Genomic DNA, 514,162 nt, shown 5'->3' on the forward strand with positions numbered 1-514,162 from the left:
GTCTACGCGGAATTTGACCGGAAGCCAGTGCAAGGACTCCAGGATAGGAGTAATGTGAACACTTGCACTAGATCTGGTCAGGATTCTGGCTGCTGAATTTTGGACATACTGCAGCTTGTTCAGAGTAGATTTAGATACCCCAGGGAGCAGAGCATTGCAGTAGTCAATTCGAGAGAATACAAATATGTTGATCAGCTTTTCAGCCACAGTTAATGATAGCATAGGGCGTAGTCTTGCGATATTTCTAAGGTGAAAAAAAGATGTTTTGACAGTATGCTGTACATGTGGGTCGAATGTTAAGCCAGAATCGAATATAACCCCAAGGTTTTTCAATTTTGATTGGAGCTCAAGTACAGAGCCATCTACAGACAGGGTTACAGGACTGGCTTTACGAAGTTGATGGGGGGTACCAATAAGCATGACTTCAGTCTTGTCACAGTTAAGATGAAGGAAGTTTTGAGTCATCCAAATTTTTATGTCAGAGATGCAATTTGATAGAATAGAGACAGCCACATCAGTGTCGGGTTTGGTATGGATGTATATTTGAGTATCGTCAGCGTAAAAATGAAAGCTGAGGCCATGTGATCTTAAAAGCTGACCAAGTGGGAACATGTAAATGCTGAAGAGCAAGGGGCCCAGTATTGAGCCCTGAGGGACACCAGACTTGACAAGACCAATTTCAGACCTGTACCCATTGAAAGAGACAAAGTGACAGCGATCAGTGAGGTAAGACTTAAACCATTTGAGGGCAGTGTCAGAGACTCCAAACACAGTCTCGAGACGAGAAAGCAAGATGTTATGGTCAACAGTGTCAAAGGCAGCACTGAGATCAAGAAGGATGAGTATGGAAAGAGAACCAGAATCAGAAGCTATTAGGAGATCGTTGGTGACTTTGACTAGGGCGGTTTCTGTGCTGTGAAGTTGACGGAAGCCAGATCGGAGGGGTTCGAAAAGGTTGTTTGTCATGAGGTGGTTATGTAACTGAAGTGTGACAGCACGTTCTAGAATTTTAGAGAGAAAGGGTAAGTTGGAGATGGGGCGAAAGTTGTTAAGATTGTCGAGAGCCATGTTAGGCTTCTTTGGCTTAGATTCCTTATCACCCACAACATCGTAATGAAATGAAACCTTGTTCCTCAAGTTCAAATTCCCCAACAAAAGTCAAATTACAGTGCCTACTCAAACAATTCGGGTTTGAAAGGAAAAGCCGAATGAGTCAAAAGTACAGAATGTCACCATTTATTTCTGTGCTTATATGTTTTACCATTTTAGAACAATTGCACACCATGTTCAATCCCCCACATTTCAGGTGAACAGAAGTATTCCTGTTGCACTAACTGTGTGCAGAAAAGAGCTGGGCATGTGTAGTGCTGGAATTAGCCTTTGCGCTTACCTTAGGCCTGCCTTTCGAGTCAATAGGCCTAAACCAACATAACTATAGAACTGTCTATGAAAGGAAAGAGTTGAGAAAAATCAAAACCATACTGTAGCACACAAACCGGAGGGCAAACTCAATGGAGTATCTCGAAAGGAGGACACCTCTGGTGTGTCGAGCCAACGGCAACGCCCAGGCTGGGCGAGGAGAACAACCGCAGTTGACAATAGAAAAAGCAAATCGGAACCGTGAAGAAAAACTTCCCCACTGCCACCTGGACAGATAAAACTCTACCAAAATGATGGCGAGGTGAAAGTGCGGAGAAAGGAATGAGCTGCAGACAATTCCCAGTCCTAAAAGACTCCGGAAACGGAGTTCAGAGCGTTTTAAAACGATGGAGCATATTGTAGCTTTCCGGCACTAGCTCCCAGCTGATTTCTGAATCATATTTCAAATATTACTGCTCGCATGTAAAGGGCTGAACAGTCTGACCCCTGTTGGCATTAGTGAACTGCTGAGTCCCTACACACCTCTGGTCCTCTTTGAGCTCCGCATTCCAACGCTCTGAACGCTGGGAGACATTACCCCCTGTTCTATCGTCACAGGGCTGTGGAATGGTCCCCAGCCTGTAAAAGATCTTGCAGGTAAAGTCGGCATCTTCAATACCTCTCTGAAGACGGCACTTTCATGAGCCGTCCAGCTTTTAATGGCTTGATTCATGAATATATAATTTATTTTGTTCGAGAGCTTTGTGGTAAGGCTCTGAGAGGTTGCGTCCTGAAAAGCACTGTAAGATATATGGTTTATCATTATCACTTTTTTTTTTTTAAGAGGACGATGCCTTTTATAGGGAAAAGGATTACAGAAGCCATCAGTTATGACCTCTCTAGAGGCATTTTTTCTTTAAACCTGGAACATAAACTGTAGTAAAAGGTGATATTTTACTGTAAATGGAACTGGTTCTTTCAATATTTCCTTTCTGCAATGCCAGTACACTGGAAATAACATGAAATGTGCTTCTCAACATGAAGTGCTCTTCAAATACTGAATCCAGATCAACCACAAGAGGGCACCCCTTCTATTTCTTACAATAATCAAGTCAATTCTGTACAATCCACAAAAGCAAAAATCACCATACTTACTAGTTATATTTAGATTAGAAAATGCTTATATAGACAGAAACAGGGGAAAAAAACTATTCTCTTTTCCCTTCTACTTACGTTTAATTGGTTACATAGCAGCTAATGCCTGAACGAGTGGAGTTCTGAACTCAGAAAATAACCTAGCATTGACACCAATTACAAGCCCACCACAGTTTTGCCAAGAGCCGAAAGTAAACAAGTTAGAAATTTAGATCAATTTGCCTGCAATGAGAAACTGACAGGAGAAAAGGCCCGAAGACACAATGTTACCACAAGACCAAGTTTGGAAATCACTGTTCTGGGAATACTAACCACGGTTTTACTGACACCACAAAAAAACTCCCAACAGCAAGTCACGCCCCACAAACGATGTGAAGATTCCAACACAATCCACTGTCATGAGTGACTAATGTGTTATTCCCGTTAGGTGAGTCCCGGTGACTGAAGCCACCTCAATGACTCTAGTGGCAGTCCCATTGTCATTACATCCCCCAATCCAGATGCACACGTCACTTGGCTCTCAGAGTCAGACATCGAAGTTCTTGCAAATGATTCAAGTAGTTTACCCTATGTCTGAGTGCTGGTGCTTTGGATAGCTTCAAAACTGTCAGATGAGGTTTGAACTCTTTGCTTCCGGTGATATCAACCCCCATCTCTTCAAAGGTTGTTTTCACAGTTTCTGGCAGAAATCAGAGAAAAAAAGTCAGATTAGATTTTAGATTCAAGCAACATACTGTACTTTCACTGAACTATGAAATAATGGCTGTTAACCCACCCTTGAACCTCTACACATAAAAGCAAAGAGGATAAGTAAAGACTGATCATTTTACTGTATATCACCTCTTTGACCAGTCACTGACCAGCAATGGATTTTACACATTTTCTTCCATTTTAATCACCACCAAAGTGAAGTGAAGAACTAGTACAGTATATTCCTCATTTCTGGGAAAGAGTTCACACAACGTTAACGCAAAAGAGGATATCTTAAATAGAAAGTAAAGAATGAAAACAAGGAAGATATTTTGTTTGTATATTACATAATATATCCTTTTTATTTCAAGCAAGAGTTTTGTCAGTTTACTTATTTAGAACAGAAGCACATTTATCAACCTGGAGCCAGTCAGTAAGCCAATTGTTTTTTGTACTGTATATTTGCCCATAGTTACATGCATAGCAAAAATATCTACTATTAGAAAATGTACCCTTGCCATTAAGAAGTAATTCATGCATTACTATATACTGTTCATTAAGTCTGTATAGTTCTCCATTTTGCATGAAGATATTGTTTAACCTCATAGAAACCACTGCTCATTAAAAAGCTTTTGCTAAAGTTATCTATAGAGCTCCAGTATAAATACATGTTAAGTGCAGGATCACATCACACCAGATATGTAAGAAACCAATTCATATAAATTGGAAGTCTCAATGACTGACAATGACTTAAATTTCTTTGAATCACAGATGCATCACTACGAATGTGTGATGACAAGGATGAATGAAGAGGATGTATTTAAGAACCCTCCACCACCAAGGTGTCAAAGGAGCACCTGGCTCTGTATCGTCTTCAATTAACCACTGTTTTTTAAATTACCTCCAGATGGCATGAAACACGCTTACTACAATACAGGATTGAGCTACTGTATAGAGAAATCTTTAGGCTTTCTGCTATTGTTACATGTTCTGGAAGTCTATCAATCAGAGGTGTCACCTGTAAAAACCCTTTATAATAAATCTGAAACGAGGTTTGACGTACTGTAATTGTCTACAATAACACTTATTGAGCCATATTCTCTACATGTCAATACAGGCAAACACAAATGACTGTGAAGTCAGGGAAACTGCAGCAAATTGAACAAATCTGGATTCAGTTTACGGTTATAGAGTTAAACTTAAATAACTAAGGGACAATCGCTTCCAGTACACTGTACAAGTAGTGTTTTAAGAGACTTTCGCAGTTTTCACAAACTCATTGTTCCAAACTGTCATGATTACACATTTTAAAGAAGCAATGGGTTCTATACTGTACACACCTATACCAAGCCTACTCAAAGCAAAAACAAATACTATGATAAAAAAATGGAAAGGTTGCTATTGTATAAAAATATTCAAACCCACCAAAAAAAAAAGAAAGGTAACAGTTGAAAGTAAGAGACAGGTGTGCAAGGCAGTTGGTGTATAGTTGGACAGATCAAAAATGACAATTCATAACACCAATTTCCCCCCAACATCCTCCAAGTACCTGTATTCAACACATTTACTCACCTGCCATTTGACAGAGTACCGGATGCTCTTCCTCTGTCATTTTGATGTAGACCACTTTATTGTTAAACTGGTCGATCCCATGAAATGTCATCTGGGGCAGCCTGCCCAGCAAGATCATGTCCAGTTGATTTTTGCATTGCTTTAATGCGTCTGCAGCCCTGCACCGAGCAACCATTTAGAGCAAAAAGTCAAGTGAACCTTTGGCTGCCAGAGTGCATCACTTTCAAAAAGCCAGCAAAGGCAGGAATCAAAACTGCTGTAGATGATTTCCCCTGGGTGCAGAAACAGCAGTTAAACATCATTCTTAATTTAACAATCCTGCCATTAAAGAATGGCACTTTGTTAAATAGCTACCTTACTTTGTTTTTAGCCAAGACAAAAAAAAATCATGCACAAAGGTTTATGAAATAATTCCAACAGTAACAATCTGGATAAAATAACAGTAGCACCACAGTATAATTTTAGTAGAAAATAATAAAAATTACTATTTTAACTGTACCCCTTTTACTTTATGGCTGAATTTGAATTTTCAAAGGTTATCTTGATTAATAACAATTGCATTGAGACTGTAATTAATAAATCAATTGCCATTTTAATTTAACAATAGCCAGTGCACTGAATTGACACTTTAGAATAATTGAGAAAAACCCTGGAGCCTTTAAATTGTTAAAACATTAAAGATTAATTCAGATTTTCGAGGTCTGATGGAATGCCATTATGGACTTTAATTCTGATAACTGCATGTAAATTTTAACATCTACATATAAAATGTAAATCATACAAACTGTACTGAAGTGAAATGAAAGAGTAAGAGTAGAGACTCCAGAGTAAGTGAACATTATTCCTGGCTGGTAATCAATGCTTCGGCAGGGCACAGTAAAGCAGCAGGCATAAGGTGTTCACTCAAGCAGTTAACTTCAAGAAAGGCACATAAAAAGGGACTTTAATTCCATCATGCATGTCACACTGGGACACAAGAACCAGGACACTGAAAAGTGCATAATGAAAATGACAGTCACAGCATGTCTTCATAACAGTTAGGCAATTCCTTCTTTTGCACCTATGGATAAAATTAACACCCTTTTAAAGGTTCACAGAACACTCCCCTAACCTGTTTTTATCTTAACACAACAGGCAATCCATATCATTGAACTGTTTTTACCAAAGGAAAGCCTTTAAATGATATTTGGCACAGTTTTTAATCTACTGACATGTCTGGAACTGGCAATTGGTGCACATGTCAAAATTGAGATCCTGCCAGAGTCTTCAGATGTGTCCAGGCACAAAGAACTCTCCTCTCAGATTCCAAAGACTTCAAATTCTCCAAATCACCAGCCATTTTTAGAGCAACAACACCAATACCAGGTGATTTAAATTACCACTTATTGCTGGTCTTCTGTGGGACTGTTATTCATCCAGGACAAGGACTTTTGGATGAGATGATAGATTAAACACACACTCCTAGAAAATTCATGAAGTGAGTTTTATTACTAATAACTCTTAATTGACACCACTTTCCCCGTATGCTAAGCATGCAAAATATTAAAAATCAGTGTATCTGTCTGATTAACAGTATGAATCACAGATTATGAATGGAACTGTAATAATATAAATAGTCTATCAAACAGAAATCAGACTTCACTAAATATTGAAGGCAAGAAATCGGTTGAAAACTCAACTGGGACCCTTACAAACTACTGTTGGGTTTGTTTGTTTTTTGTTTTAAGCACAGTGATGTTGGAGATTAGTAATAGCAGAAACATTGCAAGAATACTTATTGGCAACCCACACAAAGATATTTCCATCACAAAGTCTATTTTGGTCTTCAGAATTTAAGAAAAACTCAATTACCTATTCCTCTGTTTAGATCTCTACCCAACACAAATGTACGCAAATTAGTACTTCATCAGACCAAATTGTGAAAGGTTTTTCCCTACTTATCAGGTACCTTTAGATCATATGGTACGGTTCCCTGCCTTGTATGAAGCATTAATATTAATCTTAGTGCTCCTACACATGATCAAATGTACAATTCAATAACCATGCCAGTTACTGTGCCTTAACGTTACTGATTTAGTGAAGATGGGCAGATCGTTATGTGTTTGGAACAACTCTATATAAAATGCTAGATTCTTATTCCACAGAAAATAATTCTGCCATTATACTGAATAACTGACTACTGTATAAGGTGAAAGATCTTTCAACCCTAAGCCATGGAATTAGCTGCAAATTGAGACTAACATGGTGTAAACCTAAAGTATTCATAACATCATATAGTGGTCTAGTGCAGGTGTAAATTAAATCTGGCTATTTCAACATTAAAAGTTTCTTTTAAGTGGTATCAGTGACGCATTTCTCTCTGGACCAGAATTTCTGAGCCAAGTCGCCAGCATGGAATCAAGGAACACCGTAGTGTAGGAGATTCATCCTTTGGAGAGGATGTTAAACTGATGTCCAGAGTGCTTTAAATATCTCATGGCTATGGTCTTTAGAGTAGGGGGATCACGACAGTGTCCTGTTAAAACTCCACAACAGGGTCTGTCTAAATTCCACCTGAACTCAATTGAAGTATTTTCTCTCTTCTCCACCAGATCTGCTGCGAACACAAAGTATTACATTAAAAAAAGAAATCTCTACTCATTTCCACTTTATAACACTCTCAAGTGACAAACAAAATACATTTAATAACAAATGAACCTGTTGGTTAGGCTTCTAGCCAAATGCACACCAATAAAACCATTAATATTCTCTTAGCTTTTTTAAAAAAAAAACAAAATCGCAGTACAGTTACATATTAGGATTTTTTTTAGAAGAAGTGTGAACATCGATCAAATGGCAGCAAAATAGAAGATGTATTTTCATAAATTTTTAGAGGCTGAGCTACATCAAAGGCACCATGCAGTAGGTCAATTTTAGTCAATTACAGTCTCAGTGCCGTCTGTTAGCCTGCATTACCTCAAAATAAAATACTTTCATGTTCGTTCACCGTTTACTACTTTGGGTCTCAAAAGGAGAAACCAGTCTCCTGGTTACAGTATATTTAAGCGTTCCCCCGAGTACAATTTTCAGGTGCATCAGCACTGATCTCGCATCCACGTACAGTATATTATTACTGTCTCATGCCTGGCGAGAACAATAGTCTGCATATCGCCATAAGGAAGGCTCTAATGTTTTAAAGCTTAAAGTGTTTTATTTTAGACAAAAAACGCTATAACAGCTTTTTTTATAATTAATATTTTGCAGAAAGATTAGTTTTCCATATCTACAGAAAATGTTTCCTTAAAATTAAGAGACGAAATGAACGTGCTTGGCCCCATTTTCTGCGTGAGTCCAGCCTCATCACAAGAAACTTTAACAACGATCAGGAAAAACATAAAAGCTTAACCCAGGCTACACTCGGGACTAACCCTGCTGAAAGAACACGGGCAGAAGTCGATCTGCTGCAGGCAAAAAGAAGCGTGGGCTCCGACATGCATCTCCATCAAGACGCAATCTGTAAACTGTGTAAACGTCACTGATTACTGGTTATTTTGCAGGCAAGGGGCTTAGAAAAGGCTTACTGAATATTTCACAATCAATTGATTAGCAAAGCATTTTGATTTAACAGTATAGCGCCACCTGGGCTCTCCAGCCATGCCCACGCAAGGCGGGCTGGGAAGAGCGCCTGGGGGCAGGGCTACAGGACTATAGAGTGGAGCGGAGGCGGGGCTCTTCCTTCGTGTGTGTGTGTGTGTTAGTGCACATGCAGCGCTGTAACCCCCTGTCCCTGTGTGTGTCTTTCCCCGGTTCTGGTTAATACATGTGTTGTTTAACCCCCTTCTCCTGAGTCCTACGCCTGCTCCAGTCCGTAGCGAACCCCGCGGTCGTTACAATATTATTTTATAATTGCAAGATCTAAATCCACAAGAGGACCAGCGTGGCTAACCTGTGCTTTAATTTGAAAACCCCAGGCTACTCATCCGAGAATTACATTACTGTGAACATTATAACATTTGCCCTGACAATGAAATCTTTTACAGGATGTAAAAGATCAAGACCATTTTTACCATTCCAAAATTGAGTACACATTTTCGCTGCTTGACACTGAAATATAGGACACATTTATAAAGTACAGACCTGTAATACGATAATTTTTTTTTTTTACACAGTAAGTTTCCCCATTAGATGTGTGTAACCGTTCAACACATCTTTCAACCACAAAATAGTAGATTGGGTCAGTGAGGTACAGTACAGGGTCATTTGCAATACAAATGGAGAAAAAGCAGGAAAAGAGCTGGAAAATACAGGATGACATTGTCCCAATACAAATGAATAATGCAACACGGTGTATAAAGGTGGTCTTCCTTACCTTTGGATCATCTCTTCATTCTTCAGGTTGGCCACAATTACTGTAAGATGCATCTTCTCCAAAGGAATCAGTGCTTTGTGAAGCCTCTTCTCCTTAGAAATCATAGCTTTCTGCATTTCTTCAATTTTGCTCAAAACCTAGACATAAATCAGTTTCCAATGGCAAAATGTCTATGAAAAGTTAAATATAATAGCTAGAGGGAATGATTTCCCTTAGCATAAACAGCATTTGGTATAACATGCTACAGGACATGCACGTTCAGTGCACTGAAAATAGTGCACACCAATTCAAATTAACTTTGTAAAAATGTGAGGTTACAAAACGTTCAGTACGTGAAATACCGCCCCTCATAAACCTAGATTTTTAGATCACTTTTACTGTACATCTGACAATCCAACAAGGCAATGCTACACTCATATGACCATTTCAGAACGGTTTGCAAATGTAGTCCACAAATATTTCACAGACATGGTCTCCTTTGCAACATGAATATCTGACACAGAACTCCAGATCCCTGATATCGCCCAGATTTGTTATAGCACTGTCACTTGTCTGTGGATGGGAGACGAGGCCGAGTTGAAATCTTTAATGAAACTAAAGCATTGATTACATAACAACAGCAGCCCAGCTGCAAAGGCCCCAAAGGCAGAGCCCCACTTGGTACATGAAGGAAGCCCCAGCAAACAGGAAGCTGAATTGATCAGCACTTTGAGAGCCACTGAGGGCAAAGGTGACGACTGTTCCATTCAACCTGTAGCTAACAAGGAGATGAGCAGAGCTCCAACGTTACATAAATGACTTTCTATTTGGAATTAGTCATGACTCAGTGGTTCTAATAAACACGGGATGGAAACTTTAAAAGCTAAAACGAAATGAATAACTGTAAACCTTCAGTCTCAAACGAGCTTCTTTGAATTTTTGCTGCACAAATTCCCATTACCTGTTTGTCTGTGATTGGAATGGAAACAAAGTAATTAGGCCTCTGTAACTGCGACTTTAGTCCACGTTCTTTTCCGTTTTCCATCATTTTGTTACTTCTGTAACAACCCCTCTTTTTGTACCTGGACATCACAACATTTTTGGCTTTGACTAACAAAACAGGGAGAGAAAAAAAAACTAAGCCCAGAATTTCAAATAATTAAAATCAAATACATTTCAGTTTGATCTTCTTCATTACTTTGAAATCAACAAGCCTCTGAAAATGATGATGTGCACAATTAAGGCCACTGAAAATGTTAAAAACCGCTGAGGGAGTACATAAGGCAGAACAAAACAATCAAAAATTAAAATACTAACGCTTATAGGCAACTATCAGCTCAAGTGAAAACTGTATAGTCAAAACTGTCACTGTTTTCTCCATCACAAAGAGATTCATAAGAAGCACAAAAATATTTTTTTCCCCCCAATCATACTTTCAAAAACACCTGCGATGTCATCAACATTATGAAACGGCAGCTCAGCAAGCTGTTTCTGACAGAGCTCAAGAAGATTACTCTGGTGGCGTCCTGGAAGAGCAAACAAACTTTATTAAAGCAACCGCGCTTTTCATTTACAGAGCCATAAACTCTAGATATTAAACTGGAAATCCCAAATTTCCCATTCACAAAAACATGAATACACATGGACTCAAAAGTACAGTAATTGAGTTATCCCATTGCTACATTTTAGTGAGTAATGAAAAGCAATTGAAAGATGAAAGCAAATTTACTGTCAGAACAAAGGTAGTTTTTTTTAAAAGGAAGTGCTCAGACCACTCTAGCAACACAGGATATTTCTGAAATTGAATCTATATGGTCCTCTAATAACTTAATGGTCCGCTTGGTATTCACATTTAAACATGCTGGAAAATGTAAAAATAATGACTCGGGGGTTTCTGTCTTTTACTGTATGAAGCAAAAAAAAAAAAATACTAATGTGCCCGGGACTACAGATGTTTCTGTTTCAACAGCGCAAGCGTGACGTGAATGTGGGATTAGCATGAGCCCTGAACAACACAGTTGGGCTGGAGGCAGGGGGCGCTAACTCTAGTGCTGGAGGGACAGCACATCTGCAGGCTTTCTGGGTCGCTGAAGCAGTATTAGTATTACCCCAGGGGTTAGCAGGAGCTGGCAAACTGGTCCCCTTTAAGCCATTAATAAACTGGTTTAGGTCATTAAGAGCTGAACCCGAAAGAAACACATTCTCGCCTCCCCCTAGTCCTGCTCACCCACGCACCTGTTGGGTTTTGCTCCAGCCCAGCTCCCTTGGATAGTTCAAGCCTAAAATGGTACAGTGATTGCAGTTCAGCTCCGTTTTCCATTTCTGAACGTGTTAGACGCTGCCTTTTTTTACTTGGAAAATGCACTAGTTTAAATTTACAATCGCGAAGGTTACAGTCAAGCCACTTGTCCGTTTCAGGATTCAATATGAAGGTTTGACTGAATCCCCAACCAACAAATCAAGAGCTCACGGGGAATAAAAATAAGTAGTCGTGCGGATCATCACAGCTTGCTTGGATTATACACCCCTGGCCTATCGTATGAGAGCAGCGATCAGTAGATATTAAATCCTTCACTGCATCAGCTCTTCTGATGAGTATTGTGTTCAAGTGTAGTGAGTCAGAAGTGGCAAACCTGAGCTGCATTCCAGCAAAGCACGAGAACAAAGTAAAGCAGGAGAACTAAATCGCCTACTTTCATATGCAAAATGTGTGGCTAGAGAAAAAAAATCGGATATTAAAAAATAATATCAAGTGATTAAAAAAAACTCTGTATAAAGCATAAAGAAGCGGGTTAAAACCAGTTTGTACCTTGGTGACTTTTTACACTCGATTTATGCCACCGTTCATTGGAAAGGTTTTACACGTTTCCGCAACACGTCACGTAGCCACATATACAGTAAGCAAACTACCTTAAAATTGAAAATGACTTTGCTCATAAAGACATTTAAAATTCTACAGCTACCTTGGTAGGTGTAGTTCAAAATACACAACATTCAGCAAGATCATTGGTATTACAATCATAATATCGATAAAGACGACAATGACAAAATGAGCCCTTAGTTCTCACCAGTAAATCAATTATCCCAAATGTTTTTATTTAAAAAAAAAAAGTCGGCCAGGACATACATAAATTCCAATAACTTCTGCGAATAAGCTTCCGTAAGGTTTTAACTTCTTTTGCTTCACAAGCTAGGAGTGCGACTGTCGGATCAGTTATCACGACGTTCATAATTCTCATGCCAATGCTTGTAACTCACCAACGTGATCCTTTGAACAGTCCTCAAGAGCTTTTGTTTGTTTCTCAAATAAATTTGTGTCTGGGTCACTATTGGTCATGTTTTCAGGTGTTTGGAGGATATGCCTGAGAAACGAAGGTTATTAGTCAACATTTGCATATTAAAATAACAGAAATGAAAGATACAAGAATCTAACTTGCTATTAACAGCTATTTTAGTAAAATGAAGAAACGTGGGTATTTAACCTTGTAGGTGATATCAATTAAAATTAAGCGTTGATTGTTAAACTCATAATTGGCCCTTGCTTTAAACGATTCTTAAGTTTTAACGGCTACAATTTGTATTCAATATCATTCGAGAGACGATTATAGATTTAGTTATATTCACCGTATGCATTGTTGTTTATATAATATGGCCTTGAGCCATCTGAGAATCTGCTCAAATTTGCACAGAAAGTGGGATTATTCAACTGGACTGGTGAGTTATAGTATATATAGTGTATTGCATATATATTAGAGTATCTATCAGCGAATTATTTAATTATTTCCCCAAGTTTTCACGGGAGGGACGACCTTCCCGAAATCAAATTGTCAAATTTGGGATGTCTGATTTGTGTATCCTTTCGGCTAGTTGCTATCCTATAACATGACAGTTTACAGGTAGACACAAAGTTCGATAGTTTCTTCGTTAGCAACGTTAGCTTGCTTTTATCAATTTAAATGGGCAAATGTTTGTAAAATCCGGCTATTAAGTTAAACTATCATTTAAACGGAGGCACACTGCTGCCACCAAGGGAAGAAATCCTGCAATGCGCTTCCATACGTTTCGGCAAAGCACCTGTTAAGAAACTGCTTTTGTACCCGGTGAAGCTGGTAATCGTCATTTAGCACCATGTTTGCCGAGTTTCAGGATTATGGGAAGTAATGCCTTGTGTGGCTGTTGCTTGCCGGGAATTGAATTGAAAGAAGCGGAAAAATCGATGGGTAAATGCTTCCTGTCGGTATTTCCAGCGACAGATTTGTTTAACGCGGAGTTTCAGGATGAAACTGAGCTGTTTTAACCTCAGCTAAAACATTTTAATGTTTATCGTGCAGCACTAAACATTAAAGACATTAAACATTAAAGTTTAGGTTAAAAACCTGCTCTTTTGGAAAACTATTTTTGTAACATTTTTCTGTATATATTGTTTATGTATCACTTTTAATCGAGGGGGTAGAATGGAGTGTATTTATGGTTCTGTCCGAACCCATAGTCAAACGGTCATGTCTCAAACTCAAAATTCTTGAGCATTGTATCTATATGGATTGTTCTGGTGAATCGATCAACATAAGCGGGGACGTAAATTCACTGTTTGTTAACCTGGGTTGAACTGATGTCCTCAATTTCATAATCCTAGTCTGTGCTTCACAAAGAGTTATAATACACAACTGTACATGTGACTTTATTTACATATTCTCACACACACACTGGGTTATAAATTTAGGGCAATTAAGAATCGTACTGAAATTCTATCAATAAGTAAAGAAGTCCCCAAGACATTAGCAGTTGCAGAATCTTAAAATCCAATTAGAAACAAATCTGAAATAAATCCCCATCACTGAGATTTAATCTGCTTCCATGAATCTATCACCCTTGTTGTGCATTTTAGCAAAATGAGTCAAAGTGCCCCGCCAACAACACCAGAGTTCTGTCCTCCTAAATTAAAACAGAACGATGACAATAAACATTGAAACTAGCAAAAATACTTTTAGATTTAGATGAACGCCTTAATGTTTTTTTTCTGATTCCTTTTCTAAATAGAAAATCATATTAGTTAACTCCCTATCACTGTACATCTACAAAAGTCCTCTTTTCAGTTAGTCTTTAAACAAGTAACACACCTCCAGTCCCACAAAAGAAGTGTAGATCTAAAGGCAAAGAGGGAATTCATCGTGATAAACAGTTTTACATGACTGTCACTAATTTTCTCAAAACCCAAAACTTAAACATGTACCTGGCACACCTTGTCATTAAAATGGATGGCACTTCTTATTCAACATCAAGAAGTGCTGCAAGTAATTCAAGTCATGCTGCTCTAGCGGAGCCAGTTTGGACACACTGACGTCATCGCCCTCCCTGCGCGTAGACGCTTCTACATTGAAATTAACTACTAACCTGCAGAGAAACTCCAAAACAATTTAAAATGGAAAAGAGTTGGAAGAATGTCCAAAAAATGTGCAAGGAAGATACAAAGGAAATAGAATCCAAAAGGGAATTCAAGGCAAAACAAAACATCAAAGGATAAAGTAATTAAGAGCTTATATCTAAATGCCAAGAGTGTTAGCAACAAGCTGCAAGATGTAGACGCAACTGCATTAGCATGAGGTGATGATGGAATTAGAATCCCAGAAAGGTGGCTAACAAAGTGATGGTGAAGAATTCGAAATCTCTAGATTCACAGCAATTCAGAGAGGCAGGAAGGATGAAGCAGGTGGAGATGCAGCATTGTACTGTACATCAGAAACAGGCCTGCGACTCAGGAGTCAAGGTCTTCGAAACTGTACGGGACAGACTGAAGAAAACAAATTCTAGATGTGTAGCAATGGGAGTATCAATCATCTCACAGCAAGGAAAGGAATAAATTTCATCAAGCACAGCTGAGCAAGATATCAGAAATGCCAAGAGAGAGAGAGAAAATAATATGAAGAATAACCGTGGATACAACATATATCAAACACTTTATTTATAATTATAACATTACAATAACAGTAATCTATAAAGGAAAATATCTTAGATATTTTAATTGTAAACATTTAGATGATGAAAGGGGTATATGAGTAGTAATTAAAGATCTCACTTCGATATTTACTTAGGAAGAAATTAACAACATGCCTCAGGCTGAAGAAAGAAGTTCTGTATTAAATTGTCTTAGCAAAGAAGAGGCAGATGTCGTACAGGTTCTAGAAACACTTTAAATCTTCAGGGCCTGATATAAATTATTATTCTATTGTTCTACTATTTGTCATTTAAAAAATAGTACATGTTAACACAAAACTCTTCCAGCAGTCACTCAAGAAAAGAGCAATTTATACTGAATAAAAAATTACTTGCATGGAGCCCATCAGTAAAAAGGATTACAAAACTATGCCAAGTTATTATAGACCAATAAATGATATTACGTTCACATGATGAAAAATATACTTCAGAAAAATGAAGAAAGCCTTTCATAAAGTTAATTGTAAACAATTTATGCTCAAATTGCAGGTATTTGTTAATGGACAGAGAACAGACTACACATACTGTAAGTCCATTTAAAGTATGTACACATACTGTACCTAGTGAATGCACAATTAAAATATGATGTAATTACTGTCATTACTGGAGTACCACAGAGACCTGCAAAAGGACTGCTGCTCTTCTCAAGTCCAAATAATCTAAATATTGGTGTAATTAGTACATAGTCTGTAATGAAGGAGGTAACAAAATCAGAGATTTTGCAAATATTATAGAAGCTACTAAAAAATACATTTTTAAAGCTTCTTCATGTGTTACTACAATTCATAATGTTGTGTTTTTTCTCACTGTCAAGATGTGTAAAATTATGTATTGAAATAAACACATACGTCTTTTTCATAGCTAGCCTTTTCAAAGTCAGTGTTTCCCTCACTTGTAGATGCTACTTGCACATAATCTATACTTAACAGGTCTTGAATGCTGAAGAATACATTTCATAACAAAAGACCAACATTTACGTAAATTCTTACCTAACATCGTGTTTACAATATTTTCTCAAGCACTTAATAGTTTGGATTCATCTGGGAAGTTTTTTATGGACTTAGGTCAAAACACACATCTGAGACATATGAGCACAAGGCCTCAAAATAGTCAGCACTCTGTTTTGCATTGAATTCCTGCTTTGTCTCAAGTATTCTCTCAACGCTAAGACAGAACATCTCTAAAATAATCAAGTATCCAGGATTACACTCTAATTGTGTTTCAGTTTTTTTTCTAATTGTGTTTCAGTGGTCATTGTGTTTCACCTTTTGTGTGACTTCACACAAAAGTCATTGGAAGAAGAGAAGAGACATCTCTGCTAAATGTTTTAATACTCTAAAGTCAAATTACACTTAACACTTCAGTTATGTCGTTAAGGTAGACCACATAATGAACACTTTTCAGTGTACAAATATTCATAAGGCTACTTGTCCTGATAATATAAGTGCATTTATTTTGAAGTTCTTTGCCAGAGAATTACTGCAGCTCCAATGTGGCTAGCAATTTTCCAGATGTCTGTAGACACGCATTCTATTCCTATAGTATGGAAAACCTCCAAATACTGTATTTGGTCCATGTTGAGACCAAATGTGCCCAGGAAAGCACAATGAGTTCGGTCCCATTTGTCACGATTGTAGTCCCTCCCCCTTAAGGGCGCTCTGGCTCGTTCACTTTTGAGTTGATTTTGTGCACCTGCCCCCTGTTCCTGCCTCCCTATAAGAGCCAGACACTCACTCTGTTCCCGGCTCTGCACTGGTTCCCGTACCAAGCGAGTACGGGATCTAAGCACCTGGTCCCGTTCCCCCCTTGTTCCCCCCGACCCTCCACCGGATCCCGCTTCGGTCTTTAATCCTGTTTGTCTTCGTCTCGGAGGGACCACCCGACTCTGGACATTTGCCTCATCTTGGATTTCCCTTTGGACTTCCTTTTGGACAGTTTGCCTTGGATTCATCCCCAGAACACCTGCGCACCATGGACACACCCCCTGTTTTTCATTCCCGACTCCTGCATGCTTTTTTCCCTGTCTTTTCCTCACTCATCCCCAGATTGTGTCGTCTGCATAGGGTCCGGAAAGAGTGCTTCGATTACACAATTGCTCTCGTGTCAATATTGATTCAATTGTTGGAGAGGATCTTGGTTCAGAACCCCAGTCGGTCAGAAAGTGGGAAACCTGATCCATATAATTTTGCTTATAAACAAGGGCAAAGCACAGAAGATTATCCTCACTCACCTTATTTCAGAGCATCTGCACAAATGCAAAACCTACTGTATGCTAGGGTACCTTTCCCAGTTTGTAAAACAATCTGACTTCTGTTATAAAAAAGAGATTCAATTTAAAATCAATCCATATCTGAAATTTTAGTTCAATTGATTTCTTACAAGCAGATTGCAGCAGGTTAAAGATAATAATACACTTCAGTTCAAGGAAATAATAAACTGTGCAGCACCCTGGGGACGTGTGAGTTCACCACTGCTCTTAACTCTCTATACGAATGATCGTGTTGCCAATGGTCCAAACCAATTCCTAATCACATTTTCCGACGATTCCACTTTACTTTCTCTGATGAATGATAATGACGACCCCAAATTGTACCAGAACACTGTATTCAGTGTGGTTGCATGGTGTGACGAGAATATCTTTGATTTTAAAAGGTAGAAAAACAGAAGAGATTGTTTTTTTTGTCTTTTTACCAAAGTCCTTGCCCAGTCATAACTTATAATGAGTCCACTAAACAAGTTACATCTTAGAAATATCTGGGAATATAGTTAGATGCTAATCTGTCTTGGAAGGCGCATGTTAACTTTATTTGAGCTAGTAGTCAGATTCTGTTCATGTTTTGTTCAGTTCTGTGGTACAAAGTGTCATGCAGTATGGAATAACCGTCTGGTGTAACAGTCTAACAGTGCAACAAAAGCCAAGATGTCCAGACTCCTGAGAAATGTGTTTTAAGATAGCGGGCAGCATCCTGGGCAGAACCTTCAATCTGCTTACATTAAGAGTGTGGAGACCAGCCGTTAAAACCTCCACTGATCCTCTGCTTGTTCTGCATGAAGAATAGGAATGCATGCCTTCAAACAGATGTTTTAGAAACCCCCCAGTGCAGATTTACAAAATGAGGATTTTTTTCATAGAGCACTCTATCAAATTACTCAATCAACAATTGAGTATTGATTATGGGCAATAATGTACAATAGTACATAGTGGTTACATGCAAAATGAGGTTTATTGTGCAATTATAGGGTCTAGGGCTGACTGTGGGGGCGTTAACAGGTTCTGGTGTAGGTCTGTGGATTGCTGTAGGAAGGATCTATAATTACTATTGTAGATGTATTGTACTGTATGATGTATGGGTTGATGTCTTTTATGTAACGTTATATTTATTTTTAATGTAATGCTTATTCGCATTGTTTATATATTTTATAAGTCTTTCTGTGTGTAAAAAATTTCTGCTTGGATGCAAATTTCGTTCCAACAAATCAGACAATATCGTATCATATTGTAAAGGTTCCACAATTTGTCAGCAAACACTTAGAATTTTGAAACATTTTAATAACCTCTAGAGAAACAGTATATTGCCGTCTTTAACGATGACATAACTGAGTTTTATTTTGATGAAGAAACTAGAATTTCTATGCTTGCTCTCTTTGAGTCACTGTAATGTTACTGTGGAAAAGCCAAAGAAGGTTTGTGTCTATACTTACACGGGGCACAGTAGAACTCTCATTTCAAGAGAACTGCTACTGGGGTCGAACAATCAATAAAAATAATAGTTGCCTTTAATATAGTTAGTTATACTAATCTGTCCTAGATTATTTTTAGGTTGGAAAAAACGTGTTTAACTCACCTCTGAGATTAATTCACACATAAGGTAAAAGCAGTGATAAAATAGTAGCCTACAGTATCTTTAGGTAGACCAGAATGAGTGTTTGTGACATATTATGATGATGATGATGATTATATTATTATTATTATTATTATTATTATTATTATTATTATTATTATTACTACTACTACTAATACTAATAATAATAATAATAATAATAATACCAGTTTAAAGCACATAGCATGCTTTTTATTAAAAAAAACTTCAAATTAATTCAGTTCGGTTTATGAAAATAATTGTAACATTAAAATATCCAATTTTTAATATCCCAATTCATTTCAATCCGGGGCCCAGTTCACCTCATATTTTTCAGCTTTGTGTTTGTGCTAGCACCATGTTAATTTAAAGGATGAGCAATTTATATTATCACACATTTTATAATTAAAAGATGCTTTAAACTGAATAGGAAAAGATGTTTTAATCTTCACGGCAGAAGTGCATAATAGACACATTCGATAAAGTCCTAATTAGGGAAGTCTTGTCTAAGCTCTTGTGTAGTTTTTAATGCTGAACCCCTTTGAAATACATTTTGCTGAAACACCACAATGGAATTTGCTGAGAAAAACAGTTCTAATCAGAAACTGTAGCATCCTAATTCCTTGCTCGGTTTTGTATCGCATTTACAGGCTGGCATGGGCTGTAGCCTAGGGGCACTGATTGGCCAGAATTATTTTGATTAGTTTTGTAGCGGACCAGTGGGCCCCCATCGGTCCATACAAACGTTGAATAATCTGCGAATCGATGATCGGTTAGATGCAACGGGCTCGCAGTTCAGATTTATTTTAGATCACTATTGTGTCACTCCGTTGGGTCACCTCTGGTGCACGTTTACGGCGGCTCGCATCAACACGTGTGATAGAAAATATCGTAGTGAGTTCGGGTTCTCGCGCTTGTGCCCTCGCCCCAGTTCGTCCCTCACCGCTTGGGCTCGAACCCGGGTCTCCGGCATTGCTCAACAGGGCGTCTTGCTGGCTGAGCTACAGAAGACCTTCCCCAGCCTGGCCGGCCAACATCCCTGTTATGCGCAAGGGAGTAGAGGGCGGTGCCATCACCGCGCTCCAACCGGCTCGTACAACCGGTTTGTCCGCTGCATTCGTTATGATATGACAGTGGGGCGCGAAAACGAACAGCACGGCAGTTAAAAGAGCAGCGTGAGCAGGATCTACTGAAGAAATCCCCAGACCGAGTGGTTGTTTCAAGCCTGCTGGATCATCACCCAGTCAGCCTGAGCCAGACCCCGACCCCGCGTTAACGGCTAACGTTGCTGCCAGCGCCACAACAACTGCGGTGGATAGGTTAGCCGCAGCCAGCTCCAGCTTGGGCGCAGACCACATCGACGCCGATCACGATGACGAGCCAGCTCGCAGACTGGCTGTGAATCTGATTTATTGTTTGCATTGCTGTACTTACATTACAGGCTACAGTACTGTGTGTGTATCTGGGCTCCCTGTGTACGTGTGTGTTCCCTGCTGGTGCTGCGTTACATTCTGTTTGAATCGGCGGTCGCAGCTCTTACTCCGAAGGCATCACTGAATTATTACAGTATTTTCTCTCGCTTTTTCTGGTAATGGGCTGGGTGGGGGATGGGGTGGGGGGCCTACACAATGTGTAGCCTAGGGGCCTCTGATCACCTTTATCCACCACTGTTTGGATGTTTTTATACTATACTGTACATACTGTATATTGAGAAAAATCTTACAAGGCAACTGTTGACAATTTGCTATATATTTTGGACTTGTCATTGTTATTCAGCTTTTTATCTTTTACAAAACTGAACAGAAATCATTATGTTGTTGTTGTCCGTACAAGACATCACATATATCCAATTATCCATAGCAATCTGCTGTAAGTGAAGATGACATTTGTGTTTGAATTCTCACAGATTATGAATGTTTTAAAACATACTTGGACCTAACTATACAAAACGGAACAAAATCATCCGAGTTTTTGTGAGTAAAAAACCCAAAATGTCATTGTGTCATTGGCAAAGTAAACCAAATGAGCGATTGGAAACTATACGGAGCTGCATTTAAATCTGAGAAAAGATGGCAGAGGATTGTGGGAGTTTGGAACTGTTACGCTGGTAAACAGCCAATAGCAAAGGGATGGACCCTATGTGGGTGACGAGATCTCAAGGAACCCGAAAACAATATAACCAGAGAAATCCGAAGTCGAGGTCTGTAGACTAGCAAAAGGTCAAAAGGCTAAAAAGGAGATAGAGCATTAGATATCAAGACGAAATCCAGAAAACAAGGTCAATTGAAACAAGCCAAAAGTCCAAAAACCAAGAAGTCCAGGGAGAGTATCTCGGATGAGTACACACGAAGCTCACAAGGTAAACACACAATACTGAGCAAAGTTGGAACACAGAGCAGGGTTTACGTAGGCTGGGGAGGGGAGGAGTGGTGATTTAAGAGGATAGCAATTGGTTAACAAAGTCTGGTAGATCTACGCCTCCCCTGAGTAGTTGAGGTAGGCACCAGCTGTATAGGTGCCCTCCAGATGTTGGTACTATAACAGGAACAAGCTACCCAGCCATTTGATGATGCCAAAACACTGGTTTCTTTCAGGATCAGATCCTTTTATCAATCAGCTACTAACTAACCACATAACCAAAAGGACTTGACAGGCCACATGACCTCCTTGTTTGTAACTGTTCTTATGAAAGACAATAAAATAGATCACAGTGTCATAGATAATGTAATAGATCATCAATATGTATGCCATTATTTTTAAATGACAGATAGATACTTTATTGATCGCATGAGGGAAATTGCAGAATGTGAACATATGTTCAGGTGTTTAGTGGTTCCTGAAATCCATATGCGATTATCTGTTATTATAATAATAATAATTATTATTGCTTACACTTATATAGCGTTTTTCTGGACACTCCACTCAAAGCGCTTTACAGGTAATGGGGATCCCCTCCAACACCACCAGTGTGTAGCCCCACCTGGACAATGCGACAGCAGCCATAGTGCGCCAGAACGCTCCCCACACACCAGCTCTCAGTGGGGAGGAGAACAGAGTAATGAAGCCAATTCATAGATGGGGATTATTAGGAGGCCATGATTGGTAAGGGCCAATAAGAAATCTGGCAAAGTTGCAGGGGTTACACCCCTACTCTTTTCGAGAAACGCCCTGGGATTTTTAATGACCACAGAGAGTCAGGACCTCAGTTTTATGTCTCATCGAGCTAGTCATGAAATTGAGATTCTCTCTACTGTAATTGCTTATGAAATGTTGTATTTCACATATGTCTCAGTGTCTGTTAATTTTGACAAAACGTACGAACGTCGTTATTTTCAGAGTATTACAAGGCATTCTGCAAGATACACTCAAAAAATTATAGTGTTTTAAAAGTATTCACCCCCTTCCAATGAGGTCCCATTGTGTTGGATAACAAATGATATACACACATTATTTAAAGTTAATGTGTTTAAACAAAACTTCAGTACTTAAACTGAACACTTTTCTCCTGTAGATGGAAGAAGTTAAATTTCAGTGAAACTGCACAAGATGTTAATTGCATCATTGTTCACCCTTTGAGTCAATCCCTTTTGGAAGCATCTGTGGCAGCAGTTACAGCCGTGAATCTTTTTGGAAATGTCTGGACACTTCCTGCACTGCGATGGGCAATATCTGCCTGTTAGTCTTTGCAAACTTGCTTAAGCTCAAGGTGGTTGTAGATGGTTCACAAACAGCAGTTTTCAAGTCTTGCCACCGATGTTCTATGGGACTCCAGTCAGGGCTTTGACTGCGCCAGTCAAGAATATCACCAACAAAAAGCAAGTTCATGAACATATTGATTCTGTGTAACTTTGAAAAAACAATTTGTTCAATTGATATACCGTTTCATGGCTATAGCTTACAAATAACAGGCGCATAGACCTGTTACAGGGTGGAGAAAAACGAAGTGGAACCATAATGGTATTAAAATGTTTAGCAATTTGAATTGATTTAAGTTTTAAAGAGGGTCATTTATAACCTCCCATATTCTTCAATCTTCTTTTACATTTTGCCCCAGAAGTCTTCTTCCCCTTCATGTATCTCACTTTTGTGAGACTTAGTCCACTTTTCTAAGATAGGGGACATTTTAACTTCAAATTAAACTTTGAGCCTGGTCAGTACCTGGATGGGAGACCTTCTGGGAAAAACTCAGGTTGCTGCTGGAAGAGGTGTTAGTGGGACCAGCAGTCTGTGTGGGTCCTAATACCCCAGTATAGTGGAGGGGACATTATACTGTAGTGGGCGTTGTCTTTCACATCAGACATTAAACCGTGGTCATTAAAGATCCCCGGGCATTTCTCGAGAAGAGTAGGGAGTTATCCCGGTGTCCGGGCCAAATGTCCCCCCTCTGCCTTTACCGTGACCTCCAGTTTGTCCCCATGCATGATTGGCTTGCACTGGCCCTGCAAAGGACTGGTGCCCCATCCAGGGTGTGCCCTGCCTTGCGCTCGCTGCTCGCCAGGTAGGCTCCGGCTTCCCGCGACACCGTGTGGTATAAAGCGGTTTGGTAAATGACAACTGAAAATGTATAAATACATTGCTGAACAAGGAATATTTTTGGTGAAAGATTCAGCATTTTTTTCCAGCCTACCTATCCACAAACCTTTAAGCGAAAGTCTAACATGGCCTACAAATGGTGTGAATCTGTATATCTGGATATATACAGATGGAGATTTTCTTTTTGGCTTTTATATTGGTAGGCTAGGCTCCAAGCCTTATTATTCTGACCAAGAATTCAGTTGATAGTGCTGTAGCACGAATGCATTTTGTCCCAAGCTATGATGTGTTTTATTTGAGCCATAAAGCTGGGGAATTATGCTGCTGCATGAATTTTGCAAACCATCATTCCATTATGGCTTTTCTTCTTTTTTGCAAGACTATTATTTCACCTTCTTTACTGGAATGAAGTACTCCTTTAAAGATAAAAAAGGGTGCGGGTCCGTTTACTGATTTTGCTTTTGTACTATTGTCTGTTGAAAAGAAATTATACATGATCACTGACTAGCTTACTTGTACAAAAGAAAAAAATCCATTGCTTGAACAGGGAACCTGAGCCCTTATATTTGTTCCATGCAAAACGTTATGTTTTTCCCCATTTCATCCTCATTTCATCATGTTTAAATTATATTTCACAGCACAGGGTCAATAAAGTAAATACAACTCTGGTTGAATCAAAGTCAGAATTGCCTATCCCTGTCTAGTGAAAACTAGGGTACAATCAATGGGGTACAATCAAATTGTTCCTTTTATTGAATTTAGTTCATACCCAAGCAGCTTAAAAAAATCTGTATTTTGTCTTCTTACATTTTAACTGCATTTTAAGAAAGAAACATTGTTGTATACATTTCATCTGACAGAAGGTATACTGTAGCTAACTACATGTGAAGCTGTTCTTGGATGCCTCAATCCACCTAACTTAATATCACTTGTCGATATCAAAATAGGATGGTGGTGTCAGTACATGCATAGAAAAAGGAATAGAGCACTATTAAATCTTCTGGTGGAACAATAAATTCTCGGAAATTCCTTGATGAACATATTTTTATAGCACTAACGAATGTGTTCACCAATGAAGCCTCATTTCAGGAGTAGGAGCCACATATTGTCCACACAGAAGTGTTATTATACAGTATATTGACTAGTCCGTCTGCAATGAATTCAGAAGACTGTACAGTATATTTGACCTGCTTAACTGCAAGGAAGCCATCATTTTCTGCATTGTTTTTCTGGAGACTTTCAATCTTACTTAGCTGTTGTTACTTACGCTGATCAAATCTGACAGCTTGGCAGCCTAACTAGATGCTGTTTCACGCATTCCTTGCTCAATTGTTAACGAAAGATCACTTTACAATTGATCTAAGGCAGATACAAAAGAAAAGATGAACGATTGCATGACTTAACAATATCTTAAAATAAAAATGGGATTTTCCATTTTGACTTTATTTTTCCATTCAGTGTGCATTACTTAGCATGTTAGATTCCTTTGCACACTATGTTTTTCTTGTTTACAAAATAATGAGCAGTGTTATAAATTATGTTTGTTTGATCCCAGAAATGAAGTGAATGAAGAAGTGATGCAGGAGCAATTTATATTTAAAAAGTAAGGAAGCATGCGACAACAACAAAAACAAATCTGTTTTTTATTACCTTAAAAAGATGTTTGTGTTATATGACAGTTTTTCTAATTTTTGACATGCTGCAATTACATAAATTACATAAATTATCTAAATTAATTAATTATTATAATATAATCATCCTTAACAGAGTGGATATGTTTAACATGATGTATAATGTTTGAATGTTACAGTTCAGCAAACTGAAAATGGAAATGACAAAATGCCATTTGAACAAAAAGATAGTGTTGAAATATGAAAATGCTTTGACTGCAACATTTGATCCCCTAAAAGGACTAATCTCAATGCAACTTATTTCTCATGACTTCTTACAGAATGTACTTTCTATAGCAAAGTAAGTTGCATGATGAACACTTTTCACTGTTTTTAATTCCAATCATTCATCTATTTTCTAACCACTTTATCTAATACTTGGGGGAAGTTGTAGCCTGTCCCAGACAGCAATGGGCACAAGGTGGGATACACCCTGGATTAGACACGAGTCCATCACAGGGCACACACACTCGCAGCAGGGATAATTTTCCCAGATCCCTATTAACCTACATGCATGCCTTTGGACTGTGGGTGGAAACCAGAGCACCCCAAGGAAGCCCACACAAACAGGGGGGGACATGCAAACTCCACACAGACAGCACCCCAGGAATTGAACCCAGGGCCCCAGTGCTGTGAGGCATCAATGCTAATCACTGTGCCACTGTGCTGTCTCATTCAAATCATATTCATGATAATATTTTAGCAGCACTGAATCTACAGTAGGAAACTTCAAACAAAATCTCTCTCACCACCAGTGGGAGCTCAGCCAATTAATTCAGAGGGCATAATTAGTCTTAAATTAGATTCGATCAGTCTTCCTTCACTGACACATTTCTCATTTCTGTCTTATTAGTTCCCTGAATTATACCCAGGTCTAATATCAGAAAAAAGGGTCCCCTTTTACAACTGAAGGTTAATATATTATCCCAGTAGTTCCCACCCTTGGTCCTGGAAAACCGGAGTGTCTTCTGGTTTCTGTTCCAGTCAAATTCTTCATAACAGGCTGGCTGATTTTACTTTTCTCTTTGGGGTAAATCTGTAAGTTTGCTTTCATCTCATAAAAGGACAAATGAGTTTCACAACTGCCCTCATTCAGCTGTGGTGCCTGAAATGTGATCAACTGAACCTCTGCTTTAGGAATAAACACTCATTGTAGGACTGTCTGATACAGTGTCATTCCCACCTGTCTGTACATCATCGACTGAGCTGTTTTGTTCGTCAGACATAACAGCAAAGACGTTGAGGTGAAAAGTATGGATAAAGTTCTGTGTGCTGAAGTTGTTGGAAACAGTACTGTTGAAGCAGGGTATTTTCTATCCTACGCAAAGAACAAATTCGATCAAAATCTAAACAAGTGGGCGGATCAATGAAGTCATCAATTAGCGCTGGAGATGTGGAGCTCAGATGGAATGGAAGCCTGCAGAGAGTGTTTCCCCCAGGACGAGAACTGGGCATCACTGAGTTTTTTGTCACATATTGTCAGTATAGCAACAGACAGAATTATTATAATTGCTACATTGTTATTGGTTTTATCCAATATGTGGTTTTATCCATAAAGCAGTAATACCACAAATGAATTAAATTCTGCATAGAAAAAGTACATATTTGGGATTTTGTTTTGCAATCGGGAAGGGGCCAGTGGCACGAAGCTACCATCTGTGGGATTATGACTGAACGCCTCTAAGTCAGAATCCCCCCTGACAGACACAATCATTTATTTGATATAGTACGTTTCAAAACACAGTACACACAGGCAGCCATATCGCCACTGGCAGCCCCCTGAAGCTCAGCAGGTGTGAGCCTGTCAGTACCCAGATGAGAGACCTCCTGGGAAAAACTAAGGTTGCTGCTCGAAGAGGTGTTAGTGGGGCCAGCAGGGGGCGCTCACCCTGCTGTCTGTGTGGGTCCTACTGCCCCAGTATAGAGACGGGGACACTATATTGTAAATTCTGATGAGAAGTAAAACTGAGGTCTTGACTCCCGGTTATTAAAAATCCCTGGGTGTTTCTCGAAAAGAGTAGGGGTGTAACCCTGGTGTCCTGGCTAAATTTCCCCCAGGCCTTTTCCAATCATGGCCTCCTAATAATCCCCATCTCTGAACTGGCCTCATCACTCTGTTCTCCTCCCCACTGAGAGGTGCTGTGTGGGGAGTGTACTGCCACACTATGGCTGCTGTTGCATCATCCAGGTGGGGCTGCACACTGGTGGTGGTGGAGGGGATCCCCATTACCTGTGAAGCATTATATGCTTTATTATAGTTCTTTGTGCAAAGAACTGTGGGAGTCTGGAACAAGCTACAGCTACCCAGCAATGTTTGGAAGCCCCAGGCCTCGACTTCCTTCAAGACATGGCTGGGAGAGACCCTTGGATCAATTCGCTACCGACTACAATTTGATACTGGAGATGGGCCTCCTGTTTGTAACCTTACTCATGTTCTAAAACAACTTACAGTTTACTGGCTGCAGGCTAACGCCTTTCACTCACAGGATTCCTCCAAGAAACTAGGGAGGAGAGAAAAGTGAGGCTGTTCGGCAGAAAGGGTCATCTTTAAAACCTGATCTGTACTGACTGCAAGGTGATGGCAGGGACCTACAGCACCATACAACCCTGGCAGACATAATTACTGACAGCTGCCCCTGGGTTCCGTTTGGAATCACCCCCAAGGCAACATATTAAAGTCTACCCTTTTCATGCAGTATTTAATTAAACAGGATAATGTCTACGGCTGCAACAGATGGCGACTTGCGGTTTTGCTTAAACACTATTTGTGCCACTTTCACGGTGGTGTGTTTTAACCCTCTCTGTGTAGCACAGGGGGCTGTGTGTGCCCCGATCGGGTGGCGCACAGAAATAAACCCTCTTGTAGCAGCAAGGTTTCAGTTTCCGGGGGGACACAACTACTTTGGCGGGAAGATGAGTTCAAGATTTATACAGACTAAATCGCAAACTCATGTTCAGCCATTAATCGTGCACACTGCTGTGATGCATTATGGAAAGTGTTATTCTAACAAATTGTTGATTGTACTGATTTAATGTAAAGTGACAAATGTATCGCTTAACGTCAAATGAAAATTACACCTTAATTTCCCTAGGAACTTGAAACTTAAGGCTAGTCGTTTTAAAAAAGAGCGATAAAATCCCGGCGAACACTTCTATTAAAGTCCGCGCGTAACCTTTTAATCAGTCAATTAGACACGTATAATGTGACATGGAGCGTTTTCTGTCACCGTGCTGACCTAAGCGTTTTTGCCGGCCAAGGTTGAGGAAGAAATCCGATCGTATGCGCGAATAATTCAGCTCGGGGAAAAAAAGCAGGGCTCTCAACACGAGCAAACCTTGCGCAATTCTCCGGCCCAGATTCTGCACAGGGGCTTGTTACTGACAGCTCCGGGGCCCTATAAGGTGGGACCTACCCAGTTATGGAAGCGGATCTGGGCCTTTGGGGGGCGGCTGGGTGTGCCTCACAGAGCCTGGGGATGGGTTGTAACCAATTGCGTGAGGCGAGAGGCGGAGAGCTCGTCTCTCGGGCAGGTTGGGTTGCGGCGCGCCGTGTTTTCCCGGAATGAAGGTGGACTGTGCTGCAGGTGTGAAGTTCTTTTCACTTCTTTCCCTGCAAGGCAGTCGGCTGTCGCTGCTTGCTGGACTCGGCGGTTGCTGAAGCGATGCTTCCCAGCTGCTGACATTATCTGGTGGACTGTTACAGGGGGCTTTCCTCCCCGATACCGCAAAGAAGAGTCCAGTCAGGTAGGAGACAAACTATTCATTGTGTGCAACAATGTCTTTTTGTCGGGAAGTGGGGAGAGAGAAATTGACAGCTGCGTGATTTTATTTTGTAACTGGTGTGTAGAGGTGCGGGATCAAGACTTTAACTGTACTGTCCCGGCGTTGTTTTGCAGTCGGTCCCCGTAGTTAACCACGCAACACAAAATTGAACCATTTTAAATTTACGACTTCTTGCACTTTTACTGGATTTTTTGCCCCGTGGGAGTGACGATCACTTCTGTGGTGAAACTGTAGTTTCAGGAGACTCATGAAAAATAAAACACCCGGCTTAAAAAGAAATGTAATCTATTCGTGTCGTGTTATTGAAATTAAAAAAAATAAATAAATAAACGCAGATAACGAAGACATTGGGAACGAAACTAACGAACTCAATTTTCCATATTTAAGGCATCAAACGCTTTTGTTTCAAATCAGAAACAAAGTAAAAAAGGCACTTGCAGCTGTGCCTGTTTCCTGTAACAACCTGGACGACTTCGGTTCATCCACAGAAGCCGCACAGGAATTTTGACCCGTGACTGATAGTGCTTTCTTTAATCCTGTTGTACTTGCTTCCTGCGTTGTCATGCAAAAACAGGCTTTCCGCAACAGCATAGTATTACTAGTATTGTGGTGAATGTATCAGCGTCGGGGAAGAGGATTAACGCGGTGAGGAAAGGTTTAAACACGTAGGTATGGCGAAAATAATTGGTTTCGAGGGAGGTGCTAGTGAATCGGAACGTAAAAATCTCGGACGAATAGCCTTTTCAATCTTGAATGAATCTCTAGTTTTTGTCAAAAGAGAGATCAGTCGCGGCAGAACATTTCACGTCAGGCTGTCCTCCCTTCTCTCTGTGGTGGCAGCTGAGTGTGTCCGGTCCACTGCAGCGGTACTGCCATTAACAATATAGGCACGTTCCTGAGTTCAGTGCACTTCATTTGAACGTAAATTCACAGAGATGATACCAGCCCTTAGTCAATACCCGGCAATTTCATTACGTGCATTCCAGGCTGCGTTTAAGGCGGAATGCGTCTTTTCTTTTTAGAAAAACCTGGAATGAGAGGATAGGTCTGATCAACTGAAATCGACCGATATCAGAAAGCCTCAAGGGAATTAATATGCACTGTTTGTGGGAAGTTATCATTTGGTAACAAAAAAAAATGACTGAAAGCAAATAATCTCTTTACACGTATGCAGTTCTGTGAAAAATAACTCTGAAAAGTGCCTGTGCGTTGAATAGGAGGTATCGGCTGCAGTGTTTGTGAATAGTTTTCCTACAGGAAAACGATAAACTCTCTAATTGTCCAAACCTTATCACGCTAAAGTGCTTACAGTGCGGCTGGGAACGATTTCAGATTTTTGTGAAGTGTGTTTTTATAGGTTTTATCAGCATTGACACGTTTTCCCAGCTAATTGCGCATTAAGCCACTTTCTAAGTGAAAGAAACAATACTGTATTTCCTGATTGCATTTTATTATTCCCCATCGACTGCTGTCAGTATATTGTTACTAAATGAATTTCATCTCCTAACGGTTCTTTTAATGTCAGTGTTTCAATTTGTATGGCACCCGAAACAATATGAAACATAAAGAAAACAATTTGCTGATTAGAGCTAAGCTAGAGCATTTTTGGTGTTCGGCGTCCGTGAATTTAAATATGAACACTATGTATTTTAGAACAAAGGTTCCTCAGAGATGCATATCTTTGCAGTACATTGATATTAAATGTTTAAACCACGTTATGGAGATGCAGAAATGGCAGATGGCAAAAAACAGATTTTACAATTTGATAGTTATCGATCATCGCAGTCAATGATTGAACAATTATTGGTTCAGAAGATGCAACTCTCATTCTTCCTGAAGCCCATTCTGCCTTGATGACAAAATTAACCAATTTTGGTTACTTTTGACACAAACAGGACTGGAAAAAATCTATTTAACTGTGGTGTATGGTGTTTCTGATGCTTGGCTGGAGTAAACCATCTACAGTACAAGTCATATTGATCCAAGATCCTAATAGCATTGTAATGGAAACTGAGGTATTTTCAGGTTTCAATGGGGGTATCACTTACATTCAAACCCAGAAGTCAATGCCACTGGGTTTGAAGCCCTAATGAAGGGTTTATGAAATACAATACTACATTTCTTATAATCAAAATTACTGGCTGTTAACAAAACAGCACATTGTTCAGATCGGGTGAGAATAGCTCAGTTTGATAATATTTGTGAAGGTCTTCCAAGTTGCAGACATTGGTACTGTCAGGCAGCACTTCATGCACATATTGTCTGAATCTTATTTCAGGAATGAGAAAATCTGGATTTATACAAAACCCACTTTAAGAACTGTTTGCACTAGGGCAGGGTTTTCATCCAGGGGTAACTTTTCACCTTCAATTACAGTAAGTAGTAGTAGTAGTAGTAGTTCTACACTTTTTCTTTTCATTTTCCAAAAAGTCATAGTATCCTTATCTGGAGCAGTCATGGACCGAGGTCGGGCTTCATGTTTACTGCTGTGATTGTTCTAGAGAGAGTTTCATGGCAAGGGTTACCACTGGCAGGCAAGGTGGGAAACACCAGGATTAGACAGTCGCTAAAACCGGGAAAAGTAATACAAGCCCTTTATGTGCAAACAAGTCATTGTGAGTTCATTGTCTATTGTCAGTTGGTCTTGTTTGATGTTTACATGTGTTCCTTAAATGAGCAAAAAAACAAAACGAGCATTTGATCATTATGCTTCACCGGTTTAACTGCAATGTTTGCTTTGTCTTGTTTTCTCATTTCGTCTTGTTTTTATGCCACGATGGGATGGCTTTCCTTATTCTCAACGACCCGAAAATCCCCCTACACGTGGCATTTGGGAATCCCTTGGTGAGTACACTGTTTGCTAAAACTTCAGGCTTTATTTACTTTATGTTGGGGGGGGAGAGGGGGAGCTAATTGCTTTCCTAAAGGAGTTGGAGTGCTGTCACACTGATCCAGAAGTAGTCTGGGGCTTTTAGATGTCACTTAACTGTTTGGAGTGGACATGGTGTGCTTTGCAAGACATAATTAGAAATCTGAATGATTTTAGCGGCAAAGTTACTAAACTAGAGCTTGCGACACTTGTCAGAATTAAAGTGGTTTATGTAATATACTTAAAGTGATTATATCTGTTTTTAAAGAATAACGTTAATTAATAAAGACGGTTTATGTTTGGGAAGTACAAGTACAATACATTTGTGCTCTCCATATGTTTTTAGAGGACTTCAGGTTTCGAAAAACAAAAAGTGAAAGAAAAACAAAAGGGAAAACACTGCTTTTGTTGTTTACACCAGTCCTGAAGGTTCCTTGTCACTCCTTACTTCTCTGGTTTCGTGCTGCTGTGCTTTTCCGAGGCTGACGCTGCTGTCATCGAAAGTTATTTTTCTATGATCTTCGTACAATACTCCAGATTGTTCCGATACTTAAACGAGATTTGGTGTGTAGATACAGTAACGAATAATTGCAAAATTGGTCATTTTATAAGTTGTCTTGAAAATTAAGGCCATTATTTGGAGTGTATTATCTTAGGCTTTGACAGACTAGTGTAACTGTATATGTTAAATATACCAGTGGCAAAAAAATAAAAACCTCATTCACGGCCTAGTAAGCACATTTGTCAAGGGCCATCTGTACATTAGAGATTGAGGTCATGTTTGTTTTGCTCCACTTCCCAATTTCTTTGAATAGGTTTGTTACCCGGTTTCCAAAGTATTGTTGCTTAGCCTCAGACTTGTCTGCTGTACTTCATCTTTTAGGTTTCTGTAGGTGGTTGTGTGTGTTTTGTTTTCTTGGATACAGGCACTGTTAAGAACACCTGCAAAAGCAAGTGCAATCTGTTGGAACTGCTTTGGACTGTATAGTCTCAGGCCTCAAGAGGAAAATATTTTAAACTAAATGCATTTGGTACAAGTGCAATTTCATGAAGCATTCTTTTTGCATTTTTCTTGTGGCTTAAATGGTGATGAATACAATTTGCATATTTATTAAATATGTAGAATGACTGTTTCGATAATTTAGTTTGTTGTTAAAGTATTTTGTTCCATAACAGAAGTGCCTTTTCTGAGACGCCTTCTGGATTGGGAAATCGGTAAATCAGAAGACATGCCTTACCTGAAATCGGCTAAACGCTTCTTGTTTATCAGTAATTCCTGTGTGGTGTGTCAGTGCAGTCATGCTAGGGAGCTGTGCTGTGATCGTGGTGCTGTTTCATAAAGGATCAAGCCCATCTGGTGTGGCACCATCTGTTCTGCAGTCGCGGTTAAATATCACCCAGCACTTGTTCAGAATGAGCTGTGCTCTGGTCAAGCTGCCCCCGGTGATCTCCCATGAGACACCCTGCTCCCTTGCCTGGGCATTAAAGGTGGCCCTTTTTGCAGAGTAGTGGTAGCCTGCCTAATGGCTTCTGTCTGGGAATGTACTGTGCTGTTGCAGTTTTTAAGGATGAGTACCCTGGCAGTTGCTCCAGTGAAGAGTCCAGTTTGCATTAACTCCATAGTCCCATTAACCTCTACCGATGCAGGAGTGAGGGCTGATTCTTTTAAGCTCTTAAAATGTCTCAGTTAGCGTTTCTGAGAGCGAAAATAGGATCACAAAATAAAACCGTTAAGAATATGGTTGAGTGGGAATTAATGGCATTAATGGGAATTAATGGCATTTGTACTGTTGAAACGAGTATTTTGTTTATTTTATTCAAGTGTGCTGTTCGTGCCATTGTCTTTTGTTACTTTAAAAGTATATTGATTTTCCTGTAAGCTGAAGCTCCAGACTTAACGCACAGGTCAGAGGCAGTATTTACAGTATTTGTAAGGGCTGAAGAGCTACATTATGCTCCTCCAGATGGGTTTGGATTTAAAAGCCTTCTGTCTGGTTTTGATCTTGCGAATTCTGCAGCTGTTGATGAATTACAGAATGTGTCTTCTTGGTCTTACCTGAACTAAAATTATCTATGGGTTGTAAAGTACAGGTGATTAAACTATCGTGCTGCTATTTTAGAGCCACCCAGCATCTAGGCTTTACTGTACATGGTCATATGGGAATATTAAAGGCTAGTGGATAGATAGACATTGTTTTGCTATGGTTTGTTGAATTAAACAGGGCATTAGTGTGTCATTTTTTGCAATTTGCAACACATTTTCCAGCAACTCATCTCACAATTGATACGACTAAGTACGTTTTGACTAAAGATTAATCATGGTCTCTTTTTACATCCATCAAACCTCATTATTTACCTTAGTGATCAAACGAGGAATAAAACTTGAAACAGGGGTCAAAATGAAATGGTATTTACGTTGTAAAAAAAATGTTTACAGTGTAAACATTGGTTGAAATAGGCCATTTATTATCCGTCTTTGGCTTAGCCTCATTATTGGCTAAAACACTAAAGCAAAAAGGGAAATTAGATCAGTCCTATCAAATGCAGTTTCTTTAAAGTTTTGAGCCACTTAAAAGCAGTTAATCAGATCCATAATAACGATTTTTGAAAAAAAATGAAATTTTTCTGCATGGTAAAAAGGAGTTGTCTGATATGAAGCTGAGATTTAGTCTTACTGAGGCTTTTAGCTTTATGCTTTTATTTCTTCAAGTACTAATTTTCTAGTAAAATTAATCTGTGCTAATGTGCTCTATCACATTACATTATGTATTATGGAAAAAAACATGTATGGTAATATTACATTAAACGTGGTGTACTACACATGAAAAAGTGTGTTCCACTTGCATATATTTTTTTCAGTGGCATATATATATTATATATATATACTGTATAATGAAGTACTTTTTATCACTAACACTTACAGAATTCCAGGAAAAAGTTACTGTATGTCCATTACAATTGATTGAAGTAAAACATTTAAAATTAACATCTATCTCTTTAAGAGACCTTGAACATGCAGCTAACAGGGTGCATACTGTATACTGTACAGTAGGTTTAAGGAAAATACTTATTTTATCTCATTTCCCTTGGGTTCTACTGGTAAAGGTAATACAGAAACTTAATAAAACCTCTAATACACTACTTTGGAAAGGGTTAGTGATATCCTAATGCTCAGTGCTGTTTAGGTGATTTTATTTTGTAGAGAGTGCTTTATTTGAGGTGTGTATCAGTTTATAGGTTGCTTGAAGTTCTGCCGTGTGGTTTAATGTATCTAATGAAAGCCTTTCCTTTTCCAGGTTCCAGTTGTCCTAGTCCAGAACTGTTATTGGAGAAAATAATTTGGAACAGTTCGGAAGGGTTACATTCTTGTTTTTGTAAAGGCAGCTCTGGAACATGAGCTCAGCAAAGGAAAAAAAAAAGAATGGTTATTGATCCATGAACATCAATAGTGTACTCCTCATTCCAGTAAGCTATAAACTCTTCCACTGCTGGGATGATTTATGATTGCTGTCTGCGATCTTTTCTCCTGCTGATTAGCCTTAAGTTAGTGTAATGGAGGCGGTTTGTAGTGCTGTGGCTGGGCAGGAATGAATGTTCGAGCCCAAAATAAAACCACACCTCATGTAATAAATGTATTTCTGCACAGAGTTTCATGTACAGTACTTGTTTTATCCCATCAAGCCTGCATCAGGTGTAAGATGGCTCAGGCAGTACAGTGTTTAAGTGAAACGCACGTGTGCTGCACACTGATCAGATTTTACACTGTATGTATCCAAAGAGCTCATTAAATGCATTAGAAAGATGCCAGTCTCAATGCTTCTGAATCCAACAAGAAAGTAGTCAAACATCTTTTAACATTTAATATTAATGCAAAATTGTCCTAATCTTCAAAAACATATAAAATACCAGCCCACACTGATAGGAATACCTTTCAGTAAGTATGCGGTACTGTACTATTATTTGTTACTTGTGGTATTTTATTATACTCCATTTAATCTAACATTTTAAGTTATGGGTGAATTAATCTTGCTTAATGTTATTTAAGTCCTATGGCAAAGGGAAAACTGTGTAAAGTATGTCATTGACTTAAGCAGAAGTTTATTATCCATTTGCATGGAATATTTAACGGTATCTATTTAATCCAAACTTGCTCCCAGAAAATTGTTGTTCCCTGTGATAGAGTATACCTTCTCTTATCAGTCAGAAGGCCACAAACAGATTTCAAACCCAGAGCTACCTGGGTAACAACTTGGATGGAGATAACCGTCAATTTCTTTGAAGTGGGAAGCTGGAAGGAGGGTATACAGGTGGAGTATTGAAAGAAGACAAGTACACAGTTGCTGAATCGCTGAGGCTACTAGGAAGGATGTCAAATCTAGTTATCTTTATATCCATAATTACCTTCCATATAGGAGACTGCTTTGTGGGGCACTTTTAAAAAGAGTCAATGTTTTACATAATGGAGAGCAAATCAAAACTGATAGTCAAAAAAGACCTATTGTAGATATGCAAAACAAAATCTGGAATAAATCAAACTGACTCAAAGAGAAAGAAGTCTGTCTATTCAGATACTGTAATTTTCTCTCTCCAAACAGGAAAGACATTGTCAAGACTGGTGCATGAAGGACAGAGCTTTGATAGTGTCAAATAAGGATACTACCATTTAATACCTGACGCAGACATCGAGCATAAAGAAAAACTAGATCAAGGATCAATAGTGTCTGCTTGAACAAATCTATGATGGAAACCTTTAGAATACCTTTCCAGTGCTAAATTAAAGGAGATAATGGTTTGCAAAAAAAAACAACTCTTAAGTCTAAATTAAAGTTGACTCCTTAGCTGTTACATCAGGCTGTTAAATACAGTAAGATGTGTATAGAAAGAGATCTCCTGCATCCTGAATTTGGTTAAACTGTGGTCGGTCACCAGCTGATTTGTAAACGGTATAAATTGTAAATGCGTGCTCTCTCAGTTCAGTTATGTAGATATTCATTTCTGTGATGTACTGTATATCTAATTTACATTTTCATGAGAGAACAACGCAGATTGATCTCTGCTTCCTGCTGCTAGCACAGGGTTTAGACATCAACATTAATCCTAACGTATATGTAAAACGTGTGGGTGTTTTAAGATCTGAAAGAGTTTGATGTTAACAAAGGCTTATCTAATCTAAATCAATGCAAACCTAAACAATCTAATGCTGTATCTTTGGATTTTACATTTGAAAACCTTCTAAATTATACTGTATGTGAAAACAATCTCTTGGGAGGTTTTTTCATTTAAATATGCAACAGAGGAAATCTTATCCTCAGAAAAGCTGTCATAACATACGCTTCTCATGAAACTCGGGAACATCCCATTCTGTTATAGTGGCTAAAGAAATTCAAAGATGTTCGATTTTTGTGTGAATTCCTCATATCCAGTAAGATGACAGGGTTTACTTTTCTCCTCTGTGACTAAGGTTTTCATGGCTAGCCTGCTGAACTGTAAATGTTTATAAGTTGCTTTGGACTGGCCTAAAAACACAGAGCACCTTTCTAAAAGAATATCAGTCAATTCTCACCATGATGCCTGAGTAATATGTCCTGAGTATTCTGTGGTGATGATTTTGTGGAGTCACAGTGATGACTCTAAATCTGCAGAGGCAAACCTTAAATAGTCAAGTCAGGAAAAGGGACATAATATTGCTGTGACCCCTTTCTCATTACCTGACTAACCCTCTTGAAGTGTTGCTAGATGAACATGACTGGAGAGTGTAATGCTGACACTAGTTTAAATACATTCTTGGAAAGGTCTAGGACAAAACACACAAAAATAGACCATGATACTGCTTAAGTTGCCTGATAAAATACCTTTGATCTCTAATGGAGAGGGTATTGAAAGTACATGAAATGTGTTCTGTCATACATTCCTTTGAGAAGGTTAAATTTTAAAGGAAACCAATAGTTTATGCGCATTTCTCCATCTTTAAATATTTTTTGAATGGTATCCTGATTTCCCTGTAGTTTTGGTAAGTGTTTATTCTGTATGCATTGGAGCTCATAGTGGTCCATAGATGACAGGGTTGTGGTACTTCCTTTTAAAATGGCATGAATAGAACTGGTAGACAATTGTGGAATGATAATACAGATATTTACTTTTACTTTACAGGTTTTCTTTACACTGTAAATATGAAAGCTTTCAGCCATCAAAACTTGTCTTGCATACAGTATAGCCATTTTGCTATGACTGATATGCAAGTATAGCATGTAAAAAGAGCATGAGTGTATTTTTTTTAAAGAATGGGTGTGTGATATGCATGATGCTAATGTTGGTCAAGAAACCATATCGCATCCAAAATGAATAGAGGAGACACTAGAGCACTTCAGATTGGATTGGCATACCTATGGAAGGATCCGCTGTATAGCCACACAGCGAAATATCTGACAATCGGTCCAAACAACACCGGGAGTGTCTGATTGACCTCCTTCTGGATATCCGAGATGTGTCATCTGCCGTCAGGATTGAGTACACACTGAAGCTGCGTGACAGGTTGCGGAGTTTCTCATCCTTGTGCTGCATTCTGCAACAAGCTGCCGTAGTTCAGGTCCCACAGAAACCATGAGGAATCGACTGCACACCTTGAGTCTGAGAGCAAGGTCATGTACCAGCTACCCTCTGCGCACCTTTCTTTTGTTGCTTTGGATGTGGCGTGAATGGCAGATACTGCTTCAAATTAAAAACTTTAGGAATGTCCCAGGTGCTGTGGATGGTGACTGCAGAACTCTACAGGATGTGGGTGTGTGCTTGTAAGAGGTTCATCTGCGGGTTTCGGCACTGCTAGGCTGATTTATTGGTAGGATGAGATGTGGCTACCGAAGCTCTCCTGCTGTGAGCAGAGAACTGCCCGTTATTGATTGAGTGCAAAAATGACTTGTTACCTAATGTGAAAAACTGATACTTGTGATGTTTCCAGTCCCTATAACTACAGTACATGATTTGATATGATTTGTAGCTGGATTTTGCAGTCTTAACTCGAAATCACCAGTTTTGGTTAGCAGTGCATTAAGTGGTGATGAAGTGAACAGAAGTTCATTTTTTTGTGTGCGCTGTGTTTGAAGCTGCTGTGTGGAAAGTCTGCTTGACTTCCTGTCTTTTATGTTCATACAGTGGTCAGTAATAATCTATATACAGTATGTCCAGTTTAAAGCTCAATTTGATTTTTTTCATTTATTAAAAAGATTAATTACTGTTTTAATATTACATGCAGAATTTCAAAAATATTTTTTTATTAATTTTCAATGCGTATAACAATTTCTTAATTAAGACTCAAGCTGCAGATGACAAAAATCAAATGGCTACCCGATATATAGAAATAAACATAAAGTTATTTATAAAGCATTTTTAGCACATGCATTTACTGTATAAGAGTGAATCCAAGTTTGATGTCTGTTTTCCTGGTGTGGTGTTGCGTTGTGCGACTTCTCGCTTGCTTAGAAAACATAAAAACGGTTAAAAATGTAAGGGAGGCATTCAGAACCCTTAGCTCATTTTGTTTTTTCAAGTAGCTAATTGATCCAAGGATCTCATCCAGCTGTTTCATGAAAGAAACCAGAGTATCTGCTTCAACAGCATGGCTGGACCCAGGGTCCCAGGGTCTTTCAGGATATCCATTTATACTGGGTCTCCTTGTTGTCTTCTCTGTTCAGGAAAAGTGAGGTTTGCTTTTTTCTGTCTGGTCAGGACCATTATTTGAGCCCATAAATGTTTGTACTAATCGCAGAGCTTCCATAACCTTTTTCTACCTTAGTCATAAAAAAACATGCATTGAATTGTACCTGAGGCCTGACTTAAGGGATTTCATGTCTATAAGATAACAATAAGGTCTGTATATAGACCTACTGTGTATACAGCCTTTTTCATACAGTATGTAGGCTCTTAAAGGTCAGTTGTTCCCATTTTGTATTTGTGGTTTTTGCAAATTCTTTTTCACTTCTTAATTGAGTTATTTTTGTTTGGGCCATTGCTGGCCTTGATTATGGAATGAATCTACTTGGAGTTATACGCAGAATATATTTTAAGTTGTTGCTGTCCGTTTTCTTCTGATGCTTTATCCCATCCCATTCTATTCTACTTCTGTGAAACGTGGTCTCATTCCTCCAGTTTTGGCTTTCCTGAACTTGTAAAAGAGGAGAAAAGTACTATTTCTGGGGTGTACTCGATACAAATTTTGTTGGTTATTTTTATATCTCTGCGAGTACTGCTTCCATTATGGATTTCATGACACTGAGTGAAGCACAGAGGTTTTCCAGATGCAGCAGATTGTTATGATGAGGGTTTATTAATTAGAGACCGAATTAAAGATCATTCAGTCTTTTCTGAGACAAGTGTCGTGGTGTGGCAGACCCTGTTTAATACGCGTTTTTTGTGACACTGAAGAAGAGGCAGGAACTGCAATGCTTATTTTATCTGACAGGAAAAGATGGCTTATAATGAGTAAAATCTTTAGCATGCTGTCCTTTGAAACTGAGGTCAGAAGTGAACCAGATAGGTGTGTTTTGTTCTGCTGGGCAGGAATTACTCAAGACCTAACACTCTGTAGCTCAAAGGTTAAAGCAACACTCAACATTTCAATGATGTCAGCAGGACTGATGATTTTTTTTTTTCCGGAACGCATTGTAAAATCTGTTGGAGGTTTATTGCTGAATGACTTGGTGGTGGTGATTAAAAGGTTTGTCAGCAGAAAAATATAAGACTGGAGCATGGTTCTGAGCATGGCATTTTGCCCTGTACGTCTCCTGTGCGGTCAGGTTTTAAAGACATGTGAAGGTAGTGCTTTGGTAGCAAAATGTCTGAGCAGTGTGAGATAAGACTCTAGTTTCATCTGGTACTGCAGAGTGATAGCCATGCTGTGTGTTGCACATTATCACTTTGGGGGGGGTCTGGGAGTTTTAAACTTTCCTTTTAAAGAGGTGGTGCTTGTATTCTCACTGTGTTATCTGAAGCTATTTATAGTTGAAACGAAGCTGTTGACCCTCTTTGACTATGATTTCGTGAAAAAGCTTTCCAGAAGTGCATTGTTGAAATTATTAGATTTTCCCAGTAAGGCCTAGTTTCTTCCCCCCTAGACTTTTAGCATTTGATGTGCAGTGGATATCAAAAGTCTCTGCGCCCTTAAATTAAAATGTTGGCTGAAATGAGGACAAATAATGCCTGGTCTTTTTTTCCCCACCTTTAATAAGATCTTGTTACCAACGATATTTAAGTGAAAAACAAATGGATTGTTTTTAGGAAAAATGATTTAAAAATAAAAAAACTATTAATGCCTTGGTTGCACAAGTGTGAACACCCTTTATAAAGGGGGTTGTAACTGTGTTCAGATTTGTAATTTTCCTTCACTTGACAGCAGTAAGTATGAATGAGTATGAGTACTTCAGCGTAAGAATGTTTAAAGCTGGGAAGGAAAACTGAAGATAAATCTGTTTGCTGTGACCAGTGCATTTGTTTTGTAAAACATTTATACTGTACCTTAACATGAGAGTAGATGTTCAGATTATTTGGATTTATTAATGTACAGTAGATCTTGTTTTGGATAGATATGTAGAAACTTAAACCTTTCTTGTGGATAAGCTCAAATTATTGGTCACAAGCAGTAGGAATGCATGTATTATGTAGGGAGGAGCTTTTCTGGCAGTAATTGCTTTTATTGATGCTGCTATTTTCTTTTAGGATGATTTCAGCAAAACTAAATATGAGCATTTATACACAACTAGGACAAACATTTAGGTTTTTCACAGCAGGCAACTGAATGAGGAATGAAACAGACATTTAATACACAAAAGGTTTCCTTTTGGTAATTTGATGGTTGGTGTTTTCATCATCTCTGCTTCACTTTTAAACATAATCAATAGTTATTAAATGTTTTATTCAAGAGAAACCATTTCAGTAATGATGGTGTTGTTGTTGTTTTTTTGTGTGTTCTTACAAATCCTGTAGGTTTGAAATAATGACTTCTAATTAAAGTCCCCGTACTAGGCTGTATTCTGTGTTCGGTTTAACTGTAATGAAAATCCGGAAGGGTAACGCACTAGAAACTGAATTGGGGAAGTACACGGCTAAAATACAAGTTTCAGTACCAGCAGGGATGAAAAATCAAAGCTGTTTGTCAGCTCTTTTTTTGATTTAAAGCAGAGACATGGGGTCAGTAAGTCGCCAGCTGTCTTGTTTTGTATTTACTAGCTTATTAATGAGCAGTTTCTATCCTGAATAGGACACAGTATGCGATATCTACAAAAAACAAGTTCAAGTTAAACCGTTTTTAAATTCCATGTTAAACATTGTAATTCTATTATTACAGGGGATACAAATAAATTTGCTAATTGTTTAAAAGTCTTATGCTCCCCAACCCCCAAAACTAAATTTCATTTCTTTCCTTCCATATTGTTTCTGTGATTTACAGCTTCACTTTGATAGATACACAGCCATGCAAGGTTTTTGCCTTAACTGTAACCTGTTTGTGTCCGCCAAAGATAGGTGGGTCATTCTGCTTCTTCTCATTGGTCACCTTTGCAATTGCTCTGGTACCTTTGCAATTTTTTCTGGTTTTCTGCCATGTTCTCTCAGTTGTTCTGTATTTTGTCATGCATACAGTATTTCGGACAGATCTATAAATTACTCAAAGCACGAGCTGTGGATACAATAGTGAAAAAAACAACATTAATCCTTGTGAATTGCTAAAGAAATTCAGATCTACTGAATGTATGGCCTTACAGCGTCTCCTATTAAATAAGAAAAGCCTAGAGTAATATCGCAGGACTAGGAGGAGCGAATTATAAGCATATTATATAGCTGACAAACAGTTACAACTTCAGTTACAATTCAGGATTATCAGTGGAAACGGGGAGCATGTCTAAAATCGCTTTAATCTGAAAACGATATTGTTTGGTAGAGTAAATAGGAGAGTCACTGTTTCTTAAATCCTAATTTACTGATACATTGACAGAAGCCTGGATTTGTCGGGAGAATATTGTCGACTGCGTTGAGGCTTATAAGAGTAAACCTAGATAGAGCGTTAACGTGTCAAGGCAAGATAGTCCAGCAGTTTCACAGTGTGGAACAATTCTAAGTGACCTTAAAGTGACCTTGAAAAGCTCCCATACATTTTCAATCCTGTGCCTTCCATAAAGAGATATCACCGACTCTGCAGAAGGTCTGCTAAAGTCCAGCTGCGCGTTTGTACAGAGTCATGGGGATCAGAGCTCTGCCTACGCATGTCTTCAAGGTTAAACTCCTACAGCAGGTTTTACTGCATGTCCTTGGTGATTAAGTGAGGGTGAAGGTCAAACCGTACATGTTCAGTTTCAGCATGTACTGTACAGTATGTTTTTGTACAGCTATACTTCTAGAGAGGTAAATACTGTTTCTTTTTCAAAACTGACCTGAAATAATAAACAACTCAAATACACAGAAATAAGGATTATTAAAAAAAAAAGATCTTGCGGAAGCATTGGTGTATGTACGTCTTGGAAACCTAAAAGTAACTTCTGCCTTTATGGGCCACAATATTAAGTGGTCTTGCACCTTGTGCTTTTGAAGGAAGTTGTGCACACTGGAAATGTCTGGAATGAGGCATTCTAAAACGGGTTGGCCCAGTCAATTTGATGTGCCTCCATTGCTAACATATCAGGTGTTTTGAAATGTGGCATTATGATATGTGAGATATCATGAGCAGCGTCTGTTTGACATTCAGATGTACTGCCCCCTGGTGGCTAAAGGATCAAAAGGCACTCAGGCACTTACTGTACAGGTAATATAGAAGTCATTTTAGAATAGCATCTTGTCTTCTTAAGACATAGTTTTCTACATCTGCCTGTACTTAAAGTTTTAGTTGGCATGAAACTTGTCTATTTATTGCTGTCTAAGGTTCAGAAGAACTGTTTTTTGGCAGTGCACCTGGATCAGTTCTGCAATATTTTGAAAATGACCTAAAAAAGCTCTAAGATAAAGCTTTCTGCTGTAGTACACACGGTTAATTTCTTTGACATTTTAGCTTTTTTACAAAACAGGGCATAGATGTAGATGAAAGCAGAATAGGAAAAAATGATGTATAATGTGTAAAGATTTCTTTTGGTTAAACAAATCCATATCAGAAAATGGTAATAGCTGTGAAACGAGTCTGTTCTGAAAGTCTTTTAGCATTCCTATCATGAAACACACAAAGTGTCAGATTAGTATATATAGAAATTAGACTGTATTATTTAATTTGTTATTTCACCTAACTGTCCTTTATCATTAGTATATTTTAACAAATAATCCTGAAGTAATACATTTTGTGGCCGCGTTCCAGTTTGGTCAGACCACAAAACATTTTGGCAGAATCCCTTTAGTGATTAATTGTTGCTGTTTTTTTCGCAATGGCTTACATCGTGTCCAGCTACCACACAGGCCAGGTCTCACCAGCACATGCACACCTTGACCAGCCTTGACCATAAAGTTCAAAGTTGCTGTTGCCCTCTGATCAGTCTCCTTCTTGCTTGGTCACCCGGTTCAGATCTAGGCAGGGTCCTGTTGGTGCCGTAAACCGAGAGGTTTTGTAATACCTCTTTTTCGCCAATCGTTGACATATTCATTGAGATGCACTAGCCAGAAGAGGAGACCTACAGTAGCAGCTGATTTTACTCTGAAGTAATCAGAATCACTACAGTACAGCAGAGGTGGGGAGTAATTGTGTGATTTAGAAGGCGTCTGGTCATACCAGAGCTAATTTACAGTTGCTGGTACAGAGAGGTGTATACTCTTATCCAGCTGATTTACCTGGTTGTCCTTGAGCATTTGTTTTTCACTTGCAGCTTGTGTGCTAAAATGGGTAAATAAAGATCAAATAAATTCTGATTTAACATGTCTGGATTTCAGGCTGTTAGACCATAAAATGTGTTACTCTGCAAAGGGTGTGTAGACTTTCTATTGGCCCTGTGTGTTACTACTGTTGAGGTGAATCGTTTTTCACTCTGTATATGTTCGCGAGTCTAACTTGTTTGTTCATCCAGCGTCAATACACCGTGCAGTGCTATACTGAAAATGATTAATAAGGTAATACTTTATTATAATGAAAGACATGCTTCATTAATTTTCATTAAGCAACAAGTAAGCAAAGTTCAAAGAGTTGACAGTCTCTGAATTTGGGATGTGCAGCATTAGAGATGCAAAGAACAGCACCAGGCCACATTTTAATTATACTTATTATATTAGAGTGGAAGAACTCGCTAATCCTGAGCTGCAGCTCCTGCTTTCCTTTTTTAGCCTGAGACTAATGTAATTTAGATGACATGATAACGGTGCTCTACATTCTCTGGAGGAAGACAACAGGGGAAGCCGCCCTCAAGGCAGACGGCTTCAACAGCTGTTTGCCAGCCAGATTTTTCTCTTCCACATTCGTACGTTAAAGAATAGTAGCAAGATACTTAAATTCTGTGATTAATGGTTTGATATTTATTGATTGGAATGAAGTTTTCCAAGTAATAACCATTACATTGACATCCTGTACAAAACTGCATAATCCCAAAACATCGATTAATTCAAGACATTTTGAAAATGCTTTTTTCCAGATCATTGTTTTCTCCTAATTTACCATGCTTTTATGGCAGATGTTGCAAGACAGCTTTAATCTTAGACTTTGAAATACATCCCCTTCCTAATCTTAAAATTACCTCAGTGTTCCTACTAAACTGCTTTTCCTTTCAGCTCATCTGGTGCTTTATTTTCTCTTTCACTTCTTTAAAAGAAGACCGTTTTAAACACGAATAGGCAGTTACACTAATAATCATAGTGAAACGAAGCTGTTTTTTCTGAAGGTTATTTTGCGACACAGTTCATTTCTCATTTTGCAAATTATAGTTTTTGTGTCATAAAGGAAGGGAAATCTAATCAACAGTAATTGTTTATCATGTACTAAAATGACTTTATTTCAAATTCCTTCTGAAGATGACTAAGAAAATACAACCACTGTGGGCTTTTTATTCAGCACTGGATCAGGACTACAAAGGGAAATCATCATATAAACGCAGCCGTTTTGTTTTCTGTGACTGTATTGGGTGAAACTCACAAAATGCTATTATGACATTTACTTCATGATTGTAGAGAATCTGTCAATTTTATACTATAAAACATGTGCTATGCACTATTACACAAGCTCTAACATAACGGACAGCTTGAGTATTTTATTTTGTGAGCCAAAGGCGATATGGAGTCGGAATGATGTGTAAATTAAAAGGTGTAGGGTATTTAATTGAATGGTATTCCAAGGCTTACACATACAAATTAACATGAGGGTTGTTGATTCATCAGTCACTTGCCTACTGTTGAGGCAGCATGAGTATTGTAATCTGTTTTCCTTCTCTAATATCACCCCAGGCTATGTCTGCACAACATTAGGAGCACACCACATGTGATTCATTACTAGAAAAATCAATGTCCTCTTACTTGTTGGCGTATAGTTTTCTTGGTGTTGGGATCATACAAACTGTGAAAGATGCAGTGCTCTGTCCAGATTATTTTGTCAAGTCAAGAAACAATATTTTATTTTTGAGTATTTCCGTGCATGCATTTAATCATATTAGAACAAAAACTTCTGGGATATTTACTTTAACTAACTAAGCCTCTATGCGTTGGTAACTCAGAATGCATTCACTTAAAAAAAAATAATTGTAAAGGTTAGTATGTGAAGTCTGCGACCCATTGAGTTCACCAAATTCTTTTGATGGGCTCTGACCATCCTGTTCTGTATCCACTTTGTCTATTCTTGTGTTATTCAGGCTTGAGCTTTTCTTCATCAGTTTCTTCATCCGTCAAATCCATTTGTCAGTTGTTCGAAATCTGGGCTTGGCCAGTCACATTTTTTTTCCTGTTCCTCTCCTGATGAACTCCTTGAGTGCATTGACTGCGAGCTTTGGGTCATCGTCCAGCTGCAAGGTGAAGCCCTGCCTTATACAGGAAGTATGGCAGCATTTTCTTCTCCATAAGCAGGCCAAATGTTTCTGTGAACTTCAGAATTCTTTCTGCTGCTGCCGCTGTCTGTTACATCTTCAATGAAGAGCAGTGAAGCAGTTCCAGAGGCAGCCGTGCCTGCCCAGGCCTGCCCAGGCCATGATGTTACCTCAAGCACGCTTGACACATGTGTGATCTTTGGAGCATCTGCAGGTTTTTTCTTTCTCCCCACTTCAACCTTTCCTTCACTTTGGGGGAAATGCATCTCTTGGTCTCATCTGTCTATGAAACTTTATTGTGAAACTTTCCCGGCTCATCCTAGTCCTTCGGAGCCTATTTTGAAAAACTTGGTGGAGTTAAAATCGGGGTGTGGGCATCCAAGAAATACTTTTCCTTGCAATCACATGACTTTTTTTTCCATCAGTAAATTGAGAATCTTAAATGCATAGGAATACATTTGAGTTTCTGGTACACTGTAGATTTTTTTCTCCAGTTTCTGACAGCTGAAAGAATATAGATTCTTTTCTTGATGGACGTTGTTGACGTAACTGCTAAAGTTTGTCGTGCAATTCAAAGCTAAGTAACAGAGGCCAAAAAACTTTTATGTTTATAAAAAATGTTTTATTTTGCTGATAAAAACAACAGGCAGTTTTGAAAAATATCAGCACCTGTAAATGTAAATTGTATTGTTTAAGGTGTCTAGTAATGACTTGAGCTTGGTTCACAGACCTATGAGTTAATGATGTGTAACTTAAAGGGCAAGAGGAACTTCTGCTGTTCAGTGCATCTCATTAAAATAAAAAATCTTTGTGTTTGGAGTATTTTGAAGAATAAAAGTCACATGATAAAACATCCTAACTGTCCTGTGGATAATCTTAACATTATTGCTCCCCAAACCATGTACTGCTGGCAGTAGTTTTCTTTCCTCATTTATCACTGAACCTGGGTAACCAATGAGTATAAGAAGTTCACAGTAACTTTATAGTTTGCTTCATTTTAGGTAAACATCCCCCCATTCTCTAACCATCTGACACATCTGACACAGGGTCACAGTGGAGCTGGAGCCTATCCAAGAAGTCAGTGAGCATAAGGCAAGGTACACTGGACGGGACGCCAGCCCATCACAGGGCAAATACACAGACACACACTCACACCAGGGGCAGTTTTCTCAGAAGCCAGTTAAACTACCAGCATGTTTTTGGAGGTCCAGAGTTGAGCCCAGGATCCCAGTGCTGTAAGGCAGCAATGCTAACTACTGTACCACCATACCACTCTAATGTAAAATGAACATTTAAACTGTAAACACTATTTTTGTTTTATGGGAAACACTTCTTGGTTTTATCTCATCCTTGTTAACTCATACAGGAGCCTTAACTCCACTGGAAAGAACAAAAACTGCTTCTAAATTGTGACTGGTACAGGTTTTTACAGGCTGACACATTTCTTTCTCCTCTTACAAATAATGGATTTAGAATCACCCAGACCAATTATTATTAAGATTATTATGATGATTATTATTATTATTATTCAAAACTTTTTAAATTTAAAGAAGGATAGATACTATTACCGCAATATAGAATTTCCTCGTCGGTTCACATTTGTTCAATGTCTTTTGAACTTCTTACTCAAAATGGTCCTTAGTTAATAATTAAAAAGAACTGCTTTAATGGGAACCTCGGGGGCTCTCTGTGACCAAACCAGCTTCGATTCCCTGTGTTTTACATGGGCTAAGCTGCACTGCAGCAGGAGCAGCAATATCAAACCCTTTGCACACAGACCTGTTCTCATTGAATGTTGGGATTCACAGTGATTTATTAGGGGTGTTCTTATGAAATAAGACTCTTGACATCGGCTTGATGGGGAAAATGCAATATGTTATGCAGCAGCACGGAGTTTCTGTTAAAATATTTATGCTGAGGACAAAGGAGGGATTTTAAAGAGCCAAATCTTGGATGCTTGGTTATGGACTTCATTGTCATTAAATAGTCTATTTATGATTCTCTGTGTTACTAGCATTACAGTGTGCTAGAAAAAGATGCTACTGATATCCGCGCTGGAGCCAGTGGGGAAGACTCGCATCACACCTCTGGGGAATATGCTCGGGTGATGTTGGAGACCGGGGTTATCAGCTGAGGCATAGAGGCTAAAAAAACAAGTAGAATGTCATTTTAATTTGCTACACTGTCATCTCGTCGTTTTCTTGGAGCATGCATCTTTAAGAGATGTGCATCTCTTGGACCCTATTCACTCTTTTGTGTCTTTTAGCAAAATGAGTTAGAACTTTTAATTCTAGGCAGTACATGTGAACACCTTCCTTAACACAAGAATTGAAATCTCGCATCAATACATCAATTCTGACCATCGCTACTTGAAGACTGTTATCACATTTGTAGCGGAAGGTTATTGCGAGTCATGATTTAGAAGAGTCGCAGACATGAGCTTGCACATCCCATACAGAACAAGAGGCATGCAAGATTATTTTGTAAAATTAACAAATGAAAACAGTCGTGTGATGTGAGTTAATTTTGTGTAAATAAGTATTTCTATTGATATTCATTGAACTGCATTCCCTTGATTGGTATTGTATGTAAAACAACGTCTTCATTTGATTACTTGTAAAACAAGTATCTTGTAAAATCTTGTATGACATCTTGTAAAACAACGTCTACTGTATTTACTGTATTTTTTTGCATTATTGCAGTGACTATAAAACTATTAGCCCATGGATGTATGGAAACAGTAGGCCACATGATTTGTTGTTACCATAGTTGCCTTTGAAAGTTTTAGCACGTGTGTGTGTGTATATATATATATACAGTATATATCCGTGACCCTCTTTTTGTATCATTCTAATAATCCGTTATGATAAAACAAGCTGGGCGTGTCATTAACCTTTCAACTTGTGTGGCTTTTGGGGATATAAGAACTGCTCAATTGACCTTGGAGAAGTATATTTCCTACATTTCTTTTCCAGTGACTTAACTTTGATTTAAATAAAAAAAAAACCTATACATACCACATGTGCAAAATAAGACTATAAACCTTGTCAAAATGTTGCTTTCTTGTTCAAGATCTGTATATTAAGTTTGTAAGCCTAGGGTATAACTGTAACTACTGGTTTTGTTGTGTTCCCCTAGTAAATTTTAATATTTAATGAAGTATTATAATATTACAGAAATGATATCAAATAAGTTTAATAGTTTGACTTTATGGTTTAATGTTTGAAAGGCCACAGTAAATAAGCATCCAAACTGTGAAAGCAATCAGTGACATACAGTACTGACAAACCCATCGCTCTCATATAAAGGTGTGTCCTATGTCATCAGTTCTGAATTGCAGCTCTGCCATGACCTCTGGTACACTTTTTCCCAGAAGTCAAGGTTCTGTTTAGGATTTGAAGGCCTTAGTAGTTTTCCCAAGACCTTATTTTTTCTCCATTAGGAAATGCAGTTTCTTTAAATTTGTTGGTACAGAAGAAAATAAGCTGTGTTATGGAACTATAAATCAACTAGGGAGTCATGAAATGTAAGCTTAAGAGCATGTAAATAGATGTTTACGACGGGGTAAATTGCAAAACAAGTCTTCTTCAAAGTATCTCAATATTGACGTATTGAGCTGCCAAGAGTCTGCACTGAGAAACTAGAAATATGAGATGACTGGTTCTTTCTTATTAAACTAGCAGAATCCATTGGAATGAAATGTATGTGACGTTTATGAATTGATTGAAATGCTGTATTTGCGTGTTCTGTGTGTTAAAGGTTTGCAGTTTGTCCTCATTTATTAGATAACCTTGTTTTTCCTCTTGTTTTGAGAGGTTTTTAAATTGACTGCCTTAAATGCCTCTCTCATGCCTGGTTTTATATACTCCTGGAAATATATTCTAAAGTGTTCTGCACCATTTTTTTATTCTTCCACAAATCCAGTATTTCTCTCACTGGTATCACTTTTGAAAATTATATACTGTAGGGGTTTGGAAAAAGTGCAATTTAGATCTTATGTTGTACACGTAAATTCTTGTGTGGCTTGAGCTTTGTCCTGAATTCATGTCCTGCCATTAATCATGCGTGTTTGGACTTGGTACTAATTAAAAAAGGACAAGTACGATTCTGAATGCTGTGTTAAAACAAAATAGCTTTATTCAGCTTCCATCTCACAAGTTGATAATATAAATTACAATAATAATTTTACAAACCACTTTCCTAACAAGGAGTAACATTTGCTGCTTCTTGTTATTTTTAATTGATTTAATATTTTTATGCAGTAGTTGATTTGAGTTACAGTACATATCACAAGAGGAAGCAAGGACAAGACGGTCTTTTCATTCAAATCCGGTGCTGTCACAGTTCTGTTCCAGATGATGGATTAGAGTGCCACCTGTGTTTTAACATGGTCAGCTTTGGATCACACTGTTTTTTTTATGAGACAGAGGACAGGTGTTCTGTGAGGTTTGCTACAATCCCGCCTGTCAGTTTCCATTCTATACAGTCCTCTTTAAACGGGGTCAAATAATCAGAAGTGGAATTAAAAAAAACAAACGATCCTCTCTAGTACTTGACAACTGGTAATGAAGTCCAAATCATTTGAAGACAATATTTGAGTGCTGGGGTTTTCAACCCATGGCCGCAGGAATTCAATTACTGTTTCTTATTGAACATGTACATACGTGAAATTGTGCGCTTCAAGGTATTCACAAAATCTAACATGGTGGACCATAATATTTTACCCCTAAAGCAAATATCATACTAGCCTTTTCAGGTATGGTAATTGTATGTGTCACTTCTTGTGGTAATGCATAGGATTTTAGATGAGAGGTGCATAAGCTTATAAATGTCTCTGTTACTTGGCTCATATTGTATGCAGCAAGAGAAAAAATCAATAATGGCCTGGGAGAGACGAAGAATCCATCCTTCGTGATGTCCTTGCTTGTCTCAAGTAGTACAGTAGCTCTGGAAAGCAAACAACAGAGCTGTGGTGCCGGCTGGAGGAAAACCACTGCCCTAATTACTAGGAGCCCCATGAGCAGCTGATCAGAAAGGGGTAGTACTTGTGCATGACTGGGTAAAGATTCCTCAGACAAACCTATCCTGGAAATCCTGGCAACAATTAGCCAGTTATATTATTCAGCTGGAAAGTCCCGGCAGCTGATGGTAAATGGGAGTGAATTGGGCCAGTCCCCTCCCCCAAGCTATAGGCTCATTCTCTCCAAGCAAAGCCCAGTGGGGAATACTTTAGGAAAATTAATAAAAAAATACATCTATTTTAGTACACAGTATTTAGCAAGTGGAAAACACTATTTCGAATCATCATCAGTTTTAATAGTCCCCTGGGTTGTATATTGTAATTTCCCTTGTATTTATGCTGTGAGGAACTGTTAAAAGACAAAATGCAGGAAGAAGACGCAAAAAGTCACAAAAGTCATGAATTTAATGTTCCTTTGTTCATATTAAAATGGTCAAAAGATTTATGTTCAGGGGTGTCTTGGAGGTTAATTGGTCAGAGTATTTGATACATAATGTGTTTCATCGGCGAGCTGCTGGATGATGAGATTGTATTAAAAGCGGTACAGTAGGGTCTCACCATTCGTCCATTCTCAGCACGGCATTCGTCCCCTTATTTACCTATAGGAAAAATAATGAAATGCCTAACTAGCGTGAAATATGAAATTTGTGAATGACCTCATAGCTTATAATGACCCCTTATTTAGTCTTCTAATGAGTAAACTTATTATTACACTTAAAATGTTTAAAACATTTCGAGAAGCCCCATTCTGTCCATCTCATCAAGTTGACGGGGAGGAGGTATCGGCGGATCACATGGCCGCAGAAGAGTTTCCCAGGAAGCCGACGGGGCTTGGCAGATGGAAAGGAGACAGGCTGGACCAGGTCCTCAACGCAGGTGAAACGGCCTTGTTCTGGAAGGAAGTGCCCAGGCAGACGTGCATCTTGAAGGCGGAGAGGCAAGCGCCAAGATCATGATGCGGCCGAAGACCAGGTGACTTTACCTCTGCGCGCGCGTGCGTCCGGTCACATGGTCAAGACATACTGGCTGCACCCGTCTGTGAATCCCGGGCTTGACGTGTCAAGAATGAGGAGCTCTAGCCTGTCTGTTGGCAGTCGGGTAGGAAGGTCTGGTTTCAGAAGTGAGTTGTACTCGTGGGTAGGATGAGGCTTGCTCACCAGCCCGAAGACTCAGTTAACGTGGTGTGTGGAATTTGAAATTCACCTCCCAGTCCGGCAAAAGTTCTTGCTCACATCGCAACCCAACAATGTCCAAATGTGACCCTCACTCGCCACTAATCCCCGTGATAAGAAAACGTTTGTGAACCTCTTAGGATTTTCTCACATTTCATATTTTTTAAATAGAATAGATTAAGATCTAATAATAACTACTAACAGTGGATAAAGTTAATTTGAGGAAACAAATGGCACAAAACAGGATACTCTCTCAAAATGTATTTATCCTCAAACGATGCACCATTCAATATGAACCTTTAGATTCAGTAACTGGTGGCACCCCCTTGAGCTGCAATGACTGCAGCTAGATGTTTTCTGTAGTAGTTTCTGGCTTGCTATGCTTCCACGAACACCACTCTTTCTCGGTTGTTTTCTGATGGTTGAGTCGTGAACAGTCACCTCAGCCAAGGCGAGAGTGGGGTGCAGTTCCCTGGATGTTACTGTGGAGTTCTTTGTTACTTCCTTGATGATTTTCTGGCTTGAGATTTGGGTAGGAAGACCGTTTCTGGGTAGAGTGATGGTTGTCTTGAACATTCTGCATTTGTAGACTGGCAGTAAATAAGTGGAGCCCCAAATCCTTAAAAGAAATGCTTTTATAACCCTTTCTGGGCTGATGAGCTCCAGTAGCTTTTTCCGAAGCCCTCGGGGATTTGGTGAGATTGTGGTGTGACTTGCGTCTAAACACCATACTCGCAACGTCTTGGGTATTTACATAGGGTTCAGAAATTCAGCTCCAAGATCTACCTCATTATTTATAATCACATCACTTTATTAACCCATTACAATTTCTTGCATTAGGAATGATCTTTTCGCAAACCCCAGCTTGCTCTCCATGAGACACACAGATGGTGGTCAGAGTGCAGGGTCAGCCATTTATACAGCACCCCTGGAGCAGTTGGGGTTAAGGGTCTTGCTCAGGGGCCAAACAGAGTAGGATTCCTCTGCCGGCTGCGGGATTTGAACCGGCAACCTTCCAGCCACAGGTGCAGATCCTCAGCCCCAGAGCCACTGCTCTGCCCCCCAGTTAAACACCTGTTTCTAATATTTCTTTGACTTGGAAAATGAAATGAGAGATTCACTTGCTTTTTTACATCCCCTGCACCTTAATTACACATTGTTTGTCTAATCCATACATGAATGCGTTTCAAGAAACAAGGAATTGGTTACTATAATTCCTATTGGATATTGACATAATGTCTGGTTTTAATTCTAAAAGGCTGTCTATGTAAGGCTATGACATTTTCATATTTATTTTTGTCTGCACTGTGTATGCTTTTACTTTAAGTTAAAAAAAAACGATGCAAGTGATTAAATGATCTTTAGAGAGAAGTCCTTAGAGAAGGCTCTGAATCAGGAGCTCTGACTTATCGGTTGCAGGGATGTGTTAAATACTGTACAACTGTTCTGTCTGATTTTTTGCTGAATGAGTTGCACACTGAGTTTTGGAGTATACAAAAAAACTTAAATCAATATAAGCAGAGCTCATTGTGTGTCTGTGGGATATGTCTCCTGTGATGGATATTTTAGGAATCTGGTGTTCTAAATTTTTTTCAGAATTGCACTGCCAAGCCCTGCATATGTTAGAAAAATGTTTTCTTACGGAATGCCACAGCCATGAAACTCCTGCTGATTTAATGCTCAGTGCTCTATTTTGAACATGGAGTATTTAAATGGCTGTACTGCTCTCTTTAAAAGGCAAGAGGTCTGTTAACATATCAGGATATTAAAAGGCCTTCAATAATTAATAAGGAAGGGAATGTGACCTAGTTTCATTAACAGTATTTGTACAATACTCAGGCCCCTAATTAGATGAGTGGTGGAATTTACCTGTTGTGCAATTCGGTTGGTTTCTTCCAGTTTGTTTTTGCTCGTTTCACTTATTGGCCAGTAACTGATCTAAATGTGATAGCATTTCAATGTATTCAGCATCTCTTAATAAGAAAACTAGAATAGTCTAGAAGGAATGTAAGAGGGATCGCAGTGTAGCAGTGTTTCACAGTGAACAGGAGCCACTCCTTTGCACAAAGTGTCAGAGTCTGTGATAAGCTACCTCGCCATATTGTTGAAGCCAATAACTTGACTTCTTTCAAGAAAGAGGTATTAGATTGATAAAGCAATTGATCTATTAGATCAATGACTAGGAACCAAAAACTAAATGAGTTAGATTGCCCAGATGGCTTCATTTTTTTTTTTTTTTCATGTATGACTTATGGCAAACTATTCCAAGCACCAAGCATTGATCACTCTAAAAATATTCTTTTACATGGGCTAAAGCTTCTCCAAATAAGTTTCCATTCATTTCCAGGGTCAAGTCCTAATTGGAGGTTAGTCAAATTCTACTGCACTGTAACTTCCTTCCCCTGATTCTTGCACATACTGTACTACCACGCTTGTGCAACTGTGAAAAAGAAACGTGATGTTTCACAATTAGAAAGAAAACTAGACACAACCTTAAATACATTTAGTGCTGCCTCTTGGTTCTCCTGCCTTAAGGTGGCAGATTCAGAGAGCATATTTCCCTAACTTTGTCACTTTGAGCATTCCATGACAGTCACATTAAACTTTTTTCCATCAACATGTATGCATTGCCAAGAGATGGAACAGGCAGAATGAGTTTTTCCGTTACATTGCGACTGTTGTTCTCATATGGATGTTTCTTGTTTTCTACTTATCTTGTCCATGTATTGCAGCTGTGATCATGTTGTAAATGAACCCTTCAATGTAGTTTGTTACTATGGTGTTTTCCTGCAGCACTCCGTCAAAAGATTGCTTCAGCTCACAAAGTCAGTTTTAAGCATAAACTCATTTTGTTGGTTGTCTCTTTGTTTGTATTTTCCTGGAAGAATAATTGGATTTGACATTATGTCAATGGAGCTGTCATGACAATTAGTAGTAGTTTGAAAGATTTTACAGGAGTTAACGGTGAGCTGAAATCCTTTTGAATTGTTGTTTTTTTTAATTGATAGAACGAAGAAAACATAAGACCTCAACAATTTCATTGATAAATTAAATCTGTAACATTCACGTTTCCCAATATGGGAATGCGTTATGAGATGTAAAGATGAAAAGATTCCTGAGGAAGTTTATTATTTCTTTTTTATTTTATTTACATCCAGGTACTAAGTCAGGAATTTATTAAAGACAAGCCACCAGGCTGGATGGGTCAGAAACACTGCAATATCACTTTATTTCAGCAAACGACCTACACGTATATTAAGACATATGGGATTCACTGAAAAGAGTTCAGATTAATAAATGGATTTGGATTTAACTTTAGTCTAATTTAGTTGAGCACTCATTTTAAAAAAAGCCTCAATTAAAAATTGTAAATGCAAACCTTATAATCTTCATTTGTTTATGTGATGTACTGTAGATCTTTGTTTACTTTACAGCAGATCGTTGTTAACGCCAAGAGAATTTTCCATACAAAAGACAGCTTTTAGATGTGCACAAAGGCCTTACAGTCATTACAATATCAAAGTGTAATGGTACTCCAGACGCCATCTTAATTTTATGTTAAAACAGCATCCGTCTAATTAAGGTACAGTATTCTTAATAGCAAGTGATGCCTATACTGTATAGTTGACTATTTTATCTGTATTTATTTTGAAACAAGTATTGTATACTATTTAAATACATTAGAATAACAAGTATAGATAAAATAAGTATCAGATTTCAGTCATTTATTAGTCTGATAAAGCTTTAAATATACAATCCATGTGTGTTAACGTGTGTTTCAGTAGAACATTGTATTATATGCTGTATTGTGTATACTTTGTGGTGTTGTAAAACTTTTGTAAAATACTGTGAAGGTTTCATTTCTGTTGTTTCGTCGGTCATGGCAGTTTGTTCTCATTGATCCTTTCTGATCGCACAAGTGCTTGATGACAGCCTTTGTGCTGCTCAGACAGCCTTAATGTCTCTAAAGAGGACTGTCTGGTGACACTTGAAAAGCGTGGTAGACGACCTCCGGATCGTTAAGTCTGCTCCAAAGAAAATAAAAAAAAAAAAAACATATGGGGTGCTTATAAATTCTGTCAACTGAAGCAAACAAATTTCTTATGCAGACAAATGGACCTCTGTGTGTCATATTCACATAGATAATGAGAGCAGACTGATATCACCCTTTTTCATCCAAAGGATGTGCAGTGCCTTCCTAAAGTTGAAACATCTCCAGTACATGGTGATACTAATGCTGACAGTGGGGAAAATGTTACTCATATGCTCATTTTTCAATATAGCATTTGACAGCTATACATAGTTGTTAGTTTTTAAAGTACTTTTGAGAACACTTTAGGTTGCAGTTGTATACTAATTCTGAATTAACTTTTGATTTTCCTTTTCTTCCATTGATTATTTTTTGTCTGCCTTGCTTTCCGTGCTAAACATTGCGAAATTCACTCAGATGTGTTCTTTTTCTTATAAGAAAGGGTGTAAATGGATGCAAATCCTACAAATGTACACAAGCTGGTAAAATTAGAAAACTGGTACGAAAATATGTTTTCTGATAATATGTACAGTTGTATAATAATAGTCAAAATGATCCTTACAATTTGATTTTTTACACTTTTCTGGACAATCCCCTCAAAATCGCTTTACAGATAATGAGGACTCTCCTCCACCACCTGGAAGATGTGACGGCAGTCAAAGTGCACCAGTACACTCATCACACACCAGCTCTCGGTGGGGAGGAGAACAGAGTGATGAAGTTTATTGATCAAAGGGGATTATTAGGAGGGCATGATTGGTATAGGCTGGGGGGCAATTTGGGCTGGACAGTGGGGTAACACCCCTAATCTTTTTGAGAAATGTCCTGGTTTTCAATGATCACGGAGAGTCAGGACCTCGGTTTTACATCTCATCCGAAGGACGGTACCTTTTTACAGTAACACCTCTTCCAGCAGCAGCCTTAGTTTTTCCCCAGGAGGTCTCCCCTCCAGGTACTGACCAGGCTCACAGCTGCTGAGCTCCTGTGGGCTGCCAGCTGTGAGTTGCAGGGTGATATAGCTGTTCGAAAAACAATTGAAAATTTATGTTAACACATTTTTTAACCCTTATTTTGACAACTTTTAAACAAATGTTTTCCAGCCTTTCCCCTAATTTGTAGAGAATGTTTTTAATATGGCATAAATGATACTAGTGCCGAAATTGTCACGTTGTCACCATCTTACTGTAATTGCCTATGAGAGGAACAAACCTACTTTTCTGAATTACACCAACTTAGAGCAAATGAATCTCTTATACTGAAGTATGCTCCAAGCATTAAGAATGTTGGGACCTTCCAAACCAGATGGATTTTGCTAAGACCTCGATTTGTAATGTGGTGATTTTTTTGTGGGTCTTTTTAGGGACCGCAGCAGCTGAATCATAGCTTTAACATCTGAAAGAGCAGGTCAGCTCTTTGAGCTCCAAACCAAATATTTTAATGTTTTTCTGTTTTTATGAGAAAAAATCAATTAACGTCCTCCATTTCATTTCTTCACTTCAGGATCCCAGTGACATTTGCTACATTGTGGCAGTAACGGCTTGTTTCGTTGGTGCTGGTTTTAATCGTTTAAAAACATGAAGCTTCATTACACTTTTTCTGCATGACTTAAATAAACACTCAATAAGAATTTTAATGATCATTTTCCCTAGATGATTCCAATGTGGGCAGCTATTGAAATGATCTGACTACCCCTGAAAGCTGTGTATTAGTCATTTTCAAAGTCACTTTATTTCCAGAGTGAGTTATTTGTCCTAGATTTGATTCCAGACCAGGGCACTATCTGTACTGCGTTTTCCACGTGCCTGTGTGATTTTTATTTTTTTTTAGGTGCTCTGGTTTGTTTGCTCTTTCCTAAAACATGCTGCCTTACTGTAAGTGTTGTCTCTACACTTTCCCTGTGCACACGCAAGTTTGCCCTACTGTGGGCTGGTGCTCTGTCCTGGAGCAGTCCTGCCTTATGCCAGCTCTGAGAAGTTCCCCTCCTCCAGACACCATGGTGTTTCTGCTGGGCAGCTTGTTTTATTTTTCCTTACCAAGGGATAGGCACTTTTCCGGTATGGAATGGGTGTGAACTGATCTAAAGAGTATGATGGGGGGGCAAAACAAGCAAGTTTGGTAAACCTATAGCAGTTTTTCAGATTGCTTAACGTGCATCTTAAACTGAGCATGGATCTTTATAGCTTACACCGCCTGTGTAAGGAAAAAGTGCCCCTGTTCTGTTGTAAACGCACTTCCCTTCAGTTGTCACTTTTCGCCCCCGGTTCATGATTCAGTGTTGATTCTGAAGATGTCCAGCTGGTTGACTTTGTCATCGACTTCAATTACTTTAATCATTTTCAGTACTTGAATTGGACCCCTTGTGATCTTTGTTCAAGACTGAAAAGGTTCAGTTCTTATAGCCCGAGGAAGACATTCTTTTGTGATCAGAAATGTACATGTACTGTATCGGGCATCACTCCTCTGGACTGATTTCAGAATAGCAGTGTGTTGCAGAGTTTCTGGTGTAAAATAAAATTATCGTGGTGATTTCAGTCTTCTGCTTCCTCCAGAATGTTCCAGCCCCCTGAAGGAGAGGAGCAGTATTTTATTGTAGTACAATGGCACTTGTCTGGGCTGTGTGGGTCAGGACCTCAGAGGTCCACCTAAGAATGTGGTTTGAATCCAGAAGTATATGGTGTTATCCATAGAGATAATGTGTGCATTTTTCTTGCTATTAAATTACCCATACTTCCCCTTGGATTAAAAAAAATGTTTAGTTTAGGAGATACACAAGTCTTTCTTATAGTGCTTTAACATAGAAACCTTCAAGAGCAACCTTTTTTCTTCCTTAAAAAGTCATTTAAGGATATTTCTGTTTTGCACTGTAGTTTACAGAGTGCTACAGAACATGATTTGTACTTGCATAGGGAGTAATTACTGGTTTTAAGTGACCGCACAAGAGTAAGAAGGATACCAGCACTGAGTGCAACACTGAAGTCCATAATGCAGGCTTTCTTGATGAACACCATCCACCCAATATCACTGTAAAAGCTTTGCTGGGAAGGCAGGATGGCTGTGAATGACTTACTGTACAGTATATATTGAAGTGCATTTTATTTTGCCTCCAATACATTCTCAGACTTAACCTTGAAGTTACCCTCTTGTTGAGGGTCACAGTAGCGAACACCAGGTCTGAAAAAGCATAGCAATCTGTCGTCGTGTGGCGTGTGTGATCTGGACCACAGCTGGCAGCTTGTGTAGCACCTGTAATGTCTCACCAGTAAATAAAAGTTCTCAGGTGCCTTCTAACCCCTATGGCCATGGTCATGGTTCTGGAAGATGGTACCTCAGCAGGTGTGGTTGTGTGGTGTGCTTGAGCACTCGATGCATAAAATATCACAGTACATGTGCTTCTCAAGACGGGGCCATAAAGACGTGTTCTACCTGGAATGGACTGCTGGCTTTCGGACTGGGATTTGGTCATCTTGTCCTCATGATGGCCTGTCCACACTGTGTGACTGTAGCAGGTGCTGCAGTGGAAGACGAGGGTGTCACTTTAATGTCATTCCCTAGCTTTCTCGAGTATTTGAATGATCTCCACTGTAGGGGTGTAGGCCTTTTGGTACTGGATGTTGCATTTATCTTGGCTGTGTAGGTCAGGCACTTGAAAGTACGTGAGACAGCAGCTAGGATTTGGGATTCAACCCCACACAGTACATTAATGCCATGCCTTGGACCTGTGGATAGGCAAGAGCCTATCAGTTTCTAAGCTTGCTGCGGATTTTGGCGAGAGGGAGTTTGACAGGTCCTGCTGTGTAAGATGAGGCTGTCATAGTGATGTCGCAGTCATAGTGTTCACATAATTTCACTGTTACAGGCCCCCTGTACTCTATGAACCCTGTTATACACACAAAAAAATCTCACATTATGTTTAATGAATTCTTAATGATGCCTAATTATTTATAAATTGAATACAATGTGATGCATGCAGGATAATGGAAAAAATGCAAGTAGAATGTACTGTATGCTGCGATACTGAATACATGGTATGGTTCGTCAAGATTCAGAACCCAGAAAGGAATTTTTGTCAGTTAAGCAGCTCTTTGCCTTTGCCAGGGTTCATTTAGAATTTGTGAAGACTAAATGTGTGCAATTAGTTACAAGAGTTTAATTATACATGAATGAACACTGCAGCTGGCGGGTGCTGTTAAAATAACATATGTCCTTTTAACCCATCGTGGCCAGGAACACAGTGCAGGAAACTGACCCAGGGACATTTTTTTCAAAAGCTGTTAAAGCTTATTAAGCGAATTTAAATTCAAACGTTTATACCTTTGCTGCCCTGAATTACAAAAACTGACTCCGAAAATCTGTTCAAGAACATCTTTATTTTTGAAAGAAGATCATGTCTCATTTAAGACGTTCAGTTCTCGGAAATTTTAAAAAAAAAACCCGAGTTAAACTGCTTATTTGTCCCAGCAAGATAATTCTGTTCGGGAGACGTGGGCATCCCAAGTTCCACTCGAGACCGTCTACGTGTATTTTCAGTCGAACGGGGTTTGCTTTGCTTCGGCGCCGTGTTCGTTTTGGGGTTACTTCGGTGGCCATCCCTCGCCCCGCCAGGTCCTGCAACACGCGTGTGGGTCGCCCGTACCGGCCGTGACTCATCCCGGAGGTGGGCTCTCATTCGCTCCCGCATCTTCTGCTAGAATAAGCGGAGGGTGCGCTGGCTGTCCTCGTGTATCCCAGAATGCCGCGCTGTCCCGTATCTCCTGCTCAGCCCGCTGGCGCTGTCGGTGACACAGCTGGCGAGCAGAGAGCGGACTGAGCTGCAGCCTCATCAGCCGAGCGGGGGGACACGGGATACCCGGTAAAAAGCTAGCAACTTATCGTATGCAAAAAAAAAAAGGGATCTGCGGGCTCACGTTGTGTTGCATCGAAAGTGTCAAAGCGAAAACGAGAATTTTTGTAGCTGTTTGCAGGAATGAGGTAGGGAAGGGGGCATACTGTACATTTCCTGGGCATGCATCGCCCTGATACTGTATACAGTATGCGCGTCCCCACAAAATAAATCTCTTCGGGCAAATCAGTGCGATTCCTTTAGATGTGCCAGATTGTGTGTGTGTTTGCGTGTGCGTTTTTTTTGTGTGTGCCTGCGTTAACGTCTACTGTGGCTATTTAAATACATCCGTGCACTCGAGGTTGTCGCCGCAGGAAGAAAAATCTGTGGTTGATACTTTGATACATTTAGAAGCTGTGAAGTAGCTGCAGGGAATTCATTTTGCGGAAAAAAGAGACTCCGGTCACTGAGTTTATTTCGATGCGGAGCACTTGAAAAAGTTTTTCTTGTATCCGTTAGGAAAAAAAAAATGAAGACGATGTTTTAGCTAATAACGGCAAGGGTTTATAGCTCGTTTGCTCGCTTCAGTATTTTTAGTGGCTGAAGTACGCGAGTCGCCGCCTCGGATGTCCAGTGCGACTCTCCTGCTTTCGGTCACTTCAGACCTGACACGACACCCCAGCGGTGCTCAGTGTGTTAGTTCTGCAATGCGGTGGGTGTGGTTTGGATGTAGTAACCGGGAGATGTGAACCTCTGCAGTCACAGCACACTCACTCCACCGCCCCCCCGTCTGACTTGGCATTTTTTGCATCAAACAGAAATACACACCTATATTCTCTGTACGTGTGTGAAAAACGCTCAGTCGTGACAGCCCGTGACCCCCCCCCCGGCCACTAATACTCCATGCTACCAGTGTACGGTGAAAAAACAAGGGAGCAGTCTGGACGAAATAGCCGGTTATTGGTAAGTCTCCGGGAAACCAGATGGTTTTCATTAAATGAGGGGAAAATCGGCGGAGAGACGGGCGATATTGTAAGTCGCGCTTTGATTAATTTTCCAGCATCGGCAATACAGTATACTCGTTTGCTTTGATGGAAATGGTTTTTCTGTGTGTTACTCAGCGTTTCACGTAACTAACCTTGGTGTTGCGATTTTATACGGACTTTTTTGTGACTTTTTAACATGCACATTCAAAATCCCTACTGGTTGCTTTGGAAGAATTTTTATTAATTGTATTGCATCGATAACTATTTCATCCTCTTAATTTTTCTAACGCTGGAGTGGATTGCTTGGAAACTAGCGATCAATTACCCGAGATGTGTTTTTTTTTAATGAAGGGGAGACTAGAAAAGTGTTAACCTTCAACTGCTAAGTACAGAATATATACAGTGCATTCTGATTTTACTGCAATGATGAGCCTGGCTTCAGGTTAAGAAGGTGAAGTACCTCCTACAACGCAAACCAGAGCGAATAGAGGTCTTCTTTCTGCGAAGTCATTCACAAAACATTTAAATTTTTTGGTTAATGTTTTGTGCAAAAAAAAAAAATCGACACGCTTGAACCCAGAAGTTATCTTTACGCCGGAAGCAATGCTGCATTCGATAAAGGAGATGAAATAATTTAAAGTGTTTCTTGTTGTGGATGTCTCTCTTATCCAAGCAGCAAGGGTCTCTTGATCCTGAGGGTCTGGCTAATATTTGTCCTCCTGACAGTTTGCCATTTTGACTTATGCTTTTCCTCCTTTCTTCTCGGGCCCACCCTGAGGCTCGGCAGAAACAACGTGAACTCGCACGTCTGCTCACTAATGACCGTAGACTGTGCCACTGGGCACGGTGGCTGTTCTCCCATGTACTGTCAATTATAAAACATTTCAACTCATCTGAAGTAAGTGGCCATCATAACTACATACGGTGTTGCTAGTGGTCCTCCTCCCGAGAAATGAAGCTATGCCTGTTATATTTATCACAGAGAGAAAGGTCTGAGTGTATTCATCAAATGTACTTTTACAGCACCTAAGCAGGCTGACAGAATGCCCCTGACAAATGTGTTCACAAGGGAGACAAAAACGGCATTAAAAATTAACGGGGCCAGTCTGTGTTGCTGTGGAATTAGATCAAAGACCTTATCTGATTTTTTTTTTCCAGGTATACAGGAAAGAAAAAAATCCAATATCCGGATGGACTTTTATCTTTATAGAAAAAGCCGTAGCGTACTATTAACATGTAATATTAATATCCCATTTTTTTTCCTTTTACTTCGGTTCGTCTAAAAAAAAAATAATTTCCATATCAAGTCCTGCTAAATTGACTATTCTGTAGACCTGCCTATAAATAAATAGGTATTTCAGATCTGTAAGAAATGTTCTACTCATTTACTTAGTATTTCAGGTCTCACCTATTTTTAAGTGCTGCTGTGTTTATTTTCCGTTATAATACGTTTCATTTTGACCTAAATGCTGATGTCACATGGCGGGTATTTCCACAGTCCTTGAACGCTGTGGCAACACAGATGAGAGTAAGTAGTCGAAGGGATAGGGAGAAAAAAAATGAAAAGGATGAAGTCATTAACGAAGAGGGGAATTGCACGGTCAGTTTATTTTTTGGTTTCTTAATCGTTTGCCTTGAACAGATGAAAATGTAAAATGTTCTAAGAATGGGGAAGCTGGAATTTCTGGTGCTTCCCATAGTGCAAAGCTTATAATACAGACTGTAGCACACAGCAAGTCTGGCAAGTCACTGTCACAGACAAGCTTGCCGTAGGTGTCAACAAGAATGGGGAAGGTACCTGACTTAATGGACTATTCTGGAATCAGCTCTTAAAAAGGTTCAAATCATCTGCTTTAGATTAAATCAAGATTAAAACATTGTAATTTTAGATCTTATTAGCTAAAGAACACAATTATTTCTAACCAAATATAAGCTAGCACAGCTCTGTTTTTAATTATATTTGTGGCGTATTACAGGATGCTCTCAATAAATCCTGATAGAAGAAGGCTGAGTTCTTATATTTAGAATTTAATAAGTAGTTAGAGATGCACGCTGCATCCTGTCAGTTAAGGTTTAGGTTAAAATGTTGCAATCCGACTGGTCGACCATACCAGTGCTGGCCGGGCCCAGCCTTGCTCAGCCTCCGAGATCTAATGAGATCAGGTTACAGAGCGGTAAGGCTGCTGTCTGTCTTCTTTCTTTTGATGATATCATAAATGGAGAAGTTTTAAAACAGCTTTATTGGTTACAATTTAGATTCTCAAAAGCTTAATTAAAGGTGCAGAATGTTTCCACTATTCGTATAATTTTATAGCGTACTGTACATCGGTGTTACATCCTGCATGCTTCTCTGTGTGTGCTCCTAGCAGGTAAAGCAGAAGCAGGAGACTGCAAATTGAGCTGATTGTATTTTAGGAATACTGATGTCGTTCAAACCCTTTAGTTACGGAGCAAGGCTGCATAATAACAAAATTGATGAATAATTACTGTAGGTAAGCTGTAGATCAGAGAGATTTGTCTACAATGTTGTGCTCAGTGTTAATACTGCTAGCTAACTACTTCAGAAAATAGAATTTAATTCCTTGAAAAGGTTTAGTTTACCTTTTCCACCAGGAAGGCATATCTGTGGACAGCATGTGTATGAGAATATGTCTCTTTTAATGTCATCCATTGGCTTCCAAGTGACATTTTAACATTTGGTCGAGTAAACAGAGAACAGGGCTGTTTAATGACTTAAAACCTGCATGCGCATCCATCGTTTTTGTAGTTTGAACAAAAATTGCATGATTTGGTATTAAATTGAATTTTCGTTCGTAACAATTAATGCTTTAAAAGCTTTCTGACAAGACCTTTTCTGGCCTGTGTCTCTCACGGCTCTGCATTTTCTCAGGATTTTCTATCAGTGGGTTAAAAGGTTTCAAAATTGAGTGGTGGCAGTTATTTGACCTTTTTAATAGTCCTTCTTTTCATATTTATCTGCCAGTTCAAATGCATGTATTTTTAGATGAACGTCTGTCATCGTAATGGGAACTTAATGAAACATTTATTGCCTTACATGTATTTTAACATCCTCCTGACCTTATTTGCCTACTCAGTTATTAATGTTAACGTTGATAAAACTACATAACGTTCCTTTGAATTCGCGTGCGCAGATGGGTTAATGCTCTCGTCCTGCCTCTTAGTTTCACTAAAATAAATGTGACTGTTTCTCTTTTGCATAAAGTTGACTGCATCAGTAACTTCTCAAGAGGTGTTTAAAGAGTTAACCCGGTGAACCCTGTAAAAGCAATGGTAAAACAGTGATAGCCCGGTGAATAATAAACCATTGAAGGTAAACCTCATCCATCATGAAAATGCAAAAGTTGCACAGGAAAAAGACAATTCTGAAGACAAACTTCACATCCACAAATCTGGGTCTGGGACCTCCGATTGGAAAGTTAAACTTGCTACACGAGGACGCATTCTGGGGTTGTAGATTGCACTAGACAGAACCTTTCACTCGGGGTTTCAGGGATTTCTTAAAGGGACAGAGCATATGAAAAGGACAGGTAAGAAAAAAGAGAAATATGCATACAAATAAATTAAACAGGACTCGGTTATTTTTAACAAACTTTGTGGGATTGCCTCCTAGTGTAACAGGAAATACATTTAGCAATTTTTATTAAATGTATCTTTTTTTTTTTTTTAATCCTGTACAAATGATTCAGTGAAGAATCATGCAGGCAAGAAATCGGAAATTAGCTGTTAGGGTTCTTTGAACAAGCAAGGTCAGTAATGGACACACACAAAGCATTCACTATGGAGAACTTTTTCAGACGTCTTTTAAAAGACTTGATTCTCATTACAGGTGGAAAACATTCAGAGGAATGTGTGTAATAAGATTAAGAACTGGCTTATGATGTTAAAGAGTACTTATAAGAGGTATATATGCAAATTATTTCAAGTAGGTAGCTGCCTCAGCATGACTTTCCTCTCTTTCTCAGACCCGAAGAAGGCTCTACAGCCGAAATGTTTCTTTTCTTCTCTTTTCAGCATGGAGTAAACCTTTACTAATATGCAAATTAGGGTGCCATAATTAGCGGTGTACCACAGGGATCTATACTAGGACCGCTGCTGTTCATAATTGATATGAATCATTAAGATTTGGGTATAGGTACTGTAGTAACCTTGTCAAGTGATGCCAAATTAGGAGGATTCAATACTTTTTAAATGAAATTAAAAAATGTTTAGATAAAATTCAAGAGTTGGCAAACACCTGGCGAATGCCCTTTAATACAGGCAGGGTTTTGCAGAAAGTAGTTAAAACGTAAAATGCGAATCGCTCAGCTAGAAGAAGCCCCTTATGAAAAACATTTGGGTGCTTATGATGAGAAGTGTTTAATGTACATCTTTCAGGTGATGTGGGGAAGAGATAGAGACAAAATGTTAAAATGTGTAGTCAAAAGTGTAGAATTCAAATCAAGGGATGTTGCGTGAAAATTGTATAATATACTAGTAAGACTTTATTTCGAATGTTTTGTATGTTTTTGGCCATCATGTTATGTAAAAAAGATGCTGCTCTGGGATCAGTCTGGACAAGAGCAACCAGATGGAGTCAAGGAAGAGATAAGATAACTTTATTAGCCATATAGCTGAGATGGTTGCATGGGAACACTCCTGGTTTTTGTTACTGAAGATACTACAGCCTTGGATCTCCACACGTGGCTCAGAGATGTTTGAAGGTAGCACAGGAACAACTAACTAACCTCAGTGAGGTAAAATAAGATCACTTCATTGGCCAAATACAGTTCCTTGCATTAGGAATTTGTCTTTTCACAGACCCCAGATTGCTCTCCATGAGACACAGACACACATACAGGTCAGAGCGCAGGGTCAGCCATTGTACAGCGCCCCTGGAGCAGTTGGGGTTAAGGGCCTTGCTCAGGGGCCCAACGGAGTAGGATTCCTCTGCCAGCCGTGGGATTTGAACCAGCAACCTTCCAGCCACAGGCGCAGATCCTGAGCCACAGAGCCACCGCTCTGCCTGCAGATACAGATGTCTGTGTCATCAGTATGTTGATGCTAAACTTAAGGTAGACTCGTGGTTTGTGTAGACCTCTCTGACAGATGTGCGTGTAGAGCAGAGTAATGCAGTGTACAACAGAGCAAACAGCAAGGAGATTCAGTGGGTGGGAATGTGCCGTTGCTACGTACTTCGTTTATAGTGATGGATGGCAGTTAGGTTGCGTGGCCCTGCAATTACCTCACCTCCTTCCATACCTGTGAGCACATCCTGATGTGGCAGCATTCTACATAGTGCCATTCGTGTGATAATGAGAGAGAGAGATGTCATCTCTATCTGCGAGTTCAGAATGTGACAGCTATGCTATTCATGCTTTATTCACCTGATTTGAGTCCTGTGGAACATTTGTTGGGTGAACTAGGATGAGGTGTGGCAGCTGGAGCTCATGCTTGTTCAGGCTCTACAAGAGGAAGGAGACAGATTCCCAACAGAGAGTATCTGCCGTCTACTGTAAAGCATGCCTCACACAAATTGCTTCCAGAGGTGGCTAATCATGCTACTAACCAGGGAACCATGCATAAATGGTTCTTTGCTTCATGGGGAGCGTGTGGGTTTTCTCAACTCTCTGTGGACCAGTAGTTCTGGTCACATATCATGCATCGGGGGGTTTACTGTCTTGTTGCTGAAAGGTGTACTGTATCTTCACCTCTATTGCGAACAAGGGGAAAGAAGATTAAAAAGTGAAGAATATTATAATTTCTTACACAGTGATATTTAGTAGAGGGTGTAATGTTTCATTGTTGTATTTCAGTGAGGTCCATCTGGTTTATTGCAAGTGAAATAGGAATTTTTCAAGTATTCAAGGACCACACAATTAAGGAACTTTTCAATCCTTTTAAAAAAACCATAGTAACATGTTTCAAACTCTTCTGAAATGCAGCTGTTTGTTGAACTTTGTGTTCAGGGAATCATGGAGTACTCTGGGAAGTCTTCAGTTCAGTGAGGCATGTGCAGGGTCTTACTTGTATACTGTAAACTCCATGTTCAGCACAGTGGACTCCTGCAACTGAGGCCCTCTAATACAGGCACGTAATGGAGATGGATGATTTTCCAGGGGAGTACTGTACCTCTGATTGAATTATGAATTTTTGCTACAGCAAAGCCAGTAAATGTATACCTAATTTAATCACCCTATGAACAGCATTTTTCGCTACAGAGAATGATACTTCTTCATAGGCAGCAAAGTTACCATATGTGAGGAATTTGTGCAGAGGCTGGGATTCTAGGGAGGTGAATCCAACTTTGTAGGCCTTTGTCCCACTGTTTTTGACCTGTTTACATGGGTCTCGCTGTGTTGTGGAGTGCACCTGTTCTCTTCATAGTTTATTTTATTGTGCATTGCCTGTGAAATCGGTCTCTACTGTGGGTCCGAAATGGGAGAGAATATCTCAGGTGGTGCTGAGAAAACAAAGAATTCACAAAAAGCAATAACCATGGCCCAGAAAATTGAAAATGATTAAGCGGTTTGATGAGGGTCAGCTTCAACAGTTCATACAATTTTTCTGCAAGCTCAAGATAAAGAGGATTGTATGATCTAGAAAATTCACAGAGATAGAAAAGTGAGATAATTGTTCTTTCTTTTAAACAGTCTTAGTCATTAGACTGTTGATGTCTGAGGTTGTTAACTGGTTGTTGAAGACCTGATTGGTTTGATAAAATGTTAGAGTATTCTGTGGTTACAAATTGAAGAGTAAGTTATAATTATTGAAATATTTTGTTTTTCAAACTTTTTACTAATCTGCAAGCAAGTTTAATGACCTAAATAGGATCCCTTTGTTGAATTTAGGGGATGTTTGAGGATATTCACAGATTAACTTCTATTTTCATTAAGTTACCCTTCAGCATAAAGTGAATGCTTAAGGTGTCTACATCCAGTTTGTGGCAGAACATTTTCTTGATACAGTGTGCATTTTGCTGTTCATCTGGATCAATCATTTTACAACTCAGTTCTTGACAAAATCATCAGGCCATTTCAGTTCATTGTGTACATTGTTTTTTCAGGGGCGGTTTTAAGATGATGCAAGTGGGATTTGTTAACTGGAGATATGAAATCAGCTCTATTAAGTGCATTAAAGATCTAGTATGGAGGTCTAGGGTGTGCATTTTTCACTGATTCAGGCCGAGGCCCATGTGAGATGGGTTTTACTACTCCTCTCGGTCCCCTGGGGATGTGGTACCACTCTCTCTCCTGGCCTCTGGTCCGTGAGTCTTCATTAAAGTCTGAGTTTAAAGAGGCTCAGCTGTGTTCTTGGGAAGGGTAATTGGCTTGCATGCTAATGGAAGTATCCTGTGTCCTGTCTTTTGTAACTCTCCAATATAACAACAGGGAAAGTGAGGTAGAAGGATGTGAAATTCAGATTAATGAGCAGGCTTTGCTATTTTTTAGAGCACTGGTGCTTTAAGACAGGAGATTCAGACATCAGTCACCCTGGGTGGTGTCCTTTTAGCTCTGTTTTCAGGGGCTGAGGTGCAGGATTTATTTTTTTAAATAATAGATTGGCTTCTTTCTGGGGAATTAACAGAAATGTCAGCTGTATGGGACAGCTGTATGCACTTAGGCATTGCAAAGGACATTTTATTGGGTTGTCCTGGAAGATTTGCAGCCTGAGAAAATGGCTGTGAAGCTCCCTGTTCTGTGATAGAAGACGTATGTGTAGTTTCATAAGGCTGCCGCCTGTTTAATAGAGGGTGGATGGGCATTTTTGTACTTAATTTTCCACATTTCTAGTTTAGAGGGATTCCCTGGTTTAATAGCTCAAACTATTATGGGACATGGCTATGTCAAGTTTTAAAGTATGATTGCTGTAGCAGGTACTCATGACTGTATACATATGTGCTGCTAACAAATCCTTTCCATTAACACAATATGCACTTCCCAGTGCAGCCAAGGAAAAGGATACTTTCTTTGCAGGCAGGTAAAAGACATACAGTAACTCAAGCCATGACACATGACACATAGCACATGGCAACATGGATGCATTAAGCAATAAAAAACATACATGTTCACGGTGAAGGAAATAAAAAAAAACAGCTTGGAAACTTTACGTAATCCTCACAGTGTAGAGATTGGGTCGCCCTGTGAGATAGGTACAAGCCACTGTTGTTGGCGTTTTGTGCAGTTCGTTCTGTGTCTCTGTCGGATGTGTCATTTAGTCAAATCGTTGGTATTTGTAGACGGTTAGAGCAGGAGAAAGACAGCAGCTTCAGTGTATTGCCCAGTAATGTGTGATGTCCTGATGCTAGGCAAGATCAGCATTAATTCATGCTGGAAGGTCTCCGAGCAAACCTCGGGTGCTACTGGAAGTGGTGGATGGGTCAGTAGGTTGAACGCTCTTCCCAGTAGGCCTGGCCAGCGCCCCGATGTGGAGACTGAGGACATCCTTCTGATGACACATTGCTCTAGGTTCTGATTGCCTGGCCATTAGAATTCTCATGGCATTGCTTGGAAGAGTCAGGATGGTAATCCTAGTGTCCAGGCTAAAATCTACTTTGGGTTTGCACAATCTGTTTATCTTCAAATTACTAGTTATTTAATTTAAGTAATTTCTCACTTTTTCTCCACATCATAGAGCTTTTGGCGCAAAATGGCTTTTGTGCATTACCCAAGTACAGTTGTGAGAAAGTGAACCCTTAGGAATTATCTGGATTTCTGCATGAATGGCTGCTAAAATGTGATCTGATCTTCATCTAAGTCATATTAATAAATAAAGACCGTCTTATTTAATGAACAATCAAGGTCATTGATGGAAAATGTATGTGAACCCTTATGTTTAGTAACTAGTGGAACCTCCGTTATTGGCAATAACCTCAATCAAACACTTTCTGTAGCTGCTGATCAGACCTGTGCAGTGGTTAGGAGGTATTTTGGCCCATTCCTCTACACAAAACTGTTTCAGTTTATGAATATTTTTGGGATGTCTTGTTTGAACGGCCTGCTTCAGATCACGCCACAGCATTTCAATGGGATTGAGGTCAGGGCTCTGACTTGGCCATTCTAAAATACAGAATTTCTCTGTTTGAGCCACTCTTGTTGATTTACTGCATGACCCAACTTCTTTTGAGTTTTAGATCACAGACAGACTCCCTGACATCCTGCTGTAGAATTTCCTGATATAACTTGGAATTCATTGGTCCCTCAATGATTGCAAGCCACCCAGGCCCTGAGGCAGCAAAGCAGGCCCACACCATTATACTGTACTCCCTCCACCATGCCTCATAGTTGGGATGAGGTCTTGGTGTTGGTATGCAGTGTTTCGTTTTCTCCAAACATAACACTGTGTACATTTACCAAAAAGTTCAACTTTTGTCTCATCAGTCCACAGAACATCGTTCCAGTAGTGCTGTGGAACACCCAGGTGGTCTTGAGCAAACTTGAGACGGGCAGGAATGATGTTTTTTTTGGAGAGCAGTGGTTTCCTCCGTGGTAACCTCCCATGAACACCACTCTTGCTCAGTGTTTTTCATATGGTAGACTCATGAACACAGACGTTATCAAGTGCAAGAGATGCCTGCAGATCCTTAGCTGTTACCCTAGGGTTCTTTGTCACCTGTTTGAGGACTGTACAGCGTGTCCTTGCACTGATCTTTGTAGGACACCCACTCCTAGGGAGAGTAGCAATGGTGCTGAATGTCTTCCATCTGTAAACTATCCGCCTGACTGTGGACTGAAGGAGGCCCAAGTCTTTAGAAATCCTTTTGTAACCCTTTCCAGTCTTATGAGCTTCAACTACATTTTTTCAGAGGTCCTCTGAAATCTCTTTTGATCGGGCCATATTGCGCTTCAACAGAATTCTGCTGTGAAGAGCAGGTAACCAGAATTGTGTGATTTTTTATACGGCAGGGTAGGTCAGACCCACACCTGACTCCAGTTACCCTCTTTTCAAGATGTCATTATCCCAGAGGTTCACATACTTTTTCCATCAATGACCTTGATTGTTTAAGCCATTTGTTCAATAAAGATATGGCAATGTAAAATGTTATGAGTGTTGTTTGTTAATAAAGACTGTCTTTATTTATTATTAGATGAAGATCAGATCACATTTTATGGGCCATTCATGCAGAAATCCAGATAATTCCAAACTTCTTCTCACAACTGTAGGTGCTGCTTTTCAGTGGTTTAAGTGAGGCTTCTCCTATACTTAAATCCCTTTAGAATTTAGGATGAAAACTACAATACAAATGCAAACATTTTTGTTATGTACTGTCATCACTACTGCTGCTACTACTACCGATTGTAAGACTCTAAGAAAATAATCAAGTATTTCATAGTTGCCTCTGCCTTGTGTGTTACGTTTAATTTGCCTTTCCTTGTTTTGTAATTTTCTTTTGTAATACTGTATTTTTTGGGGGGCATCACTTCCTAGCCAGAGCAATGTGCCTAAATGTTTAGATGTTAGGCATATTGGAGTTTTACAAGCAGCCTTAACTTAAAAGGCTGATTTTTTTTTTGGAACATCCTATTGTTTAATGGAAAAATAGACAATGCTGATTTAGGCAGGGTGTGACTAGCTTAACAAAAAAGCGCTTAAAACCACATAAGACAGATTAAATTTTCTTGAATATTGATTTATGCGTTTGGCGAAGTACTTTTCACGTGTCGTCGTGGCACTCAGTGTATTGAAGTCCAGATACACAAAAAATGAGTCATTTCTTACTGTGTTTATTTCTGGTGGCGTTTCTAGCAGCCCTAGTTTTTTTTGTAAGTACAGTTACAGACACTAGGTTTGACACCCCCCACAGACCTCCTTATAGTTACAGAAATAGGCATGCACACTGTGTCTCAAATTAGTTACGTCACTCGGAAATCTTATCTGCCATTTGAATGTTAAACTTAGTAGTGGTATTGCTGTCCAATAAGTATAGCTTCACAAGCAATATTTAGGAAAAAATAGTGTTTTTTGGGGACTGCAGAGTGCTGATATTTGTGTTTTGTAACTGTTTGGTCTTTCTTTGTTTCTAGAGCTAAGATTCTAGGGCGTTTTGAAAGTAGGGTGTGAAAAACATGAGTGCCTATTATTCGTGTTTTTAAGAGGAAATATTTATCAAATAGGTTTTCATTCCACAAAAACGTAAAGCTCTCATGAAGATCTCATGGCTTTTTTCCGATTACCACTTCAAATAGTACAAAATGCTTTTTAATTTTTTTTAATATACATGAACTGTCATTATGATAGGTGTCATTAACCAGTTGAGCTTATTTTTGTCAAACTAGGTGATTAATGTGTTTGACATTTGATTTCAGTCATTCACTGATTAGAGCAAACATTTGTACATCCATTGTCTTTTTCTTGGCTTTCAATCATTAAGTTGTCTTTGTTACTAATTTTAACCATGACTTGCATTCTGTGGCTTATGGTTTTGGGTTGTAAAATTCTTCAGCATAACATTTTATAAACCTCAGAATAGTTTGTTTTAGCATTTATTTGTACATATTTTGTACATTGTTAGTTGAATAAGGATTTCCATGTGTATATATAGACCAGAGAATGTGCCAATATGTATGAACCAAAGTAACCTTTGTGTTGTGTTCATCCTAAAGAGTGTACTCTACACCGTGTGTGCAACATGCTGCTCTTGTCACTGTTCCTGTCTCCGAAGTGGTCATGTGTGCGTTAGTCATGTTTCACAGCACTGCCTTGGTTGTCATTTACAGAACTGAATCAGAGTGGAGAGGAAGTGCTCGCCTGCTCCTGCCAGTCCAGACGCATGTGGTTTTCATTTTTCATAAAAGTTGATGACTATTTTGAATATGGAAATATGCTGCATTGAGGTGTTTGTGAAAGCTGATGATTAATTTGGAAAACTGACTGCCGATCTTTATTTTTGAGGGCAGTAAATTGCTAGTTTTTTACTTATTTCTTGTATAATCGCGACCTCATGTTTTGTCATTTACAGCAGGTGGTACCCACTAAATATAAACACCCCTTTGTGACAGTTTATATTCAATTTATATGTCACTAAGTTATGCCAATATTAATCACTGAGTCTGTTCCACAGAAGGCTTCGATGGACACTGCAATTGTTAGTCTGGTGCTCCTGCTGTTCTTTGTAGTTGTGTGTTAGTGCAGCTGGTTATCTTAAGACTAGGTTTAAGTGGATAAAGCCATGATTTCCTCAGAAAGTCCCAGCAGTTACCCCAGTGTGTAGTGTGTTTGATTCATTCGTGTCTTTCTTTTGTAAATGAGCATTTGTAAACGGTGGTGTGAGTCAGTTGTACAAGACTAGGTCATATGGTGTCAGATAGCATTTGTAAGTAATTCAGATCCTAACTCACGGTATAAAAAACGACTGAAAGTGTAAAGATTAATGTTATCCACAGTAGTGAGGTATTATTGAAGAAAGCACGTGTGTCTTTTATTTAATTATTATCTAGGCACAGTTGGATGATAATAGAGTAAGAAAGATTTATTTGTCTGATTTAGGAGGAGTTAAATTTCTCAAGGGCAGTTCTTGTGAGGAAGGTGATGGTGATGATGTTCCTTCTCCCTGTCCTTGGTCTAAAGTCTGAGTTTCTGTATTTATCCTGTGGTCCTGTGGCTTAAATGTCTTCACTAGGAATGCAAAGGAACAAGTAAAGGTTTATTCCATGCTGAAAGAAAGGAAACAACGTTTTGGCTGTGGAGCCTTCTTCAGATATCATGCCTGAAGATGCTCTACAGTCGAAACGTTGTTTCCCCTTTCTTCTCTTTCCAGCATGGAATAAACCTTTACTTGTTCCTTTGCAGCCTACGCATGCTGAAGCAGCTGCCTGCTTGAACAACTCACCAGGAATGGCCTTAACTAAGAACTAAGAGACAGATTTGTGGTTCTGCTTCCTATAAACGTTGGTTTTAATTATTTGTTCAAGATGTTTTTTGTTACTGCTGCAACCAATATTTCTGGTATTATTCCTGGTGTTTGTATTATTTAGATGTCCTTACAATGTAGATAACTTTGATAGTACAAGCATGGCTATCTTTTCTTAATTGGAAGGTAGATTACAAGAATCATACATTGGGTAAGACATCAGTTTGCTTATGTTACTCTGTTATTCTGACTGTGAGTACTTTGTAAAATGCTATGCATCTATGAATCTTCATTGTGTAACCATGTAAAATGTAAAACAATGTCATACTTTTCTGGGCAAGGTCTTAATATTGAATATTGAAACTCTTTTTACAAGATTACCCTGTTTGACATGGCAGACCTTATTCACACTGTGCTCTGACATATTAGTTGTTTCAGGAAGTTATACCATCAGATAATTCAGGATTTTCCTAGTTTTAAATTTCAACTGTGAAAGCCTTCATTTACTGTAGTAAGCCAACATTACTGACTATCATCCTTCCTTGCAAAATAAATAATCAGGTACAGGGAATGAGGTTAGTGGATGTAATACGAGACTGCAGTTCATAGCTGTAAAGCCACATCTTAGAAAGTGTTGTAGATTTTGGAGACTTTAGGACATGTCTCACTTTGTTGCCTAGCAACTGTTAGATTCTTATATGCACTGTTTTCTTTGCCTTGGGACAATCATCTCCACATCTAAAATTGCTTCTTCCTTTGTGCCTGTGAGAGGTGACCTTCTTTGTATCTTAAATTGCCTTTTCTCACATATATTCTGTTGGTCTATATAGTATCCGTTTGGCTATGGTGTTTTTTTTTAACATCTGTCAGAAGACACCCCAGTAACTGCCTGGTGGGATAAATCTTTGCTAAGGTACTGGGTTGAAAAAGGGGGTTTGCTTTTCTCCTTTTAATGTCAAAATTGAGTCCCTTTTCTGGTTCTGCACAATGTTAGTTTAGCAGCGTGGTCTGTGGGGTTTCACTAGGGTTCAATACGTGCCTTTGAGTTTTTGTGTTTATTATAAATGGAGCCTAGATGGCCCAGTTTTGATGTTTCTGATGCAATAAACTGAAACATTTGTAAAAGATTGATTTTATAACCGTTTGCCTAGATTTAATAAAGTTCACCGTGGCAGGACATAGAGGAACAGCTTAGGTATGTTTGTGGGTAATATCGACACTGGCCATATTCATGCATTGTCAGTCCAAGAACTGAGTCATTACTGATACTGAAATGTTTTTTTTTAAGCTTTAAGATTCTCTCAAGTGGGTCAGCAAACAGGAGACATTTCAGAACTTGCTTTGAGCCCTGTCTCGGCAGGGCCAGTGCCAGGGGAAAAATCTGTAGGAGGGCATCTCAAATTCTGGGGGGGGGCGGTGATATTTCAATTAAAACGGAGCCGTTCCAACTACCCAAGTGAAATCTCGTAACCATGCCACTGATTAGTGCTTCATGATAGAAGATACTGATGAGCAATCGGGTATTTAGCGATGAAGTACAATAAGCACTCTCGCGATTATTATTGCCTGGAGCGACAAAGTACCACACGCGTTAATTTTTGCAGCTACATCAACAGTAACGAGGTTCTGAATCATTAAGAAAAAATAGGTGTAAAACCAACAGAAAGCACAACCTTCTACAACTCCAGTCCTAGTTATATAACGATTGTAAGTATAAGGATAAACTACTGCAAGGAACCGGTCCGCCTGAGCAAACAAGATCGTAATAATGTTGACACCCACTAACGCAGACACTGTTGTATGTGCCGGTCCTGGGCGGATAGCCCTCCTGCACATCAAACAGTCCGATGTAGTAACTGGGAATTCGGGGTTAGTGTAGTTATCTGACCATTGACAAAGTACAACTAATTTTTAGGGTGCAGGTTAAGGAAGCGAAAGTGTTCAAAAATCCTTTTGTCCAAAACTGAGGGGGGCGGGACAGTTCGGTTGAGGGGGCGATGCCCCCTTTAGCCCCCCCCCGTGGCGCCGGGTCCGAGTCTCAAGTCTGTGCAGTGTTTGAATGTGACGGGGGTTCCCCCAGCCGCTGTGCATTGTGCTTCACGTGCCATTGAAGTGAGTTGGGCTTGATCTGCCCAGACCCGCGGTGTGTCTGTGGCCTATTAATAAATGTAACATTGATGTAACATACAAGCTTGTAGTAATGCTGATGGCAAGACCTGCACAGCTTGAGCAGTTGCCTCTGACAGTTTGCATTTTGGAGAATTAAGTTTCTCAGCCTTCCTCCCTCCTGTCTTGCCAGGAGAGGCGGGATTGTTTGACAATTGGCAATTCCACACTCAGTGGGGATGGAGGAGTTAGGGATAATGACAAGTGATTCCGAACTGTGGGGGGAATGTAGCGTGTGTAGATATTGGTAGTTTTCCGGCTGATGAAGAGGTATGCAGTTATATTTGCTGGGGCTTGTTTGTGGAATATCATGTGTAAGACCTGCATAAACATTAATCAAGGCTGCTTCTGGTCCGTCACTTAATTCTTGTGTTTGAGTCAACAGTATGTGAGGGGAGATAACGATTGGACAGCTTTCATTGATCTGTAAACAAATATTAGAATTTCCATATCCAAACACCAGCGGAGAGCTTCAGGGAGTGAAGTATTCAAAATTAAGAGAGGCAGTTCTGACATTTTTTGTTTGACAGCAGCAGGAAGCCCATCACAACCCATCATCTCCTTTGCTCTAGCCAGGGAGTCGCCCACACATGTTTGTCCCTCTGTGCTTGGAGTGACTGAAGCGCTTGGATGTGGCTTGTGAGATGTGCTGGAAATCAGCCTTGATTGGCCCATTAATGAAGACTAGGCAAGGATCCGTTCACTGTGTGTTCTCTGGCACCTGGTAGGGCATTAGGTGAGGATATTGTTTGCTGCATCTGTTAGTTCTATGAAAATCTGTTATTTTCTATTTTGAATTTAATTTGTGAATTGTATGAGATGTGTTACTGTGCTAAATATTAACTTACAGCAGCACCGATTTGGTTTGTGATTGTTCTTGGTATCTGAAGCATTTTTGTTGTTTTTTGAGGCCACTGCAGGTGGTGTGGCAATTAAAGTATGGTGCAGCACTTTTGCCTTTGGCAGACTGGTCTGAAGCAAGATACGGATTTATTCTGCCACTTCATAAAAAATTAAATAAAGGACAGACTGGTTTCCTATGTGTTTTTTGAGAACGTGTGTGAATATTATGCCAAATGTTTGCTTGTTTTTTTTTTTAAGAACAGAATATGGCCAAATCAAATCAGTGCTATATCAACAATACAGGACATGTCAGTTCTTTATTGCATGAAATCACTTCACAGTTTGCTCATTGTAATTCTTAAAAGTCAGAAAAAAGACAAAAGAGAAGTTCATTTGAATTAAGTCACTGGAGGATTTAATAGCACTAAATAAAGAAGACAAAATTAAATTCTGCAGTGTGTTAACATAAGAAAGGTTACCACGGAGTAAAATATACACATATCTCAGTTCTGATTGAACGTTCGTTGTGTAACCTTTCATCTTTATCCAGACACTGTGTGTGTGTTGGTGGGATGACCGAGAGGACAGCAGAGGTGCCATCTGACTGCGGTCGGGACAATGGCATGTTACTGGGTAGGACACTGAGGATGACAGCGGACTGGGGTCAAGGCACATGTAGGGCGCCTGCGAATGTTTGAAAAATTGTGGCCTGAATTGTGCTTCACGTTAGACAAGAGCAGAGCACGCGAGTGGCGGAAGCAGGAGCTTCACACTTTCTCACACTGCCTCTTAAAGACCAGCGGTGACGGCGACCAGTGTCCAGCTCAGCCTGAGGAGGAGTACCTTCATCAAATCAAGGATGCATCACTTCCCTGATCGTGATTAGAAAGAACCTCGAAATGTAGTGCCTTTGCCAGAAGGCGTTTCAAGAAATAAAGTGTCAGATGAGGATTGCTGTGTTAAAATCAGGAAACCGCGAATTATGTTTAGCAGTCACTTGTTTACAGGATGTAACGCTATCATTAAATTATAGATCTTGTAAAGTTATGATTCCGTTCCTATCTAAGAAAGCTTTTAGGCTTCAGATTTGATTCCGCTCTAAGGTAGTAACCAGTGTCAGAGGTGTTGTGGGCTGGCCTCGTCTTTTTTTTTCCAATTCAGTTCTCGGCTCCTATTCTTAGCTGCCAGTAATTCTTGCTAGCATGCATGTTGAAATCTATGATTTACTCTCGAGAGGCGAATGGGGGACTTGCGAAGCTTTGCCAAGCTCCAATGAATGATATACATTTCATACTCTGTATTCCCCCCATATTTGTGCTTCTGCAGTAGACTAAAAGGTGTGCTTGTCATTATCCTCACTCGATCGTTTTCCGTGTGGGTCACTTGAGGTGTTCATGGGTGTGCAGGCTGCACTTTCACTGAAAGGCAGTATTTGCCAGTTGGCAGCAGGGAACAATTCTGTACTTGCAAGAGGATTAAGAGGACATTTTAAAAGACCAGATGTTTTACGATAAAGATTTTTGGTTTTAATTCTAACATGTTTTGGATGTCTGGAGGGATGTTTGTGTTTTTATAAGCTGCTGTACATCACATTTTACCAAACGTTATCAGTGTACATTAGATAGCAACATACCTAATGGGTATGTGGGGGGGAAAGGAATTTACTCTGCAGGACAATGCTGTACCTTTTAAATATGAAAACTGTCCAAGGTGATTATTTATAATATGATAATGTACATTGTCACATCAGTATACGATTCTTATTTCACACATGACACCAATTTATTGTAATCTGTACTTTTTATTGTTGTAGTACCCAAATGTCCAAGGGAATGTGTCCTAGAATAATGTGCTACATAGCAAATCGGTAGAGAACCATACCCCTGAGGAGTAATGTAAAAGAGCCTGGGACTCAGAAATAGTCTACACACTTATGTAAGAAGTATTTTGGTACATTTATTCTTTTCCTTCATACAGTTACAGTACAACAGCTGAATGAAAATAGTTCTTAAATAAATTCATCCAGTATAAGAATACAAAATGATGTACATACTAATCTTTTTTTTGTTACTTTAGATTTATTTTAATGGTGGGGTTTCTGTCGATTTTATCTTTGATGCTTCATGCAAAATATTAATAGCATTGTACTATAAATACATTCGGTATTTACTGTACATTGCATGTTTGAAATTGTAGCGCATAGCACTACATAGTGCATTAGAGTATTGGGTAAAATGCTGTGTTTACAATGCAAAGTCAAGTAGTTCCATGATCATCTGCTGTCTTGATAACTTGGCTGAAGATTCAGGAAACGGAAAGTAAATTTTGGTATATAGCATCAGCTTATTTGTGAAAAACTTTTACCACAGAATAATCAATGTATAGTGGAGTGTACCTGTGCTTTATCTACTGCCTTTTTAACTTACTTTCAGGCTTTGCTACATATCTTGTAATCCTACAGTATGACATGATAAAGTGCAGTCCGCGCTATAGTCTCTCATTTCCAATCAAGCTCATAGGTTTCACACTGATGGTTAATGTGCGCGGGATATTCGTGAATTTCTTTCTTAGTAACTGCAGAAAGAAAGCGTGGATGTTATAAAGCTTTCTTCACTATTTGACTGTGGCAGTGTATTTGTGACCAGTTGGTTTTCTGCCAGTTAGACACCCCTCCCCTCCTTTCAGTTAGACATCTGCTTTCCGGCAGGAATCGCACAGCTTCCCCTCAGATTAAGCCAGGAAACAGTGGACAAAGGAGTAGTCAATGAATCCAGGTGAATTGATGATTATGAACTATCTTGTACTAGTGATTCTGAGCCTAGTGTGCAGTGGAGCACTGCAGGATTGTAGTGAGTCCAGAGGGCTCCCGACCCACTCAGCTGTCAGTATATTAATCAGCAGGCAGGCAGTTAGACACTGCACTGCAAAAACTGAAGTACACTCTCTTGAGCAGAGGTGCTCAAGAGAGTTTGCATCCGAAAACAGTTTCTTTTTCCACTCTGTATAGTAGACACTGTACACATAGACACAACACTCCAGTTCTGTATAGCAGGCTACTGCTTGTTATTACGATTTTGTTTCTTTCAGATAATCAGAGTCTAAATTTAAAGGGAAGCTTGCAGGCTGCAATGAGCAACGCATACATTTGTGGGTAAAAGGTTGATTTTGCCCAAGGAGACTGGGCTGTTGCTGTGGAGCGTCACGCAGTATTCGGGATGAATGAGCGTTGAAAAGTCACGAGGGACTGGGAACGATGTTCTGTGCAGCAAGGAAGTACTGTTGCATTTGATTGCTACATATCTGGGCCACACAAAGCATAGCATACGTAAAATGTAAGGAACTGAAACTTGCTTTTTCATGGACATGTAATGAGAGGGGCTGAAACTCAGCTGACCTTTTGTCAGTGCCTTACCATCACTTTTGTCAAATTCACCTTTTTTTTGCCAGCCCTGGCATTTTGTTGTAATTGCGGTGGTTAAGTGACGTTTTCCATTCTGTAGCTGTGTAGGAAGTGAAGTCAACTGTTCAGCAGAAGACTGACTGTTACTTCCTAAGCAAACATAATGTGATAATATGAACCACAGCACCTTCATGAGGTGGGCTCACAGACTTATCTCTGGGGCGTTGGTGGATTGAAACGCTTCAGAGAAACGTTGCCGTGGCATGATTGGCAAGACGCTGGAGGTATAAGACGTGTTGTGATACAGGTGATGTAATTCACCAACCTGTTTCCCCCTGGAAAGGTTTCTAACGCAAACACCCATTTTTGTTGTTGTGTTGAGCTCTGTTTTCCATCCTCTTTACGCTAATCGTGTAACATGATTCGTTTCATTTTTGTGGATCCTTGCTGGGGACTTTATGGTCTTGGCCTCATACACAGTGCACATACTCAGTGATCAAGTTCGGCCAGGCAGTAGAAATCTCTCGATAGTTTGACTGTCTGAAAGGAGCAAAAAAGATATAGAGGTTGTCTAGCAAGTTTGCTCTTGTTGGAGTCTGCGGTACTTTGTGACCTATATGAGATAGTCTGGAAACTGCTCCCTGGTTAATCTAAAACTGTTACACTGTTTTCTTGAGTGAAGACATATTGCAGTGCATTGTTAGCTGAAATACTCCAGTGTGCATTGACATTTACTGCAGCAGCGATGATAAAACATTATTTATAAAAGGCGATTTCTCGAAGAAGTCCACCTATCCCTGATAGAAATGTAAAAAAACAGATTTTCGTAATTTCAGTTTCTTGCCAATATAGAAAATGGTGCAATAGCATCACTTTGAAAAATAAAAAAACTTTCTCGTTTTATCATAATGTAGACAGCATGTTGATTGGAGTATTTAAGTTTTGAGTATTTCTTTGAGATTTCTTTATCTGTTTATTTGTTCTCAATTTCTGATTTTCTCTTACAACAAGTCAGGATCAATGTGCTTATAGTGAATTGCTATTAATCTTAGTCTCAATGGTCATGTGCCATTACTTTTAATGGACAAAAGCTTCTAAGGAAGTATTTTATATCGTATCTATTTATATTTTACTGGCTCCTCTGTCCGATCAACCCCTGCCAATATCCCTAACACTGGAGAGCCAAGTAATTCTGTTCTCATATTCACTGTGTGTCGCAGCTCAGACTCTGGCTGCTCCGTTTATATGAAAAAAAGAAATTAATGATCATAATAATGACAAGACCACCGCCCACTGTTTTGTGAGTGCCTTGGGCTAATTTTTTAATATGTGGCGTGAAGTGCACTGTAATTCTTTGCCTAAGCTGCTTGACATGAATAAACTTAATTAAAGCGGCTGATTTCAGCTGTGGACCCCCTTTGTTTCGCTTGTCAGACCTCTGGGATTTATAGCCAGTAGTCTTTCCGGCTGGGACTCTGCCCGGCACCACAAACAGATTCTCCGCGCCACCTCAGAGGTTGTTGTAGCTCAGAGCGTGGATATTGGATTAATGGCTGTGTTGGATCAGCAGGGAAGCATCAGTGACAGAGAGGTGTGGCCCTCCTTTTGCGCCACAGACGCTTATGCTCTCGCAGTGGTTGACCTCATCGCTGTGTGGCCGCTTCGTGTTTACAAGTTTTGTCATTTCGCATCTCTGCATTCTGCTTTTTGGATATTCTAATGGAGAAGCTGTTGCCGTAGCCTCAGCTCCTAGGCGATTTTGTTCAAATCCCACCATCTTCCAAAATCAGTAACCCACGGAAGGAAATCATGTTTGTGCGGAAGCTTGAATATTTTAGCATTTGTTTTAAATTGCGGCCCCATGCCGTTTCAGCAGTGCGGTATCGTGATTCGAACGCTTTGCTTACATCTCTTCATCTGTGTCTACACAGCGTCTTCAGCGTTCTTCAGGGTCCTTCATCTTACAATAATACTTCAGCAAAATTGCAGCCAGAGCCTTATCGTAAACCAGAGTGAGAGCGCCTGGTTTGAACTCTGTTTGCAGAGTCCAGGGTAAACAGATTGCTAAAAATAGTCAACAGCGATCCAAAGGGCAGAGTGGGGATAGACAGCTGTCTTGAAAAAACTCCCAATTACATGTCAGTGTGGTACACATAGTTTAGCTACACGAAAATAAGGCTGAAGACGGAAAGATCCTCTTGTCCTATCTCAAATATGCACTCAGGAAATGTTGAGGTAACCATGGTTATCCTGTTGAAAAGCCCATTGTTTTCCTGTACGGACTGAGTCTTTTCTGAAAAGATGGGTCATGGATTGGAAGTATGAAAAATGGGTTGTTCTCGGCAACTGCTCAGACATTTAGTGCTTTTCGGGTGCGTGCAATGCAGCAAGTGAATAATTGCTATTTTGAAATAGCACGCTTAATGTCTAGTACATTACCACAGAAGTATTAAGAATTTTTAAATATTAATTGTGTTCAGCTATAAATTCATCTTTGGCAAGCTTCGATAAAAGCATAATGGATTGTAAATAGGTCAAACCTATATTCACTTCTTCAAATTACTGTATGTTATGTTTTTTTCCTGAGCTGGGTGATCTTGCTCCGTGTTGGAATATTAATACCTTGATTTTTTGGGGAGATTTTCTCACTCTGTCCTCATGTGAAACCATATTTTGTCACTGATTAAGAAAGGTTTTTTTTTTCTGAGCTAATAACAGTTGATTTGTCTCTATGTTCTTACTACAAGAAGAACTGAAAATGATGCTTTACAGAAAAATGTGCTTTTCTAATATATGTTGCACAAGTGTGAAATTGTCACTGTATAGATTCCTGGCCTTGCCTCATTAAGGAGAATTGTTCAGTTTGCCTTACAGTTCTGTTCTCCCCATTTCATTCAGGGTTTGCAATGATATGATTTCACTTTCAGCCTCGTCACCATGAGGCAGATTAATCAGGCATAGTCTCGTTATCTAAATCTTTGAGTAGTTCATCTATTATTTCCAAGTACTGCACGGCATCATGAAGCCTTACTCAGCCATAATGTTCTAATCGGGGGTGGGGTTGGGGGGCTTTTTTTCCCCACTTTAATGCTTTTTACAATGTGGATTTGTGTCTGATACATAAAAGAAACGTCAAGGGGCCTCCCGATTGGCTCACCCAGTAAAGACGCTCAGGTTCATGCCCGAGTCATTTGAGTAGCTGATGTGACCAGATTTCCCTCAGGTGGTGTCAGACTAGTGGCGGAGTGAAACCCAGGTTAGGACGGGACTAGTTATCCAGGGTTCTGCAACACGGTGACCCCTGCAGGCTCCTGTTAAAAGATGTGGCTCAGAGGCGGGCGGGTGGGTGGAGTCTGCCCCCACTTCCTCCCTCTCCCGTGTGCGATTGCGTGGTTCATCCCCGCGAGCCAAGGCGTGAAAAAAGTGTGTGTGTGTGTGTGGGGGGGGAACGCACAACTGGCTGTTCCCAGTTGGGTGTCTTTAACAGTTAAGAATTGGCAAGTCGCATTTTTAAAAAGGCCCACAGACAAGGAAGGGATTCTGTGACGGTGTCTTCAGAGCGTTGGTTAAATGCGGCCCGTTTTTCTCTTGCAGAATAATACGCCATGACAACCGAATCGGGATCAGACTCGGAGTCCAAGCAGGATCGGGAGCAGGAGCCGCAGGAAGGCGCCGGAGCAGGCCAGCCGCCCCCCGCCCAGAACCAGCAGCCCGACGGAGAGCCCTTCCCGGCCGCCGCGGCACACAGCACTCCTGTCAGGAAGGAGCAGGCGAGTCCCCGGCACGAGCCTTAGACCCGTCTAGGACGAGAGCGCAGCTTCTGTATCCAAGAGACCTCTTCCACCTCGTAGCACGCAGATGTGCTGATTGAGCTGTTGGAGCCGCATCTTGGCGTTCAGTGCGAGGCGCGATGGCACGGCACCAGAAAGAGGAGATAGCTGGTGCCACTGGCTGCTCTCCTGCTTCCTTCTCAGTGCCTGCTTCCTCTTTGCCGTCAGAATCGCTTGCACATCCTTGCAGCTTCGGTTACTTTGCGTTTAATTATTATTTTTTCCCAGTTTTAAGTTTTTTAGTATTGATTTTATACACTATGAATTATTATTTACACCCTCTTAATCTTAATATTAAGATTTTGGGCACTCTGCAGTGCATGTGGCAAAGGCTTGAATTAAATATTCTTTGCAAGTCAAATATAAGGCTATAAATGTTATGAAAGCTGTAAAATGTAGTCTTTGATTTAAAACATTCCAGATGCTGTCCGTGCCTTACTTTTTTACTTTAATATATATATTGTACTGGTAAAGATTCTACTCTTAGATGTGAAATTTGCATATGCAGAATTAATCCATGTGGTGTGAGTATTCCTTTTAAACACTTTACATTTTTTTCAGTTTTATTTTTTCCAGCATGTAGAATCTTCTACATTACAGTTGTTCTACATTCAATTTTCTGTGCAGTTGCTTAGATGGCATATTATGATTATGCATTGCATTGAGAATTTTGAGAACACCTCTTAAAGTTACTAGGAAGGCGGTTTAAAAGGAAGAATGAAAGCTATGATTCGGACCTTCAGAAAACTTTTTGGTTTCTCTTGTTTTACAACGGATGCGCGTCTCATGCCATTTCCTCTCTTTCAGTCTCCGATTACTGCTTTACAGTAAATTAGGTTTATAAGTGATTTCTTTGCAAACTAGAAGAATGCAGACGGTACAGACAACTCCTATGAAGATCACAAATGTGTCTGGCAGTAACGTCTCTTTTCTGCCAGCGATCTCATGTTCAACCAGTTGGCAAACCAGGAAAAGTCTGAAAATGGAATGGAATGAGTTGATTCCTAAGAATAATTTAGGGCAATGAGATGGTAAACATCAGTTGTTTTTAATCTCTACTGGTTTTAACTAGGACGCTAAAGAACTCAGACACATAGACACATTTCATGGCTTTTTTCATGTGGTCATAGATTACACTGGCCCTCTGTCTGATTTCTTTTGAATGTCTGTTTCTTTTAAGGCATGGAAACCTCTGCACTATACTGTGGCATTTGCCCTAAGGATCACAAGGGCATTTCATAGCAACTGCTTTGCTTTAAGCGCTTGCCAAGACTGTCTGCGCTTGCTATACACAGTTTATTCATAATCACGAGGCAAAGCTATTACGACAGCAGTTCAGCGTTTTGTGTTTTAACTGCTGTGGTAATGATTTAGTTCCCAAATCCAATTACGGCGCTCTGGTTTGTGGGAGACATCTGCCTCATGTTCAGAAAGATTAGAATATAAGAGAGAAATGAAACTCACACAAACAACTGATGCACTTCTTTAGATGCATGGAAGGCACAGGCAGAAAATCATTTTAGAAAAAAAAAACAACTGGCCTTTACAGATGGTTTCCTTCAGTTTAGTGTTATGAGACTGGTATAGTCTTTTCATCAGCATTAGCAAAGCTATGTGGATCAAGTATGATTTTTTAAATATAAAACTCATTACAATAAATTACTGTTCACATTAACAGTCCTATCAGTTTACATTTCTTTTAAATGTATCGCTACATACAGTGCCTATTTTTGCTTTACCATCAAGTTGTTTGTGTATGCAATCAGGAGAGTATGAATAATAGGAGCAATAGGTTTTATTTTTTTATCATCTGTGGTGTTCCAGTTCTTTTGCGAGTGTGCAGTATAGTCAGGTAGCTTTATAAAATGTAAGAAAGGAAGAAGTGTAATTGTTTCTGTAAAAACAGGTGAGATGCCACAATTTTATTTTAAAATGACCTTTTCGTGAAATTTCATTCATAGTGTGATGAATTCCCTGCAATTCCTGCATGAGTTATTCAGCGTTTAAAAATATTTCTCATTGACAGGATATAGATGTCATTTTGCCTGCCTTCCCTGAGTCATGATGAAAACAAATCTAAGCTGTAACAGGCAGGGTAATTCACATGAAATTACAGTGAAAGCACCTTCAGCTAGTTCTTTTCAGGACATTTCAAGATAGGTCCCATGCATCCTAAGGCGTAAAGATGGTTAACTTACAGGTATACCTCTTAGAGCAAAGCTCTGCATTTCTGAAGGGTGAAGAATTCTTAATCTGGAAATGCTTTTCAAAACCTTTTTAAATTATTCCTCTCCCCTGGCTGGGTTTACCATCTTGACATTGAATTGCCAAAACAGATTGTAAGATAAGCAGATAATTTGCTGGATTTATGTTAGCTTTGCTGCTGGTGTTTTAGTTAGAGCTGGTGACCTTTTTTGATCCTTGCTTGAGTGTCTGGGATTTGAAGGCTTTCCTAGTGCTAAACCTTCACTATCATTAGAGGTCGTGAAAATGGTGGTATTTAAATTTCATCAGAGAAAAGCCAACTCTGTCCCAAATTTCTTTTGATTCTCTTGAGCATCACCAAATCAAGCCTTTAAGATTTAATGAATTGGGCAAGTAGGTATTTTTACATCTAATGGTGTATTTCAGTTCCTGAGCATGACATCCGACTCGGCGCTCGGCGTACGTTTCCCTGCTCCGTTCACAATGTCCGCATCTGATCGCGGGAATGTGTCTGTCCCCAGAACGGAGAAGGAGACGCAGAGGCAGCTCCACTGGGGAAGCACGAGTACCAACAATTCGAGGACGACAAGGCGTCTCAGAAGTCGTCGTCGAGCAAGCTCTCCAAGTCCCCGCTGAAATCCGTGAAGAAACCGAAGAACATGCAGTGCAAAGTCACTCTCCTCGACGGGTCCGACTACACCTGTGTTGTGGAGGTAGGTTGTGCTGTTGATCCAGCAGCTGGTTGTCTGACCCAGAGGCAGTACAGGGGGTGATCAGGCCGGCCCAGTTCCACATTAAAGTACTGCTCCCTTGATTGTGGACATTTTCACAACTCGCTGTGTTAGGAAGGCCAGGAGTATTGTTAAGAATAACAGTCATCCTGCTTTCCCACTTTTCTCTTCTCTGGCTTCTGGTAAGCGTCAGGAGCGTAAAGGCACATACCTTTAGATCCAGAGACTGCTTCTTCCCTCAAGCTGTCAGATTACTGAACTCTACCACTACCACTGGCTCACACTGATGTTTTTTTTTTGCACACTGCTTGTGCTGCTGACTTGTATTTAAGTTGTGTGTTATTTAGCTTTGTTCTTGTTGGTGCTACTGTTTTGTGTTTCTTTTGGTGATACCTTAAAGTCTTCGCATTGGAGCATACATGCAAATAAGCATTTCATTGCACTTGTGCACAAGACAAATGAACTGAACTGATTCACATGTTCTGTAAAAACCCACTTGAGGCACCCCACCACATGAATTATGTAAGTATATCTGGGCAGTTATAGCCAGAGAAGCAACTGATGATGATTTTTTTCTTGGTTTAAATCGTGAGGGGAAAAATTAACCTCTTCATAGAACAGAAAAAAAAGTGTGGATTACAAACTAAATTTTGATGCAAATGCATTTATTGCTCCAGGCAAAACATTTTTGTGCCAAGAGCACCACAGTAAGGCCTACTGCAGTTGAAGCTATGTGGTTTGAATTTTTAGCACTGATTTTTTTTTCTAAACTGATTTAATACCCATTTAAAAAGGAAAGTCTGGTTATAATATAACTAGCAAAATGCATCGTCTTACCATCAATAAGCTGTATGTAATACTAGTGCAAAACATTGTGTGCAGAATAGATTGCAAGGAGATGAGGTGATTCATGATGGATAAAACAGTGTTTTATGATACAATAAATCCTCATGGATTGACATTGTAATAAGTACTGCTTCAAATAACTGACATTCGGAGACTGAGGGAACTTCAATAGCACAGACATTTAGGGCCAGACCCAGACATTTTTTGAAGCACAGCATCCTGTTCTGTAGCATTCATTTATGCTGTTTTGTATTCAATAACTTATTGTAATGTTACAGTATTATATATCATTGTTAAGGTACAGTTACATACAGCATTGTATAATAATGCAGTCTGTCAAAGGCCTGAGAAACAACAAGTAAAGCTTAATTCCACGATGTAGTGTAGAAAGAAAAACTGCAGTGTTTCGACTGTGCATGTTCAGGTGTGCCATCTTAAGTTACAGGGCTAATAGCATTTTAAAACAGCGCAGTATTTGACAGAATGTGAAATGTTGCTGCACTAGTTTGCCTCAAGAGCAGTATTGTGGTCTTAAATGAAGACATCAAATTCTCATCAGACAGCTGCTGTCATTTGTTCAGTCATTGTTTTGTTTTGGTAACCATGTTGCATAATGGCTCAGTTGTAATTAAGCACCTTTTCTAATTTATAATGTCAGCCCATGAACTGTGAAAAACGCCCCAGTCATAGAGTGGAGAGAAGCCCTTAGCTTCTCTGACTGAATTAGTGTAATTATATGTATATATATATAACTAAGTTTAATTTTTCTCTCTTGATGTCAGCTTGGGTGACATAAGAAGACCAAAAAATGCATTCTGATCACCCTGCCAAGGACTTGAAACCAATCTGCTTAAAAGGGTTTAGCTTTTGCAGTGGATTTAGGTAGATTAGTCCTGGCTTTAAATTGAAAGATCAGAAAGCATTTATGCTCCGTTATCCTGAAAATAGTAGTTGATGATGTCATTGAATTTGTGACATATTTTCCACTAATGTTACAGGGGTAAAGGCAACACTCGGTGCAGGACAGCAGTTCATTGGTTGCTGACCTCTGACTTAAAAATAATAGGAAGAATGGAAACTTTCGCTTTGGAGCAGTGATGTGATAGCAACATTGGAGGAATGAAATAATAAAGTACAGAGTTATTAGTAACTGTTGTCTCTGGACCGTGCTAAATGCACTGAAGTCTCCTAATCTGGTGCCGCGCATACTGCCGAGCTGGTACAGGCTAGGGGAACATTTAATTGCTTTTGGATTAGTGGAGATCTTAGAAGCCACCTAACACTTTAAATGCACAATGCACTTCAAATCACAATACTGCATTGGTCATACTCTCAAACTCCAAGAGAGGCAGAGATCACATTAAAAGGAGATTGCCTGAGAGCATGGCTAACCCTCAGTGTGCCAGAATGTTTTCCCTTGTTCCCCTGTCCATGACTTTTGTTTATTGGAAGTTGTTTCCAGTATTTATCAGAAAATGCATCCAGCAGCAAAAAAAAAAACAGTCCTCCTTTTAATTTGAAGTAAACAGGTTTTGTTTAATGAATAATAAGTGTCTTAACTTCAGTTTGTCGAGCCATTAAGTGAAGTGCCCAATATATTTACAAGATGTTTGTTGTGTTTAAATTAATTGATGGTATCGCAAAATTGAACAAATTCTGAATGAAGCACAGAATTGTAAACTTTGTGAAAGTGCTGTGTTGTCTCCATGTTGTCGCAAACCGCTGGTGAGAGCGAGAGTTCACATGAATTGCAATGTGAAGTGGCCCTTCCTGCTCACTAGTCACTGTAATGATGATAATAATAATGATAATGATAATGTTTCTTTATTAGCCCTATACAATTTCTTGCATTAGGAATTCGTCTTTTCGCATACCCCAGCTTTTCTCCATGGAGACACAGACACACAGACAGGGAGAGAAGCTTGGGGTCAGAGCGCAGGGTCTGCCATTGTACGGCGCCCCTGGAGCAGCTGGGGTTAAGGGCCTTGCTCAGGGGCCCAACGGAGTAGGATTCCTCTGCCGGCCGCAGGATTTGAACCGGCAACCTTCCAGTCACAGGCGCAGATCCTTAACCACAGAGCCACATTAATGTGATGTATGAGAGAATAAGTGCAGGTTGTGCAGTAGACATTTCACAGCAAAAATGTTCCAACACGATCTGCATGCAGAGATAACAAGTAAGTAGCATAACCGCCTCAATATTTCTATTGGATTAGAAGAGATGTACTCACAAGCCTGCTGGTTAACAATGTAGTAGGGCCACTTCACCTCACCGCAGGATCATCACAGACGATGGTGCTGCATAGACCTGGACATTTCGTCTGATTTGTAATGTAAATTGGAGGTTTTACAAGTTACTGTCTATATTTTATTTCTATTGTGGTTTGAAATGCACTCATCAGTGCCAATTCTTTCTAACCCTGAAATATAAAAATAGCATTACAGTTACCCTTGCAAACCTTTATCCCTCATCTTTCCTTTACTGTAAGGTGGTGTAGGAATGGTATTGTACAATGAACAATAGAGCAGTTTTAGATAGGAAAAAAATCTCAACTGATTTCATTAATTCCATTTTTTAAACCAAGAGTGCAGGTTATTTGACAAAATAGAAATGATAACATATTTTATATCTAACCTGTAAATTAGCATCTTGATTTCAGTTAGATTGTACATTCCTTGTCCCTTGTTTTTAACACATTTGGTAGGGTGCATAGAGTTATAATGGAACTAGGATTCTTTTCTCTGTGAAGTTTAAAACACATCTGCTGTATGCAGGAAAACAACATTATTCATAGTGTCAACATTTGTCACCCTTTTTGGCTGGCTCTCATACTTGATTTTGAGAGAGGTTGACAGTGCAAGTTACTTCTTAGCACATAGTAAACTTGTGAGTTATTACAGGGGAATGTTTTTTTTTTAAACACCTGTGTTTTACACTTGAATTACAAGTGGGACGCAGTCCAAGAAATTTAATTTAAGCCCGTGTGTGTTTGTGGATTGCATGTGCGTCGCAGTGAAGGGAATTTGCTTCTCAAATGAGACATGCTTCTCATAACTCTGCAACAACTGAGGCTGTGATTATTGGCTTGAAAGGAATCTAGTGTGTGATTTGAGACATGTCCTCCCTGCAGTCATTTATGTTGCTGCCAAAAAAACAAAGTGCATTTCCTTTAGCTCTATTTCTGCTAAAATGCTTTGATTTTTTTTTTATGGCTGTCAGTTCTGATTTAAAATAAATGCATTTCTACAGCTGTAATTCTTCCTTTGAAACTTTTTTCTTGATTCTTCAAGCTTTTGGGAGGTGTTTTTAAGAAGATATATAATGCATTTGCATGGAGGCTGTTTCACTAAGATGACTGGCAAGATTTTTTTTCTAATCTAACAATAAACTTATTCAGTGTTTATAGGCAATACAGTATGACCTCCAATGGGTTGCCTTTATTTTTAAAGGAGGTGTGTTGATGATCTTGATAAATGGGAGAGGATAATACTGGCTCAGATGTCTGCTTGACTAGGTCTCTGCTAAGAAACTCACATCTGACAGCTTGATTTCACATACGAGTGAGCTTTGAACTGATGCGAAGGATGGGCTTTGAATCCGAGGGAAGAAGGCTCTTCTCTGTGTGCCTGATGCGCGGGCTCCTCCAGCTGTCTCTCTGCTGGACGCAGAGACATACAACATAGGATTAAAAATATCCTTGCAGCTAGCATGTTGCTTTGAGGGGCTTACAGAAGGAAGCATGGTTAAACACTGGATGACTCAAGTGAGCAAGCGTCTTGCATCTCTCTGCACAGACTAGTCAGAGCTCTGTGAGCCTCACTGGCATTCCTCGTGGCAACCTCCCATCGAGTCCAAGCAAGGCCTCCAACTCACAGGAGGAAGCAGTTCTTTTATCAGAATTAACGGGTCTGAAATGATTATTTGGTGTTGGATTTTAAAACCATTTTAGAACTTGCAGTGCCCTCCAGAATATCTCACCCCTGTGATGAATTATCAACAAAAAACATCATATAGCAGAATGAGTTACAGATTGGATAATTACGTTGTTTCACTCAAGAGGGTCACATTTATTCCCGCCTTTGTGTATTCTTTTAAGTAAATAAAGTCTCAGAAGGCTTTCTGTTTCCCTGGGGTGTACTGTATATGGAGGAGATAAACAGGAAATGTTCAATAGGAGCAATAACCATCATAGTTTAGGTAAGACAGCTATCAGGCAAATAATTATTAACCCCTAGAATTGTGGAAATGGCTATAAAAAATGAATCTTTCAACACTGTTAACCATGATATCTTACTTTCTTGTCTTGAGACTGCGTTTGGAGTTTCTGACACTGCCCTCAAATGATTGATGTCTTACCTCACTGATCGCTGTCACTTTGTCTCTCTTGGTGGATTTAGGTCAGAAATTGGACTCATTACATGTTCCTCAGGGCTCAATACTGTGGCCCTTACATATTTCCACTTGGTCAGCTTTTAAGATCACCTGACCCTGATGCTTTCTAGACTTAGTTATGTCAAATATTACTTGTGGATCAATCTAATAAGATGTGCTAAGATCACTGTAATATTTTCTTGATTTTTTTAAGCAGAAAACATTTTTTAAACTGTACATTTGTCAGTTATTTTAAGTTTGTTCCTATTGAATCAATTTGAAGGGAACTATGTACACCTACAGTATTTCTTTTCAGCATTAAAATCTTACACGTGGGACACAATAACGTGTTTTGTGCACCGTATGAAGCTGAGAGTTCCTTTGTGTTCTTTGTGATCTGTATGCCTATAGCTTCATACGGCTCACAAAACAAATGCCAAATATTATCTCCCACAGTGTGCAAGCCTTTAAGTTCTCATCAGCTGCATTGTTCAACACCCGTTATTTATCTTGTTTTTATTGTAGTCTGCATTTAATTTCATTAACATCACCACTATCACCAGTCGCAACCTGGTTGCCCGCAGGGAATCAAACAATTTAACAATTCCGTTTGTGTTAGACTTGCCATCCAAGGCATTATTTTACAAAAGTACACCAAGGCGTTTTACAGTGCAGCACAATGCAAGACATTTTGACAATTTGAATTTGTACTTGAATGTTTTTTTTCCCTTGTGCTTTCCAAGTTTTATCATTCAGAGAAAGTAAGAAAATAACATGACCCTGCTGTAGGTACGTGATTCGACCCCTCCCCCACTCCCAAACACACGCTCCTCTTTCAGCACAGCACTTTTCCCTTAATCTCAGTGCCTTTCTGTGCTTTTTATTTCTAGTGTTCTTAAAGCAGAAATGATTATCTGCTGCCTTTTTGCGCAGCCATAAGTACTGGCCCTCAAGTCAGACATTTCTGTTGCCTGTTCAAAGGAGTATAATCTGGTCACAAAAAGGTTTCCAGGTTTTTATTCACTATTCTGTTGTCAACAGCTTTGGTATGATGCAATAACCAGCCTTCCCTTAGTATCTTGTGCTGAATCAAAGCAAGACTGAGCAGCAGACTGTCATCTACCATGGTAACATGTTTGCTCTCCAAACAAGTGGTTACCTTGTTTCAGGAAGATTGCTCACTTAACCCAGGGAAACATCCTGTCTCATGACCTCTTTGCTAGTGCTGAAAGTATGTTTGCTTGTGGGTTTTTTAATGGGTCATTAAACACCACACTGACTTTCCTTAGAAATATCAGTTGTGTTCTGTGCGTTTTGGTATTAAGTGTTTCAGAATATGAAGAAAAAATTTAAGAACACCCAACCTGAATTCACCATTTTACTACCCCCATCCACACTTGCCTTAAAGGTTATTAAATAAATATGCAGCTGTAGCCTTGAAGCACTTTTTAAATGGTAAGATGAGGATAGTAATGTGCTTGTGTTCATTCTGCATTAATAATACAGCATGTATATATTTACAAAAGACCACAGGTAGGATTTGCATTTTGGTGTTGGGGATGTTCCCATCTTTGGAAGAACTGGATTTAATGACTGAACAGTACAGTCCCATTCCCCACTCCTTCTGTGCTTGCCATGTTGCCTGGATATAGGGAAAAGGCTTTCTCTTGTGTGTTTCTACAGACGGAGCAAATACCGTTTGCATGTCACTGTCTTCATGTCTCCTTGGGTGTCATGTTGCCCACCTCCCACACAGGGTGGTGATGAACAGTTTTGTGTAATAGGACGCTTTCTCCAGACCTACAGTAATTAAGAATGCTCAAGCCCCACTGTTCCCCATGCTTTATTGTAAGTGGGCTTTTGCAATAGGAAATAGGGAACTGGGCTGTTCCTTTTGTGCTGTGGCTCCCTATATAATTGGAATTTGCATTATTCTCATTCTTTTTATGTTCCTCGCCCTCAGATTGCCCACTGTTAATCAGCCAGACTGACTCTAGAACTGTTTTTTTTTTAACTGGGGAAGACTACTGAGCCACTGTCACAGGTCTAAGTATTGGTGCCCCTCCTCAGCAGATAATTATTTTATGAGCAAGTAACAGGTTTATTCCATGCTAAAAAAAAAAGAAGAAAGAAAACCCAATGTTTCGGGTGTCATATTATTTTATGAAACTGTGCTAAATTGACAGTTATGTACCTTCTAAATTTATGAACTGATATTTGTCCTAGAATATGGTAGTTGAGTTGAGAAACCGTCTGGCAAGGCTGCTTGTTCTGGGTTTGTAGTCTGCATGTCGGTGTGGTGGTTAATTGGCTTGGTGCCTTGTCTAGCTTTAAGAAAACCTCCTGTCTTTTATTTGCCCGGTTTCAGCCAAGGTTAGAGAGCAAGAGGACACGGGGATGAGGGGAGGGTGTGCTGCCAGGAACCTTTCTTGGGGATTTTTGCATCTTGTGATGATGGGTTTCGAAGACAAAACGTGGCTGGATCGTTTCATATAAAAAATGCTCTCCCCATACACTGCGTGAATACAGTGAGTGAGGGTTTGTATGCAGAGCTGCGATTAGTCGTAGTATTGTACAGTGTTGATTGACTGGAGGAATTGGGAGAGGTTCAGTTCCACTGTTGTCCTTCTGGCTTAGCCAAGATAAAAGCGTTCTGTGTTGGTTTGGTTTTGCTTTATGTACATATTGGTGCTGAAGTATTTTTTTTTCCCCGACTTTACAGAAGCGCTCCAGGGGCCAGATGCTTTTTGACAAAGTATGTGAACAGCTCAACCTCCTGGAAAAGGACTACTTTGGTATGACGTTCCGAGACATGGAGAACCAGAAGGTGTGTAACGCACATTTCACCAGCTTCTGGAAATTACTCTTGCAAAGCGAGAACGGAGATGAGAAACCAGTTGGATATTTTTACATTTTTGCTACCTTAATCAGCTAAGCTTTCTGCTAATTCTCAAAACAGCTGTGTGTATTGACATTCATGCGATAGAGGAATGAATTAAAGCTTTAAGAGGTCTTTTGTGGACTCTAGTTTTGATTTATGTGGGTTCTACAAGATAAAAGTTATTTAAAAAAAAATTCATAGCATGTGTTTATCTGTTCCTACATTCAGATAACATCTCTAGTCAAAATAAACAAGATAGCAGGGGCGTTTGCTAGAATGTTTTATTATGGACATAGCTTAGACTGGGATTTTACACTAATTACTAAGTTATATACAGATAATAATTATACTAGTTGCAGGTGTAGTATACAAGTATACTTGTTGGTAGTAGCTATGAGGAATGCACATTTACTGAATTAAAAAAAGTTCTACAATTCCAAGCTTGAAAACTGCTTTTTATATTGCCTGTTCTTCGTAACTCATGCTTAAAAGTATAGATTATCAAGGATGTTCCATTAACATACTACTAACCCGCTGATATTCCGAAGAAACAAGACTGCACATTTACTGTTCGGTTTACTAATACCTGCTTTTCAACAGCAGTAAGAAGCTGTCATGCTGGGCAGAACAGTATTAGTGCACCCTCTTTTTTTCTGGATATATTTTTGTGTACATTTTATGGGGAATGTAATCTCCTGTTTTATCATTGAATTTTAGCAGTTTTTTCCCCCTGTAATGCTTATAATGTTAAATTTTGTATTAGAGGTGCTCACTCAACACTTGACAAAATTAACATTCAGCAAAAGACTGCTTTGTTCGATACCTGTATATTTTGAAATGATTTGTTTTTTAATTTTTGTCTTAGAATTGGTTGGACCCTGCCAAGGAAATTAAAAAGCAAATAAGAAGTAAGTTTTTACACTTTTGTTTTAACAACTTCTTCCCTAACATAATGTAAATATTTTCCAGACCTCCTCCAGTGCTGTTGATTTAGCACTGCTCCGAGTTTGGTACCTTGTTTAGTATAACTAGTCCAACTGTAACCAATTTATGTTGTTTGTATATTTATACATGAATATGGTATGTACGTTTTAGATTTTTTAGATCGTTTTTCTCAAAGATGATTTTCCAACTTAAAACACCTTTCAGTCTCTTTTCATCATGTATGGTTACAGGTTTGCTTGATTGGTAGCACAGGACATGAACAAGGTTTAGACCAGGCTGAGTCCGTTATCTGGCTCCTTTCTATTTTTTTTTTAGCTGTCATTACTCATTGAAACTTCTCTTTAAACTTTAAATGATGCAATCCAATAATACTTTGTTGATCTGATTTGTTTTAAATTTGTGTTGGATCCAACAGCTGTTTTACATGAAGTTTATCATAAAATTACAGGCTGTACAAATAAACAATAAACAGATATGAGTATTAAATTTTATGTATTAAAAACAGATATTACATTAAACAACAGACATTAACCTATACATAGTCCTTACACAACACTGCTACAGGAATCCATACAGCTGCACAGGAACCTGAGTATCCTTCACACACAGTCATCCTAAGCACCTGTAAATAATTGCACATCACCCCTTCATTCGTGCACGTAACCACTGATTGTACTTTGCCATAAACCAATACTTCTTGCTTGTTAACTCTTTTATTGATTGAGTAGTTTCACTGAATGTGGGAAACGGAATTCCCCATTTTGTTAAGTCTGCACTGAGAGTTGACCAAATGAGAAAAACAGATTGGATGTTGCTGATACCAGCTTTTAGTAAATTAGACAATGGACTTTTGGCTATTTTAAGAAAGGAAAACGACTCCTTATTAGTCATCATTTGTAACTTTCTTAAAGATTTTTATCAAGGGCATGAACATGAAAAATACAGTGCAATTTACCTCTCATTATTTAACACCATCGTTAAAGTACAGACATAGATGTAGATTTAGCTGCAGAGCAAAATTTCTACTGATTTTTTGGATATTTTAGCACAAAATACAATTGCTGTTCATATTTCTCTTCTTTTTTTAATGTAAAAAAATCAAGGATTTGCAGATTCTTCTAGATAATTTTCAGAGCTATATATTTAAATCGCCTCTAGCAAAATTGTTTGATGTAGGTTTCAGTTCTCAAAGAAAAGATCAAGAGTTCATTTTATTTTGTGAAAGATGCTGCTTAAAACTACAGCTCCAGTTTTATGAATGGTCCAGAGAAATGTAGAAATGAAAGTGAAGCAGCCCTTGACATCCACGATGATCATTGCAAACGCGGAGGCTTCGGATTTTCTTTCGACTGTAGTCCGAGGGATGGTTTTTATGCGAATTGTTTTCGGCTTGATCTTTCCCTGACCGCAGAATTCCTAGGGGCTGAGAGCTGTCTTGTCTTACAGGTGGTCCTTGGAACTTTGCCTTCAACGTCAAGTTTTACCCCCCAGATCCCTCACAGCTTTCTGAGGACATCACAAGGTAAGACAGTCTGCAAAAAAAAACACCTCTTCAGCAATGTACAAAACTACCGGCACTCTAATCAAAAACATATTTGATTTTACATGAAAGACAAATGTAATGTTTTCTATTACCATTATTTTTTAACTATGTCAGTAGGACAGATGATTGTATACAGTCCTTGACTAACATGAGGGTTTGGTTTCGATCTATAAGTTGGATTTCATTCTTGAATCGTATGCATGTTTACTATTTTATACTTTGATAGTGGGGGATTCCTGCTTTATTCTGTTCTATGAACTTCTTAGCTCGCATGAACCTATTTCGTAATGTAATGATTAGACCGCATTCTGCAATAACATGAAACAAGTCATTCTTGGATTAAACTGCAGATTAGGCTGGGGGAATAAAAATAAAAACGTGTAGGTTAAATTAATTTGATGAAGCATTGCACCTCTGTATTTCTCACTTCCACATGCACAGTATCTAAAAATAAACTCGGATTGGATTATTTAAATTAACTCGCAGTGGTTTTGCTTTTATTCCGATTTGTTTACGCTGTGTTCTGTAACCCAGGCAGTGCCTGTATGCCGTTTTTTTTTAACGCGTGCTGCTGACAGATGCTTTCTTTAAGATAATCGTGCCTGAGCGGGAGTCTCCATTTAATGCGCAGAACATGTCCTGCCTTTCAGATATTACCTGTGCCTGCAGCTGCGGGACGACGTGGTCTCGGGGCGCCTGCCCTGCTCCTTCGCCACGCACACCCTGCTGGGCTCGTACACCGTGCAGTCGGAGCTGGGCGACTACGACCCGGAGGAGTACGGCACCGAGTACGTGAGCGAGTTCCGCTTCGCCCCCAACCAGACCAAGGAGCTCGAGGAGAAAGTCATGGATCTGCACAAAAACTACAAGTGAGTCCTACCCCCCCTCCCCCCCCCATGCCTCTTCAAGCGCTGCGGGATATCTGAGGCTTGGTATTAATATCGAGAGAGTGGTTTACAGGTCGTGAGCTGTACCCGCTCAGGTATACTTTATTGGTCCAGCTCTGTCAGGCCCAGGAAAGGCAAACTCACGATACCTTTTCTAATACTCTGAGGAAAAGCTAAAAAGGGTTGGATTTCTATATTTTATATAAAAATGTGTTAGGATTTTTTTTTTAAACATGAGTACCACTATTGCATTTTATACGGCATACTTATAAAAAAAGGAGGAGTTTACCACTACTGCTTCTTCCTGCCACTGCTATCTCCATGTGTTTTCATGGGAATATTAGAAGCTTAAGTTTCCTTTAATTTCCTTCCTGTTTCTGTGACCTACATCATGTGGAGGGCTCAGTGTCCATTTTGGTGCTCTTCAACACACATTTGTGCACCTTTTTGTCATTGTTTCAAATCCGTTCGTTAGTATAATTCTTTAACTTTTTTGTCACATTGTATTATTCCCTGGGAATAGGAAACCGTACAGCAAGTTTTAAGATAGCACTAGTATTGCTTGCCTCCTGCTGCATGGACTCGTACACACAGAAATGGTTTGTAATTGTATGAAAGCTTTTGTTTATTTTAACTGAATAAATTTAGGTGACTTGCTGAAGGACCTCCTTTCTGCTGCCCTTAGACTGAGAACAAAGCTCTATGCAGCCAGAATGGATCCTTTTCAAAGTGCATCTAAGTGTCTAGCTGGAGACAGTGCTACTTTGTGTAGACACTCTATAACCCGGTCCAAATATCAGACTTGAGAGTGGAGAATTGTGTAAAAGATGGCTTTATTATTGACTCTGAGATGATGGGAAAAGGCTGTAGCTCACAGCATTGCCTGCAAAACGGCTGGTGTAAGTGGGAAGAACTCTGTACTGTATATAATAATAATTGCTTACACTTATATAGCGCTTTTCTGGACACTCCACACAAAGCGCTTTACAGGTAATGGGGACTCCCCTCTACCACCACCAGTGTGCAGCATCCACCTGGATGATGCGACGGCAGCCATAGTGCACCAGAACGCTCCCCACACACCAGCTATCAGTGGGGAGGAGAGCAGAGTAATGAAGCCAATTCATAGATGGGGATTATTAGAAGGCCATGACTGGTAAGGGCCAATGGGAAATTTGGCCAGGATGCCGGGGTTACACCCCTACTCTTTTCAAGAAACAGGATTTTTAATGACCACAGAGAGTCAGGACCTCGGTTTTACGTCTCATCCGAAGTATGGCGCCTGTCCCCGTCACTATACCGGGGCATTAGGACCCACATGGACTGCAGGGTGAGCGCCCCCTGCTGGCCCCACTAACACCTCTTCCAGCAGCAACCTTAGTTTTTCCCAGGAGGTCTCCCATCCAGGTACTGACCAGGCTCACACCTTTAGCTTCAGTGGGCTGCCAGTTGTGAGTTGCAGGGTGATATGGCTGCTGGCAACCCACTGTATATACTCACTTTACAAACAGAAATCCCATTGCGAGATGTTGTTTTTTCTGAATGTTTTGGCTGCAACATCAGAAAGCTCTTCTGACTGACAAGAGGGAAAGCCATGTGTGCCCTCGGGTCAGATGGTGCATCAGTAATGAATTTCTAGCCTCCTTTGTTAGCTGAACACAAGCATGCGAGTGGCTGTGGATGGGCAGAGAGACTGACTCATGTAACCACAGGAATACCTTTCTGTTGAATTCATACAGCATCTGTTAGATCAGAGATGTTGTTATTTGGCCAAGGTTGCCTTCTTAAGTATCGGCCCAGCTGTGCTCACAGGGTGGATGTCTGCCGATACTTTAGGCCGGTGCATAGCATAGATTCCATTTTAATGCATATTGGAGTGACATTTCCCAGGTAGGGAATGAGTGTTGCTGAACTGAAAGTTGAGAGGATTGCATTGATTTTGGTGTTCTTGCAACACAGGTCACCGTGGAGTTATCCCAATAAAAAATGTTATTGTCGCAAAAGTTCTTTGAGATCTCTTACTCCTGTGATGTCACACTATTTGTCATTTGATGCTGAAGAATTGAAGGCACAAAGATGGGACTTAAATTCTTCATTTCAGTGTGCAAGCATAAGTTTTTATTTTAGCTCTTCAACTGTGAAGTGTTTGGGGTTCAGTTTTTGCGTGATGTGATGTAGAGAGTAGTAATCATCTTTTTGTTCTCCTTTCAGACACAAACACTGTTTTTCACAGGTTTGGCCATAACACAAACCCCAGATATTTTGTTGTTTTTTCCATGGTATATACTGTAGGTGTGAGATAAACACTAATGAGAGCTTATTTATTTTCTTCTAATCCTGCCAGAGGAATGACTCCTGCTGAAGCAGAGATGCATTTTTTGGAGAACGCCAAAAAGCTGTCTATGTATGGAGTGGATCTCCATCATGCCAAGGTAACTGACACTAGTGTTTCAGGACTTAATGCACTCAGATGTAGGCAGGGATTCAGTATATCAAAGGTCAAAGGTTAAAGCTGACATGACCTCATTTGACTTGCTTCCTTCTGCCAGCAAATAGCACCTGTGGGGAGAATTTATCAAGCATTTTTCCTAGTTGCCAGTTAATGTTGGGAAAACTGTAGTTTCACATATGTTCTGAATATATCAGATATCGGTTTTCCAAACAAATCAGAGTTCTACGGTATATGTTTGACTCATTAGATTTAAAAAATCTGTTTTGGTTCACTGCTTCAGATTGTGGATTGAAATTTGGCATTAGGCCCTTATGTCATACATTCAACAGGTGCTATTTGGATGCACAAGGCATTTATTATTTATGTGATTAAGCTGCTGAGCTGTTGTACATCAAAGCTGCATATTACTGATTTAAACGTATGCAGGCTGAGTTTTAAGTGAAGATGCCCATTCACACAAAAAAACCACACCAACACCATGGTATTATAAATTGAGAATGAAAAGGGCCTTACTCTGACAGAGAAAATGTTTTGCATCCATACTAAGGATTTAAAAGAATTATCCAACAGTTTGGTTAGATGAGCATGTATCTTCTCTTTTTGTTAAATGGCCTAGTTAATAGGGAGCATCTTTGAGTGTCTGACTCCAACTGTGGAGGTAAGACTACATTATATACTATATCTATACCTTCTGCATGACCTTAGATCTAGACCTCATCATTAGCCCTGTGGCTGGGTAGCTGCAAAATGGCATTAGGAATTGTGGCTTGCTGTTAGAAAATCATCACTGCTTCACTGGAAATGGATGGTTTGAGGGTGAGTGTGCTCCCATACAAACCATACAGGCTGCTTTTGCCTGTTTCAAAGAGCTTGAGCCAGACTCCCCTTGCCCTGGTCTGCCCAGGGCAGACTTTAATGTGCATTTCTGGGTCATGCCAGGAATGGTTATTGTCTGCTGCTTTTCATTTGCAACGTCGCTGCAGGTAAGAAGACAGAAATGATCAGATTCTGATCAAAATGAGATGCAGCAAGGACTGTCAGCTTAACTGAGTTGTGTTCTGTTTGTCACATCCAGTGGCTGTCAGAAGTATTCACTCTCCCTGGACGTTTTCTCATGCGATTGTGTTACAGTATGGAATCATAATGTATCCAATTGGTATTTTTCTGCCATTGATCGATACAAACCACGCATGTCAAAGTGTCAAAGTGAAAACAAAATTCTGCAGACCATTCTAAATGAATTATAAATATTAAACAGAAAACGGATGATTCCATAAGTATTCACCCCCTTTGCTGTAACACATCTGACGCCGGGGTTACACCCCTACTCTTTTTGGGAAACACCCTGGGATTTTTAGTGACCACAGAGAGTCAGGACCTTGGTTTTTACGTCTCATCCAAAAGACAGCGCCTGTTTACAGTATAGTGTCCCCGTCACTATACTGGGGCAGTAGGACCCACACAGACTGCAGGGTGAGCGCCCCCTGCTGGCCTCACTAACACCTCTTCCAGCAGCAACCTTAGTTTTTCCCAGGAGGTCTCCCATCCAGGTACTGACCAGGCTCACACCTGCTGAGCTTCAGTGGGTTGCCAGTTGTGAGTTGCAGAGTGATGCGGCTGCTGGCCAGTTTATTTCTACAGCCTCCAGCAAAAACGACACTATGAAGGCAAAGGAACATTTCAACAAGAATGTTATCTTTTACAAAGTGAAACTGTGAGGTACCAAGGTGTCAGCGACAAGGTGTAGGCTGAAAACGTTGTCAAATTAAATTTAAGGTAGTAGCAGAGCATCCCTGAAGATTGCATAAGCTGCTAGAAATAATTTTCCACTGACATGCATTAGTTTCCTGCTCTGCACACGTTCTACATTCATCCTTGACAGAAGTTGCAATTTAAAATGAAGTGAAACAGCTGCAGAGAACCTGTGAATTAATTGCACAGTGAGAACTATTTGATCTTTTTTCATTCAGATGAGCTCAGTTTGTCCACGGTTTTATGTTTCTTTTCTGCTGTAAACCTTGATTTATACAATATTAAGAAAATATTACCTAAGCCTGATATTATTTACACCATATTAGAAAAATAAAGGCAGAAGACATTCCTGGTTTCTTGTTTTAATGTCTGCGTAGATAATTTGCTCTTTGATTATTGGGAACTTTATTGTTACCGTGCTCAAAAAGACACCTGGTGCCGAGCACTTGTTTTTTTTCCCCTTTCTGTGCCTTCGGTTGCCGATGAGAAATGAGTGCCACGCTCAGTGCTAACGGTACATTAATTGCGCAGGATTCTGAAGGAGTGGACATCATGCTTGGAGTTTGTGCCAGTGGTCTTCTGATCTACCGAGACAGGCTGAGAATAAATCGGTTCGCTTGGCCCAAGGTCCTCAAGATTTCTTACAAAAGAAACAACTTTTACATTAAAATCCGGCCTGGGGAGGTAAGGAATGGTGTTGGAATTTGGGGAGAAAATTAATCCTTGTGGGTTATCTGATGTGTTGCATTACTTTATAATGTGCTAAAGCACAAAATGGCTTCATAGTTCTATGCACGGACTTATTACTTCACCCTGTAGGAACCACCACCTTTAAGGAGGAGCACAAGGCAAAATTAAAGATGTATGCCATTAATTTTTTCATTAATTTGCTCTAGTTTTACAGATCACAAGACAAATATAAATTTATTGATAAAATATAAATTTTATCAACAGAGAAATGTGTCAATTTTTGCCTTGATGATGATAACAGATCAATGATTGTTATATGACAAGCATTAAGTTCTTAGTAAATTAAAATACCTGTCTTGAGTAAATATGAGTAATATTATTTTATATTATTAATCTAATAGTAATTTAAGCATCGTGGCGACTGTGATGTTGAGAATTGTTTTTGCTAATCTACGTGTTAAAACTAAGTACATAATTGTGAATAATCACTTTACACTGTTATGAAATCGCAGAAGGGGAAATGGGTTTAGAAATTGCTTCCTGGCACTATAATTATGCGACCTACATTAACTGGGATTACGCTAGGGATTCAAGAAAAACTTCTCTGAATTTTTTACTTCCGCATCACATAACAGAATATATTTATAATGCTATTAGTAGCCCTCCATTTTTCAGTCCATGATTCAGGTTAAAGCCTTGCCCTTTCACCAGTTTAAAGAAATGCAGTCAAAATAAATCTTGACTCTTGAGGCGGCACAGCCTTTGGTGTGTATGCCATCTTGCCTTCTCAAGCGTATTTGATCTCCCTGCACTCTACAAAACGGCTAGGAAGAGAATTGACTAGCTCTTTAGAGGTACCTGTGTGCTGTGGGATTATTGATGTTTCAGTACCTTTGTTTTCAATAATATCTTTAATTTTAAATATAAAATAAATGGGCCCCTTCTCCTTCATTTTGGGCGCTTACACTGGCCTGAAGCTAACGGGTTTCACCACTCTCTCCAGCAGTGAACCCTCCTCATTTTGTCATGCTCCTACAGCCAGACTCTTCAAGGCCCTGTTAAAACACACTCCGTTATCATTCAAACATGGGGAGACTCATTTTGTTCCCTTTTGAGATCTGACAAGCAGGAAAGGTCAGCGGAAGTGAAAACTGGAAACTGGAAAACTGAGACATCCTGTATTTATAATTCAAAGCCGAAATTGGGACAATGGCTTAAAATTGAGAGTCCTCCTAACTTAGCATGTTTTGCAAATGAGAGCTGGACCTTTTTTTAATGAGGAAAAACCTTGTTCTTGCTTCTTCTCCAGTTTGAGCAATTTGAAAGCACTATTGGCTTTAAATTACCGAACCATCGGGCTGCTAAGAGGCTGTGGAAGGTGTGTGTGGAGCATCATACATTCTTCAGGTAGGGGCACATTGAGGTGCGCTGGTACACATAAAGACACAGAGTAGCTCTAATGGTTATGAGGCATTAAACTGTTAAAATGTGTACTAAAATTATCCATGTTTTACCTGTACTTAATACTATATTTTACTAATGCTTTCAGAAAGGTAAAATGTACAGTTCTCTGAATATACTGTACAACATTAAGGGACACTACCTACTGTTAGATCAGCCTGCTGTTCTATAATAGTTGCACTACAGTGATCAGAATTAATTAATAATCAGGCTTGTCCTCCAACAAGGCATCTTTTTTAAAATAACTAATTAGTAAGACAGCAGCCTAGATGCATAGCAACAGTTCCTAAAGGATTATGAAAAATATGCCTGACGTGATCACTGCTATCTTGGAATCAGATGGCGTTTTTTCTTAATATTGAGCAGACATCTGTTATCCTTGAGCATAAGGCAAATTAAGTATAAGAACACAAAGACAAACCATTATTTTTAATGTCTAGCCCAAGAATAAGCAGGGGTTGAAGTTATCCTTGATAGAGCACAACGCTACAGTGATAGCGTTATTGTAAACTGATTAGTCTTACATGAAAGATAAATCAATGAATGGATGTACATATGTCTGCGTGTGACAGCTGCTTTGAAAAGGGGATATCTGTGCAAAACAAAATGAAACATACTCTACCAAACTGCCTATCAGAACGTAACAGAGTATTGCATAATAACTGTGTGCTCCTCACCATTGTTGCAGTGCCTCAGTGCCAAAAATCAAGTCTTTGCTGTGTTGTCTCCTGGGCCAGATGAATATTTTTTGTGTGTAACAACCTGTTTTTTTAATTCATCCAACTTATTCTTCCACCCGTTTTCTAAGTGCTTCATCTAGTACAGGGTCACAGTGGAGCCAGAGCCTGTCCCTGCAAGCACGGGTGCAAGGCAGGGTACAGCCTGGACAGGACGCCAGTCCGTCACAGGGCACACACACACCCTGGACAGGACGCCAGTCCGTCACAGGGCACACACACACCCTGGACGGGACGCCGGTCCGTCACAGGGCACACACACACCCTGGACGGGACGCCGGTCCGTCACAGGGCACACACTGGCAATAAACAAAGGCATGCACACATGCACTCCAGGGCCAGAGTTCCCACAAACCAATTAACCTACTGTGGGAGGAAACCCATCCATCTAATTAACTCTGCAAATGCACAGTTCGATATACATACAGCCAAGTGCCGTAGTTCAAGGTAGCCGTACGGTATTTAGCAATCCAGGATAGAGAATCCAAGATTATTTCAGGATCAATTTAGATTGGCATTCGGAATGTGGACTAATGCCACCGCTGCTTTTCCATGTGCTGTGTGTGGCCCAGAGATGTTTCCCCAGGGACCTTCCAGCGTCTCTGAGAGCGTGGATGGGACAGGTTATGTCAGTGGTGTCGGTACACGCGATGGCACACTGGAAGGTGACTACTCAGCTGACTGCAGTGTGGCACTGCGAGGATGTTTCTGAGCACACGGTTCAGATGGGCCCGAGTGGCCCAATACCCTCACGAACTGCCGTGTGGTATAGTTTGCGTTTCATTTTTGTTTTTGTTTTTTTTTTGTTTATCGTTGCCACCCCGCCCCTCTGAGCGTTTTGAGCGGCTTTGCGTCGCCGGGGCTTTAAACCCGCCTCCGTCTCCCTCCCAAAGGCTGGTGTCTCCCGAGGCTCCGCCGAAGAAGTTCCTCACGCTGGGCTCCAAGTTCCGCTACAGCGGGCGGACGCAGGCCCAGACACGGAGAGCCAGCTCCCAGATCGTCCGGCCCGCTCCCTACTTCGAGCGCTCTTCCAGCAAGCGCTACACCATGTCGCGCAGCCTGGACGGGGGTAAGTGGGACTGACCTTAAACAGGAAAATAACGGCTTTAATCCCTGGCCGCTGCAGCTGCTGCCAGAGGACACTGCGCTCCTGGTGGACCTCTCTCTCGGCCGTTTAAGAAAGCTGTGGTTTTGTCATCCGTCTTTATTACCTTTTTCATCATGGGCAGGGCACACTTCCATTTAGAGCAGGACAAGCGTGTTTTATCAGCGCCTCCCAGACCCCTGTCTGTAACCAGGCTAGATTCTTCATGAAGAGCCACAGGTTTTCTGGAAGCTGTTTTATCTCACAACGTCTAGGGAAAGACGGGAAACATCCACTGGAAACATTTTCAGTTTTATTTATATGAAGCATCAGGGATTTTTTATTTATTTTTAGGTACTGTTTTTGCCCTCTGGATATTTCAGCATCTTAGTAAAGTCTCTCCCACATAGAATTGTTACTGTCAAAACACTGTTGTTCCAGGGTTCACTATAGTTTTCTTTGAATAAAACTGGCCATTTATATACCAATTAATGGGAATGCATTCTGTGCAATTGGCAGTTTTAATTGCTGTTATTGTGTGCAGCTTCCATAAACAGATGAAAAGGATGAAGCTGTTTTCTCGGAACGTAATCAAATTCCAGTGAGGATTCAATAACTTTATTCTGTCAGGAAAACAAATGAGAAACTTCTGTTAACCTGACGGTGTTTAACATATTAAAATGTTGGATCCTTCATGTAGTATTTAATTTCTGTTAATCTTCCTAGCTCAGTAGATTACAAAATGCAGTCTAGTGCCTGAATTTAAACAGGTAGCTACTGTATATTATGTGACTATTATAACATCCAGTTACTCTGACTACTTGTCCATTATTGCAAAATAATTGAGATCTTTTGAGTCCTATCAATGCAAGTGCACAGACAGCTTTCTTTCTGTAAATGTGCTTCAAATGTGTCTTTTTGGCATTGATTTTTGTGTTGTCTGTAGTATTCATCATGTTGCTAAATATCTTTATTTTATACTGAACATGGAGCCTTGCTTGACTTGGTTTTGCTCCTAAATAATGCAGGGATTGTGTCAATTTAGAATCTTTTAAAATCTGTAGTGAATATTTAAGAGTCTAATCAGGAAACCACGGACAATCAACCGAAAATAACATCCAGTTAGACCTTTGTTACAACAAGCACAGCAAATGGTATATTGTATGAATTCAGAATATAACTTTGATTTCATATTCAGGATTGAAAGGGTATAGTAAAAAAAACTTGAAGCCTTGACCTTTTTATTTGCATGATATGAATGCAACTTGATTTTTCTCTTCCTGTCTTTAATGCTTAATATTTACAATTTAATCTCAGGGGGGGGGGGGGGAATCCTCCTGATTAGTCTCAGTGTTTGAATATCTCCCTGCAATCTAGCCTCTGTGAGTGAAACCCACGAAATATTCATGAAGAATTCCATGTCCGCTTCAGAGGTGGGCACTGCCCAGTACGGGACGGCTAAGGGCATCGCCACTGGCGACCTCATCACCACCGTCACCCCCGAGAAGAAGGCGGAGGAGGAGAAGGCCGAGGAAGAGCAGGAGCAGCAGCAGCAGCAGCAGGAGGAGGAGGAGGAGGAGGAGGAGGAGCAGGAGGCCAAGGAGACGCCGGCAGAGCCCACTCCTGTCACTCCCATCAGACATGATGCGAAGGTACATTCTGAGAGACAGTCGAGCTGCTGAAGTCAGTCATGTCCAGCGGCTGGTTAAATAATACTGCGTGGACTTCCTGTTCCGGATGGGAACTCTGGGTCTGTGTTCCTTGTTGTGTGTTCTTGTGCAGGTTTGCCCGCTTAATCTCGGGAGCTGATCTAAGTCTCTGAAGGGTTGCATGCTAATTCTTTTCTCAGTACAACGTGGTATCAGGGCTTACATAGGGTTTATGTTCTTACAAGTTTTGGGCTTGTTTTGAACTCTCTATTCCTCTGTTTTTCATGGGTGTGGTTGCTGGGAATGTCTTTCGCTTGAGTGTGACATCGTTTTTGATTTTTAACAAGTTACACTTCTCTAGGAAGTGGCAGGCTTCTTAATTCTGCCCCGATAAAACCTTCTTAGCGGGTGGCAAGGACCCATGGAAAGCTGAGAGCTGTGAGAAGAGAAGTCTGCAGTGCTCTCACACCTCTGCCTGGACCAGTGAGTCTTACCCCTTACTGCAGCCTGGTCCCCTTCGCGTCTCGAAATAGGTCTTCGCACCCCTGATCAAAAACTGTTGAAGTAAATTGTTTTATTCTAGAGTGAACTGAAGGATATAAAAATAGTGACCTTCATCTCCGCCTGGCTGAGATGTAAACATTTTTTACATTTCCCATTTAATAGATGAGAGTGGTGATTAAATAGAGTTCAAACAGCATACTATCATTACCTAGTTTCTCCCTATGTTTTTACTGAAACCAGGGCACTTTTGAATTGGATTGTTAATTAAGGTTTAGAAACAATGAATTAGGTCTCTAAAGGGTATTTGAACCTTTTAAATGAACCCATAGTGTTCATCCAGGTCTTTTTGTCTGCAAAAACAAGGCAAATGCTAGACTGTTAAGGCAATATTTCTCTATTACAATGTGCGTAACTAACTTTACCTGATATACTTGTTGAGACAGCTGATATTTAGAAGTATTAAAGTGGCCATAAAGCAGGTGTACAAAACAAAACACTGATTGCTGACATTCTTTTAATGGCTGCATTTTTTATTACATTAGTGTGAATGATCCTTTGAAACCCAGAAGATAACATAATAAGCTTTGTTCAACCCAGTTAAACATTGGTGTTATACTTAATGTAACAGAAGGGCCTCTTCTGAACAACTTGCTGGTAGGAATAAGAATTTATTCAAATACAGCTGTCACACAATGGTTTACATAGGCTAATTTACATTCATGTGATCTGCACAGTGACGTACAGTAACTGATGTAGCTGAAGAATTAAAGTGCAGCGTACATCAAAAGCAATAGCATTTGAAAAGATGGAAAAACTAGTAATGATTATCATGTTTTGGTAAGGAAAAAATGTTATGTATTGTTAAGAAATGTGGACTTTATTGTTTTGGACTTTTGCTTTTTCTCTGATAATCTGATTTCAGGATTGATTTACAGCTATGCCTCCAGGAAAAAAAAGGTTTAAATTGGGAAAGTGTTTAAGTAATTAATAGGGCCTTAATGCTCTTACATTACCTCCAAAGATTAAACCCTTTGGCTGCTGTTGCTGACCTTAGTTACTAATCTGCTTCTACTTAACAGAACACATCTTACCTCAAGTTCGCACTTGATGCCTGTTGTAGTCTTGCAGTCAGAGCTTTGTCATATCAGAGGAATCGAACTGCTAAATTAAAAAAGAATGTCAGATCAAACACACATTTCAAAATTGCCACATTTAAAAAAATATATATAAACCAATGAGCTTCTTAAGTCTAAGAGCAAACAAGTGCATTGTGAAAAAACAACAACATCCTTTTGCTCTTCTACGACAGAAACATAAGGGGAAAATAGTGTAAATGGTAACTGAGATATCTGTCTTGTTTCCATTTAACTAATTAGTTTTTTCTTGTCCTTTCTTTGATCCTGTACTGTACTTGTATGTGCGTGCGCCCCCACCTCAGCTGTCGCCTTCATTCCACGCCCCCGACCCTTTCCGCATCCACTCCTCGCTCCCCGCCTCCCCTGTCCTGCCCGCAAAGCTCCGCCGGAGACGCAAGGAGCGCGCTCGCCCAAGAGCGGCGTCCGCCAGCCCCGCAAAAACGGGCGCCTGGAGCCCACCGGGGCCGCCGGAGCCCGAAAGGAAACCCGGCGTTTTGGAGGAGCCGGCCCTGGTGGTTTCGGGCTACACGCAGAAAAGGGCTGGCCAGGGGGGGACCCTGTTTTCATTCTCCTTGCATCTCCCTACTCTCCCCTCCTTCTTGGATGACGATGGCTACCTTTCCTTCCCCGACCTCTCAGAAATGAACTTCCTTCCTGAAAGCGTACAACACTTCCTGCCTATCCAGTCCCCCTCCCTCATCCCCTGCTTCTTGTTCATCTTTTTCTTCCTGCTGTCGGCCTCCTTCTCTGTTCCATACGCTCTCACCCTCTCCTTTCCTCTGGCTATGTGCCTCTGCTTCCTGGAGCCCAAGGCGGCCTCATTGAGTGCCTCACTTGACAATGACCTGAATGACAGTTCAGAGGAAGAGGTGTGTACCTCGGCCTAGAACACACTCCTTTTTCACGTGTTCAGTGCTTCAGTCCTAATCTGTGTTAGATTGCTGCCATAGTGGTCCTACTTTCAGAACCTCATTTCTGCCTATTGCTCATTAGAGGGATAGCTTAGAAGCAGCATTTAAGTTGCTCCATATGTGAATAACTAGCTCTCTTCATGTCAAGGGTTAGGCACGAAGATAAACAGAATTTTAAGGGCAGAAACATGAGAGTTTTGTATTTTGAGCAAAACCTGTATGTAAGGTTTTTTAGATTGCTCAGTGCTTCTTTTGACACATTGAACTCCTGAAATCCAAATTTTCCAAACTAAATAAGGTTTTGAAGGAAGATGGTAAAGCACACATTTGTTGTATAACTTTAGTCAGGATTGTGTGCTTTTAATGTGTAGCACGCATTCAGTCTTAACACTTGCACTTTACACTTGTAAAATATAACTTGCTTTCCATGAATTACATGCTTTTTAGCAGAGCACAAGGCTGCTTAGAAAAGTGACATATGGTTGTACATCATTTTTATAAACCATCTTTAGAGTGGAAGAATATATTCACATAATATTGGAGGTGTTACAAGACAAACCTAGATTGTGATTGTTTTATCTTGATTTTTGTAATGCACAGTAAAGAAATAAAATGCTCACAAATAACCCCATAATTGGTGTTATTTAATAATATTGTAGGTATTTAGCCTTTGGCAATGTACAGTAGGTATTAACCTCTGTATTTCAGTAGTATTCTACACTTTCATATTTTGAAAACATAATGAAAAGAGACATACTGTTTCAATTTAAGATTTATTTTGTGCCTAACCCATTTTAATTTAATATTAGAACTGTAAGGCTTAGTGGCATTGACTGTTTTAAAAAAACAGCATAAGTGCATGAAAAGGAATTCAGAGACCATTGTATAACTTATGTAGGAGTTTCTCTGCATTGAGTTTTGCCAGAAGCACTATAATACAAATAAACTAAGAATTATGTTTGGCTAGCTATCACATTGGCTGGTGATTCAAAAAGACAAAAAAGGCCAAGCACAAATCCCTTGCAACAACTTCTGCCAGAGCTCACCAAAGACACAGATGGTCCTTTCAATGAAATAGAAGAACTGTACAAATCCTCTTTCTGCAGATAAACTGTCCTCATTTCATACAGTGCATTATCAGCTGAATGGACTGAAAGATGCCTGTGATTTCTTTTATTTAAGCTTTCAATAGCAATCTTCCTTCCCAAGAACAAACTGAGATCAGTGTGCAATCTGCATGCACTTGCTTTTTAGAAAAGAGCAAAATGTAGAATCAGACATTCTAATGCAGAAAGACTGCTACACTTGTAGCTAATACCGTTTATGGGTGGGACAGAGGAGGACCTGAAAGTCAGGTGACTGTTATAGTAGCTTAAAGTTGTCAACTTCCATTAATTCTTAACAGTGGTTTAGCAGCAACTGTATTTTGTATAACTGAAGTAAGGTTAAAACTGGGGTTGGACCACTGTTTTCGGCTGCTTTTTAAGACACCAAATTTGTAATTGCTCAAGAATTGGACATGGGATTTAAAAAAAAAAAATTGACGTGGACACCTGGCTTTCCAAATTAAAGTCCAGAGAAGAAATTGTTTATGGTTTGGCTTTTAGATCGAATCTTTGAGATAAACGTGATTTGTGTGTGTTAATTAAAACAATGTGTGTTTGCCATGAGGTTTAAACTTCCTCTGAGTCTGTTCCAATGACAAAATCTAGCTTGCTTGTTTTTTTTTGTTACTGCTTAAAAGAGCACTTCTTGCTTAAACCAAATGCATAACCACAGTCCCATCTATGTACGTAAGTGCATATAATTGTACTCCATGGGGAAAAAAATATCGGAACCACTGATGAGATGGGTCTTTCTCTTCCTGCTTTCCGTTTGGACCCTGGATACGTGTGTAACAAATAGACCGACAGCGAGCAGACGGACACTGCTGCTGACGGGGAAACAACGGCCACAGAGGTTTGTACAGTCATCAGCTTGGGGCTGCCGTGAGACCTTTAGAGAAGTGAAGTTGATGTAGGAGACGAGACGTTGAGTGTAGAGAAGGGTTCAGATCTACTTTTTTTAAAATTGTAGTATGTCGCATAAATGGCTGTCTACAGACATCTTAAAGAAAAATACATTAACGTTAACTAAGAAAATAAGATCACTTTATTGGCCCTATACAATTGCTTGCATTAGGAATTTGTCTTTTCACATACCCCAGCCTGCTCTCCATGAGACACACAGACAGGGAGAGAAGCCTGGGGTCAGAGCACAGGGTCAGCTAATTATACGGCGCCCCTGGAGCAGCTGGGGTTAAGGGCCTTGCTCAGGGGCCCGACGGAGTAGGGTTATTCTGCCGGCCCCGGGATTTGAACCAGTAACCTTCCAGCCACAGACGCAGATCCTGAGTCACAGAGCCGCCGCACAACCCCAAATGCTTAAGATCAAATCGGGTGTGGCCTGAAAAGTGTGCGAGTCTTCAGTAGATGGAAAAATTATGTGCAGTACTTTCTGTAGCTGAGCTGTCTGCAGCTTACAAGATGCTTCTCCATTGAGCAGTCCTGTGTGGAGAACTTGTTTTTTTTAAATAAAAACAGCAAACGGTAGTTCAAATTGTGGTCATAAAGTCTTGAGAATTATGACATTTTTCAATATTAACAGATGAAAAAAAATACAAAAAATAACCTTCAGTTCCTTTTCCTCATTGCCTTCCCCATTTCTGTTTCTTTCAACAACACCTAGGTTTCCGTCTTGAGTGGGATCGCAAAATTAAAAACAGTCCTGAATGGTTATATCTTGTTAAATACATGAATCCATTCTAGATTGTTTTTCTTTTATCGTGAAACTTTACATTAGTGCAGTGCTTTGGTAAAAAAAAAAAACTACTTCCAAGAAGGATATGGTACTTTCTATGCTCATGCAAACATTGTTTTTTCTAATTATATAAATATATCAGTGCCCTCTCTCTCTGTATCCTAAAAGCATTCAATGGCTGGCTGTCTAACCAGTGTCCTACCTCTGAGTTCACAAAGACTGAATGTTGCGACATTAACGATGTGATATGTTTAGTGTTGTTAACATTGTTCTACAGTAATACATCTCTTTGCCTGTGCCTTGTGGCTGAGCATGATTGTCTTCTATGTACCCATAGGTGACTGATAAACCATGTGCGCATCACATACTGCTTTGGTAGGTTGAGCACATGTTGTTTCTGGAGATATTTGAGCATGTACAGGTCATTTTAGTCATGATGAGATCTCTTCAATGCTCTCACTTTGTCTCCTTAATCTCACACCTTTGGGTGTTAAAATGCTGGGTTCCTTCCTAGATATTCTTCTTCCATTTGGTTCGGTCAAATGCCAAAACCTGTAGAAGCTGATATCGATTTTCGCATTTCATCAAGCTTGCTTTTACCATCTTTGGTATGCTTCTTCTGTCCTTCTCTGGTGCGATTACCTGATCTGGGAGGCTGAAATCTTACATCTGTACAACATGACCAACCCGGAGGAGGTGGTGGTGGAGAATCACAACTTAAATGCTCATGGTACCAGGTTGGAAAACGACATCAGTGTTGATGCATCCGTTGTGCACTCCATACGTTAAATGGTCTGAAAACGGCACTGATGACATTTCTCCTGTTCTTTTAAATGTCTTCTGCTGGTGGTTCACGTCTCAGCCCTGTTACAGTAAGGTAGGAGTGATGACAGTACAGAAGACCCATTAGTTTGGGTTCGGTTCTAAATTTTGTGATCTTCAAACTCCTGCTTCCTGGTGTTGCTGGGGCTGGTGGTGATGAACGGGTGAAGCTTGAAGATTTGAAGACTTTGGTCTTCTGAATGTGAAGTGTAAGGCTCATCTTCTCCTTTGCCTCAGTAAATATATGAGCAATGACAGTCCTTTCTGGTCTTCAAAGGCATCTGTAATTCCTTAATGAGGATAATTACATGGTGTAACAAGCAGGTAAAGGATGCTAATGAATTTCGTAGGACACTCATACAGTACTTCAGGAGGATATTCCAGTATTCACATTACCAGAGACAAGGTTTCACAGTCGTAATTGAACACTAAGACAGTTCAGTCAGCCTAGCAGTTGTGCATTCCTGTCATTGCTCTGGTAATGAGGACATCTTTGGGATTCTGGTCATGGACAGTGATACTCTGTGAGTTGCCAGTGTTTGGACTATGGATATTTTGTGCCTGATTTTCTAGTCGTTGTAGTTGATATTTACAACTCCGTCCTTGCCAATGGTAAGGGCTACCATCTCTACTAACTCGGGCTCTAAAGTCTTCTGCTTCAAGAATTTGGTAAAGCAAAGCATAAGAAATCTTGTAGTTTTGTCATCTATTCTGGATTCTAGAAATCATCTTGGTGTTTTTGCTCCCTGCTGCTTTGAAACGGAGAGTCATGGAATGCTTTATTGATGCTTGCAAAGAATTGTTGATTTCATTCAAACTGGCAAATCCATCTCCATGAAGTTGAAGTTCTTCCTCTGATTTTTCCCTCCTGGAAGAAAGAATGGACAACTCAGTTTTTCGAGCTACTCTTCTCCAGCTCATCAGGTGTCACTCATTACAGTAATGTCACTGTCATGTCTCTGGAGTTCTCAGGTCACAAATGCAATGTTGCATTCTGACTGGTCATTGCTTGGACAGTATTAAGAAGTAGATCCTGAACTTCAATGCTCCTTTGTGATCTTCCTTCTGAATACAGATGCAGAGGCAGACTGCGTTGAGGTCACTTTTCCTAGCTTGGGGAAAAGTTGGTTAAGACACAGTTCGAATTTCTGAGAAGTACTTCTGCTTCAACTCTTAATTGAGGATGTCCTTGTAACAGCTGTGTCCATGTCAAATAGGAGCCTCACAACATGACTGTGCAACTCCTGTGAGCTGAAGAAGACAATAAAAACCATCGATAAAACCGTTGCACACAAGCTTCTAGATATCTTCACAAGAAATGTCTTTGAGCCGGTGGTACGTACATCGATAGAATAAGAGGTCATACTCTGGTATTTCCTTCATCTGCACGAATATCCATTGAGATATTCCAGGGGGATTCGTCTTCTTCTGCCTTTCCTGCTGTTGAGGATGTAAGAGAGAGAGAGAGAGAGATAAGATCACTTTATTAGCCACGTACAATTTCTTGCATTTGGAATTCGTCTTTTCGCATACCCCAGCTTGCTCTCCATGAGACACACAGGCACACAGACAGGGAGAGAAGCTTGCTGTGATCCCCATTTGTTGAGAATGGACGGTACAGGGATACTGGCAGGCATTCACAGTTACCAAAGTGGCTTCAGGATTCAGGAGTCCTCCTGAACTTCATGTCAGCAATGACCCTACATTATTCATTACCCAAGTTCCATAATGTGGAACACAATGTTGATTGAATATTTATCAGACCATGTATGATGTATAGGTCACGTCTAAATTAAGTTTAATATTAGGCTTACTACACACAAGTAACTTAAAAGGATAAATCAGGTGTCGGCCAGTGCAGCTTTATTAAATTCTATTAATTAAATACGAACGGTTGAGCTTCTCTGTAGGACTTAATAATATAATTTAACCACGAGTTACCCTTTAAGTAGCAAGAAATGTCTGATTGGAACAGTGCTTTTGTCCTTATTCACTATCCATGCATATTCAGTAGCATCTCTTGCTTTTCAGCACTGTGATAAATTGCCCGTTGACCAGTATTTTCAATACATATTTAAACTATGTAAAATATTTCACAATTTTATACAGTACAATATCAAAATTCAAGGTATTTTTTGTATATGAAGGTGTAATTGGAAACTGCATGCTGCAGTCTTAGAATCGAGGAACATTTTCTGTTGCGATCCTGTCATCTGTTTTTATAGATGCATGTTCAACGCAAAAGCCCTCCAATGACAGGATGTTAAAGTTGTCTTTGTTGGTATCATTAATGTTTATTTTTTACTTGAGTATCAATTTTTTTAACATCAGGATTGTTGCCTAGCAGAAAAATAATTAGGAAGAACCAAAATAAGTGTTCCTCTTGCTCATGACTGAGACAAGAGCCTGGCGTTTTTAAAATAGTCAGATTTCAGATACACCTACTGTATAACAGTGTCATTCAGTGTCATTAAATAGCTTGCTTTATTTCTAATATGATGTGATGGGCTGGAAAACAAATATGCTTTGGAGTTTTATGACTGACAAGTTGAGGATTAGTACTTGGGTGTTACCGTCCTGACATTTGCAGATGTGCTCATTTAACCCCACCTTCCAACAGGAATTCATATGTTTTTCTGCAGAGTCTTACATTTCTGCTAATGGCGCATTAACCTTGACTGTGATTTAATAAAGCTTTTTCCTTTTTCAATCCTCCTTATTGCTGCCAGTCGGACCAAGAGGAAGAATCTGAAATAAAGCCGCAGGTACCCAAGGTCAAATCTCACTTCGGCAGGGCTCTAAGCCGATTGTCAAAAACACTTCAACTGAGAAGCAGTTGACGGAGTCTAAAGGGCTAATACAGTAAATTGGTCAAGCGCACCTTTAATGCAGTGCTTTTCATTCAGGTAGTCTGTTCAAAAGAAAATAAAACGATTGCACTTCTTTATATATTATTTTTTTCAAGGTAAGGTGTACAGTATGTGTTTCCACAATATAAAATAAGCATGCTACATTTGGTGGCATTACCAAATAAAATAGTGCTGTTCTGTCGTATTTTGCCTGTTTCTGGAAGATCGTGACCTAAAATCTTGGTTAAAACAGAAGTGAAGAGCACTTGATAACCGCCTCCGGCTCTGTTCAAGAGCTGTTTAACCGATCTGTCGATCATCGCGTTTCTCAGGGGGATGTGCCAAGCACTTCAGTAAAGGTGCTGCTTCCCAGACGCTGAAAGGTCAATGTGGTAAACTGCACAGCTAGGAGTTAGAGAACCAAACTGTCCTCTGGATTCTTTCAAATTAATATCTCTTTGTTTTTTTCCAGAATAGTTTCATAGGACGAATAAAAGGGGAAAATGTATTTGTCAAACATAGTAATCTGATGTTGGAGGTTGGTATGTGGTGAAAGGAAAATGCATGCAGGCTTTCGTAGGAGTTGAAATACAGACTTAAAACTGTGATGCTTGGAGGGCACTCTTTTTTTTGCAGTTGGGCTCAGGCTGGATATCCCCCTTACTAACAAAGTTAAGACTTCCCCCTATCCCTTCACTGTGTTCATTTGACTGCACAGAGTATAGTCCTGTCACTGTTGATTTACTGACACTTTAAAATTTGTTTTGAGACACTTAACTGTTAGCAGCTTCGGTCTGGGTATTGTGTTGGGGTGAATGTTTTAGCACGTGTGTTCAGCTTGGTGTGTGGCACTCAAGAGTGGACTGCTAATGCAGAGCTTCAGTGAATTGGGACTGTGTCCAGAGTAGGAACCCGAAAAATACTTACAGAAGCACTATTTGGTCAATTTATCATGTAATAAACTGGCATACGATGAGCAATTTGTTGTTCTTCTTGAAGAAGCTCAGCATTGGCTGTTTAAATTCAAGGTTTATCTTTAAAATGCAGGTTAGGGAAATTTTTCATCTTCACCTTCCTGCAATTTTATAATTTATCAGGAAACAATTACGGCTCAAGAAGAGCTTGTGAAACATCAAACTAACATCAGTGAATTGAAACGCACCTTTTTGGAAACGACTTCGGACAGTGCAGGACTTACTGAGTGGGAGAAGAGGCTGTCAACATCTCCAGTCCGGACTTCCCCAAGGCTGGAAGATGCTCCAATGATTGAACCCCTTGTGCCTGAGGAAGTAAGTCTCAGTCCTGTTTGGTTATGCAGCGCAGAGCAAAAATTCCCATTGAAAAGCAGCAAAGTTACCACCTTGTAGCCCGCTCTCGTCACATCTCATAAAAAAGCAAGGCTAAGCAGCTCAGTATTGGGAAGGGAAGTCATCCAAAGAAAACCAGGTTGTTGCTGTAAGTGGGTGTGGTGGACCAGTAGACGGCGCTCTTCCCTGCTGAACCAGACCTTAAAAACCAGTAACTCAGTATGGTGACCAGAGACTCTTCTTATTGTGCTTCGGATGAGCCGTAGATCCGAGGTCTTGCATACTTGGTTGATAAAGAGCAGGGGTGTTGACCCATCGATTTTGGATGTGCACAGTCTGTCCTGCCTGTAGCTCCCCAGTAAGTCAGCTGGTGAGGCAGCTTCTCTCTTGTCTGCATCAACTGCTGTGTAATGGGGTTGCCTGCAGCTCTTCACACGGCAGCATGTCAGTAGTGAATTGTGCTACTCCTTTGGCTTGAAAGTACTCTATACAGTAAATGCAAGTCATTATTATTGTTGTTGTTAAATAATAGTTCCCACTACCACATGATAAAAGCATGTTTCTGTGACAGAGCATTCCAGGTATCAAGGAGTGCAGTTATCAAGGGGGTATGAGAGATCAAAATCCCTGTGTTTTCTCGCCAAATGAAGGACCTCTATTTGAACACATTGTCGGCTGTATTTCCCAGGAGAGACTTCCTGAACTATAAAGCAGTCTGTTGGAATTGGCTGCAGAGAGTATCTTTTCAGATGTAGTTACTGTATATGACTGCAAATACGTCTTGAGTGGTCCTGTTTTTTGTTCAGTGTAAAACCATTACGGTGTTAAAGCTGCTTTGCACAAATAAACTCATCAGAACATGTAATGATGAGAGTTTAGATCTAAATTCTGGCAGTGTGAAAAAGAATCTGGTTTTGTGACCCCTAATATCTGTGTGTAGACTGTTTTTCACAGCTTGCACAGACTCGTTCTTTTGAGAATACAGATAGTCAAACACCAGTTCTCAGCCCTGGTCCTGGAGGATGCCTGTGTCTTCTAGTGTTTTCTCTAGCTGAGCCCAAGCTAATTTGTCATTTTTCTATTTAAAGCCTGTTTTTAAAATGTGCTCTCAGCTCTTCAGATCACCTAATTGATCAATTGTTAACATTGACACATGTTTATCCAGAAATAAGTAATCAATACTTTAATTGGCTATTTATGAGCGGAACACATAACATTTCGTATGTTAAAGGTTTGGAAATGCACTTTAACTTGGTCTCACCAAGTACTAAGTGCATAAGAAAACTGCAAGCAGACCACTACAGACTCCAGTTACAGCACTGGTGTTTAAGGGTCCAGTTGCAACAAAATATAGCAGAGATGGACCAGTGATTTAGAACCACTTCTGTTGAGAAGAAGTTTAATCAAAGCTTAAACATGTCAGGGAATTAACCTTTAAACAGTCTCAAATGGTTAACATAAGACATGTTGTGCATATTGTAATTCACCTTTGTTAGAGTTGAATCTTCACTGGGAGTCTCCTAAGTTGCAAGTTCCCCAAGCATTGTGAGACTCCTGTGCTTCTGTTTTGCAAATTGTACAGTTTTGTTATACAGTACAAACATTTCTCTTAACTTAAAATGACTTGAACCTGTTTTTCTTTTCTCTGTTCAAGTATCTTGGTGATTTTTTGTAAAAAGCAAGACGATTATAGTGCCTTATTGATGATGAACAGAAATGTGTGCTACCAATTTAATGATGACAAATCCAATTTACTGATGAAATATTTGGGGAAACTTTAGGTTACGCAATGGAATTTCTATTGGCCCATGTGTCTTGGAACCTTTTGACAGGGGGAGACGCATGCACAAGCAACATAAAACATTCTGGTTGCTAGATTACATTCTGGCATTTTTCATTCATTATCAGTAAGACTTCAGTACATATCTATGGGTGTATGTACTGTATGTGTATAAGAACCTCTGAATCCATCACTTTGGCAGTTGTAGAAACTCAAGGAATTCAATCACAGAAAAGTACTAGCAGAGTAACATGCACTTTTTTTTTTTGCTCCCCTGTAGACCAGCCACAGCACCTGTGAACTTCCTTATCAAAATCTTGACCTAGAAATAACAGTGCTGCAAAGGGTCATTCAGTACTCCAGTATCCTGAACAGAAATGGTCAAAACTGTTCTGGGGTTCATAACATGTGGTGATTTGGTGTTAAACACTTAACGTCCCAGAAATGGAAAAACGTACAATTTGAGCCAACACAAGAAACAGGGGTACCAGGAGCAACAGTGCAGTGTATGTTCTCTGAATGTTGAGGAAAAAGTCTAAACATTTTTTAAGGCTAGAATGAATACTTTCTGAGATTAAATGTATTAGACAGATTGGAAGATATTCCAGCAACATCTTGGTTGAACAGACTGATAGGGTGGAATGGGTATCCATTATTTTCAGCCAAAAATTATATGAGAAATATATATATATAGACAAAGTATGTGCTCTCTGGATCTTTTACTTTAACAATTACAATCAACACAGCCAAGGAAAAGTGTTCCTGTGCCTTTTTTGGTCATAATTAGACATGTTTTTTCACGTTGCAAATATACTGTATAGACTTTGCTGAAGCATATGGAACAGAATCAGCACCCATCGTAAGCAGGTGATCTGTCCCTTTGCTAATCCTGAATTTAAACATGTGTAGTATTTATTTTTTATTTGTTTTATTATTTTTGCATTACCCCCATCATAGAGGAGGAAACTCCAGTATTTCTGATGTTATAGACAGCATTGCTGAGCAGGTTTTTGTCTGTTAAATCTGAAGTCCATTAAAGCAAAGTCTGTTACATAGAGGGGTTACTATTGTATTAATTTAATGAGTACTATATACTACAGTTTTGTGCAAAAGTTTAGGCAAATTGTTTCAGTGAATCTCTAAGTGAAAAGAAGTTGACATACCTCTGTGTGGTACAAACGTAAACATGACATCTTTTTGCAAATTTTGCAAACCTGCAGTTAGTATTTATTTGCTGATTTTAACAGATTTAACAAAATAAATGAATGTGTACAAAAGTCTTGGCACACTTCCAGTTAATTTGTTACTACTTTTTAATTTGTTTTCAGACACCCAAACTCAGTTGACTCAAAAGGTCTTAATTGAACATATACTCTGAGCTTTCTAAACTCTCAGGTTGGGATGGTTGTTTTGCCTGCTTTCAAAAACCATGGGCTCCTCTAAGCAGCTGACTGAGGACTTGAAAGTAAAGATAATTCACTCTTACAAAGCAGGGGAAGGGCTATAAAAAGGTCTCAATGCTTCCATTTTGCAATTTCAACTATCAGAAAAATCATTAAGAAGGGAACTGTTGAGTTCAAGGCAAGATCTGGAAGACCCAGAAAAATGTCTGAGAGAACCGCTCTAAAACTGGTCAGATTTGCAAAGTGGAGCCCACAGATCACTGCAGAAGACTCAGAGAAACGTTTAGCTGTCACTGGTCTATTGTACGGAGTTGATTACACAAAAATGATCTGCGTGGGAGAGTTGTCAGAAGGAGACCTTTCCTAAGATCTTATCACAAAACTCCATTTCTGAAGTGTGCAACACAAAACCCCGATGAGCCAGAAACTCTTTGGGACAAAGTGCCGTGGACTGATGAAACTAACATTGAACTTTTTGGCCAGAACCATAGCAGATACATTTGGAGAAAAACAAGTGAAGCATTTGAAGAAAAGAAGACCTCATCGGCCGTTAAGCAGTTTTGCTCTGGGGTTGTGTGGCAGCCAGTGGCACAAGAACTATTGTGCAGGTGGAAAGAAGAATGGATTCAACTAAATCTCAACAAATCCTAGAAGCTCATCTCCCAGAGTCAGTGAAGAAATTGAAGCTGGATATTTCATCAAGACATTGATCTGGAGCATACATCAAAATCAACCATAAAGTACTTACCAGAACAAAAGATGAAGGTTTTGGAATTGGGCTTCACAGTCCCCAGACTTGAATATTATTGAGAATCTGTGGGGAGATCTCAAACATACAATGCATGCAAGAAGACAAGATTATTGAGCTAGAAAATGTCTGTATGGAAGAGTGTGGAAAAGTATAAACGGTCTACAGGAAACATTTGGAATCTGTGATTCCTGCCAGTGGGGGCATTACTAAGTACTGACTGGGGGGCCAAACATTTGCATGTGCCATATTCATTATTTTATTATTTATATCTACATAACTGTAAATAAATATTAATTGTGCATTAACAAATGTCATGTTTAAGTTTGTACCACTTAAAGATTCACTGAAATATACAATTTGACCAGGGGTGTCTTTACTTTTCACACAACTGTACATAATATGAACCTATCTCAAGTGACAAATCTTAAATTACCAGTTATTTTGCAGCAAATGCTGTGAGATCATTCAGTATCAATCTGATAATTGTGAAGTTTCAATCAATGTTTATATAGACTTTATTGGTTTTTGTCATGTTTTTCAATTTGCTTTTAGTATTTTTAGTATTCCAAACTAATGTGGTTTTAAGCATATGGCACTTCATGTAAACTTCATAAGCACTATTCTGTTGTTTAAATAATGTATTATGGGCTTTTAAATGTGTAAATAGCAAATCTGAAACAAAAACATGCAATCCTATAAGAAGAAACTAAACAATTATATTGTTAAATTAATATTAATTGGTTTATCAGCAGTTATATATTGTTAAATTTAGCAATTTCAGTGTAATGTTGCAATACACAAAACTGTCCGTGTATGTGTGCTCAGTTCACATCATTTTTCCATGAGCTCTTTAAATGTGTTGCTCATACTGATAGTTACAGCATTTCAAGATTTAATTATTTTCTGTTTTGAGCGTTTTTATTCATTTCTACTGTAAATGTCATACAAGTGTATATTTTGTTTACTTTTTTTAACTGCAAGTAATAAAAGTCCTTGGCATTAATTATTAATCAACAGAATCCTTTTAACCAGCCTCTTCAGAATTGAACTTTTATCATCCTAGATTTAACAAAAAATACTGCCAAATCCTGAAGATCCCATGTGCTGTGTGTGTTCTCTGTGGCATTAAACCGATCCAGTGAATACTCTCTCAGTGCTGTGGTTGACTTGAGCACCTTTACAGCATATTTCCTTCAAATTCCCTTACCAAACACTCCCCACATCACAGCCATGAGAGCAGGAGAAGGTTTACAGTATGTGCAAAACGAGGCCATTCAGTCGATTTTGTTCATACGGTAGTTGAGTAGCTCGGGGAATCAGTTTTTTCCCAGCCATTTCTTAAAAGAGCCCACAGTTTGGGCTTCAGTCGTTGACTGGAAAGCCTGTTCCAAAGCACCCAGAACTCTTTTTGTAAAGAAGCATTTCCTGTTCCTGTGCTGCATAAGTTCCCTTTTAGTTTCTAATGGTGATCCCGTGTCCTTGTTTCGCTGATGTTTTGTCCTTTCATTTCCTGATGATCGATCCTCTATTAAAAACTTGCGGAGTGGGTTAAGCATTACACTGATATTGAGCTCACGCTCAAGGGAAGGTAAGGATTGGGATGAAATTGGGCTGTGAGCATTTTGAAAACCATGTGGGGTACAGTATGAGCCTCCTCTTACTATTCATATTACTAACAGTAAGCCCAGCACTGTGTTCATATTTTTCTCAGTGTTCATATACTGTATATATGCAATATATTTGGACCAGATAGTTTCCTTAGATTTGTAACCTTTTACATTTGAGTGAAAAATAGAGTATGGGTTGAACATCACATCACATCACATCCATGATATTCCACATCACATAGACTGCATTTGTTTCTGCAATTTTGGATGGGGATTCTAAAACTATATATTTGAACCTTAATTTTTGGAAGGCCCGGTTGGTAGATTGTAACAGAATGTCGTTTTTTATGTTTCCTTTTTCTTCCATAGACCAAAGAAGAAGTCAAATCAAAGGTGGGCGAACTCCATGCCGTCCAGTACAGTCACTTGGAAAGCTCGTCCAAGGTACAGTAGGATGTTTTTATGTGCCTTGTTATAGTAAACATCTATTTTAATGACTAAGATACACTTCACAAGCACGGGGCATATGAAAGTGGACTAAAAGGACATTTCTTTAATAATATTTGTCGTCTGCTTGGTTTGTTTCATACGTGTTTCTTCAAATGGGATGTAGTATTCCTGCTACTTTCACATGGTCTGCTGTATTCAGCACCTCAAGGGACAGAAATTGAGACAGAGATCTGTTAAAAGTGCTTTAGAGCGGACTAGGAGACAGGGCAAAACAACTGCTGAAAGTGTAATAGTTTTCCGAAGATCAATTTTATGACATCATGTAAAAAAAAATCTCTGCGAACATTTCTACTTTGTTTTATTGGAGACTTGAAATGGCAAAGTGAGCAGCTAAAAGTATTTTATTACCGAGTAGGAAAACATCCCCCAATTATTGTCTTGTTATGCAAGTAACAAATTAAAGGTGAGTTCAAGACAGATTAGTACAATTGTTTCATAAATGGATTAGTTCAGATTAATACTTAATATCTTAAGCATCAGTATGGCTGCAGAAAAATTGACTGCCAGAGAAAACTATTAACAAGCTTATATCTCTGGTCTTTTTTTGGAAAGAAAGCCAAAAGAGAAGGTATCAACAAATGCAATGCAAAATTCACAGTGGACTCCATAGTGACACCTTTTAACTATACCAGTGAGCTTTCAGAGGTCTTAGTGTTCATTAGGTCTCCTGCAATCGAAAATTAAATCGGTTAGGGTGAATACCTAATTGGTTACATAATGCATACATTGGTCAGTTAGTTTTGCATCCACTGGTCAAGAAGGAGCATAACTAACCTCTCTGAGTTTCGGCTGTACTGACCCTGCTATTTTCACACACCAGCCAGAGGACAAGACTGTCCGAGAGGCCTTGACTTCTGGCTCTGTCGTCTCCTCTTCTCGCCATATTAAGATGCTGAAAACTATTCCATCATCCCTTGAGGTTTCTTTTCCTTTCCTTCATATTAGAGCAAATATATTGATACTGATAGCTCAACCAAATGCTAGAAAAATGTAATTTATTATTTATTATTGTTACCAAGTTTACTTGGTAAGGGGATTAAATACACATTTCTTACTGTAGTTTTGAGACAGACAGTGTGACTGCCTGCTGTACTGTCTTCAGAAACCTTTAATGTAGGATGTCTGTAAACAAAAACAAAGAGGTAATTTTGGCCTGCAGGATGTCATGCACAAAAAAGCTTAAAACAGTCTGATCACAAGCAGCTGCATGTTTTTCCTTGAACAAATTCTGTTGCAGCATTTTTCCATGGAATTTTCTTTTTGATGTTGTGCCTGCATCAGAAATACTGCTCAGATTAGGGTAACTGGCTAATGCAATGTTTATGTCCCACATGTAGGATTCTGATGAGTGGGTTATTGTAGACAAAATGCCTCCTAAAGTAGCTGCAGGTGAAAAGAAAAACATTGTGACCTATAAAGTAATGGCAGTGACCAGTACGTTGCCTGGGGAAAAGAGCGCTGGCGAGTTCAAAACACTCGAGGACCTCCGGAGTGACATGAGGTCTAAGGAAGAAGAGATGAAACAGAAAACGTACACCTTGGGAAAATCCTATGACACCACGTCTGGGAAAATTGTGACAATGACAACTCGGGCCAAAGACGGTGACAAATCCGTTCAGTTCACCTCCCAGGACCCGAAGAGAAAGGCGGAGCGCTCTTCCCCCGCGGTTAAGATCATTCCCGTGTCGGCAGAGTATGAGATTCTGGACCCCTCTGCCGAGGACAAGCCTTTGACAGGAGACAAGGGGACGCTTATCGTAATCCAGGAAGCGGAGATGGCCTTGGGCTCAGATGCCTTTAAAGTGAGTGGGAGGAAAGGCGGGTTCGAGGGGCGGAGTCACGAGATGGGAGGTGGCCAGCAGCCCGAAGGAACGGTCCTCGTGATGGAGGGCGTTATGCCGACCGACAAAACCCTGGGGCGGTGGAAGGCTCCGGGGGAAAAACAGTTTACTGTCGCTACTGCTCGCTATGTCACAGAGTCTTCGTCTGCTTCAAGAACGGTGGTAACTGCTGGCTTGACTGCTGATACGATGCGCCGTCTTACCCACCTTGCCCCCGAGCCTCCCCCATTTAAGATCTGCAGCATGAGTCTTAAGCCAACACTTTGCATTTGGCGACCAGTTCCGATTGCTTGAGGTGCCCCACGGCAGCTTTGCTTTTGTATTTTGACAGAACCCACTCACCTTTGGTATCTGGCATCATTTGGCCGCTTTAAAGCTGAACATGATCTCCCAAGGCACAAGCCATCTCCCCCCTTCATGTCGATCTTTCCGATGTTTCTGCGGGTGCAGGCGTCCCCTGCCGCACAGGCTGCTATGCATACGAAACTCGTTTGTTTGCTCTCCAGAAGTGACACGCCCCCCTGACAACCTGGCACTGCTTCAGACTTGTTTTTGTTTTTTACCCTACATTGTGCTTCCTAATTTCTCTTGCTGCTTTTCCTTGCTCTGAATTCCGTGGGCCATATTCATAAGAGACGGTGTTCTAGCTTTTTTGTAAATGAGCAATAAACCGTGAGGATGGACTTGACTAAAAAATCTCCACATTGCCTGTAGATCATGTGAAATAGAGGACTGTGAGAGGCAATGCTGACAATGTTCATCAAGTAAGGTGCTGCTGATGCCAAGAAAGAATAACCAGAGTTAAATTTTCTGATCGTTAAAAGATGGCTGTTTTATATGTGTACTGGTAGAATTACCCTAATTGGGAACAAAAACCATGATACCTAAAATTCCCTCATAATCCCTTCAGTCTACTTGGAATACAAAAATGTGCTATACGGATTTAAAGAAAATAGGACTAAAAGCACTTCAGAGGACCCACTTTCATTTGAAAGCTCTTCGTATTTGTGAAATGTGAACTCTTGTAACCTGTAGCAGGTGTCGCATACATTTGACACGGCTTTTAAAGGAGCACAAATACGAGATAAAAGAGAGCAGCATTCCTTTAGTGACCTCTCAGCATTCACTGGCTGCATTTCATTTTCAAGAGTAAGTGTGGATGATGAAACAGCCAGTTTAACAGCTTATTTTTATCCAAGTTGCTATGTGAACCTCCTTTTATGAATAAGGCTCAAAACACCTTTACTGTATCTGGTCTGAACCTTGTGTGGATGGGAGGAACTCTTTGTCCTACTGTGTATGTCTTCATTCTTGTATGTGTTGACTGTCCATTTCTTTGTCCACTTAGACTAAACAGACTGGTGAAATGCCCTTGGATAAAGACATCTCCACTTTAATAGAGTCAGCAAGAGATCAAATCAGCAGTATGGGATGGGCCACTTCTGCTTCACATAGTTGGGCTCAGGTGGTTAATTCTGCATTCAGCTTATAGTATCACACTGTATGGCTACACTCTGAAGCCCACTGTTGTCACGTTTGTTTTTTTATATATCGCACATGTATTTATATGAGCATGCATCATTTTGCCTTGAAGAGGAGTTCTCTTTTTTTTCTCCTTTTTGAATTCCAGCAAGTATTTAAGGGACTTCATCTTTAATCTGAAAAACTAATCACTATATTTGTTGGAATAAATACAAGACTCCTTTATTTGTATTTTTGTGGAGAACATGCAGAAATATCTTACATTGGTTATTTAGGGTGACAGTGATGAGTGATAATATACAGTATTTATACTAAAAAAATACAGCTTGATCTGCAGTCTTATCTGAGTTTGTTGTGGCAGTGGTTTCCCTTAATTTGGAAAATACCTGGGTTATGTCAGCAGTATGAAAACAAAATGGCAATTTAACAAATTCAGACATTTATGTTTGGGACAGTATATTTCAACACATGAATCGGTTACAAATGAAATACATGGCTAGAAGGTAAGTGTGTCACATCAATACTCTTAAATACGCAGTGCGTTGTTCATGAGGATAGTGCCTATCTTTAAAATTTACTCAGACTGATGAACAGGACAGAGTGAATCTGGAATTGTTCATCAGAAGCTGCACAGAATGTCTTTTGAAGATTACAGCTTTCTTCCCGATTCCATGGGATTGAGGATTACCTTCCCCCGTCTCGCAAATCTCCTTAGTCTTGCCAGCCTTCAAGTTGAACACCTTTAGAGTGATGCCCTTCCAGCCGTCCCGGATTTCCCCGGCCGTAGTAGCTGTGCAGGCCTCTGTGTGTGACTCGTGCGTTCGCTTGCCTGTGTCTTCCAGTCGTCGGAGACGAAGGTGGAAAGGGAAAGCTTCGCCAGCACGCTGAAGCAAGATTTCCTCCAGCAGGAGCAGGCCGTGACGAAGACGCTGACAGAGGAGAAGGTGCTCGTGCTCGTGCTCCACCAATATTGAAACCTTACTGTACCTTAAAGAGAATAGAATAATGATCACGTAATAGGAGCCGGTAAAGCGTAGTTCAGGACCCTATGCAGACAGTATAATCTGGAAGAAAGTGGAGAAGGACAACAGGGAAGAGACAGAGGATCAGGACGGGTTGACAGACAGGGGGGCGTGACGGTGGTGATCCGGTGCTCGGGGAGCGTGGTGCAGGCAAACAAGTGTAAGAACAGCTATGGCAATGGTACTCCTTATCCAAGTCATCAAATTTCCACGTCCTCTAGGATTTCAGTTCGCTTTTGGGTTTTTTAGGAAATGTTTCAAAAGACTTACCCAGACTTTTGGCAAACGCAACAGTCCTGCATTAAGAACTGTCTCACGCAGTGCTTGGTTTCTGCATTTTTAAACGCCTTGTGACATTTTGATTAGGCTACTGCGCTAGTCTTAATCGCACAGGACTCTCTACATTTGAACATTATCCTTAGAGTCTTGTGCCTACGACTGCAGTAATCTGCATTATCGTTTTGTACAATGCAGCTCTGCCGTATGTTCATCGCAAATGAGCAGACAGGAACATCCGTAGAGGTCCTGTCAGTGTAGTCTGACCACAGATCGTAGGGATCCGTGTGGTTAGGTTTGCGAAGGTCTATAAATCCGAATTCTCAGAGAAATTTGACGGTTGTCTTTGTCGATTCCAACAGCCACTGGTTGTGAAAACGGAACCTGTAAGCTTTATCACTTCAACACTGGAGGACAGAGGAGAAATAGCGACCAAGGATGTGCCCGTAATTCACACAGAAACTAAAACAATTACATACGAATCCTCCCAGGTGGGTATTGGTTGGACAGAGGACTGTCAGTCGAGTGGTATTGTTCAGGTATTTGAAGTCATGCAGCCGGCATTAGCAGTTGTACTTCTGATTTCTGCTGTTAAGTTATAGAATGAAGTGTTTGTTGTTTTAACAGTAAAATCATCTAGAATTTTTGTGCGAACATTATATTCTTATAGGATAGGTTCTTCTATCTAAATAACCAGTAAAAAAAAAAGGACCTTTTGGTATTATTTTATCAGGTGTTGTGTGGAACATCGTGCACTGTTGCAGTCTGATTAGAGCTGTGTCTTGCAGCAGGGTGAGGGTGAAGGGTGAAGTCTAGAGCTGCAGCCGGTTTTGTTGGATATCTTGGAAAAGGTTTGAAAAGCCACTGGTCTGGTGACAGTCTGTGTTTTGCCTTGGTCTGTTCAGGGAGACACCGCGGGCGATGCTGAGCCTGGGGTGTTGATGAGTGCCCAGACCATCACTTCAGAGACCACAAGCACTACCACTACTACACATATCACAAAGGTGAGAAAGAGCTCCAGTTAGAAAATGGGTTTGAGCTGGAAAATCTAAACGCTAAAAGCCCTGCGGTATCGGTTATAATTGAAGAGTTTAAAGGAATTTCAGTCCACGAATCTCTGTCATCATTTCCAGAAAGAAATAGTGCATTAAGTTATCACTTAATAAGTTTTTCCTTGCTGGTATTAAAATGATTTAATAAAAAAATATCTTTACAATTACTGTGAAAGACTTTATTAAAAACTGAAGGAATTGTGTAATTACCATTGCAATAGCACCAGCGTTGACACAGTTATTTCTAAGAAAGCAAAGCCATTTCAGTTATGGCCAGCTGAAGCCAACAGGAAGATGAGTATCCATGGCGCCACACTGCTGTGGCTGACTCCAGCAGTATTGTGTGGAATCTAAAACCACAGTGATTCCCCGGTTGAGAAGTGTGTCCTATCTATTGCAAACCCCTGCAGACTGTGAAGGGCGGCATCTCGGAAACAAGGATCGAGAAGAGGATTGTCATCACTGGCGACGCCGATATTGACCACGACCAGGTAGGGGTTAACAGTCACAGCGCTGTTGTGTTTCAGTATCCCGAACCGTCCGAATCATTCGTGTTTTGAGAAAATCCTTACAAAAGGAAGGTACGAGAAAGACCCTTGTTACAATGCGCATGCTCCTTGAGGTGGTGATTCTTTCCTTTTTTTTGTGGGTTTTTGAGATGCTAATTGTCTTAATTTCACTCTCATGTGTAAATGATGTAAATGACCATGAATCTCCACCCTGCTTCTGATCATGCACGTTCCACCTCCTCTTTGTTTCCCCACCAATGGTCTCCTTGAGCTAGGCCCTGGCTCAGGCAATTAAAGAAGCCAAAGAGCAACACCCTGACATGTCAGTGACCAAAGTAGTGGTTCATAAAGAGACAGAGATCACGCCAGAGGATGGGGAGGAGTGATGGCAGGTAAGAGGAATGCAGCACTGGTCAGCATGCAGCAGGGCCACATCCCATCCATTGACTTGGGCCTCAGCACCTCTTCCTGGCAAAAACCGAGCAGAATCCAAGAACGTTTCTTCTTTTGCATTTTTTTCTTCTAAATGACCGCAGTTGGAAGTGGTCAGTCATTGATTGGTGAAAGAAAAAAACAGACCCTTTTAGCATTGCTCCAAAATTCAAATACTATACATTTAATTTATTTTACTTTTCTTTGCTGAGCTTTATGCCAGTTAGAGGTGTTCAGGGGGCAGCTTTTGTTTCATTATGTTTGTGCTCCAAACCTTTGCCAGTCATCTTTGCTTGTATTAATCAACCCTTTATTTGATTTCTTTACAGCTTTCTTGTGATAAAGGCTTTGTTCACATTGACTTGAGCGTGCACTAACCAACTTTGTTTAAGAAAGCATCTCATTTTTGCTTCAAATGTGAAGTCAGAGCAGAACATTTTGAAGCCTTGAATCGTTCTAATTTGGTTTTAACTGCATGATGTCTCTTGAAGGAACAAATGCAAACATTTTGCTGAAAGTAATAAGGAAGGTGTCACTCTGCCTTCTGCTTTTGCAAAATTGTGCTTTGTGTTGGTTTGAAAGTGATTTTGTACATAAGTGCTACTGTAATTCAGTTCAGCTCATTAGAGGCATGCTCAGAAGAGGGGCAAATACTGTGTGCTGGTCAAGTTGCTTTTTATTTTCTGCAAGTGTATTATGCATGCTTTTTTAATTAGCTTATATGTGTTAAAAAATTGGCTGTTTGAAAAAAGTAAGATCTTAAAATGTTAAGCTTTTGAGTATTTAAACAGTCGTACAGGGTATGTAGCTGTTTCTCATCATTTGTGAAAGAATATACCTAACCCCATCAGAGGACCACTGAGGATCAGGCCTGAATAATTACAGAAGAGCGATCACAACTGTGACTGCAAATCAATCATTTTTATTTTTAGAAAGTACCTTTCAATCCAGAGAATTTTCGAGTTGCACTTTACGTACATTTTATTGATAACCAAACAAATACAATAAAAAAGGTGAAAATGAAGAAAACAGAAAGCAGAAACTGCTTTCTTTTAAACCTCTAAAACATTTGGGTAGTTTTGTTATACAGTTAATAGCACATTTATAATTTGACATTGTGTTGTTATTTAAAGAACCTAAATTGTGTTTATGCTTCAGACAGTTTCCAAATTCTATAACTGTGCGTGTCAGAGATTTTATCCCAGAACATTTTCAGATCCATAAATCAGTTGGTTAGTTTCCTTGGCTGTGTGAGAAATGTGTAGTGTGAGATCATTTTTTGTAAAAACTAATACTTGTTAGCATTCTCTATGCATATTAGTCCAAAAACAGGACAGGTCAGCAGAGGTGTTAAAGGACAGCTATTACAGTTTGTAACCCTATTATGTACCCACATGTTGCTAGGATTGTATAACTAAAGTACCTGTAATTCTGCTAAATGAGTATAATGAGAAACCGTAGCAAGAACACCTTTATGATGATAAATATAGTAATTATCTTGAAAGACCATGAAATAAGAATGCAAGAAAGATTACAAATGTGAGGCTATTTGACCCATCTATCTTATTTCATAGTAACTAGTTGAACCAAAGCATCTCATTCAGACATTTCTTGAGAGGCCAATCTTCACCCTTTGGGTAAAGGATCTCCTGTTCTGTACTGTATTTCCTATAAAATGCACTTCCATGTAGTCGCCTTTTGAGTGTTTTGGTTCAGTTTTTACTTTTCATTTTGAAAACAAATCTGCTGGATTTAAATTTTCAGTGCCTATGAGGATATCAGGTTCCCTTGCAATTCTTGAATCGGGTCCCCTTCTCTGTTTACATCTAAAAGGGTTTCAGTTCATTCAGTTTTAGCGTAGGGCATGTCCTTAAGCCCTGGAATATACTTGATCGCTCTTTTCTGGACTGATGCAACAGCAGCAATATCTTTTCTATAATGTGGCGACCAAGAGTCTACACTAGGTACTGAGGTACTCCACTAATCTCATCACCCGACGTTAATACTATTGATCTAGTAACAGTAGTGATGACTCAAGATGATATACTGGGGCCAAAACTCAGGCTCTTTTGTATTGTATTGTTTCTTCTCTGTGCTGCTTTCCCTTAACTGAACAAATGACTTTTCCCAAAATCTGGCCCTAGCCTTTATACAGACGTTGGTGAGGGTTAGGCACAGTGACCAAAGCTGCTAATATGATTAAAAAGAAAAGCAAAATTCCAGATACTTGACTTTTTATACTCCTTTAAACGTGTGGCATTGTATGAAGCCAAGTTTTGAGAAACTGTGACAGCTGTCCTTAAATGTGTTGCACTGTAATTTAATAGCACCCCGATATTAATTAATAAAATTATTACATCATGCAAATAATGATACTGACAGGTCTGTAACTAATACGTACTTAATTGATTTCTAATGCGTGACATTAGATGTTTTGATTCCCACAAGACATTTGCCACTGGTTTGGATTGAACGCTATTAGTTCCTCTTGTATTTACTTGTATTTACTTGTTCCTTTCTCTTCGTTTTTAGGATTAAAGCCTACACTTCAGAGGAAATGTTTTCACATCATTAGGAATAAAGGATGCCTGTGTGGAGTCGGCTTTGACTTCACAAGCCAATACTCACTCTCGTTGCATTGGAGCACATTATAGAACTAATCACCTTCCACAGTCATGTTATGGACACTGGCTTAAGTAACTCAATCAATCAAATTAAGTATTGGAAAATGCATATTGCATGGAAATGAAGCAATGCTGCATTGGTTTTTTAAAAAAAAAATGTAGAAAATTAAAAGAATAATTATCCAGGTTCTTAATATACTGTACATGCACGGTCATGCAAAAGGCAGTGGAATTAAATAATTAAAATTTTTACTCACTGCCTTAGAAAGTAATGAGAGATAAAAAAAATAATTTAAGTAGCTACATTTTATTTATGAAACAAAATCACCCCAAAAATACTCTAGGCTATACGTGTTAAGTGCATAATATTTAACCATGCATTAGATGTGCCAACAACATTACTGAGCTCATATCTGTTTACTCTCAACACCTTGAACCTTGTAACTGGATTCTATCTGATTTTCCTAATATTGCCTGCTAAACAACAGTGAACCTTAACATTGTAAAGGACATAATATGGTACATACATGTGCTTCTTAGGCAGAAAGATACTGTTCTTAGATCATGAGTTAGTCATTTTTACTTAAATCATTGAATTTTTTTCCACTAAATTCCATTCTAAGCTGTGAAGGCTCAATATAGAATATTTCTGTATTAGAGAAAGAAAGATAATCTCTGAATAAGATTGTGCTGCAGGAAGAACAGACTGTGTAACATACAGTAGCTTACATTACGAGTATGTTTACTTGAGACTGTATATCGATTTTGTTTATCATCACCTGTCTAGTCAAAGACAATAGCTGTGGAGTCCCAGAATTCACTTGACATTCACTTCGTAGTGACACAGCCAAGCCTTAAACTGTACAGACGGGACCTTCCAGCCAGTTCTGAATCTGCATTAGTGTTCATGGTATCTAATGATCTACATGAAGGATATTCTGTCCCCATCCTGTCATCAGCTGCAATATGATACATGTTGAATGTGTGTTTCCGCATTAGTGAAATAAAAGTGGTAAATACATTTAAAAGAATGTGTGTTTTCTTCTTAATAAAATATACTGAGAAACACCGTACATGGTTTTGCTTTATGTCTCACTACAGACAATATTTAGAGTGCATCACGTCTTTTTTCTTTCAAACTATGCTGATCTAAAGCTTTAAAGTGATGCGGACAAATGAGTCTGATTTTAGAACATGCCAAAAGTTATTTTCGAGTATCCTCTTTAAAAGTGGTAACAAAAAAACGGTCTCAGTTGAGATCCTTCTTATGTTCTCATGTAAACATTAGGGTTCTTTAGATTGGTATTCAAGTCCTCTGTTGTTAAAATCACATTAAAGATTTCAGTTGTTTCATAAAGTGTTTTGTACAATATCATAGAAATAAAGGTGTGGATTTGTGTTTCTCCTACAATGCTCAATATGTCTCCAGTAAGTTGTTCCATAGCTTACAAAACTAGAGTAAAGGCCAACATTTTCTAAAAAAAAACACAAAGAAAGGTATACGGAGGTCATTCAGATGAATTTTGCTGAATGAAATGTAAAGGCCAGACAGACTGGAGGGTAAGGTATCATGCTCTGGGCTGCCTCTGCTCGGGGAGAGGAGCTGCACTCTCCGGCTCACACTCTGTACAGGAGCTGCTGACGCCGTGTTGCCATGGAGCCCCGGTACCGCCGCAGACTCCCCGGGGACTGGCGGACTGAGCGCCGGAAACCCCAGTGTTTGGGAAGTGAAAAGGGGTTGAGAAGCAGTCATTGGCAACGGCTGGAGGCGTTCAGTGCATCATCTTCGCCGTGTCGCAGAAGGACTCGCTGTTTTTGCATTGATCCATCTTGCTTATGCATCCACTGCTGGAAACATTTCCAGAAATAGTCTGCACGTTCACGTCACAGTAATGAAGTAATGAGAGATTTAAAAATAATAATTTAAGTAGCTACATTTTATTTATGAAATAAAATCACCCCAAAAATACTATAGGCTATCCGTGTTAAGTGCATAATATTTAACCATGCATTAGATGTGCCAACAACATTACTTGACATTACAGAACTGACAGTTGCTTCAGTTATCCTGTTATCACGTCACATTTTTTCCCTAAATGCTTAGAACTTAATTAGCATCCATGTGACTCTCGAGAGCAGAGGTTCCCAGTCCTGGTCCTGGTCATCCACACACCTGCTGGATTTCATTCCAGCACACCTTCGTCAGATCATTGAGGCCTGACTTGATCTAAGAAGTTGCCTCGGTTGAACATTTGCATTTTGTTTCTAGTCCCAAGCTTGGGCTTTTATTTCACTTACAAAATGGCAGTTAAGTCCCCCAACATGTTGAAGACCCGGCAACAAGCAGTTCAAATGAATATTTTTCTTATTATTATTATTGAGCCAATGAAGGCTCAGATTGTGTAACTGAGGGCTCGGCTGGAACAGCAACCAACAGGTGTGGGTCACCGGGACTGGGAACCCCTGTTCTAAAGCCTTAATAATGACCGTTATCAGTCTGGAGGGGCCAGGGAGGATTGTCGCTTTGAAAAGCATCTCCGATTTCCACAGCATTATACTGTATATCGGAACCTGCCTCTTCCTGGCTGCTGGGCTGTGGTAGCAGCACCCTCGCGCTGACCCTCACTCAGACTTCACTGAAGCAGCTAGGCTTCAGGCAACCAGCCAGGACTGAGCTGTAGACAACACCCTCTTCCAGACATGGCCGTCTCACTCTTCTGGTTCAGCTGTCCAGCTGAACACACAGCTCTTGAGATCACTTCATAAAGATGTACTGCATATCTCACCATCAGAGAAGCAGTAACACCCTGCTTTTAACATTCAGTTCCAGGCTCGGAGACGTACAGTACTGCTCCTTTTCAACTGCTGCTATTACAAAAAGGTATCAGTTTTGCACTTAGAAATTGTGTCATGTGACAGGTATAGAAAAAAGCATTACTAGCTAAGACTTTAATTTCTGCTCACTTGAGATATTTCTTTGCAAAAAAGCCAAAGCACTCAGTGTGCATTCACCACTTTAATGTGGCTTCTTTAGAGGGAAAATGTCTGAATACGTCCATGTTTGTTCTATAGTGCACTTCATTTTTAAACCTGATGACTAGAAAATAAGGGGAACAACAGAGTGGGACAGAGAAAACAAGTAAGGGACTGAACAAGAGCTGGTGGCACGATTGGAAACTGAAAAGGTGATGGGTTGGGCACATGAATGGATGTACATCGGAGACTAAGGAAATTCTCGACTTGGTCCCAGTAGAAAAGGATCAGACCACTAGAGAAGCTTCATGAAAGATATAGAACCAGCCAGGCAATATGCAGCTGGCTTGGGTGACACAAGTTCCCCGTCACCTTTTCCCTCAGGAGAACGGTGCAGTGTACAGTTATAAAATGCTTTGCACTCCCACACACCATTATGCTTATCTCCAGCTCAGCAGAAGGTAATCATGACAGAACAACAGGATAGGATTATGCTCTTAATATTTCAAAGCCATGTAGAACTCATCCATACCCTGCTCAGCTAGTGTTTTGGTGCTGTACTGTATGTAAATACACTGTATGTCTCTGGCCCATTTGTAAATTGAATGGATCGCTGTTAGTATATCACTGTGAACTTGCACTAAGTTGGATTTGCTCACTTTTATTTGCATTAGATCTCTCAACCTTGACTATAGTGTATATAAAGGAACAAGTAATAGGTTTATTCCTGGTGCTTCACACCCGAAACGTTGTTTTCTCTCTTCTCTTTTCAGCATGGAATAAACCTGTTACTTGTTCCCTTGCAGCCTACGCATGCTGATGCAGCTACCCACCTGAACTATAGTGTATATGGTTCTCTCTTCTACATTGTTGAATTCAGGATGCATAAAACACGAATTCACACTTAATGAACTAGATGTCTTAACTCCCCGTTGCTGGGATGCCTGTTCAATAAATGTAGCAGGTGGCTCCCTTTGTCAAATAAGTATAGTTTCACAAAACAACATTTATGATGCAATTAATTAATGAGTAGCATTGGTGAACAAGAGATTTGCATATTTCTAAGTCTCTGAAAGGCAACCTGAAAAAAGAAGTTCACGCCAGCCATCCATCCTTCTGTTTTCTGTTTCTTCCCATGCAGGGTCACGGGGAGCCAGAGCCTATCCCAGCAAGCAACAGGTGCAAGGCAGGCTACACCCTGGACAGGACACCAGTCCATCGCAGAGACGTTTAAACATGAAATGATATTAGAGCAATAAACCAGACATAAATAATTGTACCTTCATGGCATTTAACTAAGATTTGCCATGGATACGTTATAGGCATTTATGTTCAGGCACTGTTAATTTTGGGACCTCTCACAATGGCAGGGAGAGGGTTAAGCATGAGCCTACAGGCAACTGCTGTGGTTCAGGCAGGGCTGTACAGTTCTGGTCCCGGGGGCCTGGTGTGTGGGTGCAAGGTTCTCTTGTTCTCTTTAAAGCTGAAGCACTTGAAGAGCTGGGAAATGCTTTTAAACAGGTGCAATTATGCCACTAACAAGGTAATTTATCTTATTAAGAGCCGAGTTGCAATGAAAACCTACAGACACACTGGCCCTCCAGGTCCAGGAATGGCAGCCCTGGGTTATCACTATACTTAAGAGCAGGGTTAGGGGTACATATTAAACACTTCTCAGGGGCTCTTATCTACTACACTTAACAGTTGGTTATTATATAAACTTCATCCAAATCCTATACACACTGAATAAATGCCACATCAATTAGCAAGCAGTCATTTCTTACAGACCTGTAAACTAGAGCAGTTGTCCTCAGTCCTGTTTCTGCCCGTTTTCCACCTGGACCCTTAACCTCCAGTGCTACCTGGTGGCTGTAGTGGATCTGCTTGCTGGTTCAGGTTTATTTCTGCGCTCGTTCCGTTGTTTTCAAAAGTATTCCATTATTCCCAGCAGCCTCGGGGCACAGACCTCTATACAGTCTTTCCTCAGTTAACTAAAACTTCACTCCCTTATTCCTGGGGCAACGGCATGGGTGGAAATGACACCAGTTCTGTGTCAGACACCCTCCCATTCCTCGACTCGCGTTACCCAGTAGACAAGAGGTACCTGACATCAGGACTGAGACCCACTGCACGAGAGGTTTTAGCGTTGGAATCTATTTTATTGCACCTGATACCTGATGAAATGACATGTTCTATTTTTTAAATGTAAACAAAAAGTTTTCAAATAAAAAAATTGAGCCAATGCAGTACGAAGACGTTAAATAGCTTGTACTATAAAGTATTCTAATTTAAAGTCATTAGACTAATTAAATTGCATACAGACTGCCTGACAGATAGTCTTTTAGTCTGTTTGTTTTTCACACCGGCAATTTAAAATCCATACACATCAGAGAGCATTAAGAAATGAAATTTACATTTTCTTAATTTAGATGGGTTGTAACACAAAAGAATGTGCTTCTATGGTAAATTAAAGATTACTTCAGGAAATCAAAAATAAGATTTTTTTTCTTTATTTTGGAATTATTAAAAGACCACATTTCCTGGGATTAATATACGTGTGTTATGGCAGGTATGGTCATAACTGTGAATCCATTCATTTTCAGAATATAAATTGGAAGGAATTTAAGTTCCACAATTCGGACAGACCAATATAATTCCTCTTATATGCCAGCAGCCATATCACTCTGCAACTCACAACTGGCAACCCACTGAAGCTCAGCAGGTGTGAGTCTGGTCAGTACCTGGATGGGAGACCTCCTGGGAAAAACTAAGGTTGATGCTGGAAGAGGTGTTAGTGGGGCCACTAGGAGGCATTCAACCTGCAGTCTGTGTGGGTCCTAATGCCTCTGTGGTCATTAAAAATCCCATGGTGTTTCTCAAAAAGAGTAGGGGTGTAACCCTGGCGTTGTGGCCGAATTTCTGATTGGCCCTTACCAATCATGGCCTCCTACCAATCCCCATCTATGAATTGGCTTCATTTCTCTGCTCTCCTCCCCACTGGGAGCTGGTGAGTGGTGAGCGCTCTGGCGCACTATGGCTGCTGTTGCATTATCCAGGTGGGGCTACACACTGGTGGGGGTGGAGGGGAGTCTCCATTACCTGTAAAGCGCTTTGAGTGGAGTGTCCAGAAAAGCACTATATAAGTGTAACGGGACACATTATTATTATATAAAAACACTGTAGTTGTAGTTAACATACTGTCATGTGCTTCATATGACCTCTAGTGGCCATTCATTGCTACTGTAGGTTTAAAGATGGAAAATGACATTATTGTAGAAGCTATGGGATTATGAATATATCCAATGTTAATTTCCATTTTTGATTCCACTAAGACGAAATCAGAATGTAAACGCTTCTGTAATGGTTAAATGAAAAACAAAATGCCACAAAAGTCTTCACATTGTTAATTGTTAAATGATAGGAGTTTAACAATTTAACAAGTTAAAAAGCTATAATCCAAGATTAAGCAGTATACAGTACACAATATATCTTGGAAATGCTACGCATAAACGTCATTGTGAGATGGAAAATAGTTAAATGTCTATGAAATTATTACTGATGAAGAGATGCTGAGTACTTGTTCTGTAAAGATCTGAGTGCCTTTGATCAGTGAGTCTTCAATGGTGTCTTTGAAAGAGGTGCAGAGTTCAGTGCCATGGAAATAAAAACGCATTTCAAATCTCAGAGCAAATGGATGGAGCAAAACACTCTGCAACATAGAGGAAAACCTGTCTTAGATCACAGGTTAAAGCACAAGCTCAAAACTACATTTCTCACTCCTCCCCACTGACAGCCCATGTGTTGTGAGTGAACCAGCACACTCTGACTGATGGTGGAGGGGGTTCCCATTATCTATAAAGCAGTTTGAGTGGAGTGTCCAGAAAAGAGCTATATAAGTGTAAGCAATTGTTGTTATTATAATTATTGTTGTTGTTACATCAATAGTGTGGCTTAAAAATAAGAAGGTGAATGTCCTTTGTGAGTGCATCATTTTGTAATTTCACAAAATTGGACACCTCCACTGGTGGAGTTTGAATACTTTTACAAGACCGTGTATATTTTAAGAACATAAGAGTGGCTCTCCTAAGCCATGTGACTAGGATGGGAAAAGACACCCATTTACATGTAGTTCCTAGTGCATTGATTTTTCACTCACCGGTACCCTGATTCCAGTCTTTGTCAAGTTTCTGACTCCTACTCCACAGACTGAAGGAAACCTTTTTTTTGTGACTTGCTTAATGATGTGCAAAACACATGTGTGTGATTGCTGAGGACGACCCTAGAAAAATTTAAAAGTGTAAAAGAAAACACAAAACACACCACTTTCAGGACACAGGTTTCCAGGCAGAAATTGAAGAAATGTGACAAAAGGTTGGAGACAGCAAAATTCTAAAACCACGAACTGTGACAAACGTCTTCACTCTTGCCAGAAGGAAACCAGGAAATAATGGCATATTGGAAACATTCAGTGTCTAAAAAGCACAGAATCTCATTGTACAGCAAGACCATGGCTAGATGTGAATAGAAGCAAAAGGTAAGATCTAAGAAAAACTGGAGAAAACCACTTTCCATTATAAATGTTAGAATTAGTAATTTCTGGACACTCCACTCAAAGCACTTTTCAGGTAATGGGGACTCTCCTCCACCAGTCTGCAGCCCCACCTGGATGATGTGACAACAGTTATAGTGCACCAGTACACTCACATACATCAGTTCTCAGTGGGGAGGAGAACAGAGTGATGAGGCCAGTTCAGAGATGGGGATTATTAGGAGACCATGATTAGTTGAGGACAGAGAAATTTGGCCAGGAAACACGCTGGGATTTTAAATGACAACAGAGAGTAAGGAACTCAGTTTTACATCTCATCCGAAGGATGGCACCTTTTTACAGTATAGTGTCCCTGTCACTATACTGGGGCATTAGGACCCAAAGACACCAGGTGAGCACCCCCAACTGGCCCCACTAGCACCTCTTCCAGCAGCAACCTTAGTTTTTCCCAGGAGGTTTCCCATTCAGGTACTGACCAGGCTCACACCTGCTGAGCTCCTGTGGGCTGCCAGTTGTGAGCTGCAGGGTGATACAGCTGCTGCTAAAATTGCTCATATCTCCGTTCCTCATGTAGTATTGTGTGTTACAGACTAAAATTGAGAGCTGAGGGTACATGTGAGATACACTTCAACATGTTCACACCAACATAAAAACTGCAGTGGGCCTTCAGATTCAATTATCACATTCACACCAGTTTGGCAATTTCATTAGTGGAATCAGAACAGTTTATTTTCTCTTAATCCCAGGGCCCATTTTGGTCTCATTTGCTGTGTGGCTTGAACTAATAATGTTGCTTCATGCTTATTACTATTTGTTTGCTTTTGATTTAAATATGGATTTCCAAACTGTCATATTAACTGCTCAGTGGAAACAAACAGTAGCTCTGTCACTATGACAGCATGTTTAGGGTTCACAGATCTGATGTGATTACCAACTTGCTTGTCGTGAAATGTTTAGTTGTTTTTTTTACAATACTTCCAAGGCCATTTACTGTAAATTTCTTTAAATTATGGATTTCCAAATTAAACACAAATCTTTTCATATAAACAAACTTTGAAAAACAAATAGCAACCAGGCAAAACGAAGAGCTTCAGGAATAAAATGATTCCGACAGGTATTTTGGTGAGTTTTATTAATTGTGGAAAACATCTTTCAACTTGATTTGAATCTTTGTCTTAAAGTCATGCCGAGCTCAATGAATTTGCAGTTCATACTTGTATACTTGTTTTATGAGGTTTTAATTTGTTTGCAGTTTCTAAAGAAAATGCAAGAACGAGATCCTGAAGCAATGACTTTGTCAGCAAAAACAAAAATGCCTTGTTAAAATCTGCGTACAAATCTGTATTGTCACGTGTATTTCATTTGGAATACATAAATTTTGTTCCTTAAATATGATAGAGTATGATTTATCTTAAACATAACAAATATATTTTTTTATTTAAAAATCTGGTCCCGGTTCTCGGTTACAATAGACCCATTTTATACAAGCTTATTCGTTTAAACCTAAGCTTAGTAATAACCAGACATCATTTTCCCACTGCTTTTAGTGAAACAAAACCCATTCTTTGTTACCACACAGCTATTAAAATAGATGCAACTTTAACATACTAGAAAATCTCTCTCAAAAGTTTTAATTTCTTCGTAGCTTTTAGTTGTATTACTCCCTAATAAAAAATGGTACGTAATTATTCATTTGTGAGTTACAGTTGTTTTTTTTAAATAACTATATAAAGTAGCATGTCAAACAAAATGTTTCCCAATTCCCTATCATTTTATTATGCAGCAGTAGGAATGATAGTAGATACGCACTTTTTCCTGAAGTTACTTTCACTTGTTACAATCCCCGGCGATTGTGCCAGGGATATAACGGTTTTTTTTTACATTTCCCCTAAGATAATACGGAACCGTCGGAGAAAAAAAAGGTGAGACGTTTATCGTTATTTCCGCTCCAATAATTTTGAACTTGTGGGCAAATCTCTTCAACTAAGCGCTATTATTTTATGTAATTATTTAGGCTGATTTCCAAAACAAGTTCATTTTTAAGCGTTCACGTTGGTCCGGCTCTGAATGACACTCTTCTTAATTCAAAACCCCTTGGAAATGATTTAAAAAAAACAACGTGTGTGTGTGTGTGTTTTTTGGTAAAAGACAAGAGGCCCGGGGGCGCTCCCGTCTCCTGCTCGTCACCGCCATATTCGCGCCCCAGCTCTCTGCTCCCGGTTGCCGCTGGGGTTCGCGCTCCGGAGAGCTAGGCGCACACACACACACACTCGCACGCCAGACGCCATTTGCGTAAGAAGGGGCCGTTTCTCGGAGCCGCTCATGGTCGGGCGGGCTGGCTTCCCCGGCTCAGCTCACGCTACTTGCGTAACGGCCCCGAGCACGCCCGCCCGCCCGCGTGCGCTGCGTGCGCTGGCGGGGTGTATGCGCACAATCAGAGCGGCCTGCAGTTCCGTGCCTGCGCAGCGCGTCCTTCCGCCAGCGCTCGTCCTCGGGTCAATACCGCACAAAGTATTATTCATTACTGCCTGGGTGACGTTGGACCCTTACTTTCGTTGTAACCCCCCCCCCTCCCCTTCCTCCCTCCCAAAAAAAAAAAACCAAAACAAACCCAGACACAATAATTTAAAACCAGGTAAGCGCATTTTCAATCTTCGTCATGACTTATTATTATTATTGTTTCATTTCATTTTCTTATTTTATTTTGTTTGTTCCTGGGGCCGGGAGAGGGGGTGGGAGAGAAGGGGAGCCGCGGGATTCCTCAAGTGGATCCCCGCTGGAGCGGCGTGAGGTGCCTGCGCGCTCACGACGGCAGCGGGCCGGCGGGCTCGGCGGCCGCCGCCGCGGCGGGAGTGCTCCCGGCTGCTCGGGCATTGTGCCGCCGAAAGCGGGTGCTAGTCAGGCTGCGAGCGAGTGTGTGCGCGGCCCCCGGCAGACCTGCCGTCGGTTGGTTTCCCCCACCCTCTCTCTCTCTCTCTCTCGTTTATTTCAAGGATACAAAAAAAAAACAACCAACCCCGCGCGGTTTCATTTTTAGACGGCTGAAAGTCGAGTTCGCGGTTATAAATAAAAGACGTTCAGCTGCCCCCCATTTTTTTTTGTGTGTCGTTGTTGAAGCGATCACGGCGGGGACGGGCGCCGGGGCGACTCGAGCAGACAGGGGGACGCGCAGAGAGCAGTTGTTGTTGTTGTTGTTGTTGTTGTTTCTCTTCTCCGGAACAGCCGCCGCAGTAAAAAAAAAAAAGAAAACCGCGGCGGGCCCGATGACTATTTTATAAACGTTTCGGTCGTTAAAGCCTGTGGGGGTGTAGAGGGGGTGGGGAGGAAGCGATGCCGAAATAAACGACACCGCCGCCCTTCCAATCCACACGGCTCCGTCCCCAGCAATTGTTCTCTGGGGTTCCCGTTCCTCCTCGGCGTACTCTTGGCATTTGAAACTTGAATACAGATCAATACACCTAGTTCGCCTTCTTTTATTCCTCTTTTTTTTTTTTCCCCCGAAACGGAGTTACACGGCCAGGTGTTGCTGTTTTGTCCCTCCTCGTCCGACAGGACCGTGGCGGGCAGGCGGGCGGGCTGGACGCGCGTCCCGGCGGCCGGCGGTGAGGCGTGCGCGTCGGTGTGCACGATGCGCGCGAGTGGCCCGGGGAAGCTGCAGTCGCCCTCGGAGCAGCATGGCTGCGCGCAGGGTGTCGCTCCTCGCCGGTCTGCTGCGTCTTCGGCAAAGGCGAACTGACTGAGCGGCGGACGCGGGGGCACGGGAGCACGCTTGCTGTGTGGCTGCAGGACGCTTAACGCTTGTAAACGGCGGGGAATGCACACCTATAATAATAATTATTATAATAATAACCTTCATCTTCATCATCATCATCATCATCCGTTTTTACGTCCTTTAACCAGATTGTTCACTGCAGAAGCATGGAAGTGTTGTAGGGAGGCAGATATTCACTCAATGGGGGGGGCAGAAATTCTGACACCGTTAAAGTTAAAAATAAATCTCTGCAGTAAAAGTGTATTACCGCAGACGTTATAAAATCGTCAGGAAAATGCACTTTGATATAGTATTGCTGTAGGATACCCTAGGTAAGTGTGTAAGTTTCACATTAAGGGTGCTTTTGTCTCCATGAAGGTATTCGTTTCTGTGTGTTTTGTGATATATTGCTTTTTTTAGAGGTGTTTTAACTGGCTAATGTTCAAGATCAGGCCCGTCCAGTTCTAGTTGGTTTGGGAGCGCTGGGATGTCTCTAGTTTTTCAGTCCAACCCCACTCTTACACTCAATCAGCTTGTTTTTGGCTTAACTGGACTAATTAAACAGTTCTTAAGACGCTGCTGCTTTAAAGAAACCTAGAAAACCTAAAAACACATTGACCCTCCACGACTGGACAGTTCTTGGAAAGTCTAGTCCTTTGTATTTTGTTCTACACCAGTGTAATTCTATAATTATTTAATTTAAGCCACACATTAGTAATCCTTCTATTGAAGCTTTGAGGGATTTAAAGGCAACTGTTGCTTCAATGAAGTGAGACATTTGAATAATCAGTTTTGGCCCAGAAGAGCAAAGCATAAAAACCAAAAATGAGTTCACAAACAAAAATGCGTGCACAAACAGAAAGGAGTACACAAAAATACTGTCTTGGTGTTCTTAAGATTTTAGAAAATTCACAAAAACATCTCATCGAGAACTCAAAACACGCACTCCACTCCGCGCTGCCCTCTCACCTAACAACAGGTGTCATGTCCATTGTGAAAACCTGTTTCCATTTTGGACACATTTTTTATTGTGCACCCATTTTTGTATTGTTTTTTGCTTGTGCACTCATTTTTGTTGTTGTGTTTGCAGTTGTGGACCATTGTGTTAATCAATGGTAAGAAAACGTAAAAAAGCTGTATATGTAGGAGATTATGATATAAATGTATTGTGGTATAATTAGTTAATGGTTTACTTCACTGCCTAGAGTGAAACAAACATTGGAAAGCTAAAGCTTCCTTAGTGACAACACTTTCTCTTGCTGAAGAGTTTTAGGTTATATGTGGCAGAAACCAATATCTTTGATCACCGCAGTTCATTTTAAATACACAGGGCACATGGTGACAGTGTTTATACGTGCAGTGTTTCTTAAACCTATTTTGTGAATCTGCAGGATCACGGGGCACCATGTCAGAAACAGTGAAGTATGTTGACGACGAACACAAAACAGTCTTTCTGAAGATACTGAACGAGCAGAGGTTGGAAGGCGAGTACTGTGACATAGCAGTGGTTGTGGAAGATGTCAAATTCAGAGCCCACCGCTGTGTTCTGGCAGCTTGCAGTAACTACTTCAAAAAGCTGTTTAAAAAGCACGAGGTGGACAACTCCTCTGTAATAGAGATTGACTTCCTCCGGTCAGACATCTTTGAGGAGGTGCTGAATTACATGTACACCGCCAAAATTTCAGTCAAGAAAGAAGACGTAAATCTGATGATGTCCTCTGGTCAGATCCTTGGCATAAGGTTTCTAGATAAACTGTGCTCCCAAAAACGGGACCTCTCTCCCCCTGAGGAAAAGAGCGACCACAGGAAAGCCAAATTTAATTACGACATCGTCAAAATCTCGCTGCCGACGGCGGAGGCGCAGGAGGGCCAGGATGACGACGTAGAGGTGCTCGGGGATCAGGACGAGAGCCCTTCGGATGACGTCGGGGACGAGGCTCCCCCCAACCCCGAGATCGAAAAGTCGCCCACCAGTGCCCTGCGGGTGCAGGAGGCGATTCTCAAGGAGCTCGGGAGCGAGGACGTTCACAAGGTGAGCTGCTACGATCAGGAAGTGGAGGCCATGGACGGCGAGCCCAAGGACATGGGCTCTCAGACCCCTCAGGCGCTCAGCTTCGCCGACAGCATCAGCGAGGTGAAAGACGAGCAGCAGCCCGGCTGGACGACGGCGGCGGGGGACATGAAATTCGAGTACCTGCTGTACGGGCACCGGGAGCAGCTGGCCTGCCAGGTGTGCGGGAAGACCTTCATCGACGAAAACCGCTTGAGGAAACACGAGAAGCTGCATTCCGCGGACCGGCCCTTCATCTGCGAGATGTGCACCAAGGCCTTCACCACCCAAGCCCACCTGAAGGAGCACCTGAAGATCCACACGGGCTACAAACCGTACCGCTGCGACGTGTGCGGCAAGTCCTTCATCCGCGCCCCCGATCTGAAGAAGCACGAGCGGGTGCACAGCAATGAGCGGCCCTTCGGGTGCCAGATGTGCGACAAGGCCTTCAAGCACAAGTCGCACCTGAAGGACCACGAGCGGCGCCACCGGGGGGAGAAGCCCTTCGTCTGCGGCTCCTGCACCAAGGCCTTCGCCAAGGCCTCGGACCTGAAGCGGCACGAGAACAACATGCACAGCGAGCGCAAGCAGGTCCCCGGTGGCGCCGGGCCCAGCGAGACGGAGCAGCTCCAGGCCGCCGCCATGGCCGCCGAGGCGGAGCAGCACCTGGAGAGCATCGCCTGCTCGTGAAGAACGCCTGGGAACATCCCTGATTCGGGCTCGCGTGCGGCGACGACTTCTTAGGACACTAAAAATACTAGTGTACGAACGCACGGGCCTCTGCAGTAGTTCTTGCCCACCGTAGCGGATCACGTGCTTTGTTTTTCGTTAGTTTCGGGTGTTGGTGGTAGAATTCCGTTTTTTTTTAAATAAAAAATAAAAGGTGTAAAAAAATGTGAAACGAGGATATTTTTTCTACCTAGAATATACCAAAGTTGTGTGAGATGTGTATTTGTCGTTCCATTCGGGGAGACCACTTTGCCTTAATTCTGTGGACAGTGATTGCGCTGTTATACAGTACACCAATCAAATCTGTTCAGAAAAGATGTACATTTGTAGCATATCTCTGATGAACACTGTATAGATTCATGTACATTGCCCACTGTCCACATAGTGTCATATCTGTGCTGGTAGTGGTGGATAGTGGCAAAGGCAACCGATTGATGTGTACAGAGCACTTTTAAATATTTTTAATAAAATATATCACTTAGCATTATGTACTGGAATTTTATTGTTTAGTTTTGGTAGAATATTAAATACACTGTATTAAAGATCAGGGGGCTTCCTATTTTAAAGGCAGCTTGTTTGTTGACAAAGCAGCTTGTTTAGTTAGATAGCATGTACCTAATGTGTAGCATGTTATACTTCTGTTCCCTTGAATTAAGATCAATACTTTGTTTTTCCTGCGGCAGGTTTTCCCGAATCACAGAATGAAAACCCTACAGGTTCTCCTCCTGCACCATGAGTATTTTGTGTGTGGAAAACTGAAGGTGTTTATGTTAGGTCAACATTACTTTGGCAATAAATGTAGTCAAAGAAATTGGAGAGAAAATTAAGGAGTTCATTAAAAAATGCCGTTCTGTTGTAAATGTATGAAAATTGGAGTGTCTTACTAAACACTATTTTTCTCTTGTTTTTTTTTGCCTTACCCAGCATTGCTTGTGACATGAGCACTGGGCTAAAGGTGTTCGCCTGTCACATAGGGGCATTCCCTTTCATTTATCTGCTTCTGTTCCCAATGTGGCTGCTGTGTCCCGAGTTCGATTCTGGCTCTGGGTGCCTGTCTGGGTGGAGTTTGCATGTTCTCCCCGTGTTAGTGTGTGTTTGAATGGTGTGCTGCACGGGTGTGATCCGTGGGTGGCTGGTGTGAGGCCCAGGGGTTGAGCAGTCTTGCGTCCGGCCTGCTGGCGGTGTTTCTGGGGCAGCCTCCAGGCTGCGGCAGGTCCCACCACCAGGGTAAGCGCCCCTCTGATAATGGATGAATGGAAAAAATAGTTTGGGGTGAAGAGGGCTGCTCAAAGCTGGGAGGAGTTTTGGGTAGCTACCAGAGCTGCGCTCCAAAAAGCTCTCCTTTAATGCCTCCTAACATTAGGCTGGTTCACGTTTAACAATTCCCAACATTTCAGAATTGTTCTAAAAGGTATTTTTACGAAACAATTGTGTGGGTATAGTAGCAAGCAGTGAAGCAAAATATCTTGGAGAACATGACAGAACACATAACGCCTAGCAGCAAAATCATTTTCTACCCGTAAAAAGAACATTTAAAACCCACACAAGAAATCCCTTTGAAATATGTGCTATAATGTACAGAAACAGTATTTGAGAAGGGCAGAGGTGTTTGTTAGGCTTTTATTAAAGGTAATTAGTTACCACCAAAAAGGCTATACTGTATACAGGTCTATATGTTTTTTTAATTTACTGATGTAAGAATTGCTGATCAAAATCACTCTTATGGAAAGTGTGAATGACTTGGTAGAAAATACCATAACCATTTTAATCAAGTCTTATCCAAAAAGGTAAATCTAACACAGGATGTATAAATATAATCTGCACGAATGTTATGAATGCTATAGTAAAGAGAGAGAAGTAACTTTAGCATGTCCATTTTTGTTGTGTCACTTATTTAGCTTGTTTAGCTTGATATACAGCTAAACAACAGCAACATAGGCTGAAAATACAGCTGACATACCGGACTGAACTCGGGGGATGCGACTGCATGTAATTAAGGGTGATTAGCATGTACCCAGCAGAGAGGGGTGAGTGCATGTGCACTGCGTTATTCTTAGACATTTCTCACACTGGAAGCAAAGTGTCGGAGAGCAAAGCTGATTCCGGTAATATCACAGGATTGTAACTACAACTTGTTGTTAACAGAACGCTACCTGAAAATGGCGTGCACGTCAAGTTCCAGTGAGTATTTTAATGGTAAAATAGTTCAGATAAAATAATTGTGGGATTCTGTACCTTCGGCAATATCATAGGTGGTTTATTGTTTAATGAGTTTTTGCAGCCAGAGGTACATATTTTAACTGAGTAACATGTATGTGTGTCAAAAATAATAAAAATCCTTAATTTTTGTTCACGTGCGTTTCTAGAAACATGCTTTTGAAGGTCTCTGTATTTAGAATTAGCTAGGCTTTACTTAAGGTGATATTTTGTCTAAAAAGAATTTTATCCAGAAAAACATTTTTTGGACTTGATTTATCTTATTGTGATTAATATGGGGTTTGTACTCTACAAATGCTCTTTAACAAACTGGCACAGTTTTATCAGAAGCACATTATTTTCAATGAATAATTATAATAATAATAATAATTGCTTACACTTATATAGCGCTTATATAATGAAGGACACATTTTACAAAATCTTTAGTAACCAAGGATTTGATGTTTCCTATAAAACATACAGGACTATGGCTCTCTGTTCTGGAGTGAGTACCTGTATACAAGAGCTGATTAAATACCAGCTGTAGTCTTAGTAATGAATGGGTTGAACTTATGTGCATTTTATTATTTTTCAGATAAGTGAAACAACATATTCTACCTATAAAGTGTAGAATATAATCTACAGTACATTCAGATCAATTTGTAAAGCAGGACAAAGAAAATAAATCCCCTGTTTGATATATTAGATTTTATCTCGGACAAAACAAATTCTCAAAATGAAAAAATATTGTTTGGATGCACATTGTTACAATAAGCAGACAGACAAGCTAAGTAGGCCTAATGGCTTCCTCTCTATAGTAACCTTTCTAATGTTGTAATATTAAGCAAAAATTCTGGTAACATAATATGAATCACAAAACTCACTTCTGTTCCTTCGTTTTATGCTCTTAACACAGTTAATTTACTTTCGCACTGTTTGCAGAAAATTTTCTGATGGTAAATTAATACTACTGGCGCCTAGAATGTCTCTCTTCTTGAACAGCACAGAATAAGTGCAAACCTGAGACAACTGCTCAGCACTGCAGCTTGAAGCATTGCTTTTATCTGTAAGATGCAAATTAAATATTTCTACCTGAATATAGACCAAGTGTCTGAAATGTAGTTCTTGGCAGGCGAAGTACTGTATATTCGTGGGCCATGGATGCTATGATTATTCAATTAATTGTTGAATTGTATGACTTCTAACCAGACGACAAGATCATTTATCGGCAACAGCACTTCTAAAAGAAGTGAAGGTTTTGAGAAATCAACAGGCCTTAAGAGACAAACTCCTATCTGTTTCTAACAGAGAAAATGATTAGGTTAAGTTTTTGATTGACTTTTCATCAAGCCAGAAGGCTCAGGTCCCTCCTGGAGCTGAGATTGGGAACTCAAGTCTAGGAAACAGTTCAATGACATTCTGTACATGTGGTTCTGTCTCATGCTGCTTGTCAATGAAAGTTGTTTTGTTTTGCATTATGTATTTAATTGTGACTTCTATTTTCGGTTGCAGTAATAGACTTTTCCTTTTGGAAGCTAATGAATGCCAGCTGTGTGACACTAGCTGTAGCTGGCCAGGAAATACTGGCTTCCCTACTGAGAGGCTAATAGGTTTTCTAATGGCGAGAACCTCATTTACACTGAGAAAACTGACACTTGTGCTTCACTTCTAATTGGTGTGGTGGGTACAGAGGTCACAGTATTTCCAAAACGAGGAACATCAGGAGAAAATCTAGCTGATGTGGCCTTGTCACTCAGTAATAATTACTAAGAAAGGGGTTTCCTGGTCCTGAACTGTAGCTGCCTTTAATATCTCATCTGCATATTCTTGTCTTCCTTAAACTAGAGCACACTGTTAATTTGAAGAGTGACAGTGTACTGTAAATGTTAATTGAAGAGAGCTAAGCCCTGTTTAGATGTATTCTAAAATGGGATGCTTTCCATATTTTACATATACCATGAGTTACAATTTGTGCAATTTCTAGTGAGATATTTTCATTTGATAAATATAACTATCCCATAAAATAATCATATGGAGCTGGAGTACTTTTAAATATTTTAGTCCTTAGGAAAGAGAGAGGTTGTGACACTGTAGTTTCATCGTAGGTGGTCTGACATCTTCCCTGGACCTGCCTCTAGCCAATCTTAACATGACTGCAGAGATGCAGTGTGCTTTGTATTTCATTATTGTCCTATAATATCGTTGATATAAAAAGTTCATTAGTAATAACATTATTAACAACCATATACGTTTTTAATGACGAATATCAGAAAATGAGGCAATTAGTTCTTACAGTTAAAACTGAATATAATTAATGTCCTCATTTCTCCTGTATATGCATACCTTTATCTGCTTCAGGAAAGGTGGGTAAAAATACATAAACCTCTGAAGAAAAGCAACAGAATTTCAGATAACTTGCTTTTTACTTCCATTATAATTAGATATTTTACCTGGTGTACTAGGACTTGATAAGAAAGAAAGAACTTACAAAATACTTGTTTATAAACTGAATTTATAAACATGTCCAACTTTAAAGCTCCTCCATATTTTTAAGGGTTGTTAACAGCTAATGTGATAATTTAAACATGACTGAGTTTGCCAGGGATGAACACAGGCACTTATAAACAAGCAGAAAGTATGTTAATTAGAAAGTCAATGCAATGTTTGAAGTAGAGTAAAACATTTTAAATTCATGTTCTGTGCAAAGTCTTTAAGAGAAGTAAGGGGCAGGACAGAACAAAGAAATATGTCCCTGTCCTCAATACAGCTCTAAAGCAGAACTATTTAATCAGTTACTGTTCACAAAGCTTAAAAACTCTGTCTTTAATTAGATGATTTGATTCAGGTGTATTTCAATGGGGTCACAGGACTGTGAGCTACTAGAAACCAAATGAGCTTAATGCTCTTTTTCACTTCTGTGCTTTTTGTGTTCTTGAATGTTGGATGTAATGTAAATAAAGCCTGTTTCACCCATACCATTTTATATAGTACAGAAGCTCAATGTGTGCTTAAGGATTTTTAATGTCTGTCTTGTGGCTATGCAAGATTCACTGAGTTATTGTACCACACAATTGTACAGCAAAACAGTGTATCTGAATGTTCTGAAAGGGTTTCAAAGCAAGTCAGGTTGAGAGCAGGAAGAGAACAGGTCTAGACTCATTTGCAGTAACGGTGCTTCAGCGCCATCATAGCCCAAAAAATGATCCCGTACCTTATCCAAAATTTAGAACACTCGATTTTCAGATGTTCTAAGGCAGAATTGAATAAGTTCAATGTTGTCCTTGTCCTGTTTACAAGTCTCTTATTTTTGAGACGCAATCCAATTGTTTTGTCTGGTTACGACAGAACGGATGGGGGAGACTTCTACATTCAACGGGAATTTCGTGTGGCTTTTATGATTCTTGGCCAACGAGTCGAGAAATGTGGAATCAATTGTGCACGTACTGTATAGCGAGGGATGGTAGTAATAATATTCCAGCTGAATTGTGCCAGTAATTTTGTGTCCAATCTACAAATAAATTAAGACCCGAACACCTGCCATGTCCTTTCAGTTAAATTCCCATCACTTTTTCGCTTTTATTTCCTCATGGCGCCGGATACCCACCGGAGAGGAGACTGGAGGACGCCGAGCTGCGCACCGCCAGCAAGGAGATCGTGAAAACAGCGGTGCGTCACGCCGTCCGACAATACGCGCAGGAATGCGAGCACAGACAAACACCGGCTGTGCGCATCAGGAGCCTTCTACTGGGCGGTACAGTCCCTGCCGAAAAGTGCGAAAAAAGCAATGATTGCCTGCATTGTTTCTAAAGAAATCTTACTGAAACGGAAGTTCTCCTTTTCAGCATTTTGGGACACGTGTAACAAATATTTCCAGGGAGTTAGCATACAGACTCCAAAGCCTTCTTAGTGTTATTACCTTTCTTCTAAATGCAAAGTTGCCATTTTTTCATTCGAAAGAGATTTGGCAATGTAGGACACCTGCTTCATTTGAACAGTCGTTTATGTACAGCTGACTCTTAGCACTCAGTTGCCAAGGGTCTGAATCACAGTTTGAAGATAAAACCATGTTTATCGTACCCATCAGTATGGATTTTAAACTGTAAACGATGGGAGTTTCTTAGGCGTATTAATACTATTGCTTTGTCTTACACCTAAGAGATCTATTGAGAGGTCGGTCCACTGAAGTCAATGCAAACTGTTTCAGGGAGGAATTTTCTGGAGATAACAAGCTGAACGCTAATATCTCCAGGCTCATGTACAATAAAATTTAGATTAGCAGGAGCCAGCCTTGGTTCTTCCATTGCTCCAGTCTTTGCTCTAGCAATTCTGAAGGGACCTGTAGTATTTGGGTTAATTAAGGAATTAAGGATCAATCCAGAAATGAATTTATCAGAAGACTGCATACGTCCCTTCTTGGGTAGTATGGCTGGACATGAACCATTCGTCACGTTCTTCATCCCTCCTCTAGAGGGCGCTCCTACCTTTTTCATTGTTTTCCCCAGCCTTATTTATCCCAGCTGTTTCCTATCCCTGTTTCCCTATTTACGTCCGGCGTCTCCGCAGTTCCGGGCTGAGCTCTGGGAGACGGACGTCTGAAGGCCCGCCTATCCACCGGGCTCAGGAGCAGTCCGAGGGAAAGGGCCTTTTCCCCAGACGTCCTGACCTCCGAGTCTGGGGCTGGGAGCGCCTGGTCCTGTTATGGGTTTAATCTACCGTGTTCCTGATCCCAGTTTCCTGTCCCTATTTTTAATCATCTTCGTCTCTGATGGATCTCCCGGCACCTGGACCTTGGGCTGCTCCCTGATTTCCCCCTCTGGACTCGTTCGCCTGCGCTCCCCCCACGCACCACATCACTGTCTTCATCGCCCCCCTTCATCCCCTCCATTCCTCGCTGCGTCTTCCCTGATGTCCTCCTCCAGTCACTTCCGGATGATACCGGACCGCACAGGGTCTTTTACAACACTCTTCACGGGAGTCCGAACCGGCTCCTGTGGCACCATTTAGTGGTTTATTTTAAAAAGACGGCAAACCTCATAAATATTCTGGTGATTTATAATCTTGAGTTTATTTTTTGGACTGTGGTTCTTGTAGTGATAGTCGAGTTTTACATTTTAAATGTACTGTATCACTAAAAAAGATAACTGCATTGAATAGGACAACCCCCCCCCCCCCCCACTCTCTCCCTGTCATGTCTTTAGTCCAGTTTATTATTCAACAGAGATTTGACACCTATACTGGCAGGGAGACACTTCCTCCTCACAGCCCCTGCATCCTGGGGTCGGGCCTGAGGGTCTTCTGGGTGGAGTCTGCATGTTCTCCACACCCCCTGCATATTGATTTTGTCTGTGTGCTCTAGTTTCCCTCCATAATCCAAAGACTTGCTGTCCACATTCATTGGCATCTGTAATCTGCACCCAGAACATGTGTGTCGGCTGTGATGGACTAGTGTCCTGTCCGGGCTGAATTCCCAACTTGCCCCCTGTGCCGGCCAGGCCAGGATCTTGCTGCCTGGGTCCCGCTAATGTAAGGATCTTAAACTGAGTTCCTGGAGGGCCCAGTGACGTTTGTTTTTTTTCTCTGCCTGAGCTTTCAGTTACACAAATGGTCTATTTTTTAAATAGCTGCCTAACTGTAATAGTTGCTACAATGAAATAGTGCTGCAAACGTCATACGTTTTGGAAGCCAGTTACTGTACAGTGATTTAAGAATTTGCAGAAAATGTAGAATGATTTTTGTTTTACAATTTAAACTGTGTTATCCATAAAATGTGTCATATCTAATGGCATTATAATAATCTCAATTCACTATAATGTAATAGATAAAGACTTTTTTATGCTTGAGTAATTCAAGAGTGAACTGATTTGTATAATTTTTTGACAAATGAGCTTGGCATCTCCAGCAGCCATATCACTCTACAACTGGCAGCCCACTGAAGCTCAGCAGGTGTGAGCCTGGTCAGTACCTGGATGCGAGACCTCCTGGGAAACACTAAGGTTGCTGCTGGAAGAGGTGTTAGTGGGGCCAGCAGGGGGTGCTCACCCTGCGGCTCATGTGGGTCCTAATGCCCCAGTATAGTGACGGGGACACTATACTGTAAACAGGCGCCGTCCTTCGGATGAGATGTAAAACCGAGGTCCTGACTCTCTGTGGTCATTAAAAATCCCAGGGCATTTCTTGAAAAGAGTAGGGGTGTAACCCTGGCGTCCTGGTCAAACTTCCCATTGGCCCTTACCAATCATGGCCTCCTACTAACCCCCATCTATGAATTGGCTTCATTACTCTGCTCTCCTCCCCACTGATAGCTGATGTGCGGTGAGCGTTCTGGTGCACTATGGCTGCCGTCGCATCATCCAGGTGGGGCTGCACACTGGTGGTGGTGGAGGGGAGTCCCCATTACCTGTAAAGCGCTTTGAGTGTAAGCAATTATTAATTATTATCTCTATTCATTCTGAACAATTTGATGTGAAGTTCCCATTTACACCACGAGGTGGCACTGTAGCTTCTCTTTTCAACGTCTCCTCAATCTCTCCAACAGGGACTAAGTTTCTGATTCCCCCAAATTAATTAATATGTCCTGCACAAGACATCGTTTAAGAAACCAAACTACTGAATGTTTCATGTCAATTTGAAATTAAATCTTGTTCTGATTTTCATTAGCCATCATTAATTTGATTAAAATGTACTGTCAGATGATCGTGCTTAATAAAAGAATTAATTAAATCTGACTGTTGCCTCTCTGTCTCTCATGGGAGGAGTACTGATCATTAGTTGTAAGTGAACCATTTTATTAACTTGCACCCTTCTGATCTCTGAGGACTTGAAATGCAATGTCTGTGCTTTCCACAGGAAGGAGAAATAAACTGAGCAGGCAGTCCAGCCTGCACAAGGGAAGGAATGTGGAAGTAGCTGGAGCAGAAAAACGTGAAGAGACCATTATTGTTACAACCTACTATCATCAAAGTCTGGTGCCAAAGCCTGAACAGAAAGCCTAAAAACAATAGACAGAATTCCAGTTTTCGCCCAGCTGCGGGACAGGTAAACACAAATGGACAAAGGGGATCTTCTGAATGTATATCTTTTAATTTTAATATATTATTTTTATGCTTGGTTTGTAAAGCACTTTGAGCTGCTATTTGTATGAAAGATGTTCTTTAAATAAAGTTTATTATTATTGTTATAATTCTGGCAAATTACCCTGGTTAATCATAAAAAAGAATAAACATTCGACACGCTGAAAGCACAAGAAGACACTGTCACAGTCATACTCTTTTACAAGGTCTAAGATTTCTTGCTGGCCTGTCCAGGTATCACAGTATATGGTGTTTCACGTTCAAAGTTAGTTAGTAGTCTGAGGTTTCTGGGTCTAAGGAATGGTGGCCTCTGAGACACTTGTTTTGGAAATAGTTTAATGTTGTATGTCGAGTAATGTTTATGTTATTTGTTAATAAATATTTGTTTGTCCTAGTTTACCTCTGATTTATGACTGTTTTCACCAGAGCTGTGCCAGAGAATAAATAACTCACATGAAAGAAATGACACGCCTCAAATTATACCTACCGCTTATAGGTATATCTTTGACATTCAGCGTTATTTTAATTATCTGTTTTAATTATTTTATTTCCTGCTCACTATTTTCTTAACCCTCAATTTGTAATATTCTTATTAAGTGCCATGGATGAGGTTATAATAGACCATATCTGCACCTGAGGCACGGTCCAGTCATTTCAAGTTCATGTACTGCGCCTAATGTCTTGAGCTCTCAAGATTCTTTTACTTACTTAAGGTTCTAATTCTAGAATTATCATTATGCTTTAGAAAATCTATATATTGGAAATTCAATACAAGCCCATGGACCAATCAAAGACTGTCCAAAGGCACATTTTCAGGTGAGTAAATTATAGGTTAGTATTTTAACTCTTCCACAATGGCAATGCTAATCTGTGACAGCAGTCATGTAATGTACTTACTGTACTATCCACCAATACCATCACCAATACCAAAATTAAGATTGTAATAAAATGGTTCACATTATATGGCTCACGTGAGTTTGACAGAGACATTGAATTCTTAATTTTTGAGAAAGCATATTCCACAGATACAGTACCTTAATCACTAACATAAAATGTTTTTTTTTAATTACAACTCATGAACAAAAATAGATTCTTAACTGATGCAGTTTAGCTCATTTGAACATTATTATCAAGAATCGACAGTTACCCTATTCCTGCTTCTATGGAGTCAATCTTTTCCTTAATTAAGAGGAAATGTTGTTTGATAGCTTAAAAAGGACTAGATGTAAAAGATTAAGAAGGTATGACCTACCGCATTAACTTACGTGTCAGAATAAGGCTGAAGCTGCAAATTCAGTACAGTGGTGTCACGCCCAGTACACCTAGAGGGCGCTCTACTTCTCTCCTGTTCCTAGTTCCCTATGATTATTCATGTCTTTCTGGTGTGTCTTGTTGTGTAGCCTATTTACTACCTGTGTCTGCTCTCCTCCTCGCTCAGCACTGAGGTTTGGATGTCCTGAGACCCGCCCAGCACCAGGTCACTCCTGTCCATGGCCTGAGGGCCTAGGTTTCTATACGGCATTTCCTGAGCAGCTGAGCCCGGGCTAACCCCCGTCTCGCCGTTAGGCATAGGGTTTTTATCACTCTCCTGCCATTCCACGGTTCGTCTCTTCAGACATCCGTGACAATTGGAAGTCAAGGATAGATACCTCAGTGTGATTCCCAGTCAGATGTTTGATTTTGCTCTTCAGCCAATGTGAAACCTGTGAATCATAAGGTATGTGGGTTACATATTATACAAAGGCATTTTAAAAGGTCTCTATTCAAATGCTTTCATCTGCTTCTCACACCTATTTACTGTTTACTGAGCACTCAGACACTGTGGAGTTTCACACTGGCTCACAAATTACTAAAATTATTACACTGATCTTCAGATAATCTAAGCCTTAGGCGATAAGCATAACAATACAGAAATCACAAAGCATACGTTTTAATTAGCAAAAGCATTTGAGAGAAAAATCTGACTGAAGAAATATCCATTTTATTGTGCTTAGAGAGTACAAGTGCTGGAGGATTCAAATCAATGAATTTGCTATTACAATTCGAGAGTTTTAACACTCAATGCAATGAAGCAGTTGCTCATTTTCCCTTTTAACACTTATTGAACCTGCTGTAGTACCCTGACAAAGCTGTCTATTTCATAGGCATAGACAAAATAAATACAATTTTTAATAATAAATGTCACATCAAGTACTGTCTGAAGTTGTAGGTATTACTTGCTACTTGGAAAGTAAAGAACATAAATCTATTAATAAAGTCCAATCCAAGAAACTTGAAAATAGTTTTCCTTCTCAGTCCATCCATTTTCTAACTGCTTCATCCAGTTCAGGGTCACTGGGGAGCTGGAGCCTATCTCAGCAAGCAAAGAGCACCAGGCAGGATACACCTTGAACGGGACACAGGTCTATCACAGGGGCACGCAGACACAGACACTCACACCAGGGCCAATTTTGCCAGAAGCCACCTAACCTTCCAGTATGTCTTTGGACTGTGGGAGGAAACCAGAATGCCCAGCAAAAACCTGTGCAAGCAAGGGGAGAACATACTAACTGCATGCAGAAGTGCTCCAGGTCAGAATTGAACCCAGGACCCTCAATCTCTAAGGCAGCGGTGGTGACCACTGCACCACCACTGCCTTCATGCTCCACTCACTAACAGAAAAGCATCTTCATGCTGTACAAATACAGAGGTCAAGATCTCTCATTATTGATTAATTCACTCAGCTTTTACTCGTTGTCCCTTAACTGCATTGCTATTTCGTTTCTGCTTATAGACATATTTGGTCTATTAACTAGTAGTCCATCTATCTTCCAATAGGTAATCATGAATGACCTTGGGTTATCTCAGATTAGCACACAGACAGCAGCAGAGATGCCACACTGTCTGGAGCAAAGCAATATACTGTAATGAGGTCATAGACTTATGATCAAAGTTATGACTGTACCTTTGATTGTTCTAATGTAAGAAATGGAGATTGAACATGAAGTACAGATCCATACATTAAATACATTGTAACACAGGATGTCCTGCTAGAAATTAACCACTAACATTTTGCATTAAAAAATTTGGGTATTCCATCGTACAGCATTAGCATATTAATCACATCCCTTAAAATAAATGTCGTAAAGGAACTGACTATCATTATTTTTAAAGAAAAGGAAACTACAAAGGAGTCTTGATACACATCTTTAAAGTCGTGAAAGATAATGACAAAAGTCCAAAAGGTCTACTTCAGGAACTACATTCAAGAAACGGTATAAGAACACAAGTAGGAACTAAGAGGGAGTTTATTTAGGACTATCATCACCTGTCACAACCAGCAATCAGAAATTTGTCACCAGAAAACACTCTATTCAGCCCCCAGCGCCGGCTAATTCCACAAAGCACTGCTGCACGTGTTAATCAATCCGTCTCAGCTGTCCTTCACTGGACTCACCCCAGTCTCCACTCCTTACTACTGCTGCATGCTGTATTGGTGTGCATTTGATAAATAAACTTTGATTTGGTTTGATTTATAAACCCTCGTTTAGTATCAGTCAGTTCTTGGTATTGGTTTCTCCTTTGGAGCTCCTACCTTGCCTGTAGTTCTCATTGCCTTCCTAATTCTGGACCCTTGGCTTCTTGGATTTTTGCCTGCATATCACCTACGTCTTTGCCTAGCGATTGGGATTTTACACCTAACGTTCTGAGATCACCACACAGTGTCCTGAAATACCTTTTGGCAGCTTGCCATAACAGCAACCACCTCTTTACACAAGTTGCTGGGGGAGTCTGGAACTCACTTCCAAGCTGTGTTGTTGTAGGGGATTACCTGGGATCCTTCAATGGCAGCATAATGCTGATGAGCATATACAGGTACTAAAATTTCAATTTGCTTTTCATCCGGCCATAGGGAATGGTTCCAATTGTTATTCGCATACAGTCTGACAAATTCGCATTGCTTCTTTTGGAGTTTCGCCTCTGGAAGAGGCTTCATCCTTGAAACTCTGCAGTGATGGCCTTGTTCACGTGGGTGACACTGAATGGCAGTTTTCAACACTTTACGTCCCATAGTCGCCAGTGTCTATTCGAGTCTGGAATTACAGTTGCCTCCCAAACCACTTGTTTCACAGTCGATAGTAGCACAAAACACTGTCTCCTCTTCTTAGCAGGGTTGCTATCATACAGCAGCCCTAAATGCCTTAAAAATGAAATGGAAAGTGATAGACTTCCTTAACTATAATGAACTGAATGAAGCACATTCCCACTGGAACACAGGATGTCTTCCATGTGTTACCACCTTTCACAACTCATGAAAACAGGTGATCAGAAAACCTATATATAGCTTCAGGTGCTTCCATTGCACTTCCAAAGAACAGAAAATAATTGTAGATTTGTTGTTGAATTTTGTGGGATGTTAAGGAATACTTAGAGACGTGAATAAACATGACCCCTTGGTATTTCTTGGAATTCAGTTACAAATGTATGACTAATATGACTTGCTCTATGCAATGCTATTGACGCTAATGATTACAGAATAGCATTTTTAGGATTTGTTTGCTTCTATTTCATTCAAGCTATGAATAAATCTGGGCACTGTCATTTTGGCAATGGTTTGAGGAAAATGAAAAGTGAAAGCAAGATCAGCGTTTAAATTATTTTCAGTGGCAGTGTTGAATACCACAGAATACAACAGATGGAATTAACATTTAGGACTTCTCTAGTTCAAAAGGAATTCATAAACAGACTTTATTTTTTAACTATTTCAAATAGAAGGCAACGGTAACATTCATTACTATTAACCTGAATGGACTAACACATGATGGACAACTTCTGGAGGTAAACAAATCTTTCATTCCTGCGTGTCTCATGGTAGATGTAACGAGAAAGTGAAATGATGGCCACAAAATGGGCACAAACTTCAAAGAAAACATCTTTTAGAGCAGACCGCTGTGCAGCTATGTCTGGCTGAAAATTTTCCATTAGTAGCAAAAGGCTGCACATTTTCTGACACACTCTAAAGAAAAATTATCTAGCTATTGTCAGCTAAGCCAAGGCTTCAGTTAAATGGACTTCCCTGGGGCCACAACTGAAATGTACATGTTGTGTTGACAGAAAGGGGTTTATGTGTCATGAGGTAGCTATCTAAAAAGTGTGCTTTGTTGTTGCTGGACAATAGAAGACTAGCCAATGAATATAAGAAATTTTGGTCTCTGGAAACATCAACATTACAGCTGCCTTCACAGCATAATTTTTAGTGGACAGCATACACAGTGCTCAATGAGGAATTCGGAAGAATAGTGTGTTCACTCATTTTTGTGTTTTTCAAAAAGAATAAGTGACAGGAGTGAATTGGAACCCACTTCTTAGCACTATGATGACCAACCCTAACCCTGACCTAACTCATCAATTTAACACTTTGGAGAATATATTTCCCAGACTTAAACTTAACATATTCAATGATATTATTTTTTTTACAGACAGTGAAAAATGCACTGGGGCCCCATTGAAACCACCAGTGGTTTCCTCTAATTAAGGAGTTTTGTACAGTCCAAAGAGCTCTGAATGAGAAAAGTTGGGAATATTTCTTTCCTACGTTTTTCATTCAGCACGAGAGAAGATTTCTGAGAGATTTTGAAATATTTTCTTTCAACTCTGCAGAGATAAATAAAAGGAAATATCATTAGGCAGTAACCTACTATCAAAGTATATCCTTGGCTTCAATCTCTCCTGTTATGAAATAAACCCAGGAAGTTTCTACTTTGTGTTGCACTTTTAAATCTCATTAACACCTCTAAAAGCAAGAGCGGAGACACATCAGCCATATATTTAATGGAAAAAAACCTACCAAGGATTCATATGAAAAAATATTTAGATTGAACAAAATGCTTCTTCCACATACAGCAGACTACCTGCCAGCAAACTTAACATTCAGTTTTCTAATGACTTAACCAACCATGTTGTTGTACAGTGTTAATTAAGCCCAGTTGTCCATACATCACAAGCCTTAACCTGGGCTGTGGCAGTAGCTGTCTGTGCCGCGATTTCCTAACTGTGACGTAAACATTGGTGAGGGTTTTCAGGGTAAGGTTGGTGTGACCAGTGTAGCTCTAACTGCCCGCACCAGGATTCCACCCCTGTCACTCCTGAGCTCTGAGTGCTCACAGTCCAACTCCCTATATAGCAGATATCTCCTCTTTACTGCATCAAAATCTAAAACTGTCTGGATTTCAGAGGGGGGGGGGTGATGCCACTTCTGTACAGAAGCGCATTGCTGCCACCATGGAAATAAAATCCAGAGTTATCTCGTGATTACGAGTTATCAAATGATCTCGTAATTACAAGATAGAAACGATCATAGCGGTGTATGAGCAACCTGTTACATTTGCAATGATAGGGGTGCTGGCACTGTGCGTTTTGTGTTCCTGACAATGTGCACACCATGAAATGCGCACAGGTTGACTTTGCCCCCCGCGTTTATTCATAATGAAATGTTACAGTATGTACCTCAGGGGGACAGTGAGAAACAGAGCCTCACAAGGAGACTCCTGAGAGACTGGAAGATCAAAACCCCAGAAGGGGACTAAGTGGGGCAACACTCCCAGAAGGGATTGGGGTGTCTAGATTCTCACGATGAGGCTCCTGTCTGCCTGGGTCCAAAGGGTTGACCTGTGTAGCGTGGTGCGTGCAGCGATGGTGTGCAATTTCACAACGAGATTGCACATTAATGGAATCTTGCAGCAAGACTGTGGGTTCGCAATGAGACTGTGATTAATAGAGCCTTGCAGTGAGATATGGGTTTGGCAGTCTTGGTGTGGGGTTGTCGGAAACGCTACTAGTCTCGCGGTTCTTGAGGGCTCTCGGTTAGCTGCATCGTTGGTCGTATCCACTGGCTCAGTGGTAAAAGGAAGCCAGTAAGAACGAGACTGGCCAAATGGAAACGACCAAGTTGGGGAAGGTTTCCATTGCTACTGCTCATTGGGACGAGAGGGTTATAAGTGTGCAAGTGATGGTCCAGCCGCAGACAAATTTAGGACAAAAAGGGGGTTAAGATTCGTCAAGCTTGGCTACCCTTCTAAACAGAATCTGTCACACCTGCCCAGAATCTGTATAGTCTACGCGTTGTTTCTGACACATGATGAATTATGCAGACGTATTTGTGTTTTTATCTTTCATAAGTCCCATTTTCTTTAACATAACAGTAATTCCCAAGCGTCTGATTTTCAGACCTAAGTAAACATAATGGATGGATAATAATTGTTACGTGATGCAAGTTTGCTCTCATAATATGGTTAATTTGCACTATAAAAGCTGGAGCTGTTCTTAATATGGTGTGGTGTAGATTTGCTCAGAAAAGGAAAAATAGTAAATTGGTTTAATAGAAATCGGATCCATTAAGATGACTCACTTATCGCCTCAAAAATACTATTATTGTTAATAGAGATGGTGTAAAGCTCTGCGGATCTCTGAGGGTTCCTTTTGACTTGGCACAAAACAATTTACTTATTCAGGTGTTGCTTTTACTGCAGTATAAAGAGCACTATAAAGAGAAGTGTTCCAATCCATTAAAACCACTTCTCTAACCCCCAGAGATAAGGGCTTTCCTAAAGCCTTGATAGGAAAGCAGTAATCTCAGAGAGAAGAGCTGCAGAATAAGAAGTTTCAAATAGCTGCAAGCTCTCCATTTCTAAAATATACGAATAAGAGGGTGGACTGTGAAGTGATTAATCTGTCAATGGCCTGAAATAATTCTTGGCTGAGTTCTTATCTTATCCACAAATACAGTATCAAGGAAATGCATTGTTAAGATGCTACCCTCAGGATCTTAGAATAAACAAGGCTGGATCTGGTCAGCACTGGGACAGGAGGCCTCCAAGGAAACCCAGACTGGTGATGTAAGTGATGTTGGTGACACACTAATTGTCATTCCTGCTTCACACTCCGTTGCGATGACCGGGCATAGGGCACCGAAAGAGGTCCTGTTCCTTAGATGAGATGTAAAAACAATGTCCTAAATGTGTGATCATTAAACTGTTTGTAAGAGCAGGGATCTTAGCTCCAGAGTTAAGGCTAAATTCCCCTGGGTTTGTGGAATCTGCCGTTTCTATTTCCCATTAGTGAAACAATTTCTCTCACTTCTCCACCCAATCTGCTATGTAGTAAGATGGCTGCCATGTTTCTCCCACTGTACTTCAGTGGTGGATGGAGTGGAATTTCTTCTGTTAACTTCATGGACCCCGACACCTTTAATTATATCGCAGCGTTTGTGCAGTTCATGCAGGAAAAATCAAGATGACTCTCTCGATTGCACACAAACTTCTTTTATTTTCAGGCTCCATCAGCCAGTGATAAGGCTACAGGGATATACACTCTCTTCCCTCTAAGGGTAACACACACACACAAGGGCTGTAAACAGGACAGTAAGCAGGTTTAGGGTGGTTACAAAACAGCAGTAAACAATTAACTTCTATTTACAATGGGTACAATAAGGAATATTTACATCAGCAGGGTGACCTACTGGTCACTCTGTAGACCCACAGACCATCTCCAGGCTACAGTTCCCAGCCTGCACCGCGGCGCAGACATCCGGGTGCGCCTCCTAACAAGTTTTTTTTTAATGAGGAAGGCCCCTAAAGAGCGCAGAGACATACAACATTTTTTAAAGTAAGTTTGTGAGGAATACACAAAAGAATTCTAATTTTTTAAAAATGAGTTCACTTTGCTCGAGATTTCCCACTGTGAGGCGACTGAAGCTGCACAACACTCACAGCACACAACACGCATCTTTAATATTTCACTGGGCTCTACACTTATGTGAAACGCTCAGAGGCCCTTTGGAGTACAAAATTACATACTAACACAATCAATAAATATTATTATGATAAGTACCACACAACTAAAGAAGACTCGATAGTTTTTATTTATTTCTACATTTTAGCATCACTCTCTAGTTGTATCTTCATTGACCCAGCTTCACACCCAGGCTTCTTGAGATACAGCATGTACGTGAGGTTTTTCAATTAACATTTATATTTTGTCAGCAGTCATACTAGGCCGAAGCCTAAACCGGTCAGATTCCAACAACTAAGCAAGACTGAGCTTGAATAGAAATACTACTTGACCAATGTGTGGCACTCTTTCATCTGCTTTCACCTGGACCAGAAACCTACAGTACATACAGTGTCTGACTATTTGCATAAAGATTCAGAAAAGGGTGGGGTGTTCTGATTAATTTTTTGTTTTGCCAGCTAAATTCCTGCCTATTAACCCCCCACCAAAAATGTACTGGTGAAGTAGGTACTTCTATTCAGATTAAAAAAAAATATTTCTACAATGTCAAAAAAAAAATAATCAGAATTTATTAAGTTTTCACCTGTACATACTGTACGCTCAGTAGTGTGGAAATTCCAGATTGAAACCAGTGCTAGAACTATTTTCCATATGTAACAGTCCTAAAGAACAATGGGCTAAGAAGAAAATTCAGTGATCTGGTTTTAGGTGGTGGTGGAAGAAACAGGGAACATAAGGATAATGTATAAAAGAGTTTAGGTGCCAGGAACCAACTTAATATAATCTTTCTGACAGAAAAATAATTGCCAAGGTAATATATCTCTATTTGGATTAGCTGAGTAGGTGGTGGTAAGGTTTTATATAAAAGATGCTTGGATATTTCTTTTTGATACTTTGGACTTCCATTGCATTTCTGCCACAGATGCAGTAATAACCAGCACAAACTCGGTTTTATGAAGAGAGTAAAAAATACTGTCTTTAGAGGACGGAATGCAATTTACAAGGGGGACTATGTGTCTTCTTGGATTATTATTAGAATTGTCTTGTTGTATAAACAAAACAGATTGGGTCTGAGGTTTCAATTTATGAACTGGGAAATAAATACATCTGAGGATTTGATAGTGTTGAGCTGCAACATAAAAATGTACTTTATATCTCTGCAGCAGAGCAATGAAAAATGACAAATTACTGCAATGATAGTGTGACATGTTTCCTATTAAAGTAAGGCCCGCTGAGACTAGAAAGAAACATCTTTTCCAATGCTGTGATAAGCAAGTAACAGAACTGTATTTAACCATCTACGCTTAAAAAATTAAGAACACTGAATAATGTATCGTCTAATGTGAAAAAAAGGAGGCCAGAGCACACACATGGATGAGGCAGTGCACCTCATTCTGCACCCACACGCACAACAGAGCAGGCACACGGCACAGCGGAACTCTCCCTTTCTGTCTGCTGGGCACCATATCTGTTCGGACTTGCAAAAATACGCGAGAGCCTGCAACGCATCGGCAGAGTTTCTGAGCTTTTAATCTCAACTATCGGTTGGTGATAATAAAAAAAAACGTGATGTGAAAACATGACAAGTGAAGAATGAAGTGCCTCATGCACATGTCTCATCTTTACAGTGTAGTCCGCTGCATTTTTTCCAGCCAAAGGGTTCAGTGTCGGGTTGTTGAAATGATTCAAAGCGTGTGTTGTTTCCAACTGGTATGAGGTTCTGTGGTGATCTGAAAAATCAACTAAAGAGCATCTATTCTAGATCTGATAGCAACCGAGGCTTCTGGGGAAGGAGAAGCGATTAGTAAACCTAAGGAAGGATTAGCAAACCTAAACCAAATCCTGTATATTTGAAGAAAGTGTTTTCATTTGGTGTGTATAGCAGAATCTATAGATAGTGATGATGGGATGGAGGTAGACAGTTTAGTTAGTTCATTTCCATTCTAGAAGATATTGTAATCATCTTCTATACTAATGGCATTATCTTGAGATTTTATGTCACATACAGAGGGTGAGTGATTCTACTCTATTTCTTGGTGTGTTGCTTGCCTATTCACACAGGTAAGTCATGCCCTTATTCCAATTTATTTTCCTTTGGTGGATGTACACAGCCTTCTCACACAGGAACACAGGCAAGATGTGTGGTGAGCTGGAGTTTACTTCAACTGCTGCCTGCACTGTACTAGCTCAGTGGTTGGCTGTCATGAAGACAGTGAATCTGTGAGGTCACAGGTGTCCTGCACTAAACGGATTTTGTATTTCATGTTTAGAAGAAGAATTCTTCTCAATCCATTTCCAGTTCCCCCTTGTGCTGTTTCTTAGCTGTCATGGAAGGCATAATGTTAGCACCTGTGGCAGGGTGCCACAGCAACTTTGAACAAAATCTAAAATAAATGTTAATTCCGTCAGGAGGACAGACTTCTATCAAGATGAGTGATTTTAATATTATACAATTTCATATCTAATTCTACCAGTTGTCCAGTGTTGCGCTATTGCAGGCAATTAACAAAATCCAACAGATTTGTAAATTTATAAGCAAATTCGACATAATATTCTCCCTGGTTATTTGAACGTATCATTATACTTTGTACCTCAATTAAAATCACAGTATAACCTCTTCCTTTCTGCCTTTGATAAACTAAATATGTTCACAAAACTGAAGGCATATATACAGTGGGAGGAGCGGTGGCTCTGTGGCTCAGGATCTGTGCCTGTGGCTGGAAGGTTGCTGGTTCAAATCCTGCGGCCGGCAGAGGAATCCTACTCCATTGGGCCCCTGAGTAAGGCCCTTCACCCCAGCTGCTCCAGGGGCGCTGTACGATGGCTGACCCTGCGCTCTGACCCCAAGCTTCTCTCCCTGTCTGTGTGTCTCATGGAGAGCAAGCTGGGGTATGTGAAAAGACAAATTCCTAATGCACAAAACTGTATATGGCCAATAAAGTGATCTAATCTGAAACAAGCAACCATTGAAGGTGAGTGTGACACCAAGGAAACCACACAGGTGTAGGTGAAATCAAAATAGCTTTATTGCAGAGGGCTACCCTGGAAAACAAAGCAGTTTGAAATCCTCTAGCTCACAAACAAAGTTATGTTTCTGCTTCAGCGCGCAGGTATGTCGTCTTCCTAGCCCAACCCAGTTTCAAACAAAACTCTTTTTCGATCCAGGTTCTCTCTACAAAACATCAGAAAGCTCAAATCTGACACTGCACTCTTAAATGGCAACATTTAGCATAATCACAGTTCAAACAAAATTATGTTGGCCAGTTTTTATGTCTGCATTATGTAGTAGACATCTAGCATTTTGGAATTCACTTTGCTGATGGGTCAATAGAGCTTTCCATTCCATCAGCCTGCCCTCTATTGGTCAACTTGGGGAATTGCATACGACATCTGCATATAATAACGTTAATATTTTCTATCGATAATTATAAATTATCAGCAGAAAACTCTATTTATGCCTGTTTATTTGAACAAAAATAAAGTATACAAAAATAACTAAAGTATAATTATTTTTGACATTGTTTACTTTCACTTCTCATTCATGATTGACTGTGGCATATTTAAGTGACATCTTCTGCTGCATAAGCTGCATTATTGAATCACCTCCAACATGTGTGGGATGAGATAGGACACGTGTGGCATGTAGAGCCCAGAAACCAGTGAATGACAACAATACAGTTCAAGTTCTAGAACCCCAGAAGGCAGCAGCTGCAGCTATCAAGATAAGCAAAAAAAAAGCACTATAGGTTTATTGCTTCTTGCTGTGACCAAATACTCTTCGAGTCTGTTGAGTCGCCCTGTTGGTCAACCTTGTTGAAGACTAGTGTTAATCAGAATACCGATTTTATCTGTACCAGGTTCAATAAAATGCCGGCGTACCCGCCACAAAAGGCCAATCACTTTCCTGATAATAACACTGAAAATGTGATGCAGTTACAATATGAGTGACAAGTTTGCTTTTCAGATCTCTGTAATGGTCTACTAATACTCACAGTACCTGATGGTTTTCGGGAATACTTACAGTTGCTGCTTCTTAATGACATTGTGTTCTTCAGTGTGAGCCTGAGAGGTGAGCAGTGGGCATACGAATCTGTCTGGACAGCAGCAGTCGGCAGTTTTGCTGTGGTTGCTGTGAGAAAAACAAATAGCAAAGTTGAAAACTCCACTTTGGCACACTTTCATGGTACTTACTGTCTCCTCTCATTGTGTATTTCATTGTGTATATCTTGTGTTGTTTTATTTCCTGTTGCCCTGTAAAGCAGTTTGAGAAGCCACCTTTAAAGGAACTTTATAAATTATTATTATTAGAACATTATATTAGTTATTAGGTATATGATTATTAGATTTCAGAAAATATTGTTCATATCAACTCTAACTATCACTTACAGTACATGACTTATCAGCTTCCTGAGGTCAAATAAAAGGTATTTATTAATTGAAAGAAAAGCCTGATGGACTTTTAAAAAACGATTCTAGGAGAAATTACAGAGCTGTCTTCCCTTCATTTTCAGCACTAATTTGATTTGTATCAGCTGTACATGAAGAACAAGACAAAACAATGCTAAGCACCTTTGTATTAAAAGAATGAATTGGCAATTTCAGAATAGCTGAAGGAGGCAGATCTTACATTAGCTCATTATTTTGTTCTTTTATTCCTTAATGAGGTACACTGTATGCACTAATGTTATCTCCAGGGCTGATGCAAATTTCCCTCTCCTATTTTGCATAGATGAAATATAACTGTTTTTCATCTGTTGCTAATTTCATTTTTCTCTATTATTATTTCAATACTTCCCCCCCTACATACAATCAGCATTTTCATTCATTTACATTTTAAGTTTATTTTCAAGAAAATAAAATACAAACTCACACAGTGAAGATGTGGAGAGGAGGCTAATTACACAGGTTTTGGAGGAAAGGAAAGGCTTCAGACTATGCTGTCTCAGTGTTTGCACCAGCAAAACGAAACCTAGCAGCATTTTCCATAATAACTATTTCTGAATATTTACAGTATATTATGAATGCAACCAAGTGTAATTTAAAGGTCTTTACACCACCTCGTAAAATCTGTTTTCTGCTATCTGACCCAGCAAAAGATGTTGGGAATAATATGTTGGGTATTATAGTCATACTGGCTCCCTGTTGCGTTACAACCCGTGATTGCGCCCAGGTGTTCCAGGACGAACCTGCGGGGTGGAGCAGCAGGGGCACGAGCCCGTGCCCAACCGTGACGGTCACACCCACAACTAACCAGATTCCAACGCAGAAACGTCCTCACCCTAACTGCACTCCAGCCCTGAGCACTTCTAGCAAACAACTTCACTCTGGCCAATCCACCAACCACAGCACTTCACTAATTTCCACACCTTCCACCTCCCGTAATACTTAAACCTGCATTACCCTCTGCTCACTGGACGGTATTGGTCTGTCCTTCTGGAGCTCCTTACCTCGCCTTCTCGTCCAAGTCCAAGTTCTCTATTCTTTTTGGATTCGAACCTTGGATCTCGCCTTCGACAACGTCTACAGCCTAGCTTCCTTCGGATAAGAGACCGCTGAACCTTCTCTTCCCTCCTATGCACCCACCCGTCTTCGAATACAAGGACAACGCATAGGGTCTAACTACTTGGCTGGCCTGCCGGCCGCTGACACTGAGGGGGAAGCACAGGAATGTCAGAAGATGAACATCGGAGATGAGACACACGGGAGGACTGAGTTCGCCAAGCAACTCACAGTCTCCATTGGGACAAAGTACGTAGGAGCCACGTTTGGTTATGAAAGAGGAAAACAGAACTGTTCCGGGTAACTGCAGCTTCATTCAAAACAGAAGCAGACAAAAAGATGAGAGAGAAGATGCACAAATGGGTGCTTAGGAGCTGAGACGTTTATACATAGTAAGCAGGAGGAGATGACATTAGAGTTTGACCTCTTCCCAAATTTCTGTTTTAAACCTTTATAAAGGAAAGATAGGATTGAACAGAAGAAATGCTGTTATTCTTAATGTAGAAAAAAGAAACACCACCACTTCTGAACATTTGATCATCTGATATATGAATATGATATAAGCACGTCAAACTGGGAAGAAACAGATTGTATTGTCGCTTGCAGAGCTTAATTCAAATTCAACTCCAAGGCGTTATTAATCAACATTTGACCAAATGAACACATTTTCTGTAAAATCTCAAGGGACAAACTCATCTGAAATTTCCTTTCTTTAGAAGAATGTCCTCAGGACCTTATGGGTACGCTGAGCAATGACAAAATGAAGTCAAGTTAAAATGGCCAGGGAATGATTCTTGATATTTTAAAACGTCTGTGGACGTTAGGAATTTAAACAAGTGATATGTATTTACATTGCAAATGTTAACCTTTTTTAAATTATTCATTTCCTTTTTAGAAATTCATAGGATCTATTTAATATGTAGGCCATTACCACTTGTTGCACCAAAGAGTACTATTATTATGATATAGTGTAATGATATGCCTTTTGTTGTTGTTAATAATAATAATAATAATAATAATAATAATAATAATAATAATTATAAACACAGTTTCGGTTATCCTTTATTTCAACTCTTGAAATTCTGGATTCACGATTAGTCATTAAATTTACAGATACAGAGGATGATAAGACAAAATATGGAGGAAACAGAATTTGTAATGACATCTGCAGTCATATGGTTTGATTTATACACATAAAAATAGTAACATTCTGTCTTTTTAATTGTAAATATCTCTGCTGCCAGGGGCTAAGCCATGATAGCAGTGTTTCAAGTAACCAAGAATAACAGGAACAAATATTGAACATAACAAAGCCATTTTAGGATACTATGGAATATAAAAACACATTTATGACATTTTGTAGGAACCTCTGTTTATTTGCTGAAGGTTGAATGGAAGCTGCTAATTGAAGCTATTGCTGAGGAAATGACAGAGTATAACATTTTATTCCACTTTCTATCTCAATAAGATGATTAATGAACGTTTCCATGAGTTTCAAACAATGACACTATGATAACATATAACCATGCCTCTGGCTTTTTGTTCTACATGAAATCCAGAACGAATGTTTTGGCAAAAGAAATATCGTAATATAATTTGGGATAAGCTAAGCAAATTCTGCTCCTATGACACATCATACAATGTGAAATAACATAACCATAAAAAAATGTATTAGTAAAAAGCTAAATCATTTGGCATCAGCAGTACTTTATTCTTTTGCTGCTACTCAATGCATTGGTTGAGGATTTTTAATCATTTTAATTTTATGCTCAAAACTATTCGAATTTTAGAGTAACCATGAACTATTTTTTCATGCAAATCTTAATTATCTGCTGTTCTTGCACACAGGCAGTAAGATAGATACTAATCCAAGCTGACCAATAAGAATATAAGGATACTAGATATGCTTATGATAAAAAATAAATATTTTAGCCAGCTGGAAAACACCAGTGTGGCTGTCTTGTTTAAGATACTTGATTGTAGAAGAGACACAAAACACAAAAATGAGTGACCGTAAGAGTATTTTTGTGGCTGCAGGAAAACTTCGGTTTCCGAATCAGGTTGGTGTGCTGTGTTCAGCAGGAACACTGGGGTTTGGTTGTTTCCTTTTAAGCAGGTGGAAGAAGAAGAGAACCACAGAGAGTTGCACAGTAAGATCTGACCCTTGCAAAAGCAAGTAAGATTGAAAATGATATTTTTTGTCAGACCGCAGCGTGTTGAAGCATGACCCTCAGTGGCCGGAGGTCTCGGAGGAGCTCAGCACCCAGTGGAGACAGCCAAGGATGAGCATGGATGGAGCTGAGTTATGGCAGATGGGAGTCAGGCTGTGTGGAAGGCAATTGCTACAGACAGGCGGATGTAATAACAGGTGGTGTCTGATTCCAGGCTTCAGGTCCCAGGTTTTGTAGCACTACCATGAGTACCTCAATGTCAGAGCACTGATCCAGTGGCGCAACAGGATTAGAGTGGGGAGAATAATTGGATGATTCATTGGAGGATTGATTGGATGATGGACTGAAAGAAGGTGGCAGTGCTCAACAGTTCAAGTGTGTCCCGAAGACCCCAGGATGCATCAGTCATGTTCGCTTGTAAAAATGTTGTGGGTTTCTGGGGCAACTGAGGACTGCAAGCTCCTCTCTGCCCGGGCTTGAAAATTTATACACAGGAAAGAGAAAGTGGGAGAGATTAGGATTTAACCTTCTCCTGAACTTTTCTTATACATTTTAAATTACTGTATTGTAAAATTACTGTATTTAACTTAATGAAACAAACAACAATTTGGTGTAAGAAAATCAATTTGTTGCACCGATATTTTAGTATTTAGGTTTGAGTAGGGAGCTGCATCATCATGCATTGGATGAAACTTTAGAGCCGAAACTTTCTGTCTTTTCTGTCTTTATACTTTTCAGATTGGAAATAATCTTCAATTGTTCATTTGAGCAATTAAACTGGGCTTTTCAAAACAGGTCTGATCTACATGCTGGTCCCATCTTATTGAGAGGAAAATGATAACCTTTACTGGAAGCATAGGATACAAGGCAGGACTGAGGGCACACAGCTGTTCTCAGGGTCACAGAGGAAGGTACAATTTGGAACAGTCAATCAAAGCACGTCAATGGGTAGTGGGAAGACACTGGAATACCTAGAAAAATACCCAAGTGCACACACAAAGAAAATACTACCTCCACATAGACATGGCACCTGAGGCCAGAATCAAATCCTGGATTTGATGTCTGAAGGTGCAAAGGCAGCAGTTATGAGAGTCACTATACTGTACCATTTAATTTTTACCAAATAGTATCTTTCTTATATCGGTCTGTGCTAAAGGTTTGTTTTAAGACTTAAGTTATTACTAATGAATTATAAAATTACATGATAAAGGCCATGAAATTAAATAATCCTTTTCATGCAATACTGTGATGCAGATTTGTTTCCAGAAAATGTTTTTTTTTGGAGAAGAAGGGCGATAAAGTTTCTTGCACTTCTAAATGGAGTTTACAAATGAAATTTCAGGAGGAATAACAGAAGCCACATTCAACTGGCCTGAGCTGTCGTAATCAACACTGCGATTAACATCTGCATTGGATGCTACAAAAATCCTTCTTAGTCATGAGTCTGCTTTGAATTATTTAGTGACAGTCTAAAATAATCGAGAAGATGTGTGGGCAAAACACTTAAACCATTCCCCATTCCATTCCAAAAGCTGGAGCATATTCACTACTTTAGTGCTCTGGTCACCCACACTGAACTTGTGGGTTAGATGTTCTGACACATTCAGATCCCTGCTAACTGCTTATCGCAAATGCATTGAGAGGGGACAAAAATGGGCAACCATCTTCACTTTACAGTTAGTGCTACACGTTTTGGGCTAAATACACCCCATTGAACCTGAGAAGGAACAGCACAAATCTATTTTCATTTGTGAAAATGCATTTACATATTTTGAATTCATTTTCCTGGCACACATCTTTAAATATCAAAGAGAATTTTCATTAATTTTCCTCTGCAGTGTCTACAAGCTGGATGAAAAAAGAGTTGTGCCAAGAATTTCTGAAATCTGCAGAAAATATTGTTGCAAAACCTAGTTTGTCTCCTACCTGAAGGAGGTAAGAGGAAGTAGAGGAATCCGAACCAAGAGAGCGGAAACATTTGTTTTAGTCATGATAATACAATGCAATAAATAATATCCACCTCTGAGAAGTGTTCTTGAGGGAGATGACTTTCCTTTCCATGACTGGTGACTGACAAAGAAAATCTTCTCATCAACTAACTGTCACGATTATAATCCCTCCTCTTTAAGGGTGCTCCGGCCCTTTCACTTCAGACTTGATTATGTGCACCTGACCCCTGTTCCCAGCCCACCTTAAAAACCAGGCGCTGACGTTCATCCGGGCTCTGCATCTGATTTCCGTATCGTGCGAGTCCGGGACCTGGAAGCGCCTGGTTTCCTGTCCGCCGGTTCATGTTTTTAATTCCTTGTTGGATGGATCACCTGGCTATGGACTTATTCTTGTGTTTTTGGATTCACTCTCTGGATTATTTTTGGATTGTTTGCCTCGGCCACACCTCCCCCGTGCACCAGTGCACTTTGGACACGCCCCCCTGTCTTCAGCCCCGTTTTCCTGCATGATCTTTTTCCAAGTGTTTCCTCACGATTCTGGATTGCGTCGTCCGCATAGGGTCCGGAAAGAGCATGTGCAAATAAGAACTACTGTAGGTAAAAAAAAAAAGTGATTTATACTGTACATCTTGATTTGGGTCAATGAATTATTAGCTTTCAGATAATTTGTAGAAAATATAAATTTGTATAATATGGAGCCCAGGAGGGGCCAATGATATGAAAATAAGTGCGATTTACAATTCGTGCGCAAGAAATAACTAAACCGTTACCTCGTTTTCTTTAATTCGTGCGCATGAAATAACGTTTTCTAACTCTTTCCTTCATTTCCTTTACGCACATGTACTGTAGAAACCTTCTAAAACGCCAGCATTATCCCCAGCTCCTGACAAGAATGCTATCAAACACTAGTTAACATGTTAACCGTGTCTTTATATTGGTACAATAAAGCCTAACCATCTGACATTGCTGCAGATTAGGATAATGGATGGAGATGAATTGATTAAGTTTTATTTTGGTTTAGGGATGAGTTCTGAGGGCACTGTAGCTACTTTTGAACTACAGGGCATCACTGTCCGCAAGCGGCAACTGAAGAAAATGTTCCCTTGATATAACTTTTTTTTTCCTACTGATGGCCCCTCCTGGGTTCTGTGGTGTAAAATACATTGTAAATCCATTTTTATACCAATTAAAATAGGGTGCCTTCCAAATGTATTCAGACCATTTACATGGTTTTCTTTTTTTGGTGAAATCATATTGGTTTTAATTGTATTTAAAATCTGAATGCTCAGACTGAAGTCATCTAGTGGTAAGATTAGATACATAAATGTCAGCAAAAAGTAAAGAGAAAAAATGTATGAAGTATTTTGACTGCATGAGCATTCAGACCCATGAACTCAATATTTGGTGGAAGCACCCTGGGCAGCAAGTTCAAGTTCAGGCTTATTGTCCTATGGACCCCAAGTACAATGAAATGCTTACTTGTGTGTTTTCCTCACATGATAGATGACATAAAAGTTGACATAATATTGATGTAGAAAATTACATAACAGATGACATCACAATCTTTTGAGACAGGAACATAGTAGCAGCTGTAATTTATATACATAGCAGCAGTGTGCAAAATTCAAGTAGTGATCGCATTTTGAGTTCAGTGCAAAATTCATGTAGTGGCAGTATTTTGAGTTCTGTGCAAAAACAGTGGTTTGTTTGTGGGGGTAGGAGGATTTAAGAGATGGAGTTTAGGGGTAGAAGCTTTCGTTGAACCTACAGGCCTGGGCTTTTATACTCCTAAATGTTCTGCAATTACTGCTGCAAGTCTGGATACATCTCTAGCAACGTTGCACACTGACCTGAAGCAGTTTCTGCCTATTTTCTCAAGCTCTCTCTACAAGTACGAATCCAGTCATGACTTAGACTGGGCTACTCAAGGACTTTCACTTTTGTATTCTAAAGCCAGTGGAACTTTGGCCTTGTGCTCTGGATTATTGCCCTAAAGGTGACATTTCACCCCAGTCTTTAGCAGACTGAAACAAGTTTTCCTCAAGTATTTTTTTTTTGTATTTGCTGTTCATTTGCCCCTTAGTCCTACCAGGATTTCCAGTCCCTGCTGAGGAGAAACATGCTGCCTCCACCATGCCTGCCTGTAGGAATGGTGCTGACTGCTCTGGATGTAATGCTCTGATGCACCTTTTTCAAAGGCATATTCAGTGTCTTCCAAAATATTTTATACTGTCCCCCCCTGATCAGTGCCGGTTACAGATTTATCCCTGAGATTTTAAAATGTCCTTGCTTTTCATTGTGCACAAAAACCCTGGTTAAGAAAATGAAAAGTTCATGTTAACCCTTTCTACAATGGGAAGTTTATAGAGGGTTTATCTGTGATTTTACAGTACATCCCTCTGTGCAAAAAACAAGACTTGTCACATAAGGATCCTGGAATCCCTGAGAACATACAGTAACTGAGCCTCATTGCCATGGTTACCGTGCAGTTTAGAAATTGCTAGTTAATAGTTCCAGAGGGAAATTCCTCTGATCATGTACATGTTTTTTTTTTTTTTACCACTTGTGAAATCACAGTATACACAGAGGGTGAGAAAGAGTGGAGTTCTGCTTTTTTTCTGACTTTGTGACATGGGCAGTGAGGAAGACTGAAACTCTGTGTCTAATAAATTTAAACTGCAGCTTTTAATCTTATTTATGTGCTGGTGTGTAGTGTTTCTCTTTGTAATCGATTTAGCTGCTGCGCATATTTCAGCCCTTTCGTTTTACCAGTAGCGTGCTTCTGTCAGAACTGTTTGTGATAAGGTCATCCATTTCTATTTGTGTTCTTAAGGTATTTTGTTTCTTACAAGACAGAATCCAGATGTTTGTGCACATGAAACGTAATTAGGAATGCATAGCATCTATTGAATCTTCTTACATGACTGTGACCCCTTCCTTTCTAACAGCATTGTCATGGGAACTCACTGAAGAGGAGTGAATTGACTTCAGAAGACATTGTCAGGGTTAAAGTGCCATTGCAGAACAGATGAAATATCCAATTTTATTTTCTCCTTGGTTTCTTGTATTTTAGGGAGCACTGTGTGCATACCTCAGATTTCCTCTGGATTTCGAGGTGATGGTCTTGTTTGGGTGGATTTAATGTGCACAATTTTTGACTTACAATATAAGAATGACTTTTGTTTTTAGCATTACATCTGAAATAATAAAACTATACATTACTCACCATAATATTTTATTTTATTTTTTAGCACTTTTCAACAGATATAACGGAAAAAAGGCATAGTAAATTGGCAAAACGAAGAATGAAATCAAATTATACATTAAAAGCTAGAATGAAAGGATAGCTCCTCAAGTGAGTTTTAAAGAACTGTTTTGTTAGCAGACTCTAAAGGATTTGGGAAATGAATTCCACAGATGAAGTGCTACAGCAGCCGAGGACTACTGTGGCCCTGTGGAGGAACACGTTTGCACTCTGTGTTTCAAAACAGAAATGGTTTAAAGCCGGTAAGAGGCTGGGAAGGCATACACAAAAGTATCCTGTGTAACCGCTGAAGAAGAGAAACCTCGATTGCAATATGGAATTAGGTGGTGTACATCAGGTATGCTCTACCTGGTTTATATTCTGGTAAAGAAATCAATCTTTAACAACAAAAAAGGATATAAATATTCCAGGTGGATAAAAAAAGAAAAATGAGCTGATTAATTTCTAGTAACACATACTGTAGCATACACATTAAAGAAATTTAATCTCTCGTGTTGAACAAAGTAGAATAAAGTAATTCAGGTCCATCAAGGCATTCAGATGAGGATACAACAGGTCAAGAATTTTACGGTTTATGTGCGTCTCTGCCCTGACTGCTTCATAGTAGTCTTGCTTAGGGATCATGTAGCCGAACCATCTACAGAAGCTAAAGAATCCTTTAGAGTACTGCATTACTTTTGTAAGATATTTTCTGGGTCCATTAAATGCTGGGAGACACTCACAAAGCACTTGACAGATGCTACATGCTGAAGTTGCTTTCAGAGAACCACTAGAGTGCTCATTCACAAGCTGCAAAGTGCAGGATCACTTGTTCAAATTATCACGTGCCTTGCTCTAAGTATCACAGGGTGGCAGCGGCGACAGAGAAAGCCTATCCTGGCTTTATTTGTGAGAAATGAAGTATTTGGCACAATCAACCACATGGTAGTGATTTTACAAGTATCCAACCTAAATCTGACATATTGATATAGTATTGACAACCAAAGGAGTGCTATCTATTCATTTGTGAACTGGCCTCAGTCCAGCATAAGAGGAAGAAAAGTGCTAGTTTTAAAGCTGAGATTTTCAGAAAAATGTGTGAGATATTGAAAAAGTCTTTCTGGAGAACTTGCTGAAGATGAACTTTTGAATGTTTAGCAAGGACTCTAGGTCAGTTTTTTTAACTGCCTGATAACTCTTTAGCTATCTTTACCTATTTAATAAATTCCTGATGGCAACTGAGGAATTCTTCCAGTTTTTGAGGAAATTTCAATTACTCTTTGGTTTTCTGTTTCACATACAAATAATCCAAAGATGAGGAAATACATTACATGCTAGACTCTGACCTGATGAGCTGAACTCCCATTACCTAGTGTTAATTTCCTGGTGCAGGAAGAGCCAAAACAGAGGATTCCCCAAAACCAAAATGACTGAACTGGAAGTACTGCTCACAGTTCCATTACAGTTGCAAGTGCTGAGCGATCCTCCAGTAAACTGTACTAAATACTTGTGTTTAATAGAGTGACTTGTGTTTAATAGTGCTAAGAAAGTTTTCTTCTTTGGTTATAATGTCATTTGAATACAGAATAACAAAAGAAGTAAACGTTTCTGATGTTCGTTATGTAAAATGCATGCATGGTGCAAGTGATGTTGGGTATTTTGTAAAGGTGTCTTATTTTGGGCATTGAAAAGGCCAATCTCCTGGCCTGTATTTCTGGCTGCTATTGTGAGTTTTTGTGTCTGCAGACTTTGGAATGAAAATATCCAGGCATAGCTGTCAATAAAAGCAGTAGTAATTGAATGAAACAGAGAGAGTGTTAGACTGTGGTTTGAGAAAGGCTGTGGAAGAAAATACTCTATGATGAGTTAATTGTCCAAATGTCTTCTGTTGGTAAAAGCTGTCCTTTTACTTGACAAAGTGATATTGGAGTTCAAGTCCGGCCAATACTATGTTGAGCTGAAAAAAATGTCACTCTCAGGTGAATTGCTTAAGCTTGCCTTTTACCCAGTATTATCAAGGTGTGCAGACTTAACCTAAGATGAATTATATTTTCATGAATAAGAAAACTGCAGTTAAGAAAAGGGGAAAGATAGCCTTTTTCAAATTGATGCGAGGTTTACTATTTTCATAGATTACTCTTGGGGCTCACTGAAAAATAAAGAAAACGTAACAGGTAAATGAACTCATAATGCTATATGCACTCACCACCCTGCCTCATACAGTAGGTTATATTAGGAGCGACTGAGCTCTTAAAATTCAAATCATAATCAGGAAACAGTGCTGTTCAGTTTGGACCCCTGCTGAGACTGGGCTTGGAGGCGACAGCAGTAACACTTAATTGGACTGAATGATGTGGTATAATCAAGGCAGGTGGATCCACATCATGAAAGATTGATGGTGTACTGTAGATTAGTGTAAATACCTGAATTATTCAATGAAATCACATCTGTTCTCTTCACAATGCAGTATGAAGATATTTTTATATTAGCTATTTTGGTAATGCACCTTTAGCTGGAGATGAAGAAATTCAACTTTCTCTTTATTTTAAGTGGATTGATAAAACATTCCACTGGGAGAGGTTGAGTCCCAACTGTGGAGTGGTACTCTTGAACCTGATCCATAACCCTTGAAATAAATAAGGCCTCCATTAAAAATCAGGAGCAGTTTTAATATTGGCGCCAGATGGAGCCTCAACAAAACCTCTTAAGTTTTAAAACCACAGAAACAAAATCAAGCCAATCTGAGAGCTCTAGAAAGATGCAGCAATAACAGACCATCAATCTTCTTACAGCATTTCTGTCACAATGCGTAGTTGTTGTGCAGACAGTATAATCTGGAAGTGGCTGGAATAAGACTTCTAGGGAAACACAGCAGGAACAGGATGGGAAGACAGACAGACAGGGGGGCGTGGCGGCTGTGATCTGGTGCTCAGGGGGCGTGGCGCAGGCGGACAAGTCCAGTGGGAGTCCAAAAGGGAAAAACAGGGTGCAATCCAAAGTCCAGGTAGCCAGGAGATCCAATCCGAGATGAGACAAACACGGTTTAAATCCGGAATGGGATCCGAAACAGGGACAGGGAACCAGGAGGATGAAAACAGTAATGAGGCCAGGCGCTCTGAGCCCCGGACTCATCAGGTCTGGACTTCCGGGCATCCGTCTTCCAATGCAGAGCCCAGCATAGTGGGAGCTTTTAAAAAAAGATGGACAAAACAGGGGGCAGGTGCACGAAATCACCTACAATACGAAAGGGCCGGAGCGCCCTTAAGAGGAGGGATTACGATCGTGACAATTTCAGAAGCACCTCCACCCCCCCATGTTACTACCCCCTGGCAGCTTAGAGGAATGTTATTAGAATGGGTAAGTGATTAGACGTGTATTTAAATGGATGAGAAGATAAAATAAAATAGATAAAAAACAAAATAGAAATAGAAAAAATTAAATAGAACAAAAAGAAATTAAATAATGTCCACGGGAAATAACTACATCCTACTTCTCAGTGTAAGCGTAAGATCAGCGAAAGCTTGGGTCCTGTTAGTGTTTTGTTCAGTGTAGAAGTTTGAAGTGTTTTTGAGTTGTGTGGAGTTCTTTGGTTGAATAGGTGTTTGGTACCGTGCCTCTGTGCTTTCTGATTGGTTACGAGGGGAGAGCGTGACGAGGGAAGGGGGAGATCAGGAAGTGGGCCAGGCAGAGAACGCAGAGTTGTTAGTGGGACTGTTCTGTAACAAACTGCCAAGAAAAGGATATCCGTTTCCATCCAGTTCCATTCCTTACCGGCAGAGTGTTAACCCCCATCACAAGAACCCTTCGTGTAACTAATTCAGAGCAGGTCGGTTTTCTCGGGCCTGCTAGTAGAATGTATTTCAAAGACAGTGCTTAATTGCAATGATTAAAGTGGTGTCTGATCACAAACTACTATTTTTTTCTAAACAAACTGTATGTGGCACCTGTACAGATTGTGATATAATTAAATAATATTAAAATGATACTTCAGATTTTAGTGATTCAATGTATAACGTTTGTGCTATGCAAATTGGATCTCTGAACAATAATTGCGACCATGTAACTAATGCATTGTACACAATGGTTGTCAATTATACAATTTGCTTTCAGTTCGTTGTGTGTTGGTAGTGTTAAGAGATTAACTGCTCTATGTTTCCATTATTAAAACCAAACATCTGTAATCAATTGCTTTACACTTGTCAATATGCAGACTATGACTATAAAATGCTTGATGCTTTCACCTACCTCTAAACCTATTTTTATAGTATGTTTTCAACAGATTTGGATCTGTTTGGCTTACAGTTGAAGTCCTGAAAAAGTCACGATTAAAGATCAAAATGCCTTACATTAATCTGTTATGTAAAAAAAAGGGTTTTATCTGAGTTCAGATTACTTTAGGATAAAACATATGAAGCTGCTTAGTAAAATATTTAAAGACGATTTATTTTGGAGTAGCTGCCAATTTGGAATGTGCAAATATGAGCTGAGATTGGTTTGTTTGAAATGAAATACTATACGAAAGAGCCTCAGAAGGACGAGGCCTCGGAGAGCAGATGTCTTTTCAGTTTGGATTTCTTCAGGAGAGAGTAGGCCTTCTCTGACAGTACCTGGCAGAGCTCAATCGCTTACAGCATTACAGAGGTTGCAGCGCTTGCATTAGTTCCCATATGTATTCAAACACTGGTATCAAGCAAAAGAGTTTGACAAAGAGCGAAACCCTTTAAAGACAAATCTGAACAACTGCTAAAAGTCTGGTGTGTCCATCCATCCATCACTTCCACATCACGTTTCTCCTTTTAAAATATGGAGAAAAAGGTTATTGTTAATGTTGAAGCTTAAAACCTTTTCTTTTCAGGTGTTTATTATCTATTTTTGAAATGTATAATGATAATAAGCTACAAATGCATAAGTCCTAAAATTGCATTTACATGTAAGCCTGTCAAAATACCAATATTGCTTTTCAGTGTTTTGAAAGGTACAGAATTTTATTGTCTACTGCTTGGCTGAATCTTCTTGCAGTTTTGTTTTTCCCCCACAAAGTCATTTATAAGGCAGGATGGATCTTTCTGTTACCTATCCTGCATACAATTTGTTTTTCCTTCTCACACAACTGAAATGGTTAAGTGGTTGAAAGACGAAAGTGAGACTGGAATGAAATGAATCAAAGACATTGCAGACCCTCTGTGTTCAGATACTCTAAAAGAACTAGTGACTGCACCTCCAAGGGTTACACACCTGCTGGTTTCATTGTTTTTCCAAGCCACTGAGACCCTGATGTGGTCTGGTGTTCATTCCAATTGAACTTTTTGCATTTAAGTCTAAAACAGTTTAATAGGTGGGATCACGTAGTCCAGCTTAACACTCTGACTGCTCTACCTCCCTGAAACACTTATGATATTTCAGATCCAGACTGAAGACCTATTACTTCAGCCTAGCCTACTCACCCTTACATTATAGCCTGCTGCAACCATGGCTGCTGGTGCTGCTGTACATGCCATTGTGTGCCTCTATGTCGGCCCATCAGGTAGATACATCTGTTCTGACCAAACTATCCTATTCTCCTCTCCACATGTCCGGATGGTGCAGGGGCTGGGTACCATCTGAGTTGGATGCTGCATCACTGCCATGGATCCAAGAGGGACATCGTAGATGTAGCTATAGTTTAGGAGGAATTTACTGGTCTACAGAGATCTGCATGGAGTACTAACGCACAGACGACATGATAGATGGATTAATACCCTCATTGTTTCCTTTTTAAAATTATAGAATGTTAGCATGACCAAAGGGGTTGGGCAACCAGTTGACCTTGGACCCCCAGAGGTTTTATCTCTCTTTACTAAGAAGTTTTTGGTTCTTCTCCTCTGTTGTCTTCTGGTCTTCTGTTCTGTATTGACAAAATGTATCGTCAATTGTTTTGTTAAGCGCCTTGGGGCAACCTTGTTGTAAAATAAAATAAATTGAATTTAATTGAATATTTTTCTTCATAGATGTGCCTGTAACCTTTTAAAGCCACCAACAGCTTAGGAATAAGAAACTAAGAATATCCGGTTAAGCTTCTGGCTTGCATAATTTATGGTTCAGATTCGAAACAGAGCTCAGCTGTAGTGAAAATTGGAAGACCCAGGGTTTGTAAGACTAGCCCTACCAAGCCCCATTCCTTCTGGTTTCAAACTTTTTGTTCCATACCACTAGAACAAGATTTTAATTTAATGTAGTACTTTTTTACATTTATCTTTTTAATCTACAGTAGTCCTTTCTCAAAACAGGACACTTTACATACTCTGATCTAAATGTATGGTATCTCTCCTGCACATGTGTAGCATTTTGACACTGAATTTTGAAGGAAAATGATGACCAGGCTACCTTCTGCAAAAGCAACTGACTAACTTAGTGATTTCAATTTTCACCAAAACCGTTGAAATTAATTCACAGATTAATTAATTCATTTTTTTTCTTAATGGATGAATGGGCACATAACATGTGGCGGCCGCAGAGAACATGTTCATATCCAGTTTAATATACAGTATCAACACATGGTGGGAGTTTTAAATATTATTTCAATATTTATTATATTAATTAGGGTTACTGAAGTCACAATAATGCCTTATTTGACAGACGATTCAAATCATTTTTATAACAAACATGAAATTATGTAACAAAGGCATGTGACTCAGGGTCTCATGATACTAATTGCTATAAAAATTTGAAATGAAAAGAAGCCTTTGCTACAATGCGTGCGCTAAAAGTGTCATGAAGCCCGCTGGCAGTGTGGCAAAGGAACAGCATGTATGCTTGCGCAAATCCTTGATTAGTCAATTTAAAAGGGCCCAGTACCTTTTCATGGATTCATCAAAATCCTTTGCCGGTTGTCCATTAAACTGTTCAAATATCCCCCAAATTAAGTTCTGCAAGCTTACAGGAAAGAAATGAGGAAAGGTTTCCATGGCTACAGGGGTGAAGCATTGCAGAGCACTGGCTTGGGAATTCAAAGCCAGGGAATTGGTTTCATTAATCACATCGGGATCTTGGTACTGTAGGCAATTAAGCTGTGAACTTAGATGCTTAAGAGAGACATGAATTTTATGCCCATAAACAAAGTAAAAACTGTAGTTTACAAAGCACAGAGGATTAATTACTAGCAGGATGAAACATGTTAAAAAGGTGGAACAACATTACCATCTTAGAATCTGGTGCCCTGTAGACCCCATCGTCAGGAATAGATAAACAGCAGACTTTCTTTAAGAATTGTAGCATCATCTGGAAGACCTGTCTTCCTGGTGTTTTACAAGGACTGTAATCTCAAGAATAAATTGGCAGTGTTCTCAGGGTGAGGCTCTGAGAGATTAGTGTAATTAAGAGGAATGTATGAATCACTGTAACTGCCATAGTCTTTATCTGTTTCCTCAGTTATGCATCTCTAATTGCGGAAAGGTTATGACTTTCACGCCAGTTCCCCTGCTGTGTATTTATGTCCTTAATTTATTAACGTTGTGTGACGAAGAACTTGAAGGTTGAAATATTGTTTGCTACAGTAAACTACACCAACTCTGCAAAATCTAGTTTTGCAGGTTTATATGAACCCTGCTCACTGTCGTCCTGGCCAGGGTATATCTTACCATTGCTTGCCAGGATAGGCCCTGGATCCCCTTGGACCCTGTACTGGGGGAAGGAGTTAGAAATTTAATGGATGGAAATGCATGAACCAATAATATATTTTGGTTTAATTGTACAGGTGGAAATCTGATGAGTGAGAAGTGGTTGCTAGTTTTTGAATATTTTAACAGTAGTCAAACTATTACAAATACACATTTAAAGCATAATAAGCATTTCAGTCCCAAACTTAAAAAGACCCCCATCACCACTGTCCCAGAAATTAAAAAGAACAGAAAACATTACAAATTAAAGAAATGTTTTTTTGTAAAGAGCAGATGACATAATTTTGTACAACACAAGGTCGGATGTTCTCTAGATTTTTCTCGTTTTTTTTAATATCGGCATTCTAATTGTATTTTGCATTTGAGGAGGCAACTGAACACAGAGGCAATCTTCTGGGTTTAGTAGAGATATTTAAGTCCTTCAGTTTCCAACATGGTGTAGTAAGACAAGAAATACTTTCATGGGTCGTATTGTGTTTTAAAATTAAATTTCATGTCTTCTTTGCATATGTTAGGTTGATTCACGACTCAGAAGGCCAGGAATGGACCCTATGTGGGTTCCAAGATTAAGGTCAAGAGGTGAGCAAAAGTCCAAAGCTAGAAGACAGTTTTAGTATCAAGCACCAGAAACACAATCCAAGAGCCAAGGTCAGGAAACAGACCAAAATCCAAAAGTCAGGCAAGGAGCCAAGGAAGAATTCAGCAAAGGCTAAATCAAGAGCTCAAAGAGTTGAAAACAATACTGAGCACAGCTTGAATAAGGAGAAGGGTTTTCATAGGTTTGGGGGAGGAGAGGCGTAGTGATGTAGGGACACTGGGCAAGCGGGGATTGGCTAGTGCTGCACAGATGAAGTAGGCACTAGAGGTTGGGGTGCCCTCTGGTGGCGGAATGCTGGAACAGTAAAAGCATATGAGGTGGGACTCAACTAACCTACGATATACAGCAAGATATAAGATCGAGGGGCACAGAGGGGTTCTGTCAATATTTAATAACAACCTGTTCTTGTCGGATGCCAGAAAGGCCTGCTGTGGAATGAACACAAGAGCAGTAGAGACCCAATGTGTAGCAGCAAAAACGGGACAAACACAAAGGTTTGCTCCAGGCTCAGGGGTCAGGCGATGTCAGGGATGAGGCCTAAGCCCCCAGGACATGGACGTGGGGTGACCTGGTGTTAGGCGGGCCTTGCGACATCCTTACCCTAATGCTGAGCGAGGAACACTGTAGACACGGGGACTAAATAGGAAACGGAAACCAGACACACCCCGGAAGCACATGAATAATCACATGAATAATAAGAAATGGAGTGCCCACTAAGGGTTGGATGTCGACCGAGTCTATGTAGAATAAGCTGCACAGAACAGGGGGGAGGAAAAACCTCATTTAACTGTCAGGAAACCTCCGGGAGTCCATGGCTGAGAGCAACCCCCTCCTCCAGGGTTATACAATAAACTTTATTAACATTTGGTAGAGAAAGACGGAAGTCTCATGTGGACCGTTACAGTTCTGGAGAGCTGATAGAACAGGGCTGTTTGCACGCAAATGTCCACTGTGTGTAAGTAGCCTGTGTGTGAGATTTATGTGAGCTACTGTAAATGTGACTCAGCAAATGATGACCGGAGAGCTGGAGTGTAGGACAAGGGCCCTAGCCAGACAGAGTAAAAGGATTGAGTCTCTGCTACTGTCCTCTGTGTTATGTCGGTGCACAGCACAGCATGTTGTCGTGCTTATGTTTTGGTTCCTGTGTTATGGCATTATGGTGCCTTGGCAGGTTTTTCTGGCTGCTCTATGAAGTGTACAACAAAGAGCAGACATCTGCTTCAGTCCAGGTTTCCCATGGCATAACACTGTGGTCTGAGGAGATAGCGCCAACCTATAGAGGGCATGAGAGGGTGTTACAGCTCCTTAGGGCATTGGGTGTTGTGGCATGTGGTGGCGACAGAAGTATGTGGGTTGTCGCCGATGCATGAGAGGACCAGAGGCTGTGAGTGATGTGATTCTGTGCCACAAGGGATGACTATTTCGAGGGTCTTCCACTGATAGATTCCATAACAGACTAGTGAGTGTGGGAGAACAAGTAGTGTAGAATAAGCTGAGCCCAAGCGCCTGCGAGCAATGAGCGCAACGATGTGCGTTAGCCTTGAGAGTAACCTTGAAGGAGGTTGTGGTAGGACCGACCAAGCGTGCATGAGAATTCTGAGTGATGTGATAACGCTGACAGCAGTGCTTCTGAAGTGCAGCAATCTGCAATCTGGGATACTGAGCTTAGCCTAATTGTTCTAATATGGTACATGTGCACAAAATTGGTAATGTTCTTGAAAGTAGGGTAGTTCAAATCTCCATACAAGAATGCTTCATGCAAAACCAGAATTAACTTCTGAAATTTCAAGGTACCTTTAACTTTTCACAGCCTGAGGCATCATCATTTAACCCATGATGCATCTGAAGCTATGCTGCATTTAACTGAGGAGTTCAAAGACCAGTGAAAAAGGCTTACCTTTTAGTACTCTCTGCAGAGATGGTTAGGCTCTGCAGCCTCTCCTAAGGTACCCAGCTGGCAGCATGGCTCTTGATAGAGGCTGGGGAATGCAAGCAGCTGCAAACCTTCCCTAAAGCCAGCCCCTTCGCAAAATTAAGGGTCTGAAGCATAAAAAACAACTTTCAAGAAAACTTTTAAAACCTTTTTATTGACTCTTAAAGGATGTTTGACATACCTTGCAGCCTCAGAATCTAAACATATAGCTAGAGGCAGATTTCTGAAAACAAAAATCTTTTGCACTGCCTGCCCTCCAGCAGTTGACAGCAGTTTGAATCCAGCCCATGGAAAATGGAGTATTAGGATTTGTATAGGAATATTTATGTTCTTATATCATCAAAGAGGATGCATGAACAGTTAAGTCAAAATGTTTTGTATGGTGTTTTCAATACATTTAAAATCTGAACGTTAATCATTTTGTCAATTAATATTTGTGTTGGCATCTATTAAAAAGGTACTGTACTGGGATGGTTAAGCATGTGCTGACCCTGGATGGTCACTTTTGCTCTCATTCCAGAGCATTTCTAATGTTTTAAATTTCTAATGAGTTGTGACTGTTTACTGCATATCAAACTGGCATGATTTTCAGTATCTCAAGAGCAATTAGGTTCTTTTAAGTGTGAGCAGTCTGAAAGCACCTCCAACAGTCCTAAACTGGATTTCAGTTGTTAGGTTAACTTCTAAGAATGACAAAACGAACCAACAAATACAAAGGGATAGCATGCTTTATACATAGGCTTTAAGTTGCCTGGTGGAGGCAATGACAGTGCTGGTCGAGGATCAGTGCTGTCACACCATCCCCCCAAAAAACCCAAACACTGACATTGGTATGAGCTAAGAGCATGCTGGTTCAGCTGTGGTTTCGCTGGAACCGAGCTGAACATGCAAGCAGGCTGGAATAAATGAAAAACCCATAGGATGCAGGCCTGAGCTAGTTTGATCAAGATCAGTTATATTCTCATACTGTAAGCAGTACTTGAGAAACACATATGCTGCAGGTGACAAAGCGAGCAAACAATACTAGCAGCCAGCAGCAATCGCATTACCGGCTAGCTTGTGAATGGAACTCTGTGCTGGGCAGTGGAAGACACTGCAGTGACCTGGGAGAGGTGCCAGACTTGGGAGCAGGAAGAGAACTAAAGCACTGGGTTAGTTTGAGATTGGAACTCAGTGGTAGGCAGTGGAAGATGCTGAGTTGACCCAGAACGTGGCCTTATCCTATTGCTTGCTGCTGTGCTAGATGGAATGGATGAGAATGTATTCCAATGTATATCAGTAAGCTTTGGGAGTGGGAACAGCCGAGGGCCAGACTGCACGAGTTGGACACCAACGAAGCAGATGGTGGATACAGGGGGGAGAACTCAAGCACTAGGGATGGCAAGAGCTGAACGGAACAGGGAGGGAGGAGAGAATGACGTAGTGCACTCACACCCACAGGATGGAGTGGGAGACAGTAACCAGGAGCTCCCTTGTGGATTGGAGAAAGGAGAAGTGTCATGATCGTAATCTCTCCTCTTAAGGGCACTCCGGCTCTTTCACATTTTGCTGATTCTGTGCACCTGCCCTCAAACCTGCCCCTCCTTATTTAATCTGGGCGCTCTCGCTACTCCTGGCTCTGCATTGGAAGACGGACGCCCGGAGGCCCGCCTACCATCAAGTCGCCTTACATCCGTGGCTTGAGGGCATAGGCCTCCTATCGGCGTCCTGACCCTGCTGAGTCTGGGGCTCAGAGCGCCTGGCCTCGTCATCCTGTTTTTATTTCCCTGTCCCTGTACCGGATCCTGTTCTGGTTTTTAACTCTGTCTTGATTTTGTCGCAGATGGATCACTTGGATTAGAACCTTGGACTTCGTCCTGGACTCCCTTGGACTTGTTTGCCTTGGCCACGCCCCCCGAGCACCAGTTCACTGTCGTCATGCCCCCCTGTTTGTCAACCTGCCCTGATCCTCGTTGTCTCCTCCCCGTTGTCCTCCTCCACTCACTTTCAGTTTATACCGTCTGCATAGGGTCCAGAACTTCGCATTGTACAAGAAGAGATGAAACAACAGCAACAGGTGGGATCCATATGTGTAGTGGATTAGTCTCTTGACCAGAAACTAAGACAAAGGGTGGAAGGAAGGAGGGATTAGTCAGAGGGAAGGAAAAGGGATGGGCAAAATCAGTTGTTTGGAATTTCTGGAAGGCTTGACAACATCAGGAGACCTAAAAACAGATAATACAATGGGCGTGGAGCTGCTTGTTTTCGGTGGAGGGTTAAGGCTCTGCAGCAACATGCTGAGAGCTAGAATAAAATGGTCACAGTGCTGTGTTTTGCCAGGGAGCTTTTATGCATAGGGAAGTGTGTGATTAGAGTTTGACTCTCACCTGAACGGTCAATAACACCATTCCAGGCATCATTTCTTAAAGACCAAATTTCATGGCCGGTGCTGGGAGCAGCTGGCTGCCTGCGATTGCCTCTGTAAACCATTACATTCCCACAAGCGCTCCCATTCCATCTGACCCCATGAGGACCACACTGGACCACATTTAAACCAGTTTTGCTGTTTTCCTGGTAGATGCTCAAATACTACTTTTGTTTATTATTATGTTTCAATGGAACATTATTATGTCTAATAATTTTGAATTTGGCAAGGTTTATAAATTTTTCTTTTTTTGAAGTAACCCTAGAAGTAACTAAATGCTGCTCCTTCTGACTCAGGTGTGTTGTGGTTTGGTTTCTGAGTGCTTGGCAGTTATGCACAAAAACCATAATATTGGTTTGTAAAGAACTGTATATGTGTACAGTATATACTGTATGTTGTGTGGCTGTTATTGAGTGAAATTTGAATCTGTTTATTTAAATGTGTTGGTGATACAGACACTACTTTAAATTAAAATTCAATGTGTACCTGAGCACGTTTAAAGAGAAAAGAGAAGATTATGAAAATTTATAAAGATAGAAATCACCATATGTTTCCATACATCTTTGGGTGATGTGGCTGTAATTGTTCTTTATGTCTACAAGACCTGAACTTTAAAGTCTCTCTGTAAACTAATTTTTAACCAGCTGCTAGGTTGAATAAAAACCTGACAAACTACCTGGAAAAATAATCACTGATCTATTGTATGTAAAAATTGCCACTTAAGAGTGTTTGCATTGCACAGGTGTCTCAGAGTCCAAACACATTTATATGAGCAAAGAATGTGATGCATTCAAAAATAAAAGTACCACTTCCCAGGGAAAGGTTCTATGTAAAACATTCAAAAGCAATTTATTTTAACTAAATTCAATTTGGAATTTCTATTACCTGTTTTTGTACTTTTTATTGTTTCTACTACACTTCTGTTGGACAAGACCACATCAATCTTGAGTTTGCATTCGTTTACTCTTGTATGAATATACAGTATTCATTTCAGACATGATGAACACACCTTCCTACATCCAGACACCTGTATTGCACTGCACACATAAAACGCATAGCAGTGGGGTGTAGAAATACTTTATACTGTTTGCATTTTACTGCCTCCAGCAGTCTGTTATGCTACAAAGACTGAAGTGGCAGGGAGAAAATTTGATGGATGTCGCAGAAATGGTCTTTCTGACAGGGTCAAAGTCTTTAGTCAAGGTAGCAAGTTACCCTCTGTCAGTGTCACTTGTCATTTGAGGTGGAACAGTATTACCTTAAAAGCATGGATGCAACAGAGTAGAAATAATGCACTCTCTATGACTAGAAAAAAAATTCTTCATGTCAAGAAATTGCTCTGCCAGTGCCTTTCTTTTGAATGCTTGTCAAAAGAAGTTATCAAGTCTTAAGGGTGTCGACTTCACCTTGAACAATTACATTTTACCTCATAAAAGATTTAATATAACGGAGGCAAGATTGTATGCATTCATTCTCTAGAAGTATTAATGAGCTTGGTTATTACATCAGATCTGCTCAGAATTAATAAACCCTTTACCATCATAGCCAGAATAGAGTGGAAATATTGTATTTTGTAGCCATTACTTCTAGCAAAAATGTGGCACGGTGATATAAATACGATGCTACTAAAAATGTTTATGTTCTTTGAACTGCTCATGAATTTCCTTTGTATTTATAAAGCTAAAGGAATTCTGAGTTTGTTAACAAAGGACAAGTGGCCACAAATGGACCGACAGTTATGTCATCTGCTCCATCAACAATTAGAATGTGACTCATTTTAGACTGTCAAATCTTGGCAGACAGCCAGACAGTTTGGAATATTTCTTTCCCCATCCTTTCACAGAATGTGATAGACACGAGGCAGTATCTGTCATGGTTTCACTTGTCATGGTAATCAGCAAGAGTGAAGGACAGCTCTTGGTTACATCTGGATCACCACTCTCATTACTAGTAGGTGTGTCATGCCCTGTGCACCTAGAGGGCGCTCTACTTCTGTCCTGTTCCTAGTTCCTTGTGATTATTCATGTCTTTCCGGTGTGTCTTGTTGTGTAGCCTATTTACTTCCTGTGTCTGCTCTGCTCCTCGTTCAGCATTTAGGGTACGGATGTCCTGAGACCCGCCTAGCACCAGGTCACTCCTGTCCATGGCCTGAGGGCATAGGTTTCTACCCCGACATCGTCTGACCCCCTGAGCCTGGGCTAACCTCTGTGTTGCCCCTTTTACCGCTACGCATAGGGTCTCTACTACTCACCTAGTCATTCCACGGTATGCCCTTCCGACATCTGTGAAAGTTGCTTAATCCCTTAATCACCATCCCTTCATGGTGAGAACTTGAGATGGTGAAGTTGATTGAAACATGCTGGTGGTGACAATGTCTACCTACCCTGAGAAAGGATTACCAGTTTCTTAAATGGGCAGATGTCCTGGCTCTCCCCCTTTTCAGCACATTTAAGACATGCAGCAGAGAAGAAGGGAACCTGTCTGGTGCAGCCTGAGATTGTGCTTGAGCTTCAGGAACCCCTTACTAGAGAAACTACAGTACTTAGTAATGGAACGTGAAGGCACTTCGAAAGTGCTGCTGTGTCTACCCGCCAATTTTGAGCAGCATGTTTGCATACATTAAAATGCTATAAAGTTTCAATTTCAATACAAAAATGACCATGTATACTGTAAATTCTTATAACTATGGTACAGTACTTGGTTTTAATTGTTTGTCATTTATACATGTACTCTTTAAAAAACATGTGATGCACAAATAATTAATTTTAAAGACAAGTGTGGCAAACAGCAAAGACTATACATTGTTCACAAAAAGCAGAGGATATCTGATTTAAAAAAGGACGTCAAAATGGGACATGGCAAAATATTGAACTTAGTTGAAACAAGACCGATCGTAAATACAGCAGACCTGCAACAACTGCAGTAGCTCCTGGAGGTCTCAACACCAACCAATTATCGAGTGCTTCATGTATTGACAGAAATCAGGATTAATGAACATAGATCGTCTTTATTCTTTCTGCCACACATACCAAAATAGGTTTTATCTTTTGTGTTGTACCTTTAGCCCCATGTAACCCCTGTTGCATGAGCAGTTTAGATGAACAGTCGTTTTTATAGATAGCTTCTTTCATGCTTTTTCCATCTCAAATCGTGTCTGTATTTATTTAATTTGAACTTTTTGGGGGGATTTCCCATTTTCTGCCCAACCAGTTAAGGATCTCTTGTTGTCTCTTTGTGTCTTGCATCAGGTCAATGGCTTAATGACTGGAAGAATGAGGAAGACTGTCTTCTCACTCCAGTCTCCCCCTCCATCAAGCCATTTTTCTTTGGCCAGGCGTCAAGCTCCACGCCAGCTGCCAGGTGAGGTGGCACAGACTGGAGGAGCAGTGTCTCAATGGCATTTCTTGAAGCCTACAGGCACCTGGAAAGTAGCGGATCTTACCGTCATGGGATCACGGGGTAGTCCTGCTATACATCAGGTAGGTATTGAACGTGCTGGTTCTACCACTTACGGGCACGTTCTGCTGTTAACACTTACTGTTGCCTACCCAAGTGTTTTTCAGCAGCATCATTTACAGCATCTCCTCTGATTTCCTGCTTTGTATCTCACAGAGAGGAGGAAGTGATTGGATAATGATGAAAAAGCTAGAGAATGAAGAGATCAACCTTTTAGAAGCCAAATTAATATAAGTAGAGTACAAGACAAGGAGTAAAAAAGATATTGAAAAGAGCAATTAGCACACATGAAAAAAATCAGAGGCTAACAAAAAATGCCCAGAATGTGTAGTCTACTAAAGCCTCTTATGAGTCATATAAAATATTATAAAATAAATTATGCAACAGAAGTGAAATTGCTTACAGCACTGACACAAATCTGTTAGCTCTAAATTAAGGGACACACAGGAAACCCCAAATAGAATACATTTCTACAATACGAGTAGCCAAATCCAAGAGATGCTTATCCCTAGAGCATAACGATGATATAGTTTATTATATAGTCTATAATCTGTGAATTGGCTTCATTATTGAATCATAAGAGTTTTGATCAATGGTCTTCATTGTTTCTCTCTCATACCTTTAGGTTTGGGGAATATGTCCAAATCCAATGCCCACAGAGGTTCAGATATAGATAGTGGAAATGCTCAGTTGACACCCCAGGTAGGGTTAGGGTTAGCATTCAGACACTATTTAGACAATTTCTAAGCTCAGCTGTGGAATTTGGGGCCCAAGTCAGGTTTAGGACAAGTGGTTTTGTAGTCCTATCTGACTTTTTTTCCCCAGAAACTCTCAGGGGCCTGGGTGGCGCAGTGCACCACATGGTCATTGTATCCTGAAACTCTCTTAATTGAATAATTTCTTTTTTAAGCACAGTGTTTAAAGTACCCTAAACCTAGCTCCACCTTTAGCACAGCTCTTCCCCTAATACAATCTAAACACTGTATAATTTCAATACCATACTCATTCAATAGGCAAGGAGATACATTTGCCATTTTTTAAGCAATTATGTTTTTTGTTCATTACATACAGTACTGTAGCTGTTGCCTTACAATTAAATTGACAAAAATCAAGAGTTTTAACTCCCCTTGGTTTAATTTCAATATTTTCAACTTTATAACCCTTACGCCTTGTTATTCTTTTTTATTGTTTACTCGTGTTCTCTCTATAAGGATAATGTACATTTTAAAGACTTGAATCCTTTTTGTAAGTCCTGCTTAACTTGTATTGTGCACCAAAGTTTCATAAACATTTAAAGTGTTATACACATTATATTTTGTTTGACAGCTGTTTGCCCACTTCTAGATATACAGTAGTAACTGATGCTGTTTTATTTTGGCTGCTCTTTTTATTTTAAATGAAATCAATGTCAACTATGCCAGAATATTGAATTATAAATATACATCAGCAGTTTACATTAGTAATTTGTAAGTGCAGATCGCTAAACCTACAGTATGAAATTACAGTCAAACTGGAGCTGTAAAGTCTTCATCCTAGCGTTCGGCAGGGTCCGCTTGTCGACACGCCCGTCTCCATTTGGCGCGGTGATAGGTGTCTTCCGGGGCGATGTTCACTTTCCGCATGTCTTCAGTGATCCGATCCATCCACCACTTCTTGGGCCGCCGATACCGCGAGCTCAGTCGCATCGCTGTCCGTGCCACCGTGTGCTCTCCACTTCTCGTCGCATGTCCATACCATCGCAGTCTTCCTTCTCCGTTATTGGTGCCACTCCCATGTGTTGATGGACATCGTCATTGAGGACGTGGTCAAATCTTGTTAGGCCGAGACACCACCGGATCATCCTCGTTTCCATGACACGGAGGGCCTGCTCATGCCTGGATGTTGCTGGTCAGCAGTACGATCCATACTCTTTGTGCTCTGCACGGACACGGCGACGGCCGACCTCCAGGCACCTCGCCCATGGTCGCTGCTCTACGCCGACGATGTCTTCTTGGCGGATGAAGAACGCCAAGAGCTCCAACGCCAAATGCAGAGATGGAAGATCCAACTGGATGAGCATGGAATGCTGTAAAGTATCCTTAAAAATGTGCTTGAACTTGAATACTGCTCTTCAGAATGTTAGTTTTCCACCTTGGATCAGTTCATCAAAAGTATTTCTCCTCAAGACTATGGAGTAATGTAGTGAGTAGCATGTGGAACCTCCTCAATCTGACTATATCATCATTATATTCTGAGGATAAACATTGCTTGGATTTACCTACTTGATGTACCGTAGTAACTTGTGTGGTCTCCATTAATTTAGAGCTCACAGATCAGTGTCTGTGCTGTAAGCAACTTCTCTTCTGTTGCATAATTTATTTTACAATACTTTATATGACTCATACGAGATTTTAGCAGACTAGGTATTCTGGGCATTTTTTTTTGTTAGCCTCTGAACTATTTTGCATGTGTGCTAATTGCTTGTGTCAGTGTCTTTTTACTCCTTGGCTTGTACTCTGTGCATGTTAATTTGATTTCTACAAGGTTGATCACTTCCTTTTCTAGCTTTTTCATCATTATCCAATCACTCCTGCCTGTGAAATACAAAGCAGAAAACCAGAGGAGATGCTGCGAATGATGCTGATGAAAAGATGGGGTACAGCAGGTAATGGTAAGGGTGAACAGCAGAACAGCAGGTGCCTGTACTGATTTGATGTAGTACTAACCCACTGACAGAGAAAGAGGATAGAAAATGAATCAAGGATGTGAAAAAATATGCATCTGACTCTAACTGCATATTTTTGTTGAAGGTTTGCTCCACATCAAATTAGTCACAGACCTATTTAGTTGCGTGTGGGAACATAACACCATTTCCGGGAAGAGATTCATTGGTTAAATCTCAGAGAATGTGACAACTGGCATGATACCGCCCCCCTAACGACAGTTTTCTTTAATGCACTCTAAGTTCCACTTAAATGCATTGTCAAGGAAGTAAACACCAAAGTAAACACAGAACAAATTGGGTTCAAAAGAGGCAAATGATGCACTAATCAAAAGCTCATCTTAACGTATCTGATAGCATGCATCAGGAATCTATTACTGGAATCTTAACATACAGCAGGACCACACTACCTCTCCTACTGCATTATGCTCCTGATTGCAGTAAGGAGGAAATACAGAAATGACAAGCCAAGAAGCTTTCCATAGACGGTCTTTCCATGGCTTTTATGATGACACTACTTTAGCGTACAAAGAAAGCGCCATTCTTCAAATTAAATAAAAGGTTCAGATTTGCAAAACAGACCAGGCTTAACATTAAATCGAAGAAGATCTGTATTCAAAAGTCAAGCATTCAAAATCCTCAAAGGCCTTGACAAAGTTAAGCCAGCAGAGTTCTTCAGATTCAACAGTGACACATGAACCTATGAACAGAAATGGAAATTAAGGGGAAGAGCATTTAAAATTTATAACAGGAGGTTGTGGGAGTATGGAACCAGCTGCCAGACATGTTGTTGAAAAGGCATACTTTAGGAAATGGCTGAATGACATCCACAGATGTAACTACTAGAAAAATAAACATAATTCAAACATAAATAATAAAGTAAATGGACTGAATGGTCTCCTCTTGTTTGTGACCCTCATTATGTTCTTATGCTTTATCTGATTATTCTCCATTCTTGTGGGACTATAGTCTGATCTCCTGACAGGATGTTTTGAGGGGTAGAATATGCTGATGTTTTTAAAATTCAATTTGTAAAACAAACATTAAACAATAATAAAAATGCCAAGTAGAAGTTCCTTAAACAAAACAGTAAGATATAAATGTTATGACTGGTAAGAAATGTGCTTTGTCAGAGAGTCTCAGGTGTCCAATTGTAAATTTGTATAACTAATTTATTCTTAATATTTCTCTTGTCATTGTGAATTGAAGCTGATAACAGTTTGAAATACAAAGCTTTTTGTAAATTCTGCCCACACGCTTAAATTATTCCATCTGAATCGCCATTCTATTTTTATGTCTATTTTGATATAATTTATGTAAGTGTTTATCTTATACTTATTTTTTTTGCTTACTTGTGTTATTCTGACACATTCCCACTGACTACCCACACACTACTATCTTTGCAATAACTCCATTGAAGAATTTTAATCCGTTTATTTTCATTCGTCATGCAGCACACTGGAAATAAAACAGGTTTGTAGGACTGGGACATCATATTTCAATTTACTAAGCCTGAGTAAGGTTTGATGTCATTTTTGGCAGTATTTTCTGTTCCTTTCTGGCAGGAGAATGTTATGAAAGGTATACTAGCACCCAAGGAAACCCTGGCTCAGGAATATTTTTAAAGTTTTCTATGACAAATCCATTCACATGTTTAAAGGTTTGTGAAATTCAGCTGGAACACACCAACATGATGCTACCATTGTATTGCAAAACATATAACAATACACTTTTCAAAGATCCTTTCTTTAATAGAGTTTTAAAGCACTTTATACACTTAGCAATTATGACACTAAAGTTAAAAAAAACACATTAGGGAAAAAACAAAACTAGGACTAGGTAACTAAATTATTATACCTAAATGCGAGGGATATTAATAATAATAATTATAATAATTGCTTACACTTATATAGCACTTTTCTGGACACTCCACTCAAAGTGCTTTTACAGGTAATGGGGATCCCCTCCACCACCACCAATGTGCAGCCCCACCTGGATGATGCGACGGCAGCCATTGTGCGCCAGAACGTTCACCACACACCAGCTCTCAGTGGGGAGGAGAGCAGAGTAATGTAGCCAATTCATAGAGGGGGATTATTAGGAGGCCATGATTGATAAGGGCCAAAGGGAAATTTGGCCAGGACACCGGGGTTACACCCCTACTCTTTTTGAGAAACACCCTGGGATTTTTAATGACCACAGAGAGTCAGGACCTCGGTTTTACATCTCATCCAAAGGACGGCACCTGTTTACAGTATAGTGTCCCCATCACTATACTGGGGCATTAGGACCCACATGGACCACAGGGTGAGCGCCCCCTGCTGGCCCCACTAACACCTCTTCCAGCAGCAACCTTAGTTTTTCCCAGGAGGATCTCACCCGCTGAGCTTCAGTGGGCTGCCAGTTGTGAGTTGCAGGGTGATATGTCTGCTGGCAATATTGGAAACGTAAAGCATTCGAATGAAGTAGAAGCTCCAACATTAGCAAGCAATTAGGATGCTGCTGGAATGACAGAAATATGACTAATTGAACATGGAGATGAATGAAGACATGTTTCTGGACAAACAGCCCAGTTAAGAAAGGAGCAGGTACAGACCTACTGTACAGTGTACAGTATATAGCCAAACTATTTAGACTCAGGACTCAGGACTTGCAGGGCGTTACCCAATGTACTGTACTCAATATGGTCAGACTCCAAATAAACTTTTTAAGGGTAGAATATTAGGAGTATTCTCACACCACCAAATGCAGATATTCTAAACCACTGTATACTGAAATTAAAAATATACGTGCAAAAGAAAACGTGTTTTTATAAAATACTTCGACGTTCCCCACATAGTATGGGAAGAATCTCGAGGAATGTCAGTAGTAGAAACAGAAATGGTAGACATCGTTTTCTAACTCATTTTCCTGAAGAGCGCACAGCAGGAATTACTGTACACGTACTAATCTAGAATATGAAGATAGCAGAGGTTAGGCAACTGTGAAGGAATTGTGTTCACAAGATTGGGTGCTTTGAATTCTGCTTTGAAACTGTACCGGAAGAACGTAACAGCTTTATACCAAGTGTGAGTAAATCAAAAAGGCAAAAGAAAAATCTCAAATGTGTCAACAAATGAATTAGGAAAAGTATTAGGGAAAAGAAAACGCTTCAATGCAATTCAGTTTTCGGCTCCACATTCTCGAAAAGTTATTGCTGTACCATAATCAGTCCAGAGAAGAGGAACTAGGTACTGTACTGTACATAACGCGCCTCGCCTTTGTAGTCCCAGCTGTCTTAGCTTCCAGCTGATGAGCCCCAGCTGGGCAGGTCCTATAAAGGCACACTGGACACCCTCAGACAGGCTGAACAGGGTCATCCCCGCGTAAGGTTTTCTTTTTCTTTTCATTTTTTCTTTTGGCCTGTCCCGCCACGCACTTTCATGGGGGCAGGCATACACACGCCGTTTTTGTTACGCACTCAGTTCTAGTTTTGTTCTTGCATCCTGCTCTCCAGACTGGACCCTGCGAAATAGTCTGGTCACCGCTGTGCTAGCGGCTCCTCCCCAACTCCCAGGCTGGACCCTGTTAAAGTAAACCCAGCACAGCGGTACTCTTTTGCTTTTTTTTCCCCACTCTTTTTGTAATATTTTTGCACCCCGCTAGCCTCACGCCGGTGCTTCCGTCCTCTCACCCGGGGCGTAGAGTTTTTACCGGTGCTGACCATGGCGCCTCCCACAACACACCGTCACATAAAGAGACTTTTCAAAGCAAGCAGATACTGCTTTCTCAGAGAGGCAAAATTAATAAATATAAAGACTGAAATTTATAAACATATCTGTGATGCCTGTCAATGCAGCTTTTCATAGATTGCCTCTGGATGATCATCATCATGGTTGGTGTCACGAACAGTTCTTTCCGGGCCCTATGCGGACGACGCAATCCAGAATAGTGAAGACACAAGGGGAAAAATATCATGCAGGAGTCGGTCAGGAGACAGGGGGGCGTGTCCATGCAGTGCTAGTGTCCGGGGGGAGTGAATCCAGGGCGAACAATCCAAGGGTAAATCCAGAGGAGGAATCCAAGACGAGAGGTTAAGTCCAAGACCAGGGGATCCATCCATAGTTAAAAACCAGAACCGGGTCGGGACCGGCGGGACAAGGAATCAGGAACATGAAACTAAAACCATAACGGAGCCAGACGCAGCAGGACCCCGGGCTCTCACGACACGGAAATCAATGAGAAGCCAGGAGTGAGGTCAGCGTCTGGCTTTTAAAGGGGAATGGGAATAGGGAACAGGTGCAGAGAATGGGAAGGAATGAGGAAGGGCTGGAGCTCCCTTAAGAGGAGGGGTTAGCGATCGTGACAGTTGGTCTGTGCCTCAGCAGTCGATTGTATCTATATTTAATAGTATTTGTAGAAACTGACAGTTCATTTCTAAAAGAAAAATCCAAGAGATGGATGTGAGATGTTTTTGAATAATGCGGTTTTTGAGATATGCCATAACTGAAGTCAATACTGTGTGATTGAGAATTACAGAAATATAATTATCTCATCTATCTTGAAGTGTATATAATGGAGATGATTGACCAAGTTCTGGTAAAAAGCTTGACTACAAAATGAGATCACTATTAGGAATGGTAGTTTTGATTGATGTGTCTTGGTAGATGAGTCCAATTTGCCAAAACGCCAAAATCAAAATTGAAAAAATGAGTCAGCATGCATTTATAAGTGCCAGGGAAGGTTTTAGCAAAGCCTGGTGAGAGGCTGAATTGGGCAAGTGATTGAAGGCCATTAGGAATTCAGCATGCAAGCTGTTTTTACAGGAATAATATGAAAAGATGTGATTATGATACATTGTAAAACTCAGAAAAAAATCAGGGAGAAAATAATTTGTCATTAAGTCTATAAAGCAAAATATCTTTGAGTTTGTTTTATAAGTCTAGAATTAATGGTCTTTTTCACTGCTATGCATTGTAATGCTTTGAAGAACATTGATTGAAATTGATTGAGATTGATAGGATCTTAAAATCAATGACACATCAGATTATAGGCAAATAGAGGTTAAACTGGATTGTAGACAGATGACTTCTGATGGTTTGAAAGTGATTGTGAAGTACCACTATGAGTTTAGCTAAAACAGAAATATTGGGTCTGATATGTGAGTATATAAGGAATGATGAACATACTGATTTGCGTGGAAGAAAAGCAGAAGAGGTCAGAATTGATTTTGTAATGAATGGTTCAAGACTTCATTCTATTTTAAGACTGCACTGTGCTGAACATTTGAACTTTGTCAAATTCTTTAATCTGTGAAGATATGAGATGGAAAGAAAATGTGTAATGCTCCTATTGAACAGTGTCAGAAATGTTCTCTTTGTACTGAAGGCAAGTGGTATGTAGTGTATTGACTTCTTTTTTTATTGATGCAGACCGCTGATTCTCACATTTGACCCTGCTGTACAATATTATAGTGAAACTGGATGGTTCAGAAGGATATAAAGAATTCAGGCAGCAAACGGGGGTGTCAGTGAAGTCACTAGGGACTTGTGAGAAAAGGTGGTCGGACCCTATGCGGTGCTGAAATAGGAGGTGTCCAAAATCCTAGGAGCGAGAGGCAGTATACGAGGTCGGGGTAGCCAGGCTTGGTCGGGTTTCCGGAGAGTCTGGTCGAGAGTAAACGAATCCAAAAGATGCCAGGCAGAAGCCGGAGACAGAGCTGGGTCGGGTATCTAGAAGTCACAGTGAGAACTGTGAAGGTACTGTATCTCAATTGATTATTTAAAAATTTCAAAGACACGGCCACAGACAATCCCAAAGACGTTTTCATAACCAAACGTAAAACGCCAACCAGAAGGCACAGCTGGAAACTAAAGGGAAGTGCAGTTAGAGCTGAGAAAGCTGTTGTGGGAGTTTGGATCCAGCTGCCCAACCATGTTGCTATAGCCTGCACCCTGGTTTCCTGCAAGAAAGAGCTACTGTAAATGACATCCTTGGATCAATACGAACACGCTAGAAGGGCCTCATCCCTTTGTATCCTACCTATGTTCCTGGGTGTATCCATCTCCCCCAACCTGAGGCCCTTCTCATCTGATCCTTTGTGGAATTGTGCTACAGCCAGCGTCTCCGTTGTTGAACTGACAGGTGGCAGGATCAATGTACTGTGACAATGGAGCTGCTGGGTGTATCAAAGTCCTGTTGAATAGAAAGGACAGTTTGAACAGCCCTGCTCTAGATGATACAAAGGGATATAAACAATCATACATTTAGCAGCTCTCACCTTTTTTTGTTAATGACTGTTCAAGGGGCACAGGTCTCTGTGCTGTTTGGTCTTTTTTCCACTGATGCTCAAAGAAAGCCCAACCATATATATTTTTTGGAGCTCAGATCAACTACATTTCACAAGAGGCATATCTTCATTGAACTGCACCTTCGTCACTTTAAGTTGTGCGGCTGTGACTCCTTTCCAAATGAGTAACACTAAATAGTATTGTCATGAGAATCACAGTAGTTCTTTTCTCGGTGGAAGCCTAAAGAATTTTGATTTAGAATAACAAGTTCACGTGTCTGAATGTAGTTCTGTAATCAAATACTCTGAAATCAATTTTCACAGCATATGAACTGACAGTTCTGTAGATCTCAGTGTTGCTTCAATCCGAGTGAGAATATCATTTTGAAATCTTCTACAATGTGCCTGGAGGCATTTCTCCCTAAAGGGTAAGAATCTGTTCATGTAGAGAAATTAAGCATCATAGCAATACCATAATGAATGTTGGTTGCTTGGCTAAATTAGCTCCTACTGTTAGCTTATTGGTTTGTTTTGTATCCCATAGGGATGGTGCTTTGAGCAACAGCAGATATGCTTCGTACTGGGTAAGAGTTTTTTCTACAGAGTAGTGCGAAGAGTGAATCAAGGTATTTGGGCTCTCTGATTCACTCGCCAGCTATCTAACGAGCGCTTCAACAAATAGTAGTTCACATTTTTTATTTTTTATTGATTTTCAATATATTTCAGTCTGATTGCACATAATCTCTAATAAATGAGGACCAGAATTATTGGTAAAAACAACCAAGTTTGTCCCTTTTTTATACGTGAAGGGTGTGTTATATCCCATAACTACACTTATTCAAAGCAACAGACCCTAACATTTTAAGCCTTTTCATTTTTTTCTGTAAGTTAATTTGACTTTCCCAACTTAATTATTAATTGCCTTTTCTTCTTTGTTAATAGCGGATAAAATACCCGGGAGAATCCCTTTTAAAGCAATTACTTACTTATGAATAAATTATACTAGAATGTCTTCAAGGAGATAGTTCAGAGAATTATTCACGGTCATTTTAGAGGTAACAATGAATTCTAAATTCAAAACATTTAAGCGCTTAAATCCTCCAGAGTGTTTTGAATGTAGGGCCCTGTGTTTTCAAGTGTGTGTCACAGACATTTTAATTGCAAGATCTTTAATAAAGTTAGGGGGGATGACTATAACCACGCATTCCCAATTACATTTCTCAAAAGATACATACTGTATATATCAGAAAATCCTTCTTTTTTGCATTTTGTCTCCTGCATCCATTTACTCCATCTTCACCTGTGCAGTTCAACCTTGGTCACTCCTTGCTCTACACTTTGGTCCCAGTCTTCCTGTCCTAAGGCCAGGGGGCTGGACCTCAGACAAGCAGGTGACACCAAATCTCACTATACCGCAAAGATCCTCAGATGCAGCGAATTCTTGGATGTCATTATTCTTCATATGAGTGTCCTTGTTCCTCCTAATGTTCTACTGAACACCCGAAAGGTGAGGTACTACTCTTGATCCTTCAAGTGTAACAGCTTTAACAAGGACGTTATGCTACCAATATCTCTTTTCACTGTTGAATAAAAATATTTTTGTCTAAGTGTTTATTGTGTGTAGATAGCTCAATTTAGTTTTTATTTTAACCCACAACAATGGAATTTTATATTGTAATAAAGCTGGGTGCACCAAATGATACAATAAATCCTACATTTGGATTAAAGCGTTAAAAAATATTTCTAAAGAAAGACATCTTAAAATAAGTTAAATCCTGATTTACAGTAGTATTTCAAAAACATGTTTCAGTTGTGATTATAATGAGGTGATCACAGACATAGGACATATTTCAGGAAATATCTTTACTTCTGATATTTAGATGGCTAAAGTTCAATGGGAGAAAGTCCTTTGGGAACACCAGATGTTCTGGAAGGTTTTGCAAGTGAAGTGCTGATTTTTAAAACATAGCTGTTCTCCTCCCCAGCTCTATCGATGACACTCCTTTCATGTACTTTCCCTGCATGAGATCTGGCAAGGCTCTAGTCTGATGGTGTATTTCAAAGACACGAAGCAGATAAGGCTTGCACTCATTTGTTCTGTCGGCCATGCTCACACAGAGGGGAAAAAGCTTTTGTAAGCATTGATTTTGCAGAAGAAATGAGAACCAAACTTATCCAAAAACTTAAAGATTCACTAGAGAATAGAAATCCCCATGAACTGAGGATAGGAAGTCATTGTCGATGTCATGGTAACTGGCCACACCTCCACTCTCCACTCCAGTTGCCACGGACACGTAGTCAGACAGAATGCCTGATCACCTGCGCATCTATTTCCACTACTCCTCCGATAGGTGGGCAGGCCCCTAGAGGTCAGGCCAGACTGCACTCAGCACTCAGGCACAGAGTCGTGCTCAGTGAGTCTCCTTGGGAGTCTGTCCCTTAGCCTTGTCCTCTCGTTCCTGCATTCCCTGAATTGTGCCTTGTTGTTGAGAAACCCTTGACCTGCCCTGTTTACAGCTGCTTCCAGATCCCCCCTCCCCCCTTTTCAGCGGCCTCTTTGATGTTTCCTCTGTTGGGCTCCCCTTTCTACGACTTCAGATTTTCCTACTGTACTGTATTACCAAGAGATGTGCCGGATCTGACCCTCGTTCGCCTGAACCCCAAGTATTGTCTTCCCCTTAGTGCTTAAGACGGTGTCTAATTTGACCTTTTCGGCTGTCCGCTGGAGTGGCAGACAGAACAGTCATGATTTGTGTACTCCAAAAATTGTTCAAGGATTTTAAAAATGCCCTTACTTCCCTCAAAAATACATTGTGCTGGGTATAAAAAGATGTTACTTCATTTATAAATACCTAAATTCAAAATAATCTGCCGTCATATACTTCAACATATAAGATGGAATACTCTTCCACAATGTTGAAAGATGTTTGATGAAGTGAAGCCATTGGTGGCACAGCGGACATTTTTCTGAGCCATGAATCTGCTGATCACCACCAGGTGTTCAGTTTAATTTATATGGTCAAACCGTGGCTGGAGCCCAAAGGCCAGACATTGAAATAGACAGTCGAATTCTTGGTCCTCAGCACCTACCTCCGTTCTTTAGCCCCCAAACTCCGTTGGAAAGATGGACAGACTTTTGCTTGTATCTTTTCTGGTGTCAGGCTGTTGAGTAAGTGTTCGTTGTTTGTAAAAATAAGGCTGGTTATTAGATATGCTGCTTCAGAACTGACATCTGGCAATATTAAAGGATATCTGCAGAGCTATTTTTATATTTCAGAGTGAGAAAGAATCAGCCTTGATGAGTGCATTGCAAATTACAATAAAAGTAAAATGTACACAGTAACTTGTAAAACCTCCAATTTCCATCTCGAAATATATCAAATTTCCTAGTATGCGCAGTGCGATATTGTCGTCATTGTTAGAAATTCAGAACAAGTCAACAAAACATCCGGTGATGTGAAGCGGCCTTATTATATTGTAAATGAGCAAGCTTGCAAGTACATCTCTTTTTTTCCACTAGAAATATTGCGCTCAGCGTTGGGTTTTGCTGACAAATACTGCGCACTTGTTCACTGTGCATGCAGATAACGTAACGTAGGAACATTTCTGCAGTGAAATGTCGGCTGCACAACCTGCACTTCTTATTGTACATCACAGTACATTAGCCATGTCAGTGACTAGTGAGCAGGAAGGGCCACTTCCTGTTGCAATTCGCGCGAACTCTCGCCCTCACCCGTGGCAAGGCGACCGTACAGTACTTTCACAAAGTTCATGATCTTGTGCTTAATTCGAAATTTGTAAGTTATTCTATACCATCAATGAATTTATTTTGTTACGATATTTAACAAAATAAGGTCTATAATTCAGTCGTTAGTAAGTTATAGTAATTGTGATGAATAATTAAGGTCTGAGAAATTGGGACGGTAGTGCCCCTTTAAGTCTTGCTTTAGCTGGTCTGGGAAAACATGTGCTGTGGTCCCTACCATTCATGTCTACTAATGCTCACGCAAGAAGAAGGAATAGTACGGTACTACAAAGAAATAGCATTCCATTGTACTAGTATTCCTTAATGGCACATTTAGTCATCTATTCTCAGTTCATTTTCATAGCCTGAGGAAGGCATGAAGGTTTCCCAGCAAATTTAGAGGAATGGGAGGAATTAATTCATTAATTAGATACATACTGAGCTTACTTGTAAACATTTAATGTTCTGCTCCCCTGACTTTATACTAGTTTAACTATGTTTAGTAAAGAGTCCATGCTCTGGGTGAACTAGTAAGGCTAGTATGTATTCTAGCACCCTGCAGGCTCTGTCTAATGCTGCTATCCATTTATACACCTGGCTGGACTGCAGCAAGTCCAGGAAGAGTACTCTACAGTGTCAGGAGTGAGGACCTGAAACCACAAGGCAGGACAGGACCATCCAGGCAGGACTTCACAGTCTCAACACACTAAGCTGTGCTTCCCCTGCTATTATTGCCAGATCTCTGGCTTCTCGAGATGTTCCTCATCAAGCACTGTTTCACATTACAAGACATTTAAATGCAGTAAAATATTTTCTGAAGGACCAAATTTAGGCTATATTGTTCTGAATGAACTCTGACTCACACCGTGCAGTGCCCACAAACAGCAGTGACACATACTGTAGAAACTAGCTTACTGAAAAAACATAAAGCTGTGCATCAAGGTCTGTGATGTAAAAGGATTTTCTACGTGATCATGAACATGTATTACTTTTGCAAATTAATGCTGTTTTTGTATTATGCTATTCCACCAGGATACCAAAACGCAACAGAAAATATTGAGCAAGGTGCAGGAGTTCAGCAGAAGAAAGTAAAGACTTTGAATACGTTGTGTGACAGCATGAGAGCCCTCAGCTTTCACTATTGAAAAGAAGCATTTAATCATTTTTATCTGTCGTCGTATGCCATACATTTTTATATACTTATCGTGCAATAGATACATTTTATGATATTTTATTTTCATACAGTGTTCAGTGTAGTGTAACGCATACGGCCGACAGGCACTGTGTAAGAGCTGGCTTAGCAGAGTGGTGACGTCACCACCCTTCCCTGTGATAGCAGGACCACAGCCACTAGGCTGGGGAGAGATCTCTCTTTAGCTCACCAGGCTGGGTCCCTGTTGAGTGATGCCGGAGGCCCGGGTTCGAGCCCCCGACGGTGCGGGGCCGACCGTAAGTGGCAACAACAAGGGCGCCCGCCTGAACCCCCAAGCGTTACAGTAGATAAGGCCGTCCGCTTGTTTGTAACAATCTAGTATTTGTAATCGATAATGGGTGACTTTACACGGCCGTGTTCGCTTATCTCTTACATAATGCTTATATTTATATCTAGATTTGTTGAATGCGACGCTTTGGAGCACAATAATCCCCACGTTAGACAGTGGTCAGGGTCAACTGCATATAATAGAAGGGTTCTTAACATTGCAAAAATGCGTAAGAGAAAACTAAATTTTGTTGTTACCCTTTTCTAAAGGTTTCATCTGAATAATCGTCTATGTCTTTTATATTGACAAGAACAGTTTTACGTCTTTTAAAGTGTTAGAGTAGCTTCCACAGTCATAGGAATATGGAGAAAAAAAAGATGATAAAAATGAAATGGACAAACGAACTAATGTACAGTCGGACAAATGTGAAATGAAATGTTAAGTCCTGGGAAATCATACGTGATTTATACTTAATGACCCATAAAAAAATATTATTTTTAATATGAAGATAAAGGAGCCAATGAGCTTTTCTTCAGTCTGAGCACACACTACGAGCTTTGATTAAAGATCATGACCGATGATACTTTTCTACTATGCATTTTTCATCATTATCACACATCTTATGTTGAAAAGTGGAGACTGTGACTCACACATTTTAATACCTACAATTTGCAAGCATTTCGAATGATCTCTGTATCACACTTAATGTGATTTAAATTATATGGACAGTATCATATAAGAAAGTCTTGCACCTGTCGAAGGAAGAACGTTTATTCAGTAAATTACCAACAGAGGACACCAACATTTTGCTTTGAAACAGCAAGTAACATTACACTTGCTTGTGGGTCTAGTCTGTTAATAAATGAATCAGGAAAACCCTTAAGTCCTCTTGTTGTTGAACTCTGAACAACTAAAAATAAGAAATGATCAATTCCAGGAGCAAAAGGGCTGTTAATTTGCTATCAGCTTTAGAAAGCCCTCTATTACAGGATTCAGCAAGGAGGAACAAAGGATTTGGCCCCATTGTATACTGATGGAAAAAAGAAATGCGGCATTTTCTGGAATGAGAATACTATAGTTATAGCTTAGGTACTTTCACAAAAGGTTGTCAATTTGTTTAAACCCTCTGACCAGCAATAAAGCTTGTGCAGTGAGGCATTGCAACTTCCCAATCACACGAAAGCTTGTTAGGTGCTCTTTTACTCAACGATACCCAGGTGGAACTATGCCTGATCAGGTCACCTTTAAAAAGGCCTTAATTCAAAGCTTAGGTCACTGCGTGAAGAAGGCCACACTTAGTCAGGTTTCTGTGCAGTCCATAATGCCTCAGATGGCACCAGAAACAAGGGAGAGGGCCATTGGCATGCTGCAGGCAGGCCTGTCATGTGCCAGCGTTGCCAGACACTATGGAGTGAGCCGCTCCACTGTGTCCCGACTGCAGAGAAGGCTTCAGCAGACTGGCAGGTCTGGCAATTGCCCCAGATTTTCACTAGAAGTAAACTAGAAATACAGGTAGCGATTGATGTCGAAAGATGTCCCTCTCGCAAGAGCTGGATGTGGTTCTTGTGCTGTCTTGCAAATCCCTTCCATCACTCCGTCCCAGAGTACCTCTCGCATGCCGAGTAACTGAGACCCTGTGATTCCAGCCTGTGTGCAGCTCCAGAGCTCTGCCCAGGAGAGACACCTTCATCTGTGTTCACCTCCACTTTAGAACTCCTTGTCATCATCTGTGAGGATTTAATAAGGGACTCTTGTGCTGTACTGCGTCTATTTCCTAATATATAAACATATTAACAAAATGCTCCACAGACAGTGCTCAAGACAAAAAGCTAAACTATAAAATCAAAATTGGTTTCAAAATACAGGAACAGCATCTTCACGATAACTTCACAATAACTGGATGTTGCTGCAATATTAATTCTTTTTTGGTGTTTTTTCTTTTGCCTATAATTTAGATTTCTTAATTTAAATGACTACACTACGAAAGCAGCTATTTGGTGTCATTCACTTTGACATAAGTATTAAGGTCCACATTGTAATTTCGTATTTTGTCCAAAAATGCCATTTAATTATTTTAACATTTACTAAGCAAAGCCTAGACATATCCCTATCCATTTAGACACCGTAGTTACTAATGTCGGAACGGTATTTTTTTCCCTCAGAATTCAAGATAATATCACGTTCATAGAGCAGTTCATTGAGTAGTCCTTATAAGAATAACTTAACTACAGTATGCCATAATGATTTAGCCAGCAGCCACATCACCCTGCATCTGACAACTGACAACCCACTGAAACGCAGTAGGTGAGAGCCTGGTCAGTACCTCCTGGGAAAAACTAAGGTTGCTGCTGGTAGTGAGGCCAGTAGGGACACTATACTGGAAATTAATTATAATAATAATTATTATTAAAATATTCCAAAACATATTAAGAAACACTGTGATTTTCAACGCCTTTTATTTAGTGAAAAGTGGAAAGCTTTAGAAAAGTTACTTCTGTAAGAGAAGTAGAACAATATTTCTTAACAGCTCTGTTTTATTATATTAATACAGAATGATATTTTGAAAGTCAAATTACTGAGATGAAGTTGAAAATGAATAACCATGGACACTGCCATCTTAATTTACGCCACTTTTCATAATTATTTTGTGATTAGGCATGAATGACTCTGGTCTCCTAAAGAGGACAGATTAATCTGACCTTCACAAGATTGTCAGCTTTCTATTTTTCACTTAATCGTTGAGGATACAGCTCTTTAGAAATTCAATTCAATTCACACAACATCTATCGAAAATAACATGGTCACATAATTGGATTGCTAGACCTAATTAATATGTTTAAAGCAAACTGTCGTTCTTAATTGGTAAAACAGTCCATGACCAGATATCTTCAGGGAGAATAAAACTCTTCTCCATTTTTTGTAAGGTGCATATACACAGATAGGGAACAAGTAGAGGTTAATTCCACACTGAAAAGTAAAAGAAAGAATGTTTCAGATATAGAGCCTGCTTCAGGGTTGTGGTGGGCAGATAATGTGGGTTGGAAAGAGATGGCATCTTGAAAGACGAATTCCAGGGGAAGATGTGGAAGATAGAAATCTGTCAATCAATGGAGAAAATGTCAGTAAATGTCCATCATTGAGAGGTGGGGGTGAACGTGAACCTAGTTTAAGGACAGTGTCTGAAGTCCAGGTCAGTGTCATCAAGGCTAGGGGATGTATCAGTTTGAGAGATCTTTGTTTCTTACTACTCTGTCATGTTGCCTGAAAACGTCTGCCAGTCTCCTTCAGAGTTCTTCCGAGGAATTGGCGAAGCACTTTTTCCACAAGACTTGCAATAAATGCCATGTCTTCCGGAACAAACACCATGTCATCTGGGCCATGGTTTACCTAAAGGAGACAGCTGAAAAATTATATTTGTTGTCTTTCTTTTTTACTTTTCAGCATTGAAATATACTCGGCTTGTTTCTGGCACTCTTATATTTCAGACATGACTATCCTAGAGATTCTCACCTACCTACAATTTTATTAATTTTTGGGAGCCTTTTCTATTATTCTAGACGAAAATAAACCTTTAAAATCATTTTATTTGATTTTATTTGATTTTAAAAAGGCAGTTGCCAATGAACTTTCTTTTTTATAACATAAGAAAGACTATAAATGAGATGTAACCATTTGGCCCATCTACAGTAGCTCGTGCTGTCCAGAAATGGAAAAAGTCAATCAATTTAAACACCTACAGCAGGTCTTTTTCTTAGGTAGCTCCTGTAAGTTCATTATTGCTCATTTTTATTTCCAGTTTGTTTTTGCTACCTGTATGTAATACCCTGCTCTTCTCTACATTAAATAGTCATCCGCCAGATATTTGCACAGTCTGATTTTGTCAATATCTTTGAACTTCCTTTGCAGCTTCAGCAGTGATCTCTAATCACCTTGTTTACTGAGGGCAAATTAATGCTTGAAAACTAGAAAATCAATTAAAAACAATATCTGTGAATCAAGTATTTCACTGAGTATCTCATCTAGCTCCTGCACTTGTATAGAATCATATACTGCTCATTCACTGAATCCTGTCATCTGGAATACTTCAGATTTATATGCAGTTTATATAACAAAAGGAAAAGACAGTATTTAATATATATGATTGATTCACAGTGTCCTGAAATTTATATTCCAAATTGCTGTAGAGAGTACAAACCATCTTATTAGGTAATACTGTAAACTCCAGTAATTTAGAGTTGAATTGTGTCACTGCTGGAGATAGTAACGCAGAGACAGGTTTTTGTGAAATAAGATTAGGCAGATAAACACAGGCAAGCAGCTGTGTAAGAGAGCAGCACACTGTTTATAGAAAGCAAAAGAGATAGGCTGATGACCACAGGCAAGCAGGGAACGGGCAAACACCCGTAATTAGGGCGTAATACGAAAATAGGCAAAATTCAAGCCAGGTAAGCATGGAAGCACAGCAGAAGAGGAAATCACCACTTGACAGAAACAAGCAGAGTCCGTAAACAATGAGAGACAATACAAAGCACCAGGGGGAGTCCAATAAACAGAATCAGGGAGAAGCAAGGGTCATGGCCAGGAAACAAACACAGCAAGAGCTCCAGAACTCAACAACGCAGGGAGAAGTTTGGAATGTAGGGAGCTCTATGACAGAGTTTCCCGAGCACTCCCAGATCATGGGTAGTCTTGAACCACCTTGGGCGAGCGTGGTGGATAATTGCCTGCAGGTGGTACCAGACTCCTGGCGAATGAGTTACCATGGTAACCAGCACTGAATGAAGGGAGCTGTGGCTGTGGCTGGTTACTGTGTTTACTAGCTCGGCCCGCCACATATCCGCAGCACCAAGCAATGCAAGAGCAGCTTCCCATTTGTGACAAACTGAATTTAAGTAAGAAGTGGTAACTGAGCCAAAGACGTAACTAAAAAATGAATATTTGTCCAGAGGCCAGCGGGGTTTTAGCAAAACTAAACTCCTTGCTCTTATGATTTCTGATACAGGAAGACAGCATGATTCTGCATCAGTCACTCCATATATTTGATAAGGAATCATGTTGATTTACAAAGATACATTACATGGCTCTAAACTGTGAAAGAATATAAACAGGTTTCGTAGCCAAGCATAGACATTTTCTTTGTATTATTTACTGCAGATGGAAAATCCAAATCTTAATGAAACCATTATGAATCATTTCACAATTAAATGACCTAAGTGGTCTATAGACAGTAAATTAATTTATGTTCAAGTATAAATCTGTGATACAAATTCCATGCAAATACCTCCCCAGTAATTGAACTCAGGGCCCCAAAGATAACCACTGCACCACCAATTCATATTCTTTGAAATTGTAGTAAAGTGACATTTTAAGTATTTGATCTTATTCACAGATACAATTTTCTTCTTCTCTAGAACTTGTTCATAGAGGGATTTTTACAGAGGTTTGAGTGGGGAGCTGTATCAGTATGCATTGGTTGCAAAGGAACAAGTAGATGTTAATTCCATGATGAGGCAAAACACAATGTTTCAGCTGTTGGGCCTTGTTAAGGTGTGAAAAGCCTGAAGAAGGCTTGATAAGGTTTTTCTCTTGTTTTACAATGTTGATTTTCAGCATTTCAGCAAGTTTGTTGACACAAAATGAGAGATTTATCAGGGACCACAGAGATGTTTACTTTCTTTAGTGCTGTAGTGTTGACTGGAAAACAAAGAATATCTTGAGAATATAAAATAAAAGTTTGTTGTCTGAATTGACAACTGTTTGTATCTAAATTGCTGCTTCAGGCTTTTCTTTGATATTAAAAACAAGTCTGTCACAAGTAGTAATGCCTCAGCTACTCTACTGAATGCCTTATAATATTCTGAAACTTAAAAACATATTGGCATATTCTCTTTTCCTTAACAATATGAGTTAGATTTCAGATGCCTGGCCAATGCTTCAACACAAGTGGGCACATGGAGAGGGAAAGTGAAAGTGGATGTTGATCTCTACAGCAGATCGCAATGCAGTAAAAACTCGGTTTGCTCTGTGACCCACCAGGAAGGTTCTGGAGGCTATGGCTGGTCACAGCCTTAAATTTACAGTGAACCCATGCCGGCCACAGGCAAGCACTTTCACACCAAAGTAGTGTTATTTTGTTTGAAAAAACTCTCTCATTTGGCATTTCTTGTGACCTGTAATAATAGTGATTTATTGTTATTATAATATTGTATTAATGACATTTTCTGTGTCAAATGTTACACTGTGCTGCAATGGACTGGTGTCCAGGCCAGGGTTATCCCCCCTGGAGACCGTTGCTTGCAAGGATAGAAATATGGAGAGTATTAAGAGAGTATGTAGGAACAAGAATAGGGAGAGTCCCTGTCTCTCTTACGACCTTATATTGGATAAAGCAGTTAGAAAAAGGATGGAAGGATGTTACATGTGTAAGATTCATAAATGTTTTGATAGATTATTCAGCAATTCCAGCAGTTATGTTATTTTGCAGTTTTACTTATCTTTTTACCTTCTTGAAGCACCAATAGTTCACCACCTCCATTATATTTAAAGTTATCTTAAATTTGGTTTGTTTCTTGAACTTATTTTTAAAGTTATGAAATATCTTTTTTTTTTTTTGCATTACCACCTAATGTAAGTATCTGACTTGCAAGGGTCACGAGACGTTAATCTGAATTCACATATAAGCAGATATCCTAAATGCTCGATTCCTGATTGGGAGTTTCTGTATTTCTACAACTACTGACATGCTGTCCAAAGAGCTGCCTGACAAACTGAAGGGCTGGAGAGGGATGCAGGAGACCAAGTTTCATCGCATTAAAAAATGCTGTGCTGTCAATGGAGGATACATTTGAATCTCTGAAAATGAAAACAAGGTGTCACTGCATGTATTTTTCTGGTCTCCCATGGTCAGCAATTCCGTCTCATATTAATCTTTATCCCATCCTCCCTGTGATTTTCATTTTAAGTGACTAACACATGTTGAACACTTGTACATAATTCAGCTTCCTGCCTTCCCTGTACAATATGCTTTCCTTGGAGAAACAAGAAAAATGCAGCCAGTGCAGGAAGCCCAGCTTCGTCCTTATCTGAGCCAGGAGATGAATGATGTGGAAACCAGATTTCTTCTGTTACACGCCCGAGCATTCGACCGCATTTGCGCATGCAGTTAAACACCACCCAGTGCTGTAAGAACCCAATCAGTTTGGCTGTCTATGCCACCTGCCCCCATTTAACGAGTAATTATTTAATCAGATCCAGGATACCTTAAAGCCTGCCCTGTCCACAGTCAGACACCTTATCATTGAGTAGTTCAAGAAGGCTCCACGGCCGAAACGTTGTGTTTTCTTTCTTCTCTTTTCAGCATGGAATAAACCTATCACTTGTACCTTATCATTGAGCTTCCTGCTTGTGAATGGAAGTGTTCCTCTCACTAAATGGCCTTCCAGTACAACACTTTGTTCCCCACCTGAACCAGTCTGTCGTCCGTTCTCCGAGACCGACAAAGATCAGTCCTGGCTCTATCTCAGTTGGTGATGCCTGACTTTGTGTATACAAGCCATGGAAAAATCATAACAGTTCAGTGGAAGTCTGAGTTCAGTAGTGAAAGCGGAAAATAATGATAGGGTAGAATCAGTGTAATGGTGTTAGAATGTCAACAATGGTAATCTCACTACACAGAATTACACAGTGATATAATGCGTAATGCATTATTACAGCAATACTATTGCCACACTAATCCTTTAATCTTTCAAAACTACAACAGTACATCAATTTTACTGCCCCAACAGTAAATGGATGTAATACGTTTATATTTTGTGCAATGTTGAAGCAGCAGTTGTGCCTCCTTTTTGACTATTTAAGCTCGTTTACAAGTGTGTGGCTCTAGTAGTCGTGCCGCAGAGATCACTGCCCCACTACAAGAATGCAAACAGTTATAAGCATTATAACTGTTATATATAAGCCAAGAAGGAATCATGTTTATTTTGGCTTAATGACTGTGTTAAGCAGTCATGACACAGCCATGACACAAGCAGACACCTTTGCAGGTAAACAAGTCTGTTTATAAAGCAGAAGGAGATGCACTTGCTGCACATATCTTTCTCCCGGGTGCCCATTTGTTCATCTTCCTGAGCCCAAAAGTAAACGGGCATCTATGCACCAAAAACATCCGTCATGACTTATGCACTTATCAGAAAATTATAGTGACACAATTCTGGCAAAGGCCACTCTTGATCTATAAGTCAAACTTAACCAATGGCAGATACTTTCTTTTAAGACTGATTGAAAGATCACTATTGTGGTCTGTGTGCTGTGGCCTTGTCATGCTATCCTACACTGTTTGCATGCCAGTGCTAACACTATAAACCTAACTTAACTCATCTAATACATTTTAATGTGGGATTTAATGTGGGACAAGAAAAAGCCTAAACTCCTCTTTGAGGTTCTAACTTGACGTCTTCAGTCCCTCTCTATTAGTGAAAGAGAGAGAAAGAGAGGAGTTTATTTGCCATATGCACATGTACATTGGGATTCTCATTTGATCCATTCCCTTGAGACATTCACAAGCTGGGCAGCTATGGTACTTATTGGTTCTGAAACTAAATCTCTCTCTTTGAATCCTCTTTGAATCAACACAAGGTTCATCTTTGTTCGCTCTGTTGGATGTTTTTCATCTCCAGCGCTCTGGTGCCATTTGCAGTGGAGAGGAACTGCTCTCTGTCCCCATACAGCAGATACAAGGCCAGTCTTGAAAGTCCCTGCCTCCTGGTTGTCTCCTATAGTTTCCATATTGTCTGGACAGACTGTACTCTTACAAGAACCATTTACCTACAGTACAACAGAGAGCAAGCTAGTCGTAGCAGTATGGAATAGTTGTGCGGACTTGGCCTTTGAAACTGCAACACAATACTTTAGTATTTTAATGAAGAAGTTATTGTTACTGAGCGCCAGGAAGAACCCTGTGCAGTTTGGTTCCCTGGACGAGGGTGGACAAATCCGAAGGGGCCAGACGAAGTCAATGTTGGTGAGGCAAGCAGTGTCAGGATCCAGAGCAGGAGAAGGGCTTATTCACTGAAGGTCTTCAGGAAGACAAGGAGCTCAGGGAAAACAGCAGGCTGTTCAATACCGAGCAGTGAATATCCAGCCTGATGAGGGTTTAAATAGAGAGTCATGTGCGGAATGTTGATTGGTAATTACCAAGGTCCGCCTGTGCCCGTAACAGGTATTTCATGAACATTACTTGTAGATTTTTATTTTTGGGTGCTGGTGTACTGTAGGCGATCCTATGAGTTTTTTTATAAAGTGTCCCATCAGGACCAACCTAAGCTGTCAAGGTTTGGACAAGTTTCTAATGACTGACTGGGGAGCCTTCCCTGGGAGCTGGTATTTCAAGAGCCACAATGTTTACAATTTGAAAAAATGTTTACAAACAGAAACATGGAACACAGACTAATTTTTAAAGGAAGTATTACTAATAACAATGGAATGCTAAACACATTAGAACAGAAACAATTTAAAAGTAACAGACATCTTAGTACAACCAAGAAACATAGATTCAATGAGTAATGGAAGCAACTTAATTGCTTTGAATTTTCTCTCTTTAATTTCTTAAGTACTGCTTGAAATCAGATATCCATTGCCAGCTGATCAGTGTATCCTGAGGAGAAATGTAGCATTGTTCCTTACTGTATGTCGTTTGCTATTTCTGTCATAGAACATTAGTAATGGCCTTCTGCTGCACACAGAGAAGAAAAATTACTAAACTGAAACACAAATGTCTCAATTTCTTTTGTTTACACTCCTCCTGGGAGGTTTTAGATATCTGTCAATTTAATAGGCATGCTCTGACGGAACAGAATTTATTATTCAAATTGTGCTTCTGGGCTCAATCAGGACTGGAACAAGGAAGTGACAAGGAATGATGAAGAAACACTTGAAGTTTTTTGAGATATAATAAATAATATATATTATATAGTAACAGATCCCACTTTCATTTACAGTAGCTCAAGATAGACAAGATGCGTACATGAAACCTGTAACTATATTGTGTTGGTGGGAACTCTTAGAGCACAGCTAAGGCTAACCTGGTGTCTCTACCCATCCCTCCATCTCTCCCTATGCTGGTCTGTAACCTTTGCTTCTCCTTCTCCAGTCATTCTTGACATCTTGATAAACCTACGTTTTTGGAGATTTGTTTGGCCAGAGGTTGGGGATGTAACCACTACTACCCAACAATCTGACACAATAACCATTGATCTCCAGTTTTCTGAATTCCTATTTATGATGTCTGTCTCTCTTTTGGATGAAGTTTTAAATGCTCGTCACATCTGGAAAATTAAGAATCCACAGCTACCGCTGAAGACTATCTCTGTCTGGTTTTACTTGCTTTTATAGATAGAGAAATCAGCTCTCTACGGGTGTGGCTGCCTTGTGCAGTGTGGCGCAGACTGGTGTGGAATAAACACTACATCACCTCTGACCCAGGAGTCATGATATGCCGTTTGCAGGGACCTGACTTAACCTCATCACTCACTCAAGAGTCTTCTTCGTCACAGGGAGTCTTGTGTGCTCAAATGTAAGAAAACAGTTTCTTTGAAGTCTATTTCCTGTCCATTTGCAATTATGCTCTGCTGTCATGGAGCCCTAGAGTCTGGCCTTGGCTTCTCTCAAGTCTGTTCTGCTAATGGTGACAGATCTGTAGTCATCTGAAATTGCACACATTACTGGGCTCCAAACAATTTCCTGCACTGCCATCAAGACCCCATTTCACATCTCCCTCTCCGACCTTCCACACAGAAGTTTTCAGACACCAAGTGCCTTATTATAGCACTTCTGGCTCCTTGCAGTGCTCCTTCTCCCTTTGTCAATAGTGTAATTCACAGTTTTGAATGTCCTCCACAATGTGGAACTGTTGATCACACATCTTTAATCAAAGTGCCAGGGCAAAAGCAGACATTTTGCATAGTCATTGTCATTGACACTTATCTCTGGTACATCTTAAGGCTAACATGTAAAGGAAATTTTGAAAAATTTAAATTGACATGTAATTTACATGTAAAGGTCCGCCTCACCTTTTAGCTGTTGTAGTCGCCTGAAAATTGTTAACACTTTAAGAAACATTTGGATGGATTCAATGTCCACTCTGTCCATCATTTAATTGATTTTGTCCTCATTTCATCCTCTGTTTTTCCCTCTGCACTCTGAATCTCAAGCTTTTATTTAACGTGGTATTTGTTTTCACAAAACCATAATACTCATAATATCCATCAGCACAGGAAAAAAAAACCTCAGACCCCACACCACATATAATGGAATTTTGAGCATTGCTCACTGTTTTTGTGTTCCTTTACCTTGAGAGAAAATTAATCACATCAGGGCTGGTATGTTACATTCCTCCCATCCTATCTTTATACATCTTTATACCTGTTATTGAAAACTCCTATCCAACTCTGTGCTATAGTATGTGTATTGTTCCTCAGGGGTGATCTCTTATTTCCCATCTCCTTAATCTCACAACCTCCATGTCTTCCTTACACGCCTTACAGTATCACTCAGAACTCCAACTGCAGGCTGGGAATTAGCTTATGGCAACTGTTGCTAGATCGCTGGAATTACCTTTTTTGTAAAAAGACTGCCTTTTGTCCCTTGAAGATTGAAGATTCAATTGCCTCTTGGTGTTGCAGATGTTTCAGTGCGTATTACAGAGGATGGAAATATGGTCCCCTGAAATATTTAGCACATCTTACCATTCATTCATTGACATAGTTATACAAGCTCTATTCCTATTTCCTTTCTTTTCATTTCTTATGCTGTTCAGAGTTCACAGCCTCTGGTTTTAATGCTTGCATATCAGACTTTGAGCTTGCTCCCCTGAAACAATCACATTACATCTTTAAAACCAAAACTCAAAACCAATTATTTTGTTCCATCGCAATTATGTTTTCTACACAACTGAAATATTTTTGTAGTTCTGTATTTCCTTGCTTGGGATGCTAACATTAAAAAAAGATTAACATCTGCGTCTTAACCTTCATGTACAATCTGTATCACAGATTTTACACTCTCCTTGAAAAGATTTTTTCACCAGGTGTTGTTGAAATAGCCTTTATAAATAATGTAACTGTATTTTCAGCATCTTCTATTTTTTACACTGCAGTTTCAACTCAACCATGGGAATCTTAAATTTATTTTAAGATAACAAAGGCTAGAATATCTATTGTTTCGAGCTATTTCAAATAAATCATGATTTATCCTAGGCTTTGAGCTCAATGTTAAGATCAATTGAGATAAGGCAGCTGTGGCCGATAGCTAAGTGCCATGTGTAAATGTCAAAGTAAGTCATTTATTTGTCAGAAGTTATCCATCAAACAAACACCATCAAAAAGTGTATTTTAGCTGTTTTTTTAAACCCACCTGCCTTATCTTTATTCTTTTCTATTACAATGTCAGTTTAGGAACATTTAAGTTTTAATCTGTACATGATGTGCACTTTCACTGAACATTTCCACTGTTTTCAGGATGATATCAAGGTAAAGTGTCTCTTTACACACAGCTATTATTGTGTCATGATCATATCTAGAGCACCATAGTTTCTGATCTGTGTTCATATTGCTTCTTTACACTTATAAAGAACAAAAAAGATCACTCTGCAACTCACAACTGGCAACCCACTGAAGCTAAGCAGGTATGAATTTATTCATAAGCCTGGTCATTGAGCCTGGTCAGTACCTGGATGGAAGAGGTGTTAGTGGGGCCAGCAGGGGGCGCTCACCCTGCGGTCCATGTGGGTCCTAATGCCCCAGTATAGTGACGCTTGTTTTAAGAATCCCAAAGAATTGTTTTTGTGTAGAAGGCCAATCTCCACTACCTGCTTTTAGAAAACACTGATATAGCTCAGTTACTTGGACATCTTATGGTTGAAGAAGTTTGCTTAACCAATAGAAATTAAATAAGATTGACTTTTTTCTTTTGGAGTCTTAAGCTCTCTGTCTTCTTTATCAACAAAGTGTATAAAAGATCAGCTGTAACCTTTCCTGTTAGAACCATCCTCCTAATTGCAGGGTGGGTGCTTCTCTTTGGCCAAGTATCCAATAAACCCCTCCTCTGCTTGACAAAATGGTCTCCAGTGGATTTTTACTCTACAATATTCAACTCTAAAATCATCTGTGAGTCTTTAAGACCCCTGGCACACCTTTATGTCCATCAGATCCTGAGACAGACCTACCTTATGCCATCATTGAAGACTCATCTCATACTCTTCATCAGTCTTCTGAGCTTTGCCCTCAGGAAGATGGCTTCGCTGTCCACAGTGAGAGATAACCAGAAGGAAATGTATCTTTGTTCCAGAGGCCATCAGGCTTGAAAACACTGAGTGTAAAAACGTTTTATCAATGTGATCCCTATTGGAGAGCGCGCCCTCTGCAAATGCATATGCACTTTAATACTTTCTTACATATCTAATTAACTGATTATTATTTGATTTTGTAGTTTATATCCCTACAATGCAAATGAACTTTAAAATGTTACTTTAATAATAATTTTATGGACCTTTTGCTGTTTTTATTTATTTATTTTTTTCTAATTTTTTTCTTTTTCGCAGTCAGAAATGTTGTGACACCATGTTTTTGTTACCAGTTTTATTTGGAATGTGTTGCACTACTTTCTGCTATACCTTGGCCCCCTTGGGGATGACTAAAGGCTTCTGAAGTGAACGGAAGTGAATTGAACGGGATGAATGTACAGTGATTGGGTACAGAATACACCTCATCTAGTCTTTTCAGTTTCCTGAAATTGCAGCAAATGAATGAAGACAAAACAGTTGGTTCATTGTAAGTGCACTAATAAAAAATTGTCAACAATTGTTTTCAAACCACTGCTTCTTTCCTCAGGCACTGCGAACTCAAGTTGCTTAGAGATGAAGCCGGGTTAACAGTGAGTATGAGAAGGCGGGTGAGAGGTGCAAGGTTTGAGGAGAGAGTGGATTGATTGAATTGGTGGACCGGGGACAGTCCAAAACAAGCCCTGGAGTTCTGGACAAGTTCTATAAGGGGGTCAGTAACAGCATAGCAGAGTGGTGATGAGTCACCAAAATGCTAAAAGGTGAAGTGGCATGTTTGAAAAGCAATTTAGGGGTGTAAGGACTAACATTGTCACTGGGGTTAGGATTTCTGTCAGTGGGCAGCATTGTAAGAAATGGGAACAGGGAAATTCCAAGGCAGTCTGGATCATCAGGTCTCAAGTCAGATGTGTTGTCTACATGCAGTAGCTAATAGACTCCTGACTGGAAGCAACAGATATGTCAATATGTATTACTCAACTGTTGTGAGGTTCTTTGCAATACCTAAGGGATCTCCACATCTGACTGGAGCCAGTTGCAATATCTGTGCCCTGCAGCTTTAACTGGGACCATGACCTTAGGTAAGAAAATGTGTCTATTTTAAATGCAGTTAGCAACATCCTGGGTTTCTCTGCCTCAAGGCGTGATGTTGCTCAATATCTTTAAAGTCTGAAAAATACAAACAAGTGAGATAAGCATACATTTTAAAATGTGGGGGAAAAAATAAGACCTGAATTAATCTACTGCTTTGGCTGTCCAGTTGTATGTAACTATACTTTAGCTTCTTTACTAATGCTCTTTGAGTGTTATATTTTTGTGATGCTGATTTCATTTACCTACTTTATGTGATAATGTTGCCTAAAATTCACTGGGAATGTTAAAATCATGAATAGTAATAAAGCTGCAGTCTTTAAATTGAGTGTATGGGCTCTGTTGAACAAGCAGAGCAGGTTGTAGTCATCTGCCTTTACATGTGTGAGGTCATACATTTAGAAAATGGATTTATGTTTGTAAAAATAGAATGTTTAGCTAATGAACCATCCTGGTGTGTACCTGAAGTATCTCAGACAGCTATAAGAATTGTTGCTGAAGCATAAAGAAAAACCGCCAAAACCAATTTGAATCTGTCATTTGATGGATGTTACTTTTCCGTGTTGACCTTTGTGTACAAATACTCTAGACTGTTTTGCAAATAAAACAGGCTGCCAAACGGTAACATTATGGTGATAAATAAAAATGTTTCTGTAACAAAGCTAAAGAAGGTGCAGTTCAGATTTCTTTAGACAGAGAGTTCCAAACAAAAGAAATACATCAGAAGGCTTCACTGCCACAGATGTTCACGGAGCTGTGAAAAGGATTTTGGAAGCTTGAAACCGTTCAGTGACACAGGATTCATCCCAAGATATAAGCCAACCTAAGGCCTCCCTATTACAGGGGAGCCAGTGCAAGCAGGAATATGGAAAGGAAGTGGAACACACATTTAAACAAAACACGTTTTCATTCACGGCATTCATTTTCATTCCATACACTTCTTTCATTAGGGAAGGAGTACAATATCTCCAATATCTATAGTGGGCAATGAGCTATTTTTATTTATATTTTATATTCTTGCCCAGATCATCACACTTGGATCTCCCCATTGAAGGTCTGTTATACAGAGCAAATAATGTTTTGTTCAGAACATCTGCACAACTGCAGAACAGTGGCTAACTTTATTAAATCTAGACTTGTCTTCAAAGATAAATGGCTTCAGTGAGTTAGTCCACCTGAAGTGTTCTTTCACTAAGGTGCTGTTGATAAGCAGGACACATTTGTTCCTTTCTTTGCTTTGTCTTCTTGATTTTCACCACGTGATAGTCAGCTGGTTAAGTCATCTCATCAGCTGTACCCCCATCAATTCTCTCAGTAAAGAGGCGATGTGGGGCTTAAGTCCCTTTGAGGTAGTGAGAGGTGGGTTTGTGAAAAAATCTCCTGTTAATAGGAAAAAATCTGCAGCATGAGGCATAGCCAGTCTCAGTGGGTAATTGGCATTCATTCATCCTGAACAGCAGGATAGGCTCTGCATAATATTAGCCACTCCTTTGGGCTAATAAAACGATTTAGAAACAGTGCTACACAATCAAGCTACATGTTAGTTCACGTGCCAGACTCAATGGGGATGAAGAGTGCTGCTGAGGAAGAGGGTTGGCTGATCTAGGGCTGACTAGACACCCGAAGGAGTGGGGCATCTCTTACCACTGTAGCAGCGTAGCTTCTCCTCGGAATGGAAACGGCGTCCCGAGGAGACGAGTCCCCAGTACTCCCTGTGCCTTACCATCACCAGGCTGATCTCCAAGAGATAGAAGTGTGACAGAGAAACCCACCAACCATTGCTGCTTCTGAGTCAGCATGGATCACAGAGAGGGGGCTCCTGGCCAGACAGGATCAGCCCGGAAAGAGGTAGAGTTTGTGTTTGGAAAAGATATGTTGCACAGTGAAAAGAAAGAGCAACTGAAGCAACTTGAACTGAAGCAATGATTTTAGTGAAGTTTGCGATCCTGTGACGTGGAGTGTCTACTGTAGCTGAATACTCTAGTACCTGGCTGCGATAAAGTGGACGGTGACTATTGAAGAGATGATTGCGACTGGGCTACATAGAGTTGATCAAGCAGAACACTCTCGTGCCTGGTGGTTACCCACAATGGAGGAACGGGTAATTCAGAAGATCTAGTAAATGTGATGAGCATGTTCAGTACTTCGTAACTAATGAAGACTGAGTGTAGAGTCAGTAAGAAGATCCAGTGGTGTGAGTAGAGCCAAGTAAAGAGCAATCTAGGAGGCAGAGGACCATGCCTTGATACGGATTATTAGAGAGAATGTATTGCACTGGATAAAGTGAGTTGTGAGATGCCCTCAAGCATAATAGTTTGCATCAGTGAACAGCTCATACCCTATTACTTGAACACAGACGTGGTGGATGCAGAGAATATGAAGGCTTCTCCCAGCATAGGAGTCTGTGCTTCAGTGCCATGGTAAAATAATATTTCAGTGTCTTCTGAGAAGTGCTCTATCGCTACAGTATTGCTATAAAGGAAAGGGGGAGTTGCTATGATAAAAATCAGTTCTAGCTTTACTAGAATTTCTAGCAATTTTCTGTCCTGAACATGGCTTTCTTTATTAGGTATTTGGCTTGTGGCGGGTATCATCTGTTGTTGAATGATACTGTTTCTTACAATCAGTCTAAAGTGTGAACTTAATGGAAAACTGGTCCCAGGGCTTTCACAAATAATAGTTGATCCTATAAATATATATATCCATGAATAGCTTCATTTAAGATTCCTGATGGTGAAAGATAATGAAACCGTCTGTCGGCTGTGATATGGAAGCTACAGGCACTCCCAAATGTGTAATTATATTAATTAATAACAAAATAAAAGCTATTTCTGTACAAAATGTTATGAACCTCCCACCACAATAAAATACAGCTCTGTGGGGCCAGTAATAAATGGCTAGTTTTTTGGATTGTTAAATTTGAAGATAGTAATGCAGATGTATATTATGCTACTTTTAGAGGGTAAGGTCATATACTTCTCATAGGACACTTTTAGTATGGGTGTGCTTGTTTATGAGATGGACCACATGGTTTTCCATGTTTTGTTACCTTTATTAATTTTACAAAAAACCTATTACTTTAAGTTGGAGAATATTTCTGTAACATTTAAGAGAGTGTGAAATATTGATAGGTTTTAGCTCCTATCAAACTAATGTGATGATATTGGCAGATGTATCAATTCTGTGGTTGGGCCTAATACTAAATCCATTCCTAATATAAGCCCACAAAATATCTATATCTCAAATAGGAGTCAAAATAGCACTCACAGGTAAGTCATATTAGCAATTAAAGCATAAGCATATTAGTATTTAAAGCATAAGCAATACTTTGATAGAAGCCTAAGTTTCAGGGAAAATCTAATCCTAAACCCTAGCATAGTCCTAAAACTACTTAAAATCCATTTACTGTGATTCCAAAATTCAGTTTTATTTGTCAAAATATTATCCCGCAAGACCTCAAATGTCACCTTAGCATAATTTCCAACAAGAGAAGCACTTCATTAATTCTTGATCCAACTTTAATATACTGTAATCACTAACATCTGTTGAGCTGTAATACCATGACAACTAACACCGTTAATGTAACCTGAAATCAAGCCTTTTATAATGTTACTGGGATCTACAATTTACTCCAATAAACATTGGTTTGATTTGCAAAAATTAAATCTGGTGCATAATTAAAAATGTAACCTTTTGACATAGTGTAGACCTGCAATACTTTAGGTTTAAGCTTTGGATTAAATGAAAGGTTAAGACTGTTATGATAAAGGTTGAATTGAAGTTGCAAAGGTAAGGAATGATGTTAGGGCTATGTCTCCTGTTGTAAAATATAAAAATACTGTATCTTGACTCTTGTGATTGGAAGTTTATGTAACTGCAGGTGCACAATTGTACATCTGTTATAAATTAATATGAAAACCTGGCATTTAGAACAGAACCAATTGAAGGCTAACAAACGCTTATAGAATTGGAAGAAGACAAATTATAAATATCTTTAAAATCAAACTTATGAACAGAAATGATTTTGTCTTTACAGATGTTAAACAGATCACATTTTACATTGAACCCTTATTTCTGCTTGCTAAGTGAATTAGCGTTGGTAAGAAAAATTGTTTTCAAAGAGTCGATTCGTAAATATGAAAAGCACAGCAATACAGTACATACTCATTTATAGTATTTACCACTACTATGAAGCAATAAATACTGTAAATTCACAATTCAATAAGTAAGCAAATCCAATATATTTTCAATTTAGTTTGTGGAGTTCTCATGCACAAAAGAATTTTGCAGTGGCTGGTAGCAGCCAAGTGAGAAAATTACCTGTGATTCAAAAAGTGAGCAATACACTATTTTTAAAATCTGCCATGTAGACTCAGAAGCTTTAGCAATGTTTTCGAAAGTGGTCAAGTTGTTCTAATGTATTACTGATGACTGAAATAATTTGTCATTGACCCAAAGGGCACATTGGCTGTTCAGTAAAGCTAAAACAACTAATAAATTCAGTAATTAAGTGTTTCTATTTGAAATTGCTTTTACCATGTCACACTTATCATGATTTGTCATGCTTCAAGTAGCTTTGTTCATCGTGTCTTCATTTTGGGTTCAGGGATGTAAACCATATTTGTGAGTCTAAGGATTTTGCTATCGAAGAGTGAATATTGCTCTTGTTCTCCACAGTTATTTCACGTACTTCAAGCAAGATGATACATTAAAATATATTTCTATCATCATTTTGGTAAATATTTGCAGATGTAGCATATTTTCATTTGGGAAATGTTTAATTTAGCCGTGATGTTTTAGGAGAGAACTGGATCCAGATGAACCAGATGATAATATTCTTGATCACAAACTGTAGGATTATGGAACCAGGACAATGTTTTATCCAGATTACAGGCATTAAAAAACGATCTCATGGAGAGTGTGCCACACGTTATTTCTGCATGTACACAAAGAAATGCTGTTAAAGAACAGTGATGAAAAATTACTATCATAATCCACCTCATGACCGCTGACCTACATATTCCTTTGCAGTCTGCATGTATCCATCACTCCCTGTTCTGTGTGCTTCGGTTATGACCAGTCAAGTGTAGTACCATGCCACTAAACATCTAAGATAGAAAAGCACAGCAGTGTTCACTTCAGCCTGACCACAGAAAGGTGCACAATTTGTTTACGAGCTTCTGAGAAATGCTTTTTATAACATAAAAGCACGTGAGGTTAAAGGGTCACCAATTCTATAGCAATCTAATGGAATAACAATAATAAATTGCTCAGGTTTGCCTGCTATATTGTGCATTCCTTTTTTCCCAACAGATGATGATAAGTGCATCTGTTCATGCTGGTTTCAGCACAATTGTCTCTGGCGATTTAATCATGAGAGAGTCACCTGCATTCTTCATGCTTCAAGCTGTACAGCAATATACCAGATGAAGCACAAGCCAGTGCTTTAAGCCAACATACCGCTTACTGTATGCTGTAGGTTAGGGTTTGCATCTTTGTATTTCATATCCTCCTCAGTTCGGGATCATAAATGGCAGTTCAGTTCATCTTCCAGCTACAATCCCTGAAACTTCATGGGCTGAATGAGGACCGTACGTGATTCCCTGCGACACATGCCTCTTTTAGAACACCACAAAAAGCTCTGCAGGTTTCCCACAAGTAACAGGGGTCACTGCTGCCTAGTAAAAAAGTGACCCTTTTTGTGACACTCACCAACTCCTGATGGTGCTTTATCTGTATATCAAATTCTACACACTGTTGGTGGTCTGACCCAGCTGAAGCTGCCCCTTTGCTTGTAGGAGCCACTTGGTGCCCCTGAGTATGTGGGTTTTCAATCTTTTCCTTTCATTTTACCAAACGTAACTGTAACATATGTTACGTGTCTTATTTGATCAGATTTCCTGGCACTCAGGTGTATAAACTAATTTATATGAAACCCCATCAGCCTTTCTTAATGCTGTCTGGAGTGAATAAGACAAAAGGGAACAGTAATCTATATCTCTAATGGCTAGAATGTTCAGATTTTGGGAAGCATTTGCACATATTAAATGAATTATAATGCAGGCATGCAGACAGAGATATTGTTTCATCATGATGACTTTTATTAGATCAGAAGGAAAATTGATTTTTCTGCAACTAAGAAATGATTCTGTTTTGCAGAACTGTGAGAAGTAAGTTTTCTTCTCCCTTTTTTTAGAATAAATACTCAAACCTAGGTATATATCTTATTTGTCCTCTGCTGTCAAGATATTTTTTTGTAGCTTTTACCCAGGACAAACTACAGTATCATAAAGTACAGATTTTTGTCATTTGTGAGTTGTGGGTGTGTCGTAGTTCTTATTTAGTGGTAGCTCTAGCTTCAAAATTGTTTTTAAATTAGAATTAAATTAAAATGATTTATATTGTCCAGGCCACATTTCCCATTGGCCTTTGGTAATGCCAATCATGGCCTCCTAATACTCCCCATCTATGAACTGGCTCACTCTGTAAGATTTCATGATTTCATCAGTATGATTTAATAATTGATGAATGTATTACAGGTGGCCACATTAACTGAAGCTGTTAATCAGAAGGCTGCACCCAATGGAAAATTAAAATAAGCCATTGATGGTGGGCTGCTTTTCAGAACGCTGCAGTCAATAGTCATTGTGTTAGAGAATTCCTGTATGAATTAAAAGGTTAAAAAGGCAAACAAGGATTTACCTGTAAAAATGGAGAGTAAATGTACATGAAATGCTAAGAAACCCTTAATGTGGAAAATAGACTTTTAACAGCACAGAAAAAAAAGTGAAAGATGCCTGGTTCTTTCATAGTTTTTTTTTATTTATATACAAAACAACATTTTCAACATTTTACATTGTAAACTGGCAGGTTTCACTGTGTAAAAAGGTGAAAACCACCAATGTATGAAATAAGATGTCATTTTCATAGCCTTTGCATGAAAACGGAGAATTACCACCAGCAATCCTCCCTTATTTGCCCTGTGTGTGTCTGTGAGAAGACCTGCAGGCTCACCACGGTTTACTGTCCTTTAATACAGTCGTTACAGGTGTGTGTTGATCTCTGAGGAGAGGTGGGAGCGAGAGAGAGAGCAGCAGCAGAGCAGCTCGCCCCTTTATACAGGAGAAGAGAAACGTAATAACGATGAAGGAAAACACTTTAAAAAACCCTATAATTCAAATAATTAAATAGCACATATACCACACACTTAAATATAGGCAGTAAAGTAAATAAATCAGAAAGGATTACCTTTAAACAAAACTTTAAATAACTGTATATTTTATTATCCAACAGTGTGCTGTTCAGTCATTAAACACAAATTAAAATCGGCCAACCATAGCGAAGTACTGAAATCATTCGGGTGCTTCCCTGGCATTATCGCAATATGGGCTACTTCCAATTTGCAGTGAAAAAGAACAACATACACAGACGTGCGAAAGCGAAGGGAGAATGGAGTGTAACGGAGCCCTGGTGGAGATGCATTATTCTCGTGACACTGAGCTCACCCGTGAAGGAACTGGCCAGACTTCTTGCTCTTTACTCACGTACTGTAGCTGAAACTCGGCTCTCCTCAATGGATTTTACGGTGGGACCCATGGCAGGTTTGTGCACGAAGTCGAATTGGCTTCATTCTAGTGTAGCATAACTCGCGGTGAGTGTGTATATTACCGAGTGCGTGTCCAGTCGACGGTACTTTTTAAATAAAGCTCTTTCTGTGTTGTTGGTCACATACAGTACATGAAGGAACAAGAAAAGGTTTATCACACCCGAAGAAGGCTCCACAGCCGAAACGTTGTGTTTCTTTTCTTCACCTTGTCAGCGTGGGATAAACCTTTACCTGCTCCTTTACAGTACATAACAACTTATTAGAAATACCGTCTCTAGTCTATACTGTACATTTCACTAACCAGTAAAAATAAAGTTGCAAATTTGTAGTTAAAATACTGTTTTTTTACATATTATATGAAACAGTATTTAGAATTTAACACTTTGCCTTAAAATGACACACAATTAAAACTGGAGTGGATTTAATGCAAGATAAATGCAAGATCTGGCCAGGGTTACTGTAGGCTGATATTCCTGAACACTTACTGTACATAAATTCCTCTGGGAACTGGGTACATTCTCAAATAGCATTTGTTTCTGGGTCTTCCTAATATTGCATATTTTTCTTTATTTTCTCTCTATTTAGTGGTATGACACAGGAGGAATGAAGGCTTGAAAATGGTCCAATATTTTTTATTGATTACTCTAATTCACATATTCCCTGTGTGCATTGCTTTTCAGGCTTCTTATTCTCCTGTTAGTTAATAAAGAGTTCATATTGTAATGGAAGGGCGCTCAGGGCATAGTCTGAAAGCTGTCATAAATGTACTTTTAAACATATCAGCAAGCTGTGTGGTGCAGGATATAGACTTGATTGAGAGGGTGTAGAGGCAATCTACATCATATTGCCTCTACATCAGGAAAACAAATGGCTGCTTCTTTTGTTAACTAGATATTGCAATTGAAAAAATAGCTTCTTGAGACTCAACCCCCCATTTTTATCAAAGGAAGCTAAATAGTGGCAGATTACTTGGATGCAGAAACGCAGTGTACTTGACTCAATCTGACACTTTTTATGGACATGTTTTTCTATGATAAGAAAGGCTGCATGGTTTGCACAGTTTCACACCTTGTGTTTCCACTACATAATGTGATTAATTATTAAATAGTAGCTAACAAGAAATCGGAGCTGTAACACCTTACATTTTAAAATGAACTTCCCCATAGCCATATCAGATATAATGGGATTTTTCTGGAGTGTACTTATCAGCACCCTGAATGAGCTTCTGCATCAGCATGTACATCTAACACAGGAAATAGCTGCCAGGTATGGCTTTGTTTGTATCTCTTCTTTTTAATGCATTGTTAAGTCATGGTTGTCATGGTTATGACATGATAATAGTATGGTTATATCATATGATGTCAATGAGTTTCATCATAATCCCTTCGTTCTTAAAATGTGTATAGTATACAGTACCACTAACAGACACTTCTTCGTTGCATTATGTCATTTTAGAAGGGAAGAACTCCCTTCTGGCCCATCCTGCCCAGGGTGTATCCTGCCTTGCGCCTGTTGCTTGCCAGGATATACAAAGGCTCCCCTGTGAACAGGAATTGGATAAAGTGGTTAGAAAATGGACTATTTTGTAAATGCTTTCAGAGTTTGAAAGACACCAATTAAATAATATTATCTTCATAATATAAGATAATGCCATAGTCTTTCCTCGGGCAATATCTTCAAATGAATATGATGGCCACAGATGTGATGGATTTGAAGATGCAGCAATGGCTGCTTAGAAATCTCTTGCATTCGACAGTAGGATTTACACCATTATAAAATTGCATTCTGAGATGGGTTTTAAATTCTCGGCTGCAGTCTTGTGCTACTCAATAGGGCAGCAAAGGGCCTTGTTAAATCAGTTTGATGGATGGCTGATACACATTAGACATCTGTTTTGATAAGCTCATGGGAAACTAGATTATGTGTTTGGAAGTAGATCAGATACCTGTGAAACCCTCAGAAAGAGAAAGATATGTCAAAAGGGTTTAGTGAACTTGCTGTCTAGTTGAGTAAGAGTTAATGGGTGTACTGGATTACACCGACAAGAACTGATACTCAAAGCAAATATCAATTTTCCAATGTATTTAATTAAATTCAAGTAATAAGTCATTGAAGCAGACACTGTAAATGAGAGGTGCTCTGAAAACTACAACTGTGGTGGTACACAGGTAATGCTAATTCCTAAAATAATATTATTATTCACAACACATCACCACATCACTTTAAATAACTGCTTATCCAGCTCGCGGTCACAGTGACCCAGAACCTATCCTGGGAAGAATCCTCAAGGCAGGATACACCCTGGATGGGACACCAGTCCATCACAGGGCAGACATGCAGACACAAACACACTCGTCCCAGGGCCAATCTTCCCAGAACCCAATTATCCTACCAGCATGTCTTTGGACCATGGGGGGAAGTTGGAGCACCAGGAGGAAAGCCATGTGAACCTGGGGAAAACATGCAGACTCCACACAGACAGCACTCATGTTCAGGATAGAGCCCAGCCCTCAGCACTGCAAGCTACCCACTGCACCACTGTGCCACTCTCCATCCAATCCATCAGAATACAATTATCTCTGTCGTCTTGTAATGGACCAGGGACTTTTCTTTTGTTTAGTTGCATAATCCACTTTCTCATTCTACTGGACAAATGCTTATAAAAGAGTGTTTTAAAATAAACTGAAATTGAGGCTGGACAGACGGTTTCTAATGCCAACCTTGCCACCCCTGTTGTTATGGTTATTATTATTAAACTTGCTTTATTGCTGTTGACAATAGCCAATGTACTGTAGTCTTAAGAAAGCCTGTTTCAATATAGGACCCTATTAAAATGTTATGTTATTACTAGTCGGTCAGGGGGGTAATAAACAATACATACATTTACATAAATCCCAGGATCTAATTTCATTAGAAAAGTTTAGTTAAATTAAAAGTGCTGCTTCTTAAAGTTTATACCTTTACCTTATAATGTCTATGTACTGTATCTTCTCCCTATAATCATACTGTATCATACTGTATGCTGCACAGATGAGAGACAAATAAACGAAGAAAAAACGTGTAGGCAAATCCTTTACCTTCGATTTTCAAATTCAAATAAAGTGGCATACATTACATTTTTTGCACGACAGGTGGAGTACAGTGAAGAGCTAAAGCCCTAATTGTATTTATCGCGGTGAATACAGTAATTGGTCAGCGAGTCGCCAGAGTAACACACAAGAGCACGACACGTCGTCTTCCAGAAGCCAGTATCCGTGCCGGGTCTTCGAGGCGTCTTGCCTTCTTCTGTGTAGTTTCCTCTCATCTTTCGAGACGTTTGGTGCTCTGCAGCATCACTCTCAGGTACAGGCAGTAGCGATCGGAATGTGTCTCACCACCGTCCACACTCACTAGACGTCTCCCTACTGTGTAAATACAGCACGTCTCTTAGAAAGCTTAGCCAAGAGGCGACCCGGACACTTTTTCAGGATTAGCCGCATTCCTGCTGCTCACATGCTCTGTGGTTGACCAAGCTGTTAGAGGTAAGACCATCTCTGTTTCCTGCGCTTGTTTTGTTACGTTATTTTCTCTTCGCGTGTGGTTCATTCTTTTGCTGCGCGGACTGTACAAGCGCTGACCGACGTCTGGTGTTTCATCAGCTCGTTCATATTTTTGGCTGTTCGGGATCGAATACTTCGCCTCGGATCGTGAAACGTGTAGCGTGCCTTTGTATTCACAGTACATTCGCATGGTGCAATACTGGATGAAGGGTTCATACATCACGGCGCACGTCGTGAGCGACAACCGAAACTGGTCTGAGGAAAAACAAAGAAACGTGATATGCGATTCCGTGAACGGCAAAACGGACCGACGAAGATCGTGGTGGTTTTAGTGCAAACGAAACATACACAAGTACACGAGTGGTGTTTCGGTCTACCGTAATATAATTCCGGACACCAGCGTGCGATGTGGCTTCTGGAAAATGAATGCAGCCCCCGGACTGACACCTTCGCTTGTGTTGACGTTTCAGTCGGCATCAGTTGCTGATGCCTTTGCAAAGTCTTGATAATTGACAAAGGGAGACGCTGCAATGAAACAACTGTAACATCCAAAGGCAATTATACACAAAGCACTTTTGCTGTCATAAGAATCTAGCAATGATTGCCCGTTTTAAACTGAATAGCCACCCAGTGTGCACTGTGTAAGGTACACAGGAAGGCTCTAAGCGATTAGTAAATGAATCCGAGGATTTGTTTTTTCGCTTTAAGGGCTGCATTATTCCGTATGTAACACAAGTTACATTCCCTATGAGAAGTGAAAGACGTGATGTTCAGGGTCGGAACCCTTCCTACTACCGAGTGCTTAGTGGGGACCCTGGGTGATGGATGGGTTTTCAATTTCCACGTCTGCTCGCCAGATATTGAATCAAGCCGGAGCGGAAAGGCATTTCGTATGTACAGTACAGTAGCGCGCTTGGAGCAGGTGTACTGTATGTGCACACAGTATCATTATAAGGCGCTCCCTTCATATGCTCGAATGACTGAGCAGAATGTGCAGATCTCAAGAATTAAAGCCCGTATTTGTTAAGCAATCAAAGATGCACGTGCCGGCTTCACGCTCAGCCCCTGCGCGGAACCGCCACTCGCGGTTTGTGCGCCACGCGTCAGCCTCGCCAGCTTTATATAATTTGGCCTTTTCCCCCGTTTTATAAGCCACGTAAGAGATCGTGCCTACAGCGAACAGGGAATTAATACCACCGTGCAATTTTTCCTTGCCTAAAATATTGTCTTCTATTATATTTAGATGATTTAATATAAAAAAACTACCCCGAATTATACTATTTCGAATTGTTGCTGTCCATGACATACGTTTCTACAAAACAATGGATTAATGTACAATAAGAAAAAGAACTATTCATTTGTTGATGCTTTCGATGAGGTATAAAACTATATTTTATTAAGTTTGTTTTAAACATTGTTTTTTTTTTATGCTGCTGGCTTACTAAACGTTGCCTCTATGGGTGAGATACGTTTGGCACTTAACGCTCAAGCAAAAAAAAAAAACTCCTTTCATATATTTAAAACGTATAATCTTAAAATAGCTTGCACTTAAGTACAGGACTAATGTGTTGTTAAAAAAAAACGCTGTCAGATTTTGTTGCAAATGCCCTTTTATTTTTTTGCTAAAATGTGCTTTGTTTCCTCTTCAAACTAAAAATAGTTACCAGTAACACAGCCCTCTGAACGACGCTGTCACCTGTGCATTAAAAAGCCCTGGGCATTAGGACACGTGAGTCGCATTATCTGTTCCAAAAGTCATAAGCCGTCTTTACCCAATCAAGGGTTGCGATCTGTCTGACTGTCAAGTGAGGGAGGATTTGATATCTGGAATGCAATAATCTTTGCTTAATGGGGAATGAAAAGAAATCCAATTAAAGGACAACATCGGTTCAGGGATAGGGCGGCAGGTTGTAGAATGAGGATCAAAAGGAATGACTAGAAAAAAAAGGAAAATAGAAAATACGGTCTCTCGACTTTAAGAGAACTAGTTTTCATCAACTTCCTCTTGCGTTGTAGCCACGGGTATTTAATGTGAGATAGCGCAACCATTATGATGCCAGAGTCGGTTTACTTCCCCCTACTCTTGAAGGAGCAGAATATTAAATGGGTGCTCCTTTTCAACTCGGGGGTTTGCAAAGGCTTGAGCGCAAGCTCTTGTCTTGAAAATGTTCACCTTTGACGGTGATCGGTGAATTCATTTTTGGGCCAAGCTGCGGTTAATTGAATCTGCAGAAGGCGAATTGTTCCCACTGTAGGGAAGAGCTGCAAATTTCACTTTGAGATCCTGTTTCATTTTAACACCCATGTTTTCTTCCGTAACGGCGGACCTCTGCAAAACTTGGAGGCTGTTGTCCCAAATACACATCCAATTCCATCAGTGCCAAAAAAGACAATATTGAAAAGGAACACTGACTTACCATAAGTACTGCTTTAAGAATTTCTGTGGAATACAGGTCAGCTCACAGTCTTTCCTTAGCAATTTCCCCCCAAAGCCTGAAGTCCGGTGGATTTGGATTGCTTTGAATAATCATGGATGGAGCATGCAGCTTGTGTGTTCTCTTTATGTTCCCTTGGGTTTCCTCTGATTCCTCTAGTTTCTTCCCACAGGCCAAAGATGTTGGCTCTGGTGTGTGTGTGTGTGTGTGTGTGTGTGTGTGTGTGTGTGTGTGTGTGTGTGTGTGTGTGGGTGTCTACAGGTACTGTACGTGTCTGTGTGTTCCCTGTGATGGACTGGTGTCCCATCCAGGGTGTACCCTGCCTTGTGCCTTTCATGACAGACTCTGGCTCCTCCGCGATCCTGAATCGGAAAAAGTGGTCAGAGAATAGATGATGGAATAATCATGAGCTGTTACTATACACAGACCAGTCCGGACATGCCAGTTTGAACTGCACACCTCAGATGTCTTGGTCAATCCTTTATAGTAACTAAAACAATTGCTAGTGTCTGCAGAGAAATGTTTAGGAGAAAATATCACAGTAGCTAACGAACCTTGTTGCAGGCGTCTTGAAGAAGCGACTCTTTTCTTTATGATTAAGTATTTATTATAAGATGGTATGGATCGAAACAGGGGTTCCATTGACCTCTTGCAAGGTATGAAGAAGTATTCAGTGAATTGTAAAATACGTATCGCAACACTGCAGATCAAAATATTTTTTAACTGAGTTTATGGAGTACTGTGGAGTAATTTACAACTCTTAAGCTGTACTCGAATCTCTTCATCACATTGTCAGCTATATTTCATGAAGTGTGAATGCCTTCAATGCTCCAAATCAAAATGGGTATCAAAATACAATATATACAATATATCAAAACATATGTATAACACACATCTGGCTTCCTGATAATGGGTGGGTTGTAGAAATAATATACTTTAAGCACACAAGAGTGTATTTAATGTCAGAAAGGTCTAAAAAAACATTTTGTTAAAGACTGGCAATGTTTTTTTTTCTCTCCCAAGTTAAAACACAACGTGACTGAACTTAATTAAAAAAGACAAATAGTGAAGGTAACCAGTTTGTCTTGTTAAACTTCTACTGATAAACAAAGTGTTTTATTCTCAAACCCTTAGGGCACCTTAAGAAAAGAAACACCTTTAAATATTTAGGAGCTGGACCATTGGCTCACGCACAAGTTCAATTTTTGTTTTGGTGCAGCAGTATGAAAAAAGGTTCCAAATAAGAAAAGGCTAACATTTCACCCAGTGCAAGATCCCTCTCTACCTTGAACTAAAAGTAGGAAGGCTATCGCACACACATTCTGCTGTCTCAATAGCATTTTGAGGCAATTGAATCCTGGTTCTGTGAAAACAGAGTCTACTTCTGCTTTCATCCATGTGGCGTTCCAAGTTGTCAAGTATGCTAATAGGGTGGGAAGAGATACTCCCCTACGTACAGTAGTTGCCTCTTCTATCTCATTTTTCTTTCTTTCCTATATTTGTCAGTAAAACTGGAGGTCAGGGACACTTTGAGTCTTGGTTTAATTTCTTAGTTCAGCTGCGGATTTATTTTCAAGACGTGTTTTTACACTCAGGGGAAGTCATTTATGTGTTTTGTGCCTTTGTATTTCGAACCTGGTTAAAGCAGTGAATTCGCTCACGTCATGCTGCTGTATCCCAGATGGAATGACTTAGGGTACCATTAATAACTGAAAGAAAAGGACCTCAAGAGACTGTCTATTCAAGAGCTCCAAATGAAAGATTACATTACACGACTGCAGATTTGTGCAAAGGGATTTCACCACTTTATACAAAACGTCTCGCTGCAATTTAACGGTGAGATTTATCCCACCCTATTAAAAAGAAAAACATATCTAATAATTCAAGCCCCTGTTTTAATTGTTTTGAGGTTGTGTAGTAAGAAATATACACCTTGTCCTGCTTAATTCGGAAAACTAGAATGGATAGGGAAAAAAATGCCCGCAGAGTCACATTTCCTTTCTCTGCCCAGAGAGTGTTAATGATGTCAGCATGCTTTTGTTACAGATTTGATTTATGTTGACAAGGAGAGTGACAGAACTGAAGAGTGTGTTTAATCAAATTCATTAGTGCTGTGGAAATCCAGTGTTTCAAGTGGAGTTCAAACAGTGTCACTGTTTTTTTTTTTTTTGCAGGTGAAAGCAGGTCTTGAATATAGTATCTGTAAAATATACACTGCTTGCTTGGCAGTCTAAGGGGTGAAATGTTTTAATTTTAGACTGTAATCATTACTGAAGTACTGAAGCTGAAGTATTATCTAATAGTATTATTTTATGTTTTAATCCAGATATGTTTTACAACGCAATTACACTTGCAAACATCTTAAGTATTAATTAATGCACAGTATATGTCGGTTTCCATGCATAGGAAATGGAATGTTACATTGTGAAGGAAATAGAGAATCCTGCTTCGTTCCCAAGGAACTGGGCTGAGATGGCTGGGGAAGGATACTGTGCTTGTGATTATCAGGATTCATAAAGGAAAGGCTTTGCAGTACAAAGGTGGCACCAATTATTTTTTTCTTCATTTCTTTACTTCTCTTTAATGCCTCTGGCTCATTTACCGCACAAACCAACATAATAAACCGCTGCAATGTATTTTCCATTCTTTGAAATATTTACACAGAATAATGCATTTTCATGGGTATAATACGACAATGCCATTTCAGTGTGAATATCACATACAGTACAGCACATGCTACTGTATGTATCAGCTTCATTGTGCTTTTATTTTGGGTTTTGTATGTATGGATTCAAATGAAAGGTCAGTGGTTTCCAGTGTGTCCAGGTTTGTCGTTCATTAGGTTTATGATTAATCTTTCAACGTTTGTGAGAAAAGTAAAATCTGCATCTAAGAAGCATTTGGACTGAAATAGATTAAGAAAGGAGGCAGACATCATAAAGGAACATAATAATTTTCAGGTGGAGGTTCATATTTGAGTCTGAATCTTTGTCACAGAACCTGCACCCATATGGCCATTCCACTGTCTGTGGGTGAGTGATAAAATCTCCCGTTCCACAGTTCGCCCCCTGACCTAATAAGGATTTTTAGTCTTGTACACTGAGTGACCCTTTGATTACAATCTGATTAACTTGTTAGCGTGTTCTGTTTGCAGCGTTCAGTGTGTTTTCCAAATGGCAAAAGGAACTCTATCATTTTCATCAGATGCATAAAACATTTTATAGGCACACACAGCAGATTTTTCAGAAAAAGGCTCACTGCAAATTCATCACAGAATGGCTGTAGCAAATAGTGTTCTGTTGAAAATTAATGAAGACAGTAAGAAAAGTTCAATAGCACTTTTATTCTTCACTTTTTTGGATAATAAGTTATGGATCACTAGCCTGAAGCAGTTGGAGAGAACATTATCAAAAAAGCATTTTATTACAAGTGACTTCCTTTTATCTTCCCTGCAATATACTGCTAATCAGATCTCATTTGCTCACATGTGTGGCTTCTCAGCAGTGCTATTGAATGTATGTATAGGATAAATGATTCAGCGATTGTTCCTCTCCTTGACCTAACAGTCTATATATAATTTACTGGGTTTTTATAGCAAGAAAGAAAATATGTTCTGTCTGTTTCTGTTTCAAATACCTGTTTACGAGTATTTACTTTTTAGTTTGGAAAAATGCTAAAAAACAGAAATGGTGGCTTTCTCAAAATAAAACCAATTTAGCATGTGTAACAGTGGAGTTTGTCTCTCTAATCACTGAAACCTGTTGTTGTTATTTTGCCTTTACATGAAACACACAAAATGAAATAAAACACATTTATATTTATCGACATAATTCATATAAAGGGAAATAGAGCTGGGCTAATTTAAGCAAGAGGTATTCTGAAGACAACCCTGTTTAGTTTTATATTGATTGTAAACATCTTATATAGATTATAGATTGTCATTTATCAGTTGTAGTTTATTAGAGATACCCTGGAGAACGTGAAACAACATTGTAAACTTAAGTTGAAAATATCGGTCAGTCGGCCATTCTTTTGACATATTTTAATTGAAGGGGGATAAAAACTCAGACTGCTGTGTTAGCATGGCTGCCTGGCAGTGCTGGGGCAGTAGGGTCAATTCCAAACCTGGGGTGCTGTCTGTCTGGAGTTTCTACATTCTTGCTGTGTTGTCTTGGGTTTCTTCTGGGTGCTCTGGTTTCCTCCCACAGTCCAAAGACATACTGGTAGGTTAGTACTGTAGGCTTCTGGGAAAATCGGCCCTGGTGGGAGTGTGTGTGTCTGTGTCTGTGAGTGCCCTGTGATGGACTGGCATCCTGTCCAGAGTTTATCCCTCCTTGGTCCGAGGACAGAAAGTGGCTAGAAGTACTGGGAAAGGGGTTAGAAAATGGATGGGCGGATAAAAGCACATATTTCAAAAAGAAAACAAGTAACATGCAATCTTGTGGTTAAATGGTCTGGTAATATTTGAAAGCAGTGAAGAAGAGAGATGTTAACGTTGCAAAATGCCATTACACCAGTCAATTTCAAGACCAGGCCTTTTGACACTGGTTTATCAGCAGAAATCAACACTTGACATATCTGTAGCTGGGTCATTCTTCATAATGTACTACATTATCCACAGATTATCCCTTTCAAAAAGAGAAGGACCATTATCTATAAATAAACACTAGGCCACTTTCTTGTGCTTCATCTAACGTCCATTGACAGCTCCCCTTTTTTCTTGCTGCTCAGGATATTAATGGGATAGCTCAGAGAGATGCAGGAATTAATAAGTCCAAAGTAAATGTTTACTCAGGGCTAATTTTTCATATTAATTGACTGTCCTGATACAATTGTTTCAGAGGTCAACCACTGCAACATCTGTTTCTGAACAGTATGCGTTGGCATATTGAAGAAAGAAAGAAAGAAATGTCTGTAGTTACACATAGCCTGTCTCTGGATTTCACTTATCCTTCTCAATATGAGTTTCGTAGAAGACTAGATCGATATAAAAAAATTAGACGTTGGTTCTATGCTGAAAAGTAGAAGGAAGAAAATGCAAACTTGGGGTTGTTGAGCCTAAATCAGGTGAAATTCGAAAGAAAAATCACAATCTTTCAGCTGCTGGGCCTTCTTTCTTCAGCTTTTCAGTGGGGGATTAACCTCTGCTTCTTCCATTGAAACACACATACTGAATCAATAAAAAACAAGCGCAGACTCTCAGTTTAATTTAAAATCTGATCACAATTCACATCGTCTTTTCTTATTTTTTCTCTGTGTCTGTATGTGTCATTTAAGCCGGTGTCACACTACACGACTTTTCCTAGGATTTTCAGTCGTAGCCTTTTAGTCGTAAGAAAATCACAGCGAATTATAAAGAGTCGCAGCGCGTTACCGTCAGTTGTGTAGTGTGACACCCCCAGCGACTCAGTCATAGCGCTCTTAACAGCCCCTACGACTCATCGCGACTCGTCACGACAAAATCCAGCCAGTCGCAAGTCGTTGGGGTGGGCTCTTGTGTCTGCGACAGTCAACAGCCAATGAGCGCTCAGCTTGAAGTACAATGCGGCCGGAAAGAAAGAAGAAAAGCGAGTGTTTTGGACTGTGCAAATGGAGGAGAGGCTCGTCGAACTTAGGGGCCAGCACAGACGTCTGTTCGGTGTTTCGTGTTTGTTGTTTGTTTACTGTCGTGCGGCGCTCCTCCTCTTTTTCCGGTGTTCTCCACGTTGATTGGCTGCCAGAATGAGGCGACCTCGCGGTACTTTCGCGGCGCAATACGAGGTTTGGAACCGTGATGAAAAGCCGTGAGTGAATCTTGTAATTAGTCACCCTATGCGATTTCCTAGTAGTATAATTTTACACCCTCTGGGACAGAAAAGGCGGCGAGATTCAGCAACTGTAGTCTTTAAATTTGACATGCTCTCCGACCAGAAGTCGTGTCGAGTCCTGTAGTGTGACAAAGGCTTTATCTGCAGGCATGGAATAGCCATTATACAGTATATTGGATACTGGCCTGAAGTCGAAGCTATAATGAGACACTTTGGTGCGGTGTTATTAGGGAAGCCAGTGTTAAAGTTTGCATCCATTGTGCCAATTTCAGAGTTTTCCTCTAAAGCGAGCCTAAAAATAACTTTAAATAATATTTAATATTAGCAACCTTGCTATCATCTACTGAAGTAGATGTGCATGACAGGTAGTTTTTTTAATGTGTTTTAAATATACTGTTTAAAATTCAACAAAGCCTATCAGAGACAGCACCCATTGTAGGCAATTGACCTACCCCTATTCAGCACAACATAGATATTCCTGAATTTTACAACTATGTAGTAGTTATTTATACCTTGTTTCATTAATTGTTCATTTCCCGGTTATTGTGGGCCAAAGTCTGGTATTTATGATTTTATAGACAAAATTCCCCTTAGCAGCTTTTGTCTGTTAAACAGAGAGTTTACAGTATGAAAAATTGTGCAAGCAATGTGAAAAAGCAAAGCAAACTGAGATTTAACAATATTTGTGGAAGGGAGACTAGAACTTAAAAGAGAGTGTAGTACTTAACACTGGAGTTTTCACCAATGTGTTGCAGGGTGTTCCATTCAACCCTTTCTATGTACCACTTAATCTAAAGTGCATCTTTTTTAAAACAAAATTATTTAATTTTTAAGAAATTGATTAGAAAAAATGAATTAGAAATTTAGTATACAGTACACGTTCAAACCATCAGACCCATGGGAGTAGAGATTGCCTTGCCCTGTCTCTACCCATCTCAAGTCAACAATTCGAATGTTACAGTTTGTGAGCAATGAGTCCTACTTGTTAATTCTGTAGGTGGATGATGAATCACAGAATAATGCCGAGAATATCGGTTTAGGCCTACTGAAGACGTAAAGTAGAGAACTAATTACATAGTATACAGATTTACTGCTTCAGGGAATGGGTATTTTTAGATGTTAGGCATGTGAGTTAAAGATAAAAAAAAAGTTATAAGGACAATAAAAAAGGAAAATGTTGCATTACTTGTATGGAAGTGTAAAACAGACAGTTAACATTTGCAGTGTTATGTGCTGGAAGCATAGTATGTTTTCAGAAAGAATTTGTAACTAGATGTCTTTTAAGAGTTAAGAAAAAAAGTGGAACTCTCACCTGACACGTCTACAAACCACCAAAACAGCAAGAAAGAAACATTACCGCTGTCCAAAAGTAGATCAGTTTTTTTGTTAATTATTAGCAAAATTGGGAAGCAAGCGTGTTGTAGGGCTTGTAAAATGATCTCGGTTTCAGTGCAGGTTTGCTGGAATAGTGGATCAGGTGCAGAAGAACAGATCATCACTGAGTTCTCCCTCTCCAGATTCATGAGCAGTGCAGTCAGCTCAACCTCGGGCCGTACAGCAGCAGCAATGTGAGTCCCTGCACAGTTCCCGCTGACCCTGCTGGGGCTCTTCTGCCAGCACCAGTAGGGAATCTCCTCTGAGCTTTTCGAGAGCTGCCATCTTCCCAAGCAAGAGCACCGGCGTTAGTCTCAGCTATTTATTAAATCCACCGAGAGTTTTGCTATGTGGAACAGGTCGACAGATTTCTAAGATAATTGGGTTTAGAGTGAGACCATTTAATGCATCACACACCATATGAAAGTAGCCTGCTATTTTAAGTTAAAATTATAAATAGCCAAATTAGACATATTGCATGAAGGTGTTAGATAATATTTAGATAAGGTACAAGAAGATGCTGAGTTAACACCATAAGGAGGTGTTATACAGTATGTGCTTTTCTTTTCTAGTCAGATAGAAGACAGTTGTTTCTAAGATGTACTATAATATGCACCTGGGCCTTATTTTTTTTGTGTTAGGGCTCATTTCCTAGGAGACCAAATACTGGAGAAAGTAAAGCTGAGTGACCTTGCAAAAGAAAGCTGATGCTGGTTCAATCATTTTCTTTTAATAATTGATGTTGAAAATAACACAAACATATCTGTTTAAGAGAGAAGGACAGTCCACTTCTTATTTGCATATACATGTTTTTCTTTTTTACCATTTTAATAGAGATGGTATAATGTATTATATTTATGTTTTATTTTTTGGATAATTTCCTTGTGACCCTCAGTTTTATAACAGATCATCTGTGTTCTCGCTGTGACCACTGTCACCATGTCCTCAAGAACAGCAAAATGAAACTTGTTTTCCCAGCTGGCTGCTGAAGATAGAAAAATATACAGTAAGCATCTGTTTCTAATGCGATACAATGCATGCACGCAGTGAGCTGATAAGTAATGTGACTTTCTACAGATTAGAGTTTTTGGAATGTCTACCCTAGTTGTTTGCTTGCATTGAAATATGATCATAGTGGACCAGTTATGAGCTTCTAACATACACATCCATATAAAGAGGTACAGTTTTGGACTGTGGGCTTCTTATTGATCCACACTGATCAGACTGTGACATCTGCCAGCACGGCTTGTGGACTAGAACGCTGTGGTCTGTGGTCCTACAGTCTCATGCCTTTTAGTGTCCACCCATTTTTGTGCACTATTCTTTTATATGGATGGTCATTGCACAAGTACAAAGACTGCATACCTTGTGTCTGCACAAATCCAAGGGCAGTGTTATACAGTAAGTTAATACTATGGGACAAGGTGTTTGTATTTTTGGCACTATTTGTGACCTACTGTAACTCCCGTCGGCTGCAGTGTAATGCACGTCAGCTGCATGCCCACGCACCTTGTCTCCGCATTCAAACCAATTAAAAAGCAAAGAGTCGAACAGCAAAAAATGTGTTTCATTTGCAATCTTCTGGTTTTATTTCCTGTTTCTATTGTTAATGGTAGTAAAAAGAACAGATCAGAACGTGCTGTGAAATGCAGACCAGAGGACTCGCTTGGAATTTGGAAGTGCGGTTGAAACCGAGAGCAAGAGGCACTGCAGTTCCCAGAGGGTTGTGGGAGTATGGAACAAGCTCCCCAGCCGTGGTGTCGAAGCCAAGTCAAGAGACAGCTGGATGAGATGCTTGGATACAAATACCTACTCACTACCAAACAGGCCTGATGGGCCAAATATCGTTCTTTCGTTTGTCACCTTTTGTTCTAGATAACACAGTCTCCAGTTTTATTCCATATGGAAACTGTGATGGTTTTGTCTTTCTGCTTTTTATTGGGGGCACCTTTATGGTTCACTTTTTTGTGATCATGATTTTTGGGTCTCAGCATATGCGTCAGTACTGAAACTAAAGTTATGAAGTATTTAACCCCCCACCACCCCCATGTTCTGTTGCTGATCTCTACTTACATCTTGAGAATCAATGGGGTGCAAAAACAAAACATTTGTAATGGAACTTTATATTCAATGATGATTTACTGTTCTGCAGTTTTGGGGGAAAATGCATTCTAACTTTATCCTGTGGTGCACTAGAATAATTAATTTCTCAAGGACCAATGTAAAGATGAATACAGTTCTAGAATGCTTAGAATCCTGACTTGCTCATTTCAATTCATGGGTGTAATTGAGAAACAGGTAAATCTTCTGAGGAGCATTCAAGTAACTAGTAATTAACAATTCGGTGTAATTTTAGACAGTTGTTGAAGTTCTCTGATGAATTGTATAGGGATTTTGCTAGAAAAACAGCAGACCTGACTCCTCTGGAAACATGCCATATTGAAAGGCATTGAAACAAGTCCCCTAGGTCTTCCCTATGTTGAGAGATGACTATCAGGGAGATAAAAGTGTCAGTAGCGATATCAAAGGAAACTCAAAAGCTGTGGTATTAAGCACACATGTGGTTTAGAAACTCACAAATTAAGTCTTTTCATTGTAACCTTATAGATATTCTGTCATCTTTAAAATCATTAATTTGCATTTCTCCCAGATTTACACGTCATAAAGCTTTTGATAGATTACCAGCCTGCACTTAATTCTCATCTCTTTATCATTTGAGACACAAACTGCAGGTATCTCAGTAACAGAGGAGAAAAGGTACTTCTTGTACTGCATGAAACAACCAGAAATGCAGTTAATTTAAAGCTTTTATGGTCTGAATGGTGGAACGTTAATTTTCTTCAACATATGGAAAGATCCACTTATTCCCATTCTTCACTTTTAAAGAGCATCGTCGCTCCTCTTCTTCAGGGGTTTGGCCTGTTTTCAGATGGATATCGACCAGAGCACCAGAGGCCCTGCTGGGATGGTTTGGGATTCCTGGAAACACCAAAGATCAGAGATCCTCCATCTCTACGAATCTTTAATAATGGTGGAGTAATTGATGTGTTCTGCAAAACATATAGTTAGATTGTATAGATTAATTGATGTGCATGTTTTTTTTTTCACAAAAACTTTCTTTTGCTATAGGTAACCCATTTCAAGTAATATTCGGAGTAGTCTTTGAGGCTACTTATAGAACACCCCCACTGATACACCTTAAATTGTTCTTGAAACATGTCCTCATTTTTGTTATTGTCACCCATTCATTTTTCTAGAATGATCTATTTGGGCTGTTTTTCAGATTGCTATTTGAGAAGAAGTGAAAAAGGCCATAGGCGTTTCGTGCAGTGGGTTAAAGATGGCTGTGTTGATGTGGCAAGACCGTACTTTGCATACTGTAGCTGTGCCATTCAGAAGTGTTTCTGTGTAACCCTTGAGAGAAGCTGTTGTTTGCTGCTGCTACTCCAGGGCAATGGTCATTGTGGCTGTCCTTCAAGGATCATGTATATGATTCATGTAATGTAACTGTTGTGATGCTTTTGGATGCCATGAGCATCCATCCAAGCTTTTTAGTTGTTGCTGCTGTTGTTCACCTTTAACATTCTGCAGAGGGAGGGTCAGAAGGTAGTGGCTGGGCCAAAGCAAAATTCTGCCCCACATGAAAAGAGAACCATCGCAAAACCTGGCCTAGAGAAATGAAAACAAACAGCAGAAACATGAACATAGTTATACAACTATGTGTGTATTAATTTTGTAATATTTGGGGGCATGTCTAAGGTTGTCTAGCTCTGACACCAATTGTTATAATGGGAGGGCTAGATTAAATTAGTTTAAAATGTGAATGAGAAATCGGGTCCTGACACTGCAGTGCTGGAGATAACTGGCCTCATATTCATGGTGATGTTCCTTCAACAGCTGATGAACAATGAGATTGCAGAAGTGGCTGAAAGCTTTGTGATAAGCTGTCTTGAAGTCTCGTAATCGCCCACTGACAATGTAGCTGATAATTTCATTACCATATGGCATCTTTCACACAAGTCTCTGTCTCTGTCTGTCTGTCTGTCTGTTTATATCTTGTACTTAAAGGGCTCTTCAGTATACAGTATGCAGCCACCTGTACCATTTCCTCCAGGTCTTTGATCTAGGCTTGCCTATAGCTGACCTGTACTGAACATAAGTAAAGTTGTGGTGACCAGAATAGTCAGTAGCTATACAAAAATCCATATACTGTACGTATCATTAATGTTAAAGTATAATAATTTAATAATAAAAGCAAACTCTTTAAGTTCTCAAGATGTTGACGATAAACACTATGTCTTCACCTTTCAGTCAAATTCAGAATACCTGGTAGAGTTTTGCAATAAATGTGTTTCTCTTTTTGAAATGAAAATACCAATCTCACGGATTGTTTTTTAAACTATACAATGTTTATCTTTCACAAAGATTCATTCATTCACACTGCACTTGGCATCCTTACTTAACTTGAGTTTTCTGCATTTTTTTCCAGTCTTTTTATTCTGAAAAGAGGATCCTTTCCTGGCTCAGTTCATTGTGTCTTTTTCAGCTTCAGGGTGCCTTGGGATTTGTGGGTATCTTTGGTTGCAATAGTGTCTGTGTACAGTCCACAGTCTGCTCCATTGTTAGTGAACCTTACATCTCCAGATCTTTCAGCACTTACAAAAGGGACACAATTTAGTTATCTCAATCTTCACTGTAAATCTCTTCTCTGTGAATTTGAATGTTTTAATTTGGTCTTTGGATTTAATAATAAAAGCATGAGATCCTTGGATGAATTAGCGTCTAAGAAGAAAATGAGCCAGGGTAGCTGAAACCTCTCATTTGTAACCTTTCTCATTTTCTAATGTATTTATTTGGAAATAGAAAATGTTGCTAAGGAATTAGACATTGGCTTTGGTTTTTTGTGATCAATGGTTTCAGTCAACTCAGGATTAATCATTTTACACCATGTAATGGTCCTTTATAGTTTTATATTATTATCATTAGTATTGTGCAAAACAAAACTGTGAGCTCTTTTTAAAATTACTTTTCATGGTGATGTTTTATTAGAATTTATAATTGTATCCATTGAGCAAAGAACAAACAATCATATGTCCCTCTGTACTGTAACTAAAAGGCTTCAGAAGTAAAGATCATTTATAATCAGTATGTACTCCAATTGTTGTTTTTCTGGGCAAGGTGACTTACTAAAATATCTGTTCTTTTAATTCTCGGTTACAATGAGTCATCCATCTGTCTGCTTTCAGTGTGCTTGTCCTAGCGAGGCTCATAGCTTCTGTACATTATGGCCAAAATTCCCTTAAATATCATTTACTCCTCATGTATGAAAGGGATATCATAGCATGAAAACAAATGTGCATGCCCCTGTCAAAGAACAGTAAAGCCTCTGTATTGCCTGAAGTGTGCTTGAATGGTGAATTCGGACTTAGTACCTAATGGGGAAAATAAGGTTCTGCGGTTTGTGAAACAAGCATTTCCATAGGAATATTTTTTTCCTATATTTATTTCAGAAACAGGGTTCGTAATTATTGGTATTACGTAATTTTAATGAAAATGAGTCCTGGAAACTTAAAAAGTATTGTTTCCCTACTTCAAATCATTGTGTGTACAAACAAACAAATGAAATCACTGTTACATAGACTGTGGTTCATTGATGGAAACCAAAGGGTCTTCAGGGCTAGAGCCATTCACTGTTCATAATTTCCCCATCTGAACTGCCAGAACCTCTAAGCCTACTACAGGAGGGGTCCAGTCAGTGTAATCTCTGCGTGAGGACAAATTACAAAACACTAACTACAAGATTGTAAATAACCTTGTGTTTTCTGGACTTGTACAGTAGATGGGGGACACAGTAACAGAAGCTGATTTAAGATGGATTGAATTTTAGGTCGAGGCTTATACCAGATTTCCTCTATCTAAATGTATCTGCTTGTACACCATTTTTTAAATATCTGAGTGCTGTAAAAACAATGTTTCCTAATATAAAACGGTCTGTTCCATTTCAAAAGTTGAATGGGAAGGGAGAGTTATTCACACGTCTTTCGCGTTAGAGCAACACATTTTTGCAGTGCATTTCTGTACTGTAGCTGTGTCTTCTTAGTGGATTGATTTTGTGTGGCTCACCTATCATGAGCATTTTCATTATACGTGCCAAAGTGACTGGTGTGATAGAACCTGCCTAAGGCTGAGATTCAGCTCAGGAGGCTGCAGAGCACAAAGATAAGGAGACTTTTTCTGCTCATGGTATCTTACTACATCACACAGTTTGTAGTCAGGCCACAAGCAGTGCAGAGCCACCAAAAGCAATTTCTTATAATCATAAATCCATACCATCCAACCTTGATTTTAAACCGCGCAGCACTTAGCATGTCAGTAAGGGCACTTTCTGAATTCAAGCGGAGAAGGAATATATTTGAGAGTAACGATTGAAGCAGTGTGTTAATGTCACTGATGGTGCGCTGGCAAAATGGCTAAATAGCATGACACCTTGGTGGTCCGTTCTCTATTCTCTAGCTAGCAGCGCATTTTATATTTTCTGCCAAGTGAAAGTATGAACATGGTTGATTAATAAATGATAGGCTACTCTGAAATTCTTTCTAATTTGCTGGGCATAGAAGCATTGGGGATGCATTTTGAGGTAGTCTTTGATGTCTGAGGCTCACATTTCTATAGCAACAGGAAGTGCTTATTTAGCTAGGAGGGTCATCTGTTATTGTGATGCAGCTTTTCTTATTATCCAGGCTAGACAACATGGATCCTGCATCACTGGATTGTGATCTTTATTTGGCTTACGGTAAAATGCTTAATCTCCAGAGATTGCAGGAGAGAAGTGTAAAAGACAATGGCTATCCATATCGTTTTTGACATCTGTTTAATGGGCAATTGTGTAAAAAATATGGATAAGAGTGATCTGAGTGCTGTCTCTCTGGAACCAGCACAGATTCATTCCAGGAAAAACTAGAAGAAAGAGAGGGGCTGCTTTGAAATGATTTGGGTACAGTAAAATTGGGTTGGCTCTTGGTACCCTGATGTAAGAAGAGAGAATATATACTGTAATGCTGGGAGATGCAAGATGACAAAAGTCTGAGACTAGTTCCTATAACAGACTATAACATTGGTTTTCACTTTAAATGCATTTCCCCAATTCTCTGTTATTTTTGCCTGCTTTAAGGCACAAGTAGTTTTTCACTTGACTGATTAATTAAAAAAGAAATTAGAATTGCATAGGCTTACCGGGAGGATCGGTGGAATTTTTACGATTTTTTCCAGCATTTCAGCACATCGGTGTTTCTTTCATCGCCGCAGAGTCGTGCATGAAGTAAGCAAAGCGGAAAGGGAGCCACACTCTTCTGCCTGTTCATCAGCTGAAAGGGGAGCTCATCACGGTTACTGTAATTGCAAGATAATTGTGGTGTTAGCAGTGTGACTTGCTCACAAATTAAAACATCTGTGTATCTGTTACCGTTTTTGGTTTAAGAAATAATAATCTTATTAAACCGAGGGCTTTCCTCTCCAGATTCCACAATCAGGATCCATTATACACTACATGCTGCAGGAGCTGTCCAAATGTAATCTAAATGTGATTTAAATGTGACCCCTATTCCTATAGCACAGTGTCCCGTCACAATACTAGGTTCTTGTTTTGGACATTGGAACCATTCCAACTAGTGGTCCACCAAAACCACGTACAGTAGCCACCTGGTTTTCATTGGCTCCTGTCCCACTATTGACCAGGCCTGGCCTTGTTTGCAGTCTTGCGAAACAAGGCAACATTCTTCAAATGGTCTTCTGGGTGTAATTATTCTCCTTGACGTTGTCGTTTATAAAAGTATGCTTTTATTCACGTTCTATACAAAATACAACATATTCACAACTGCCAGCATTGGGAATAACGTGTATTAGGTTTTTTAATTTTCTCCTGTAGTCCGAACAAATCCTACTCTTCAGTTTTTCGCAGGATGCCTAGAGCCATTTGAACTTATAAAACTGAAGAGTAAGGATTAGAGGTTTTGTAACATTCTGCTTAATTTCAATGCTAGCGTACTGATGCTAAATGATTTATGTGTAAAAGTACAGTGTGTAAACAAATTCACAGTTTTACCCTGACACCGACTTGCTAACATCAAGACCTGTGCCACGATTCTTCTGTGTGGGGTAGTTGAAAAGGGAAGCCATCAGTTAATATAACAGCCATGCAGATTAGGGCATCAGGGGAATAAAACTGACAATAAAAATAGTTTCATTAATCAAGCTGTGTTGACTGATGTTTCCTTATCTAAATCAGGAGCCTTAGCGTGATCTTTAAGCCAATGGCAATGTACAGTACACATAGCAGATTCAGGAACTTGAAAATCAAAATATGACAAAGTAATTCTGATACATTTTTATACTGTAGCCATCAGATGCAAACAGATATGAAGTATAAACTGTAAATACTCAATCATTTTGTGTAAAGTGATTCTGTTAGAAAACAAATGAATAGCGCAAGATTGAGGGCACAAACCTTGTTACAATATCATCTGAAACTTTGCTTTTACAGCGCCACCAAATTTATTTGCATGTGGCTTTTCGGGTTTTTGTCTGAAATCGATTACTTCTGTGTGCACCCATAAACAAGGGAATAAAAAGCGTGTGTGTCGTGATGTAGTCATAACATATGCTCTTGAATTTATAGATTGCCCGGCTTTACATGACACAGGGCCTTAAAATTCTGCCAGATTTAATTTCGTGCTCTGCAGAGCGCAGCCAGTGAGATGGAGGTACAAGTGACATTTACACAGCCCCTACTGCTAGCCGCAACAAGCCTGTAGCAATGGTTACATCTGGAAGAGAGGAGCTAGGCAAGTGCCAGGGAAATGCTGGAGTAGCAGCAACAAAAGTCGCAAAAGTGGCTGCAAAAAAGCTGCAGGCATGAAACCCAAGAGGACTGGAGAAAGACTAAAAAAATCCTTGTTGTATAGTGCATGGGCCATTCTGTATTAGTTAATGCCATCACTGTGCTTTTTCTCTCATTAACTGTTACAAAGCCTACACCTTTGATAAAGATACCTGTGGACTGCTTCCACTCAGTGTTAGTAAGCTCTGGAAAAAGTGATCAGTTTGGCTGATTGCACTACTTACTGTATGTGTCTAATATCGGCCGGGTGCATGGTTCCATGTACTGTGTCTTTACTAGCCTGTTGACTGCAAAGGTGTGTGCAGCCCACATGATATCACTGAAATGTTAGCATTATTGTCTTTTGCCGTATTGTGAAAAGCAAGTGCAAGCGTAACTAGTGCTGATAGATACAGAACAAAACAAATATGTTTGCAGCACCTAGTGATAACCTTTACTGTGATGTCACTTCAGGCGTTTTGGAGACACTTTTGAATGTAAGCCACTACATGCGTAACATCCTCACATCTGAGATAGCAGGCTCTCAATGTTTAACTGGTGAACAATTCACAGCAACGGAAGGATTAAAACCAGCATCAAATTATAAGTATCATTCATTACGTAGTTCACTGTGAACATCGGAATATGAGAAAAAGTGGCTATCTGGCCCATTAACCCCGTGTGATAGTCAGTGGTCATTTGATCTGAAGATCTCATCTTTCAAAGACACCCTGGCCGGGTAGGTTGTTCCTCACTCCCACAACCTTGTGGGTAAATGCCTGACTCAAGTTTTCAGTCATATGATTGTCATAATGGTGAAGAAATCCGCTGACTCATTTTACTCAATGACCTTGAGGATTTTGAATACTTGTATTAGATCCACTCATAGTCTCAGTTCCTTACCCCCTAAGCCACGGAATGTATCTCGTTTCTCTTGTTTGGACTGATTCTAAAGCATCAATATATTTTCTTTAATGTGGTGACTAAAATTATAGACTGTTTGGTCCTTGCATACTTAATATTATGAGAGTAAGGCTCTTAGGTAACGGCTAGATTTGAATTTATATAGTATGCTAACATTTTTACTTTGGGCTGTTAACTGTTGAGTAATAGCATATTGACCCAGCAGATCCTTAATCCGCTGGAGTCTTTAGATCACATCCTTATGGATCTGATTCATAAAACTGATGTTTTAATTCTGGTGGTCCATTACTGCATGATATTTGTATTTACTAGGAAAGAGATTTATTCTCAAAGTGAGGTTTCAATCAATTTTATTTTATGTTGATTAAATTCAGTGAATTGCAGTGCCTTTCAAATACAATCTGAGTGTCCAGTGTGCTGGATTCATTGACCTGTGGTGGTCTTTGATTTTTCATGCCTCTGGGCCATAGAGTTTTAACATGGCATGAAATTAAAGTTTGCTTGTTACAAGAGACCCCTTTAAAAGAATCAGTTGTGACATGTAATTAAATATCTGTCGTAGATACTCATCTTTAAATGCATTCGAGTAAACTCAAGAACCAAGGCCCAAAGCTGGACATCTCTGAAGCAAATAAATAACAATTTAGCAATTCAATAAAAAACAAATTGTAAGTTAATTTTCAAAACTGAATGTACAATATATTCCAATTTTAAAGGAAGTTACACGTAAAGAATATCACAATGGTCAACAATTTTCACTAGTTATAATGTCAGTGTTTAGTGAATGTGTTGAACACATTCTAAGAGTCTTGTCACGGAATTATCTATGAAATACCTGCATAAAGAGCACGTCTAACATCATGCAACACCCAGGTTGTTGGTCTCAGCTCTTACACCATCCTCTAACAACAGCAGAAAGCAAACTCAGACATATAAAATATACAACAGTGATCAATCAATAGTTTTTGGAGAGGGTAATTTAAATCAGGACTGGAATATATGAAGACATTTCCTGACTAACACTATGACAAATTATTCAGCGTACTAATTGCTTTAATTTATGGCATCTGATAATTAGAATGAATTATGTGCCACTCATGTCATCATCTAATGCTCATTCTAGAATCTGATGGCCTGTACTGCTGTTCTGTCATTATTTAAAATGTTCCTTACAGTTTTCTACTGTGGTACTGTACAGATGCAGCCATTAAGAAGCACGAGGTGTCAGTAGATATCCCGCAGACTTCAGTGCGGCATCGCAAGTTTTATTTTTTGGAATAACCTGATGTACAGTAGGACTGCACTACTCTGTAAAATGTCTTGGTGAATCCTTAAAGAACGGCAGCTGCGTGCGGTTGTTAAACAAATCAGTACATTATTAAATGTTCATTAATAAACACGGTTGCAAACACTCCAAAGCTGTATAGCAAGCTTTAGAGCATAAACACATCAAGGGTAATAAAAGGGTTGTAGCACACACATGGTTTCCCCTGCTGAAAAGAGACAAGGTTTAAGACACTCCCATGTTACATCAGAAAAGTTACACTGAAAGGTGCTGCATGAGAAAGCACTTCTACGTGTTCGGAGAAGCCAAATGATTATTAAAAACTATAATTATATCCACTACTATGAAGAAAAAAGTAAACTGCCAAAAAACAGCAAGTCACTGGGGATCCAAAAGATGCAAAATGAACAATGCAATTTAATAGTGAAATTTCTAAACACATTTAACCTACAGTAAGTGGATGTGTCTGATACAGCTCGGCTGACTGAGAAAAATTGAAATAAGCAATGTAGTGAGTTAGTAATACAAAATAAAATAGCTCTGCAGCTCTCCTCATGCTCATGCTGTGAAATTAATAGCTTGCTGTTTAAACCAACAACAAATCTCTAAGGCTCTGACTTAAGAAACTTGTGAAAGCTTATCTACTATAAAGTAGATAATATTCCACTATAAAAAAGCTCAGATTTGAATGATGATAATCATCACATACCCTGTGATATTTCACGTCATAAATGACACAAAAAAAGAGTAGAAAATAATTTTCTCTGTAGACAATTAATCTTCCTGATGTCATTAATCAGTCTCTGACAGAAGGCAGTGGCAGTATTTAAAATGTCATCAATTAGACTACCATCACATTTTAGCCATTTATCTGGTGATAAAAAGCAAGAAGTGTAGTAGAGCTAGCCCACACACGAATCCTGCCAGGGGGGGAGTCAGGAAAACTTGTTTTACCTCTCACTGGACCTTAAGACCAACAGAGAGAATAAGGGAATCTAACAGGAACTGATTAACCTGCAAATGAAACTCTCGTTAATCACACCTTTGGTAAGATTATTGTTGTTTCACACAGCCAGCAGCCATCTCACCCCGCAACTCACCACTGGCAGCCCACTGAGGCTCAGCAGGTGTGAGCCTGGTCAGTACCTGGATGAGAGAACTCCTGGGAAAACTAAGGTCACTGCTGGAAGAGGTGATAGCGGGACCAGCAGGGGGCGCTCACCCTGCGGTCTGTGTGGGTCCTAATGCCCCAGTATAGTGACGGGGACACTATACTCTAAAAAGGCGCCGTCCTTCGGGTGAGACGTAAAACCGAGGTCCTGACTCTCTGTGGTCATTACCCTCGAAAAGAGTAGGGGTGTAACCCTGGTGTCCTGGCTAAATTTCCCATTGGCCCTTACCAATCATGGCCTCCTAATAATCCCCATCTATGAATTGGCTACATTACTCTGCTCTCCTCCCCAATGAGAGCTGGTGTGTGGGGAGCGTTCTGGCACACTATGGCTGCCGTCGCATCATCCAGGTGGGGCTGCACGTTGGTGGTGGTGGAGGGGAGTCTCCATTACCTGTAAAGTACTTTGAGTGGAGTGTCCAGAAAAGTGCTATATAAGTGTAAGCAATTATTATTATTATTATAAACACAAGACACAGGAAGCAAAACTGAGAGTTTATTTTACTGTTCCTTCTGACAACTGTTGTTCTCCTTGATAAACCGTTATAAAGTTAGCTCACAGTTTGATGTTTGCATGATTTTCAATTTTTGAAAATGCTATCTGCATGGATTGGCTTCTGGGAATATTGGACCTAGTGTGAGTTTGTGTGTGTTTGTGTGTCTCTGTGTGCTTTGCAATGGACTGACGTCCCATCCAGATTGTATCCTGCCTTGCTTTCTGTTGCTTTCTGGGCTAGGCCCTGGGTGTTTTAGAAAAAGAATGAAAGGACATTCATTGTACTGGGGGCTCAGTGGTGCGAAAGCTCTGGGGTGTGGGTGGGAGAGACGAGGAGGACGTCATGGCGAGAGTGATAGATTGAGAGGTAGACGTGGAAACTCGAGAGTGGTGGATGGTAGTCTGATTGCTGGGTCTGGCCCTGTTGGAAAAAACAGCAAGTGGGAGGAGATTAACGGGTGACAATTGAACCGAGAGCTGCCAAGAGCAACAGAGGTGGAGAAAAAGGAGGCTAGGTGTCAGGAGGTGAGATATTTGTATATAAGGGAGCACCCATACAAGTGGGTGAAATTGGATTTTGACCTCCTCCTAAACTTTGTTTTAAAATCTCCATATAATGGCAGCCTTAACATCCTTCAGAAATGAGCTGTTCTTAATGTCAATACTGTCTGTCTAATTTCAAGCGGTAAGGGACCTTAATGAAAAAACAGGAAAAAATCAGCAGAGTTACATTAAATTAGACAAAATTCACCCTTTGTCATGTTATAAATTGTGTATTTTAGCTCAGATAGGGATAAAGGTACCCTAACAGCTGCCTCTTAAGGATAAAGAATAATTAGTATTTTTCCTTAATAAATCTAGATTGCTAGCATGTTTGGTAGGAGAACGTCTTCTTAGGACAAAGGAGAAATGTTGCTCATGTATATCAAGGACCAAATCCAGTGTCAAAGAGGCATGAATGATGCTTTGAATTGATAACACACATCAGAAGTGAAGCATGGAAACAAAATATCAGCAACAGAAATTAAGTCATTTACTTTACTCTCTTAAAGGGTACAAAATGCCATCCCTCATACACCATCCTAAATAACAGCACGAACAAAACCAGATAGGCCCACCGCAAAAGGAGAGCGCGTATGTCTTCAATCCCCTTGCCTGGTTGATCTGTGATTCTTATGCCGTAATGACACATAGCCAAAACAGATACAGTACAGCCCTCCATGCTACAAAGGTGTGAAATATTAGATTAAAAAATCCCTCTAATAAAACATAAATAATTCTAGCACAGTAGACCCACTTTTCCGAGTGTAAAAGTCCAGGGGTTCACTGTCACCATCTCAGCTTTCAGGAGCTGTGACAGTTGGGCTCCGTCAAGCATTCCAGTGAAGTGGCCCATCTTAGCCAGTTCAACAGAGTCAAACTCTTTTGGTTTCTTCCTAGTTGAGTAGGGGAAGCGTGGAATGTTTTCTGTATCCCACCCATCTGGTTTGACAAGTAAAAAATGAAAGAGTGGGTTAGCAAAAGTAAAAAAGGCAACAGCAGTTTCAGGGTCAGGTAATTATCCTGGTATACTGATCACATGATCTACCCTTGCATTTAAAAAATAGGTTCCATGTAGCAATTTTTAGATAGGCTTTTGTATTGTGTATGAAGTGAGACTAGTACAGTATATGCTCTGGTTGTCTGATATGCGCTCTAGCAAAAACCGACTTTGCCTGTGGGTCACAGGTTACTCTGGAACATGTATGGAAAGCCCTATGTTAGACTGTATGTCCTCATCACAAAAAAAGGTTGATCATGCCTAGTCCAGCCTGCTGAATGGAGTGTGGAGGGTTTGTACAGTAGTTACAAGGTGAGACTTGAAAAACCCAAAGCTGATGATTCCAAATCGGTTGGGTATGACAAAAATATCTGTCACTTATAATTTTATTAGAGTGTGGACACAGTAGATTTTGAAGAAATCCAGTCCAAAACCTTGATGACAGGATTTATACTTTTATTTGCATTCAGGGATGCACAGGACATTTGAATAGAAAGAGTTGTAGAAAAATGAAACACTCTCTAAAACATTTATCACTCAGACCAATGAGTAGAGCTGAAGCATGTGTCTTCCCTGAGGCAAAAAAGGAAATATTAAAACTGAAACTCGCTACTTACTGAAGGCTCTGAAATTTTGGAAACGGAAGTAAATGAAATTGAGAAGGTGACACACTCCCTATTTATTTTATGGTCACTGTTACAATTCTGGTGTCCCAAAACACTTCCTAAGGTTTTGACAAAGTAGTGATTTTGAATTGTCTCCTTTCAAACATCTTAAAACCTGTTGTGATTATGCACTTAAGATAATAACTGAGTTTTACAACTTCTCCTTCAGTGAGCAGATTGGCTATTGTATTCTTTCCACTTAAAAATGCCTTTTGTATTTTGTACTTTTATTCATCCCAGAGAAAATTTAGACGCTTTCTGTGACTGTGAAATGCCAAACTGGCAAGGATGCCATGCAGTCTGCCCGATCTCCAGCGTCTTTTTTTCTGGCTGACAGTTCTTTTGTATTTCTACAAGGTTGCGTCAAGTCATATGCACAGCGGAAACAGCATAAATGTACTTTGGATACTGTGTTTTTCTGGCATCAAATGACAGAGCAGCAAAGCACGTTAAATTATTATATTATCTGAAAGAAATGCACACAGGAAAGAATTTACAGCAATTTGAAACCAGCCAGACTGCCTTGATGCCTTAACATTGTGAAGAATGCAGTGAGCAAGAAATATTTTAGCTGGCAAAGTTGCTGGCAAATTACATTGCTCGAATCTCAAAGGGCATTTTTAATTGGAGTTAATTATTTTCCTAAGTGCATGGAGTTAATGATATTCAATCTATACATGTCACTTGGAGACGCTTGTCTGTTACTTTATTTCGCAGTATTTGTCTAAATTCTATGCAAAATATTTTATTAAACAATTTTCACATTATTCTAGTGTATTTGGACTATATGTTATAACAGGTAAACTGACTTTAAAATTAAGAATTAAAAATGTATTTGTTACTATTTAAAGAACATGTAGTGACTTTTTTTACAACAGTAATTCTTGGTTTTACACTTCATTATTATTAGTTGTTGCAGAATTATCCTGTATGATAACAAATATTTATACATACTGTAGTTAAGCGTCTTGTCCTCAATAACTGTAGAATGTATGACATTAAATTGAAGACCTAATATCAAAAAGAGTAAAAACCTTTTTATTTGTCATGTTTCAACTTATACTTGATTTTTAAATTTTTTTGGTTTATTGTGATGCTACTGTACACTGGATACCTTTAGAAATACAACATGTTCGTTCATGTCATGACTATTAATTATGCAACAACACAAATTAAATCGTTCAACCTGTTTGAGTGTGGTATTTTCACGCTGTTGGTGCTCATGTTCCCTATTCTTTCTCTTGCTCCCTCCTGAGCATGAAATGACAGAAAGTGTAACAGTACATGTACAGTATGCCAGAGAAATGTTTACTTGTGAGTTGGCATGTCCAAGGGGGATGTCTGCAAACACAAAAGGCCCAGAATTCCACACACTTTTATGATACTGCAATGATAAACCACAGCTTTCTTACAGTGAGAGTTTTCTGGAAGAGTCACTGGCAGGTACATGGATCAAATTTCACCAGACTCCCAAAGTATTGTCAACAGGCAGGAACATCTGTGGCCAACTAAGACCCTGTCAACCCCATGTAACAAGCAAGACAGGAACACCTGAGGGATTTTATGTAGTACTAATGAAAGACTCTTATACCCAACAGAAGTATTTTAGGAATAAATCTAGCTTCATTCCATCAAATGTTTATCTTATGGGTTTCTATATGCATATGTTTTAATATACCTCAGTATTAATAATACAGTAATTAGTGAGGACTAAATATTTAATATTTCATAATGAAGACTTATGTGGCTATTAATTTTTTATTTGATTAAGAACACGTAAAATGCATATTCCTTTATACAATTGCTGTACCAATAAGAAGCCCAGTTCATTTTAAGCAGTTAAGCCTGTAATTTCTACACCATTGTTTTGCAAATATGAATGCCGGTTTAGTCATGTAAATCAGGCTTAAGAAGTTTTTCTAAAAATCTGAAAATACCCTTTCTCAACATTTATACTGAATTCAAGACAAATTTGCTCTTTTACATTAGTAATCAAAACCAAGAAGAGTCTCTGTTCTTGGAGAGATACATAAAGTGATGACAGGCACTGAACTCTGAAGCCAGAAAAAAAAAACGTACTGTACTGTAGGTCTCACAGAAGTCAGAAAATTGTATGCAGATGTCTCAAAGGCTTGTAAATGATAAAAATGAATTGAAAGAAACTGAATACAACTCATGTTTACCATTTAAGAGGCAACTATACAACTTGGCATTAAAGGATCTGTTAGAAATCTCCATTTTACTGTCAATATGTTCCCACGTTTTTGTACAGGTAGTTCTTAATGTGCTGCATGCATCTTTCGTTTAACTCCAACGAGGACTGTATACATCTTCTTTATTTGCTCTCACTTGAATTTGCATGGGCCAGCAAGGAGCAAGATGTTGGAGTGACGATATTCACTGTGCATACCCAGTAGTGTCTTGCATTTAGTCTAAAATATTCAGTCACTTAGGTCACACACGGGCAGCTGTATAAATACATCCATAAAATATGTTTAGTCTGTAGATTAAGATTAAATATCTACAATAAACAAACCAAGCAAAAAAAATGACAATGAGAAAATGAGAAAATAATTTGTAAATAAAATATTAATTGTAATGTCATTTTTAAAAAATGAAAAAAGGGCAAAAAATGCTAAAAAGTCTATTGTAATGTTACTTACAAGACTTTAAAGAAGTATTTTTTTTAATGTATGCTTAGAAAAATGAAGAAAAAAATAGATGATGGGTCTGTCCTTGCTTCCTTAAAACTGCTTAAAGAATTTTGTATTCTTCAAGCAGTACCACAGTAGTGCAAACTGGGGCAAAACAGATCAAGAGGGAAGAGTGGGCAGTTGAAGTTGTGAGTCTGTAAGTTTAAGAAAGCGAGTCGATTTCAAATGAAGGTACGATTTCCTTATATTTCACGACTGTGTTTTTGTTACTGCTGACTCCCCGTTCTTGATTCACCTGGCGATTCGCTGGCGAGGGGAACAGGTGCCTGTGAGTGACTGTGGGTGCACAGTGCACTGTGATACAGGCACCACAGCTGGAGTGGCAGCCCAGCATGCACCCTGGGCGTGCAGCATTGACTCCGGGCTGCTTCCTGATAATGGATGGATTATAGTCTACTGTAAAAGACACTGTAAACTTAACAACCCAGTCATTTTTACAGTACAAAAGACCATCAAATGAAATATGTGCTGATTAAAGAAAGACGCATACAGTTTGGCTCACGAAAGGAAGATACCCCAGGAACGTAAAGGTACAGGTAGGTAGGTCAAGATAAGCTGCCTTAAAAGAAAACGTATTGTACTTCACTAGCTCTTGCTTCAAATAGCGGAACCGAGCAGGGCGTCATGTTTATTTCATTTCGCCTCACAATAAAAACCCCATCCTTCAAATTTACAGTACAGAAGAAGCTGTTAATTGATGAGGTAGCCACAATCAATGGGCAACATTTTTGTACTAATAGCAGCTTTCTGGATTTATTGATACATTCTTGGAAGGATGCCATTGGCCTACAAACAGAAATGAATCTAATTACTTACATGGCTACAATCTATTTGATTAAGTACATTACTGGTACAGTATGCTCATGTTGGCTTTAGCTAAGCCTCCTACAGCACATGGGATATACTGTAGCACTTCATTTGCAACACTGGGCAAACTGCATTAGCCAAGTCTGTATTTTTAAGGTGAAGCGATCATACATCCTATTGTCTGGAGTGGTGTTGTTAAAACATTTTTGCAGATTTTCACCTTTTATAGTATTGTTTTGTTTTTGTATGTAATTTTCCGACAATTCTGTAAGGCATGTGAGAATTGAAACAAAGCCTAATTGTGCATTCTGGCCAGGCCTGCTGCTCTCACCGTTTTGATCCACCAGTAACTGTCTGACCTCCTTTTATGCTTCCTTGAAAAGGTGCGTTCCACTTCAGCCTGCTTTCCTTTGTTCTTCTGCTGAACAAGGTGTTCCTGGTGGGAGCCAGTCACTAGAACAAAATTAGAAGCAGCACCAACATTTTTTATATGATATCTTAAATCCCTTCAACTTTAAGTCATGTCAAGATATTTTTCTAATTTATAGAGTTGTTAAAGCCTGACAATGTACCATATTTTTTAGAATCCACTTTGCAGAGCCAGTAAGACATATTCAAGAAGACAGTATGGGTTTAGGCAAGTCCAAACTGATTGTTATTTTCTTAGATGTTTAAATTCATACTATGCATGCATCAATGTTTGAGATTCAATTTCCATTGATACTAAGATATACAGTACACAAGAATACATAGTTCACTATGGGTTTTGGCAACTCAGAACAGATCATTGTCTTCTTTGATATTTGCATTCATGCTGTGTAAAGGTTTGAGATTAAGTCACTTTGCTCTTGTGCATAGTTCAGCTTTTGCTGGAGCAAACGTAGAGGAATGCATACTAAACGCAAGGATACGCATTTTGAATTAATGAGAAAGTCCGAATACAAACTGTTTGTAAAGCAAGTGAGAAGCCACAAGAGCCCTGTTTCTTAACGGTGTTTGAGATCCTGATATGTCTCCCTGCAGACCAGCCGCTGCACACCATTAGCAGACAAGTGAGTGTTGTTTATCAAGCAAACCTAGGGGGCACGGAAAATAAATCATTTTTTTAATCTTCATGTTCATGCATTGTGACACTAGATAGTGCCTGTGTATCTGTGCGTGTGTGTGTGCGTGTCTCCCACAGTGCCCACGGCCTAAAGGATTGTTCCCCACACTGCTGGGATAGGCTCAGAGGTTGCAGCTAACTTTCCTAGGAAGATTGTAAGTGGCTTTCGGAGTAATTGGAGTACTGTATGCAGTTTACTACAGTATATACAGTACATACGTTTTAATTATTGACTTCTAATAGCATGTGATAGAGACTCATGGTAGTCTGATCCAGGGGATCTACAATATTTCCCGCATTGTGCTATCAGAAAGTAAGCTAAGTATATACAGTACTGTAACTACAGTACAGTACTGTTTTACACATTTCAAGAAACATTTTTGTTATGAATATTTATGGTCCTTCACCATATATTGTGTTGGTACTGCTGCTCTCCCGTGTGTCATTTGTGTATTTCTCTTAGTGAAAATCTAAGCCGTTATTGTAGACTGCTGTTTTGGAAACCGAACACGATGCGCTGTGTTGTACTTTCTGGGCAGCTGAGCTGCACAATTCCTTCGTCCCTCTCTTGGGTTTTTCCTCTGATAAAATGTGCAGCGTTTTCTTCTGTTTTGGGGCCAGTAAGGGTGAGTCCTTTGCCATTATGAGGCATTTTCATCTGTGCCACTGCAAATATTCTGAGAGCTATGACTCACATAACCTGTTAATGTGATGGCTTTGATCTTCATGCATTTGCAAATTAAGTGACAATTTCTCAGGCAATTCGGATATAGTACAGTATGTTACACAACAAAATAAACTGATAGCATTATAATTTCAATCCATAAAGTGATCCAAGGACAGTGTTGGAAGAGCGCTTGCTAAACAGATGGCAGTGCTGAAGGTTGGACTTGGGACTGTAGGCCTGACTATTTATGCAGTTTCTTATGCAGCATCTTCTGTCATACAGTATGTATTTTATCATACATTTTATGTTTTAGTCTGCCTTAAAATATGGATCGCAGCAAGCATTACAATTTTAATAAAAAGTGACTAAACTAAAAATGAGTTCATACTTAAAGCTATTTGGAAACTGAATAAGAATAATTTGTTGCATTCATATAGTGCCTTTTAACCTGAAGGCTCAAATTACTTCACATATAGAAGGGCACCCACTTCATCCACTACTGAATTGTGGCACCCACCTGCTAACACAAGAAAACCATTTCACACCAGCAGCCCCAGTAGACAGCAGACCAGGTGGAGAAGCAAGATGCCCCATCTCCAGCTGATTTAAGAGCAAACGTGTTCAAGCCCAGGACAGAATTTACCGAGGACAGGAAGGGCCGTGTGGCATTGAAGGAGCAGGTAGCCCGAGCCTCGGTTTAATGTTTCACCCAAAGGTTGGAAATATCTTTGTGCTGTGTTAAGTTATGCAGTATATGTGAGGATAATGTAAGGCTCCAAGCTACTTTTCAACAAAAAAATCTGGGAATTATTTTCTATCACAGTAATTTTATTTCATACGGGTACATACAGTATAAATGGTGATCACCAAACCCCAGATTGTTCAGTTAACTTCTGAAATATGATTTTATTTTGTCAGAGCAGGATTTGGAAACGTATATAGTGTACTTTTTTTCATGTAAGCTCCCAAATTCTGTGTGTTTTCATTGCAGTGGTTTAGATAATTTTAGATATCATTTGGAGACAAAAAAAATTATATCTTCAAAAATAACATTTAATTCCTTGTGTAGGCTTTAAAAATTAAAATTAAAATTAATCTACATGGATGCGCCTAAATTGATATTAAAATATATCACCAATCAAACAACTAACATCCTAGTGTCTCTGAGGACTGCAGGTAATTTATAAACACTCAGCTGAGACATTAAAATAAATTACTATTAGAATTTATAACTAGAATTGTTTGGATCAGTGACTACTTGCATTTTCACTATGTATGCTACATAACAGGTTAATTTTATGCATATGAGTTATTGGTATTTTAATTCAGAGAAACTCACCATGTGGCTTCTTAGGTATTGGTGAGAACAAGTGGTTTACCAGAAACAATAGTGCCCTTAACATTTTAATAGTGAAATAGTCAAATGTTTTTCAAACATGCAATTAATAATATGTACCTCTGCTGTATTTTATAATGGTAACATATTTGTTATAGCATACATAATGGATATAAATATAACATACTGTATAGTTTATATCCTGAAAATGAAACATAAACTGCATTCATATGAAACATGCCCAAATATTATGGCTCATCTAAATGCCTGGTGTGTCTTTTATTTTTAATTTCACATTGAAATATTGAGAGAAAAGGAACACATTTCCAGTGACAAAGGAAACCTATTTCTGTTTGGTTTCCTGTGTCACCGTTGTACAGTTAGAATTAAGACAATGGAAACCATTTGAAAAAGAACTGTTGAAAACAATCTGGTGAGCTGTTCCCAGTCCAGTAGGCCACTAAGGAATGCATGGAAGATGCTTTGAAGACTTTAAAAGCTTTTCAAAGCCAAAGGCCAAGGTGACCTTGCAATAGGGACATGAACCAGAACTGTAATTTAAATTTCAAAGGATTTACTGGATATAAATCTTTAAAAATGCTGCATTTAAAGTATTTCCTTTTAAAGCCATACATCTGTGCATTGCTAGATGCCATCTTTCCGAACCACCTGAACTGATGATTACCCTGTTTGCCCTGTGATTTTAGTGATTCAGTAAAAGTAGGGAGGGTGGTTATAGCTATCTAGCATTAAAGCATTCAGCCTTCTCAGCTATTAACAAGGCATTCTGAGAGCTGAATACAGCAGTCACTGTGAAACCTTGAATCACCTTAAACAGCCCAGCCTGAATTTGATACCTTTACTGATGATTCAGCATTATTGACACACGCATCACTTTTAATCCCAATGGGACCACATTAAAAGCTGTAGCACTATCATAAAATGGCACTTACAGTTTTTGTGAGGGCGGCACATTTTATGATCAAATGGCTGCCCTGTGTGGAAAGGGACCACAACCATGAAAATCCCCAGAGACAGTTGTGAATTCTCAGTTACACACAAGTGGCAAAAGGTTAACCTCACAAACTGCAATTAATATTCCTGTTTAGGGAGATGTTTAGGGTGATAGCGCTTGTTTAGGCTGATGTGCTTCAGACACTCTGTGGGCTGCCATGGCTTTGTGGTCCAGCAGTCAAGCAGGTACTTTCTCAGGACTTGATGAGAAACATCTGGAGGAGAGGAGAGGGGAAAATATAACTTATGGGAAATTGTGCACTAGTACAAATATGAAGGAATGAGGGTGTGTTATAGATTTAGTAAACTAGTCAAATGTAGCAAAACAGAGGGATTTGCAAACACTGGGGAAGGAGCAAAGGAAATTCAAAATTATTTAGCCAGAATTCAAGACTGGGCAGACATCTGGCAGATGACATTTCATGTTGACAATCTACAAGTCACAACTGTTCCCTCTTGGACAGCCAAGACCATGAGCGGATCTCGTTCGATGTGACAGAATCCTCAAAGGCATTTGTAGAGTCGGCCCCAAAGACCTCTTCAGATTCAACAGTGAAACATGAACCACAAGACACAGATGAAAGGTTGTACAAGAATAGAACATTTTATTCTGCCGCGCTGCTGGAGCTGATAACATTGCTTCTTTCAAGAAACAGCCAAAAGCTCCTCTGATCAATTTAGCCTTTGAAAAGCCAGATGAGGCAGACAGGACAAATGATCTTAACTCCTTTGCTAACTTTATGTTCTTATGTAAATGGGAGATCATTTACACGTTCTGTACCTATGTGTTATTCATGAGGACATTTTTACATCAGTTTGGGGAATCTATGAAGAGGCCAACAAAATATTAGGATATGTTGTGTAGTGCCGTCCAGAGTGCGGCGTCTTTAACGGGTGGTGCTCTTGTCGCCTCGGCAAACACAGCTGGGAGGAATCAGAACTAATGAGGCTTAGCTGCGGGAGGAGTTTGTGAATAGGCAGGCTACGGCCTAGGGAGAGATCCAGCAGGCAGGAGAGTCCTGTGTTAGCGGCAAGAGACAGCAGGTGTGGGAGATCAGAGAGATCAGGCTCTGGTATGAGGAGGCTTGGCAGTGAGAGAGCCCAGCAGAAGCAGGAACAGCAGCAGGCGCTGATAGAAGTCTACGTTTAAAGAGAGAAGGCAGACTAGCGGCTGCAGCTATACCCAGTGAAGGAGGTGAATGGGAGCAACACTCCCCGAGGGGACTGGGGTGAAAAACCGTGAGAGATATCCCCGACAAGGGGTGAGAATGCAAGCGGCGGTCCCAGAAGCGATTGGTGAGGAGAGCTTTCTAAGAGAAGTTGTGTAGTGAGAGGAGCCTAACGAGATCTGAGAGTTAAAGAGACAGCGGTGAGGACAGGACTGTCGGTGAGGCGGCTGTGGGCGTGGGAGAGGTATTGTTTTATGCGAGTCTGGTGTGCTAGCACGAGTGTATAAAAACAGTGGTGGCAGCTGTGAGGAGCACAGCCAAGGGCGTGAGAGGGAGAGGCCAGAGAGGTCGTGTGAGTATTGTAATGACCGCAAGCGTGTTGAGTCTCGGCAAGGAGTGAGGAGCCAGAAAGAGACTCGGGCTGTCGGTGAGGAGGGAGGCACTGGAGACCGGGAGAGTGTGAGACCCAGCGTGGTGGCGTCAGGGGGAGGGCGTTAGAGGCAGGAGGCAGACTGGGAGAGCCGAGGCTAGACTGGGCGCAACAGGGCCAGCAGACATCGTAGTGTGGAGAAGCGGGAAGCTCCGTGTGTGTTGTCGGGAAGCAGGGGGCTTCAACTGTGGCGGCTAGAAGCAGAGAGATGCTTAGCAAGAGTGTCACCAGAGGGCGAAGCTTATCGAGACTGAAGTCCGTGAGTGAAGGGCTTTGGCAATGTGAGGGACCCCCTGTCACCTTCCCAAAAAGAACCAGGCAGACGGCCCGCGGTGGTATGAAGCTCGTCGAGCTCGGGAAACCGCAAGCAAAGGGCTCGATAGCGCGAGAGGGGATCAGGGAGGGATGGGGCAGACAGAGGGTGCTTGGAACAGCGCAAACAGTCTGGAGACCAGATTAGTATTAAATTAAGATAAATCAATGATTATCAATAGCTGAATTGTATTAAATAATGAAGCATTATCTTGTTTAGTGAATACTTTATTTCACACTGAAATTCAAAATTTCCATTCTGTTTTCATGGCACACACTACAAGTGAGAATTATTAAATGTGAAGGCATAAACTGTAGACACAATGAAAGGATAAAGGACGTCATTATCCTGTTTCACAACAAGGGGAAAATATTTGTTTTAAAGCATCTAAAAGCTACAAATCAAAAGAGTCCACTCAGCCCATCTATTTTGTTTGGCTGACAGCAGTTCATTGATCAGGGTTCAAAACTCAAAAACTCATGTTACATAACCTGTGTCTCAATAGCTCACTCTTCCAAAGCTGAGTTCTCTTCCTTTACTCTCTCTTTGTCTCTCCTCCTTCTTAAAAGCTCTTGTCTTTTAGTTACTGATCAGGTGACTGAGATTGATGAGACACTCCCCATAGCCTTCTGCAAAATGTACAGTAGCTCAGTCCCAAGCTGCCATCATGCCCCAGTCAGCCATCACCTCACAGAACAGTATTCTGCTGTTATTCTAGCAGAGATTTAACAGGTGTTATGACCATGTTGTCCATTAGACAAACAGATATAAAATAGGATGGAATATCTATTTTTTTTTCTATGTAAACGGTATTTACATGGAAGTAGTTCAGGTGGGTAGCTGCGTCAGCATGCGTAGGCTGCAAAGGAACAAGTAATAGGTTTATTCCATGCTGAAAAAAAGAAGAAAGAGAACAAAACGTTTCGGCCGTGGAGCCTTCTTCGGCTCTGACACCAGAAGAAGGCTCCACGGCCGAAACGTTTTGTTCTCTTTCTTGTTTTTTTCAGCATGGAATAAACCATTTACATGGAAGTCCTGTATTTGAAGTTGAAAGGTCACTACATTTTCTTTACTAGTGTGAAACTGTCCTAGCTTGAGCTATAGATTTTAATATAAATCATAGCCCTATTATTGTAATGATTTTCCAGATGATAGCTGATATTTTCATCTTTGTTTCTGCCAGGTGCAGTAGAATTAGATTTACTATAATGTGCAGTCAATCATCTGTGCTCTTAAACTGACTTTAAGAACTCCTTATTCCATTAAAAGAAATTAAATCCCTTAATAACAAATGTACCAATGTACATATTTACTGTGAAAGGTTGCAACAGGAATTTTACCCTTGCTATGGAAGTCACAAAATCTTCCATACTGGTTTTGTTTGTTGCATTTTGGCATACAGTATATCATCCTAATGAAATCACAATGAATATACAACAAATAGTGCCCACATTGATTCTGCAGTCTCATATCATGTCTCCTCCTCCACTTTGAGCTTCCATTTTTTTTTACTGGCAGAAATAATTTTCAAGCCCTGACAGGCCATAAGACGTTAAACCCTAAACTCTACCCTTTACTAGCCTGATAATACCTTCAGTGTACACCCTCTGTAACTGGACCTACAAGTTAACAAGACAAACACAGCACCACCGAGCAGGAGCGTTCAAACAACAAAAACACTTAACAAACATGTCAACTTCCCCTTGTGCAGAATAAAGGTTTTGGACAAGTTGTAAGAGTTCAGTTTGTGTCAGTGTTCCCGATACACCCAAACAAGATGGAAAAGAACAAATGCAGGACCATGGATAGTGAAGCACTGCCTACAGCCTCTCTAAAATCTGTCTCGGGCTAGATAGAATTGCTCTTTTGACTTGACTGTATATAAACAGCAGAGATTCATGTATATTGTCTGTATGCATAAGTCCGACGTGTTTAACACATACATTTGACATATATCAACCTTCTGACAAAAAACAGACGAGTAGACTGCTTTGTGCTGGATTAAAAATAAGATGCCAATTAAAGACAATGTTTTAGTTTGAGCAGGAAAGTGTTTGCCAGAAGCAAAGCTTGGTAATGCTCAATACACAGTCGAGGGTGTGTTTGGAATCGCACTAATCAAGGAGTGGTATTCCTAATTCTTAAATCCATTTCATAGATGCAAATGGAACCCTCTTTTTGAAATTGTCTTTTACCCTTATTACAGTCCGTACCTTTCTAACATACTACCCTTTCTAGCATATTTCTTATTCATATGTCTTATGTATAAGTACTGGAGACTGTGTTACACCACGAGCTGATGCCTAACTGAGAAACATACTTCCAACAAGACAAAGCTGTTTCAAGAGCGAGCACTCAGAATTTAAATTTGCCCTTTCAGATTAGGCTCAGTGTTGATCACCATCTTTTGAGATCATATATTTTGAAGCCCTGTTTGTGTAACAGGCCAGCTCTGTCTCTCTTGACAGCTTTCCAGCTGGCTCTGCACCATAAGAAATATGCACTTTGGGGGCATTTGAGGGAATCCTGTGCCATTAAGAAGGTTGTTTCTGGGTTTTTAGGGTATAAACAGAACATCAGGCCTCCCTTTCTGCTAAGAACGAAAAGCTTTTCCATTGACGACGGAGCAAGTGCCAATATAAGAAATGCAATTTTTTATTTTGAAGTTTTAGCGATACACAGTATTAGAATATAAATGTATTACTGCAGTTATTGAGAAGAAGCATCATTTAAAATACTAATTAGAATATGAATAGAGTGATACAGCCACTGTGAAGGATGTCTAAAATAGTGTAAATCCAGCTCGGGACCTATTTTTATTTTGCTGCAATTTGATTGAGGGTTTGCTGAAGCCATGCCTGTTTGGAACATGAAAGGGGGTAATTAGGAGCACCATTGGAAACTGTTAAAGAACTGACAAGAGGGCTTGAGGGAAAGGAGTTGGAGAAATAGAGAAAAGCAACTGAACAGAGAAAACAGCAGTCAGTTCCTTGTCAGTTTTCTATTATGTACCAGGAGGATGTTGGACGTTCTGTCAGTGGAAAGTATTGCCTAGAATACAAAGTGAGAAGTTGTGAATTTGTCAAGAAAATATAATATTCAGTCATATTGAATGAGTGAGGGGGCTCCCTCACCTGCTTGCATGCTTACTATATATACTTATATAGGATATATACTGTATAGTAGTTCAAGTAGGCAGCTGTGTCTGCATGCGTAGGCTGCAAAGGTAAAGGTTTATTCCACGCTAAAAAGAGAAGAAAAGAAACATAACGTTTCGAGACTTCTTCGGGTGTACCTTTAGGAATGATATTATAACGACGACATCTGTAAAGGAATAGGAGGTGGTTAGAAAGCCTGGTCTTGGAACAGATCGCTGTGAAGAGACGGAAAGCTGGTTTAGAGAGAGAAGAGGGCAGGAAGACCAGGGAGGAAGAGAAGGAACCACGAAGAGATCTAGATGTTTATTCCATATTGAAAAGAGAAGAAAAGAACGCAACATTTCGGCTGTGGAGCCTTCTTCGGGTGTCACCATGTTTCAGCATGGAATAAACCTTTCCTTGTTCCTTTGTAACGTGTATATATATATACTTACATATACAGTGCGTATATATAGTATAGTACTATCACAAATAAATAAATAAAGCGAGAAATAATAGGACGCTTTGTTTTAATCTGCCTCACCCAGCGTGTTGTGGGACAAGCCGGGCAGATGGCCATGGTCAGGCCTTTGCTGCTTTGGCAGTAGTGACTTTATGTGAAGACAGGGGGGAGTGCAGTCTGCGTGGCACTTGCGTGCTGTACTGTTTGTAAGCGCTTGTAGGTGAACAGCCAAGGTATTGATAACTCGTGCACTTCAGAGAAGCAGAGGCTCACAATAGTGCATTCTAGGGCAGGGAATTCATTTTCCTGACTTACCACACAAACCACTCTGTGCCACTTCACTTCCCTGTCCCCATACAGTGCATCATCGCCTAACAGATCAGCTGCTGCAGCCTAGAGAGCGCAAATGAGAAAATGAGAAAACAGGGTTGTTTGGTTCAGTCTCCCTACTGACCACAAGCACAGGGAGGCCAGGCAGAGAAATATCGAGCAGGGTGAACTTTTCTTCAGTTTTACAACTTTGGCAAACTGTCTGCTAGGTCTGCTGGATGAGAGACGATGGTGTTGTGACAGCTGTGTCAGAGCAGGAATATTAATACTCTGCTTTCTGGTGACAAGAGTAGAGCAGCGCCTAGAGCAGTGGTGCTCTAGGACGACAGTCCTGGAAGGGTTTGGTGTACACAGGTTTTCCTTGAACCACTGCATTTAAAGGGGGACTGCAGTCCCAACTTCTCAGATTGGTCATCAAAGCTCAGTAACAAAATAAATTCATTGACGTTATAGAAAATCGTGAACTTTGTGAAAGGACTGTAAGTCGCCATGTTGTCACAAACTTGTATTTTAGGTCCTATGAATTGCAAAGTGATACAGCCCTTCCTGCTCACTAGTCACTGTAATGACTAATGTAGTAGCATTTGTCGCCAAATCCATCTTGAAGGTGAGAGCAGTATTTCTATGGGATTCAAGGAGATGTATTCACAAGCTCATTTCGAGGCAATAAGGCTGCATGACGTCACCAGGTTTATTATCTCGTTCTCAGTCGCAGAACTTGGTGAATCGCATACCTGGAAATTTCATCTATTTTGTGATGTCGTACAAGTCACTGTGCATATTTTACTTTTATTGTGGTTTGAACTGCACTCATCAAAGCTGATTCTTTCTTACCTTGAAATATAAAAATAGTGTTGCATTTCCCCTTTAACAGCCCAATTCAGTTCATCATTACCTTACCTGGACCGATTTAGCACCTTTCAAAGGTCTTCAGCTGTTAATGACTTGAAAGACCTAGAAAACCTGTTGAATTCCAGCCCACAAAACCTGGAGCTGAGCTCCTATGACTTAGGGGAAACATCAAAGAATGATTTTAATTCAGACTTTAATTTGATTTGTTGTTTTGTTTTCTTTTTGTTTCTATCAGTCAGGACTGACAACACAATTTAAAAAAAAGGGATTAATTTATTTTTCTAGCGCTGGAGAGGACAGAATATTGTTTGTATTTTATCATGAAAATCAGTACAGTACAATATTAAGTCAATGTTAATACAAACCCCAGAGAGTAAATCAAAGCACATTTCAGTTTAATTTAATGCAGTCACACAGGAATGTAAATCACATATAGTCTTTCTCTTTTTATTAGCCAAGCATTTATTTGATTCTGCCAGGTTTTGCATTTAATAAACAATGTAGTTTAGAGACCACCCTAAAGGTTATTTAGAGAAGTCACTGTATATACCATAGATAACATACAGAGGGAGAGAAAGGGGTCCTGGTTTGTGAATCCTGATATGTTGTATCAATACAGTTATGAAAACATCCTCAAAACCAATCCTACATCAGGGCAGAGTTACATCATTTACTGTAGTATTGTACTGTAGTACTGTAGGTTTCCTGACACTTCTTCCCGGGTTTCTTTTAGGCACTTTGATTCTGTTATGTTAATGTTGTCGGGAATGAAAGCCCTTAACCGTGTAATTGTCAACCTTCATCTGTCAAAGCTTTTGTGTTCTTTGTCATTAAGGAGTTACAATAAAAAGCTGAATCAATAAAATGACAAATGCGCACAAAAAACGAAACATTACATCATCACATTCAAGAAAAAAAAGGTCCTGAATGGAAGACGATTTTTTAAACTGATTGTGGTGTTTTGTTTACCATTTACCAGTTTACCATTTAGTAGTTTTTTCTTGTATTAAATAATCATTAATACGGAATGAGGCAGGTGTTTAAAGAATTGAGACAGTTGCACTTTAGTGAAAAAAGCCTCTTCTAAACCCAGTAGTTTTTGATAACAGCAATGCGGTTCCCAAAGAAGACATGACATAAAATGTTATAGTATGTCAAGAATATTTTAAAATTTTAGAATGTAGTGACAAAACATTTTAATTGGCCTTAGAGTCCCATGTGTGCATTTGTCTTAGAGATATATAATTGTCTGCTTTTTCATACATTGTATTGCAAATATTGAGACTGTTGGATACATTTTTCTGCTTCCCCTTAAAAGACAGTCAGGAGTCCATCTCAGAAGTTAAAAGAGGCTTTTATTTCATACACATGGGAGCGAAAACACACGGAGATGATTAGTGTTTTTTTCTCAATGTGAGTAAATTAGAGCAGTCCTTAAATATGTTTCTGTTATCTCTCATGCTTGCCCGTGCTGACCAGATTGGCAGCATTCCAAAATCACAAACACATCTTCCTTTTCCCTATTTGCCAAAAAATAACTTATTTTAATACAGCTGGTTACTTAGTTTCACAGCACTCATTCCTATATAACACAGTATAGACTTACATAGCAGCCCTTGTGTCCAGCATTCTTCCAGTTCAGCTCAGACCAGTTCTGTACAGGCATGTCCATCTTATAAAATACTGCAGCATCAGCAGAAGACGAATGCAACAGTTCACAGAGACCCTCTCAACAAGACATTTGAGTTGGGAGCTACTTTAGCCTGCAATACGCAAAGGGAAAAGTTTATATAGACTTTTAGAAACATCTCTAGATGTTTTATATGTTTTAGATGTTTTAGCAATAGAAACATCTCTATTGTAACCACGACTGATGTTGAGGTAGAAGGAGCAGATTACAATTGTGGGACAAACATAATGAGATTCATTTTCTGAAGCTGTCTTGCAATTTACTGTAAAATGTAGCTTATCTTTCACATTAATTTAATAAATGAATGTTACAACTGCAGTTCTGAGCACTTATTATTAGCTCAGTTTATAGTTTATTTTGGATGTTCTTGACTCTTTGTTTTTATCTCATGTTGTTTAATGTGCTGTAGTTTTCTTGTGGGAGGGTTTTGTGTAAGTGTGTATCTTACGTTTTAGGATTCTGTATAGTTTATGTCCTTTCCTTTCCGGTAGATTACAGTTACAGTACCAGAGGGTACACTGCAAACGTACTTTGGCCAAATGATGGACTCAGCACACAAAGATAAAAAATATCAGTCTATATAAAAAGGCTACAGAAATGCATCTTTGTGATGCCAGTTAAATCATCCCACTGTATTTGGGGCACTGGAAACAACAACAGGGCAGACACAGCTGTGCCTTTGGGGACGGCAGTCACTCTAAGAATAGATGGTTGAGTGAGGATGAAAAAGCTGGGGATCAGAATAACAACACATTAGCAGCAGTTTTGAGTGGCAATACTAAACAGGCACGATTTATTTAGCTGATACTGACGTTTTCTGCGTCCTCGAAAACAGGATTAGTTCTGAGCAACCAATGTTTCATCCAGCTGAGAAGGTGCACATTACAATGCTATTAATCAGATCAGTCGACCTTAGAGCAGATTAAGCAACTTGATATGGTAGAGAAAAACTTAGAATTAGACCATGTGGGGTCGTGAAGGTTTCAGCTGAGTGGCACAGAAGGGAGAGTTCTTAACTGTGTAATCACAGAGCAATTCCTTTGCCTGTGGCAGAGATCTTAAAACCTGCATTACTGCATTGTCAGCACACTAGATGTGCTGGACACATTTATTTCGATGTTCCATGCATTTGAATGCACTGTAACGCTTGCACGGTTATAATAAATAATGTGCTTTGTGGGGATACAGGTTTACACAGTATGTGCTTTCTGTACAATCAAGCATGACCGGTATTGTCACACATGACATTGGAGCTGTGAAAAATCCTCAGCCATTCGATTAAAACGACATTACAGCATTTAGTGCTCATGCTCTATGCATGATGTCTTTGGTCTCGGGGTGGATTGATGTGTGTGCTTCTCCATACTTTCACGTTACAATCTAGCTGTGTTGTCTTCCTATTTGTAGTGGCCCTGCCCCCATTTGAAATAGATGATTAACAACAAGCAGGCTGGTCCCAGTTCACAGAAATGCACTGTTATTTGATTATGAGCCTCACATGAACTTTAATATTTGCAGCCAATTAAATTGTTATTATTCTCAATAACTGTATGGGGAACCTATTAACTGAAATGTAGTATACGGTATGAGCCAGTTCTCTTTTTTTGTGTTAAAAGGCACATTTTATGTTATGTTGTTAAAATGTGCTGAGTTTGTCATCATTCATTTGTTTTTCATGAATCCCATTTTTTAAAATTAGGAAACACAAACATGTTACATGTATATGCACGTCTTACCCGTCTGCCATGAATACTACTGTTCAGCCTTTGTGAAGTGCATGGGGAATGAACCCAGCTTGAGCTCAAAGGCTTTGTGACCTTTATTAATCTATTTCTTAAAGGTCAATATAAGCTTTCAGTCTCCCCTGGTCCCAGACACTGCTGGATCCAGTCAAGGTAGGATAAACCAAACCATGTTTTACACTTACAGTAACTGCAGAAATCTACTGTTTAATAGGTATATATAGTAAAACATTTGGCAGCATGTTTTACTGATGGCTTTTGGTACTTTCTTATTTAAATATTTTTCAGGATTAAAGCATGTGTTTTTTATGAAAAGTATTTATATTATTTTGGGGTTTTACACAAATGAAAGATAAAGGTGAATTTTCAGTTAGAATTATAGGTACAGTACAGAGACGTAGTAACTGTGACGACATCACAATTCGACTTTAAAAACTGAATTAAAAAGGCGATAATGCTGAAATATTTGTAGTAGGAGATTCCATTTTCTCCTCAGGAACCTTTGCTAAGGAATTTGTGAAGAGGGTCTTTCTGTGATGTAGCAATGGGTTTGAAGGTCAAATCATTTTCATGAATCTGATCATATTCAAATATTCAGATATTATGCTGGTTAATACAGTGAAGACTCTTGTTTTTTGCTTTCACTTTGCCAGCCAAGATACAGCTTATTACTTCCTTCCTGCTAAAGATTTTATTTCCTGGTACCTTTACATGTAATTTGAAACATGCAAACATAATGACAGTAATCTTTCAAATAAATAGCATATCCTAAGTAATGGAAGGCAATGCACATAACTTCTAATGTCAGCTATACATTTATTTTTAATCACTTTAAATCAATTAACAAGCATTATTTTTTAGACAGTAATTGTTTTTTTCATTATTACATCGAAAAATATGTCTTAAAAGATTTACTTTACAGTACTTATCTGATGACAATATGATATTATTCAAATTATTGTGCAGAGAATGTCACTGCACAACAGGAAAAAAATAAGTCTTTATTTTCCTCTCTTCATTTAATACAAAACAGCTACCGTATTTCTCATTTAATGCTCCATATTGGATTCTGACTTCCCACTCCAGCACTGACAGAATAATAATAATCGCTTACACTCACATAGCTCTTTTCTGGACACTCCACACCAAGCGCTGTGCAGGTCATGGGGATCCCACAACCCCCACCACCACTGTGCAGCCCCACCTGGATGATGCAACAGCAGCCATAGTGCACCAGTCCGCTCCCCACACACCAGCTATCAGTGGGGAAGAGAGCAGAGTGATGGAGCCAGTTCAGAGATGGGGATTATTAAGAGGCCATGATGGGTAAAGGCCAGGGGGAAATTTTGGCCAGGACACAGAGGTTACACCCCTACTCTTTTAGATGCTCTGGGATCTTTAATGACCACAGAGAGTCAGGACCTCAGTTTACATTGCATCCGAAAGACAGCACCTTTTTACAGTATAGTGTCCCCGTCTCTATACTGTGGCATTAGGACCCACACAGACCACAGGAAGACCACCCCCTACTGGCCCTACTAACACCTCTTCCAGCAGCAACCGTTGCTTTCCCAGGAGGTCTCCCATCCAGGTACTGACCAGGCTCACAGCTGCTGAGCTTCAGTGGGCTGCCTACTGTGAGCTGCAAGGTTATATAGCTGCTGGCTAACAGAAGGACTTGGAAAACCAAACATGATCTGAGTTAAGGTGCAATTTGAAACCAGTCACGTCTTTTTGCATTGAGAATCCAGGGTACAGGCGTTAGTGTTCTGTTCTCAATTTATGAGGCTGATGCTTTTATCGAAAGTCACTTACATTTATACTGCTGACATTTTACTGATGCAATCTAACTGAAATTACCTTTCTCAAGGGTACAATAGCAGTAACCCCCCAGGGATCTGAGCCCACAGCTTCTCAGATACATGTCCAGAACCCCGTACTGCTGCCTTGAATTTTAAAGTTAGAGAAAGGATACACACATTAATACGCGTGATTTAAGAATGACTTTTAATAGGTTAATATCTCAAAATTATTTCCACCCCCAAATTATTTTGGGAACATGCCAGCAGATCTACAGTAGCAGTACTTGTTGTTTCATTTCAGCTCCAGATGGTACAATAAACAACACAAGAGCACATTTACAAAAGAGCAGCTTTGTCTTCAATCATGGACGAGTTGGATCCGTGTAAAATTATGGGTTTCAGTCCCCTGATTAAGGCATTCAGTAGCTGGCCAAAGTGACAAGTGGAGTAATTTTCACATACAATAAACTTATTTGTCCCGTCTTTGATGCATAGTGTCTGCCCTTCAGTCTCATGCAGCTTGAAAATAAAATAATGAATGATACTGAGCTTTTCTCTGAAAGTGAGAAAAGGAATCCATACTGTCAATCTGCTGTGTGCCTCTGAAGTAAAATGTTACTTGGCTTAAGAATCACACCATCTTTTCTCATTTCATACTAGTCATAGTGTATCCATAGCATATAATACTGTGAAAAGGGGTTACTGATTGAGCAGAATATACTGTAGCAGTGATTTGTATCTCTGTCGCTGTGGCATCTCTGCTGGAGTGCTAAGCATCATAGGAGGTTGCTAGACATTTTGTGTGAAGAAGTGCAGCAGAAGTCCCTGGAGCCGCGTGTTTCCCAGAGTGAAAGTCAGAAGAGACTGTGCGGAGTGTCCTGTCTGCACTGTGCAAGTGCTGTGAGAAATTCGGCTTTGCCAGGGTGCTAGCAGTGACGGAAATGGAAGAAGGCAGCATAATGAGGTAAAAGCCCATCAACAGAAATGTGAATATGACATGAAAGGTTAATTATTAATACTCTATGGGGGCTCATGATGTCGGACGGGTGATACTCTAAATTCAGCCCTTAATCACCATTTAAACCACCAGGAACCACTTAACATGCAAGACACAGGACAAAACAAAATCATTAATTGCAAGAAGAGATTCCCGATGTTCAGGTCCTTAATTTTCAGTTCTTGTTATTATTTTCCTACCACTCTGTGGTGAAGGTGGGTAGTGACTTGGGCAGCTGGTAATCTACAACTGCACTCGATTTGCAGGGATTGATTACAGTAGTGGAGATTTGGAATTTAAATTTTAATCAGTTCAATTGCATGGGAAATTGAAAGGATATACTAATAATTGTTTAAGGCTGATTTGAATTTTATCTTGCATTTATGTGTAGAAGTCCAATTACAGCTGTTTCATTATTTACCTAATTGCTCAAATACTGTATACTAAATATATATAGTTTGCTAATTTAATCATCAATTTTGTCTTATAATTAATCTGTAAAGATGTTACTGTACTCTATAAAATCAAATGAAAACATCTGATTCCCACTGATAATGAAAACAGTGCACATAAAAATGAAATAATTTAATGCAGGTTATCACCTCTTCCAATTAACAGATTCGTAACAAGTATCTCTTATGTTGGTGGGAAAAAATATTATTATAAATATTATATATGTAAATATTATTATATAGAATATATCTGTTTATGTTACCTAAACAACAAAAACAACAAAACAAAAACAAATCACAAAAGAAGTCCAAAAAGATCAACAAGCTTTAAAAAAACAATGAAGCATGGAAGTAAGTTTAACAGATATTTATCAACATCTAAATGTAATATACAGTATAAAATAATGTACACCATGTTTATACATTTACGCTGTGCATTTCTTATACTATAGCTAGACTGTATATACATGCTATATACTGCATGGCTATAAACTGCAATATTAAGTCTATTGAAAAGTATAATTAAATGAGTAGTGCTATTGAAAGGTATGAATTAGAGATTCTGCTTCATAAGAGAACAATATATTTGCAGAAAATGAAAATGACATGCACAAACAGGTTTTAAACTTTGACAAGTGCCTCTTGGTTCCATTATTTTATTGTTTTGTTTGCCTGCCCTTTCATCCTGAATTGGTTGTGGCTTTTGAGTGTATTGAAAATATTTGTTGCATTTTTTGAAGAGAGAGGAATTAAAAAACACATACAGGGTTGTGTTCTGCAATCCACAGCATCTTGATGGGGTTGAAATCTGGGGACTGAGATGGCCAGATGTTTTGCAGAAAGTCTTTTGCCATCTTGAACGATGGTTTTCGGGGCATTATTTTGGTGAAACACACACTTCCATCTAACATGCACTGTGGCACTAGATCACAACAAGGTGGAAAGTTCTTGATATTTCACCACGTTTAATGAATCTTCTAAAATCACTATAGCCTGAGAAAGAAAAACAATTACACAGCAGCCCTGGCAAACTGGTGGTTTCATGGTGTAAAGAAAAACATTGTCTAAGAAGATTCATGTTTCTGTATTTTTTTAAATAAATAACTAGAAACAGCTATTCGCGTAGAAGTTAAAAAATTGACTTTTAAATAATTAAGCATCCCCAAAGGGAATCAGTATATGCTTATGCTAATAGGTGTCATCGATCACATCTCCTGATGTTCTTTTCTAATAGTATTCTAACTCTTTTACATTCTCTGCATATAAAGCTCCTCAGGCAGAGTATGAGTACGGCTTCCCAGTGGCCCTTTGATGGCCAAACTAAATCAATCAGTGCAAGTGATTGTTCAGTTAAGTCTGCAGTTTTATAGTAGTCGTCTGCTGTAGCTCCTGTGCTTGAGGACATTGACTCACCGAAACATCCCTCTCCGTGGAAAGATGAGGGATGTCTAAGAGGTCTTTCTTAACTGTAAAGGCTTTACAGATTTGTCGAAATTGGCTTTCAAACTGAATAGCAATGCTGCTGATATTGGAAGAAATGCATAGTACATTGCGAGAATTTCACAGTGCTTGGGGAGTGTGTTGCAAAGATCGTTTTTCCTCATCCACAATAGCCTTTTTACACATTACACATTATTTTTAGGATTGGTTTAAGTTTTACAAAACACTTTCAGCTCTGTTAAAAGTCTTTTCTGCTGTTCTTCATATCCATAAAGCTGGCAGATGACAATGCCTTTTTTGGTATTAAGCTATTTTCTTCCTTGACTAGGGACTTTTTTGGAGATTTAAGTTCTGCTTCTTCTGCCCCTACACAGTAGTCTCAGATGCAGATTGCGAAATACCTCATCTGCTCTGGGCTGTTGAATTTGTGTCATTGTGCCAATCATAATGTCTTAATATGCAGAAGATCAAGACTTTGGAGCTGAAGGGAATCTGATGCAACAGCAGTTTCCATAATAACATTCATCAGATTGATTATTTCTAAGAATTTAGGAAACGCCACATACAGTATGACCGTTGGTCTTTTAGTCTATTGAGCTCATTGGGTTCTTTTTCTTTTAGTCCCATAGCCAGCAATGCTTGTGCTGAGACCTCCCCGTACATCACCACCAACAGACTGAAGTGTGAAATACGCTTGAAACCCATTGTGCTTCTTATATGGAAATTAAAGTGTAAAAAGGGGCAAAAAGAGAGTTTCATTTTGCAAGCAACAAAGTAGTTTGCATAGCAGGCTATGAAGGGCATTTTCATTCTGCTGAAGAGTCCTAGACTGCAAACTTCCAAACTTTTGTAAAGTCCACTCATGATGGAAACCCTGTCGTTGCTTTGTTCTCTGATGTTACCGTTGAAGTTGATTTTTTTTCAAGCTGTGACTTCACCGTGTCTTCCAGATCTCTCTCAGTTGTTGACTGAACATCCCGCACTTGCATGGACCTCTTCACTTACCATGCTATGATAATAGTAGACCACAAATGACAGACACTTGGTCTGTGTCACACATCTGTTGCTTCATTTTGTGTTAGGTTTGAACGTTCTATTGCAAATTAATGACAGTATCATTCTGTGTAAAAAGATGAATGAGTTCCAGAAAGTCACATCTATTCAAACCTCACAAACGGTCATCTTCTCCACTCTAATTGGCCAAGGACAGTGCTAAGTCTGTGAATCCGCTATATCACCCTGCAGCTCACTACTGGCAGTAACTGACCACTGACCACTGAATGGGAGATCTCCTGGGAAAGGTTGCTGCTGGAAGAGGTGTTGGTTGGGCCTACACTGGGGCATTAGGACCCACACAGACTGCAGGGTGAGCGCCCCCTACTGACCCCACTAATGCCTCTTCCAGCAGCAGCCTTAGCTTTCCCAGGAGGCCTCCCATCCAGGTACTGACCAGGCTACAATGTTTATGTGAGATGTGTTAGGTTTTTGTACCTGCAAATTTAGACTATTTCAAGCACTACTTTTAAACGTGTTTTTAAATGTCTTGAAAAAACATTCATGCTGCTGTAGACAAAAGTACTTGGTAAACTGAACACCAATTCTTCCTGAGGAGTAACGGATAAAAAAGCAAGCTTATTGAGTTTTTACAGGAAGCAGCAAAGCTTATATTTTCACATCTGTATCATTTTACATAATGAGTTTTCTTTACATTTTGCTTATGAACTAATAAAAACAAAAAAATCTATAATCCCTACTATCCTAAATGATGGTCACATTATGACGTTTTGTGTAATATAAAACAATAGAACATGTTCTTATACTGAACCTATTACTCACATTGGAATCTTTGCCATAAAATGATTTACAATTGTGATTGTTAAACAGATCTGTCAAAGAGGGCACTGTTGGGCTCACGAGGGTAGGGGTCAGACCTCCTGTAAATGGTAGTGATGAATGACAAAATCTCAAGAAAGGTTGACTGCCGCCATTTCTAATGTTAATGAATGAGGCTCATGAACGGCTCAAGCAGTAAAGATTAGCAAACAGTGTAGAAGCTACAAAAAAAGTCCAAATCCAGACCCGGCAGATGGTACTGTATTTAATGTAGACCAGTAAAGAGCCTTCTTCACACCCGAAGAAGGCTCCACAGCCAAAACGTTGTCTTTCTTTTTTTCCCTTTACAGCATGGAATGAACCGCTACTTGTTCCTTTGTAGCCTACGCATGCTGACGCAGCTCCCCACTTCAGTAAAGAGGATTGCCTGCAGTTCACAGAAATTACTAATTTAAAATTGCCTAGTAATCAAGTTTGATGGGGGTACTGATGAGATAGTAAAAGTTCTTTCATACTATACTGTATACAGCTGTGGTCACCAAGATACTGCAAATATATATATACAGTATTGTTGCTCTGGGATCGGTCCAGAAAAAAGCATTACTGTAGATACCCAGATGTTGGTGGTAAAAATGCTTATGATCTTATGAGAGTTACTTGATTGCCACAGTCACTCTTCCTAGATTGGGTGTGAGAATCACAGACAGCTGTGACAGTGCACAGTCAAGTGAAAGCATGCACTTCCTACTACCTCCTGTGCTGAAATGAACATCAAAGTAGTTCACAGTACAGAGTCATAATGGTTAACTGGGATTCCAAGTGGCCAGAGGGGGTGGGGGAGATTGTGTATAAAAAGCAGTCTATTACCTTTAATTTAGAGATATAAAATATTTAAAAAGCACAGTTAAAAGCCCAGGCTTAACCAGAGCCTTATTTCCGTAAGTAAGTCTTGCAGTCTTGCAGTTCCCCACAGATAACCTACAGTAACTGCCTTTGCTATGGATTAGGAGGCAAAGAATGTAGAAATCAGCCAGGTTAGAGAACTAGACAGTACCTACAGTACATGTTATGTTTCTACATGTGTGCATTATGTGTAGACAAATATTTATTTTTTATCATTTAATTGTTACGTATAAACAATATTACGAGTGTCCAATACCAGTCACGAAGACGGTGTTTCTTCAGGATTTCATTCCAGCTTGGTTTTCAGTAACCAAAACCAGCTTGTCATCGACTTGATTTGGCTATAATTGTTTTGCTTTTCCAGCTCTTCCTTTGTTGCTAAACCTTCCTAGAAACCATTGAGTCACACCCACCCTGCAGGTGCAGATGGGACAGCCTACAGTAGGTCTATATATACTGTACAGTATTTAGTCCTGCAGTTGTCAGCTTGATAGGTACTTTAATAGGGGTCTTTTTGAATTAGTGATGAAAAACCTATTTTAAAAGATGAGAAATTTGAGGTTTTGCACTCTTGAGTTTTCATTTAAATTGCTTCCTTCCACCAGAGGTTATTTCATGGGCTGTGAATTCAAATGAAGCAGGATGGTCAAATCTAGAGCAAAATGACAAGAGAAAGCTGTGCTCTAGGGGGCATCCAGAATCACTGGTGTGGGGAGGGGTGTTGTGTGCTTTCTGTCACTTCACATATCCGAAAGTTCAAACAGTCTTGTTTTACACCCAATATACTGCATTTCACAGCATAACGTTTCAGTTATACTTATGACTGAGAGAGAAACTGTTTTTGGTTCATGTGTCTTATTGGCAGTCCTCATTATGTTGCAGCACACTCTAGACTGCAGGGTCTGCCCTGGGAACTGCACAGTGCATCCTGGGAAGACACGAGAAGCGTAACGGGAAAAAACAAGCTTGCTTTGTGCAGAACTACAGTAATTCCACTGCACCACCACGGCTTAATAAGCAGATTCTTATAAGGTTGGGCGATAACTCGTCCCCATATGGGAGGAGACTGTTCTGCCCATGTGATTGACCAGTTCAGTTGCAATGGCTACCAAGAGACATCAGACTGTATCATTTGTGTCTGGTGCATGTATGGAATAGCTTGCAGTTCAGATGAACTTTTGATTTGTCAACAATTCCAACAACAATGAGCACAGTCTCCACCTGATAGACGGAGTTAAATCCCTTGTTAAATTGTATCTCAAGAAATAAATGCCAGTGTCCTACGACGCCTGTGAAAATGACCAATTGTTTTCAGGCAGTTGAATGAGCACTCAAGTGTTGTGTAAAGACTTTACTACCCTCTTTAGACATTACACCATTGTCCATGCTGACTGAAGGTAATAAGGACACATCGCATGAAACCTACAGAAACTATGCATTGAAATTAAACAGACGCCAGAGAATTCTGATAGTGAGTATCATCTCGCAAAATAAAAGAAGCAAAAGAAGCTTCTTAAAATAAGCAATACATTTCTGTGTCACAATAGGCTTAATTAAAATTCCAAATCAGCATGAAGAAAATTGCATGATTTTGTACCATGAAAACCCGTTACATGTTTATAAAGATCTATTCGTGGTTTACACCTCAGGAATATTAATGTTCTTTAAGTACGATGCAGAAATTAAAACTATCCATTTGTCAAATGTGTGTGTGGTGTGAAAATAGCCCTATATGATGTACAGGCAGAACTGTGTTTTTGGACCTGTCCAGCAGATTGAATGTTTTCTTCCTGGCTGTTGGTGGAGGGGGAGGGGAGAGGATGCAAGCTACATTATGTTACAGAAAACAAGGAGGATGAGATGCGATCTGCTTCAGACCCTGCAGCAGGTGTGCTGTCTTCACTCTTCATTTTCTGTGCCTAAATAAAGAAGCAGCTTTGCAGAAGGAAACTGTACTGTACTTAGACTTTACAAGACCACAGTAATAAGACTCTGCAGCAAGCCACAGCTGAGGCATAGTTTCATTTAGCTCCAAGCTGCAGGAGAAACATTTTTCTTTATTTATGGTGTAAGACTGCCCTGAAACGTCTGGTCTTTTATGGATAACAAATGTTTGCATTTAATTGTCCTACTTGATTTATTGCAGTAATAACATAATCAAGGTCTATAAAACGTCTCCTTATGCTTTACTTCTAGAGGAAAGTGCTGCCTTAATTCGTTTAATTAACTGAGTATCTCAATGTCCTTGGAAGAAAAAATTGTGTTGGAAACTTACTTACTGTATGTAGCATTCTGAACTACACTGTAATGAACTGTTAATCCAGATAATTTGGCATCACTGTACGGAAATGAAGATAAACCATGCTCTAGGTCCATTCACAAATAGCTCTCCTCGTCTTCATAACTGATTATGAACAAGGCTGAAATTAATGCTGTGAAGAGAACGCTCTACATATTGGCTTGAGAGCTTTGATCTAACCCTGGTACTGAGTGAATGGGCTGGAGGGAGGGATGCTGGGAAATTGTTACTCATATTTACAGTATGCTTATCTGGGTATGACGTCCAATTAGCCCTTTCTCCTCAACTTTAATTATAACCACTTAGTGCTTAAAATGAGTTTCCAGCTTTGGTGCACCTTTAGGCTCATTTTGTTCAAAGTCACCCTAAAGTGTCTTTTCCCGTGCCCAATGTCACTTTTTGGTCAAAAGTCTCTAATAGAAATTGGGTTTGAAAAGAACAGAGCTGATGTACAGTAATTAAACCCATTTCAGTTTTTCTCCTTATTATGTTCTACTGTATGTATGATTTTTCACTCATTATCACACGCATACTATTTTAAAAGTGAAAAGAATCATTTGCAATTATTTTAAAATTGTAATGTTTTTGGGATCTACAAACTAATGCTGTTATTATCACACCATAAGAAAAATCACTTACTCTTACCTTAAGTGGTGTTTTATTTTAATGAGCAACAGCAGAGAATTTGGTATAATATGGCATATACTGTATATCTATAACAATTATAGACAGGATCATTTGTACTAAAAGCAGCAAATAAAATTATTTACAAAGATGAGTACATTTAAAATTAAAAAAATAAATACAGGTTTAATAAATGAGACTAAAATACAATTAATTTAATACATCTGTACGCTATTCATTTACATCCACATTTGCTTTGTGACACATGGAGCTTTCTTCTAACATCTTCTAACATCTGGATTGAAAGGTTTTCTTGTTAAAATATCTCTGGATTTGATGCTGATTAGAGTATGTCAGCATGGCACCTATCCTAAGCAGTCTGTCTTGCAACTTTATCAGTATATACATTAGATTACAGTGATTCCATATACAGTATTTGGCTGTTCAGTTCTGTCTGGCTGCAGTTCTTTTTAGTAACTCACCTATGAAGCCTATCCTTAGAAATTAAATAATTGGGGAAAAGGAAACAAAAAATACGACTATAATGTGTTAGAAACATGATATGTTATATAGGGTATATATTATATAGGGTTGGGGAGCAGGGCTTTTATCATTATAATCATCTTCAACTTCTGGGTTATGAGACAAAGTAGAAGCTTTAGTTGTTATAGCAGTACACTGGACTTTATCAGTGCCTTTGAGTTCATCTGTCCTGCAGTATTGCACAGGCTTTTATTTCTGGAGATGTTTTTGAAAATCTTTATAAACATTTCATAAACATAAATAATTAAAACTATATAAATTGTATGTATCTTTATATACTGTATACTGTACAGCAGCTTGCAAAAGTATTCACCCCTGCCAACAACATGATGACATTTTGATGAATTACACAAAGTCTATATATGTTTATTTCAGCTGTTTCCATACCCTTTCAAACTCTTCAACAGTAATTTTAAGTCTTCTGTCTGAATTGGGGAGTCACTTTTCATACAATATTCCTGTTCTTACACAAAGCTGTCCTGTAGACTGTAAGTGAGTGGCAAGGAAGAAGCCATTACTGCAATGATGCAGGATCTCATAATGGATGTGATTTATTGCAGACACCCAGCAGAAGGTTTTATAGTCAGGCGGGACAAAAAAAATGTTTTTAGTCAAATTACAAAATGTTTTCTCTGGTGAAAACCCAACACAGCATCAATCCTTCAGTCAAGCAGGGTGGTGAATATTCCTCTTCTCAATGAAAGACTTCTCCTAATCTATGCTTCTCTACCGCTGATCAGTCTATCCCTGGTTTTTTTCAGAAGATACTCCATACTGACTAACAGCGACAGATCCATTTAAGCTGAAATCAAGTTCAACCACCAGTTAAACAGACAAGCCAAGCAGACAGAGGCCATTAAGGTGATGATGTTGAGGCCTTTCAATCCATCCATTTGGACCTGAAGTGATCTAGGGTTACTGAAGCAAAAGAGTTGGGAATTCATGCAATTGACCATAGAAAATACTTTCATCACATTATCAGCATTTTTACCTTTATCAGTTTGGAATAATGTAAATTCCAGTGTAAAGTCCTGTAGGAAGGCGTCATGATTGCAAGTTCAAACAGCAGCAATACAATATATGGAGACATATATTGTATATTTTTTCTGGTTCCACAAAATATCAGCTTTACAACCTTTGCTCAGACAGGTCCACAGTTTTCTCATTTATTCCTCGAACTGCAAGCAGAATTCCAGTGATTGTTCTGTTGCGGCTCTAAACCATCTGATGACAAGTATAAAGATTGCTTCTTAAGATAAAATGTAGAAACGATGCTTGCAGTAGGACATTTCAGACAGATTAGTGAGATGAGACACTGAATTGTGATTTTTGAACTTTTTTTCAACAGATCGTTTGCTGTGCCTTTCATTTTAACAAACATCACGTACTGTATGCAATTATAGTCAGGAATGAACAGAAGACGTTGGTTGGTGACTCACATACTGTACCCACGTATCAGAAATAAAAATATTTATTTTCGTGTTTTAAAAAAACGTAGAAACTTCCCATTGTCAGGATTTTGGAAGTTAGCTTAACCTCCCTTTTTGCAGCTTTACTTTCTTTAAAATATCACACCATATGTGAAGCTCAGACTGGTTATAATTTGTGTCATGAAGTAGGCAGAAGAAGATAGGGAAGTTTATACCATGGATATACAGTATGTAGTGCGTAGAACAACAAAATCTCCACCTCAGTCCACAGTCTTCATGTTTTCCAGCAGTCCCTGAGGGGGTATATTCAAAAATTCATTTGGATGTGGCATTTCAAACATATTTCTGAAATGCCGTTGTTATCCTTATATTTGTTAAGGACATTAGTCATTAGTTAAGATTTATACTTAATTGCACATAACTGATTGAGCATCCAACAGTTGTATCCGGTTTGGAACAAAATGATCTTGTCCAAGATATGAATTCCAGTTCTTTGTCAGAATTTTGTCTGTTAAAGGGAAACAGATCTATTGAGGGGAAGTTCTGTTCAACTCACAAGTTGAGTTGAGCAGCATTTCATGTATTCTAGATAGGTATAGATGACTTTATTTGCCATACAGTATATACATGTTGATAGGATTCTAACTTGAGCCGTTATCTCAGGACATGTACAGTACAGCGGACAACAACAGATAACAAGACAGCCTTAAAAACAAATCTCCTTCACCAATCTCAAACCTTTTAGGATTGCTGTCCCATTCTGAAAGTGACGCAAATTCAATTGCCGTGTGAGGGTAAGGTGTTGTCTTCTCTTTCCTTTCTGGTCTATGAGCCTCTTCTACAGTACAGTATGTCCAGCAACTGCAGATAGTGAATTTAGCCTTTTAGGATTCAGAAGACCTGGTCTGTACTCTACTGAGGTCAGTGCTTCCATTTCTCTGTCAAGCACGTCTGTCCTCAGGGCCTCCAGCACTGTTTTTTGTTGAAAGGGAATATGAGTAGTCATCTCTTCAGCCAACTGCAGTAGGCTAGACTCAGCAATCTGCTCGTGAGGCCTGGTCTCCCCTTCTCATCACGTGGGCTTCCGTTTTTCAGTGTCTGTTTGAGACTGAGATAAATTATATGGGTCTTTCTACAAAGAGGTAAAAGCTTTTGCTACTGTATGTATTCATGTACTGTATACAGTACATATACAGTATTGGATTTTACATTTGTCAACATTTAATTGAAGACAGTGAACTTTGATGTTGACACTGGCATTCTCTGAATTTAAATTTCTTGGTCTTGTTTGTTTTGTTATACAACAATCAAAAAGCAATAATCTTTTTATATGTAATGAAAATGTAAGGCAGATCAATATACTGTATGCTTTATTTTTTCAGTGTACTAAACTGCTAGTATATTGCCAACAGCCATATCACCCTGCAACTCACAATTGGCAGCCCACTGAAGCTCAGCAGGTGTGAGCCTGGCCAGTACCTGGAGGGGAGACTCCTGGGAAAAACTAAGGCTGCTGCTGGAAGAGGTGTTAGTGGAGCCAGCAGGGGGCGCTCACCCTGCAGTCTATGTGGGTTCTAATGCCCCAGTATAGTGACAGGTAAAAAGGCGCCATCCTTTGGATGAGAGATAAAACCGAAGTCCCGACTCTTTATTGTCATTAAAAATCCCAGGGTGTTTCTTGAAAAGAGTAGGGGTGTTACCCTGGAGTCCTGGCCAAATTTGCCATTGGCCCTTACCAATCATGGCCTCCTAATAATCCCCCTCTATGAATTGGCTACATTACTGTGCTCTCCTCCCCACTGAGAGCTGGTGTGTGGGGAGTGTACAGGGGCACTCTGGCTGCTGTTGCATCATCCAGGTGGGGCTGCACACTAATGGTGGTGGAGGGGAGTCCCCATTACCTGTAAAAAGCTTTGAGTCCAGTGTCCTGAAAAGCACTATATACTGTAAGTGTAAGCCATTATATTTTAACACTTTGAATGCCACTCTCCTGTTGTGATATACAGAGTACACATTCTGTAACACACTAATAATGTATACTGTGCATCATATCAATTGAATTGAAGAGTTAATGAAAACCAAAACACACTGTGGGATACTGATTTTTGTTAAGAACTAGGACATTGTATTTCATTACTGATAAATGATGGGGAGAAAAACATAAATACATCATAAAATGGATCCCTATATATTTTTTTAATTCAGGAAATTTATTCAGGAAATCTGTATGACCCTCTGTTGTGTACTGTATATTATAAACATCTGGAAGTGCTTTAGCAAGTGCACACTGCTTTAGAGATGTTTTCAACTAAGAGAATTAGGAAACATGGCGGAATGCATCTACAGACTGGCATAGGAGTCATATGTTCTCAGGGTTGATCCGTGACGATTCGCCTTAATGGAATATGGCAGTTGTTGTAGTTTGTTAAGACACATTATTCTCAACACTGACAAGTTAGGAGATGGATGGAGACATCAAATGTCCTGCTATCAGTGCACACCTCGTTCTTTATTGCCTTCTATAAATTGTTTCTCATAAATTGCAGTTGTGCGATATTTTGTTTCAATAGACCTGTAGCTTGTTTGGCACACAGTGGGTATGTTGTGTCATTATATGCTGCATTAAAATGTTAACAGCACTTTAAACAACAAATATCACACACATAATGTATGTAGAGACCTGCATAATATGTAGGTCATTATTCATTTACAGGTCACAAGTGGACAATTTTTAGTACATAACAAAAATCCCTGTATGGTTTTTGTGCAAAATACTGCAATGTATGAGTCAGTGCACAAGGAGCTGGCAGTCGAAGAGATTGGGCAGATGTTGATTCAGACAAACGACTGAGTAAAGGTATTATCCCTGAAGTATTAAGTATGAAGTATACTACTACTGAACAGGTGGGCGACTTAACACCTTCTAAGGAGACAGAGAATGAATAGAAGGTCACCACATCAATCTCCATTTTTGCTGTGCTTCATTGCTGACCCCTCAAGTTAGCACTTAGAATAAACTTGAGGCAGATGGCCGGAAGAGAGTGGCAACAACAAAATAGTGACTCTGCAAAAGAAGCTTATAAAGTGTAATTCTATAGCACATCTAATTAAAATTAATGGAAATATATTACTAAAGTCATTTATTGTATTGATTTGGAAAATATATGGAACACCAAAAGAAACTCATCACTTACAGGGGCAACAACTTCACAGATATTGGGAAAATTATCTCTTCTTTAGCTAGTACACTGGCATTTTATTGAACAGAGATGATAAATTCAGTAGACTGATCAATGTTTATTGTCAACAGGGTGGATCAACAGGAGATCTATGGTGAAAGTCACAGGCCTATAGTGCAAACACTGTTTGAAACAGTAGAAATTGTATATCTGTTTTCCAAGTTGTGGATGCTGTCTCAATCCTTTCATCTTGACAGGCATGTGTCTGTTCAATGGTCTCTGAGCCGTGGATAACACACGTTAACCAGGTTCATCCCACACATGTTGAGGTGTGGCGAGTGGGGTATCCACATTGTCATCTTGTAAGAAAGTCTTTCAACACTGGCAGTGTTCGTATGTGCTTTGCTCTGCTGGAATATTGTCATGACAGGATGAGCCTGCAAGAAGGGTAGCAAGTGAGGTCCCATGGTTGTGTCAGTCTAGCTCTGTGTAGTCAAGTCTCCTTCAATCATTACAAGTGTGGCTGTGCAGTGAGTACATAATCCTGCCAAGACCATCCCATATGGACCTCCCCCTTAAAGGGGAACCGCAGTCCCAGTTTCTCAGGCCGGTTGTTAAATCCCGGAAACAACATAAATTAACCAACTGTAGCGCAAAAGTTTTACAAATTCTGGGGTAAGCACAAAATTCGTGAACTTTGTGAAAGTGGTCTCCATGTTGTCGCAAAACTGTTGGTTACCCTACAGATAAGAGCGAGAGTTTGTGAGAATTGTGATGAAAAACTGGTCCTTCCTGCTCGCTAGTCGCTGTAATGACTAATGTCACCCAGAAACACGTAAATGCAGCTGAAAATAATTTAATCCTTTGAGTGGCTCAACCAGTATCCGTTCAGTTGAGCCTGGTCCTTTGCTCACTATGTACCCAGACTTTTGATCCCAGATTTAGTCCTTTTCTGTTGCTGCTCCTGTGTCATAGAATTGGCTTCCTACAACTGTTCAAGAGCCAAAATCTAAATTTGAGAATCTAAATTCAAAACTGATCGTATTACTGGGCGTATTTTAGATTGCCCTACATTATATTCTGTATATTCTTGTTTTGTTTTAACCTTTATTGTACTTTTAAGTATTTTTTCTTATCAGCATGTACAGTGTCTTGGGTTTGCAAAGGTGCTTTATAAATTAAAGTTAATTATTATTATTATCATCAATAATAAATAAATGAGTTGCTCTCTGTGACACAGTGACCTTGTACACCACACTTCCCATGGTCGAGCACGTAGCACTGTCGGTGAGAGACATGCCTCTCCTTGCTTTCACACACAGCCTTCTGGGCAGGGCTGCAATGCCTCTGTCTAACATGTGGAAAGACAGGGAGCTCGAAGCTGCGCAGGTCAGAGGAGTCTGTCAGCAGACAGCAGGAGCCCCAGTACCTTCTAAATTCAACCAAAGATCTGTTCAATTTGGAAATAATTTATTCTGATTAGTCTGAGGTGTGATTGGATGGACAGTGCATCTTCTTGAGCCTCTTTTGCTCAGGTTTGTCAAGGATGCTAATAATTTTGGAGGTGACTGTACATATGGAAATGTCTCACTCTCTGTAAGTGAGTGAGACACCCAGTGTCCTAACTCATTGCCAGTCTGGAGTTGTACAATCTGGCCTGCCTAAAAGTCCCCCTTCATTTAACTGGTGAAGCAGTTTGTCACTCCTCTATCTGACCTGCTGTCTGGTTGACTGCTGTCCAGTAGACCTGTAGGCATAGAGCATACAGTGGATTCTGCAGGTAAATGCTTCACTTAAATACGTTGGTGTCTTCCTGTGTATCCTTGGGGATTCTTTGCAATGATAACCACTATATAGAAAGCAATTAACTAATTTTAAAAAAACAGTTAATTTACCACCATGCCACATTAAAGAACAGTGCAATGTACATTCTTAATCAACATAGCATTGTGATCATTCCTCCAACGGTTTGAATATTTGAATTCATTTAAGATGGCAAATCCCTTCCTACAACCTAAGGCTGTTACTGTATAGTTTTGTGCCAGTTGTGACCCTGTATCATTGTGGACGTCTCTCTGGACTGTGAGCTCTTTTAAGGATCTTTTAGATTTTAGTTACTAAAGTACCAAATGTTGTGAATGCCACTTTATTTAGGTTTATTATATTCTTCTTGTCATGTTATTTATGTAATTCCATGTAACAAAGTACAACAGTATGTTGTTACTGTCCCATGCAGAGCTCTTTAGCTATACAAATTAGTAATAAAATGTAGTTATTTGCTCCGTGATGATTTCTAATAGTTTGTTGGATATTGTATTCTAGGATATACTGTAATATAGAATTTTATTTTATGGGGTAATTATTTAAATAATCTTACAAGAATTTGGGGAACGAAGCAGATATACAGTGCATACAATATAATACCTCCAAACTGAGCTAATCATTTACTCAAAACTAGATCTTAGCTGTTAAATGAATTTGATTATCTACATTTTGTTCTCTAGGTTAAGAACATTGCAAATTACATTACATTTAACTAGTATTACTAATTTGTGCCTGTCAGCTTCACACATTAAAACAATATTGTAAAAAATCATTTTAATTAAGATAATCCAAAGTGTTCTGTTAACCTTTGAGATCTGCGGTATAAACTGTGTTCAATTATCCACATCTGACTACTCAGGAAAATTATCCTGAGCAGCTGCTAACACTTATGTTTGCGTTTAAATGATAGTTGTGCTGTGCCCCACAAGGCATTTATTTCCCAGTGCCAATGGTGCAAAATGAAGCTCTACTTCATCCTAAGTATGAATACCTCGAGTGTTTCCAGATCTGTTTCTTACCCTCTTACTTAACGTTTGCTGAGATGACACTGGAACTGCGTTAAAGCCTTGAGAAGAATAAAAGAGGAGAGATATTGCTTGTTTTATTTGCCCACATTTTTAAGACACTTCATGTTCAACTGATCAGATGGGTTTTGAAGGGACAATCTTGCCGATTCCTCTATGGGCTCTCCCACAGCCTGATCCTAGTGTATTAACTGTGTCTGTGAGATATTTAAAAGTTACATTGCAGAGTGATTCGGCTCCCCTCGCCTGTACCCTGCTCTGGTTCCTGCTCTGTCTGCCCCTGGGCTCTGCTGACCTGCTGTCAGAAATCCTCACAGCGTTCTCTACACGCCCTGTTCCTTCTTACTGTCCGTGACAAAGTTCTGTGTCCAGAACAGATGTCACCAAAGACACCGACAACTGTCAAAGGAGCTGGGAAATGGATGGTAGTGTTAGAATGGTACACATGAAGATGCAAATGGAGAATAAGACATTATTCTTTAAATGTATTACTAACTCTATGTCTAGCTGTATTGAAATAGCTTATCTTAAGAGCTTAAACTAAAATCTTTTGCAGAACTACTGTGTGGGCAAAAGAGGGTTTTGTTTATATTTTACGTATGTATTAGAACCATTTGCAAAAGCATTGTAATGAAACAAATTTTGTGTAATGTAAAAGAAAGATTCTGTTTTTATACTTATATTAAAAATTATATTTTATATGTTTCAATTTAGATGTTTTCACAGACATTCATTCAGTGTGGATTTCTTTTGATATCCTATATTTATGTCTTGGTGTGATTAGTTCCCTGAACCAGAAGACACAGATTAATTGACCACAGAGGCGTCATTCATGTTACTGAATCAAAGTCTTTCAAAGGCATTAGTCTTGCAGAGGAAGCTAAATTCAAACCAATAGCACTTAAAACTCCACAATTTCTTAAGAATCGAAGTGTTGAGTTTTTCTTTTTATATATTTAATAGGGCTTCATAATAGTGTCTGGATCAGTCAATACAGGCATTTTGCCAGGAAAGGAATGAGATTATTAAACCAAGAGAAGTAATGACATTTAACATAAAATAATATTTTACAAGATTACTAAGAATGAAGTCTTTCATTATGATAAGACAATAATAAAAACTGATAATCATTGTTGTATAATCCCCATTTTCATCATGAATGGTAAATACACAGATTCAGTTTGCAAAAATAATAACATTAGTAGAAATGTGCATTTTCAGAACAGATTGCTTATAACTTCTTTATGGGGATGTGTACCTGTTAAGTGCTCTTGTACGTTTAAAGCAGTAATGAGTCAGCTTTTCTGTCATTTTAAACGGTAGACGCTTACTAAGGCAGAATTGACTGGACAGCAGTTATTTCAACTGGATCTCAATTATCTCTTTATATATACTGTACATTACATGTACTGTACTTTATTTAGACAGATTTAGACAGGTAGAGTACCCTCTATACAGTATTTATTCTTCCAACCAGTGAGAGAGGAACACAAACCATCATTTAACAGAAAGGACTGTAAATTGTGCCCCGCTAAAAAAAATAAAAAATGCAAACTTAAGAGATTGCCCAGTGCAGTTAAGAAAAGAGAGAGGCCATTTAGCCCATCTATCCCATTGAGTAGGTCCTAGAATCTCATGCAGCCTTCTCTTAAATGGAGCCAGGCTGGTGGTTCAATAGTAAGCCTGGCTAGCTTGTTCCATACTCTCACAAGCCTGAAAGAAGAATTGGTTTTAAATAATTAATAATTAATAAATAATAATAACTAATTTCCACCTGTGTCGTCTGGTTATGTGTTTCACTATTTACTGGGTTGACTCTGCCAGAGTCTCTGAGGATGTTGAATACTTTTATCAGGTCTGATCTTATCTACTCTGGTCTCCTTTGTTCAAGACTAAAAGGGTTCAGTTCTCTTGCCCTCTTGGAGTGCTGTTGGACTGAATGTTTCTGGACTGATTCCGGAGTAGCAGTATTTTTTCATTAATTGAAATAAAATTGCAAGAAGCATTCTGAATGAGGTGTGTGTCATGATCGTAAACCCCTCCTCTTAAGGGCGCTCCAGCCCTTCCTTGTTTGTTATTCATCCCCCGCACCTGCTCCCTGTTCCAGCCCCCTTTTCAGTTCCACTTAATAGCTGGGCTCTGCATTGGTTTCCGTACCAGGTTAGTCCGGGACCTGGAAGTGCCTGGTCCCGTCAAGTTTTTAGTTCCTGTTCCCGTGCCGGTCCCGACCCGGTTCCTGTTTTTAACCCCGTTTGTCTTTGATGGACCACCCGGCTTTGGACTTTTGCCTCCTTTTGGATTCTCCCTTGGACTTCTTTCTGGACTGTTTGCCTCGGCCACACCTCCCCCAAACACCAGGGCACCATAGACACGCCCCCTGTCTTCATTCCTGACTCCCGCATGCTTTTTCCCCATGTTTTCCTCACTCTACCCCGGATCATGTCGTCTGCATAGGGTCCTGAAAGAACGCTTCCGTTACAGTGTGTGTTTTACAGTTTTAACATACTGTACCACTCCTCCATTTAAATTGTTGGCTTTTAATATACATGATATCATTTGCTTTGTATTTTTTATAAAGAAATTAACACCAAAAACAAACCTAGAACAGTGGGAACAACAAGTTTAACGTACCTCTTAAAAAAAACATCAGCATGAGCCAGTGGTGGGGGTAGGGTTCAGTTATCTGACAGCTTGTGGGAAGAAACTGTCTCTGTAATCAGTATCGGTAACAGGCAATATTGAATGGTAGTTTTCAACACTTGCTGTCCTATAGAAGCCAGTGTGTGTGTTGAGACCTCCAGCTGTTGCCTTTCTGATTTCTGGCTGTATCTGAACCTCTTGTGTCGCTCCATGCAATGGCAAGATACACTTGTGTTCTCCTCCTTGCATGACAGCCTCTATACCAGTTTCCCTAGAATAGCCTTTATTTTCTTAACAATGGACACAAAGGTAGAAAGTAGTAAAATTCAGAATTGTGTAAATTCTTTCGTAATTATCCTTTAACAAGTGGAGGTCAATGACCAATCGCCTGCAGCTCTCTGACCTTAACCATGATAATGCATGCTACTGCTAAATGTCTCCCATGTGCTACAGCACCTCCTATTATGCTCTAGGGAAACAGGAAACCTTCAGAGACCTCTATATGCTGTAGTTTCAGTGTGTTTCCAATGATAAAAAAATATTGTACATTTAATTTATTTTAATATGTACATATATTGTCATGTACTTTTGTTATATGGGTGATGTGCATGGTGCATTTCTGCAGGTATACCCACGCGTTGTTTTGTAATCTACAGATAGTTCAGGCAAGCATTCCCTGTGAAGGAGGACTGTGTGTGCTGTCCCTCAAGCAACTGCATTTATTTTACAGTCACAAAGTCATTTACTCCTTGCATCAAAGCTGCCCTCCTGTAAATTTAAATCTTGTATCAGAATATTTTCATGGCTTTTGTTGTCATCCTGCCAATAATATTGTACCTCTGTACCGCTAAATGACATTAAGCATACGGATTTTGGTTTGTGTACCAACCAAAATGATTCAATTGAATGTGCTGCAGGCCATCGCTGTGAAAGTTAGAAGACAAATTACTTGAGGACTGCCCTGCAGTTATTTTTCAGAGTTCGATGCACAATGCTAACACTACTGTGAAGTTTTCACATTTTGTCTCATCCTGCTGTGAACTTGAGAGAAACCTTAAGACCCCTAGATATGGTTAAAAAAAAGTGCAGTATATCAGTCTGATCTAAAAGCTTTAACTAAATAAAATATAGGTCTGCTGTCTTATTTCTCTGCGAAGCATATTTGCATATGCAACATTTTTTTGTTTCCTGTGAAGCAGCATAATTGCAATTGCTATCTCAAATACAGGGTTAACAAAATTTGTTCCATTTTCCATTAGGTAAAATCCTATTATCCCATAAGAGATGTGTTGCTTGTAACAGTTCTTTCAAACTCTGAGGCAGGTTTTTGTGCTTAGTGTGTTGTAATAAACTCTCTAAAGATGCCGTTGAATGAAGACATTAAAAATAATTTTAGGTTTATTTTTTACAGACAATTGGAGTTTGTACTCAGGTAGGCTTCAGGCAAGACAAGCTGTGGTGTTTGAACTATTTAGTAGTTTGTTCTCATCCTTCACCGACTTCTTCAATTTTTCTTAAAGACACACGTCTAATGTTTTCCCGATTAACTGTTTTTTTCTACTGAGGTTCTTTTTACATTTTAAACTGTTATCCTCCCTTGCAGCCTGATAAATATAGTCTCCCCTGACAGCACAAAACACTTAAATGCTTTTGTGACCCCTCCCCACTGAAATGGAATTAGCAATAAATTGTATCGTCCTTTTAGTAAAGGGTGAATGTGAAAGCTGTCAATAAATACCTCAAGCCAACTAAAAATGGGAATATTTTTAGAAGCACAAGGGCCAGGTCATATTTTGTTATTGCATCCTACGAATTAATAACTTAACAAAAAAATACCATGTGTCAAAGTTTCCAAAAATGGTAGTGTCGATAAAGTAGGTTCCTTAAAAGTAAATTTAATTATGTAAGAGGTTGTAAGTGTGGTCTGAATTTCCATTTTTTTAAATCAAGCCATGTCATTTCAAAGTCATAGAGTAAATAAATGGAAGCAGTGCTCTTGGTTTTAGATATCTGCTAATCTGTAACATCAGTTTACAGTACTGTACTGTACATCCTGGTCGGATAGTGTTTAGAAATGATGGATTTCCGTCTTCCAGTAAAACAATCCAGTTTTAGGATCATATGAGGATAGATGGTGACAGTGCATATATAGTAACCAGGATTTATGCTCAGCTGTGAGAATTAGCTGAACTCTGTTTTCATTGAATTAAAGATAGTTATTGTGGGTTTGGGTCAGTGTACCATCAGCTTCAGTCCTTGATTTTTCATTGTCTATTATCTAAATACCTGAGTTTTCCAGGTCGTGTCTGAAGGTAGTGATGTTTCAACCTCACATTTCACGTTCCTTAATAACTAGCCTAAATAAGCCTTCTCTGGGTATGCCTGCTTCCACTGAGGGAATGAGATGTTAAATGACAAAAAAATCCAGCAGAAACAATAAGATGTTTCTAATCATTTGGCAAATCACCCTTATAGTACTTTAGAGTATGCATTTGCCTTATTGCACTTCTTCTTTCTTCCTGGAGTCATTATGTCCCCTTTCATCAGCAGTAATAGTGTGCAGAGATATTTGTGTTGTTGAGACTCATCTAAGAATACATCTAATGATCAAAGCCAGTGATGCCTGTCTATGTGAATGATTTTGGTATGGGAACAGATCGCTTCACTCAGTATCCTTAGGCTATGAGAATTTGTTAAATCAAAGCAATAGGCCTATTCATTTTGCTGCAGGTGCCTAAACTTTTGACCTTGGAAATAATAATAAGATGTTTGGATGAAGGGGCATCACCCTTCTTAAAACAAATTAATGTATAACATCTCCGAACTTTAAGGAAATATTTTACTCTTCTGAAAGCATAGGCTCCCAAGAAGTCTACTAAGTCTTGAGACTGTTTTGTAACTGTTCTGTAGTGCTGGCATATCCATTCCCTATCAGTTCTTTATTAATATGTTAATTGTTGTGTTTAGACTAGTCTAAAGCACCAGCAAACTGCCTTTGGGCACACCAGTCTGTTCTATGAAGTGAGCCAAGTTCATAGTGTGAGACACTTTCCTTAACCTGTTTTGATAAATGAGCGACCTCTTCCCAGCAGGTAAAAAATAAATTAGTGGCAGCGAAATGGACTTAGTTTTAATTAAATTCGTCCTTGAGGGTCTAGCAAGCTAGGCATGGGGCTGTCAAATGCCAGCTAAAATTAAAGCATTACATTAAAATTGCAAATATTAGTTCTGTGTGCACTGTCAAATAATTCTTTTACTCAGCTGAGGAATATTTTACTCTTTTTATTCTGTTTTTTTGCTGTTCTTACATTTGGGTGAGGGATGAAAAGATTTAAAGCAACATCCGTAAAGATAGAATTGTCATGCACAATCACTTCAGCGAGAAAATGAAAAAAAGTTCTAAAACGTATTCTACATGTGTTTTTAAGTATTTTGCTCTTCTGTCACCGGCCAACAGTGCAGATTTCAATGAAGGATAAGATCAGAAATGAAGAAATCCGTAGACGATGTAGGGTGGTGGATGTGGTTGAGAAGATGCGAGAGGCGAGGTTACGGTGGTATGGACATATCATGAGGAGGGACGTTGAGGAAGTAACAAAGAGGGTAATGGAATTTGAGGTGGAAGGTAACAGGGGAAGAGGCAGGCCTAGAAAGGGATGGATAGATTGTGTGAGAAAAGATATGGAGGGATGTGAAGTGAGTGAGGAAGATGTGCTCAACATGAGACAAGTGGAGAAGAGCAACCAAAGCAGCTGACCCCAGGACAGTCTGGGACTGAGGCTGTGAAGAAGAAGAAGAAGAAGAAGAAGTCACCGGCCTCCAGTGTTACCTGTTAGTATGCTAATTTTAACTTCAATGATTTACTTACAGCATTAATTTAAAAGTGGCTTCTGGCTGAGCATTATTGTTATCAACTATTGCATATAACCTCCTTATTTTCTATCTGCTGTAGTTAATCCACTTGCTGTTTAAGTTCTAGATAAGTGCTTAACTCAATATTACTTGATGAGCTTTTTTTTAGTTGTTAGCTTATTTTTAAATTGTGTCTAGTTGGGTATGTGTATCAAAATTAAAAGAGCAAATATACAAAACGTACTGTTTATACTGTATTGTCAGTATGGGTAAAGCTGATCTTTGAAATATAAGTTGAGAAATGCTGATACAAACTGAAAGCTGGATAAAGTCTCCTGCTCTTCAAGGTGTTTGCCCCAATGCAGAAAACAAGTAAAATGGCAAAGTTTTAAAGGCTATTTTCACCAACCTATAAAATCTGTACTCCAGAATTATAATATCTGCATCAAGGATCACTGGAAAGGGTTTATGTGGAGATGCATCTACTGTACATGAAATTGATGCAACCAGGTCTGTCATCAAGGCCTGGGAATCTGAAGGTTTTGCACTGAGGCTCTTATACAAGTAATACAAAAAAAAACACTTGTTTTGTACCATAACCCCCTACCATCATCACAAAGTCTTGTGTCAATTCATAGATGGGGATTATTAGAAGGCCATGATGGGTAAAAGCCGATGGGAAATTTGGCCAGGACGCCGGGGTTACACCCCTACTCTTTTCGAGAAACGCCCTGGTATTTTTAATGACCACAGAGAGTCAAGACCTCGGTTTTATGTCTCATCCGAAGGACAGCGACTGTTTACAGTCTAGTGTCCCCGTCACAATACTGGGGCATTAGGACCCACACAGACCGCAGGGTGAGCTCCCCCTACTGGCCCCACTAACACCTCTTCCTTCAACAACCTGAGCTTTCCCGGGAGATATCCATCCAGGTACTGACCAGACTCACACCTGCTGAGTTTGCAGGGTGATATGGCTGCTGGCACAATCACATGGGTTTAAAACCTGAAAATGTCACTTTGCTTAGACAGCTAACTTAATGTTCTGTTTCAAAGAGTGCCAGGACGCCACTGCGAACAGAGTCTTGGATATTCTAGTTTGTAATTCTGTTCTGAGCCATATCCTTGAAAAAATACTGTTTCACTAATACATTCATAGTGAGTTAAGAGGAGGTGAAAGATTTTACAATCAATTCATTTTGGTCTGTACTAGATATATTCATGCTTTGTTATTCATCATCAGTTTATATAAGTGTCTGTGCAATCTATGAATCACTGCTGAGTTCTAAAGCTGTGTGGCTCTACTGCTGAAAGATTAAAAATTGCAGCTGTGGCCTCATTGTCAATTGCTAAAGGCACCATTCACTTCCTTCATGCTGTACATTGTTCAGAAGTTAGTAAATTAGACTAAACCTGTACCAGAACTTCATGATGATAACATTGACTGCATTGTGTTACGTGCGTCTATTGCACTGACAAAAATCTTGAAAGGTGTTCTACAAAAGCAATAAATTAAAAATGATTAACTAACTTTAGTTGTGTAGAACTGAAAATTACTTAATTTAATCTTTTTATACCCGTACAGTTTGTATTCAGTTCACTGGACCTTTCTCAAAAATGCTGTATTGAGTTGTGAGAAAATATAAGCAAATTGCTGGAAGTGTAAGGCAAGCATTCACAAATAAGATTGACCGTGCAGTAATATAGCTTTACTTCAAAGAGTACAGTAAGGCCAATGACATTGAGAATTATAAATGCCATTAAAGTTCATATAACCATTCCCCTAAGAAATCTGAGAAATAATCACTATCGTATTGACTACCCCATCTGTTTTGTACTGTTGTGCGCTTTGTCAGTATGGAGCTTAATTTTGGATGATTCGGTAATGTTGTGATAAGAGGATATTAGCTGTCCTTAGCTGTCATAAGGAAACTCCCATTTCTTTTCTCTTACTATTGCTACTCTACAGAAAGTAATAATTGTTTTGGATGCATTCTGCAATTCGTTGGTTGTCCGTATATCTGACCGTATGCTATGTGATTTTGTTTAGTGGGAGAGTGAAAACAAGTGAAAGAAAGAAATCACACTTATTTTAATGTGTGCTGCTCTCCACAAATCTCTGTTCCCTCACATCTGATGTTGTGACTGCAAGAAAATATATATTCTTAATACAGAAAATAAGAAACCGCAATCTTTTGTTGCACTGTAACTAATACCACACATTTTGTTTTCATGTTCTTTTTTCAAACTTAGTTGTACTCTTAAGAGCTGGATGATAACTCTCCTCAGTACTCAAGCTGTATTTCAGGGACAATCAGCTGAAATGAGTAAAGGGCTGCCACAGACAGATGGAACTGATGTCAACATGTGTGACAACATTCCAGATCATTTACAGCTAAGCTTCAGATGTGAAAAAATAGAACATAGAATTGTAAATGAAGTGAAGATTTATTTTTTATTCTAGAAGGCCCAAACTAGGAATAAAAATCACCGTCATTTTCATATTTCGTGCCTTTTTTTTGTTCTGCCTTGAATGATTTATATGCAAATTTTCATCTTGAGAGGAAAGTTAATGCACGCCTTTGCTGAGCAAGTTTCAACATTTTCTCTCCAGATAGAGAAATGTGCATACTATATATATATACAGTAAATCTTTAAGAACTAAGAAGCATAATGAGAGGTTTGACGTGTCTCTAATTATAACCTTGACTTTGACTATAACTATGACTTTAACTATAACTACAACTCTTGACTATAAACTAACCTGATTACGACTAGGTTTCTGAAAAGTTTTACTTTAGCCTGCCGTTGTCAGGGTAGGGATAGGCTGTCTTGCTTTTCGGCATTGTGGAAGTTGCTAGGGCTCCTGTGGGCTTATAGTGATGCGAGTGTCACATCACACAGTACTAGTTCTGCAAGGCACTGCGGAGCTTTCAGGTTACCAAAAAGTGAAAGCTTGATAGCTGAGCAGATCAGAGGAGCATGTCAGACTTTTCTTGTTGCTGTGATACGAGACGTAAAAAAACAATTGCCGTTAATTCCTAATTCTTAAAATGGAAAATCCAGAAAAAGGTTTACAATATACGTTTGAGCGCCAAAATGTGGAAACTAATTAGAAAACTGTGAATTAAGTAACGGGGCGTAAAATTAAATTAACCAATTAATGGCCTTTCTGTAGATAATCCCTGTCCTTTTGTTTATAGCAATATAGATGAATGCATTACAACATTTTCTGTTTTCTGTAGTTTTATCTGCACAGGATTACAGTTGTTTTGTGTAGTACACGAATCTTTTTATAACTCTGTAACTCTTTTTCCCAGACTCATGTGGTTAGCGCTTTGATCATTGTAAGTGAGAAATGCCTGTTTAGGCACAGAGACCATTTACAGTGCCTTGCAAAATATTCATACTCTTCCAATGATTTCCCGTTTTGTTAAATTACATGTGATATAAACACATTTTTAAATTAACTGTGAATATTTTTACTCAAAACTTAAATGCTTGAGCTGAACAATTCCATCGGTAAAAGAAGTTAAGTCTCAGCGAACACTGGAAAGAAAAATGGAAAAAACTTGGATTGTATAAGTGTTCACCCCACTGAGTAAGGACTACATAGTCAGTAAACACAATTACCACAGTCCTTTAGGAAAAGTGTCTACCAGCTTTGCACACCAGGATGGTGCACAATCTTCCCTGCCACCTTGCTCAAGCTCTGTTAAGTGGGTATGGGATTGATGATGGATAGCTATTTTCAAGGTTTGCCACGGAATTTCAACCATATTCAAATCAACACAAGGATCCATGCCTTCACTATGATTGTGATATAGAGTTAATATATCATAGCATCAAGCCTAGTTAAAGTTTTCTGGTATTTGTTTTCATTGTATTGTGATCTGGTCATCTATGGCATGAAAACAATAGTCTTTTTTAAGCGTACATTACCTAAAATGACCTAAAATCCTAAACCCCTCAAAGCCCTGACATTTCCTTTGTTTCTCATCCCTTGATGTCCCCGTCATATACAGTATGAGCTAAACTAGTGCATAGCTTCAGCATAGTAGAATCAGCCAGGTGCGTACTCTCTGTAATCCAAAATGATTTATTTATTGCCTCTACTCTGAAACAATAGCTTCAGCATAACTTGTCTTGATTTATATTCTATGCTCTTTGCTGTGTAGCCAAGCTTTATGTTTGCTTTTATTTTTGCTTCTGTGCATCGCAGAGAAATATACGTTTGCATTACTGAGATAAATGAATCTTCTACAGATCCTAAGTCCTTTTCCCACTGTGAATCCTGTCTAAATCTTCCTATGTGGACCTAACTTTATCTTGATTGTTGGATAGTCCATTAAGCCTTTTATAATAATCAAATGTGACAAATTTGTTCCTGCCAATTTAAGCAATATAATCTTTAAATAACAGAAAGAGCAGTTGTTGCAGCATCAAAGACTATGGGATTCTTCACACTTCACACATTGCCCAAACCCAGACACTTTCCTTCTTACTGTTATGGTCTGTGACCTCTATGAAGCTGATTTTCAGTCCATTGACATACAGTAGTACACCATTGATTCCCAGAACTTTAATTTTAAGAGTTAGTTACTCATGGTGAACCTTGTCAAAGACTTCCTGAATTTCTATATCCACAATATCATGAACATCATAAATTTTATACAGAATATTTCTTTTGTTGCTTCTTTGAAAAAAATCGAATTCATTAAGCAAGATCTTATGCTGCAGAGTCCATGATAACTTTCTCCACTAAGAGCACTACTGCAAAAATGATTCCTATGTCTCCTTCAGCATGTAGAAACGATTAAATATCTTGATCAGGTCATTCAGCCTTTTTTGTATGCCTTTCTGAAACTTCCCCAGTTTATAACAGATGAGAAAAATGTTTTGTTGGTGGTTTGGCTTTGAACACTGCTCTCTGGTGTTAATGGTTACTCTCCTGGTAATAATATCAAGCTCTTGGATATTGACAGCTTGCTAAACCTGTCAGGAGCCAACTTGAAAGTATGGAACATGTTAAGTACATTGCCATTTCTTCAACATGAACTTTGCTGTTCAGCTTAAAGAGCACAATTTCAATTATTTTTAAAGCATTTAAAATCATTAAAATGTATTTAATTTTCTTCTTTTGTGTTGTAAAAGTTCCCAAAACTTGGATCACAGCATTTTGATCTGCATCTTATAATTATACATAATTATACAACTACTTTGTGGGTATGATTTTGTTGTAACAAGATGTATTCAGTTTGAGTCTAATTAAAATGCCCAACACATTTCATAAATACAGTACGTTTCTGTGCTTACTCAGAATTTGTCCTTGTTTTTTATTTCAGTAAGATACATTTTTGGAAAAAAGCACTACTGACTGGGATTCAGATGCTCCAGAACTACAATGTATAAGATGGGAAACTAAAGTGGGTAAGTGAAAATAAATATACAATTCATGTTGAAATTAGAGTTTAAACACCATTATGTCAGAGCAAAAACTAGTAAAGGTATAGAAGACCATTGATGTTTTTGTTCTCAAATGTTTAATGTTGCAGGATTGTTACAATTCATATATATTATATCATTTACACTTAGTGCAAAAATACCTTTTATTCAGGTGGAGAAAAGGGAGTTTTTAGGTTTGGTGAATCTGGCTGTAGTCACCTTAATAAATGCTGGTTTTGGTACTGCAGAATGAATCTCTGCACAGTGGTACTACTGTACATTTGTTCATAAGACTCACTAATGATTCTGTTTATTTTAGTGTATGTGTGGAAAATCACCAATCATTCCAGCTTCACTAAACAAGTCATACAGTGCATGGAAAATGAAGCATTTCTGTTAAGTACTGAAGGCATTTTTAACCTCCTGTAATTTTTCTATAGCCTAAGGCTTTCAGGATTAGATGATACAAAACACAGTAACGTTTTCATTGTTTCAAGTCTTTGGAAAAACAAATCAGTTAGCAAACATTTTGAACTGCAGTGTCAGGTCCGGTCTAAAAATCAGAGCAGCGTAGCACAAGCAAAAGGTTTGGTGAAGCTCAGTTTGGTTGTGATTATCAGTGGTTGCTAGAAGTGTTGTACATTCATAAAGTTGACAAATGAAGTTCTGCGCCCATGAGAGCAGCTGAGTCAGCCTTGTCTATCTGTGCAGCTCCTGTTTTCAATTTTCCTCTCTGCCAGTAGCAACAATTTTATATGGTTCAGAACATTTAATGATATTTGGTGTGTAACAGATGTTGTGCTCTTGATTTGTGGAGTTAGGAGAATAAAGTGTTTTTCTACAGAGAAAAGTCCCAAACTTTTTAAGCTTTACACAGCCTATTTACCTTAATATGCTTTCTCATAGCTCCTGTGGAAGGAAAAATCAGTTTCTTAGGAGAGCCCTTTCAATTTAAATTGTATAACAGCATTACTTTATCCATGCAACACTCTCTCTGTGTGAAGAAGTGGCTGTATTGAGATGAAGAAGCCATTTTGAAATCTGCTGTCAAATTATATTATTTCATGGCCAAGTTGCATTTTATACTGTACAATACATTAAGCTTGCAAAGAGTGCTAAAAATATTATTTTGCTGTTTGTTTTTTCTTTTCCTACGTATCCATTACTTCATTAAAAATATTTGTATATCTAAAAATGAGCGCAAAGAAGTGCACATTTAAATCTGTATTTCCCTTTAGTGCTGTTTTCCAAGACTTCAATCCGGTTCAGCCAGATAACCTGTGCTTTTTAAGCCAGGCAGTGTGAAAAGTGACTGCTGGCTGACATTGACAAAAATATCCTCTTCTACTGTCACGGACATTTTGTTCATTTGTTGTCATCTTTGGAGGCATTGTGATGCTAGTTTAAACCTATCAAAAGAATATCATGCTTGTGTTGTGTCTATGATTGCCATAGATGGTTTTAAAGTGAGATGATCGGCCAATTTGTGCTGTCAGTATGATGTCCCACTGCTGTGGATGAAATAGTCAAGTTTACCAGTAAGTGCCGTAATGTGGTTTGTAATGCATTTTTAAACTGCTCCCGGAAATGTACCTGCTTTCTTTGAGGAGTTTAAAATGACTTTGAACGAATAGAAATGTCAACCAGCAATGAAACCAATTCAAATTCTGTTCTGAAACAGATTTGAGTAGACCCAATTTCTTTGTCGTGTGAAGACAAAATTACATGTGCTACAGTATAATTCCATTTGCTGAGATTCTGACCATAATGCTTACACACTCTAAAAGCAGTGAACACAAGCATTTTAATTACCGTGGTCATTGAGTTATAAATCTCAATGTCTTGAATGAATTGTTTTCTATGTGTATTATTTCATTCAATCTGACACCCTAATGTCCTTTATGAACTCATATAGAGTTTGAGTATGTATTTTTTTAACATGGGATGTTCTCAATTATATTTTATGTCTAGAAGTGAGGTGCTCTAATTTGATTTATCAGTAAGTTGGTTTTTTGTTTCTCTTGCTAGGGGTACGTTTTTGCTCTGGTGTTTTTGACTGTTGTAAGTGACGAGGGGGCTCAGTCTTTTAACTTTGTGTCTGGGAGGAGAGGGGGAGCTGTTCAGGTTTAGATCCCTTCACTTCCTTTGGCGTTTTCCTTCTGTTTTGGGCCAGTTTTTATTTTTCACGTCATTCAGGATGGAGGACAGGGTTCGTGGTATCCCGTGGAGGAGAACAGTCACTATCCCTAGGTGACATCCCTAGGTCCTGTGTAAAAGTAAAGGGGAAACATAATCCTAAAACATGTTTAAAATACCAGATAACGTGTCCTCTGTAAAACTGACCCAGTGGATCACACAATTTGTTTACCAGGCACATGAAGATGCTGATGAGGAGAGATAAACATAAAAGAGAAAAACAAAAACACATTTTTTATAAAACTTTACATAGAAGGTAATACAGATTCCAGGTTGTGCTTGATGTACACATTACGTGCATGTCTAAAATATGCTGTGTGATTCCAGAAAGACTTAAATTAAAAACAAATTCCCCATTACATGCATGTAAATGGAGGTGGATGTATTGCAGTCCCACTCCCAACCAAAGGGATAAACTCCCAAATATAAACGATGACACTTTTAGTCAGTTAGTTAGTGTTTATATAGTACCAAAATTAATTTGAAACTAAATTAATGTTTGTAAAAGTTTACCAGTTTCATGTAAATAAGAAGGGGGGAGTTTGTCAGTGGTGGGTGGAGAACTGCTTGAAAAATGCAGTTCCATCTTGACCACTCAACTTTCTTTGGTCCTTCAATGTTATTTATTTACAGTCTTAGAAGTAACATTATAAATATTTTAGCTGGTTGATAATTGTAGATTTGTTTCATTTATTGAATGTTACCTTTGACAGTTTTTGTTTGTTTTATTAGACGATTTTAATGATGTTTAATTTACAAATTCTGTGCATTGAATTTCATTTTTAATTTTACAAATAGAGAAGCTTCATGAGACATTTCCTTGACATAAAGTATTATTTACAAAGATGACCATTGATATAGAATTCTGCAAAAAAAATTACAGTCAATACTTGACTAAAACCTGGCTGTAAGTCCCTCCACCTTTGCATAATGAGTTACGGATTGATTTGGAACCTAAATCCATTCTAAGTCTAAACATTAACATATTAATCTGCAGTCATGCTGGAAACATGCAGATGTATCTTTTGTCTCACTTGTGAATAGATAAGACCTTTAGATAAGGTCTTAGATAAGATAAAAAAATTATTGTGCTAGAAATGGGGTAAAAACTAGGGACAGAAATGTATGACTTGGTGCCTAGGATTTGTATGTGGCTTTGTGGTAAAAAATGCAGATTGAGCAGACACATAGGATACAGAATATTGCATCTTCCCTTGGATATGACCCTGATTTTGTGTAAAGTGTATCTATCTTGTGTTAGTAGCACTGTGTTATTAATATGAATGAACTATTTCAAGATTGTTCTAATTTAGAAATTACACAACACTGAAAAATATTTTATACCCTCATTATCTAGTGATGTGCCATTTATATTGTGCTGCAGGCTTATACTTTTTAATTTTACTCATCGTATGTGAACATTTTTCTTAGTATTTCAAGCTATGGTTTTCTATACAATATTTAAGTAACATGGTTTGGTCATTGACAAATACAGTAAATATTCGTGATAGGCTAGCCAGCATTAACTGATATTATCAATGGACTTTGAGCAAATGTTACAGCATCAAGGGAGCAGAAATGGAAAATTCAAAGGCTTTTCAGAAGAAAATGTGTGACCTGAAAAGAGACCACTGGCTGCTGATGTTCGACAGATGTTCCGATTCCTGAAATTAAAAGTGTGTTTGAATCATTGGCTGGTTGTGACAATTCAAGTTGGTCCACCCTTGTAAATGCTAGAGTTTTAAAAAAACAGACAATCACTTGTAGAGAAAACGCTGTAACATTTCCTTTACAATTCTTTACATTTTGTTCAGTTCCAGATCCTTCCAGCCACTTCTGATCTGGAATCAGCTAGGGACTTGCAAATGAATATGTGACTATCACAGATGCAACACATCAAACTCCAGAAGACAGGAAATCAATCCTTATCTCACGTTACACAAGGTGCGATTCCCATGTGTCGCTGTTTCTAAAGAGAACCATTAGCCAGCAAAAAGCTTTTATCGCAGGAACAACTCTGAAGAATCCAAGCATCACGTGCATTGTCCTTCCTGTGGATCCTGTCCATGTGGACAGCTTTTTTATATCCCAGATGTAGGACTCTGGGACAAAAACCAGGTCACTGGAACATGGCAGCAATAAATGTATTTGGTGTAATTTTAATAACAGTAGTGTAGGAGACACTTACAGTACTTGTACTTTGTCAAGTTGCAACATAATCATATACTGTAAGTTATTGCCTCTCTATGACTGAGATTTGTGTCCGTTTTAAATGTATTCATGCTTTTTAAAGTATTTGGGTTTCATGTACTTTATGTTAAGTGGAAAATACGTCAACTCCAAAAAAAAAATCAGAAACTTAGACTTCAAGACTTCAAAACATTTGGCAAACATAAGCTACTGTATAGATAGAAAGGAGAAGAACTGAACTTGTTTACACAATGTGCCTCTTCTAGACAATATGGGAAAGCGATAAAAAGGCAAACAAAATATTAGGATATATAATCAAAAGTGTAGAATATAAGGACAGGAATGTTATATTACAATTTATAGTAAGGCCTCATATAGAATATCAGTTGTGGATACTACATTATATAAAAGGCATTGCTACTCTGGAATCAGTCCAAAGAAGATATGTCCTAGGCCTTAAAGGAATGTCCTATAATATACAGGCAGAAGGAACTACACCATTTTAGTCTTGAACAGAGGACACTAAATAACAAGTAATAACAAGTATGGAACAAACTAGCCCTGGTATTGAAACTGATACCCTGGTTTCTTTCAAGAAACATCTGGATTACATCCTTTGTTCAATTAACTATTAGCAACAGAGTTGTCTAGCTAGGCTGGGTAGCCTCCTCTTGTTTGTAATCTTTCTTGTTGTTCTAACGTGCAATTCCTAACCATTGCTGAACAAAGGCAGTCTTGTGTTACAGGATGGTCAGTGATGGACGAGAGCTGCACATAGCCGTAGTCACGACGTTGTACGGCCCTTTCGGCACCACAGCCCAGACACGTGTAGGAAGAACGTTCACATTGTGAACTTCTTTTAAAAACAGAAGGAAAGGAGTAAATTCTTAAGCTGCTCGGAAACTTCCCAGTCTGTCTCTTCGCATCCTTTTGTGGCCGGTTGTCTGTTCAGCTCGTGTAGGCGGCCCTCTGCAGGTATCCCCGCGGCGCACTGATTCAGCGGCTAGGACCTCCAGCTGTGCAGGTGAGCTCTCTGGAGGGCTCCCTCAGCCCTCCCTGGTGTGAGTACCCACCCTCTCAGCGGCTACCTCACACGCCTGCCAAGATGCAATTCAATAAGGAGGGGCTCAGCTGTCAGGTATCAGGGATAGTCGGTTCTTCTTGGGCTGTGACTCATGCTCATCTTGATATCTGAAAAACGGGAGATTCAGAACTGTTACACACTGGTCATTTTCATGCTTTCAAGTCAAATATTCCAGCTATTAAGTCATCATACATTTCTCTCTGGAAAACCAATCTGAATGTTTTCCTGTCATGCAGCCAGAAGAGATCTAAGATGAGTTTTTTGATTGTTGCAAACGTACTGTGAATGCAGATAACTCATGGCAATCCTAGATTAATGCAAAGAGGGATCAAAAGCTCCTCTCAGCGTCTGAATAACGTCATTGAGAACTGGAAACATTTAGCACTGTCGGAAGGCATTTCACAATTTCCTTCGCTCTAGTTTATTAGTGGACATTCGTGTGATATGTGATGATCAAATTGCAAGCTTTTCTCAAATATTAGAGACAAAAAGGTCTCTAATATTTTATCCTCAAAAGCTGTTCTAGACCTTTAGATCTGGAATTACTCTCAGGTTTATACTGTTTCTAATTGTAAGTAATTAAGCTCAGTGTGACAACTACATTTCGCAAGTAACAAAAAACATTAACATGCAAAAGATCATGGTTCATAACATTTAAGAGATGCAAATTACAAATAAAAAAAACTAATTATACCTTGGTGACATGGAAGGTTACCATGCTGCCTCTTAGCCTTTGGATCCCAGATGGACTTCCAGACAAAAATAACTTATGTTTTGTGATTGCATGTCCATGTGGGTTTTTTTGGACACTCTGTTTTTTCCCCACCTTGATGTCTAGGTTCATTTGTAGCACAAAACTGTTTCTGTGTGTGTGCTGCCCATGATGGACTGGCATTCCATTTAAGATGTAGCCTTGTCTTAGAAAGGCTTGGCAAGATACAGAAGTTGGATAGTGACTGTGGAACTGTCCATAGGGTCACCATGAGTCGATACTGACTTGACGGCACTCAACCACCAATAATGAAATAACATCTGCAACCCTTACTGGGATATGCTCATGGATTTATGATAGTAATAATTAACATTATTGTTACATTCCAAGATGTGAATTTGGCTGTAAATAGACCTTCTCCCTTTGGGCATTTATATTACTACAGCACACAGAATATTATAGTAAACCACCAGGCTTTTAATCTAAAGGTGTATGTTCATTGTCTTGTTATCAATTATTAATTTGCCTGTTTATCCCAAGCATGAGCACTTAGCAATTTAATGTGGTCTTTCTTTGAAAACTAATATCACAGCTGTGAAAACCTAAAATCGATCAAACATCAGCCCCTTCCCTTTTCCTAAAAATGTGTCTGTGTCACTGTAACAAAACACAATCTTATTTTTAAAATTAATAGAAGAAAATGTGTATTCAGTTGTCATTTTAATTAGAGCTGTTCTCCATCTGTCAGAAAGATCAGTTATTGGGTGCCAATATCAACCAATTGTGCAAAAATGAAAGCAAGCGTTCAGTTAATTTGATAAAATGTGTATAATTGTGTAGGGCAGATTGATGACACAGTGGTTATCATTGCAGCCTCACAGCGCTGGGCTTCTGGTTTCAATTCCTGGGGTGCTATCGGCATGAAATTTGTATGTTCACATGGGTTTCCTTCAAGTCTTCCGGTTTCATCCCACAATCCAAAGATATAGTGGTTGTTTAATTGGCATCTGGGGAAATTGGCCCTGGTATGAGTGTGTGTGTGTTTGTATCTGTGTTTGTGCCCCACGATGGACTGGCATGTCCAGGATGTATCGTGCCTTGCGCCCATATCTTGCTGGGATACAGTTGGCTCCATCTGTCCTGTGACCCTGTACTGGAGAAGATGATTAGAAATGGGATGGATGTACAGCTGTGTCCACACAGTGTGGTTGGTTTCTGCTTTCGATTATGTCATTACAAGTGGATGGTTATGAAATAGAGAAACATCAGGACTTGACCAAGAGGATAAATCTCAATACATAACATAAATTATCATAACCCCCAACTTGTAAATGAATTTTGTCAAGAATATACCAGAGCATTTGGTACAGTTAGAAGCATGTAAATTCTTTGTTCTCTAGCACAGTTCTCTAGTATAGTTTTGGTGAAAAGTAATAAATAATAATTCAGGCTCACTGGTTAAACAAATATTTATTAGCAGTGACACACACTGAACCACACACAACATAAACATACTGTACAACACAGAAATTACCCTACAATACGAATGTACGGATAAGGCAACTCGGAGACCTACAGTATGTCTAGACTACCAGGAAAAACTCCAGACTCCTACCACGTATTAAATTATGCCTACAGATGTCAAAAGAAGAGATAAAATGCCCTTTAAACTAAATAGAATACAACCTGCTAAATCTCTCTGGTGTGAATGTGCACATGGCTGTCTGTTTGTCTGCCCTGCTTTGGGCTGGCATCCCATCCCGGGTGTAGCCTGCCTTGCACCTGTTGCTTGCCAGGACAGACTCCACCTCCCCCGTGACCCTGAATTGGAAGAAGTGGTTAGATAATACTATGTAAATTTCTTATGAATTTAGTTTAGTAGCTTTGAGATTTTGTTGCAGTTGTAAGTGATTCATTTTTTGATGCTCAGTATAATGTAGTACAGAAGTAAGTACAGATCATCAATTATGCATTTCATTACCCTTAATCAATGATGGACCGTTCTGGAGAAAATATATCATATAGTACATATACATTTATTGTACTAAATGAGATATATTGTACATCGCATTTAACAAGATGGAAATTATGTGCACTGGATAGCACTGTGTTTTTGCAATACTTAAAACGTACAGTATGTAATCTACTGTATTTGTTATTTTAAGCACTCCATGCTTTTACTGCATTATTCATACAGTAAACAAATTCAGAACACATTCAAAACAAGTACGCAACCCCTAAAACAGAATGTTATAATAGAATGTGCAAAATTCAAATACTGTAAAAGCTTTGATGCAATTATCCAGTGTTTGTGAAAGTCTGGTGACCCCTTCTCCCCTAGGATAATGGATAATCGATGAAGTACTGTTTTTGGTTTGTGGTTAAAGATGTAGATCCACAATATCATCCACAGCACTTCAGGTATTGCCTCTGTTTCTGTTTTAAGAACATAAAAAAGGTTATTAAAGAGATACTTAAACCTACCTTTTTAATGTTAGTATTATGTTAATTGGATAATGTTATTCACCCATTTTAATATTTGTCTAAATGAGAATTTAGATTTAAGTGTTTTTAACTGCTATTGACTGAACCTGTGCTGTTAAATCACAAGGACTGTACAAATACAGATACTGTATAAATACTCTCCATGCAAATATTCCAGTGTTAAGTATTTATTATAAGAAGCTGAAATTGTAGGATTGAGTAGGATTCCTCTGCCGGCTGCGGGATATGAAACAGCCACCTTCCAGCCACAGGTGCAGATCCTAAGCCACAGAGCCACCACACTGATATTTCATTAAGTGAAATAGTCTGTTGGTCTTCTTTATTGTCTATGTCTGTAGCAGAAAAATTGACTAATTAATTTGTTATCATAATCAAGGAATTGATTATGATAACACATTTCAGATTATTTTAAACAACACTTAAGCTGTAGCCTGGGCTCTCTTGTAGTCTTGGCTCTCCCACAGAGCCCTCTGGCCTCTCCCTGCTACAGTACAGTATCTCCCATGGCTGCTACTATGGAGTTCAAACAGGGGGGAGCCCAGCTCTCAGGTATCGTGATTGCAGTGGCTCCTCTCAGGTGATGTTTATGCTGATTGCCTGTCATAATAATAGTTCAGGTGGGGAGCTGCGTCAGCATGCGTAGGCTGCAAAGGAACAAGTAAAGGTTTATTCCACGCTGAAAAGAGAAGAAAGAAAACACAACGTTTCGGCTGTGGAGGCTTCCTCAGGTGTAAGCTGTTGTTGTCGGAAAGGGTAGTCTGAGAAAATGGTGGAAAGCATTAGTTTCCTAGAACACTGTAGTAGAAGTATCTGAGTGTTACTCTGGGTGGTGTCAGAGTCAAAAGAAAAAGTGTTAAATTTCAGGGGTGAAATCCCTTAGGTATGATATTATAACGACGACATTGGTAAAGGAATAGGAGGTGGTTAGAAAGCCTGGTCTTGGATCTTGGAAAGATCTAGATTCTTCGGCTCCACAGCTGAAACGTTGTGTTTTCTTTCTTCTGTTTTCGGCATGGAATAAACCTATTACTTATTCCTGTCACAATAATATATATGTTTATTATTTCACTATCATTCTCATTTTCTTCTTCACATGCTACTTATTTAATGTTGGAGTGATACTTAGGATGACTTCTCCACTTCTCTTCTAGAGCAATCTGGAACTCAGATCAATGCCTGGTCAATATAAAGAGATGACGTGTCTGGAGATCTTTTTTGACATTCCAGTATGTAGATAGTCCTCCCTTCTAGGTTCCTGTTCAATATATTCACATGATTTAGTAGAGCATTATTGTCATTATTGAATTAAGATCAAATGAGCTGTAACACCTGCCAAACCTGTCTCAATATCTTTCCAGGTATTTCATTTCTGTATCTCACAACTGCAAATGAGCGGTTTATGTAGAACATAAGGGGTCTTTTATATCTTTAGTATAATTCCCCCCAAGAAGCGCAAATTACATCAATAATAGGACTAGCTTTCTGTCATCTGAGTCTATCTGATATGTTCTGTCCACTAAACGTGGTTTTAATTTCACAGTGCCTGTATAACAGGCTGCCTTTGGCTCAGTCCTGCACATGATAATATTTCTGTGTGAAAGGTTTTGGACCATGAACACCATGGACATTCTGGGGCTATTTCTCAAATGAGTACCAGCATGGGAGTGATTGTGTTAAGCCTATACCATCACAAAGCAATCCAGATGTTCCACTGTTGACTTTCCATAGACTCTGCCATATGGTGTCCTGACACTTCTGATGGTTGGGTTTCTCTGCTCCATCCAGGAAAGCACACTTTGTGATTCATTTGGAGTAAAAATAACGGGCCTATGTGCAAAATCACTGCAGCATGAAAATGCCCCTGTTCACCACTTCTATTATGTTACAAAAATACCTACATAGCAATTGTCTGTACTGTATATGTGTTCCCATTTTCACCTGATGTGTTTCCTGTCTGGTGGTTGACCATATTGTAGACATTTACATTTGCATACATTTAGCCTTGTGAACGTGAATAGTGGAGAGACATGGAATTCATTTGAATTATATACCTTTAACATAAAGTTGTCAGTGTATTCCCAAAATCTCCAATTAACTTAAAAATAAAAGAGATAATACTTCCGTGAGTTTATCAATCTGAAGCAGGATGTTTGGGTTATAGTTGTACAGGTGTACAAAGAGAAACAGTTGTAATCCCAGTGACTGCACTTGAAGAGAAGACTTTGGTCAGCAAGTCTTTTTTTCAACTTGAAGGTCACGCACAGCAATATCACCACAGGGTTAGAGCACTGCTGATTATATTGTGAAGGTTTTTCTTCCCCTGTTATTGTGCAGGTGCTACAGATCATGTTATCAGTGTATGGTAGATTGGAGCTCCACAGATCTGTGGACAGAAAAAACAAAGTTTATACTGATGCTGGGATTGAAGGTGGCTCCTGCTATCACAGTGCTAAGATCTAAAGAAAAAAGAGGGAACCAGTGGGATTTAAGATGAGAGCTTACATTACATTTCATTCTGTGGAGTGAAAGGATAGGTTTGGGATTTAGAAAACATGAAGCAAACTTAGGGAATTGTGATCCACAGTTCAAAAAATATCAAACAGAACATGCAGGTAAGCACCAGAGATTGAGCTGAATATCTGTTAAGGGAGGCAAAAGTAGAGATAGTATTGTAGGAAAAGACAAGCTTTCCATCACTATTAGGAAGTAGAAAATGACATACAGTACATTAAGGATCATGTATATCAGTTTTCTAAATTAACATTAAATGACTTAATGTTTTGTAAAATTCTGTTAATAAAATGAGACTGAGAACAGCCAAATGCTGAATGTTGCCTGAGATGTATGCTGGTATATTTAATTTTCTAGCATATATGAATCATGCAATAGAAGATATATTTTGATGTTTTTTTGTGTTTATTTAAAAAGGTCAAGTGTGAGAGGTTATTAGAATTAACAATATATCTGTGTAAATAATACTCTCACAAGACAAAGACAGTCTGTTCCAGTTCATTTTTCCTTATAGTTCTTTTGTAGAATGGTAAAATTGAAATTAGAATTAAGGAAAAATATTTTAATAATATCCTTTTTTTTTACTAAAAGCAAAAGCATGTTCTACTCATAGTTCATAACTTTCTTCTGCTTAGACTTAAGCCTACAAACTGATGGGGTTTTTTTTCTGTGCAATAAGCAGCTTTGCATGTGGAGCATCTACTAACAGTGCAACCCTTCATCACTCTTTCCAACCTTGTGATAATTGGGCAGTAGCCCTTAGTCAGATCTGTGTTGGTCAAATATTTAGCACTACTCAGTTTGGCAAAATACCTTGTCTTTGGCAATGCCTCAGAATCGAATATGTTAATGTAGCCTGAGTTTTTTAAATCAATACATGCTCATCTGCTGCTTGCTTTCCTACACCAGAGTCCTCAGTCCCTCAAGAGGGAAAAGCAGGAGAGAGTGTCCGAAGGACAAGAATGGTATAAAAGATGGAGGTGAGAAGGCAGGCTGCTTTGCTAGTGCAAAAAACGTGTTTTGTTACTGTGTAATAATTGTTAATCAATGCTCTGTATCTTTTGAAAATGGTTTTAAGGAACATTTGCTTTTAGAAAGTTATGCCTCGGATCAACAGTACTCACTGTATCATAGAAGCCAAAGTTTACATTACACGAACCAAGATTGAAAGGGTTATGTTAGTGATTGGGGCATGAAATTTTAAATAGCAAAATGGGATATACTGTAAACTTTGGTCTTCAGTTGAATTAAAAATGCATCAGGACCTGAGAATTTGGCTCGGTTATGAATTCTAAATAATTTACGCTAAATGTTTTTAGGATCTTTTCCACGTTTCTAAATTGTAGACATTGTTTCAAACATGCTTGTGGTAGCTTCTGAACATGAAACTATCATTAAGCTTGTAAGCATATCATGTAACACAAGGGAGTAGGGAATAAATAGAGGTTCATTGGGCTTGTAGCATTTCTGTTCATTAGACCAAAGTAATTGCTGAAATCAAATTTCAGCAACAATTGGATTAGTTGCTCTTTTTTACTGATTTATCGTTGGAATAAATTTATGGAAAAGTTTAACCCTGCAGGGATGAATGATGGTGCAGTGATTAGCATTGCTTCTTCTCAGTGCTGGGTCCCTGGGTTCATTTCCTGGGCTGTTCCAGTTTCCTTCACAGTCCAAAGACCTACTGGCAGGTTATGTGACTTCTTGGAAAAATTGACCCTGGTACAAATGTGTGCATGTCTGCGTCTGCCCCCCGATGGACTGGTGTCCTGTCTGGGATGCACCCTGCCTAGCTCTTGTTGCCACATTAGGCTCTGCCTCCCTTACATCCCTGTACTGGATAAAGTGGTTAGAAAACAGATGGATGGATTTAACCCAACTGTATATACTGTAGGTAATTTAAATTAGACTTATTTCTAACAGCCTGGATCATGCAGTTATATACCATAGAATCAAATTTTGCTCCTTCTTATGCTGTATTTCTAGAGATGAGAAAAGGTTTCTTCTTCAGTCAGCAGTATATTTTAGAAAAAGATTTGCCTTTCTGCTGAATCATTCGCTCCTGACCCCAATACTAAATGCTGAAAATTGATTTTTGAGTCTCTCCAACGCTTCTTTAAAATACTTTAGAAATCAAAGCAAAGAGCTGTTGGTTAGCAATCTGAAAAAATGTTTTATGAACAAATCATACTGCTACATACGTAATGGACAGATGTATAGCCAAATTGTTGAAATTTTAGGCCAATGTTACACTCTTTCATACTGTTTATGTAATCCTGAAATATTGAAATCTTAGCACTTGATTAAATGTTGATGATTTTCATCATTGCTTTTTTAAAATGTGGTCACCATCTGTTTGATATTCAAAGCTCCTGAGATATTAGAAGAGATGTGAGTGTACTAGTTTATTCCCTAAAACATCCATTTTAAGAAATACTTGTAAATTTCCAATGGCTTTTCCTGTTCTGGAAAAATACGGGTAGAGGGAAAGAAAGGTACTGTATCTATCTTTAAAACTGAAAGGACTTTTAAATGGGGGGATGTCTCATTAAATTAAATTTAAAATGTACTGTGCAGATCAAGCGGCTTGTGATTATCCTTAACTGCAGAACACAGTCCTGAAATACTTTGAAGCATTGTCCTAGTGGTCAGGTCAGGTTGATCAGGACAGGCAATTACAGTATTAGTCTTTAAAAATGAAGTGGAATTGATTCACTTACTAAACCGTATGGCAATACACCAAAGGCGTTGTAGTCAAAAACTCTGGATTTCTGATAAACAGGAGGAGAGTTCTGTATGTGTGAAATTTGCAATAAACTATGTTGCTCAAGGATCAATTAGGATCATAATGGGCAGATGGGGCTGTAATTAGAATTTGCATGACTTGCCCACAGTTTTTTTTTTATTAATAGTAAATGCTTTAGTTTTATATTGTGGGTAGATTCCTGATTATATACTGTATATATATGATAAAGCTTTTCATTTAGAAAATGGATTAAATTTCTGAAGAAAATTGTTTTACAGGAAAAAGCAGTGTTTTTAAGATTAGATGGATTGGTCATTGAACAGAGAAGCTCTCCAGTACATTATTTTTACAAGAGGAGAAATCTCTGGTTTGCAAGCATTTCATGGGATGAACAGTACTGACCAATAGATCACAAAGAGTGTGGATAAATCACCTGTCGGAATGGAAGATCTGTTCATATAAAGTGAGGTGCGTTGGTGTTTTTTTCTAATTCTTTAGAAATTTGTTATGTGTACATTTTTAACAGTGATTCCCATAGAATGTACAAACACATTAACAAAACACTATTGCATTAGTAAATAAGGGTTAGTAAGGGTTTATTCCATGCTGGAAAGAAAAGAGACACGATGTTTTGACTGTTGAGTCTTCACACCTCAAAAAGTCTCCAAATCCGAAATGTTGTATGTCTTTTCTAACATTGCATTAGCTATGTGAGTATTGCACAAGAATTATTCATGGACTGATAGGGATAAAAGTAATCAGAAGTTAATTATTAATTTATGTCGTCCGGCATTTACCCATAAGTGAATGTTTTGAAAATTTCACCTGGACTTTATTCACCTGATGCTGCTGATGAATTACAACTCAGAGAAATTTTATGTGGTCCCAGATATAGAGATTGGTCACCCTGACCATTACAGTAGCTGTTCATTGCAGAACCGTAGATTATTCTGTGTCAAAGTTAATTTAGCAAACTGAATTTCAGTTTGTGAATCATTGCCTACATACTGTATGCTTCTTGTCTCATTGCATTATAATTATTGCCAGTTTGCTCTTGAGTGAATGAAAGATAAGACTGGACTCTGCACTTTGATGTTAAAAGTTTAAGTGAAATGCAAATCATCTAGCGATACCAATTATGCAATTTTCCAACCTTTTCCGTTTCCAAGAGCAAAGTAATCATTTGAAGCTGGGAAGAGCGCTGGAAGGAATGGTCTAGCCCCAGTTTACATAATGATTCATGGCACAATTTTATTGCAGAGCTAGGTGATGATAAATGAGGGAAGAGTCATTTCTTTCAGGTTCATTAGACTTCAGTAGTTCAATTAGATCTCAGTGAGGGACGGAATGCAGTATGTACAGATTATTTGGTGTGACTCACCTGTAGCTGAGGGAATGGTGAGTCAACAAGGGTGTGGATGAGAAGGTGGGGGAAAGGGACAGAGTTACACGAAGGAGGACGTGTTTTAGTTTAGGGTCTAACATTCCTCCCAAACTTCTGAAACTCCATTAGCAGCCAGAATTTGCCCACTGTAACAGGAGCGGCTCAGTTTGTCATGCTGTCTTCCCCGAGGCCAGCAGCTCTTTGGTACTAAATTTGAGGAAGGTGGCATTTTCACTGGAATGACCTGTGACTGGGTTGCAAATTTGACAGTGCTGTTGTTAGGTGGCTCTGGTGAGACTAACATAAGGTCTCTACATTTTTCCGGTGGGTGTGTGCTCCAGGTATGGCTATCCAGCTTCCCCTAACCTTGGTTATATACCTTTATACGAGAACCTGCCTGCCTGTTAAGGAACTAATCTCATCTGAGATTATTTTGTTGCTATTGTTTCCCTTCTTACAGAAATGGTCATCTGCTGCTGAGGTCAGGATACTGAGTCACTGTATAACCAGGAAGATTCTTTAGTGCATAGAGAGTTGACTCCCTGAACCCTTTGCTCTTGGCTCAAAGAACTAGACTTCTAGTGACCCTGCAGCATACCAAACCAATTTATTTTCGTGCAATCCTTCTGTTCCTCAAGACTAACTATTTTAACCTTTAGGGGCGGTGTGGTGGCTCTGTGGCTAAGGATCTGCGCCTGTGGCTGGAAGGTTGCCGGCTCAAATCCTGCGGCCGACAGAGGAATCCTATTCCGTTGGGCCCCTGAGCAAGGCCCTAAACCCCAACTGCTCCAGGGGTGCTGTATAAATGGTGACCCTGTGCTCTGACCACAAGCTTCTCTCTCTGTCTGTGTGTCTCATGGAGAGCAAGCTGGGGTCTGCGAAAAGGCAAATTCCTTATACAAGAAATTGTATTTGGCCAATGAAGTGATCTTATCTTATCTCACTGAGGTTAGTTAGTTGTTCCTGTGCCACCTTCAAACATCTCTGAGCCACCTGTGGAGATCCAGGGCTGTAGTATCTTCAGTAACAAAAACCAGGAGTGTTCCAATGCAACCATCTTGCACTACCTAGTGCAGTATCCCTAACCCTTTGCTCGTGGACTTGGGGCTTTAAGGTGCTTACAGTCAGTCATCTCTTTTTCTTCCTGTTCCCCTACTGGAGAACCCCAATCTCCTGTTAACCCGTGGGGGAACCCCAAATCCCCTCTGGGATTTATAACTGACTGATTTCAACCTGTTAATCAAGCAGAGTTACTTTACCCCCTTCAGGGTAATAAAATTCCCCTTGGAATTTATAACCATTGGCGTTAACCCTTCCAAATGATAGAGTTCCTCAAATCCCTTCTGGGATTTGTTTCTGGCTGCGGTTAGCCGTTTCCTTTTTTCGGGGTTCAGAGAGAGACAAAGTAGTAACAGCAGCTGCAAACTCTCCTTCAGTTAATCCCGTTTGGCCAGGTCTGCTCTACCATAACCACTACCTTACCATCAGGCTTTACACAACTGAGTCCGCTACTGTTTTATTCCGCTGTCTCAGTCTTCATATAATTCTTGATCGATTGCGTTAGGATGGCTTCCTATAGAGAGCTACTGTCTCTTTAAATGGGAGGAAGAAAGGGAGCTCCTAATCAGTCAGAACTCTAGGTACAGCTAGCCCTTGATTTCCTTCTCTACAAGCCTACCAGTGGCTTCTCTGCATATACTGTAGTCTGCATTTAATACTGTATCTTCGTAGAACCGAAAACGTTTATTTGTAATTGTTAATAAGCGACAGCTGTAACCGTTGTTATGCGCTATCTTCACAAGCAGTAATCAACTGCATTGATTAACACACACGTGTGAAAATGTGTGTTCATAGTTCTCACTTATTTTCCCCTCTCTTAAAATACCGTCTCTTGATTACCCTTTCACATATCTCTTGGTAATATTCTGCCCGCTGATTTGGGATATACAGTACATACGTGAAATATATACTGTATACTGTACGTGTGCAGTCAAAAGTAGCAAAATCATGCTGAATGATGCAAAATGTAACATGTATTATGTGTTATTTATTCCCCAAATGGACAAATTAGAAAATAATTTAGCTAATGATATATACTGCAGTTGAACATATCTAAATGTATGGTTTCCTATGTTATTAGGCAGATCGATTTATCCAAGATGGCTTACAGTATTGCAGATTTAAGTCATAAAAGGATTATAATGGGATATAAACCACAAAAGTGGTAACAGAAAAAATGCAACAATGCCCCTGCTCTCAGTGCTGTAAAGTTCTTTAGGTTGGTGCCACATGTGCACCTGTCTGCTTGTCAAGAATGTGATGAAGAATGATTTATATGACTAGATCACATTTCTCCACTGCTTGTGCTCTTTACACCACTGCACTCATGCACTTGCAGTGCCAGTTCGACGTGTGGCTTGTGCATTGCAACACGATAACTGCTCACAATCCAGGTTGAAATCCGAAGTCAGTTGATCTTCACGTGCTCGCTTGTGTTACCTTGCTCTTCGAATCCGTGCACAGATATCGTGATCCTGGAGTATGCCCTTCCTCCCACTGTTGCCCTGTGCTGATGGTGCCTTTCCCTCGGAGTTCCATGCTGACAGCACCTTAGACACAGCTGCTGAAGCCTCAGCACGTTGAGCTGTCTTGGTCACTATTGCTCAATTATCCAAACTCGCTCCAGCATTCCCCCCTTTCAAAGCCACTGAGGTCTCCTCTTGCATCCATGCTAGTCATTATTATAATAGCAGCAAGGCCCGTCCAGCATTTTTCCACGTGATCCTCAGCGTGCTGGGATGTTATTTGCCTAATTAACACCTAATCCTCTCCAGCACTGACCCCTTCCTTCCTATATACTATACTGTCTCCTACATTTACTTAGGTGTTCCTGTTTTTTTTTTTACCACTACCTATATCTCATTGTATAAATACATAAATTGTGAATCTGTAGTATATGTAAATTACTACAAATACATATTAGTCTAAAATGGTTTTGCCTTGTATTTTGATTGTATGTTTAATTTGCTTGAAGTACATTTAAATCAAATCTGGCCCACCACAGCAAACGAGTCTCACACCCCTGCTGTAGCCCATCAGTTTGGTGTTAGTTTTGACTTGCAGTGTACCCGAGCAGGTGAAGACTCAACTTGCAGGATTTATGATAATGCTGGAGAAGGCTCCACAGCCGAAATGTTGTGTTTTCTTTCTTCTCTTTCCAGCATGGAATAAACCTGTTACTTGTTTCTTCAATGTAGGCCTTCTGTGGAAAAATAACTTTGCATGTATTTATGAACGGCTGCAATCGACATTCTTTGCATTGTAGTCCTGGTCAAATGATTAGTCAATACTATAGTTGTAGCACTGAATTTTGCCTCAGTGGGTTGTAAAACCCAAGATGTCACTGATACAGTATCTTACTTCAAGTACATTGTAAATAGGGAGGCAGCTTAGGTAAATCTACAATTACTGTACATCCACGGTACAAATGTTATACTTAATGCATTTCTTCCATTATGTTTTCTTAAACCAGAATCTTACTTTTAACAGTTACAAAAGGAACTTATTGTCCTTCTTAAATCCCCAACATTTCCAAAGAAACTGGTGTTGATAAGATGGCAACAATATGTATTCTTGTTGAAATATGATGCACGTCATGTTTCCCGTTTCTTGGGTTGCTGACTTGAAAAAGACAGCAGATGGTTCACAAATTATAGGTAAGTACACCTTGAGAATGATTTCTTATGCTCTGTGCTCCCTTATCAGAGGCAAAGAAAACGAACAATGGAATATTGTTAGCAATAGTTTGCAGACTATTTTAAATTGGGGGTTAAAAATACCCTAGGGATTAGAAACCTACCACACTTAATGCAAACGCTTTAGACAAGTAAAATATAGTATACAGATTTTGGTTCCTTGGCATCATTTGCATCATTGTGATCAGTCATGAGTGTGATTCACTCAAATGACTTTGTTGTTTAAGCACTGAATCATCTCAATATTGAGTGAGTTGATTGGGCACAGGGGAAGAAGCAATTTAACTTGTTGAACCTCAAGCCGGGTGTATATCAAGAAAGAAACCATAAGGGTACGATATGCCCTGCTTATCAAGAGAACATCGGCTTCATGACATCGGTATGTTGGAGGCTGGCCCATGCCAACACACTGTTGCTGGCCGAAAGAAGCGCTCAAGTGTGAGTAACAAAACAGACTGCTGCCTAAATACTGTACTTGGAAAGCAATATCTTTATTATTTTATTATTTTCTTTTTATAATGTTGCAAGATTATGATCTGGGCTTTTATAAATTTGAAATGGCTCTCTGCAATCCACTGTTTAATTTTTATATAAATGCTGTCATATACTGAGCTTTAATAGAAACATATCACTGATTATTGCACCACTTCTGTGTATTTTTATCAGAGGCTGGCTGCATGTAAACTAGAGATTTGCTTGAAATATTAGCATTCCGCAGAGGCAAAAACATTCCTAATTTGATACTGTAAATAGAATAAATAACTTCTAGGATTTGTAAGATTTCTAAATATACGGATAATAAGAGACAGCCCAAGGGTTTAAATGACTAAGCATAATTAAATCTTTATTAGCTTTTAGAATGTAAAGTCTTTGTTATCTTTGAGGAGAAAGGAGAAACAAATACAAATTCAAAAGTGACCTTCTGCTTATTCCCAAGTGTGAATCCGTTGTCTACATGTCAGGTGTAGTTGTTTCAGTGCATTTTTCTCAGAATAGTTCCTGCTATAAGCACTATGATAAGGTTGCATTCACCAGCCTTTATGTATAATAAATGAAGGTAAACTACAGAACGTGTAAATGGAACCATTTAGAGACTTATAATTCTGCCTTTTGTGTATATAAAGCCACCTTTAGAAGTCTCAGACAGTTGATTCAACCTTATTTGGGTCCATCAGCATCATAGAATCATTAAACCAAATTATTATTTAATAGAAGTGATTAATTGCTGGAAATCATTTTTTGTTTTTGTTAATGTCTGATCCTTGCTTCTAAATGTGATTGCTAATTTGTGATAGCTAGGTTCTAACTTCTGCGTTGTAGGTTATGAAAGTGTTTTCTGTTAAAAGTTTTGCAAACATTCTTAGAGACAGAGTTGCACCACTGAAGAAACTACAACTCCAGTGTTTATATAATACATGTCCAATAAAAAGAACACTTGTCATCTTCACTTTGCCTTCTTTTTTCCACGCTGTTTAGATGACATTTTCAATGTAAATGTTTTTAATTTTTTTCAATCTTTGCTCACTCTGAATTCATTTTGTGACAGTTTATGGACAATATAGACTGCCGGTCAATGTGGGTTAACATCATATTGTTTAAACATTGAATAACAAGATAACGTTTACCAGGTAGTGGCAAAGTCAAAGAACAGTGAATAACATTCATTACAGCTTTATGTCAGCTTTACTGAGTAAATGTGATGTACAAATTAATTGCATTGTGTTTTTTCCTTACATCATGCAATTACCATTTTTGCAACATACTGTATGGCTGGGCAGGGGGGTGTGATGTTTTAAAAGTGATTTTTAATTGGCCAAATCAATAAGTTATCCAGTAATGTTTGATGTAATGTTGATTATCATATTTTTATATTGAAGGTACAGTATATACTTTTTCATATTGAATGTATACTGTACTGTATGTGTATGGTTGAATTTTAGATTTTATAAATATAATTTAATTTATTTCTGTAAGAATACGTTAATGTAGTATGAATAATTTATATTATTTAATTAAGAATGTATGTGGTTTATATTAACTTTATGTTGGTGTCCTCCCTCTGCCCAGATATCACGCTACCAGCACCATAATAAAGTACAGTCGCCTCCTCACTCAATTGAAATTCAGCTGAGCCTTTTGTTCTGCCTACCCTTCTACAATCCCTTTATAGAGCCCTTTGCAAGTATACTGCTTGGCTTCTCCATCTGTTATATTTTCAGTGTAACGTCTTGCCAACTGCCCATGCCCTGGTGTGGATCAGTTCCTCTTCATTGCCCTGTGCTGTTATGTGTTCTCCCCTATCTCCTCAGGAGCTCTGTGTGGTGTGTTGCCAACACGTGGAGAGCTAACCTAGGTCGGTTGCACCCAGAAAAACATCTCTGTTGTAATCCATGTGGCTGCCACCTCAAACTTCTTTTGAAAGCTGCACTTTTTGGGGGGCGGGGCAGTGGCTCTGTGGCTAAGGATCTGCACCTGTGGCTGGAAGGTTGCCGGTTCAAATACCCCAGCCAGTAGAGGAATCCTACTCTGTTGGGCCCCTAGGCAAGGCCCTTAACCCCAACAGCTCCAGGGGCACCATATAAATGGCTGACCCTGCGCTCTGACCCCAAGCTTCTCTTCCTGTCTGTGTGTCTCCTGGAGAGCAAGCTGGGGTATGTGAAAAGACAAATTCCTAATGCAAGACATTGTATATGGCTAATAAAGTGATCTTATCTTTATTCTTTACGGGTAATATAGTATGACATAACGTAACATAGCGATGACACATGGAAAAGTTTGTAACATTAAAGATTGCTCTTCCTGTCAGATATTTTTATTTTTTATTATACAGAGACCTTTGCATGACCACTCATGTACAGTAAGTCCTATCAATACGTTTTGATTAAATTTTTCTCATTCTGGTCTCCTAACTGTCCCCCAAGGCCGTCTACACTCTATCTGTTATGCCCCCAAGCTCTGGAACTCTCTGCCCAAGGATATCAGAGAGTCACCTTCTCTAAACTCCTTCAAATCCAGACTCCAAACCTTCTTCTTTAGCAGAGCCTTTACTGAACTGGTTCTGTTCTTTACCCCTCTGCTCCTACTATATTCAGTAACCCCCCATTCGACTGTCTCCTCTCACTGTGTATTCTCATCGTGCTTATCTTGTGTATTTTTTATTGTTGTTGTAATTCTGTAAAGCTCTTTGAGACACCACCTGTAAAGGCACTATATAAAATAAAGTTTATGATTATTTATTATAATAAAATATACATCCGTACACCCATCCCAATATCCAACCTGGCTTTAGTCCGAATGTACTGTATTTCAAGAAAACCTTTCAAGCAGATATCAAGAGTGTTAGTGTACATCTTCCTGTAATATTAAGACCTACAACTCAGAAATACCGCCATAAGAAATGGACTGTTAATTTTCTGAACCTTTATTCTAACTAGAGGAAGGAGGCAGACTACACCAACGTCAAATCTTAGTCCAGGGATTATTCTGCTTCTATGTTAGGAACTGGGATTTGTATACTATGGAACAAGTATTGGGTATCACCTGAAGAAGGCTCCAGAGCCGAAACGTTGTAATTTTCTTCTCTTTTCAGCATCAAATAAACCTTTACATGTTCCTTTGCAGCCTATGCGTGCTGACGCAGCTGCCTACTTGAACTACTTCGTATACAGGTGGGTAGCTGCATCAGCATGCGTAGGCTGCAAAGGAACAAGTAATAGGTTTTTTCCATGCTGAAAAAAAGAAGAAAGAGAACACAACGTTCCGGCCGTGGAGCCTTCTTCAGGTGAGACCTGAAGAAGGCTCCACGGCCGAAACATTGTGTTCTCTTCTTTTTTTCAGCATGGAATAAACCTATTACTTGTTACTTTATATACTATGTACAAGTAACAGCAGATGGCCTGTCTTTTTCTGTCAGGGGTACTGGTGACTTCTCTTCATTTACTGGACTCTTAGTGGGATCTGTTTCAGGTTCTGATAAAACCTCTTCAGCTCTGAACAGAAGGTCAAGGAAGTGTAGTTGCTATGGCACCTAGACGATGAGGACCACAAAGTGGGCTTGAGAACTCTGTTATTTCTCAGATATCCACAACTTCAACCTTTTTCCACAGACGGGACAGATGTTCTTATCCTTCCATTCTTCCAAATCCTTCATTTAATCCATTTGTTCTTCTCTTTCTTGCAGTTTTTCACCCTCACTAAGACAGCCCATCTTGACTTATCCTACTGTATGCTATTTATCACGGATGTCGTTTAGCTTCCATCTTGTGTTCGAGATTTGGTTTCAAATTTGTCAGTTGCGTCCAAATTTACTTACCTCCTAAGAAACTATTTCTGTGCCATATGTCCTGGACCTGAATGAGGTGTATTCCTGCACCTTATCAGAAACTTTGCCAAACTATATTGTAGTGACAGCTTGATCCCTTGTCTTGCTCATCTCCATAATGTTTCTTCTCACTGTTTCAAAGTTTGCCCTGTGCGGTCTGCTGGACCTTTTGTTGCTGTACGATATAGTGGAATGAGAGCGAGTTTCATAACATGGCTTTTAACAAACCACTCAAACTCCTGCAGATACAAACTGTGGGCCATTATTAGGTTCTAACTCCTCTGGGAGTTTCTATGCTGCCAACAGAGTTCTCACGCTTTCAATCAAGTGTGTTGTTGTGATTTAAGTGAGTGGCGCAACTTCAGTCCACTTTGAATGGCTATCAGTCAATACAAGAAAGTACCGTCTGTCTTTTTCTGAAAAGTCTGTATGTGCCACACGTGAGTAGGGAATTTCCATGTAAAGGTGCTGCTTGGGGTTAGTTCTGTACAGCCAAACAGATATCACACTGCAGTATTTCACCTTCATTTCAATTTCCCTGTCTAGAGCTGGCCACCAGAGGTCAATTTTGTTGAGGGCTTTCGTGTTGCACGTTCCGGGATGCATCTTATATACAGTAGATCCTCCAGTAACCATTGATGTTATACTGACGGTATTATTACTCACCATTCCAAGAGCACACATCCTTGCTCCATTTAGAGTTCCTGTCTTCACAGAAAAAGAGGTTGTAAAACTCTTTTGTCCATGTGATTAGGATTTTTGCATGGTTTTTTCCAGTTGTTGTCCTGACATTTTTTCGGTACAGTGTCTCAGGCACAAGGGAAACAGTGGCTTCTGTGCCTACTTGCATTTCAACCAGGATCCCATCAGTTTCACTGTAACTCCTTTTTCATTTTCACATGTCGTGAACACAGTACACACTCCTGTTGCCTCGACTGTGCTTCAATTTTGTTTTCATTCTCACGTGCCCAAGCTACGGTATGTGTTCAGTTTTCCGATCTGCAGTATATGGGACTTTTCATGTTGAAATTCGCATGTCTGGGCGCTGTGTTCTCCCTCGCAGCAGTAGCAGTCACTTGCCATGTTTGGCTTTTGTCCTGAGAAAATGGGACTTTTTTCTGCGCCAGTACAGCAGTGCGGTGTGAACGTAATGCCTGCTGCTTCTGAGATTGTATGCTTTCTGCACCACTTGTGGCTGCAGAATGCCTTTGTGTGCCTGTTCCTTTGAATTTGTAGCTGATAGCTCCATAGCCAGCGCCATTCCACAAGCTTTATGGAAAGTCAGATCTTGTACTGACAGCAGCTCCTTCTTCACGGCTCCAGAGTTAAGGCTACTCAAGGACTTATCCAGCTGGACCTCCTCTAAGGATGGTGTGCTTCAAAGTTACATATAGTTGGCAATATTTTCCCCTTTGTTTTGCGTTCTGTTGTGAAAACAGAATTTTCCCTGATTATTAAAGGCTGCAGTTTGTACTGTAGAGCACCATCAAAGCTTATATTAACCCCACATGCTGTATATCTTTGTAGTGTAATAAAATAATCAATTTTAATGCTTTTCACTGAGAACTCTTTTTGAGTGATTTTGTCTCTTTTCTTTTCCTTTCAGCGTGGAGTAAACCTTTACCTATTCCTATGCCATATTATGGCAGGTACTGTATATCAGAATTTTTTTAACTGCATGAAAACAGCCAATGTAAACAGCCAATGTTAGAATGCTCTCCTGGTTTTCTGCTTTATTGTCCATAAAATCATGATACAGTAATACTTCTAAATGATATGCACAAAATCTAGAAGGTTTTGCTCATTTTTAGTTCATCGTTCTCCCACAATTGGCTGAAAACTAATTTTTCTTCTCTTTCTACCAAGTTTCTTGAGGAATTGGTCACTGCTTATTTTCTTCTATTAACATACCTATCTCTTCATAACTCTTATATACTGTTTATTTTCTGACAGTACATCAGAATGAATGTTTAAATCACATAAGCATCTCTTTTCTTTGGATCAAAATACAGTGTGATCTTCAGCATATTTGCAGTTTTGTAACTGCAGTGTGACATAATTGAGATTAGTTTATACTCTCACACTGCCCAAAGCGCATTGATGTTGAATTCCTTGACGCGAAATTAAACACATTCGATTTTGTGGCAGTATCACATTTTATTTAGGATTGTGCATAATTCTAAATTAAAAGCGTAGCGTAGGGCAATTTAAATACAGACATTATATCCTAGAATTTATTAGAATTCTACTTTTTTATTATAAGCTCTTTGGTCTGTGGTGTTTACATGTAGACAGACTGATCACCTGTTTCTCAAATACAGCAATTCAAGGTAAACAATATAGATTAATTTCAGTTATCACGCAGTCCCCTGAAATATTTCCAACAGATGAATTTCAGTTTGAGTATAAGGACTTTTCATTCTTGAAGCGAGCTTGGCATTCCTGTTTTCCCATTCTTCCCTATCTTCCAAAGACCTGGGAGCTGCACGATGCTGATATAAAAGAAGGTGTGAACAGAATCTGGAAGACGCGTTAAACGATCTTAACCATGTTAGAAAATGCTACTTGGCCGTGATGTGAATCCTTTGAGTGCGCCCAACATACACTAGCTGTTGACTGATTTGTTAAAGGGCAGGAGTTGTATTTCATTCTGTTTTTCCATTTGGAATTGCTGATCAGTAGTAATCGATCTGGCCTGCATCCACGACCTCTATCAGAATGGCAGGGATGAAGACAACACAGACGGCTTGTGGCAAAGCCTCAGCTGCTATAACAGGGTTAGAACAGCAATCCCACAGCACGTACAGCAAAGCTGGCACTGAATGGAGGGCCGAAGCAGCTCTCACTGACATGCAAGCTCACAAGAACATACAATACCTGAGGTTGGCAGCTGTGCAGCCCGGCCTGCCCCGTATAACACCGTTAGTACTTTCCAGTTGTGTACTACTGCTTTAGTACTGCTGACCGTCACTGGTTAATGATGCATTCAAACTCAATGTTTGTACTGTGAAGCCCCATTTGTGTGATAACAGGTTACTGATTGAGCTGTTCGAGAGCTAGTTATAGCTAAGATAGCTATTACTTATAGCTATTGGAGACATTATGAGGCAGCTCTTAAGAAACTGAATCAAGCAAAATGGGGAGAACGGGCTCCTCTCTTAAGTCTTATGTTCACTTTGTTCACTGTTTTAGAACAGTACCCTCATTTTGGGTTCCCTTGCTGACATCTTTTTTATATACCGTATGCTGTTGGACAATCAGGAATAACAATAAATGTAATTTATGTTGAGCATCAAAAATCCACTCCAATATTCCATAAATTTTTTTTACCCACTTTTGATTTGTTGTTAAGAGAACTTGGTTTGGGTTAGAAGAGACCAAGCTTGCCATGTACTATAGCAATTTTTCACATTCAAAACAATCTTCAAAATCTTGAGCAAAACTCAAGGTAAACTATAGTATACATGGAAGTCAATATGAAGTGTTGTAGTAGTTAATCTATTATACAGTATTTACCTGTCATCTCTGATTAACATATTGGTATTTGTTCCTCATCATTAGACATTCGATTTGCACAGTAAATCCATAAGTTTTAAAAATAGCATAATTACTTTCAAACACTCATGGTTCCTGTAACTTAGCAGCCTACAGTGACTCATCATACCTACACTCAGGCATGTGGACCTGTCTGAGTGTCTGGCAAAACATGTGGACCAGCTCAGTGATGAAAAACAACACAAAAAAGGGACTTACTTTTGGCAGTAAACTGTTGGACAATCAGGAATTCCAACAATTCCAATAATGGCTATTTATGAAGTATTCACGTGTTGAAAGAGAGAGAGGGAAAGTAGCAGATCAAAAAGACATAGGAGAGCAAAAGTCAAGAGTAGTTAAGAAGAGGCAAGGAACAAGGAGGAGAGGTGTAGAAAGCTGAAATCTGCAATAAAAAGGGTTTAGAAGATGAGTTTGTTGTTGAAAGAAGGGGGAAGGTGTGATCCAAGTTTCAGGATAATTTTGGCTTAAGTTGTCTTTCCGCAATAGGAGTTCCGAAACCCCTCTGTGAGGACACAGATGGAGAGATCAGAAATATCATGGCCATTAGAGGTGAAAAGAGGGAACTACCGGTTTGGAGAGATCTTTTATCTCCACAGCTCCTGACATGTTCCCTGCAGTGGACGGTCAGTCGTCTTCCCGTCTCACCAATAAATAGCTGGGCATTTTATGAATGTGGAGCAGTAAATGAGTTTGCTGGAAATGCGTGATGTCATCGGAGTGGCCCGGAATTGTCCAGGGCAGCTTACGGAACGGGTTAAGGTTTTTCTTTCTTATTCTTTTATTACTGAAAAGAGAAGAAAAAAGACACAATGTTTCTGCTGGAGAAATGTTTCTGTTGCAGGGGAAAGTGCCTGGTGTGGATGGTTGCTGTGGGTGGTCAAGGGAGCTGTGAACAAGAAGGTTGTGCAGATAAGGTGGTCAACGTTGTGAGATGATGTCAGGAAAGGGAATTCAAGTTGAAGATTCAAGTTGATCTTATAAGATAGGGAAGATTTCTTTGATTGTATTAGATTGGTAGTGAAGCAGCAATAAAATGCAATTGCAAGTCCCAGAATTTGGGCTATTTGTGCCGATGATCTGAGGGCTATTTTTTGGCTCGGGTAAGGGCTCTTTCAATAACATTTTTACAATATGTACATGTAACAAGATAAATAACCTCAAGGAAGTCACTTAAAAGCCAATAGGAAGTGTTGTAGTAATTTGTACATTATTGTACATCCATCCATTTTCTAACTGCTGCTTACAATTCAGACTTGTAAGAAGGACAGACAGACATGACCATATACTGTATATGCACACGCTCACACCAGGGCCAGTTTTCCCAGTAGCCAATTAACCTACCACTATGTTTTTGGACTGTGGGAGAAAAACAGAGCACCCAGAGGAAACCCATGCAAACTCAGGGACACCATACAAACTCTACACAGACGGCACTGCAGGGCCCCATAAAGAACCCAGGGTCCCAGTGCTGCAAGTCAGCAATACTAATCACAGCGCTACCGGTGCTACCACCTATCATTATAGATCTGCCAATCAAATCTATCTGACTCATTATCAGGTGTTCTTCATTATTAACATCATTTGTTCCTTTCTACACAATCCAAAAAGCCAAAAGGATACATTTCACACTACTTAATACAGATCTATCTTTATTAGGTGTCCGCATAAAATGCAATAGCTAAAACTTTAGGAAATATTTTCTGCATAAAAAAGATTGAATTGCTCAATTGCAGTTGAGCAATTCAAATATCTAAGACTTCTGCGCAGCAGTGGACATATCCCTTCTGTCTTTTGCAAATAGAAAATAGCATTTAATGTTGCAGTCTAAGTCTTAAGCACAGCAATTAAAATTTCTAAAGATGAGTCAGACTGAGCTCTATTTTAAGCACACTATACTGAGGAAGTGAAGCAAATACATGGTTGAAACAAAGCAGGACATTTGCATTGAGAAATGTTAAGGCTGCTGCCATTTGATTTTGTTTGCTCTTTGTTCTGTGTAAATTAGTGAAGCACATTAATGATAGAACTATGTCTTGAGGGTGCATCTGAGTGGAAGATGCAATACGCCGATATAGAAGAACTCGGAGCATGTTTGACAGCAAGCCAAAATAGTTCATTACTGTTGTAGCTGGTTCAAAGAACTCTATAATATATATATATACATTATTGACTTTTGTACAGTGAAAATGTTATTAAGTTAAAAAATAAAGGCACATTCAGTGATTCAGTTTTACATTGTGTCGTTTTGAAATATTTTATACACCTTTGCTGGTTGTCTTCTCTATTCCTAGCCATTGGTTTTGAATCTTTTTCTTTCAGCAGCAATAGCCTGTCCATTTTGAAATGCCGTATGTGTGTGTTTAAAACAAAAGGACTTCTTTCTGGGCATATCCGCCATTTCTGTTGCTGTTTTGTATTTAACTGGCACAAGGCTTCTCACTCACTGAAAGAGCTGTTTCACTCTCTTCATGGATCTGTCTGGCCGCAGAATATTGCTTGACTGAAAATTATATTTATGCATGGTTAGTTATGCATATACTTTCTTTTATACAGTCATGATGTATCCCTGTTTCAGGAAACATTCATATAGAAATTAATCTGTTATCATATGTTATGCTGATAGCATATGCCTATAGATATAGCAGGAAAAAATACAAAGTAATCTAATGAACTTGCCATTAACATGTGAAGTCTGCATTCCCGAGGAATTCACAAGTTATTTCGCTACTTATTTTGTCCAAATGATTGCATATTGATTTTGTGCTCTTTTCACTTGTCACCACAGTGCATATTTTAATAGTTTAAGGCTTATGGAGAAAATGAGATAATTTATACAGGAGGTCTGGGAAAAGAACTGGAAGCACAAGTTCCTTAGAAAGAAGATCTGAAAAAGAATCCGGAGCCCACGCTCTGTGCAGGCTCAGTTGAATCACACACGTCTGTGGGCAGTAACACAGAGAGTCTTTTAAAGACATAAATCCTGACATATCCCAAGCAGAGTTTAGAATGCAAGCCTTAGGCCTTTTTTTTTGAGGTTTTACTTCACTTCCTATTTATATACATTATGCATTTGAGTAATTTCATGGCGTAGAAAGTAATCATAGAGTACAGATAGCAATCGGATAAGAGAAATTTGCAGACAAATTTGGAAATTTTCAAGAGAAATCTCAACTTGCCTTTCACGGATATATAGACATCCCCAAATTTTTTTAGAGATATTTGAAAATAACTTTAAGATATCCGTGTAACATTTTGTGATCTCATTTTTCTTATTTCATTCAACTTTTAAGAAATATGTGGTTTTACCTAAGATGCTATAGAAACAATAAGACTCTATTCTCTGATATCCTAGAAAGAATCAGTGATTTCTGTGTTTCAAAGACATCTTGTAATATTTAGCTATTTTGAGATGACAATGAATGCTAAGTTATTTTGAATGAATTTGAGACAGAACAAACAAAATATATGTCAAAAGATCCTTAAAATAAAAATACTTGACATCCTTCAAACATTTTCCTAGTATTTATTTTAAGATATCTCCAATCGATAATTTGCTTTGACGTAGTGTTTGACCCTTGGTTTCATACTCAGGTTGTTGTAAGCAGACAGCAGCCAGAGGGCTGTCAATTACAGCACTATGCCTTTGAGGATCTGCTGGAAATGGAAACAAAAATGGCAAACACTTACTGAAACCACGATTGACCAGCCCAGAGGGCAGCTGACACACTGACACTGGAAATACTGTATCTGATGAATGACACACAAAGAACTGGAGGTCGAGGTTTTATTTGTAGCCGAACGTCGCATTACAGTACACGGGTTTTATTAAAATGCCAACAGAAATCCAGATAAAACGACCTGGGCACGGAAGGGGCAGGTTGGTGTTTAGTGTTTAGCTAAGATCTTTCAAATTAAGGAAAGGTACAAATGAGAAGCGGCCATTTGGACCATCTGTCAATTTTGGTTGCTGGTGGCTCATGGATCTTAGGATCTCAAACACCATCAAGCCATCAGCTCAACGTACTTACTGTAGGCTTGTTTAAAAATGCCACCATTCTCACGAACAAACAGTTGACACTTCAGCTTTTATTATTTCAAGGTTACATTCAGCACGTTTTGTTTCACTTGACTTTTTGAAACTCGACGTGAAATTCGGTGCCCTTACAACTCTCTCTTTAAACTGGTTTGGAAACGTCGGTTCTTAATAGTCAAGGGTTTGTACATTCAGGGGAGCGGTAAGGGTTTTCGGCTGTGTTTTCTAAAACACCACCTGTGTGAGCGTTAATGGCAAGATCAATTTTGCATTGGTCAGGGTCAAAAATACCTCTGTAAATGTTAGTGGTCCTGTAGGGGGCAGTCTTGTCTCATGACCCCCATTCCCAAACCCATGCCAGATTTGGTAACCAGGGACACTCTTCTGTACAAGGTGCCATCCTTTGGATGAGACATTAAATTGAAGTCCTGACTATTTGATTATTAAAGAACCCATGGCACTATTTGTGAGTTTAGAGTTGTTCATCTTGGTTTACTGGTCAAATTCCACTTGGGCTCGTGCAGTCTGGTCAACCTAAAGCTTCCCCTTCATGAAATTAGTCAAGGAATTCCTGCCTTTGTCCCCTTCTATGTGTAACAAGTTTTGAGATATAAAAAGCAGTACAGTGTATAAAAGCAAGGAGGTGTTTATTATTGTGCATCTTTGGAATGTCCTGTAATGTGCCCTCTTTCATTTGGTCAATGTGTTTTCAAATGTGAGCAGTGTGGCTTTACTGCTGAACCTCCAACTGCTCTTTCACGTTGACATTTCTCAGGTTTCTGTCCATCTTCAGGCACAAAGATGTCTTTTGTTCTTGGGTCTAACTAACAACAGCCAAAAACCCAGCTTGCAAAGATGGATGGAGACTGAAATATGTTTAAGCTGCACTTGGCTGCATCCATGTGTGAAGGTGTCAACGGAATCAACTGTCCTTATAGATAAGATAATATCACTTTATTGGCCATATACAATTTCTTCTATTAGGAATTTGTCTTTTCGCATACCCCAACCTGGTCTCCATGAGACACACAGACGGGGAGAGAGAAGCCTGGGGTCAGAGCGCAGGGTCAGCCATTTATACGGCGCCCCTGGAGCAGTTGGGGTGAAGGGCCTTGCTCAGGGGCCCAGCGGAGTAGGATTCCTCTGCCGGCGCAGGATACAAACTGCCACCTTCCCAGCCACAGGCGCAGATCCTTAGCCACAGAGCCGCCACACCACCTGAAAGGAAAGTACAGCTGGATTTTCTAGTGCAAAAGCTGTGACACCATGCTAGATTTGCCTCCTTTTTGTGCGAGAAAATGTACACTACATGTATTTTATTTTATTGTTTTGTTTTCAATATTATACTAAAATATGGGGTGTGAATAATTGAATAAGGGTGTTCACAAAAAGAAAATCAGGTCCCTATACCACTTGCTTTGCAAGCAGACTGTGAATTTAAAAATTACACACCCCTTATAGTCAAGTAAGACCAAACAGATCTAAGCATGTTTTTTTCTTTGTCCTCAATCACAGTGAGGCAACAAAATAATAACCGAGCTACAAACGGCTTAAATACTTTAGAATGTTTTAAGACAAACAAAAACAAGAAAAACAGTAATTTATTGATAACAAATCAAAAACACCAACACACAAGGTCTAGGACCATTTTGTACAGATATTTACTAAACTGTGAGTTCCAGATCACTTCTTTCAACAAAAAATCTAACTTACCCTGTAACTGAGGTTCAAGTAATGTAGTAAAGGAAAGAGAAAGAATATGTGTCCGTAAATATTTTCACAAAAATAAGGCAACAGGCCCTTACATAAAAACAGAAAATTGGTCTCTTTAAATGCTCCAGATCTCAAGAGTGTGGTCTAATTGTCAGGTGTGCAAAGGTGGAGCTCTCTTACGGTGCTGAAGCTAATCTTTGTATTCCCTGTTCCCCTTAACAGTTTTCCCCCCATTCACTGTATTTTATTCTGCCTCGAGGCCCAGTTTTTCTCTGTAACATCCGTATGAAGTGTGGCTTAATGACCTCACTAAAAATGATCTGTTCACTGTTAAATGTTGGCATTGGGAATGCTGAAGCCTGCAATGTGGGCCCAGTCAATGCACTTGTCTCCAGACAAAACAAGAAACAAGACATTTTCACAAAAGCAATAGCAAGAAGAATCCATTTAAAGCCCTGGTGGTATTGATAAAAGCAGTTTGATTCAAGCCTATGAACATAATTTAGAAACTGCAATTATTTGTATAGGCCACCAGGGAACAGGTGAACTGATGCTTAACCCTTTTAATTAACACTTACCAGTTCCTATCTCAGGGCAGGCATGAATACCAATAGACTATCTACAGGGTGGTAGTTAAGTGCATCTAGTGAGTTATTTTCACCTTTCTCCCTTCAAATTCTTCATTCTAATGGAAGAATAAGTTTCTTTTTCAAGTACAGCTACTCTCAGTAATCCAGTATAATTTACAATAATGATTACAAAACATATAAGGCTTTCATTGTTGACAGCTGTAGAGCCATTTAGGTTATCTCACACTAAACAACTCTGAAGTGAAATTCAGGTTATTTTGTGGTATTTTCAAATGCAATATTATTTTGTTTCTACTTAAAAGTAATACAGTTTGACATATGCCGCGATGAATCGCATCAGCGCCCAACCAAAATATTAGCCACGGGTAACTGCAATGTTTGTTTTTTTTCTGTACAAAAACAATTAAATGCTTGCAATGTGTCAAACCCCTTGTTTTAGCAACAAGCCATTGCGAACAAGCTAAGTGAGATGTTTATACTGTGTTAATGGATAAACTCTCAGGTCTGTGCAGCATCTCTGTCGCTCAAACCTTGTTATTTGCTTAGTTGTGGAGATTGCAGGGGGAGGACATGCAAATCAGAAAACTCAGAGAAAGCCAGGGTGACAATACTGCTCCAGCAGAGGTCCCTGCCCCTCACATGTAGAGACAATAGTTCAGTCTCAGTTTCATCTCACAGATCTGAATGCAAATAGTAATCAAATATATCAAAGTGTTTATAGAAAGGAATAATTTATAGATGCCAGCATTAAAGGTCTCTACAGCCATGCACAGCAATGTATCATTTCACAGCGTGGAGCTATTGGATTGCATTATTTGACCCCACTCTGTACAGACTTAATATCTCAACCACTAGCTTGCCTTCAGCAGTTTGTTGCTGAACTAGTAAATAATATCGAAAGCATGACACCAGCCATAGATGTTAAAACAGAGATGGGGAGAGGAATCTATTTTCTTTTGAAAAAAAACTTGAAGCAGGTTTCCTCAGCTCTTCAGATGCTATGAATTTTAGGCCCATGACTACAGAGGGCTCCTGGGCAACATTATTGACGTCTATATACAGTATGGCCAGCAGACATATCACCCTACAACTCACAACTGGCAGCCCACTGGAGCTCAGCAGGTGTGAGTCTTGTCAGTACGTGGATGGGAGACCTCCTGGGAAAAACTAAGGTTGCAGCTGGAAGAGGTACTAGTGGGGCCAGTAGGGGATGTTCACCGTGCAGTCTGTGTGGGTCCTAATGCCCCAGTATAGTGACGGGGACACTATATACAGTATGCAGTTTCACTGCTGTCGCATCATCCAGGTGGGGCTGCACATTGGTGTTGGTGGAGGGGAGTCCCCATTACCTGTAAAGCACTTTGAGTGGAGTGTCCTAAAAAGCAATACATAACTGTAAGGAATTATTATTATTTCAACATATTGTCTTTGTATTTCTGAGGCAAAATTTCAGTTCATTTATATATCATGTGAGGATTCTTACATTTCTGTTATACTGTACTCCAAACTATATAATGTATGTCATTCCATTTTGAAATTAAAGACTATTGTTTTTTTAGATTAAATATTGTACTGCTTCTATTGAATTTCTACATAAATGTAGATAAAATATTAGTAAGAAACAAACAAAACAGATTGTACAATAGCTCTAAAATGTTAGAGAAATTAAATGTATTGTTCCTGCTTGCAAGGTTTTTCGTCAATGGTTGAAAATCAGAAGGCTTTGTGCATACTACAAATTATTTTTGTTTAAATAAATGAATAAATTGAATGTTGAATTAATTCAAACCTGAATAATACAATAATAAGGGCATCTGAATAAAGAGTGTATCATCAGTGTCTGTAAAAATAAATTTTAATGAGATTTGTGATCACATATAGGATATGTACTGTATAAATAAAGATTGTAAATACAGTTTCTGGCTTCAGGGTTTAAGGGTGCTCTGCTAGTCAGCTTGACATAATGTTCTCAGACAAATCAGTGAGCAGCAAACAACCTTAGTTAAATCACAATTTAAAATGTAATATATTACCATTTCTTTCTTCACAGCCTATACGTTTTCCACTTACATTATATTCTTAAAGTGCAAGATTATTTTTAAAAAATCACAGATGTTTCCTCTATGAAGAAGCTTACCATCTTCCTGTTGACTTCCGGTGCTGTACTGAGGCCAAAGATAAAGTGTATATTGAAAGACCATGAAAACCAAAAATAAACGTACTGTACTGTTGTACCTTTAAGAAGCCCATGAGACTTAATTGACTCAGCACTATCCCTGTTGCTATCACATGAAACAGGCAGGAGCTGGTAAGAAAACATGGCTGTTACTTTAGAAAAGGCACCATCAGTAAAAATTAATAAATAAACGTGTACAGTTTAAGAGTAGAAAACTAATGTGCTTAAACACTTTGCTTGAAAAGGGCTGACTTCTAACATAGATGATGGAATATATCTTGCAAACATGGTGATATTTTATGTTGATCCCATTTTTTAAATATTTTTTTCTGTATCATATTTTATTTTATATGTATAAAGAGGATGGGACTCCCACTGTGATAAGCAGATTCAAAATGGCTGTATGGGTTTGTAGATAAATCTTGAAGCTTGGGTCTGTGTGGCCATTACTTTTTTTTTCCATTTCAGATCGAGCTAGGAAGCTTTATTGTTTTTTTGCTTGTTATTCTTTTATATAACTAAAGCGATTTACACATGCAACATTCTGATGACCACAGACAAACAGTTGTACTGTCAGAGAGTGTAACATTCTCTTTTTCGCTCTTTCAGTTTTATTCGGTGCTTTCATTCTCATCTAACCATTCACAACCACAGTGACATTGCGGTCAGAACTGGGTGGGAGAAAAAAGAAAATTTTTAATATGTATACTGTACCTGTAAAATCTATGCATTGATATTGTACAGACCTAATGAAAAGAATGGATTTAAATACATTACTATGTGGAAAAATGTGATTAGGCCCTACAGATTGGCTGAAGGAGTGACAGATGGAAATGGGATTTATTCTCACTAAAGAGGTAAAAAATAATTTGAGCATAATAACCTTGTTCATTTAAATATGTCTTTAAAGCAGTATATTCAACCTTAAGACTGGGATAAGAGCTTGTCCCTGCACTTGGTACTCAGTAGTTTTGAGTCACTCCACTATTGAAATAAAAGAACTGTGGTAGAATAAATGTTGCTCTTTATAATGCAAAATAATTTAAATCATGCAGATGTTACTTAGGAAACATGGATATGTGAAAATTCTTCTAAACACCTACTGTTCCAACTAGCACTAAGGATTATTGTGTGAAATACACATTTAAATTGTAAATGAATGAAAAGAAATACTGATGTTAATTTCAGTCATTACTAAAACATTAGAAAAACTGGTTGCCTTTATGTTTTCAGAGTTCTATTTGTTCAATTCGAAATAAAGTCCATTTTTAACAGTACCACATACATGTATTTTTAATATATTCTAATGCGATATATAACACATACTGTACAGTACAGTCATATTAACTTTGTATACTGTTTGTAGTACATATTCAACATGCCTTTGTGGTAATGATATCAGTGTGCGTTAAATCATTTCACACTGAAGAGATAGCAAGGTGTGTGAAGTTCTGTCCGTGACTTTATATTAACAGTGCTGTAGAACGTTTCTATTTTAAAAAGCCATCTGTTTCCATAGTGACATGGTCCTTCCTGTTAGAATTTTCCTGAGGAGTTATATATAGGCTATTTTATATTTTAAAGAAACGATAATAATGAAAAGAAGAGTCCCGTGTTTTATTCCAGCCTGTGCACTAATCCAAAAAAAAAAGAAGAAAATACATAGCACTCTAGGTTATTTTCATCCCAGTATTAGGCAGACAAGACTTGCATCAATGGTTAATTTAATACTATTACGTTAAAAGCTCACATCAGCTTTGACTGCAGTTATGAAGCATTAATTGTGAGATCAGAAGGCCTATCCTATCTGTGTCAACATGAGGGTGGGAAGAGCTCACATGCATAGATTTCCTGTTGAATTGCTCTCCTGGTCCTACCGAGTTGTGCCAGCAGAAGCAATTAAACACAGGGACTGGACATCTGGCAAAAAAAGTACTGCATTCTTTTAACAGAATTCACCAGAGAAGAGCTATCATCTTTTTTTTCATATACTGATGCAAGCCTCGCTGCACCATTAAAATTATCGCTTTAAATGATTTGGGATATACCGATTACCGAAAAGGGGGAATGGGTGACTAAAAGATCGCTTTTTTGCCCAGTGCCCTAATATTAGAAGACAAGTTAAAGTGCTGGAGAGAAATGGTTCAACTCTTTTTTATATACACTTAATCACTTGGATCAGGAAATGTTGCTGGTATTGATGAAATCACGAGTGATGTTGCCACAGATATTTTATTTTTCTGGATGGCTTGATACAGCCTGTGAGGTAAGAGCAAAATTCATGTTACCTTCATGAACAGATGTGAGACAATATGATCTGCAACAGTTTAGTTTTGGGTTTTTTTCTGTATTAAAAATGAATGCAGGCTAGGTATCAGTTTAAATCCAACTGCTTTTTATTTGTTTTAATATGTAGTTCATACAGAAAAATATGAAGGTGTTTAAGAAGAGGTTATTTGCAGAGAAAGACCTCTTTAAAGTTTTTAGGGTTTGTAAACAAACATTTCTTTTATAATTTTGTCAATAATTTCAGTGCTTATTATGTCTCATTTCTGAGGGTGCCAGTCAAGATTCAACCCAATTGGACTGCAAACCCATCTGCCTGCAGAAGAATATTTTGGTTTGCAGTACATGAAAGCACAGTTTAGTTTCTAATGAAGTATATCTCTAGATTGTTCTTAGAAATCATGTACCATTTATGTACAGATGCAGTTTTCAGGGTATTGCAATCTATGTAGTGCACATTCATGTGGTTAAGTATAGTATATACGTTAACATTAAATAATATTTAATTTTGTTTGATGTGGCACACTGTTTCATTTCATATTGCACAAGAAGAAAGGGTTCAATTGATGGATCAGAGACTTGACACATGTCATTTTTAAAACTCATTCTTGTTTATTCTTGAACCATGTTTAACACTTAGAAAGATCAATAGCATTGCTTGGAAAGCAGGTTTGCTGGGGGCCGTTTCAAAGAAAAGTTTCAAGGATAACCACTGTGTCTTAAACAGAGTTTAGGTCCGCTGATGCTGCAGGCCACAGATGTTAGATCTTGTGTTTCTTCGGTCTTCTTATATAGCTTGGTCAGCTTCACAGGATACATCATTGTCCATTAAAATACATCTGTCTCGGGTGTTGAATACAGATGTCATCTGGTAATAATTGTCCTAGACAGTCTTGTTACAGCATGTACTGTAGAACCTCCATTTCCTTTTCCTTAGAAAACTATTAAATATGGCTTATATCACATCCTGTCCCATGACGGATAAATCCTTATTCTGCCTTTGCTTGGGAATGGCTCAGAATTATGATTTTGCTGAACAGCACCAGACCCATACACAATGAGAAGTGTGAAAATCGGGACTGCTGCAATACACCTGTGGGTACCGAATTCTAAGTTGGAAAAAATATACACTCATGTTTCATATGAAGTGTGTAGAAGCAGTAGAAAATATTATGTGTTAGTTGAGTAATGGCAGAATGATTGCTGTTTACTGTCTGAGTTTCTTGGCCTCATGTTCTGCAGTGTTTTTTTACAGGGCAAGAGGTGACAGTCAGGATTATTTCATTACAGATTTGCCTCTAGATTAAACTGATACAATGGTTTCAGAACCATTTCAGACGAGTCCTGGGCTCACACAGCTTAAGCAGTCATAGATCATTAACATTACATTGGATAAATGCGCAGTTGCTGTTTATTTTTGTCACTAACAAAAATGCATATTTTCACATACAGTAGATGAGTACTTTCTTAAGGAATTCATGCAGACTGGAAACCAATTATCCTCGAACTATATATATATGTCTGAGTTTATAGAACATAATACAGCAGTGCTATACCATTCATGTTTTTTTTTAAGCGAAGAATTCATAATGTGTGATCGAAAAGAAGAATTAATGTCTAAATAGTTTTGTAAGCAGGATGTACAGTAGTATCACCTCATTAAAATACTGCACCTATAGTGAGACTTATAAATACGCATTGGTGATATAATGTAGTGAGAGAACATGGTGTATGAAAGAAGTTGACAGGAACCCGACTTTGTCTGATCACACAAGGGTTTTTTATCTCATTCACAGTTAGTTCATGGGAAATACATGGGTCACTTAGAAGGACAAGCTGCCTTCCAGCTCAAATCCCAGAGACACTGATCAAGCCATCTTAATAAGCTGGTTCCAGGAAAGCATGAGTCAACATATCATTATCTGGCTAATTATAAATTAATTGTAATTAACTTTCTAATTCCAAATAATGAAAGAAAAGTATGATGACTATCTAACCACTGCTTGAAATATAAAATCTAACTAGAACAGAATGACACTTGAAATTTACCAAAAATACTGTACCAATGCCATATTAATTTACATTGTTACTTACATAATTAAAACATACCTTAAATTAATTCAAAAAATAGTTTTAAAGATTTTACAATGCATCAGCATATCCACTTAGTAGCCTGATGTCGTCAGATCTCGAAAAATAAACAAGGGCTTGTTTAAATAACCAATAAACAACAATCTCAAAGGCTTGATCGGTACTTGGATGGCTGTGTCAGTGAGTTGTGCTCTTCCCTCTTAACTAGAATTACCAAAGTACCGCCTCAGCTGGTGAGTGTGAAAATTGTGCTGTAAAAAGTGCTATCCTTTGTTGCACGTTGCCTGAGCAACCACAGCTGCCCTGGCTGATTACGGACGAGCCGCAGCTGTGGGGTCACTGAGAGACACACACCTCCTGGAGGGACGAACCCCGCAAGGGGAACCCCACAAGGGGAGAACGTTCCTGGGACTGTCCTGGAGGGGATTGTGGAGAGATCGTTGAGGCCGCTTTTTTGCGTTTCTTTATTTTCTCTTTTTCTCCTGTCCCACTGTGAGGATTCAAAAGATTGAATTTTCTTTTGTTTTGGCCTCATGTCCTCCATTTCTTCCAGCCTGGACCCCGCTGTTCCAAGCGGTGCATTTTTCTTTTTTTTCCCCCCCGAGATGGGGCGTCGACTTTTACCGATATTTGCCGCCTCTCCTCCCACTCCCGCGCTGTAACACCTTCACACGAGACGTTTAACTGAGATGCAAAGGAACAGGTAAAGGTTTATTTCACGCTGAAAGGAAAGGAAAAGAAAAGAGACACAACGTTTTAGCTGTGTGGCCTTCTTCAGATGTGACCTGAAGATTTTCTACATGGATGAAACTTTTAACTGTTCCTTTGCCTACGCATGGTGAAGCAGGTCCCTACTGGAACTTCCAAGTGTAGGGATTCCTGTTTATACGTGGCAACAGCTTAACCTGATTTTTACTGATAAAGATAGAATCTTCACTAGAGCCACAGCTTGTCCTGCTTTCTTTAGCGTTAAGTGGATGAAAGAACATGTGACTTCCGGTCCACTGAATGGACCGAACCAACTCAGGGGTAGGACATCTGTATTTGCAGTAGTGCTTCAAATCCACAGCCTGCCATTTACTCTCAAACGCTTACCCTTTATACAGTTATACCATAAGTGTAATAAATAATAATATTGACAATAATAATTGCTCACACTTATATAGCGCTTTTCTGGACACTCCAGTCAAAGCGCTTTACAGTAATGGGGATCCCCTCCACCACCACCAGTGTGCAGCCCCACCTGGATGATGAGACAGCAGCCATAGTGCGCCAGAACGCTCCCCACATACCAGCTTTCATTGGGGAGGAGAGCAGAGCGATGAAGTCCCAGAACAACCTTAGGATTTTTAAAGACTAAAGAGAGTCAGAACCTCGGTTTTACGTCTCATCTGAAGGACGGTGCCTTTTTACAGTATGGTGTCCCCGTCACTATACTGGGGCATAAAGGCTTATTATACTGTATGTTTAGATAGTTGTATTTCTTGATATTTGAAAGTAAAATGTTGTACAGAATGTTCTAGGTTTAGAAGGCTGCATCATACTGAGCTGAAAAAAAGAGATTAAAAAGACTGCACAGATGTTGCATAACAGAAAGTAACCTGCAGTTAACCGTCAAGAGCACAAGAAATTGGGACATGCAATTAATGCTGTTTTCCAGGATGAATGGGACTGTGAATATTTAAACTTCCAGTAACTGGGATATAAAAAATAAAATTGAAAGTGATTTCTTTGATTGTAAACAGGCATTTCACAATGTAACCAGAAGAAATTGTCATTTCGGAGGTTCTAGAACTCAAATGACAGAACCCAGTAAATATCCTTTCCTTTTTCTTGACATAAAAAATATACTGAAAAATAACAATAAGGATAATAAAGTCATTATTGTACTTGTGTTTCAAAACATTAAGCTAACAGCATTCATAAAAAAATATTTTTTATAATTAATATTGACACAAAAACAGTAACATCCAGAAATATCTCATTTCTACACACCACAGAATTAGCTCTTTTATAATGCACCATTTATAGTGTAATCGCAATACTTTTAACATGACTAAAAATAATATTAATTGGTGGTGATATTTATAACAACAATATTATGATTGGCTCATATCAATGCAACTGAAAAGGTAGACAGAAAGTGCAGTAGTTTTTGAAGTTTATTAATTTGTTAGTCTTGATCTTTCCTATACAGATAATTTTGTATAATTTCTGTTTGAAATTCAGTTGGTCGATCCTGATAATTTCTCGCGTTTGCTTGCTTGTTATTTTGTGAATGACAGTCAGAAAAGTTTAGTTCTGATTGAGCTGTCAACTAAGCTTTCATATACAGTAGATACATTCTTGGGCAGCACATTGTTGCTCATCCAGATATTGTACTTATAAAGAACAAATATAAGTCTTGGAAACTGTTTGTTTGTCAATTTTCAGAGAATAACATAGTACAAACGTTTTGATCATATAAAAAAATCCAAGAATTTCAGAAACATGTCAGGTTAAGAGCTATAAATAAACTAGCTTAATTACAAGTATGAATACATTGATTATTTATTGTTGTGTGACAGAGGACATAAAAAAAATCTCTGTGATGATACCCCAAATCAATAAGAGAGCCCATAAAGTGTTGTGCATGAAACTGCCTTTATTCCTCTGAAGAGCTGAATGAAGGCTGTGGAACATAGATTACAACTGTGGAAATGGGTAGGATCATAATCATCATGCATTCTAACTTAAATTAAAGACTAATCATTTGAATGTGCTGTTTTCAAGAATTAAGATATCAAGTTCGACTAATCTAGAAAGACGTTGTTGGAATCACAGACATGGGAGCGAAGACATGCAAGGGAATTTCGTCTTTAATTAGTAAGAAACAGAAAGTGCAGTCTTCCATGGTGTCGTCAAGAGACTTTATCTCTGCTGTTTCTGTCAGAGGCCTAAGAAGAAATAATACTTGGTTCTATCTGATCATTTGTGGTATCATCAAAGAATAAAAGTAACTGACCCAGTGGCAACATATTGAATCTACAAAGAATGGGACCAAGATCAAAGCCCTGTTGGTCACCAGCTGTCACCAGCCTTGTTAAAGAGGAATAGGAAATTTGAACAACCGGTTTTCAGATATTGTTTAAACCTTGAGAAAGCAGTTTGCGTAATACCCAACACCCTCTGTAATCTCTTCTGCTGTATGGTACAATCAGCTGTATCAAAGGTGACATGGATGTCCAGCAGGATGGAGTGGATAAAAAAAAAACTCCAGCAGTCATTAATCAAACAAAACTTTACTCATGAGAACAATAGCTGTTTCGGTAGATGCTGAAAATTTAGTGGATCAATTTGAACCCAAATTCAGATTTAAAGTTACATTTAAAATTAAAATATATTTGCAGACAGAGGATCTTGTAACTGAGCAGCACTGCCCTTTTCTAGAGAATCTGGCAAAGGTGGTAAGTTAATGGATAATTACTGAACATCCAGGAATCTAAATTCTGCTTTTACAAGAGTGATAATACTGTACCTGCAGGTTTACAGACGATCCCATATCTATAATATGCCTGAGAAATGCAATATTTAAATAGAGCAAAGCAGCAGGAATTGGGTTCAAAGCAGAATATGGAGTAAGTTTCATTTTAGTGATCATTTCAGATATCAGCTGTGAAGAAGCTTCATGGAATTTGGTAAAATCAGACAAACGTAACTTGAAAGTTGCATTTATGGATAGATTATTTGAGAATGTCGTGGCCAACTTGATTTACGAGATGATGATTTGTGGAAAAAGGATTCCCAAAATTCACAGACCGAGTTGTACTCAGCACATTGCAACAGGATTACTAGTGTTGCTTGATGGCTAGTTAAAAGATAGACCAGTGTCTCTCCATCTACTTTTGAGTTTATGCCCTTGAGTGAAATTGATTGTTGTACCAAAAGGAGGTATGTGAGACTTTGCTATTGCTTTCTGGAGTTAGACTATTTAAAATGGCACCAAGGTTGGAACTGCAAAACATAATGCAGTCCTCAATGCTAGAGGGATAAGGATCACAAGAGCTTGGCAAGAGAATTTAAGATGGATTAGGAAAACAAAACTGAATTAATAGGCCTGTTGATGCAAAACTGGCTAGTAGGGTTACATTTCTATGCAGACACTGGAGCCTACAAATTAACCTCCAAAATAGAACATTATTTAAAGATGGTTAAATAATATCACTATTATTAATTTTAAAAGGTCACTTACAAGATCACAAGTGATAACAAGGTCCAATATGTGTCCTTTGTCAGGAGTAGGCATATTCATATGCTGAGTAAAGTCAAAGCAATTTAGGAGTGTACAGCATTCTGCCTACAAAGAGCAGTGCTCATATGACACTTGTCTGCATTTGTCAGCTTGCCTGTTTCTCCCAACACCTCCTTGTTAGCCCAGAAAGGCTGCTTATTATTACATATCAGAAAAATTCAGATATGATCTTTCAAACTTGGAAATGACTTTGGTATGAATGCATTTTCCTTATTACAGGGGACATTTTAACCAATCAACACTACATTGTACACAGTACAATCACTGCATGTGTGTTTTCATAGAATTCATTGAAGCCGTATTCCAAAAAAATCAACTTTTTCTATTAGTTATCCTTAGTAACTGTAAGATCACCAAATGTTTTCTAGGTTTCATAGTGTATCGCTGTTTGATGTTATCTGGATGCTTATGACTACAGTATATTTTTCTATCTGGGAACCATTATTTTACTATTGTTATCCATGTGACTTTTTTGCTGGACGACCCACAAGCTCAGCATCATTGCTGTCTGTTTAAGGTGGAGAGTGTGGTTGCCTGGGTCACACAGATGAGTGAATTCCCTCTGTAACATCCCATCTGGTGACCTCAGTGTCAATGTGTTAACCCGACACCACTGACAAAATTAGCCAGCCGTAGTCACTCCTCAGCAGAGTATGAATAACTGTAAAAACTATGGGAAGAGATTATCTGAGCACATTAAAACCAAGGTAATTAAATTAATTGAGTTAATTAAATTAGGTAAAAGCACTATTATGCTAAAACTACGGTAAAACGTACAGTAGCTAATTAGTAAGTTTATGGCGGCGTTACTAGTTAATTCTCTCAATTTTTTCTGCATGATTTTATATCTGTATTGTCCTTTTCAAACTGCTTTCAAAGCCAAGGGTGATTTGGGGATTTTACTAAAATGGTCAGAAGCTGAGAAAAATTGGCCGACATTGCCATTTTGCCAGCTATAATAAATAAAATAAAATTCACAACTTAACCAACTGCAATATTTTTCCTTATATGAGACCGCACTTTCTTTTACGGACTTTTGAACCAGATGCTCAATGGGAGCCTGCTATGCTTATCCTCTAGAATGTGCTGCTTATATCACTACAGACACCTGCCTGGCCACCTGCCCTGTAGACCCCCACTGGACTTCGTTTGGCTGGGCTTCACACTGGTTGCAGGTCTCAGCCTGCCATTTTTCGTCATAACCCAGCCTTTGTAATTCATGGACATAACTGTTAAATTATGAGCATTTAAGCTGCATCAAGTCAAAATCATCATTCAGAAATATTTTGATGAATTTTCCTTGCAGATGCATGGGCGATATGGACATATCTAAAAGTGAAGTTTGCAGACATAGAACGTGTTTGTTTCAGACACACATTTACAGTACTCATTTAGTACTGTAGTAGCATTCTGCCATTCGAGATGTGCAGATATATTCTTAAAATAAAAACAATACAGACTGAAGTCTTTGGATTAATCTACTGGGTGTGATGCCAGGTGCATCATAACCCTGTCTCCTCTTTTTGATTCGGTTATTTTTGTTCACCAGAGGCAATGCAGGAGACTAAAAATACCCCCATGCCCATATCTCTTTCCTCAGCACTCTGAAAGGTCAATGGGACACAATACTTTTTAGACAGAAGTGCCGCAGTCTTCAGTTTGATACAAAAGGAGTATGATACACAGGGTTCTGTAGTGTCTTCAACATAACTAAGTAAAGGAAAGTCATATGAATAGCCCATGAAAACATTCTGGATTGGAGCGCATTTAACTTCTCACAGTATGTTTATTCCATATGAAACTTTATACTGTACTTATCTAGAACTCTGTGTATGAATGTACGTGTTTAGAAGAATAAGAAGAAAGATGTTGAATATTGATTAAACATTTTTGGTGTCACTTCAGTTGATTGTTGATGGCATATTGCGATGCACTTGACTCACCTTGACTGTTGCTTCAGTACTAAATCAATCAGCAAGAGAGCTGATCAAGCACAGGAGGTGCTTAATGTCAAGGATAGTGCAAATCATGAAATAAAACTTTAAATGGACGCTCTGTGCCCTGCTATGCTCTGGACTATGTCAGCACACTACTGTTCTCTGTCTGATGGGCTTTTCATATCAGCTATGTTATTTTTAACAGTTCTTTTATTTCTGTTTATTTAAACCCAACTCTTCACTGCAGTTATCCTTCCTAAGAAAACTTGACTTGTTGATCATCAATAGTGTTAACTGAGATACATTAGTAGTAACAGATCTTGTTGGGTTGGGTTGCGATGGAATAGTACCTAATGTAGAGCCTAGCACAGACTCCACATATTTCCAAAACACATGAAACACATCAAGTGGCTTCCAACCTGGCAAGATCCTACAGTCGAATACAGTCCTGCCATGTCAAACAGTGAGAGATAACATGTCACAACACTACCAACTGGTCGGATTCTTACAGTCTGACCAGGACTGTCCCAGCCGTAATGAGAATTTCCAGTTAAACAGGCATTTGCATTTGAATAAATCTGTCATTTAAAATCTGTAAATTACCAAATGTCATGTATAGTAGAATGTGAATCAGATTTATCATACAATGTCATTATTGTATATTAGCTGATACATCCATCCAGCTATTTTCTTGCCACTTTATCCAATTCAGGGTCCGGGGGGGGGGGGGGGGGGTCTGGAGCCTATCCCAGCGAGCCTCAGCGATACCTCAAGATGAGGTAGTCCCAAGACAGGACGCCAGGCCTTTGCAGAGCTGTTGAATCAATGTTCAATATCCCTACACTTCTGAAAACAACAGGAATGTTGAGCCAGCTCGGACTCCCGTGGAGTGCGTTATTAAAGACCCCTATGCGGACGGTAGAATCCGTAAAAGACAACGGAGGAAGGTACAACGGGGTGAGGCTGGGTGGACAGACAGAGGGCGGTGACTGTAGCGAGCAGGTGCTCGGGGGAAACAACCGAGCAACCAAGTCCAAGGAAATCCAAAAGGGAAGTCGGGGCGCAGTCTGTAATCCAAGGGCCGGGAGATCCATCCAAGACAGTTAAAAACGGGAACCGGGTCGGAACCGGCACAGGAACAGGAACTAAAACGTAACGGGACAAAGCGCTCTGAATCCCGGACCCTGGTGGTCAGGACGCCGGGGAAAAAGACCTGCCTTCGGGTTACCCGGAAAACAGGCAAGCCTTGTGACATCCATCTTCCAATACAAAGCCAGGAACTGCAGAGACGCTAGGCTTTTAACCAAAAACCAAACGAGACACACCAGGAAATAATAGAAACTAATCAAAACCGAAAGGGGTAGGAGCGCCCTCTAGAGGAGGGATGTGGAACGTGACAGTTTTCCCAGTATCCCTTCTTCATAAAGTTTCACTAACAGTCAGGCCACAGGTGATAACAAGATCCAATGTATTGTAACGCATACGGCCACCACTGCAGGTTGCTCGAGCTGGCTTACCAGTGCAGTGACGTCACCGCCCTTCCCTGTGAATAGCAGGGACCTCAGCCGTCGGGCTGACGGGAGATCTCCCTTTGGCTCAAGAGGCTGGGTGCCTGTTGAGTGATGCCAGAGGCCTGGGTTCGTGCCCCCGATGGTGGGGGGCCGACCTGAGGCGGCAGCAGTGAGGGTGCATACCCATGTGAGCCCCAGAGTGTTACAGTATCCTTCATCAGCGCAGGCATATTCATTTGCTGACTAAAGCCAAAATGATTTAGGAGAGCAATCTAAAATTTTAAAACACTGAAGGAGCTGAAAATGTTTTCCATTCTTACTTTTTTTATATCGTGTTGCTTATGTGCTGTAATATTTTTGTTTCCTTATTTATTTTTAGGTCATTGACTTACGTGTTAACTTATCTTAGCCCTAGCATCCAAAGCAAATTTGAATTTTTAAATGAGGAGGAATGATGTGGGGTAGAATATACTGGTGCACCCATGCAGACAGTGACAATCATCAACAAGTCTTACCATGATTTGCATGTAGAATACAGAGAGGATAATTAGAATTTAAACACTAAGATAAAGGATGGTGATATATTAATCAGTATGGCAATAGGATTCTAGGGATTTCAAGGATTTAGAAATGATAGGTCTCGCTTAAATAACTTGTTAGGGTTCTTTGAACAAGCAGAAATAGTACCGTACGTGATATGGTATATTTCAATTTACAGAAAGCCGTTGATAAAGTTCCTCATAAAATATCCATTCTTAAATTGCAGGCAGTAGGCATTCAAAGAAAGGCATGTCTTTGAAGTAAGAACTGGTCCACAGTGAAGCACAAACCAGAACCCAGGAGCTGAAAGTCACTTAAAACATCTTGATGTGAAGGTTTGTGGGAATGTGAAAATTGCTGCCTAATCCTGTTGTTGATACTGCTACCCTGGCTTCCTGAAAACAGCTGTGTGAGATCATCAGATCAAACAGCTACAATCAAGCTAGATGGGCTAAATAATCTCTTTTCTTTTGTAATTTCTCTGAAGTACATTTCTGCATTTAAAAGAAAAACATATTTTTTGTATCCCTGTTTCAGTCTGTTTTCTCATAAACACAGTAAAAGGCAAAAACAAAAAGGGAAACGAAGAAGACAGAAAAGTCTAGAAAAAACCAAAGGGGTCTTATAGCCTTATCCTTAAAGGTTAAATGAAAACTGAAGGCCCCACATTTGAGTTATTGGAACAAATTAGATTTAAAAAAACATTGTTGATGATGTGCTTGGGCAGAGCCTTAACAGAGCTCATTTCAGAACAGCTTCAGCCTCCCTGAATTTCAGCAGTGCCGACTGCTCAGAGTTCCCACCCACGTTTAGAGTGATAACATTATTTTAGTCCAGATGATTTTATTTTCCTGTTTGTGAGCATGAGTCATGCAGTGACTAAATAATGTACGAAAAATATACTGCAAGTACATTGTGTTTCTGAAACTCAATAGATAGCAGGTATTCAGTAGGTCATAGCTTTGTATTGATTTTGATTAGCAGACAAATCACAGCAGTAGACACTGCCAAGAAAAGGTGCTACCATGCCTCAGCCATTAATTATATCTCACTACGCACAGGCTATTATTTTACATTTCCTGCTCAGTCTGAGAAAACCAGTGCACTGATGTCACCAGCTAGTCTTTATGAAACATTTACTTACTTGATTTTGAAATGGTTCTTTTCCTTCCTTTTTTTATTGTTGTTGTCATCGGTGTTCATAACATTAGTCTCTCATCAGTAACATTAAGTCTCATCAGTAGGGCATTAATGTGCTATTTTGCGATTTGAAACTATGCAATTCCAATTGCCTGATAATGACACACGTGTGGGAGGATTTAAAGTGTCATCAAATGGCACGAGTGGATTATTAGCATTTATTTTAACATTCATACACTGATTTTGTTATTTTGTGGCCTTTGGAATTTACCATTTGGAAAATGATATGATTATGAACTATAGTGAAATAAATAGAAGTCAGTGTTTACCATTCAACACATTTAGCCAACAACTACATCACTCTGCAACTCCCAACTGGCAGCCCACTGGAGCTCAGCAGGAGCCTGACCAGTACATGGATGGGAGACCTCCTTCCTGGGAAAGCTAAGGCTGCTGCTGGAAACGGTGTTAGTGAAGACAGAAGGGGGCACTCACCCTGCAGGCTGTGAGAGTCCTGATGCCCCAGTAAAGTCACTATCCTTTAAAAAGGCCCCGTCCTTTGGCTGGGTCCTGACTCTCTGTGGTCATTGAAAATCCCAGGGCATTTCTCGAAAAGAGTAGGGGTGTTGACCCTAGTATCCTGGCCAAAATTTCCCCCTGGCCTTTACCAATCATAGCTTCCTAATAATCCCCATCTCTGAACTGGCTTCATCACTCTGCTCCCCACTGAGAGCTGGTGTGTGAGGAGCGGACTGGTGTAGTTTGGCTGCCGTCATATCATCCACGTCGGGGCTACGCATTGGTGGTAGAGGGGAGACTCCATTACATATGAAGTGCTTGAGGGGGGTGTCCAGAAAACCACAAAATAGGTGTAAGGAATAATAATAATATTTATCCAGCACTCTGTTTTCAATAACCAATACGGGGTTGTTGTTAGTCAGCCTTCCCCACAAGTCAATGAGGCAATGAGTCAATAAGTCAATTACGATAAATACACCCCGGATGGGACCTATTCAGCACATACAGTACTGTTGGGAAACATGATTATTCTGCATTTGTGTTTAATTCAGCTAATGTGTAATGAAAGTGATGAGCCAGGTGATTTGAAATTTATATCATTTACAGAATTTGAACCAATATGTAGAGAAGCCAGAATATCTTATGCAAAAAAACATTGTCAGTTAATATTTTATTAAACACTCTCCTCAGTTGAAAACTTTTTAGATGAAGTAGCCTATTGGACAAGGTATATTACTCAAGGACTTTTGCAATGTACAGTACTTGAAAAACTAAGAAGTGTTTACAGAGTTAAACTTGGGTATTCATAGAGATAAAACAGCAGTGCAATGCCCACCTACAGTAAAATCACTGTGATCAATATTTTTTGCTTTCAAATTGCTCGGCTGTAATATGTTTACTATGCTGTATATCAGCATACGCGTTTGAAGAAGAAACGGTTTTGGGGATCTTTTATAATGCACTTAAATGGAAGAAGTTCTCTGCATCAGTGCTGGGAATTACTGTACGTGATTAACATCTTGGATTTGGTACATGTATAATTTGAGTGTCTCTGATTGTCTCATGTTACACTTTCATATGTGTGCCCTTCAGCCACTTAAGCAAATCAAATATGGCCAATTAAATGGACTCAGGCACTTTGGTGTCAGGAAATCCGTACAGTAGATTCCCAGGGGCTCTGTGAGGCTAAGCTTCTGTCAGGAAATAACAGGAACAGGATGTTTTTTAGGTGTAATTTTCCTCAAATATCAGGTGATTTGCACAAAGCATCTACAGCTTTACTTATGTATGTGAATTATGTACACAGATTTCTCTTCATGTGATCTGATTACGATTGATTCTGGAGCATTAAAGCAGCTGTACTTCTGGTATCTAATCATATCACATTGTTCTTTATGCAGAGTAATCATAGAGTGAGTATGCTGGCAGTTCTGTAAGGCTTAGCTTGCTTAAGCAGATGGTTAGTGATTATGAATGTGTTTTACCTCACATGCCCACGTCCAACACTGTGAGTCTTTCAGCTGCATTCAAAAAAAGCATTTGATTTCATTCATGTGCATAGTGTAGTTGAGTTTGATTCAACAAAAGTAACTGGAATTGAAGTGCTAGTGCTGATTGGAGGACCAGTGCATCTCTTACTGAGCTCACAGCATGCTCACAGGCATCCTGCCCAGGAGATGCTGTTGCATCGAAAGCTCAGGGAACTCGGGCTGATGAAAGCCCACCCAATTCCTGGTGGCTCTTAGCCACTGCTTCATTGGAAATCCTTGTGTCAGTCAACTAATGGCATAGTTCGTAATCAGACTGGCAACATCTGGACCGCTACACTGAGCCCACACTGCTATGGGTTAACCCATTCATGGACACCAATTTTACTTTGAAAAATCAATAAATATCAATAAATACCATAGTACTTTTATTTTTAAAGATATCCATCTCAAAAGGTATTTATTGCAGGGAGTGTTCACAGACAGTTCTATGAATGTTCTGCAGTAGCAGCCAAGTTGTCACTAGAGGCCACCAAAAAGCCTCTGGCATCTGTAAATAGGCACACGAGGTAGACATTGGTTTTTGATTACATCATTGGTGAAGGGATGGTGTGAACGTGTGCGTGTCTGTGTTTGTGAATGCCTGCCCTGTGATGGAATGGCGGCCCATCTAGGGTGTACCCTGCCTTGTGCCTGTTGCTTGCCAGGATAGACTGCAGGGTCTAGGCTGTAAAGGAACAAGGAAAGTTAAAGAAAGGAAACACTACATTTCTGCATTGGAGCCTATTTCGGGTAGAAGTTTCCACAGCCGAAACGTAGTGTTTCTTTTCTTCACCTTTCAGGATGGAATGAACCTTTACCTGTTACATATCCTACTTACCCTGATATGACACAAGCACAAGGCTCCAGAATTTGTGTTTGAGAAAAGGAAACCTTGCACTATTGTTACAGTTCTATTCAGATTCAGTACTCATACGGGTCTAAAAGGATTTTACATGGTATGTACTGTATATGAGAAAAAGGTGAAGTGAAATTCCTTGAACCCCATTTCAGATTAAATGTGTTCATGTGTTCCCTAACATTACCAGTATAAAAATGTAAACATACAGATCTAAAATAATGCAATCGTGCTTTAAGGTTCAGGATCAATATACAGTACCTGAAGAAGGCTTCACAGCCGATAAGTTTTCTCTCTTCTCTTTTCAACATGGAATAAACCTATTACTTGTTGCTTTGCAGTATATTTATTTATGATTTAGATTTTTAAAGAGAAGAATGTATTCATCAAACTTGACAAATAATTGTAAGTATTGGGTAGTCCTTAAAATCGGATGCCAGCATAGACACAGATAAATATGCAATAATCTCAAGTATTCATAGACAATGAAATATTTGACAAAACGCAAGTGAGACTAATACAATTTAAAATCAAAGTGTCCATAAATATAGAATTTTGTCAATTTGCATAAATATTTGCCCTGGTGAAGGGAAAGGTTAAGTATGTTCTTGAATACTGTATTCTTTTGCAAGCTCAAAGGTTATCCTGGTTTTCGGGTATTCTGCTAAATGAATGAACATGGACAAAGAAACGCCAGATTTGTGTTCAATGAGGTTGCACTCTGCATTAGGCGTGTTTGCAGTATGTGTAGTTAAAATGAAAGGATGGACATTGAAGCTGCTCAGTGTAGAGTACAATTAAACCATTTGACACATTTTAACCATCTTTATGCTCAGCTTGATGGTTCCCATTATACCCTTCTCAAGGGGATTACACGTATTGTCTGCAGCCATGCGATGTGATCTGCAGAAGGGAAGGATGTAATCTTCTCATCTCCAGAAAAACAGGATTCCCGGGTGTAAGAACAGAAATGGAAATGCTCTGCAGCTAGACAGAAAATGCTACAGTATGTGAATTTTCCGCATTGTTTTTTAAGTCCATTTAGGACAATGCCGCTTTCGCTTTATGGTATTAGTCACATCTGCTTTGACTGTAAAAATGTTTTCCATTTTTGTTCATGTGTTACCCAAAATAATAACATGGTAATCATCAAGTTCGCTTTGGTTGCTTATTTTCTATCTGATACTCCTAATAATAATAATAATAATAATAAACTTTATTTTATATAGCGCCTTTAAAGGTGGCTTCTCAAAGCGCTTTACAGGATGACAATAACAATAAATAAGAAGACTACAACAATAAATAAGAAAAATTTCACAAGACAGGACACAATTATAATTACAGCAATACAACAATAACAATAGAGGAGACCGTGGAAGATGGTATTAAGAAGAGCAGAGGGGTGAAGAATGGAACCAGTTAAGTAAAGGCTTTTCTGAAAAGGAGGGTTTTGAGTCTGGATTTGAAGGAGTTTAGAGAAGGTGACTCTCTAATATCCTTGGGCAAGGAGTTCCAGAGCTTGGGGGCATAGCAGGAGAAGGCCCTGTCGCCCATACAATGTAGACGGGCTTGGGGGACAGTAAGGAGGGCAGAATTTGAAGAGCGGAGGTTGCGAGGTGGGGAGTAGGGCGATAAAAGTTCAGACAGGTATTGAGGTGCCAAGCCATGTAAAGCCTTGTAGGTGAGCATGAGGATTTTAAAGTCTACGCGGAATTTGACCGGAAGCCAGTGCAAGGACTCCAGGATAGGAGTAATGTGAACACTTGCACTAGATCTGGTCAGGATTCTGGCTGCTGAATTTTGGACATACTGCAGCTTGTTCAGAGTAGATTTAGATACCCCAGGGAGCAGAGCATTGCAGTAGTCAATTCGAGAGAATACAAATATGTTGATCAGCTTTTCAGCCACAGTTAATGATAGCATAGGGCGTAGTCTTGCGATATTTCTAAGGTGAAAAAAAGATGTTTTGACAGTATGCTGTACATGTGGGTCGAATGTTAAGCCAGAATCGAATATAACCCCAAGGTTTTTCAATTTTGATTGGAGCTCAAGTACAGAGCCATCTACAGACAGGGTTACAGGACTGGCTTTGCGAAGTTGATGGGGGGTACCAATAAGCATGACTTCAGTCTTGTCACAGTTAAGATGAAGGAAGTTTTGAGTCATCCAAATTTTTATGTCAGAGATGCAATTAGATAGAATAGAGACAGCCACATCAGTGTTGGGTTTGGTATGGATGTATATTTGAGTATCGTCAGCGTAAAAATGAAAGCTGAGGCCATGTGATCTTAAAAGCTGACCAAGTGGGAACATGTAAATGCTAATATTTGGAGATAGCATTTGTTAATAATATCACCATACTGCTATGAAGAACATGACTGAATTCCTCCAGAATGTGCAATGGCAGTTTTATACTGTGCATCTCCTAGAGTCCATGGGAGAACCAGCAGTGGTTCAAAGGAAGCTCCAGCTCTTACAGTACTGAAATCCCACAGGCACCTAGAGCATCATTTCTAGCACTTGGCCTCTTATGAACACATTGTGTCATTTGTGCATGTCAGTGTAAAGCATTGTGCATGTGATTATAATGTCTGGCGTAGCAGTTATGAAGGGATTATGAAGCCATTATGCAGCAATATTCAATTAGTTACTGAAAATGCAAAGACCTAAATTAAGGGTTTGGATACCTATGCAATCATGACATGGCATTTTTCTTTCATGTTATCGACTAACTTCTTTCTTTTTTTTGCTTTTAATGTGTGCGATATATACTAATATATAGTAACAAATATTAATTGCTACTTGAAAGTGTCTAAACGGCAAGCTTCAAAACAGCAATATGTGAAAACATTGCGAGCTTGCAAGGCACTGCATATACAGTAAACTTACTTCAAGAACAAAATACCAAAATAAGTTGTAATTAGTCATATTCGTATTCTAATATGCACTTTTCCAATTGAATCTAATAAAATACAATAGGTCACTTTTTACTTCACAATTTCCAAGTGTGTTTTCAGTATAAAGGTACTAACAGTGTTAAGGTCCCATATGTCCTTCAGAAGATCCACATTCTAGGTGCAGGGCAGAGGTTTGCATGTGCAACAGGATTTATTTGGCACTGAGCCTTTGCCTGTACAGACAGCAATATCAGTACCATGGAACCTGGATAGTGTTGAATGCTCCGACAGCAGGAGCTGCTGCCTGTTGGAGTGTTAATTATCCACTGTCTGGGGAGTGGTGCTGTGTGGAATCAACTGCTGATGTCTGTCTGACCATTGGTGGACATCAATTATTTTTTCATTCCTTCCACACTTATCGCCCCTCTGACACTCAAATCTAGTGTATGGAATGCAGCGGACTTCCAACTTGTTGTCATGGTATAACAAGTTCTGTGGATGCCAACGATCATTAAAATTCCCCCAGAAAACAGCATCCAAGAGCAGAAAGCTACTGGTCGCAGAGGGAAGGTTACAGCATCCCTTGACCTATCCCAGAGCCATGACGTTCAAGGAGGGACTAAGACAACATGAATGTTCCACAGAAAACTCAGTCTGTCTGTCGTCTTAAGCAAGAAAGAATTGGTATAAAGTATAATCAAATAGCTTGCTGGGATAGGCTCCGGCTCCCCCCGTGACTCTGAAATGGAAAATGGGTGGGTGGATGGATGGATAATCAAATATCAGCCATCTGCTTTTCTGTTTCACATTTTACTGCTTAGAAGATAGAAACCATATGAGCATGACCTCCCCATTCACATCCAGAATATATATTAGTCATTATACGGGACTAATAGATACAGCACAGAACCACAATACATAATTTAAAGACAAAACCTTCTGGCCCTTTTTTGCCTGTCATGTTGTAACTCATTGAACCAAGAAGATCCTAATGGATTCTCCTAAGCCAGCATCTACACTGTTGTTTCAGAGATCACTTCAGTTACCAAAGTTTCGACAAAGTACGTAAACGTATTGTTACAATAATAAGTGACGTAATTATTCATAGCCCCCAACTTGAAAGTGATTTCACCAGAATATACCAGAGCGGCTGGTATAATTGGAGGCACGTGAATTCTTTATTCTCTGGCACAGGTATGGTGAGAAGAGTAATAATCTTGGCACGCTTTGTTAAACAATTCTTTATTACAATGACAAGATACAAACTACACTACACACAGCAAAACATACAACACACAACTTGCTCTATGTACCGTGTTTACAAACAAGGTGTTTCAGAGGCCTAACATTCTGTTCACCCAGAAAACCCCAGACTGCTGCTAAGCATTAAAATGCCTACAGAGGCCACACAAGAGATGAGCTGCCTTCTAACTTAATACAATAATAATAATAATAATAATAATAATTGCTTACACTTTTATAGCACTTTTCTGGACACCCCACTCAAAGCGCTTTACAGGTAATGGGGATCCCCTCCACCACCGCCAATGTGCAGCATCCACCTGGATGATGCGACGGCAGCCATAGTGCGCCAGAACGCTCACCACACATCAGCTATCAGTGGGGAGGAGAGCAGAGTAATGAAGCCAATTCATAGATGGGGATTACTAGGAGGCCATGATTGGTAAGGGCCAATGGGAAATTTGGCCAGGACGCCGGGGTTACACCCCTACTCTTTTCGAGAATCGCCCTGAGATTTTTAATGACCACAGAGAGTCAGGACCTCGGTTTTACGTCTCATCCGAAGGTCGGCGCCTGTTTACAGTATAGTGTCCCTGTCACTATACTGGGGCATTAGGACCCACGTGGACCACAGGGTGAGCGCCCCCTGCTGGCCCCACTAACACCTCTTCCAGCAGCAGCCTTAGTTTCTCCCAGGAGGTCTACCATTCAGGTACTGACCAGGCTCACACCTGCTGAGCTTCAGTGGGTTCCCAGTTGTGAGTTGCAGGGTGATATGGCTGCTGGCTAAACACAAACGCCCAAACAGGGACATGAACCCTGGACCCTCAGATGCAACCTGCAGTTAAATTTCTCTCTCTGCAGCCCGGATGCCATAAAATAAATGGGAGCCTATATTCCTATCCATAAAAATGCACCCTAAGCACGAAAGATGTTTCTAACCAAGGCATCATTTACCCAGGAAACTCAAGGTTCAGATACTTTGCTTTTGATTTTGATGATCATGAAGTAGGGGCTTTCATCTGGCACAAGCTTCAAGTCCCAACTCCTCTGGACTCCTCTCTCTTCTCCTTGGTGCCTGCTTCTTCTTTCTCTCTGTGCTCTTAATGTGATCTTATATTGTGGTGTGTTTCTGTAATTCTCACTGATAATCATCAACCCACAACTTACTGTACCTACAGTAGGTATACTAAGGTAACCTTTACAATTGTTTCTGCTCAAAGGGCCCCCCAGACCTCAGACAACATCCTCTCTGCTTTGAAGTTAGGAGTGTTTACTTTGCCAAGTGTCACAAACTTTGATCTAAAATCTATGAGGCACTTCTCAGTCACCTATTCATATGAAATTCACATGATTCGTATGATGTTAAGGGTGGGTGAGGGCGGATCTGCTTGGATGTGCTCAGCCTTGTCCACAGGGACAGGCTGCCGTTCCCTCAGCCGGGCAAGTTATGCCAAATTAACCTCGATACACTTTGTCAATACATCATATTAATTACGATTTGGCCAAGCGACTGAACTGAGGGATTGTAGCCAATGCAATGCCTCTGTAGTAGCAGTACCAGTACATTGCTTGTATCAAAACAGAATATGGCAGTATTGATACATCATGAATTGCAAAATGAAGATGTAAACTATTACCAACATTTAGAGCTGACTAGACTTCATTTAGATCTGTTTTTTTTATTTTTCATGTGCTGTTGAATCTCATTGTTAACGTCGTTCTTTTTTCTGTAATGAATATCTGTCCATCGCCCTATGAGTTTTGCAGCTTAGGGCAAGGATACAGTTTTGCATACTGAGCTTATGTCGTGTTTTGCATACTGAGCTTTCTTATACACGCATAAGAAATGTGCTAAATGAGCATATTATGTCTTCCTCGTGTCACGTCTGGTTATGTCAACGTGCGCATTGGCTCTTCAAATACACAGTATTTCTACATATAATCACCAGGAAACCACACCGACTCTAGCATCGCCTGTCTGTTTTGTTGGAGATTTTTTCCAATAAAATGAGACCATGCATAAATAACACGAGAATGAGGCACCTAGTATGTGGGAGTGTGGAACACCTGGCCTTGTCACTGAAGCCTATTCCCTGACTTCTCCGCATGAATGAGACGCCTGGATCACTTAGCTACTAACGACCAAATAGCTGCTACTGTACATGGGCTGAAAGCCCTCCTCCTGTTTGGGACCTTTCCTTATGTTCTTAAGTGTGCTTTTGCATGTGAAAGAAATCATTACATTTTCTCTGTTCTGCCGCAGTCGTTTATTTTCCTGTCTACTCTGTATTTCTTAGTAAAAAGCTAAAGAAGGAGAAATAATACATTAAAAAAGAATCCACAAATCTACATTGTAAATATGACATTTTAATGACTCTTACAGCCCTACCAAATGAGCTACAGTATGTGGACCAGATGACCTTCTTTCTACCCTTTTTTTACCATAATCCTTGACATTTACGTAGTTTCCGTCCTGTTCTTCGTCTTTTTTATCCCTCAGGTTTAAACAGGATTACCGTATTGAAGCCTATTACTAAGAAAGCAAAAGGGATTTATCCCCTTTCATGCTGACTGAGCTGCTCCATAGAATGGATGAGGTTCATTTACATGAATGGAAATGATTTTGGATGCCCAACTAAGAAGAACATCTTGTGCGACTGTGATCTTGTTTCTGCCTTATTTTCACATTTAGAACTTTTTATTTGGAGCGCATGCAAAATATACAGTATGTGGACCAAAAACTATTGGTAGAGTGTGCATAAAAATACTTGTAGTGAACAGACATCTGTAATTGCTCATGAGGGTATATGTTTTTAAACATTGCACAAAATCCTTTTTTTCTTTTGAGAAAAAGTATGCATTGAAAATCAAGTCTGCCAATACCACATTTAGTTTGAAAAAAATTCTACATATCCCAAAATTATGATTTGAGTGCACATGTGTATATACCATATTCAATATGTATGTCATATTCTGTGACATTTCCTAAAGCTGCTGGTAGAGAAGGGATAAAATTGAATGTTGTTAGAGATAGATTTCGTTTTTAAAAAGAAAAAAACAAAAGTAAAGACATTTTAAGAAAAAAGTACCATCTTCCTTATTGTTCTGATCTTTACAATGCTAAAACAATGTACTGGAGATTCATTTCCTCCTTAACCAGTGTCTGTCTGCAATGGGCTGGTGTTGTAATATTGCGTTATACAGTTCTGATCATATTTTGTTCTGTTTCAAAAGATTTGAGGCAACATTTTATTTTTTTAAATGTCCAGCTCTGTAGTTTTATCCTGCCTCTTCTTTTTCTTCTAATCTATCTGCTCAGTCTTTATTTCTATTTTCCCCTAGAGACCAATTAGTGAAAAGCTGCAGTTTCACATACTGGAGGGTATGAAGTAGACAGAAGCAGATGAAATTTTGATAAAGACACAAATATGATAAAAAGATGTGGGCTTGACCTTGGAGATATACTGTGACATAGCTAAAAGTTTTATAATCATACCATCCTTCACCTTTAAAATGATGTGGAACTGAATTACTCTGGAGCACTGTATGCTGGCAGTGTAGATAGGGAGCTGTTCAGTCTTGATGTCTTCTTGACTTCATGACGCTTTCTTTGAAATACTGAACCACAGTTTGTTCAGCTTTAACTATGTAATGTTTTGCTGTATGGCAACAGAAGATTAGATTTGAAGGGATAGTAGCCTACAGAATATATATAGAAATTCAGACATTTCTTAAATAACTCACTACACTGTTTATAACAATCAACAGCAGTGATTAATACAAACAGAGTACATGATATGGCATATTTATGGTGGATTTTCAGAAGACTTTTGATAAAGTTCCTTACAGATCTATACTCAATTACAGGATTTAGACATTCAAGGTAATGCATACACTTGGATTTAGAGGTGGCTAATGGACAGGAAACAAAGGGAATAAATAAGGAGTGAATGCAGAGATTGGAGTGGTGTATTTAGTGGAGGGATCTGGATTAGAACAACGTACAGATCCTCATGTATATTTTTCAAGTATTCAAAATCCAACAGCATTGACAAATTCTTCCTTAGAATCAATAGTGAAACACAAACCAGACATTACAAGTGGAAAATACAGCGAACTATATTTAACACTTTACTGTGTATAAAAAATTTGGCACAGTTTTATATAAAGGGTTCCGGAAGTCTGGAACAGAATGCACAGCCATGTTAAAGCTGATACAATGTATTATTTCAAGGAACAGCTTGATGAGATCCTTGGATCAATTAGCAATTAAAAATCACACGAGCTACAGTAGATGAACCAAATGACCTCATCTCATTGTTTGTAAATATTTGTATATGCCTAGTGTACACTGTGAAGCGTTAAAAACATAATAAATTCTAATGACATTAATACGAATCTGTTGCATAATGTTTCTCAGAATATAACTGATAGATATCTCTTAAATTATACTGCTGATGTAAATGTACAGATGTACTGTAGCCATTCAAAACGAGCAGGGTACACTGCGGTACAACGCGGTGGGCACGTTGCAATATACCGCAATATACCAAATGCAAATTAGATCATGTTAATAGTATCCGGAATCACCTTGTAAAACTGCCAGGTGGAGCTAATAAAGCTTAACCTCTTCTGTACAGCATTTGAGCTGTCACCAGAAAACACCTGGTTTTGAATCCCGGTCACTGCTGAGGGACAATCTTTATTCAACTAAGAATTTAAGTTGTATACTCTTAAGACTTTTAAATTTTAACTGTGTATTACAGCATGTTAATCATTATACATTAAAAAGTTGGTGTATTTTGTGAAAACAAGATTGCTCAGTTGGACGAAAGTACACAACCTACCACCTTTATCATAAATATTTTAATTATGCACAAATATTTTAAGCATCAAAGTCTTTACCTAAGATATTACTAATAGTATTAATAATGAATGACCTTGGACAAGCTGTAAACTCAAAGTATTACCCTGGACCACGTTTTTTGTAACCGTCTTTGTAAATGAAAATACTTTTTTTTTTCATTGACAAAAAGTAACACCACAGCATTTCGTTGATCTGATCACCTAGTTTTGAGAATCTCTGATTCACCATGCCTTTCACGATATTAATTTAGGAACATAAACATAGTATGTAAACTGTATATTGCTGGTCTTGGTAGTTTAAAGAAAAAAATACACACCAGTATTCCATTTCTCCCTAAATATTTTAAGCATCAAAGTCTTACATGTGGTTATTTCGGAAACGTTTTTACGTGCTCCTTCTGACCATGCTACTGTACGTTTATATACAGTACTTTGTGATAAAAGTGATAGTTTTAAGCTTTTCTGCAAATACGCTCGAAATCGGAGTAAACAAAAGCATACTTTTAGAATTTGATTAATAGGGAATATAATATGGAATCGCTTATCTAAAGAAATTAATAACGATATAATTATGTTCATGTACTGTAGCACAAACAGTAGTATAAGGCTTTCTCTTGATATGTGTATGGCTGTTTCACTGCTTGTCATGTGACTGCATCAGTGGCGTGATGGCTTAAGTGACCGACTTATAACCCTAAGGTTGGGTGTTCAAATGCAGCCTGGTCTTACCAAATCTCAGCAGCTAAACAGGGCTGGGCTGACCTCTGAAGAAATCATATTGCTGCTGTGAGTGATGAATAAATGCATACAATCATAGGTTCATTTTATTATTATAAATAATATTTGCCTTTTACATTCGCACTAATAGATCCATTTTGCACCATCACTTGGCGAACTGCGGTCGCAGTCAACTAGTGATATATGCTAGGCTTGTACCCCGGATGTGTAGATAATAGAGTTCATCCTGCTCCCAGGAGAACACCATTACTGGCTGAAAAATATGGGAGGACGCTGAGTCATTATTTGAGCATTTAGCATTGCCATGTAATAAAAAATCTTAAAATTTATACAGTATACTGTATATACACCCTACTGATCACCTGGGCACCCGGCCAGTTTTTATACTGAAATGATATTTAGGAATGAAAAACAGCAGTCTTTTGCCTCAAATGAAAATGTTTTAGTCTTCTCAAAAGCTAATACAAAAGAATACAGTATATGTTTTTTTTGCTGTTTGCTTAGTTTTTGAAAAAGGAATTGTTCAGATCATAAAATGTTTTACTATAGTAATAATATCATATATAACCTTCAGCACAGGTAATGGAGATCGAGTTTTTTTCCTGATGATTATGTGTGGAAATACAAATCACAGCATAATTTGCTCTTTTAGCACATAGAATGTGTAATTAGTAAAATCTAGAAACAGATGCAGCTCTTCACTAAGAACACAAGCCATTTAAAAGTAATTATACAGAAATCTGATTTACACTCATAGCAGGGAGGTAACTGCAATTTTCTCTCAGTAATTTTCTTAAGAAAAGCTTGTGTATCTTTTGAAAAGGCACTTGATTTTTATTTCATGAAGCAACTGTTTTTTAAATAGTTTACAGCATATGCAAATCTTTCTGTCTTTTTGTTTTCCTTTAATATTTTGTAAATTGTTCCTTTCGCTATTTAGAGTAAGGAATAGTCTATTTTGTGGAGCTGCGTGGTGCATTTCATTGGACATATTTTATTAATATCAGAAGACAGCATGTGTTCAACTGAGACACACCTCTTGTTTATTCGCCACTGGCATCCGCCTAAACGTCTATTTGCTTTCTACACCACAATTTTCATTATCAAAAAGATTTTTTAATTTTGTCATTTTTAATTAATTTCTCTAACTATCGCAGATATAATTTCCTCTTTCTTCTAAATCCTCTAAACACAACCATTAACATTGTTTTCACTGCAGTGAAATATTTTGTAGTAACAAATTAATAATATAATGCTGACAGTAGGTCTTTAGACAGAAGGTGCACAACAATTGAATAATATATACATTTCTGCCAGCAAAATCAAAACACAGCACCACATACTATTTAAAACATAAGACAACCTGAGGATACATCAGCATAAAGCAAATTAACCTTTTTTCATAAGTATATTCATCTCATGTATTCAAATATTTGCTATAATACATCAAGAACATTTTACCTTACCTTACATTTTAGTAGTAAAATGACAGCAAGTTTATAAAACAATACCTGCTGCAAGAGATCAAGATGCCGAAGCTCCCCTACATGTTGAAGTCGACCTGTTACAGAAAAGGCGAATCTGATCTGGCCATTCTAAGACTGAAACCCTTCTTCCTAAAGCATGCACAGTTTTTTTATTTATTTCTCCAAACATGTTTATTATGAGTACTGTATAAGCACTTACTGTACTGTAAATAACAGAAAAGTGTAAAAAAAAAGTTTTAGAAATGTTTTTTTTTTAAACTGTAAACATTATTATAAGCCTATGGCTGGTAGTATTGACAAATAGTCAATGATACTGACTAGTGTATACTGAAGGAAAAATCTGAAGGTTTAGACAAGATGTCCAAGGGGTTCTCTTTAATTCAAGACCCTGTCTAGGCCTGCAAGGTGGAGATGGGCTATAGGAGGGATGCTTGAGACGAATGTGAAGGGAGGTCTTTGAGTTTGGTATATATAGCTAATTCCCATAATGAAAGCGATTAGGTCCAGCTGTGTGAGATTGACTTGTCGTAGTTACTGTATCTCTCCCGATCTTCAGTTCATTATTTCCATATAATGCAGTTGAATGTCGGACATCTCTCACTAACACTTTCATAAGGAGGTTTAGCAAAAACACGTATTGTCTCACCAGAGGAGATATTTGATCAATTAATCAAAATGTATATCTTAAAATAGCATGTATTAGGAACCTTTTATGCTTCATGGGATAATCGAGAAAAGCAAGGGTCAAAGCTTCAGTAAGTCATGCAGTGCACTTACTTTAATCATACTTTCTGTCATGCATTTGAATTGTTTTTATCCATACCACAAAGCGAATCAAAACAAATTCAAATTAAATAAATATAAAAGCTACAGAATGAAATCCATAAGCCACCCCTGCTCGTACATACAGTATCTGAAGGGACTTGCTGTTGTCATCGTGTTGTGGTCATCATCCAGCCTAACAGGATGTGACTTTTACTGACGCTGTTGTTATTGTTTTAATTGAGGAATATAGATTGTTCAGCTATTACGATGAGAACTGGAATGTTTGAATCATGAAATCATTGTATTATATTTTTCTCACATGAGGGACTGAATTTCACAAAACAGTCATTATTAAACATTTCAAAATATTTTATACTTATGCATCAAATATGTTATTATATTTTATATGATTTAGGTATAAAATACATTTTCTATCACACATTTTTGTAAAACTGTGCTGTCTTCTAATCATAATGTGAGATCTAAAATCTAAAACTAAAAACTGTTTTGAGGTTGTTCAGATATTAATTTATTTTGTAATGAAATGATGCAGATTATGATAGTTTATATCTCCTCTCTAGACAAAAATATACACTCTAATGGTCAGATTATGGGGCACCTAATTTTTTTAACTGAAATTCTATTTTAAGGATGCTGAATAGCATAACAGATTGATGGAAATGAAAATATATATGCTTTCTCAAAAGATAGTACAAAGCGGGTACAGTATGTGTGTTTTTTTTTGCTATATTTTTTATCAAAACGAACGGCATATTTCAAATCGAACAATATCATTCCATTCATAAACATCAGATAATATAATGAAATATAATAAGGTCATGTGATAAAGGGACCTGTGGGGGATTGGGTTTCTTTTTCAACATGATAATATCAGACACAGAGAGCCAAACCTGAATTTCTTACATCCCTGAACCCTAATGGAAAACCTGATAGATCGGTGATGAAGAATAGGAAGTTGTGGTTGCTCAGATGAATGTCATGATCGTAAACCCCTCCTCTTAAGGACGCTCCAGCCCTTCCTTGTTTATTCTTTATCTCCTGCACCTGCCTCCGCTTCCTGCCCCCGTCCTATAAGAGTCAGACATTCCTGCCAATCTGGGCTCAGCTGGAAGATGGACACCCGGAAGCCCGCCTACCCGCGAGTCCAGGAGCAACTCGACGGCATCGGCTTCACAACGGCGTCCTGACCATTCGGGTCCGGGACTGGGAGCGCCTGGCCCCGTAACCCCCTTTTATTTCCCCCGACCCTTCGCCAGATCCCGCTCCAGCTTTTAACTTCGTTCGTCTGTGTCAGGATGGATCACCCGGCTTTGGACATTGGCTCACTCTGGTTATTCTCACGGACTCCCTTTGGACTTGTTTGCTCTGGACACCCCCCCCCGAACACCAGCGCACCTTGGACACGCCCCCTGTTCTTCTTCCAGCCCCTATCCTAGTCTTTTTTCCCCGTGTTTTCTCACTCCTCTCCGGATTGTGCTGTCTGCATAGGGTTCAGAAAGACACTTCGTGACAGTGTATGGACATTTTGAAGCAAGGCAGTAAAATACCACTGATTAAATACAAATACATCTCATTATAAATCAATATTATATAACTAACATATGAATATAAGTAAAATTTCCACACGTGTGTGTGTATGTAGTAGGTAAACAGGTAGATGGCAAGATCTTGTCACGCATGGTATCCCAGACTGTGGCCTCTCAGATGTTCGGCTGTAACATCTTGCCAGTCAACTTCAATGTAAACACCAGATTGCAAGAGCAAGAATGCTGACTTCCAACATACCTATGTGACGAATGCATTCTGTTCATTAGCAAAGTTCATTTTTGAGTTGTTCTTCCCTAATTTTCACCACACTAGAACTTTAACAGTTCAAATCATATCATCATCTGCACCTACATAAACTCCTGCTTAAGTGCTTGTGCGGCAGTCAAATTTACTTGAGTTCATCATGGTCAGTTAAAAATTGGCCGATTAATCAAAGTGATACGGAAAACATTTAATCAGTTTCTAAGATCTGTATAATTTATTTCTCTAAGAATATAAATCCATAGAGTGATTGGAAAAGCTTTGAGAGGCTATAGCCTTTTAACCATGAGGGTGTCCTTTTCTACGTAGTTTCTAAATGTATGGTTTTAAGATTCCCATGGGATTCAGTACAGCAGATGCTGGTGTTATACAGCAATATGAGAAGATAGTCTGCCTTCAAAAAAGTGTTGTGTCACTTGAATTCAGCCAGTGTTAAATTAGCAGAAGCGAAGTAAATTAGGACTTTCTGGAAATTGCATTTTGCGTTTTTACAGTATATCTCTGTTTCTTTTACTTTTACAACCTGTTTGAAATTCCCGAAAGCAAAGCAATTACTGCTGATTCTCTCTAATACATGTAGTAATGAAACTGCTTTGCAACACATAATGTCAGTTCTTTGCCACATGGTCTTGTTACAGGAGAAATGAAAAGAATTAAGAATGAGTCTACCACTTAATCTAACTGAATGTTCTTCCGTTTATTTCATTTTGTTATAACAACCTGTATGGTAAGGTCTTATGATTTTTGACACAACGGTCATGGAATGAAGGGAATGGAACTGTGACTTGATTCAGAACATACTTTTTGCAACATCAGACCACCTTGCTTTCTTCTTCATGCATAACTGGGCAGCCATATCACCCCGCAGCTCACAACCGGTAACCCACTGAAGCTCAGCAGGTGTGAGTCTGGTCAGTACCTGGATGGGAGACCTCCTGGAAAAAACTAAGGTTGCTGCTGGAAGTGGTGTTAGTAGGGCCAGTAGAGGTCCTGTCTCTCTGTGGTCATTAAAAATGGTTTCTCAGAAAGAGTAGGGGTGTTACCCCAGCGTCCTGGCTAAATTTCCCATTGGCCCTTACCACTCATGGGTATCTAATTATCCCCCTCTATGAACTGGCTTCATGACTCTGCTCTCCTCCCCACTGAGAGCTGGTGTGTGGGGAGCGTTCTGGTGCACTATGGCTGCCATCACATCATCCAGGTGGGGCTGCACGCTGCTGGTGGTGGAGGGGATCCCCATTACCTATAAAAAGCTTTGAGTGGAGTGTCCAGAAAAGCACAATATAAGTGTATATTATTATTATTATTATTATTATTATTATTATTATTATTATTATTATTATTATGCTGACTCAATGACTCAATGTCTTTAAACATTCACCCTCACTTTTTTCTCCTGCCTGCCAGACTTCAGTCTCAGAACAGGTCAGCTCAGTCTCTGTATACACATAACTATATCCTACATCCAGTCTTCCAGAACGTCTCTGTGCTGCTTCAATGAAAGTGGCCTGCAAACACGTCTTTGCCACTAATGTGCAAATGAATTCTTATACTGTTGCTATAGTAATATAACAGAACAATGGACTGAACATTACACCTAGGCCTCCATTACTACTGAAATACACACGATTACCATTATAAACAGGTCAAATCCCCCTAAGAGGGTCTTATTTGTGCTTTCGTTTTCTCATCACCATGATGCATTACCAGTGCTCCCCTCCTTGCTAAGCCTATCGCATCAGGCTTGGTTCATCAGCCGAACAATGCATCAAAAACAGAACCAATTATGCACATACATTAACTGTTCATGTATTATAAACTGTTTGGATGGTTTTTGCACTACCTGAACAAAGATGTCATCATTTCATCCATCCATCCATCATTTCCCATCCATTTTCTAACCACTTGATCAAGTTCAGGGTGGCCGGAGCCTGTCCCAACACACAACAGGTTAGATACACCCTGGCTGGGATGCCAGTCCATTGCAGGGCACACACAGAGACACAAGCATGCATGTACTCAGTTAACCTAGCAGTCTCACGTGTAGACCAAGTGTAGTATGTCTTTGGACTGCGGGTGGAAACCGGAGCACCCAGAGGAAACCCAAACACACACACACACACACACACACACACACACACACACACACACACACACGGAGAGAACATACAGACTCCAGGCACCGGAATTGAACTCAGTGCTGCAAGGCTAAACACCACTCCACCATGCCACCCAGTAGCCATTGCAAAACTACCTGATTATTAGTTTAAGCCGAGGAAATTTAGCTCCTTTACTCCTGATATCTATAGAAAGAGTTCTAAATATTGAAAGCTACAAACTCAAGAGAAAGGATAGGATAAAATTAAGGTACATACTTTCAGTTTCATCCTTATCTGCATTTCCTCAATTTGGAACATAATGCTGTACGCAAATTGCCTGGTTCTAGGGCGTACTGAGTCCTGCAGGTGAGCAAAATTATTTCCCACTCTATTCTTTGAGATAAATGAACTATGAAAATTTCACAAAACAAGCTTATATTCAGTGAGGTCCTAACATGTCAAGAGTCTAGCTGTAGCAGCTTGAACCAATTTAAAGTCAGCCCACAAATTTCAAATAAAACCCAACAAGTAGAGCATTACACAAATCCAGCTGAGTTGCAGCTAAAGAATATTTAATCAGTTTGGCATCCCAAAGTCTAATACCACTATGCCTATCAACGTTGTGCCTGATATTGAAGGCTTTATAAGAAGAAAGATGTGTAGGATTTTAGAATATTCCCATACAAATCGGCCTTCACAAAATGTTTTGCCAGTGGATTCAAAAGGATGAATTGTACAGAAATAAACCTGTCTAAAACATGATGTAAGGAGACGGTTCATGGAATGATAATAAACATTACATTTCTCTGAGAAACTTTTATATCCTTGAGGATACTGAGGAAACTTGCTAAATGGAAGTTCTTAACTGAAGTTCAGGAGAGAGAACAACAGACAAGCCAGTCTCATCCAGCTGTTTCACATTGCAGTCATTACCGACTTTTGCTATATATACAGTATATATAACTCTTGCACACACCTCTTCTCATATTTTGGGGGGATTTATCCCACCTCCACTCTATCTCCACCTTGTAGCTGCCCCCTGGCCAATTCTCTCTGAATGGGGTCCATGTGGCCAGGACACCACACCTTAACCAAGCGGGTTCAGCCGATACGTAGTATATTTTAATACTTTAACATTCGCAAAGCATCTGATTTTTGGAAGGCTTTATTCCTCATGAAATGCTACATATTATTTCAATATAATGAAGAATATAGCATGTTTTCTTCATAACCATATTTTGATAGTAAAAAAGCCACTGTAACAACAGCTGTATCATACTCACAAATAAATCCTGACTAATTTATGTGGGGAATTCATTTGTGCAGTGTTATAATTCAACAGCTTGTCCTGTACCTGTAATTCTTGAATTCTTGAAAAGATGATCTTTGAAAACCGCCTTTCTGATTTCTTCAAAATGTTGTCAAAAGAACGGAAAATGAACTAAATCCAGTAACTGATTGATGAAAGTTGCATGAATATTCATATTTAGGCCACTGTTTAAGTAGTTTGTAGAAACCTGAAACCAGTTATTGTATGTGTATTTTGCATTTTGAATATATTTTACATTCCTTCTCTTGCTGAGAAATGAAGACTGCACTACAATTCTTGTGAGAGTAACAGTCTGAAACCCTGATATATAATGCCTTAGTGTTTCACAGTGATTATAGAAACAGGAAGTCTCACCCTCTTTATGCTATCTGGGATGCTTTAATTGAACTCCACTGTTCCTGTAATAGCACGGTAGTCTGGCACTCAACTGATGTGACTTGCAATGACAGAAACGCACAGAGACTACAAGAAAAGCTCTATAATAATGGTGCTTTAGCTTGCACAACTGCCATCTATTGTTTCTCTGTTCCTGCGCAGAGTGTACTTTACCGAGTAAGGAAGCAAAGTGAGAGACAGCCTGAATGAGAAATTCTGTACCATTAGCAATTATTCAGACACGGTTTGGCCGCCAAGCAGGCACACCAATGAATGAATGCTACTTGTTTTCTCATTCTTTTCAAAATCTGTGAAGTGTGACTTTTTCTATAAAGCGCTTTAATAACACTTGTACTCTGTTTTTTGGTCCATAATGTAGCTGTTTATAAGAGCAGAAGACCTTAGAATAAACATGCTATCATTAGTTAGATAAAGTAGCACAAGGTTAATGTAGGGAAGATGTTACTTACATACATCGGTTTAAGGAAGGAAATGCATTTCAACCAAGATAAAGCTTATTCCCATGTATTTTAGCAAGTACTATGCATCTGCAGATCCCTCATGTCAGAAATGCTGGAATAACGTTACTGTACCTCAACACAATTGTCAAAATGTCATTATAGCAAGAAATTACAGTAACATCCTTTTTTTCTGGTATAGTTCCAAGAATACACTTACACTTAGTAGCCTATTACCACCTTGCACGGCAGCTCGGGCCTGTTGGCAAAGAGGTAACAAGCTTGCTTATGGTGCTTGCGGTCCAGGTTTGATCCCCAGCCCAGACTAGCTTCTCCTATGAGCTTTTCACTTTTAATCGAAGCAGCTGTGATTTCTTAAACGATGAAGTTCTCTTATACTGTTTTGTTGTCAATATACTGTCATTATTTTATGTCATATTTGCATGGGAAAAGGAGAAATAAATCTAAATTTAATGCATTTGAAATAAAAAATGGGACATCATTTAAATGGCTTTAACAAGTCCAAGGATGGTACATTTCAGTCAACAAGATTATACCATTGTCACTGTGGTTTCAGTCAAAACCTACATCACACTGAATATTGCTTGTATCGATAAATGTCACCTGTATTCCTGTACTCTGTATTTGTGATCTAGGCCAAACAGTTTTATTGCAGTTACAGCAGGTCTTCATCAATACGTTCTAAGCTTGAAAAGTAACGTAGCTTAAGTGCTTCCCAAGTCCAGCCTCGTCTAACGTTGTGACATACATAAGATACCCAAGACATCATTAATTAATACCCATGCGAGAATGTAGACCCCATTACCTGTAAAGAGCTTTGAGTGGAGTGTCCAGAAAAGTGCTATGTAAGTGTAATGAATAATAATATCTTATTAGGCTATCTCTACATGCACTGGGTCATTAGAGTCCTTCTAAAGACCAGCCTACCACAGTGGGTATGTTTGAAATTTAAAAAATAGAAAATGAAGACAAATGACGTGAGATAAAACACAACTCAATCTTAAATTATGTGTCTATTGGATTCTCAACCCTTCAACCTTTGGGAATTAAGCTTTTGACAGTAGTTGTGCTGTGTCTTACTTATTCATATTACAGCTAAGCTGTACTCTAATAATAAGCCCTCCCAGATGGATTGGAAATGCTTTGGAAATGCCATTCAATAATTTATGATTCAATATAAAGATTAATATCATATTATCTTTATAAAACTAAGGAGGATAGTTCATCCTTAAATCAAAGTGAAATTCTACATAAATAATTTTGATTTCATTTTTTTTTGTCCAAGCACACCTAGTTTTATATGTTTAAAGAGGATTATGTTAAGATGGAACAGCAGTACAAAGTTCCTCATACTGGTTATTAAATCACGGTAACAAGATAAATTCATTGACGGTATAGAAAAAGTTTACAAACTTTTTGTGCGAATTACGTGATGTAGCCTTTCCTGCTCACCTACTCCAACGTGATCCGCATGCAGAGTTAACAAGTTGTGTTTTGGTGGCAAAAACGCCAGGTAATTTGCTTCAGCAACATTTACGAGAGGCAGGTTCCATACTCCCACCATCCTTTTTGGATACTTGTGTCAGGTCCCTCTGTGGTTTCTTCTGTTAAAGACAACACATCTTGGGGTCCTTCAGCCTGTCAGTGCAGGAGGTTCCATTAACTCTGGACTGTATTAGTTTGTCTTTCCATGCTGATTCCAGAGCAGCAATATTTTCTTTTATTTTTTGCTCACCAAAATTGTGCAAATTTAACATAACGTCCCTCAAGTTAAATCCTATTTTGTTTGCCTTTTAATTGCATCCCCACACTGTCTAGAAGATGCAGATAAAGAATCATCAACAGCATCCTCAGACACCTCTAAAAGTACTGGCACCCTTGATAGAGGCAGTGTGAAACAGCCCGGATAATGAACTGTATTTCATGCTAAAAAATATGGGAGAACAATATTCTACTGCAATTGCTCAGACTGTCATTAACATGTACAGTGCAGAAGTTTTATTTCTTCAAATAAGATATTTGTAAAAAATATTTTATAAAAAAAACCAAACAAAATTATATCCACATTAAAATTCTATTTTATTATGTTCATCGTAGTCTTAAGGAACTATATTATGTCTTTCCATGGCTTCCTGTTTCCCTAGGGTACAAACATAAGGTAACACGTACAGTATGTAACATCCCTTTGTCATCCATCACTGTGGGGAAAGGCAGAGAACTCACAAATGAAAAGAGACAAATGGCTGTTGACATTCAAAAATCAGGCAATGGGCACAATAAATAAAAAATCAATATAACACTTACCAATATTAGCAAATAAATACATTTTTTTATTTTAAAACGTTTTTTAAAAAGTTCAAAATCTCTGCAATCGTGGTAAACTTGCCTGCTAGAGGAAGCAAGTCTATCTTGCACCCACACAAGGAGGAGGATGGTTCTGTCAGCAAAGAAAAACCCAACGTTACAAATTCACAGATGGAGAATCTACAGAACTTGGTTGCATCTTGGGGTCACCAAGTCTCCAGATCCACCATTATTTGGAAGGGCTGATAGAAACAAAGTTTAATTGAAACCAACCAGCCAATGCACAGTAAGCGGGTGAAGTTTGCTCCACGTCATTGGAGCTGGGATTGGACCCGGGTGCTGTGGTCAGATGAGAAGAAAATAGAGCTTTTGGTCATAGTAGCGCAGCAGCAGTGGGCTTGGCACTGACAGGAGAATGTGTGTGCAGAAAAGAGCCTCATGCTTGTTGTAGAATATGGTGGTGGATCTTTGATGTTATAGGGCCATTTTGCTTCCACTAGTCCTGGGGCCCTTGTTACATCAGTATTATGACCTCTGTGAAGTACCAGGACATTTTAGACAAAACTCTGGTTGCTTCTGCCACAAGGCATTGACCCCAAATATTAAAATCCATAAAAAAATGGTTAATTGACCACTGAATCAATATTTTCAATGGCCCACACACTGTCCAGATTTGAACCCCATTGAAAAACCTGTCGTTTGAATTGAAGAGGGTAGTTCATAAGCACAGACCACAGGATATCAAGGATCTAGCAAGATTGGTGATGAATGAGTGATTATATGGAGGAATATAAAATTATCCTGTCACGATTGTAATCTCTCCCCCTTAAGGGCGCTCCGGCTCTTTCACATTTTATTTGATTTTATGCACCTGCCTACCACCAAGTCGCCCTACATCCGCGGCTCGAGGGCACAGGCCTCCTTTCGGCGTCCTGTACCAGCCGAGTCCGGGACCTGCACCACGCCCCCACCCCGAGCACCAGTGCACACTCGTCACGTCCCCCTGTTCGTCTACCAGCCCAGTTCCTCGTCTCCTCCCCGTGTCTCTTCACTCCCTTCCGGATTGTGCTGTCTGCAGCGGGTCATGAAACACACTTCGGAACAATCCTTTCCAATGTGTCCTTCAGTCTCCCAAAACAGTATAGACCAAGGCTCAGTGCTGTTATCCTTGCAATGGTGGGGTACACGAAGCACTAAAAACAGGGCTGCCAGTAACTGTGGCGTTTATTGTTTGCAAATAAATTCATATGTTGAGGATTGTGTAATTTTGGTTCATTCTATTGAATCATTAAGAAAGTAAAATATATTCCACAGGTTGGGACATTACAATATAGCTAATTCCCTGTGATGTTCATTATACAGCTTTTTGTGCTTATTTAAATTGAGGTGAATTTCTAAAATTCTAGAGGTGACTGTACTGTATTTCCTTGCCATAAGTAACATCTTCAAACGTAACGTTCCATTTTAGTATTTAGTAGTGAATTAGTTTAAATTTTTAATGCTACCTGCATGAAATACCCCACACTTGTATATATTAAATAAAGTTATTTTTTGCCCAGTATTGAATTTTACTTAAATATTTATTTTTTTCTGCTTGCTAACCCCCCTGTTATGATCTTCAAATTTGAAGTCTCAGTTCAAACATCTTCCCTTTGTGCTCTCTGTTGGACTTCTCTTTCCAGTTTCTGTTAGGTACAGTAGATTTTCGTTTTCTACATTTTCCTGTTTCTTTTACTTGTATTTCACATGCATAGGTACTGTCTGCATTTTTCACTCCTAAATCTGCCTTTTCCTGTGCCTGTACACTGGGGATTCTGCTACAACCGTCAGGCTCAGCATCTTTCTGAATTTGACTTTTTCTTATGAAGCTTTTTTCATCTAAGTGGAGATTCTGCTTTTGGTTTGAATGGTGCCTGGATAGCTGTGTCAACATAAATATTGTTATTTTTGGACAAAGCCCATATTAAATGCCTGAATGGTTATACCTTTCTTTTAAAGTGTGCACAGTTTCTTGCACAGACAAGCTCTTTTTCAGCTTAAGTCTTTGTAAGGGAATGGGGAATGGGATATAACAAGAACTTTGTTATTCACAAGTTGGATATACAGTAAGTAAAACTGCAATTGCTGTGTGAAATGGTTTAAAATATTTTGAAAAGAAGGGAGTTGTATCATACAGTATAACTTGAACTAGTTTATGAGGAATGTGTATAGTAACCGGGTTAATTAAGAAAACCATAAATTGTGTGATATTCATAATATCCTTCTAGTTATTTTCAGCAACTGCTTCATTCTTACAGCATCTCAGTGAATCAGAGCCTGACCTGATAGGCACAGCGTACAAGGAGACACATTCTTCTGAACATTTCATGGTTAATTTGTATTGACCTGTTTAAACAGCCTTAGTCATTTGGCAAAGTACTATATTATTCTGTATTATACATAACATCTTTTCTAATATATTTTTTCTATATGTAATTTACAGTATATGAGGCATATGTTTTTATACTATATGTATATAGTATATACATATACATATACAGTGTATATACTGTATGTCATTTCATAAGACAAGGTTCCCCTGTTTCCTCACTAAAGCATTCAAAAGTATGATGTAAATATTTATGCACCTGAGGCATGCTGTATAAATGTATTAAATAGGCAGATAATTGCTGAGTAACAGGAACCACAAGATATCGAGTATACTGTCCTATATATAGGCCAAAGTAATGTTTCAGTAAGGGGGTGTTAAGAGTCAGACTCTCACATAAACTTGCTAAGGAAGCAAATAATGATGATTAATTATCTCTCCCTCTAAGGTCAGGCGATACTGAATGTTCATAGTATATGTGTTCTCTTCCTTTCTTCTTTCTTTTTAATAGCCAGGTCACTGTTGAATGCTTATTATTTCATACGGTGGTCTTAAAGGTTTATAGCGAAATTTATTAACCTTAGTAAGTTACAGTATTATTAGGACTCGTTTTGAGCATCAGTATCTTCCTCCATGTTTACTTGCCTCCTAGCCCAAAGATGAATACATACAATAGAGCAAAACACTGTCCAGTATTTCAACCCACCTGGGTAGAGCCATCAATCAGGGAAGTGCAAGTGTTGCTAAACTCAGCTTCCTCCCCAGTCACAACAGTATTGTGATTTATAGTCCAGTTTCATGCAAAATAAGTGTTAAAGGTCTGGACTTTCAAACAGTGGCAGGACCGCTCCCGAGCACAGGCGTACCAGGCGACTGCCTCGGGCTCCGAGGCCGGCAGGGGGCGCCCTCAACGTGCGACACAACCTATTTTTAATCGGCAAGTTCAAATGTGAGCGAAAAATTCCCTATAGCGGTTCTTTCTGTTGCTGCTGTGAATTATCAATAATGTATCCGAGGGGAAAAAAAAGACCAATCATAATCGAGTACATCATATGTTTCTGAAGCGCAGGAAAGAAGAGCGGTCAAGCGATATCAGAATAGGGGTACGATCAAGTCATAGTAATAATGTAATACTGTGTATTTTATTTGGTTTTGAATCCATGTAACTAGGGAACGGTAGACAAGCCACACTTTTAAGCTAGACACGTAGACAACTATAGATGTTTTACTTGGAAGATAACAAATTCACGTTTTCCTAACGGCTGCCCGGCCAAACAAAAACTTTCTCGTGGTTTCACCTGTATATCATTAAATGGGTCTGTTGTGAACCCAAACTGTCGCTCTTCGGGTTGCAGTCAGTCTCCCACTCACAGCGGCGGAGCAGAGAGGTAGGTTTTCAGAGCTCAAGATGATTCAAACATACCTGAGGTTAGCCCTGACACAAGTCCGTCTCTGTGGACTGGCCATCATGACCATCAATCAGGCAGCGTGTCGAGTACTATCGTATGAAGATGCACTTGCCTCCAGAAAATCTAGTCGAACTGATTGATAGAATGTTTTTTTTTATTAAAAAATCCCATCTGCTCAGCCTCTCTGATCCCACCTCCCTTGTTATTGTTATTGGGTGAACGTATTTCTTACTTACATATTACAAATTTGTGCTTCTTATTCTTGTGTGTAGCTTATTTATTATGTGTTCTTCAAAGCTAGTTAATAAAAGTTTTCAAGTGAAGTCATTTGTTGAATCGTTCTAATGAGTAAAATTAAAAGGTTGTGCTGGGAGATGATAATAAACTAGAGACAGCCCTGTAGATATGTCAAAAGAAAACAATTAGAAATGTATCATTCCAGTGTTGCCAAAGAATGGATGTTCTACTTCTTTTCTTTTCGATGTGGTACAGAAAATGGTACAGACTGATACTCACAGGGTGAGACAGAAATAATTTCTGATGTATCCCTCTTCCACCCATCCCCTCACTACTCTTCTGCATGTGGTGTTTAAGGAATTATCATCTGCTTTAAAAAGAACCACAGATTAAATCAGCCTACCATCTTTAAGCGTGTAATATTTGCATAGTAAAGGAGAAATGACAGATACTTCAAAGTACCTGTCAAAATCAGAGTTGAGACTTGCAAGATTTGAAATAACAAAGCCTTCTGAGCTGAGACATTGACACAGAAAAATGAACTGCAAATCTTCCAGATAGTTACTGGCAAACAAGTTCTCTAAATTAATTTGCATTTTTTACCTCTAAATATTTAACTCGTGTTCCTGTTTTTAAGTGCATGTGATACTGCTTCAGCAAATAAGTTATTAACAATACCAGTCAGAACTATTTCTGCTGTTAATTGCTTCTAATTCAAACAGCGTTATTAAAAAAGAGCAAAGCTGTATCATGTTCTTGTCCTGGGATCTGCATGAGCAAAAATATCTCAGAAGACTGAATGGTGTAAAAAGTGGATTATGTTTTGTTTTTCTTTGCTTTTCCCCAGAGGTTGTCAGGGTGTTTGTGTAATTTTGTTGTGACTCCAGGCTGTGTGAACAGTCAGAAAGATAAATCAAAGTTAAGAAGCCAGGCGAAATATAGAAAGCTGCCATCAAGAAATGATTGCTTCATTAGGTTGCTTATGTGAGCTTTGTCTGCAAAATATTTTTTTATTAGTTACCGAGGGTAGTACAGTATGAAAACTGTTAATGAAACAATGTGTTTTTCTCCGCGTTGTCCTACAGACGAGCTTATGAATGGGGAGTTTAGTTATTGAAAGAACAGATTTGTGGAAATGCTTCGTGTTGGTAAAAACAGAGAAAAGCTGACCACTCTATTTAAAATGTATTCAATTAATTGTGCTAGAGCATAAACTCTTGGTTCATCTGTTCTGTTGAAAACCACTCCTGCATCTGACGTAGGAGGTTTTCTACAGTATGTTGTGATATTGGTAACCTGGAATACATTTCTGAATGTGGTGTACAGTACTGTATATACTCATGTTTCAGCAAGTATGGTGGCATTTCTAGTCAGCTTTCAGTGTGTAGCATATCCATCTAAATTTAACTTATGTGCATAAACCATATACAAAATGAGATTCTAGACATTTGTCCATCACTGCACCTGATTGAATTTCAGTGTTGTACAGTTAATGTTTAGTTTTGTAAATGCAGCTGAACAAAATTCATGGCACCACACTATGATGTGAAATGACTACTTTTTAACCAATGTACTGATTTTAGATAAGAACAAGTTCTGTAAGCATCTGAGAAATACAGATCTATTCTGTTTTATGGTACAGTCATCCTTGGTTCTGTACTAAAGTGCAACAGACTTCCAGCTGTGTTATTAAGTGTTCATTTTTATTCAGAGCTTAGTGCATGATTCCCATTTCCTATCTTAGGACAGAAATAACTTACAGAGACAGATGCAGTGCACTAGAGAAGCCACCCACTCGTACATACTCACACAGAGACGCACACACATGCAGTCATTCACTAAAGCAAACATAAATGTTAAAAGAGCTTGAAAGGTAACGCTGAACTCAGGAGCGGCATGTGGAATTAACTGGCTGTTCATATGTCGATGACCTATTTTGTTTACAAGAGTCATAGTGAATACTAAGCAGAGCATTTCAGTGACTGCTACAGGGGTCTGTCTCACGTAGAGCACTGCTGAAGGCATTATGACAGGCTTTTAATTTTTTTTTAAGTGGCTCACTGTTTTTATTTCCGCAGGTAATGTGTTTCTCTTTGCTTTTCATTCCACAGAGCTTGGATAGCACCTTTCAGGATATCCTCAGCAGCTGTTAAATGACTCTGGCTCACCGTCGGTGGCAGCAATGAAAGGGTTATCGAGCAGCCGAAGCCATCACCACATGGTCACCTGTGACCCGTCCTATGACCCCCTGACGCACCATCCGGACCGGAAGCCGTACATGTTGAACCCCATGGACTCGCACCCGGCGGACCACCCCTACTACACCCAGAGGAACTCCTTCCAGTCCGAGTGCGCGGTGCCGTTCAACGACCAGCTTGCGAGCAGCACGTTCCCCAGGAGACACTACAGCTCCCACCACGAGCTGAAGGAGGAGTGCGCCGTGGTGCCGCAGGGCGCGGCCGGCAAGGGCAACCGCATCCCCACCACCCTGATCGACCAGTTCGAGCGGCAGCTGCCCATCACCCGCGACGGCTACCACACCCTCCAGTACAAGAGGACGGCGGTGGAGCACCGGAGCGACAGCCCCGGGAGGATCCGCCACCTGGTGCACTCCGTTCAGAAGCTGTTCACCAAGTCCCACTCCCTGGAGGGGCCCTCGAAGGGCAGCCTCAACGGCAGCAAGGCCAGCCCCGACGAGCCCCACGCGCCGAAACACGGCAAGCGCAGCAAGAGCAAAGACAGGTGTAAGCCGGAGATCAAGCCCCGGTCGAACATATCCGGCTGGTGGAGCTCGGACGACAACCTGGACAGCGACGTATGCCTTTACCACGCCCCCTCGGGCGTCATGACCATGGGCCGGTGTCCCGACCGGTCCGCCTCTCAGTACTTCCTGGAAGCCTACAACACAATCAGTGAACACACCCTTAAAACGTCCCGGAGCAATAACGATGTAAAATGTACGACCTGTGCGAGTATCCCCATAAACTTGGACGCACAGCTCATGAAGAAAAGTTCATGGTCGTCAACTCTTACGGTGAGCAGAGCACGTGAAGTCTACCAGAAGGCCTCTGTAAATGTAGATAAAACTGTAATGAAATCTGAGACTTGTCAGCGGGAGCGGGCATGTCAGTATTTGCAGGTATGCACCGTTTTTTTAAAATTTTTAAAGCTTTCATACCTAGAGGCCATCCAGTTTCATATGAACCTCAGAGCAAAGTAAGTGCAAAATCCAACAGCCTTACTTTCTTTCCAGGCACGCATCACACACAGTTTAATTTGCATTAGATCCATTACTGGGACTTAAAATGTCCCATTACAAAATGAGCATTAACCAATATGCATGTATGATTTTCGACATGCATCGGGAATGTATGCTATTGAGACAAGGAAACCTATTTCAAAGGCTTTCCTATCTTTTCTCATTCATGATCCCGACACCCAAATCTTCTGTGGAGGAAGAAAGACATACAAATTGTCATGTTAGCTGCTGGGGTGTAAGCTTTGCAGTGAATTTAGTAACGTAGTTCAATTCAGTTATTTTTATTTGTTAAGTAGTTGCCTAAAATATATCTCTCGTGTGCATATACTTTGTATCTAATTTGCAGTTCGTAGATATTCGGTTTTATATTGAGTACTTATAGTATTTTTTTAATAAAGCAACTGACATACTGCGGAAGAAAAGATAATTGAAGCAGTTGTACAAAGTAATAACATATTTTTTAATTGCGCAGCTTTGAGAATTTTGAAAAGTGCACAAAGTTGTTTTATATTAGAGTATCAGCACTGGAGCATCTTTAAAAAAACTACTTAGTTCTCAGATGCTATGAAATAATTCGCTAACCTTACCAGTGACTGGACTATCACATCATGATAGTTATGTTTTGTAAAAAATGATCAATGAAAAAAAAAATTAAAGTAAGGGTACGTTGAAAACATAATGCCACACAATTTATTGCGCAAATGTCAAATAATTCTGCATTTCTTATAGCCCTTACAGGATATACAGTTTATCATATGTACTGTATATCACATAAGAATATAATAAAGTTTACAAAGACAATGCAATTCAACCCAGTTAGCGATTAGCCTGTTTGATAGCTAATTCCTCAAAGAAGTTAGGGTTTCATCTTCAGCAACATGGCTGGATAGCTTGTTCCATACTGCAACAAGCCTTTGTTTAAAGAAGCGCCTTCTGTTCCGATTTAAAAGCAGTTCTAAATATTTTCCACCAGTGATCCCTGGTTCATGTTCAGTTCTTTAAGCCCATCAGATTAGTACATTATTTAAGCACCAGAATATATCTGGTTGCCTGGCTCTGGATTGTCAAGATCAGCATCATATAATTCCAGTGCATTGTATGTTTTTAAAACAACTTCCCTCTATTTCCAATCTGTACTTTGAACTAAATCCTATAAAAAAGCCTCTTTGTTGTTATCATAACATAGTCAGCAATTCATATGTTCTGTTTCTGTCTATATTACTGTTGTTGCTTGTTCAAAAAAAAACTCTTTAAGCTCAATTTCAGTTTTGTCATCCTTTTTAAGGATGGGCGATAGTGTCCATTAGCAATTCTCCAGTCCCTGGGTGCGACTGTTGGAGTGTTGCATCGGTAGCTTTTGAATAGTATTTCTTGTCCAATTGGCAGCATACCATCAAACCCTAAAGATTTATTAATCTTAGACATTCCTAGTATATTTTATACTTCTATGTTAATACTATTTAATACAGAACTGTGTTGCGCTGTCTCAGTCATGTTGTTGATATTCTCCCTACTGAACATCTGTGTGAAATGCTCATTTCATACATCAGACAGTTCCCATTCATTGTCCAGAAGTTATTGCCCTGGTTACGTTTTACTTCATCATTCATAGCATGTTGCTGCTTTTGCCACCCTAAAAAGATGTTTCGTTTATTTTAGCTTCCATCACATTATTCCTTTTCCTCGTCTCCCTCATCTCATTCATCTCATTCTTAATCCATATCCACGTTCCTTACCCGTGCTTGCAATTCATCATGCTCTTTAACTTGAACTGTATCCTGATGTTTCTAATAATGTTATGAAATGCTTTATTTTCCTTGATTGTTTTCCTAATGCATTTGTTGAAACATTTGAGAAATTGTCTTTTGTTGCTACTGTATAATCAATGCTATAGTCAGTCTTCAGATAGGTGTATTCTGTGCTGATTCAGTATCCATCATGTTCCATTCTACTTCTCTCTAGCTCTGTCCCTTTCCTTGAAAGTCTGCGTTTTCACTTTTGCTTAATTTAGACAATTTCCAAGTATACTTCAAAGTGCATAATAATCACAGTCCCCAAATGGTTCTCTCACTTCTGTTTGCCTCACTTTGACTTAAATTTTAAAAAACCAACAAGATCAATACAAACTTCTCCTCTTGTAGGTGATCCAGCAAACGGGGTAAGAAAGCATTCGTTAACTATATCTACTGTATCTACCATTCTGCTGCTCACATTCCTGAAAGTCTTTCCCAATCTATGAGGGGAAAGTTGAAGTCTCCCATAAAAACCATGACTTACTTGACATTCTTAACTGCATTATGCAGTGACGAATTATAATTAATGTGTGCATTTGTTAGGCTGTAGCATCCTCCTAACATTGTGCTTTTAGAATGTTTTTTATTACTATGTGTATGTTATAAACATGTTTCAAGTTTGTTCTGTAGTTCAGCCAAACTCCAATTTAAGTCGCACTAGAGGCGTGAGGAGAGACTCCTTTGGCTGAGGCCACCTGGTCAGTGAGGATGAGGCTATCAGAATTTCCCTGTCTTTATGAGAGGCAGAAGTGGGCAAAATTAGTGTGTGCCCTCCTTGCAGAAAGTTTCATTTCAGCCGAACCTTAATTTAAAGGTGAAATAGAGGTGGGATGTGAAGTAATATGTTTTACTGTGGTAACTCCTCTGGCTGAGCAGGCCCATAACCTGCCAGTGAAGATGAGGCTGACAAAACCCTCGAAAGGAGTGAGAGAGAAAATTGTGAAGTTAGACTAAGAATGGAATACGAGTGAAGATGCGGTTACCAGTGGAATGACTAAAAGGGAAATGAAGCCTGGGTAACGTTTCTGAGCCAGCAGGTGGAACTGGAGAATTCTGGTTGCGAGAGTCGCAAGAGCATCATATTGAGTGATGGTGGGGAAAGAGCTGCCGCAGTCTCTTGCAATAAATGACAAGGAGCCCAGAGCTGCATGTTCAGGACGGAGGTGGGAGAGACCGTGAGAATCAGAGGTCGAGCTGGCTTCCGGGGGATAGTGTGAAACACGTGGGACAGGGAAGAGCAGGAGACAAGGCCTGAAGGACATTGCAGGCGCCATAGCTCAGTGGATAGGGTGCCTGAAGACACAAAAGGGGGGAAGAGAAGATATTGGAAGGGGAAAAGAGTTAGCCATGCAGGGACTGCAGAAAAGTAGCGACCACCAGAAGGTCCTACTGAGCTCACAGAGGAGCCTACTCAGGCAGCTGGTCCTGACCCTCACTACCTGGAGAAACACTGACACTAGCCAGCTCCCGGGCAGCACTGCTGAAACATCAGGGTCAACAGCACAGACCAGACAAGACCTCAGCTACACATAAACACAACACAAACTGGAATGTGACTGGGCCCTAAAAAGACAACACGCACTGGTCACGTGCCAGTAACAACAGTAAGGAGAAACAGGCCCTGAAGAAGAGCAAGCTCAGTGTCCACAGCCTGGCCATAGAAGCTGGGCGACACAGAGAGAGCGGACTGTCCAGAGAGGGCAGGCTGTGCTCCTGCTGCCTGCAGGGTCACGCACTTCCTGATGTACGCTGGGATTAGGACACGGCCTTTCCTAGAATAACTCATCTAATCATAGAATTCCCGCAACTGCTACAGTCAGAATTGCTTCCAGTCCTACTGGGGGAAGAGGGAGGAAACTCAATAGAGCTGACAGCCCAGGATGTGATGGGCTGTCAGAGACCGAGGAGCAGAAAATGAGCCAGGGAATAATTATAATGTTTGTGTTGTAAATGTCTTGTTAATGTTTTTTTTTGCTTTGACAACACTGTCAACCCTTCGCTCATGCTAATAAAACGAATTGAAATTGAATGCCAGTGAAGAAGAGAGAGAAGGGCCAGGTCCAGAGGGTGGGATGGAGGGCAGCCCTCTGGGTGCCATTGCACCGGAGCCCTGAGGCGGAGTGATGTCGTTGGGTTAAGATAGATAGATAGGATTGCACACAACGCAAAATATACCAAATAAACCAGAATGTACAGTGCACAAAGAATGTATTGCACAGTATAGATATATTGCACAATCCCGAAGCATATTACACAGGCGTAAATATATATTACACAATTATAGATAAATTGCCCAATCTACTTCCACATATTGCACACCAGTTGTAAACAAAACACCAATTGTAAACAGAGAATTCATGTTTAATCCCAAAACAGGTCAGTGCTGCCCCTGCCCAGACACGCAGTGGATGAGTTGTAAAGTCTTATGGCAGTAAGAAAGAATGACCTTCTGTAGCGCTCCCTGTCACTGTCCCTGTTGGATCAGCCTATTGCTGAACGTGCTCTTCATTCCGACAAGAATGTCATAGAGAGGGTGGGTGACGTTGTCCATGATAGTCATTAGTTTGGACACCATTCTCCTCTCAGCCACTACCTCCTGAGGGTCTAAATCAGACCCAATGACAGAACTTGGTTTTTTTGATTAGTTTGTTCAACCTGTTAGCATCCCCTGCTCTAATCCCAGAGCCCCAGCACACCACCGCGCAGAAAATGGCACTCGCCCACAACCGACTGATTGTCGGTTGTGAGGCATCTTACTACTCACGTTGAAGGACCCGAGCCTCCTCAAGAAGTAAAGTCGGCTCTGGCCCTTCGTGAAGATGGCCTCAGTGTTGTTAGTCCATTCCAGTCTAGCGTCTGTGTGAGTCGGGGGGGGTGTTCAGGGGCTGTAGAAGTTGTAGGGGTGAAGGCTGGAGAACAGAAGCAAGACTGACACCTGCTGGAGGAGCAGCGAGGAGTTGCAGAGAAGGAGACCTGCAAGACAGCCAGGCAGTGAGAAGCCAGTGGGCAGAGGACTTGGAGGGAAGCAGATTGGAACTGGAGTTCTGGGAGAGATTTGGCTTCTCAGCCGGGCTGGAGTTCCATGTGCTTGCCGAGTTGGAGGGAGTACCGGGGTCTGGCTTATTTCTGTCAGCTGGGAGAAGAAGGGAGCTACGGAGAACTGCATGGGAAGGTCTGTCTCTGCTGAGAGCAAGCGACTGGATGGCGTCATGCGAGAGGAAATGCACGTTTACGTTGACACTGCGTTCTTTTTGACGTGCGCTTACAACGTTGAAAGATGAACCTCGTGATTAACTGTCCTGACTTGGAGAATAACATACTAATTCAGCAAAGGCTCAAAGTTCAGGATTTGAACTACAGTGGCAGAGTGTATGTTCATAAATATTTTTTTGGATCCATTTAATAAGGCACATGCTAATATTAAGAGCAAAATGTCCAGAGTTGATGTCTCATATAGTCTATAGTTCTTTACACTCTGTTTCATAGTGCTAATATTAGGGATAATTGGCATCTGTTTTCAGTTGTACACTCTGACTCTGGTTTCTATAGTAACAATCAGTGACATCAAAGTAGCAAAGACAAATTTTTGCAGCCGAGAAAACAGATTGGGAATGGCCTCTTCTGCCTGTTAATAGGAAATGAAAATTGGAGAAACCTTTGAAGCCAAAGAAAATATTAAAATTTGTATTTTAAAATTTTCTTTACAATTCTGGCTGTATCTAAAACTAATGTAAAGTGGTCCATTCATTACAGCTAGAACATAAACATTGTTGTCTCTACTTATTTATAACCTGTCCTACCATCTTGTTTTAATTACTGTATTTTGAAAAGAGAGACTGTAGGCAAATCTTCCCTATGCCCTCTCAGATACAGTACAAGACATGGAGTGATTACTCATTATTATAAATTGCATTGCTTCAGGGAACAAATTACATTTTCCCTAGAATTTAGTCTTCTAAAAATTCCAAACTTTTTTCTGCTTTTTAATTGTTAGAATAGAGAATTAGAATGTGCATCAATGGCAACTCAAGTTTGTTTTAAAATAATTTTAATGTCAAGTAAGTTTGCAAAAATTTACAACTTGCTACATTAGTAAATTAACATATCATTTTGTGAGCAAAATGTACTGAATACACATTTATAATACATTTTCATGCCACTTCATAAAAAAGAACAGTATATACACACAATTTCATTGGACTTTACTGAAAAAAGAATGTCATTGAAACATCTTCAAAGACATTTATCAGGATGCTAATGACACAATGGTGAAATCCATTAAAGTTGATTTATTTCTCCATAGTTTCAAATCTTCATCAGGCTACCTCATCAAAAATGACGTAAACTTTGGAAAGTTTACTATATATGATCACAGGCATTTCAGTACACAGTTTTGCTTTGAATCAGAATGTGATGATTTTAAGTTTGTGTTTTCCCCATGTTCATGTGGGTTTTCTCCAGATGCTCTGGTTTCCTTCCACAGTCCAATTTAGCTAGGATGCCAGGGTTACACCCCTACGAGTGTTTGAGAAACACCCGGGGATTTTTAATGACCACAGAGAGTCAAGACCTCAGTTTTACGTCTTATCCAAAGGACGTCACCTTTTTACAGTTAAGTGTCCCCGTCACTATACTGGGGCATTAGGACCCACACAGACCGCAGGGTGAGCGCCCCCTGCTGGCCCCACTAACACCTCTTCCAGCCGCAACCTTAGTGTTTCCCAGGAGGTCTCCCATCCAGGTACTGGCCAGGCTCACACCTGCTGAGTGTCAGTGGGCTGCCAGCAGTGAGCTGCAGGGTGATGTGGCTGTTGGCAAATAATAAAATAATAATCACAGTAAAGAATCTTAGAAAAGTCTTGACTAAACTGCATGTTAGATGAGCTAAATGAAAGTCAAGGGAGTTTACATTAAATATTTGGTTAGACAACAATTACTAAAGAAACGTTTTACACTCTTCCCTACAGATTACATTTTGTCACTTTAGTGTTTGAAGAAAAACAGAGCACCTTCTTGCATGTTACAGTTTTTGATAATGCATGAAGATTGAACTTCATATCTTCGCTTGGATTCCTGTTCTCAATTGTTTTTAATATTACAGGAGGTACACCTTTAAATGTTTCAGTCTTTCATATCATCTTCATTGGAAAATGCTCAGTGGCTGAGCACCATTGTTTTGAGAATCATTCATTAGAGTTGCTTCCAAATTGAAATCCATCTGTTCCCTAATGTCTATCTCAAATAAACGTTGGATACTATAGAATAACCCCACAAACAGTGGAATAAAAGAGAGGACAGATGGAAGCTGTCACAGCCAAACTTTAATTTTGTCACCTGGGACCTTGGAAAGCTGTTACAACCCTAATGATCTTCACATATTCTCATTTGTACGTAGAGCATTCTGTCCCTTCCTTTGTATTTACTGTAAACGTTATCAGGCTTCTCTCTCTGAGTGTTGGAGCAAGCAAGCTGAAACCTGTCCTAGAAGCATAGGGCACAGGGTGAGACTGGCAGCACACTACTGCTCTTGTCCTAGATGGGACACCACATCATCACAGGGCCACAGAGAAAGGCACAGTTTAGAAAAGCTAATCAGACCTGGCCAGTGTGTCTTTTGGAGCTCAGTGAGAAAGCTTGCGTAGGCAGAGGAAGACCATCACATGGATGGGGCTCCACTCTGGAACTGAAACATCACACAGTAGCTGTGAGACAGCTACTCTAACTGCTTTAATGAAAGCAGTTATTCAATTATTATTTAGTTATTTAATATACTGTACTGTATGTAACCTCTTTCTGAAGCGGACTGTGCAGAATATCAGTGGTTAGATACAGTATTGTGGAAAGGAAAGGGTGAAGGTTTCAGGCTCACACCTGAAGAAGGCTCCACAGCTAAAACGTTGTGTCTCTTTTCTTTTCCATTCAGCATGGAATAAACCTTTACCTGTTCCTTTGCAGCCTGCGCATGCTGACGCAGCTCCCTGCTTGAACTTCTTCGATACAGTATTATGTCAACAAACTAAAGTACAAAGAACAAAGACAAGGATAGTTGTTGACAACGTGTTTAATAGACTGAAGTAGTTCAAGTAGGGAGCTGCGTCAGCATGTGTAGGCTGCAAAGGAACAGGTAAAGGTTTATTCCCTGCTTAAAAGAGAAGGCTGTGGAGCCTTCTTTGGGTGTGTGTGTGTGTTGAATAGACTGTATGCACACTCTTTGCCATCTCCCACCCTTTGATAGATGGGGGATGAAATACCAAGCCATTCCTCTTACAGAGCCTCTTTCTGATTTACCAATACAAGCTCAGCCCGGAGGTTTTCCATGGGAAAGAGCTCGGGACTGTTTCATGTTCTGAACGCTTGGCTTCATGAATTGCTGTATCACACTCCCGCTTTTGTGACATGGTGTGTCATCATGTTGATCGATTCAAAGTGCAGGGCCTCCTCTTAAGATTGGTGGTGGCACTCCCATAGTCCTCTGTGAGCAGTGGAAACACTTGGAGACACATCTTCATCGTTGTTGTTGATCTTCTTGATGACAGCATGTAAATCAGATGAGTTTTGTGCTCACCACATTTCATTGTTTTTCATGCCCAGTTGACCAAGATGTTTGGCCTTTTTTATCTGTGTTCCAGTCTCACATGTCCCACAGTTTGTGCATTTTTTTCCTGCTTATTCCTAATTATATCAAAACTATTTGTACACAACACCTCACGTCTCTCTCAGTCCTACCTACAGTCAGTTAGAGTTTAACATTGAAGCGACCATGTAACCTGGACTGGACACATGAGGCTTTTAATGGGGGGACTTGTATGGTTCATGTTTGGTACAAATTAGCACAAATGGAGCTTTTGGGGGGAAATAAAGGGTCTATAAATTGGGCTGGCTGATTGCTGGAGTATTGACAGGTCAAGGAAATTACAGAGGTACTGTAAGTGTATTTATTCTAAAATCATATGAATCACATTATTGCTTATAAAGGACACTCAAGTTATTGTGTAGCTTGTTAAGGTTATTTTGTGCGCTGCAATGGGTTTAAATACTTGTGCAATCATGACATTCAATTTTTCTTTGATATTAATTATATTCTTTTTTCTTTTTGCTTTTACTTTGAATATGTGCAGTACCTTGTGTGTATAACAGATATGAATTGCTACTTCAAAGTGTCATGACTGAAAGCTTTAAAGCAAGAAAATCTGAAAACTTTTTCAAAGGATACTGAATTTGTTTTCAAGGCCGCTCTTAACTAAAATTAGTAACATTCTCAACATCAGGTTAGTAGAAACTTTGTTTGATTTCTGTTATGCCCTGTATATACAGGTATTATTGTAATTCCTTGCCGCTGTGCCTAGATATTAATTTTTAAAATTGTGGTTCACAATTCAGCAGCATGTGTTTACTAAGACCTCCTATAGCAGTGGCCTCCAGTTTCCTTCCTGTTGTTCTTAAGGCTGTCTTGATGACAAACAAATTTCATTGTGTGCATGCCTGTTTGTTTTATTTGATATCTCCCCACACTTGTGCCTCAGATCTAAAGGGTTTGATTAAAAATGATTGTTATATCGTTATAGTCATCAAGCACCAGTTCTCTGAAATAGAAGCCCTAAATCGGACAATTTGGTTTTTGGCTAGTTTGACTAAACCCTCATTTAAAGGTGGAGCTGAGGTGTGCTGTGAATTAGTAAGCTGTATTGGCTAAGCCTGGCCCCACTTTGCAAGTGTCAGCTCCTGTGGGAGAGACAAGAGAAAGAGACAAACCTGGACGATATTGCTGGGGCCAAAGATGTGGGAGGAAGGACGAAGGGAGGAGAAAGGAAAATCAAGAGTCAGTGATAACATAAGATCACTTTATTGGCCATATACAATTTCTTGTATTAGGAACTTGTCCTTTCACGTATCCCAGCTTGCTCTCCATGAGACACACAGGTGGGAAGAGCGAAGCTTGGGGTCAGAGCGCAGGGTCAGCCCCTGGATAAGTTGGGGTTAAGGGCCTTCCTCAGGGGCCCAACGGAGTAGGATTCCTCTGCCAGCCGCAGGATTTGAACTGGCAACCTTCCGGCCACAGGCGCAGATCCTGAGCCAAAGTGCCACCGCTCCGCCCAGTGCTCTGTGGAGGGCCAGTGACACTGGGATGAGCTGAAAAAGTAGAGTGGACAGCGTGGGGACCCCGGCAGGCAGGTTTGCTGTGCTTGACCTAGGGCAAGGTTGGAGCTGCAAGGGCGGTAGGGTGGCTGGGAGAACAGAAGAGACGAGCCCAGAAAAAGTCATGGAAGACGAAAACGGATTTGGCTGCGGCGAGAGTTGCAGGTGTACTGCTGTGGCTAGAAGGGAACAACCAGAGGTCAATACGGGACTGACAACTGGGACACTGGAAAGCAGTTGAGTAGGAGCAATTGCAGATAGGAATTGGGAGTTCTAGAGAGTGTTGTTTTTCTGGGAGAAAATCGGCTTCCGAATCAGGCTGGAATTCTGTGTCTTTCCCAGTTGGCAAGAGTGCTGGGATATGTTGTCCTTCCAGCAGGTGAAAAACACAAGGGAGCAAGGGAGAACGGCACAGGAAGGTCTGTCTTTCGCATGAACAAGCAGCTGAGGGGTAACCTGCAATGAAATGTGCAGTAAGCTAGAAATCTACAATTTATACGTAGGAGGAAGAGATTATGGTTTGACCTCATCTCGACCTTTTAGTTGAAACTTCATAAATGTAGCCTTAGAGAAATTGGGTTTGAATTAAGATTCTGTGAAGGACATTTTGTATCTAAAGACAGTATTGTATCATAGTTTGTAATGTTGACATTAATGCACTATAGTAACTTTAAATTTGTTGAAAATGTACTATATGTGGTATGGCACAAATTCATTCAGGTTTCAGGGAAGGGAAGGCTTGTACAACAGCAATTAGGTCTAGAAGTTGAGAACATATTTTTTGTGCACTTAAACATTATTTTGTTGATTTCGAAGTATGATTACGATCATTGTCATGCTGGTATGTCCATTATTTGGTCAAATTTGAGCTTGGCGTTAGGCCAAAAGATCCTGGTAAATTCCCCCAATCTTTACAGTGCTTCTAGGATACAGAGAAATGGAACAGTTCTAAGTCATAATAGGCTGCCTGTCATTCAGTGAACATGAGTGTCTTCTCAAAATGAGCTTCACCTTTTCCATGCCAGACGTAATACTGATGAGTCTGGTCAAAAAACTCAATTTTCATTTACTCTGACCATAAGAAGTGGTTTTATTTGTCATTCACATGTAGTCTGGTGAATCTAAGTTGCCTCTTCCTGTGGTGGTTCTCCTCTTAGATAGAACTCCTCTGTGAACCCACCACAATGGCTACATTCATGAGGCAATATGGAAATGGTGGTTCTTCACACTTTGTATCCTGTAGATGCCTTTTGGTGCTAAAGATCTCTAACTGTTACCTTTGGATTTACATTCGCCTCCTGAATCACTTGTCTCGCATACCGTGGTGACAAGATACACTTGCATCCTCTACTTTGTGGGGCTGCCATTAATGCCAGTAGACTCACATACTGTATCTTACTAATAATGTACACTAGAGTGCAAAGTGCCAGTTTCAGCTTTTTGTAGATTTTTTAGCATTGCTAAACTGCCCAAGTAGCAGAGGCCAGTGACCTACCGAGTGCTCTCTAACGTTAAGTATGATTGCGCGTGCTGCTACTGAAGTGGTAAAGCACTGAAAGGAAAACTTTGGAGGCATCTACTGTATGTATTTCTACAGTACGTATTTCTACTGTATGTGTTTCCAGCTGCTTTCCTTACACTTCCAGCAAACAGAATCTTTTTGTAGATATGTTTGCATTGTATTTTATTTAAAGGAATACTTGGAGGTCTAAGTAAATGTGGCCCTCAGGCGTTCTGGAGTTCAATTAATTCTTTGTGAATAATATAACTTTGTCCTGTTAAATGTTGTTATGGTTGTAGTGTAACAAATTTCGAATTTTTAAGAAAAATACAGTATCTTATCCTATAAAAATTCCGCTATATGATGTATTATTGTTCCTATTTCATTGAGGGTATGAATAAATCTGGAGGGCTTAGTATTCTAATCTATTTCATCTGCTGTAGTTGCTATAAATTGAAAGGCATTTTTAATTAAATTATTCAGCAATCAAGGTCTGTCAGAAGGTGCTTAACATTCTGTTCTTAACGTGACTTGTCTTCAAATCATCACATTCAAAGCAAAAATAGTATGTACCGAAATGCCTATGATCAGATATACTAATCTTTACAAAGTTTACATAATTTTTGATGAGGTAGCCTGGTGAAGAAAGACTTGAAACTATGAAGAAATTAATCTGCTTTACTGGATTTCACCATTGTGTCATTATCATCCTGATAAATAATAATAATAATAATAATAATAATAAACAACTTTATTTTATAGCGCCTTTAAAGGTGGCTTCTCAAAGTGCTTTACAGGATGACAATAACAATAAATAAGAAGACTACAACAATAAATAAGAAGAATTCACAAGATAAGACACAATTACAATTACAACAATACAACAATAACAATAGAGGAGACCGAGAAGCTGGAGAGATGGGAACCAGAGAAGTTAGATGAGGAGGGAGGAGGTATGGAAATGATATCCATAGTGGAGAGAATGTGATGCCGGATGCTGTCAATCTTAGAACTAAAGAAATCTAAGAATGTGTTGCAAAGTTGTGATGAGGCAGGTAATGTGGTAGGGCAGTTTGGCTTGAGCAGTCTGTTGATGGTGGAGAAAAGATGTCTGGGGTTGTTTTGGTGATTTTCAATGATGTAAGAGAAGTAGGTGGATCTAGCAGACCTAGATTATAGTAACCTTATAATCAGATAAGTAATCTCTCCAGGCCTGATAATGTACATTTAGGCCAGAAAGACGCCACCTATGCTCAAGTTTGCGAGAGGCTGCCTTCATGGATCGCAGATGGTCTTTGTAGTGCGAGAGAGGGAGATGGTTCAAGTTTTTAAATAGCTTTGAAGATGTTTTGCTTTCCATCAAACTAAATGCATTGCAAACAGTAAAGGAAAATAGAAAACCTTTCAAAGAAAAGGAAACTTTTTCAGAGCCCTTTAACAGAGATGAACTTTCAGCCTCCATTTAGAAAGCAGAGAGCCTCACTCAGAAAAAGCTCTTACTTTTAATGAATTTTAATGAAGGCAGTCTGTGGCCCTTCTAAAATGGGATACTGAATCATTTTTGGTTCTTCTGTTTAACATTAGTATGCTCTATCTACAGCTCCTGTAATCATTACCTTTTTATTTTCAGTTTTAGTTTTATCATGAGTTTTTGCTTGATTAGATTTAGTGAGAACTTTCTTGGCAGAGACCTTCTCATATTTTTCAAAGGCCCCTAATAGCGAATCTGAGCAAGATGCTTTCAGTTTCTATCTTTATTATTTTTGACTCTGTGACAAAGTTAGAATCCACCAGGATTGTGATTTGGTGATTTGTGCATGGTCTGGCAAATATACATACAGTAGTTTATTTCCTGGGCATTATTTTTTACATCTTCCTTCTGCCAGAAGCCTACTCAAGGAGAAAATCCTTCTGCTGATGCATTATCAGAATATCAAGACTTAAACATCCAGCATCAAACTTTACTGAACTTAGAGTGCTAAACCACTGTGTTGATTCAGGAAAATTGCTTGACACCAGATCTGTAACTCACAAAATGTTGTTAATTTTTATACTCATCAACAAAAGAAACCATATACTGTAGGTAGACATTTATATGTGTTTTAATAAAATTGTTATCAGAGTAGTAAAGATAGAAAACTTAAGAATTACTGGAGAATGTTTTTAGTTGATACGAACATGGAACTATTCTAAGTATAGTGCTTAGTTGGTTCCTTGTGTAACAGGAACATGTTGTGTGCTATGTCACAGAAGGGATGTCTCCTCCATGTCTCTGCTCTGTACTGGATTGTACTGTTACAGGCAGGCTCTTCAATTTCACATTCATTGCACGGTCAGTGTGCGCTGAACAACCATGAGACTGAAACTAAACATGACTTAATTAAACTTGGGCAGACAGAAATGACAGCCAAGCTTAGATTAATAAGACAAGACGTTTCTTTGCAGCCTCCTTTAAAGTTATCAAAGCACTCAACACTCACCGGACATGGGGGATTATTGCCAGTACTAGTCTAGGGCATTGGCTTGAAGGAGAAAGAATCTTCGCCCATTGACCTGTTCACTAACCATGCCTAATGTGAACACCTCATGTGGATCGCATACATTGTGCTAATGGGCTGTTCCTTAATGGACCAAGACTTACTTTAAATTCCCACTCCGGGAGACTTGGGGTCTTCAAAAGCATCACCTGAGTGTAGCAGAGATTGACAAGGGGATGTGCGTCTAGGCCGGAGAACACAATGTGTTTCTTCACACAGGGGATTGGTGTGAGTTTGAAAAGAGATACCCGCCCGTGTTGTCAGAGCTGATATACTTGCATATTCTCAGAAAAGCTGGGTGAGGATCCTCAGCGAGATCAAATCAGTTAGCTAGAAGCTAGGTGGTCAGAATGGCCTCTTGTTTGCAAATTGTTTAATTTTCCTGTGACAGAGTGTGTTTTGGGAGTGTGGATGGCAAAGTAAGCTCAGATCTGAGCTGTGGTTGTGATAGTGTCAGTGGGATGTACTATAAATGGATTGTGGTTGTTGCTGCAAGGTGTGGCCACACCTGGCTCATCCCATCAGGGCAAGAGTTCACTGGAGCCCAGGGTGACTTGGTGACCAGGTGAACGAGCTGGCTAGCCAATGACTGATACACCGCAGTTTTACAGTACTATGTCGTTTAATGCTGGAAAATGAAAATGTTAGAATACTTCTACGTCATGTGTGCAGTTTTTTTTGTTGTAGTTGGAGAGAATACTTGCTTACATTTTAGATGACCAGCACCTCTTTCAGACACGTTATCGTGGAAGAGAACTGAGAATTGAATAAAAACATGTTTTTGTTTTAGTTTGTAGAACTGTATCTTTTATACTTTAAGTTAAGGTGAAATTTTAAAGTTACAAGCCCTAAACTAAAGTCTCCGCACTGTATATTTATCTTTAATATACTTTCCCTCCAGTTTACAATTGTACATCTGTGACATTATGTACTGTGTGGGCTCCTTGCTTATAATGTCATCTGCTTCCTCTAACAGCTTTTGTGCTCAATCTGGTGATTTTTGCTCTGACGTTAACCGTAGGTTTCCTTAGTTACCAACACTCTTGTCTGATTCATATAAACGTTCAGTGACTTTCCTTTTTTTAACGGTGTTTTCTCTTTTAACATCCACCATGGATTTCACTGATGTGTGATGGAAACTCCAGCATTTTCTGTCTCATCCCGCTGCAGAAGCCAACATTAGTTCAATTATAAAGTAAAGATTGTCTGGCCTTGTTATATTCTTGGTTGATTAGAAGAAATTAAAATTATGGGTCAGATGTATTAGAAAAGAAATACACAGCATTTGTTTTCAAACTGAATAACAAGCAAGTGTGTTTATACTGTGTACTGATTATGCTACAGTGGATATAAAAAGTCTACACACCCTTATTGAAATTGCAGGTTTATGTAAAGCCAGAAAACAAGATAAATCATGTCAGACATTTTTCCATCTTTAATGTGACCTTGCAAACAACAAAATTCAAAAATTCAAGAGAAAGACAAATAGATAATTATTAAGAAAAATAATTTCAATTAAAAAACCTACAACTCCATGGTTGCATAAGTGTGCACCCCCCCCAAACTAATACTTTGTGGAAGCACCTTTTGCATTTATTACAGCAGTAAGTCTTTGTGAATAAGTCTCTATAAACTTTTCACACCTGGACTTTGCAATTTTATCCCACTCTTCCTTGCAAAAAAAAACCTGATAGGTTTTCTCCTTGTCCTGTCATCAGCTTTGGAGGGTTGTTCTGATCTTGTCAATGTCCCTGTGGTGCCACATTTTCTCCACTTATTGATGATAGTCTTCACAGTGCTCCATGGTACATCCAATGCCTTTGATATTCTTTTATAGCCCTCTCCTGATCGGTACCTTTCACAATAAGATCCCGTAGATGTTTTGTCAGCTCTTTGCGGACCATGGCCATCCCAGTAGGATGCAACCACAAAAGTTTAAAGGAAATCCTACAGGAATCGTTGATTTTTATTTGGGGTTAATCAGAATCACTTTCATTGATGGCAGGTGTATGCTACTTACGTTTGGACATGATTTTGAATGTGAATGGTTAACTCTGAACACAGCTACAGCCCCCATTATAAAAGGGTGTGCACATTTATGCAACCAGGGTGTTGTAGGTTTTTTAATTTAAATTATTTTTCCTAATAATCATCTATTTGTTTTTCTCTTGAATTTTGTTGTTTGCAAGGTCACATTAAAGATGGAAAAATGTCTGACATGATTTATCTTGATTTCTGACTTTACACAACAAAAACCTGCAATTTCAACAAGGGTGTGTAGGCTTTTTATATCCACTGTATATGTGTATGTACAAGGACCTGAAGAATTTATCAATTTGAGTGAATCAATTAATTGAACCTGTTGTGATAGGGATCCGTTTCCATTTTTCAGGTTTTCAAAGTTGGCCAGAATATCATTGTCAAGAAATAACTGCATTTCAACCAGTTCCAGTCGAGATATATGTTGGGATTATGAGATCACATGATCATGTGATCAATGAATGCCATTTATTAAGTCATTTTTGCACTGAGTTTTGACTTATTTAGAGACATGGAGGAAGCAGTTGGCTACTCAATGATTGTGTTGCTTATTTCAGTGTTGGGAGTATACTTCATATTTTTGGTCTCTGACCATTATGTGTGGCACGTGATACACTTTGTACTATAATAAACCAAGAGAAATGAATTCTGAGAAATAAAATGATTAATATTTGGCTATATTAGAACTTTTGGAGACAGTGTGAAGTGACATGATGTAATAAATGTATTATTCATACTGACCAACGTATGGCATTATAGTGTATTGTATGAATGTGGCATTTCACGCTTAAACTAGATTAGTACTGAGAGACAGTGTAGGGAAAGATCCCAACGTTATGACCTGAACTACTAAATATTCCTCCTTCCCTTGAGTACTTTACAGATACCAGCCACACAATGTTTCTGAAAACATAATAAGAACTTGTAAGTTTTGTTTGTAAAAACATATTGTAAACTAAAGCAGGTAACAGTTTTGGTCGTTGTGAATAGAAAATAGAAATATCTTTGCAAACCAGCAATAATTAAGTCCCGCTTTATTTTTGTTTAAAAAGGCGCTGCTTTTGTAGTACACCTCTGGTTTATGGTTGAAATTGTTGGTGAAGCTTGAGAGAGTGCTCAGTCTGACAGCGTCTCACGATTTCCCTCATTAAAATAAAACTTTGACCCATTTAAAAGAGTTTCCTTCGAGAGATTTTACTATGAAGAAGAAAGAACTAGTGCATAATCACCACTCTGATGCCTCTAGCTCTGAACATAAGGCAAGGGAAATACATTCTAAGATGTCTAACACATATGGTGGTTTATCAGTCCTGAAACACTTTGGAAAAGGTGTTTTGCCACCAGACATACTGTAGTACAGTTGAAAAGGGGTGGAAACTGTAAGGTCGAGCTTTTGCACATTAACTCTTCTTCTCCTGTTCTCCTGAGGGGAGAAGAGAAAGGCTCCATATCGAGACAACCAAGCTTTTATGGGATATTAAATATAAGGTACCTTAAAAAAGCATGAAATAGAAGCTGATTAAGAGCTTTTAGATCATGCATTTTTTAGGAACTACATTTTTCAGAGAAATCCATTTACGTTTTATTTTAGTGTCTGGTCAAAGGGTTTTTTTTGTGGAGTAAGAAAAATAGCATTGTGATGCCAGAGGGGGCAGAATGAGCCTCTGAAGTATGGAACTGTAAATGCTTGACCGGCAATCACTTTTCTTAGCTGTCACACATCAAAGGTGCTTTGCAGTTCATCGTTTGTCTTGCAATTAACATTGTTAGAGTGACTGAATGTACATAAAAGCTTATTTTGTTGAGCCAAGGGTGTATGTTAAATATTTTTATTTGGTAGAATTTAAAAAATAAAATGATGAAGAACTGTGTGACATTCCGAAGGTTCATTAAACATATTACCATAGTTTTGTTACTCCTGGTATGCGTACCACAGTTTGAGAGCCACTGCTTTATTGTATAGAAATAAAGGAATATAGAAATCTGTGAACTCGCGATTAAACTTCACAGCTTTCTGCAGTTAGAAAGATAATGGATTTTAAGAATGTCAGTGACAAGAATTAAGAATATAGGAAGTTACACGTTGGTTATATACTGTAGCAGTCTAGTTATTTATCACTTCTACAATTGCAGCCGACTACAACACCAGTATCATTATAAACCAGTGAAAACCCTCCAAAGAGTTTGACATTTATTTATGATTTTGTGTAGCTTCCTAAGTTATAAAAATGTTTTTATTACTTTGTTTTTATCACATTGAAAGGCCACAACAGTATTTGGTTGGATCCAACTGGGAACAGCAAATACTTCTTTCAAAATGGTTATCATATCATAATTTATTTCTCGTTTGTACTTGAAGGATTATAAGTCGAAAACATTAATCCTACCAAAAAAAAAACACGAGTGTAAAGCTTTTAATCCAAAGCGACGAGATCTTTCAGTGATATTACGAGTGAGTTGCTCTCTGGTAAGTCAGCCTATTCTTGGTGACCTGAAAATGAATTTCCCCCTTCAGGCACCGCAAGCGTCACTACCTTCAATTAAAAAGCACGTCTCCGATTACTTCATTGACCAGGATGTTGACATATTTATTAGCTGAGCCTGTGCATTTCTGAAGACTCTCATGGCTTTTTTCTAATATGCCTCTCATGGCTGGCCTTGCTGATGAAGCCACGCTTGCAGGTGCCTCGGCTGAAACAGATGCCCAGGTTGCTAAGGAGGCGTTTTAGCTCAGTCAGGCAGAACCACAAGAACATCTAATTACTTTGCTCAGACAGAGAATGCAGGAAATAAAGAAGGAGCGCAAAGCTGCCTGAGCGCAGGGAATCCCAGCGCGCAAAGTGCCAGAAATGTCTGAAGACCTGCTCTCCGCATCCCCGCAGGTCCCCCAGGATGAATGGAGTGGCTTTGCACCCTCAGGTAAGGACGACGAGATCCCCTGCCGCCGGATGCGCAGCGGCAGCTACATAAAAGCCATGGGAGACGATGACAGTGGGGACTCGGACACCAGCCCGAAGCCCTCTCCGAAGATCCAGGCGCGGAGAGCGAGCTATCTCAAGGCCACCCAGCCGTCTCTGACCGAGCTGACCACTCTCAAGTAAGCCATTTCAGATGTTATACAGTTTCCAGCCGCTCTGTATGTGGCTTTGGAGACCTCCCGGTTCAAGTGCCCACAAGAGGGATGGCACTATAGTCATACCTGTGTTTTGGGTTTGCCTTACATTATTGATCATTTAATATAGATTTGGGAGGAGCCCAAAATAAAGCACAGTGAGAAGTACCAAAAGCAAAAGTGTTCAGTCTTGATCTGTGCTCTGGCTGTTTTAAGATTTTGCTTTCTCAGCTGGGTGTTTCCGGTCAGAAGCGTGCAGGGACAAGGAAGGCTGATGGTTTGTAAATCGTTGATAATACTTTCAAGTCTCTGGTTTAAGCCAAATGCTGCAAATGTTTCTGAATTTTATCTGTAAAGCTCTCCCCACTGCAGTGCTCTTTTACTGTATCTGCAATTGTGTACAAAAAGGTATGTGTTGAAAGGAATTTTTATAGCAATTTGCACACAACATTACACTTAAAGAAATTATATCTAAATACATATAATCTTTCATGTGTAAGTTACTGTACGTTTGCATTGAAAGCATAACGAACACAACTTCAGCGGTATAAAAGTATGCCGAGTATAAAAGGGCTTTGTAAGACAGGATTTGAAAGTGTTCATTGACAAGCAAGATCCAATATAGGCTGGGAGATCATTCTTTCGCCCTGTGACAACAGAAAGAGAAGCAGAGCCACCCAGGGTTCACAGCCTCATATTCGCAACTGAAGGAAGGCAGGAGGTGCGGAGGTGTGTAGGGAGTTCGCAGACAGGAGACAAACCATTTAAAGGCTAACAGGGGAGCAGCAGAGTTATTCATTTTATCCTGAGCTGTTTGGACTGCACATTGGGCAGCCGTGCTGAAGGGTTTCAGTACTTGGGGGGATTTCCAGACGCTGGATATTTTGTAAGGTTTATTTTGGTTTGAAAATGTACAAGAACCCACACTTACAAGAAGCAACGTCCCTTGCATTCCTTAGCATACTGCTCCTCAGACCTCAGTTCTGATGGGAACTGGACCATGTGGAATACGAGGCCCAACATTATACCATCCCAGTTCCTAATATTTTGGTCTAAGGTTTAGTGCACAACAGAAAATACCACTGCTGATTGCTTGGTACTGTGATATAGAATTATGTTTTAACCTTAGATTTTTACTTTTTTTTTCTTTATTTGGATTAAATGCTAATGATTCTGTTAAAGGAAGCCAGGCAACTGCATCTTTACACGACAAAATTACTTGAGCAAATTGAACATTTAGCAGGTGTGAAATCTGCTGCGTTTCTCAATCTAGCAAATTCAAAAGTGATCCCTTGTGACATTTTAATCCAATACATATATTTATTTATATGAAATATGTTTGTTTAAAATATTTTAAGCTTATTAAGAGGCTAGCTCTTCCCACAGCACAATTCAAACGAAGCATATGTATTATTGTTTCTGTTTGTTGGTTTTTTATGACCATGTCTTTTGAATGTTTGCGTCTTATTTATTATATGATTCTTGTAATAAATGCACTGACATAATAGATAACCCTAGATTAAGCTTGGGCATCTGAAAGAGGCAGATTTTGGTGGGGTGTTCTTCCAGATTGCTGGAGTGACAGGTTTGCACTAAAAACCAGTGAGCCCTGTCCTGACTCCACTATATCCACTATTGTGAAAATTAGGTTGTGCCTACTTAGTCAGTTGTACCTTTTATAGGAAGTACAGTCTGAACACCTAAATTGTGCTGTTTGTCATATACTATTCTTGAGCTACTGCATTTACGAAAAATGGAAAAGGATGATAACCCTTCACCATCAAGTAGGGTTCATTCATTACAAAAAAGTACAAAGTCACCTCAGTATGTCTTTCATACAGTTGTTGGGTTACCCCCGTATACCCCTTTGTATTGCGCATTGCATGCCTGGCATCCTTCCAAATTCCTTTTGTAACTTCTGAGGGGGCAGAGGTTTACCGGTGTGAGGTTAGCGGAAACCGGAAAAACAAAAAAAGGAAAACGAAAAGTGCATCGCTTGGAACAGCGGCGTCCAGGCAGGACTTTCCCAGTCTAATGGGGACCTGTCTGGATGAAAAGGAGCCAAAACAAAAAGAGAACTCAATCAGTCCCGGTGCAGATATTGTCCTGTGGCAGAGCTGTGGCTCTGTGGCTAGTGATCTGCGCCTGTGGCTGGAAGGTTGCTGCTTCGTATCCCGCGGCTGGCAGAGGAATCCTACTCCACTGGGCCCCTGAGCAAGGCCCCTAACCCCAACTGCTCCAGGGGCGCCGTATAAATGGCTGACCACCAGCTTCTCTCCCTGTCTGTGTGTCTCATGGAGAGCAAGCTGGGGTATGCGAAAAGACAAATTCCTAACGCAAGAAATTATATATGGCCAATAAAGTGATCTTATCTTATACATGGCAGGACAGGGGAGGGAAAAAAAGAAAATATTAAAAAGAAGCAAACTGGCGGCCTTATGCTCGCATCACAACCCCCTCCGGGACTGTCGCTGGAATATTCTCCCCTTGCGGGGCTGACCCGACTGGAGCCCTGCTTGCTCGTCCCTCCAGGGAGGTGCTGAGTGTGTCTTAAAGGGCCCCCACAGCTGTGGGTTGTCCTTAATTAGCCAGGACAGAGGTGGTTGCTAAGGCAATGCGTCACCCTTAATCCAGGGCTCCGCCTCCACACCAAACACGCCCCTGGATTATACCACAATATGATATATTCTTTCCATGTGTAATATTTCCTAATGCATTTGTGCTGTGCGGGTTTTAAACCAAGACCAGCACAAAGGTCCACTGTCATACTAGTAGAGAGTAATTGAGAAACCACTCACAGTGATAGTGAAGATGAGAGATGTTTCATTGCAACCAATAGTGTTTTTTAAAAGAGCTGTCTTTGTTTTTTTCTGTATTGCACAGTGAATCAAATGTTCAGTGTGTAAAACATTGATTTGGTCTAGGCCATATGTAAATTTGGAGAGATTTCAATGTTTGTGGAGTTATAAAGTTATTCCTTTTCAAATAAAGGCAGTAATGAAGTGCAATGCTGATACTTTCTCTTACAAGCAAGAAATAATTGAATAGTTCCTTGTCTTTGAGTGAAAAGATTTGAAGGCAATGTTCCATAGAACAAATATCAATTAAAATCTCTGCAGAAATGGCCATCATTATCACTAGAAGAGCCAAGAATGCCTTTGGTTAACTAACAGCACAGCATTTGAAGGTGTGATTAATTATTTTTATTGGCCTGGGGATGGTTTAAGGCTTCTGTTCTGACATAAGGAAATGCATTTTAGTTTTATTTGAGTATGAGACTTAACAAATCTTACAGTGTAAATAATTTACATCACATTTCACTATAAATTGTTAGCTTTTTAAGGGGAATGGATGACTTAAGAGGCTACTTAAAAAGCAATTGCACAATTTTAATTGATTAGGAACCAAGCATTTTTGAATCTGAAAATCACTGGAAATCATTCAAAATGTATTATTTAGGTTACACACAGTCACTGCAATTTCCAAATTCCTATAAGATTAAATTGAGCCATGTTGTGTCCTTTGCAGTATTTCCCTTTTTCAGAATGCTAATCTACAACTGGGTGTCAACTAATGAAGTATGGTTTTACCTTGATTAACCTTGTACAATTTCTACTTCCTCGAGTTCTGTTTCGTGGAGAAATTGATTTAATTGATTTCTAGCCATTAAAGCCCTGCAGTTGGAAGTGTAATTATTTTTAAACTTGGCTGCTAAAATCATTTAGAAAATGCCAGAGTTTTTTAAAATGTATAGACTGACAAACAAAAAGAAGAAATGTAGGCTAGGAGAAGAGGAAAATACAAATAAAATTATTGGAATGGAAGAGTTGGATACTGTATATTGTTTATTAGGTTCTGGGTTTGCAGTGTGGGATCCTTGGGGAGCCCATATTTTGTACAGTATATTTTTTTTGCTAATTTTTATTTTGTAAATATTATTTTGTTTTGTTAGTTGAGGGTGGGAGGAGGAGGGTCAGTTGATTTATTGAATTGATAAAAGTATTGATTTATTGGGAAAAAATGAGGAAAACATTCAAACAAAACAATTACCGCTGACAAGAATAACCATCCAAATAATTTCTGGGATCACCGGTGTAGAATGGCAGGGAGAAGAACCACCAGCAGGGTGTGCTGTGTTACCATCCCTGCTCAGACTGAACCCCACCATGCCTGGGACTGTGAACTGTATCACTCAAGATATGGACCTAAGCAGATCCTTGGGAATGGCAACAGTGGCAGATTAAAAAATGGCAGAGACGTCATTAGTGATAGAACCGATCCTCTTCTGTATCCATAACCAGAAGTCTCCATACCTGAGGTTGGGTGAATTTGGAAACCTGTAGCTGATGATGTGGTCAGAGCCGAACTTGTCTCTCATCAGTCCTTCCACAGGAGTGGCTATGTGAGTCAGCCCACATCACATTGGTGCCGCCAAGAATGCCACCTTGTGGCAACGTGACGCGTGACGAGTCCTCACGCCCTGCACTCGTTAGTGGCTGCCACCTTGTCTGAACATTCACAGTCCCAGCTGTCACCTCGACAGGTGGTCTGTCTGACCTGGGCTAGCCAGGAGAATGTTCTGTCCCCTTCGTTCCAGCGGGCGAGAAGGTGAAGAAGCAACATACCGCGGAGGTTTCTTCACCTAAGGAACTCTTTCGACACTGAGAGACACATTCCATAGAACTACACAAGTGCATGGATGTTAAGTTTATTTGCTATGACATCTTCATGCGTCTGTATTCCACAAGCCCTTCTTAAATTGGTGGAGTAAAGTATCTAATCTCTCATCAGTAGTGGGGGGTGAAGGGGTGTGGCGTAGAATGGGTGCCGTGCATCACTCTGGTGGGTTCAGCGGTTTGGTACTGGATGAATTGAGTCTCCTCTAATGGGGCCTCTCAAAGTAAAGCACTTTGGGATGAAACACTGCTTTACTGAAGATACGGCACTGGATCCACACCTGATTCTTCGCCAAGACTGGGGGTCCCCTACACTCCATGTTGTGAATCCCCTTGTTGGATTATTGTCCCAAAAGGAAGCATTCTTCCAGGGCCATGTGATAACTCAGATGATGATGTTTGTTGAAATGCTTATTGAAATCCTCTCTAGTAACTGCTTTTCTAAAATTAGTGATTTTTTTACCCTTGTGATGCTAATACAGTTGCGTTTTAGACTGCAGTCAATTTAAAGAAGAACTACAAAAATGCTCAATGGAGCAAAAGTTAAAGCTTACACAGAGAGGAGAAGATAAAACTACACTTGAATCTTTCTATGTTGACGTGGAGTACAGCACACATTATACCCGGAAGAAGTCATAATTGGAGTTTAACTAATAAAGTCGCTGAAGGTGATTAAATATTCAATTGTATAGCTAAAGGTAAGAAAATTCTATGAAAGTCAAGTTTATTCTGTTTGATCATTTATCCAATATATATTGGACAGACAAATCAATCCTGGGAGGTATTAAGTGAACAATTATAAATTCTGAACAAATAAGCTCATTGTTAACAGTTGTTATTACAATATTGAAATGTAAACATACATATCTCTGTGAGTAATGAATCATGGATTTACTGATTTATTCCATAATCAGATAATTTACCTGATAGTAGTTCAGGTGGGTAGCTGTGTCAGCATGCGTACGCTGCAAAGGAACAAGTAATAGGTTTATTCCATGCTGAAAAAAAGAAGAACAAATTATTCAGCATGAAATAAACCTATTACTTGTTCCTAATTTACCTGATGTTGTATGTAGCATTTGTACTGAATATTGTTTAGATATTCAGATATAAAAATCATAATTCATGTAAATACGTTTATATACTGAATAAATACTTTATGCAAAAACATTGTTAGGAAAACAGCTTTCCTCTGTTTTAAGTTATTTACAGGCTTTAAATTAATTCATTATTGTTCAGCTTTTGGCTTTTTTTATTTGTGAAAAGGCTTTTTTATTTGTGATAAGTAATTGTTGGTTAATTTGATGTTTAGAGTTTTGCTAAGTGAAGTTCATTTAAAAGAGCACAAATCTGAGGTATGAAATGAAGAAAAGGGAATTTTCCAATCAGTCTGATTTGCAGCGTTACAGACTGTACACAGAGGAGTCTCATTATTTCATCTTAACTGCAGGGGCTGTTTAGGATGATGTCCGGAGATTAATTCATATCTAGGAAAAACATAAGCATGAACTCTTCCAATTCCCTAAGTCTTATCTGACTTTTGTTGTATTTACTGACCAAAACGAACATTGACAATGTAATTCACACAATTACATTTTCATTCATATTGTAAATAATTAAATAGATATACCAATAACAATATATTTCATTGAATAACGATGACAGTCTTTAGTATTCCTCAGTCCGACAGCAAGTTTCAAGAATGTAAACACCTGAGGAAAAGAATACATTTCTGCTTAAAATATGAGAAAGTGGGAAAGATGCGACAATTGAAATGTTTCCCTGTAATGAAATGTTATTAACTCAAGCTATTTAGCAGCATGGTGCATATTAAAAACCTTGCTTTGCATAAGAAAAATAAAATTAAAAGATTTTTTTTCCGTATCACCGGTTAGCAACGTGCACTACTGTCTAAGAGAAAGCTTGCTGTCCGTGCTGCAGAGGACTATTAAGCATATCTCACAGTTATTTTTATTTCATGTCCCTGGCTTTGAAGGGGCCATGATGAAATGACAATACAAATCCTGCTGCGGGTTTCATCTTCGACACCTCCTGAAGCTTATCCAGTCTATTAAGCTCGACCTACCCTGACATCATAAGTCTTTCTGTGGAATTTTATGAACTCCGTTGGCATGCCCAGTCAGTCAATAAAGAAGATGCTTGCAGAGATCATGTAAACCTCACTCAAGTCTATTTTTAGAGACATTTTCTTTTTCCGTCTTGAAAGTTATTGTTTTAGTAAATGACCAGTCCTTTAACCCCTACTCCGTTTGGGATTTATCCTGAATACTGTATATCAAAGCAACTACAGTCTTTGGGTCTTAAAACTAATTGTGGGTCATGTTCAGAAAAGCTTCAATGGCAAATAAGGCTGTTAATTCTAAATAAAGCTGTAGTGACATTAAATAAAGCTGTGTTGCTCATAGCAGTAGTGTAGAAAATCACTCTCCACGGCTTTGGTAACCCTATTTTTTGTTTGCAGAGTACATGAATAAAAAATCTGTGTTTTACAAAGATGAGCCACAGATAATTAATATATCTGCACTTTTTCTAGATCTTTGGCATCAAGTAGTTTCTTGGCTCTTTTCCTTCTTTGTTAATGAGGAAGTGATAGGCGTGATGTGTGGTGAGTGTGGGAGGTGTGAAATTCTGCACCAATGACAGATCTTACCTCATCGTATTAATAAGGTCTAGTAGGTGTAGTGAGCTGGTTGAGGATGTCACTGTGACTCTTTATGGAGATCTATTTCAACAAGGTACACATTCGGGAAGCACAGTGGGTTTTTGATGCAGACTTCAAGACAACATCAGCTGCCTTTGTTTATTTTTGTGACACCATAATGTCCCAAGCAATCCTGCCACAAGTTGTTTTTTTACTACAGCATTTAAGTTGTAATTTCTATTACAACTAACAAGACTACTTTTTGAGATTGAGAGTGTTGTAATATGAATATGTTTTGGACAATGGGTGTGTTATATCAGTTTGCTACAGTTTGTTGTTTTATTTTCACTTCTTTTTGCCTGTAAGAGGAAACCTATGCGTCTGTTGTAGTGAGGAAATGATACAGTAATAACTTCTTGCTTCAATGTAGCTCTTTCCGTTTCAAAGATTCCGAAGTCCACCCTGAAGTGAATGACCCACCGTGGTGATGTACAGCAGCCCCAGTATACAGAAGATCAGATGGATGAGTAAAAAATTACTTTACCAATTGAATTAAGGGGGAATTTTGGAAAGGCCAAACTGAATATGTGGAAAATAGAATTTGGTTATACACCGGTGAACACTCCTGAGGGTGTAGCACAGTGTCCTGTGTCTTCCTTGTCATACTGGGGTATTCATTTTAGAAACTCTGGTCCTGGGGAGCACCCCCAGTCGTCCACTTACACTTATACTCACAGCAGCTACCTGTGAGATCTTCCGTAGAGATCTCTCAATCCCATTCAAGTGCTGACCAGACCCGAACTTCCTCTACATCTGAAATGTGATGAGTTGAGGTTACAAGTGGTGCAAGTTACTGTCTGTGGTAGTCTGGTGTTAAATTAACTCATACTGATTGAAAGACTCATTACTTTTCCGGTGCACCAAAAGCTGTGGTCTACCCCACATCAAGTTTAATGCATAGCTAAATTCCTCATGATCCAAATGTAGAATATACAGCACTCAATTTTAACTTTCCTTTGTTCTTGGAAAAGGTTCCCAAAAGGCTTACAGCAGAAACAGTTTTACAATAGTTTAAACTGTAATTGTTCTGATTTCAGGTAAAGAATTTATCTTTCCATAGACCTTTCATGTTTTAAATCCCATCTATATAAGTTGTCTCTATTGGTTTAGAACTGATTTTTTCTAGGTGTCTAACTTTTCAGACACATTAGTTTTAACTTAATGTTAGAAACCCAAGTGCATTTAACTCTATTTCCGGAATATGGTTGCTGAATTCATTTTGTACTCAAGTGCGCTATCAAGTTTGTTTAACATCTTGAACTTTGAGTATCTACTTAATTCAGAAATTCATACTGTGCATATTTAAAATTGACTGCAAATAAAATGACTAATGACTGGAAATCATTAGAATGAACCCTGTTCCCTTTTTAGATCTGTTTTTCAATATGGTATAAAAAATAGAAAACACTAGATTAGAATTTAAGGATTCTCATAACAGCAGTTAGTTGTCATTAGTAGGACAAATAAAATACTGTTCTAACACTATCTTTTTATATAACATTTAAGTGCTTTTGATGGTGTTAGTTCTCATTCCATTAGGGATGAGGCTCCATTAGGTGTCACCTTCAAACCAGATGTTAGTGTTTTTGTGGCGTTAATCCCAAAAGCATTAGGACTCATCTCAGTAATAATGTCCTCCTTCTAACACTTGTAAATTCGTAGTGACATTAATCTCATCATTTAAAACATACCTCTTTTTACTGTCTTAGGCAATATAAAAACCCAACTAGGATTATTTAAATAACTGACTACAGTACATGTAGCAACTTTTATTTTGTTCCCAATGCAACCATAATATTTCAGTGTTAATAATGTTCATATACCTAAATCTACATCTCAAGCACTTTTTCAGTTTGAGAAATATCACAAAAAAAAATCATTAAGGCAAATGGCATTCCTTGGCAACGGTTATTTGCACAATAAGGAATAAATTCAGCATTTCATACGGAGTATCTCCCTCTGCGGACAGATACAATGACTCAGTGGTTTTCTTAAATGCTCTGTTTCAAATGCTTTTACCTGAACCAGACTGCACTATATACAGTAGATGAAGTTGGGAATTCTCCATTTTAGACACCAATATGGGAGCCATAATTTTCCCTTCAGTAGTTCCGTCATACTCTAATGACTAAATGAGATGATGAATATGAAGGGATGTACGTAATACATTGGCTTAAAGTTGCCTGGCGGATGAAATGACAGTGCTGCTCAGAGATCAGAGCTGTCAAATCTCCCCAAAAGAATCTCCAAAACACACTGTTGGAGATATTGACCACTGAGATCGGAGCGAGTTGGTTCGGCTGCTGTTTTTGCAAGAACCAAGCAGAACACAGCTGTAACATAGAGTAAATGAAAATACTGTAAGGCAGGCTTGAGCTTGTTTGATCTAATACATTTGGATAGTGCTTTGGAGAAACACAACTGTTGAGTGAAGTGAATGAAAAGCAAGTATAGTGTGGGTGATAGAACACAAGTCAGGGAACAGATGGCAGCACTTGTAGGACCTGCTATCTTGAGATTGAAACCCTGTGGTGGGCAGCAGAAGAGGGGGAAGAGTCGAGGGCCAATACCGCCCCAGTTGGACACCAACTTAAGGAGGGTTAAGTGGGGAACACTGTAGCACTTTTGGGATTCTAGGGGAGCTAGGGACAAAGTTGAGTATGAAAAAGGAGGCCCTTATCTGAGGGGCAAAGTAGGAGTCAGCAACTAGGGTTTCTTATGGGGACAGTGAAAAGAAGGACAAAACAACATATATAGGCTGTGGCTGTAGGTGCAGTGGGTTGGACAACATAAACGGAGCAAAAAAAGGGAAAGGAGGGAGAGTCAAACAAGCAGGATTAGGAAGAGAGAAAAAGGAAAGAAAAGAGAAGATGAAACTGCCACAGTTGGTCTGAGATTGTGAAAAATGTGCTGAGGAAGGTTTTCAGTGGAAGGCTGAGGCTTAAGAGGTAAGAAAGTGATTCTGTTCCTAGACTAACAAGATGAAGGTACGGTACCAGCACTGCTGAGTGCAAAATACATTCATCTGTGATTAAAACGAATGCTATAAAATTCTAAAAAAGTTGTGCTGGTCAGAGATCAGAGCTGTTGCACCCCCCTCACATATGCAGGGTGAGCTAGAGAGAAAGTGCTTTAGCAGTGAAACTGGGGGTGGAGGGAGGACAGCTAGGAAAGACCCATGCAGCGCCTGGACATCTTATACCTGTAGGGAAGTAGAAGTGTGAGATTATAATAAAATAAGATAAGATCAGATCCCTTTATTAGCCATATACAATTTCTTGCATTAGGAATTTGTCTTTTCGCATACCCCAACTTGCTCTCCATGAGACACACAGGCACACAGATGGGGAGAGAGAAGCTTGGGGTCAGAGCGCAGGGTCAGCCATTTATACGGCGCCCCTGGAGCACCTGGGGTTAAGGACCTTACTCAGGGGTGGGAGCACGGACTAGGATTCATGTGCCGTCCATGGGATTTGAACCAGCAACCTTCCAGCCACATATACACACATATACTCTGTATCAAATTTAGCTCCTCTGATGCAGCACATTTATTAACAGTCACCCTCAAATGTGTATAAACATCATTCGCAAGCTATCTTCCTTGACGGACTATTCAATTACCCAGTAAAAATGTTGTTTTTTATATCACATACTGTAGGTTTTATCACAAGGTAAACACGTGGACAGTTAAAGATACTATTGAATGATGCTTACCTGACAATTTTAAGCCATTGGCATAGCAATCCTGCTTGATAACAATAATAATACAATGAAGTAAACTTGCATTTTTTTGTTCTTATATTTGTTTTGTCTTCTGTGGCTTTAAGCCAAAAAGTGATGGGTCTGATATCTTTCAAAGAAATTTTAAAATGTAGACAACACTGTAAAACATGGTGTTAGGCACCGCACTGCAACATGATAATTTAGCTGTAATTTAAATGAACACATCTAAAGTAACACAGATAAATTTAAATTGTGGCGCTAAGAAAACCAAAGGATTGACTAATTCAAAATGTCTGATAGATGAGAGACTGCAGGAGGTATAAGAAACTAACATCAAATATCCTTTTACTATATATGAATACTTATTTTGCATATCCATAGTAAAATACAATTTCTGTACCAATAATAGTGTATTTCACTATAACTTTACAAATTAAAAGTACTAAACATATCCAGAGTCACAGAATATGTATTTGTTCTGCGTCTTTGTAGTTGTGTTGACCTTTTTGATAAAATGCAGCCTTTGTGTATGATTTTATTTTAATTTCCTCTTAATGCAACTCAGTAAAGCTCAGGTCTCTGGCTGTCCTGCAAAATATCCCCATAAAATTAATCAAGAGACCTTAACAACATTAATTGTTTATACTTTCTTTGGTTTTGAAAACAGATGATTTATGATAATAGGTTTAAGCTCTTGTTTTTTCCATCCTTACAAGCATTTTGCCTACAGTGTATAAGCTGCTATCCTTAGACAAGGTCTATTGATTTTGTTTTATTGTTACACATATTCACACTTTGTACTGCCTCTAGTGTACAGAGCCCTCTAAACAGCTACACCTCTTTACTTATACAGTAAATATTATACAGTACATTATCACTAGTTAATATACTGTAGTAAAATAATTGATTTCAGCTTTTTCAAATGCTCCTTTTTTTGCTAGAGTTTTTACATTACAAAACTCAATTTTATTTAAGTATGAATATATTGCTTCCTCACTATATTATACTGTAGCTCATGCTGCTAAACAGCATGGCCTAGTTAAAGTTAAGTGCACCATGAGAGAAATTTGAATTACAAATCACACAAGTTAAATGGTCATTTACTGTATACCGAAGCGCAAATGAATAAAACAGTAGCAGTAGCTTAATAAATGTTATAAGGAAACAATATAAACGTGTGCTTATTGTGTTGAAGTACCAGATAATTATGTTAATTCATTATAGCCTATAAAACCTGTAGATTGAATCTTAAATCCCTAATTTTTCCTTGGAAAAAATGTTACTTTGTGTGTCACAGTTGTTAACAAGTTCATCAAGAGAGTGTTCTGCTATATACTGTATATTCAAGCAATCATTGCATTCTTTATCGTATGCTCAGAACTGTAGTTATATAAATATATGCTGAGCCTCTACCCTTTGTAGAGATCAATACATTTAGAATAAGAGCATACCAGCAGAGTTTTAAAATACACATGATTAAAGATTTATTCTGGCATTTATGGTCTGAGATATCAAATACATTGCAGATCATCAAATGGTCATCAATAGCTACAAATGGTTTAGCGCCAATTTTGTGAATAATTAGTTCATGATGCATATTTCATTATTAATACATTGTGCTAATTACTTTTATTGCATTTATGATGATTGACTGAGTTAGAACTGAGCCCCACTTGCTTGGAGGTGTGAGCAACATTGTCTTTCTGTGCTTCTGTGTCATTTGAGAGGGTCATGGCTGAGTTAATGTGTACCAGAATGCTATCCATCACATTACAGCCACTAAACTGATTTTACAAACTGAAGTTTGACATTTCCTATATTCTCCTTAATCAGAGGAAGCAACAACATATCTGAATTATGAATACACAGTAGTAATTCCTTCCGGTTCTTTACACATGCAGATGATTTGTGATGTACCGTGCTGTTTGGAAAGTATCCTATGTAAGAAGTTCCCCGGTTTTGCCATGAGTCTAGAATTTTGTCAATTTAGCAATTGTCTGTTTTTAATTACTATCATTGGCTAAATATCCAAAATGGCATATTAGTAAATAAGAGTTGAAATGAAACATAAGTAATTTAATATGTGTAGCTGAAACGTGGTGAGAATATCTTGATTTTTCTGCAGTACTCATTATGAATGAAAAATAATTCCTGTTTTAAATAGCAACCTTAAGGAATATTACACAATTTATTTTTGTATCTAATTTTACAGATAGATTATTGCTGTAAATATACATTATTATCTAGGCTCTCTTTATGTACAAAGGACCTACCTCTAAATGTTCTGTTATTTTACTAAATAAAAGTGTACAATTAGTTTTATTGTATTTATTTATGTTTTACTGAACATTTAATTAGACATTGGAGAATTTCATAATATAGCTACACCAGAATCAGTGCAACTGCACTGCTTTTTTCCATACTCTTGTAAACCACCACAAGTTGGGTGAAGTTGTCAGTTTACAAATAAATTATTAAGAACAATAACGACATTGCAGATTTTAATGATCTTCCTGACAAGGATCACACTTTTTTTATTAATTTGTTTTGCCACAGCTTATTTTCAATGCATTATAGAGTTGTCTTGATCATCAAATTCCCTGTGACAATGCTTTTTCTCCTAAAGCTGTCATTGCTGTGTCACGTTGTCTACAATAATGATAATGTGTGAGAATTTATTCCAGTAGTTTAATATGCATCTGCAAGCAGCAGCGTGTTACATTATAATATGAATGTGTTATCAATTTGAGGATTTCAACATGTTTACTTACGAAATCAGATTTTGATTTTGATCATATCCAAAAAATGAGCTTGCGCTCTATTGATACAATGGTAGTATTACTAGTATATGTTATTATTAGGAAAGAGTTACAAAAAACAAAAAGACAGAGCCATTCTTACCCAGAATTATGATGAAGTTTGCAGGATGAACAGGCCCAGTACATCACCATCGTAGTACAAATAAAACAGTAAATATTTTGAAGTAGTGCCGTGTAATTATTTAGAACTCAATTCTGATAATGTGAAGACACAAACTGTTTCCCGAGAGAAGAAATATACAGCTTAAAGTAAAGTGGCATTTCTAGTGTTGTACATCTCTATCAGTGATCTGAGCAGATTGTCCAAGCTTTATTTCACTAGAAAGTAACACTTCAACACCTGACATAGCTCCCTGGGTGAGACCTGGATATCCATCTTTACTATCTATAAAGCCATAGCTATTGCCACTGAGGGGAAACCCCTCCACATGTAGCCAGAAAACATGTGATATGCCTGCATTTCAGAGAATAAGTGAAATAAGTGCGAGTAGAAATGCAAATTAAATACCGTCAAATACAAAATAAGCATGTACGTAGCATGTATTTTAATAGGTTTTGAATTACTTTGAATTAACTTAAGGGGGCTCAAACTCCACATGACAGACTGGAATCCTACAACAAGACCCCTTTATGAGAGTTAAAGGTCCAATCATATTGCTGCTTATATCATATCTTATCTTCACTTTTGAATAATGGAATAATTCTGATACCGGAAATGAAGGTTAACATGCTGCCGGTGAGTGAGATATTGTATTATTCAGAATTTTAATAAAACTGCTTGTTTTGTTATTTAAGTTATTTAATTATGCTTGAATAATCTCCAGAGGGAAATGTTCAGCGTTGCCTAATTCTGGATTCACAGAGAAATTTATAGAAAGACAGAAGCACAGAAACTGACTGCAGAATTCAGGAGGGGGTAACTGATTCAAACTTATAACGCTGCTCTACGTGGCCAAGTAGGCAAACTGTAAGCGTTGTTCAGGACCCTATGCAGACCGTATAATCCGAGAGTAAGTGGAGAAGGGAAAAGACGTAGAGGATCAGGACGGGTGGACAGACGTGGGGGCGTGACTACGGTGATCCGGTGCTCGGGGGGCGTGGCGTAGGCAAACATGTCCAAACAGTCCAAGGGGCGAATCCAGGGTCCAGGAACCGGGGGATCCATCCAAGATGAGACAATCAAGGTTAAAAACAGGAATGGTATCCGGAACAGGAACAGTTTATTCTTGTCATTTGATAGTATTTCGTCCTTTAAGGTTTATTTCTAAGGTGATGAATAATTTGTGTTTTATACTTTGACATCAGTCTTTTTGAGTTCTGTTCCTGTCTAACTGTTGTTGATCTGAGTTTAATACATGCTTCATTCATCAGTATTGATACATACCTTAATAAAAGTAAAAACAATCAATAGGGCCTGTTCTTCTTAGATCAGTATATTTCACATGGCAGGCGATATGACAGGCGATTATGGGGCAATGTCAGGGTAATGCATCAATACAGCACTGCACAAAAACAGAATTGACTTCTGTTGCTGTGATAAATCTGTGCTTGTGAAAAACAAAATGTGCTTGATCCCAAATCTTTGCCATTTTTCAAAATCACAAAAATACACTTAATGAAGGGTTGATTTGTTTTTCCCTTTAAACCTGTGCAGCTGGGCAGCATGATTGTTAAACACGTGTTTTCCTGGCATGGTCTTTATTGTTGGAAGGAAGTGCAAGAAGATGTTAATTGCTGTAGACTTGTGAATGGGATGGTTCACGCCAAGGACTGACCTTGGCGTGAACATGAAACAGGACTCATTGGCGTTGAGCGTGTTACTGAAGGTGACATTACCTCCTTGGAACCTGTGTTGAAATGACCTGGCTGGATTCTCATTTTGCAGAATTTGCCTCAGTCAGGGCACAGTGTGCCAGTCAAGCCAGAAGGGCACAGCAATGACCACGTGCTGGTGATGCGGGCTGAGCTGCACTCGCTGCCTTGCAGTGATGCCATTCCTCCGAGCATGAGAAGTGTGGGATATGAGCGTACGCGTGATAAAGCCTTGAGTTATGGTCATGACCACAGTGAGAGAATGTGAAGTTTCCAAACTGCATGTAAACCCAGCCATCTGTGGTATATTTAAATAACAGTAAAATATACTCAATGTGTTGTTTATTTCCGTATTGAAATAGGTTCTCTTGGTATTTGAATTTATTTTGAAACGTGCCTCTTCGAGACAAGAAATTCTCCTGTTCCATTGTTCCATTTTTAAATGCTGGAAAATACACATAGAACTGCAGGTGGCCTCGCTTTTTAACTGATTATTTTGTCCTTTTTTCTTCGGCCTGGCAGGAGCCCACTGGCGGGTGCGCTGTTCGTCTCTGAAAGGCCTGTCTGAACAATAAAGTCTCTCCATCTCTCTCTAGGATTTCGACTGAGCATTCGCCCAAACTTCAGATCCGAAGTCACAGCTACCTGAGGGCGGTGAGTGAAGTCTCGATCAACAGGAGCCTGGACAGCCTGGACCCTGCAGGCCTGCTGGCTTCTCCTAAATTCCGATCACGAAATGAGAGCTACATGAGAGCCATGAGCACCATCAGTCAGGTTGGTGCATTAGGCTTGAGGAGATCTTCTCTAAGCACCTGTTATACCTTCGAGGCTTGTTTGCAGGAAAAAAATAAAATCAAGCGCTAATTAAGTCGACTGTTTCCAGCTATTCTTCTCGGGCTCAGCGAGAGGAGTGAAGTTCACAGCACTAATTAGCAGGAAAGAAAAGGCTAGCTCCACTCCCACTGCACTGCTGTCTGTGGAGCGGATCAGCGTGCTCTGGAGAAATATCCCAGTCAGGCAATATAAGTTCATCCAAACAGGCAGCACGAAATAGTGCTTCAAAAAAAATAATTGAGAAGATACTTTTATGGGCCAGTTTTATAAATGTGATACCTTTGAAAGAAATTCAACTGAAACAAGAACACTAGAGCAGTTACAAATGTGAGTAGCCCTTGAGCCCGTACAACCCTCTTGGTACATAGCTCATTCCAGCCGTTTCCCAGATGAAGCCAGGGTAGCTTGATCGATCCCCCTACAAACCTTTAAGTAGAGAACTGTGTTCTGTTTTTGGTTTTAAATATACTTCTAGAAAGATTTCACTTGTGTCCTGTAGTTTGTGATTCACTGTTCATTCTGAAGAAGTCCACTGGCTTTACTTTGTCGGTTCATCTGAAAATTCTGAACACTCGTATCAAGTCCCTTTGTGGTGTTTTCTTTGTTCAACATTTAACGGTTCTGGTGCTTAAGCCTGTCAGTGTAGTACATTCCTTTCATGTTCTGCTTGTATTGAACTAAGAGACAAAAAAGATTATTTAGTTCTCATATCCCTAAACCTTTCTAAAATTCTGGAATTTGAAGAAAAATGTTAATTATTTTTAGTTGCATGGTAATGTTTGTTAATATAATAAAACCTGTTTATGTACAGGCCTTTTCATTACTGAGCAAATATGATGTCAGAAAATAATTCTTACTGCAGTATGCTTCCCATATTATTATGCAAAACAGTCTCTCTTCGTGCAAAAATGTAACTACTAGAGATTATTTGTCATGGTGTTCTAAATAATGATAGAAATTAAACATGAATACAAGTCTGTCACTTTGTGAACCATTTGCTGCTGTATTTTATTTCATATTTAAGGTCACTCCTCCGAACAAAGGGGTTAGCTCTGTTCTCAGGATTGTGATGTCACAATGCAGTTGTCAGAGTGATTTACACCGTGAAATAAGTAGAAACAAGTCCTTGGTCAAAATAAGGAAACAAAGACAACTTACAGGAAAGGACTTCTTTTTCATGTTTTTGTTGCAGTTAACTAACCTACTGTTTTGTGTGAGAAGCCTTTCTTTAAATATCCCAATACCTTTAATCAACATAAAGCACAAGGAAAGTGAGGTTAGTGAAGGGAGTGTAGAATTTCATCTCTTACATGTAGAAATGTGGATTGAATAAAAGAGGGGCACTGTGGTGCACTGTGTGTAGCACTGCAGCTTCACAGCGCTGGTGCCCTGGGTTCAGTTCCTGGGGTACTATATGTGTGGAGTTTGTGTGTTCTCTCTGTGTTCAAGTGGGGATCCTCTCGGTGCTCCAATTTCCTCCCGCAGTCCAAACACACACGAAAAGGTTAATTGGCTCCTGGGACAATTGGCCCTGGTGTTTTCTTTGAGAAACTACGGGTTTCTCAAATAGTTCAAAGACAAGGTGTCTAAGTTAACTGGCATAACTGTCCACGTTCGTCTCCTGTATGTGTTTTTGTGTATGCACTTTTAATGGACAGGCGTCCTGTTCAGAGTTTATTCTTCCTTGGATCCATTGAGCTGGATTAGGCTCAACTCCTGTATTGGAGTAAGCAGTCAAAATGGAAGGATGAGTGGAGACTTAGTTTGGCGGTGTAAGAAATAAGATAAATATTGTCGCAATGTACCTGTACAACACATTCCCGGCTCAGTTGCATTTATTCATCTGGTTTTTATAAATCTGCCTGATGTCTGCAGTTTTTTTTTTTCAGTGACTGGAGAGAGCCTTACAAGGAAAGGGCTTTCAGGTCATTTACAGCCCTGGTGTTAGTTGATTAAATAACTGTGTGGGGTCTCAGGAGACCTAACTCGTAGCAACAGAAGAAATGACAAAGTCGATCCGTGCCAGGCGCCGGACCTACTGCAGGCAGCAGTACGTTCCGATGCAGAGCCGAGCAGTCACGCTACCAGCTGTCCTCCATGTGCCAGCTGTGCCTCTGTGTCCCCAGGTGAGCGAGGTGGAGGTGAACGGCCAGTTCGAGTCGGTGTGCGAGTCCGTGTTCAGCGAGATGGAGTCCCAGGCAGTGGACGCCCTGGACCTGCCCATGCCCGGCTGCTTCCGGATGCGGAGCCACAGCTACGTGAGGGCCATCGAGAAGGGCTGCTCTCAGGACGACGAGTGCGTCTCCCTGCGCTCCGCGTCGCCCCCGCGCACCACCACCACCGTCCGGACCATTCAGAGCAGCACCGGTGAGTTACCCGCGGCGCGCAGCGGCGGTGCGCACCTGCCTCTGGGCTGAGGCGGGGAGGACGGCGAAGAGCGGCTAAAAGCATCGGGATAAAACAGACAAGCCAGAGTCAAGGAACGGGGAAAGGTTAATTCCATGAGGAAAACTAGAAACAGCATTTCAGCACAAATGATTTTTAGCAATAGCATGGTAGTAGTAACAGTAGTAACAGTCCATACGTATTTGGACAGTGACAATTTTTGGTTTGGCTCTGTACACCAGCACATTAGATTTAAAACAATGACTATGAGGTCATTTTTTCAAATCATACTATGAGTAGTCGGAGTGTTCAATTGGGGGAAAAAAAACGCAGTTGCCAGTCTGTTCCACTTACGTGTATTTATTAAATAAGTGTTCATGATTTTGACAGAAATGCAGCGCTCAGATCCCATTCCTGCCATGGTTCATTTATATATGGATAAAAGGTACATATATTAGTAATATTTGCAGAACCCATGAATAATTTAAGTGCAGTCATTTCAGTTCTAAGCAGTTCTTTATGATGTGAATTCAAAATAAATAGAAGATATTCACTTAACGCTTTTTCTATCCAGTTGACTCCTTAAGAGAATTAGCTTCATGGCCAATTATTTAATGTTCTACATTCATAGATGTTTTACATTTTAATCTAAAGGTAATTTGTGTTTCTGATTATAAAGGTGGCCTGTTCACATTTCTTTGAGAAGTAATTTGGCCCTCCTTTCCTTCAATGACCAAGTAGGTTTTAGGAAGGTATAGCCTGTAACCATACCACTTTGTATTGAGATTTCTGTGGAATACAAAATATAGTTCAAAGAAGCCCGTGTATAATAGATTTCACACTTTTAGTTTCACACATTAACTATAAAGGGGTGGCAATGTAATTCAAAAATTTGCCAGCCAGAAGAGAGAAAATTCAAATGGATACAAGGGAGATGTTTCCTTGCAACTAATGTATAGAAAAATAAAATCAATAACTCGATAAAAAAGTAATAAATCAATCATAATACTGTTACCGGGCTGAATTACCTTCCCTGAGGTTCAACGTACATAGTAATGTATTGTTTCAGACAAGACAGTGCAGGCAGTGTACCAAATAAAAGAAAAAAGTAAAAATGGTAAAAATATATATGATTAAAAAATTAAATTGTTAAAAACATCATTCAGCATATTACAAGTTAGTTAGGATGAAAGAAGATGGCCTAATTCAGCAGTGTAGAAAGAAACATACACAGTATAGTAAACCTGATGTTCAAGCCATTTTTCAACAGCACAAAAGCTTGCTGTGTTGTTCTATTTAACAGGAATAGAAACACTTTTAAATGTTTTCCTTTGTGCAGGTAGTACATTCCACAGGCTTTGAATTTTTCAAGTTTTAGAACATATGGAAGCCATAGTGCAGTGTGTGCTGGAGAATGAGATTCTTTTCTTCCAAGCTGAGTCCAGGAACATGCCTTTGTGACGTTGTAATCTGTGCGTCTCAAAGTTCTTTCGCGTAAAATACTGCTGTGGTTAAAAGCTGCAGTGGCGTTTTTCGTGTTCAGCAAAGAAAATGCTGGCACGCTGTGTGTTACGTGTGTCCTCTCCTCATTTGGTTGTAAATATGCTCTGAGCAGCAGTCGTGCGATAAGAATGATGTTTCATAGCTTGAGACCGTTTCTTAAATCTTCGTTCCATGACGAAAAGCTGTTCTTCGCTCATGTCATTCGTTTTTACCCTAACCGTGCAATCTTTCACACTCTCATATTCCATCCATTTACTGTGTTTGAAGACCTCCTGGAAAGATCTGTCTGGTACTTTGTCCTTTGTTCCCTCCATCTCCGCAGCATGTCAGAGACACATCCATCATTTCTAAGAAATTCTGTCTCGCTCTCTGCTCTTCCACAGCACATTCTAATTACAGATTCTTCCACTGCCTGTTCATGAATTCGTCACTCCCTCGACTTGTACAGCGAGCTGGTCTGTTTTATTCCATATATTGGAAAAAAAAAACACCCAATACTTTATCTTAAAAAAACAATTGCTGCCCCCTAATGGCCCAGTTCACTCCAGTAAATGTTTCACTTACTGTACCACCAGCTACATGTATTTTTGGTGGTAGAAACACCAAACCCTACACTTTCACCTCTATCGCATAAAAGAAAAGTGGCCATATGGGCTGATATTTTTCCAGCTGTAGTATGAGCCACTGAGCACCCAGAGAGCCAAACACTGCTTTTACATGAAAGTCTCTCTGTGACCAGGGAGACAGCACAAGATACATTGTGTTGCTGTTTGCAAGACTCTTCTCCCTTGTAAATGTATGCAAATTACACTGTTTATGTAATGTACTTAATAACACACCTCAGCATTTTTTTTTCCGTTCAGAAATTAACCTGCTTAGTACCATGTAATTTGGATTATAACCCGTGAGTAGCCTTATGAGCTGGTGGGAGAAAGCAGGGTTGGAGCTAAAGATCTGATGCGTCTATGACGGCATCCCAATACATTCAAGAGAAATTCTTCATTTTGTTTTGTTTTGTGGGTGATGTTAAGAGTTCTGTTGTCCACAAAACTCTTAAGTTTAAACTCGTAAGATCTTAAATCAATGTGCTGAGCTTAGATGCTGATTAAACGTAGTTTGAAGGAAAAACTGCTGTGCATTTGCAATATTATAGTATTATATTATCTTCAGATAACAAGTTCCTTTTTGTGCAGATTTAAGGCTATGTATTAGAATTCCAATTCCATCCAGCAGGCAAAAGTGCAAGATATAATGCCCCCCCTTTATCCAAGCCAGTTGCTGTTTTGTTTCATTGGAAAGCAGGTATTTTATTGTCATTGGCTGCCAAGCCAGGTTTCTGTTCATTTCTCCCAGGGTGAAGTGACATGCAGGTGATATAACCTCGATGGATGTCAGAGGAGAGCGTGTGGAGTCTAACAGAACATTATTTAAGCAATAAAACCCAGCCCAGTGGGGATGATTGTAGAATACTGCCTTGCTTTTGGCAGTAATGCCGTTTTTTAGTTCCAATTAATTTATTCTTGTTTTTGATTGCTTCTATTTCCCTATGGAGAAATACACTCCTTTAAAAAATAAGCCTCCCACTGTCCCCTTCCTTCTCCACTGCTGGTCAGCTGGGCTCAAAGAACAGATTTTAGTAGTTGCTGACATTTACATGTAATTAGCACCAAATTCTTAAGCTCATGAAGAGCTTAAGAATTTGGAGTCAGATGACTAAAAGTGCCACAGTCCAGAAACATGTTCTCTGTAATGAAAAGGTGTTGCTTGTAATAGGACCTGTTTGTGCATTGTATATGCACTTATGTATAAATGTCAATATTACTCTCTGGAGCGTCACAAAATCTTTTTCGGTTTGGTTCCATCCGAGTTTGTTTCTTGACTAGTCTAGTTGAAGGAACTGTTCAAATAAACCAAACAAATATTGTTTTTCCCCCCAGCCCCTAGAATGTTTTTAGTTCATTATTTAGAGCACAAGATACAATGCACCAGAAGAACCTGTGAATTTGAGGACAGACTTGACAAAAAAAATAATTGAAAGCCCATTCTCTCTGAGATTTGAATGATCTCTGCAATGTAGAGGACCAACGCAGCGTCCTGCAGTACACTGGTTTTCATGCAAGAAACTCTTTGCAATTAGGAATCAGTTTCCCAGTGCAGTTCCAAAACTGTTCCCAGCCTGTTGTCTACACCAGCAGCTTCGTGGTTTACTTTCCATCTCATTCACGGTCATATTTATTGAACCAGGATCTATTTTTATTACACCTTTGTAAAAAAAAAAGCTTTGGAAGTATGATTATGATTGTTCATTTACGGTGCTGTTTAACAACAGAAAGTGAAATAATATTAACAAGAAGGACCATGACACCATATTTGGAAAGCAATGTACAGCTTGTGCCATCAAAGAAGACTGATCCTTCTCTTCCGAATTATTGTTTGTTTGTGAATTATTGTTTGTTAGGTGTCACTTAAATCCATTATACTTAGGTAAGCAATTAAAATTAAATGCATTCAGCATGAGTCAGAGAATTGGAAGCTTACAGTATTTCCCTGAACTGTGCAACTCCCAAATTACATAATATATTTAGTCCTTGCTGTGTGGAAGTAGATTTCTCTGAAGGGAACAGCATTCAGTCTCTCTAAGGTCTGCGTTGAAACATGCATAGCTGAATTAAGATGTGATGTACATTCTGAAGCAGGTGCTTTTATTTCCCATCTTCCTCACTGCCTGGAGCTAATGAAAGAAGACATATGGTGTGGATCCTAAGAGTGCTAGGGAGAATCTTGTGGAATTGTGTCCTATTATTCTTAATATTTTATGATGGCCCTTGTATTGAAAAAATCTTAGCACTTTTAGAATTATTGTGACCATGTAGGAAGAGAACTCAATCGGACCTCCAGTGCAGATAAAGAATGAACACTTTTTTTTGTCTTGCCCAGATATATTAAAACAAAATGTGCATCCAGATTCTAAAGCAGACCTCCCATTGTAAAAGTCCTGACGTAGTTAGAATCGTTAACTTAAAATGTTGACGGAGTTTTATTTATTAATAAATAGTGTTAATATTCATTTTGTTAATACAAATATTGTTAGAATATTACTGTGGAGTTGTGGACAACAAGCTGGGAAGAGGTCAAGCCTTGATCTCACCCTCTTCCACCTCCCTGCAGGTAAATATCACAATTCTAGACTACCTGCCTGCGCGTTTCATCTCACGTTACCCCTCAGTGGCTCGTTCATGCAAGAGACAGACCCTCCTGTGCTGCTCTCTATGACTTCCTTCTGCTTCCACCTGCTCAAAGGAAACCAGATCCCGCATTCCTGCCTCCTCAGTCCCCTCGCTGCCTTAGGGTGGGGGTTCCATCATTCCTGTATTCACCGAAAAGTCAATGGCCCAGCCAGGCGATCTAGTCAATAAAAAAGCAAGTTTAAATCACACCCCTTCTCTGCCTTACTTAGAGATTAGCTGAACTCCTGCAATTGGTATTTCATCTGTTTGTAAAAGATAACACGTAAAAATCTCAATCAGATTCCCCCTATTTCTGATTTGGAGTTGTGTAAAGTAAAAGATAGCCTAAATAAAAACACTAATATGATGATATACCACTTATTTGAATTGACCCTGGAGAAATTTTGGAATTGTCCTTGAAATATTTTTTTTTACTTCCTCGGATCCCGTTGGGATATTATATTCCTTAAGGACATCTGTATTTTAATGAAACAGCTGCTGTTATTATTGATAAGTGAAACCTACAAAGGCGTTCATCAGCCCTGGTGTTTTGCTTAATTGCTAGGAAATATCACCAAGGCATAAATATGAGCTTCAATTTATAGTAATAGAATAAATATGAAAGAACTGAACCTTTTACTTTCAGGCGCTGCTGTGAGTGTTTTTCACCTTGCTGGGCCTCCAATATCATGGTTGAGAAGATTCATTAGACAGCATGACATAAACAACCTGTACTGTGTCGCCTGCTTTGGAACTTGAGACCACACCAGTCTTCCTGTCACAGGGGATGTGCTGTGGAAATTGTGATCACACAAACTGGCTAAACAGAGCTTTCAGTCCACTTACAGTCAGTGTTCAGGGCACATATTTAGTACATATGTTAAAATACAAGTTGCCTGTGAGCCAGCATTTCCAGCGCATTTCACCCAGTGACAGAAGGCTTCAGGCATTATTTTACACAAAACAAAAATAGAAAAGCTATGGAAAATAATTAGTTGAATACCCATCATTTGTTTTCTTTGCAAACATTTTACTGTTCTATAACGTCCCATAGGACCTAAAGTGTACCCTGTATAATTTATCTTCTCTCCCTATATATATATGCTGTAGCATTCATTGATTGATTAACTGGTATTATGTGTCAGATCTTATGGCTGTCGTTACAGACTCTCAAATGTTTGGCTGCTTGTACAGTTTAATATGCCAGACACTGTAGATTTACTGATGCTCGTTACCTGACTTTCCTTACACTGCTGGGAAAACAACTCTGCATTCATTTTGGAGATTAAGCCTTGATAGTAATTAGGCAGTGAAGATCATTTTTCCTCTCCTTTTCAGAAGGTGACCTTCAATTAAAATCACATTGAGATCTAAAGCCATCAAAATCACATTTACTTCTTGCTGTTTCCTGTTATCTATAATCCTCCCAAATACTCAAGCCAACAATTAATTATGTTCTGTTCTTTTTCTCACCAGCTTTAGTTTAAGAATAGTTTTAAAACAGATTAGATTGGATTTGGGATTATGTATTTATTCCTTTGGCTCAAAGATATTTTGCTAAATAAAGGATTATTTGATTTATACCCCAAAACTGTAACTTTAGTTTAAATCATCTTGCAATGGATTAAATTGAGTTGTAGAGGTTTTTATTTTTTTATATAATGGAAATTATAAACATTCCATTTCACATACACTGATAAAAACCATTATTAGGAGATGCAGAAACCTACTGTAAGAATCTTCATTAAGTCTAAGTCTTTGGAGTTGCTCCTGGAGTTACTGTATTGATTGAATGCATCAATACATTGACCTTTCAGTTTTTAATTTCATCTGTAACTAGTCTGGTGTACAAACCTTGTTGCATCGTTGACAATCATTCAGGTGAGTAATTAAAATATCTTATGTGTGCTGGCATTATTCCCATGTTTTAAAGTAGATGCAATCTGTCTTGTACCCCCTTAGTATACATTGTCATAGAATAAAACGTTTTAATTAAGCTTCTGTTTCTTTTTAGCTTGAGTTATTTTTAGTATCACTCACTATAGCCATTGTTTGTCATTTTGTTTTTTGCTGTGGTTGACAGCAGTATTCTCTAAAACATTTACAGATATGCTAATGTAAGACAACCTAATGTCACCAATCCCGATGTCTGTGTTGACACACTAGATGCACCTGAGTGAAAAGACAAATTATCAGTAAATAAGTGCAGGATCCAGTCGAGGATGACATTGATGAGTCCTTCTTCCTCTGTGATTGCATTGCTGTTGGTTCCTTGCAGGAGGTGGCATCTGTTTCTTTGAATAAAAGGTACCAGTTCCAGACCCTTAAAGCCTTAATTCTGGCTTTTCTTTCAGAAACCAACCGTTATATTTTACATATGAAGCGGTTGAGAAGCTGATATTTTATGCATGCATTTTTAAGGTCAAACACGTATCTTAATTCTGGGCTTTTACCCTTTAAAAAAAGATGCATTCCAATTTATATTCAAATAACATGGATAAAATATTACGTTTTAAACTAGAAGAAATCTTGTTTTTTGGTCACTTGATAGGCATAGATGGCAATAATCACCTCTTAATGTACAGTATTCATCAGATTTGACACTCAAATATTAATCTTAAAGCCTTCAAAAAAATGCACTTTATTTGTACAAGTAGTCTGAACTCCAGTTTCATAACTACTGTCTTGTAACAAGAATAAATGAACCAGATAATACAGTATAGCTGTCAATTTCTCTTAAATGGCAGAGTTTTTTAATTTTCTTTTTGAATAATCCCTGGTATGCCACTATCCATGATCTGAATGCAAGTCAAACGTGTTAACTTTCTGTTATCCCTTACAGAATACTCGCTGCTGCTGCTGACATTTTATATAGAATTTAGGATGTTATGAAAAGGCAAAACGCGTTTCTGCTATGTGGTTAATCAGACAGATAAAGGGTTAAGCAAATCAAGACATTTGTGATTTCTGACTCTGTTTTTGTTCTGGCTACATACATTGCAATCACCAGTAGCCAGGAAACACCAAAGAGATTGATTAAAGCTCGCAAACGCAATCTTGTGAGCCATGTGATTAAGCTGATGCCAGGAAGTGATCAAGCACTGACAAACGTGATAAAGTGCAGCAGATTTGTGGTTATGCAGATTATGCAGTTTGCGTCATTGATCTATGCCCTGTCCAGAATTCAAGAATAATTCAATTAAATGATAATTAGCAGAATGTCTGTGTCTTCATATATCAATGAATCTTAATGTTTTTGAAGGTGTTTTCTCGTGTTTTATGAAAAAAGGAAGGGAGAGGCATTAGACGCCACTAGAGGGCGGTGTAAAACTTCTGCAGTGCAACACTCCTGAAGTTGAGTGCTAACAAGGTATGAGCTTCTTTTGCAACACCTTTTTTGAACCTCTCAACAAATAATAAATTGTTTAAAATGTGATGAAGGATATGGCAAACATTCTTGGTCATGCAAATTTTATTTATACAATATACAAAAAGTTAAATAAAAATTATCAGCTTTATTTTATATAGCACCCTTAAAACCAATTATTCTTATGTGCTTAATAAAAAATAAAAGGAACTTTACACTACAATTAAATAAATGTAAAACATTTAAAACGAGATAGAAGATAAAACACTCACAAAAAACACTACCTTTTAAATTTAATGTAAATTTAAATTTGCAGACCAGATGTAAACGTACCATTTGTAGCCAAATCCCTGATTGGTTGATTGATCCAAGGATGTCACCCTGCTGTTTCTTGAAAGAAACCAGACTATTGGCTGGCTAGCTTGTTCCAGACTCCCACAACCCTTTGAATAAAGAAGTGCCTCCTGTTCTGAGGTTTAAACACACTTCCACGTCTGTGCCCACCGGCTCAGGCTCCTTCAGTCTGGAGAAATCCGCTGGGTTAACTTTGCCATTGCCTTTGAGGATGGTGAATACTCGTGTCAGGTCCCATCGTGCTCTTCTCTGTTCAAGACTCAGCTCAACTCAGGTGCTCTTCCTTCATCCTGTCAGTGTAGGACACTCCCTTCAGCACCTGAATGTACCTGGTGGTCTAAGAAAGATGTAATTGACGAACCCTGTGCGGGTCTCCCGGTGAGGTCCGGTAGCTGAGGTATCCAAGGCAGGCGATGAGGTCGAGTGGTAGTCAAGAGGAGAGGCAAACAAATCCGACTGGGGTGAGGCAAGAGCAAGAAATCCAAAACCAAAGAGTCGAAGTTGAGGATGTGCAGATGAGGTAGAAAAAGGTACTGAGGAGGAAAGGGCGAGGTGAGCTCAGGAGACGGAAGAGATCCTAATACCGAGCGATGTTACCAGGTGAACTGAGAGTTTAAATAGTGAAGGAAGGGGTGTGTAAGGGAAATTGGATAATGAGGGGTTTGTTGAGACCAGCTGCAGCCACAACAGGTGGCTCTTCTCTGGACAGATTCCAGGTCAGTAACTACATAACTATATATCCCAGCATTTCTGATTCCAGTTGTGCGTGTACACCCCAAACTCAGCAACAACACCAAACTCAGCAATGTTTTGAAAATTCTGTAATGTGTTCGAAATAGCAGAAAGTTGAGGTATCACTGCCCCAAGAAATGACTTCCACATTTCGAAAAGACTCATAACCGTTTGATCTGCGCCCTGCAGACAGAGGTGGAATTTGTTCATAGGCGGTCATATGATGTTGGTTAGAAATATTAATTGTGCAACCCATTTTGCATTGGGCAGTTGGTGGAAGTTTTGACCTTTCTCAAAAAAAGTGCACCTAGAGTGCATCAAGACAGTTCCCAAAGCTTGATAGAAACTTTCCCACGCCATACAGTGTTTGACTTTAAGTGTGGAAAGCATGGGTTGCAAGCTTTCCTTGCTGTTGGATCGATTACCTACCTACTAACAACCAAACAGGCTAGACAGGGTGACTGGCCATCTCTTGTTTGTAACCATTTTTAAATGTTAGAGTCTTCTTGTGAAAACAATAGGCTAGCCCCGCTAAAAAGAATGCAGTAAATAAAACAAGTGAATCATTTTTCTCTACACATAAAAGCTTTCATTGGGCAGCATGTATAGATAATTACAAAACAGTCAGGCATAGTTTTAGTTTTAAAACTTCATGGCTTGTTAGACTTCTATTGCATGTGCCACTTTCATTGCATGTGTCATTAAAAATCTTGCGTACCATTATTTGCACATGTGGCGCAATGTTAATGTGTCACCATAAACACCTAAGTCTTTTTACAAGTAGCCTCTTCCAGGTCCATGTTTTCCAAATTGAGTTTATAGTGTATGTTCTTCCTACTTGCATGCAATACCCCATACTTGTCTGCACTAAACATCATTTGCCAGGTGCTAACTATTCAAGAGTCTAGATCATTGATATAAATTAAAAAAAGAAGGGGTCCCAATACAGGTCCTTGTGGTACACCACTGATCTCCACTAATTTCATCACCCCAGTCCGAGTATTCACCCCTTATCTGTACCTCTGTTTTCCATTTAGAAACCAACTCTCAATTCAAGCACTCCCTTTTCTCTACAATTTGAGAATTAATCTTTTAGCGCAAACTTTTGTCAAAAGCCTTCTGAAAACCTAAATATTCCATTTTCTTCGCACTTGGATTCTTAGTGATGGAGGGATTTCGGCCTCTGGCTCCCACGTTTTATGTTGGCTTCTGCAGTTAGCCAGGTCTTTTTGGCAATGTGATGCTGGGTGATATTGTCTGGATGGATTGGCGAAATCTATTTCCTTTCAGCACCTGCAACCTGCTACTCTCATGCGATTTCCCCATGATGGGTGTCTGACAATCCAGGGTGCTCACCTTCCCTGAATGTTGGTTCTGTCAGGTCATCAATCTCTTGAAGCCCTTTGAGTGCCCTCATTCATCAGTGCCACAGATGGAGTTTGTCTATTGCGGTTCTTCGAAGATGCAAATTACTGTCTTTTTCAGCACAAATCTTGCCGAGCTGTTCAAACCGGTTGGACAGAAAACGCAGAGAGAGGTGTAGTTGTGGAGACTATGCTTTGCCTCTTCTTATGACATTATTTTCCATGTTGTTTTGGAAATCCAACCATGACAATTTTCTGTATCCTGAGTCAGAGATAGCCCGAGAGATAACATTTCTCATGGCTAGGGCAGACTGCAACAGAAACACACGAACCTCCAAACATCTGTTCTGAAGCAGTAAACTGAAAAATGTGACTTTACTACATTAATACATTTTCATCATTGTCATTAAAAATACTTGTATTTTTGAACAGTTTTTTCAATTATGAATAGTCGTATGCCGGGCTGGCAACTGATTTTTCTTTTCATAAGGCACTGTCAGGAAAGACACGTGTTTGTGTTAGCCATGATAGTTCTGAAACAGAAAAGAAACCAGATGAAAATAGCTCTTTTCCTTTTTTTAAATCGGTTTAGGTATTGTTGGCTTCACTGGCTCTCTCCTCCTTTCGCACTGGAAGAGAGGAGTTAAATGACTTGCAGGCAATTGCTCTCTCAGGGTCATGGGCTGCTGTCCCAGATCCGTCTGTGCCGGCGCTGAGGTGTGATGGGAGCTGTCCCACTTGGCAGCGCTGTCCATGAGTCACTGGAGGGTGGAATAGGAATGGATTAGAGAGAGCAGCGGCAGTTTGAAATCCCGTAATAAGACTGAGTGCACGACTCATAACTGAGCAGGCACTGGGATGTGCTTTGCGAGGTTGTGCAGGGGTGACCACTAGCAAGAAGCAGCCGCAGCAGCACTAGGAGGGGAAAGCCGGTTCTTATTCCTTTTCTTGCGTTTCTGTTCAATTGTAGGGTATGTGTGACAACTGGATACGCTTTTGTAAGTAACGTTCATCCTCCTTGCCTCTTTCATTCTGCAAAATGAGTGTCTTTGTCCGTACGGTTTGTTGTTCTTGTGATTTTATTGATCTGACCAGGGAAGTGGCCTCCAGCCCGCTGACGCCACTCTGCTTACTCATCCCTGTCTCCACCAGTGGTGTAATCGGTGGTGTATTGAATGAAACAGAAGAACACTGATTCATTCCCGTATTATTTACCCGGTCGTTCATCCGTGTATTTCTCATCTGCGTTACCGAATTCGAAAGAAATTCCACAAACTTTACCTTCATCCTCTGTCAAAACATCTACATTTATTTGTCAAAATGAGACTGCTGGCATCCTAAAATGTAGTTTCAGAAATGAGCCCCGCACTCTCTGCACAGTACACTGTTCACAGGTTGTAATGGGAAAATCTTCTTGCGTTTTTATGGTTTTGATCTATAAAAATGACTTCATAAAGTGCAGAAGTAAATATTCGTTCAACTTTGTAGTTTCTGTCATTTACTACTTGCTGTCTTTTAATGATTGTTCCTTTTTCACGTGAGCTCTATTTGATAGTTTTAGGCTGACATCTACATTTGTTCCAAAATAAGTTTCTGTTATTCTTCCAAAGAGACAGTCGTCTATGTTTGGCTGGTTTTTGTTCTGTGGTCACTGGCGAAGCTAACATCTTTAACTTCTGTCCACTGCAACTATTTCAGTAGCTTGTTTTTGATTAGTTGAAGCAGGTGCACATCCCACAGCGCAGCACTGAAATAGCCCCTTAGAGTTACGTTATTTTAATGTGTTTAAAATGTGACTTTTCAATCCTTCCCTTTAAAAACGAAAGGTCCGTGCTGGAGGGGTTTTTTTTACCGTGTCTTGGCGAGAGAGGGTAAAATGATAGGAACAGCTGCCATTCGAGACAGACAGTATGCCTTTTCCATGTATGTCAGACTGGCTGTCTCCCGACTAATGTGCCCTGAAAGCTACAGTACAAACCCCATTCATTAGGATTAATGTCTTAATGTTGGGATTTTTCTCTAGAATTGCCTAGTTCTCTTGCCAAATTAATTAAAAACTGCCTTTATGTTCATGTTATCCACATGCCTAACACCAGTTGACATTGTCCATGAAGCTCAAATGTCTTAGTTTTTTACCTAAAAAATGATACTTTTTTTCTGTATTGAGTTGTATTTTTGCTTATGAAACAAGCGATGCTTCTACACTAGTACAACTATCCACTGTTTTTTGACAGTTGATACAATGTTGTGCCTTTCTATCAGGGTAATCACATGATCCCCGACTTGAGAATAGAGGAATGATAAACAAAGCTCTGAAAGTCTAGGAGAATTAACAGCAGACAGACAGAATCGGTGATCTCTTTGCTGTGGTAAGACATCTGTTATTTCCCCTATCACAGAGACAGTGCCGCGTGGTCTGGTTTTCCTTCAACACACTGCACCAATTTCTGAAAACTGTCCCCTGCACTTTGAGATGATATCCAGCAATAACAAATGAAGGATGTGCTGCCGTTTTATGGTTTCAAGCAATTACATTAGAATGTTGGCACAGACTCTGAACAGTCAAAAACATGTGACGCCTTATGAAAGTTGTTCAGTGTATGCAGTATTCTCTCATTGCATGCTTCTGCTGTGGAGTCGAAAATGTCGTGGAACAGTTTCCGTCTGTGACTTCCTTTCAAGGAGACAAGTCTTTTGAATGGCCAATGTAAATAAACACTCAGTCCACTACACCAGGCGCGCGGAAAGGTTAAAGACAATCATATATTCTCCTGTGGAGGGGGTGGAGCAAACGTACAGGAGGTTCAAGACCACGTCTTTGGAATCAGAAGCCTTTCCTCCTGCTCCCTGGTCAGAAAGATTAATCTCCTCCCAGTTGTGTAGTGAACTAGATGCCAAACAATATACGCAATAAAGAGAATGCACAACACAAGATTAAAATGAAACACAGCTGGCCTTATCTGACATTGAACAGAGTGATGCTGCTGTTTGGTGGAGAGCTGAATTAGGAATTTAGCAGCAGCCGGTAGTACTGGTAGAGATAATGGACTGGACAGCTGGGCTAAGTACTGGATGGGATGCTATTGTTGTATTCTTGAACCTATTAATTCACTCAGACCGCTGCAGTACATGATTCTCCAGGTCATCACTATAAGTGAGGACTTGTTCTTAGTTAATGTAGCTGTTAAAACAAAGAAAAAAATACATCAGTTAAAACCATTGTCTTAGTTAGCAGTGTGTGGATTTAGGATATAAAACATGGCAAACTAGTGAATGTTGTGGAGTTTTTATTCTTCATGTGAATTATATACATTTAACAGCATGATGGACCACATTCTAAAGCTGCTTCAAACTGATTAGGTAAATGTTTTTTTTTCTTTTAGAAAAAAAGATTTAGGACGAGTCATCCTCAATCAATCTTGCTATAGTTATCCTCAGTGGCCAAACTTATCAAACCAGTACATGCAGGAAGTTGGTGAAATGTTAATATATGCAGCTGTATGATTTATCAAAGACGACGACAGAATATAGTACCTGAGTATCATAAATCCAATTATTAATGGATTCTTCAGCAACAAAAGCTCAGATGGAGCTACCAAAGGACTTACACGTTTCTATTTCACAATGTTTATTGCAAACGTTTACTATTGAACACACGCAGACAAACAATCTACCTCCAGATACACAGGGAAAGTATCTTCAAACACCAGTAAATGAAGCTCTTCTTCCCTTTCCAGAGAGTGGGTGGCTGTGGCAGGCTGGGTCCTGCCACGCCCTGATTGATATCAGGCAGGCAGCTGTGCTGGAGTGACTGGCTGAATGGCCAGCATGAGAATGCAGACACATTCCTGTGTTCTCCCCACAAGGTCAGTCAGTCAGTCAGTCCTGAGCGCCCACAGCACAGACACTGCCGAGAAGACTATCTGAGAGAAGGTTTTTTGGGGGGGGCTTGATCCCTTGCTTGTAATGGTTGGGTGCTGATCCCCTAATAACGTTATTTTTAAATCCATGGTGGTCCTCTGCCTCTGCTGGCGCCTTTACCTAATGAAAGAACAACAGCCAATAGCCAATAATTATGAATTACAGTCGTTAATGTTGAAGCTGTACTGATCAAGCACTGTTATATGCATTCTGTGATATATTGCTGCTTAGAATACAAAGGTCTCTGCTGATTAAATGAATAAAAGGAGCACCGATGGAGGAGAATAGCTTTCCAGATTTCCAAAGACATTTGTGATTTTCATTCAAAAATATCCCTTTGAGTGCTGCATGAGTTTTCCTTTCATGCTAAAAGAATTCACCTCTCTAAATACATTTGAAATCCATCATTACTGTTAACCATACAGTTGTGGCAGTGACCACGAACAAGTGAGTCCATTTTTCCTTGACTTTTAAGTCCCCCTCTTTTGATTGATTAGATGTCACTGACGTCCTGCTGAAGAGAACAGTTTGAAGGATGAAGTTATGAAACAGACCTACAAGATATATGTGTCTAATAGTCTGTTATGGTGGTCTGTACACGGGTGTCCTGAACAAGATATCATGACTAATGTCAGTGATTTGCCCATCTCTGTTTTGTCCATAGAGATACGTTTGTGTTCATAATATTCCAGCAAGAAAAAATGTAGGGCCCTGAAAAGATTGGCATATGAATGAAGATCGATTGTCTTACTGGAACTGACTCATTTGTACCTGTCTCTCAGTGTAATTTAATTTACCACCTTCACAATATCTGGCTTTGTCCTCTTATCTCCATTCTGAAAGCACATTTCTTCAAGGCTGCTGCTGAGTATGTACTTCTTGTGCTACAGATTTAGAAACTCTTAGTTGCTCCATCTCATAGCTCGTTTTAAAAAAAATCTTGAATATGATTATTTCCAAGTTACCAATTCAATATGTTTTACAATGATTCATTTTACCTAGAGTGCAAGGAATGTGATAGCTGTAAGAGTTTCTGCCTTCTTTTTATTGTCAGTTTACACATTTTCTCAGCATCAACTACTAGTGAGACGTGCAGTACTGCTCCTAAAGCACTGTACAGCTACTGAAGCAGAGTGTTTTTCCGCTTGTGCATCAGTAATGTAGGCCCAACCAAGAAGATGAATAAGAAGTGGTCACACTTGCTGTTTGCCCACAGCTTTGGGTGGAGCTGTGGCACTGTGGCTAAGGATCGGGGCCTGTGGCTGGGAGGTTGCCGGTTTAAATCCTGAGGCCTCCAGAGGAATCCTACTCCGTTTGGCCCCTGAGCAAGGCCCTTCACCCCAGCTGCTCCAGGGGCGCTGTATGAATGGCTGACCCTGTGCTCTGACCCCAAGCTTCTCTCCCTGTCTGTGTGTCTCATGGAGAGCAAGCTGGGGTATGTGAAAAGACAAGTTCCTAATGCAAGAAACTGTATATGGCCAATAAAGTGATCTTATCTTATCAACATCAGCCTGAACGGTTGTGTCACAAAGACTAGAGAAAGAAGCTTTTTGTAACATTAATTACCCAGTCCTTGCCGGATGGCAAATTTCTTCAGTTTTAGCTGATACTAATACTTTGCAGCTACATTTAGCAATTGCTGAAGTCTAAAGCACTCATTTGTGAACTATTGACATTTTTACTGACATTGTGAAACATCTTTTAGATATTAAAGATCTATTAAAAGTAGAAAGTCACGTGTGGTCTTACAGGAATCATTCTTGTGATTTTTCTCATTTAATAATGTAGTAGTATAAGAATGACAGCCTGTATGTGTTATTTTTGTATTTTAAAATAGAAAAATAGCTACATTACAAAATAATAGAGTTGGTCTAGAATCATCTCCTTATTTAAACACATAGCAAGGTCCTTTTTGTACTCTGCAAGCGTTAAAATAATTATAAACTCAAATGTACTGTGCAAGACACTTGAGAACAAAAGAGGATATGTGAAGAGATTTACACTTTGAACTCATTATTATCTTTCTCATGTTTTTTTTTATATTAAAATGGTTGACCTAATGCATCACACTGTTGTAAAATTGAAAAAGGACCTGATATAATATTTTGGAGTTTAATTAATTATTGTATTTATTAGATTGCTTTGATCTTGCTTAAGTTGATATGATAAATGTAATGTTGGTATACAATATGATGCTTTTTGTCATTCAGTGACACCAACAATCAAGGATGTCTTCCTGGAAATGTTCCTGCTGTTTTAATGAGGCTTTACTTTATGGTTATTACTGCTCAAAAGTCGGGTTAAAATATAGCTATATTACAAAATATATCGATTAAAGCTCTGTTATAGAAGTTTTTCTGTGGATACAGTTTAGGAGGGTATGGGACAGAGGTCTCCAACCATGGTCTTGAGCCCAACGTGTCTTATAAGTCACCTCAAATCACCTGTTTTTTAAGATTAGGAACACTTCTAAATGATTTGTCTATTAAGCAATCATTTATTTAATTATGGCAACTTTGTATCCTTCAGGGTATGAGGGTCTTCAGCTTTTTTGCTTTAAATAATCACTAAATTACTTTAAAAATCATCTACTTCACTGACCCTGGTTAAATTCCCCCAGGTCTAATTCAATCAAGGTCATTCAATTGCTAACTGAGTGGCTGTTTTGCTGTTGCAAGATAGGGTCTCTTCAAGCACAGGGATGGAGACTCTTGTCTTAGAAGGATGCATTCTGGAATGGATTCACTTGCTCTGGAAAAATGCTGGAAAACCTCTTGGTTCTCCTGAGAGACACACTCAGACTATTCACATTACAGCAGGACAGTCCTGTCCTGATCCTAGAGGGCAGTTGTGTCCACAGTAACACCTGTGGAGCTGGTCCTATGAAACCTGTAAGTAGCTCACTAGCTCATTAACAGCTGAGGTATAATGCAAATTTTGGCACTCTTGGACCAGGACTGGACAGCCCTTCATTAGACATTGTATAATTCGAAGGCATTGATAATTTGACATTGTGACTAGAAAATAAGTGAGTTATTTTTAATCCTGAACACCTCAAAAGCCACTCGCACAAGGTATACAATCATGGTTTAATTCATTGCCAGTGCCGAATGTGAAATGTCAACATTACTCTAATATTTTATGAGCTGAAACTCTACAACTTTTAGATTTAAAAGAATACATGTCCAGGCAAATGTATATGAAAAATCTAAATGCCAAATGTATTTGCTTTGAATGTGAAAACAGGCATTTGTGAATAGTGATTCATTAACTCCTACGATCCTGTTTCATGAGTATTTCGAGGCAATACTACTTCGTGAACACTAGAGGGGGATATAATTTCTCTTTTCCATTCTTAATTTGGGCTGTTCTCCTACTGTCACAACGTTTATTGCAACGTTATTGTTTTCATTGTGAATTCATTTTTTTATACCTTTCACTAAGTGTTATATACTACTGTAAAGATATTATTTACAGTATTATTTACAGTATTTTTGTTAATTGTGGGTTTGCAAGATGAGCCAAATTCCAGGATCCTTTTCAGTATCCATTTATTTTGCTCTTATAAAGAAAAACTCAGAAACCTTTATTCTCTGTCCAAACAGATCATTTGCAGCAAGCAGGAACCCACAAACAATGCTACTTGCAATCTGTTCAAAGGCAGAACTAATTTCCCACCCGAAACCGTCTCTTGACACAGTACGGTACAGTTTCTTCTTCATTTCATATCTTATAAATGCATATAAGGTTTAGCATTGTATTATTGTACTAAACATAACCTTATGTTTTACACTAAAGAATTAAAAAGCAAGAGGAACTCTGTTACACCTGTACACTGTAATGTACCTCAGTGTAATGTTAATTATTCGCTTTCAAACAGTTTCATCTAAGAAGGACATTTTATTTTTAGATATCTGAAAGGCCGTACAACCACAGCACAGCTTGTGAGGGGTTGTTTCTGAAAGCTTGAAAACCAGCATCAGTTTATAAAAAAGGGTTTTGAACCGCTAAAACTCCGCTAGTTGGAGATCATGGTCATCTCATAGCAAGATTCCTTTCTTTCTGTTAAACTGTTAAAAGATTTGTTTGAAAAACTGTCTTCTGAAGCGGCTATAAAGACAAATCTGACAACTTTCCTTTTTTAAAACCTGGTGTCTGTTTTACGAAAACATTAAAGTTGAGCTTGGGCTGACGAACTGGAGGCGGTATGATTAATTGAATCCTGTATTCAAACACTTATTCAGCTTTGAACTAACTTACAGGGCCCTTGGCAGGCAGCAAAACAAAAGATACTGAAAGGAATACTGGAGGTGGCTAAGCCAGCAATGTAGGATTTAATTCTGTTTCACTAGAAGAAATCTGAACCGTGTGTGTGCAATTTCTAGTTGTGATGAGTTCAAGTAGTGTGCTTGTCAGCCTGTGTGTTTTAACATCAGGAAGAACCGTTCCAGGATGCATCAGTACAGACAATTGATGTGTGTTCCTCCAAAATAGATATTCTGGGCTAGCTTTTCTAGCTAATTTATCTGAAGGTCCTTGACTCCATCATTTTAATATTTACACCTGCATTATTGATGGGGCCAAGATATCACTGTTTTAGGAAATGCACAGGGCACCTGGGCAATCTCACCAGAGCAACTATTAGAGCAGGACTGTGTATTGGAGCACGGCTGCTTTTGTTCAGGGTCATTAAGATAAGACATAATGATGGTACTGGCTTCATAAAGATCCCCACAAACTTACCTCAGGGAGCTAATGTGTTGTTCTATGACTTCAAATACACTGTCCATTTTAAGATTTAAATGTAAGAGTTGTTAAAATCCGCCAGATGTGCGGAGGTCTTTCTCCATATATTTGCCCTTTGCATTTTTTTCATTTATATTTAGCATATATATCTATATAACAAGACGCGTATCTTGAAATGTAAAAACGCCTCTTCAACACATATGAATGCACACAAACTCACACAGATCCTGCCCCTGTGGTATGCTGTGTGCAGGCTTTGCCGATGTTTGTCCAGTTTTTCAGAACATTTGTGGCTGCGACAGATCAAGTTTCAGACTATAATGGGGTTACTCAGTCAGCACTGGAATGCAGTTCACGGCAGCACACAAACCTGCCAGCCATTCCTGACTCCAATCCATTACCTCAATGCTTTGCAAATGTTCCAGAGATCAAAAAGGCCCACAAAGGAAAGATATTTTAAAAAGAAAAGTACAAAGCACCCTGTCATTATCTGTTTCTAATTACAAGGCAGTTCACTTCTATATTTCTTTATATATATACATATCTCTGTAAACAGTGAAAGAGACAGAGTGTGCATAGAAAGGGCAGAGGGAGTGAGGAGAGAGATGGTGGGATTTTTTGGAGTAAAGGCACTGTATGGTTGCTAAAAACATTCGCTGCAGCTCTTGGTGTGTGAGGGCATTCCTGTCAGAACGTTCCCTTCCTGGTGGTGGGGGCAGATGCTTGTTGAAAGATTTGCCTGTTCACAGCTGCATCTGGTCTGAGCACTGAGACAGACGTGTTGTAACACACTGCTGTTGGCAGGAACTGCTTCTTTGAACACATAAATAGTCTGGAGATCTCTGATGTGGTTTGCCTAGGAGCACACAGAGGGCTGTGACCATCCTAAATACAGAAACAGCATCGATTGATACATTCTTCCGCTCCGGCAGCAACGTTTGAGTGCTGGAATAATGTTTTTGGAATTATACCAGAATAATAATGCAAAGATGACTGTGCAATTGTCTTGTGAGCTTTTTCTGAGTGTTTTTGTTTAAAGATGGCTGTCTGCCCATGCTATCATATAATGAACATACTGTAAACATATCTCAGTAAACAACCATTGGGTTACTTCTCTTCGCTTTTAAGATTACACATGCCCTGCTGTCAGATACTTAGTAATTACACCTACTGTACTGTGTCATTCGCTGTCTGAGAATGTTATCTTGTGGAAACTTGTACTATTAGTCTCTTTTCAAAGTTTGAATGAGAAATGTTTTAAAGCGTCTGAAGATGTCACATATGTTTTACACAGTCTGTATACCTCTTTTAAGTCTGGTTTAAAACACTTAACATCCAAAGTATAAAGTGATATTTTCTTGATATTTTTAAAATCCTATCGCCTGAGAACAATTTTTAGAGATAAATACATTTCAAAATAAATTAACAGTTCAGAAATGTTTGATAAGCGTTGACCCAAATGAATATAATGGAGAAGTGCCTGCTACACCAGCGTGATGCATAGGTGACTGTTCATTATTAGAGTCATCATATATATTGCACGTTTAGACTAGCTAGTGTCAAATCTGTTAAAGCAGTTTTTAATTCCACGACAGCATGTGTTCATTTAGATCAGAGGAGCTCTTAGCAGCGAAGGATATATTCGGTATTGTCAGAAGCCTTGTGTCTCCTATCAGAATTAAGCGGCTGGAAGAAAACTTGGATTTTGCACTGCTTACAACTTAATTGCACCTTTGTCTTCTGCGGAATGCTTTGATTCTTCTGTGAGGGGAGGAAGTAGGCAGTAGACTCAAGGGCACTTGAAATGGTCATCTCGCATTGTAGTGACAGGATGTGAAAAGTAACTTCACTTCACAGCGAAAATAAAGCATCCATAAGGAAAGTAAAAGCAATGTGAAGGCATTTGGAATTTGGAAGGCCAGTGGAGCTCAGCCACAGACTAGAACTGTGGTGTGTTCAATTACAAAAAAGCATTTTGTCATTTTAAAATCAGTTATATGTCTACAACTCGGATAGCTTTCTCAAAGTAATGTGACAGCTATTTACGGTCAAAAACATATTTCATTTCTTCAACAAAAAAACAATGCCGGGTTAATTTTTTTTTTTTGTTCTGGCACCACTTACGAAACTTTAGTTTCTTGTATTCTTGTATTAAAGGGCTCCGAATAACTGTAAGTATTTTCTTCACAGACAATTCCTTGATTGCTTAAGCTGCTTCCCCTGCCCGAGGGAACTTAGTGATTGAACAGAAACGCAGCATGTTGTCACAGTGTGCATGTGCCCTGCCCTCCTCCTCTGTAATCACAGTATCGGGTGGGGCACTTCCTGTTTTATTACCCAGCTGGACAAATATGTGCTGGGATGGGAATTAGTCTGTCTACTTTGTGGAAGTGGTAGGGGGGATAGTTTTCTTTTTTCAAATGTAACTAGCAAACAAATGAGCTATGTGGGCCAAATGCCCTCCTCCCGTTCGTAATCTTTGTTATGTTCTTCAGTAAAGACTGCTAAACCGGTAAACATATGGAGTATCGCTTTGCTTGAAAACATATGCATGTGTCTCTTGCCTTGGCTCCTCTTTCCCCAAAGTCTGCATGAAACTGCCTCCAGTAAGGATTTGTTCTTAACCCTTTGCTGCTTAGGAATGGAGTATGATGAGTTCACATTCAGAGTGAAATGAGGATTCCTTCCTGATTTGCAGCTCTATTGGTCTGAGGGATTTTCTGCTTGGGGGGACTTATTCCTCCTCATTTTAAGACCCTATACAATGGGACGGCCATTTATTGTGGGCAAGAGGCGAAAGAAAAGCTCAATGGCCAAAGAATGTGGGAAACAAACGAGACGTCTCAGCAGGAGCAGAGGAATGTGTGAAACGACGGTGTGTCAGAGATTCTGCAGGGGATGTAAACATGAGCTCTTAAGAAGTCAGAGGTCTTCACTAGTACCCAGGACCTTTCCTGTTTGCAGAATGCTATGTCAGAGGTTAACAGTGAAAATTTAAAACATGTCACATGTATGTAGAGTTTTCTATCTGACTCTTCCAGCGAGGAACTTTTGATATAACTTAGTCACTGAAGTGACAGTAGCTTGAATCATCTGCACAGTGTAGTTTATTACATTTCCTGCCTACCTTTCTCAAGGCTGAGAACAAGCTCACAGGAAGTGCAAGTATATGTTGCTGTAGCCGTTTGGTGGAGCTTTATGTTCTGAAGCTAATTTTTGCTGCTACAACGCTCTCCACTTTATAGATAGATAATGGAAAGCTTAACTTCGTTAGAAAAAAACGCGTTGCACACAATGTTGAGAGTTTAAGTGAACTGATAAGTAAACTCGCAATTGAATTTACCCAATGAACTGTGTGGCTTTCATTCTTTAATATATTATCCAAGGTTCTGTGATGATAAGTTATGGTTTATCTTTTGAGGCCACGCTGTTATCCACCCCTTCATGATGTTACAGTTCTGATTTTTGAAACTGTAAGTTAAATTTGTCGTTTTTCAGATTCCTTCAGAGTTCGTCATAGCAAGTACAGGAGATATCCAGAGCCTCTGTTAACACATGAAAAGCCATATATTACTGTATAATATATCCATCAGATGCATTTTCAGAAACTTTTAAATATTTCATTAGTATTATTGAATTTAAAATAATGTTAGAAGCAGCATTCAATAGAAAGCCACAGGACAGTTATTCAGTCTTTACTGCAACATAAATCAATACATTTTTTTATGGAGTGTAAAAGAATAAGCAAATTGTGAAATCTCTTGCTTCTTATTTAGATCTTTCAGCTTCTTACTTTGGTAATACTGCATTTCTTGTAGACACCAGGTCAGTCAAGAAACATGATCAAGGTGTTATAAGAAATTAAAAAGAAGGTGATGCATTTATTGTGAATAGCCTAAATACATTTCTATATAATAATAACAGCATCACTTTATTAACCCTTTACAATTTCTTGCATTAGGAATTTGTCTTTTCATATACCCCAGCTTGCATTCCATGAGACACACAGGCAGGGAGAGAAGCTGGGGGTCAGAGCGCAGGGTCAGCCATTGTACAGCGCCCCTGGAGCAGTTGGGGTGAAGGGCCTTGCTCAGGGGCCCAATGGAGTAGGATTCCTCTGCCAGCTGCAGGATTTGAACCAGCAACCTTCCAGCCACAGGTGCAGATCCTCAGCCACAGAGCCACCGCTCCGCCCCCAGGTATAAGCAAATATCAGGTATATATCAGGTATAAGCAAACTAGCCTTAACCTTTGTTAAGCATGCACAAAGACAGTATTACAAAGAATCACAGTGTGGCTCAAAGAATCCATTAATAGCTGCATACACATTGTCTTAGAAAATGTGAAGGAGCTTTAGAGCTGGGTCTACCTTTTACACATTTGTGAACAGCCATATTAAAATACTGCTGAGGGTCTTGGACAAATTCATACCACGTGCTCAAAGGTATTTTAAATTTCAGCTCTAAAAAAACAGCAATACTTGTATCACTCCTTTAAAAGCAAACATGGTCATTCAAGTATTCTTTACAACAAACTGCATTAAATAAATATTTTTTATTTCCGATTCATTTGACTGGTGATGCTGTGTCTCACCACCTGATGTGCTGTAAATTGGGGCCGCACATTTCTCACGTGGGTGTTGCAATTAAAAGGTGGATAAAGGGATCTAAAGCCCTATATTAATAATAATAATAATAATAATAATAATAATAATAATAATAATAATAATAATTCACTGCCAAAGTCAAGAGTGTCCTTTTGGACAAAATCCTCTCCATATGTTTTCATTCTATAGAATGTGATGATTGTTAGAGTTAATGATGTGTCATGTGTTTTTGCTAGAGTACCATGGACATGGCCATACAGTAGCCTCTTCCTGTTCCTGTGTTGCTCACGGGCTGACACGCCTCAATCATGAAGCTTGATTGTTCTCCCTGTATATCTGCTCTTCATCCCTGCTCTAGGAATATCTAGCTGGAGGTGCTGCAAACTGGTTATCCGGTTGTGTTCTGAACGGAAGCCTCTCTGGGCTTATTTCCTTTGCTCGTCTGTAGTTGATTAAATCATGGCTGCTGGCAGGTTCTCGGTCCTGACTGGTACATTTTTAGTCACCACACAGACGCTAAGCGGACTAAATTATCTGCTTGTGAAAGCCAGTCCAAAGGCAGACTTTTAGGTGTCACACAAGAAAACTGGTGAGGAATGTGTTATGAACACTCCTTCAAAGGAAATCATGAATACTACTTAACTATTAGCACATTCTTGATTTGCATCTAGGCTACTTTTAAATAAATGTGTTCAAACCCCGTTTCTTTCACTGAACTTCCTAATCTTTTTACATCTGCACCCGCCAACTGGAACCTAATCTCCTGGAGATAACTACATGACACCCCTCCATTCCACGGGCTCACCAGACTTTAATAAACATGTCATTTGTGTGCTGCAGAGCTACACAAGTCTAGTAACTTGTATGATGTCTCAGGTACAAACTGTGCAATACAACCCTTTAAATGACACACAGAATTGTAAGCAATAATATTCAAATTACTTAATTTTTCAGTACAGTCTTTATGAATTAACCTGACAGGTAAGAGTATATTTCCACATATAACAATCAGAAAACACTGGAATGCTCTTCAAGTCATCATCGAAATTGAAATTTTAAACGTTGAGAATAGATACTCCCACTTTTTCATGCAGAAACGATGAATTTAGTCAAAATTGAAAACACTAACGACTGAGTACACAGAAAGTATCTCTGCGAAAGAAAGGAGATATTTGAGTGGCATGACCACAGGAAGAGTCTATTCCTAAGAGGAGTCATTCACAAAATTGCCAAGGCGCGTTTCCTCAAAGTAGAGTTTGAACATGAAGCAGCATGCTTCTGAGAGACAGATTGTAGCTTCACAGTGAAAAACACAGCAAAATGATCAGCTGTAGTGGGAATGCAGTATTTGGGGTGCATTCGCCTTCTGTCAAGAACAATAAAGAGGAGCAGGAGATCAGTGCTCCCTAATCAGATGCTCTCTGTGTCTGAAGGTGCTGTTTAGGCACCAGGGTTCAGTGGCTCCTGCTCTCCCTGAGGCTGTCAAATCTTGTTTGCCTGAAACAACAGGGTGATAGATTTCTTCATTTGGTTAGATCGCCAAGTTGCAGTTGACAGTAGATAATTTTGAATTTGTGTAATAGGTATTGTCTGTGCCCCCAGGGCACTATTATTGATGTAATGAGAACCTCTTCGAGGTTAAAATAGGTACAGGAACCTCCTGGTTTCATTTTGACTTTGTACAGGATAAACAGACATTAAAGTAGTGGGAAGGTTAACCCTGTGTAAGGCTCAGCTGTTACCAGCAATAACAGTCAAGGCACAATCTGCATCACAAACTCTAGAAAAACATTGCGTTTCTGTATGATTCATATGAATGTTATTTGTAGTGTAAGCACACTTTCCTCACTATCACTATTAAGGAGACGGTTTAGTTTTCTAGAACAGCAGAGTTGATGAATTGTAAGTTTTCTTGGTGCTAGTGGATTCAGGCACATCGCAGCTTTGCCTGTGGAGGGAAAATAATATGTCTTTTCTTTTTATGTAATGTTGTTTTGCAGTGGTGAAAAGATCTTTACTTGGTTTTATGACCCTTCTAGTATCTTGCTCTAGCGAAATATGTAACACAGGAATGATACTTCCTGTCATTAAAAGTTATCTCTGTGTGTCACCAGGACACCTCTGTTTACCTGTCAGCTGAGAGACTGCAGCTCCTCCTCCCTCCAGCCAGTGGCAGTCAGTTTGCTTTGTTTGACAGGCCAGTGAGATAGCTGACAAGAAGTGCCTTATTCCTACTGGTTACCAGGCAAGCTTATTATCAGTGAGTCAGAGAGATCTTTGAGCTGTTCCCATCCCCGGTACCCTCAGGCCCAGCTGTGCGCACAGCTCATATCAGAGTCATCTCCTCTCGTTTCTGGTTTCCAAGTCTGGCTGACTGCACATAGCTGAAAGGAATGGTCAGATTTCAGGTTCTCATGGCAGAGAGCTCAGGCTGGGCAAGGGGGAGGGGATGCCATGGGCTGCCTTGTTTCTGTGAGTTTCTCTTCTCTTTGATAAACCCAGAAAAAAAATAACACATTTATAACTACTGAGAAACAGTAATGAGGGATTTTTTTTTTCAAATTACTATTTGTTGTGTAGCGGCTTTAAACCACCATACACATGGTTAATGAAAAAATAAGTAGACTGCTGTATTCTGACATAATCACATCACTACATTTATTTTGGATTATTTACATTAATATCACCTTAGATACTGAATTATGTCAGAGTACTTTGGTCAAGTCTTGACTCCCTTTGAAGCAGGTTGGTCTTATCATCTTGGAACCAGGCTAGTATGTAATTTACTGTAGTTGCTTGAAACCACCCTCTTCTGGAGACAGACCAAGTAAACAACTCTGTACATCTGAACCTGGCACAGGAAAATGTAGGCGACTCTGGTGACGATTATAAGGCGCTGCTTTGGCTTCACATGCCCCTCAGATTCAGATCTCAGATTCTGTAAAACAGAAGCAGATGATCTGTAGGTTCATTTTGCTGTTCATTAAATCACTGTCACTCAGTCCCAGTTTCCTCGGATCAGAGGAATATGGCTCGTTAGAATTTCATACACTTGGGCTCCTAAAGACTCCAGGTTGAAAGTGACTTTCTCCTCAGAAAGCAGAGAAGAGCGTGTATTTCACTTTAAGAAATGTAGAACAGCAGGGTGATTTCCATAAGACGTCTAACTATAAAATAAGCCGTTCACTGACGACCATTTGTGCCTTACACTGACTCATGACGGTGATATCAGCGTATGATGTGGGTCTCAAACAGCTACTGCAAGCCAACCTTCAGCAGTGTGAACGCAGGACTCTGCATGCCACCTCCTCTACAGACTCAAACCAAGAGCTGGAGGGCTTGCAGGAGCAGACGTTGAAGCAGCTCCGCACTCCAGCTGTGCCAAACCCCTAACTTCCCTGTCCAGGGATCTTCCATTTTTGTCCTTTGGATGACTTGGAGTCGGGTGCTTTAATTAAAATGTGGTCCCGCTACACTTTCAATCAAATTCTGCCCAGCTAGAAATTCCGCTCCGTAGACAATGATGTGACTCACCTGAATAAAATGCAAAGCTCTCCTCATTATTCTTCACCACAAACAAATAATAGGTCAGAGGTCCTTGGAAGTCTTTAGTGCAGATGCCCCTTTTTTCACAGGAACAATCGCATTTACACAAAGGATTTACTGTTGCTAATGAAAAGCAACTGTTGGAGGGAATGGACCAGTGGTTTCAGATTCCAGTGGAGGTCAACACCCTGGGGGGGAGAGAAGTACAGTTTAAAGAGCGTGGGGGGTGAGGCAGAGAAGAGAGCACAAGCACCACAGCTGACCTGAGAGAAATATGACAGTCTCTCCAAGTGTCAGTGTGGCTGTGTTTGGTGTTTAGTGGGGAGGCTTTAAACTGAACTTTTCTTCAGCTGTGAAGCACCAGACATTCTACATTGTTCTTTACTTGCATATTTTAACCCGTTTACTGGTGATGGGGGAAAAAAATCCAATAAAACATGTAATAGCATGGCATTGCCAGCTCATGGCTGTCTGAGTAAGCATTAGACCTTCTTTGAGTCTTGCTTTTTTATACCTGCGGACCGAATAGTAGGGTCGTTTTTTTCTTTCATTTACCATAGATTTCACCAAAGTTTGAATTGATTGCTAAGAAAACTGAGAACTACATGAGTCACAAGCGTACCACCAAGTAGTTTTATTGTGAAAAACTGAGACACAATTGATGAAAGTGCAACGTTCTCGTTTCTATCAGGTTATGCCCTGTAGCAAAGCAAAAAATTGTCACTGAGAGAACAGCTTTTCCCAGTCCATGCTAGAATTTTTTTGTTCAAATATTTCATGAGAAGTAGATGACATTATTTTTTAACCTAGCCTCAAAAAATTTCCTCTTTTTTAAAGATCACCTTTATATAACAATAACGATTGTTATTGTGTTTTTTTGGCAGTTCTATTCACGTTTACATGTACAGATTGTTTGCAAGGGGATAGCAGTTCAGTGTGTCTCGTATGTTGAGCTCTGGGGGAGACTGTTGCATCGGATCTTCAGAGGTAGTCAGCAGGCTGTGATTCAGAAGGGAGAGCGTTCAGATTTTTGCTTGCAGAAGACAAACAGTAAGTGCACACGCTCACGTCTAACACAAGCTCTAATTACTCATGCCCCCAAGCCTCATTACACCGGTCTCACTTCATCCCTGCTTTGTTTGAATAAATTCTACCGGTGCATGCGAGAGATAGCAGTCTGTTTACTTTTTTCATTTACTCTAAGAACGGTCCGCGCCATAATTAAATTAACTTCACTGTAGAGGGTAGATTTTTAATGGTGCAGGCGTTGCTGTGGAGACAGCAGTACAAAGCATTTTAGCTGACTGGATGGTAACAACAGGCGCAAACAGCAAACAGACAGGCAGGGGGAGCACAGAGCCAGAAACCACACAAACTGTAATTCTCCTTCCTCGCCGTTTAGTGCTTCACTAAAGTGCGGCCAGATTCGGCTGTCACTCTGTCAGTCCGTTTAAGCTGAATTGTAAACGAGGGAGAAAGTACAAAAGCTGTTTTTCATCCACCTTCGAGGTTTCTTGCCTTTCTACACATGTGTTAGGAGACCCCATGTGCGAAATGAAATCAGATTCACAGAGCTCTATGTGGGTGAGCTGTGGTCTCTTTGTAGTTTTTGAAACTTTTTAAAGTGGTGAGAGCCTTTAACTTCGCTGCTGTTTTTAGTAGAACTGTGACCTAAGACTGGATCTGCTTAAGGGTTGCTTTCAACAAATGTTTCCGCTAAATGGAAATAGAGGAAGCAGTAGGCATCATTCCCCCATTTGGACTGAATAAGTGGCATGTTGAATGAATTTCTGGGGGAAGGGGTGTCTTTGACACTCTGCAAGGCCTGGGGGATGGGATCATCCTGAAGAGCAGTGCTTTTCACACACCCTTGTTGGGGTTTTTGAACCATTCATCAAAGAAAGCAAGTCCTGAGCACCAGTCAGAGGAGCTGTCCCTCATTGCCTCTTCTGGGCCAAAGCACAAACAAGGCATAAAACATGCTTCTGCTCTCAAGGCTGGAGCATTTTTTATAAACTGCGTTGGAACTGTAATATGAAAAACTGCCAAATAGAACGAAATAGAAACTCAATCCAAACAAATTGAACAATATGTGCTTTTAAAATAGGTTTCTGGGAGAAAACGAAGGTTGTGATGGATGAGTAGACAGAAGGCATGCGAGTAAGGGATTCTAAGACAATGTGTAGCTCAAACACCCTCAAGATAAAAGGAAAGAGGTAAAATGGGAGCAAAATGTTCACTGGAATTATCTCAGTTGGACACTGATTGGTTTGCATCTGCTTAATGACACTTGGAGTTCCAGTGTCACGTTCCTACTTCTCTGATCGCTTCCTGTAACGTGAAAACAATATGTCCTTGAGTCACTCAGGCTGGAACAGGAGCCAGGCTATTCTAATTGTGTGCACCTTAGAAGCAAAGTTGTCAGTTGTGGCTGGTGTAACATTTGTTGTGTTTTTTTTTCTTTTCTGCATTTACAAATATTGACTTATGATTTCCATGGGAGGGGAGGATGTGCTGGATGTTCAAGATGCAGAATGTTTTACTCTGTTGACAAACTATTGCACGATTTCCCCTCTTTCTGATTCCAGTTTTTATTTTAAAAAAACGCACAGTGAAGTTTTCATTTTGGGTTTTTATTGTTTATAGTAAATCTTTATCACGTTGACAAAACACTATCGATGTTTCTGAAACACCCCGGCTGCAGAGAGATGACAGATTTGAGAAGTTAAATAGTAAATTAATCCAAGGTCTGTTTGTCTGACAAACATGAGCAACACAGTGGGTGCCTCACAGCTCAGTCTTGGGGAATACATTTACAAATCCAATACATTTTCAAAAGCCAAGCCAGATTCAAATAACCCACTGAAGCTAAGCAGGTGTGAGCCTGGTCAGTACCTGGATGGGAGACCTCCTGGGAAAGACTAAGGTTGCTGCTGGAAGAGGTGTTAGTGGGGCCAGCAGGGGGCGCTCACCCTGTGGTCCATGTGGGTCCTAATGCCCCAGTATAGTGATGGGGACACTATACTGTAAACAGGCGCCGTCCTTCGGATGAGACGTAAAACCGAGGTCCTGACTCTCTGTGGTCATTAAAAATCCCAGGGCGCTTCTCGAAAAGAGTAGGGGTGTACCCCGGTGTCCTGGCCAAAATTTCCAATTGGCCCTTACTAATCATGGCCTCCTAATAATCCCCCTCTATGAATTGGCTACATTACTCTGCTCTCCTCCCCACTGATAGCTGATGTGTGGTGAGCGTTCTGGCGCACTATGGCTGCCGTCGCATCATCCAGGTGGATGCTGCACATTGGTGGTGGTGGAGGGGAGTCCCCATTACCTGTAAAGCGCTTTGAGTGGAGTGTCCAGAAAAGCGCTATATAAGTGTAAGCAATTATTATTATTATTATTATTAAAATCAAGACCCCCTACTGAAAAATTAATATAAGCCTTCTGTATAAATGAGAAGATCAGAAAGTTTTTTGTTTAAGGGTTTCCTTGTGGTTTTTATTACTGCTGACATTCACTTAGAAGAGGCATCAGTGTCACTTGTTATCTTTGTTTGTTCTGGTTGGGAGTTGAGTATAGTCAAAGGTACCTTCTAGGTATGTTTTGTATAATTTTTTTTACAAAATTAAATAAAAAGGAACTTCTTGCATGTGTACAGTGTAAGATTTTTCCATTACCTAGAACAGGTCTATGTTAAAGAAAAGAAACCATGAAAAGTAAGTTTGTAATTCCCTTAGAATTACTGTTCAACCCTAGAACATTCATTCATTTTAAATCGTATGTATGAAATTCCACTACTTGAGTACTAGTAGTTCTCAGTAATAATTAATTTCAGTTATACAACACTTTTCATCCCAAAGGATGTTTTAAGATGCATAATTTGAATTATCTTCCTATTTAAATAATTGAAAGTCTTTACATTCTGGTTGCTTTCATTTGTGGAATTATGATTAATTTACAGAGTCTCTTTTTAATAAAAAATGATTTGATAAAATTATAATAATATGATGATGATGGTGGTGGTGATAAAAAATAAACATGTATAGCATGTGTGATTGTGTATAGCACCTTTAAAAGTAGTTTCTCAAAGCACTTTACAGTTAGAAACAAAAACAAAAATGATTAAAAAAATATAAAAGAGTACAATAAAATACAAGGTTTTTGAGTGTGGTGGAAGATGCAAAGGTGCAGACACAGACACCAGTTAAATAAAAGCCCTTTTGAAGAATAAGTTTTTTGGCTCAGGAAAGGGGACTCTCTGACAGCTCTGGAGCGCAGCAGGAGAAGACCCTGTCACCCCCAGAATGTAGAAGATCTTGGGGGAGAGGGAAGACCAGAGTCGGGCGAATGAAGGGTGCAAGGTGGAGAGTAGGAAGATAATAGTTCAGACTGGTCCTGAGGTGCCAAGCCATGCAGAATTGCTCAGCCAGTAAAAAGTATTGATCAAGATTCCAAGTCAGCCCCCTGACCAGAAAAATGCTAGTTTAAGTAAAGGCTACGTCTTTTATTGGTTGTCAACCAGATTCTACATACGTCAAAGCCCAACTGGACTAAAAACCTCTTCTCTCACTGTCATCTCCAGTTTGCATTGCTGTCAGTGAGAGAAATATCTCATCTCTAATTGCTGCTAACTCTGGATCGTGTGAAGCTCACAGTGTGAATAAAGACGTGGGAGACGCTGCCAGTCTATGTATTGGATAATAGTCTGCGTGGTCTCTATCCCATCTGTACAGGTACAGGGTTATGACAAAGTTGTGAACACTTGAGATTTCCAAAGAGGGGGGGTAGAAAGGGGACAGTCAGTGATTCTAGATTTCTATGGATGTACGTACTGTAAGTAATTCAAACAAAAGCAGCGATTACTTGCTTCTTTCTGGCACTGCAGAAGATCAGTGAAAAGGCTTCCTCTTCACTAACCCATGTTCTGCTGTTGTAATCTGAGACAGGAGTGGCAGCTTGAATTGTTTCCAGCCCTGAAGAAAGCCGGCAAGGCTCGGTTTGCATGACCAGACTCAGAGAGCTTTGTGATGTGTGCTCAGCCATCAGGAGATCAGAATTGAGCCACCCCTCCTCCCCAGCCCTAACAAGTGCCAGGACCTGTGATAACCTGCCGGTGCAGCTGTGTGTCTGCACTCTTGGACCAGGAAATGAAGGAGAAGCCCACACAGCTCTGCAGCTCTTGGGTTTTGTTTTGTCTGCTTCAGGCAGCTGGTTTCTTATTAACTAGATTCTTTCGTGGACCTCTCACAGCCCTGAGACAGAAAGGCCCTATAGGCCTGGAACACCAACTCTAAACTGTCCATTAACTTTATAAAACATTGCCAGCCTTTGAAGTTTTCCATTTAACAAAAAAAAAGAGAGAGTTCTAGATGAAAAAAAAAGCCTCTTCCAAAGAGTATAGTGACGGGGACACTATCCTAATTTTAAGGAACATACTGCCTTTTTATTACTGTCACTCGTATATATACTGTATACCATTAACATTGAAGTGACAATAACATTATTTTTTGCAATAGTCAGTATTATTCTAGCTTATTTTCCATTGAAAATTTCTAAAAATATATTAAAGTTATGCTGGTCAACAACTACAATTTTTGTTCATGTTTATAAGTTTTTAGTATTTTATATGAAACTTTCAGAGATTAAACTGCATATTCTTGTAGCCTCCTTGATGTTTTTTAAGAATGATTTAAAAACTTTCTATATTTTATCATTCTTAGCATTGTGTAGCTCATGTTAACTTTGTTAGTAGACTAATTTTTCAGTTCAAAATATTTCTGTAGCAATTACAGAGCAATTTGTACCCTAAAAGGTAACCTCAAATTTTCACTGAGTGATAATATGGACAATATTTGGTCTGACTCATACTTGAAATTCTTTGCTCCAGATCCCCAGTAAGTCAGTGAGTTCACAGGCATCCTGTAGCTAATTTCCCTCCCTTGGGTCAGTGTAATTTATCTGTGGTCTGTGCTAGAAAGAGAAGACATTGCAGTTTTCCTCCCCAAATGTGAAGATCTAACATTGCTACATTTAGGCCGAGGGTTGGAAAACCCTAAAGTTAAAAAAAGTCTTAGCATAAACAACTAAATATTATTCTTAGAAGGCTTCTGTGTCATATTGAAATGATTTTGGTATACATTTGGTATACGTAGCCAGGAACTATATCATCCTGCAACTCACATCTGGCAGCTCCATTGGAGCTCAGCAGGTGTGAGCCTGGTCAGTACCTGGATGGGAGACCTCCTGGGAAAAAACTAAGGCTGCTGCTGGAAGAAGTGTTAGTGGGACCAGTAGGGGGTGCTCACGCTGCAGTCTGTGTGGGTCCTAATGCCCCAGTATAGTGATGGGGACACTGTACTGTAAAAAAGGTGCCGTCCTAAAGGTGAGATGTAAAACCGAAGTCCTGACTCTCTGTGGTCATTAAAAATCCCAGGGCTTTTTTGAGAAGAGTAGGGGTGTTACTCCATTGTTCTGACCAAATTTCCTATTGGCCTTTGCCTATCATGGCCTCCTTATAATCCCCATCTCTGAACTGGCTTCATCACTCTATTCTCCTCCACAATGAGAGCTAATGTGAGGTGTAGAGCATCTTGATGGGAGACTAGAGACACTCTAAATGTGAAAGCAGTCTTAGTGTTTTAATGTCTTGATAGTGTAGACTGTGAAAATCATGTCTTGAGCTCTTTTCATGTTTTCCTCACCATGAACAAAGTATTTGAAGAAAAAAAGATTAACGTCAAAAAAGTGTTTTTTATCTAGATTTTTTAAAGAGTGGAAATATTTTTAAAATTAAATTGTTTAATTCCAATATTAAGAACTACAAGTTACAATTCTAGCAATTGTACACTGCAAAGATTTCAGAGCCACAAAGTGTGTGCAAAATTGAATAAGCATATTTCCAAATGCTATTCTGAGGGGTTATAACGGAGAGGTTTTAAAATATCTCCATCACTCTGAAACTGTGACAAAGACTTCACAGCTGCTTGCTATGAAATGTAAGATGCTCTAAAGTTAAGTTAAGCATCCTGTCCTCTGTACTGTATTATTGCGTATGTAGTTCAATAACCAAATCAGCTGTTTACTCTTTTATTGAAACTATGTGTCACGCCTTTACTTGCTGCATACGATTAGAAATCAAAATGGTGAAATCTTCCTTGATGTCAGCACTTTGAAACGTGGATTTATTGCAATGTACAGTTCCTCTGGTACAGTATTGCCTTTGAGCTTTTTCATATAGCTTTCAGATATCATGATCTCTATTGATGCTACCTGCTGTAAACTGCTGACTTGTTTTCACGCCATAGAAACAACAGAGGATGATTCGTATGGTTACAGAGCAGACAAGTATCAGCTTGTTTATTCCCTAAACTGACAGCCCCTCCAGGTTCGATGGCGGTGTCGTAGTAAAGCGTTCTTCGAGATGGGGAAAAAAATCCCTGCTGCCAACCGTTGCCTGTCCTGGAGAAGAGGGTACTTGCTTTCTTCTGCATGGTCTCGGTGGCACGGGGCTGGCTGTGACTCCCCTGCCACGTCTGTCCTCTCTCCAGTGTCGTCATGCATCACCACCTACAAGAAGACGCCCCCGCCCGTCCCCCCCAGGACCGCCACCAAGCCCTTCATCTCCATCACGGCGCAGAGCAGCACCGAGTCGGCCCAGGACGCCTACATGGACGGCCAGGGCCAGCGGGGGGACATCACCAGCCAGTCGGGCCTCAGCAACTCCACGGAGAGCATCGACAGCATGAAGGCCCTGACGGCCGCCATTGAGGCCGCCAACGCCCAGATCCATGGCCCGGCCAGCCAGCACGTCAGCAGCAGCACCATCGCCCTCGCCTCCGCCTCCGCGCTGGTGCCGGCCCCCGGGGACAGCAAGAAAGACCTGCTGCGCAAGAGCAAGTGCTTATCCATTGGGATACAGGTACGGCGCTCCTCGGAGGAAGGTACGCCGGTACCCGACTGTGGCTCCCTCTCAGCGGCTGTGCAGCGGAGGAGTAGCGTAGGTGAGGAGAGGAGTTTATTTGCCGGATCGCCCTGCAGCTCGTCGCCCGGCAGCCCACTGGAGCTCAGCAGGTGTGAGCCTGGTCAGTACCTGGATGGGAGACCTCCTGGGAAAAACTAAGGCTGCTGCTGGAAGAGGTGTTCGTGGGGCCAGCAGGGGGCGCTCACCCTGCGGTCTGTGTGGGTCCTAATGCCCCAGTATAGTGACGGGGACACTATACTGTCCTTTGGTTGAGACGTAAAACCGAGGTCCTGACTCTCTGTGGTCATTAAAAATCCCAGGGTGTTTCTCGAAAAGAGTAGGGCTGTAACCCCGGCGTCCTGGCCAAATTTGCCATTGGCCTTTACCAATCATGGCCTCCTAATAATCCCCATCTCTAAACTAGCTTCATCACTCTGTTGTCCTCCGCAGTGGTAGCAGGTGTGTGGTGAGCGTTCTGGTGCACTTCAGCTGCTGTCGTATCATCCAGGTGGGGCAGCACACTGGTGGTAGTGTGCAGGCAACACAGTACAACAGACAACACCACACAATGTAGACAGTGCATCACAAAACAGTACATAATAAATAGTAACAACTGGAACAAGAAATGCGTTGTAGATAATACATATGTGGTGGTGACAGCAAAAAACATGGTAGGCCATGCAAAAAGTGTTTTGTGCAGAGATGCATTGAGTTCTGAGGCAGTGCAGTTAGCTGTTAAGGATGTGCAGTGCAGTAGGGTAGAAGCATTGTACACATTACTACATGACCCCTGACCCCTGACCTATGCCCTAGCAGGTCATTGGGTGCTGATGCAAATTCTCCTTCTCTTTCAATTTTAATGCAAAAACAACAATAGCAGCACTTGCACTTGCTGAGTTTCCACCCTTGGGTTTGTGTTTGTTTCACTGTTGATACTGAAGAAGTTCACGGGGTGGATTTTCTGAATACCTTCAAGAATTGTGAATAATTGATTGAACCTGATTGAACAATTTAGTAAAACAAGACCTACTTTTTCTAAATTCAGCAAACTTATGGACAGCAGACTTTTGTACATTATGGGAATCCAGCTGTCTTGAGCTTTTCATTAGTACATGTGATCTCTATGCTCATCTTAATAATAGCTAATAGATTGGGTAAAAAGATCAGGTAATATTTTACAGCGGTTTGTGGAAAATAATGCTTCCTTCTTTTTTTTGTCTCAGGTTGATGGACCTGATGAGTCACCTGATATGGAAGAAAATTCTGTTTCACATAAGTTCCAGTCCGTGGGGATTCAAGTTGAGGAGGAGAGATGGTGAGTAAGACCTTTTATCAAGTAGGAGATTGTTTTGTTTGTTAAAGGTGCATTTGACTTCATATATTTTTTTAATCTGTAAATGAAAATTAAAGACTTGGTATTACTCCTTCTTGGAGAAAACACTTAAGTGATCTCAACACCTGACTGAACCGATCGTTTCAATATTCCATTTCAAAACAAACATTGTGACTGTTCGCCGAGGGTTTTGTTACTGTTTGTTTGTAATGAAATTAAAGAGATAGTGTGCTGAATACTTTGGCTTTAACTCTCCTGGCTGAGGAAATGACAGTGCTTGTCAGAGATCGGGCCTGTTACTTCCCCCCGAAAGAATCCCCAAACCACCAACACAGATTTCAAACCCTGAGCTCAGAGCGCGCTGGCTCAGCCGTCCTCTCGCTGGAGCAGAGCTGAATGTGTGTGCAGCATGGAAAAACGAAAAACACATCAACTGCGGGAGTGCGAGATTAGAATTTGACCTCCACCTGTTAGTTAAGAGAACAGGCACAGAACAGGCTTAACCATAACATAACCACTGTAGCATTCGAAAGTACTGAAAGGCTTTTTTATTTTCCATTTTTTGCCAGCAAATATAAATGCTGACTTTATATCAAATGTTATTTTTAAATACGGTATGAGTTTCATTTATATTTCCAGCTTCTAGTTACTCACGCTATGGCTTAAATGTCGCTTAGATGTGTCGGCAGACACTTAGGACTGATGAAATTTGAGAGAGATGTAGCTGTTTCCCTTCAGCCTGGGCTAGCTGTCTGCCAACACGCAGGTGGTTGCAGGTGCTGTCAGAGTCCCTGGCACTGCCCGAGTGTGATGTGACCCAGTGTGTACCGGCAGTGCAGCTGCTTCCAGTGGAGAAAGGAGAATCTGGGGCTGCAGCCATTGGTCCGGGAAGCTTTCAGCCAACTTCCTTGCCCTGCCATCTGTCATATTCAGTGCGTGTAGGATAGTTGGCCTGTGCTGCCGGTTGGAAGCTCGGGCATTCTCCCGTTGCAGTACTTTGTACAATTTATGGCCAGCAGCCCTATCACCGTGCAGCTCACCACTGGCAGCCCACTGAACCTCAGCAGGTGTGAGCCCGGTCAGTACCTGGATGGGAGACTCCTGGGGAAAGCTAAGCCTGCTGCTAGAAGAGGTGTTAGTGGGGCCGGCAGGGGGCGCTCACCCTGTGGTCCATGTGGGTCCTAATGCCCCAGTATAGTGACGGGGACACTAGACTGTAAACAGGCGCCGTCCTTCGGATGAGATGTAAAACCGAGGTCCTGAGTCTCTGTGGTTATGAATCCCAGGGCTTTAAGCTTGTGCCCCCATGATGAAAGCGTCTCATGCTGCTGCCGCCACCTCGACCTCGCAGGCCGATGCGTATCACCGCTGGCGTTTCTGCAGGGGGAGAGAGCGTTCATCGGGGCTGAGCGGCACTGAGAGTGCTGGAAGAGCGACCTCATCCCCTTGAAGCCTAGACAGCAGAGAATTCCAACTCAATTATTCTGAGTAATAAATGATTTAACTAATGAATTGTCTATGAGAATAATCACGTAAACAATAAAAAGCTGCGGACGGGAAGGTGTAATTCTTTGACGACTGAATCGCGCCTTTCTTTCACAATCCCACACCAGACTCCACGGCCACTGATTAGTGAACTAATTAGGAAGCCGCCATGCAAGAGAAATCAGTCTAGAAATTCAATGGGGAAGGATAGCGACTGTTCCATAATGGTTTTGTCTTTAATGTTACAGTGTTAAGTGGCGTGGATGATAGTTTCAGCTAAATACACTCTGAAGACTCCTCAAAATTAGGTTTAGGTGCCTGTAACTGGCTTTACCTTTCAGTTAGCAAAAATCGTCATGCAAAACTGCATATCCTACACCACAGTGTGAAGGGGTCCGTTTCTCATTGTTGTTAAGACTTGCAAGGTTGCAGCTGTAATTACTCTCAGTGCCAAAGATCCAGGCCACTGCCATGGAAATCTGTGCCAGGTCACTCTTAGAAGAAGACAGCCCAATATAAACAAGTTAGGCATTAACTGTGTGTGTGCTGTTTGACCCCTGCCTGAGTCCTTGCTGTTTATCTGGGACTTTAAAGTTGTATTGTCTCGCAATAGTAGACCAGTTCCTGGGAGGTCTTAACATTTTTACCAGAGGCTGTGTGGACCCTGGCAGGAGATTCCCAGACAGTGAGAATCTCGAAATCCTCTTGTGCTCCTGACAGTAAATCTGACTGTAACTCAACACCAGACACCAAGTAATCATTTAACTTGCTGAACAGTCTTGGAGGTAGGGGTGTGGGGTAGGGCAGATCACTTCAATGATTGAAAAGGGCCGCAGCCTTTTGGTTTCAGGAGAGCAGAAAGCGTATAGTAGCCTCACCAAACCACTTCTTTTTGAAGGCAGTATTTTAGGCAAAGTGTTTCTTCTTGGATAACATGCAGGGTGTGAAACGTTAGCGTAAGCAATTACTTGAGCATCTGTTATCTTTAAGGTGTGACTGTTTTGCTCAGGTCCTCTTAAAAAACGGTTTTGAAAGTGCTTCCTCTTGCTGCTGGGGAAAAAAAATATTGGCAACCTGCCATGAACTTTCCAGCGTACCATTTCCTTAAATGAACAACTGTTCTTAGCATGCTGTTATTAATAATAATTGTATACGTTAAAATTAGCCCCTAATAAAATCCTTTTCTTTTGCAAGAAGAAACAGATTTGGAGTGATAGGCTTTTTGTTGCCTACGGCACTAATTATTACGATTATTACAAACACATGTACATCAGAAAAAGGGATAAGGAGTAGTAGATACACTACCTCTGTTAATTGCTGGTGTTGAAACCTGGAAAAGGCCATCAAAAGTTTCATGTGATTTTTTACGTGTTTGTTGGGTGTGTTTAGAAAGGTTTTTGGTTTAAATAGATCTGCACCATGGTCTTGGATAATTATGATTGGATGAGTTAGCGGCAAATTGATATATACTCTACTTAGAAAACTACATTCTTCAAAGTTTAACTGTCGTACTAGAAATCAAATATATCATTTAAGCATAGATATGTTCATTTTTAGTAAATATTTTTGAACAAGGAAGATTCTAGTACATACAGTTCTGTCTTATGTTTACAAGGCATATAAAAAATCAGTTTTGCTTTCTCTTGAATCTCTGGCACTTGTATTTCTCCTAATGTTAAATTGAACAGTGCTTATTGCATTAAGATAAAGGACATAAAAGTCTTATGGTCTTTAATACCAACTAATTAACACTAATTAGTTGGTATATAATATATATTATATATAATTAATTATATATAATATATAATATTTATATATTAAATATTATGATTCACTTATCAGCCTACCTATTTGTTTTGATGTCTCATGTTACTTTTGCATTATTTTTTTGGTCTTGAATTCAATGATGAATGATTTATAAATATGCAGATATATTTGTCTCTGGTGCTGCCCTGCAAAGGTACACTAGTTTGTCAAACACACGTGACAGAAGATGCGTTTCTAGCCCAGTTAATTAAAATGCAATAACACCAAAGAGTGTGGGCTTTCATAGTCTGTTCACTCGCAGTCCAGTTGTTTTAGCTTGCAAGTTCATAGGTCAGGTACTCACATCTGGATCCTGTCAGTGTTACCAGAGTGCTGCAGCAGTCTCTTATTTCCCCTATAAAGATATCTCTCCATGTCACCATGGTGTGTCAGAACCAGTTGCTTAATATTTGTTTGTTTCAGTTACAAAAACAAATTAGGTCAACTTCATTGGTTTCCATCAGAAATCTGATTAACTGTATGTAATTTCTTATGAAACGAAAGACATTTTCCACTGAGAACCAAGCTGGCCAAGACCACCAGTAATAAATACTAAAAATCTTTTTCAAGGCTGGGTGGCAGTTCTTTTGGTTCGACTAATGTGCACCACTTTCTCTCCAGTCTCAACTAACTTGGGCATTCAGCTGTGTGATTTATGATCCTGTTTGATTGACTCCACCTGACTGTAACATGAGCTTTACACCAGTGAACACAGATAATGTTAAATCTCTCTGAAGCTTGTTTTCTTCAGCAACATAGTGACCTTGGCACACACATCCCATCCAGGAAGTCGTTAGGAGGCTGATAAAATGCAGCCTGAAATTATTAAAGTGCGGCACCCCTACTCACCACCTGTTCTGCCGAGTTATTCTTTAACTTGTGAAAGCAGACTGTTTGATCATGCGGGAGGAGAACTTGCCCAGTGTTTTAAAGGAAACAAGTGTTAAAAATTGAAGAGTCGGTGTCAACCATGAAGGGCGCTGCAGAACAGACTCTGCATTGTACTTCATACTCGTTTATCCTGTCTTTGTGGTTTCTGAGCCCGGTAATGTTAAATCTCTGAAGAAGCCGATGTGATTGTAATGACAACAGTTCAGAGACCATGTGACATCTTCAGTCATAACTCTGTGGCCTACAGTTTTTTTCACAGTCATTGGCATCCTTTCATGTGTCATTCATGGAGGCACGTGCTAGCGTCCTGCAAAAGGGCAGGGCCACCTTTCAGGCAGGTAAACGTTCAAGTGTGTGTTGGTTTAATAACATACGTCTTTGTGTGTTTTATGCAATATTTCCGCACACACGTTTGTATCTCAAGCGATAATACTTCAGGAAACGTTCACCAAAAACTACAGGACGTCATGTTCGGGTGTGTTCAGTTCGAGCAGCCTTCTTGCTGTTTGTTTTCATAAATCCTTACACTTAATACCCCTGGCTTCCTTCAGGACATGGCTGGATGTGATCCTTGGATCAATTAGCTATGAAGTACCAAGTGGCCAAGTGGCCTCCTTTTGTTTGAACCTGTCTTATGTTATTATATCTATGATGTTCTAAAGGGCAAGAATAGTGCCTTTACACTGTAATTCGGTATAAAACAAACAGTACATGGAAGTTATTAACTGAAGTTGGGGAGGGATAACAACGGCATTTCAATCTCACACAGCTGCACCTGATCACCATCATCGCCAAACCAGCTACATAAACTGAACTCAGACTCCTCCCTTTGCATTCGCTAGTACACAGAATGAAATAGCGTCAGCAGTTTTACTTAGCGTTTCGATTATGTTGCACATAGAAATAAAATCAAATGGAAGCGTAAATAAGAAAAAAGAGGATACATAGTGCCGGTATTTATTGAATCATTTATAAATGTGTTTCTAAAAGGAAGCTAAAACATGTGGAATGGTCACACGTCTGACAGACATCCGTAAGAGATCAACTCATGTTGTCGACCATTAGCTCGAACACAAACATGTAGACAGTATGATCTTTCACAGACAGGCAAAGGCAGTGGACATGGGCTACAGGGATAGCCATTCATCCAGTCTGCAGTGCTGGAGAAAGATGAATGATGTTTTGGTGGTTAGCTTTTACATACATGCCTCCTCAGCTGGTGCTTGATGGAGTCAAGATCCAGTAATTTTCTAGACTGAAGAAGAAAGTATTGAGACATCATTACCATGTCGGAAGTAGCACCACCTTCTTGGAATTACATGGGATGACATTGATGCTGTTGCAATCTGCAGTAGAGGACAGGCTTCAAAATGTCTCTCATTCGAACTGTTCAGGGAAGTTCTTGTTCAAGCAGAGCAAGGAGCTGACCGATGGTGTAGACTCTGCCCTTTGCAAGTATCCATGAGTTTGTCTTTCATGCCGATGCATACACTGCCACCACCCAGCCTTGTGATGCCCAGTGGTCTGGAGTCAGTATTTAACCATTTCTGGGGTGCCCACTCGGCCTCGGCTGGTGAATGTAATCAGTGTTGGCAACTGTGGGTTGTTGGGTGTTCATGTGGTGGACAGGACCTGGGGTGATCAGGGTTGCTTCCTGCTCGTTGGCAGTCGGTGATGGTGGTCAGGCAGTCCCTGCATGTCGATCAGAAGGTCCCAGGGCTTTCATGTGTCGACAGTCCTGTTCTCCGAGCTCTTTGATTTACTCCCATCATTACAGCCCCTTTGGCTGTGGAACCATTGCTTTTGTCCATCCAAACTCAGAGGCAGCATTTTTTTGTCATATAATAATAATAATAATAATAATTGCTTACACTTATATAGCGCTTTTTCTGGACACTCCACTCAAAGCGCTTTACAGGTAATGGGGATCCCCTCCACCACCACCAATGTGCAGCCCCACCTGGATGATGCGACGGCAGCCATAGTGCGCCAGAACGCTCACCACACACCAGCTCTCAGTGGGGAGGAGAGCAGAGTAATGAAGCCAGTTCATAGACAGGGATTATTAGGAGGCCATGATTGATAAAGGCCGATGGGGAAATTTCCCGTCATTACAGCCCCTTTGGCTGTGGAACCATTGCTTTTGTCCATCCAAACTCAGAGGCGGCATTTTTTTGTCATATGTATGAATGTGCGTATTGGCATTTCATATGAAAAAGTGCAAAAGGGGAATGTGAGCTCTATTATTTTGGAATGTTCTCTCTAACATTTTCTAAAGTACCTTTCAGAATATTTTATATTACACATTCCATACAATATACTATATCATATTTAATATATTAATATGTAATATGTAATAATGACCACATATATTGGTATGTTTGTAAGTGCCTAACATACATGTAATGAAACTTATGCGGTTTCATTCTTTTTATTTTAGAAGTATTCATTTATGGAAAATGCTTCCATATTTATTGGCTGGCGTCTCAGCAAGGCAATAAACCAAATCATATACCCAGTCCTACCAAGTTCAGTCCAATCCTTTAAGCGTGCATTTTACATGATGAAGACCGTGGTTTTGAATGTTTTAGATCTCACCCAGAACATCCCAACAACAGACAAGAACTCAGCAAAGCCTATCAATTAGTATACAACTAATTACTTTTACACTCTGAAATGTACTTAAAATGAATGTGTCCCCATATGTTTACAAGAGTATGTTTTTATTCTGATGAGAACAAATATGTGGATTAAATTAGTCAAAAATAAAAAGGACATTGTACTGTACTTGTCATTCGTATTAGTCTCCTGATCATAAATACAAATTGCTTCACGGCAAAACACAATTATAGAATTATAACTGACAGTAAAGAGGGGAAAAAACAAATGATCATTTTTTCTGTCATTATATATTCATACTTTAATAGGACATTTATAGCACTATTTAATGCATGCTTGTTTCTAAAAGCAGTACTGCTCAGTTACACTTAGGAATGTCATGTAAAATGTCTGACCGAAAAACAGTGTAAACAGAGACATCTCATTTCTTCCTTATTAGTTGCATTGTATTTCTAAATTTAAGGTTTTATATTTCTGATAAAAAGCATCAAGCAGAAGCTGGAAATTGTGCCAGTTATTGAAAAGGAACAAGTAATAGGTTTATTCCATGCTGAAAAGAGAAGAAAAGAAACACAACGTTTCGGCTGTGGAGCCTTCTTCAGGTGTGAGACAGTCTCCACATGCTGACACAGCTGCCTACTTGAACTAGTTATTGAAATTCTCTTGTGTGTTGTTTCATAAGTCAGAAATATGCCGTTTTACAGATTCTTAATGTAAATGAAAACAAATTGGAAACAAACAGCATAATAAGTGAAATCTACAAATGTATTTTTATACATGTCCATGTTTCCTAAGAGGCAGTGAAATCTGGGTGAATGAAATCATTCTGCGGTGAGCAGGCAGGAGGATGTGCAGCACTTCACTTGCTAAAGGATTATAAACCATTTGTCCCAGGAGGATGCAGATACCACAATGCCAAGAGCTCCTTTGGCAAAGTGATAAGATTTCATTCTGTTGACATTATCTTGCTCTGCTTAAGTTTCTCGTCTCACTTCTGCCATTGAGATCTATCATCGGCAGAGACCAGTCCAGGCAGTTCAGAGATTTCAGTGATTCAATGCTGCTGTCAATACTGTCTTTTTTAACACAACACACATCAGTTGTACCGATGGCGGAGTGCTGTCTTCTGTGGAGAATTATTAGATGTTTCTAAATTTGAACACACCCTCTTGAAAGGCATCCTCAAAAACCTGGGTTTGAAATGGGTTTTCTGGATGCACTCATTCATTTTGTTCATTGTTTTATTTTCTAATTACCTTCAACTTTATATACTCACAGCACTTCAAACGAGTGCAAAGGAGAATCGGAACCTTCTTTGCTCATCATTTTACAGTTTGTGAGATTCATGTCTAAATATTGTATTTAAATTTAGATCTTGTTATTTAAATAATCACCTTCTTTTTAGAAGAACAAAGATATTTTTCAGCTGGATGAAGAATTAACTTTCCAAACTATGGGTTTGGTAATAGTCTCTCAGGTTTCGAGGTGCCCTCAGAGTGGAGTGATCCGATGTTATATGGTTGAGATTTGTTAAGCATTGTTATTTGTATCAATGCAGGAGTGGTAAGAATGGACATGGTGCCTGAGCTTTTCTTGTTAGTGCTGAGCTGTCAGTTGCTGCACTTTAAAGCTATTAGTAGGTTTTTAAAGGGTACTGAAAATGTATTTAACTAAAAAAACACATCTTAAACTTCCTCTTTACCCTGATGTTTGTAGTACTGAGTTTCTTAATTCAAGAAAACAATAGTTAAAGGGACGAAGGTTCCTCAAATCGGCTTCATTATTTAGTATTTTTAAAGACGGCCTTATAACTCATGAAGGAGAACTGTGAAGCTTTGTGTTCCCAAGAAACTTACTTTTCGTGCAGACACTACTGCTACCTCGTTTAAAGGGAAACTCTTCAGTATCCTGTTTGCAAAGGAACACCTGAAGCTGCGCAGCTTTAGGACAACAGAATCCCGACTTAAAACTGATTTTCTTTTTGTAATTGGTTGTCTGTAATATCTGCTTGCCCGCGTTTTGCAGCTTCCGAAGGTTCACGAGGTCCAATAGCGTGACGACGGCTGTGCAGGCCGATCTGGATACCCACGAGGTCTTGTACGGCTCGGCAGAACCGCCAGAGACCGACGCGCCGTCCTCCGGCTCGGTGTCCAGGCAGTTCTCCCGCGACGCCAGCACTTCCACGGTCAGCATCCAGGGCTCGGGGAACCACTATCACGCCTGCGCCGCGGATGACGACTTCGATGTGGGCTTCGACCCCTCCATCCTCCCGCCCCCGGACCCCTGGATCGACAGCGTGACCGAAGACCCCATGGAGGTGGTGCAGAGGTCCGTGTGCCACAGGGATGGGCGCTGGTTTCTGAAGCTGCTGCAGGCCGAGACCGACCGAATGGAAGGCTGGTGTCAGCAGATGGAGCAGGACGAGCAGGAGAACGAGCTGCCTGACGACAGTACGTGAACCGGGCGGTGTTGTACTGGTCCGTGCCGTTGACGGTCGGGAGACAGCTGATGCCGAGATGCAGAGAGGGTCCTTGTCTTCCCGGTTACTCATCTCTGCTCCGTCATCGTGAAGAAGCTGATCATAATGTAGGCCGCTCATCTTTAAAGTCTAAGGACACAGCCATTAAGCCGGAAGAAATCGAAATACAGACGTACAGAGAAATACATGATGGGAGTGTTGGGAGATGTAAAGGCGGCGTTAAAGCTACTTTGAGCCCTTAGGTATTGAAGAGCTGTTTACTATTAATGGCGAGCGGGTAAGCTGTGAAAAAGATGCAGAAAAATAATACATATCCATTCAAGCAAACTTTTTCACACAAATGAAATTACAGATTGCTAGTGTGAGCTCCGCCTCTCCCTGTGTTGCACAGTAATGCAGGCAAACGTGCAAATATATTTTTGGGTGAAAAGTCACAAAGCTTTGTTGTTCTATTATCCTCATTCAGCAGTTCAGTAGGCATACCAAGAATTTTTATTATCAGGGTGTTAGTTGAATGAACATCTGTCTTCATGATACATAATAGTACCCTGAGCACACTGAATACTGGTCTTCATCACTCAGCTCCTCTTAATGAGCCTTTTGAATTTGCTGCTGGCAGTTGTATGTATGTGTACAGTATTTAAGAAAGTTAAAGGAATTGCAAGCTGATTCTTAATGTTTTAACAGGTTATCAGTGCATTTTGATAGATATAGAATTAGACAACAGCATAACCACCTTATTCTAGTCTGTGAGAACAAATGGTTTAATTCTTAGAGTTTAATTCTCTTTCATTTTTACAGCAAAATATTAAACTAATGCACCAGACTGAGCTGGCAGCTGATTTATTGTAAACCTGCTTCAGAAATGACCTTGTGTGTAATACCAAGTATCAGTACTTTAACATGCCACAGTTCTTCAAAATGTCATTTATTTCCTTGCGCCAATCCAGAAATCCAGAATAAAGAAACCAGGAGGTGCAAGGTCACAGTAACAAAACACTAATCGAACCTCTGTTACCAAGTACTGTTTATTGTAAATTTGGATCTTGACACGTTTTTGTCTCTGAAGGCAAGTCACGATCTCAAACTAGCAGAAGAAGAGTGAGAAACTTTTACAGGTGTGAGCGGGGAGCTGTGTCATTGTCTGGGCTCCAAAGAGAAACGTAGAGCTTAGTTCCAGGCTGAACAGTAGAAAACATTTTGCTTTCCTTCGGCTTGATCCTCTATTAACGTAATTCTAATATGCACACATGATGAATGAAACAGCTCCTTTCAGTGTTTGCATTTGCCAAAACACAAATGCAGCTTTTATTTAAAATGCATGAGTTAAACAGTCTGTTCTCTAAAAATAAAAGAAAGTCCCAGCCGTCTAGTACTGACATAACCCGTCTTATGCTCCGGGGGGTCATCTAGTTCACCACACAGTGGAATTTGGCTCGTTACTGGATGTTCTTCTCTCCCCTGATAATGAAACCCAGTTTATTGAGCCAGTGATTTCTTATCGTTCCACCCCGCTTGTCCCCCGTCTTCTCGATGTGCGGATGGCATCCTCTCACCTTCAAAGCATCTTCAGTCTCCACATGTGTTTTCTACATGAGCAAACTCCACAGTCAGGCTACGTTTAATCACTGTTGTTGTTCCTGTTCTGGGGCTATTTATAGGAAGTCTATTTCGAAACAGATCTGTAAGCTATCACTGTTTTTACCAGCTCTATACACACATCAAGCTGCTGCCGTGAGCGGGGAGCAGGAGTTTCGCCTTGCCAGCAACAAGCCCAAACAGCCTTGTTTTATGTTTGTGAAAGGTTGTAATGCCACAGGCGAGGTAGCTGGCACACGGGTTTTGTTGGCCTTATTCTTGCTGGAAAGCTACTGTGACATCCATTCTGGCACTCAGTCTGACCGATCCAGTCCTTCCTCATTCAGGAGCTGCACGCTGTCCAACTGACAAAAGTCCTGTTTACGTTTTGCGGCCTGAGATGTGTGCCGATGTCACATCCTGCTGCTGTGATTTCTATAGTCTGCAACAATATTTTTTTTTCCTTTCGGTCAGCTTCTTTTGGGGGGAAAAAAAGAAACAGGATATTGACCGGCGTGTCCTTATGTGTAAAATGTGGCATTACAAAATGAGCTGGCTCCCAATATTACATTACTTTTGTGCAGTTGAGAGTCTCATTGTATATTCTTATTGTAAATTATTTTCCAATAATAAGACTGTGGAAAAGCAGCTTGGAAAACTTAACCATCTCTTTATTGTTCAAAAAGTGTGTCTTTTAGTTGGTAGTAGAAAGGCTAAAATTTATTACTCTTTGTAAGCAGGATGTCTGCTTCCCCAGACAGAAATGTCATTACCCCAGCACACAGAATGATGAAGTGTATTTTGTTAGTTTTCACCCTAGAATTTGTCACTGATAATGTGGAGGAAATCACTCAACGATACAAAAGAAAAGGAGTTTGGTCTTAATGCAATTTACTTCATGTACTGCATACTTTTTCTCCCTCTTTTTCTATGAAATGACAATTCACGACATTTATTCTGTGAACGTGCACTATTAACCCCTGTCTGTTTGATTCAGTCCTGGGGAAAATCCGGAGTGCTGTGGGGAGTGCCCAGCTGTTGATGTCTCAGAAATTCCAGCAGTTCAGGGAGCTCTGTGAAGAAAACTTGGTAAAAATTGTTGAGATTAACTTTATCATGGTTAAACTTTATTTGTATGTTGCTGCATGATGGCTTCATAATTACAGCGACACAAGATGACATCATGCAAAAACAAATGTAATGACCTGTAATGCACATTTTGTCATTTGTGCATGTCCCTATAAAGCATTATGTACAGTATGCATTTTGTGAAAAAAAAGTTATGAAGGGATTATTAAGCCATCATGCAGCAACATTCGAATAAAGTATTATAACAATTTGTTCATTTCTCCGCAATAAACAGAATTTAAAGATTACAGTAGTTTAAGGTGGGGGAATAGACTTTCAAAATAGTACCTTTTATTGTGCCTTTATCCGTTTTACTTTGGTTACATGTGAAAGCGTTCCTCTATACCAAGGTACCACTTTTTAGATGACTATAGGCAAGGTAAACAGTAGGTATCAGAGTGATTTTTCTGATTGTACTGCAATATTGTAACATGTATTCTATGTGTTTCCATGCTGCTGTTTACAGAACCCCCACGCCCACCCACGACCCATATCGCAGGACCTCGCGGGATTCTGGGACATGCTGCAGCTCTCCATCGAGAACATCAGCTTGAAGTTTGACGAACTGCACCAGCTCAAGGCAAACAACTGGAAACCCCTGGATCCCCCCGAAAGAAAGGTGACGCAGCTGAACCCTGAGCAGCGGCCCGTCCTGACCCCCCCACTGTCTGCTCCCTGTCGGCAGCACACTGCAGGAAAATAGTCTGGGATCTCTATAAAGTATTTATGCAACACCTCTGACAAGTAGTTACTGATCAGGCAAACCACACAGAAAATGCTCCTAGATTACAGTCTTCAGTCTTCCATGTAAAAATCCAGGATGGACTACACTGCATGGCTCCTTGATAAGCTGTCATTTATCCGTTTCTGAATTGCTCTCACTACTTGTCGTCCCTAAAAGATGCCTGCTTCATTTTGAACATCTAGGAAAAAAATGAATCCTAAATCACTCAACACTATAAAACTGTGCCAATATCGAATGCCACATGGGTGGTAATACTGTATCTCAAAGAGCGATCATACGTGCTTTAATGTTTCCCATGAAGTACTGTCCGTGGAACAGGTTGTTGTCTTCTCTATAAAAATTCTGCTGTCCACCCTTCTTCTTTTCTTCATTATTTTATTATTATTTCGCTTTGTGTTAATTTTGAACCATTGTTTTTCTTATTTTCTCTAAACGTTTGTCAGACGCACTACTTTCATGACTTCGAAACAACCAGATAAGGTAAATTCTGTCTGTTTTGCATTTCATTTCCTGAAATCTTTTTATTTTGTTTTGTTTTGTTTTGTTGACGGTGAGCCGGTTTTAAGAGGGCGTCCCACGTGACACTCGCCATCGGCCTGGCCAGTCCTGTCAAATGGCCTCCTGGGGCCAGTCCTGTCAAATGCAGTTGGGCACTTACCAGTGCGGGTGGTCTTAGACTTCACCTTACTGGTGCGGGTGGTCTTAGACTTCACCTTACCGGTGCGGGTGGTCTATAGACTTCACCTTACCAGTGTGGGTGGTCTTTAGACTTCACCTTACCGGCGCGGGTGGTCTATAGACTTCACCTTACCGGCGCGGGTGGTCTTTAGACTTCACCTTACCGGTGCGGGTGGTCTTTAGACTTCACCTTACCGGTGCGGGTGGTCTATAGACTTCACCTTACCGGCGCGGGTGGTCTATAGACTTCACCTTACCGGCGCGGGTGGTCTTTAGACTTCACCTTACCGGCGCGGGTGGTCTTTAGAATTCACCTTACCGGTGCGGGTGGTCTATAGACTTCACCTTACCGGCGCGGGTGGTCTATAGACTTCACCTTACCGGCGCGGGTGGCACCTGAGAGCGCTCTGGCCTCCGAGTGGCTAACGGAATGATTCTCGTCCCTGTCCAGGAGAGAAAGATGCCCCCTCCTGTGCCAAAGAAACCCCCGAAAGGTCACCCTCCCCTGGCGAGAGACCGGTCCCTGGAGAGCACGGAGAAGCAGCGGCAGGAGGCCCGGAAGAGGCTGATGGCCGCAAAGCGCGCCGCGTCCGTGCGGCAGAACTCCGCCACCGAGAGCGCGGACAGCATCGAAATCTACATCCCCGAGGCTCAGACCCGGCTATGAACCGCCCTGCAACCCCCCTCCCCACACAGACACCGACACACAGACACACACACATGCAGGTCAAGGACAGGGTGCTCGTAATCCAATCACTCCTCTATCCCCCCTTCCGGGGGGGGGGGCGAGGGGGCGGAAACACAATAAAGCCAATCGTATTTCTTTTTCATTTTCTCTCTCTGATCATTAAGAGTTATGATCAGGTTTGTTTCCACCTATGTGATGTAGCTGTTCTCCCGACTCCCACAAAACTGTTTTGTGAACCTACTTCTTAGTTTCCTAACTTCCTAACCAATATAGCTTAGCCACATATCTAATGTACCATAGCTGCTGTGCACATTTTTTTTTATTTCTTGACCTTGCTCTTGAGAACAACCGTAGAAAAGAAAGTGTTACAAAACAAAGCTAAGTGCAGCAGATGCAGTATTCAACAGATGCAGTGTCTCTATAATGCTATAATAATTACCCTGCAGTACTCCTGTTAACTTGAGTACGCTGTATGATGTCTTTGTGAGCAACAGTAAGAAGGCAAAAGCAAAAAGATCCTTTTTTCGGGCGGCCGGAGGGGTGGTACTGGGTTCTGCACTGGTCATTTCATTTAGCAATTTTGTAGAAACTAGGAAATTTAAGAGCAGCTGGAAATTCATTTTCTTTTGTTTAGTCATATCTTTGTACCTGAATAAGCAGTGTCTGAAACGCAAAAAAAAACTGAATGGGCATTCTTGGACAACGGTGGAAAGGGAACAGCAAGCCGCTGTGCGTTAATTCATGAAAACGTGAAGACATCAGACTCCCTTGCTTTCCTGACACGTTCAACTGAAGCTCTTTCTTTAAGGTTATCATCATTCTCAAGAGTAGAAAGAGAGGAAGGTGTGTTACTGTACCTTTTGAAACCTGCATTATAAAGCAAGGAGACAAGAAACTGTACAAGATAACACCTTAGATTAAGGGTGCCATGTACATTATCAATGATTTGCATTAACACGATCATTTCACTGGTCTGTAGCTATGTTTTGTTTATCATGAGCAGACTTGTTGTTGTGAGTGTTTATAATCGGCAGGTACAAAGATAGTGGCAAGCCCTCTACAAGTTCTAATTCTTCATTCCTCAAACCTTTTGCTACTTTTTGTTCAGCTGAGGACTTGGGAAGAGGCTCCTAACTGATATGTATGTTTATTGATCATCTATACGGGACTCTGAAGAGTTACCAAACATTTAACGCAAACGGTTTATTTCACTTTTTGAACAAAGTCTTTCCAGTAGGTAGTACAGCAGCTCAAAATATTAGCGAACTCTCTTATTGAACCTTCTTCGGCAGAAGGCCTTTGTGATGCATGGGCCAGGGCTAGCCTGGTGCATCAAGAAGACAGTGTTACTCATCCTCTCCTGCCTTGTGCATGGTGGGCTGTGTTAGTATTAACTCTCAGGAAGAGTTGGGGCAAAGCCAGTGGAGCTAAATCCGGATCTCCCAGAAGACAGGCGTGGTGTTAAGTACGCGTGTATTTATGTGTGTGTGTGAGTGTGTGTGTGAGTGTGTGTCTTTCAAGTGCTTCCTAATTTTCAAGGTTGATATTGACCTATTTTTTGGATGTAATGAAGTAGCCTCAAAGACATACTGTATTATAGAAAATCCAGACCCACGTGTATTTATTTTAAATTAATGTATGTAGGAAAATCAAATAGAAAAAGGTATACCCCCAGAGCATGTAGAAACGAATTTTCATCATTATTTTAGGAGATCTGATCTATTTTTATTTATGTTTTTTGTACCAGTTCAATTTTATGTGCACTGTTGCTCTGCATTTACCTGGAAATTATTTTTGGTTTTATGTTTTGTTTTTGTTTAGACAGACAAAATAAATATGCTCAATTCAATTGTGTTTCTTTTTTATTGTTCCCCGGTTTTAAAACTGAAGAACCTTCCAATTGATTCTCAGTCTCTCCTGAAAAAACTGCATTTATTTTGTCTGCCCTTAAATCCATGTTTTATTGTAACTCCTGATTCCTTGAAGGACTTTCCTTTGTGTGCAGAATTAACCTGATTGTCAGGTATTTTGTACAGGAAATAAGAGTCAGTATTTGTTGCAATACTACAGTATATGAGCTGCTAGCAGGTTTGTAAAGGATTGATAATGATAAATGTACAGTTAAAAAAGCTGACTTCGCCATTACTTGAACTCACAGCTGGCTCAGAAGCCGATCCCGATAAGTACCATGCTACTAAAAACAATAAAAACTTGTCTGTGTGCCAAGAGAAGAACAAGAAAGCAATGCATTACAATCGAAAGATGTGATAAAATGAACTTCACGGGTATTCAAGCTTCCAGGATTCAGGCATTATCATCTTTCAGTGAATGCACATAAGATGGGTCGCAGTAAGATTAATAATGGTTTATTCCATTCTACGCACAAACATATTTCTGTATCTAATTTCTTACAGCAACTTTTTTCCACATTTTATATCTTTGAATTGTTTGATGATTTGTTTAAACAAGTTCATGAACAGGAACTCCGAATGCTGTTTCGGACTTGACCTCTAGCATATAGGTGCAACCATCTGATTATACGCTTAGAAACATAGGCAGTTCATGCTCAACAAAGGGAACACATGACAACATCAGAATTAACTATAGCTTCAAGTTGCCCGAAGAAAAAAAAACACAATGCAAAAAAAACTTTCACAATGTAGAGACAGAGACATTTCTCTCCGGTATATAAAAAGGTTGTCATCATATCTATTTGCCTTAATTTATAATGTAGCAGTTGAGCACAACCAAGACTCAGGGTGAGAGGGAGGAGAACCTCGTCCCTCTTTAAATGTATAAAGGTTTTTTTCTTTACATTATTAGTTTTTATTTAAAAAAAAATGTCACAACTCATTTTGAAATGTTCTGCCCATCAGCAAAATATTAAGCTTATGTGGAGACCTTACTGAGACCCATCTTTTGCCTTACCAGTCAGGATATAAAGCAGTCATTTTGCTGTCTTGCAGTAAGTCTTACTGGACAAAGATTTGTTGACGAGCTATAAGATAGTGTTCTAAGGCAAGTGAAAGAGTTTTACAAAAAATACTTTTTGACAAGTACTACAGTGAATAACACATTTTGGTAGCATGTTCCTATACTTTCCAGTAACTGACTTACTGAACACGTCTTTTCAACTTTTGGGTACTAAAGCTACCTATGATACTTAACTGAATATTAAACTAAGTTTTAGTTATAGTGGGGATACCAGCTGTATAATTGAATATCTGCCTAATTTTGTATTTTCTTTAATAATTAAAATTATAATTAAAAATTCAATGCCTGCCAATTTACAGAAGTCCATTTTAACACTGTGTTGTGTTAGTGGATTAAAGTATTTCTTTTTCATAACTTGGGCAAATTAGTTTTGCGAGAGGCAAGTGAAATAAACTGAGATAATGCACTAACATTACACTTGTTTACTTCAATTACAATCTCATTTGTTTTGTTTTTATGCTTTTTGTAAAGAAAAGGAAATTAAGAACGATTCACCTTTATTTTTCTTCAGCGAAGTAGGATACAATTTCATTTGTTCAGTATTGTATGGTTTAATTATGTATTTTATTTTATATATACAGTTTGAATGTAAGTTAGCAAATCAGTATTCCCTGATTAATTTCAGTTTGTCCTGAAGGGGGTGACAGTTCTGAAGAATGTAAGAAACAGTGAGTTGCTAAAACAAGGATTTTGCTTTGATATGCTACGTGATTTTCAGAAGAGACTGGAAATAGTTTGTGTATGGATTGACCAAACCATAATGAAGGAATATCTGTAAATATATGAATGTTTCCCAGATGTAAAAAATAAACTACTAAACAATTATACATTTTGTATCATTATTATTACTATTACTGTTAATGTGATTGCATGTGGATGAAAAGGTCTGCATTAAAGAGATTCTTTAATGCCTTCACTTATGTGGTAACCGAGTTTCATTTTATTCAGAGATAATCGGTACATTTTCTTTACATTTTGCCTAGTGTTTTTTTTTTTCATAGTGGCTAACATCTTTTTGTTCAGGAAAAAAAAAACATGTCTAATTCAAATCCAATCTCAGGTTGTTGTTTTTTTTTAAAGCATTTTGCTTTTAATGTACCATTCTGGAAATAAACAAATATAACCATAATAATATACATGACCATCCATTTCCAACCACTGCTTCCAATTCACAAGAGCCTATCCCAGCAAGCAACAGTACACCCAGGTCAATATGCCAGCCAATCACAGGGCACACACAGACACAAACACATTCCCATCAGGGTCAACTTTCCCTGAAGCCAGTTAGCCTACAGGTATGTCTTTGGACTGTGGGAGGAAACCCACATAAACACAGGGAGAACACACAAACTATGCAGACATCACCCAGATCCAGAATTGAACGCAGGGCTCCAGTGCTGCAAGTCAAATCTAATCACTGTGACAACAAATGTGCAATATCAATATATAATAAATGATGATAATCTTGTTTTTTATGCTGGACTAAAATATGACATCATATGATAATTTATTGCTATTCAGGCGGCTCTTTCTACCTTGGGACAGTAAAAACTGCAATACCCGACTTGCCCAGAATTCTGTGGTTTGTGAGCAATTTAAATGTACTCTGCATCAGATAACTCCAGTGACCAGTAAAATTTACATTGGACTTTAAAGCTCTCCTATATAAGGCACCCAATGTTACAACATCTTTATAATTATACCGTACTTAGTAGGCTAGATGGACCAAATGATTTCCTTCTGTTGAGTGACAGGTTATCTTAAAGACGTATTATATAAGAAGAGATTACAAATCAGTTCTTAATCTGAGATCTGATGAGTGACTGAGCCTTCTCATGAATAGCACCTCATCTGTGGAACTCACTGCCCAAGTCTAGAAGCAGTAGTAGAAGACATTTTTCAAACTTGCTTAAAGCCCTACGTTTCATCAGTGTGATTTCCAATAATTCATCTGACTCTTTTTTTCAGAGATGATTGCTGTGCTTGTGTACAGTGTTTTGGGATTGTCGCAAAGCTTTCTTATAGACAACGTATTTCGTATTAAGCAAAGCTAAACAAAGAGATGAGGATGACAATGACAGCCTGGAATCTGGCATCTGGGATATAGAACGGTTGTGTAGACACATAAGATCAGACCCAGAGGCAGAAAAGACCCCTCCATTAAGCATTCTGAATAACAATGACAGGTCAAATCCTAAGAAAGTAAAAAGCAAACACAGACTTCAAAGAGATGTGACGAACCGCGCATATTCACTTGTTAATGACAGAACAACTCTAATACCGAATACCATACAGCCACTGCCCTTCGGCATTTCCCAGAATGCCCAGCGGTCAGCATAAACAATGCTCTTCCGAACTGTAACAACTGCCACACTCTAGAACGTCTAACCATGACCTGGAAACCCATGATCTAGATGGAGGCAAAAGAGCAGCAACAAAAAGATGCGAAATGCAGCCACTGCCAGATGAGCCGAGGAACATTTTCCAGAAACAAGAAGGCAGCTGATCCCATGCACAGCAAACTTTAAGCAATCACCAGGACTCACAACAGACAACACTATTCCACCCCCGCTGTAGTTCCACTTCCTAGAAACCTGGACCTGTGGCCACTGACATGAAGTCTCATTGGCCAGCAGCACAAGTGATGGGAATCATCAGAGCACTACAAAAAGGCCAGAAATGAGAGAGAGTTTTTGGCCCATCAAGCTTTGTTGGTAGTTAGGAGTTAACTGATGCAGGGATCTTTGAAAGAAGCCAGGATATCGGCTTTGACAACATGGCTGGCGAGCTTGTTCCATACTCCCACCTCCCTTCGGGTAAAGAAGTGCCTCCTGCACACAGATTGAAATGCACTGACATAGTTTCAACTCATACAGTTTAAAAAAAAGGGCAGTAAACAGTTTTAAAAACATGGCAATTTTTTTCCATGCACTTGCCTTGAGACAGAGCTCATCAAGTACAACCGATATTCATTAGCATTAGAGAGAGCCCTTGATTCTTTAGAGAGCGGAAAAAGCCACCCATATGTAAGTCCAGTATGTTGTCTGGGTGGCCCCACAGAGACAGGAGCATGATGATGATCATGTCATGATGCTCTCCATGACATGAATTCTCTGCCTCCTGAACTATTCCTCCACACATCTGACAGTTCAAATACATGTGCATTGTAGAGTCGAGATTCACTATTGTGTATACACACTTACACAAGTAAAGGAAAGGGAACTGGCACAGCTTCCCAATAGTCACTGGTCTTGTCAGGTAATTTCTCCGAACGCACTGATAAATCTTCCAGATATTAGCCGGTGCAAAATGTCAACAGTTTACTTTTGTTTAACATTCCATTAACTACTTCGTCAACTCACCCCAAAAAGAAAAAAATTGATTTGGCTGAAGCAATAGATGTCAATGAAATAAAAAACAGAGATTTTGAGAAAGGTGGCCAAATGCAAAGGCGTTGAAGCGACAGAGCCCAATCCCGGTGCACTAGCAATGACGCCAACAAAAGAGGAAGCAAAAAAGGAGGATTTTGTGTTGGAATCTGCATGTGGTTTAAATCAGGCTGAGGATGTCAGCACAACCAGTAATTTCAGCACAAAATGATTTTATTCCCATTAAACCTAGATAAGCCCCTGAAATTTCAGGGAACATTTTTTTTTATCCCTTTTAAAACTTTACTTCATGTACTTCAGAAATTACTTTAGAAATTAGATGATCTCGGGCATAAGCAGAAAACATCCTGGCATCCTGTGGCCCACTCTCCGAAAAACGTTTGTTCATGGGCTACTTAAGCACACTTGCTAAGCATGATGAAACTGTGGAAATGCGATGCTGAAAATTACTTTGCAACATGTTAATGACGGTGAGCATGCAATGAAAAGCTTAGACTGAAACCTGAACCCTCTTGTTTTCGCCGGTAAGAAGAAATGATACAAGTAGGGCCTTCACTGGCAACAACTGCAGCTCTGACAGGCCATTCAGAGAATGACACACCTGGGTGAGACGCACAACAGGACAAAAACACACTGCAGCTCCTTGCTTTGCTTTCCATTTAAAAAAATGCAAGAAAACGCCTTTGTTGCTTTGCGAAGATCCAACAAACAAGATGCACACTGAGACATCCTAAATCAAGAGGGTGCTTACAAATATAATTTCCTGAAATAGTGAAGAAAAGCTATGGTAGCAGATGTGGCAGGTACAGTACCCTTTACAAGTCCAAGTTATGTTCTTAAGTACTGCAACGTATAGCAAAACGATTTACTGTATAAAGGGGAAATAATATGCATAACAAATAATGTACAGTAATAAGCTTCATATATGTACGTTGCCAATGCATGTACATATAATTATAGCTATCATCCATGAGAAATAGAAAAACAGCAGACAAGTGTGTTATTCTTCCTAGTTTGTAAATGGATCTGCTGAAAAGTAATCCAGGAAGGGCTATCCCTGTCAGCAGCTGCTTGATGGTGGAGGAGGTGTCTTTTCACAGCGAGAATCTCACTAACGCATCGCCGCTCACAAATAGCACATCACGTTATACAAACACATGATTTCCCAGTCATGGCTGAAGGTTTACACAATTACATTGATAAGATGACGCAAGTGCTCTTCAAAATTTACAGCCAGTGAGCAGGACGACGCAGAGGAGTGTGGTGTGACTTCTGCTGTCAACACTACAGCGCCTACAGAAACGCATCCAGGCTGCCCGGCTTACATCACTGACTTGTGGCAATCTGGAAGCAACATAAGTGAGGATGTGTGTGACATATAATTAATTTACTTTCCTTAATTAATTGCTGACAAATATGTGCAAAATGACAAATTTCAAGGCAACAGATAATGGTGACCCCCTGTAACAGCTTTGAATTAGTCAGCCTCCATCTTCACGTACAGTATGAATAGTAATATACTTTATGTGCAAGGGGTTGTTTTACTGAAGCCAGCCTAATTAACTTTACTTAAGCAATTATTTGTTTCATGCACGTTGCTGTGCTGCGCTTGCTATCTCACAAATGGTTAAAAGGAGACATCCGTTCAGGATGCTTTATCCTGACAGTCTGAGCAGCCAGTCTTTGTCTGGAGGTGCTGGTGGCTGGGGGAAAGGGGAGGAGGCCTGAATCTTTTCAGTAGTTAGCAACACCCCGCTGTCAGACAGGCACTCATCAAGGTCAGAGTGCACAAATGAATCCCGTGCCCCCATGATACCATGAACCCCAACACAGCACACATTCACATTCTGCAGGAGGAAACGCATGCAGACTCCAGAGCAATCCAGGGCAATCTGTTCCCAGTCCTGGTCCTGGTGACCCACATGCCTGCCGGTTTCTGTACCAGCCGAGCCCCCAGTTACACAATCAAAGCCAACAGAGCTTCAGCGGTTGTATTTTGCCAGTGAAATAAAATCTCAAATCTTGTGCCGGGAAACAAAAGGTAAATATTTCAGTGAAGTGACTTCTTAGATCAAGTAAGGCTTCACTTATGTACTGAATGTACTGGGCTGGAATTAAAACCAGCAGGACCAGGACTGGGAACCACCAGCACAGGACAAACCACTGGCCCCCCCGACGGGACGCCACTCTGCAACAAGGGGGTGCAGAAAGGGATCCCACAAACGCAGAGGGGGCATACAAACCCCCTAACCACCGTGCCACATCTGCCCCCGATAATGAGTGTCAAGAATAACAATAACAGAGTTTGCATTTTGCACCAGTTAAAGGAAAGCTCTATATTTTCTCAGGATCCCTGCCAAGAACACTAGTATTTGAAGTGAATCGTTTGAGGCCAATGGCATTAAAAAAAAACATTTTAAGTATGCTTTTATGTTGTCAGCTTAAAGCAAAAATATGACTTTTCCATCTACCTTGGTTTTCGATACTCGTACCATACAGACCCTTCAGAGTTTTGTTCCTGCTTAGATTAACTTACAGACAGGGCAATTTCTAAAGGAATCCTAAACAAAACCAGCAAGTCTGGTACCATTTCAAGCACCTCTTTCCTGGGGAGTAGTCCTCATCACAGTAGTAAAATCTCTTAAGTGCTATTAAATCATATAAGTATCTTAAAAGACCAATAAGTTAGGAATCTGGGCATACTTATTCCTTTAACGCCACCAGCATCACTCTTTACATCACATCTTTTTTGCTCTCAAGGCATTTTGTTTTTAATTGCAAGGCCAAAACATTTACAAACTGATGTAAGCAGCACAATCCGGGATACCTACTCTCACTGCTGGTGAAGACAATTATTTAATTTCATCTGCGTTCCTTAAGAATACCATTAACTAGAGGTCATTTAAAAAGTTTAGCGATTCACCTGTGTCTGAATGAAAAAAAAATAGTGTTGTTGCCTACATGCTAACCTATATATATATATTTCACAAAATATTGAACTATATAAAATTTTAGCATTATGTTGATTTTTAAATCTTGGAAATATTTCAGGTTTAAGCTTTAAGATACCAATTAAAATTGTGAGACCTTTGGAATAAAAAAATGCAAATCATAGGACTTTTGTCTGTCTTGGGGTGTACTAAATGTTTCAATTCTAAAGATCCAAGTAAAAATATTCTAGGTCTAGGTTTCGGTCAAGCTGAATTAAGTTGTGCAATACACTTTTGTTTCCTCAGCAACAGCTATCTGTTACAGACCTCATCCTCCATACTCCTCTAAAAACAAAATAATGTTTATATTAGGATAATGACGTATTGCAAAAAGACTGTGCGTTATTCATCTGAGTACCAAAGTATTTGTACAAAACAATCTTTATTGAAACAAAGTGACCAAAATTTGCCACAAACATTGCACAGTATGAAAGTAAGAAATCACATAATAGGGTGTCTTCTCACATTATTGATGCACAGCGTTATTTAATTTTCATCTAACAGTTTTTAGCGGTGATATAAAAAAGTCTTGAATTCTAACTAGCGTAGTGTTGTATTTCCAGTTCACGCATATGATACAGGTCCCACTAACGTGACACAAGGCACCTTCTAGCGCATATGTTCCCTTAGCAAAGTTACTGGCCATTTCTACTCAGTATCATGGCTCAGATAAATGTGGAACTGCTACAAAAGTAAAGTTTAAATGCCCCCTATCAGTGAGAAAAGCTAACAAATAACTGAACAAAAAATGACCTCTCTTTCAAAAGTAAAAAAACTATACTTATTTATAACACGAAACAAAGAACCTCTTAAACTACAGTAGTGACTAAGCTCATCTTTTATATCAAAAAAAGGTACAAATTAAGACAGGGAAATGACCTTTTTGGCCCTAATGTGCAAATGAACAAGGCAGAAGTATTGCAAACTTGTTTGCAAAAAAAAAAAACACAACTGGAAACGAAGAGTCCCACTGAGACTTGATTTTATAATAACAAACCATTTATGTTCAGGAGACTCCCGTCTCAGAATAAGGGATTGTAAGAAAGCTGCAGTCTGCCTTGTTTTTTGGTCCTCTGTTTACGTAAGAAAATAACAAAAGTAAACAAGGCGTCACAACACTGTCCACCAGGTCCTCCATGTGACTGGATGAGTCCACCGAAATGGAAACGAGCAGGCGTGGTCTCCAAGGTGGCCCGTCAGCGGCGTAGTTCAGTTCGGACCATCCAGTTGACGCTTAAGACACGAGCTGTTTGGCCTGCAGTTCCATCTCCGCTGCCCGTTTCAGTGCAACATCCACCAGCAGCTGAAAGCCACTGAAGTCCTGCGTCAGGTCCGGGGGGGTGGGGGGAGGAGTGTTGAAAAGCCCGCCCTGAGGGCTGGAGTTCCCCTCCAGCGCTCCCGCGCCGTGGCACTTGTGCAGGCGGGGAGCCGCCGAGGAATGCAGGTCTGTGGGTCTGTCCGTGCTGATGGCCTGGTAGTAATGCACAGGGCCGCCCTGCACCGCGGTGATCGTAGTGTGGCATATTACTGACGGCCGGGGGAGTGCGGGCCCCGGAGAGGGGCCCTTCGGGGACGGGCTTTTCTTGGCCAGGACAGGATCCATGCTCGAAGGGTGGAAGGACCTCTTGTCCACGCCTTCTGAAACGAGAGACTTGGGGGACAGAGAGCTCTCCGTCGCACCGGCCTCACAAACCTTACTCCCCTTCCGCGAAATGGTGAACTGGTTCGGGTCCTTCCCGTCTTTCCTCAGCATTTCTGGGAGCAGTCTCCGGCGGGCATTGATGAACCAGTTACAGACCTAGAGAGCACAACGTCAGGAGGCCTGGTTTTTACAAAGGTCTTCAAAGCTTTTATTTTTTTTCACGGATACAGCTTTTTAAAACTACTATTGCTTCGGAAAATTAGACACCCGAAATACACAGCTTTTATACAGCACGGACTGTTTAAAACTCACACATAACTAGATGATCTTTTCCAGATGTAAATCTAAGGGGATAAGCCAGTGCATTTTGACAGAGACACTGAACCACCAATACTTCACATACTGTACAGCAGTTACAGCATTGAAGGAAAATCTTCCCAGTCATCCCAGTTTTATGATATGAGGCACGTCTAAATCAGTAAGTGTAATCAAAACCTAATTTTGGACATACTGACCATGGGATATTTAAATACTTCAAGCTACTGACAATCACCCTTCTGCTAAATGTCACTACTGTATTTGAATAAGATTTAAATAATGAAACTATTTTTAAAAAAAGATTTAAATAATGAAACTACTATCAACTAGTGGTCTACCTTGTACTATCAGCATAAACGGGCAACCAAACCACAGAAATAATGTTCTGTGAGAGAGAGATGTCAGCCCTAGAAACACCAGTAATTTATTAATCCCGTGAGGGAAATTGCAGAAAAAAAGTACCAGGAAGAGTAAAACAGCGCTTTTCCTTTTTTGTGCAGGCAAAAGACAACGTGAGGGGGAGGCTGTAGTCGGCAGGACACATGCACTGACATAAAACAATAAGACTAAATAAGTAAAAAAAAGCCAAAAAAGCTGCACTGTGTGAAATTTAACCATTGAGTTATAATGCTACTTGAACTATCATCTGTAATTATAAATGTGATAAGGTTAAGTACTCAAAGGCCCTACAGTACTTAGGGAAAACAATGTGAAGAGCAACTGTCTTGGTTTAGAATAGATGGCTCAGAAATGCGCAACACTTAACATGCAAATGTCTCTGTCACACTATTGTTCACAAGCAGCAGGGTAATGAAAAGCAGGGGAAATTCCTGTGTGAATACTGTAGCACCTCCCACAGAAAGTGAGTAATTTTCCTTGCTCAACTGACTGTGTAATCTTCAGTGCCAGGCATTACGTCATCTGAATTTGACTTTATCACACTGTTTACATATCAAGCCACTTTTCTGCTCTGCAGCCAAAGGACTGGGTAACATACAGTTTTGTTTCTTTTTTGAAAAGTGGAAGGTTTGTGAACTTCTAGACATGGCTTTATCACAAAAACACAGAATGACAGCTCTGTCAACACAAGTCAACTGTGTGTTCCTGAAAGCGAGTGAGCAAACAGGCACATTTTAGGTACCTTTCAAGAGCATGCCTGAGTCACATGCACGCTTATTCACACAGCTTTTAAAAAGGCACGACAGAAATTAAAGCGACAATACAGTGCCATCGAGTTACTCCAACATTTTGGACAAACTGAATATCACTCTGTAAGCGAGTCTTACTTGTAGTGTTGAGAGGCGTGTCTGCTTGGAGAGAAGTGCTTTCTCTTGTTCTGACGGATAGGCATTGTAGCGGTGCTCATACAGCCACTCCCTCAGGATCTGCACCGACTCTTTGGGAAGATTCCCCCGTCTCTTCCTCTTCCCGCTCCCCGTGCTGGAGGACAAGTCCAGCGGAGCGTCCATGCTGTCCTCGTCCTCCGTCTCGCTGCCGGACAGCGATGGCATGGCTGTGAAAATAAGGCACGGAGCTCAGTTCGCTCTGCGGGCCCGAGACAGGCCGACGGCCGATCCCCCCCCCCCCCCAAAAAACAAAAACCTGCTCAAAATCCACAGTCACTGTCCTCAAGCTACGTTGAGAGACAAGGTGAGAGGGAATCACACGCTCCAGTGCGACGAGGTGTCAAGTGAAAACCTGCCCAAACAGACGCAGAACACGCCTCCATTTCTGGCAGACGCACAACACTTCAGGAAGCCTGACTCAGGGCTTCAGGGCCAAAACCACTGGGACAGGTCCTTCGATGGAAAAAAATCGTCCTAATTTGTGCAGGAAAATACCAAGTGGCCGTGTGTAGTGGGACAGCAATGTGAGTGCACTTCACTGGTGAACCAGGTGGGGCTGCACACAGGTGGAGGTGGAGCAGAGACCCCATTACCTGTAAAGCGCTTTGAGCGGAGTGTCCAGAAAAGTGCTACATAAGCATAAGCAATTATTATTATTATTATTTTTACTATGTGCTAAGTCAATACAAATACAAATGCAAGCAGTTATTGTTGTAAAGAGACTTGAATTGATCAATTACATGGGAATTGTTTGGGTTTTTTTTTGGGGGGGGTGGGGGTTGCTAAAGCTTCTTCAGAAATTCACTTGGTGTGTGTTGAATGTGCTTTAACTCATTTTCGAAACACAAGAGAGGGACAAGATTGACAAATTAACCAGGTTGCCAAGGCCTCTTCACAAAGCTTATAGGCCTAGAAGGTTCAAAACCGCAGAACAGACAGTTGTCCGAAACCTTAAATCTCACCCTCCCCTCAGAACTTCCTCTTACAGCTAATAGAACATACAGTAATTTCTGAAAGTCCCAACAAATACAGAGATGCCAAGACGACATGCAAAGTTCTAATCAAATTCCAAAGAGCAGCTATATAAATGTGCTCTGAATCCTTTATCCTGTCAGGCAACTTTCTCTGACAGCTGTTACAACTGTGTAATTAACTCTTTGCAACCCAATTTCCCAAACGCCTCCCATAATGTCGAAGCAGGCGACGTTAGCCTTTGGTAAACAAATAAATCCACCAAAAATACATTACAAAACATTAAAAGGAGAGGAAGCTGCTTTAAACTTTTACTCCATTAAGGAACATAGATAGATGTTCACTCACATCTTTAAACAGAAAATGTCTGAGACACACGTGGCATGTTTTCAATGAAGTCATGTCGAGGTTTGTCAAATTGTAATTCATGAAAGGACACATCGCTAAGAGGCCAACCTAAAAACCGTCTGACTACTCCGGATTAATGAGTAATTTTATAGCTGTGTCGCTGTCAATGGTTCGATGACGTTATCTTTAAAATTGGGGTAGAAAACGAGACAAGCACCGCAAAGTATGCAGCCATGACGTAAAACGTTTTTAATTAATATAGACGAAAATCACTAAATCAGTGGATGTTTTTGTTTTGTAAAGATTATTCCCTGGTTAACACACGTTTCAGGATTTATGTTTCTAGCGTCAAATCTGTTTTTCTTTTCTTAAAAGAAAACTTCACGCTTCTTGAAGACCTGTTGCAGGACTTAACAAAAGAATCTCAGTCTCCGTCCGCGTCCTGTGCAATTCAATCTGTGCTATTTCACACTTTCCAACCGCACATTTTGAAAAATAAAATACCCAGGTTTTACCGGGGAAAAAATGCTACGGGGGAAATACATCGAGTCCTGATTTTATTTTTTAAGTCGTTTGCAACACGGGTGAAAAACAAAAGGAAAAAGGCTGATCCGAAACTAGTTCTATTGTGTGCTCAGTAACACGAGGTTGAAGAATGTCTAAGCCCAGCCTGAGGCAGGAAGGAAGACAAACAGTAACTTGATAAAGGAGGTCAGGTTATAACGTTTTGTTACCAGACGCTGAGCTAGACACAAGTTACACGAGTCTGCACGTTTCCAAATCTAATATTAAAAAAAAAACCCGAAAGAAAGTTAAAAGATGTAACCACTGCACTGACCGTGTACGTATAAGTGCAGTCGAGTGTGAATAAGTGAAAAGTTAAAAAAAAGACTGCGTAATAAAGCTAGCGTTTTGAGCACACGGAAACTACCAACTTTAACTGCGTTTCTCTTATTAAACGCGTACTTTTGAAGCCGTCGAAATTCATTCTTTTTTTTAATTTAACAGATAAAAGTCGACCCGTCTCAAACTAAGTTGTAAACGAAAACAGCATGCCTCACGAAGTCCTATTTGTTTTACAAAAATCTTGGGGGTTTTTATCCTACGTGCTAAGTGAATTTAAATAAATTTGAACACGTTTAGTCCGTTGTATTACTTCAATTTACGTTAGCGTAAAAAACAAGGCGAACAAGGAAACCAAACAATTTTGACAGCCCGCCAGCACATGGAAAAAACATGTTTTGTCTGGAGCGGAAAAAAATGGCACACACGCCTCGAACATCATACAAAGCCTTTTTCAAAATGTAAAGTGCAGGTCTGGGTTACACAACATCTACGTATAACAATATTACTAAATTGGGTTTTGAAAAACCAACAGTTTGCGAGCGTGACACGTACCTTTTTTTGCTTTCATCCTGGTCCACAATTTCCTTTCACGTTACAACAGAAATGCAGATACGAGAGTTTTATATTCCAAAGTCGCAGTCCGTCTTTTCCAGTTAAACCACACCGAAAATCCAGAGAGCGAAATCGTTTTTGCGCTGGTTTCTTGAGGTCTTAAATGTCTCTCCGGCGTGCTCATTTGTTGCAAACAAAACACATTGTCGAAGTACCTGAAATCTCCAGTTACCCTCGGCTTCGCTTCTTGCTCAATGTGTGTTTGATCATTAAACAGGGTGACAGCTATCTTTGACAGCTGCGTGACTCAACGCTGTAAGGTCCACCCACCAGCGCGAAAGAAAAAAAAATCTGACATCAGCATGCTAAACCCAGTGAAATGAAAACTTATTTTCTCCAACTCGGCTTGTACGTTAAGGACAATCAGCTACTCTAATTGAAAAGGAGTATATTACGAAGAAGGTGGCTGCTTGCTGAAAGAGAAATTAAATAATATTTTACAGAAGCCGAGGTAATGTTTAATCGGTCTTTTTAAAAGGTTAAACACATGATTAATGACAAGAAATTGACTCAGTGAAGCGGTATTATTTGTTGTAAAGACAGTAGTAGTGCCTGTGGTATTTAATCTTAAGACTCTGTAGTATTTCCACATTTTTAAGTGTAGTTGTAGCTGTAATAGGCCCATTTTATTTTTTTCTTTTCAATAAATGTTTGAACCTCAGACTAATGCTAGGTATGTATTTCTAAAATACATTTCATCTTATTTCTTTGACACAAAACCTAATCTTTTCTGTATGCATCATTCATCTGTCATATAACCCTATATAATAAGAAATATACAAAAGTATCCAGTTACTGGTAACTTTCTAGGGCTAAGCAAAGACCAGCGTCATTGATTAACATATCTGCTTCGTCTAGTACATCTGTAGAGGTCTATAAATTGTGCATCATGTGAAAGAGAGAGTAAGGTTTATTTAGTTTTTAGATAACATTAACTATTTCTCAGTTAAACATGAATTTCTGCAGAAAGGTAATTACGCAGTGATGCAGGAAGTACCTGAATTTTCAATATCCTTAAGGTGCTGTGTATGGATTTTGTTGCCAGGTAATAAAAAGAACTTTGCTGCTCTGGAATCAGATCAAGGCAGGGTAGCAGCAAACGTCATCGCCTTAGTGAAAGGTAGTGATAGGTTAAGGAAAATGAACATCTTGAGTCTCAAACAGAGGACACTACGAAATGACCTGATATTTTAAAAATCCTAGAAAGTATTAGGCTCGTCTCTAAAAAGTAAGGAGAGATCATTGAATTTATGAATTTCCATTTTTCCTCCCCTCTGAGGAAGTTAGACACAGACATCTGATACTCATGTTAAAGTTGCCCATTTCTGTTACTTCAGCTTGTGTGCTTGTGTGGGCTGTGTGCAGCTCAGGTGTGGCAGACCCGTGCATTAACATGTTAATTGCAAGGTTCACATTCCAGTCATCTGCTGCTGTGGTTGGACTGTGTACACCACTGCTTTGATATTCAAACACCTTTCAAGACAGGGCCATTGAAGCTGACAGACCCCTGAAAGAATAGGTGTAACTCTCATTTGATTGCACTAGTCTGACCAGCGAATATTTAAAGAACCTGAGAGTGGTGACTAACAAGATGGGGCCATTTGGCGCAGCAAGCTCATGTGGTTTTTCAGTAGATAAATGATCCAAGGATGTCATCCAGCCATTTGTTGAAAGAAGCCAGGGTATTGGCTTCAATAGCATAGTTGGGCAGCCTGGTCCTTACTCCCACCTCCCTTTGTGTAAAGTTATCAGGTGTAAATGCACTTCTCTGTAGCTTACACTTTTGTCTTCTGCTTTATGTTGACTCTGAAGACACCCAGTGGGTTGACTTTATCACTGCCCTTGAAGATGTGAATACTTAAATTGCCTTCCCTGCTTCCCCTCTGTTCAAGATGAAAAAGGTTCAATGCTTTTAAACTGTCAGTGTAGAAGATTCCTTTTAACCACAGGAATGTTTCTCATTGCTCTTCTGTTGACTGACTCAAGAGAAGAAATATCTGTTTTTGTATCTTGGTGACCAAATTTACACACAGTATTTTCAAAGAGGTCTTACTAAGGCACTCTACATTTTCAACATAACATTAGCGGATTTGAATTTTACAAATTTAACTCAACAGTGTATTCCTTTTTATTGTTTCCCCACAATGTCTAAAAGATGAAAACAAAGTGTCTACATAAATACCGGAGTCTTTGTCATAAGTAGCCTACAACACCTGCAAGAAAGAACTGAAACCAGACTGAAGATTTATTGTTTAGACATCAAACAGTATTCTGTGCTCTACATGGTAAGGAAAGGCTTTCTGAGCTGTGCCCTCTACCATCAGAGATACAGAGACACTCTGGTTGTTCAAATAAGAGCACTCTTCACAAAGTGTTGGATTTGTATAAAGAATGTGATGGATGGCAAGAAAAAGTCTGGGAAGGGACACAATTTTGTCCTCAAGGTTATAACTTTGAAAAGACTTCTAAAGACCAGTGTATTTGCCCCTATCGGTCTATTGGTCCCAAACTGCATCCTAGCCTCTGAAGGAGAGACAGCTTGAATCCCATCTTAAGAGTGAGTCATTGCACGAAACCGTTTACATTATAGTGCAGCAAATGCAAATGAAGGTGGGAAAGCTATCTCCTGATGCAAGTTGCCTGTGGATATTTCAGTTTCAGGGGGGGAAATGAAGTGCTTGAACCCAGATGGAAGCCCCATTATTGTTTCTATTAATTCCATCAACCTGAGAAAGGTATGACATGAAAGATGAGCTTCTTCTGTGCACAATGCAAGGCACTGTTGAAAATCCAGTATTCTGATAAGTGACAGAGTGACTATTCACTGCTACAATTTCAGGTATAGCCCCCAAAACTCAGAGGATTGTGAGCAGACATGCCACATTTGTATATCTTGAAAGCAGTGAGGGAATGCACAAATGTATTATATCTTGCTTTGTTTTTTTTTTGTTGGGAGTCTAGCTGAGATTTGCTAACAGTGAAAGGAAAACTAAGCTAAGATGCAGTGAAAGCAAACCACTAGTTTGATATTTATGCCCTCTGAAAAGATTTGATGTGTTAGACACTGAAAAATGTTAAGCTTCCACAGCAGGGCTCTGGAAGAACAAAACAACTTCTGTCATGTTATTCATGATGATAGAAGAAACATTTGAAACTTTAGAGGCAGAACATAGCACCTCTATGTTTATAGGTGTCAGCATTTCTGAATGTGTGTGGTGATGGGTACAGCACTTTTATTTACTTGATTGCTTATTCAGAGTTTCCTCTAATAAAGTCATGCATGATTGCTTTAAAATAGAAACCTTTCTGATTGCTTTAGAACAGAAACATCTCTTGGTTTTGGGGGTGCAAAAATTAAACCAAGTCTACAGATAGTTTACAATATTTTGACCAGTAAGCTTAAGCATTAACATTTCAACACTTAGGTTGCACAGTGACCCAGTGATTAGCATTGCTGCCTCGCAGTGCTGGGGTTCTGGGTTCAAATCCCAGACCTGGACTGCTGTCTGTGTGGAGCTTGTATGTTCTCCCCACGTTCGTGTGGGTTTCCTCCGAGTGCCTTCGTTTCTTCCCACAGTCCAAAGACAAACTGGACGGTTATAACATTGGATTCTTGGAAAACTGGCACTGCTGTGAGTGTGTGTGCCTGTGTGGCCTGTGATGGACTGGCATCCTGTCCAGGGTGTATCCTGCCTTGTGCCCATCTCTTGCCAGGATAGACTCCAGCTGCCCCTCGATTTCTTTGTCCTGTATTGGATAAAGCAGATCACAAGTGGAAGGATGATTTTTAAACTGTTTTCATAGATGCTGTCTTTTTCACCCAGCTTGATGATTTTATTTGTGGTTTCCATATAATAACTCTTTTCTTAGCAGTGCTCGGCAGCACCAGAGAGGGGTCATATGACTGTGTGCTAATGCAACGGGGCCCGGGAGCCGACCTGATTGTCTTGAACGGTCTTGTGGTGTAGGGGAGTTCGCCAATGTCTGAATAGTTGTGCAGTGTAGGCTCTGAGCTCGCATGCGACCCTAATCCTGCCCCAGGAAGGACATGGCGGCATCCACCACATTAGGACTCTGCACAACAGCTTTGCCAAGAGAATGACCCCAACCCTGAGGATGATACATTGGTACAAGTAGCTTAGAGAAGACCAGTTTTTAAAGTGATATCGACAAGATGGCAGTTATATAAGCTCTTTACACCCTGTCTCTCTCTGTAGGTTAGGATTTGCCATGCAGCAAGTGTGCCCATCCCAATATCAGTGGAATATATACTTGTATGTATGTGTCCATATGTCTGCATCAAGGCATCAAGGCGATGAAGGTTTCCGAGAATCCGCATATAAATATGCTCAGGAGAAAATTGAGAAATTGGGAATGAAAGCAGTCATACCATTCGCACCAAAATAAATGCAAATACACGGAGAAATAAATTTGTGTAATAGAACACAGCTGAGCCCTGGACTCTTACTGGATGTTAGTTAGAGGTCACATTAAATAAATTTCATATTCAGAAAACGTATCACATTAGTGATATTTGGCATACCAGAAACAAAATTTGCCCAGATTTAGGGCGTGGAGACCAAATGTCGTCATGCAGGCACAACACCAGAATTATGGGAACACATCTGTGTACAATCTGTGTAAGTGTTGTGACCCCTAAACTGCACCACAAATGCAAACAAAGAGGCGTGCTCCCTTTCCAGGAGTTAGCATGTTTTAAAAAATTCTCCTGCAGCCCAAGGCTTGCTCGATGAATTTGACATTTTCTGTACTAATCGAGCTTCCTTCACTTCATAAGCTATGAGGAAAGGGACATTGACAACTGCTCTTCCTCACCTTAAAGATTTTCATCCTTGAAATCCATATGCCCCTGTAGCCGACTGTTAACAGCCTGAATTTTAAGCACATATTTAGTCTCTTCTTAAAGTTTCTGGATCATGATTTAAAAACCCTCCGAATTATCAACTCCAGACATTTTGTTCATAGTCTTCTCCACATTGCAGAAATGGTTTTAATATGTTTCTGACACTCTGAATGACTACATATTAATTACTTTTCCAGTCCGACCCCACCAGGCCTGGAATATATGAACTTCACAGTATGATGTTATTGCCCAGAGGTCTTGAACTAGGCACAACTAGAATGTTTATATGTGTGTTGTGTGTCTTGTAAATCCTTGACCAGATTCACAGGGGTTCACTGTTGCCCACTAGCTCTTTAGTTATGATATTCAAATCCATGTCATTTATGAATGCACTGCAGATATGTCTGTAGAGATACAGTATCTCTGTTGGAAGATAATAGAGATTTTGTAAGAAAAAATAATAAGTGACCTTACATGCATAAAATGAAAAATAATGAAAAGACAGCCTTTACAAATGTACTGTATGTGGGAACTCAGTACAGGAGAGGAGACTTTGCTGAAAGGAGTGCCAAGTATTGTTGACGGACTGGAAAATGTGGGGAAAAAAGCATATAGATTAACCCGAGAAAATCATGAGATGACTGTAAAAGATCTGACAAAAGACGTGACAGAATGGCTCAGAAGATCCTGAGCAAACAACTGAACGATATCTTTGCAAGATAAATTTTCATAAAACCAAGGTGCCAGCCTGTTTAAAGCAGTATGCAAAAGGAAGTGATTGGTCTTTTCCATTCATTTTTCAAAGATGCCAAATTGTCTGGGGTGAGAAATACAAAACGTTTTTTTTTTAACTAAGAAAGTTACAGAAGAGGAGAACGTAAAGTTGTCTGAGATTAAACATGTTGGAGCTCATGTGATGTAATGATCTCAATCACGGATCAAAAACCATCTACGTTCTACATTTTTCTGTGTTAATCAATTGCAAAAGGCTGGCAGAAATTTGTATTCTAGCATCATACTTATCCACAGCATTTTGTGAAGTCTTCAATGGAATTTCTTCAAAAAAGAAAATCCGGGATGTGCATTTGCCTTTTCAGTCCTCAGACTCGAAGCCCATTGAGGTGTTGTGGATTCTCTCAATGGCTGAGTTTGCAAAGAGGAAGTCACAGTCAATAACAGATCACAAAGATGTATTCGTTGATGAAGGGGCGAGACGTCATGAACTGATTTCAGAAGTACATCTCAAACGTTTAAGCTATAAACCACCAAGGGCTTGGGCAGACAAAAATCCTACAATAAATTATTGTTCTGGATATTGATTTAGACTCATCATGATTAATTGATTATTCATGACTTGCTGTCATACCCTCAAGTGACTTTGACTGATGATTAATCATTAAATCACATCTTTAGTGAGTCGATGGGTACAAGTGATTTAACCTGACAAATGTCAAGTTTGGAGAAAATTAAAAAAGGAAAACAAAGGAAGGGACCAATATTGCTCACATACAGGATCTAGAGAACGCCATCAGTGTGTTACAAGCTGAACTAAAATGCACAAATGATTGCAATGTGGGTGAGCCAATTTCTGACAACATGACAAATCAGCACAACCAAACACAGCCCGTCAGTGATAGGCTCTGATCTGGGAGACCGTGAGTGCATGTGTGAAGGTCTCAGCAGGAGTGTCTAGCTGCTACAGAAACACACATGCAGTGTGTGATCGCCACCACACTACATGGCCCTGCGTTGATCAAGCAGCAGAGCAATGCGCCCTCTTGTGCTGCTCACGTAACAATAGCCCTCTTGTGTGCTGAGAATATGACTCTGATGCTGGAGTTGCCTTACTCACCAGACTTGAGACTCATTGAACTTTTATGGGATGACATGTGGCTTCAGAGCTCAGAGACCAATAAACATCTACAGGAGGAAGAGGACAGAATCTCGACCTGTTGTTAAGCATGCGTCACAGATTTACAGCACGTATTGCTTCCTAGCCACAGATGCTACTAGGCTGTGACTTTCACAGGAGATCCCCTGTTGTTCAAGGCTGTTATTGACAATTGTTAAAGAGCTTAATTGATTTACTTACATCATGTCTGTGAAATGAAACGTCAGTTCACCTGCTGCAAAAAAGGTTTGTTCCTCTTAACTGATAATAACATTCAGGAATGGTTGAAAGTTTAAGCGATACGCTTCTTTTGATGTGTAGTATGCATACTGAGAGAAATTCAAACCACAACCAAAGAGTATTAGAACCAACAGAATTGTTTAATGTCTCAGTATATATTATGGGAATGTGAGTATTACTGTATATACAAATAATGTGGTTCACTTCTGTCATCTAAGAAAAATGTGTGGACAACTGCAATCTCTCTCATTGGACAGCCAAAAAGCATTGAGCTTATAAATCTTTTACAACCAAGAACCGGGACAGAATTCTTCATAAAGAAATGCGAGAGGTTTCTGAATGTTCACAAGAAGATGAAATCTGTTGTTGGAGATAGGTATATTGGCACGGTCCACTGCATATGAACTAGAGGTTTGAGGACAGAGCCTTAGTGTGGCTCCAAAGTCTGGGACACTGGGAAAAGATGGGAAACATGGATACACCAGATCCAAACCCAAACCTACTGCAAGTGTGGAGTGGCATCAAAGAAATTTTAAAAATCAGCATATCTACAGATTGTTCAGAATAAATATCTTGAAATTTTCGAAGTGGCCATTGTATGTTCCAGGCTTTGTACTGTATGTTGCTGTTCATCTAACACTTCGACTCCGTTAAGGAACTTTGAATTTGCAGCAATATTGCTTAGCCTTCCCTGTTGTTTCTTCATATTTGTATTAAGTGTGGTGTACCACTACAGACATGTTTTGATTAAAAGCAGTGGCAACAAAAGTTGGAATGTCCTACTCCGACAGGTTTAAAACACAAAAAAGTTCATCTCAAATAGAGGAGACTAAAATGAGAACCCACTGAACCCACTTCAAGACTTTTACAAAGTTAACCCAATGGACTTCTTCAGAACCAAGGGAGAAACACAAACCAGAGGACACAACGCAAAACTAAGGGACAGTGCCTGAGACATGAAAGGACTTTTTTTTACACAACATTATAGTGAGAGTGTGGAACAGGCTAGCCAGCTGTGTGGCCACAAGTGACAGGCTTCTTTCAAGACCTGGGAGGATGGGATTCTCTGATCAATGAGCTACTACAATTCCAATGAGCTAGACAGGCTGAATGGTCTCTTATTTGTGTTTATCTATACACATCTTTGGACAAGCAAGGGGGGAGTATTTAAGCCATGTCAAGTAAATCATGTCAAAAACCAAATTCACATTCCCCAAAAATTATTTGTGCATTATAAAATTATAAATTATAAATGCTAAGGAACAAAGGAACATACATAGTTACAAAATCCAAAAATAAATTTGGGCTTCTATTCAGACAAAAGGTAAAGTCTTTTTTTGTTGTTTCGTTATTATTATTGAACTAACAATTTCTTCAGAAAGCAGCTGTACAACATGTTCATTCAGTCCTTGGCCTTCAAAACTGTACCTGTTCAGCTGCTGGCACAGGTTTAGTGCTGCCACCTGCTGGTTATGAAGTAATACAGCATTGAAAGTTAAGTTCATCTATGCTCATTTTAGAAAATCAGTTTAAGAAGTCAAAATCGAAAAGCATATAAATACAATGTAATTCTGTTATTTTAATTTAAAAAATATAATATTTTAAAAATTAATTAAGAATAAAAGAGAAATATTAAGAATAATGACAATTCATCTTTACCTTCTTCAAATGTCTGCAATCTTTCAAACTGAATTTACTCTTTGCAATTATTCACTGACTGGGAGTGTTTTCATTTTTTGTGTACGCGTACTATAACACAACATCAACAAATAATCCTTTATTTAAATCGAACAGATCAGGTCATTTAAAGTCAGGTCAAAACTAAGAATTAATTCTGATTTACAATGACGAAACTTGCCAAGAGAAAACAAAGCCATAAAAGGGAGAAAGTACAATCAAAAAAAATTATAAATAACATACCAGGACATGGTAGTGTTAGATTGAATGATGCAATTGAATAGCTTCAGATTCAGAGGCGGGTAGTTCCTGCTCACTTTGCAGATCACTCCAGAGATTAGTGGTACAGGGAGATCCTGTCTGATAAATGTACTGCACCTTAAACTGGGAGGTGGGACAGGCAACTACAATAAATGATTAAGACAGAACAGCGTTCTCTCAATTAAAGATCTGGAAATCATTTTAAACAAGTGAAGGATTCATCTGGTATGAGGAAAGTATATGTCATGAGTATATGTCATAAGTATGAGGACATGTCATTGGTATGACAACATTTAAAGAATCTTGATCACAACAATGAACCACAACAGTGATAAATCTATTCAGAGAATTATATAACATCAACAAGAACAGCTTTTTGTAGGCCACCATGAACAGTACACCACCCCAATATAGATCAAGGTGTGGACATTTAAGTAGTATATACATAGAGTAATATGCAAAACACATTAAATCTATTTGTCTGTAAAAGGGGTTTGTTGATATAAAAAAATCAAGAAATTAGCTTTAATTTATTAAACAGCATTTTCATTATTCCATATTTCTAAACAGGCCTTGCCCCAGCTTGGTTTCACTCGAAGTAAAAAGATCATCATCATTACTAAGCAAGCATTTTGAATGTTTTTTAGAGGCATTAATGTAGTTATATGACAGTTTAGTAGAAGATGCAATCCAAGAAAATCTGATTAATTTCATTCACAGACTCAAATGTTAAGTCACTACTGGCCATACAATGGTATGGCTAGCACATAGGCGGCTATGAGACCTATTGACTGAGCAAAATCGTTCATATAGATGGAAGAAAGTGGAGCAGCAGCTCTGTGGCTGAAGATCTGCGCCTGTGGCTGGAAGATTGCCGGTTCGTATCCCGCGGCCAGCAGAGGAATCCTACTCCGTTGGGCCCCTGAGCGAGGCCCTTCACCCCAGCTGCTCCATAGGTACTGTAGAAATGGTTGACCCTGCGCTCTGACCCCCAGCTTCTCTCCCTGTCTGTGTGTCTCATGGAATGCAAGCTGGGGTATGTGAAAAGACAAATTCCTAATGCAAGAAATCGTATAGGGCTAATAAAGTGATCTTATACGAAATAGGAGGGTCCAGGATAGAAACCTAGAAGACTCCGTAAGTAACAGGTATAGGATATGAAAAAATATATCAAATTTTAAACATTGTACATGGCTTTGAAAGTATTTTGACACCATACAAGGGTGTTCATATCAAGCCAAACACTACATTTTTTCAGAATATTTGAGTCTTCTGCATTTTCAAGACTGTTGTGTATCAGGATAGCGCAGAATGATATTAAAGGCCAAAGCACAAACTCACCATAACTGAAACATGGTAGAATAGCGATTCTCTAAAGGCAGAAAAAAATGAATGTTGATTCGTTCAGTCAAATGCGATGAACGCAGGGCGTTGAGAAAGACGTACAGAGGGGAACTCAGAAGGAGAGTTTTTATACGCTAGAGTGCAGATTAGAATCTGATCTTCTCCTGAGCTTCAAAGCCTTTTATTCCAGCTCAAACTCTTAAATTAACTTAATTGCTTAATTGATCCAAATTGATCTCAAATTATTTAATTATTATTCTCAGAGGAAGAAAATAGAGTAGAGATTTCACCATGAATAGAGAGGTATTTAAATGGTAGAGGTGATTTTGCTTTTGGAAACCTTTAGGTAGGAAGTCAACTTGTGGATGAGATAGAGTAAAGCCCAGCTCTCGTCAGGAGTGTACTGTATAGATGAAACAAAGACCAGATAGGCATACTAAAGTCCTGGAACTGAAATTTCAGTCATTAATACCAGTGTTTAACAGCCATCTGGATTGAGTAGCTTGATATACAGTATGAATGGTGCAAATTATAAATTAGTTTGTGAAAACACCTGGTTGAGGAATCTTGCTCTGCGTTCACAATATGGTGAATTTTGATAACAACCTAAGTTCCGCCCTGCAGTCCAAGGAGATGGAGGGACACAGAGAGCAGACAGAAGAAAAGACAAGGAGACGTGGTGTGCCTATGAAATAAATATTACTTGCTGTCTGTTTCACTTTGGGGTGTCGTAGAACTACGCTTCTGAGAAACGATGTACATAGTGAAAGTCAAATGCCCATAAATAGTGAGACGTTCGCACTTTGAAAGGGAAAAAGCAAAGGCAAGTGGAGAGGAACTTGATGATATGATCGCTTGTGGCAAGCCCCAGAAACTAAAGAACATAGGGGGGTTTCATGTGAAGGAGTGTTGAAAAGTTTTTTTGGGCTTTTCTAGAAAATGTGTTTGTGCGTGTCAACCACTAGATGGCGCAAAGGCATTACACAAATGGTAGGAAAGGAAACTTCCAGCTCCACAATTTGAGGAGGGGGACGTCCAGAGGAGTTGATTGCCATAGGTACAGTACATGTAATTTGTAACTCAGTCTCATGGACTGGTCAAATAAAGTCTTAATTCTTACACGAAAAAGTAGAACTTATGACCGTGAGATAATTATACCAGATAATTACACATTGAATGGTCAAATTTACCGCCGACCTAATTTTGTAAAATAACCTGAAGGTATCCGTATATACAGTACCGTATATGTCCAGAATATCTGTAGAAACCTCAAGTCTATAGAGCCTGATATGCCATTAGTTGGTTATTTTCATTTGGGCTGATTCAAGTCTATTTCTAACGGCACTAAAATATTAAACATGCTCTACTGAGTAAATAACTGAATCAGATACGTAGCTTAAAAGTAGAAAACCTTTACTCCTGAAGGACTGGAGTTTTTTTTGTTTTACCAAAGTACCAAGTCTTCGGAAAGCCCTCATTGTTTTGAAACACCGATCTTTACTACATCTTGAAAATTGTGAGCAAACAAAAAATGGGACTTAACTTTATAAAAATATATTAGATGGAACTGTTCACAAATATTTCCAAGTACTGTTCTTCGTTGTTTTTATGATGATTATTATTTAAGCTTAACTCATTACCCTTACAGTCATCTGTAGATATGCTGTCGCCTAACTGAAATGATATATTGTAGAAAAGTCAATTCAATTTAGAAACGAAAAAGAAATTGGGAACCAAATGCACTAAAATTTCACAGCTCCGTGAAGTTGGCCACCCTACAGACAGCACAAACGATGAAACCCACCTCATTCGTTAGTGCTACGTTTGTGCCTGTTTGTGCCGTTGAAAGTAGCGTTTGTGTGACCAGTATCTTCTGGGTGTTTGTGTGAAAACGGCGAACATTAGCAAGCAACTGCATGTTCTTGTTCAATATTTCGTAGCTGTGTCCTGACTGTTACACATGCTAGTGAAACTTGAAAAATAGTGTTACAGTTGTGAATATAGATCACCCTGAAGATACTGCTATTAAAAGCAAAATCGACCGCCGCCCCTCACCCGGGCAAACAGAGAAACATGATTGCAGAGCTGTTACCCGTGTCAAATGTGCTAGTGAGCAGGTGAACAGTCCACAAGAACTTCATCCCGACCGTGGATGGTAGGAGTATCGTGGTTTGGGTCTGCTTTGCCACCACAGGACCTGGGAGCCTTGTCGTTATTGATGGAGCCATGAAGTCAGCAAATTCTGGAAGAGAATGTTGCATGTTTTGGATCGGCCATCAAGGTCTGGACCTGAGCCCAGGAACCCAGGAACCCAGGACTCCAAGAACAGCGAGGCTATAATAATAATAATAATAATAATAATAATAATAATAATAATAATAATAATAATAATAATAATAATAATAATGGCAGCTGGCTCAACAGCCCTTCCTTGCGTTGCTACCTTCCTGTCCTTGCCCGAGTGAATAGCAAAAGAGATATAAACGAGTGAGCTGCAGTTCCAGTCTCCTGCCTCTCTTCTTACACCGCCGCTCCCCTGGAGAGTGAATTAAGGGAGAACGGCTGCAGTATTATTCACTTTATAAAGAGCTTTTTCCCAAGATACTTTAAATAATCCACCCCAAATGAGCTACAGTACCGAATGTATTCTAATATGCTAAGAGCACACCATGAATAAATAACTCGCCATTCTCCCATCTGTCAGGTCACTTACATCGTAACTGTGAACCTAGATATGTATACAATAGGTTATCCCAAAACCGAGCGGGCAAGAGAAAACTAATTCCAAGTACTGTATATAAAAAAAATACAGACCAACGTCGGTAGAGGGAGCACTCGTATAAATTAAATCTTGAAACCTATACAGAGAGACTCCGTTTTTCTTATCGTCAAAGCCAAGAACACCGTGATCGCAAAACAGAGAAGTAGAAATAATATTTTAAAACTCTGGTTAATCCAGGTCCTTCGCAAACCTTGCATTCAAAAGAAAGGAAAATGTAATACTATGCATTATTATATTATTAATATTATATTATAATATTATTATTTTAAATTATATAGCCCTTTTATGTTACACATGTAACCATTATATTAACATAAAGCAGACAGAGATGTCACAGAACGGCTGGAAGTGATATCTTTCACAGACGTATTTCACTCTCCCACCTTGTGAACTAATTGTGGTAAAACTCTTCTTACAAGATCACTCATCCAAGGGCACGATGGGCTCTTCCCACCAATTTAAGGCTCCGTAATCAGAAGAAAATTCTGATCCGTGTAGAAAAAAGACAGTTCTACAGGGAAGTTCTGTATAAAGCAATGTGTTGATCAACACATTCTGAAACGCAATCCGCTCAAAACAACACAATCGGGCAAATGTTAACACACTGAACGATAAGGCTGCAGGTTCTTTCTTAGAGACATGTTGGTTGTTGAAATGTATACCAATCAAAAAGTGAAGTAAGCGTGCTCTTGCATCGTGTGTTGCAGCAGGACACAAAAGATGTCTAGCGGGAACGCAAAAAAAGGAACAAAAAAAAAACACTTAAAGAATTAATTTTAAACACCCCAGCACTTTATTACTCTGGCGCCAGAAAGACATTTGTCATTCAACCAGAGCATCAGCCATCCTCAGAATTAACTTGGGAAAATTTGTCTGAGGAGCCCTCACAGACTCTGAAAGAACTCATGAATGGGCACAAGGGCAAGATGTGCACATTATTTTAATCGAATATTTAAGAAACACGACTGAATATTATGCATTTTACATTTTATTTATGTCACATGTGCAGGAGATATTTTGGCTCTGACACACACCAGCCAAATTCTAGCAATGTACGAATAACCCAAAAGGATTTCCATGTTCTCTATTTGGCAAGTTTAAACAAATTGGATTGGATTGGCATTGCTCAGTGACAACCAATCCACATGTACCCCTCACATACCATTCAAGTGAAAATTACAGCCAACCTCGATGCAGGCGCACCTGTTGAAGTCATTTACCTGTTGAATGTTAAACCCAGTGAAAATCAGGTCAGATAAACATAGAAAGGAACCAGTATTGCCCCCTTATCTAGAGACAAATGCCTTTGTGCCAGCTGTGTGGACTTTGTAAATGCACTGTCACTTATTTTCACTGCCAGCTATTTCTCATCTGGCGAGACATTACAACCAAGTTAAAAGAGTTAATGAATGCTGTGATCTGATAGACCATGAGACCTCTTCAAGATCGATGGGGGGGTCTGGCCAGGAGTATCACGTTGCTACAGAACTCCGTCTATACTGACTGATGGATTGATGACAATCTAACTACTGTGCCCTCCACTGATCAAGAGTTAACACCTCTCTTCCTGTTCCTGCGGGCTGCCCACATGACAACATTCCTCTTGCTGCTCATGTGAACACAGCTTTCCTTTGTGATGAGCACCACCAGGATGCCAGGCTTGCCAGACCTGAGCCCCACTAAGCATTTGTGGGATAAAGTGGGACAGCATGTGGCATCTAGGATTCAGAGACCAATGAGCTGGCACATGCTTGTCCAGACTCTGCAAGAGGAAGGGGACAGAGTCCCACAAAACAGCATCTGCAACATGGTGTAAAGCACAGCTGGTACTGCTTCCCAGCCAACACTGCTAGCCTGTGATCTTCAGTATGACCCCTTGGTGATCATCCCTATTGATGATAAATGTTTATCAGGTTAATGGATTTACCTATGCCATGTCTGTTCAATAATATATCAGTGCCCCTGCCCCTGCTACTAAGATTTTGCTTCTTTTCCAGATAACATTGTTAATCTGTTACAGGTAGAAGTGATACAGTTTAGATGCTCAGCATATGCAATGAGATGCAATAAAATGCAACAAAGGAGTATTTGAATCAATAGTATTTTCAATGCCTCTCAGTATAAATTATGGGACATGAATGTTAATTAGCTCTGTCTGTTTCACAATACTAGAAAGCAGTCATCTAAACAGTCTTCTAATTCTGCTTTGCATATACTGTATATACAGCCATCCACGACTGATATTTGATATTTAATAGTTATTGTCTGTTGTTATAGAATACCACAACCCAAAAGGTAAAGGTTAGAACATTTAAAATTGGCTTAGGTATATGCTGATGTACAGAAGAAATACAACAGTCAGGACTAATGAATTAAATTAAAATACTTAAAACTAGATATCAAATGTGAATGAAATCAAATCTGCTCAAAAATAAAGACCAAGAATATTTTTTTTCAAACTTTCTCAGTATGAAACAAAGCACTCATAATTAGTATTGGGTATGACCTCCTAGACCTTTAACACAGTCCTGGAAGTATTTACACAAAGACCTAATTAGCCCCTGGCCAGACTGCTGTGAGCTGTTATTTGACTCTTTCTGTGCAGTTACAGACAGGTAGCAAATGCTGGCTGATTGCAGTTGTCTCCTGTTGATGGAATTGGCGAGTTGGTCCCACAGGTGTTCTACTGGAGTCAGGTCAGCAGAAAAAGGTAGCCACCAAGACAAAGATAATTTCTTGAAGCCATGCTTTTGGAATTCCACCACTGGTAGGTTTTGCATTTTTCTGATCAGAAATCCTACACATCTGGCTTGACGTGCAAGACTGGAAAAACTCTTGCTTCATTACTGAACAGTAAGATTATCATCACTACACTGAAATCATTCTTGTGTCAGAGGAGGAGATTCTCTACACATCATCACACTTTCTCTAGAACTTGGCTTCAATGAGGAAACAGTTAGCATAACTCCCACCATGACATCTCTGCACACCTCTCCCACCACTCTCTGTGCCTCAACCTCAGATGTTCTCTAGACCCCACAAAACATCAATTTCATATCTTATCTGTCAGCAGGTTACCCCCAATTTTTCCCATGCATCCAGATCATTCTTATTCAGATAGTAAGCTACAGTCATCCTGCTCATCATCTGGTTACTTCTTCCTTGAATTTATCATGCTATGCTCAATGCAGTCTGAAAAATAGATTAAACGGATAGATCAAAAGGCTATGATGGTTCTGGTCTGATCCATTTCTGGGCTTCCTCTCTTTCAGGATATGGTTTGTGCTTCACAGAGTCTGTTACTTGTTTGCCCTGGACTAGACTGTTAATTACACGAAGATGAGAATATAATAATAGAATTTTTCAGGTAGGTCTCACCTGAAATGTGATTGTTATTAACAGTGCAAGTAAATAAATCTGTTTATGCTCAACAGGCTGTTGATACACAACTTGAGATGTTGCATTTTCTTTGTGCATCAGTGTTTTAAGTAACTTAGCTAGAACTAGTAATAATCTCTGAAAATTACTTTGTAATAACTTTGCTCTTTTTGAGATAATACAGTCACAAAATGGCAACAGAAGAAAATAATATATCATAGAGTGTTTAATTTAATGACGTTTGTCATTAAGATTCCAGCTGAAAATCTTCCTACTAAAGCATCCCAGTTTGGACATCATAAGAATAATACTGCTCAGGAGATTGTTAAAGATACATCCCATATTCTGTGGACAATGAAACTTAATATCTTTAGTCAAATTGCAAAAGAAGAGTTCTTCACATTTCTGAAAATATTTGCAGAGACTCCACTCAGAGCATTGCTTCACACTCTGTTCAGAAGAACATAAGTGTCAATAATGTAAATCTATTCAGAAGTGATGACAGAAGACATGGTTACACAGCGGGCTGGAGATTTTTAGAGCAGTCTGCCAGCGAATTGTTGCTGACTCACTGAGACGCTAAAACACTGAAGATGACTCTAAATAGGTTACACTTTGAAAAATAAACTTTTGGGAAGAGGAAAACCAGGATACGTCTTTCTTTGGTATGTAATCATTCCTATGTTTTTTTATGTATGGGGTGATAAAGGATTAAACAGAAATTTAGGAGACAAAAGTAAGAAAAAAATGTGGAATACAAATAACTGTAAACTTAGTACCTCCTTATAGCTTTGTAGTGGAAACACTGCGAATCCAGTGTCAAAATTTAGCATACAATGAGAGCCTTTTCATTCATTCATCTCACTGAATAGATCGAATCTCTCCACACCCCATGACCATACATTTTAATTTGTCTGGCAATCTGCAAAGCGAGCGCATCCTGTTTATAACCTTAACAGGCCATTTCTCCGGCTGAGGCACATGTGCTCGGATTCCCAGGCATCCGCCGTGTTTCGCAGCTTGCGCTGGCAGCCGGAGCCGACACCCTGACCTCCTTAATCACCGCTTGAGACACAGCGGACGGGACGGCCCGGCCGCGGCACGTTACCAGCAAGAACTGGAGGTAGCAGGTCAGGCAGTGTTCAGCCCTAACTATTATAGGCTATTCAGCCTTGCTCTCACCTCGGTACCGAAACGTGTGCTAAGGCGCGTGCTTCGCCTAAAAATAAAAAAATCGTAATAATAAGACGTTCAGCTTCAAAAGACGTCTTTGCTGAATGTATTAAAGTGTCCGCAGTGTTTTAGAAATCACAATAACAAACAACAACAACAAAAACAAAAACATGTTTGTTTATACTTACTGTACCTAACTACAGTGAATTTCGCCGATATAATGTTTTTTTTTACCCTTTTATGGAATAAAATGATTCCGGAATGATTCATTAGACTCGTTTTTGTTGCCCCCAAAACACTTTGCTGAAACCTGTACCATAATTTGATTTTGTAAAAAAAAAATGTCTTAGAAAAAACTGAATACCCTATTTGTTTTACTCATCAAACAAGCATTTATTCTATTTTATTTCGACTATTAACATTATTGTCGTTTCAAATTGTTCTAACCCTTTTCTGTTTGTTTTTCCTCGGCGGGGGGAAATAAAACCGTTATCAGAATGTAAACCTTCGGTACAAACACCTCAGAAACGACGTACAAACGTTGAGGTCTTTAACCCAGGATATGTACCAATGGGCCTGTACAAACCAGAGAGCTGACCTGTGCACGACTTCCCGGTGCCCGCGTGACAAGCGCAGCTGTGCTCTGCCCTCGAGCACGCGCAGCCCCCGCGCGCCTCCCCACTGCCGAGGTGTCAAGGAGGTGACGGTATTGAGCCCTCGTAAACAACACATCACAGCTTCTGCCATTTCTAATGCTGTTCTTCTTATAAAACCATAAGAACGTGACAAGTACCCATAAACGGGAGGTAGATGGTAGACACTCCGTGATCTGATCCCATAGACATTTAAAACCTTGTAGCTGGTCACTCATGCAAGTCCCTTCCTGTCGCATGTCATCTGCAAACCCTTCGCAAAGCTACAAAGCCATGTGCATGATGTCACTACTAGTGAATCTGGCTGGGCTCCTGGCCACATTTTGCTCTGGCCCTTACCAATCATGGCCTCCTAATAATCTCCATCTTTGAACTGGCCTCATCACTCTGTTCTCCTCCCCACTGAGAGCTGGTGTGTGGGGAGTGTTCTGGTGCACTATGGCTGCCGTCGCATCATCCAGGTGGGGCTTCACACTGGGGGTGGTGGAGGGGAGACCCCATTACCTGTAAAGAGCTTTGAGTGGAGTGTCCAGAAGAGCGCTATGTAAGTTTAAGGATTATAATTAGTAGTAGAAACAGCACTCAATACCCCTCTTACTAACCATAATACAATTGTGTTACCTTTGCAAGACCTTGAAGTAATGAGTGCTTTATGGGCCAACCATGGCATCACTGTCATCAGATTGAAGACAGAAAGCATGGTTATTATAACCTCTTAGACAGGCTACTGTACACTGTATTTATTTCTTAATGAAGAATCTCTTGACTGGAACTGGAGTAGCATCTACCTGCCTTTTACCGAACAAAAGTGGGCTTGAGAGAATAAGATTCACATATATGTAACTGTAAACTAATAATCAGTTGCGTTGAACTGGAGTCACACTTTAGGTTGTCACCCACCCCAGTCAGACAAACTTTTTTACCAGTTGCCCTGGGGCAGGAAGCTGAAAGAGTGGTTTTGTCCCTGTTTAACAGAAATTGTATTGTTTTCATCATCATTTCTAAATATGTTACAATTTCTATAAGTATCCCATGTTTCATTTGATATATACATGCAGATCATGTAATTGGTGCATTATTTGCAACAAGAAAACTTGAGTTCAAGTTAATAAAATAAACACAACTGTGAAACTATGGTTTGCCTTCTATCTGGCCCTACTTGTCAATTTAAAAGGAAACAGAAAACGGTACCTGAACTCTCACTGAATTGAATTCTTTAACTGTAACATTGTACAGTTTCCCATGACAGTCCATTCCTTTTTCTGAAGCCGACAAAGGCCTAATCTTCTCCGACTGCTGCATTCAGCTAAACTGTTAAATGTTCGGCTTGTTAAAACTTGCTTTCATCGAGATTTACAAACCCAATTTTGTGTTCTTGCTGAGAGAAAAAGAAAAAATCACTACAAGCTTATCTGTTAAAGGTTTCTCTGTAGAACGAAACGGCTTCTTCCTTTATACCCCAGCAATGTCCGCTCTCATTCTTAAACACAGTATCTGAAAACAGCCAATCGCCTGAACCTCGACAGAACCATGGAGACCTTCTCCACTGGTTTATACTCTGAATTCTAATCCACCATGACTATGTTCAATGAGAGAACATCTCATTTATAATGTTCCCTGTTGTACTGTCTGCTCAGGAAACGCAAGTGTTGGTATTCCCATGGTCAGCGTGCGCTCTGCAGCTACTGCTGGCAGTGAGATGTGTGACACTCGTAAATCCATTGTAGGGAGGTGGTGGTCACGGTCCCGTCTGAGCAGAATCGGCAAAGGACTCCTTCTGCTCAGCGACCAGGCAGAATTCAGGTACCAGTCCAGGGTTCCTCTGTGGGGTGACAATCAATCGTGCAGGTGTTTCCTTTGGGTCGCAGTGCCACACGCAAGTTTTCCAGTCACAGAAAGGGGTTTTTGTGGCGAAGCATGGCTTTTTGTGTTTTGACATTCTGTGGCAGTAACCCGTTTGAGGGGCTTAGACTCCCTTACTTCCTTAACGCCTGTGAAAGTCTGCTCGAGGAAGACACGGGACGTCCACATCGTTAGCCTATTGTACTGCATTTTCTTGCAAATAAACTCCATTAAATAAGTAGCATATATTCTTTGAGCAGGCTGGATACTCTACAGTGTTCTGATGTGAAACTCCTTGTGACTTTGTGTAGTCTTTCTTACACAGGTACTCTTGGCAATGGGTGATGAGGGCAAATCTTTTTTACTCTTTGGGTTACAAAATAGGTCAATTCACCCTTTATCTCTGAACAAAAGATCCTCTTTGTTATATAAATAATCTTTTTTATTAAAAATGTCTGTATTTAGATTAAATGTATATGAAAATATACATTCATTATATTAAAATAACAGATTCTTTCCTCCTTTTTTACAGTAATAAGAGCCTAAAGCGGTCGTATATCCTGTATAGGTTTTCCTCTCCTCCCAAGAACATGTGTTAGACAAGGCCAATCAAGGTTATGAGTGACAGTGGAAGAGAAAATAAATCCCTTATGCAAAGCCATCTGTACCAGCTTAAATTTATTTAGCAAAAAAACGGACTTCATGATAATTGTAAAGAATGATATTACATCGTTGCTATGGACTTTAAAATTAAAGTAGAACAATCCGAAGATG

At 39.5% G+C, this 514,162-nt stretch overlaps 5 protein-coding genes across 39 annotated transcripts in view; 3 read left to right on the forward strand and 2 right to left on the reverse strand.

Annotated features, from left to right (window-relative positions):
- LOC148655542 (A-kinase anchor protein 7-like) overlaps nucleotides 1–12,534 on the reverse strand; it is a 14,419-nt gene extending 1,885 nt beyond the window's left edge. Inside the window, exons 1-6 of the mRNA XM_088642120.1 lie at nucleotides 12,362–12,534; nucleotides 10,537–10,629; nucleotides 10,065–10,213; nucleotides 9,125–9,261; nucleotides 4,777–4,934; nucleotides 3,081–3,193 (exon numbers count right to left, since the gene is read on the reverse strand). Of these exons, the coding sequence (XP_088498246.1) occupies nucleotides 3,081–3,193; nucleotides 4,777–4,934; nucleotides 9,125–9,261; nucleotides 10,065–10,213; nucleotides 10,537–10,629; nucleotides 12,362–12,440 (729 nt within the window). The 5' untranslated portion in view covers nucleotides 12,441–12,534. The remainder of the gene's footprint in view (nucleotides 1–3,080; nucleotides 3,194–4,776; nucleotides 4,935–9,124; nucleotides 9,262–10,064; nucleotides 10,214–10,536; nucleotides 10,630–12,361) is intronic.
- Nucleotides 12,535–61,680: 49,146 nt separating this feature from the next.
- Nucleotides 61,681–136,765, forward strand: epb41l3a (erythrocyte membrane protein band 4.1-like 3a). Of its 26 annotated transcripts, XM_088642145.1 has the most exons (27): nucleotides 61,681–61,840; nucleotides 85,647–85,822; nucleotides 88,609–88,800; nucleotides 96,759–96,863; nucleotides 97,783–97,825; nucleotides 99,309–99,384; nucleotides 100,056–100,274; nucleotides 102,637–102,724; nucleotides 105,028–105,180; nucleotides 106,496–106,593; nucleotides 108,278–108,453; nucleotides 109,846–110,120; nucleotides 112,060–112,626; nucleotides 114,574–114,627; nucleotides 119,019–119,054; nucleotides 119,611–119,676; nucleotides 120,236–120,427; nucleotides 126,356–126,430; nucleotides 127,317–127,415; nucleotides 127,834–128,499; nucleotides 129,686–129,802; nucleotides 130,662–130,763; nucleotides 131,480–131,608; nucleotides 132,023–132,121; nucleotides 132,580–132,660; nucleotides 132,954–133,070; nucleotides 135,643–136,765. In XM_088642145.1, exons 2-26 carry the CDS (start codon nucleotides 85,658–85,660, stop codon nucleotides 133,062–133,064), a joined length of 3,984 nt encoding a protein of 1,327 aa, XP_088498271.1. In that variant the 5' UTR covers nucleotides 61,681–61,840; nucleotides 85,647–85,657; the 3' UTR covers nucleotides 133,065–133,070; nucleotides 135,643–136,765. The 26 variants fall into 26 exon arrangements, with proteins under 26 accessions (XP_088498271.1, XP_088498247.1, XP_088498253.1 ...); XM_088642121.1 differs by lacking the exons at nucleotides 61,681–61,840; nucleotides 85,647–85,822 and having other exon boundaries at nucleotides 88,586–88,800; XM_088642127.1 differs by lacking the exons at nucleotides 61,681–61,840; nucleotides 85,647–85,822 and having other exon boundaries at nucleotides 88,586–88,800; nucleotides 127,834–128,298.
- An 8,391-nt stretch (nucleotides 136,766–145,156) lies between these two features.
- Nucleotides 145,157–150,273, forward strand: zbtb14 (zinc finger and BTB domain containing 14). 5 transcript variants are annotated; one of them, XM_088642151.1, is made up of 2 exons: nucleotides 145,157–145,178; nucleotides 148,399–150,273. In XM_088642151.1, exon 2 carries the CDS (start codon nucleotides 148,413–148,415, stop codon nucleotides 149,745–149,747), a length of 1,335 nt encoding a protein of 444 aa, XP_088498277.1. In that variant the 5' UTR covers nucleotides 145,157–145,178; nucleotides 148,399–148,412; the 3' UTR covers nucleotides 149,748–150,273. The 5 variants fall into 5 exon arrangements, with proteins under 5 accessions (XP_088498277.1, XP_088498273.1, XP_088498275.1 ...); XM_088642147.1 differs by lacking the exon at nucleotides 145,157–145,178 and adding an exon at nucleotides 145,726–145,891; XM_088642149.1 differs by lacking the exon at nucleotides 145,157–145,178 and adding an exon at nucleotides 145,987–146,858.
- Nucleotides 150,274–235,929: 85,656 nt separating this feature from the next.
- Nucleotides 235,930–481,647, forward strand: dlgap1a (discs, large (Drosophila) homolog-associated protein 1a). 6 transcript variants are annotated; one of them, XM_088642182.1, is made up of 13 exons: nucleotides 235,930–236,474; nucleotides 309,022–309,106; nucleotides 387,833–388,860; nucleotides 407,870–408,084; nucleotides 424,448–424,625; nucleotides 426,812–427,052; nucleotides 461,984–462,354; nucleotides 463,620–463,711; nucleotides 472,556–472,980; nucleotides 475,585–475,676; nucleotides 476,182–476,334; nucleotides 476,904–476,940; nucleotides 477,590–477,697. In XM_088642182.1, exons 3-12 carry the CDS (start codon nucleotides 387,904–387,906, stop codon nucleotides 476,937–476,939), a joined length of 2,760 nt encoding a protein of 919 aa, XP_088498308.1. In that variant the 5' UTR covers nucleotides 235,930–236,474; nucleotides 309,022–309,106; nucleotides 387,833–387,903; the 3' UTR covers nucleotide 476,940; nucleotides 477,590–477,697. The 6 variants fall into 6 exon arrangements, with proteins under 6 accessions (XP_088498308.1, XP_088498303.1, XP_088498307.1 ...); XM_088642177.1 differs by lacking the exon at nucleotides 476,904–476,940 and having other exon boundaries at nucleotides 235,938–236,474; nucleotides 477,590–481,647; XM_088642181.1 differs by lacking the exon at nucleotides 476,904–476,940 and having other exon boundaries at nucleotides 235,938–236,474; nucleotides 424,448–424,505; nucleotides 477,590–481,647.
- A 5,915-nt stretch (nucleotides 481,648–487,562) lies between these two features.
- On the reverse strand, nucleotides 487,563–493,534 carry tgif1 (TGFB-induced factor homeobox 1). Its single transcript, XM_088642192.1, has 3 exons — nucleotides 493,224–493,534; nucleotides 490,446–490,672; nucleotides 487,563–488,997 (listed from the first exon to the last, which is right to left on the reverse strand). The coding sequence occupies exons 1-3, from the start codon at nucleotides 493,237–493,239 to the stop codon at nucleotides 488,434–488,436; spliced, it is 807 nt and encodes a 268-aa protein (XP_088498318.1). The 5' UTR covers nucleotides 493,240–493,534; the 3' UTR covers nucleotides 487,563–488,433.
- Nucleotides 493,535–514,162: the final 20,628 nt, after the last annotated feature.

The sequence above is a fragment of the Lepisosteus platostomus genome, chromosome 8, assembly GCF_059453375.1.
Source record: "Lepisosteus platostomus isolate fLepPlt1 chromosome 8, fLepPlt1.hap1, whole genome shotgun sequence".
Taxonomy (NCBI): domain Eukaryota; kingdom Metazoa; phylum Chordata; class Actinopteri; order Semionotiformes; family Lepisosteidae; genus Lepisosteus; species Lepisosteus platostomus.

Bases quoted from the DNA above. Each gene is read 5' to 3' on its own strand.
- epb41l3a (XM_088642145.1), top strand. From the start codon at position 85,658: ATGACAACCGAATCGGGATCAGACTCGGAGTCCAAGCAGGATCGGGAG. The intron at 100,275-102,636 runs GTGAGTCCTACC...TAATCCTGCCAG, and splicing joins GATCTGCACAAAAACTACAA to AGGAATGACTCCTGCTGAAG. The intron at 108,454-109,845 runs GTAAGTGGGACT...CCTGCAATCTAG, and splicing joins GTCGCGCAGCCTGGACGGGG to CCTCTGTGAGTGAAACCCAC.
- zbtb14 (XM_088642151.1), top strand. From the start codon at position 148,413: ATGTCAGAAACAGTGAAGTATGTTGACGACGAACACAAAACAGTCTTT.
- tgif1 (XM_088642192.1), bottom strand. The intron at 488,998-490,445 runs GTAAGACTCGCT...TGTGCTCTCTAG, and splicing joins CACGCCTCTCAACACTACAA to GTCTGTAACTGGTTCATCAA.
- dlgap1a (XM_088642177.1), top strand. From the start codon at position 387,904: ATGAAAGGGTTATCGAGCAGCCGAAGCCATCACCACATGGTCACCTGT. The intron at 427,053-461,983 runs GTGAGTTACCCG...TCCTCTCTCCAG, and splicing joins GACCATTCAGAGCAGCACCG to TGTCGTCATGCATCACCACC. The intron at 472,981-475,584 runs GTACGTGAACCG...TGTTTGATTCAG, and splicing joins GAACGAGCTGCCTGACGACA to TCCTGGGGAAAATCCGGAGT.